We start from the raw sequence: 576,716 nt of genomic DNA, 5'->3' as shown, positions 1-576,716 counted from the left end.
CTTTGTAACAGTGACATGGGAGAAACAACACAACTACAGAAAGATTAATGTGCTTACAGTAAGCTGGGTGTTATAAAATCGAACTGTACCCACCCCCAAAAGACATGTCCTAATACCCCACACCTAAGAATGTGATCTTACTTGGACATAGTGTCCTTTCTGATGCAATTAGTTAAAATTAAGTCATAACGAGTAAGTGGGCCTTGAATCCAATATAACTAGCATCCTTATAAGAGGAGGAGAGTGCCATGTGAGGACAGAGACACACAGGGAGAAGACAGTCATAGGAAGACAGAGGCAGATGTTGGAGTGATGCTGCCACCAGCTGAGGAATTCACAGGGCTACCAGAAGCTAGAAGAAGCAAGGAAGCATCCTCCCCTACAGGTTTCAGAGAGAGTATGGCCCTCTGACACCTTGATTTCAGACTCCAGAACTATGCCTCCAGAACTGTGACAGAATAAACGTTTGTTGTTTTTTTGTTTTTGTTTTTTTTTGTGGTACGCAGGCCTCTCACTGCTGTGGCCTCTCCCATTGCGGAGCACAGGCTCCGGACGCACAGGCTCCAGCCGCTCCGTGGCATGTGGGATCTTCCCGGACCAGGGCACGAACCCGCGTCCCCTGCATTGGCAGGCGGACTCCCAACCACTGCACCACCATGGAAGCCCACGTTTGTTGTTTTAAGCCACAAAATTTGTGATACTTTGCTAGGACATCCCTAGGAAACTAATACACAGGGTGACTTAGAAAGGCTGGAGGCAGGTATATTAGTTTGCAGGCTTTTGAATTTGACAGTCCCTATATGAGATGAGAGGCACCAAGCTCTGGGCCAAGGTGGTTATGGGCAGTGAGAATAGAAAATTTATTGACTAAGAGGATCTCCACCCATCAAATCATCAAGAAAAAATTTTGCTTTAATAGCTATTCAAATAGAAATTGGCAAGAGCAAGCACTTGAGTTAAGAATACCCTGGAGGCTTCCCTGGTGGCGCAGTGGTTGGGAATCCGCCTGCCGATGCAGGGTACGCAGGGGACACGGGTTCGTGCCCGGGTCCGGAGGATCCCACATGCCGCGGAGTGGCTGGGCCCGTGGGCCATGGCCGCTGGGCCTGCGCATCCGGAGCCTGTGCTCCGCAGCAGGAGATGCCGCAGTGGTGAGAGGCCCGCGTACCGCAAAAATAAAAAAAAATTTTAAAAAAATGCCCTGCAAGTCAAACTGGAGAGTCACCTCAATTGCTGTCTACCAGCAAAGATAAAGACATAGTGCATTTATTTGATTTCTGCTCACAAATTAGACACAGCATGAGAATCTGATAAAATTTAAAACCTAAAGAAATAGAATTGGAGGAATTAGATAATATAATCCAAAATTCTTATAAATGGGGGAAGAAAATAAGATCCTGAGGAGTTGGGTCTCATAAAGTTTACAGACCTAGATGGACACAGAGCCAAGTGGCCTCCAACCCCAAGTTCAATGCTGATTCTTAACAAGCATGAAGAGAGGACCTGGGAAGCCTGACATCAGCAAGATGGCAAAACAGGAGATTCCAGCCCTCATACCTCCACAGAAACATCAATTTTGACAACCATCCAGAGACATACTTCTGTGAGAACGTGGGAGTCCAATGGAGAGGTTCCAAAGCCCTGTATAAGCGAAAAATTCACAGAAATAGAATAAACGATCCTAAAATTCATAAGGAACCACAAAAGACCCTGATAGCCAAAGCAACCTTGAGAAAGAACAAAGATGGAGACATCACACTTCCTGATTTCAAATTATATTACAAAGTTGTTGTATGGTACTGGCATAAAAACAGAAACACAGACCAATGGATCAGAATAGACAACCTAGAAATAAACCTATGCATATGGAGTCAACTAGTCAGCAAGGGTGCCAAGAATACACAATGGGGAAAAGATAATCTCTTTGTATCTCTTTGCCGTTGGGAAAACTGGACAGCCTCGCGCAAGAGAATGAAACTGGACCTTTATCTTACACCATATCTTACACAAAAATCAACTCAAAATGAATTTAAGACTTAAATATAAGACCTAAAGCCATAAAACTCCTAGAAGAAAACAGAGAAGAAAACCTCCTTGACAATCATCTCAGCAATAATTTTTTTGCATATGACACCGAAAGCACAGGCAACAAAAGCAAAAATCAACAAGTGGGACTACACCAAACTACAAAGCTTTTGCACAGCAAACCATCAACAAAATGAAAAGGCATGGGAGAAAATACTCACAAATCATATATCTGATAAGGGGTTGACATCTAAAATATATAAGGAACTCATATAACTCAATAGCTAATAATAATAGTAATAATAATAACAATAATTTCGTATAAAATTGGGCAAAGGAACCAAATATACATTTTTCCAAAGAAGACATACAAATGGCCAACAAGTACATGAAAAGGTGCTCAGCATCACCAATCATCAGGGAAATGCAAATCAAAACCAAAATTAGATATCACCTCACACCTGTTAAATGGCTATTATTAAAAAAAAAAGAAAGATAACAAGTACTGGAAAGGATGTGGAGAAATAGTGTGGTGGGAATTCCCACTATTGGTGGGAATGTAAATTGGTACAGCCATTATGGAAAACAGTATGGAGGGTCCTCAAAAGAATAAAAACAAAACTACCATATGACCCAGCCATCTCCCTTCTGGGTATTTAATCCAAAGAAATTGAAATCAGGATCTCAAACAGATACCTGCACTCCTATGTTTATTGCAGCATTATTCATAGTAGCCAAGATATGGGAACAACCTAAATGTCCATTAATGGATGAACAGATTAAGAAAATGCGGTATATACATGCAGTGTAATATTATTCAGTCTTTAAAAAGGAAATTCTGCCATTTGTAACAACATGAATGGACCCGAAGGACATCATGCTAAGTGAAATAAGCCAGACACAAAAAGACAAATACTGTATGATCTCACTTATATGTGGAATCTAAAATAGTCAAACTCACAGAAGCAGAGAGTAGGAGGATAGCTACTAGGAGCTGCAGGGGAGAGGTAAATGGGAAGATGTTGGTCTACATATACAATGTTCTAATTATGCAAAAAGAATAAGTTCTGGATATCTAATATGTAGCATGGTGACTACAGGTATACTTGAAATATGCTAAGAGGGTAGATTCTAAGTGTTTGCACCACAAAAAAAAAAAAATGGTAACTGTGTGAGGTGATGGATGCTCACTAGCTCACTAACTTCTCTGAAGTGATTATTTCACAATATATAGATATATCAAATCATCAGGCTATACGCCTTAAACATATGCAATGAAAACAAAAACAGGAAGAGACTTTACAGACAGAAGTACACCAGGGTAAACCACCAAATCTTACCTGGTGGGGTGAAACTTCTAGAACTTCCTCACTTTCCTGATCACAGGAGGGGTAGGGATGGAATAACTCAAGAGTAAAATGTGAGAGTATTTTTCTTCCTTTGGGATGGGGGAGGGGGGTGATTCTCACCATATTTTCAGGGAAGGTAGTAACACCTTGTGTTTCTAACATTGCTTAAAATGTAGATTTTATTATTATTCAGATATGATGAGGCCAACAGATCAGGAGATGATTATCATTGAAGAGATAGTTTGTTATACTTACAGAACCCAAGGTGTTGGGCGGGGGGGGGGGGGGGCGGTGAACATCCCATGGTGTAAGGCCATTCGGGGAAGAACTAGGGTTGGCCAGGAGGCCAAGAGAAAATGCGGGCAGGGCATAACAAAGTCGGTATGTATAGCAATCACGTTGCTTTAGGAATAAATGAAGGATAAGCTTACTACATAAAATAAAATCCAAACAATTCTCTTCGGTTAGTGTAAACTGCAAATACTTCCGATAATTCTGATAATAAAATGACGTGCACGCCGAACCCTGTTATGGTCACCATTCTAATGCATGTAGTATTTTAAATCTCCTTCCTTGTAACTTTCAGAGAGAGCCATCTTACTCTTGTATACTTTTAGATGGTATTATCAGAGATAAAGACAAATTATATTACATATTGTTGAAACTTGGTAAGTAGAAATATATCAGCTGTAATTACATAGGCTCTGTGGAGAAAAATGTGGTTTCTGTGGGAAGGAACATGCAAGGCAAGGTAAGTGGGTTTCGGGTTGGCGGGTTTGAAGAGTTTCTGCAGGCTCTGGGGTGCAGGGCTGTCTCCTGTTGTCCGGTACCCGGCCCTGGGATGACAGGCAAATCGACAGTGGCCCCGACTGAAGGAGCTAAACAGAGGACATGGCCAGGGGCATGGGCTCTGGAGTGATTGCTTTGCATGTGAAAGGTACACTGACACCTGTCATTAGCTCTCTCTAGGAAGCGGCTAATCCCTCCAGGGCCAGCAAGGCCCCAAGATGTCAATTTAGCAAATTACAGAAAATAAAAAGGCAGGATTAACACAAACTGTCGCAGGCAAAGCCTATTACCAACTCTCGGGAAATAAAAGTGGAATCTGGGTAATAAAGTCTAACCTTTCTCTTTTCCTTCGTGTTTAATTTCGTTGCTCACAGGGGGCCGCGCGCTGAGGCCTCGAACCGGGTCCTTCAGGCCAGAGTTGCCAGTGCAAAAATGGCTGCTCCGGCACCTCAGCTGGGCGGGCCGTGCGCAGAGAGGCCGTGCTGGGCGCCCAGCGCCTGCGCCTGCGCCTGCGCCTGCGCCTGCGCCTGCGCCTGCCCTGGGAGAACCCCGCCCCCTCCCTGCAGCTGAGATCCCTGTAAAGCAGCCCCACCCACTGCCTGCTGACGAGGACCTGTTCTCTAGAGCGCGAGCTCGCGCTTTTCCATTCTCTGATCAGAGAAGGAAGCTTCCCTTTGCTTCTGACCCAAATTTGGGCTCATTCTGTTGGCTTGAATGACACCAGGCAAGAGAACCCTTATTGGGGAGTGACTTGGGAGGATCTGTAACAAAACATCTAAGCCCTTGCTGGTGGGCCCTCAGGAATGAACTGTTTGGTCAGCGGACCTGAAAATGGAAGGATAGGACCCTGAGGGATGGGGAGAGGGGATGAAGAGAGTCAGGAAAGGGGGAAGGGTCTTGAATCTTTGAAAACTAGATACTTCAGCCCTATCCTGAGAACGCTTTGGGGAGCAGTAAGAGCCAGAACGTGTGAACGAGGACAGGTGTGCAGGGCAGGGCAGGGAATCTTGCGGGAGACCAGCACCAATCCCAGCACCCTTGGGAATAAGTAAGGATGCCCAAACAATCAGGGTTGGTATCCTCCAATTTTTAAATAACTCAGCAGTAACGTGAGAGGCGATCTGTTTACCAAGTCAACAATCTGAGAAGTATCGGGTCAAAAAGAGTAACTCAATTCCCCATATCATCAGGTACAATTAAACCTAGATTATTAATATGAATGTTTTCATCATTATAGACCTATCAGGATGGTTCAGGGAAATCTCATATTGATACGTAAAGGTTGGCCTATTAACTACTAAAATTAATTTTTTTAACATCTTTATTGGGGTGTAATTGCTTTACGATGGTGTGTTAGTTTCTGCTTTATAACAAAGTGAATCAGTTATACATATACATATGTTCCCATATCTCTTCCCTCTTGCGTCTCCCTCCCTCCCACCCTCCCTATTAATTTTTAAGATTTTTTTTTCCCCTCAATTTAAAATTCCCTTGTATTTAAAATATTCCTTACTGGTTAGGTAAGAAAATCCTGGAGAATTGTCAGTGTCCTTGATGACATAAAGGTTTTTGCCTTCAAGATAATCAATCATTCCAAAATAGTCAGATGCTATGTTCCCGTGCTGGTTACTGAGAGCTCCCACATGGCACAAAGAACTCGTCAGAACACTGTGCTAAGGGACCTGACTAACCTTTAGCCTGGCTTCTACCTGTACTATGCTATATCCCTAAAGGTGACCCCAGCCCTCCACGCTGCGTTTTCATTCAAGAAAACACAATGCTGCTAAATTGAAAAATGTACATTGTCCCAACCCACGTTGCTAAATCATTACTAGTAATTCTCCACTTACTCTCCCTCTGCAATTTTCCATTTCCCCATCTCCCTCCTAGTCCCTTTTTGTTCCCCCCTTTTCACTTCCCCACAGACCCCACTTCCCCTTCTCTCTTTAAAAACTTCAGTCACCTTGTCTTAATTGGAGTTGAGCTCAGTTGACACTGCCGTCTCTCTTCCCTACTGCCGTCATCTGAATAAAAGCTATCTTGCTGGGACTTCCCTGGCGGTCCAGTGGTTAAGACTCCGCAATTCCAATGCAGGAGGCACAGGTTCAATCCCTGGTGGGGGAACTAAGATCTCACATGCTGTGCAGCCAAAAAAATAAAAAGCTGTCTTGCCACTAGCATTGAGCATCCAGGGCTGGTTTTCTTTGACATTGCTGGAATAAATTAACCAGAATCATTCAGTCTCATCACCAAAATGTGGCTCCCTTTTTCCCTTATGCCCCTGCTATAAGCGACAGATCAAGAATGGAACCTTCTGGCAGAAATATCAGAAGAATGATAGCCTCAGGAGAGCACTGTTCCAGATATTCATGAGGCCATGACATCACTGTAAGGTGATGTCTCCACCTACCAGACTGTCCCTGGGACCAAGATAGGAGTCCCAGCACTCCTATAGCCCAGCAGCAGGCAACTTTGTGACAGCCAACTGCTGACCCAAGATCCAGCAGAACATGAATCAACTGTGTAGGACTAACTGGAACTGAAAAGCATAATTTAATCGTGGTTAGTGTCATTTTTCTCACAGCTGTTGACCAGAAACAAATAGACTGCCAGATATTTCTCCGGCAAAGTTGAGTTTATTTCGGATCAGCAGAGAATTGCAATTCAGGGTCTGCAACCACTGTGAGCTGTGTTCAAGTCCCCCGCACAGCAAGGGAAGGAGAACTCTTTTATAGAGGGGAAAAGGAAGTTGGGAGGGCTCTAGTAAACAAAGAGTCCATGGCTTTTCATTGGCTGAAGCCCTGCCAGGGAAAAGGAGTCTTCATTCTACTTACAGGGGTTGGGCCTTATCTTTGCAGGATGTCAGAGCTCCCCCTTCTGGTCTCCCAACTCTATCTAATCTGTTTAATTAATTTTTTAATAAACAGATGTCTGTTTATTAATTTTTTACATAGCCACAGGAAAAAACACTTTTCTTTCACCTTGCTCTATCTTTTCTTTCACCTTGCTCTATCTTTTCTTTCTAGTATTTAGCAGGCTAATCTTGTGCAAACTGCAAGAAAACACTCATTGAAAAGTATGTTGCTCCAAATCTCTCTTCAGAATTCAGAGAAAATACTGTATGAGAAATCTTAATATAAGTTACAGGCTAATAAACTAACAAGAGAACTTAAGGATGATGAGTCTGTAGTCCCTGCACTGAGTCCCTTTATTTCTCATGGCAATGTAGTTATTTACACAGTTGCAATAAAAATCTACCTTTGTAATGATATAATGGGATAAACCAAATTTAACCATTCCAGAAATGTCTTACTTAAATCACATTTAATTGGGTATGACCAGCCCATTATTAAAAAAAAAAAAACAAGGACTGTACTTCACATGTGGAAGTGATGCCTACAAAAACCATGAGGGAAACTGCCTAAGGCCTCCTCTCTGATTTATGGGGTCCCAGCCTTAAAGGAATTCAAGACTTGCCCTTCCTGGCAGGCTAGGACATGCTGTTATGGACTGAATGTTTGTGTCCTCAAATTCATATGTTAAAATCCTAATCTTCAATATGATGTTATTAGGAGGTGGGGGTCTTTGGGAGGTGATTAGGCCATGAAGGTGGAGCCCTCATGAATGGGATTAGTGCCTTTATTAAAGCGACCTCAGAGAGCTCCCTCATCCCTTCCCCCATGTGAGAACACAGTGAGAAGACTGTAGTATGAACCAGAAAGCAGGCCCTAACCAGACACCCGATGTGCAGGCACTTTGATCTTGGATTTCCCAGACCCCAGAACTGTGAGAAATTCCTGTTGTTTATAAGCCACACTGTTCGTGGTAGTCAATATAGCAGCCTGAACAGTCTAAGACACATGGGATCTCAGAGAAAGAAGATTAACTTTACAGTTACAGGTGCTGCAGGAGAAACCCAGTTAGCATTCTTAGTTCCTAGACTGAAAATAGATGAAAATAAAGCAATACAGAGTACTTCTGGCATAATGAAAGTGATCAAAAATATGACTCCAAGGGCTTTGTAAAGGACACAAATTCATTCTTTAACCTGCTGACAAAAAGTTAGTATACCTAGGAATTTTATTTGAGCCAAATTTGAGGATTATAGCCCGGGAAGAGCATCTCAGAAAACTCTGAGAACTGTTCCACCAGTTAGAAATGAAGGAACAGTTATATAAGTTTTTTGAAACAAAGGACTATACCTCAAATGACATATTATTGACAGTTTACATAATCCAAATCTAAGCATCATCCTGGTGGGTCATGAGACCTCTTACAAGATCAAGAAGGAATGGTTTTAGTTTGTTTGTTTTGCGGTAGCGCGGGCCTCTCACTGTTGTGGCCTCTCCTGCTGCAGAGCACAGGCTCCAGACGCAAAGGCTCAGCGGCCATGGCTCATGGACCCAGCCGCTCTGTGGCACGTGGGATCTTCCCGGACCGGGGCATGAACCCGTGTCCCCTGCATCGGCAGGCGGACTCTTAACCACTGCGCCACCAGGGAAGCCCAGGAATGTTATTTTTAAGGAGCTGTCTTGCTGATGCTGGGAAAATGTTGCTGTTTACGGTTAAGCAGGTATTCCTGCTGATGGAGGAGGTTTGGTCGATGCACAGTGCAGATACATGATGCACAGTGTGGGGAGAAAGGAGGCCAAAAGGCAGAGAAGAATTTTTATGTCTAAATTTTTCTTGTCTTGCCATAAAATATGAATTTTATTTCACAAACCATAACATCCAAGCTTAATACAATCAGGTCTTAATTATCATCTCTTCTTTTTTGTTCGTATGTCAATTAAACCATCCAAATAGAACAAAACATCAAGTTAATGATCTTCTATCAGAAAATCTAGAACAGACATATTTGGTCAAATTTATACCGTCAGGGTAGAATTTGCTCATAAGGGGACTTGAAAAAATGAAACTGACATTCTTTTCCTTAGCTTATCTCTGTCTGATACAAGAAGATTGCAACTACCACAGCTCAGGAAAGATTTACATTTTTAAAAGCCATGCATTCCCTGAGATAAGCCTTGAATTACAGGGCCATTCTAAAGCCTTGCAGAGATAAACTCTGATCTGTTTCCTATTGTCAGAGACAAGACTTTCAATCAAAACAGAACTGTCAACTGCTACATAATAATTTGAACTATAAATACAGCCTTCTCTCTTTATTCTGGGAGTCCAGTTGCTCTGAAAGCTTGACTACAGTGATGAAAAAATTGTCTGAGTGGAGTTTTTTATTAGAGACAGGGTGGATAGATTTCTTTAGAAAATAAATCATTTTTTTTAATGGGTGGGAGGACTAAAACCAATTAAAGGTAACTGCCCAGCCATCATCCACAACAACTAAAACATGGTTCGTAGAGCCTTTATTATAATGGGTAAAGAAAATCAAAGTTGGACGGTAAAGCAGTAAAAACAGATTTTACTCAGGAAATATCGCAATAGGGGAAAGAGACCCCAGTATAGAACTTGCTCTATTCCAAATAAAGCAGAGATAAGTGGGGATTTACAGCAAAGGAGCAGGGTGGAAGGTCAGTAGATGGGAAATTACTGAGAGAAAACACCAGGGACAGAAGGGGATTCTGGTCAAAAAGACCTAACAGGACTCTTGCTAAAGGCAGACGGGGTGATCAGACGCCCCCTGCGGCATGGTGGATGATGAGGAAATTCGGCCAGATACCCAGGGTGATCAGGTACGAAGGGTGGGAGATTCTTGCTAGACTGACTTAGCAAGGTGCTTGCTACAACTGGCCTCTGCAGGACAAGGCCCAACAGTAGGACTGAGTCAAAAAAGGGCTAAGAGGGGACTGTCTAGAGTTTGGTCAAGGATAGAGTCTTTGTCAGTTGCCGAGGAGCTGTCCTGGCGATTGTCCTCAAGGTTTATATAGTCTAGACACGAGTTACCCTGAGGACAAAACCTCCCCAACTTGGGAATTTCTGCTGCCTTGACCGTGAAAGGCCACACAGAAGTCTGTAAATGTCGGTGCCTGGCTTTGGTTCCGTGGTGGGGACAGGTGGGCTCAGTCAAGGGAAGTTGATGCTTCCTGGAGAGGGAGCCATGGCCAGGAGAGAAGGAAAGGAAATGGGGAGGGGGCTGGGAGGGCCAGGCTGGAGGAACTGGTGTAGGGATTCGAGAAGTCACGAGGAGTGACAGGAGTCTGTCGGTAGCCACCAGGTCACACACCCTCTCTGCTATTAAAGCTCATCCAAGGGACCCTGAAACTCCAAATACAACCTTCTGCAGGGCAGAATTCCCCTTCCAATTCAGCAAAGCAATTTCAGGGAGAAGAGACACCCCAGGAGGCCAAATCACAGATGGGCTTCCTGCCTCCTCTGTCTGACCCAATTTTGACCTTGAAGGCCAGCTGGCCAGCGTGTTAACCAGTAGTGCTGCCTGAGCCTAGCAAGGGGTGGACACGCTAGGCAGCATGTCCCCAACCAGCTCCTCGAAGTGCTGGCCTCCACTCTGCAGCGACTCACCAGCAGTACCCTGCAGAAACCACGGATGGACCCAGCACACGCCCCTAAGTCAGTACTCAAGAGAAACTCACTTTTTTCCTGAGACAAGCAGAGAGCTGAATGCTCAGACACGAAGAAGTGAAGCACCATATACCATCTCTTTTCTTGGAAACAGAATGCAGCCGCTGAAGGCCAGGTGTTTTAAAAAGGTACTCAGGCCTCAAGACTTAACCATTAGCCATTTCAGAGTGCAAGGGATACTTTCAAATAGAAGGTGATTGGCCCCGGGCTACCTGACTTCCTCTCATTGAATCTTGACATGGGTTAAAACTGGCAAACTGATCCAAAAGACGATTGACTGTTACTAACTCATGTTTATCGAGTGCTGCCATGGGAAAAACTGACCAGGACTTAGTATAGAGAGGCTTGTTCAAAAGGATTATTGCAAGGAAGGAAAAGGTACTATGGAAAAAGGGGGATGGGTATAGCTGTGACCACAAGCCCGTAAGCATCTCAAAATCAAGCAGAAAAAAGAGGTTTCTTTGTAGGGTGTGGGAGAGAGGAGCAGAATCTTTGGAGAGGAATCTAAGCAAGCAAGGGGAAGTGGCCAGCGGGGTCTGACCAGAAAGGGTCTGGCTGTGCTCAGCTGATTCCCAGGAAACACTGATAAGGGGAAACAGTCCACCGCTCCCACTGGAGGGTCAGCAGAGTTCAGGGGCCCGTAGGAAAGAGGGGGGGCTGACAAAAATTTGGCGAAGACAAAGCAGAGGGTAAGAAACGGGCAACTGGGAGCTTACTAAGGGGTTAGCACTGGGCTAAAATTCCCACGAAGAAGGCGCTACTCTTCTTTTTCCCATTTTGCAGAGGGAAACGGATTCTGAAAGTTCAAGCAATTTTCCCAGAGTCACACAGCTAATAAAGTCCATGTAACTCTTGTTACCCAAAGGGAGTAATATAAATAGGATATTTGGAGGGTAATATGGAGGAATCGGACCTTTTCTTTCATTTCACTTCCTCTGTAATGTTCAACACATGTTTGGGGGCGAATAGAGTGAATGAAGAGGGGGAGGGGCTACAATTCTACCAATCCACCCTCACTTAATCCCATGAGTCTTTTCATAACTGGTGTCGTACATCCTATGCTTTTGCTCTCCTAAATCTGAAACTAACTGAGCTTTGACTGAGTTGTTCTCCCCGAGTTGCCTACTAAGCTGCCCCGGGACACCCCAGAACCATCACGGGAAGATGGAGCCAAGGGAATTGACCACGTCGATACGCCTTTCTCATGAGCTTTCCCAGGGAGGGGGGAGAGGGATAAGGAGTTGTTCTCTGCCAGGTCCACCCTCCTAACTATTATGCACCCGGACAGTGGATGCCCTGACCCCGTAGCTTCAGCCGCAGTGACTTTGACACCCTTAATGTGCACTTAAAAATCCAGATGTGCCTGTCTTGGGGCCAGGCCACCCATGTCACTGCCAACACTGCGTGGAGCTCCTCAGACTGGCACCTCCATCCTTCCCTGCCCTGGGGGAGGCTGGCCTCTTCCCCATGAGACCCCAGCAGTCTCTCAGCTGTCTCAAGACCTCCATGATTCATGACGCTGAAACTGAGCGCACCTCCCCTCAGCTGTGTGAAATAAGTACAAACCTCTGCGCAGGGTTGGCCATGAAGAAATTCGATTTCTTTGGGGTCTGCACATACACAAAACCTCAGTTTTGGTTCCTGAAAGTCTGGCACCCAGAGAGGGACAACACCCTTAAGGGACTAAATCAGAATTATGGAGTCTTATCCACTAGCTCCTTTCAAAAAGAATCCCACATCCAGAAGGGAGTGTTTCCCAACAGGCTGCACACAACTTCTAGCACTTTCCGAGCTCCTCCTTCCACAAATGCCCCATGAGGCTCCTTGAGTTATGGTCCCTCCCCAGCCACCTCATGTCCACAAGATCAGGCAGTTGTATACGAATGAGACTCAGAGACTCTGGGTTGCAAACGGATGCAAATCTACCTGAACTCTGGCTTGACCAAAAAAACAGGAATTTTTTTTTTTTTTTGTGGTACGCGGGCCTCTCACTGTTGTGGCCTCTCCCTTTGCGGAGCACAGGCTCCAGACGCGCAGGCTCAGCGGCCATGGCTCACGGGCCCAGCCGCTCCGCGGCATGTGGGATCCTCCCGGACCGGGGCACGAACCCGTGTCCCCTGCATCGGCAGGCGGACTCTCAGCCACTGTGCCACCAGGGAAGCCCCAGGAATGTTAATAATACCTGCTCATAAGTGGCTATAAATTCCATGAGGTTGGGACCAGATCCACCTGGTTCACCATTGTATCAATAGCACCACACAATGTGCCCTGAACCTGCTAACGATTAATGTGCATTTGTTGAGTGAGTAAAAGAATAGAGGAATGAAGCAATGCTGCTTCGTTAGGTTTTTGTGAATATCAGTTAAGACCCCATATGGTTTGTAAACAACACTTCTCTGCAAATAACAGCTAAAAATAAATTTGCTGTTATTGTTACTCTCAGAGATCTGTACTGTAGGCATGGTTTATTACAAAAATTAAAATGAACCATATTTATTGTAGAAATCATTTCCCAGAAAGAGCACATTTTTCTCAAATGTTGAAAATGGAAGAAATTCCTAATGTTGAAAGGCTCAATATTTAAGCCACTTGCATATGATAATAAATAAACACATTTTATATTGAATACATAAATACCATGTGCAAAGAATTAATAGTGAAATTAAAAGTATTTTCAATCTTTAGAATCAGTGCAGAGAAATAAAAATAATAAATGTCTTACAAATAAGCATCTGGCCATGTTTCTTCTCCTCTGAACAACACATACACAAACACACCCCGCACACAAGTAATAAAAGAAGGTCTGTTAGCCATTGTTAGATGCTACAAGCTGGGAAGCTACATTGTTATTCCGGAATGGAGGGAGAAATTGCTGGAAGCAGCAAATGATGACTAGAATTAGGCATCTCCCAGAACATTCCCAGAAACAAGCCTTCCTATGGTGTGATGGGGAGAAAACTTACTGATGACTTGGGGTGTCCAGAAGTAGCCATTATAAAATGTAACTAAAGTAAATTAAGCTGTCATCATAACCACGACACATAGGAAGCTAGGGACCCTGAAAAGGCAGGTTTCTCTAACGCATAAGAAATGTTACCATAGAAAAAGGAGTGCTGGGGCTTAGAATTTGTCAGCATTTATGCTGCACAGTCCCAGAAGGAAAACACTGCCTGATGGACACAAGGAAGGTAGCTCTGTAATAAAGTGGAAGAAGAAAGCCTCAAGCAGCCAACAGAATTCTCCACCTCGACTTGTACTGATTCAGTAAGAGACTCTCTGGAGAGTGATTTCCTTCACCAGACACCTCAGCACTGGAAGAGTGCCCTAGATTTTTCTCCCTTCATGCTATCATGGTTTTCTCCTGGGGCCCTACGCTTCACGTGTAACAGGCGAAATTATCGTGTCCACGTTCTCCTCCCTGAACGGACCACGTGGCCACGGCCTGGGAGCCAAGGAACAGAGGCCGCCAGCTGGCAGGCAGCCAGAGCCACTCAAGGGCGGCTCGTGTCTCACCCTGTACTTTCTGGAAGGAAAACGTCTCTTCTCTACATTCATCCTGCACCAGCTGGTGTAAGAAGTCAGATCTGGGGTTGTTCCCAGATCAAAGGAGTTGCTTGTTGTAGCCTTGGGAGTGGGAGCAGTTGTGTGTGTGTGTGTGTGTGTGTGTGTGTGTGTGTGTGTGTGTGTGTGTGTGTGTGTGTGTGTGTGTGTGTGTGTTTCCTCGGTTCCAAGTCACTTGCCAGGGCACTGACAAACACACACTTTGCCTTCTTTGGCAGCTCAGCCTTGCTGAGATCACAGACTGAGGACAGTCTTTATTCAAAGCGAAAGTAGATTTCTCTCTGTTAAATGCTGAGGTGAGAGGTATTTCTGTTTAATTACAATAATTTCTGATTTCCAGCATACAGGCTTCAAACCATAGCAGAAGGCATCTTCAACTTGTAGGAAGTCTCAAATGTAAACAGATTGGGTTCTCAAATTTTGAGAGTCAGTCATTTGAAATTCCTCACAGGAATTTAATGTAAACCAGTACATGGAAGGTACATGGCGACAGACGCGTCTTCTAGCTTTGGAGTTGTTTGGCCGAGAAATGGGCTTTCTTAGGAGGGATGGATTTCTCGTCAACAGAAGAATGGGCCACCACCCTGGCAAGCTCCCAGGTTCCTTCTCCAAGGTGTTTCAATTATTACTTCTCTAGATACCTTGTACATATATTTAGAATTTAAAAAAATAAAAGCTTACATGATTTCAGTCATCAAACAAAAAAATAAATAAACAATAAAATGGAAATGGAAACCATTCTTGAATTACCTCGACTGCTTGTGTTTGAGGAAAAACAGTTTAGTTAAAAGCAGGTGGGACGGCGTGGAGACATTCGTGGATCTTCCAGTGAAACTTAGAGAAACGCTGTCCAACTTTCAAGATACAAGTCCAGCCCTTTGTCACATGACCCCCCTCCCTCAGTGCAGATGTCTCGATATCCCTAGTTTTGAGCCCAGCCTGTGGGGAGCCCCAGCCCATCAATGGCTGTGCCCTCTGCACATGTCACAGGGCTTTACCCTCTAAGGGCCAACAGCACTGCCCATAACCTTCATTAGACAGGGATTATGTATCTAAGTCAGCAGGAGACTGAGGTCCTCTTTTCTCCAAAATGACGAATGAAATAAGTCGCATAGACACAAACCCCTTACAATTATACATAAATAAATAAATAAGAACTGAGAATGTAATGCAATGATGGCACTTTATTGAGCAGGGAATTGTTGAGAGAAAAATATTGACATGTTGTGAACAAAACAGATTTGTCACAGAACCATGCCCTGGAAAGGAGCTCAGAAACCACCCAGTTCGCGTCCTGCGTATATACCCCTTCCTGCACAGCTGTTGTCTAAGGCCCTTGTGGCTACTCTTACTGCTATTGTGAGGTTGTTATTTGTTTTAAGACTCATCTCTTCCCTGGAAAGAAAGGTGCCCTAGTTCTTTCTCTGGTTCCACTTTCCTACTCTGTCTCCATTTCCCATGCTCCAAATCCCCAACTTGGGGAAGCTGAAATAATCATTACACTGTTTTACTCCTATGTGTTCAGATCATAAAAGAAAGGCACGCTATAGCCTTTGATACTTGACCTTCATCATAGCCCTATCAAGTTACCTATCCTGCACAGCTTGATACAAAGCTAAACTGTGTGAACAAAAGAATGCAGAAACAAACAACTGTTATCAGGGAAGAGAAGTAACAAGAGCAAAGATAATATATATCAATGTAAAGACTCCCAGTTCTGTTTCAATGGTAAAGATTTGCCTGAAGCTCTCAACCACCAGGTCCACTGGAACCTGAGGAATGATAATGTTGACGCTTTCTGAACCTTGGGACTTTCAGTCAACTTAACGCTTGGACTCTGTCAACCTCTGCCCCATTCTATGCTGAATTCTTCTCTGCTCAAACCCCTTCATGAATATGCATGGACCCTTAGCTTAAAACTTCAGTTTTTGTTTTGTTTTGTTTTGTTTTGTTTGCGATAAGCAGGCCTCTCACTGTTGTGGCCTCTCCCATTGAAGAGCACAGGCTCCGGACGCGCAGGCTCAGCGGCCATGGCTCACGGGCCCAGCTGCTCAGCGGCATGTGGGATCTTCCCGGAGCAGGGCACGAACCCCTGCATCGGCAGGCGGACTCTCAACCACTGCGCCACCAGGGAAGCCCAAAACTTCAGATTTGCTGTTTGAGGAGAGACTGCTTTGGGAAAGATCCTCAGCATTCTCCTTACTTGCTGTAAGTAATAAATCCTTCCTTCTCCTGCTCTTTGGTTTGGTTGTGTCTTTTGACAGCTAGCAAGAGGCAAACCCAGTTTTGGGGGTAACACTCTCTCATGCTTGTGCTTATGTAATGGAAATCTTGTACATGTATTTTGTATTGTGTAGTTTTTGCTTTGAAAACATAAGAAAGTTAAGTTAATCTTGCATGAAATATGATAAACAGAGTATCTGCCACAGCGAACACTCAGTCACTTGTCCTAACCATAATTGGTACAAATGGTATTTTACATTGCTCTCCTCATGCTACTATAAATGCCTGTTTTATTTTAGACACGCTCAATAAATGTTTCTCTCGCTAACTCAATTACAGAGCCCATGTAAATGAAATCAAAAGCAACTTGGACTTGTTGTTTTCCTAAGAACTGTGTATCAGGATCCTCTGATATTCATAGGCTGTAGTTTTTAAGTAATTGAAATCAAGATAAACAGAAAACTCAATCAGGAATCAGCCTCTAAGAACAAAACAGGAAGCTATTTGAGCTGCTGTGGATGACTGCACGGGTGGTCTGATGAAGCCATGTCCACAAATCCAACAGAAAACAATCAAAGGAAAATCAAGAATCAGTTTCAGAGGAGGCACGCATCTGCACTGTTATTTTGTCTACAAACTCCAAGAGAGCTTGGCATCTCCCAAAGCTTGTGTCAGAAGGAAAGTGAAGGGGAAACAGGACATGCCAGAGGGAGATGGACCATTTCTCTGTCAGGGGTCATCTTAGCTAAATTCAGGAGGACACAGCAATTTTTTTTATATATATAGTATTTTTTTAATCTATTTATTCAATTATTTATTTTTGTCTGTGTTGGGTCTTGGTTTCTGCGCACGGCCTTTCTCTAGTTGCCGCGAGCGGGGGCTACTCTTCCTTGCAGTGTGCGGGCCTCTCAGTGCGGTGGCTTCTCTTATTGTGGAGCACGGGCTCTAGGCGTGCAGACTTCAGTAGTTGTGGAATGTGGGCTCAGTAGTTGTGGTCCGTGGGCTCTAGAGTGCAGGCTCAGTAGTTGTGGCGCATGGGCTTACTTGCTCTGCGGCATGTGGGATCATCCCGGACCAGGGCTCGAACCCCTGTCGCCTGCATTGGCAGGCAGATTCTTAACCATTGTGCCACCAGGGAAGTCCAGGACACAGCAATCTAAGAAAAAGAATCAGCAAAAATCAAATAGTTTAAAAAAGAAGAAGAAGAGTTTCACCGGATTTTAATTTGCTCAGACAAGGTGTTCCTTCCTTTGTTCACTGCTCACTGGAATGGAACGTAAGGCGCCCATCTTGGAGCTTCCCTGTCTTCTTGTTTCTAATTCTTTATTCAGTTTGTAAATAGGACCATACTCCTCAAACACTATAGTTCTTCCCACTGAGACAGGAGGGAAGGGGACAGGGTGCAACCATCAAAAGAATGACACAACTGTTGAGGATACAACAAAAACTGGTTAGAACCTACTAGACCCCATTCTCTCTCATGTCCCATTCTCCTGCAATGCCATTTGTCTTTTTTTTAACCAAATTGAATTGTAAATTCATGAAACAAATACATTTTCTAAGGCAAGTCAAGGATGATTTGAATATAAAAATGTTTCTCTGCCCTTTGGCCTCCTCTCTCCCCTCTGCTGTGCATTGGGTATTTGCATTTTGCATCAACCAGACCTCCCCAATGGCAGATATACCTGCTCAGCCATAAAGAACAACATTCTCCTAGCATCAACAAGATAACTCCTTAGGAGGTATCCTTCCTGCTTAATCTCGTAAGGGACCACAATGACCCATGACCCATGACCCACTACTCTCTTTGTACAAATAGACCCGGACTGTGTAAACTGTCAATAATACATCACTGAACGTACAGCCTACTGTCTCAAAACCTTATATAACTGTGCTTTGACGTCTAACAGGTGCAACAGCTCTCAGAGCTTTCTGAGAGCCTCTTCCCGGGGTTATAATCCTCAATTTGGCTAGAATAAAATATTCTATTTCTTTCTTAGATCAAATGATTAATTTTTTTGTACAAAATCAACTCAAATCTCCTATTAATAAGTAACATAATATTAATAACCATGGAGGCTGCCCAATGAACGGTGCTTCCCCAGCTCCAGCCAGCTCTCTGGCTGCTGCCTTTCTTCTGGTTCTGGCAGAACAAGCCCCAGCCTACCAATAGGACCTTTCCTCACCCTCAGTCCCCTGTACCCATTCGATCCTATCTCTACCTCCCAAGCGACGCAAATCATCCCCCACAGGACCTCAAAATACTATTTTTTTTAGTGAATACCAAATGGCAGAACGCTGTGTGTACTATGATCTCAGTGTCATAATAAATTTTTTTCAATAGATAATCAAGTATGTGTTAAAAAGTTGTAGGGCTAGGGGCTTCCCTGGTGGCGCAGTGGTTGAGAGTCTGCCTGCCGATGCAGGGGACACGGGTTCGTGCTCCGGTCCGGGAAGATCCCACATGCCGCGGAGCAGCTGGACCCGTGAGCCATGGCCGCTGAGCCTGCACGTCCAGACCCTGTGCTCCACAACGGGAGAGGCCGCAACAGTGAGAGGTCTATGTACCGCAAAAAAAAAAAAAAAAAGAATTGCGGTGCTAATGCAAACTCAGCCAGGGTCAATAGTGACGGATTCCACTTAGTTTTCTCAGGTTGGATGAAACAAGATTTTACAGCTTTTTATATCACCGCTTTTCCAGCCTTGTATTTGTCTATCAACATTTAATTGTACTTCCAATGGCTGGAGACAAACCATCTTTTCTTCTTTCCAAATGAGAATTTGTAGGGGTTTTCTAGTCCCATTTGCCACCAAGTGCTCATCAGAAGATGAACATCCTAGCGGGAGGTCAGTGATAACGAAGGAAAAAAAGAGTTCAGCTCCCAGGCCCAGTGATGGAACCAGCAGAGGGCCTTACCCAGCTCAAGTTGCCATGGCAAGCCGCCTAATGAAAAAATGCTTCCATTCTGAACTCATCACCGGAGGGTGATTAGAATGTAAATAATGGTGAGATATGTAGGTGATAACATTTTTCTGTTAAAAGAAATACGATGCAAAGCACATTCCTTTTGATTAGTCACCTGCAGTAGGTGTGGCTACTGTTTATCCCACACGGAAGCCCTGAAGCCTTTTACAAAACCTACTGTTTTCCATCGGATCTTTCTGTAAACTCCCATTATACTGCATAAAAAATATGCAATAATTAAGGCAATTTAAAATTTAAATGGTTTGGGGGCAATTAGAGTGAAGTCTGTCATTTTTCTCACTGTAGGGTATGCATAGTGTATGGGTTAGCATCTGTTCTCAGTAATTCCTCCAATTCAATTACATCACATTTGGAAACTGCAGGCAGATGCAAGGCATCGCTTGAATCACAATTTATCTTTTTTCAAAATTTAATTTATTTATTCACATAAAATTCAGGATATGTATCCCTAACCAAAAGTGGGAATTTTACATTTTCCATTCCCATCTATACAATGCCTGCAGTATTGAAAACACAGCCCTCTTGTTAAACACAGCTTTTGCTTTCTGGATTACCTGGACACCTACCACAGGAACTCGTCTCCTGCATGGGGAAAAGTCACACTGTAACTTCATTTTGGCATTGAGATGAGGTGAGCAGGGTGAACAGAGGCATCAGCACGCTGAAAAATCCAAAGAGAAAGAGCTCGGTGTGTTTGGGGCACTCGTTTATGTCTTTGTGCATGTGTTCATTTGATAAGCATTGCCTGAGCACCTAGTATAACTCTCACCTGTAGAATAGGACTGGGTGTGTCAGTTAAACCTTATACACTTGGCCAGGGGCAAGGGGCTACCTTCTCAAAGTTTATCACCATTCTCTTTGTCCATGACCTCACAACAGGTAATAAATCTCATCCTGTAACTCTACCTACATACCGCCACTGATGCTACAAAATAAAGTTTAGTTCAGTGACCTAGTTCTCTCCAAGGTTGCAGCCATGAGTCACTGCTAGCACTAAGTCACATCTGTGAGAACTACAAAATGGCACCCTCTGAATGAATAAATTACAAAAGCCGCTCCTTTCTCAGGATTTTAGCGCCCACCTTCCCCCTCCACCAAGCTACTTTGACCACGTGCTATCTGCACACCGCAGAGGGATGATGGTTCCTTCCCACTAGTCCAGATCTGACCCCATCTGCCCCAGCAGAAGCCATTTCCTGCATATCCTGTATCTCTGGGGACTAATGCTACCTTGACTGCTCTACCCAATCCCTGACTTCTTGTGGCTGCCACACCCCCTTCCTCCTTGGTCTAAAACTGTCCCTGGCTTCCCAGGTGTTTTCTGAAAGGCATCTTGGTTGATCCTTACAAGTGTTCTCAGTGGATTCCTCCTCCTTTTTGAGAGACCCTCCATACCCCAAAATGCCTTGAGGTTTTGTTGCAGGAAAGAGAATGGGGTGCGAGAGGATGGTCATAACCCAGATCTCGGGCAAGTCCCTGGGACGGCTGCCAAGTGTGTGTTCTTGGCTTCACACAGGAAAGGATTCAAGAGTGAGCCATAGTAAAGAGAAAGAAGGTTTATTCAGGGAGAAACAGTGTGGGCCATCTCAGAAGGAGAGAGAGCACCAGGGTACGGGGTGGTCAGTTTTAATAGGGGTGGGTAATTTCGTAGGCTAATGAGTGGGAGGAGTATTCCAGCTATTTTGGGGAAGGGGTGGGGATTTCCAGGAATTGGGCCACTGCCCACTTTTTGGCCTTTTATGGTCTGCCTTGGAACTGTCATGGCGCCTGTGGGTATGTCATTTAGCTTGCTGATGTGTTACAATGAGCATATATTGAGGCTCAAGGTCTAGTGGAAGTCAATCATCTGCCATCTTGGACCTAGTTGGTTCTAATCAGTTTATGTTGTGTCCTTAGGCTATGTCATTCTTTTAAAGGTTGGGCCCTGCTCCCTTCCTGTCTCAGTTTAACAATGCAAGTGCCCTTGATTCTATACATAGCTCACAGGATGCCTGCCTCACCCCAAACCTATACTTCTTCTAACTCTATTGATGGAAGGTAGAGCACCCCATCTCCACACCCGAGAAGTGTGATACAAAACAAAACCCCACAGGAATTAGCCTATGGAGACTGAATGGTCATTATGCTAAGAGCATGGGCTTGAGAAACCTGGAGGAAGATGGTGGTTTGAGTGTGTGTCTCAGATCCCTCTCCATCTCAACTCCAGAGCAACACAACACCAGTCAAGCTGGAAGAGTCTGGAGGGTGCACTGGAGGCCATGGGTTCCCCCAACATCTCTGAAAGAGAGATGTATCTTCTCGGTGTCTGGGGAGACCCAAGGAGTCTGTAGCTGAATAAAAGGGGAGTTTAGCAACTCGAAGTGGGGTATTCCCTAGGCGCCAGAGCCTGGATTGTTTTCAGGGAAGTTCTTTATCTGCCCATTTGTAGCATAGGTTCTGGAAGAATGTGCACATTCCTGTTGACCATGAAAGCTGAGGTGATTTGCTAAGTCCTTTGCTGGGGAAGGCTGTCACTTGAATCACTCTCAGAGAGACATTGCAACATTCTAGTTTTGTTCATAGAGGGATCACCAGCTTGACACTGCTCAGGAGGCCTCGACATCCTGACCAGTGTGAGTGCTGAAGGAACAACCAAAGTGAGCAGGTTAAAAATATATAAATTTGTATCTAAAAGGACTCAGTAACCTAGGAAAGGGAGAGAGAAAGGCAGGGAAGAAGGCCAGGTCATGGAATATCTGGATAGTGGCTCCCACTGGAGGAGAACTAGGGAAGACCCAGAGGATAACTTTGAACAGATGACTAATAAGAAACCCAAGGAGATTTAAGTAGAATACCTGAAATACATTCTGGAAGTTTAAGAGAGAAAAAAGAAAACTTGATGCTATGGACTGAATTGTACCTCTCCACCACCACCCTCAAAAAAAAATTTATGTTGAAGCCCTCACCCACAATGTAACAGTATTTGGAGATGGGGTCTTTGGGAGCTAATTAAGTTTAGATGAGCTTATGAGGGTGGGGCCCTCATGATGGGAGTAGTGCCCTTAGAAGAAGAGATACCAGAGAGCTGAGCTCCCTCACTCCCTCTCTCCCTCTCTCCCTCTCTCCCTCTCTCCCTCTCTCCTCCCCCACCCCCATGTGAGGACACAGAGAGAAGGCAGTCTTCTACAAGCCAGAAAGACAGCTCTCACCAGAACCCAACCATGCAGGCCCTTGATCTTGGACTTCCAGCCTCCCAGTGTGTGAGAAAATAAACTCCTGTTGTTTAACAGCACCCCCCACCACCCACCCAGCCTAAGGTATTTTGTTGTGGTAGCCTGAGCTAATTAAGACACTTGACATCTTTATTTTAAAATTCAATATATGATTTGGAAAAGAAGATGATCATGGCTGAGAACCAAATTAATGGTCCACAAGATCAAGAACTCATAACCCAAAGCAAAAACACAATGAGATGAAAATCCCAAGGGAAAACACAAGAGGTTCAGAGGAGCAATCAGTCCTTGATATCACTCAGATTTCAGGGCAAATGCATATTTTCACAACTGCAAGGATATATACGATCAATGTTCCCTAGCCAAGGAAAGTAGGAAGTACTTACCCAAATGCCAATTGACTGAGATCAGACACCCCAAGAGAGGAAAAGATGAGGGGAGAGGAAATGGTAGTGAGCAATGATTCTTTCAATTGATAGCTACACTAAATGGATAGTGCTAGTGTGTCAGGGAATCTATACTATGAATGGCATAGGAGAAAACTTCACATAGAAGGGATGTGCTTAATGGAAATAAAAGGACAACTTTTAAAATATTGTAACAGGAGAGTGTAACATACATCTTTCAGAATTTGACAAATGAAGCAGAGAAAAATCAATAATAATAGAGAGGACTTGAATGATATAATCAACAAGAACAATTTAATAAGTATAGAGAACTGTGCTTTCCACAGAATACAACTTTTCTCTTGTATCCATGTTATAAAAATTAATCATGTGCTTAACCACAAAGAAAACCTCCCCAAAGTAGAAATCTCACAAGCCATATTCTTGGTTCCTACTCTAACAAAATGAGAAATAAGCAATAAGAAGATGATCCCAAAACTTACATTATTAGAATTAAGGAACACTCCCTTAATCAATCTTTTATCAAAAGCATATCAAAATTTGTTTGCAACTTACCTGAAAATGCATCCCAAAACTAAGCAAGATTGATGGATGGACAGAGGAATGCGTAGTTGGGTGCATATGTGATCCAATAAATAAAGCAAAATGTTCATTGTAGAATTTGGTCGTGATGTTCACTATATGATTCTTTCAACTTCTCTGTATGTTTGAGCCATTCTGTAATAAAATATTGGAAGAAATGTATAAAAAACTAAAATGAACAATCATCTAGAAAGTACTGAAAGGAAGGTTTTATACCAAAATCATAGCTTAAAATGTTTTTTCTAAATAATGTGATCCCCTTATTTATTATTTAAAGGGGTTCATTTGTTTTCTTTCCAAATATTTTGATCAATTAGGTACTATGTGCCAGGCATTTTCCTAAGAGTTTACATATATTAACTCATTTAATCTTCACAACAACCCATTATACAGAGCAGAAAAATAAGGTACAGAGAGTTTAAGTAACTTGTCCAAGGTCACACAGCTTATAAATGGCAAAACCAGGCTTTGAACAAAAGCAGCTAGTGTTCAGTCCATGTACTTAATCACTGCATTAGATTGTCTCTTCTAAGTTTTTCAAATTAAGAAAATAGATTAAAATTGTTCAAAAACGGAGCTAAAAGGATTGATTTAAAAAGATAAAAGCTGGGGCTTCCCTGGTGGCGCAGTGGTTGAGAGTCCGCCTGCCGATGCAGAGGACACGGGTTCGTGCCCCGGTCCGGGAAGATCCCACATGTCGCGCAGAGTGACTAGGCCCGTGAGCCATGGCCGCTGAGCCTGCGCATCCGGGGCCTGTGCTCCGCAAAGGGAGAGGTCACAACAGTGAGAGGCCCGCGTACCGCAAAAAAAAAAAAAAGATAAAAGCTGAAATAAGTCAACTATACTTCAATTAAAAAATAATAAAAATAAGGACATTTCAACAATTTAAAAAAGATAAAAGCTGACATTAATTAAATAAATATTATGGAAAAAAGATAAAAACTAAAACTTGTTATTTAAATAGATTTCTAAAATAGAAAATCGCTAGAAAGCATAATTACCAAAAAAGAGAAAGCTAATATATAATTCTTAGAAATGAAAAAGTCAATTTTACTAGAGGTGTGGAGTAAATTAAAATATCAGAAAATATTAGCTGCCCTTTAGTAATAAATTTGAATATCTGAAAGCAAATTAGTATAACAAAAGTCAATCAAGGATAAAGAGAACACCTAAACAGACCAATAATGAGAGATGACATTAGAATATTAAAGTACTCCTATTTAGAAAGGCACTTGGTCCATTTGGTTTTCTTGCTGCTCTCAAACTTTTGAATAAAAGTAAATTTTTTCTTTTTTGGCCATGCTGTGCGGCTTGCAGTATGTTAGTTCCTCCACCAGGGACTGAACCTGGACCACGGCAGTGAAAGCACCGAGTCCTAACCACTGGACTGCCAAGGAACTCCCAAAAGTAAATTTTTATTTCTTAGTCTTTTCTAGGTCTTTGAAAAAGATGGAAGATAAACTTAATATAAGTTTCAGAGAACTATGCAAACAGTGTGTTTGTTCCATTTTCATAAAAGTGAACAAAAATGTAAACATTACTCATGGGTATATATTTTGTTCAGGCATGAAAAGCATTGTGAACAGTGACAAACCAGGTTGCTAGAGTTGTTTATTTCAAGAGGATGAAAATTGGGAGGGGTGGAAGTTAAAATGGGCTTTGAAGTCAGCCAAACCCAAATTTGGGTCCCAGCTCTGCCATCTACTCCTTGTGTGACCTCGCTCATTTGTGTAACCTCTGTCTTCATAAAGGGCTTATAGTGATCAATTAACATAATGCATTTAAAAGCCTGATCCATATATGGTAGTAAAGAAACTCTGGCTATCAGAGCTAGAATTCCCTTTTCCTACTAATGTGCTCGTCATAGCAGTAAGAAGTGAATGTCTGTGTCACCCAGGTTCACACCTCTAAATGTCAGCTATATCCTGAAATTCATATTCTGCATGTTTCAAAAGGCACATAGGCTTTCTAAAGTTTCCTACATGGTGCCATTAACTTGCAAATTTCCAAACCATGTCACTGAGACCCAAAACTAATGGGAGGTTGGTTCCACAAGATCTAAATGGGCCTTACGGAGGAGGGTGGCCGTCAAACAGAATATGTCTGTTTCCAGTTCTGCAAAAATCCATCCCCATGAATCTGCAAAGAGAGAAAATCTGGTTAACTGCCCCCTTTCTACCATTTTTAGAGATGTGGGTACAAGTCCTGGCCGTCACAATCACAAGGTCTTTTTAGGTATACTTCTTCCCCAGTGATGGACTGAATTTTGTTTCCCCCCCAAATTTTATATGTTGAAATCTTAATCTTCAGGGCAACGGTATTAGGAGGTGGGACCTTCGGGGAGTGATTAGATCGTGAGGGTGGAATCTGCATGATGGGATTAGTCCTATAAAAGAGGTTCCCACAGAGCAGTCTCAAAACTTCCGCCAGGTGAGGTTATAGCAAAAGACTGCCATCTAGGAAGCAGGCTCTCTTGCCTGACACCAAATAGGCTGGCGCCTTGATCTCAGACTTCTGAGCCTCCAGAACTGTGAGAAATACTGGGTTTTTGTTGTTCTTGTTGTTTGTTTGTTTATAGGCCACCAGTCTATGGGATTCTGTTGGAGCAGCCCAAACGGACCAAGGCACCCACTAAAGACCATGCCTCCACCCAGACATCAAAGGCCAGTGAGGCTTTACAAATACACCTTCACAACTCTCACCAAAGACAATCAAATGTGAAGCACAACTTAATTTTTGGTAGAACACAAATGCCTTGCACGCACACGTACTTCTAACACACAATATATTGGAAACTCAGAGTGTAAAAGAACTGGAGGGAGTTGGTGATAAGCTAAAAGCATATCTTCTAGGGGAAATGCTTCTGGGAACAGTTTTGTTCCGGAAATATGGGCCCTCTCTCCAAATGCCAAATAAACTGAGGAGATGAACCATATAATTCAAGGTTCCCAATTACTTTCACTAGAAGGAAATATCCTGCTGATTGGGCAAAAGCGTTTTCTATGAGTTGAATAATGTGGGTAATTTCCTTAACTCTATTCCATTTTGCCATTTCCATGCCATCCAATCCGCAACCTGTGATCTCACTAAAGCTTCAAGTCCATTACAGTGCAAAGGTCGTCTTCTCTCCACACAAATCAGCTCCGAATGACCATGAATGGTTCGTTGCTGCTGCGGGGAGCCTGCAGTACTGGAAAGCAGCCAGCAGCTGTCACAGATGCCACAACAGCTCGTGGTCCTCCGTCAATGCCTGTTCCACAGACCCTTAACTTCGGGGACGCGCCATTCGTCCCAGCACCAGCTGGCACGGTGACAGGTCTGTCTGTGGAGGGGTCTTCGCTAGCGCCGTCCTCTCGGCAGGGTTTTGGAGGATGAGGTGCTGCAGATACTCATCTTTCACTTCAGGACATGTCATCCTGCTAAATGAAGAAGCCCAACCCCCTTTGGGGTTCCCTGGATCTCCAGCACAGAGGGACACATGTACCGTCACCTTCAACGGCTCCACCTGGCCTTGTGAACAGCTGCTGTCCAGCAGCAGAAACATTCTGACTGTCTGGCAACACCCTCACGGTGGACGTAGGGGTAACGGCCCCCATGCCGCTAGGTGAAAGGTTTTGCGACCCCCTACAGCTTAAGACCATCAGCAAACGCAGCCAAGAGATGGACGCCCAGTGAGGAAGCAAAGGGCGCAGCGCTGACATGAAGTACAGCTGAGGAAAATGAAAAACGATGTTTCGCTGACCTCAGCCCAACCCTCTGTCCGTTGTCTTGGAGGCGTTCCAAGCTTGTAGGCTTCAGAGGAAGCTCTGGCAGAGGCCAAATGTGCTCTGTGCGCTCAGAAGTTCATCAAGGTCTCTCCTTGCTGTCCCAGGCCCCCGGAAGGAGCGGTGGGGCTGCCAGCAGGTTCCAGGGTGAGGGATGCAGGGGCCAGGGAGTGAGTGAGGGGGAGAATGGAGATGTTGCAGGAAAGGGACCCCTTCCAGGGCCCGAGAGTGGGCTCTTGTCTAACACTCGGAAATGCATTGTCCGAGGAGACACATGTGCTGACAAAGTAAGAGACTTTATAGGGAAGGGGCACCTGGGGGCGGAGAGCAGCAGTGTGAGGGAACCCAGGAGAACTGCTGTGCCACGTGGCTCGCAGTCTCGGGTTTTATGGTCATGGGTTAGCTTCCGGTTGTCTCTGGCCAATCACTCTGACTCAGGGTTCTTCCTTGTGGCCCGAGAATCCCTCAGCCAAGAGGGATTCCAACGAGGAGGATTCTGGGACGTTGGTAAGACATATGGACTGGAGTCTCCTCTCTCCTTTTGACCTTTCCCGAATTCTTCTGGTTGGTGGTAGCTTGTTAGTTCCACATCCCTTACCAGGACCTCCTGTTTAAGATAACTCATGCAAGTGGTTACTATGGTGCCTGGCCAGGGTGGGCGGTTTTAGTCAGTGGTTCCCCTAACAGAGTGGTGTGTAGGCTGAGAAGAGGCAGCGCTGTACCTTTTTAGACCTCCAGGCAGGCTGTAGATGGGGAGAGGGGAGCGCGTGATGTGCAGGATGATGGAAGCCAAAGGAGAGTAAGAAAATAGGCTATGTGTCTTTTTTTTTTTTTTTTTTTTTTTGGTGGTACACGGGCCTCTCACTGTTGTGGCCTCTCCCATTGCGGAGCACAGGCTCCAGATGCGCAGGCTCAGCGGCCATGGCTCACGGGCCCAGCCGCTCCGCGGCATGTGGGATCCTCCCGGACCGGGGCACGAACCCGTGTCCCCTGTATCGGCAGGCGGACTCTCAACCACTGCGCCACCAGGGAAGCACTGTGTCATTTCTTTTTGCCCAAGTTCCAGCTGGGTAGCAGCCTAGGAGCTCACAGAGGGCTGCAGACTTGCTCCTTTGCATCAAAACCCAGTAGGGATGGTTTGATTTACAGTTGAAAAGGTAGCGGAAGAAAGGATTTGCTTTTTTTTTTTTTTTTTAACAACAACAACAAAAAGAGGTTTTCTAAATCACTGTTCAAAGCAAAGAGCCTGAGGCAGGGAATGAGAAACACATTGATCTGAAATCAAACCACCATAATGGCTTTGGGCAGCTGTGTGTGTGTGTGTGTATATTTGTGTGTGTGTGTGTGTGAGTCTGTGTGTGTGTAGCCTGGAGGTAAGTAGGGACAGGATGTTATTTGTGTTGGATAAGATAATTTTCAGATATCCTTTGCAGGGGTAAGAGGGAATCTTTATTTCACATGTGGATGAACTTCTTGCTTTCATAACATGAAATGCCAGCACCTTGCTACCCAGATCCTGTAAATCTGAGCGAGATTCACTGACATGACCTATGAGGGCTACTGCTCCCCTCCGCTCTCACCCCAGGCCACCCAGTCCCTGGCAGCACTGTGTTAAGAAAAACAAGCATAGACCTGAGAAGGTACACAGGCCAGTTCATAACCACTGCAAAACTTGTGTGATTGACCCAATATCCTGGTGCTCACATAGAGTCTGTTCACTGAAGTTTAGAAATGGGTCTAAAAATTGTACTCTGCACCATGCTGGGTTCTAGATATATAATAGTAAACACGAGTGACAAGTTGCTTCCTCTCATGCAGCCTGTGGTCTAGCTGGGGAGAAAGACTTTATACAAATGAATATGGAATTTAAAATGTGGATAGCCAAACAGAGAAAGATAAATACCATATGATATTGCATATATGTGGAATCTAAAAAAAAAAAAGGATATAAATGAACTTATTTACAAAACAGAAACAGACCCACAGACACAGAAAACAAACTTATGGCTACCAAAGGGGAAATGGCGGGGGGGAAGGATAAATTAGGAGGTCGGGATTAACAGATACACACTACTATATTTAAAACAGATAAACAACAAGGACCTAACTGTATAGCACAGGGAACTAGACTCAATATTTTGTAATAGTGTATAAGGGAAAAGAATCTGAACAAGAATATAAATATATATAACTGAATCACTGTGCTGTACACCAGAAACTAACACAACATTGTATTTCAACTATACATCAATAAAATAAAATTTTAAAATGTAATTAAAAAAATTTTTTAATGTGGATAAATGTGATGAAGAAAAAGTGCAGGACACTTTGAGAAGGATTTGTATGAGAACTTTGTTTAGGTTGTGAGGCCCACAAAGGCTGAGGCCTAAATAATAAAAAGCCAGCCAGGCAAAGGGGGTGGGAAGGGTGGTCCTGGCAGAGGGCACAGCATGAGCAAAGGCCCTGAGGTAGGAAGGAGATTGGAGAATTTGAGGAACTGTAAGAAAGGAAGAGTAGAAGGAGATAGAGACGTAGAGGAAAGGAGAGGCCAGATCACATAGGGCCCTTTAGTCACGGTACCATTTTTGTATTTTGAAAATGGTAGCTTCACAGTGAAAAAAACCTGACAGACACCATGTTGACCAAATAATAAAAGTTAACACCAGCAGTGGCATATAGAGTCATTCTACGCCTCCTGGTAGGATGTGCTGAGAAGGGCACAACGTCATTTCTCTGATATTCTAGCCAAAGCCTGCATAATCTGCATTAATTATGAAGAAACATCAGGCAAACTCAAAATGAAGAGCATTCTACAAGATAACTGGCCCATAATTTTCAAAAATGTCAAGGTCATGAAAGACAAAGATTGAGGAACTCTTCCAGATGAAAGGAGACAAGAGCACTAAATGTGTGATCCTAGACCCCAAAAACGAGGTTGGTGGGACAATCGGTGACAATTGACTAAGGTCTACATATTCGAGAACACTATTGCGATGATGTTAATTTTCTGATTTTGACAGCTGGACTGTGGTTTTGTAAGATGTTAACATCTGGAGAGGGGACTTCCCTGGTGGTGCAGTGGTTAAGAGTCCACCTGCCAATGCAGGGAACATGGGTTCGAGCCCTAGTCCAGGAAGATCCCACATGCCACGGAGCAACTAAGCCTGTGCACCACAATTACTGAGCCTGGGCTCTAGAGCCCACAAGCCACAACTACTGAGCCCACATGCCACAGCTACTGAAGCCCGTGCACCTGGAGCCCGTGCTCTGCAACAAGAGAAGCCATCACACTGAGAGGCCAGCACACTGCAGCAAAGAGTAGCTCCTGCTCGCCACAACTAGAGAAAAGCCCGCGTGCAGCAATGAAGACCCAACACAGCCAAAAATAATTAATTAATTAATTAATTAAATTTTTTTTTTTTCTGCGGTACGCAGGCCTCTCACTGCTGTGACCTCTCCTGTTGCGGAGCACAGGCTCAGCGGCCATGGCTCACGGGCCCAGCCACTCCGCGGCATGTGGGATCCTCCCGGACCGGGGCACGAACCCGTGTCCCCCTCATCGGCAAGCGGACTCTCAACCACTGCGCCGCCAGGGAAGCCCAAATTAATTAATATTTTTAAAGATTGGGGGAAGCTGGGAGAAGAGCCTATAGGAATTATTTGTACTATTTTTGCAAGTATTCTTTAAGTCTGAAATTATTTCAAAGTGAAAAGTCAAAAAATAAATTGAAAGAAATATTTAATTTAAAAAAATTTTTTAAACTTTTAGATCTCAAGGGAATGTTTAGGTTTTTAAACATCTGTCTGACCAGTGCATGGGAAATGGATTGGGGGTAGGACCACAAGGAGGTGGTCATGGTGCCAGGAGTTTTGAGTAAATGGCATCAATTTCCTCAGCTGTCAAATGAGAGGGTCCAGCTATCTGTATTTACAAGGCAGGTTCACGACTTACCTGCATTGGAGTCACCTGGGAACTTCAGACCTTCAGATCCCTGGGGCCCACCCCTTCATGCTGATCAGCAAGAGAATAGTGGGGTCTTGGTCAACTCCAGCTGCTATAACAAACTATCACAGATGCAGGGGCTTAAACAACAGACATTTACTTCTCATAGTTCTGAGGCCGAGAAGTCCAAGATCAAGGATCCTGGTGAGAGCCCTCCTCCGGCTTGTAGACGGCCACCTTCTCACTGTGTCCTCACTTGGCAGAGAGAGAGTTCTGGAGCCCCTCCTCTTCTTATAAGGGCATCAGACCTATCAGATTAGGGCTCCACCCTTATGTCCTCATTTAACCTTATCTCCTTATAGGCCCTATTGTTACCCAAGAACTGGGTTCCCCTCTTGGTGAGTGTCAAGACGAAAGACACAACCAAGCCAAAGATCGGGAGAAGGTTTTATCCCTTGCAGCAAGTAAGGAGAACACCAGGGATCTTTCCCAAAGCAGAGTCTCCCTGAACAGCGAAATTGGGGAAGTTTTAAGCTAAGGGTCCATGCATATTCATGAAAGAGCTTGAGCAGAGGAAAATTCAGCATAGCATTGGGGCAAAGGTCAACAGAGTCCAAGTCTTGGTTGATTGAAGTCAGGAGGGTCAACATCATCATTCCATCCTCCACTGGGGGCCTGAGTTCCTGCAGAGCTCAAAGATATATTAGTATGTGTATCCCTTGAGGAGGCACTAGGTTCTGCTTTATCACTGCACTGTTGTTTGACTGCCTTCTCTCCATTCCTGCATTCCTTCGTTCCCTCAGGTTTGTTGATTACTGAGACCTGTTCAAGGCCAAGCATTGTGGCCAGGCTTAGATCACAAAATGGCTTAGGACAAAATGGCTTCTCTTACGTCAAAGAAAGCCATTCCTGGTTCTCTTTCTCTGGGGACCCCCTGACCTATCTGCTCACTCTATCTTCAAATACAGTCACATCGTAGGGGTTAGAGCTTCAACATATGAATTTGGGGGTAGGAGGGATACACTTCAGTCAGTAGCACATGGAGCCTGGGAACCTGTCATCTCGTATTAGAAACTTTCCTGGGCAATTCTGATGTTCCTCTGAGATTGGCACCTGGTGGCTCCAGGTTGGGGAATTCTGGAATTCCCCACCTTCATCCCCACCGTGAGCACCGCAGGCCCTTGTGGGCTGCTTGCTGTGCCTCATAACCCATCTTGCTCAGTCTGCTGCATTTCGTCAGAGCACACAGTATGGCTCCAGCCTCTGCCACCACTCTCCTGCTCACCAGCCATGTGAGCCCGGGAAGGTCACTTCCTTCTGGTGGCCTCAGTTTCCTCATCTGAATAGTGAGGCTATTGCACAGATGATCTCTGCAAGATCCCTATGTGCTATAAAACTCTGATCCCTGAGACTAATGTTCCAGAGGCTTCCATTAGGCCCAATTCAGGGGTTAGCAGAGAATTTTAAAAAGCACTCAGGATCCCTCACCCCATGGCAACTAAGAATATTCTATCTCCCATGCAAAATCCACCCCCTCAAAAAACAAAAGAGCCTCTGGCATATTACCACCTTGTAAAATCTAGGTATCAGGGAAACCTCAAAACAGGAGTTCTCCCCTTGTTTTGAAGTGCTACATGTCAGCTGTCCTTACCCAGAGTCACAAATCCTCCCCTGCAGTGGGTTCAGGTCTTACGTTTCTCTGACTTCCCAGGGCTCATGTATTTGCTGCCCTAAACAAAGAACGGTGCTTCTCCACAACACCCCACAGCCTACTGTGATGGACAGGGAACATGGGGAAGGATATTTAAGCGTTTTAACATCATGGATAAGCGATACCTAAGACATACAGTGCCCATGTCAGAATGCCAAGAGGGGCTGAGCAGGGAGAGGAGCTAGTCTCTGCTTTTGCCGCCTCTGTCCAGCTTAAGCATCGCCCCATCCAGGAAAGCCTTCTCTGAACCACTCCTGTCTACACGATCTTCCCCTTCTATAAATTATTGTGGCATTTACGATCCCTGATCCGTCCCGTCTTCGAAGCCCAGAGAAGCTAAGACCATGTGGGTTTCGCACAGCACTGAATCCCTGGTGTGCTACAGATTGCCTGGCCCAGAGCGAGTGCACAATAAATATTTGTGAGATAAGTGGATGAGCCATTTTTAGCTGATGGACCCGCCTCCTGTTTCAGTCTGTTTCAGGGACCGTGTTTTCATGTCTCCTTCCTAAGACAGGCATAGCCCCTTCCCTTTTTTTTCTTTTTATCTCCAACACCTGCAAAGAGCCTGGTCCATTGGAAGCACTCCACAAACGTTCCCGTGAAGGAATGGAGACTTATGAGCGAACTAGCAGTTAGCACTTAAGGAGGACGCCTCAGCGGAGGTCTCCGGAGGAAATGAGAAGAGGCGCTGCCATGCGGAGAGCGGACACCCACCAACACGCAGCACCCAGACGTCCTGGGCTGGTGAGGGCTCAACGGCATGGCCAAGCTGGAGCTTCTAACAGAAGAGTTTATTGGACAGATTAAGCAGGTGCCTCTTGGGCCCGCGTCACCTCAGATTCCTGCTGCAGCTGCGGACAGCAGTTCTGAGTCACTTCCACTCCTTTTACTGTTTTCCCAGAGTCTTCAGTCTCACCCCACACCTCTCTGAGACCTGGAAAGGGGCCCACTTTGTCCACTTCCATGCAGAGCATATGGCAGTTCTGGGGAAAGTTCTCCGCCTCCGGGGCAGCCCAGGATGGGAGCCGCAGAGAGATGCTTCTCCAAGACCATCCTCGGGTGGACAGTTTGCTCCAGGTCCTTGGAAGGGCCGGTAGGACTGCGTCCAGTTGCCCACAGCAGCGACCAGCCCAGTAATCTTCCCTTCCAATGACTTCTCCTCCTCTTTCACTCTCCCTGGCCCCTCACTTCTACTCTTTGAGTTTGGAAAATGAGTAGGTTTAGACAGAGAGAAGAGAGCACATCTTAAGCAGAAAGAAAAGCAGAGTGGAAGCAAAAAGGGAGGGAGGCTAGAAAGACAAAGGACGAGAGACATCATCATTTGCTGTAGTTACGTGCGAGATTCAGGGTGGAGCCTGTAACCCAGATCATGGGACAAATGAATGCAGGTACCAGACCCACACTGGTTATCCAACTCTGTAAATGTGGCAGGAGGGGCGGGGAAGAGGAAGATCACAAAACAGCCTAGACATGTGTGTGTGAGGCAGCAACCCTGGCAGAGAAAGTCACCAACCTGGGTCCTCTCCTATTTCAGAATGTGAAGCTGCATCGCCAAAGCTGTTCATTGCACAGCTTGCAGCTTTCCAATCGGCTCCACATTGGCTCCATCAGTCCCCAACAAGAAGACCACTGTGCCACTCTCATGTACCAGGACATAAATATGTAAGCAGTTCGATATTAGCATTAATTAGCAGCGAGGGCCTGGAAATGCTTCACCTAACGCCAGGAAGTGCTGATGGAATTATGCATCTTTTTCCTGTCGCAGGAGTAGTCAAGAATCATGCATAATGTAAAAGCACAGAGTGCAGCTGTAGCAGCAGGCTGCATCGCAGGAGATTATTTCACTGTGTTTTTATGATCGTGAAGAACTACCTTTCAACCAGGATCCCGAAGCATATACTATCCTACAGCCCTGGGGTGGTACTGGGTGGTGTGGAATCGTAATACACAACAGTAAATACCCATCCCTCTCAGAGGCCCCAAAGCTGGGCTCTTCATTGATGTTCAGTCCATATTTATAGAGTCTAGGAGTGCGGTGGCAGCAACATAAAGCAGGTGCCACCTGACCAGCTGTGAGGCTGATTCGGACGCTTGGACGAGCCATCCTCTGGCAGAGAGCTGCTCAGCCCAGGAAAGCCGAAATTGTTCAGACTCAGAAAAGACGAGCCACAGCCGAGGAAACCCTGTTTCATGGTGTCAGCTCACCTCCTGGTCCTAGAGCTTCTGTGGGTTAGAGCATCTCCGAGGAAAAGTGAGGAAAATCCCAGCGGGCCCCTCGGTGTAGCCTGTTGTTTATTGCCCTCCTTTTCTCAACCACTATGGGTTTGGGGTTTTTTTTCCCCAACAGCTTTATTGGGATATAAATCACATCCCATACAACTCACACATTTAAAGTGTATAATTGAATGTGTTTTGGTATATTATTCATTTTTTAACTTGTGGTAAAATTTATATATAACAAAATCTGTCATTTTAATCATTTGGGGTAGAATAATTTTTATTGTGGTAAAATATACATGAAATTTGCTATTTTAACCATTTTCAGGCATACAGTTCTCTGCCATTAAGTACAATTCAAATCTTTTAACCATCACCACCATCCATCTCCAGAACTTTTCATCACCCCAGACATAAACTCTCTACTCACTAAACAATAACTCCGCATTCTCCTCTCTTCCCCCCAGCCCCTGGTAACCTTGAATCTATTTTCTGTCTCTATGAACTTGGCTATTCTAGATATTTCATTGAGTGGAATCATGCAATATTTGTCTTTTCGTGTCTGGCTTATTTGACATAGCGTAATATCTTCAAGGTTCAGCCATGTTGTAGCATGAATTAAAATTTCATTCCTAATAATGCCATTTGCAGCACATGGATAGACCTAGAGATTATCATACTAAGTGAAGTAAATCAAACACAAATATCATATGACATCACTTATATGTGGAATCTAAAAAATGATGCAAATGAACTTATTTACAAAACAGAGACAGACTCACAGACATAGAGAATAAACTTATGGTTACCAAAGGGGAAAGGGGGAGGGATAAATTAGGAATGTGGAATTAACAGGTACACACTACTATATATAAAATAGATAAACAACAAAGACCTACTCTGTAGCATAGGGAACTATACTCAATATCTTGTAATAACCTATAAAGGAAAAGAATCTGAAAAAGAATATATATATGTATATATGTATGTGTGTGTGTATCTGAAGCACTTTGCTGTACACTAACACAACATTGTAAATCAACTATACTTCAATTTTTTAAAATTCATTCCTCTTTACAGCTGAAAAACACTCCATAATATGTATGTACCACATTTTGTTTATCCATTTATTTGTTGGTGGATACTTCAGTTATTTCCACCTTTTACCTGCTGTGAATATTGCTGCTATGAATACTGGCCTGCAAGAATCTGTGTGAGGGGCTTCCCTGGTGGCGTAGTGGTTGAGAGTCTACCTGCTAATGCAGGGGACACGGGTTCGAGCCCTGGTCTGGGAAGATCCACATGCTGTGGGGCAACTGGGCCCGTGAGCCACAACTACTGAGCCTGCGCGTCTGGAGCCTGTGCTCTGCAACAAGAGAGGCCACGGCAGTGAGAGGCCTGCGCACCACGATGAAGAGTGGCCCCCGTTCACCGCAACTAGAGAAAGCCCTCGCATAGAAACGAAGACCCAACACAGCCAGAAATAAAAATAAATACATTAAAAGAAGGCTCAACATTAAAAAAAAAAAAAGAATCTGTGTGAGTCCCTTATCAATTATTTTGGGTATGTACCTAAAAGTGGAATTGCTGGATTATATGTTAATTTAGCTTTTTGAGGAACCACCAATCTGTTTTCATCCACAGCATCTGTACCATTTTACATTCCCACCAGCAATATATGTGAGTTCCAATAGACTTCTTATTCTCCGTTTGTTTTTTTTTAATTATAGCCATCCTAGTAGTTGTAAAGTGGTTTCTTGTGGTTTTGATTTTCATTTTTCTGATGACTGGTGATATTGACCATCTTTTCATGTACTTATTGGCCATTTGTATAGCTTTCTTTGGAGAAATGTGGTATTAGTTTGCTAGGACAGCCATAACCAAATGCCAAAGACAGGGTGGCTTAAACAACAGAAATTTATTCTCTCACAGTTCTGGTGTCTGGAAGTTCAAGATCAGGGTGTCAGCAGGTTTGGTTTTTCCGAGGCCTCTCACTAAGGCTTTTAGACGGCCACCTTCTCCCTGTGTCTTCATATGGACTTTCTTATGTGCCTGTCTGTGGCCTAATCCTCTTGTAAGGACACCAGTCCTCTTGCATTAGGGCTCACCCCGATGACCTCATTTAACCTTAATTCCCTCTTTATAGACCCCTATCCCCAAGTACTGTCACATTATGAGGAACTGGGAGTTATGCCAACATATTAATGCGGGAGAAGGGGGGACACAACTCAGCCCATAGCAGGTAACAAATGTCTACTTAAATCCTTTGTCCATTTTTTAAAATTGGGTTGTAACCACTGAGTTTCGATGTTGAATGTGTGGTTTAATTTTTATCTTAGAGAGGTGAAGTTCAGGTTAGGAAAAGAGAGAGAAAACCTATAGTGATTACTACGTTTTAATCTCAAAATTTTTTTCATTTGATCAGATCTAAGGACACTCACACTGTCCCAAAGGACATATGTCTCTTTCTCTCCATAGAGCTTCAACCATACTAGCACTAAAATAATACAATACTATCCATCAGCGGTAAGCAAAAAATCACTATATTATGCCTCAGTCATATAGTAAATCAGTTTTCAAATGCCTGCTAGACTGTAAATTACTTGAAGGCAAGCATTATTTTGTACTTAACTTTGATTCTGGCTCCATGTTTGTTGAGTAAGTCATAGTCCCAGGCCATAACAACATTTTTTTCATGTAATAAATACAATAACCCATGTGGCAGGTATTATTATCCCCATTCCACAGATGATGAAATAGGGGCTCAGAGAAGTCAAGTGGCTTGTCAAAGGACACACAGTAAGCAGCAGAAGGAAAATGTGTGCCTGGATCTAGCCAACTCTTCTTTCCACTCTACTATGATTCCTTTCTCCATAAAGGTGGAAATAAAATATAAGTGAACTGTAAGTGAGAAGCATTTATTCCAATGAGATTTCTGACTGAGCTGAGCCCATCTCCAAAAGGTAAATGTTTGCCTTTTAGAAGGTATCATTGTCTGTCTTCACACAGGTTTTTCTTCCTTTCCTTACTTCCTAAATTTTTATTTTAGGCCTTGGTAAAATCAAGGAGAATCACATCTCTGGGTTAGATTTGCCTACCAAAGGGGCTTAACAAAATAATGGGTCCTAAATAGTTGTGCAGTGTGTTAAAAAACAGTCTCCTGTCTTCGGTGGTAGAAAAAAACAGCTGTCTAATCAGGCCAATTTCTCCATGTTGCTTCAATTTCATACATTCACTGACAAGAATCCTCTTAGTATTGATACCATAAGCCAAAATTATTTTTTGAACTAAAGTTTTCTAATGTCAATCATAAAGGAGTATGTATTAATTTCTTATGTACATATGAATTAAATAAATATTATATTAATAAACAAGAACTCAATTTCAATCAATATGCTTTATTCATGGTAACTGTAATAAAGACAGAGGATTTTTTTTAAATCGAAAATGATAGGATGGAGGGCAAAAGGTTATGAGATGAAAGTTTTAATACACCAAGAAATTGAAAATAGTCAACGATTATTGTACTTTTTAAGAAGTCTCAATCTAAGACAATGATAACATTCATAAATTATCCACACTGGTTTCAGCCCTCTGCTGGTGAGATGAATTTCTGTTTTTGCAAACACCCAAGTAGGCCTGGGCTTTTCTTGGTAATGGAATAAGAAGCTTTTGCAGACAAGTCACAGCCCTCTCCCTGGGTGCTGTGGAGCTGCTTCTCGCAGGGAAGTGTCTGACCTCTTTATGTCCCCCGTGGCGGTAACCTGAGCCATGGTGAATCCAATCAACACTCTCACCTCATCTGATGAGGTCTAATGGGCAGTCCTTCTCCAATGGCTCCATTAACCATCAGTCACCAAAATTGTTAGACAAAGGAGAAATCCATCTAAGGAATTTTGCAAATGTTACATGTTCTTCCCTTTCTTAGATAGTTATCTTTTGAGGAAGGGCATACAGAACCTTGCGGTCACTTGTTTAATAGAGTTTGTTCATTCCATCTTTTCTTTCTTTAAGGGGAAAAAAATAATCGCGTGTATAGAACACGTCAATGAAGTCCTTGGTTCATAAAGAAGCATCTGACCAAGGAAATCCCAGAACATCTTTTTATGTCTATATGTGTTTTTATTTTGTGCTTTGCTTTACTTTATGTTGCCAACATGCTAGCTGCTCCATGAGGCATAATCCACTATAGCACACAGTGGGGAATGTCAGGAAGACACATTACACTCTCAGTGCCAGAAAGGTCTCTTGGTAGCATGTAGCCAGCTCTGATTGATTGGGGTCATATACTCTGGTCATATACAGTTTTAGAGACCAAATCACACATGCTCTATCAAAATCATCTGGTTCTTAGTTTTCTATAGTTCTTCTGGTGAGGGACAATTTGGGTGGGTTCAGTAACTAGCAGGGTAAGATTAACTTCTCTGATCGAGTTGGACAATTGCTCACAGTGCTAGATTCAAAGGCTGGCTTCATGTGTGGGCTTCTCAGAACAGGGATTCTAGAGCAATCCTAAAAACTGGTTTGGGCTGGGCAGTCAAGCAGTCCCCGTGGTTCTTATTTTCTTACCCTAGTTTCCCCTTGATCCCACTCAACCAGTGGCGTGCTGATAAATGTTCAACAGCTCTCAAAAACACATGCAGATATATGTACAAAAATCTACTGCCTTTTAAAAACGTATCCGTTTTAAAAGATGTGTAACACACAATGTTCAAATGATAAAGTATACAGTATTCTTCATTGTAAATTCCATTTAGTCGACTGATTCTCAGAATGCTTTCCTTGATCTTTTTCCAAACTCTCGTATCTCTAGTCAACCCACGCTTGCAGCTGATAAATGATGTAATTTTGACAAGAATGTTGGTTGATATTTTTGTTTACATTAACGAGTAAGGTGAAACAATGAAGATGTCGAAGGTTCACCTGATCATCAACAACGCGATCAACTTCTTTGCTGAATCAGATAATTTTCTAATGCTGGAAGAATAATAGTTCCTCAAATTTTTGAGCTATTCACAATGTAACGGTCCCGGATGTGACAATCTTAAAGTTTACTCTGCATTATTAATATTTTCCCCATCTCATCCTAAGTCTAGACAGTCATTAAACCAACAAATCAAGCCCTACCTTGTAGCAGTTGTCAACTTCCATGGCAGATTTCAAGCTATGAAAGTGACATTGAACGTGGATTTGGGAAGAGAAGCACAGTATCACACGATCATATGCTATTTGTATCACATAAACACAATAGATGTCAATAACCTCAAACGTTAGGTAGTAAAATAAGTTGGAAGTGATGAGTTTTTCTTAATACAATTGATTTAATGATAAATATATATAATTTAATTTTTAATAATGGCTCTGTTTAACAACTGATTCTTGAGAATTCCTTGGTGGTGCCGTAGTTAGGGCTTCGCACTCCCACTGCAGGGGCACGGGTTCGATCCCTGGTTGGGGAAATAAGATCCCACATGCCACACAGCCCAGTCGAAAGAAGAAACAATGGTTCTCAAAATTTCTGAATTTAACAATCAGCTCCTGCAAGCTGGTAGCAGCCAGATCCTTCACACCACTGCACCCAGCCCTCAAACGATTAGGTTATAATACCAACATTGAGAATGCTTTAAACTACAGGTAACAGTATCTGGCTAAGTGTGGCTAGCATATAGCTCCATGAGGGTAAGGATCTTGGTTCACTGATGTCTTTTTAAAGTGCTGAGCATATTATAGATGCTCAATAAACATTACTGAGTTAAATTCATTGAAATAACAGAAGCATTTAGTTATCACACATAGTGAGAAGTCTAGATACAGGTGGTTCCAGAGCTGATCCATCCAGGGCACTGGGTCAACCACTCTGTGAGGTTCTGGTCTTTTCCTTATGGTTGGCAAGGTGGCTGCTACAGCCCATCAGACCCTCACAGCACAATGTTGAAGGAAGGAAGCAGCCCCAACCAGGCCATGAGAGACATCTCCTCCAGTGCTTTCCTGTTTTCTCAAGTAGGTAGAACACGATCTGCAGCAAGGAGGCTGGGAATGCCAGCAACCCTCATTTTAGGCTCTGTGATGGGAGGTGGATAAAGAAAATTAAGGTCAGGTATCCTTATGACAGCCAAATAATTTCCTTGGTTTCCTGCCAGACCAATTCAATGCAAGGAATCAAGTAGTACAAATATTTACTTTGGTTCAGGTGTCTTGTGAATAAGGTATAATCATTGCTCTGGAACTTTCTGGGTTTTTTTTTTTGTTTTTTGGGTTTTTTTGCGGTTCGCGGGCCTCTCACTGTCGTGGCCTCTCCCGTTGCGGAGCACAGGCTCCGGACTCGCAGGATCAACGGCCATGGCTCACGGGCCCAGCCGCTCCGCGGCACATGGGATCCTCCCGGACCAGGGCACAAACCCGTGTCCCCTGCATCAGCAGGCGGATTCTCAACCACTGCGCCACCAGGGAAGCCCTGGACCTTTCTGTTTTAATTGAGTTCCTTGAAGTATTGTTTTAAAGTAAAATCTATGATGATTCTTCCTTTTGAAGGACATTTAGGAAGACTATGTTTTATGTACAATTTGACTAAACAAGGTCTGTATCAGATTATCGCGAGTCAGATTCCTGGTATCATAAACACAACTACAAAGAAAAAAAAAAAAAACTCCCTTGTGAAAATTCACTAGTCCGTAGAACATTCCAACAAAATACAAAATACAATACAATAAAATTCCACAGGGAATTCAGACAGTTCTTTGGAGCATATTTCCCTGGGTTTTGATCCACATTAGTATAATTAACAAAGAGAACAACTGAAAACCATTCACACACAAAATGTTTGTATTCAAGCAACACTCAAATATTTTGAGGAGCCTCCTTCCACCTAATGTTCAGAGTCCAAGGAAACAGAAGCAGCTGACTTGCGGCTCCCAAGGCTGTCGGGACAGATTCTGGTCACCGAAGAAGACTCTTTCCCATCTGTCACTGTCCAGACACATCTGTGGCAGAGAGAGTCCCTGAGTTCAGGGAAAGGCAGCAAATAAATGTCAGAAATAATAGTGTCTGGGGTGGACTCTTTTCAGATTCAGAAAAGAATCACAGGACTTAGAACTGCAGCAGACTCTAGAGAGTATGTTTTTCGCTTACATCTAAAACTGTGTTCTCCACGGTCAGTTCATTCTGGGAAATGGTTTTATACAGAAGAAATGTGGGGTTTTTTAATTGAGACTTTTCAGGGGACTTGTGTGCTGTAAATCTCAAAACAAAACAACCATAATACCTAGATTTTCCAAACATGATGTAAACATGGAACAATCTCCTTTTGTTTCGAAATGAGCATGTTTTTAAATTTTTTAAATTTAATTATGGTAAAATATATATAACATAACATTTACCGTTTTAACCATTTCAAGGGTACAGTTCAGTATATTCACTTTTTTTTTTTTTTTTTTTTTTGCGGTACGCGGGCCTCTCACTGTTGTGGCCTCTCCTGTTGCGGAGCACAGGCTCCAGACGCACAGGCTCAGCGGCCACAGCTCACGGGCCCAGCTGCTCCGCGGCATGTGGGATCCTCCCGAACCAGGGCTCGAACCCGCGTCCCCTGCATCGGCAGGCGGACTCTCAACCACTGTGCCACCAGGGAAGCCCTATTCATATTTTATGCAACCAACTTCCAGAACTTTTCCATCTCACAAAACTGAAACTTTATATCCATTAAACAGCAACTCCCTGCTTTCCCTCAATACCTGGTAACCATCATTCTGCTTTGTTTCTATGAATTTGACTTTTCTCAGTACCTCATGTGAGTGAAATAATACAGTACTTGTCCTTTTGTGTCTGGCTTACTTCACTTAACATAATGTCCTCAAGGTTCATCCATGTTGTAGCATGTGTCAGAATTTCCTTCCTTTTTAAGCCTGAATAATATTCTATTGTAGGCATATACCACATTTTGTTTATCCATTCATCCATTGATGGACATCTGGTTTGTTGCCACCTCTTGCCTATTATGAATCATGCTACTAAGAACCAAGGTGTGCAAATACCCAAGAACCTGCTTTAAATTCTTTTGGATATATATCCAGAAGTGGAAATTCTGGATGTCGAAGTTCAATTTTTAATTTCCTAAGGAGTTGTCCTACTGTTTTCCATAGCAGCTTCACCATTTGCCTTTCCATCAGCAATGCTCAAGGGTGGAACCCCTTTTTCAAAGAACTCTTAACATGGAACAAAGTTGGGAAACACCTGTCTCATCCAAAGCCATCATTTTGCAGATGAAGAAATGGAAACCCAAGAGGCAAAGGCTTTATGCAGTAGGACAGAGCTCTTTGATAGTGAGTCAGCCAGAGGCTCTGCCAGAAACCTGGAGCACTGAGATGAAATTATGGAGAGAGTTTAATGTAGGAATTACTTACAGAGTTATGGGCATCCTTGAGGGACCAGCAATGAATAGGAAAACACCCAGGAGGAACAGTGAGAAGCAGTTCCCACCCCTCACCCACAGAGGAAGAGGGAGGAAATGATGTAACTGAGCCCAGGGAGACTTACCATCATGAGGTATGGCGGTCACCTCCAGAGTCACGGCACTGACAGACAGGGAGAGAAATACCCCACCCACTCTCTCCTCCAGCCCATCATCTCCAGCCAGTTCCTCCACTGGCCAAACCCAAGCAGAAGCCAGATGGCAGGAGGACTGAATAGGTAGGGTCAGTCCTCAGGGCCAGGAGGGGAGCAGAGAAGAATAAGGAAGAAAAAGGGTAAAAGAAGGGAGGATGGGTATTGGGTAGAAAATCCATGGTGTCTGACACACAGGGCAACACAGGTGATTTTTTTATTGTAGAAAATTGAAAGAGTGGAATGTTCAGGCCGTTATAAAAAATGAAAAAAAAACAACAACCAATAATCTCATTCCCCACAGATATCTAGGTTAACATTTTTGTCTCTAGTGTCTAGTGTACGGCAAGGTACTTGAGGTTTTAGGTTGAGTTTGTTTCCAGGGCTGTGCAGTGGCGGCTCCAGAGCCTCTCCCCAGGAGGGGCCACGTGGCTAAAGGGGGGCTAGGAATGAACCTCGATGCCATGCTTGCACCAAGCACGCTGGTTTTAATCAGATTGTATGCTTATTTGGGGGCCTTTCTGGGGTAGCTGATAGCTCTGTCTTTTTTCTACTACTCTGAAGACATTTCTAATATTTCTAGCATCTGCAGAGATGCTGTTTTTACTTAGATGGCATGTTTATTTTGGGTAGGTCTCAGGAGGAAGTTTACGACGTATGTGGTCGGCAAAACTCCCCTACTCAAGCCTCCTCTTGACAATGCTGTCGAAGAGCTAATGTGGGGGTTCCTGGGGAAGAGAGGGAATATATTTACATGTGGAAGGAAGATGAATTGTTGTGGCCAAAGGGCAGCCTCTGCCAGATGGTGTTTTCCAAACATTGCCACCACAAAGTGTTCTATCCCATGCGTTCTTCGTACAATGTTTCCTCCCATGGTGGGTGGGTCAGTCCCCTGCCCTTTGACCACCTTTACCAATATAGTAAGTGCACCTTGTGACTTCCAAGGCTCGACAACGCCGTACATTCCTGCCTTGAGAGGCTGGTGCTTGGAACCCAGGCACCATGCTGTGAGGAAGCCCAAACTAGCCCATGCGGAGAGATGCTATGAAAAGGACAAGTATAGGTGTCTGTCCTAATAACTTAGCTGAGATCCTAGCTGACGGCCAGCACCGACAACCAAACATATTACTGAAGATGCTGCCACATGACCCTAGCCCCTGGCCTTGGATTACCTTATCGATAGCCTCCAACCTTCCCAGCTGAGCATCTAGGCATCATGGGGCAAAGACAAGCCATCCCTGTTTTTCCTGTCCAAATTCCTGATCCACAGAGTGTTTGAACACTATAGAATGGTTATTTTACACCACTGAGTTTTGTGGTTTGTTACAAGGCCATAGTAACTGGAACAAATAAGGTTGAAAACTATGTATTTTATTCTCTGGATTTTTCCTTGTCCACTCCAGGGAAGCGTTTGTGTTCCCTTTCCATAGAAGTAGACTTTTCTGGAACCCTATCACTCTTCTGCAGATTAGATCTTGAGTATGGAAAGGAAGGAAAATGAGTGTCTGGAGCGGGGGGGAGGGGCAGTTTTGTAGAACGAATGAAAAAAAAATAAGGGTGAGTCCCCTAAACTAGAAAACTAGAGCAGGGACAAAGCCTGGAGCTTACAGTCCAGCACCACCAAGTGCCCCATAACGACCACGGAAGGTGGCCAGACCTCGGGGGGAAGTCTGATGTCGTGCACGGAGAGACCGGGCCCCAGGCACAGGGCACAGCATTGGCAAGACCTCTGTCCATGGTGGTACAGAAGTAGCAGAAGGTGCAGTGGGCTTCTCAGGCGTAGCCAGGGCAGGCCGAAGATCAGCTCCCAGAATAACTGTCTCTGCATACGACACCCCCAGGACTTTGCTATGTAATGAAGTTACCCCAAAATGACTGAATGAGTTTTTTGCCTACCAGATAAGATGGTGGCTTGAAGTTCAATTTGATATAAAGAAAATGTTTTATGACAGTCTGTCAATCCCTCCTATATGAAATTCAGAGAAATTAGACATTAAAAAGTAAACAATACATAGTCATGATGGAAAAGAAAGCAAATTCCATATCAACCAGAAACTGCGAAGAAAGTAGGCAAGGATAGATTAAAGAGGAAAAAGTACAGCCCAGGATGAAGGTGGAAGAGTTCTGCTAAAAGCCTGAAGGGTCCCCCAGACCGAGAGGGTGTGGAATCCAGCAGAAGGAAGAAGCAGCTCAGAGCCACCAAGATTTGCAGAGCAGGCAGGTCAGCCCTGAGCATCGTACCTCTTCCCTGGGCGGGGCAGCAGGCAGCAGTGGTGGGGTCCTCACTCCACAAGGCAGTGGGCACAGGAACTCTGGGAGCGAGAGATGTGTAGTGTCCGGTGTGTCTTAAAGACCATCTTATCCTGATGTATCACAGAAGCCTCTGCCCCACTCACTAAAAACAGTGCGTACAAGCCCAGTGGCAGTCCCCACACCCCTTCAGCCAATCTGCATAAATTGTTACAGATTTTGTAACAGGGAATCTTAACATTAAGGCACATAATCAAGAATCAAATATTTGGGGAGAACCAACATCACAGGATAGAGACGGGGAAAATGAATAGAAAAAGGAAAACTAAAGAAGCAGACTGAATAGTACCATCACAGAAGTTTGTTTGTTTGTTTGTTTTAGACAACTATATCAAGGTTGAAGGAAATAGTGCAGGTGAAAGAATACAGAAAGAACCAATAAAAGCTACTAGGCATTAAAATTATAGTTATAGGAGTTGAAAACTTAACATGATGGGTAAAAAAAAAAAACAAAACAGAATGGCCAACAGCTGAGGAGCAAATCAATCGGAAAATGGAGCCACAGAATTTGCTCAAAAGACAAGATTCAGAGGGTTGTTGAATAAATCTAGCTCCAGCATCCATATAATAGGAATTACAAGAGCCTAGAGAAAATAAAATTTAAAGAAATAATTGACTAGAAATTTACAGAACTGAAGCAAGACATGAGGCCTCTGAAAAAAGCTCATTACCCAGCAGGATAAATTTTTAATTAATCAGACACAACTGAGAATAGAAAACAGTTCATTGTATTCACATAGCTTAACTCTTGGGACCAAGAATTAAGACCACCTGTTCCAGCATGACTTATTTGTTCCAGGAAATCCTTGCCCAGAAAGATAAGGCTGTAAATGAACAAATAATTGCTGTTTACCTCAGGAAGTTCCTGAAAACCAAATTGTCTGGGCAAATGGTTTGTACATCTGGGCAGACAGTTTTTCCTCTCTGGATAATATGTGTCTACACCTGAGCAAACAGCTCATTTATCAAGCTGTTTACGTATCAATTCTTGCTTTGAGCTTCACTGTGTCCACCAAACCTAAACTAATAGTTAGGAGCTTTGCCCCGTTCCCACCTTGAAAGTCTTGCCCTAAATCCCTAAATCACATGAACTCTGACCCCCCAAATGCTGTAAATAAACTCCCCCTGACTGTCTCCTTCCAAGACATTGCTCAGATCCTCTCAAGGTGATGGTCTCCTACTGCAGTAGGTTTAATAACCATCTTTGCTTTATCAAAAAATTACTTTCAATAGACAATTTGTGGGAGTTGGCAGTTGAAAATCCGTGGAGAAACTTCATTAAAATAAAAGAGAACCCTAAAAACCTTCTAGAGAGGAATAAACTAGTTTTCTGTAAGGAAAAAGAATCTGGTTTTGCTGGCAACAACAGTGGATACAGGGAGACACTGGAAGAATTCTCTTCAATTTCTAAAGGAAAATAACTTGGAACCTAAAATTCTGTATCCAGATTCTATATCCTTTAAAACTGAGGTCAGCAAACTATGGCCAGTGGACCAGACACCTGTTTTCATAAATAAACTTTTACTGGAACATGGCCATACCTATTCATTTATGTGTTGTCTTTATATATATATAGTCTAGGGCTGCTTTTGCACTAAATGGCAGAGTTGTAACAGGCCTTATGACCTGCAAACCTAAAATACTTATTTGGACCATTAAAAAAAGTTCCTGACAAATTCTTTAACAGAAAGACATTTACAGATATAAGGTCTCAAAGTTTGCTACCCAATGACCTTCCTTGGAAGAATCACTATGAAAATTATGGGGGTGGGGAGAAGGGAGGAAGAGGTGAGATTTATAAAGGAACAAGTCACAAACACAGAAGTACAATTTATTGTTACATTTTTAAAAGTATTAAAAAAAATGGGAATTCCTTGGCGGTCCAGTGGTTAGGACTCTGAGCTTCCACTGCAGGGGGCATGGGTTTGATCCCTGGTCAGGGAACTAAGAACCCGCATGCTGTGCAGCATGGCCAAAAAAAAAGAGTATTAAATAATTAAGTTTTAAATAAAATGTCCCATACAGCATGAAATTCCATGGAGGCAGGGGACATTGCAAATAGGGGAACTAAAAAGTACAAAAAAGTTCTTATCTTTTTGGTGGGAGGGAGGAGGGCCGAGTATAAATATAATTCCAAAGTTTATTAATTCTTGATTATTTCTAGATAATTATTCATTCTACACAATGTTAAATACTTATGGATAAGTATTAGAAGATTGGATGTAAGATGTATACATTTCCAAAAGGAAAAATGAAAAAAAGAAAGCTGATTAGCTCAGTTAAAGGCAACTAGACAGCATAGTAAGAGAAACACAAGTTCAGACAGCAGGAATAAACCCAAACATATCCGTGAAATCAGTAAATATTGATTATACTGGTGCTTTTAGTTCAACTTCCTATTTATTACATGCATAATTTGTGGCTGGTATTATTATAGACACTAGATAGACAAATAACAGCTCTCACGAAGCTTATGCTCCACTAAAGAAACAGACGGTAAACCAGTACGTATGTAATATAATCTCAGATATAAGTGCTATTTTAAAAAGGAAATAAATCACAGTAAAGGGCTGAAGAGTGATTTAAGTTGGTCACCTTGGAGGCTACTGCATAAGTCCAGGCAATATGTGATGGGGGCTCAATTAGGGTGGTATCTGTAGAAGCAACAGCAAGTGATAGAATGGGGGCAAGCGTGGTTAAAGAGAAAGATGAGAGGATTTGCTGATGGAAACCATAAGAAGTGGGGGAGGAGTCAGGGTATATTACAAGGAACATTCAGTTTTGTGTTAAAACACATTCAGACAAGCATATAATCAACTATATTTAGTTTACAATAGAAATGCTGCAAACTCCAAGGGGATCTCACCCATGCCCCTTTTCAGCTGGTGCATCCACCCCACTGCTGTGGGTGTTGGTCCTCAGGCTGCCTCCCTTCCCTGGGGAGCTGCTGATGGCAGCTGCCTCACTTGGGTGGTTATCCAACCAAAAAACCCTCCAGGTGTCAAACAAAAGAGACTTCTCCAAAGATCAGATGGCACACATACATGCATACGTACACCACACACGCACACATACACACACACACACACACACACACACACACACTCACACACACCATAGGGCCCCCTGGCTTTCCTGCATTGTACACATTTCTGTGTTCTCTTGTAAGAAAGTAAGAATTTTGAGCCTTGTTGGAGCATTCTGAATTTAGATAGGGAGTGGAAAGTCACGGTGAGAATAAAACATTTCCTATCTATGTTGCCTCTAATATCCCAGACCATTGTCAAAAGATGTATTGGGCTCGAAGGAGAGTTCTCAGGAGAGCAAAGCAGAGACCTTTGTGAGAAATACTGGATGCAAAAAATGGCTTTTTTCCTTATTTTTAAATGTAAGCAATTCCTTGCAGCTGCTCTCAATACCCGTGCCTAGGATATTTTAGCAGCTAGAAAGAAAAACATCCAAATAGTGAAAGCTGCAAGTGCTGTGATTTTTTTTTTAATGTAACTGGATTTTTTCTGGAAATACTACATTTTTCAACACGTTTCTGACAAAATTCACAAATGAAGTTTTACATGATTTCTTGCAGATCGAGGCAGTTACAAAATTTCATGAAATCACACTATGAAATTTTAATTCCAACTATAGTCACTCCTCATACTAGTTTATATTTAAAGTTTTCTTTAAAATTCTCTAGTTCCGGGCTTCCCTGGTGGCGCAGTGGTTGAGAGTCTGCCTTCCAATGCAGGGGACACGGGTTGGAGCCCTGGTCTGGGAAGATCCCACATGCCGCGGAGCGACTGGGCCCGTGAGCCACAACTACTGAGCCTGCGCGTCTGGAGCCTGTGCTCTGCAACAAGAGAGGCCGAGGTAGTGAGAGGCCCGCGCACCGCGATGAAGAGTGGCCCCCGCTCGCTGCAACTAGAGAAAGCCCTCGCACAGAAACGAAGACCCAACACAGCCAAAAATAAATAAATAAATAAATAAATTTATTTAAAAAAAAAAATTCTCTAGTTCCTATTAAAAGAAATAAAAATGAAATTGATGCCACACCCTATCTCCTTTTAGCCATAGATTATATTGAACTATCAGATTCGCTTCCTATTGCTGCTGTAACAAATTTCCACAAATTTAGTGGCTTAAACCAAGGGCTCATGTCTCCTCCTTACAACGTGAACACCCATCTGAGAAGCTGGTTCTTCTCCCTCCTCCCAAGGGGCTTGCCTATAGGCTAGTGTTGTGCTACAGCTGAACAGCACTCCAGGAACTGACTGCCACCCCCTAAAATCTTCCATCCTGGTCAATTGGCCTCTGCCATGCCCTGCCCCCAGGATCCAGTACAAACAATTGCCAGAATCATACCTCAGCCTCCATTCTCTCCCAACTACAGCCACAGCTGGTGGCAGAAGAACAGGAACAATTATGGGTAACAAAGTTTCGGGTCATCTACGTAAGGCATAAATCAGGACCAGTTAGTTGGAAATCCAGTCCAATATTTTGTTTGTTTGTTTGTTTTTTGCGGTATGCGGGCCTCTCACTGTTGTGGCCTCTTCCGTTGCAGAGCACAGGCTCCGGACGCGCAGGCTCAGCAGCCATGGCTCACGGGCCCAGCCGCTCCGCGGCATGTGGTATATTCCCGGACCGGGGCACGAACTCCTGCATCGGCAGGCAGACTCTCAACCACTGCGCCACCAGGGAAGCCCCCAGTCCAATATTTTTCATGAAATCATATTTCGTAATTTGTAGATGTAGGTGATATGTTCCCCTAAATCTTGCCTGTTTTGCAACATTTGTCCCCCAAAAGAAATACGTTCTAGCTCTCTTTTCTCTAAGCCCAGGTAACATAAACACACCAAGAATTCCTGTAATAAAGATTTAATTACACATATAAGGTCTCAAAGTTTGCTACCCAATGACCTTCATCATTTCTACATTGCTTCCTACTGCTACTCAATGCATTTCCCTGAGGAAACTTCTTACTTCTTATTGGTAACTTCTTACCCAATTCACAAACAGCATCTTGACACGAAGAACAGGTGCAAAATCTGTCATAAGAAAAAGGGAGAGAAAGAGCAAAGAAATCTGCCCACAACGGGAAACTGATGTGCTTCTTGACACCACCTAGCACCTCGTGGCTAGATAATAGAACTATCTCCCCTACTTGGTCTCCATTTGCCCAAGACGTGAGTGTTTCCATACACACAGTCCACCCTGTACTTGTACACACACACAATGTGAGATGATGTGTAAGTATTGATTCTATGGTCGTTTTGTTTTTGTTTACTTCATGTAAGTATCATGTTCATACATGAATCACAGTCCACAAACTCAGGTGCAAGAAACACCCCATCTTGATATAAATGAGCCTGATTTCTGATTCCAATGCCAACAATGCAAGGCTGGTAGAAAATGTAACATCAACAACTTTCAGAGTTTCCAGACGGTTCCCTGGAGCTATCAAAATGTTATAGAGGTTTGTCATGGTTCCGTGACCAGCCCTCTGCGCAAGCTTCGGGTGGTTTACACAGGCTATGGCTGAGACATCCTCTTCTCCCTGCAATGCCGGGCAGGTCCATGGGGCTCCACTGCTGCCGTCCACATGTGGGATTCCACCTGCCCACGTGAGCTGTGTAGCCACCGTCACTTCCCCCTTGGGTCCTCCAGTGCCTCCAGGTACTTCCAGGGAAGCTATACCCAGGACCCCCTCCTCAAAGCCCCCCAGGCTCCCCGCTCGTCTGACCAAACTTTCTAATCCATGGTGTGAAGTGTCTCAGATGGACCGGGGGAACCTCCACCACACCTCTCCCTCCTGAATCACTGTAGCATCAGATATCCGAGCAGAACCCTCTTATTGGAAGTTCCCCCCAGGGATGGACAGCCTTATCTCCTCAATGAGTTTATGTTTTGGAAACAAATCGATCAGTCACAAGCCTGCTCTGGACAGGGAACTTCAGCATCTACTGTCTGTTTGAATAAGGGGGATAAAGGGAAAAAATTGGTCTGGAAAACCATAATTATCTCAAAATGCCGTTTAGCCAATAGTAATGAAAACACTGTCCTTTTCACCCAAACCACAGCGTGTGCTCACCTCCAACAGAGAGTAACTGAAGTCTAGTTGAGCCCCCACCGGTTGCGGTGATTCAAGTTTGCCATCGAGTCCTGAGCTAGGAGGGTGGATCAAAGCCGTAGCTGGCAGGATTACTTTCCCTTTGGAGGTCAAACAGCACCTCTTCCCTTCGTGAAAAGTCTACAAGTTACTTTAGCATTAATGTCCAAGAATTTAAAAGAGAAATTATTTAGGAGTGTATGGGTGTTTTTCAGCTGGTTGCTGCAACTTTGCTTTCCCAACTTTCTCCACCAGGATGAATTACTCTTTCCTTTATTCCCACACAGTGTGAAATTTGTAGGTATTTTTGGCACTTACTTTATTCTGCCTTCTCTCTGTGGAAATAAATGAAGACCACCCAAATGGGAACAGGCAAAGACTGTTTATTCAGCACTTGCCGTAGCAGGGAGTCAGCCACCATCACTTGTCTTTGGCAGAGACTCAAGGGCAGGCAGGGCAGGGGGAGAGCTTCATAGAGGAGAAAAGGGATGGCTCCGCCTGGGCCCTGATTGGAGGCTATTGGCCTGAGGAAGCTGGGGGCGGGACAACTAGGAACAGGGCCTCTATGTGATTGGTTAGGTGATTATTTGGCTTTCTCTGATTGGTGGGAAGGTGGAAGCAGAGACAAAAAATAATTAGGGAAACTGTCAGATATTAATCAAGCCCTGGCCATTTGGGGCTGATCACTATAAGGGTTACTATTTGGCTTCCTGGACTGGTTGCTAGGGATAGCGGTCTTACTTCCTACAAGTCTGACTTACAGATAGCAGCTGGCTTTCTGAGCCAGTTACTGTAGATAGTGGAATGGTTTCCTGGGCTGATTGCTGCAGATTTGGGGTCAGAATGTTATCTTTATAAATTTTACACCATAGGTCTGGCCATTGTCCATTTGTATATTGTGTCTCATCTATTAGAGCTGGCTATTTCTATTCATGATGACAAGCTCCTTGAGGATAGAGATGAACTCTTTGTATTTCAATGCACAGGGTCTATGACACACATATTTTGAAATAAAATGAATCCATACCTCTTTGTGGAAGTAAACTGAATACATTTCATTTTCCCAAGTACAGTCATTGGGTTTATTTTTCCCTTTAGCATGAAATTCTAAATAGACAGTATTGCACTAGTTTCCATTTAAAGCAAGGATCCCCCCACAGGCTAAGTCTCCAAACTCCACTTATGACCAATCTGCCCTCAATTACATCTCTATCCTTTCATCACCTTCCTATGTCTTCCCTGGCCTGGATTCTGTCTAAATTAAGGCAACAGGCCATGAGATGTTGGGTGTGTCCATCAGCATTTTATTGTTGTTAGGAAATTGAAGTGTGTCTACCTTTCCCACATTGGCTTAAAAACAAGATGCATTTGTATTGAACCAACACTTTCCAGGTATAATTTTTTTCTGGAACATATTTTCATTAAACTACACATTTTCATGTTTCAGTTTTGATTGCCTATGTGGGACTTATGTACCCTCTCTGAGCAAAATAAGATAGGATGGTTTCAGGGACAGAAGAGGTGTTTCAGAGATTTTTAACATTTTTTCTCTTTATTTTTCCACATAGATATCCACGCCAGAAACCTGGGAGGCATCCTAGTCTCTCTCCCCTCCCTTATTACCCACATCCAGCCATCAAATTCTGCCATTTTTACCTAAATATTTCAAACAGTTCCCTTCTCTTTCTTCCCACTGCCGCTGCCTTAGCATGGCAGGCAGCCCTCAGCCTCATCCTAGACGGCTGTAAATGCATCCTGGCTGGCCCCCTGACTCCAATCTACTTGCCACACTGGCAAAGAGGATTTTTCTACAATGAAAATCTAGGCACATCACTACTCTGCCTATAGCCTATAGTGGTTCTCCACCACCTGCCAAATAAACCAAAATTTTGGCCACGGTCTTGGTGATTGGCACCCACTGACCCTTCTTTGGTCTCTTCACATCCCCAGAAGCACCCAACTTCAGCCACACGGGACTGAGTGCCGTTCTCTGAAAAGACACAGATTCTCTTGCTCACTTGCCTTTGTACATCACTTCTATTCTACTTCATAATTCAGATTAATGACTAGTCTTCCTGACCCCCCTTTCCCCGAGACTGAGTTCTATGTGTTTTTTAGTTCCTAGTGCTTTGCAAAGTCCCTAAGGCAGAAGAGGCAGTCACTATACGTATTTCTTTGATATATAAATAATAAATGAATCCATAATTCACTATCATCTTATCACCTAAAGCAGGAACTCATTAGACATCTTTCCTCTGCCTCCCCTAACTTTCCGATCCCCATCCAATCACACCTCGAAAATTATGCCTGTCCTCGAAAGATCTGCCCTGATTTGTAGCATTTTCCAATTACTATAGTGTAAATTCTCTCACCCAGGACCAGCTACATAATTTCTAGGGCCCGGTACAAAATTAAAATGTAGGGTTACTTGTTTAAAAATGATTCAGAATTTCAAGACAGCGGCAAGAGAGCATTAAACCAAGCACAGGGCTCTGTGCAAATACACAGGCTGTACGTCCACGAAGCCCCTGCTATGGCCAATTTCAAGTGACCAATGTGACATCACCGAACTCAGAGTTGGGAGATATGTACGATCAGCTTGTGCACAGGTGAGCTCTTTCTTGAACACCACTGCCTTCAGGATAACTTAGCATCACATAAAAGGCCTTCCGTTCCTATCTCTACAGCCCCATCTGCCTCACCTTCCCATTCAGTCACAATGACCTGCTTGTGGCTCCTCCAATCCACCATGTTTTTTCATGCTACATTATTTTGTTCATGCTGTTTCCTCTGACTGCCATTCCTTCTCCCCTCTCCTCCTTCCCAAATTCTTCATCTACGTGGCTCCAGTTCATCCTTCAAGGCTCGGTTCAGACAGAAGCTTTCTTCTCTGGAAAGCTTGCCCTGAAATCTTATGAACCAGGAGATTCATCGAGAACAAGAGGTCAGTCTGTTACACATTTCTCTCCCTGCAAAAGGAACGGTAAGAATCAGACCACCTTTGTTTATATTTCAGAAAGTGAGTATAACTACCAAATGTAAAATCGATAGCTAGTGGGAAGCAGCCGCATAGCACAGGGAGATCGGCTCGGTGCTTTGTGTCCACCTACAGGGGTGGGATAGAGAGGGTGGGAGGGAGACGCAAGAGGGAGGGGATATGGGGATATATGTATTCATAAAGCTGATTCACTTTGTTATACAGCAGCAACTAACACAACAATGTAAAGCAATTATACTCTGATAAAGATGTTAAAAAATTAATTAATTAATTATTTTTTTTAAGAGAGTATATTTTGTAATAAAATGTACCAAGAACCACAGGTAACTTTGAAGAAATCCTTCTTGCTGGTAGTAATGAATTTTCCCAGGTGAGAGAATTAAGAATGCCTGATTGGTGCTCCCTCAGCTTGGTATGATCACTCAAATAATTAGGTTCTCTCCCCATCTCTCTCGCTCTATTTGAGGTAAAATTCACATACATAAAATTCACCATTTTGAAGAGTACAGCTCAGTAGCATTTAGTACATACACTTGTGTGCACCATCACTTCTATCCAGTTCTGGAACATTTTCATCACCCCAAAAGGCAACTCCATCCCTACTAAGCAGTCACTCTCCATTCCCCTCTCCCCAGTCCCAGGCAACCGCCAATCTGCTTTCTATCTCTTTGGATTTATCTATTCTGGACATTTCATATCAATGCAATCATACAATATGTCAATATGTGATCTTTTGTGTCTGGCTTCTTTCCCTTAGCATCAAGTTTTCAAGGTTCATCCACATTGCAGCCTGTGTTAGTGCTTCATTCCTTTGGATGGCTGAGTACTAGTCACTGCGTGGTTAGATCACATCAGTGTATCCATTCATCTGGTGATGGGCATTTGCGTTGTTTCCACCTCCTGGCTTCTATGAATAACGCTGCAACAAGTTTCTGTGTGGACATGTTTTCATTTCTCTTGGGTGTATACCTAGGAGTGGAATTGCTGGGTCACAGGCTTATTCTATATCTAACTTTTTGAGGAATCTTCTCTCTTTCAAAAGGAGTGCCCAATCCAGTTGAAACACGCAGGGAAGGAGGGAGACCTGGAATGGGCTTCCCAGTAACCTCCAAGCGCTCCCTCCTCTCTGCAGCCGGGTGAGACCTCCGGGTACCCATTTCACGCTGTAACCTCGACCAGCCTACAAGTCCCTCTCGGGCAGGGGCCACACGTCGTCATCTGTGTAACCTGAGTGTTTGGTGTTTAGCACTATGTCTAGCATATAAGGGTTGATGAGTCTAAATCAGTTCATGAGTAATTAAACTAATTAAGGCATCATTCCTTCCGAGGTTTGGTCCTCGTTTTCTAACACAAGATTGTTCCTCAGGTTTCCCACAGAGAGCTGCTGCTAGGGCACAGCACCATCATCCAACAGGAGGAACAAGTAAATCTGGATAGAAATAAACCCCGGATGCCCTGACAATGATGGTGATGTCTCCACTCTGTACCTTTAACTTGGGTTTAAATTAAAAGTGAACGCCTTTGAGAATTTCCCATTTCTTAGTACCAGAACTCATTATCTTAAGCAAAATACAGCCTCAGATAACACTGACACTAAAGTGCAGTATCGTGTCTGTAAGAAAAATGATTTCAGTGACACACTGGTTATATTGTGTCTTTATTGCTCAGAATTTCTGGGTCTGCAAATTCACCCATTCTGCTTCTGCAGAATGACGAGTGTACCATAGGAGCGTGAAGAAGGCCACAGTCAACTTTTTAAATATGCAGGAAACTCAACCCTACTGTTAACTGTAACCATTTAACAGCTCAATTCTCACAGCTGACTGCTGGGTTGGCATTAGGCGTTATCTGAATCCTGTGCTTGCCACTCAAGAACCTAGAAAAGAAGTCAACACACGGCTCTGTGTAACTTGCTGTCATTGCAATGAGATCTCTTTTTTTTTCCCCTGTAAACTCGCCCTTGATGTTGAAGAGCAGAGGCTAAAAATGATCAAACACCAATTAAACCATAGCGATCTAAGAATTAGGCAAAATGATGACTTGGAAAGGACTGTCTGCTCCTGAAAGATAAACCAAGAAGCATGCAAGGGAAAGAAATCTTAATTCCAGATTAAAACGTGTGACTTCAGTGTGGCAGACCATAATCAGAGAGCAAATTCACCATTTCTTTCTAAGTCAGCCCTTCTTTCTGTGTTTCCCATTGTTGTACCTGGCACCTGTCTCCCCACACACCGAGACTCGGGACTTGGCATCAATTTTGATGCCTTCGCCTCTCTTGTCCTCAGAGTCAGTTTCCATATCATGCCAATACAGCCTCCCACATCCCTCCCGTGGGTCTCTATCCCTCACCTCCTGCTGCCACATCCTACAAACCTATTTGAAGCCTTCGGTAACTCAGGATTATTAAAATAGCCTTCGAGCTGGCTTATTGCCTCCAAATTCCCTCCACTCTGACTTCTTTATTAATCCCCTTCATACACAGTCTGATTCAGAGTTGAGAAACTGCTAATGACCTCCCATCTCCTGCAGGATAAACCACTCCTGCCTTGCCTGGCGTTCAAGGCCCTCTGCCCTGACTTACCTTTCTTCTCTGAAGTTAAAGCGAGCTATTTCTCTTCCCCACACACATTCCTACCATCTTAGGTGGGGTTCCCCAGGGCTCCTGAGATGAGAATTCATGTGCAGGCGACTTATTGAGGAAACTAGACAGGGGAGGGGACAAAGTCAAGAAGGGGGGTGATTTCTGAAACAGGAGAGAAGAGGGAGCCCAGGCCTGACCTGGGCAGGGAAGTCTGGACTTTAAACTAAGCCTCAGAGGCTAACTGTGCTGGAGGCCCCTGCTCTCGTGGTAGCCAGCTGCTGACGAAGGGCTGGGTGGGTGGGGAGGGAAGATGAGTGCTGACCCCCCGCACCCCTGGCGCTCGGGGAACTCTGTGTGAGGAAGCAACTCTGGCTCCAGCAGTCTGAGGGCAGCCTTCTTGGGGTCACAGGGGCAGAGCTGCTGGAAGCAAAGCACACCAAAGTTTGGACAGAGGGTGGGAGCAGGGTGGAAGTAGAGGAAAGGTAAAGGGACCGAGAGGATTTGGGTGAATGGTGACAGTCTGCCTCACCCACTTCCCTGCCTGGAGTCTCACTCAGGTCACCAGGAAAGACCTTCTCAACTCCACTTGCCCCAATCCTGACCAGTTTCACAGCCCAGCTCAAAAACGTCAACAAGCCTTCCCCAGCTAACACACACACACACACACACACACACACACAAAGAAGGAGGTGGGCCCAGCCAACCCTGGTACGTCAGCCAAGTAAACAAGGCACAGAGCATTCCCAGTCCCAGCCCAGAGATGGTGGGCGTCTGAGACATAAGGCGGAGCGGGCAGCCCAGAAGGTGTCCTTATAAGAAAAGGAAACTTGGACACAAAAAGAGACACCACAGGGCAGAAATAAAGTCACAGAGGTAGAGAATGGATTTGAGGACACGGGGTGGATGGGGAAGCTGGGACGAAGTGAGAGAGTGGCATTGACACATATACACTATCAACTGTAAAATAGATAGCTAGTGGGAAGCAGCTGCATAGCACAGGGAGATCAGCTCGGTGCTTTGTGACCACCTAGAGGGGTGGGACAGGGAGGGTGGGAGGGAGATGCAAGAGGGAGGAGATATGGGGATATATGTATACATATAGCTGATGCACTTTGTTATACAGCAGCAACTAACACAACAATGTAAAGCAATTATACTCCAATAAAGATCTATTAAAGAAAAAAAAACAACCGAGAGAGAGACACCAGAGTTGTGCACAAAGATCACAGGAGGACACAGCAATCTGCAGCCACCTGCAAGCCACAGAGAGTGGTCTCAGAAAAACCAAACAGGCGACACGGTAATCTCAGACTTCCAGAGCTGTGAGAAAATAAATGTCTGTTGTTTAAGCCACCCAGCCTGTTGTATTTTGCTATGGAAGTGCCAGCAAACTAACGGACCAGCCTTTCTTACCCGCCTCAGAGTTGGCTCACAGCCTGCAAGAGTTGGTTTGAAATGTGTGCCCACAATATGACTGTCTTCATTTTCCCACCTAGGATGCCAGAAATCAGGGTGGTAAAGTCCACTAATATCCTTTTATGTGGGAGAGGCACACAGGAGAACAGACCATCCGTCAACCACAGAGATAATACACTGGTGTCCATTGAGATCTGAGCCTAAGCCCCCGCTCTTGTGTGATTGAGGGAAGACAGCCGATACCAGAGGCATTGGCTCTTCCAGATGAGAAGCTGGCTTGCCTTGATAAAGTATATACGTCAGCACTTAAATGCATCAGCTCTGATGGTTGATCTAATTGGAATCACACAAGTATTAGGCACCAGTGATGTACTGTCAGTTGCAAACCCCACCGTTGATAAAGGCAGGACCCACTGGAGAAAATATAAAATGGGTGAGATAGAGTTGACACATTTTATATGAGGTTTGTTGCCAAAGTTAAGAGCTAAATCCTTTTCTACTTATTTGGAAATATACCGCTGCACGTTATGGAAATCTGATAACATTCTGGCAGGTCTTATGAAAGTGATTGAATTATGTTTGCTTCATTAGATTAATTGCCTGCTATAATTATCTGGAGAATGTCCTCATCTTTATCTCCCTTCTTTCTTCTCAGCTCTTTCCTTCCAGAGTGTTTACCAGTGGGTGGTATGTTCGAGATTACAGGACACTGGGAGAGTGGGAGAGGGAAACAATTACTGAGACACTCTTCACTCTAAAGACATTTGCCTAAGCTCCTTCCCTTCCTCTGTACACCTCTGGGCCCCTGGGACCCACCTCCAAGGAAGCCAGCATCACCTCTGGGAGAGACATAGGGCTTGATTTGCAGCTGGAAATGAAGGGGAGCCCAGTCTGGGGTAGAGGTGCCTGAGGATGGAGGATACAGATGTGTGGACAAAAGGGGAAAGTTATAGAATGGGGAGGAGAAGCTTAATCAGAGGGCAGGAGAAAGAAGAGTTGTGGGTTGAATTGTGACCACCCCCAAAAAACCCATGTCGAAGTCCTAACCCCCGTTCCTGTGAAGGTGACCTTATTTGGAAATAGGGTCTTTGCTGATGTCATCAAGTAAAGATGAGGTTATACTGGAGTAGGGTGGGTCCTAATCCAACATGACTGGTGTCCTTATAAGAAGAGGAACATTTGGGGCTTCCCTGGTGGCACAGTGGTTGAGAGTCCGCCTGCCGATGCAGGGGACACGGGTTCGTGCCCTGGTCTGGGAGGATCCCACATGCCGCGGAGCAGCTGGGCCCGTGAGCCATGGCCGCTGAGCCTGTGCGTCCAGAGCCTGTGCTCCACAACAGAAGAGGCCACAACAGTGAGAGGCCCGTGTACTGCAAAAAAAAAAAAAAAAAAAAAAAAGAAGAGGAACATTTGGATACAGATAGACACAGAGGGAAGACAGCCATGAGAAGGTGGAGGCAGAGACTGGAGTGATGCTGCCACAAGCCGAGGAAAGCCTGGAGCCACCAGAAGGTGGAAGAGGCAAGGATGGATTCTCCCCTAGAGGCTTCAGAAGGAGCACGATCTGCCAGTACCTTGATTTTGGACTTCTGGCTCCAAAACTACAAGAGAATAAATTTCTATTGTTTTTAGCCCCCAGTTTGTGGTACTTTGTTACCATGGCCCTAGGAAACAGATACAAGGAAAGAGTGTAAATAAAGGAGTTTCCTAAAGGCGCATACTTCTGTAGTGCCTGATACATTGGGAAGGCTCAGTAAATGTGTTTGAATTAACAAAGTAGAACGAGAGTTACTGGGATTGTACACAAGGTGTTGAGAACAAAAATGGGAGAGGAAATAAAGTGAGAACAAATTTCATATATCTTTTTTTTTTTTTTGCAGTGCATGGGCCTCTCACTGTCGTGGCCTCTCCCGCTGCGGAGCACAGGCTCCAGACGCAAAGGCTCAGCGGCCACGGCTCACGGGCCCAGCCGCTCCGCGGCATGTGGGATCTTCGCGGACCGGGGCACGAACCCATGTCCCCTGCGTCGGCAGGTGGACTCTCAACCACTGCGCCACCAGGGAAGCCCCAATTTCATATATCTTTTATTTCTTCCCCGTTGGCTAGCTCAGTGCTTGCAGAAAATAGGTGTTTAACAAATGTGTTAATCAACTGATGAATTCATTTCCATCATCATCTAACGCTTATTCATGGACTCTGTGTGCACAGTTCTGCAGTGAGGTAATTTGTTTTTTGGAATTAGAACAGCGATTGATCTGAAAAAAATGACTGGACATCTCATCATTGATGAGATTTTACCTCCTCAAGCTGTACAAAGGGATGAAGGAAAGGAGAACCAGGAGTCAGGAAAAGAGGAAGAAGAAGAGGAGGAAAGAGACAGGAGAGGATGGAAAAGGAGAAGGAAGAGAAGAAGTTGTTTCAGCCTTGAATGTCAGAGAAGTGGTGAGTGTAGCTTACGCATGGTTCATTGGTAGAGAAAATTTCACTCGCCACAATCTTCCTTCAAGGGAGAACTGACTTTATTTGGAAGAATGCCTCAGTAAGTTCCTGCCGACTGAGAACTTGGCTCAGCAGACATAAAGTTTTCAGAACAGGGAAAGATATTTTAAACGAGACCAGGGGAGGAATTTTGCCAGTTTGCCTCTTGAAAGGAAGCGAAGTGATGGTGGTGGTGGAGAGGAGGAAAGAGATGGGAGAGGATGGGTGAGGGCCATGAGGGATGAGGGATAAACTCAGGGATTGGACGGCTGCTTCCAGTATGTACTGCTCTGTAACAATTCCCCCAGGTCTGGACTCACCTGGGTGTTTCTTTTGCCCCACATGATGTGATCTGTGTCTGAAGGCATCTAGGAGTTCAACTGACAACTTAGCCAAATTCATAAGTTCATTAGATATTGTTTTCCATTTTCACATCATCACAGGCAGCTGGGGCTGCAAACATGTGGGTCCTCAACTAGACTGGAATGTCCAAGATGGCGCACTCACATGGCTGGCAGTGGATGCTGGCCGTTTGACTGGGGGTTCAAATGGGCACATGTTGTCTGGAGCTTCTCACATCATGGTGGCTGGGTTTCAAGAGGGGACATCCCAAGGACAAGCTTTCTAAGAGAGAGGAAGCAGAAGCTGCCAGTACTCAGAGAACTGACACTGCTTAATTTCTACTGCATTCTCTTGGTTAAACCATCACCAGGCCAGCCCAGATTCAAGGGGAGGAGAAATAAACCCCATCTTCTAACAGGATGGGAAATGACAAAGAATTTGTTGCCCCCTTTAATTTTAACTGCAGGCAGCTGATGAGGCTTTTAAAAACAGGAACGTATTCTATGCCCATTAAACTTGTTTGCTTTGCTTCAATATGAATTTATCTCCATTCTTCTTCAGGAATGTACATTGTTTATAAAAAACTGTGTGAGTGGATTTTTTAAAAATCTAAACATATATTGACTTCTACCTCTATATTAATGTGGGATAAAATAGATACAGCCAGAGTTAATGCAGAAAAACAGAGGCAGAAAGGACCATAAGAACATATGTCCCTGATAATTCAATGGAAGTTAATACATTCTCTACCACTTAATAAATAAATATAGATATAACAGTATTATCTTAAGTCACAGAAATAGTCATTATGAATAATAAAAATAGAAATACTTGAAATAAGGGATCTTAGGGAGTAGAACTGGATCTCAAGATGAGACAGAAGACATATGAATTCAAAACTCTTAAATATTTAATTTGTAATATTTTTGAAACAAAATTAAACTTTTCCTGCCTATCAAACTAGCAAAGATTAGATATATTGACAAAACCAGTTTGGGCAAGAGATGGAGAAATAGACTTTTAAGGACTATTGCAGGAAACAAATGGATATAACTTTTCTAGAATTGTTTTTGCAAAATGTTTGCATATTTTTACTAGCAATCCCACTTCAAGGAATTTACCTTAATAAAATAATTTCAAAAATGTGGAAAATGTAGGCACAAAGATATTTAGCATTGTTTATACGGATGAAAATCGGAACAGGGAACTAATTAAGTAAATTATGGTACAGATAACCTGATAATCTCCAACCACCGTAAGTGATTTCTAGATCTAGATCTACAGAAATGCAAAGATGTCTACGATAAATTATTGAGCAATGACGTCAGTTGCAGAATATGTATAGTATACATTTATGTAAAACTGTCTACATATACTTGCAAGGGTCTATATGCACCAATGTGGTCACCCTTGTGAGGTAGAATTTCTAGTGTTTTCTCTCTTTATTTTTCTGCTTTATATTAAATATTTTAAATATAAAGTAGCATTTTTAAACATAAAGCTAATTTTGAAAAGAGCTAACAAAACAGCAACAATAACAGCATTTACAACAACTCAGATTGTACCTAAACCTTTTGTATATCAGCTACGCAGGAAAGATGACAGCATCTCTGCCTTTTATAAAACACATGCCATAAAGAAAAACACAAAGTGCACTTTGGCAAATGACAAAAGAAAACTAACAGCATGTGTGCCATCGTTCGTTCTGAATGAGACCATTCTACCCAGTTCTCTTGAATGTTTTTCCACAAATAAGAGTAACACAATGGTAGGTGGAAAGCCAGAGTTTTCATAACAAGAAGGGAAAAAAGAAAGATTCACTTACCTAGGGGTAACTTGTAGCAAGATGAAAATTAGGCAAGTCACTGAATGCCTTGTAACTGGTTGAGCTATCTTATCAACCTGGAGAAAACCAAGGTCATTATCCCTTTTATTCTGCTAATTTCTTGCTTGTGCCATTCCTGCCCTATTTCTCAGAAATGTCATTATCTCCTTCTGGAAAGGTTCTGCATACCTGCCATGGCAGTGCAAAGAATTCAAAGTTGAATTGCTCAGCCCCCAAGGACCAGGCAGAGGAAAACCTGAGTTTCGCAGGTTAAGCCCAGCACCATCTCTCTGGGGCCACCATGCCTGATAGATGCCCAGTTGGCAGTTATGGCTTCTTGGTCTTGGACACAGTTGTACCCCGCACCCACACCTGGACCTTAGGTGATACCACATTTAATTCAACCACATGCTCAGCCATTTCTCTGGCATGACTCTTGGCTGGAACAGTTAGATTTGAGAAGCCTGCAAATATTTAAGTCTGTGGTGAGCCTAGTTTACCAGCCCAGATATCTTCCCTCCCCAGTAGATCAATATAGATAGATAGATAGATAGATAGATAGATAGATAGATAGATAGACAGAATGATGAATGGATAAATAAATGAGTTCCCATCTGAGTCCTAGGTGGCCTTTCCCATCAACTGACTTCAGCTGGGTTGGGGCCATTTTGATTCATCAGAAAAAGCCTCAAGAACATGGAATCTCAATAGTGAAAGTATAGGAAATGAGTCTCAATCCCTTTCCACTCAAATCTACCCACCTTGTAATTCAGTAACCATCTCTGCCAACCAGAGATGTTGTTTGTTTTTGGAATGAAGTTTAAAGAAGCTCCTGTTAAATTATGCCGGAATCTTCCCCCAGGATAAATGATCCCTATTCATCTAACATTTGTATCACTAAGAGGGGACTTTGAAGTGACTCCCTTCCCCACCCACCAAAAAAAATCTGCTCTAAAGAGACTTGCTACATAGGCTAAACTAGATGAATGCTAGTAAGTCCTCTGCTATAAAATCCTTACTTCTGCCTAACTGGACATCCTATTTAAGCTTTCATTTAAACAAAAAAAGGAGGGCAGGGAAGCTGCGTGTATAATGTAAAATCCCCTCCTCTGTTTTTAATGTGTGCCGAGACTGACTCTCTTGAATCTGACTAAATAATTCCAGGGACATGTTACACACCAAAACAGCTCATGAAAATGATTTCTCCCCAGATAGTAAGGTCACTGAGTGACCTGAGACCTGCACTGGACATGAAGCCTTTGCATCATTACATTCAAGTATTCTTATTTTATCTCTACCTTATTCCTCTGTTAGACACATACTTAGTATCTTTCCTTTGTATTTTATCAATAAATATAGAGATAGTTGCACGTGGTGACTAACATTGAAACACACAAGACATCAGTGGAGAGACTAGGAAAGTAAGGGACTGCCACAGTTGAGAAGTCTTTAAAACTTGGAAATAAGGTTCAAAAGTAGGTGGCATGTCCTTTCACTGTCCTTATGGGTGTAGTAGGTTGAATAGTGTCCCCTCTATCCCTCCCAAAGTCATGCACTTTCCAGAACCTCAGAATGACCTTGTTTGGAAATAGGGTCTTTGCAGATGGAATTAGTTAAGATGAGGTCATGCTGGAGTAGGGTGGGCCCTAAATCCAATATGACTGGAGTCCTAATAAGAGAGGACACCAGGGAAGACACACAGGGAGGAACACCGCATTATGACAGAGGCAGAGAGGTGATGTGCCTACAAGCCAAGCAACACCAAGGATTGCCAGCCATCACCAGCAGCTAGAGGAGAAGTGTGGATTCTCCCTCACGGCCTCCAGAAAGAACCAATGCTGGTGACACTTTGATTTCAGACTTCTATTCTCTTGAACTGTGAGAGAATAAATTTTATGTGGTTTTAAGCCACCCAGGTGGGGTAATTTGTTACAGCAGCTCTAAGAAGCTAATACACTGGGGCATTGTTTAACAGGCTTGTCCACATACTAACTTTTTTAGAGGACTGTCACTGTATTTGCTTCTTCTACTTACTATTAGGTAAGGGCTCTAATCTCTGTGAAGTTACATGTTAACCTGTAGACCTTGTCCAGTGGAGATGCAAATCATTTCTGTCTGGTAAAAAAGATAACCCTAAAGGTTACAATTTTATTGCCTTGAAGGACATTAACTAGTTTTGTCTCAAACTCAGCAAAGTTATATCAGAATGTTTTATATATATATGTGTTATATCTGGTGGAGATCATTCCTATTCCTCTAATTCTTATTGAACTGGTTTTACCATGTCTCTAGTTGCCTCATCAAAGGGTTGAATAAACTCTTTAACACTTCTTCATTCTTTACATCTATGGGAGTCATGTTATCAACTTTTGGGAAATTATTCTTTAACAGCACCAGAACTGTTAAGATCAAAACACCCTTCTGAGGTCATCTGATTCAATATCCTTCTGAATGCAGGAAAGAATTCCTTCCTCAGTACATTTGTCACAGACTTGTTCAGCCTATGCTTGAAGACTCTACTTGATGAGGAACTCGTGATTGTTTTTAAGGTAACCTGTTCTATTATTAGATATTCACTATTAGAAAGTTAATTCTTAAACTGAGACAAAATGTCCTTCCAACTTTTACCCACTGGTTTACATTGTGCTTAACTGAGCACAGAATCTGACAGGCCTTGGGATATTTAAGCTCCTACCCTCCTTTGTATTTTCTTCCCCAGGCTAAACATACTTAGATCCCTATGTGCACTAGAGTATTCCTCACAGGTAATTCTACTGAATTTGGAAGTTAAGTTCAACAAACATTTCTGAGTTTCTACTGTGTTAGGCCCTGAGAACATAGAAAGGGAATCAGATACCATCCAACTCATAGAGAAAACACTACATTTATGAAGAACAAATAAAGAATTTGTAAGAACAATTAATAGGTTGGAAAGATTCTCACAACTTTGTGGAGGACCCAAAGGAGGACATGATTCATTCTTCCTGGGGGTTTGAGAAAGGCAGTCTTCACAAAGAAAGTACTGCTTGAACTAGGTCCTGAAGGTTACGTGGGTAGTCTCCAGGAGCTCAAGATATGATGGACATCCCAGACGAAGGTAGAAAGTAGTATGAACAGAAAAGCCAGGAGAAAACCTTCAAATAATCACAAGGTATTAGAGTGCCCTCCAAATTCCATGAGAGCTACAAAAGTATAAATATAATTCATAAAAAATAAACAATAATCACAGAAATGTAGCCCATTACTAAAAATGTAGGCAGGAGGGTGGTGGTCTGCACAAGGACCATAAAACTTGAGCTAAAGAGCAAGAATTTGACAACCCAAAGAAAGGGGAGCAGATTGGGAAGATTCTAGTATTTTGGAGGGGAAAAGCAAAATATGAAGAAACAGTAATCAAATGGAAGGCCGTCGTGTGTAATGATTCAAAACACGGGATCTGGTGTCACGCTGTCCAGTGCAAATCCCAGCTCTGCTCCTTAATTTCCACGTGACTTTGAGCAAACTACTTAACATCTCTAAGATTCAACTTCCCCATCCAGAAAATCGGTAATAATAGAACACTCCAAGGGGATATTAGGTTCATATAAAAGAATCCATGAAAGCATGTATCATGGTCCTGACACATACTACGCTGTCAGTGAGGATTAACTGTTATTTTAATTATTACTTTATCATAATATTTATTTTAAATAGAGATTTAAGGTGAGACAGCTGAGATTAAGAGAAGAGAATAAGATGCTGGAAGAGGGCAAAGAAGAAAAGGCTGAGGACATAAAGATGCAGGTTTTGAGGAGTTTTTATAATTCTTGGTTGATCTACACCCCAGGCCGTGTAGGGGCAAGAGAGTGAGCTGAAAAATCTTGACCTGTTCCTGGCCAGGCTGCCTGACCTCAAATCCCAGCTCTGCCACATCCAGCTGTTACTTACACTCTCTGTGCCTCAATGCCCACATCTATATAAAGGGGGTAGTAATAGTAGGTCTACCTTATAAAGTGTTGTATGGGCCAAATGAATTAATATATACAACATGCTTAGGACAGTACTAGCACAGAGCAAGCTGTATGTGTTACTGTTTATTTCCTCTTCTGATATCACACTGCTTTCTCCAATTATTTCAAGACAAAGTTTAGATTCAAATATAACCACATAGGCTACACAAGCTCAGTTGCTTAACTTTTGATTACACACCTAGTGTTGAAAACGTACATTAAAAATGAAAATTTATGGAAATACCATGTGAAATATGAAGCTTTTTAAAAAATATGATGCTTTAAGATCAAGCAGATGAAACCATTTGTCATTCCTCCCAAAGCATTTTTATAAATATAAAAATACCAAAAAATATCTGCACTAGGCAAATATTGATTGACCTACAAAAGTTCTCACCACCTCTTACAAAAATCAGAGAATTCTAAAAATAGAAATGATCATGGGTCTCTTGAAAAGAGGAACACTAAGGAGAAATAAAGAAAGGTGGCAGTTAATTTAAGGAGAGAGCAGATAGATAGCTAACTTGTTAACTTGGGAGAACAGGTCAAAATATAAGATGTTTCCAAAAAATCAGACAATACACGAATGGGAAGTTTATGTTATTTAGCAACATTAAATATTTTTTAGCTCAAGGGGAAAAAAGTATCTATTCCAACCTGTCTCTGGATTAAATTTTTTCTTAGCTTTCCAGAGACCATGATCTATATCACATATTATTTATTTTTTCTCCTTTAACTTCAGCCTTTCCCTCTCTTCTGGTTCTTACTTCTCAGCATACAAGCAAATTAAAATCTTTTACATGTTAAAAATAAAATTCTCGGGACCTCCCTGGCGGTCCAGTGGTTAACACTCTGTGCTTCCACTGCAGGGGGCACGGGTTTCATCCCTGGCTGGGGAACTAAGGTCCCACATGCCCTGCCACATGGCCAAAAACAAATCTCCCTTGATACTCTATGCCCTTCCAAGGGCCATCTGCTAAAACACACTGATGGTATCCAACCAATATCTATTCCCCCAATAGAACCCCTAAATTGCCAGCCATCCACCTTCCCCCATCCCCCATTGTTTAGAGAAAGAAGACTGCATTTCAGCTAAGCCCTGGTTGGTCCACATTGGTCCTCTTCCTTTTACCAGTGAATGGCTTAGGCGTGGGTATGTGGCCAGGATCTCTGCTAGGCAGTTTCTAGAAAAAATTTCCTCCCTCCTAAAAATGAGTCATCCTAGGAGAAGGTTCCTTCCTGCTTCCAGATGTAGTCACTCCAAATAAGATGCCAGCACTGAGAGAGACATTTAATTCCATGAAGGGAACTAGACAGTCATCACAACAGGATGCAGAGCAACGACATGGAAAGAAACCGGGTCCCTGATGAATAAGCCAGTCTGGAACAAACCCCCTCTGTTCTTCTTGTTAGGAACACAGTAAATTCCTTTATTGTTATGCCAATTTAGTTGAGATTTTCAGTTGTTTGTTCATGAAGATATCTTATTTGATACACACCTTTCCTTCCCCTTTTAGGTAAACTTCTCAGAAGTAGTAATGTATACTCACTATCTCCATTTCCTCTAGAGTCCTGTATTCTTCACTCCATGCAATCTGCTTGTTTCCTGATCCTAAAGGGCCTGTTGCACAGTCTGCAATGTCCTCTTGGCCACATTTGAAGGACAGTTCTTAGCTCCCACCTCACTGACCAATTTGGCACTATTATTACCCTCCTTCTTGAAGTTCTCTGCTCTTGGATTCCATGGCCAGACTTGTTCATAGTTTAGGCCCAGTATTCAGTCAATGAATCCTATTCTCTATTGTGGAGTCTTTCCTCATCTGACCCTCAAATGCTGGCCTCCTGGGCAGTAAAGGATTAACCTTGTACATGGGAAGAAAGGTTTGGCCCTTACCCTGTTCCTGGGAGGTAACCTCTAAGACTTTGGAATATCCTGCCTGATAAGAATGTCTTTGTTTACCAAGGGCATTGGCATGCCATGTAGTCTATGCTAACAATATGATTTGGGACCACGTAGAATCCGCTTGATGTCTGGAGAGACTGGAAATTCACATCAGCCATGCAGGTGGACAGCCATGTCTACTGACAAACCTCCAATAAAAACTTTGAACACCAAGGCTTGAGTGAGCTTCTCTGGTTGACAGTTCTTCAGGTGTGTTGTCACACATCGTTGCTGGGAGAACTAAGTGTCATCCACATGACTCTGCAGGGAGAGGACAACTGGGAGTGTGTGCCTGTGTCTCCTGGACCCTGTCACAGGCACCTAGTTCTGTTGCTGGCTTCCATCTGTAACCTTTGCCATGATAAACTGTAACTGTGACAATAACAGTTTGCTTACTTCTGTGAGTCTATCTACTGATTCACTGAAGCTGAGGGTGTTCTTGGAGGCCCCCAAGCACACCTTCCACGGGCCTGTGCTTAGTTCCTTCTACTGTTCATGCTCTCTCTGGGTAAGTGCATACATGGGGGCAGCTTCAAATGCTCTTAAGTCTACAGTGGTGGTCCAGACTCCTCCCCTGAGTTGCCAGCCACCTCCTATACATCTCCCTGATGGCTCACAGGACTCTCAAATTCGGCTTATGCCAACCAGTCACTTGCCCACATCCCCAAACTGCCTCTGTCTGTATTGGCTTGATGAACAGCCCCACCGTCTACCCAACTGTCAGTTAAAAATCTACGTGGAGGGCTTCCCTGGTGGTGCAGTGGATACGAATCTGCCTGCCAATACAGCGACACGGGTTCAATCCCTAGTCCAGGAAGATCCCACATGCCGTGGAGCAACTAAGCCCATGCGCCACAGCTACTGAGCCTGCGCTCTAGAGCCCACGAGCCACAATTACTGAAGCCCACACGCAACAACTACTGAAGCCCGTGCACCTAGGGCCCGTGCTCTGCAACAAGAGAAGCCACCGCAATGAGAAGCCTGCGCACCGCATCGAAGAGTAGCCCCTGCTTGCCGCAACTAGAGAAAGCCTGCGTGCAGCAATGAAGACCCAACACAGCCAAACAATAAGTAAATAAAATAAAATAAATTTTTTAATTAAAAAAAATCTACGTGGCAATCACCCTAGACTTCCCTTTCTACTTTGCTTCCTATACCTAATCAATCACTAAGCGCTGTTGGTTGTAATTACTAAATATTTCCTAATCTCCTTCTCTTTATCTCCAAAAATTTATTTTCTTAAGTATCACTTTTCCCATGGACTATCACAATTAACTGCTTAGATCTCTTCCTGCCTCTAGTTTTACTCCATTATAATCCATTTTTTTAACACTGCTGTCAGAGTGGTCTTTTTAAAAACATAAATGTCATGTCATTTCCTGTTTATTAACCTTTCCATTGTGTTTCACTACCTTTAGGGTGAAATACAAACTCCTTACAAGGCACTCAAGGCTCTTCTTATTTGGCTTCCCCCTACTTATATTGGTCAGAATAAACAAGGTTATGCTGCAGGAACAAACAATCCCAAAATCTCAGTGGCTCAACAGATGACAGTGTGTGCATCTCTCCATGCTACAAGTCCATCACAGGTTGAAAGAGAACCTTGCATGTTTTATTTCTCAGGGACCCAGACTAATGGAGACTTTACGTTGACATATGTTTCTGCGATCACCTCAACAGTAAGAATGACTTGTGGCAAACTCACATTGATCTTACATCTTCCACTCAGAAGCAACACGTCTCCTCTGTGTAACACATATTTCTTCTGCCTACATTTCATTGGCCAAAACAAGTCACATGGGCTATAACTACCTGCAAAGAGGACAGAGACAAGCAATCCTACTAAGTGTCTGGGAAGCAGAGAGCTGAAGCTATTTGGCAATTTGTATTGATCGCTACTACATTACCTGTTCATACTCACTTATTACCAATTCCTCAGGTAAGCCCTGTACACCAGGGCAAACAGACACTTATAGTTCTACACATGTATCACACATTTTCATAGCTCTGTAATTTTTTTTAGTCTAAACATTTGTTTAGGATGCCCTTGGAATTTATCTGACTCATTGATAACTATTAATCTTTCAAGAACCAACATAGGTATCAGCTCCTTTGAGAAATATCCCTTAACTTAGAGTTTCTCAAAGTATCTGTGGTGGAGACTTAGGTTTTTATTTCCAGTCCATCATGAACCAATACTTTTTAAAAATACAGTAAAAATAAATTACAAGAAAATAAAAGTTAAGCAAAGACACAGAAAATACAAGCCCAAATTTGTTATTAATAAATTCTGCAGGCATTATCAAATTATTACAAAGTTTCTGATGACTCACGATGTCTATGCTTATCTCACAACTGACTGCTGACCAGTGACAAACAGTTCATGGATCGTGATGGGCCCAGGAACTGTGTTTCTGAGTGACACTGCTCTAACACATGGCCTGTTTTCTTCCTTTCTCCAACCCTACCCATGGGGCCTCACAACTCCTTAAGCATACTTCTGTCAGACCCTCATTAAACTTGATTACAAATTAAACCCATTAAACTAAAATCTTAAACCCATTAAACTAAAATCTTTTCATGTCAGCACTAAGCGCAGCAGTGTGTTAGTAAATCAAGTTTAAATTTAATCTGTATTATTATTTCCTCCATCACTTTCTTTAGTCTAGCAAAAAAGACAGTCAGCAAAACACCAAATCAAGTTCCGATTTGCATTGCCAATTTCCACGGTGTAAATACTCCCACAGTGGCCAACTGCAATCTACCAATGTGACATCACTGAATGTGGGTTACGAAGACACACACAGTAGCACAGCACTGAATGTAGCAGTGGAAATGGAAAGAAGTGTTCATGTTTGACAGACATGTAGCAAGTAGAATCTTGGTGACTTGTTAACATGCCAACGGTGAATGCAGAATTGGGGAACTACTGGACCCATCACTATGACAGGGAGACCTGAAGAGGAGCAAGCAGTGAGAGCACACGTCCCATTTTGCATGTGCTCCATGCAAGATTCTTGTGACAACCAAGCAGAGAAGCTGAATAGGAAGCTAGATACTTGGGTTGGGTTTGGAGCTCAGAGAAGTCAGGATCCGAATTGCAAATTTGGAAGATATTCATTGAAATGTCGGTGGTGTGTTAAATCATGCAGGGAAAAGCTGTGGCTTGTGAGGAAAGGGCCAAGACCTTTAAAATATGTCATTTGGAGGTTATCAAGAAGCAGATAAGCAAGCCAAGGAGACTGGGGAAAAACAGGATGCAGAGTACCGCTGTCACCAAAAGTGTTCTAAGGAGGAAGAATGAACTTTGCTAAGAGATCAGGTAAAATGAAGTAGGAGAGTGTCCTTTGTATTTAGTGATTGGGGGTGTTATTGGAGACTATAGCCAAGGCAGTTTCAGTGGAATGTGGAAAGCAAGTGAATGAGAGTTGGGAAGCTAGAAAAGTGTGGGCAACCTTTCAACAACTTCAGCTATGGAGAATAGAAGCAAGGCAGGGGGGCAGCTGGAAGGGTACGTGGAGGAGAGAGGAAGGCTTGGGGCTGATAAATGCTGATGATACAGATCTAAGTCGAAAGGGAGATACTGAGCTTAGATCGGATTCTGTGATACTGGGGGAAAAGGCGGGATGGGGGGAGGGTTCAGAATCCGTGATTTTAGGAGTAGCTTTGCAGGTTTGGCGGTGGAAAGTGGGGAAAGTTTCTCTTTTTCTTAAAGCAGGAGACAGTAATATACTAAGAATGGGGGTTATGAAATGCGCAGAGTGGCATTGCAGTTGGGAGTGGAAGTTTAGGTCACAATGACTTGGTGAATGGTCGATGGATGGATGGCGGATCTGGCCAGGTGAAGGGCCAGAGCAGGGTTTGTGGGTCAGCAGGAGAATAAAGACCAGGGCCGTGGAACAGGATCTGCTAAAAACAAAAGCCCGGGCAGCAGGACCCTGCATGGAAGAACGCAGTTTCAGTTCTTTCCTGAGGCAGAAAGTGGAGACACACACTTGAAACAACCCCTCCCAGACAGGAAGAAGTCTAGAGTTCTGGTCGCTCCGACCCAGCTCCTTTTCCTGCAGGGACCCTCCAGTACCTCCGCCGAGCGCCACCGACAGCGCGAGGACCGCGAGACAGGTCAGGAATAGGCTCCTGCGCGGCGGACAGCAGGAGGGAGAGAGATATGCCCGCGGCGTCCCGCTCAGGACAGCTCCCGCAGCCAGCCTCCCGGGTCCAGGCTGGGGCCGCCCCTTCCCGCCCCGACCCCGCCCAGGTTCCGCGCCCAGAACTCCGCTTCCTCCTCGGCCACCGAGTCAGTCTATCCCTGCGACTCCTCCACCGCGACTAGGGCCCTCTGGCATGACGTCACAGGCGCGCCCACCAATGAGCTGAAGAGGGACCGGCGGCAGCGTGAAAGTGACGGCAGAATCAGCCAATGGCCGCGAGGAGGGGGAGGGCCGAGGCGGGAGTGTGAGAGTGATCGCCAGTACGCGTGGGGAGTTGAGGACTGTGCGGGAGGCGCGGGGCGCCGGGGGAGGGGCGGGGGGCGGAGAGCGGGGGAGCGGCGCGAGAGGCCCCTCCCCCTGCCCGGCTGCGGGCTGGTACCGAGAGCCCCCGGACTTTCAGCGCCCAGGAGGGATATGTGGCCGCTGCTCGGGCTCCTTGCAGGTAACGGGCGGGGCGGCCCCTGCAGGGCCGAGCGCTGCCGAGCGCCGCGGGGCGAGCGGAGTTGGGTGCGGAGCGGACGCGGGGTCCTTCCTCACTGCCGCCGCGCCCCGAGCCCCGCGGTCCGGCCCGGGCCGGGCGGCGGCGCTGCTGGAGGAGTTGGCTCCGGGACCCGGGCTGTGGCCGGGGCCGGGGTCACCGGGGTGGCGGGCCCCGTCGCCATGCGCCCGGGTGTGAGCAGCACGCGGGACAAAGGGCGCGGCGTGGAGGGTGTATGCTCCGCCTGCCCGCGCCCCTGCGCTCTCATCTCCGCCCCTGTTCTCTCCAGCAGCGTGGCGCTCCGTCGACTCCGGGTGCACGGGCGCCTTTGGCGTGTCCCCGGAGCGGCCGCGGAGTCCCGCGCCACCCCGCGCCTGGCCGCCAGCTGGCCGCAGTGCGGGCGGTGGCTGGGCGCAGGCGGGCCGCTCGGCCTCCTGCTCTGGGTTAAAGGCGGCTCCCCTGCAGCGCCGCGAGTGCCAGCCACTCGGCGCTGGCTGCCGGGCAGAGCGGCGTGCTCTGGGTCGGGACGCCCGGGACCACCGAGCTGCCACTTCTCTGCCCGGGCTTGGAGTATGGGGAAGCAGAGCAGGTGGCGCAACCGCCGTGTCACCTCCAGCGAGCTCCGCGGGGCTTCTGGTCTTGTTGATGTTGTGACTGTAGGCTGTGTGTGTGTTTTCTTCTTTTTTTAACCACACACAAAAGAAAGGAGGAGTTAGAGGAAAGATCTAGCCAGAGCACTGTGAATCGTTCCACACTGCTTTCTCTCAGAGAGAGATGGATGGGGAGAATTTCTTGAGAAACAATTAACAGTGAGGACTGACTGGATCCCCTCCCTGTCCCCTCTTTCCGCAGTCCCGACCGTGCCTGGCGCGCCCCAGATGGAGGTGGGGTAAAGTGACACCGGCCGACTTAGATAGGAAAATGGCTACAAGCTAGCAAGCTGGAAACTTTGTGGGACAGTGGAACTGTGAATGTCGAACCTCCGCAGTCATTCTTGGCTATTGGCAGGCATGGCCCTCATGTGTTACTGAATTAAGAAACTGGGAAGGCAAGCACAAGAGGAAGATACCTCGAGTAGCATTGTGTTCAGCGCTGCGTGGTGGAGAGCGGTAGAGATGATTGTCTCCCGTGCCTTGGGGGCCCCAAGAAAGGAGCAGTCAACTCAGGTCTCCACATTCTGGGTCAGAAACGACTGTGTTCTTTATTCTGATTTCCAGAGTCACTGTCTCATCTCAGCCTGGCAGAGGGCAGCTGGCATGTGGATGGATTGTTACTGATGAGGTAGAAAGGCTAGCCTGATGCAAGAAGGCCCTTCCGTGTAGGGGGAAGAATATTCTTTAGTAGGTGGTTGCTGCTGAGTTTTCCGTGGATCACTTAGGTTTGATCTGCCAGTCCAGGCTGCTGTGTCAGCTGTCAGCAGGTCCCCAGGGTTTGCAGCTCAGTGACTGATGTTTGCTTTTGAGGGGTGGCGTGGGATCCCTGTTCGAGGTCTTTTTGACCTTTTCATTGATGATCGGTTAATTTGTTTTAACCCCCTGAAAATAGAGGCTTGATATAAGGAGTTGGAGAAATTGAGAATAAAGAGACTTCTGCTTCGTTCCAAATCCAACTACTCATAGGCGCCAGTCAATTCTCAACACAGCGGGAGATCGGCACAGGAGTCAGATAGGAATCGGAACACTAGCATTGTCACTGGTAAAACTGGCTGGAGCTCTGCTTGGGCTGAGCCTGAGGCCACTGTGTTGCTCCATTATTCTCAGTCCGTAAGGCAAACTTACTATCCAGCCATGGCCCAGGAGCCCGGGCTCCCAGGCAGGACATCCCCTGGAGAAGAGGAAAGGGGCCATGCCTCCCAGGGCCCATCAAGAGAGAAACAGAACTGTGTGCCTTCCTGGTTCATGGCCTGGATACAAAACAGGTGGCGGGGACCCGTCTCCCTCCATGTACCACCTCATGCCGGCAGGGCTTCTTTTACCTGAGCACCAAGCCTGGCTGGGAACATTGCAGGAAAAAGGCCATCTACTGTTGGAGGAAGAGGATCAGGGTGTACAGCCGTGCACTTTACGCAGGACATACAGATGCCTGGCCAGGGAAGCAGTGCACCGGGTCTGCCCAAAAGAAGGGTGCCCTTTTCTCAGTTGCATCAGGTCACCTGATGGGCTACTGCTGGCCTTGGTTGGTTAGCGCATCTTCAGGAATGGCAACACTGGTGATCCCAAGACAGGAGGTCAGGGGCTGGTCACTTGGTACTAATCTCTCCAAAATGATTACAGTCATGGGAGCTAATTGTTTCCATATATGGTCTTATTTAATCCTTAGCACAACCTGCTGGAGTCAGTAGTGATACCCTGTGTGTTGAGGAAATGGATCCTCAGAAGGACTAGGTAGCTCAGGGTCATGTCCGTAGCCAGTCCAAATCTGTGTGCCTCCAGAGCCTGTGCTCTTAACCACTGGGCTGGACCGAGGTTCCTAACACACTGTACCTGTATCGCATTTGCTAATCCACAGTATTTTCGGAACTATCCTCTGATACCCATTAACAATCACGCCTGAAGCGGAAAGGGCATTTGTGAGTGTTCTCTGGGGCAGCAGAGATGTGAGAATCTTGGCGACCAGGGGAGGGACTCAGCAATGAGGAGGGAAGAGCCAGCCGGGACGGGGACGGGACCGATGCTAGTCTTCCCAATGTCCCTGCCAGAGAAGAGGGGGAGCTCATTCTGAGATTGCCTCACCCATCCTGTTGACTCCCCCAGGAGTCCAGGCCTGGCCCCCTGGGCACCCCAGATGTTCGGGTCTGTAGTCTGCCTTCCGTCCGAGTACCAAAGCGATTGGTATGTGTTACGAACAATCTGAGATGAAAAGGGAGGCTCAGCAACTAATTTAGGAGCACAGATTATTTCCTGACCCAGTATTCTTCCTGGAGGGCCATTTGAACCTCACAGAACCGCTTGTGAAACACTTCAAATATTTGGGCCTGAAGCAGATAACATCAAGACCAATTATGGGACCGCTTGTCAGCTCACAGCTCTATTTTGCATTTAAAATTGATAAAGAGTATTTGCTTTCCTTCACATTCACTTTGTAAATCAAAGAACGCTTTTATTCCCGCCATGTTAAGTCAGGGTAACTTCCTAACTATTCAGTCCTTTACACTTATTTATTTCATTTTTAGTAGCAGGGGTAATTTCTTTAGCTGAAATGTACACACAGTGGTTGGGGCCTGCGTGGTGACCTCTGTGATGTTTGCAACTGTGATTTGGATTTGACCAGTGGTTTATCCTTTCAGTGAAAAAGAAAAAAAAAAAAAGCAGCAGATAGTGGCTGGAATATTCCCTCCCCCACCCCCCACCCCCACCCCCACCCCCACCCCCACCCCCACCACCTGCACTTGCTGAGAGCATGAGTTACATCAGGTGGAGAAGCTCTAGGGCCCAGTGCTGAGAGAGTTGCAGAGCCTTTCATTTCCAGATTGTAAACGTGAACCGCTTTCCAGCACCTGTGACCTTGGATGGCCTCTTGGGCTGACTTCTTATTGATTCCATAATCTGGGGTATTTCCTTGGAGACCTGGAAACAAATACAGTTGACCCTTGAACCACACGGTGTTGAACTGCGTGGGTGCACTTATATGCAGATTATTTTCCGTAGCAAAGACTACAGTACTAAAACAAAACAGAACTGCAGGAGGCGTGGGTTTGATCCCTGGTCTGGGAACTAAGATCCTGCATGCCCCATTTTTTAGCGAGGCTAAAAAATAAAAAAAGACTACATTACTACAAGATCTGTGGTTAATTGAGTCCCCGGATGGGGAGGCACCACAGATACGAACTTATAATAAGTTATACATAGATTTTCAACTGCGAGGAGGGTCAGTGCCCCTAACGCCTGAGTTGTTCAAGGGTCCGCTGTACATCTAAACTGCCTCTCCAATCAAGGGGCCTGGGGTTTTCTTCCATCTCAGCATGAAGGAGTGGGGCCCTGCTCCCTTACTGGGGAAGACGAGAGCCTCAGTACCAGTACACCAAATCCTCCAGGGGATTCTCAAAAGAGAATAATTCTGTGCCTGTGTTTTCTCCCTCTTTGAAGAAAGTACTAGTAATAACAGGTAACCTTCCCTCGGCGTTCATTAAACCCAGGCAGTGTTTCTAAGCACTTTAGGTGGGTGTGTTGCTTAACCTTCATGACGACCATGTAAGGTGGGCCCAGTTATCATCCCCATTTTAGAGGTGAGGAAACTGAGGCCCAGAGAGGTGAAGTAACTTGGCCAAAGTTACACAGGATTGGAACCTCTAAGCAGTTTGACCCAGACGTGATCCTGGTAGAACCAAAGGAAGTGCCTATTGAGGGTGTGGGGAATGGGGACAGATGCAGTGTGATTGGAGAGGAGGGGGAGTTTGATATTTGTTTGGGCAAATTCCAAGTCAGGAAGCTCTGAGGCAACTCTCACTGCTGGAAAGTTCTTTTGGTTTGCAAAGTACACAAGAAGTGGACTCCTAAGGATAGGTGGCACACACAGGGCCACAGAACTAAGAAATGGCAAGACTGAGAAATGAAATTTCTGGCTTTAACGTTTGCCCCTTTGAAAGAAAAGTTAAAAGACGTGTCTGTTTTTAACTTGACTCCTTCACCAATATTGGAGGTCGTGTCCTCACCTGGAATAGCTCCCAGTGTTCTCCTTTAGGGTACAGTTCCTCCTTCTGGAATGATGCTGTCCCCAGCCTGTCAGTCTGCAGTGTGCCCTCCTTCCTCTGTCTATCCCCTGTGTGGGAACCACGGTCATGTGCCCTGCGACCTCACCTCTATTAAACTCTCTCCCAGATTTTCATTTAACTGGCAGGAGTGTCTGTGTTCTGCAGATAGACTGTAAGCTCTTTCAGAATCAGGCCATGTTTCACGCACACACACGAACACACACAATGTGCTAAGACCCAACAATGAATATTTATTGATTTTTCTTGGTTGGAAGAAGCAAGATGGTAACTGGTTTTTTTTTCAACTTTGTAAACTGGTTCAAGGACTATAAAAATGATTTGCCTTATGGGGCTGATAAACAGGATTCCCTTAAATCAATGTTTCTCAAGGATAATCCAGCATCAGAAGCCCAAGGACTTCTGACTTGGTAGGTTGTATTTGGGCCCAGGAGAATCTACATGTGTCCCACGTGATTTTTCTCTCCACTCGAGTTTTGAAACCACGATACAAAGCTGTTAATGATCACATCCTATAAACTCACAGCATAAATGAATAAGAGTGTCTAGCTCATTTTCACTTGAGGTAAACATGTCTACTGTATAAACATTCCTAACAAGGCAATGATCAATATTTATGTCGTGTCGCTTTTCTTGCAGGTTTCTAGCCAGCATAATGCTGGAGCAAGAGGCCGGCGGCCCGCAGTTTTCAGGATGGCCGAGTGGGATGCCGATTTGGATCACATCATTCCGTCTTCCATTCTTCCTCCTCTCTGGGCTAAGTTACTTGTGGGATTTGTTTCCCTCGTGTGTTTCGCACGTAGCTATGATGGAGACTTCGTCTTTGACGACTCTGAAGCAATTGTTAACAATAAGGTCCGTATCTTAATGTCTCTTTGGTAAACTGACATTAACCACGTGCCTACGTCCCAGTGATGCTCTGCATCGGTGTTGAATTAGTCTCTGCTGAACTTCGGCTGAGCCTTTGCCTGGGCCCCCATCGTGCTCTGGATTTCCCATCTCTTTTAGAGAGCATCTCCTTGATTTAGGGCCCCTTTTATCACTGGCAGCAGGGTCTCCAAGCCCTGCCTAACCTCAAGCTTTACCCTGGCTGTGTGCCCTACATGAGGCCCCAGTCCACGCACGTATCAGAGAGACCATTACTCTAAGATGACAAGGGCATTGCAGACTATTTCAGGTTTTGTGACAGATTTCCAGAACTCTAGGCCAGAACAGTCTCCCCTCACACACACACACACACACACAAATCATGCGTTTTTCCCCCGCCGAACGAAGGTGCATCCTCAGCAGCAGGCAGCGAGCTGGCTTCTTTGTCCTTCGCCGAGAGCATCAGGACAGCCTGCTGACAGCTGTGGAGGACCAGGATTTTGCTGCCCGCAGAAGCTGCAGTTCCTGCTCATTTCATGTTCGGAGACTCAGGTTTGCTGAGTTTGCAAAATCCCAGCCAGTTTTGCTCACCAGTAGCCGCGGGGAAAATGATATTCTCCTTCACTCGCCGACTAGAGGTAGGGAAGAAGAAATAGGTTTGTGGGCAGGGAAGAAAAAAGGTTTCAGCAAGCTAAAAGAAAATCAGAGCAAGAAACTTGGAGGCAGGGAGAGCCCAGAGGAGAAAGTACGTGGAAACAGCACAGGTCAGAGCCTTTGTGACAGTCTTACCGCTCAGCACATACTCTGTGTGCGCCTTAACGGGAGAAGAGAACTTGAAGGAGTTTACTAATCTCTTTCTCTAGTAGGTGAACTTGTAGCATCTCTTTGTAACACTGCCTTTAAATGCTCCTAAAAGTTTGAAGTCATGGATTTCCCGAATTCGGAAAGAGTCGTTTTCATATTGAAAGTATTGAGAAAAATTCTCTATGTAACAAACAGGTATTCTGTGGGCCGGGGAAGAGAGGGTGAGGGGGAAGGAGATGACTGTTTTGCAGATATTTTATTTGTAACGTACTCTAAATGATTTTCTGATTTTCTGGATTTCGACAGCAGACTCCAGCCTGTTGATGTTTATTTTGAATCCAAGTTCTTCACCTGTAATTTCCCTCAAGTTCACCCAGCAGTTTACTGCAGATGTTTCTGTTTCAGTTCTTTTTGAAACAGTGCTTAAAACAAAAAGAAGTGTGTAGCTCTAAGCAACTATGTCACATGGGTGGCTTAATAGCTATTAGAATTGCTTTTCTAACAGGCATATGAGGCTATGCCTTTATTTTTAAAATTCCATTTGTTGAGAGTTTCTTGACTCTTCCACTCTAATAAAGTAGAGGATATATAAAGTGTTAACTCAGGACCCATGTCGAAGAACTTTGGTGAGCGAGGCAGGGGAGACAGGAGCTATGTCGTACATCAGATGCCCAGGTATGAGGTTGTAATTCTCTTTCCTTCCTGTGAGGAAAGGCAGATGAAGCCATTTTGTGGCCCTACTGCACATTGTCTTGGCAGTGTTTTCTAGAGCATCACACTGTGCCCCTTTGTTAACTTGCTAGCCCCCTTTTTTGCCTTTCCTGTTTAATGAAAGGCCCTCCTCTGTTCATTGGCACCATGCCTACAGTAATGTGAAACAGGCTGTTACTGGATTTTATTGGTGTTGAAGACTGTTTTCCAGATGCTTCCTTGTAGTGTTGAGTTGCCTTTTTTCATTGAGATGATGATTTTCTTTGAGACCGTGGAGTTAGCAAGAATTTCAGACATGACACATCTTTTCCATAAATCATTAGGAGGAAAAATTAACCTTTCTTCCTGTGGCGTGCCCTGCTGTGTGTAGGCTACACCTAATCAAATATTTAGAGCTTTGCTGGTGTTCATTTTCTGCTCAAATGGAGGGAAAGATCTTCTGCTCAATTCCTTCACAACTGAGCAGGTACTTCTGGGACAATGCAAAAGTACATGGACTTCCAGCATGGTAATGGAGTAACCTAAGTTAGTGGGTGGATCCCACGACCTTCATGAAATATCAAATCAACTCTTAGAGGGAGGTCCAGACACTCAAGGCCTCTGAAGCTGATACCCAATGGAAGTGAAATTCACCCTCAAAGTGGGTGTCAGGTGACCAGCTCACCTCTGCTGCCTGTCCCCAAGCTTTTCCCTTTGAGTCATTAAGCTCCTAAGTAACAAATACTCACTGAATGCCAGTGTGTGTTGGACACTGGTTGCTCTCTTGGGCTGCCCACGATGTGACACACTTCTTGCATTTGGGACCTTCTCCATCTTCAAATACTTGTGAGCTGCAAAGACTGTCCAGTTTGGATGCAGACCCAGGCAAAGGCGCTCCTATCAGATACACCCACCTGTTGGAGCCAGGGGCTAGTCACACAGAGAAGAGGGGTCTGCGGGCAGCCAGGCAGCCTCAGCAAGATGTGCGGCGGTCTGATTTGTTGGTGCCCTTCGGGCTGCACAGCCCCAAACTAGGTTTTCCAGCCCACCTGGGAGTCGTTGGGCCTTGTGATCTTTTTTAAGGCGTTCCTTTTTTCACTTAAGTTAATCAGAGTTGTTTTGGTTACTGCAGTGAAGAATCTTGACTGCTACACCATGCAGTGCTTATTACATCATAATTTCTAGATCCTAAAACGTTCCTGTTTAATTGTGCTGTGAAGAAAAAATTAACATTCAGTTTTCATACCTACTGCAAGTGCCTTTCTTCTTGTTAAACACAGTTTAAGTAATCTAGTTTCATATTTAAATGTAAAAAGAACAAAAGATTCATTTTAAGGTATCTGTAGTTCAGTACCAAGTTAAACTACCCTATACGGTAGGTATCATTTTAACATATTTAGTAATTTTTATCCTTAAAAATTAGATGGAAATTGTTTTTTCTGTAATTTTACTATCTGCTTAGCTCATGATCAAAAATGGGGAACTTTAAAATCTATATGCTTACTCTTATGTTTGAACTGGGATATTTTTGGTAAATTACCTTACGTATTGGATATGAGAGAGGGTAATAGTGATCTCACTTAGCTATATGGTCCATTCATGCATTCTGCATAGATTGAGCACCTTCTGTGTACGCCCACCAAACGCAGGGAAGCCCAGGCCTCGAGGAGCCCCAGTCCAGTGGGGCAGACAGATAGGGGTCACATGATTATAAACTGCCCTGCAGCAGGTGCTGTGAGGACAGGCGCGAGATGCCCCAAAGGGAAGGGAATCGCATCAGCTCAAGAAGGTCGCAGCCCAGTGGCCGAGATATGAAGAGCGGAAGCAGCTGAGCTGTGGGGAGCTGAGGGGTGGCGGTCTGGGCAGAGACCTGTGTGCGCACAGCCTTGAGGTGGGTGGCAGCGGGAGTCATGTGGGGACCAGACGAAGGCCAGGAGCAGAGCACAGAGTCTGCGAGATGAGCCTGCAGAATTCAGCAGGAGCCAGGGCACTGCACACTGGCGTCCGTGTCAGGAAGTTGGCTTTGTCCTGAAAGGGGAGGGTGGGTGGGGTGACACGATTTGCATCTTGGAGGGATTACTGGAGAACAGGCAGAGGGCGCAGCGCACCCGCGAGGAGGCCCGTCTGGGTCCTGGGTGAGGATGACGGTGGCTTGACCCAGGACTGGTGGGAGAGATGGAGAAGAGAGGACTTCCGCCCAGGGTGAGGGAGGAGCCCTGATCCCTCTTCTGGTGTGTTCCCGCAGGACCTCCGAGCAGAAACGCCTCTCGGGGACCTGTGGCATCATGACTTCTGGGGCAATCAGCTGAGCAGCAACACAAGTCACAAGTCCTACCGACCCCTCACGGTGCTGGTTTTCAGGTGAGGTGCGACAGGACGGCTGTATGGGAGGGGCATCCAAGGCTTGTGCCTGACGTTGTACCAGGTGGTATGTGACAAGGTTCCTGGGTCAGTGGTCCGGAGGGACGTATAAGCCACTCACTATGTGGGTCTCCAAGAAATACATGCTAATTCCAGCCATTAGGAGTTAGGTTGGAAGCATCGCTTTAGGGTGATGCTGCTTTGGCGATGCAGACACTGACAGTGGAACCACACTGAGAAGATTAGCCTGGGCCTGGGCAAGGATAACTTGGTGAAGCGGTCCGTGTTTTTGCACAGTTCTTGGAGGTGGGACCCTTTGTGAGTTAATACTGAGGAAACAATATGTCAAGGCAACATGTAGCATCTAATGAAATTGTGATTTTTTTTTTCATTATAAAAAGCTAAGGTATAAATCCTCCTCCTGTGACCACATCAATATGCAAAACCAAAATGAAGCTTAAGACAGTCTCCCCACCCCCCATTAATCAGGGAGCTATTTGCATTAAACAGATTTGTTCATCTCACAAAAGTTCCCATGTGTAGCTGTTTCTTGGATGCGTTAGATACCTGTGTGTAGATCTCTCAAAGAAGCATGGAAATGATGAATTGGAACCTCTGGTGATTGAAAAGCAACAGAAATAAGAATCCCTGACTATAAGGAAGTAGGTCCATTGTCTGGAAGGCTAGTGGACAAACTGTCCAGGAGTATTTGCGGCGGGTGGGGACCGGGTGGGGTGGGGGAATCAGCAAGTCACACGACTATCTTAAATCCAGGTCCCTATGGGGTAGCCTGAGTAATGTGTGGTCTGTTATATCTTCCTGGGAGACAGTCTTGCCTTTATTGCCTCTAAAAAACTGTCTAGCTTTCCTTTCGCGTTTCCTCTCCAAGTATTTTCTGTCCCGCTCCTCTGAGATGCCCTTATCTTACATTTTCCGCTCTGCAGTTAATTATGTTCTTACCTCTTCTTCAGCCTTCTTAGCTTGACAGGCATTATTTATCTTGACGTTACTTTTATCAAACTTGCACACTTTCTCTTCTCCCTTTGGTATTTTCATGCACCAGGGTTTTCCTCCAGCTGGTTCTCATTTTGTTTCGCGTGCTTCTGGACCTCTGGTGTGAACACCCTTCTTTCACTGCAGGATGAACTGCTATTTGTCGGGAGGCTTCCACCCCTTGAGTTTCCACGTGGTCAACATCCTCCTGCACAGTGGCATCTCCATCCTCTTGGTGGACGTCTTCTCCGTGCTGTTTGGGGGCCTGCAGTACACGAGTAAGGGCCGGAGGCTAAACCCGGCCCCCAGGTCGTCCCTGCTGGCTGCCCTGCTGTTTGCTGTGCACCCGGTGCACACCGAGTGTGTAAGTATCGTCCGCCCACCGCCTCTGCACTGGTGTAAGGAGGACAGGCAGTCCGTGTATCGGCTCATTCCCTAAAACAGGCTTCCCTCGGATACTCGTATGGCTGTAGAAAGCCCAAGCTTTCAGACATTTGGAACGATGATTTGTAGGGCTAACAGGTCCCTCTTAGGGCAAACACAGGGTCCCCTATGGGCGAAGACTGTATAATGACCGTGTGGTATGATCTCTGGTGATACTTTCTGTTTCCTTATATGACCACATTGTGAAGGTATGAATGTTGAGTCTTGCCCAGCTTTGGGGTCTAAAAACCAGAGCCTGAGATTACTTTTCTTCCAGGTTGGGTCTGATGCAATTTTCCAGTGTTAGCTGAGAGCTTTATAACTTCCTAAATACTTTCTTATACTTAATCTGATTGTCACCAAAACTCCGCGGGATCAGCTGGGGCGGCATAACAATTTCCACTTTACAGAAGAGGAGGCAGCCTGGGAGGACAAATTAAGAACTTACCCAGGTCAGTCACGTAGCTGGTGGATGCAGGGATAGAACTTAAGATCTGGTCATCCGAGCCCGAGCCCAGGAGAGGCCAGCGTGCTTTGAGTTGACCTGGAAAGCGGGTCCCCGCATCCTGCTGGGACTTGCTCCTGAATTCTCCCCACCTGGCTTCTCAGCCCACGTAGTCAGGCAGCTCCTGCTTTTAATCCGTTGAGCCGCTGCTGAATGTGTTCAGTGCAAACTCTGTTGGGATTTAACCAAACACTTGTGAGGTTTTCAGGAACCACCCTACCCCACTGCCATGGAACCCTTTGAAAATGTAAGTCAGCATGTTTGATTTTAGTTATTCGTTCTGTAAGTGTGAAGTACCTAGTATAAAATACCACATGGACCTTCTTGCTTCTCCACAATAGATTTCTGCATCCGGTATGTATTTAAATACCTGCGTTTTGACCAGCTGCATTGAGCATCTTGAAGTCAGTTTCAAAATATTGGGAGGAATTCCTGCCTTTAGCATCTGATTTTGTTAATATTATTAAACTATCTGTTCTTTGGTATTAAAAGGATTGCAGGATTGTTCTCACAACCTCCTTCTAATATCTTACTACTTGAAAGCTTTTTTAAAAGTCTCATAATTTTTTTACTTCGGCAAATTCAGAGGACTTAAGGGAACTATGGTATGATAAATACCAATAGATAGATAGATAGATAGATAGATAGATAGATTTGTGATCAAATTAGAATTTGTTTCCATGCAGGTTCTCTTTATGGTCTAAATAATAGTGTTGTGCACATTTATCAGAAATAAGGGAATTTCTGGCAAAAATACTGATTTACTGTTTTGGTCCTTGTCTAATTTTGTGTAATCTTAAAAAGCAAAATGAAATACTTGAATTGTTAGCCAAAGAAATGTTTCTAAAATTCTGCTTTTAAATATGAGAAGTTAGTTTATAGAAAAATTTGAAATGCCGACAAGTATAACTGGATGTGTACAAACACACACACACACACACACACACCAGCTAAATGCAGTGTGGGAATATGTTAACCCAAGGGAGGTCCAGCTATAGGAGAGAAGAGAATATTTGAAAAATGTCTTCATCTCTCCTCTCCCTCCTTTCCATGAAAGCCATTCAAACTCAAATTGTAAGAAAAAGTTATGGGTCATGGAAAAATAGCATTTCTAAAACAGATCATTGTATGTTCACCTTTCCTCGTTTTGGCAAATAGTCGGTATTCTGTTTTCATCCTCTCTATACCCCGCTGTTATTTCCCACTCTACATTTAACCCACTTTAACAGTGAGCAAAAACCAGGCCCACCCAAGGAAACCCTGGAAGGAGAGTTCCTCAGAGCTTTCTGGACCAGTACTGAGGAAGCACCCTGTGCTCTGGGCTGTGGGTTGGATCACCAAGGCACGGAGAAGAGCTAAGAGAGGGGGTTTCCTTGCCTCTTGTCTTTAGAGACCAGGATGGAGGCCCCAGGGAGTTCCCTGAGGACACCAGTGTTATTGTAGGTTTTCCTTTTCCACCAAGCATTGGTGAAAATTTCAAATTGCTTGAATTTGGGTGTCAAAGAGGGAAGCTTGGGTCTTCTTAATAACCCTGCCCATCCAATAAACCCAGAGTTTAACACTGAAGGAATTGGATGGTGCAACATTCCCCCTTTCCCCTTCCCCTCATTCCTTCCATGGCCCTAGTGCAAATTGTTCCCTGTGGGGAAACGCCACCACCTCCTGCTGTATGGATTGGGGGAGTTGCAGTGACTTCTCTAGAAAACTCTGATGTGAGTGCTTCAGGTTATTTGTAAGAAAGAAAAATAGCCTTTGTAAATAACTTTGCCTGAAAAGACATACGCAAATATCCGAAAAGAAAAATAAAATCTCTCCGTACCCATGCCCATTCCCCAAACAGTTAAACTCAGTGCCTCCTTGGGTAGCCTTTAAAATTTTTTTTCTATGAAATCTCTCTTTAATTACTATGCCAAAAATTCATTGAAGGACTAAATACTCTTTACTCTGAAACACTTGCCATACTTTTTAAAACTTGTTTTTCTTCATGTCAGACGATGTGACATACATCGCTTAAGACTTGGGAGTATCTTCAGTGAACCAAAGGCAGACTGTTTGCTTTAAAATGAGTTTATGATGTTCAAAGTTCATTTTAGTGGGAGTCTTTTTTTTTTTTGAGGTTTAGTTGATTTACAATATTATATAAGTTAGTGAGAGTCTTTAATGTACCTCAGCCACTCAGATAACAAGTGGTTTAGGCTGGCCTTTTGGGCCCCTATTCCTGGTGTTTATCCAAACCACTTCCCTCCCCCTCACTCAGTTCAAGAAACCTTGTTCCCTGACCCTCCATATCCCTCAACCCCCTTGCTCTAAGGACCTTTTTGGATACACTTCTCTGGGTTGGCTTTGCTCACTTTATCCTCTGAAAGGCTTTGGGATTCCCCGCCATCCTCAGGCCCTGTAGAGAGCCACAGCTCCCACCCATCTCTGGTCCTGATGGGAGGCCCAGAGCACCAGGCGCCCCCTGCATCACTCACCCCGGAGCTGCAGAGCGCATACCTGCTTCACCCTGAGCTGCTGTGTCCTCTGTCTGCTGCTTTCTGCCCCCCCTCCGCCCCCCGCCCCTGCCCCTCCCAGTGTTTACAGAAGCATCTTTGGGATTCACGCAGCAACGGACAGTGACCCAGCACCCACTGTGTGCCCGGCTCTGTGTTGGGTCTCGCTGCATCCCCGATTTCACTGTGTCTCTGAATGAGTGAGTTATAGGCCAGAGGATTCCAGAAGTCTTATTACATATTCACTGCCTTCATGAAGTAATTGTACCATTTAACCCTCTGGTATGTTGGCATACTTGGCCCAGATCTGTTGAACCTTTGTTTGTCCTTAGCTTCCTTCCCGGGAGGTTGTTTCATGTGCGTGGCATTCACAGGTTGGACTCAGCTGTCAGTCTTCTTAGTGACTGCGTGACACCCTGGGCTGCCACGTGCCCCTCCGTCAGCAGTTCACCATCGGAATCGATGATTGCCTCAGACCGTCACATCTAACCAGCGTAGCAGGAAACTGCTCCTAAAAGGCATTCCTTTTAGCTATTGCTTGTAGACGCACCTGGGAATCATATGTAAATATAGTAATTTTCATATTCATTGTATACTCTCCCATCTCGATTTGTAGGATAGTCTTTACTCTGTGTCTGACTTATCATATATCTCACTTTAAGAAAAGATGAACTTCCCAGCCATTAAAGCGATACCTAGAGAAGCACAGTGAAAGGTTTGACGTATGTCCCATCCAGGTGCTAGTTAGTCAAGAATGCCATGTAAACTAGACCAATACTCATGAGTGGAATTCTGGGTCTTTCGTTGCCATGAAAATCTGGAAAGCAATTATTGGAATAATCAGTTTCAAAGAAATGAAGCACAGATTTTATATTGCTTCATTGTCACTAAGGTGGAGAAGGGAAGGGCAGTCGTCAGATGTAGAAAATGGGGGGTGGGGAAGAAATGGTAGAAATTGCATTCCTTTTTTCATCTTACTCATCAACCACTTTTGAAGCGTTCTGCTTTCCAGGTTAACCCACTTCATTGGTTTTGGTCTGAAGGGAGGAAAAGGTGGCAGAGGCAGCTTTGAACATTATCCCTGTGTCTTAGTCTCTTTGCCTGATGACTTGTAATATGGACTTCCCACCTTTCCTTCATGTTTCCAATCAAGGTTTCTTTTTTAAATATCATGCCCTTTGAGCTGATACCATTTTCCAGTTGAAAATTCGCCGTGGGGACCTGATTAGAGCAGAGGCCTCTGGAGCTGTGGGCGCAGCGTGCTGAGTGACGGGCTTTCACTGCCCGTGGGCATCGCTGGCTGCGTGTGGCCCACAAAAGAACCCTCCCTGGGTTCGAGCCAACCCAGCCTTCCTGTGGAAGCGGCTGACCCAAGTCCTAGACCAAAAATGAAAAGAAAATCAGTTGTCAGATCAGACCACAGGGAAGCGTCACAGTTGCAGGGATTGTTTTAATAGATGGCCAAGTCTGATAAGGTTTTCGTTTTCTATTTCTAAGGAATCGTTTTTGTATTTCCAAAGTTTTGTTGAAATGTTTTTTACATACATCTTTTCTTCTGCCCCTTCTTTTAAGGTTGCTGCTGTTGTCGGCTGTGCAGACCTCCTGGCTGCCCTGTTTTTTCTGTTATCTTTCCTTGGCTACTGTAAAGCACTTAGAGAAAGTAAGCATGACATTTTGCCTTCTTAATTTTGCATCTTCTTCGTGTTTCTGTCCTGCTGAGCAGTGTTCTGACAGATGGGAAAATGTCGGTTTATATAAGTTTATCGCTTTGAAGGAATGTGGGTCAAAGATGTCAGCTCTTTTTAGTGATGTCTGTAACTCCATTGCTTTTTTAATAATACAAAGGCTTGTGCTTTGATGTTCACAGTATTCAGGGAGCACCTTGTTGGGTACTGTAACCCAGAGCTTCTGCTCTTGGTGCTGAAGCGGTTGTGATTGATTTTTGTGGTTTTTATTTCCAGCAAAATTGAAGGGGGAGGGGAAAAAACTTATGATTTTTTTTTTAAACCTGTTGGCAAAAAACCTTGAAAACTGGTAAAATGTGTAGCCATGAATATGCACCTGGATTGTGAGGTTCTTATTTTATCATTGTTGCGTCATTGATACTTACAGAGAAAGTCGTTGTTGGAAACAACAGAGTTGAAATGACCAGTTGTGTGTGTGTGGAGGGGAGAGGGGGAATTGCCTGGTTATTAGTAGCAGTGCAGCCGTGCACTGATAGAGTTCTAGGAGAATCCCTGTATAGCTCTACTCATCTGGGTTCTGATTCCCTCCAAGTCAGATCATACCTTCCAGATTGCTTTGTAATGGAAATTGGATACAGTACATTCAGCTTACATAGCATTTATACATGCTGGCCCCAGCAACGGTGTTATGCATTCAACTTCTGTTATAAAGTCAGTTCCTGACTGTAGAACTCTCTTTATATATCACAGTCAATTTATATTTGGGGGGAAGAGGGGAAGAAAAGGGAAGGTGAGAGGGGTGATCCCTATGGAATGCTCAAGCAGGGCCGTTTCAGCTGACACTGATGTACCTGGGTTTCCTTGAGTCTCTTCCACAGTATTTCTCAAAGCTTAGGTTCAGTCCCCTGCCAGGCCTTAATGTTATTGTTCATGAACTAATGCTTGTACTTGGATTCCTCCGGTAAATTGATGTCTTATTCATAAAGAAGGGCAGACCACTACTTCAGGATTTTGTGTCTGCTGGGGCTGGTGAAGTGGGGTCACTCAGGGTTGGTAAACAGGGGCCCATGAGCCAAATCCAGCCCCCAAGCTGACAATGACTTTTTCCAGTTTTAAATGATTGGGGGTAAAAATCCCACAAGAATAGTGTTTGGTGACATATTAAAAGGTACATGAAATTCACATTTCAGTGTCTATATATGAAGTTTTATTGGAACATAGGCACATCCATTTGTTTTTGCAGAGTTAGGAGTTTCAGCAGAGGTCTCCTGGCCTGTAGAGCCTAAAGTACTTACTGCCCTATCCTTTGCAAAGTTTGCCAACCCCTGGGACATGACAGACAGGTAACTGTCACCATCCTAGTGGTTCCAAAAGGTTTTTTAGTAAAGAGTAATAGGGAGTTCCCAGCAGGAAGTATTTTTACTTAGGAAGGCAGATGTTTGCTGTTAATATAATAGTTGCCATTTATTGACTATCTACTGGCACATGTGTGCATGTGTGCGTGTGTGCATGTGTGTGTGTGCGTGTGTGTGTATTTTTCTCATTTAATTATGTTACAGTCTTTAAGATAGGTTGACTTACTTTCCCTGTTTTTCAGATGTAAGACTCAGAGTTTATGTAACTTACCCAGTATCACACAGCTATTTATGGCAGAACTGGGTTCACCTTTGAGTCTTAACTCACTTCAAAGCCAGCGTCAACTACATTGTGTTCTTCTGCTTCCCTGTACTCAAGGGACCAGCGAGGCAAGCCTGTCAAAACAATCATTAAAAATAAACAGGAGGTCCATTCAATTCTGTTAACGAATTGTTAAAATGTTAGGTGTAATAGTGCCTCGCACGTATGTGTTAAAAACAATCCCTTTCTTGTAGAGACACATGCTGAAATATTTATGGATGAAATGGTATATAAAGTCTGGGATTTGTCTCAAAATAATCTGAGAGGAAGCAGAAGCATGTTGGCATTTAGCTGAAGCCAGACTGCTCAGGAGTCAATGTTGAAGCCGAGTGATGGAGACATGAGTTCCTATATCAGCATCTCTACTTATATATGTTTTTTGTTCTTTACAAAAGGTGTTTTTTAAAAAGAGCAGTAGATAACTTTTAACCCTTTCTGTTTTTTCTACAAAAACTTAGGCAGGACTGCAAACTCTTCTAGGACAGGCTATACTGTTTTGATGTTCTAGGTATTCATAGTTATATACCTAGAACATCTGTATGAAACTATCCATAGTGTCCAAGGGTAGATTGGGAAGGGCCCCTCCTCCATCCTGTCCTGGACAGCTGAACACAGGGCTCAGGTTGTATATCTCAAAGTACCACTTCCCTCAAACTCTACTAAGACACAGTGCCAGGGTGACTCCAATGGGCCCACACCTCCATGCTCACTCAGGACTGGATCATACCCACCCACTCCCCATCCTCTCTTATTATTATTATTTTATCATACCACCACTTTTTCCTGTGACTCATCATTTTTCTGATATGGCAGAGTTTGGGGACAGCTAAATAGAACAGCTTCAAGAACAGAAAACATTGGGGGTAACTTTCCTTCCCGAGACTGAACGTTAACTTAGCAATAAGGCATGTCCAGCTCTTCCGGGCTTGGGATCTCCCCGCCTGTGATGATTGTAAAACTCCCAAGAGCCACACAGCCCCCAGGGATCTGGGGGTGGGAGATGGGGAATGACACCAGCCCCAGCCGTTTCCATAGGTAACGGGAGAGGGGGCAGCTTCATTTACTTCTCACCATCATATTCATTACAAACAGTGGTATTGTTTGCATTGTTATGGGTTTTCTTTTTGCATTTTATGTATTTGTATTGTTATATTGTGTTCTTAAGATGGCAGTTAAATCTGAATTTGCAGTTAGGTAGGATAACAACTTATCAGTAGTATTTTTCTTGAAGAAAATTAAAAATTAAGTCTGTTGGCTTTTCTCCTAGACATCTCAAAAGTTTGGTGCAGTATCATTTTATTTATTTATTTATTTTTATTTTTTATTTTTTTTGCGGTATGCGGGCCTCTCACTGTTGTGGCCTCTCCCGTTGTGGAGCACAGGCTCCGGAGGCGCAGGCTCAGCGGCCATGGCTCACGGGCCCAGCCACTCTGTGGTATGTGGGATCTTCCCGGACCGGGGCACGAACCCGTGTCCCCTGCATCGGCAGGCGGACTCTTAACCACTGTGCCACCAGGGAAGCCCTCATTTTATTAATTTTAACATATCTTCCCTTAAAGTAACTACTCCCTTATTCTGAATGGATTTCAAAGAAATCAAAAGAGCTTTTTGAAGAACGTACTAAATGTTGATAGATACAACGTTCAAACACACATCATTTAGGAGATGTAATAAAATTTCTCACTACTTCTAAAGGTTGCTCTTATTGAAATTATGGGAAAATTATCAGAAGACTAAAAATTCTTCTAGCAAGTGAACTGATGCATTTATTAGCCTCCTTTAATGGAGTGTCCTCACAGGATGGCGAAAAACTACAGACATGTTATATTCTTTCCCTGGATCCTTTTGCTAACCTTTTCTGTGTTCCAATACACAAATGTACATATTCTGAACTATGTGTCTCTTTTTCATTCGTTTGTAAATTATAAAATTATTTCCAAGAGCCATCCACACAAAAGATAGATTTTTAAAATAAGGCCTTTGGAAACTGATACCAAAGGAAAAAGTGCTTAATATATGATGTTTTTTCAGTTAATACTTTGATTCATGAGAAATTGGTGAAGTATATTTTAGTACTAATGGAACTCTAGTATATTACCTCTTAGTAGTGATATAACCTTTCTTTTTTGGTCGGTAGTATTCTTTTAACATTTAGAGCATGTTTACTTTTAAATTGGAAAGAGATTTTGTAAAGAGATTGTTATAGGCCTTTAATGTTAAGTACGTAAATGTTTTCGAGAAAGCTCACCTGGAAATACTTAATGTTTGCACACCTGTGGCCATGGTAGGCATGGCTTCTGTGGAAAGCCTTTAAGAATATGAACAGATTTTCATTTGGTTGAGTTACTTGGAACAGTAAGAAGATGAATAGATTGATTAGGAAGGCTTTGAAGAAGCCTCTCCGTTGACCTCTTGTTTACAGGCTGTCCCACCTTCCCATGCACTTGAACCCCCTTTAGGAAAAGGAAAGAGTCAATTAAAGTGGGACCAAGGGACCCACCTCCAGACTGGTACCGCCCTTTGCTGTCACCCGCAGCTTGTTTAGTCTTTGGGAAATGCAAAGCTACAGGAGGTTACCTGTCTGCACACAGCCAGACCTCAGTGTCTTGCCCCAGAAAGTTATTATTGGCGGTGGACTTTTGTGTCTTCTCTGTCCTCTGACTGTGTCCACCTGCCCACGCAGGCTTTGAGTTGCAGATCATAATCGTTCTTTCTTGGGAGTTTAAAGTTGATGGAGGAGAACAGCCATCCCTCAACTGCACTCTCTAGCGTTTGAGTTGGTTTTCACTGTTATTTCCAGTGCCCACTCAGTTTCCACATCACAGACTATCAAGGGAACGGTTGATTTCTATCTCCCAAGTTCGTTGCTGGTCTTGAGGCACAGAGTGGCCTGATTCTTTTTTTTTTTTTTTTTAATTAGGGTATAGTCGATTTACAGTGTTGTATTAGTTTCAGGCATACAGCAAAGTGAATCAGTTATGCATATACATCTATCCACTCTTCTTTTGATTCTTTTCCCACATTGGCCATTACAGAGTACTGAGTAGAGTTTCCTGTGCTATACAGTAGGTCCTTATTAGTTATCTATTTTATATATAGTAGTGTTTATATGTTGATCCCAGTTCTTCCAATTTATCCCTCCCCCCTTACCCCCTGGTAATCATAAGTTTATTTTCTACATCCGTAACTTTATTTCTGTTTTGTAGATAAGTTCATCTGCACCCTTTTTTTAGACTCCACATATAAGTGATATCATATGGTATTTGTCTTTCTCTGTCTGACTTACTTCACTCAGTATGACAATCTCCAGGTCCATCCATGTTGCTGCAAATGGCATTAGTTCCTTCTTTTTCATGGCTGAGTAATATTCCATCGTATATATGTACCACATCTTCTTTATCCATTCCTCTATTAATGGACATTTAAGTTGCTTCCATGTCCTGCCTATTGTAAATAGTGCTGCAGTGAACATTGGGGTGCATGTATCTTTTCGAATTATGGTTTTCTCTGGATATATGCCCAGGAGTGGGATTGCTGGGTCATATGCCTGATTCTTGAGAGAGAGAGACTTACATTCAGTTACTAGCCAGTTTTGGGGAAACCCTGTGTCCCACACCTCAAGCACTTCTCTGACCCCTCCCGACAAGGTCCTGTGCCCTGAGCCCCACCTGCTGTAACCTCAGGACAGCAGAGCAGGGCAGGACACTGGGACCTGATGCCCAGCCCTGTCCGCCTTGTTCCGCTCGGCCGGACAGCACCGAACAGCCCCTCCACTCTGCCAGCCTCCTCCCTCTGCTCCCTAACTCCGAAATCCCCCTTTGTCTCAATACCCTGGAACCACTGCTAAAGTCTGGTAGCACCTTTCCTGGTCTCTGTGGATAGTCACTGTGTTTTCAGCAACTCTTCTGTGTTTGGGATTTTCCGTCCTCTTTCAACAGGCTTAGAACAGAGACTACTTGTTTTATAGAGAACAACTCTCTGGAATAATTCTTAAACATCATGTTAATGTTCAACTTCGTAAATATGGGGGCTGAGAGTCCGTTTTTAAGCTGAGCAAGGGCTTCAAAACTAATAATACCTTTACAGAGAAGAAGCAGTAATATCCCTACCCATTCATGATAAGACACTGTTTCTGATTCTGTTCTAGAATCACATAGAGGCTTATCAGTTTGGGTCATTCATTCGTTTACCAATGATTAATCAAACTTCAAGGGCATCCTGTACCAGGCCGTGTGTCAGAGACATAGTTTTTGCCCTAGAAGGGCTTAGAGCTCAGTGTATTTTGATTGAAAGGAAGTGTCCGTTATTCAGAGTGCTAAAGGAGAAGAGTGCGCTGGTTCTCCTTTCTTCCCTGTTCTCTTTTCCTCCCTGTGACCACCTCAGAGCAAGCACTCAATAAGTATCCCCTTCTTTTCTTAGTGCATTTATGCAGAATTGATGACTGTAACCTTGGGACTGCCGATTTCTTTTTTTGTTTGTTTGCCATGGAATGTACATTTTATTATTTTTTCTTTTTTATGAAGATATAATTGACATATAATATTGTATTAGTTTTAGGTGTAAAACATAATGATTTGATATATGTACATATTGTGAAATGATCACCACAGTAAGTCTAGCTAACATCCATCACCACCCATAGTTACAGAATTTTTTGTCTTCTGATGAGAACTTTTAAGATCTACTCTCTTAGCATCTTTCATATGTACAATACAGTGTTATTAACTATATAGTCACCATGCTGTACATTACATCCCCAGGACTCATTATTTATCGTGTTACTGGAAGTTTGTACCTTTTGACTGTTTTCACCCATTTCACACTGCTCCCCCATCTGTTCTCTGTATCTATGAGTTCAGTTTTGTGGGTTTTTTTTTTTTTTTTCCGGTACGCGGGCCTCTCACTGCTGTGGCCTCTCCTGTTGCGGAGCACAGGCTCCAGATGCACAGGCTCAGCGGCCGTGGCCCCCACTCTGTGGCATGTGGGATCTTCCCGGACCGGGGCACGAACCCACATCCCCTGCATCGGCAGGTGGACTCTCAACCACTGCACCACCAGGGAAGCCCTTTTTTTTTTTTTTTAAGATTCCACATATATGTTAGATCATACAGTATTTGTCTTTCTCTGTTTAACTTATCTCACTTAGCATAATGCCCTCAAGGTCTACCCATGTTGTCGCAAATGGCAAGGTTTCCTTCTTTTTATGGCTGAGTACTATTCCATTGTGTGTGTGTGTGTGTGTGTGTGTGTGTGTGTACGTACATATTTTCTTTATTCATCTGTCTATAGACACATTGTTTTTGTGTCTTGCCTGTTGTAAATAATGCTGCAACGAACATGGGGGTCCAGATATCTTTTTTTTTTAAAATTTATTTAATTTATTTGTTTTTGGCTACGTTGGGTCTTCGTTGCTGCGCGCGGGCTTTCTCTAGTTGTGGCGAGCGGGGGCTACTCTTCATTGCGGTGCACGGGCTTCTCATTGCGGTGGCTTCTCTTGTTGTGGAGCACGGGCTCTAGGTGCACGGGCTTCAGTAGTTGTGGCATGTGAGCTCAGTAGTTGGGGCTCGTGGGCTCTAGAGCGCAGGCTCAGTAGTTGTGGCGCACGGGCTTAGTTGCTCCGCGGCATGTGGGATCTTCCCAGACCAGGGCTCAAACCCGTGTCCCCTGCATTGGCAGGCAGATTCTTAACCACTGCTCCACCAGGGAAGCCCCAGATATCTTTTCGAAGTAGTAATTTCATTTCCTTAGGGTAAATACCCAGAAGTGGAATTGCTGGATCATATGGTAGTTCCGTATTAAAATGCTAATTTATCTTATCTACTCTCTATTAAATTTCCTTCAGTGCAGTAAAGCAGGACCCTTGATACTAATGAACATTCAGGTGTATATATTTTCATTTGGACTTTGAGATACCCTAAGAAATAGTCACACGTCTTTATTTTCTGCTGTCTCGTCAGTGTGGATTGTACAAAAAGCCAAGGGCAAACACGTGTCATGGTAGCAGTGAGTCCTCGCCCCAGCTACTCGGGTCGCCTACATGTTTGTAAGTGTGCAGCTGAGAATCAAAACTTTTTTGTGGTAGAAGTTCAGTCCGGTACTTATTGGATACAAATAATAATAAACACTGTTTACTGTTTAAACTTATGTTTAAAGTGACCTGGTCTTTGTTCTTTTTGGATCTGAACATAAATTCAAAGAAAGGTCTAGCATTCATTGCTCATAAAATTGAAGTTTAAGAAAAGGGTTTTTACAGAAGAACAGATTTAATATGTTTTTTAAGGGAACAAAAAATTGAGTGCTCTGAAATTAATGATTTAACTAGTTAGAAAACTCTTTCAGAGGATACATTTCTTTTTGATAACCTCATTAGCTTTCTTTATAGATGCAGTGTCTTTATTATAAAGCTCTGGACAATTTTTAACTGCCTGAGTTTATTAACAAGCAATTCTGTGCTAACCTCTGGAATCCTAGCATTTTTAGAGAGTGGGAAAAAAAAATCTCATGTAACATTTCTGTCGGCCTCTTTTTATTTTTTCTTTTTTTTGGTGCTTACATAGAATATCTCCAAGCAAGATCTTTTAGAACAGAATCTTTTTTTAAATACAAAAATATCCTTATAAAGAAAGGATAATTATTCTTTAAAAAAATAAAGAAAGAAAAACACTAAGTCAGATGAAGTTGATGGTGCACTGGTTATTTTTTCTGAATGCCTGAAACAAAACGTATTATTCTAATGATAAGACATCCTATCAACATTTCTCTCTCTGTTAAAGCCTAGTACGTATTTTGGATTGGAAACAGGTAATCTCTTTGCACGATAAACTTGATAGAATAGCCAGAAACAATTTCTTTTATAAACTAATACCTTAAAATATTGTTTCATGGGAGTTCGGACGAAGAAGAGAAGTTTCATTAGTCTCATTTATAGTGGGAAGGAGAGAATCTTTTCAAGAGGGGAAGAAATTTGCTACAAACCTAGAATAACCATTTTAAATTCTAAACTATTATGAAACACAGGGTCTCAAATCTCTGTTCTAAGTTCTTAAACTTTGTTGTGTTGCTCTCCTTACCATAGTTCAGGCAGCTAAAACAGGATAACTCTTGATTCTTGGGGTCTCATTTCCTCCTGTTTTCCACTGTGATTCAAGACATGTTTTTCTTTGACTTAGAATTACACAGCTTAAAAGAAATTTGGGCAGTCGTGTAACTCACATAGTCTAGGACACTTGGTTTTAGGTTTGGGGTCGTTACCATCTGAATTGTGACATCAGTATTCACGTGTGTTCTCTTTTCTCTCTTTCATGTCTCGTGGTTCGTACATTGCTCGATTCTCCCAAAACGGTCTTGTATTTTAGGACTGCAGTGTCTGACTTCTCTCATTCTGCGGGTGGAAGCACTGCTTGGTTGGCTCCCACTTTTGGAACGAGAATCTGATGCTCATTGTGTCGCTCTGGCAGAGGGAGTTGGGGCCACCTGTCAGGGTGGAGTGATTCCCACACACACACACCACGCCGTGCCAGTTTTAAGGCAGCAGAGATGCCAGGCATCGAGTGGTGAAGAGGGTAGCTCCTACAATGTGATGCTTTTTTCTGAAAGAAGAGCCTCCCACTTGAAAGCAGAGCCAAATCCGAGGCGCAGTGCTTCATTAAATTGATCACATCTGTTGGCACTTGTGGGTGTTGGCACTGACGAGTGTCTTTCTGTTAGTGCATGTGGGTGTTTTATTCCCGCCCCCCCCCTTGCTCCTTCCCCCACCTCCATCCCCACTGCCTATTAGCCTTTGCCTCCCTTTACCTAAGTGATTGGATTATCTCAGGTAACAGAGACATATACCGAAACAAAGAAAACACTTTCTAAACCAGTCTTTATTAAGTTCTGGATTATAAAGTGTTGATGTTTGCGAATGCTGCACAATTATCCTAGTTGTGTTCTTAAGTGATGAGAGATGTTGCATGGTGTAAGAATAGCTTTTTAGGGTTTTTAAAAAAATTTCCTCTCCTGGGTCATTGGTGCTTTATTTAGCAGACTGGATGGAGATGAGATGGAGCACTCTGTCAGAACCTGAGATGCTTACACAGAGCTATGCACCAGTTAGAATTCCCTGTTTGGGAAAGACTTTTTTGAATAAAAATAATTCATAAATGCAACTGCACTGGAGGCGATATCTGCCTCAGGATATTTATTTTTACTGTTTTTAACAGTTAATTCTAAATTTAAAACTAAATCAGTTTCTCTTTTGCATTTTTAATATTACTTATGTAATTTTTAAAAAATAATTTATTTTAGGGAATGCCCTGGCGGTCCAGTGGTTAGGACTCCACACACTCACTGCCGAGGGCCCGGGTTCAATCCCTGGTCAGGGAACTAAGTTCCCACAAGCTGCACGGTGCGGCCAAAAAAATTAAAGTAAAATAAATAAATTTTAAAAATAATAATTTATTTTGAAAAAGAGTCTCTTACATGATGGAGATTCTTCCCTTGTGAGGGGGTTCAAAGACTAAATTAAAAGTGAAAAGACTTGACTTCTGGCTGTATTTGTTCACATTAACAAATTAATAACTTTTTGGTATTAAATACCATCTCATAATTGCCTTCAAAATATAGTAAGGCTTCTAATAGACATGGAAATAAATGAAACCATTGACTCAACAAATATTCACTGAGTGCCAACTGTATGCAAGGTAGCCTCCTGTTATCTGTTTCAGTTGCCTTATTAAAATGCTCAAAGTTGGAAATAAAAGAGTAGCTTGCATTAGTTATTAAGTAAAAACATACAAAAACACAAGTCCAAATTTATCTAGATTAGCTGTATATATTGGCAATTATTAGCGTTAGTCACCTTGACAAATTAACACTCAAAGAAAATCTTAAATTGGGGAATTACATGGGTAAAACTGTGCTAGAGGAGGTTTTATTACCAGAAGGCCGCTAGGCTGGGCTGTCCCCAAACTCAGGACCACTTTCCCAGTTGATTAATTTTTATGAGGCCTTTCTTGATTGCCCCCAGTACTAGAAACACTTTATCAATGCTGTGTAGGTTGGCCTTGGTTTATCATGCACCTATATACAACACATTTGTAAAGAGGACCCCTTTGATTTATATGAAATAGTTCAAAACTACAGTTAGCTCTTGAACAACATGGGTGTGAACTGCACGGGTGCACTTGTAGGCGGAGTTTTTTCAATACGCACTTCAGTACTACAGGACTGGAAGTTGGTTGAATCCGCGGATGTGGAACCTCGGATACCGAGGAACGTGGGGCGCTGACTGTGAAGTTATACCGAGGTGTCAGGCCCTGAATCTCCAGTTCGAGGCAACTGTATTAGTTTTACCCAGCTTTCTAGTTTGGATGGTGGGAAAACTGAAGTGTATATGCATGCTTAGTCTTATGACTCCTGATAACATATCAACTGCTAGTCTGGTAGGGATTGGGGGAGAAATAATTGGATTTAAATAGGCAACGAATTTCGTATTTTCCGAGTTTTTCAAAGGCAGACTTGGAACACAAACACAGCTGTGCAGATCATTTCTTATATGAGCTGGGTCTCAGCACATGGTGTAAACAGTGCTGTGCAATAGGAAATACAGTGTGAACCATTCAGGTCATAACAAAATTTCTACTGGCCACATTATAAAAAGGAACAGGTTAGATGAATTTTAACTATACATTTTTAGCCCGATATATCAAAAATATTATAATTTCAGCATGTAATCAGTGTACAAATGATGAAATGTTTAACATTCTTTTTTTCATACGGAGTCTTCAAAATCAGGTGTGTGTTTGACCCTTCCAACACATCTCAATAGGTAAGAGGTACATTTCAGGTGCTCAGTAACTGCCATGCCTCCTCTTGGACAGTGGTGGTCTAGAATTTGGTTTTCTGAATGTGAAGCCATCACTGGGTTTACAACTGGTCCCTGAAATTGCCACTGTTGAGAAGTGACACTCATATTTAATAAACACTGAAACTGAAGAAACTTCTTCAGCAAAGACTCATCTTCATCTTTCGCACGTTTCCACGCTGGACATGTTTGAACAAAATCAGAAGTATAAGAGAAAAGTAAAGATTAGGGCTGTCCCAGAAGAGCTGTGATAAAGATTTGAGAGTTGGAGGGAGTCTGAGTCCCTTACAGAAATTTGGGATTTGAGAAGTGTGGTGAAATTATGGGGTGAGATTAGGGAGAAGGCTATCAATGAACCTGAAGCTTGTGGGTTTTTTAATGTTATTTTTCTGTATTCAGTGAAATCTCTGATTTAGCCAACTGAGGAAAAATCCATTTTAAATTCCAGACAAGTGGAACGTGAGCCCATCACTTCCACAGCCCTGTAGTAATTTAACTTTGCATTAATGCAGTGCTTTCAAGAGCGGTCCTTTGGGTGTTTTTTGTTTGTTTGTTTGTTTGTTTTGTGGTACGCGGGCCTCTCACTGTTGTGGCCTCTCCCGTTGCGGAGCACAGGCTCCGGACGCGCAGGCTCAGCGGCCATGGCTCACGGGCACAGCTGCTCCGCGGCATGTGGGATCTTCCCGGACCGGGGCACGAACCCGTGTCCCCTGCATCGGCAGGCGGACACTCAACCACTGCGCCACCAGGGAAGCCCCCTTTGGGTGTTTTAATGGAGGAACTGGGAATTCTTTTCCTATCCAAAACCACTGGTCCGTGGGGGGGAAATTAATCCCTGTTACAGTCAAGTAAAACACAAGCTAATTCAGTTTTTCTGGGAAGAAATAGAAAATAATCAAGGGCCTTGCTTTTAATGTTAAGAACAGGGAACATTACATTGGGAAATCATATGATGTTTCCTTAAGAGGTATAAACACAGATTGTGGGAGTAGAAGCTTAAAAAATCAAATCCAGGTAAAGGGGCAAGGAAGGGAGAAGTCCATTTGGCTTTTTTTTTTTTTTTTGGCCACACTGCACAGCTTGCAGGATCTTAGTTCCCCGACCAGGGATCGAACACATGCTCCCTGCAGTGGAAGCGCAGAGTCCCAACCACTGGACCACCAGGGAAGTCCCTCCATTTGGTTTCTAGTGAACTACTGAACCTAATGCTTAGTGGGCATGAAAACAAATGGCTGAGGTCAGCCTACAACACCATCTCCCGTGCAGGGTGGTGTGGAGCCGGTAGGGGCATAGGAGCTAGGGTTGGGGTGTCTTTTACCCTGTAGAGGAGACTCCATGGTCATTAATGGGTTCGTTTAAGGGTTCTATTTGCATATAAACTGCTGATAACGAGAAAATCCTGGAAGTGGTTGGACGCAGACTCAGGATGACGTGTTACCAGAGGAGGGGCTAAGTGAACACACGTATGCCAGGATGGAGAGGACAAGCCTTACGCTGTCACCCTCCGTCCATCACTGTCGTATGTCAGAAGCCATGGGCGTACCCATGCTCTGGTGTGGTGTATCGTGAGTGTCATCACCTTTGCTTTGCCAGCTGGACCCTTGTGCTCACCTGCTAAAACATGTGAGGCCTTTCTTTAAATCATATCCTAAAAGGAATTAACTAATAGCTTTAGGGTTATTTTGGCCTTTTTTTTTTTTTTTTTTTAAAGCCTTGGTGTCTGTGAGCACTTGTCTGCTAATGATTGCTACCAAATGCCCAAAGAAAATAATAAATTCCTGGGACTTCCCTGGCAGTCCAGGGGTTAAAACTCCATGCTTCCAATGCAGGGAGTGTGGGTTCGATCCCTGGTCAGGGAGCTAAGATCCCACATGCCAAGCGGCAGGGCCAAAAATAATAATAAATTCCAATAAATATGTAAACACCCCAGCGCAGTCATGTCTAATGTAACAAGGCTCTGTTGTTGTGGCTCGTTACTGTGATCTCTTGGTATTACATATAAAACGTAATTAATTTCTACAAGTGAAATTATCCACAGTTTGCTTGATGGAACTAAATATTCCGATATACAGTGGTTTGCGATAAAGAGAACTTGGCTCCCAGGCACTGTGCCACCTGGGCTATTGGAGAGGCACTGCTCTAGGGCAGCAGGAGGTGGGGGGAGGCTGGCGTGGGCTCGCTCTAAGAAAGCGTGTTACACGACCCAACGTTAAAACCGAAATGGGCTGTCATGGAAACTGTCATGGAAAGTGACACCCATCACTGACGTTCCTGAAGTCAAGGCCCCGTGGCCCCCGGCTGGAAACGTCTTGGAAGGGATTCCGGCCTTCCCGTCACTGCAAGGGAGATGATGGGCACAACCTCCCAGAGCGCTCCAGCTATTCCTACACTGTGGTTCTGTGATTCGTCAGTTCCTTGCCCCTTCCGGTAGATAATCAGGTGCTGTGGATTCTGGAGCTTGGAGGAGTTGCTCCAAAGAGCCAGGCCTGGTGCCCGGGATGCGACGGTGAGCAAGCTTCCCATCTAGGGTGAAGCTTCTTGACCTTTAGCATCAGAATCACCTGGGAGGCTGGTTCAAAGGCTCACAGCTGGGCTCCACCCTGGAGTTTCTGAGTCCGAGGTTCTGGGTGGGGCCTGAGAGTCTGCCTTTCTTACAAGATCTCAGGGTAGGTCCATGGACCACACGCTGTGAGTGGCACAGGTTTAGTGCAATGGTCTCAACTGGGCGTGATCCCCTCCCACCCCCAGGACATCGGGCAAAGTCTGACATTTTTGGTCGTCACCACTGAGGGCTGGAAGTGCTACTGGCATCTCATGGGTAGAAACAAGGGAGGCTCTAAACGTCCTACGATGCAGAGAATTGGCCCACCCAAATGTCAGCAGTGCCAAGGGTGAGAAGCCCCATCTGGGGAAAATACAGAAAAATCAAGCATTTGCAATAAAGTGTGAGAAGAATGTAGGGATTGATTGTGCTGAGGGCAGTTTAGGTGCTATGCTGGGCCTAACTTAATCTAGGGGGTCAGTTAGGGGCACCGGAGTGTGTGAGACAGACCCTGCTCTTGGGCAGTCAGGCATGCACACAGTAGGACCACTTGCTGTTGTTCTAACTGTGAATAAAGCGCAGTGAATTGGGAAGGGAGGCTGCCCAAGAGAGTGGGAGTGGGTCGCACAGCCTAAGTGACCTTTGGCAGCTGAATAAGATGGCAGGATTCTGCCGGGAACGTTCTAGCCTAAGAGAGTGGAATGTGCAAAGCCCAGTGAGCAGGTTGACCCGTGTGCCTGGAATATAGACCGAGGGAACCCGGAGAGAGGCTGTGTCGCCCAGCAGCAAGGCCTTAAATGCCATTCTCAGCACTGGGACCCCTTTATCATGTCAGCGGCAGGAAGGATTGGAAAGGCTTACAGCAAGAGTGTTCGTTGTGTTTTATGGGACAGTGGATTCCAAATCAGTGAGGCTTTCTTGTTTGTTGATCATTTGGCCTGGTGAAAAGCCTTCTGGTGCCTCAACTATACAGCCAAATAAGACTTTTCTGTATTCTATTAGTTCTGCCTGTTTGTACATTAAATTTGGAAATTTGACATACGGAGGGTCCCAAGAAAAGCTGAAAGGGTTAGAAAATGTTGGCCTTTGTGTCCTTTTGCTAGACTTCCGAATCTCTCCAGCCATCATAGCCTGTTTGTGACTAGGGCACTTTCCCCGCCAGCCTACTGGGCCCTTAGCAGCAGGGGGTTCAGTCCTGTTCACAGTTTGTTGAGAGTCCAGGGGGCTCGGCTGGTTGCAGACCCTCGATATGTTGAGAGGAGTCTCCACCCACACGTAGAAAGTTCAAGGCTAGCAGCACTTCCCAACCCAGACCCCACAGCTGTTTCAGGACAGGGAGCCCAGGACTTTCATCCTGGGGTTTTGCTGATGATTCTTACATATTCACTTCACTCAGGATCTGCATCACACACACACCCCCCTTAATTGTTGGTTTCTTGCTCAAGCAGTTTAATGAGAACCAAGGTGCATCTTTTCACTGAATAACAAGCTTGGCACATTTTGGTGACAAGGTGACAGATCAGCCACCCCCTTGCATCAAAGCCCCATTGAAAGACCTTCTCCCTCAAACCTGGGGTGGTTTTGCTGATTAATGTGCAACAAACACTGAATGCTTTCTGGGGTCCCGGCACTATACCAAGTGATTTTTTTTAATGTATAGTTTTTAGTATGGTTTTTAATACATGCACATAGTTAAGAAAATTTAGACAGTATGAAACATTACCCAGTGAAAGTAAGTAAGACTTCCTCCCTCTCCTACCTGAATTTTTCTTCTTAAAACTGTTCAGAAACTACTGTAGTTAGTTTCACGTGTGTTCTCCAGAGATATGTTTTGCATTTACAAGCATAGTTATGTAACTTTTAACACAAGTGGCCAGGTACTTCTATATATTTTTTTCTCTCTCAAGTAGGGGATACATAGGTAATGTTGCCCCCATTTTATTGATGAAGTCACTGAGACGGTTAGTAAAAGTAACTCGCTCAAGGCTACTTGGTAAACAGCAGAGCTGGAATTTAGACCAGGAGTTCCGGTTTTAAGCAGAGGTGACCCAAGATTGATGGGCACCTCCTCCAAGCAGGTTCACTTTGCCCTACCTCAAACTTAGGTGTGTTTTAAATTTTTATCTTATTTTTTAAATTAATTTTTTAAATTGAAGTATAGTTGATTTACAATGTTGTGTTGATTTCTGCTGTACAGCAGAGTGATTCAGTTATACATATATGTACATTCTTTTTTTAATATTTTCCATTATGGTTTATCACAGGACATTGAATACAGTTCCCTGTGCTATAGAGTAGGACCTCGTTGTTTATCCATCCTATATATAAAAGCTTACATCTGCTCACCCCAACCTCCCCCTCCATCCCTCCCCCAACCTCCTCTCCCTTGGCAACCACCAGTCTGTTCTCTATGTCCATGATTCTGTTTCTGTTTCATAGATAGGTTCATTTGTGTCATATTTTAAATTCCATATATAGGTGATAACATATGGTGTTTGTCTTCCTCTTTCTTTTTTTTTTTCCTTGTACATTTATTTATTTATTTCTGGGTACATTGGGTCTTCGTTGCTGCACGCGGGCTTTTCTCTAGTTGCGGCGAGTGGGGGCTACTCTTCGTTGCAGTGTTTGAGCTTCTCACTGCGGCGGCTTCTCTTGTTGTGGGGCACGGGCTCTAGGCACGTGGGCTTCAGTAGTTGTGGCACGTGGCTCAGTAGCTGTGGCTCAGGGCTCTAGAGCACAGGCTCAGTAGTTGTGGCGCACGGGCTTAGTTGCTCCACGGCATGTGGGATCTTCCCAGACCAGGGCTCGAACACGTGTCCCCTGCATTGGCAGGCAGATTCTTAACCACTGCGCCACCAGGGAAGTCCCATGTCTTTCTCTTTCTGACTTACTTCACTTAGTATGATAATCTCTAGGTCCATCCATGTTGCTGCAAATGGCATTATTTCATTCTTTTTTATGGCTGAGTAATATTGTGTATATTACTCAATATACTGTATATATTGTGTATACACATTGTGTATATATACCACATCTTCTTTATCCATTCATCTGTCAATGGACATTTAGCTTGTTTCCATGTCTTGGCTGTTGTGAATAGTGCTGCTGTGAACATAGGGGTGCTAAACTTAGGTCTTTTTTAAATGTTTTTTCACCATCTACCTCAACGAGGAGGTGAGGGTGTCACAAAGGAACAGAGAGGAGCATCACATGTGCCCTTTCTTCTCCTCCTGAGCAGTTCAGCTCTGGCCCCCAACTTGCATCCACCAGCCACCCGCCAGTGGATAGCAGACCCTCCCTCCTCAGAAGGCCATTTAGGGACCATCAGTTATGACTGGAGCTCAGCCCCACCCAAGCTGCTTACTACAGCAGTCACATTTCTGGTGATGCTTTGACTTGCTGTTGTTGCTTGAGTGTCCATGCATGTGGCCTCACTGGTCCTGCATCCTGCATCCTACAGAGCTATTCCACGATGGTAGCAGAGCAGACGTTCCTAAGCCACCAGGTGTTGAGAGAGCCCAGACTCCACCCGGAAGGGGTAGCCGCTCTCAGAGCAGTGCTGGACTCCAACCCTGGGAGTTGTCGAGATTCTTAGAGCAGATTGGGGATTCCCGTCGCCCCCTGTTGTAACAGCAGCAGCGACTGCTGGGTCCTGTGCAACCAGATGCAGTGCATACACCCCCAGTGAGAGTTCTTGGCACGCCCTGTCAGAATGGCCTGTTAGGTGACTGGCCAGGTGGGAAGAAGGAACTTGCCCCCTGGGGACTCTGCCTTGAGATGTCTTTGTGGCCAGCGCTGCATTACAGTGCCTCCCAAAGGCTCTGGGCACCTGCTGGGGTCCCCTTGAGTAGGAGATGTGTGTGCCATGTAGAGGGTGCTGTCTAACCAGAAGTGTGGGTCTAACACACTCACCCACAGAGAAATGCTGTCCGAAGACCAAACTGTTTTTAAATTGTGGCTATTGAAGGTGCATGCTTAGAATTTTAGTTCCAGGTGTTAACAAGACTGAGCTATGTCGCGTGACTTCTGTATTTGTCATTTCTCCTGATTGGCAGCTAACAAGGAGGGGACGCAGTCCACGTTCTGGGTGTTGCTAAGTATCCTTCTGGGAGCAGTGGCCATGCTGTGCAAAGAGCAAGGGATCACTGTGCTGGTAAGACCCGGGGTACCATCGGGGCCTGTCTCCCTACACCCCCTTTCCCTCCCGTAAGGACATTTTGGGCTGCCCTGCCCCTGTGACCTCCTCTACTGCACCCCGTTACCGGCCTTCAGTCCTACACCGTTCTGGACCAATTAATTATCTGTGCTGTCATTCCCCTGGCGGTTTGCGTGGGAATTGACTGTCTCAGTTGCCTCTCATCAGAACTGGTGGACACAGAGTGGGGACAGTTCCTGAAGAGCGGTGATTAGCCCTCTTGGAGAGGTCCTAGGGAAAAGAGAAACAAGACTGCTGTGGCTTTTCTGGGGTGCTCTCATGTCGGCAGTCCTAAATACAGCAGTGTTCTAAATACAGCAGTGTTCTGACCCCACCTCTGCTCCAAACGTGCATTGATGTGCGTTATGTTATACCCAGCTTCACCCGGAAACATCAGAGAGGAGAGGAGAGGGCTCTGAAGAGTCCAGGCATGCACCTCCTATGTCCGATCTAAGTTGAAGCCCCAGAAAGAGAGAGGCCTAGAAATGCACTCTCCTTTTTCTCCATTCTAGCCAGTTTTCCCACCTTACATTATTACAGGGAAGCTGAGACATTAGGGATGTGCACGGACGTAGAGAAATGGAAAAAGAGATGTGTGTGGGGGGGGGTGGCTCATATCGGAAGCTGTGGGAAAGAAAGAGCGGTCCGAGCTCTTTGGGGTTTGACACCAGCCGAGGCAAAGATCAGTGGTTTTATTGGGCTTGGTCTGTAGGATTAAGGTTAGCCAGCTAGGAAATGGCATAGAATTACTGTGCAAAGATACTTGAACTTCATGAGTTATTTTTTAAAAGTTTGCTCTAAACCAGTGTTTCTCAACCTTGGCAGCACTGGTATTTGGGGATGAATCACTGTTTCTTTGGGGTGTGTCCCGTGTATCATAGGATATGTTCCTGGTCTCTACCCACTAGATGCCAGAAGGACACCCACACTCAGTTGTGACAACCTAAAATGTCTCCAGACATTGCCAGACACCCCCTGGCGGGAGGGGGAGGACAAAATCAACCTGCGAGAAACACCGCTGTAAACCCATGCTTGTCTCAAAGTGTGGGTTTTGAGGACCAGTAGCAACTGCACCGTCTGGGAGGGTGTTAGAAACTTATGATCTCAGACCCCACCCCAGGCCTGCTGAGTCAGAATCTCCCCTTAACAAGGCTCCCAGGGCTTCCCTGATGGCGCAGTGGTTGAGAGTCCGCCTGCCAGTGCAGGAGACACGGGTTCGTGCCCCGGTCCGGGAAGATCCCACATGCCACGGAGCGGCTGGACCCGTGAGCCATGGCCGCTGGGCCTGCGCGTCCGGAGCCTGTGCTCCGCAACGGGAGAGACCACAGCAGTGAGAGGCCCCGCGTACTGCAAAAAAAAAAAAAGCAAGGCCCCCAGGTGACTCCTACGTCCATCAGTGTTTGAGAAGCACTACAAAATTAGGTTGAATTTACATGAATAAAGGTACGGTGAAATTGAGCAGGTTTCAAAAAAATCTGACTAGAATGTGGACACTTCAGTGATGAATTTCCATGGGAAGGAGGAGGGAGTGGTAAACTCGTGTTCGGCTCAGTCCTCGTGACGACATGACCCCGTCATCCCTGGGTGACTGTCCTATAGCTCCCAGGCAGAAAAACAAATGGTATAAGAAGACAGCACAGCTCAACAGGGAGCTTCTGCTTTCTAGAAAATGGTTCAGACCCAGGCAGAAATGGCCCTCTGTGACCCACTAAAATCATTCATCTAATGGGTGCATCAAATCAGGATTCTGTGAAGTGATTAACCCAGCACTGGCCTGTGTATTGGATAATTAATGGCTCCCAGCATTTATGGGAGGGGGTTAAGTAGGGAAGCCACCCTTGCTCTGAAAACCACAAATTACCACTGGCTTCTGATGATTTAGGATCTTCTTTGCCACGAAGCCCCATACTAAAAAGAGCCCTGTCATTGAGGGGCAGCTTGAACCGTCTACGCAGTGTCTGTTCTGACCACTTTACCTGCTTCCGGCAGGGAGTTCGGCCACGTGACGTTGCTTGCAGTGGCCCCATTTGTAGGAAGTCCACTGCAGGGTAGAGAGTAGAGTCCAAGGCCAGATCAGCCTTCAGCCTGTGACCGTAGGTGTCATAGCTTCAAGAGCAGCCATCACCTGCTAGAAAGGAGCTATCGTGATGCTACTGGAAGCTGTTAGCAGCAATGGAGCTGCAGTATCACACTCCCAAGGGCCAGTGGCTCCACATAATTGGAGTTATTTGTCATTCCCCCTAAAAGTTGTGGGCAGCGGTGGCTGTCCTCCACACAGCGGGGTCAGGCTGGCCGAGGCTCTGCCGTCTTCAGGGTGTGGTCTCCAGTGTCACTCTGAATAGCTCCATCATCTCTGCCACAGCTGGACAGGAAACCGAGGGGGGCGGGGCGCCCCAGTCTGTGTGCAAACCTCCAAGATGGCACGTTATCACTTCTGCCCACATCCCATAGGCTGGAACTCAGTCACGTGACCATGCTTTCCTGCAGGGCTGGCTGTGTGCCCGGCAGGAAGGGAGATCTAGCGGACAGCCAGGAGTGTGAACCTGAGAGGTCTCTGGAGCCCCACCGGAGACTCTACGTTCTGCTCCCTCTCTTCCGTGGCATTTGCCCAAATCAGGCAGCACCTGGGGTTCCTGAAGTGTAATTACTTACTTGGCTGGATTTTCAAGGTTGATGACTGCCTTTATCTTCTTAGGCGTGACCACTGCACAGGTGTTGGCTCTTACAACTAAGGGACTTGTATAGTAAAGAAAAAAATGGAAGAGGGGGCCTCTGCAGAGCTTCTCCTGGGAACCCCAAAGGTCTAGCTCTCCTGCATCTTATAGTACTCTTATATGCAGACTAACAGGGATTTACTAGATAATAAATTTGATATAATACATGAGCTCATTTCATAGGAACAGTAGGATTTTTCGGTTTTGTTTTTAGAGCTAAAGAGGTCATCTGTGATGATCTAATCCAGGACATTTCTTGTCTAGATTCAGCAATAAAATTGTGACGGATAATTGTTATCTAATCAGAGTTAGGCTGCCCCATCGCTGATTCCTTGCTTTGCTCTCTTAGGGTCTGAATGCCGTCTTTGACATCTTGGTGATAGGCAAATTAAATGTTCTGGAACTGGTCCGGAAGGTACTACATAAGGACCGATCATTAGAGGTGAGTATCTGCTTTTGTCTCCAGCCCAGATGCGGAAAATGTCAAGTACCAGCGGATTTAAAATGCCATTTTCAAAGTATTTCTTGCGACTTTGAATTCTAAAATAGCCAGCCCTTTAAAGCACGGTGTCAGTGTGGTTCAGCCAGAACTGCTGCACCTTTGTACCTGGCGTGGCCACACTTTTATCTGAAAACTCTGAGACGTCAGGGGCCTTGCGGTGTCCTTTCAGAACACTGGCGTGCTCAGGACTGAGGGCCTCCTCTTCAGAATGAGTCTCCTGGCCTTGGGGGGAACAGGGGTGCTCTACGTGCGCTGGAAGATCATGGGCACCGGCCCTCCGACCTTCACCGAAGTCGACAACCCTGCCTCCTTCGCCAGTAGCATGCTGGTCAGGGTGAGTCCTGAGTCTGCCCTCCGATGGGTCCTCTTCTTTGCCCACCAGATTCCCAGCTCTCCCCTCCCTCCCTCCCCTGCACCCACAGAAGCTCCCATAAGCAGAACACCTCCACGTGTGTTTCCTCTCACCAAGGATGTTCTAGGATGAAACCAGGTTTTTATTAGGGCATTGAGAAGGTATAAACCCTTTGTATTTCCTTTCTAAACAAAATTAAAGAGGAGTGGTTTAGAAAATGTCAGGTTTCTTGCCAGCCTCCTTAAATTGTCCCCTAACCCCATCACTTTGGTTATAAAGGAAACTGACATGGCGGGGTTAAGATAAAATATAACCAGATTGGCAGTATCTTTTTTTTTTGGCCACACCTCGCAGCATGTGGGATCTTAGTTCCTGGACCAGGGATCAAACCCGGGCCCCCTGCAATGGAAGCATGTAGTCCTGACCACCCCCTGTGGTCTCTTTAAAAGTCTATGGTGTCCAGACTTTCTTGTAAAGGTTTGCTTTTTCTGAAGGCAAGGGTATCTTAGCTGTGCCTTCAGAGACAGAAATCAAGGACCGTAGGACCCTATACTTAGGTTGTCCGGCACATGGGTGACCCCTGGGCCTCAGATTTCCTGGGTCACAGACTTTGGGCATCAGTGAGTAATCAGGACATAGTGTCACCAGAAATATAACAAATGTATAACAGAGTCTGGTGGCTTTGCTGTATTTTTATCTATTAAAAATCTCAATGCATTTAGTAAACTGCAAACTATAGCCCGTGCCCAAGTAGAATGTGGCAACATCTTATTTTATACAACTGCTCTCCTTGAGCAGAAACATATGGATGCCTCCAAAGTGAAGCTAGGATATATTTTTTTTCCAAGTTCAGTATCAAATAAATGTTTGTTTTTCTTTTGACTGACAGGCCATAAACTATAATTACTACTATTCCTTGAATGCCTGGTTGCTGCTGTGCCCCTGGTGGCTGTGTTTTGATTGGTCAATGGGCTGCATCCCCCTCATTAAGTCAGTCGGGGACTGGAGGGTAATTGCTCTAGCAGCACTCTGGTTCTGCCTAATTGGCCTGATATGCCAAGCCCTGTGCTCTGAAGACAGCCACAAGAGACGGTAAGAGGCCAAGCTGAATTTTAACTTCTACACGGGGTGGAGTCAGAGCATTTTGCTAAATCTAGCACTGATCATTTTAACGATTTTGTGGAAGTAATATCTAAGGACCTTTATTTCAAATACATGTTCTATCCATTTGGAATCCATGGCTGGCTTCAACTAGTGGGGAGTGAACTTGGAGGGGGGGGGTTGCAGATGACTGCTTTATCTCTCCCTCCCTCTTTCCCCGTGAAGCAGCATTTTGAGATCCTTTTCGCTGTAGGTGGTAAAGAGTAATTTATGGTCAGAACTGAGAGTGTAATTGATGTGTGTTGTGCCCATTATTTCACAATTCTGCTTCAGAAAACCCTAGTGGATGCTACAGTGATTCCTTCTCTTGTTATTTGGTACAAAATAAATTGCCACCCCAAAGAGCCTGTTCTTTCTCACACCCCAGAAAAGGGGAAAAAAGGTTATTGAGAAAATAATTGGGGGAAAAACAAATGTGTTTTATGAGAAAGAAAGCTATTTAAGAAGATTTCCTTTAAGCATAAGTGTTGATGGAATTAGATTAGTAATTTCTCAAAATAAATTCAGTTTTAAGTTTACCCGTGGCTTAAATTGGTACGTAATTCTAAAGGGCGACAAAGCATAGTCCCAATCCACTATACACGTGCAATAGGATTTTTCTAGTACTACAGGCACAGGGTCTGGGAAGGAGCCGCCACATTTGACCTGGCTTCTTTTTTTTTGTTTGTTTTTTAATTTTACTGAAGTATAGTTGAGTTACAATGTTATGTTAATTTCTGCTGTTCAGCAAAGTGATTCAGTTATACATATATATTCTTTTTCATATTCTTTGCCATTATGGTTTATCACAGGGTATGGAATATCGTTCCCTGTGCTGTACAGTAGGACCTTGTTGTTTGACCTTGCTTCTTAATTCATCCTCTTACATCTGTGGGAGATTGGGAATGATTGCCTACTTCCAGAAGTGTTCCACTGCTCTTGGCTTTCTTTTTACTTGACTGAAATTGATGCCGTAGCACCCGAAAATGATATTAGTTTATTTCAGATTTCATGAAGTTTAAACCAGTTAAGTAGCATTACTTCTGTTAAGTTTGGCGGGGGGCGGGGGGGGACTAAATTGGTCTAATTGGGACCAATATCCATTGAGCTATTCAACGCCTACACAGTTTAAGGTGTAGTCAGGGGCAGGTGCATTCATAGGCCTCGCAAAGTAATCATTCTGACTTTATTCATATGAATTTTGTGACATGTAAGTTTTATCCTTATGCTTGACGCTAAGTGCCTTAGTAAGATTTTTATATCTTATCCTAATGCTGCCTGGTTAGACCCTCTCCACTGATGCCATTTCTCAGTTGCTGGCATGAAAGAAAAGGGGGGCGGGCCTTTATCGTGAATTTAATGTTAAGGAGGACATGTTTCTGGAACAGTCTAAAAGTAACCATTTTAATTCTCATCTTTCAGGATCCTCACGCTGGGCCTGGGACTTCTCATCATTCCATTTCTTCCTGCGAGTAACCTGTTCTTCCGAGTGGGCTTCGTGGTGGCAGAGAGGGTCCTGTACCTCCCCAGCGCTGGGTACTGCATGCTGCTGACTTTCGGATTTGGAGTTCTCAGTAAACATACTAAGAAAAAGGTATTGGCCCAGAGCGGTGGTGCCGTTCCTGACCAAGACGACGGGTGGATTTTACTAATGACATTTCCCATGTCCCTCTCTTCTTAAGAAACTGATTGCTGCTTTCGTCCTGGGAATTTTATTCATAAACACGCTGAGATGCGTGATTCGCAGCGGCGAGTGGCGGAACGAGGAACAGCTTTTCAGAAGCGCCCTGTCTGTGTGTCCTCTCAACGCCAAGGTATGTTGGCTGCCATGTTTTAAGTTCGACAGCTGAGTAAGGAGAATGTTTACCTTCACACGGAATCTGGCATATGACCTTGATCATATACTTGGGGTTTTTCTTTTTTTTTTCTTTTAAATGATTTTGACAAAATTTATTAAAATGGCACTTAGCCAAAATAATACAAAAGAAATGATTGAAACCAGACAATGTCAGTGAAACAGCAGATTACCTAAACAAATTTTTACTCATCTTCCAGTTGGTCCAAATCATGGATTAAAGTGGTGGCAGGGAAGGTAACTCCACATATCTAGTCTGGGGTCTGGGGAGGCCCACAGTCGAACCATGTAGAGCACACTTTTCAAAACACGTGCTCCGGCCTCCTGAAATCTATAACTGGAAGATGATAATACCTGTGAGTGGACAGCAGTTCAGTTCAGGAAGTTTAAAGGACCCTGTGGGGTGTTCAGCAGCACACAGTTCTATCAAACCTGTGGCTTCTCTACTTGGGATTCTTTTTTGCCAGATTAGGTAAAAATAAATGTACAGACTTTTTTTTTTTTGCCAGATTAGGTAAAAATAAATGTACAGACTTTAAAATTGGCAGTGTTTTTGTTGACACAGTCTGGTACGAGTATGTTTCACTTGTATCCTTGATGAATTTCTTCACTTACCCAGCTGTGCCTCTTTAGGCAAAGGGGCGGGGAGGTATTGGTGGGGGAGGGACACGGGACAACAGTGCCTATCTCCTGGGTTTGTTGTGAGGCTTTAATGAAATGTGGCCTCTGAAGTGCCCTGACATGGTACTTAGAACATAGTGGGTGATCCAGAAATGTTTGCTTTCATAGGCTCCTTTTAGTTTAGGTTGTCCCATTAAGTGAAAAGAAGGGAATGATACTTGCTCAAAATGGGAGGCCAAGGGCTTCCCTGGTGGCCCAGTGGTTGGGAGTCCGCCTGCCGATGCGGGGGACGCGGGTTCGTGACCCGGTCCGGGAAGATCCCACATGCCGCGGAGCGGCTGGGCCCGTGAGCCATGGCCGCTGAGCCTGCGCGTACGGAGCCTGTGCTCCGCAACGGGAGAGGCCACAACAGTGAGAGGCCCGCGTACCGCAAAAAAAAAAAAAAAAAAAAAAAAAAGGGAGGCCAAGGAGTTAGGTTAGAAGAATTCTCTGTTAGTATAGATCATTATTATTATTAAATAACGGTCCCATTCTCCTTTGGTGTCATCAGAGTTGGAGCTTCCTAGGATGCTTAATTGTGATGGGGGAGTGGGGGGAGGATAAAAACTCCATGGAGTTCTGTCTCATTTCCACATTCTATATTTAAGAGAAAACGGTGATTTCAGGCAAAATTATATGAAGAAATCTAATGAATAGTTGATGTCTTATTGTGACCGTGGAGTATGGGATACTATAAAAGGTGCTGACCTTGTTTGTCTTTTCCTTGGATTAAAAAAAACCTTGTTCGTGTTTTATAGAGGCTGACATAAGAGTGAATTATTTCAAGCTTTTATTGTTAATTTGATTTGCTGACCTAGCCATTTATTTTATGCTATTAAAAATAAATTGCCTGTGATTTAATTTCATAATGTTAATAGATTTGCTTTATTTTTACTTTTCTGTTTGAATGGCAGTAATTACCCCTTCTATTTATATAGTTCTTCCGCAGAAGGAGCTCAGATTTCTTTGTAGAGGCTCTATCATTAATCTCCATTATTCTCCCTCGAAGGTTGTCAGAGAGAGGTTATTTTCTTTAATTTTCCAAATGAAAGAAACTGAGGCATGGAAAGATGGAGCTGACTTTATCTAAGTTAGTAACTTAGGTGGTAGATAGCGGCCTGGTATAGTGCTGTGCCCAGGTTACCCTAGTAAATGAGGGAGTATGGGACATATGTGATGTTTGAGCCTATACGTCTGCCTTATGATTTCATATGTTATAGGCTAGAAAACACAGGGGGTGTGCAGATGGTCATGCACATAATCATATGTCTGTGTGTATGGTTTTCTCTTTTAAATTTACGACATACATACAAGACCTCATCTTCAGAATGGACCCAGTAGTGATAAGCCTTTCCAAGAACATTTTTCAGTGATGCCATTCAGTATGAGCAAGATAGGTTTCTTTTTTTTTTTTTTTTTTTACTTCCCACTATAAACTGAAGTATAATAAAGTTCTCTTTACTTCCTTTTTTGGGAGTGGGGGAGCTAGGTTGATTTCAGGGAAGAGATCTCATTTAGAAAGACACTGGTTTCATTCAACTCTATTGCAGGAGATACATTTTTCTGCACTCATTTCCACCTTACATTCACTGACTATTAAGTAAGCAATGGCTGTCAATTAGGCCCAGATTTACAAATGAGACTCAGTGCTGTGCCTGGTCTGCATTTGAATTACCCACAGTCCCTTGCATATGGTAGGAACTCGGTATTAGTGACTGAATTGAGACAATAGAAATTAAATTCCTACTATGGATGAGACACCAAGTATCTGATTGTATTTGCAGCCATTCTTAGTTTTCAAGACTTGAAAATGTGTGACACTTTGTATCAAACCTGGGATACAATTCTAAATTCTTTTAACAACGAAAGGGATCATATACCACAATGAGGTATTTCCTTAAGGATGAGCCAGGATGGGTTATAGGATTTTTATGTGTTTAAAACATTTTAAGTTTAACATGAAGTTTTAACAGGAAATTTGAAAGCAACTGGTTTTAGCATTGCTGTTGAATGTACCTCCTTCCCTTATGGATGCTTTCACCTCGTTTGCATTTACATATCCTTGGGTTGCAACGGTGGGTTTTCTCTGTGGCTTCTGTGCTGGTTCGTTGCCTCAGCGTATGAATCACAAAGGCAGGAGGGAAAGTTCAAGGATAAATAGGCTTTTTCAATCCTTTACATTTCCGGGGAGCAAAAATCACTCATTCTTTAAACTCTAGTTCAGGTAAACTGTTTCGTAGAGGTTTGCTTTGGTTTTTCACAATGGGTTATCTAGGCAGCTGTTTTCTATTCAAATACTTCCCTCCATGTCACGCATAGGATAAGGCTGGCCTGTTTACCAGTCTTAATTATGGACAGCTTGTCTTCTAGGGGGCTGTCCAGTTTTTAACTAGTTCCACTGAATTCACTGCAGTCTGATTTTGCAAAGCAACCTTCCGCCCTCCCCTGATCTCCTGGTCCGTGGCGTCGGGTCTAACAGAACAGCGGCTCTACTGCAGAGGGCAGTTCAGCTCTTTGTCTGAGCTTTTTATTGAGAAAACAGAATTTCCCCGTAACAAAGGAAAGCAGCAGGAGCTCAGGGGCGGAAGAGGCAGGAGCTGTGTTGAAGTCTGCATAGAAGCTGTGTTTGTATTCTGGGGACTGCAGGCACATACGTCCTCACTCTCAGGTTGGAGTCTCCAGATTCGGTCCCTTTGTGTGTGGGGCGTGAGGGAGTGGGTAAACACTTCCAGACTGGGGCTGGGGGAGGCACAAAATCAATCCACTTCGAGCCCACTTTTCAAAACCCACCATCAAGCCATAGCATTAACTAGTCTCCTGCAAGCTATAACATAAAGATGGTAACACCTACAGATGGACAATAATTTGGTTTAGGAAGTTTAAATTATACGGGGTGTGCTGCGCAATATTATACATTTCTATCGCCTGTGATTTCCCCGTTTGTGATTCCTTTTGTCCGATGAGGTAAAAATAGATGTATAGAGTTTAAAATTGGCAGTTAAAAAACAAATCTCGGGCTTCCCTGGTGGCGCAGTGGATAAGAATCCGCCTGCCAATGCAGGGGACACGGCTTTGAGCCCTGGTCCGGGAAGATCTCACATGCCGCGGAGCAGCTAAGCCCGTGTGCCACAACTCCTGAGCCTGCGCTCTAGAGCCTGCGAGCCACAACTACTGAGCCTGCACTCTAGAGCCTACGAGCCACAACTGCTGAACCCACGTGCCACAACTACTGAAGCCGGTGCATCTAGAGCCCGTGCTCTGCAATAAGAGAAGCCACCTCACTGCAACGAAGAGTAGCCCCTGCTCACTGCAACTAGAGAAAGCCCGGGTGCAGCAACAAGGACCCAACACAGCCAAAAATAAATAAATAAACTTATTTAAAAAAAAATCTCTGTTACGTATGTGCTTAAAGATTGTCACAGTGCTCTATACCCTTCCAGAAATATCAGTATTTTTGAAGACGTGCTATCACTGTAGGTTAAGATTGATAAGGCAGGATGTGATTATTCTTTTAAAAGGGGTTTTGAATGTTCAGATATAATGCTACTTGATTGTGCTCAAACCATTATTGTAATTCACCATGTATTAGTCTGCTAGGGCTGCCATAAGAAAATACAATGGACTGGGTGGCTTAAACAACAGAATTTTATTTTCTCCCAGTTCTGGAGGCCGGAAGTCCAGGATCAAGGCATCAGAAGAGCTGGTTTCTCCTGAGGCCTCTCTCCTTGGCTTGCAGATGGCCACCTTCTTGCTGTGTCCTCACACGGCCTTTCATCTGTGTGCAGGCATCTCTGGTGTTCTCTGTGTGTCCAAATTTCCTTCTCTTATAAGGCCATCAGTCAGATTGGATTAAGGCCCCGAAGAGCCTCATTTCAACTTAATGACCTCTTTAAAGACCCCCATCTTTCAATACAGTCACATTCTGGGGTGCTGGGGTCTAGGACTTCAACATATGAATTTTGGGGTCACAGTGCAGCCCTTAACACCCAAAAGTAACATTATTTTACCTTAAAAAATAACACATGGGGTAAATGAGTGGGTCTAGAAATTGTCTTGAGCAGCCCGGCCCCATTTTCACCCAGCACCGTAATAAATGGGTGTGATAAATGGGTGTGATATAGTGAGAAGAAACACAGGCTTTGGAGCCTGGGTTCAAATCTAGTACCACAACCTAGGGCAAGACACTTAATGGTGCCAAAGCAGTCCCTCAGTACCTGCCAGCCACGCTGTTAGTTATTATTAGTCACGCTGCACACACCCAGTTGAATGACTTTTCTGTAGCATCATCTCCTCTGAGATTGCTGTTGGCCTTTACGTTGTAAGCCTCCAAGAGGAGCGTTTGATGATCGGTAAATACTTCTGGTAATAGTCCGCATGGGTCCATTTAGTTCTGCTGCCCTGGGCTCTTTGCTTCTTCAGTGTTCCTCAGGTGCCCCCACTTCTTCACCACCACCCAGCTCCGTCCGCCATCCTCGTTCTTGGGGCTGCAGCTACAGGCTCTCCCCGGACCCCCAGCATTGGCTTTCTCCTGACTCACGTGAGTTTCCCAGTGTGACTTATTTTACATAAACCTAAATCTGATTCTGACCCTCTGCCACCCTCCTACCCCTGGCTTTTGTTATGGGTTGAATTGTCCCCCCCCCCCCGCCCCCAAGATGTGTTCAAATCCTAAGCCCTGTTTATTTAGGAAGGGGGGGTCCTTGCAGATGTCATTCAGATGTAAGTTAAGATGAGGTTGTACTGGAATAGGGTGGACCCTTAATCCACTATGACTGGTGTCCTTATAAGAGAGCAGAGACATGGACACGGCGGGGAGAGGGCCACGTGAAGACAGAGGCAGAGATTCGAGCGCTGCAGCTACAGAGCAAGGTACACCAGGGCTGGCCGGCCGCGGTCGGAAGATGAGAGAAGCATGGACGTTTTCCTCAGAGCCTCCAGTGGGGACCAGCCTTGCTGCTGCTAATTTCGACCTCCAGAACTACGGCGGAATACATTTCTGTTGTCTCTAAGGACCCGGCTTGTGGTCCTTTGTTACCGCAGCCCTAGGAAACTCAGGCACTTAACAGACCCCGCACTGGCCTCCCACTTCTCTTGGGGCAAAGACTAAACGGTACCCAATGCCTCTCAGGGTTCCCTGTGTAGCCTGGTCACCCCTGCTGTCTGCACTCAGCGACGCCAGGCTGCCTGTAGCTGCTTAGCCGAATGTACCAGGCTTCCTCTAGGCCAGGGACCCTGCCCCTTGCTGCTCCACCTGGGACACTTGCTCCACTGCAGCACCTTTACCGGATGACCCCCGTTCAGGTCTCTGCTGGAAGGCCCTTTATAGGACAGCCTTCCTGACACTCAACCAGGTGCCGTCCTCAGACTCACCTTCCTCCAGAGCCCCGGCCCCTTCGAGTGACACATTTACTAATGAGGGCATTTGACTCCCATCCAGGGCTCAGGAGGCAGGGGTCTGAATGGTTTGCCCACCATTGTATCTGTAGCTGCCGACATGGTGCCTGGGGTGCACTCATTACCTAAAGGAATAAGGGAGGGAGGATTTGATTAGTGTAAAGTGGAATGCTAGTATTGCTACAGAAGAAAGGTGTCATACAAGAAAGTGCTGTATTTGTTTAAAGTACAGAATCGTCACTGTTTCCTCACATGCATGTGTGGTTGGACTTTGCAGCTCAGCCCTAGTGGGTGCAGGTGTGTGAGAAGGAGGGGGTGTCAGGGTTTCACAGTAAAACCAGTCCAGCTTCCTAACTTCCCAGTTTTCTCTGTTGAGTTCTTTAGCCAATATTCCGCTGTCACACTTTAGTGTTACCATCTGCTTGTCACCTCCCTTTCCTCGAATCTTTTCTTACAGGGCAGGGCACTAAAGCACCAGCAAGCTCGGCCCAGCCTCTGTAGGGGTTTAGCTAAAGTTCTGGTAGGGGCTTGTTTTTTAATACCATTATCTTTTGCTTTCGTTTAGAAGGTATGGTAGGCATCCCAGCTCTGAACAAAGAAGTCTGGCAGCTGATGGCCAATTTTTCTCTGTCTTTTCAGGTTCACTACAATGTGGGCAAAAACCTGGCTGATAAAGGCAATCAGACAGCTGCCATTAGATATTACCGGGAAGCTGTGAGGTACTGCAAGCATCCTGTCTCACAGAAGAAATGCTGTCTTTATAGTACACATGTCTTATTTTAACTTTCTAGCGTTAAAAACCTGTCCCCACGAGGACCCCAACTTTAAGATAAATTTGCCAATTCCTGAGAGTTTAGTGAAGACTACAGGCTTGGTTTCTCTCTCCACTTCCAGATTAAATCCGAAGTACGTTCATGCCATGAATAATCTGGGAAATATCTTAAAAGAAAGGAATGAGCTCCAGGAAGCAGAGGAGCTGCTGTCTTTGGCTGTACAGATACAGTAAGCGTTGTTTTATAATCATGCTCACGGCATGGAAATGCGCTCCAGCGTTCTGGGAGCTAAGCCTTTCTTTTCCTTGTTTATCTTCCAGGCCAGACTTCGCTGCCGCGTGGATGAATTTAGGCATCGTGCAAAACAGCCTGAAACGGTTCCAGGCGGCCGAGCAAAGTTACCGGACGGCGATCAAGCACAGGAGGAAATACCCAGATTGTTACTACAACCTCGGGCGTTTGGTAAGCACATGGTGCCCTGTGGCTGCGGCAGAAAAGCTTGGTTTTGTTTCCTTCTTTATAATAAAGTGAGAAGAGCGACACCCATTCTAACCCTCTACATCTTATGAAACTCTTTCACGTACTTTTATCTCAGTTGAAGGTAGCTATTTGATTTCCTCACATGTAGTTTTTTTTTTAGCTCTAATTAGAGAGCAAGCCAACTTGAATTAGCCAAGTTTAAGAGATCGTAAAGGCAACAGGTTAAACTAAGGAATAAATTACAATTTTTAAAAGTCCCTTTGTGCCATGTTAAACAGTATTCCAAGGGGTTACTTCCTGATAAACATTGGTCTGTTTTTAAAACACCAATTGAGTAAAAACTGAAATTTAAAAAAAGCAAACCCATAATGTGACTTCTGAGTTTTCCTCTTCTGCTGCCTCAAGGGACTGTTCCTGCATTTTTACAGGTAACTATCCCCCCATAAAAGAAAGCTCAGGAGCCCACAAAAGGGCTTTGAGATTATTCAATGGAAATAGAACATAATGTGTTCTGTAGAGACTTGCTCTTTTTGGTTACTAACAGGATATTTATAAAGCTGTTATTGCTCTTGACTTTTTTTTTTAAATATAGTTTCTTTCTTCAAATAAATAATACAGCAGTAGCTCATACAGTAAGTTCAATAATCTTAAAATCTGAAAGCGTGGGGCTTCCCTGGTGTCACAGTGGTTAAGAATCCGCCTGCCAGTGCAGGGGACATGGGTTCGAGCCCTGGTCCGGGAAGATCCAACATGCTGCAGAGCAGCTAAGCCCGTGCACCACAACTACTGAGCCCACGTGCCACAACTACTGAGGCCCGTGCACCTAGAGCCCATGCTCTGCAACAAGAGAAACCACCGCAGTGAGAAGCCCGCGCACCGCAACGAAGAGCAGCCCCGCTCGCCTCAACTAGAGAAAGCCCATGGGCAGCAACAGAGACCCAACGCAGCCAAAAATAAAATTAATTAATTAATTTAAAAAAAAATCTGAAAGCATATATTGCTAATGATAGTGAAATAGATTTTGTCATCATTTCTGAAAGGCCTCCATGAGGACGCACAGCTTAATTATTAAAACTCTTGCTTTCCTTAATAAAGAAAATAAGCGCACACCCACAAAATGGTAGTTCTGTGAGGTGATGGAGGTGATAACGAGAAAAACAGAGTTTATTACCGTGTGCAGTGGGCAGACAAGTGGGGTAACTCAAAGGGATGGTTAGAACTTGGGCTTATGTAGCATCTTAGCAGAGAACTATACATTTGTAGAGAAATGACAAGACAAAGAAAGAGGTTTCAGGCTTCCAAGCTGACGAACTGTGGGAAGGTAAATATATGGGGGAAACCTCACATATATAATGAAGTGAGGTGTGTTTGTGTAGGTTCGTCTTCTCCATAGCCATAAAACTTCCCCAGGAGGGGAGGCCCTCCTCCTTTCTCAGAAGTTTCTGCTTTTAGGCAGATCAGGGAAGCTCCAGGAAAGCTGCTTTCTGCATCTGTTGACTCTCAAATGCCTTCAGTGCACAATCTTTATGCCAAAATGGTATATTTGGGGTGGCATTTTCGGGTCCTCTATCTTGTTTTCTTGGAGTAGGGGAGAGACAGTAAAACTCCACTGTAATAATACCAGTAGAGACCAGAAAATCCAGTCACACACAGAGCAGGGTGGGTCCTTGCAAAGTTAATGAAGTGAGAATGGGATCTGGGAACAAATTGGATATTATCCAAATACTTGCATCCGTGGTTATTGCAGGGATTACTGTTTCTATTTACTGTGTCTACGCTAGGACTTGCGTGACATATTATACTTGAGATCCACACGAAATCTTCTTTCATTCTTTTTTCTTTTTCTTTTTTGGAGGCAGCTCTTTTTTCAGGGTATTGTTTGTGAAGTGAGTGTATCTGCCTGGAGCCCTCAGTTATACTTTAAAGCTCTAATACTTAGCGGTCTTCTTCCTTCCCCCAGTAGCTGCCTGTCACTGCAATTCCTTGGGGTTTGGAAAATTGAGAATTAATGCTAAATGAGCCAAGTTACGTCCAAAGAAAGGAAGATAGAATGCAAAATAGAAGATTTTAACACGTGCTCCAGGCCCTGGAACTCATCCCCACTCTCACTTAGAAGATCATCTGTAGTACTGACTATACTGAGACCTTGTACTGTTCTCTGTGTACTGTTTACTAATTATGCTACCGTGAAGTAATCTTTCTGTGTTCCCTCCTGCCAACTGTTCTTGGTTATTTAAAGATTTTGCTCTCCTTTGTTGTTTAATTATCCAGCTTTTGCCTGCTTGACAGCTTAAAAGCATTAAGAGCTTAATCTTTAACAGCTCAACCAGTATATTTTTATATCGGCAAATAATAGGAACTTAATAACTGAAGAGTTTCCTTTTTGAAAAAACCTTCCTTAGTTACTCTTCAGTAGTGGGAGACAGAAATGTGTTTTGATTTCTGGATACAGGAAAGAAGGGACTGTAATGAACTTCTCTTGTGCCGTAGGAAATTGGGAAGAGCTGGATTATTTGGGACACATTACTAACATTAGAAAATTACGGTAATAGTGACTGGAGACAGTTCATTTTGCAAGGACTAATTGCATCAGGCAGGATCCATTCAGGAAAACCAAAACCATGCTAAGTATTTTTTTTAAAATAATCTCTCTCTTTTTAAAAAAATATTTATTTCTTTATTTATTTTGGTTGCACTGGGTCTTAGTTGTGGCATGCAGGATCTTTAGTTGCGGCATGCAGACTCTTAGTTGCAGCATGCATGCGTGCGGGATCTAGTTCCCCAACCAGTGATCGAACCCCAGCCCCCTGAATTGGGAGCACAGGGTCTTACCCACTGGACCACCAGGGAAGTCCCCATGCTAAGTATTTTAAATAGAGAAGATTCAATACAAGGAATGGGTTAGACAGTTGTTGGAAGAACACACATGGAAAGGTGACATTAACTCAGAGAGTAAAAGGAAACCCTGTAGGGTTAGGGGAACACATGGAATGAAGTGATGCCACCAGAATTTAAGAGCTCATAGAAGGCACCACATCTCAGGAGCTACCATCACCTGAAGGCTGAGATTGTGACAGAAGGACCAAAGTCCAGCCCAGGGACTGTGGAGGGAGGGGACATGGCCACTGTAGAGACACTGCCAAGGACAAGGAAGGAGAGAGCGAGAATGGGGGGAAAGCGCTACTCCGTCTTCCAACTATCTGATCATCACCTGTGACTTCTATTGGCAGAGAGACTTGACCGGGGGCCAAGTAGCAAAGCACCATGGGAAATGTAGTTTGCAGAGCATAGAAGGTTGAGCATAGGACTAATAGGTAAATAACATGCTTATTACCCGTCCACTTTCAGAATGGGTAGTTCTTTCTAAATCACCATTTTTCTCTGTTTCCCTTAAAGTGCTTGTTCACTTTGCATAGATGGTATACAAGGTAAAGTTCAAGGCAGAATAGGAGTGTTACCTGGTTCAGGCTGGGGTTGTTCTTCAATAAATAGTAATGAAAAATAATAATAAATAATAAAATATGTAAAGAGTGTTTTTGTTGTGTAAACGAAGTTATGTTGGTTTTCCTGGGTGCCTTTGAAAGCATGTCACCACAGATCATCTCCACGTGACTCAATTGCCTGTCACTTGCTGGAGAGAACTGGCTGAGAAATCAATGGAACATCAAGTATAAAGAGAATTAAATGTTGGTATAATTGGGCATCCTAAATTATTTTAAGTCTTTGAACTTTACATGTTTCCTCATTTAAGGGCTAAAGTATTGTTACTGGAGTCTCTGAGTCTCTTGGGAAATTCCGACATCTTTAGCAAATGGATATTCACAAATGTTTCTGTAATTCCTTAAACCTTTCTTTTTCTTGCGTACTGTGCCACCTGTTTGCTGTGTGTGGGGTCATGGGGCAAGTCACAATGTTTCTGTTGTGTAATGAAAAGACAGACTTGACAGTAAATAAGGAAATAGCTTTAAACTCTGATAAATTGTAATCTTGTGTACTTTTTTGCAGAGTTAAGGGAACCGTGTTCATTCAGATGAGATGTGCATTTGAACAGAGTTAAAGAGGGCAAGAGGGTCACCTGTTAAACAATCCATCACTTTCCCCCTCTGCGTGCTTTTATTAACTATGCGGATTGACAGCCAGCCATTTCATATTCTGTTGTCGATGTTAACATTCCCTCTCAAAAGAAAGCAACAGATCATTCTCTCCTTCCTGAAGGAGTCAAACAGGCTCCAAACTGGCAAAGACGTTTACATTTACTGCTTAAGACTTTTCCAACCAGTTCATAAAGTATGTCTGATGTACTCACAGTTTTATAGGAAGCTTAGATGTAGGCAGGAAGACCATTCTTCACAAGGTGAATTTGGCACATAGAGCTTTTAATCACATTAAATATTTTGTTGACCATTTTAAATAATACCTTATCAAAGAGAGACTATGTGAAGTCTTTCTGGAAAAATACTAAGGATTAGGTTTTTTCCTTAACCTCTCTGAAGTAGTCTGAAACATGCTTTGACACCTGGAATCACTAAATTATGGGTTGTAGTTAAAAGGTTGTAGGCTTGGGCTCCCCTGGTGGCGCAGTGGTTGAGAGTCCGCCTGCTGATGCAGGGGACACGGGTTTGTGTCCCTGTCCGGGAAGATCCCACATGCCGCCGAGCGGCTGGGTCTGTGAGCCATGGCCGCTGAGCCTGCGCGTCCGGAGCCTGTGCTCCGCAACGGGAGAGGCCACAACAGTGTGGGGCCCGCGTACTGCAAAAAAAAAAAAGGTTGTAGGCTCAGGAGCTAGACCACCTGGTCTCAGTCCCTGCTCTCCCATTTCTAGATATGGCACTGTGGGCACGTTACTTCCTTTCTCTGTGCCTCAGTTATTTACTTCATCTGTAAAACGGGGATAGTTCTCTCCTTCACTGAGATTGTTTGGAGGCTAAATGAGTTAATATGAAAAATTAGAAGCTCGATAAATACAAGTTCGGTTCGGTTTGGTTTCGGGTTTGGTATGGTTATATCTTGTAGAAAGAAAGCACAAAAAAGAACTGGAATATTGATTGGGGGTGTCCCTGCTTTCTGTTCAGTATGCAGATCTAAATCGTCACGTTGATGCGCTGAACGCGTGGAGGAATGCTACCGTGCTGAAGCCAGAGCACAGCCTGGCCTGGAACAACATGATCATCCTCCTTGATAACACAGGTATGGAGAAGCGATTCAGTCAGTCCATAGTATAGTGCCGTTGGATAATTAGGAAACAGATGCTTGTGCTTTTTTTTTTTTCCCTAGTGTGTGTTAGAGTTTTGTTTGTTTGTTTTTAATTAATATGGGGTTCAATATTTTACATGACAAATATGTGTGTACTTCTAGAATATGGAGTTTCCTTTGACATATTGCAATATGAATGTTTGGGAAGGTGACCCTTCGCTTAGAGTTGGTGTTGAGTAATGGGGGCAGGTGTGCACTAACATCTCATTTCTCCTGAAGCCTGTCATCTGGCAATGGCCATCATCTAGGATGCTGGAGGTACCTGGAGCAGGTACCATCCATTTCTGGGCTTATGAAATGGATGGTGCTAGGTCCATGCTCTAAAGTTCATGGATGGTACTCAAAGGAGGTGCTCTCAAACCTACACTCAGAGATTCTTATTTTCGATATAATGGTAATAAATTTGGTGACCTGGTTTCTTAGCCCGTGCGAGACTCAATCAATTAGAAGTTTCTCTGTTCCCCTACTTTTAAAAATCCAGCCATCCCATAGGAAATGATAGTTTTCATTTGGCAGAATTTAAAGCTAGTAAGCCATCTACTCAGTGTGGAGGGAGATACACATCTTGTTCCTAATGAAAGTGTAGCATGTGAGCTTCAATACTATAAACATTCAGTTATTAAACTGTGGCTGTGATATTCTTATTCTGCAGACTTGTCTTCTCCGATTTGGGTATAACTGGTATCTGGGGGAAATTGAAATTAGATTTTACATGCTTTGGCAGAATTTAATCAAAAGCTGTTGGTATGTCAGAATTGTGCTGGACTGCAGTGGCTTTGCAACCGATAGGTCGTGTGTGTGTGTTGAGTGTCGTGTATGTGTGTGTGTATTACATGTTCTACATTGATCTTCTTAAGTAGTTTATTCGTAATCATTGTACGTAATGCACATAAGCCCTGTTAATTAGAGAGAGAGACTAAAATACTAGTACAACGCGAACATGTTTTTTAAGTTTTCCATTGTTCATTCACAGGTAATTTAGCCCAAGCCGAAGCTGTGGGAAGAGAGGCACTGGAATTAATACCTAATGACCACTCTCTGATGTTCTCCTTGGCAAACGTGCTGGGAAAGTCCCAGAAATACAAGGTGTGTGAACTGCAGGCCGTGATTTCTTGCAGTGAATGCCAGCATCTGACAGGAACCATCGATGTAACATCTGCCCAGTTAAATTCAGAATTCGGCCCAACTAGTGGTAGCTGCGCACCAGTGTGGCTCAGTCAGTTTGCTTTGAGAAGCTGCGCAAGAGATGAATTTGTGGACTCAGACTCCACATGCTTTCTGGTCAGAATTCACCAGCATTGCTCAAACGTGGGAGGGGAGGAGAAGCCAAAAAAATCCTAGCAGATGCCCCAGCTCCTGGCATGGAGCTGTGATTCTGTCCCTGGTGCTGGGGCTCGTCCTCTTCTGCACAAAAAGAGTACCAGCCCGTGGAGAATATAGGATGGGTTCTCGCTGCTTCCAGATTTTTCCTCACCTACAGGAAGTTACAGGTCATCTGCAAAGCCCTAGAAGTTTCTGACCAACGAAAAACCACAAGATATTGCATCAGGCCTCTAACTAACTGGGGTGCCAGGGTGGGCCAGGAGTAGACCTTGAATCAGAAGGCACGTAACTCCCTGGATATTGAAGGGGACTCTGTTCCTAATAGCACTGATCTCAGATTTTAGTTTTGTGTATCAGAACCACCGAGGGAGCCTGTGAGAATACAGATGCCCGTATTTCTCCCCATGGCTCCATTGGGTAAGGTCAGGGAGTATGCATTCTAACCAGCATCCCGGCTTCCTAGCACAGATGTTACAGAAAACACACTTTTAGAAGCTGTGTCTTCGTCCTTTCATGAGAGAAATATTTCCTTTTTGAATCAGCGGCCATATCTGATTTTGATCACACTTGGCCTAATAGTAGTGATTAATTCATACTTCTCCTGTTCGGCTCATTAGATATCATTATCGGTATAATTTTCTGTAACAATACAGTAGTAAGATGTCTCATGCATTTCTATCCTTTTTGAATTGAATAATCAGGGAGTTTAATAGCATCAGAATACATTTTTGAATTTCTAGATTTTGCCCCCAGATAACCTTTTGAGGGGTTTCGTTTTATTTTTTACAGACCTACTTGTGTAGAGGAGAGGGAGGTGAGGTGTGTGGGTTCCTTTCTAATGACTTTCCAGCCATCTGTCAGCCTGGGACGGGGTGGGAGTGTCCAGTGACCATCTTTGAGATGCAGCTTATGTGATCATGTGCTGATTTTTCTATCATCCCACAGCTTATAAACTGGAATTCCTAGTAAGGTGACAGGACCTGGGGTTGATTTGGGTTCCAGTTCACAGTGGTGTTTTGTATGGTTTTTTTTTCCAGATAAAGTAGAAAATACTCCATAAAGCAGAATGGAGAAATGGGTTTCCTGTTTCTCTACACATTTTGCATCCTAACTGTCTAGGCCAGGGTGCTGAGCCTAAGATAGGAAAACAGAGGATGAAACCTGAAATAAGGAACTGAACTTCGGGCACTGGGCGGGGACGCTTGGACGAAGAGGTGACGTGGTGGTGACTTGCAGGGGTGGGGCAAGCCGACCTTGCAGCTGGGCCACCGTCCCCATCAGGACAGGTGTCTGTGGTCTGTGCACCTCCCTTTCCACCTAGGCATTTGCTGTTGTAGATGATCACTAACTCCTGGTCAATGTCCTTAGTGAGCCTGGAGGCTCCTTGAGGCCGGAGTCTTAAGTCCCATTTTCGTGTCTCCATTGCCGCTCCACCCCTCCCCAACCACTGGGCATTTTGTAAGTGCCCAGTGAAGCACTGTGAAATGATGGAACACATCCCACGTTCGGTTCTGAAACGTTCAGGCTTCCGGAATCTATTTTGAGACTTCGATGTGAGCATTCTCATTACATCCAGGTGATAATGGGGCACCCTTTTAATCCGAGCAGCCCTTTACCCAAGAGCCGTCACTTAACCACTCCTCAGTTTATTCTTCTGTAAAATGGAGATGGTGCTAAGAAAGAAATGCACAAGAAGGTAATTTATAACTATGAAACATTGTATACATGTATACATACACGGCAGTAATTTTAGTCTAGTGATTATTGAATGAAACTCGAAGGATCATGAAAAGCCATTAGCATTTATGATGCCTATTGCCGTTTAATTTCCAAAAGTGATGTTTTTCAGTGGTGAACATCGCCTCTCATGCTGATTCTCTCTCTGCATCACCTTCCACGCGCCCTGTAGTTTAAGAGCAGATTACGTCTAGAGAGCAGTTTCCCCAACTCCAGACATTTATGTCATACCCTTATGAATTTTTTTTTTGGCCACATCTAGATACTACTTATCATTCACTTGATATATTTCTTTAAGTAGATTTTAAACACAAATGGTAATTAAAGTGGAAACATGCTATCTTTACTAGAAATATAAGGTAAATGAAAATAGAATAATGTTACTAAATCTCAGGTAGGTACTACTACTGGCTCAGGCTCTGAGCCTGAGGGTGAACCCTCAGTTAGCCTCGAAGGGAGATTGGAAGGTATTGGAGGGTGACCCCAAACCACCACCAAATGGAGACTTTGTCTCAACTGAACTGGAAGAAAGGAAGGTGAATTGAAGAGGGAGCTATTCTTGCTATGTGACTGGTGGTTTCAACTTCACGTTGGACCACCCACTTTCCCTTCCCAGCCAGAGTCTTCTGCAGGGTGTTCCTTGTGAAAGCCTGTTTGGGAGAATAGACGCGGGTTTAAGGATGCTGCTGAGATGATGCTGCAACCCTGGCAGCCGGAGTGGCTGAAATGACCTCCGACTGCCCAGTCCTTGCCGCCTAGACAGAAAGACCCTCACTTGCTCCTTTGCAAGGCCTTGCTCTGTCCCTGGTGTTACCCTAAACCTTGGTCAAACACATTTTGTCTAACACACTTTAGAAAGTAATATGTTATTTTACCTGTCTGTTGAGGACGATTTTAAACATGATTTTAAACATGAGTTTAAAACATGATTTTAAACATGATTTTAAACATGATTTTAAACATGAGTTTATTTATTTGTTCCTTGGCATAAGTCAGCTCATTACTTGGGTCTTGAAGCATCCTTGAACCTCCACAGAAGATCAGTTTATGAATAGTTCATCGCTTCCCAGAACAGGGCCATTAAAAAGCCTGATTTAATAGATGAGCATTTCATGGGCGTTGAATACCTGCGGGCATTCGTGTTCTAACGAGGCCTCCAGTCCCAATGTTACCCAAAATGGAGCATGTCTAACCCACACTCACAGTGCCCCACAAACCCACTCTTCCTCCTGATGCCCCTTCTTTTTTCAATGTGCCATTGTTTTTCTGTCTTCCAGGCTTGGAAACTTTTTTTTTTTTTGGCCACGCTTTGAGGCATATGGGATCTTAGTTCCCCGATCAGGGATCAAACCCGTGCCTCCAGCATTGGAAGCACGAAGTCTTAACCACTGGACCGCCAGGGAAGTCCCCAGGCTTGGAAACTTTGAGTCCTTTTTTTCTTCCCCTATTACCTCCCTGATCCTCATACCCACTCCTTCCCACCAGCCTTGCCTTGCCAAGACCTACAGCCCCTAGACAGGCTGTAAGCCCTCACCCCTGCGCCATTGCCCACTCTCCTAAACCCCACTACATCCTCCAAACCTGACTGACTGCACATCGTCCTGAACGATGTCCGCACTTGTGGGTGCTTGAGAAATGAGTTAAATGAATCAAAAAATGAATCTAGCATCCCCTAGAGAACTCCTAACTTGCCTTTTATCTCTACATCTGTTGTCTCCAGATAACACTGCTTCCTTTGCATGTGGAGGAGCATTTTAAAGTAGGTTGAGGTTCCCCAGCCTTTCCATTTCTTATACTTGAGGTTTTAAATGGAAACATTTGAAAATCATCAGAAAGAGCACAGCTACAGATCTGCACAATCCATTTGATTTTTCGTTTGTTTGCATTGTTTTCATTTTTGTTTCCAGCACACCTAACATAGCAGGAAAACTTAGACTTCCTTGAAGGAGTTTTCTCTCCCGCAACTCGGAATGTAGACCCTGACTTTGAGCCGAGTTCTGAGAGTGACGTTTGCTGACATCCTGCGTGTAATCCTGACATCTTCATTCATTCCCTCACAGACCACATTTCTAAAATACAGATTTTACTCTGCCAGCTCTGTCTAAAAGGTGGTGTCAGAGATGTTTGCCCAGCCAGCACAAGGCAAAGGAAACTGGTCTCCCTGCACTTTATAAAACATGTGATCCTGGTTATGGGAGGCCCCCTGGGAGAAGCTCATGTAGGGCACAGATAGAAGATAAAAACCTGTCCCCAAACCCCCAGCCTTGGTTGTTAAAGCTGAGCCTGTGACCCTGATTAAAGCATGAATGGCCCTTTAGGGACACGAATGTAGATGGTGTGATAGTCACCCCCAGCAGCTGTCGCTGAGAGCAATGAGGCATCTTTATTTTTAAACATTATGGTAAAAAGGGGCCATGCAGTCGGCCATGGTCCCACGATGAGCAGGCGAGAAAACACTTGGCCGTGGTTCTCTGGCTGGGTTGGAAGTGAATACTGTATGGGGGAAATGCACGTCTCTCCAAGAATCGGTTCTGCACTTCAGGGGCATTTGGTCACACTCGCGCACAGTCCTGCAGTGGCTGAGGTGACAGGTGGCTGTTTCTCCCTCATTCTCTCTGCTCCTTTCCTCCAGCCGAATGGGCTGCTTCTGGGTCGTTGAGGGGGCGTGCGTTCTTAGGGGAGGTTAAACAGACTCCACCTCCTACCTTGAGAATCCTAGAAATGAGCTCATCGATGCTGACCAGAAATGACGTTTGTGTGGGTGTCCTCAGCAGCCCGGCACTTTCCTGATTGACCTTTGCTCATCCTGCCCTGGACCCTGAACTGAGCTACTTGCTTAAAGTTGCAGAATTCCCACCACTTCAGGGAGGCAGGTGGCAGAGTCATTAGCATATTCATCCTCTCTGCGGCCACCATCCCCTGACGACTGCCCTGTCACCTTTGCCCAGTCACACACTGCCCCAATGGATCATCCTTCTGAGCCTCTTCTCAACAGGGTGTGGCCCTGCTGGGCTCCCAGATGTTTCCAGAAGAAGGATTTGGTGGAGCAAAACAAGCACGTTCAAAGTTTGAAACCCATAGGCGATAAAACTGCATAAAACTTTTGCATCGTGTGGAGTACCTTATTTTTTATGTATTTCGTTTTTTAGGAATCTGAAGCTTTATTCCTCAAAGCAATTAAAGCTCATCCAAATACTGCAAGTTACCATGGCAATTTGGGTAAGGAGATTTTTCAATTTGAATCATATCGAAATTCTGTGTAATTTTAATGAAACAGGTGCATTTCTGTAAAATCACTGTGGGGAGAGTTGTTATTCAAATCTAACCTGTATTGGCCTTTATAATCTGGTTCTAAAATATGGCATTTTAAGGAAATTATCACATTAATAAGGTAGCTAAGTAACAGTCATATTTACAAATCTTAATTGCATGATCAGAACAACTCCTAAAATCCCCCACTAGTTAATCGCCTTCTGATGTTAAAACTCAGATTTTCTTTCTTTGAGTGAAGAGCCCTAGATAGTTCAACTGAGAAGTACTTTGGAAGTTTGCAGTCTGACATGTGTCCTTTTGCTTCTTCTGTAGTGGACCTTCCTTATCTAGCCTGGTCTTCCCTGCGTTCTTCTGTTCTGTGTCTTGGCTAAGAATGCATTCACAATGACTTATTCCCTAGAATTCCTTTGTTTCATTTTTGCATCTCAATAATTTAGATTTTTAGAACATAGCATGTTGATGTTTGGAAGGCTCAGTCACGTGAGTATTTTTTCACCAGATCTCTTCCCTATAGACTCTGTAGCTTCCCCTTGGAAAAGTGATGAAGCATCAGTGGTTGCTGTACTGCCCACATAGAAAGATAGTTTTACTTAGAGAACCATTGTAATAGTCAGAGGCTTACCATTCTAATGAGTAGATTTCTTGGGACTTCCCATGTGGTCCAGTGGTAAAGAATCTGCCTTACAATGCAGGGGACTCTGGTTCGATCCCTGGTCAGGGAACTAGGATCCCACATGCCGCGGGGCAACTAGGCCTGCCCCCCACAACTACCGAGCTCGCGCGCCTCAACTAGAGCCCACGCGCTCTGGAACCCGTGCGCCACAACTACAAAGCCCACGCGTCCTGGAGCCTGCACGCCACAACTAGAGAAGAGAGAACCCGCACGCCACAACTAGAGAGAAGCCCACACGCCGCAACGAAAGATCCCGCGTGCCGCAACTAAGACCCGATGCAGCCAAAAAAAAAAAAAAAAGTAGATTTCTTTAACTATCATTTTATGGTCAGATCTTGATGTTAGAGCCCTGAATTCCAGCTGGCAACAAACAAGCTATTATTTTGCCAAAAGGTATGGGAGACTCTTTGTTAAAGTAAACGGCTGGTCTTCTACATGGTCAGAGCGCAGCCTGGAGTGCTGGAGCCCAGCCCTGTGCAGCCTGGCTTTCGGGAAATTTCCTGGCAGCATCAAGAAACTTAGTGTACTCTTCCTTTTGCTTCTTTATGTAACAATGTTGCTGTAGGGAGATGGATCATGCCTAATGATATGAAGAACCCTGGGAGTAACTGGGGGTGGTTAAACAGACATTCACCAGGGAGTGTGATTACAATAAATAAAGTTGGCAGTACAAACAATATTGTTTTAAACAATGATTTTTGAAAACTGCTTGCAGAGGTTCTGTAATATTTCTTTGTACAAGTGGTTGGGAATACCACAAGTTATTCAGAAGCATTTCCAATGAAATTGATCTCTTGCTATTTCAGCTGTGCTTTATCATCGTTGGGGACATCTAGACTTGGCCAAAAAACACTATGAGATCTCTCTGCGGCTTGACCCAATGGCATTAGGAACTAAGGAGAATTATGGTCTTCTAAGAAGAAAGCTGGAACAAATGCAAAAGAAAAACGTCTGAGCCTTTTTCCTTCATTTTTTGAGTTTGTGTGTGTGTGTGCATGAGGCAGATCATTAATATCATGTGCTTACGTTTAACCATTTAAAAGTCTTACATGTTGTTTATTTTATCATTTTTTTTCTATGAAAACAGACATGCAAAAAGATTACAGCACCAGCAACATACTCTCGAATGCTTGATGTGGTTTTTGCATTGAAATTGTATTTTTTCAGACAACTCAAACATAAATTCTAAAATTCCAAGGATGAAGTCTTTTTTAATTAAAAAGAAAAACAGAAAAAAATTATCTTGAGCGACTTGCAGCAGAATTAAACCTGCATTTGGGATGTGAGTCGTGTTGTTGTAAAGACTCATATTATTAAACATGGATTGTGAACAAGAAATGACAAACTGACTCCTACAATTTATATAAATATCTAATGTGTCTGTATATTAGAATTTTTATTTAATGACAAGAAAGAGTAAATTAAGATTTTTTTAATCTTTTTTTTCCCAAACAATGTGCTATGAACATCATTTGTAAGGAAATATTTATTTGTATTTTTTTTTGAATGGGGCAAATAATTGAATGAAGAATGGAAATTTTAACATCTAGTATATCTACACTTTTCCCGTAGGAAGAAATTCACTCCTGCAATATTTTTTGGATTCTTCAACTTGTGTTGTTTCATAACATAGGAAATTATGTAGTATCCTACATAAACTGTCACTATTAATAGAAAATTAAAGCCATGCTTTAGGCAAAAGCAGGCAGCCTGATGTCTTTATTTTTGTTACATCCAGTATTAAGAGGGCTACACACTTCTATGTAAGTTGTTTTTTTGTGTTTTTTTGACTGGAAAGCAGTTTTCTATTTAGTTTCATGGAACCATAGTCATTACTATATCCAAAAAATGCAAGAGGTAAATTTTCTCCCAAAAGGAACCACATTTGGGGAGTTTGTGATATTTTTAAGAATTGGACTGTCCTGTTTTATTGGGTCAGAATAATCATGTTCATTTTGTTTTATCCTCCTATATATGCTGTTGACCTAATGATTTATGCAATCTGTCATTCCTTATGCAGTAAAATTATTACAGAAACCGGTATACAAGTGTCATAGTGCCTCCTATTAATCATCTATTAAGATGATTTTCAAATTGTTTGACTCTGTCCTCTTTGCGTTAAAATGAAATCAAAGTGACTGATTCATCCTTTCTAGAATGTGGCTTCTATTTGGTTTTAGGGACCATTTAATAGAATCGCACTGTGGAATCCTCCAGGTTCTAAAATATGGGCTGAGTAGATCCCACACGGAGATGAATTTGATTCTCTACACTCACTTTGTGGGGGGCCGGGGGCAGACCTGCGTAGAGTTGTAAATCAGTAATTGTAACCTGCAGTGGTTAAGATACTTCAGAAAAGTAAGTGCTGTGTTTCAAACATTTCAGAAATGGTCCCCGAACAACAGTAACAATTTATAGAGCTCTTAGGGGCAGGAGCTGCCTTGTTCTTATTTACGTTCCTGTAGCACTTAGTTTGGCAGATAATAGAGGTACTGTATGCTTGTTGACTTTTTTTTATTTAAGCAAATTTCTCTCTTGAAACAGTGCTTATCTTTTGAGAATGAAGAAAAAAATATTTCTGGTAAAAGCTCCTTCAGGATTTTTTTTTTCTTTTCTTTTTGTGCTGATGCTAAAAGTTGAGTGTCAAATCAAGACATGCAAATCTGGGACCCCTGCCTACAGAACGAATCCCCTTAGCTTTCACTGCTCCATCTCAGGATTTCCATCACAGCTGCCTTCTGTCCAGAGAAAACAGTCATTCATTTGACTGATATTTCAGGGAGTCTTTTATCTCGGCCGATTTTGGAAGTACGCCATGATGTTCCTCTTTTCTTCCTTCTTTTTTCCATCTTAAGGCAGCCACCCTGTAATTTATTTCTTGGGTTTCCTTTCTAACAAGACTGAAGTGGAAATCTGTCTCCCAGTTCCCCTCTTATTTGGTATTTTTTTCTAAACTTTGTTTTTGTTGCTAATCACAGTAGGGGATTGGGTTTGGGGTGGGGTGTCAGAACAAACATAGGGATTGTTGCCATTTTGGGAAATCTGAGAGTCAGAATCATCCTTCACCTCCCTGATAGCGAACATCACGAAACCCTGGAATGTGGTTTGAGGTTATTTTTTGTTTGTTTATCTGGTACATTTCTTCCCTGTTTAGATGCACTCTTACATTTCTTAAAAATTCCACCCTATAGATGTAGCCTACTATGCCTTCACAGGGCTCTTTGGGGTTCTGATTCTATCACATTTCTTAAGCATGGTCTTTACATTTTATTTCAAATTACTGAGTTTAAATATCATACAGAATAGAAGACCAAGCCCCACAGCAAAGCATTGGACGTCTGTGTTCACATTCACACCTATCAGCTTGGACTTTGGGGTGAGAAAACATAGATTTGGGTCTTGGCTCTAGTGTTTTGATGTCATTGGCAGGTCATTTAGTATTGCGTAAGTTCCAGTTTCCCATCTGTAAAATGGACAGGATAAGACATAAGACCTCCCTCTCAGTAATGAGGTACTTGGCTCAGTACTTGCCTCAATAAATGATAGACTAGACTTTTGGAGGAAGGTGTAGATTTTGCATCAGACAAGTTTGACCTTAAATGTATTCATTCCCTCATTCAACAAATATTAAGTGGCAGATACTCTCCCAGGCACTGGGAATACAGTGATGAGGGAAGTGGACATGGCCCCTGGCCCTCATGCAGCAGACAGTGCAGTGAGAAACAGTGATTGTCAGTCATATAATTAATAACTGAAGCGGGAGACTGGGTCTAGCCTGAAGATCAGGAAAGGGTTCCCTGAGAAGGTGACTTCTGAACTGAGATTTGATAAGCAGAGAGGAAGATCACTCTAGGCCAGTGGTTCTCAACAGGGGAGATTTTGACCCTCAGGGGACAGTTGGCAATGCCTGGAGATGTTTTTGGCTGACACAACTGATGGGGGTGGGAAGATGCTACTGTACACCTTACAAAGCACAGGACAACCCCCTACAAAAAAGAATGGTCTGGCTCCAAATGCCAGTAGTGCTGATGTTGAGAAAACCTGGACTGCACACAAAGAAGAAATGGCATACGCAAAGGGCCTGTGGTGAGAAAGGTAAAGTACTTGGTGAACAAAGTCCAAGGGAGAGGGGGAGGGGTGCTTGATGGAGTTGGTAAAGGTGACGAGGTCCAGACTATGCCAGGGTCTGCAGACCACACGGTCTTTATCTTAAACCATGGGAGGATTCAAAACGAAGGAAATTATCAGATCTATGTTTTGAAAAGATCACTTTGACTGTTGGTGGGGAAGGAATTGGAGGGAGGCAAAGAAGACGTGAGCAGATCAGTAAAGAGACCATTGCACGTATCCAGGGTAGAGATGAAGGTGGCTTGGTGTAGAGAAGAGGCCGTCAAGTTGATGAAATGTGGACGGACCTGAGAAATACATAGGAATCAATTGGTGATGGATAGGAGGTGGGTCGGTAAGGGGATGAGACCCATCGTTTCATCATCCAGATCAGTGCCGTTGAGAGGGAGAGGCTGGCTATAAACTAGAGAGGGAATAAGGTCCTTGAGAAGAAAGGAAGGGATGGGACCCAAAATCAAGTGGAATTTGACCCTAGCAAAGAGAAAATAAAGCCCCTGTATGTTACAAGATCTAGACGGGGACAGATGTGGACATATTGGTCTTTACTTCTCATCTTTGTCCCTAAGGCTTTCCTGAGTGGACAAGTCAGATGCCCTTCTGAAAACTAGATACAGTATGCCTATCACAATTACATGGTTACGAAATAGCCATAGCTGATGAGGGAAAATAGTCTTCTCTATAGGCTAATTAAAGCCAATAAATGTTGAAAGAATGGCAATTAGAAAATCATCCCTTTTTTTTTGTGTCTCCAATGAATTAATTGATTCAGGCAAAGATCAGCAGTGAATAAAATTATTAGATGAAAGATCAGTGAAGAGCTTTTTAGTGGAAGGGACAGAATCTGTGCCATTTTGTCACATGTAGATTTGTGAGATCACCACAGTCAAGATACAGAACTGTCCCATCCCCAGGATCCCTTGTACTACTTTTATGCTATTACCTTTTTCAAAATATCTCGTTGGGCACAGACTGTGCAATGGCAGTGTGCTAGCTGCTGGGGATATGATGAAAAATGAAAACAGATGATTCCTGCCCCGTGGAGCTTGCCATCCATGTTATCTCACCCTTGTTGTGTGCCCAGGTCGGGCATGCTGGTGTAGACTCGGGGACTGAGCATTGTTACCAGCCCCCATTTCCAGGGGACTCCTGGGGAGTCAGCAGGACCCCCGTGACTCATTCACATCTTTATATTTGCAGCTGTTCCAGGGTCACAGGTTGTCAGGACATTCCTTTCCTTCTCCTGTGTTCAAAGTTCTCCATTAGTTGGTGAATCTCGTTTTTCCTGGAGGCAGTGAAACATCAAATCAAGTTGACTTCTCTATTTCATAGGAACAGATATTGGTTCAATTGCCTCTACCTTCTCCTTTGGGCCTCATGTTTATGGTAAAAACTTCACCAGGCATCCGGGGGAAATAAGTTATATTGAGACATAAACTCCATTGAAGAGTCAGCTGTATTGAATAAAGACAAGGGGAATCTGGGATTTCTTGCCATGTTGACCCAAATAGAAGGATCCTAAGTGTTGAGTAACCCTGATTTTCAGTAAAGTGAGACATTTCATGTTGCTTGAAATATTCATTAACAAGTACCAAATATAATTATAGAATACTACAGCCTTATTTTAAAATCACACAGAGTCTTGTCTAAATCTCTTGTGCCTTTAAATTCTACCAAGAAGGTATTCATTTGTCTGTGGGCTCTTTTCAAATAATGTTCCTCATAAAATGAAAATCAGAAGCTGGTTTCTAGTTCAAAGGAAGAGAAACAAAGGCCCCGTGTGGGACAATTTGGTTGGGATGAAGGAGACAAGAAACTACAATGGAGGAGACAGGAGCCAAGAGAACGCTGTCAAATATTAAGGTTTTTCCCTTGTTCTTCTCTCATATTCCAATCTCTTTTCTTTAAATGTACAGGAATTGCAGTTATATTGATATTAACATGAGCTGTTTCTGAGCGAGAAGTAAGGAGGAGAGAGACTCTTCACTTTCTACTTTGTAAATCGCTGCATTATTTGAAATAATTTTTTTTTTTCTAAAGCAAGGAACATGTGTGACATCACAGAGAAATCTTTCTTCAAGAGAGCCATGGATGGGTTCGTAATAAAGCTGTGATAAGGCGCATTGGTGGAAAGGAGACACCATGTGGGAAACTCAGGTAACCAAATGTAGTCACTAAATGGCTTTGCCCAGCAGGTGGGGGAGACACTGGGGAGCCTGTGTCTCCAGAGTCATGCTGAGTGAACAGGACTCGGGAGGCGTCATTGCTCAGATTGTTGGCCGAACTACAGGGGTGCAAGGCAGACTCTTTCCTGAAGCATGCCTTTAACTCCTCACGAAACTCTGTATGCTGTGTGACTCTCTTGGTGGTCGTCTGGAAATAACTGGCATTTGGGGGGCATAAAGCTTGAATGTGAAAGGAAAATCTGCATTACACCCAGGTTGGAACCTCGTTTTTCCTCCATGTACCAGACCTTAGGCAAGTGTAGTGGGTTGGATAGTGTACCCCACAAAATTCGTGTCCACCCAGAACTTCAGAATGTGACTGTATTTGGAAATCAGGTCTTACAGATCTAATTAGTTAAGGATCTTGAGAGGAAACCATCCTGGATTTAGGGTGGGCCCGAAACCAATGATTGGTGTTTTCTAAAAAGAGGAGAGGATACACAGAGGCACACAGAGAAAAGAAGGCCATGAGAAGGTGGAGACAGAGATTGGAGTGATCCTGCCAGAAGCCAAGGAACGCCAGGAGCCACCAGAAGCTGGAAGAGGCAAGGAAGGATCCTCCCCTAGAGCCTTCAAAGGAGGGTGGCCCTGCCAACACCCTGACTTCAGACCTCTGGCCTCCAGAGCATTTCTGTTATTAAAGCCACCCAGTTTGTGGCCATGCCTGGCCCCCCTAGGAATCCAGTAAAGTAACTTAGTCTTTTAGCAGCTCAGAACCTCATCTGTAAAATGGGGGATAATACTACCTTTTTCACAGACTTATTGGAAATTTTAAATGAGAAAAGGTTTATAAAGCCCTAGACCCATGCTTGGCACATAATACTATTCAATAAATAATTGAAGGAGGAATAACACTCACTTTTCTTGAGGTTTTTAATCCTGTAATTAAATGACCCATAAACACTCTCAGGTTTATATTTTTATCACTTGTGTTCTAAGTCTGATTAGTTCTATCAATACAAGTACTTTAAACCTGCTACACTGTTTATCAAAACTGCCTTGAGTGTCCTGCATTTCTAATCATTTTGCTTTTAAATATGTGGTATTTTTCCAGGGCCAATAAAGCTTTCTGCTTCCTACTTGTGTTTCAGAAAACATTTTCCCTGTAGATTTAAATTGCAGTTTTATCCATCATTTAAAAACAGTTCTGTTTCAGCAGTTACGTTTCAATAGCATTACTTTTGCTGAATAGACTTGAGATGTGTCTTGAAAATTTTCAAAACTGCTCATTTCTAGAACTTTCTGATAATGTATATGGGTGACAGCTTTTACAGTACTTGGTCTAGGAATCTGCAGACATCAGCAAGCAAGGTGATAAGGTGGAAAGAACAGAGACCAGGAGTGTGAGATCTGCCCTAGGGCCAGCTTCACTGCCGTAAGTCATTTTTTTAAGCTTCAACAGTTCAATTAGATACAAACACTTCCAATCCTGTCATTAGTTACCAGGGCCCTGGAATGAGTCCCCTAATTACTGCATATGCCTCAGTTGCTTCTAATGAAAATAGTGGTGGTGGTGGTTGCTTTTGCTGTTAATTTCTCCTCCATGAAATGAGAGAGTTGGACAAAACCAGTGTTCTTCAAATATCCTTAGATGCTTAACCTTTTTAAAAACAAAACACAAAAAACGAAAAACACTAAATCTTGTACAGAAGTCCACTGTAAAAATTTGCAAAGTGACCTTCTTTGGCTGCTTATATAAACCCTCATTAAAAAAATCTGTTGTGTAATGTAAGAATGTTTGAAATTCCAGCACTCTTGTGGAAACAAAATATTGTGAAGCTTTCTAGTCCTGATATATTCTGGTAAGGTAAAAAGTCCCTCAGACTGACAAAAGTCCAATTCTGCTCTGCCATTCATCAGGCTGACATAGCACAGATTAAGGCAGCTGGGAAGTGAACAGGAAACCACATTTCTCCCATAGACACACTGAAGTTGTCATGTGTCAAGGAACCCACTTCTAAGGGCGACTGCTGCTTTATGACTCTTGGAGAAACCTTCTGGAAGGGCACTGTCAGAAATGTTGCTGTTTGAAATCATCAGGAAGAATGAAACATCCCGCTCCACCTGGAGGGTCCAAGGCACTTTGACGTGACAAGCAGCCTCAGTTTCCAACCCACGTGCAGAACTTCATTTAAAGCATTTCTGGATACACCCATTCACGTCTATCAAAACTTTTGGTCTCTAAGTACATAAGCCCCTGGGTCTGTTCTGCTGTCCAGACCTGATACTGACCATTGGCAGGCATCCCTCTTTTGCCTTCAGCCTGTAAAAACACTATTACCTTTAAATTCCTCCCCCCTCCCCGCCAAACCTCCTAACTGCATCTTTGTTTGGTGAGGCATCTCAGGGCTCCATGGGTGTGTGGTCTCCCCCATGGCAACGAGCCAATAAATCTGACTTTGTCCAATGATGGTTTTGTACTGGAGATATTTGATTGGGCTAAGACAGGGCACAGTTAATCGTTATGACCCTGGTCAGGCCATCCAACCTCTTTACCTCATCTGTAAAGTGGAGGAAATTCTCTACCTGGCCTTTATTGTGCAATGCAGGGGTATGGATCCAATGGGATCATGTATGTGAAAGCTCTTCATGGGTAGAACCATACGTACAGCGTTATCCATTGGAACTAGCACTTTGAACAAAGAAGTTCCAAAATAGAATTATTAGTGCAGATGACACACATTTCAGCACATATGACCCAGCTACCTTGTTTTAGCCCTTAAGTTAAAGAGCATGAGTTTCAGGTTCAGCTGGATATGGACACTCTTATTTCCTGGCAGCATGTCTTTGAATGGGTTATTGAACCTCATGGAGCCAATTCATATGTAGACCAGGAATGATCATATCTGCTTCATACTATGGTTCAAAGGGTAATGTGAGGAAAGAGTCATACTGTACCAGGCACATAGGAGCACTCAATATGTGTTCATTTCCTGCATCGACGGCTCAAGGGAATCAAGCCACATTTCCCCTTGTAATGTCCACATTGCCAGGCACCAGGCAACCATTATTTCCTTTAAAAAGTTGCTGTTTGGAGAGCAGGACCAAATAACTTGATTCTGGCTTTAAGCAGAGCAATGGCAGCAATGTTACAGGGTTAGAGATTGGTTTGTGGCCTCTTTGCAATGTAATTAGCTTCCTCCATGGTGGATGGCATATCTGGTCGGTCAGATTACTTTCTTCTGGGAGTTCTTTCAGTTATCCTCCAGTTATATATCTCATATAGTGCTTTACTCTGGTCTTTGCTTGTTATTCCAAAAATACAGAAGGTAGGCAAGAAGAGCATAAACCATCTGAACTGCAATTGCTTGGAAAATTCTGTCACCTTTTTAGACAAGATATTGCCTATCTTTTGTGGAGAAAAGGTCAATGCCTTATTTTTAAATATCTGACAGCAGCGCACATCATCTTTAAAACAATAATTCCAGAAATACCAGGATTGCATTTAACGTGAATGAACCTAGCTTCATGAGGTTGGTTTTCTCCTCTCATTAATTTCTTTGCCGTGGAAATTGTTTAGCAATGAGACCTGTTGTACTAAGTAAAATAACTCAACAGAATGACAAGGAAAAAATAAGTCTGCCACTTTCAAATTTAACAGCAAATTTTTAGAACCTGGTTTAGAAAATGGAAGCAAGGAATCCCATTATTTGCAGAATTTTTAAATTCTATTTTGTGACATACAAATATTCTGAATTATCCTGATTAATGGATCCTATGTTGATTTTTTTGTCAAGTTCATATTGATTTACCTAGGGGAAATGATCAAAAAATAAAGTTCAATGAAATAAATATTACTGAATACCTACTCTGGGTACCATGGTGGGAAGTGCTGGAAACATCCAAAGGAGACAGGTCTGACCTCATGGAACTCAGTCCAGGAGGGAGGCAGTCATAAATCAACTATCACGGAACGAAGAGGCAGGGATTTTAATGGTGACTGGAGCAAAAGACTATGGAGCAGCATAGACAAACTTTTTCTGTAAAAGGGCAGAGAGAAAATATTTTAGGCTTTGCAGGCCACCTTGTCAGGCCACCTTGTCTCAGTGGTGGCTACTCAGCTCTGCTGCTATCCCAAAAATCAGCCATAGAGGGACTTCCCTGGTGGCGCAGTGGTTAAGAATCTGCCTGCCAACCCAGGGGACACGGGTTCGGGCCCTGGTCCAGGAAGATCCCACATGCTGCGGAGCAGCTAAGCCCGTGCGCCACAACTACTGAGCCTGTGCTCTAGAGCCTGCGAGCCACAACTACTGAAGCCCACGTGCCACAACTACTGAGCCTCCACTCTAGAGCCGGCGAGCCACAACTGCTGAGCCCGCGTGCCTAGAGCCCGTGCCTCACAACAAGAGAATCCACCACAGTGAGAAGCCCACGCACCGCGACGAAGAGTAGCCCCTGCTCACCGCAACTAGAGAAAGCTTGCATGCAGCAACGAAGACCCAACACAACCAAAAATAAGTAAATAAATAAATTAATTTTTTTAAAAAAAGAAAAGGTCATATATAAAAAAAAAAGCCATAGACAACCCATAAATGAGTCAGCATGACTGTATTTTCAGTAAAACTTTATAGACACTGAAATTTGAATCTCATAATTTTCATGTGTCATGAAGTTTTATTTCTTCTTTGGATTTTTTTCAAGCACTTAAAAATGTGAAACTCATTGTTAGCTTACAAAAACAAATGGTGGGCTGGATTTAGTTTGCAGGTTATTTAGGGCCAAAGATGATAATTTGTAATAATTTACTAGAATAATTTGATAATATTTCAGGAGATTTTATAGTGTTATCCAGTTAGACTTGAAGCTCTGTATATAGCACCCTGGTTCTGTTGCTTATTTCACATTATAAGCATCTTTTCAAGAGATGCAGAAGACATTTTCCCATCTATTGTGTGGTCCTTGCAATTCTGGAGACATGTGGGAGGGGTAACAAGGAGATGAAGTTGACTTCTTTTGCATAATACTAAGTAGCAGTGCATTCAGTCAAATATAAATTAGACATCTAACACCAAAGTCTAGAAAACAGAGCTTGGCAATTACCTGCTGGTATTTAGAAAACAAAAATGGCCAAACTGGATAATTCCACTGAAAGGCAATTTGTTAGTCTAAATCCTTTGAGTTGATAAAGGAAATGTTTGTGCCCGAGCTTTGAACCCGGGCATAGCTTTTTGCCAGCTGCTTGACCTTGAGCCTGGAGGGTATGGGAGATTGTGGACCGCAGAGCAACAGACCAGAAAAACAGCTGATGGTGGGCTAAAACCTTTTCGGTGAGGGACTCACCTATACAATTTGCATGCAACTGACAGCCTCCATGAGTCAACTCAGTTCCTAAAACCTACCAGAGTAGTTGGCTTGCTAAGGGCTCCTGTGTAACCCACCAAACCTAAACTGAAGCCAAGACTTGTCTACACTGACCAATCAGTTTCCTTGAGAAACTGTGACTTTTTTCCTAACACAGTGTTGTAGGTCAATTACACTTCAAAAACAAACAAAAGAAAATACAAACAAACAGTGAAACATGGATCAGATTTGTAGTTACCGAGGGTGGAAGGTGGGGTGATTGGATGAAAGTAGTTAAAAGGTACTGCAAACTTCAGGTTGTAAGATAAGTACTAGGGATGTAATGGACAACATGATAAATATAATTAACACTGCTGTATGCTGTATATGAAAGTTGTTAAGAAAGTAAATCCTAAGAGTTCTCATCACACAAAATTTTTTTCTATTGTATCTATATAAGATGATGGATGTTCACTAACCTTATTGTGATAATCATTTCATGATATATATGTCAAATCATTATGCTGTACAACTTAAACTTATACAGCGCTCTAAGTCCATTATATCTTTTTTTTTTCATTATATCTTAATAAAACTGGAAAAAAATAAATTACCATTTAAAAAAAAAAGAAGTACTTGTTAAAGTGTACTTCTTTCACTGGACCCACTCCCCAGAGTTGCTTATTCAGAAGGTCTGGGGTGTGGCCTGTGAGTTCGCATTTCTAAATTTCCAGGTGCTGCTAATGCAGCCCATCTGGGACCACGTTTTTTGTCTATGGGTTATTTTTTTGACAGTTAAACTGAAGATCTCATCCCACAGACCCTAATCTATGTTGGATCAGATTCTCCCAGCCTTATCTGGCACTAAATGCGCTTTAACACTCACCTTGTTACCATCTTTAATTTTCCTTTATTGGAAGAATTATTTATTCATGTATTTTCCTCACACTTTCCTTTGCTGACATGATCTTCCTCCCTCAAAGAAAAAGAATAAATAAATAAAATGGAACCATTCTGCCTTTTGAAAAAAATTAAGATGCTACTGCTACTCTTTAAAAATAGTATGTTAAAAATATACACCAGGGCTTCCCTGGTGGCACAGTGGTTGAGAGTCCGCCTGCCGATGCAGGGGACAGGGGTTCGTGCCCCGGTCCGGGAAGATCCCACGTGCCATGGAGCGGCTGGGCCCGTGAGCTATGGCCGCTGAGCCTGTGCGTCCGGAGCCTGTACTCCGCAACTGGAGAGGCCATAGCAGTGAGAGGCCCGCATACCGAAAAAAAAAAAAAAAAAAATATATATATATATATATATATATATATACACCAGACAAGATTTTTAATAAATTTAAATTTAATCATGAGCTTCCCCAAACAAGAAAGAACTCTGAAAATTATAGCTTATGAATCTGATCTTTTAGATTTCTTTAGGAAAATCTGTTCAAAACACAACCACATCAGCATTACTGGAAATGTTTGAATAGAAATCAGATTGTAAAAACCACGTGGATCCAGCCCACATACATGAGAAAGTGGAAAGGTGGACATTGAGTTAGGGGGATTATTGCTACTCCAACGACTAGTACTTGTGAGGGGAGGGGCAGAAGGGGCCCCTTCTCTCTCGCTATGCCATTCTTGCCATCTGGGTCCCCAAAGTAGCATTGCTTAAGCCCAGAATGAACACAGTCTCCAGAAAAAATTCTCCTTCCGCTTTTGGTCTTCACTCCTCTAATTTCTGGGGCTCAAATTCAGTCCTAGGATCCAGGAACAGACGGTAAGTCATTACTTCCATTGTCCCCTACAACCACAGTTTTAACTGAAAATGGAGAATTGGTAAATAAGTGGCAGTATCAAGACTATATGATTATCTGTACCCAGTATGGTATCGGCGCTGAGAGTGGATGCTGGAGTGTGAGGCCTTGGTCATCACCTTGTGCATCTGCCCTACAGGACGCATCCCCAGGTGTTGGCTCATTTCTAAGCGTGTGAGTGTGTGTGTGTATATCTGACGCGGTGTGTCCCCAGGTGTATCGGGGTCCAACATGGACTCAAAAGGCTGACCCTGGACGCTCCGGTGGGACGCGTTAGAGCGTGTGCGCCCGTCTGGCTCCCGGCGCGTGCCTAGGTGTGCACGCGGCCCGCGCAGGCAGGTACACGATCCCTCCTCCAGGGGGCGCCGCCGGGGGCGGCCTCCCGGGGCGGCCGCGCCAGCCTCAGCCAGGATTTCCGCTCCGCCCCCCTGGCCCGCTCTCCCAGACGGCGCCGCGCTCCGAGGCAGGTGAGGAGCCGGGCTCGGGCCGAGCCGGGGTCCCTGTGCCTGTCCCCGTCCCCGCCGCGAGGGTGCCCTAGAGGCCCCGGGGACTCGGGGTGTTGCTGCCGGCGCGTCGCGCCAGGGCGGAGTCCGGGGCCCGCGTGAGTCGGGGAGGGAGAGTCCGGGAGGGGCGGCGCGGGGGGGCGCCGAGGGGCTGGGGCAGAGCCTGGGCCGTGAAGGGACGCGGGCGCCTGTGGGACCAGCTGGAAGCGGGGGGACACGGGGCCGCTACGCGCGTCCACACGTTGCTCCGCGCGGCGCGAGGCGGACGCCACCGCCAGAACGACGGGGGGCAGGGAGAGTTGGGAACTGCCTGCAGGTGTGCACGCTGCCCCTTCCCAGTAAGGAAGAAGCGAAGACCGTTTAGAAGGTAGTTTTAAAAGTGTCTCGCAGTATAATGAGGCTGACGCTTTAGAGAAATTCTGTTTTTAACTGGAGATTCTTGTTTGCGAGGAGACCAGAAGCTGCAAAAGAAAAAAAACACAAAACTTCTGGCGTTTGTCAGTTTCTGAGCTCAGCTTTCTTTGGAGCCGTTAGTGACACAGCTGAGTTTTTGGAGAAATTTCTCTTACTGCCTGATTACGAAATATGGTTATTGAGCTTTCACTCTGTTGGCCAAAGAGCACCGCAGCTGCACTGGAAACCCTAAATAGGTGCACGGTTTTTTGAACACACCTTTCTGACTCCAGGCTGACTGTTAATATTGAACTGATAAGAAAATGAGACTTGTGGCCACGTCTTCTCAAAGCAGGTTATTAATTTTGCTCAATGTCCCAGGGAGAAATCCTGTATTAAAAACTAAAGTGTCTCTCTAAGGGTGTGGAGAAAAGGGAACCCTCTTGCACTGTTGGTGGGAATGTAAATTGATACAGCCACTATGGAGAACAGTATGGAGGTTCCTTAAAAAACTAAAAATAGAATTACCATATGACCCAGCAATCCCACTACTGGGCATATACCCTGAGAAAACCATAATTCAAAAAGAGTCATGTACCACAATGTTCATTGCAGCGCTATTTACAATAGCCAGGACATGGAAGCAACCTAAGTGTCCATTGACAGATGAATGGATAAAGAAAGCGTGGCACATATATACAATGGAATATTACTCAGCCATAAAAAGAAACGAAATTGAGTTATTTGTAGTGAGGTGGATGTACCTAGAGTCTGTCATACAGAGTGAAGTAAGTCAGAAAGAGAAAAACAGATACCATATGCTAACACATATATATGGAATCTAAAAAAAAAAAAAGGTTCTGAAGAACCTAGGGGCAGGACAGTAATAAAGAGACAGACGTAGAGAACGGACTTGAGGACACGGGGAGGGGGAAGGGTAAGCTGGGACGAAGTGAGAGAGTGGCATGGACATATATACACTACCAAATGTAAAATAGATAGCTAGTGGGAAGCAGCCGCATAGCACAGGGAGATCAGCTCAGTGCTTTGTGACCACCTAGAGAGGTAGGATAGGGAGGGTGGGAGGGAGATGCAAGAGGGAGGAGATATGGGGATATATGTATATGTATAGCTGATTCATTTTGTTACAAAGCAGAAACTAACACATCATTGTAAAGTAATTATATGCCAATAAAGATGTTAAAAAAACCCCAAAAACTGAAAGGTCTCTAAGTCAGTTGGATTGACCAATATAAAGAGTAGGTCTTTTTTTTAATATATAAATTTATTTATTTATTTATTTTTGGCTGAGTTGGGTCTTCGTTGCTGCACGTGGGCTTTCTTTGGTTGTGGCAAGCGGGGGCTAGCTACTCTTCGTTGTGGTGTGTGGGCTTCTCATTACGGTGGCTTCTCTTGTTGCAGAGCACGGGCTCTAGGCGCGCGGGCTTCAGTAGTTGTGCACGTGGACTCAGTAGTTGTGGCTTGCGGGCTCTAGAGTGCAGGCTCAGTAGTTGTGGCGCACGGGCTTAGTTGCTCTGTGGCATGTGGGATCTTCCCGGACCAGGGCTCAAGCCCATGTCCCCTGCATTGGCAGGTGGATTCTTAGCCACTGCGCCACCAGGGAAGCCCAAGAGTAGGTCTTACACACACGTTTTTATGTACTTTTTCCTGTAATTGAAGACATTCTCCCTGGTCTCTCTCAATTAATTGAAATGCTAATGTGGAGAGCCCCTGCAGGTTGCCCTCATTTTCCCCAAATGCCTTGTTTTCCTGAACTGACTCCCAGGAGAAGCCAGAAGTCCCTGAATAAGCAGGCTGCCCGGGTAGAGAGCATTTGTATTTCAAACGCTGAGTTTGCAAAGGTAAATTAATTTCTAATTGGTGGACCTTTGTACAGAAGGGTTTTGGACTAGCTGACCTCGAAAACAAGGGTGCTGACGACTAGCACTAGTTGTAGAGAAGGTGGTTATTCACGCTGGCCTCAGGTAGCCGCAGTAGGAAGTATATAGAATAGAGCAGGGATAGAAACCGATACTGTTTAAGTTTTTTAATTACCTGTACATTTCCCTCTTATTTTATGTAGTAAGATCTCTTGAACGTTCCAATCTGGGTCAGTTCTTCCAAGTGGAGTCATTGAAGGGCTTTGCACCCACAGTCAGCCGGGCCTTTCCGAGGGGGTAGGGCAACCCCTGCAGGCTGGCGTGGAGGTGAGTGCTGCAGTGTTTGCAGACGGACTGGTCCCAAGGAAGGTGATAACAGGAGGACAAAATTCAAGTGATCTTAGCAGTCTTTTCTAGAACCTCCTCCATCCAGAGGTAACCCTTAGATGAGAGATTTTATTAAGAGAGTGTTGGTTAAACAGGGCCAGCATCTTGTTTAACAGGAATTTGGTCTTTAATTGAAGGTCTCTGGGTCGGTGAAACTGCTCAGGGCAAGTCAGCCTTGCCTTGATTAGATCTGAGAGCTGTGTAGGCAGAGCTTACTCTGTGAAAGGTGTTATTACCTTCCCTCCCCCCCCACCCCACCCCATACACAATGGGTTTACAGAGAAGACCAAGTTACTGGAAGTCTCAGGGTTTGTATGGCATCATGAGGTAATAGACATGGTCAATAGCTAAAATGTTAAGGAGGATGAAGCATAATAAATGCCCAAAAGCAGTCGGAGCCCAGGGAGATGAATTCCCTCCGGAGGACTTGGCGAGGTCACGTTTGGGCTTTACCTTGGGCCCAGAGTAGAAGTTTTATAGGCAGAGGAGTGGAATGGGGGGCGGGCATTCCTGGAGGTGGATGCCTGGAGCAAGGTAAGAAGTTTAAAAGGTAGCCATTGTGAGAGAGATGGGCGAAACTCTGCAAGGAGGGTGGGAGGCCTCCCTAGAGAGAAAGGCTGTCTGGAGATAAATTCTACTTTTTGATTAAAGCTCTGATTTTCCCCCCCTTTTTATTAAAGCAAATATAAAAGTAAAGGGAATAGTATAATGAACTTCCATATATCCATCAAATAGATTTAACAGTTGGTTAAAACGATTTCTCTTTTTGGCCATATCTGCTTTATCTTCTTGTTGAAGCAGTTTAAATTGCAGATAACAATATTCACCCCTAAGCAGTGTGGTGTACCCCTCCAGAAAAGGGCATTTTCTTGTATAAGCATAATACCATTGTCACCTCCTAATCAAATTGACAATAATTCCTTAATGTTTTCTAAAACCCAGTCCACAGATTTCCTTGATTGCCTCAGAAATGCACTTTTACTTTTGGTTTGTGTGAATCAGAATGGGACACACGTGGTGTTTTGTTGAGTATCTGTTGCCTCTTAATCCAGGACAGGGGGTTGGCAAACTTAATGAAAAGGGCCAGTTACTCACTCTTCAGGCTTTTCAGGCCATGTGGGCTCCATTGCAGCTACTCAGCTGTGTTATCCTACAGAAGCAGCCATGGATGATACGAACGTGAATGAGCATGGCTGTGTTCCAATAAAATTTTGTTTTCAAAGTTTTTTGTTTTAAACTCCACCAGCAGGCAGCAGGTATCTGAGGGCCAGAGTTTGCCGATCCTGGTCTAGAGCAGTCCTGTGGGCTTCTTTAATGCCAGTGATTTACTGGTATTGCTAGGTTGGCTGTGGGTGGCTCTCATTCTGGATTTATTCAGCTTTCTGTATAGTGTGGTTTAGCTTGTTCCTCTGTCCCCTGTATCTCCTGTAAGCTGGAAGGTAGATCTAAAGGCTTAATTAGAGTCAGAGTCACCATTCATGGCAAGTATACTTCAGATGTGGTTTGGTGGTCCGAATTTTTTTTTTTTAAATAAACTTATGGCTTCAAAAAACTCGGAAACCCCCATTCAGGAAGCTCCATATTCCTAAAATAAGCTTTGCCTGATGGCTGAAGATACACTTTTTTTCCATTCTCATTTTCCTTACTTGAAGGAGAGGACGTAGCTGCTATTTCTCAAGAAAGTCCAGAAATTTGAACCCCTCTGCTAGGCCAGTGCGAGCTTACTGCTCTTCTAGGCATCCTGCGGCCCCTCGGGCTGGTGGATCATGTTTTTGCACTGAACGGCAGTTCCTTCCATGGCCCACCCCCAAGCTCTGAGATGCCATCCAAGGGGCTGGGTGAAGTGCTTTTGTCTTTTAAGCCCCTCATCTCTTAAACTCTAAGCTTTCTTCACTCCCCTTTCTCTTCATCTCACCCCTGGCAGGACTGAGAACTGGATACTTGTCCATGGGCTTCTGGTCATGCTGTGAGGCGGGACGGCTTCTGGTGTCCTGTTCAGAAGGATTCTGAGGTCAAATGCTTTTCAGACTCAGACTCACTATGATGTGGGATTCCAGGGCAACGCGGTTTTGAAGAAACAAGCTTACAGGTGAGAGTTATTTTTTTCCTCTTTTCTGGAATGTTTGCTGTTCCTAAACTGTAGAGCACCAGAGGAAGTATGTTGATAAGAGTGTCAGTTGGAAGTCCTGTCTTTCTGTCTTTTAGGAATAGTAGGGAAACTGTCTGTTCTTCCCTGAACACATTTTTCCAGATAATGTGCCTTTGGTCTTCTTCTTACTGATTTGTAAGAATTCTTTATACATTGAGGGTGCTAATCTTTTGTCATATATGTTACAACTACTTCCCCATTTTTTTTTTTTTACTTTGTTTACAGTACTTACACTCTGCAGAAACATTTAATTTTAACATAGGGAAAAAATGTCAATCTCCCCTTTACAGTTTCCTTGTTTTGAAAGACCTGCCCATTTCAAGATATTTTTTTAAAAGTCTGTGTTAACACAGATAAATGACGAAAACTAGGAACATGTGATTCTGAAAAAGAATACTGAAGGGGGCTCTTTCTACCAAAGACTATAATATTTTGGCTTTAAAATGGGCCCTACATTGATAAGTCTTGAAGTTGGGAGATGGGTATTTGGGGGAATCATTATATCATTATTTCTGTATATATTTGACTTCCCAAGATAAAAAAGTTTTCTGAAAAAAAAGAACAGTAGGCGGAAAAGCCATTTTGTCCCATTCGTATTCAGCAACCATTATCTACTGTGTGCTGAATACTGGGAGTATTTTGTCAATAAAGGCGCAAGATCTCGGAACGTATATTTCTCACATAAGAGGCAGATGTTCATGTCATGGTTGAGGACACCACCTCCTGTGTTAAGACTGCCTGGCTTCAAAACCTGGCTCTGCCACATACTGGCTGGGTGATTTTGAACTTTTTAATTTAAAACATGCGGGATAATAATCGTGTCTACCTGATAGGGTTTTGGGGCGGCTTGAATGGGAAAACGCACGTAAATTCCTTTGCGTGGTACTTAGCATTTCGTAAATGCTCAAGTGTAGACTCTGAGGAAGGGAATACAGTAACTTCAGTCAAGCCAGGGCCACGGGAGAGGAGCAGGTGCTGAGAGAGGTATGGAGCGGGGTCATGACCTCGCCTGGGCTGCTTGAGTAGGGTTGGGAGAACTTTTCAGAGGAGCAGACTTTTGAGTGGAGATGTGAGACATGGAAAACACATCTTTTAATCAAAAGTGCCCTCCTTTGTGGCGAAATGAGGAGGGCAAGGTGACAGCAGAGAAAGGGCCCAGGCGAGGGCTGGGCGACTAGAGGAAGCAGGTTTGACTTTGTCTTAGTTTCCTGGTGCTGCCAGAGCAAGTGCCGCCAACTCCATGGCCTGAAACCACCCCGATTGACTGTCCTGTTCTTCAGGCCAGGAGTCCAGCTGGGTGTCACTGGGCTGAAATCAGGGGCTGTGTCCCCTCCTGGAGGCTCTAGAGGAGAATGTGTTTTCTCGACTCTGCATCTCCCACTTGAGAGGGAGCAGCGCTGTGTCCCTCGGACACCCCCACCCCAGCCCCCCGCCCTGGCCCCCGCCCGCTCACGGTTCCCTGCACCCAGCCAGGAAAGCGGCTGGTTAGTTCTGGTGATGGAACTGCTCTATATGGTTACAGGAATCAGTCAACTTTAAAACTCATAGAACTATACAACAAAAAAGGTCATTTTACTTTATATAAATTCTAATAATAAAGAGTGAAAGCATGAGAGCATGCAACTATTGTAAAACACTGAGTTAAAAATAGAAGGTAGACATAAGAATAAGAGCATTCTGAATTAAGCTAAGATGGCACACATCCACTATTATTATTAAAAGAGACTTCAGCAAGATACAAAGCAAAGACAAAGAGCTTTGTTTTGATCTTGCTTTGAAAAAATCAGCCACACAGGCTATTTTAGACAACTGGGGAAATATGAATACAGCATATTAACGATTTTCTGTTCATTGTTAGGTAGGATTGTAGTTATTTAAAAACCTAAACTTTTGGGCTTCCCTGGTGCCTCAGTGGTTAAGAATCCACCTGCCAATGCAGGGGACACAGGTTCAAGCCCTGGTCCGGGAAGATCCCACATGCCACAGAGCAACTAAGCCCATGTGCCACAACTACAGAGCCTGCACTCTAGAGCCCGCGAGCCACAACTACTGAGCCCACGTGCCACAACAACTGAAGCCCACGCACCTAGAGCCCGTGCTCCACAACAAGAGAAGCCACCACAATGAGAAGCCTGCACACCACAATGAAGAGTAGCCCCCGCTCGCCGCAACTAGAGAAAGCCCACGCGCAGCAACGAAGACCCAACTCAGCCAAAAATAAATTTATTTAAAAAAATAAAAACTAAACTTTTAAGTAAAATTCAGTACCAAAATATTTAGGGGTGAAATGACATAGTTTCAGATATTTGCTTCAGAATTCTCCAGAAGCAAGCAAACGAACAAAAACTCAAAAAACAAAGAAAGGAGGGCAAATGGAACAGGTACGGCAAACCCGGGATGGTGCATGGATCCTGATGCTGTGTGAGTACACGAGGGCTTACTGTGCTCTGCTTTTGAAAAGGGCTGGAAATGTTTATAACAAAATGACAAGAAAAAAAAAAAAACCAGTGACTTATTCTTCATAAATGCTCTGAAGAATGCCATCTAACTGTTCTTTATTCATTTCGAAGATGTACTAATTTCCCCTCACAGCTTTTATTAGGCTTTCATAATCTGCATCTAACTTTGCAGAAAACCAAATCAAGGGAGAAAGAGTAATTCAAAGCGATTGTGATTCTTCTCAAAAATAAGGGCTTAAAGACTGCTTTTCAAAACTCATTTAATGCTCGTAAATTATTAAGACCATCATGAGATGTAGAAATATTAATAATTTTCATTAATTTATCTGCTGTATCCTCCTAAGTGCAGATGACAATGGCAGGAAGGGGTAATTAACGCTCAAATATTTTAAATCAATTGAATGTTACTGAATTAAATTTATATATCTTATATTTTTGGTTTTCTGGTGATGTTCTACATTGAAATGTTAAATATTCTATATTGGAAAATAAGTAAATTAAAACCAGATTATTTTACATAGTTAAGGTCTTTCTTGAATCTCACCAGCTGACACATCATAGTTGGCAGAGGATTACAGAATAGTGTCTGGGTACATGATCCATTTTGCAGTGATCCATTGTATCACCGCGTACATATGTATCTTGTGCGTGTCTCCTTCCTGTTTTACCGTTAGTGCCGTGATTGCTCTTCCCGTCAGTTTTATGCTGGATTACATTGATGGGTGAATAGTTAATGACACGAGAGCAAATGGACATAAACAGAGAGTAATTTCTTTGAATGCCTTTTAGCTGTGGTGAACACTGTTATAGTTTAAAAATGGACTGCTTCCATATGTCTGAGGCAGTAGAAAAAGCTTGCGTTTCAATCCCTTTTTCCTTATTAAAGCATGTCGAGCTGAAGGAAGAAAACCATTTGAAATTTGTGAAATAAAGCTCATGCATCTCCCTTTGGATGATTGAGGGACCATGGTCACTGGTCACTGTTGCTTGAAAGTGTGGAGTTGACTCCTGGACTAATTTCCAGTATGTTCCTGCTGTTGTCGTCACCTCACCACTAGCATTAGGTGAAACTGTGAAGTCTCAGCGTGGACAAGGCCATTGCTGAGGGAGGGCCTGTCTTTTAAATTCAGTTCTCGCCCATTAGCTGCTGTGGTTTGAGCTTCCAGTGGGTAGTATTATCGTTTAAAAAGAGTGGACATTACTGTCATCTAATTGGAAGAACGGTATCCATATAGGTTTTGTTTTGTGACTAGAACCTCTCTGCTTTTGCTTCTGAAAAGTTGCTGGAGGGTTAGACCAATTGACAGACCTTCCCTTGTGACATAGGGCATCAGAAAGAAAAGCCGAGCCTGACAGAGGAAGGGAGATTGAGGACAGGTGGCCAGATGGGCTTGAGGTTGCTGTGGTCTAAAGCCTTGGAGGCCAAATACTAGGAAAATTAGGTTCAAAATGTAAACAAAAGGCATGGGTTTCTGTGGTTAAGTCATTTTTGGTTTAAAACTAACATATGGGGACTTCCCTGGTGGCACAGGGGTTAAGAATACGCCTGCCAATGCAGGGGACACGAGTTTGATCCCTGGTCCGGGAAGATCCCACATGTCGCGGAGCAACTAAGCCCGTGCGCCACAACTACGGACCCCTGCGCACCGCAACTACTGAAGCCCGTGCGCCTAGAGCCCGTGCTCCACAACAAGAGAAGCCACCGCAGTGAGAAGCCAGCGCACCACGACAAAGAGTAGCCCCCTCTCACCACAACTAGAGAAAGCCCGCGCGCAGCAACGAAGACCCAACGTAGCCCAAAAAAAGAAAAAAAAAAACTAATGTGAATTGACCCTTAAATCAATTAGGATTGGAGTAAGTCAAACATACTGAAGGATTAGTAAGGATGTTGCCTCCATTGGACCCAAGTCTTTGTTTTAAGAGTTGTTATGGCTGTTCTTTAAATTTGATGCTTGTTGACATTTATTAAGTCTTAGGTATATTTTTCTTGGAGGAGGGTTGGAGGAAGGCATAATGGAAATGTATTGGGGCTTTAAGACCTGGGTTTGTAACACCAGGCTAATACACCTGCTGCCCCCTGGTGGCAGCGTATTAAATAGTGCAGTTCAGAGGTGAGGAATTCTGGAGAGCTAAAGTCCATTGTATTGATAGAAGTGGATGGTAGAGTGAGCCAGGAGATGCTTTCTCTTTCCAGCTCTTATAATTTCTACCTGTAGTTATGATCTTAGGCAAATGATTTAGTACGGTTAAGTCTAGATTTCACTTTATTCTACTTTAAAAAGTAATTTCTAAAGCTTCTTCCTATTTTAACATCTTAAAATTCTCCAATGGTAATGGCAAATAATATTTAGTGAAAGATATCAAGTTCCACTTTTTGCTTTACCAGATGAATTTTTAAAAATCGGAGATATTTCTTCAAGAAAGAGGACTCCAGAGCAACTCCTGAATACGGGTTTGGCTCTGGACTGCAGGCTGCATAGATCTATCTGCAGCACAGTCCATAATGAATCAGCATGATGACCCTGTGTTATTATGAGCGCCTACAAGGTGCATCATTTAAAAATTAATTTTCTTATATTTAATAGTGGTTGAAAAAAACATAAAATTTACCATCATTTTTAGTGTACAGTTCAGTAGTGTTAAGTATAGTCACATTGTTGTACAACAGATCTCCAGAACTATTTCATCCTGCAAAACTGCAACTCTGTACCCACTAAATGACAACTCCCCACTCCTTTCTTTCTGCAGCCCTCAGCAACCATCATTCTTCTTTGTCTCTATGTATTTGATGACTCTGGGTACCTGGTATAAAGTGGAATCACACAGTATTTGTCTTTTTGTGACTTATTTATTTCACCTAGTATAATGTCCTCAAGGTTCATCCATGTTATAGCATGTGCCAGGAGTCCTTTCCTTTTTTTTTTTAATGCGGTACGCGGGCCCCTCACTGTTGTGGCCTCTCCCGTTGCGGAGCACAGGCTGCGGATGCACAGGCTCAGCGGCCATGGCTCACGGGCCCAGCCGCTCTGCGGCATGTGGGATCTTCCCGGACTGGGGCACGAACCCGTGTCCCCTGCATCGGCAGGCGGACTCTCAACCACTGCGCCACCAGGGAAGCCCAGTCCTTTCCTTTTTAAGGTTGAATATCATACGTAGAGACCACATTTTGTTTATTTGTTCATCTGTTGATGGACACTTGGGTGGCTTCCACCTCTTAGCTATTATAATATTATTATAATTATTTTTATAATTATATTACTAATGCAGAGAGGGTTTATTTATACAATTTCTTTTCTGCGTGTAACAGGTCAAACTTCATTATAAAGAACACCATTCAACCGTGCTAGATAACTAGGATATGGCTTTTTGTATGGATAAGTTAAAAAGGAATTAATGTCTGTTGGACACAAGCTCTGTGCCAGGCACTTCTATATCTGTGATACATTCTGTTGTTTAGTCCTTATAATAATTCTGTAATTTACCCTCTCTCAGAAGGGAACCAATACTTATTAAAATCACCACATGCCAGAGTTTTGATATACATTACCTCATATAATCCTCATACATCAGTCCTTGAGGTGGGCATTATTATCCCCCTTTTAAAAAAATATTTATTTATTTGGTTGCACCGGGTCTTAGTTCCAGCAGGTGGGCTCCTTAGTTGTGGCTCCAGGGCTCCTTAGTTGTGGCAGGCCAGCTCCTTAGTTGCGGCTTGTGGGCTCCTTAATTGTGGCATGCAAGCTCTTAGTTGCAGCATGCATGTGGGATCTAGTTCCCTGACCAGGGATTGAACACGGGCCCCCTGCATTGGGAGCACAGAGTCTTACCCACTGCACCACCAGGGAAGCCCTATCCCCATTTTTTAGGTGACGTTAACTGAGGTTCAGAGGGATGAAACACCTTGAACGAGGTTACACCACTAAAGGCAGCAGGGTTTCACCTGACTTGGAAATGAAACACGTCCAGTTCAAAAGCGTGTGTCCTTCAGCCTACACCCTGCTCCCCCGCTGCCCGGAGTAACACCTACACCTGTGATCCGAAGGATGTGGGAACAGTATCGAGAAATTACACTGCTGTCCTAATTTATAAGTAGAGAAACTTCTGTAGTGTCTTCCCATTAAATAAACAGCCCTTTGGGTTTTCCTTGCAGAGATTCAGATGAATCTGAATCTGAAACACAACAAGCCTGGCCTCCTGGCTGATTTTGCAGTCTGCCTAGGACTTCCAAAAGAGTGGTTCTCATGTCCGGTCCCCCCATTCCTGAGGTTATTTTTCACTTTCTCCCTTTGGATTGGTGGCGAGCCGGGACCGTTTTCGCTGCTGTGAGTTGCCACCTCTCTTGAATGCAGTGGTGTTTGGGGCCGGAGCTTTGATCTGCTCCCTGCATAGTGTTTTCACACAGGGAGGGGGTCCTCGACTGTCCTTGTAGATGGTGGTTTTCTTGGGGACTCAGCAAGCTCTTGGAGAGGCCCAGTGCAACATTTCCTCACGTAGGGGAATACAGATACAGATGGATAAGTGAACAACTGGCAAGTTTGATGGTAAATGAGATTTTTACAGTTTCAAAGTATCTCCTTATGAAATTTTCATCAACTTGTGTCAGGCGGGGCTTGGGGGAGAATAATTTCACCGTGAAGCTGGGAGCAGCCTGGCAGTCACCACTTTCACTGGGTGACCGGAGTGAACGTCATCAATGATGGGACAGATTGGAGTCATGTGCCATCCAATAGGCAGTGAGAAGAACACAGCATCATTTCCAGAAGATTCCTGCTGAAGATGGGTGACCTGAATCTAACCATGAGGCAAAGCCGGAAAAAAACAAGTTGAGGAACAGAAACAGATGGCCTGAAATCATTGAAAGAGCATGAAAATCAAAGTCAAAGAAAGACTGAGGGATTGTTTCAGGTTGGAGGAAACTGAAAGACAAGATGAGGAATGCATTTGGGATTCTGCACGAGGTCCTTCACTATAAAGAACATCATTGGACAAGTGACAGAACTTGAAAGGGGTCTGAGAGAAGGTGGTCCAGTGCCTGTGCTGATGTCCTGCTGTTGAGGGCTGTGGCATGGTTGTATGAGGGGGTCCTGGTGGGAAACGGACATGAACACGTGGCGGGAGGGGCGTCAGGTTGGCAGCTCTCTGAGCAAACGTCTCCTGGACGCCCGCCCCATCCCTTGTCCGAGGGCTGAACGCTGAGTGTCTGGGCCTCCTAGCAGATGGGGAGACAGACCTGGGTGGACCTGCGATGAAGCTGCCTGTTCTGGGGTCAGTTCTGCCCCCAAGGGAGGGTGTTTGAGGTGACCTGGCAACCTTGCAGGCTGAGTGGGATTTTGCACATTGAGGCCTGAGGAGTGGCCTGAGGCAGTGGCAGCCTCGTGAGCATGGGGGGGCACAGGTCGCACCCCCAGGGCAGTGTGAGGCCCGGTCTGGATGAGGTGGGGAGAGACGGGTCTGGATGGTGAGCCAGCACGAAGAGCCTTGGCCTTGACACTTTGGATGTGTTCCCTCTAGCTGCGGGACAAATTACCCCAGCATCAGTGGCTGCAAACAACAGACACCCTTCCACGGTTGGGGGCTGAGACTCTGAGAGCTGCCTCACTGGGTGGCTCTGGCCCTGCTGGTGGGGCTGGGGTCTCTGGGGGCTGACTTGGGGGCATCTGAGCTCGCTCACGTAACAGCCAGCACGCCCTGGGTCCTTTCCGTCTGTCTTGGGAGACCTCAGCTCCTCTCCACGTAGCAACGCTTCTGCGTACTTCCGCTAATTTGACCTTGTGGCGGAGCCTGTGAGGCAGGCAAGATGGGAGTTTGCTCCCAGTGAGGCTGAGTGAGGTCACCCAGGGGCTTCCCTGGACCCAGTCCCTTTGAAGCCCACTGCTGCATACGGCCTGGAAGACGCCCCAGGCAGTGAGGCTCCGTTTCCGCTGTCTTCTCAGGGTGGGGAGACTCTGGAGGGTGATCTTTTGAGCAGAACTAATAATTTTTTATTTGTTGTTTATGTCATTCAAGATAACTCTACTACCTGTGGCCTGAATGTTTGTGTCCCCCCAAGGTTCATATGTTGAAATCCTAACCTCCAGTGAGTGTGATGGTTATTTGGATCTTGGGCCTTAGGGAGGTGATTGTGTCATGAGGTTGGAGCCCTTATGTATGGAATTAGTGCCCTTATAAAGGGACCCCAGAGAGCTCCCTGGCCCCTTCTGCCAGGTGAGGACACAGTGAGAAGATGCCCTCTGTGAACCAGAAGGTGGGCCCTCACTAAACACTGAATCTGCTGGTGCCTTAATCTCAGACTTCTCAGCCTCCAGAACTGTGAGAGATAAATGTTTGTGGTTTATAAGTCATTTCATTCATGGTAATTTTGTTATAGCAGCCCGAGCAGACTAAGACAAACTCCATTTGTTGGGTACCTGCACGTGGAAAGCTCCATGCTGGGTGCTTTCCTGTGCTGTCTTGGGGTGCCACCCTTCTCTGTGAAGTACGGCTGAGCGATTGGGCAGAGAAGGAGATGACAGAGGCCCAGAGGTTCTGTCATCTGCCAGCGTCGCTGCCCAGGCCTGTCTGATCCCGAAGCCAGACCCCCCTGGCACCGCTTCTGCCACCTGGGGCCCCAGGTGGAGGTGTGAAGAGCATCCCCGGACAGCACCGTGGCTGCGTTCTTCTAAGTAAGGGGACGTTGACACACAGATTTGCTTTTCTTTTGACAATAGCAAAAGAGGCCCACGTGGAGAATGTTTGGCCTGCACTGTGCACGTTTCAAAATCACATTGTTCGGGTGTTCGTATCACCAGGAAAGAGAGGCCTCATGTCTCAGAAGAGCCCTCAGTGGCAAGATAGGCTCCAAACTGGGTCAGAAATGGGAGCAATGAGGCAAGAGGTGGGTCTTACCTCTTAATAACAATCAGGAATAAGCAGCTCACTGGGGCAGTTTGTAACTAATAGGGAACTTTTGCGTGTATGAGAAAATGAAAACCAGTAAAACAGAGCTCAAGGAAGTTTAGATAATTGATGGTGAGTTCAGGGAGGTTTAGATAAGCAATGGCGCGTTAATAAGAGAAATATAACTTGAAATACTGAAACAGAGATAAAAGTGTCCCAGGAATATTAACGTTTAATGAGACATAGGTGAGTATAGCCAAGGGCTCACCAATGAGTGTGGAGTCGAAAATCAGGGAGGAAAGAGAGGACTGTTTCTTGGGACTGGGTAGATGAGACCGTGCGAGACTGATGGGGTCTGGGGGTGTGTGCTTGGGATGAAATGACCCCCACGATGCCGAGCCCTGGAGGAGATGGGGGAGGGGTGCAGTCTGGGCCGTGGAGATATTCTGGATATCAAAGATTTCTCCACATACACATCAGTCTTGCTAGATCACATTTCCTGGTTCTTTAGAAAATAACTTCGTTGTACTTTAGGACACTCTGTCCCAGGACCACACTAAAACATAAACAGAAAACTTGGACAGGAGTCTAGCAAAACAAAGATCTATTATGTGAAATGGAAATGCCTATAACAAACAGAACCAAGAACGCAGGCAAGCCAAAGGGATCTAATGGGGTCAAGTGATGCTGGCAGGTGAAGTGGTTGTGAGTCTTTAACTGGGAGGGTCATTTGGGGAGAACAGTAGAGATAGGCATGGTCAGCAGGCCTTGCAGGTTCTTACTTGATGTCCTGGGGACGTTTTCTTCCTGAGGGCCTGGCTGAGGAAGGGGTTTTCACCCAGCCGGGAAGTGCAGTGCCACACAGGCTGGAACTTGACTCCAGGGTGATTCACGTTGTCTCTGGAAATGGACTTCAGTGAAGCTCCCCTGGGTAGAAGCTAAAAGAGAAAAGGCTTCTCAGCCATCTTCATTCAAATTGGAGCAGAAAGGAATGGGTGGGTCACTTTGGCAAAGAAAAGGCCTAAAGTTTATGGAGTATGAACGTTTTACAAGAAGCAAGTAAAATCATGGTGGATAAAAGGACTTTGTTCAAATGCTGATGTTTGATAGGCCTTTAAAATGAATAAATAGGCTTTATTGATTTGCATGTGATAAAATATACCCATTTAATATTTCAAGTTTAATGAATTTTTAAAAATTTCAGTGAATGTTTATAAATGTATGTACTCATGGAATCACCACCATAATCAGATACGGAACATTTCCATCCACTCAGAAAGTACCTCATGCCCCTTTGCGTCAGTTTTCTCTCCCCTGTGCCCAGCCCCCAGCAGTCGCAGCTCTGTTTTCTGTCGCTGTGATTTGCTTTTCCCAGAACGTCATTGGAATCATATGGCATGTGGTCTTATGTGTCTGGCTTCTTTCACTCAGCATATGCGTTTGAGATTTATGCATATTATTATATCTACATCCCTCAATTTATCTATGGATTCTCGTTTGTGGACATTTGGGTTGTTTCTAACTATTGCCTATTATGAATAGAACTGCTATAAACATTTAGGTATAGGTGTTTATGTGAATATATGAAATCATTTATGGCAGGTGTATTCCCAGGAGTGAGATTGCTAGGTTATATGATAAATATATGTTTAAATTTTTTTTTTTTTTTTTTTTGCGGTACTTGGGCCTCTCACTGTTGTGGCCTCTCCCGTTGCGGAGCACAGGCTCTAGACGCGCAGGCTCAGCGGCCATGGCTCACGGGCCCAGCCGCTCCGCGGCATGTGGGATCTTCCCGGACCGGGGCACGAACCCACGTCCCCTGCATCAGCAGGCGGACTCTCAACCACTGCGCCACCAGGGAAGCCCAAACTTTTAAGATCGTTTTCGAAAGTGGCTGCACCATTTTGCATTCCCAGAAGCCGTGTTATAAGAGTTTCAGTTACACTACATCCTTGCCACCAATGCTTGATATTAGCAGTGTTTTCAATTTTGCCCATTCTAGTAGGTGCATGATGGTATACTTTGTGGTTTTTATTTTCATTTCCCTAATGATGATGTTGAGCGTCTTTTCGGGTGCTTACTTGAGATTCATGTATCGTTGGTAATGTGTCTGTTTAAACCTTTTGCCCATTTTTAATTGGGTTGTTTTGCTTCTTCCTGAGTTTTAGGAGTCCTTTGTATATTCTGGATACAAGTCATTTATCAGATATATAGTATTTGTTTTGCAGATAGTTTCTCCCAGTCTGTGTTTGCCTTTTCATGTAATCATGGGTACCTTTTGAGAGCAAACGTTTCTGATTTTGATGAAGTCCAGCTTATCCATGTTTTCTTTTTATTTACTTTTTGTTTCCTAATAAAAGGTTTTTCTTCTAGAATTTTAGCTCTTGCAATTGGATACATTTTGAGTTTATTTAAGTATATTTATGTGGTGTGAGATAAGAGTTGTAGTTCTTTTTTTTTGTATATGGGTATCCTATTTTTCAGCACCATTTGTTTCAAAGACTGTCCATTCACCTTGAATTACCTTGGCACTTTTATCAGAAACAATTGGCCATACAAGTGTGGGTCTACCTCTGGACTCTATTCTGTTCCACTGATTTATTTTTACCAGTTATTTTTATTGAGATATAAATCACATACCATAAAATTCACCATATCAAAGTGTACAATTCATTGGTTTTTAGTATGTTCACAAGTTTGTGCAACCACCAGCACTGTCTAATTTTACATTTTCATCACCCCCTAAAGAATATTTCATTGATTTTTTTCCAGCTTTGTTGAGATATAACTGACATATAACATTTTATAAGTTTAAGGTATAATGTGTTGATCTGATACACTTATATATTGCAATATGACTACCATCTTAGTATCAGCTAACACGTTTATCATGTCACTTAATTACATTTCTTTTTTGTGGTGACAACATTTAAGATCTACTCTCTCAACAACTTTCAAGTATATAATACAGTATTGTTAACTATATTCACAATGCTGTGTGTTACATCTCCAGTACTTATTTGTCTTCTAACTGGATATTTATATCCTTTGACCAACATCTCCCCATTTCCCCCAACCCCCCGGCCCCTGGTAACCACCATTCTACTCACTGTTTCTACAAGGTTTTTAAAATTCCACATATAAGTGAGATCATACAGTATTTGTCTTTTCTCTGTCTGACTTATTTCACTTAGCGTAAGGTCCTTAAGGTCCATGCATGTTGTTGCAAATGGCAGGATTTCCTTCTTTCTCATAGTTAAATAATATTACACACACACACACACACACACACACACACACACACACACACACACACAAACCTTCTTTATCTGTTCACCTGTTGACAGACACTTAGGTTGTTTCCATATCTTGGCTGTTGTGAAAAATGCTGCAATGAACATGGGAGTGCAGGTGTTTCTTCGCTATCCTGTCTTCACTTCCTTTGCATATTTACCCAGAAGTGGAATTACTGGATCATACGGTAGTTCTATTTTTGACTTTTTGAGGAGACTCCATATTGTTTTCCATAGTGGCTAAACCAATGTACATTCCTATCAACAGTGTACAAGGGTTCCCTTCTCTCCACATCCTCACTTGTTGTCTCTTCTTGATGATAGCCATTCTAACAGGTGTGAGGTGATATCTCATTATGGTTTTGATTTGCATTTCCCTGATGATTAGTGATGTTGAGCACCTTTTCATGTACCTGTTGGCCATCTGTATGCCTTTGGAAAAATGTCTGTTCAGTTCCTCTGCCCATTTAAAAATTGGATTTTGTTGTTGTTGTTGAGTTGTATAAATTCTTTATATATTTTGGATATTAACCCCTTATCAGATATATAGTTTGCAAATATTTTCTCCCCTTCCGTAGGTTGCCTTTTCATTCTATTGACCTTTTCTTTTGCTGTACAGAAGCTTTTTAGTTTGATATAGTTTCAGTTAACTGATTTTTGCTTTTGTTGCTTGTGCTTTTGGTGTCATATCTAAAAAATTGTTTCCAAGACCAGTGTCAAGGAGTTTTTTCCCTGTGTTTTCTTGTAGGAGGTTTTACAGTTTTAGGTCTTACGTTTAAGTCTTTAATCCACTTCAAGTTGCTTTTTGTGAGTAGTGTAAGATAAGGGTCCAATATTATTTTTCTGCTTGTGATTATCCAGTTTTCCTAACACCGTTTATTGAAGAGACTGTCCTTTCCCAGTTGTGTATTCTTGGCTCCCTGTCAATATTACTTGACCATATATGCTGGGGTTTATTTCTGGGCTCTCAACTGTGTTCCATTCGTCTTTGTGCTTATTTTTATGCCACTACCATACTGTTTTAATTACTGTAGCTTTGTAGTATAGCTTGAAATCAGGCAGTATGATGCCTCCAGTTTTGTTCTTCTTTCCCAGGACTGCTTTGACTACTTGGGGTCTTTTGTGGTTCCCTACAGGTTTTAGGATTTTTTTTTCTATTTCTGTGAAAAATGCCATTGGGATTTTGATAGGGATTCCATTGAATCTACACATAGCTTTGGGAACAGTGGACTCTTGTGATCCTGTGTATTTCTGTGGAATCAGTTATAATGTCTTTCATTTTATTTACTAGAGTCTTCTTTTTTTCTTAGTCCAGCTAAAGGTTTGTCAATTTTATCTTTTAGAAAAACAGGTTTTAACTTTTGTTGTTCTATTATTTTTCTGGTCTCTATTTTATTTATTTTTGCTCTGATCTTTGTTATTCCTTTTTTCTTCCAACTTTGGGCTTAATTTGTTTTTCTTTTCCTCATTCCTTGAGGTGTAGAGTGAGTTGTTTGAGATCTTTCTTTTTTCTTACTATAGGCATTTATCACTGTAAACTTAAAACTGCTTTTGCAGTATCCCATAGATTTTGGTATATTGTGTTTCCATTTTTATTTATTTGCTTGAAGATTTAAAATTTTTTTCTTTTGATTTCTTCTTTGACTAACTGGTTGTTCAAGAGTGTATTACTTAATTTCCACATATTTATAAATTTTTCCAGGTTTCCTCCTGTTGTTGCTTTCTAGTTTCATACCACTGTGGTCAGAAAAGATACTTGCTATGATTTCAATCTTCTTAAATTTGCTAAGACTTGTTTTGTGACCTAACATATAATCTATCCTAAAGAAAGTTCCATGTGTGCTTGAGAAGATCGTATATTCTGCCACTGTTGGATGGAATGTTCTGTATATGTTTGTTAGGTCCATTTGGTCGAATCTGTGGTTCAAGTCCAATGCTTCCTTGTTGATTTTCTGTCTGCATGATCTATCCATTGATGAAAGTGAAGTATTGAAGTCACCTACTATTATTGTGGTTTTGTCTATTTCACCATTCAGATCTGTTCCTATTTGCTTAACATATTTAAGTGCTCCCATGTTGGGTGCATAATATCTTTTTCCATCCCTTCACTTTGAGCTTATGTGTGTCCTTAAAGCTGAAGTGAATCTCTTGTAGGCGGCATATAGTTGGGTCTCGTTTTTTTTAATCCCATCCAGGCACTTCATGTCTTTTGATTGGAAAATGCAATCTACACTTTAGGTAATTGTTGGTAGGTAAGCACTAACTAATGCCATCTTATTGTTTTCTGGCTGTTTTATAGTTCCCTTGTTTCTTTCTTCCTTTCTTGCTGCCTTCCTGTGGTGGTATGCTCCAATTCCTTTCTCTTTATATTTTGTGAATTTACTGTAGGTTTTTGCTTGTGGTTACCATGGGACTCACATAAAACATCTTATAGATGTAACAGTCTATTAGTACTCTGCCATTTAACCTTTGTACCACAGTTAAGTGGTTAACACACCATATTACAGTATTAGAGTGTTCTAAATTGGGCTGTGTATTTACTTTTACTAGTGTATTGTATATTTTCATGTGTTTTCATGCTACTGATTAGAGTCTGTTCGTTTCAGCTTGAAGAACTAAAGCATTTCTAATACGGCAGGTCTAGTGATGAATTCTCTCAGCTTTTGGCTGTTTGGATAATTCCTTATTTTCCCTTCATTTCTTTTTTTTTTTTTTTAAGAATTTATTTATTTATTTATTTTAGGCTGTGTTGGGTCTTTGCTGCTGCGTGCGGGCTTTCTCTAGTTGCAGTGAGCGAGGGCTACTCTTCGTTGCGGTGCGCTGCTTCTCATTGTGGTGGCTTCTCTTGTTGTGGAGCACGGACTCTAGGCGCGCAGGCTTCAGTAGTTGTGGTACACGGGCTCAGTAGTTGTGGCTCGCGGGCTCTAGAGCACAGACTCAGTAGTTGTGGCACACGAGCTTAGCTGCTCTGTGGCATGTGGAATCTTCCTGGACCAGGGCTCAAACCCATGTCCCCTGCATTGGCAGGCAGATTCTTAACCACTGCGCCACCAGGGAAGTCCTCTCTTCAGTTCTGAAGGATAACTTTGCCAGATAGGGTATTCTTCATTGGCAGGTTTTTTTTTTTTCCTTTCAGCACTTTGAATATATTATTCCACGCTCTCCTGGCTTGTAAGGTTTCTAATGAGAAATACATGATAGCTTAATTGGGTATTCCTTTATAGATTACAATCTCCTTTTCTCTTGCTGCTTTTAGGATTTTCACTTTGTCTTTGATTTTTGACAGTTTCATATAGTGTGTCTTAGAGAAGATCATTTTGGATTGAAATAATGGGGTGATCTATATCTTTATGAATGTGGATGTCCAGATTTTTTCCCCAGGTTTGGGAAGTTCTCAGCCATTATTTCTTTAAATAAGTTTTCTACCCCCTTCTCCCTCTCTTCTCTTTCTGGAACTCCAGTAATTCATATATCAGTTCTTTTGATGGTGTCTCATGATTCACCTAGGCTCTCTTCTCTGTTTTTCATTCTTTCCTCTTTATTCTCCTCTCACTGGGTTATTTCAAAGTTCCTATCTAACTCACAGATTCTTTCTTCTGTGTGGTCTCTATTCTGCTGTTGGTACTCTCTGTTGCAGTTTTCATTTCTTTCTTCGAGTTCTTCAGCTCCAGGATTTCTCTTTGGTTCTTTTTTATAATTTCTGTCTCTCTGTTAATTTTCTCATCTTGTTTGCATATTGTTTTTCTGATTTCAGTTTTTTGAATTGCCTTTCTGGGTTTTCTTGTAGCTCACGTTTCCTCAGAACAATTATTTTTCATTCTTTATTGAGTAAATTGTAGATCTCCATGTATTTGGATTTGGTTACTGGGAAATTATTGTGATCCTTTGGTGATGTCACATTTCCTTGATTTTTCATGTTCCTTAGAGTTTGTGTCCCTGTTTTCATATTTGGGGTAGCAGTCACCTCCTCCAGTCTTTCCTAACTGCCTTTAGGAGAGATTCTGAAGCTTCCTTACACCTTGTATGAATACACCTGCTCCACACCTCCCGTTTTCCTTTATGGCAGAATTCTTAGGCTTGTGTGTCTTCTCCTGATCTTACAACACACTAGGCTGGCTGTTGATAGCCTCTAGTTTTCACAAAATAGGTGCTGCAGCTCAAGTTTGTGTTTTTTTCCTAGCCTTCTACCACATCTCGCTCTCAGGAGCATGTAAAGGGAGCTAGCCTGAGAGTGGGAGGAGGTGTGGGTGAGGCACGCGGGGTGCTGGGGGTGCCCGCAGGCCAGTTGGGAGGATCCTTGAGTGAGGCTTCCCCAGGGCTTGTGGACAGGCTTCCTGATGGAGTCCATGATGTAGACAGCAATTAATGACCTCCGAAAATCTAATCAGCTCTTCTTCCCATCTGCTCCCTGCCTCCAGTCATGGAGCCCCTGATTTAATACTGTGGATTCTGTGAGAGAGAAATGAGGCTCTTTGGCAGTGTCCCTACAGCTGGGGAAGCTGGGTGCTCACTCACCCTCTCCCTTTTCCCCAGGGGAGAAATCATGGGCCGAGAAGGTCTTGTTTAGCCGTAAGTGTTCCACCTTGGGGGAGGGGTGATGCTGGCATAGTCAAGCTGTTCCTCTTACCTGACCAGTGTGTCCAAACACATTTTTTTCCTGCTCTGGTGGAGTGCTGGAACCTCTCCTCTGGAAACCTGGATTACACCAGGGCTCTCTCATCCGTGGGTGACTGCCCAGGTCAGTGTTCTCCAGGTGCTCCGAGATGGCGGCTGAGAGGGGCTGGAGCCACTCACAGGTTCCTGCTGGTTCCACAGCCCCTGTTACCTGATGTGCAGGTGGGCAAGACTCCACCTGAGTCCCTTGGCGAATGGCGCTGGATCCCACAGCTCCCACAGAGGTGCTTTTGTCTGTGGATGGATGCTAATTTTTGTTGTTGGCCGGGGGGACAAAATCGAGGGACATCTTGTGACTCAGTACAGCGTTGACCTTGATGTCTATAATTTCTCTAATTCCACAGTGTTCTATGTACAGCTCTATAGTAAATATTGAAATACAAGCTTTGTTCAGCTTTTTCAATATTTTTGCTGTTCTGTTTGCTACTTTGAGCTTTTTATATACATTTTAGAATCAGCTCATCAATTTCTACCAAAAAAACACCCAACAAAAAACCCAGAACCTATTGTGACTTTCATTAAGATTATGTTGAATCTATAATTAAATTTGGGGAGAATTATCATTTTTACAATATTGAGTTCTGATCCATGAAAACATGGTATATCTCTCCACTTGTTATATATTTAATTTCTCTCAACAATGTTTTAAATTTTTAGCTACAGGTCATGCACATATTTTGTTAACGTCCATAAGTATTTCAGATTTTTTGGTGCTATTGCCAATGATACTGGATTTTTAAATTTCAAGTTCCCACTTTTTAATATATTTTATATTTTAAAATATACTAGTTCTCTGGTAGTATACAGAAATACAGTTGATTTTCACATATGGATCTTGTAGCCTAAGACTGCTTAAATTCACTTATTAGTTCAAGTAGCTTTTTTGTCAGTTTTTTAGGATTTTCTATACAATCATGTCAATTGCAAACAAAGATAGTTTTATTTCTTCCTCAAGTGTATGCCTTTTATTCTTTTCTTCTTTATTACCCTGGCTAGGCTGCACTATCCCATGTTGAATAGAAGTAGGGAGAGTGGAATCACACTGCCTTGTTTCCAATCTGAAGGGGGAAGTGTTTGATTATGCACCGTTAAAAAGGGTGTTAGCTGTAGGTTTTTCATAGATGCTGTTTATCAGATTGAGGAAGTTCTCTTCTATTCCTAGTTTGCTGATAATTTTTATCATGAATTGTTGAATTTTGTCAAATAACTTGTCCTGCATCTATTGAGATCATTGTAAGGTCTTTCTGTTTGAATCTGTTAATATGGTGATTCATTGATTAGTTTTGAAATACTAAACTTACATTCCTCAGATGAAACAGTCCTTGGTACTGATGTATCATCCTTTTTATATATTGCTAGATTTGATTTGCTAATATTTATTTGTTCAGGACTTTTTTGCATTTATGTTCGTAAGAGGTATCTGGCCTGTAGTTTTCTTTTCTATGAATGTCTTTATTTGGTTTTGTTATCAGGGTAATATTGACCTCATAAAAGGAGTTGTGAAGTATTCCTTCCTCTTCTGTTCTCTGGAAAAGTTTATTTAATACTAGCATTATTTATTCCTTAAATGTTTGGTAGAATTCACCAGTGAAGCCATCTACCTCTCTGAGTAAAAGTTATAGAAGAGTTATAGTTACTTTTTCTTTAGTGAGCTTTGGTAGTTTGTGCCTTTAAAGGAATTTTTCCACTTTAAGTTGTTAAACTTACTGGTATAAAGTTGTTCACTGTATTCCCTTATTACCCTTTAATGTTTGTCGATGTCCTGTCTTTGATTTCTTATGTTGGCAATTCATATTTTCTCTCTTTTTTGGCAAGGGACATAAAAGTAGAGCAACTAGTACAATGATTCTCATATATCTATCACCCGGAGTCAATAATGATCAACATTTTGCCACATATGCTTCATTAATCCTTTTTTTTTTTACTTGAATATTTTATTTATTTATTTTTAAAAGATGCTTTAGTTTTTTCATTTGTTCTTGTTTTTTTGGCTGCATTGGGTCTTTGTCGTGGTGCGTGGGCTTTTCATTGCAGTGGCTTCTCTTGTGCAGCATGGGCTCTAGGCACATGGGCTTCAGTAGTTGCAGCATGCAGGCCCAGTAGTTGCGGCACGCAGGCCCTAGAGCGCACGGGCTTCATTAGTTGTGGCGCATGGGCTCAGTAGTTACGGTGTGGGGACTCCAGAGCGCAGGCTCAGTAGTTGTGGCATATGGGCTTAGTTGCTCCGTGGCAAGTGGGATCCTCCTGGACCAGGGATCCAATCCGTGCCCACTCTGTTGACAGGTGGATTCTTAACCCCTGCACCACCAGGCAAGTCCCTACTTGAAGTGTTTTAAAGTACTACACATTATGATATTTCACAACCCCCAGATACTTCCATATGCATCTCTTAAAAGTAAGCTTTTTTTTTTTTAATAGAACCATATGCCATTATCCATTCCTAAAAATATTAACTGTGATTCCTTGGTGTCATCTTTTACCTAGGCATATGCCTGTAGGATTTTCCTGATTGTCTCAGAAATGTCATTTTATAGTTGATATGTTCAAATCAGAATCCAGACAAGGTCCACACCTTACCCAGGGCTGTTATGTATCTTAGGTCTCTTAATCCAGGGCAAACCACCCTTACTTTTATATTTTTTTAAATTTATTTTTATTAATTAATTTACTTATTTATTTTGGCTGCGTTGGGTCTTCATTGCTGTGCACAGGCTTTCTCTGGTTGCGGCGAGCAGGGTCTACTCTTCATTGTGGTGTGCGGGCTTCTCGTTGCAGTGGCTTCTCTTGTTGTGGAGCACGGGCTCTAGACACGCGGGCGTCAGTAGTTGCGGCACGCAGGCTCAGTAGTTGTGGCTTGCGGCCCCGGAGTGCGGGCTTCAGTAGTTGTGGCGCACGGACTTAGTTGCTCCGCGGCATGTGGGATCTTCCCGGACCAGGGATGGAACCCGTGTCCCCTGCATTGGCCGGACAGAGGCATTTCAAGCAGTGCCAGGCCACTAGGGAAGTCCCACCCTTACTTTCAAAAAAATTTCTTCCACAGAATGTTTCACATTCTGGGTTTATCTGTTTGCTTCCAGTTGGTATCATTCCATGATAGGAGTTTCTTCAAGCTGAGAGTAACTGTGATATGCCTTGGAGCCTCTGTCCCCCTGGGGATCCTTCCTTAGCTCTTATGCCCTGGAGGGGTGTGGAGTAGGGGCACCTCCCATTTCACGGCCTGGGGAACATCTGCTTCTCCATCCATCTCAGGCCAGGCCACTTCTGTGAAGCCTGGGTCTCCCTCACCTCTGACCTCCACTAACTTACGTGTAGCACTTCATTATGTATCTTTGTCTTGTACGCTGTGGTTTCCTGTGTGTTTTAAGTCTTGTCCTCACAAATCTTTTCTCTACTCTGTTACTGTATGTGTTCTTTAAATGTAATGTAATATTTTATGAAAGCATAACACATCAGAGAAGTGTAGAAATCAGATAGCTTGATGGATTTTCATAATTGGAGCACACCCATGTACCCAGCCCCTAGATCAGGTTGTCCTCATGACCTTCCAGGCATCGCTTTCCTCCCAGCAGTAACCTCTGTCCTGACATCCAGCAGCAGAGATTAGTCGGGCTGTGATTTACCTCCGTGTAAATACAATCATGGGAATTCCCTGGCAGTCCAGTGGTTAGGACTTGGCGGTTTCACTGCCACGGGCCTGGGTTCAATCCCTGGTCAGGGAACTAAGATCCCGCAAGCCTCACGGCGCAGCCAAAAAATTAATTAACTAATTCATTTTTTAAAACAAGTAAATATATAATCACTCAGTATATGCTGTTTTTGTCTGACTCTCACTCAGCACTGCTTTGAGGTTTATGCGTGTTACACAGAACAACCTTGTCCGTTCTCATTGCTGTAGCGTTTTTCTCAGTTTACCGCTGTTCATTAGCCCACTTTACTGTTGAGGGACATTTAGGTAGCGTCTAGTTTTGGGCCATTCTAAATGGTGCTGATCGGAATATTCTCGTAAGTGTCTTTTTGGTGAACCTGCATCCGCCTTTCTGCGGCACCTCTGCCTGGAGTGGAGCTGCCGGGTGGCTGGGTCCGCAGAGGCTTAGCTTTTATAGATGCCGCCAAATGGTCTTCCACTGCGGTTGCACTAGATCATTTTCTAAAATCCAGAATCTTGCCCTGTCACTTCGCAGGCTTACCTGCTGCCCTTCATTACCCCCATCACATGGAGTTGAAATCCAGAGCCCCAGCCTCCCTCCTTGGCCCCTTCTCCAGTGCTCCTGGCGCCCAGGGGTGCCCAGCTGTCCCCGCGACTCAGACCACCCCGACCCGTGCCTGCCTGTTGCCTGCATCTCCTGGAAGCCTCTGCTCTTCAGGCAGTGCTCTCCTTTAGGACATGTGATGCCCTGCTTCCCCGTACATGCCTCCTCCCTCCTCCCCCACCCCCTGCCCACAGTTTGTCTTATAATCATCTTTTAGTGTATCTGCCTCCTCAGGCCACCGCTCCTTAAAAACAAGGGCTGTTTCGTTTATCATTGTGTTCCTGGCGCTTAGCACAATGCCTGGCCCAAGTAGTTGCTCAGAAACTACTGAATGAGTGGGTGAATGAATAACCTTCAACTAGCCTGGAGGTACTGAACGCTGGGCAGGTGATAGTAACAGAAACTTGGTGGCTGGTGGATCACTCCTTGCCTTACAAAAACTTTAAACCGGGCTTTGGTCTGTAAGCTGAAAAGAGCAGGGCTTAAAGCACAGCCCCTCCCCCAGGAGTGACAGGTGGGGAGTCGCAGGCAGTTTATCATCTTTCACATTTCACAGCCGTCATTTGCTATGAACACCAATGAGAGCTTCAGTATTTCTGCCACTAAGAAATGGCAGCAATGTGTGTTTCTCCTAGTTGACCGCAGCATGTATTGGGAGGAGTTGTAGAGATTTTGGATTAAGCCTTGACTTTAAATCCAGGCCCTTCCATTTAATAGCTGTGCTGTTCTGGTTAAATAACTCTTCTGAGCTTCAGTTTCTACGTGTGAAATGGGACAATAATATGTACCTTGTGGGGCTGCTGGAGGATTGGCGAGTTCTCGGAGATCCGTCGACAGTCCCCATAAGGACAACGTTTCTTCCCTTCTCCCAGGGCAATAGGTGAAAATAACAAACTGCGCTTCAGCCAGTTTCTGCTGGGCTGTGTCTTCCCCGAAGATCTGGGCAGAGCTGGATTGCATTGGCACCTCTCCTTTTTCGTGGAGGAGAGGAGGGCTCAGCCTGCAGCTTGGGAAAGGACAGGGCCCCTCAGCTGCGGGGGGCGGGGGCCAGGCAGGTGCAGAGCTGGGTCTCAGGCCCCCAGGGGGACACCGGGCCGGGAAGCATCTCCTTTCCTCTTGGGTGCTAGCACCTGGGGAGGAGATGTAGCCCCCTGGGCAGTGTGGCCCCTGTGAGTTAGGGACCAGTGCTCTGGAGAACTGTCTTTAGTCCAAGATGGGTGAGCAGGAGGGGAGAGAGAAATTCCTTGACTCAAAAATAATTGAAATCATTATTGTATTGAAACAGTTTACGTGGATTTTGAAGGATTAGCTCCCTGCTGCCTCTGCACCAGGTCCACACTGGACAGCAGAGCCCTGGTCCTGGTTCTTAGGGGCCCATTCAGAGGACCGGCAGAGTGTGCATTGTTTTTAGGGGCTTCAACTAGGACTTTGGTAACCCTTAGACAGTTTTGTGAAGCATGGCCCTCTGGAGGGGATTGCTTTTTTCCTCTTTTGGGAGGAATTCCTGAGATACCAGGGAAATCTAGTAATACCAGCACAGGAGAGAAGAAGATACAGCTCATCCCACTGACCACGGGCTGGACCCACGACAGATGAGACGACTGATTTTCTTGCCCTTGGCTGACATTGCTTTGTTTGGTTTTTTTTTTCTTTTTTTAGGAAACTATTTTTATTTACTTATTTTTGGCTGCATTGGGTCTTTGTTGCTGCACGCGGGCTTTCTCTAGTTGTGACGAGCGGGGGCTACTCTTCATTGTGGTGCATGAGCTTCTCATTGCAGTGGCTTCTCTTGTTGTGGAGAACAGGCTCTAGGTGTGCGGGTTTCAGTAGTTGTGGTGCGTGGGCTCAGCAGTTGTGGCGCATGGGCTTACTTGCTCTGTGGCATGTGGGATCTTCCCAGACCAGGGCTCGAACCTGTGTCCCCTGCATTGGCAGGTGGATTCTTAACCACGGCACCACCAGGGAAGCCTGCTTTGTTTTTATATAAGAAAGTTGTTTGGTAACTAAAATGCTCAGGCTATTCGATTAGGAAAATGGCTGGATAAGCCCAGTGGAGGTTCCCTGAGTCCTTCTCTTTATTATGATCGAAAGATCATGTAAACTTAATTTAAAAAAAGGAAAATCCCCATGATGAAAAACAGTTCTGTTGTTTTTGAAACAAGTTTGAAAAAGTGATTAAACTGAATGTAGTAGCGTCTCTTCTCTGATGACCACAGAGCGCTAACAAGGGATTTTTACATTTTAACTGGATTTTGCTCTTCTAGGAGTGGACCGCGTGTTGTCTTTTAAGTGCTTTTCAGAAGCCAAGTATAGACCAAATTGGGCTTTTTAGTAATATTTCGGGTCCTGGGATCCGCTCCAAAACACCAGAGGCTGAGGTGTGTGAAACCAGGGAAGGCTGGTGTCAGCCTCCAGCCGGTCCCAGTAGCTTTTAAGGTAGGTTTTTGCTTTGCTTGTTTGGGTGGGGATATAGTTTCTAAGAGGGTTGGATTTACTTGGTTTAGTGCATTCAGTTCCTTCAAAGCCCCAGTCACTCCAACAAAATATATTTTTCTGGGAATTCTGGACTCAAAGTATTGACTTCCGTCAGCGAGCAGTGACCAGCTGCATGTTCAGGACTCACGGGAATGTGAGTAAATGGATCCACTTTATGTAAAGTATTTAAAAGCATGTTCAGACGGAATATTACTCAGCCATAAAAAGAAATGAAATTGAGTTATTTGTAGTGAGGTGGATGGACCTAGAATCTGTCATACAGAGTGAAGTAAGTCAGAAAGAGAAAAACAAATATCGTATGCTAACACATATGTATGGAATCTAGAAAAAAAATGGTTCTGAAGAACCTAGGGGCAGGACAGGAATAAAGATGCAGACGTAGAGAATGGACTTGAGGACACGGGGAGGGGGAAGGGTAAGCTGGGATGAAGTGAGAGGGTGGCATGGACATATACACACTACCAAATGTAAAACAGATAGCTAGTGGGAAGCAGCTGCATAGCACAGGGAGATCAGCTCGGTGCTTTGTGACCACCTAGAGGGGTGGGATAGGGAGGGTGGGAGGGAGACGCAAGAGGAAGGAGATATGGGAACATATGTATACGTATGGCTGATTCACTGTGTTCTACAGCAGAAACTAACACACCACTGTAAAGCAATTATACTCCAATAAAGGTGTTAGAAAAATAAATAAAAAATAAAAGCATGTTCAGCAACATGCCCGTAAGTTCCTCCCTAACTCCCTTTTTACTTGTAATTCAGAGTTTTAACTTCTCTCTCAGCTGTTTTAGTTGAATTTTACTTGGGTTAGAAAAGCACTGAAAGGATTTGAATGCTTTGGGAACACTTAATTAATCAAAAAACCCATCAGGCTTAATTTTGAGTTTTGTGTTTTCATTTTTTAAAAGGCTTCTTTTTAAAAAAGTCTTTAAAACTGGAGTTATGTGTGTGTGGGGAGTGGTTCCTCCTTCAGGCACTCTGAGGAAGGCATTGGCTTTTCTAGTTCGCACTCCTCTTGGCCACCTGACTGCCTCTAGGTAGCCAACATCTTGTTAGAGAAATTAAGCTGGTTTTTAATTATAATCTTAGCAAAAGGTAATTCTGAAGGTGAATCTGTTATCGCTACCGCAAGCATCGAGTCCTGGATTCCAGAGCCCCTGGAAACGGAGTTCGTGTTGTTCCTGATTTGCTGGGGCCGGCAGTGCCGACCAGCTGGGGCCCCTGTGCTGGTGGTTTCTGAGCGGTGCTCGGGGTTCCCTTTGTAGTGGAGGTGCTGTCTCCCGGGGTTTGGGGTTTGATGTTTGACGTCTTGCAGTCGTTTTTGGTGGTCATCTGCCAGAGCCTTCCCAACTAATTCATTCTGTCCCACAGCGTTGGCCACTGGCCGGCTCTCGATGGTAGCCGAGCTCCTGTTGCCCACATCTCCCACCACCTGCTGTGGCCTTGCCCCCTTGGCCTGGGTGAGGTTGGCGGTGGCCTGGCTTTGACCTTTGATCCCTCTTGTTCCTCCAAAGCTATGAAATATTACATTAAATACAGGGGGCCTAGCCTAGCCAGGGCCTTACCTGCATTTGTAACTATTTTATTCACTTTCGGGTAGGCCTGACTTCTAAAATGGTTATCTAGGAGTTGTTGAAATGGGTGTATTTCTCTTCTTTTTAGGACATTTTGTTAGCCAACGACCTAGGAGGGAATGAATGGCTTTATGTGATATTTTCTAATTGTTCTTCTGTGCTGCTTCTAACTTAAAGTTACGTTCCCAAACTCCCATTTCTCACCTAGGAAAGCAAAAGAGTCAAATAAAAATCATTTTAAGTTACACATTTCAGCCTTAAAATGTTTCTGAAAGACGAAACCTTTTAAATTGTCCACTAATGGGTTGTCATTCCCGTTCCCTCCACTGCTTTCTGCCTGAGTTGTCTTCAAGAGGAAAAAAAAGATCTTTGGGGGGCATACAACGTAGGGTGGGAGTTACCTGCCTTCACCCAGACCTGCTGGCCCTTCCGGTGCCCTGCAGAGGGGGTGCGGCTGGGGGCAGACCTAGATTCCTGGCTCTTCCCCGTTGACTTGCTCCAGGCAGAGTAAACATGCTTTGAGCAACTGCCAGCAAGCAAGTTAAAAGCTGCTCCTCTAGCAGGCCTGCAAAAAACATTCTAAAAGGCAAAGCATTTGCTGCGTTTCCTAGGGGGCAACTGTGGGAAGTCTCTGCTTGGTCAGCAGCCAGTGCAGACGGGCCCGGGGTGGCTAATGACAGCTGGCGAGGCCCGATCTTAATCCCATTCCCCGCCCCTCGGAGGCCCCTGCGTCCTGGGCCACACCTAGGACTTCTCTACCTTTCCACTGCCCTCCTTCCAGGAACCCAGGTAACAGTCACAGAGAAGTCTGTCTTGTTTCATTGTATGTTGGGTTCCAGAAAATAATTGAGTTTAAGGGAGGCCACTACAAAGCTGTTTTAGAAATACTTTGGAAATACTCAGATGATGGTGGAAATCGAAATGAAAAGATGTTAAGTTTTTGCTGCTGATTAGGGATTGTGAAGTGTGTTGAACTCAGATAAAAATGTAAACTGGTAATAATTACGGAGTGAGTAGCCTACGGATTGCCTTCTTTCCATGATCCCATTTAATCTTTTTTTTTAGCTCAACTTTCCTTGATGTGTGATTTACACACAAGAAAACTCACATTAAGTACAGATGGATGATTCTGACAAATGTATACGCCCATGGAACTACTGTCCTAATAGAGATAAGAAATCCCCTGACCCCATACTGGCTGGTCCGAGTACTGTCCCTAGAGGTTGGTTTTGCAGCTTCTGGATGAAGCTTTTGTCGGGCATGGATGTTTACTGCTGCTCCCGGGAAGGCTGGGAGGCAGTGCCTGGCCCTCAGTCATAGTCCGAGTCCAGAGCACTTCACCCTCCCTGGCCCTTGCATCCGTGTCTGGGCATCTGAAGGAAGTGCTGGTGGAGCCACAGGACTGAATGTGACGTCCATCGATTTTGCACCCTGAGCAGTATCTGAACCTGTGGTTTCTGTGATAGAGAAATTGAGAGATTCCAAACAGGCTGAAGGCCTGCGGGACCTCTGGGAATCTGGACTGAGAGGGAAATCCCTTGGTTCACTGCAGCAAGTATTATTAAGTGGCTACTGCATGCACTGAACTGTGCTGGCTGACGTGGAAGATGTGAAATGAAGTTTAGGCCCCCCACCCTTGAGGAGCTTTGTGGCTCCAAGAAACAGTTTAGAAAGAATGATTCCAGGCAAGACAAAGTGCAAAATGAAAATGCGGGGTCCCTTGTTCAGAAGGCGGAGAAGGTACTGTTAAAGTTCCTAAAATAGGCAGCCTTTTCCTTTCTTCAGTCTCTCTTGACTTGTCATGGTGTTTTTCAGTTGCTCTTTTATTATTTATATTTTATTTAATTATATATTATTATTTATTGTCATACTGCATTCTCAGCCTTGAGTTTTTCATTTATCTTTGTTGCGCAACTTCAATTTTAAGTTTAAATGCAAACATAGGAACACTTAACTCATATGTATGACAGTATTTTGTAACTTGTGCACACCTATGTACTTTATTCTTACCAGAACTGGAAGCTCTGCTCAAAACTGCCTCAACTATATTGATTTCCCTTCTTGACATGTGCCAACTCTACCAACACTGTCCGCCTTCGGCGCCTGGTGCTGGAGCGGAGACTGCGGACGGGAACCCGGGGGCTCTGGGGGTCGCCCTTGCCCCCCGTGTGTGTCTCGTGTGTGTGGCTGGCCTGTTGGGAGAGGCACCCAAGGAAGGAAGGAGAGGGTAGAGTTTCTGGCCTGCTGGTGTTTCTATGAACGCCGTTGTTGCGTCTTTCCTGCGTTCAGAGCCGGTTCTGCTTGGAATGGAAAGGTGGCCTCTCCCGGCTGCGCCAGGTGTCGATGTAGCTCGTGCCTCGGCCTCGCTGAGTCTCGCTGATCCCACCGGTCGTGGGTCCGCCGGGATCCTGTGCTTCTGGGTCGTGGGGAACACGGTGAGCCGCTGGGGCTGCACGGACCTCCTCTGCTGGCTAGTAGGCGCTCGTGCCCTCATCACTTACGCAACACACGTCCAGATACGATTGCTAACTGTCCTGGGATAGGGACCGCTTCTGGGTGCGCATTCCCCGGGCAGGCTACCCTGGTGTGTGCTCCGCGCCTGCGGAACGCCTGCGGAACACCTGCGGGCACCTTAGGGACGAGGATGGAAATGGAACCTGGTGGGGGGCGTTCCCGGGCCATGGCTGCCGGGGGCCCTTCGGGGGCTAGGAGTTGTTCCTGTTCTGCGTCTGCGCAGGAGGCAGGAGAGGACACCTCCTCCTGGAGCTGGCGGAGCCCCTGCAGGGCAGGGAGGGGCGTGAAAGCAGGTCTTCAGCCTGGCCATCTGTGTACATCGCGTTTCATCTCCTAGTTTCCCCGTCTGTAAACTGGACAGCGGTGGGGAGTGAGGCGATCTCGCTTTGAGTGTTAGCGTAAGCGAAGCATCTAGCATCTAACACGGTAAAAATGCTCTCAGTCCTGGGGGTGGCATTATTCATATTTTCCCCTCTGAGCCTGAAGCCGCGCCCACCGGGCAGGTGGGCTTTTGGTGATGAGGACTGTTCCGGGGTCCGACTCGCCAGGACACGAGCGGTGCTCCCCCGGCCGCGCCTCCCGGTGCCTGGGAGCCCGCCGCGGGCAGCGCCTCCGCTGCAGCCGCCCGCTCCGCATCCCACCGTCCCCTGCGGCCCTTTCCCGACGGCGCCAGGCCTGTCCAGCTGCTCCTGACGGACCTCAGAGTGCGCCTGGCGGCGGCCGACCATCACATCTCCCTAGTGGTCACTGTGTGTTTAAAAGATGGCAACACAGTGGCCTTTAAAATGGTGTGGCTTTAAAAGTTTTCTTTTTCTTCTAAGAATTTCTGGCGTGGGCAAAGCGTAAAAGCCCGCGGGACGGTTGCCAGGCAGCACTCGGAAGCCCCGTGGGGCATCAGGACCGGGACGCGCCGCTTGTCCTCGCGGACCCGCGAAGGCTCGGAGTCTGGGGAGACTGCGAGTGTGGACCCAGCCTCTGGATTTCAGAGGCACTGCGTCGCCCGGGCTGCTGGGCTCACGTCAGAAGGGTGTCCTGCCATACACGTTTCTGGGGTCTCCAGCGGGGCGGTGGGCAGGAAGCCCTGGCGGCTGTTGCAAAGAAGGCAGTGCGAGGGGGGAGCATCAAAGCGGCCACAGGACGCGCGGCCTCCCTGGAAGCGGCCGGCCCGGGAGAGGCTGACTGAGCTCCAGGGCAGAGGTCGAGGGGGCTTGTTTTTTCACCTGTTTCCTACAGCCCTAGAAACCTCTGAAGAATGACCGTGTAACTATAGCAGACACTCAAGCGTCTCTCCAGGGACAGGAACGTTACAGTAGGAAGGGACAGCGGTTCCTATACAAGGAGAAACGAGCACACATCACACGTGCCTTTTACCGACGTTCGGCGGCCCTGAGTAACGTCGGCTGAGGCCATGCCCGGGCCCGTGGCCACACGAGGTAGCGCATGGCTTCCGGGGCAGCGCATGGCTTCGCTGAAGCTGGTCCTCGCTGTGACAGGGGCCATCACGGGTTCGGTGGGAGTCAACTTTGACACACGATGTTGAACGAGAAAAGCTACTTATACAGCAGGCAGGCGGGGAGGCAGAGATGCGGGGCTGCTGGGCGTCCAGACAGGGGCGAGCGGCAGAGCCGTAACTTGGTGCGACCGAAGCCGGTCGTTTCACCTGTCTTTTCTAGCACAGTCTGACCTCTACAGCAGGCAGGCAGTGTTCACGGCTTAAGGATTTATCACTTAGAGAAAACAGTAAAATCTGTATGTCATCATTTCCAGCTGTCTAGCATTTCCTCCTGTCATTAAATATTAATACAGGATGAATATTTTTGTGGAGACACCTTTTTTCATTTTTAAAGGTTGTTTTCACGTTAGAAGCTGGTGTCCATTTAAATCCTTTGGCAGCTGGTATGTGTGTGTGTTTCTGAATATGGTCCCAGTGTGTGCAATAGTTAATTTGTAAACTAGCAGATTAAACTCTAAAATTAAGTCCTGCCTTTTACACTCTTGCCACCAGGTGGCTAAGAAAAAATATTAAGCAGGAAAACCCCAATAATTATGCGAAGGACTCATAATGACTTTCAATTTCTGCTTCAGTGATGAAATATGAAACTCTAGATGGACTGTGTTTCAGTAAGAAAACTGCTGAATAAGTGACAGAGGCATTTCAAGCAGTGCCAGGCCAGATGGACATTTCCATGAGTGTTTTTGTTTTCTTAAATATTGACAATGTTAAACTAACCAAATTTTGCTGAAATAAAACTTTTTGAGACTCTCTCTGAGCCTCTTCCACCTCTGGGCTGACCCCTGGATGTCCACATTATTCCTAACTAGTTGGGTTTGAGACAAGGGTTCAGCTTTTGGGCTTTAAGACTCCCAAGGGGAGGGTGACTAAGTCCTGATCACAGCAGGGCTTCTCAATCAGGAAAGTTGCTTGCAAAGGCATCGCTTGAGTTCATTTAGAATCAGTTCTAAAACCCAAAAGTAAAATGCATCAAGTTGAATGTTAATATATCTTGTATGTCTCTTCCACAGAGTCTTTTATTAATAAGATATTATAGGGAAATCTATGCATGGGGGGTGGTGACATAATAGGGTGGAAACGCCTTTAGGCTTTCTTTTCATGGAATGCACCTATTAAAGACAGCACCATGTGGCACCCCCCCACCCCATCCCACGTTGCTACGGCATCTTGAGATGGTGGATCTTGTCCAGTGAATTCAAAACCCAGTTTTGAATACAAAAACCAGTTTCCTCGCCGGTGCTCATGTGGCCACTCAACTTCTGTGCTTTCCACTTTGCCCTGCAGTTATCTAATTTATTAACTTTGACAAGTAACCTCTTGGTTGTACATGATTTTATTCACAATTCATTTTTCTGACTCAAAGTGAACATGAGTGCCTTAATCCTCTAATGGGACTTAATTGCTTGTTTCAGTGCTTAACTCTGATCCTTTCTCAATCCCCACAGGGATGAGGCTCTTCCTGAAGGATCTGTGTTTGTTGTTCAAAACACAATCGGAAAGGTAATGATGTTTTTCTTGTGAAAGGAGCCAGAAATGCAGAATATTAGTTTTCTATTACATAAGTAGTATTCTTAAACTAATATTATAAAGGATAAAATTCAGTAGGTAAAATGTAGAAAACTATAATTTGATCATTCGTTTAAATTTTTATTGCCAGTTTTTTTTTTTTTTTTTAATGGAAATAAGCTATCATCTTCTGTGGAAGAAAGTTACTGAACTGATTTTCTACAGAGTTGGAATCAACCAACACCCTGTGGCTTAACCATGATCATTTCTATGTAATATCAATCACCTTCCCAGGTATTTGCTTTGGCTCTGAAAAATGAAGGCCACAACTAATGCTTGATACGGCTTGATTCCCTCTCCCATTTATTACGTAGAATGTTCTTTTTGTTTTATTTATAAGGGGCTTCCTTGAGAAGAATATAAGCTAGTAGATATATAAGATCTTTATAAAGGAAGGAGTTGGGGTGGAGAACTTAGGTGGGAACAGGGTCAAGGGGAAAAGGGAATTAATTAACCTTCATCGGGTCCTGAGGCCTGACCCACAGTTGGCAGTCACTAGTGATTAGCTCTTAGGGAGGCAGGATGAATGCAGTTTTAAAGAACAGGCATAGAAGTTCAGAGAATTTAAATAACGTTCCCAGAGACCCACCGTTGTTTGTTAGGTGGTGGAGGTGGGAATTTGATTAGGCCTGTCATTGTACCACAGTGTCCTTCTTTACACTTACGTGTGTGCACTGTGCCCTTTAATGGCCATCCAGCCCAATGATGTTCCCTGCAGGGGCTGGCCTGACCTGACCATCAGTGTCCTACAACAGGCCTACCTGGGAGCATCTACTTCACATTAAAGCAGAGATGCAACCGCTCCTGATGGGCACTCTTCAAGTTGCTCTGGAAAAGCCCAAATGGCTCACCTACAGCTGTTTCTATCCGTTATTTATTGAATCAAGTACTCACATTTTATTCAAGACTCCAACCATAACCCATTGCCGTGGACGGAACTACTACATGGCAGGAGGAGAATGGGGTGGAAGACAGACTGTAATGTATGAGCCTCAGAAGGTAGCATTCCCTTCTGCAGCGGCAGTGCTGCCCTCTCGTAGCCTGGCCCAGAGGTGTGTGTCAGGAGGGGCCCAGTGTGTTTGTTTCTGGCCTGAGTGAATCACAGGCATATTTTGAGTTAGCCCTGGCTGTGGTCTGAGCGGATCTGGCCAATGAAATAGTCTTTTCACATATTCTGATGGCTGTGACCTTCACAGCAGCCCTTGGAAATCAGCTGAACATGACGTACAAGGAACAGGAGTATAGGGCGATAAGGAACGCGAAAACGAAAAACTAAACCCAAAGCTAGCAGAGGAAGGAAATAATACAGATGAGAACAGAGGTGAATAGAGAAAAATCAATGAAACCAAGAGTTGATTTTCTTAAAAGAGCAACAAACTTTTTAACTAGATTAAGAAAAAAAAGAAGATGCAAATAACTAAAAAATGAAAGAACGTTAAAACCCATTTTACAAAAATATGAAGGATTGTAAGAGAATACTGTGAACAATTGTATGGCAACAAATTGGTAACCTAAATGAAATGGACAAATTCCTAGAAACACATACCTTACTAAGACTGAATCATGATGAAATCGAAAATCTGAACAGACCTATAACTAGTAAGAAGATTGACTCAGTAATCAAAAGTCTCTCCACAATGAAAATTCCAGAACCAGATGGCTTTACTGGTGAAGTCTACCAAACATGTAAAGAGAATCAGCATGAGTTCTCCTCAAACTCTTCCCAAAAATTTAAAAGGAGGGAAACACTTCCAAACTCATTCAATGAGGCCAGCACAACTCTGATAACCGAAGGCAGAAGAAGACACTATAAGAAAAGTACAGACTAATATCTCTGACAAAGATTGATGCAAAAATGCTAAACAAAATACTAGCAAAGAGAATTCAATAACACATTAAAAGGATTATATACCATGACCAAGGGGCATTTATTCTTGGAATGCAAGGATGGTTCAACATATGAAAATCAGTCAATATAGTACACTACTACTTTTTTTTTTTTTTTGCAGTACGCGGACCTCTCACTGCTGTGGCCTCTCCTGCTGTGGAGCACAGGCTCCAGACGCATAGGCTCAGCAGCCATGGCTCACGGGCCCAGCCACTCCGCGGCATGTGGGATCCTCCCGGACCGGGGCATGAACCTGTGTCCCCTGCATCGGCAGGTGGACTCTCAACCACTGCGCCACCAGGGAAGCCCTATAGTACACTACTGTAACAGAATGAAGGAAAAAAAAACTATCATCTCAATTGGTACAGAAAATCATTTGACAAGATTCACCACCACTTCATGGTAAAACACTTAAACTAGGAATAGAAGGAAATTACCTCAGCCTAATAAAGGCTGTATATGACAAGCCCATAGCTAACATCACACTTAATGGTGAAAAAGCTTTATAGATAGGGATGTTTGCTTTTACCACTTTTATTCAATATAGTGATAAAAGTTATACGTGGACAATCAGGCAAGAAAAAGTAATAAAAGACATCCAAATTGGAAAGGAAGAAGAAGGATTCTGTCTGTTCACATGATCTTATGTAGAAAATCCTAACATTTCTACAAGAAAACTATTAAAACTAGTAAATGAATTCAGCAAAGTTGCAGGGTACAAAATCAGTGTACAAAAGTCAGTTGCATTTCAATACATTAATGATGAACAATCCAAAAAAAGTTTTTTAAACAATTCCACTTACAATAACATCAAAAAGAATAAAATACTTAGGAAACTTAACCAAGGAGATGAAAGACTTGTACACTGAAAACTACAAAACATTGTTGAAAGAAATTAAATAGAAAGACCTCTTCATGGATTGGAAGACTTAATATTGTTAAGATGTCAGTACCACCTAAACAGATTTAATGCTATTCTTGTCAAAATTCCCAATAGTGTTTCTTTCAGGAAAAAAACCCCCCCCAAAAAACCCATCCTGAAATTCATACGGAATTTCAAGGGACCCCAAGTGAGCAGAGCAATCTTGAGGAAAAAACAAAAAAACAATCAAGTTGGAGGTCTCATATGTCCTGATTTCAAAACATACTGCAAAGCTACAGCAATCAAAACAGCATGATATTGACATTAAGACAGCTATGTAGATCAATTGAACACAATAGAGAATGCAGAAATAACCCAGAAATAAATCCTTAGATATATGGTCAAATGATTTTTGACAAAGGTGGAAAGACCAACAGGGAACAGATGGTCTTTTCAACAATTGGAAAACTAGATATTTCTATGCAAAAAATGCAGTTGGGTCCGTCCTTTACACTGTATACAAAGATTGACTCAACAGGGATAAAAGTGCTCAACGTAAGAGCTAAACTATAAAACTCTTAGGAGAAGACACAGGGCAAAAGCTTCATGACACTGGGCTTGGCAAGGGTTTCTTGGATATGACACCAGAATGACAGGCAATAAAAGCAAGAATTGGGTGACATCAAAATTTAAAACTTCTGTGCAGCAAAAAACACAATCAACAGAGTAAAAAGGTGACCTCAACCTATGAAATGGGAGAACATATTTGCAAATCATATATCTAATAAGAGGTTAATATCCAGAAGATACAGAGAACTCCAGTAACTCAACAAAGAAAAAAAGTCTGATTAAAAAACAGGCACCAGGGCTTCCCTGGTGGTGCAGTGGTTAAGAATCCTCCTCCCAATGCAGGGGACATGGGTTCTAGCCCTGGTCAGGGAACTAGATCCCACATGCATGCCACAACTAAGAGTTTGCATGCCACAGCTAAGGAGCCAGTGAGCTGCAACTGAAGGAGCCGGCGAGCCGCAACTAAGGAGCCCTGCCTGCTGCAACTAAGACCCAGTGCAACCAAAATAAATAAAACAAAACAACAACAAAAGAAAAAACAGGCAAAGGACTTGAAGAGACATTTCTCCAAAGAAGATATGCAATGGCCAACATGAAAAGATGTTCAACATCACTAATCATTACAGAAATGCAAATTAAGACTCACAATGAAACAAAATGAAAAGACAGCCCACAGCATGGGAGAAAATATTTGCAAACGAAGTGACCAACAAGGGAATTAATCTCCAAAATATACAACAGCTTGGGCTTCCCTGGTGGCGCAGTGGTTGAGGGTCTGCCTGCCGATGCAGGGGACACGGGTTCATGCCCCGGTCCGGGAGGATCCCACATGCCGTGGAGCGGCTGTGCCCGTGGGCCATGGCCGCTGGGCCTGCACGTCTGGAGCCTGTTGCTCCGCAGCAGGAGAGGCCACGGCAGTGAGAGGCCCGCGTACCGCAAAAAAAACAAAACAACAACAACAAAATACAACAGCTCATGCAGCTCAATATCAAAAAAACAAACAACCCGATCAAAAAATGGGCAGAAGACCTAAATAGACACTCAAAAGGAGACATACACGTGGCCAAAAAGCACATGAAACGATGCTCAACGTCAGTAATCACAGAAATGCAAATCAAAACTATTATGAGGTATCACCTCACACAGGTCAGAATGGCCATCATCAAAAAGTCTGCAAATAATAAATACTGGAGAGGGTGTGGAGAAAAGGGAACCCCCCCTTACACTGCTGGCAGGAATGTAAATTAGTAGAACCACTATGGAGAACGGTATGGAGGTTCCTTAAAAGCTAAAAATAGAACTACTATATGATCCAGCAATCCCACTCCTGGGCATATATCCAAAGAAAACCATAATTTGAAAAGATACATGCACCCCAGTGTTCACTGCAGCACTATTTACAATAGCCAAGACATGAAAGCAACCTAAATGTCCATCGACAGATGAATGGATAAAAAAGATGTGGTATGTATATACAATGGAATATTACTCAGCCATAGAAAAGAACGAAATAATGCCATTTGCAGCAACATGGATGGACCAAGAGATGATCATACTAAGTGAAGTAAATCAGAAAGAGAAAGACATATATAATATCACTCATGTGGACTCTCATTTAAAAAAATGATACAAATGAACTTATTTACAAAACAGAAAAAGACTCACAGATTTCAAAAACATTATGGTTACCAAAGGGGAAACGGGGGGGGGGATAAATTAGGAGTTTGGGATTAACATACACACACTACTATATATAAAATAGATAACCAACAAGGACCTACTGTATAGCACGGGGAACTCCTCAATATTCTGTAATAACCAATATGGGTAAAGAATCTGAAAAAGAATGAATATATGAAAATGTATAACTGAATCACTTTGCTATACACCTGAAACTAACACAACATTGTAAATCAACTATACTCCAATAAAAAAATTAAAAAAAACCCACAGTGAAATACCACCCCACACCCTTTAGGATGGCCACTATAAAAAAAAGAGAGAGAGAGAAGGGAGGAAGGGAGGAAATAAGTACCAGTGGGGATGTGGAGAAATTGGAACCCTTGTGCACTGTAGGTGGGAGTGTAAACTGGCCGTCACCAGCCTCTCTGGTCCCCAGAGTTGCTACATTACTGGCTTTCTCTTGGCGACACACTCCCGTCTCCAGTACCCTAGTGAACTCTTCTCACCACCCGTCTAAGCAAGCAGCTCCTGAGGCACTGCTGCTTCCTGTCCCACGTCGAGCCTCCAGAAGGACACAGTGGCCGAGCCGGGGCCCCGTGAGGGAAGGCCCGGTGGTGCAGTGGTGCGAGGAACAGGCTCCTTTATCCCCGCTCTGTCCCTAAAGGCCACTCCCCGTGACCCATGAAGACAACAGATGGGAGAGGGCAACGAGATTCTGGAAGATAGATAGAGAGATGAGTGCTGGCTGACTCAGCAGCCTCGAGACACCGGAAACCTAAATCCCTGCTGGGGAGCCCGCCAGCAGCGCCCCGGATGCCAGGGAAGCTCCCACTGCCGCCCTGTAGTCGTGTGAGGGCGGGGTGAGGGGTGGAAAAGGAGGAGGGGGCCGTTTGAGCGGGAAGCAGAGACCCCGACCGTCCCTCTGCCCAGCAGGGCAAGGGTGGGTTACTGTCGGGAGAAGCTTAGCGGGAAGTCTGGTGTCGGGAGGACCAGGCCCAGCCAAGGGTGCAGGCGAGGGGCACCCTAAAGAAAGACGGGGAGGGAGAGGAGTCCACATTCCTGTGGATTCCATTATCCAGCCCTCACGCCAGGCCGGCCAGTCGACAGGCTCCCCCTCACACACAGCTTCCTGCATGGTGTCCCACTTTCCACGTGAAAGGCCAGCCAAGGATACTGAGATGCTTGAAGAAAACCTCTTAAAGAAACATAAAACAAGGAGAAGAGAGGAATTTAGGAGAAGTAGAGGCAATACTGGGAAAGATAAAAACTTAAAACCCCTCCAAATTCATGATGAGGAGAGATGGGATTATGCTGAGAAAGAACTGGATGCTGATGAAATGAGGGAACAGGAAAAAGATCTTGGAAATAAATATGGTGGCAAAAATATTTTTCAAAATAATAGAAGTGCTGGAAGATAATAGACTACAAAAAGAAAAGTGGGAGATTAATCCAGGATATGCAACATCTGAGTTCTGGAGACCCAAAAAGAGAACAGGAAGGAAGGAGAGGGAAGAAAATTCCTAGGACCCAAGATAATGAGTCTTCAGATGGAAGTTTCTGGCACAATGAATGAAAAAATCCCACATGGAGACTCCTTATTATAGAACTTCACAATCCAAGGGCGAAAAGAAGCCCCTAGGAGCCTCCAGAGAAGAACCTGAGTCCCGTACAAATAGTTGTGGGTCCCAATGGCCCTGGATGTCTCAGCATGAACGGGAGCATCAGAAGACAAGGAAGAAACGACTTCAAAATTCTGGAAGAAAGCAGTGAGAAATCTCACCTAGTTACACTGTTAAGTGAGGTTGGGAAAGAATGAGCTTCAGTAAAATGAGGGAGTCAACCAAGAAGGGGCCGTGGGACGCAGGGACAGGGCTCTGGGAGAAGCGTGGGATGCACCGCAGACCAGACTGGAGCAGGGGGGCCGCCGGGAGCCACAGCTCCCGGGAGGAACGGAAGCCGCGGGGGGTCAGGGCCGAAAGGGTTCCTCAGGTGCCTTCAGAAAACATGAGGCCGGAGGCTGTCAGAGGAACTGGAGCAAAGCGCAAAAAAGGAAAAAAGGCCGAAGTAATTTTCAATTCCAAAAAAAACAAGAAGTCCAAGAAAGGAAATTAATCATAGTACACTATGTGCCTTATCTGAGAACAGTGTCTACATAGTCTTAATGCTGAACTGAATATGGATTTGACCAAAAATTGTGATGTGAGCCTATTGGAGGAATGTGGGGCGAGAGGCAGGCGCCAGGCTCTATAGCAGGAACGTCTGACGCAGCCTTACCGAGTGGGCGGGACCGGCCCCGGGTGTCAACTCCTGCACCACCACAGCAGTCCTCCAGGCAGGTGGCTGTCTGCCTCCTCTGACAGTCCAGGAAGCCGGGGCACAGAGAGGTTAAGTTGTTTGCCTAAAGTCACACAGCTAATAAGTGGCAGAGCCAGGATTTCAACCCAGGGAAGTTGGTTCTAAAGTCTGTGCTTTAAACCACTGTGCTCACCTGCTTTGGGTAGGAAGGCAGACAACTTAAAACATCAGGAAGCAGCGGTATAACCAACAACATGGAGACAAATACCAAATGCAACAACAGTTCAGGGGCTTAAACAGGTCTCTTCAAGGGAGTGGGAATGGGTAGGGATTTTAGTTTCCTTGTGAAGTTATTTGACTTTATCTTACGGAGACGTGTTGCTTTAAAATCTAATCAAAGGGCGGGGACACGAGAGCACCAGCGATCAGGAGTGACGCGCAATGTGATACCTCCGGTGTCAACTGGTCTGGCCCCGGCCCAGCTGTGCGGCCTCAGTCCTCACCGACCTGAGACTCGGCCTTGAGGGACTGGGCGGTTTCGCTGCGCTCTCAACTCTTCACGTTCTGGTAGCGAACAAGGCAAGCAGTGGTTTAGAGAACATGCGCCACGAAGAGAGCCAACCAGGGTGACGGAGGGCTGTGGTGGGTGCCGCTCAGGGAGGGTGTCACCTGGGAAGGGAGGCAAGGGCTCACAGCCACAGGCCCCAACAGGCTGAGCCCTGGAGAGTGTGCGGCCAGGCCCCTAGGGGCTGCACGGGGACAGGCCAGAGGGACCAGGCAGCGGGCCCACCAGGGTTCTGGGGGACAGTCCCGGCGAGGGTGGGAGCCGTGCATCCCACTTTGACCTGGAGTTGTTACTGCCAGAACATGCTGGAAGGCGGATGCAAGTGTGGGAGAGGGAAGGCGGGGCTGGCTGGGCTCCTGCCCGCCCTAGGCCCCCCCCTCCATCTCTCCATCCTCCCAGGCACGCCCTCCCGCAGCAGCAGTGGGCCTGCCGCCTCCTCGGCCCCTGCACCTCCAAGTCCAGGCTCTCCTCATTCACAGCTTGACTTGCATACCTGGGCAGCCGCCACTTAAGCCTCACCACTCCGATCTGCCCTTCCTCTGCGGTCAGTCACTACGAGAGCTCCCATCCCGTCTCTGTCCTGCTGAAGGCTGGCGGCTGAGACCGAGGCGGCAGAGAGGAAGGGTCGGCCCGAGTGGGCAGCTGTGATGGCCTGTGGGCACCACCCATCCTCCCTGGACGCCCTGAGGAGGTGGGGCGAGGCCCAGACCCCCAGACCAGCCCGTGTTTGCTGGGAAGAAAGTCGAGTCCTGTGAGTTAAGTGTGACTTCTCCAAGGGCCACTTGGCCATGTGACTGGCGGCAGAGCCCGCTTGGCACACCGGGGCCATGTCCCTTGGTGTCTGAAGGGCTGGGGGCAAGCGGGGCAGCTAGATGCCAGGCTTGGAAGAGGGGCCCAGGCTTGGAAGAGGGGCCCATACATTTAACTTTTCGTTTCCATTTTTGTTTGAGTCACTTTTACACAAATCACTTTGGTCGGTTATGTAATAATCTGTGGCCCAGACCCAGGAAGGGGGGTAAATATTTACCTTCTCTCTCACTGGAGACATGGTCGGTCGCTGGGTTGAGTCACAGGGAGGCAGTGTCACCCTCTAGGACCTTGAAGAAGGAAGGAACACAGAAAGGTGCAGCCAACGTTTTGCTGCGTCTTGCCAGGGCCAGAATGTAAATTTAGTGCTGAAACCGGAATTCTCTTTGGTAGCCGATGACAGGTGATTATTCATGTATATAAATATACACGTGTGTATATATATATGTTTCTATTTGCTTATCGTTATTTTTACTTTTCTGTAATAGTTACTGTTTAAAGTCCTCTTAAAGAGACTGAAAACTGCTCTACAAAACCGCACTTCTACAGGGCTTGCCGCCACGACAGGCTGCCTCATCTGACACGAGTCGCTCTTCCTGGAACCCTGCCTGGGAAGGGTGTCTGGTCGGGAGTGGAGGCCCGGGGCGAGGCCACCCGTTTCCCCGCCGCGCGGGACCTGTGCGTCCGTCCTCGCTCGCTCGCAGCTCCTGGCTGCATGGCCCACGTATTCGTGTACGGGACCCTGAAGACGGGCCAGCCCAACCACCGGGTCCTGCTGGAGAGCGCCCACGGTCGCGCGACCTTCTGGGGCTGGGGTCGCACGGTCGAGCCGTACCCGCTGGTGATCGCGGGGCAGCGCAACATCCCGTGGCTGCTGAACCTGCCGGGCCAGGGGCGCCGAGTGGCTGGGGAGGTCTACGCCGTGGACGAGCAGATGCTGCGCTTTCTGGACGAGTTCGAAGGCTGCCCGGACATGTACCAGCGCACCCGGGTGACAGTCGCTGTTGAGGGGGCAGGTGGGACCCTACAGTGCTTCGTGTACAGCACGGCCACCTACCCGCCCGAGTGGGTCCACCTCCCGTACCACGACGATTACGACTCACAGGGGGAGCACGGGCTTCGCTATAGTCCGCGGGAAAGCAGATGAGAAGTGCGAGGGGAACGGCCGCCCGAGGACCGAGAGCCTGGTGGTTGGAAGATGGCCTCGCTGGTCCGCACTCACTGAATGCAAAAGCCCGAGAACACCCTTTGAAACAAACATTTATAAATCTCTATGGGGGTGGGGGGGGGGCAGCCGATTTCCCAAGTAATTTTGACATGACTAATAACAAGATTGTTTCCTGAAATCTGTCTTGCTGATGCTGCTTTATTGCTTGCTGCTTAAAGAGCATCATGGGCTTGAACGTACTGGATGAGAAAAACTCAGGATTTTAATTCCCCTAAATGACATTTTGAAAACTCATGTTATGCTTTTCTTACTATGTTGGTGTTTTTTCCTTTGCTTTGCTTTAGTTTGAAGATAACATTTAAAATGAATATAAAGACTTTGTGTGGCAGCTAGATCTTAACAGCCCTGCTCTATCAGTTCTGTCTGACCTGTAGCACTGAGAAATTTTTTTAAAGTTGATTTTAGACGTCTCAATGTAATAAAAGAACCTCAAGAAAAACACGCTGTATTTTAGAGTACTTCTGAATATATATAACATCATTCTTCATAATTTTCAGATCAGGCTTATTACAGAGATTATTAAAGATCATTTAAGGTTAAACTAGATGTTTTGGGAAATCAAATATAAAAGTATTGGTGCTATTGTTGGCCCTTTTTTTAAGTCTCCTTATTTGGTAGAAGGTTCTTTTCATTCTCATCTAGCAAAATAGCAAGCGCCCACTTGCTGGCAGAGCAGCTGAACAGCCCAGTTTCAGACGGAAGCTCACGGGAGCGCAGGGCAAGGCGCGGTCCCTGCCCCCACAAGTGAGCAGCGTTTGGGGGCGGGCCTTTTGGAGAAGAACCAACACATTAGTAATTTGTTTTTCAGGCCTGACAGGAAGCTTCGCTTCCAAATACAAACAGCACCTAAAATAATTTTAGCAAGGCACGAAGTACCAATTACTACCCACCTCCATCTGATAATGTCAGGGTTAGAGTCAAATCAGCGTAGGACTCTGCCTCTGCTTCCTTACCAGCAAAGTACGAAATGTATTCTGCGAATTTCAGAGCCAGGTGAAAACGCAGCGGCTGGTCCCGAGTTAAGCTCGTTCTCCACTGGGAGAGCTCACTCGCTCTTCAACTTAACGGTAGACTGTGATCTGTAACTGCATATGCCACAAAAGCATGACCGTGATTTTTAGCCCTTTTTTCTTAATTGGAAACTTGCTTCACAAAAACACAGAAAGGCGAGTATGGGCGTCAGCTGATGAGCTGTGGCAGCCCCGCCCACCACCACTGGGCCAGGGGAGCCCCGAGTGGTACCCGCGCCGGTGCCCTGGGACGGGGAAGGGGGTCGCCCCTGGGGACTCGGGGTCCACACTCACCGTTAGAGCCACACAGGAGGGATTTCCAGGACCATCATCTGCGCTGTCTGGGCTTCGGGAGGTTATGAACGGCCAGAAGCAGGAGTTAGGTCCTCAAGCAGGATGAAGCAGGTAATCAGGTTACAAAGTGGCAAATGCTAACAACGAAACTGAGGGCCAAGAACTGGGATTTATATAAATTTTTAAAAAGGATCCTGATGAAACACTAGTATTTAAAGTCTACTGGCACAGCCCATAGCCTCTTATGTATATTGTCTTCATTCAAAAAAAGGGCAAACTAATATTTAGACAAATGTTCAGTTTTATTGATTTAATTTTGACACTAGGTAATCTCACAGCAGAAGTACAAATCTTTTTTTTTTGTTTTTTTTGCGGTATGCGGGCCTCTCACTGTTGTGGCCTCTCCCGCTGCGGAGCACAGGCTCCGGACGCGCAGGCTCAGTGGCCATGGCTCACGGGCCCAGACGCTCCGTGGCATGTGGGACCTTCCCAGACTGGGGCACGAACCTGCGTCCCCTGCATCGGCAGGCAGACTCTCAACCACTGCGCTGCCAGGGAAGCCCAGAAGTACAAATCTTATGTACAAGTATTTATATATCAATAAAAATTTCCATTGGTGATTTTTTGGCAGAATGTTGGTCTTGACTATATGTGGAATAAATATGACCATGTAAAATCTGCTACACAGGGGTGTTCCTGCAAAACGCTTGAATAAATTGAGTGTGAAATAACAATAATACGAATGGCTAATTAAATCGGGTGATGACTGAAAGGCTATAAATACTTCATTCCAGTTCCACTAGCAGATCTCCTTCTCCAACTGTGTCTCCAGCTTTACAATGCACCGATTTCACCTTGAATTAAAAAAAAAAGGGGGGGGGAGGGTAAGAATTATTAACTAGACCAGGAGGAAGCAATCTCGTCATCCATTTCTGGACATGAAGGGAGAGCCTGGCGGGCTTTGGAGCAGACAGAACATTCGGAGGTAGGGCGTCCATCATAGGGGACCTCGAGCACAGGGACGTCCTCGCTGCCGCCGTGGGCTGTGAGTCGCCACCTTCCCCTCCTTATCTTTGTCGGTCCTAAAAGCTGCTGGTCGCAGGGCATCTGTGCTGTCCTTTGCACAGGGTGCCCTCGGGGGTCTCAGCTGGCAGTGATTATGCTGGATGAGTCTCCACACCCGGGAGAGTTAATGGTGTACTTAGTGTTAAACAGACAAACCCATTCGCAATTATACAGGAGTCAAAACAGGTACTAATTAACAGGAGAAATTCCCTAGCCTGACCAGAAGCCTCCTTCTGAAGGGAAATGAAATTCCTCAGAGAACGAGCGCTGCTCTTGGCGGCGCGACGTGGGGCAGGCACTGGGCTCCCGTGACGCTGCCTCCGTGCCCTTTCACTCCACTGATTTCTCCCGATTTTAGTCAACTTTTGCTTTCCCAAATTTGTGTTCACTTTTAAAACTAGAGACAGTCATTTGACTTGGAAGTTCTTGCTGGGGCATGAAGATGAATGATGATGGGTTGGAAGTTAACTGGCCGTCTGGGCAAGTGGCAAACAGGAAAAGTGGAGAGACGTGGGGTTGGGTGCCCTGGCCTGTGTCCCCGCGTCTCTGCCATGAGCCAGCAGCAGCGAGAAGGGCCTTCTCCCCTCGAGTTCCAGCCCGGGGTCTCTCAGGACCAAGAGAAGCTGTGCAGTGACACTTGAAAGGCCTCATTCCACAGGAGCTATTTGCACTGAAGTGGCCGCTTTTTATGATCTGAAGCCGCCGGTGTTTTTACAGGATGTATTTGTCATGATGCTGCGATTCCAGAGTGGAGGACCTGCTTCCACTGTGAACGGGCCCCCGGGAGGAGAACTGGCCTCTCAAAGCAAAAACTGCCAGCCCCAGGCTCAGGGGCCCGGTCCTCCCTGCCCTGTGGGGCAGGGCCAACGTGCAAGTTCACCCAGAGCCCATCACCACCCTGACAGCACCAGGGCCTCCCCAGGAGACCCAGGCCCCGAGGACATAGACCACGCAGACGGGGAGGGAGCTAAGGCCATGTTCACTTTGGCGTCAGTGCCTCAGTCCAGCACACGGGCCGCTGGTGCATCTGATGTATATTCTGGGCCCCCAAACGAGGCCAAGTGCTCGTCACAGAGGGGAAAGCTCATGACAGTAATGCAGCGTAAATGCTGACTAACCCCAAGGGACAAACAGAACAATTTTTACAAGAGCAGAAACCAACACTTTGTTCATTTCTTAAAGGGTCATCAGGTATGAAAAGCAGGATTCCCCCGAAGCTGCAGAGCATGCCAATCTCCTCTCCCAAACCCTGAGGAGACTGGGTGCAGCCGTCTGATGCCCCTCCAGCCTGGTCACACGCTGGGCCTCTGCCCTCCTGGCTGGGGCTGGACTGGGGCGTCCCCCTCGGCCTGTTCTCTGAACATCGGTTTCATTTCCTTTGGAGCAGGCAACTGGAGGCTGTGTCTCTCTGATGCAGACTTCACTGGCAGCTGACAGTACCTTCTGCCAGGACACCCACTGTCCCCAAGGCTCAATCGCGCCTTCCAGGCATGGCCACAGTGCAGGACACAGCCAACCTACACTGCTGTCCCCACCCCACCTGACCTGCCCTGCTTCTCCTTGCTCCACTGTGTGGTACTTTCAAACCAAACCATCCTTCAGAAAAGGATCGTTCTGCTACAAGTGGTGCCTTTCTAGTCGCAGGAAGAATAATGAAGTTATTGCTTAAAAAGACTTTTCTATTTTCTTCAATGAGAAAATTCATTTAAGAAGTTTTACTCTTAACAGATTTCAGTACTAATACATCTTCTTTTCCTCCCTAAATCGTTAGGTCCCACGCGTGGATGTGGGTCTTTCAGTTTTTTTTTAATTTATTACCCAGGGCTTCCCTGGTGGCGCAGTGGTTGAGAGTCCGCCTGCCGATGCAGGGGACACGGGTTCGTGCCCCGGTCCGGGAAGATCCCACATGCCACGGAGCAGCTGGTCCCGTGAGCTATGGCCGCTGAGCCTGCGCGTCCGGAGCCTGTGCTCCGCAACGGGAGAGGCCACAGCAGTGAGAGGCCCGCATACCGCAAAAAAAAAAAAAAAAAAAAAAATTTATTACCCATTTACTTATTTTTGGCTGCGCCGGTTCTTCGTTGTGGTATGCGGGATCTTTAGTTGCAGCATGCGGACTCTTAGTTGCGGCATGCAAGCAGGATCTAGTTCCCCAACCGGGGATCGAACCCGGGCTTCCTGCACTGGGAACACAGAGTCTTACCCACTGGACCACGAGGGAAGTCCCCCTTTCAGCTCATCTTGATCTAAAAGTGAATTGTTCTCTTTGTGGAGAAATTATCTTGAAAAGTTGCATTAATTTTTTTTTTTCGGTACGTGGGCCTCTCACTGTTGTGGCCTCTCCCGTTGTGGAGCACAGGCTCCGGACGCGCAGGCTCAGCGGCCATGGCCCACAGGCCCAGCCGCTCCGCGGCATGTGGCATCTTCCCGGACCGGGGCACGAACCCGTGTCCCCTGCATCGGCAGGCGACCTCTCAACCACTGCGCCACCAGGGAAGCCCCGAGTTGCATTAATTTTTGCAATCTCTAAAACCATCTCCTGCTGTGTCACCTCAGTCTCAGATAACTAACTGCCTCTAAGACAGATGTAAACATTAAAAATTAAAGACCCCTTAATTCGAAAGACATTAAGGTGAAGAACAGTTGTTCTTTGACTCCCTGGATGTCACAGACTCTCCTGGAAGGCCTGCAGGTCACGTGGATGCAGAACACAGGGAGCCCCGATTGCAGCGCCCTCGTCCGCAAGAGGGAGAGGCTGGGAGAGACCCCATCCGCCGTCCCCCTCAGGCCCCAACCGTCCAAGATTCCAAGGTGGAGGTTCTGCTTCCTGTCACAGCGGCCTGGGCTGGGGGGACCTCGGGGACATACCTTGCCAGTTTTCCCAGCTGTCATACTGTTCTGCATCTTCATGGCTTCAATCACACAAATTTCCTGACCTTCTGCTACCTGGAAAATGAACAGAAAGTGGACAGAAGTTTTAAGAGCATTTGAATTTTGCAAGAATGTTCAAGAGTGAGGCCATTAAGAGAATCTTTTTGTCAAATGCTCTGAAATATAATCCAAACAGCAGCAATAGCCTCTAATACTTCGTATTCCAAGTACACCTTCGGGGACCGCAGAGAAAGGCCATTCCTTCTATCATCAAGTCCTTGTTAGAAAAACATCCCTGATATTGGAGGCTTTGGGTGCTGCTTGTGGGGCCTCTCCTGGGAATCTCTGAATCTGCCTCTGCCACAGAGCTGTGGCAGAAATGGAATGCCTTCCACTTACGTGAAACGTCCAGGATTAGCACGTCTCTACGGACAGAAAGATCTGTGGCTTCCAGAGGCGGAGGGGAAGGGGGAGTGCTTGCGGGTGGGTGCAGAGGTTCTGCGGGGGTGATGAAGTGCTCTAGGATTGACTGTGGCAATGGTTGCACAATTCTGTGAACAGACAAAAACCACTGAAGTGCACGCGTTAAAGGGGTGATTGTACTGTATTGTGAAGTTTTATCTCAGTAAAGCTGTTAGCAAAAAATGGAGTTTCTGTCCGTAGCCCTGGGGGGCCGGGAACAACAGCCAAGCACCCAGGCCATGGGGACCGCTCTCCCAGCCTTTGCATGGCATGCCAAGGACTGACAACCGGGTGGCTCCCAGAAAGCGCCTTCAGGGAGTGATTTCTGGAGCTCCACCCATTCCTTGCAAGGAGGCCGGTAGCTCCCAGGGGCACTGGCTCAAGCTTCGTGCTCAGCTGTTTGCCTTCTTGGGTGAGGGAAATCCAGGCACAGCTGGGTATAAATCCCCTGGGGTTAAATCTGGGACTCCCACCCAGGAGTCAGCTGTGACTAAAGGCCCTTGTATCTATTCTCCTTTCTCTGCCCTTGATGGGTAAGCACCTAGGAGCTGGGCTTGCATTTTTCTCCCATCTTTGTGAAAAGGGCCTTGAAGTCTTTGAAATGGGCGAGCTGAATTTCCTGGGGCACCCGGCTGTGTGGGGTGCTTGCTGGTAGGCATCCTGGCGTGGGGCTCCTGGACCCTTGTGCTCATCCAGCGTTGCAGAAGTGCCTGGAGAATGTTCTTTCCTGAAATCCCCAGATGATCTCCAAGCCCCCCTCCCGGCCCCCCGTGGGGCACAAGCTGTCTCGCTGGCATCGGGACCGCCTGAGCCCTATGCGTTCCTCTCCTCTGCTGATCAGGTGGTGGGCTGCTTTTTCCTGGCACAGAAATATAGGAAGAGAGGGGATGCCAAAGCTTTGGTGCTGGCACGGAGGCGACACTGCGCTGGAGAGCTGGGCACACACGCCGTGCTCGCGGCCCTTTGTGACTCACCGTCACCTGGCACCTGCATTCCAGAGAGCGGAGAACTAACTTGCTAGGGTCGCTCTTCAACACGCAGAGGGAGAGCAGTGAGGGAGGCTCCAGGGCAACGCGGGTCCCAGTTGGGGTGTCAGAACAGCCAGCCCTCAAGGCGTCATTTCCGAGCCTTTTTCTCCCTTTTTCAAAGGCAGGCAGGCAGGGACCAGACAAGATGGGAGGAGGGCACGTCCCCAGAAGTAGCACCTGCCGTGTAACTCCACACGCAAAATGCTGGCGGGCCCGGGACACGGCTCTCAGGCAGAGGCTGAGGGTCCAGAGCTGGCCTCACGCAGCAGCATCCCCACTCAGAGACGGGGCATCCCGGCATCAGGGCCCGTGGCTTTCTGGGAAATGGATCTGATATTCAGCCACGGAAATTCCATCCAACAATCAGTGATCGGCTCTGGGAACTCCTTCCTCCCCGATGGTCCAGTGCCTGCAGTGGGCGGCTGCGTGCATTCGCCTCGCCCCCTCCCCCAGCCGGGCTTCCTGTGCTGGCGTCTGAGCGCCCAGGGCCCGTCTGACCAGGACCAGCCCCAGCCCCAGCCCCACGGGCTTCTCTCGGGCGGGCGTGAGCTTGCCCTCCTGCAGCTGCTCGGCCCACTGCTCAGCGCCGCTGGCCAGAATGCTCTGTGGGATTAAGTGAATTCGCAGTTAACGCGACTATGAAAAAGAAACGAATGAAGCTGGGAGATTTCCAGTGGTCACTAAGGGGGGCGGAGACCAAACTGACAATGATGCCCATAAGAAACTCGCAGAAGGATGGCCGGGCCCCGGGCCACAGCCCCACTCCAGGCTGGAGCTGGCCAGGCTGGAGGTGAGTGAGAGCAGGGCCCGAGAGCCTGGGAGCAGTGGGAGATGGACGTGAAGTTTCTGGGGCTCCACTGTCGCTGTCCACTGACCGCCTTTCCTGGCAGCTCTGCGTGCTTGTGGCGAGGGTGATCTGCAAAGAGGTGACTTGCAGGCAACTGCGAGTGGTCGGTCCCCAATCATCCACCAGAAAAACAAAACCTCTGATTTAGCCGGAGACAATCCGGGAGACGTGGGCAAGTCTCCCAGGTAAAACACCCCCTTCTCTCAGATGGTGTCACTCTGACAATGTGATTAAAAGGGCTTCAGAGAAGGTGCCTGCGGATTGGAAGTGCCAATCTGCTGCCAGACGGGCAGCGCCGGCTGCCCTGAATCTGGAACCATCCTCACGGCTCTGTCGTCCTTTTCTTTCCTGTTTCCTCTCCCTAGTTTCTCTCCCTGTCTCTGCTGGTCTCTACTTATATTATTTGGTGGAAATTTAAGTAATTCATTTTTCTCCTTCCCCGTTCACTCACAGCAATCTGCTTTGTGGTTTGTTTTTGCTCATTCGTTCCTAAAAGAGAAAGAACTCTTGGAAGTTGATCCTTGATGTTCCACCAAATAGTGAGACACATTTCCGTCAGCAGAAACATGTTATACGTGCACACACGCAAACACATATACACACGTGAACTTGACCTTAAATTCAAGCTATTTCATCCCTCAAAAACCCAAGTCAGGGAAGCAAATACAGTACAAACTGTACGTCAAAGAACACAGACGGGGCTGTAACTGGGGGCTGCTCCACCAACCTGCTGGGCCGCAGTTCCAACAATAACCCAGACAAAATGACACAGGCCTCTCACCTCAACAATCTGGAAGCCTCCTTGTCCAGAGGTGCCTGCACCCTCCCCTGCCCTCCCTGAGCTCCGGAAGGCACTGGAAACACCGCCTGGATTCCCCCGTGTGCTCAGAAAGTGGGGACATTAACTGGGTGAGCAGAGAGGGCGCCTCCACGGCCAAGTCTCCCTCGGACAGCACGCACGCGGGGTGGAGCCACTGCAGGGTTTGTGGGCGCACACTTCCCCAACACTCTGGTGAATCACTGCGTAACGACTTAATGATTGTGACAGGATGTCTCCAACATCGGGCTTACAAAATGGTCACAAGCCACGCAAGTCTCTTTGATAAACCTACTCAGCCTGATGCACTTCTCCGCTCCCTGTCTAATTGGTGTAAAGTTTGGAGGTCTGAATCCTGTATCTTTCATCCGGCTTATTGCGTCCTCTCCTTTGACATGGGGTCAAGGTTCACATTCGCATCTGATTATCAGAGCGCACTCATTAAGCGGGAGCCTGCCTTGCCCCAAAATGAGTAAGCTGGGGAGAAACCTCAGCCCATTTACTCAGCAGATTTTAGCATGCTTGGGAGGCCTGAATGTCACCCGGCACAGCTCTGTGCTGCAGAGTTTCAGACATCTCCAGCTGATGATTAATTGTGAGTGATGGGAAATAAAATCCAGTAAAGCCAGCTGCTTGCCACGGTCGGCAAAATGGCTCTGATGGATACAGGCTGCCAATTTTCCAGTTTTACTGGCAAGTCTTCCAAGTGTAATTAAGGGAAGTTATAAATGATATGGAAATCTATCAAGTTCCATTTATTTTCAGAGGACTCTTTCCCCAGAGACTTTTATCTTCAAGCTTATAGTCTGCTTTGTTGTGCTAATGATTTAAACCACTTCTTATTTCTGATTAAAGCCCCCAATATCCTCTACCAAGTTTGCTTTACTCCTTCCCCAGAGATTAAAAGACACAGAACCTTCTCCAGCACATGTCCCTCTGGGACAACATGCTAAGGCTGGGACACATTTGGCAACTTGTATAGTTCAAACTGCAAATGCATGAAGAAAGCCCCAAGAAGGTGCACGAAGAGAAAGAGAAGAGAAGGGGGGAGAAAGATCTCCACCAAACATAAAAGGAAGTCCCCAAAGTACAGACTTGAAAGCTGTGCTCAGGACCAGATATTCATCAGAAGGTAGTGTAGCTCACTAATGTTATTTGATTTGGAATAAAAGCATGAAAATGATGGCAAAGGCCTAAAATTGGAGATGTAAAGGATGACTGCACAGTATTCCATTTCTCAATTTCATCCTTCAGAGCCACAAAATGGGGGTGATACAGTGACGGGATGAGATTTACAGTAACAGCTGTGGTCTTCCCACACAAGGGAGGCCCTTCTAATGGGCTAAGGTCTGTTTTGAACAGACGGGGAGGAACAAAACAAGGTTCCCTATTAAGAGTGTGCAGTCATATTTCTGATAAAGAAAATGATTATGGGAGTCAGATTTCCTCCAAGACAGTCCCTAACCCTCTTTTGTCGTCCACAACCAGGGCTGTTTTAAAGGTATTATCCTTTAGATATAGGAAAGAGGCCATAAACGGCGTGGAGGGTTTTTCCCCCGTAAGCCTACTCTCTAGCAACTGTAAAGGATGCATAGGAAACTGTGCCAGTGGCATATGGCTTTCTACTGTGCTAAACATTCATACAAAAGACAGGTTCATCAGTCATTGGAGTATCTGGATAAAAAATTAGCTCCTGATGGATGGTATTTTGAGCTTACCTGCTGCTAGTACATTACCAGAGAAACACAGGTTTTGAAACCCACATGACATTAGAAACTGCAGACCATGAAATACGACACGTGCAGGAGCACATAATGTACGCCAGATTATACAAAATAATAAATAAGCTATTTAAACCCTCTGCCTAAAATTGGGCCCACTGCAAGGAACCCTGGGTCACTTCTACACAGGCCAATTAATGCACAGCATCTGCTGTACAGAAGCCGGGCATGAAGCACTTCCGAATGATTTCAGCAATTAAAAGAGAACTGTTTCCTGCCTGTTCAGACAGCAACTGTTTCAATGCAAGAGTGAGCACCAAATCACTGTGTGCAGCTGAAAAATTAAGTCCCCTTTTTTGGGGAAGAGGGGTGGGTGGGAGGAAGAATTTTTATGGAAAAAGGAGCCTCCTTTTGTTGTCCTATATTCTGTGTTTTCTGCCAGATTAGACAGAAGGCTTGGAGGGCGCAGCGGCCCGCCGCAGTCTCCCCTTCTGCTGCACCCGCCACCCGAAAGCAGGGATCAATATCAACCCTGCTGCCGACTCCACAAAAGTGAAAATCCTTCAATTACGTTTTTTAAGGCTGTGCTACTTAGAATACAGGTGCCTGAATGCAATGCATTTTAAGGCCCTTAGATCTGAAGAAAGACGCAGTTAACAGCCACAAGGAAAAGGCATCTCAGATTTGGTTAAAAGGCACTGCGAGGGGCTTCCCTGGTGGCACAGTGGTTGAGAGTCCGCCTGCCGATGCAGGGGACACGGGTTCGTGCCCCGGTCCGGGAAGATCCCACATGCCGCGGAGCGGCTGGGCCCGTGAGCCATGGCCGCTGAGCCTGCGCATCCGGAGCCTGTGCTCCGCAACGGGAGAGGCCACACCAGTGAGAGGCCCGCGTACAGCAAAAAAAAAAAAAAAAAAGGCACTGCGAGGATCTGAGTATAATAACTTCCTCTTTCTGAGCCGGTAAGATAGGCTGGTTAATATCCCCTGATATTTCCTGAAGAAGAAACATACGTTCCCATCCCAAGATCTTCGCGTAAAGAGGGTGGGAGAAGAGACCCCGGGGAACAGGGCAGTATGTAAGCAGTGTTGGAAGGAACCATCATTGAATTACAAAGAAAAGAGAGGGCAGGTGACAGAAACGCTGCCAAGCCCCTTATCTGCGGTGTAAGGCCTCCCTGAACGGGTCTGATCACCAGCGACTCACTCGGGAGGGTGCTGCTGGGGCTTCCTCCCTGGATGTGCCTGGGCGTCAGAGCGGGAGCCCAGAGGCTGGGGACAGAACACAGAGAGGCGGCCAGTATACAACGAGCCCAGTTTTCCCGAAAATTCCTTAAAATGAAGAAAATTACTACTCCCTACCACCCTCTAAGTTAGCTCAAAACTGGAGCCAGAACCTCTAAGGTACAAAGAGAACCAGTTCAAGTTGATGTCATTTATAGTACCTTTAACAAATCAGTCTGGATCCTCCACCTCTGTGAAGTAGGCTGCTTTAAAGGACTCAGTGAAATAATGATTTTTTTTTAATTTGTTAATTTTTTTTTAGCAAAAAGGTGAGAGGAGATATTTTGAATCTTGTTAAGGTTGGGGACTATCATCTTCAACAGTGTTTAAAACAAAGATAACATACCCTCTAATTCCAAGTAGATCCTCCCTTGAAAAACAAAATCAAATGCCAAACTTGTCTACAATATTTACTGACTGATCTATAAAAATATTTTATCTTATATTGATAATTACCATTAAGTTAAACTGTAAAAATTCCCAAACTGTTACCACCGACAAAAATTAATCATAACATTCAAAAATAAATGTCATCTGGAAAAGATAAAAAGGCCAAATTCAGGATAGCCATTACCTCTGAAGAGAGCAGGACAGGATTTCTCCTGGGGAGAGGCCACGGGGCAAGTTCACCGTATAAGCAATGTTTTATCGTGAAATAAAATCTGAAGCAAATATGGTAAACGTGAGCAGAGAGCATATGAGTACTTGTATTATTCTCTACAACTTTCTGTATGTTTGTAATATTTCATAACTTAAAGTTTAAAAATGTTACATAATGAATGCATGAAGCTATATACCTGCTTTCGAATACAATCTGAGGTATATAGGTGAAAAACTGGCAACTTGTCAAGTAAACCATTTGAATAACCACTGCTATAAAATATGGAAATTTAATCACTGCAATTACTTCACGAGTGTAAATCAAGGCATCCAGAAACTGGAAAATCTATCAAACAGCCGAGCCAGGACCTCTGCCAGGGAAAGATGCAGCTACCGATACTGGGCTGCGTGAAGCTCACGGGTCACTGCCAGACAAGCACGTCAGGAAGCCCCCACCCGGCCCTTCCCATGGGGAAGACCTAAGGCCAAGGGAGGCTTCAAATCCTGCTTCTTCCAGAAATGAAAAGAAAGGTCTCATGCCAAGTTTATTCTCAATTTCCCCTACATCAGCTGTAAGCTCAGTTACAGATGGTTTAGGGACAAAGGGCAGGTGGGAATATCGTTCTCTGAAACAGGGCACCTGTGTCTCCAAAGCGGTGGTGTCCCCCTGCCTGGAGGCCTCTCCCCAAAGGAGCACATGCAGGGAGGAATATCAATCAGGGCGCAATCTGGGTGGTTCTCCCAGAAATCATTACACAGTTTCTGTTCTCCTTGGTGCACTTTTATAGTATATACCACTTTTGCCTAAGACATTGTTCATGAGAACAGCAATCTCGAACAGCTAATTAATTACCCTTCTGCTGCTAAAGGTCAATTCCGTCATCAAGCGGATCTTCCTCATCTTAGCCCCGCACAAATACTCCAAATTCTGTCTTACTAATATCAAACAGACTAAGAGGTAAGAAAAAGCAGCAACAGGTACTTAATATCCATCTGTTATTTTACCTGGTCCTACAAACTAATAACTCACAATATAATAATTAAGAAAGAAGGAAATGTAAACGGGTATTCAGCCTGCTTCTGGTTCATGTCTCACTTAATCTGTGATGTTATTAAATAAGATGAATATTTCTGATGCAAAGCTGAGATGACTGCAGAATCTAAACGTAACTAGAAACCATCTTAATTAAAAGCAATATTAAAATATCCCCACGGGTTGCCTCATTTTTATTTTTTGTTTTGTTTCTGATATCAAAGTCAAAACGAAAATTGTGCCACAAACTCGGCAGCTGTAAGTCTAATGCTGGGGAAAAAATGTATTCAGCATTATTCTGAAAGAATATATATTTTTAATATTTTTGTTCAAGGAATCATAAAGATAGAAGTTTAAAAACTTAATACAAGTTATTTTTTAAATGCTAACTTTGATTATAGAAGTGCCCCTGGTTTATATTATTAAATGTACAGAAAAATAGGTATTTTTCAAACTGAAATGAAAATCAGTTATTGTAAACATATTTTCAGAAGGCAGACAAAAAAGGCACGTAGGAAAGGCATATAAAAGCCATTCTTGGCAACTGTTTCCTCAATTACATGTGTGATTCTAGATGTTCTCAATCCACTCCAACGTCATTTTTTTCTGGTTTGCGTGCTTGTATGCATTTTACTGCTTATGAACTGGCATCCCCTCCCGACATACTCAAAAAGGTTATTATACAATCATTTCAGAAATGATTTTCCTACCATATTTAATGTTAAATAGCAGGCAACGGACACTGAAAAAGTACTAGCGACGTTTGCTGGGTGAGCTTGAAACAAGCACTTAGAGTAAAACCCAGCTTCTGAGCTGAGAGGGAGGGGGACCTCTCCCCACAAAGCTCTCTGAGCACACTGACCGCTTCCAAATGGCCACCTCGGATGATTTCGTCCTGAGCTTCTTAAGCTCTGTTAACGCCGTTTACTTCACAGAGCAGATCTGTCCTTTATTGTCTATGACACTTTTGTGGAGCAGGTTATTGCCAGGCTCACCATTGTAAGATTTGTCAAGCTTTACTTATGCTAAATATAAAAATTACAGACAACTGGGATTTAAGCTATAAAAAATAACATTACAAAGAAAAATAGAATACTTGTAAGCCCTTAGCTGTGTTTTTGGTCCTTGTTTTCCTTGAAAATACACAGAGATGACTGATTCCGTTATCCTCCTACTGATAAGAGTGGAACCTGGCTCAGCTAGTGTTATTGCTAAGGACAAGACAACACGCCCTACAGTGTTAAAATAATCTTCAACCGCAAAACTTAAAAGCTACAAGTGTTATTTTCTTATAAAGGCCTCAAGTATGTGCCGTGCCTTAGGTCCAAGGAAATTTTCGACTGTTTTAATTACACAAGGCAGATTTAACTCTAGAAGTTGTTATAAGAGCCGACGATCAAACATCCCACCCCCTGCTTTTGGTTTAGCTATTAGCAGTTTGGGACACTTTTCACAAATAACAACTCAAGGGAAAATACTGTCTTATCAAAACACAATGGTACAGAATATGGAAGGAAGTTCTGCCAGGACCAAAAGTGGCACTGGAAGCTAGAGAGAGGAATGAAAGCAGGCCTTCCGTGACCAGCCCAGGCACATGCGTGTGCAGAGCATTTATTTACAAGTAAGGGGACCCGGAGACCAGGAGGCGGTTCAGCAACCCCCCCCCCCAACCCCCCACGGTGTGCTCTGACTTTAGAGAAATACATAAAATAGAGGCCCCAGTTCCTTCTCAAACCAAACCAGTCTTGAATACCCACGTTTAATTATCAGTGGTGGTTTCCAGTATCCGAGCTCCCCCCACGAACCGAGACTAACACCACACTGCTCCATTCCACCAAAAGCCCTGCCTTTCCCACATTAACTTCTTAAGCAGGAAATGGAAAGTACGAAAGCTAAGCCCTTCTGGTATCTGGAGCAGCTGCTGGCAACAAGGAGGCTGCAGGCCCCCTGCTCTCTGGGGAGGGGAGCTGACAGCCTGAACTGCCCCCCCAGCAGGCTCCCAGCAGGGGCTGCCACCCCCTCCTCCTCCCTCCTCTCAGGTTCTGTCTGACTCAGGTGTTAGAAAAGTGAGGATTTCAGTGAAATGTGTATTTTTCTTTTTCCAAGCACAAATGTGATTTTATAATTAAAGCCACACAGTTAGGCCTGACAAGCTCAGGATGGCTGTACACAGCCTCTGTGGCTTCCAGAATAAGCTTAAGGAGGAAAATGGAAACAACAACAAGAACCCCTCCCGCTGTTTACCAACCTACACTTCTAGTCACCAGGAGACTGTCCTGACTGCTCTGGTAATGTAGTGAGTGTAGACACTCTTAACGTCAAGGCCAAGGGGCTGTCTTCTCAGGGCCCTAATCCTTCAGAACCAACAGATACAAGACAAACCCCTCCCCGACATTCAACACAGAATCTTCATTAAGCATCGCCTCTCCCAAATCCTTAACACTAGCGTGTTAATGAGTGTTTTCTTCCAGCCATGTCAATGCTTTCAAAGTAAGCCTAACAATTCACAGCTCCTGAACCTCTTTTATGCTCTTCTAGAAAAGCTGGTAGTTGTTCCATTTCTATATCATCAGGTAAAGCAACTGTTGAGTCAGTTTTCCAACTTTACATATCAGTTTCAGGGCTAATCATTTAAACAGCTGAAACAGATCATTTTTTCTTAATGTTCATCTACTGTAAGTACTTTTCTAGAAGCTAATGCCAACCAACTACATGAGTTTTCCTCAACGTTATTTTACTTACGTTAATAAAGAAATACAGAGGCAGTTTTAATGTAATCTTTATAGGAAAATATATAAACTCCTGTGACATAATTGAAATACAAAATGGAATCACCGTATCATCCATTAAAGACCGTCATGTTTGGATGTTATCTTCCGGCACATAAACAAAAATGTGGGGACTTAAGCGCTCCCTAGAAACCTTCTGGTTGCATCTTTGTCTTCTATTTACTTTTGCTGCTGATCAATAGATTTCTATCTATGTGCTGCTACAGTGAATGTATCCTTTTGTCCATAGCATGCTACCTTGAGACTGAACATATGAGGAAATATTAACATAGCTTTGATTTGTGCGTTGATGTCACAAGGTCAAGATGAAAAAATTCAAACTGTGATCCTAAATTTTATTTCGGAAGTGCTCTGGTACTATACAGATTACGGAATTAACTTTCCTTAGTACCCTTCCTATTTATTCCAGAATATGTGCAAAAAATTCCCCCATCGGGGGATCATTTCTTGGCATGACTTCTCTAAGGATGCTTAAACCACAGAGAGCTAGAGAGTAAACAGAAATTTTAAATGAAACGCTTCCTGAAACACTAAATTTGCCAAAAAAACAATGAATCTGGCCTTATTTCTGTTCCAGTCCCCGGTCATTTGGGAGGAGAGGCACTCAGAGATATTGTTACTAACCTAATTCAGATGTGAAACTGTTGGACAAAGAATGCACAAAAGCTCCTCTGCTGTTTTGTGGGGTCGTATGACTCAAGAACGAGATCCTGCTTCAGCCTGCAACAGCCCCGAGACACACACACAGACACACACAGAAGTACGGTCCTTACCAGGTCCCCAGGCTTGACAGAGACGGCCACCACCATGCCAGGCATTGGGGAGCGCAGAATACTGCTTGTGTCCTCAGCCGCTTTTTCCAGCATAAATTTGTTCAATTCTGCGGCAAGTTTGGTTAGGATATGCACCTTGTACTTCAAGGGAAAAGAAAGTGAGATTAAATGATGAACTTTTCCTCAAATGTAGCACTCATTCAAAATCAGTTTTTAGCTTTTAAATTACACCATCTCTCAAGTCAAGTGGTTTTTCATAATTGTACACAAAAGCAAAATATATTAGTTTGTTCCTGCCATATGTTGTGAGCCGGTTGTTTAAGAAATTTCTTGGAAGTAGAACTACTCTGGTAATTAATTAATGATAAATAGTAATCACCCTGTATCTTAAAAAAAAAACACATCAAAACTTTATAAAGAAAACAGTGAGAATTTCCTTGTATTCCCTTCACCACTTACAAACTTATCCCAATCGACACAAATTCCACAGCTGGGCCAGCCCACGGGAGAAAGGGGTGCTGCCAGAAGACACCGGTAGGTGGCAGCAGACAGCCGTGTCAAACTGCCTGCTCCCCCCAAGACAGTGGCTGGACTATGTATCAGTAAGTTAAGACAAAGGGTTTTTGGTGTTCATTTTGGGCAAAATAATACTTAAAAACGCACATTTTTTCCAGTGGCATAAAATGTTATGTTCACGATCGAAAAAGTTAGCTTTTCTTTTTAGGCACAACACTACGTGCTCTTTCCAATGTAACAAGATGGTTATAGTTGATAGAGGTGAAATATAATGTGAATATCCTCTGCACTAAGAGGCAATAATTCTAGATTTTAAAACCACTGACAGAAACACGATCTGCAGGGCTTCCCTGGTGGCACAGTGGTTAAGAATCCGCCTACCAACGCAGGGGACACGGGTTCGAGCCCTGGTCTGGGAAGATCCCACATGCCGCGGACCAACTAGGCCCGTGCGCCACAACTACTGAGCCTGCGCTCTAGAGCCCGCGAGCCACAACTACGGAGCCCACGCGCCACAACTACTGAAGCCCGCACGACTAGAGCCCCTGCTCCGCAACAAAGAGAAGCCACAGCAATGGGAAGCCCCCGCTCGCCGCGACTAGAGAAAGCCCGCACACAGCAAAGACCCAACGCAGCCAAAAATAAATTAATTTAAAAAATAAAAATAAATTAAAGAAAAAAAAAAAAAGATCTGCACAGCCCAGTACTTTAATGGCACATTTTGTAGGTGGCTCTCAAATAATGAGGGGTACGTTAAAGGCAGTTCAGTCAAACAGAACATTTCTAATAAAGGGAATTTCTGCCTGGCGGGAAAAATCCTAGATCTCTGTGAATAAACACATGAGCCACAGTTTGCTCTGTTCAAACAGAAATAAAATAACATGGCTGGAGGAAGTGTTACTTGGTGAAGTTGGAACCACCACCTGAAGATTTTCAAATTTCTACCAAAGTGCATTTCCCTGGGGGAAGACAGATGCAGTATCCAGAGAGCTCCATTTTGTTCGGAAAAAACTGCTGTAACTCAAAGCCTCCTGTGGGCATCGTGATGGCAGGGAGGCACAAGCAAAATGGAATCACCCTTAACTCTGTCCAGGGGCGATGAAATCTCTTAAGTGTGCTCTCTACGGGGCCTGGTTTCAAAAGGCGTGGCGGGAGGGTCCACAGAAGAGCTTCGATGGCCTCAGTTCCAAGCAGGTTTGCGACACTGTGACAGGTTGAATAATAACATCTTTTGCATGTTTCTTTACTCCTGAGTGTGTTTTGCAATCAAGACGTACAAGTAAGTGTCTGCCAGTTTCGGAAGGATATGATCCTTAAGTGAAATTACAGTGCAAATAAAAGCTTTTTGCTCCTATTAAGATTCATCTGAGTCATAAGTGGTGAGGGAAAAAAGCAAGGAGAGTGCATTCTGCTGTCAGTCTAATAAACATTCTAGGCAGAGGGGCTATTTATCAACGACGAATTGTACCTCAGAGTCCTTCATTAAATCTATGGGAGGGGGGCTACAGGGAGAGGGGAGAATATAATCGTCGTGCCAAATTGCACAGTTTCAGTATCTGTGCTCTGTCTGCCTTGGAGAAGAAAATCCAACATCACTAGAAGCATCGAGGTCAACAAAAAAAAGTTACTTTCCTGGCTGGCACCACCCTGTGCAGCTCCTCCTCGTGACTGCTCAGCATTGGGCCCAGTTGGCTGGTTTTCCCCGGAGCGTACAGATCTTTTTTCTTCTTGTTTTTCGCACAATTTGACTTCAAAATGTGAACTCAGGGAAAGTATCTTTCTACACTGAGGACAATATGACTTATCACATTTCACCACCGTGGATATATACCCTTAAAAACTAATTTTAGCTATATCACAAACGAGCCTTAATAGAAATAAAATGCTAAGACTGTCCCAAGCTCCATGTCTCCCCAGAAATGACAAGATCCTGACTCAAACTGGATCCTTTTACTATTTTTATAATTTTCATATCTTTGGATGCCTTTCTCTGTAGGACTCCTGCTTTGCTTGGAAAGAGATGTAAAAGAGTCACAAAACTCAATGCCTTCAGATGCAGCCTTTGTTATTGATGAGATGTTCCTTTTCCTTTTGTATTTGTTTATTGTTCTTAAATCTGTTTGGGGGATAAGCGACTTATTGTAATCACAAGTAAAAAATAACAACGGCGTAAGTGCCTCAGGAGAGGCCCTGTTGCACATAGTTGGCTGAGACATGACCTTTCTGAATATAAAAAGCGGCGGCAGAGAGAAGGTTCTCTTTTTAAGACTACCTTTGATGTTGCCCTGACCTTCAGCGTGCCCACACAAACACGGCTTCTGGAAACAACCCCTTGGCTGGCGGTGCAGCGGGGCACGGGGCGCAGGCCAGGATGGGAGCTGAGCGGAGAGCAGCATATGGGCCCATCAGAATGAACTGCCTGGTGAGAACCGTAAAAGCTTTTCGATGCCTCAGAGAAGAAGTCATTTAAGAATGTACACTAGGGCTGTCAGAGCTTATGATCAAAACTGCTATTTATTGGTTCCTCTGAATTCTTAGGGGGCACGGGCAGAGTAGCCAACGGGGTGAGAGATTTCAGGAAAATGCCCCGTGACCTGTGCAGGCTTTGATTTTATGTTAAGTATTTGAATATTCCTCATGGGCTCCTTAGAACTTTCCTGGAGAGTTTTGATTTTCAGTTGTTGTTGTTATTGTTTTCAAGCAGAGAGACCACCAACTCGATGTTTTGGGGGTGGGAGGCCAAGATGTTAAAGGCTCGTTGACGGGACAGAGAAGCACAATCCTGGCAGAAGCCAGAGGCACTCCCTCTGCAAGGTCTGGAGAGATGTCAGCAATCAGGGTTCGAGCCTGCTTGCTGGTGGGGCCGGAAGCTGAGCTGCTCCCGGGCTCATGAGGATGGAACCTCACCCCGGGGGTGTAGGGAGGTGCTCTCCAAACCACAGTCAAATGATTAAATTCTTGAAAACACACCTCGCAATGTAAGCAGGTGCTCCCGGGCTCCAGCTCCCCGACCCACAGGGCACCAACAGGCGGGAGAGAGGCCTTACCTAATAACCTAGCTATGGTCAAATAACCCCAGGCCCGGCTTCTAAGCAAATTAATTTTGTGGTGTCTGCAATGTAAAACCATGTCTAACAAGAAAATTTCTCCCAAAAAGTTCAAAAGAAAGAGAGAAAAATCATACCAGACGTAAAAAGGATCAGGAAGAAAACTATAAGAGATGGACAATTAAAAGGAACACAATGGAACTGTTACAAAAATGAACATGCAGCTCTTAACAGGGAACCTGACCACGGGGAAAAGGTGGGGGGCAGAGCCGGGCGGCTGCTGGCAGAGGAAAGGGCCAGTCCTGGTTTTGGGGGGAGAGATGGCTTTTTAACCAGACTTGGTTAACGAAAACATCCTGCCAGTGGGCATGCCCAGCCGTGCCCTGCACACACCCCACTCAGCGCCCCGGGGCAGCAAAGAGCCCTCATGGTGGACACGCTGCCTCAGATGGTCACACGACACACCGTCCTGCTGGTGTCGTGTTAGTTTAGCACATGCATCTCCTCATGGGGCTTAAATCCCTACTTCTCCCCAAGGCCTCCAGATCTACCAGCGGTGTAACACATCCCACGTGCTCACGTGCTTGTGAGACTCAGGGGTCTGGGGGCCCCCCCAAGAGGAGTGCGTCCAGTTTGTTTATGCGTTTTTTCAGTCGTGATTTCTCTCCTGTCTTTCCTCGTGAAGTAGGCTCAGCTCCAGTTTTCTTCCCTACGTCATTCTCCCCACGATGAGGAGCACACAGCTGATGCACTGCTCATGCTTTTTCACATCGCCTGTGGGTCCGCTCAGCCAACACGGACTCAAGGATAAATGATGAAGCTTCACTGTAATTACTTTTCATCAATTACCTTAACATCCTGAAGCACTGGCCTTAGACCGTACATCGACCTTCACTAAGTAAGGTGGCAAAAACCTTTCTTCAAATACAAGGATCTCTTCTCATTCAAAGTTTTACACCTTCTGCCCCAAGGGTCTCCAACCCTTAAGCTGTGTCTTCATTTCCACCGCATGGCAGTGAGCTAACACTCAAATGCTCCTCTAAAAGTCTACTTTCCTAACTCTGAGCCAGAGGTAAACTGTCAATGTTTTTAAAGTGACAGAAATGACTAGATGCAAAAATGAGGATGCATCTTTGAAAACATCGGTGTTTCAGAAAAATAGGAAAAAAAAAAAACCAACCCCACAAGATATAAAGCATTTAGGTGGGATTAGAACTGTAATTCAACCTTGTTTTCCTTTCCTACAGTCTTCGTGGGATACATAATTAACACTGGCAGACGAACAAAGCGAGGGTTCCAAGCCAGGCAAAATACATTCCCCCTCTACTTCATTCAGCATCAGGCCCTACAAAACCAAACCAACAAAAATGTTCATGAAACAATACTGAAAGCACACAGAATTGAAGCTGGCGCTGTCCTGCTGGAGGTGCACCCAGGCGAAGAAGGGGGAATGAAGAGACAGCAGTTAGAGCGCCTGGCACCGCCACAGTCACCGGGCCGGCCTGTTAGCATAACGCTGTGACAGCTCCATCGGTACGGTCTCAAGGTAGCTGTCAATCAAGGATGCATCATTTAATCCAGCAGCACTCGGAGGACTTTCTCCGACAACCCACATGACAGCATATCTACAGCTCTATTTATATCAGCACCCAGTTGTGTTTACAATGCTGTTGTAATTAGAAAAGATGCAACAGGCAGCAATATTATTGAGATCTCCACTTTGCAGTACTGCCCTGTAAAGTGTGATCTTGCTTCACAGAGTCATGCTAAATGACAAAAGGCTATTTTCTTCAATCTCCCGGCTCAGACAGCACTTCATTTGCAGCTATCTATAATTAGATTAATGGTGTAGTGCAGTACAAAGCAGGCCCACTTCACATCAGATAGCATATGAATTAGGACAAACACTTATTTCAATTCCAGGCAGAGAAAGCAATGACTGGGGTATTTAGCATACCCTTTATGGTGGAATGAGATGTTAATTGTGTACCATTACCTCTAAACTGCTTGCTTGTTGTATAAATCACTGTGCTAATTGATGCAGAGATAGAAATGTAGCCACAGGCAAGAAAGCAAAGGAATGAGGGCCGAAGATGCTGGATAAAGGATTATCGAGTAAAACCATATGGAGATGAGGTTCCTTTGAAACCTCTCCTTTCTGCCCATGAACAGGATCTCTTAAAAGTACAGAAGAACTCTTGAATCAGGGAAGAAAATTTAATTTTTCGCATTTCTTTTTAAAAACACAAATTCCTTTTAAAAGTTCCTAGCTGCCAGAAATCCAAATAAGAGGCAGGTGGAATTAATCTGAATATACACCTATAAAAATACGGAACGTGTAGTTTTCAAATAGTTGGAGCACCCTAACAGGGTTTTTGGATCATAGGTTACTAAGTAACACTTGGAAACTACCTGAAGCAGATGTTCTGACACATCCACAGGGCAAAAACAAGTTTTTCCCAAGACTTGAGGTTGTTCTTATAGACCAAAGCAAAATACAAAACAAACCTGTGCTGGTTTAGGGGTGTGAAAATTAAACCGCACAACTCAGATGGGACTTGAAATCACGGTCTTTTAATTGAGATCACACATCTCGTCTCAGGACTTAATGAAGCTCAGGTTCTTTAAGTCTCATCGCAGAAAGAATTCAGTGAGAGACAGAGTGATAGGTAAGAAGTGGATTTATTACATTATAAAGCAACTATACTCCAATAAAGATGTTAAAGAAAAAAAAAGAGAGATGGATTTATTTAGAGAGATACACATTCCACAGACAGAATGCAGTCTGTCTCAAAAGGCAAGAATGGCCTTGGGAGAAACACACTCCACAGAGTGTGGGCCATCTCAGAAGGAGAAAGGCCCCGAAATATGGGGTGGTTACTTTTTATGGGCTGGGTAATCTCATAGGCTAATGAGTGGGAGGATTATTCGGGGGAAGGGGCGGAGATTTCCAGGAGGTGGGCCACCACCCACTTTTTGATCTTTGATGGTGGGCCTTGAAACTGCCATGGTGCTGGTGGGCGTGTGGTTTAGCATGCTAATGTATTACCATGAGCGTATAATGAGGTTTAAGGATTTACTGGAAGTCCAATCTTCCGCCATCTTGGACCTAGTTGGTTCTAACCAGTTTTTGTCTCGTCCTATGTCTATGTCTCACTCTTTTTAAAGGTTGTACGCTGCCCCCTTCCCTCCCATTTCAATAAGATTTTAATGATGTAGAAGCATTTACTGAGGATGTGAAGCCAACAGAAGAGAACCATTTTTATCTGCCATTGAAACAATGGCAATGCCATCACCAAAACACTCAAATCCGACTACTGCAGTTCGTGATTTCACATCGATAGGGAGGAACGAGATCTTTATTCTTGTTTTTTTTTTCCCTAAAACTAGAAAAAAATAATAAACAAAAGCACATAGTGATTTAAAATGCTGTTCCTTCCTTGTTAAAATGTCCCATTCAGCACGCAACAGCTCTTATCAGTGCATCTCAGAAGCACAAATACAGACACCAAATGCTATACTCAAGAAGTCCAGCTGTTAAAGATCCATAGATAAACGTGCTCTTCAGAAGCTCAAGTGTTCACAATTTTTTTTTAATAGCAAAGCAAGAATAAGGTGCAAATTACTGTTGTGCACTTTTTCACAAATTCAGCTGCTTAGTAATTAGCACCGTTATAACAAAATTTTATTATAGTAAAGTTAATAGTTCAAATTCTCAACTTGATAGTAACAGTTAATATATCCATCTATTGCAAATGCACATTTAAGAAATACTATATACGGTTTAGCCTTGTGAAATACAAATACCATATTAACGTGCAAGACAACAAAACAAGGTCCCAAGAAACTAGAACGTCTCGTTCAAGTTATCACCTCTGCAACTTGGGGGGAAAAATCCGGCAGCTCCTTGGTTGGGAGCAACAGAACACCTGTATTACAACTGCCAAGTCCACAGTTTAAGGTCTGGGTCATAATGCTAAATAATACTTAAAAAAAAAAAAAAAAAAGCAACTCTGAAGGAACATCAAGGGCCCTTGAAATGGAAACAAATGCCAGCAAAGAGTGTGAGCTACTCTGACATAAGGCCTCCCAAGCGTGCAGCAAGGTGACAGAAATGGAAACGCACTGAAGGAAAGCTCTGGAAGCAGGGTAAGGGCCCGCTCCTGATCATTAATCACTTGTTTAGACCACTTAAACTAGAGTAGCCCAGCCTACAGCAAAACTCCAACACACCCCTCACTTGTGGGTCAGCGACGCTGGTGTTAACAGGAGAAAATATATGGCTTCTGATATTGCGTCCCAGTTCCTCAGCATTTGCTCCCTTTAATCGAAAAAGGCAGTTAAACACAAAGTAAATCATTCAGTTAGGTTAGCTGTTTAAGGACATGCAATTGACACTGTCAATATGCTGCAGTGACATAATGTGTCACTTTCAACACTTTCCAGCTACATTTATGAATCAATCTAGCCTCAAGGTTTCATTTTTTTAACTGCTAAGTTGGTTCTTGAACTTCAATGCGCCACAAGGAGCCTCGACGTCAGTAAGCAACAATCTCATTAAGGGCAGTGTTTGAGGGAAGAATCACAAAAATAGAGATGGGAGGTACATTCTAACAAAATAAAACAACAAAAATGCATGAAGTCCATTTCAGCAACTCACCTTTCAAAATGCTGGCTAAAAACGGAAAGGTTTCCAGAAAAAAACTTAAGGCTAATATCAAAACTTCGATGAAATGAGTTAGTAAGTTTGTGTACATCTCCAGCTAGTTCCTAAAACACAACATCCTCTGGAGAGGGGATGCTGGTCAACAATGCAAAAATCTAACCTGAGTTTTCTTATTGTGTGTTTTAATCACAAGGGTCCTTCCAATTCTAATATCCTAAGATAAGCAACTTTCCTTTTTTAACAATAGTGCTGAAAATTAAATTGAAATTAATTAAACATTAAATCCAGCACTTAATAATAGGATTGATTTCCTCAGTTGGGCTCCACTGAGGTTACTTTCCTTGTAATTTGAAACACTTGTGTCTTAATACAAACCCAAAAATGATGGAAAAGAAGAAAAACTACTGTACGGGGAGCCAGCCCCACTCCCGGTCTGCAGGGAAGGGGAGCTTGGAAAGCAAGTCATCAGCGGGTTCCTGAAGGAGTCTGTTAATGGGACAACTTCCCTGGAGCTGGGCGCCGTGGGACGCTGTGTGCAGGTGTGCCCTGATAAAGGCGCCCAGCCTCTGCTTCGCCCAGGTGCCCACAGCTGTCTAACATATGCCACAAAGGTAATTTGCTGGGATAAGTGGCACTTTCCCATCCACAAAGGCAAGTCCATTGACAGTACACTGTACAGAACTCACAAAGTAGAACATGTGCGTTCTGTTTGATCAGGAGCCTCCGTGACACGTTAGGACTATAATGAGTCATTTCTTTCTATTCTACGCAAGAAAAATACTATAGATCTTTGAAAGCCTTGTACCCAAATAGTACCAGCTAACATCTGTTAACATTACAGGCTGTTTCTATTCTGCACCCTGAATTGCTTTATGTAATTACGAGTTTATAAGGTATTTGGTAAACCAGTTAAAGAAGGTGCCTTTTTAAAGCACTGTATAATTTGGGGTACAACGAAACATTCTCTTGAAAATCTATAATTAGGGCAGCATCAGCTTACAGGAAATGTTATAAAAACACAACTATGGGGACTTCCCTGGTGGCACAGTGGTTAAGAATCTGCCTGTCAATGCAGGGGACGTGGGTTCGAGCTCTGGCTGGGGAAGATCCCACATGCCGTGGAGCAACCTAGCCCGTGCGCTGAAACTACTGAGCCTGTGCTCTAGAGCCCGTGTGCCACAACTACTGAAGCACATGTGCCTATGTGGGACTCGAGGGACATTGTTCCAGCTAATGATTAAGAACTCTCCAGACAATAGGGGCTTCTTAGACAATGGGTGAATTTCCAGGATGTCCGGCCCCCTTCCGAGAAGGAGGGAGATAAAATGTAAAAAAGGTGTCTGTCAAAGACCAATCAGGAAGCTGGGGACAAGTTCCCTCTCTGGTCCAAGCCTAAGCCGGGACCAATCAGCAGGAAAACACAACCAAATCTATAATTTACATACGGGGAAATGGGAACCTATAAAACTGACATATTCGCGCCCAAAAGGGGTTCCTTCTTCGACCTCCTGCGTGAGGACCAAGGAACCCCGGTGCACCGGCCTTCAATAAACCTCTTGCGTTTTGCATCGGCTTCCGACTCTTGTTGTTTCCTGGGCGAGTCGAAACTCCTAGGAGACCGCGTAGGTCTAACACCTAGAGCCCATACTCCACAACAAAGAGAAGCCACTGCAATGAGAAGGCCATGCACTGCAATGAAGAGTAGCCCCCGCTTACCGCAACTAGAGAAATGCTGTGTGCATCAACGAAGACCCAACGCAGCCAAAAAAAAAAAAAAAAAAACCCACAACTATGTAAATAAGCACACAGGTAGGGAAGTGTACCATTTTGCTATGTCCCCACCCCTCTTCTCTGTGAATTATTCTTTGTTCATCTCAAGTTAAAGTAATGCTGTCTACAGGGTGCAGAATAAGCAAACTTTGGGGAAAAGACTTTGGGGAGCTTGGCCTTCCCCTGCAAGTTCTTCAGTGCTGAGTCTGAGCACCAGAGGCCTGGGAAGTGGGCCAATGCCAGGCGCTCTTCAACAATGCTCTGACTTTACAAGGATTTTTTAAATGACAAAATATTTTTGCTATTACGCATTCACTGAAGAAACTCAGAATCTAATACACCAAAATGCTGGCTTATATGGGTCAGAAATGCAGAAAGTAAAACATGTAAAGATAAAGCAAACAAAGCTCCAGATGACAGTGCGACCACGTAGTAAACTGCTGACCGAGAAGATCAGAGCAGAAAACAACTACAGAGAATCACAGCACATGCCTCCCCCAATAAGCCCCTTCTGAGCTGAAAGCAATTAGCTCTCTATCCTCCCCTTCCTGTCTAAAAGTTGGACATAAATGTCCTTTGTAAAGGTGTCTCCCTCTCCCACACCAGGAGAGCCACCACTCCAAAGACAACTCTTATCACCTGAGAGGACTCTTCTCTGCATAATAAACCTGACTAAACAGCCTTTTTAAAATCACACATTTCCTAGTTATCTTCTCACAACTTACCCTACCCCAGAAGCCCCAAACCCCTTTGTCTAACCTCTTCTCCACACTGTATTGCCCTTTGTTGAGATGGTATACAGCCCCAAATTCTCACTGCCTCAAGCGACATTTCTTTATGAACTCCCATGTATACGTAATATAATCTACTTTTCCCCCTCTTGTTAATCTGCCTTGTTAGTTTAATTTACAAGGCTCTAGGCACTGAATGAAAGAAGACAGAAGAGGAAGTTTTCCTTCCCTACACAGCCCAGCAACCACTGGTCCAAACTACTGGGAATGATCTCTGTCAGAGGGTCTCTACTGCTTCGCAATTTTACAGCTTAGAATTCTGACATAACCAGGGCTACTAAATGGACTTCTGACATGCTACACATTGTGCACTACAAAGAACATACAACACTGAAGGTAGGTGAGACCTGAAAAGCCATGTGCCAGTCGAGGGAACAGGAGGTATGGCTGTTGCACTGGAAATGGCAAAAGTGAAAAACACAAGTCTTTGAAGCCAAATGACCTGAGTCTGACATCACCTTTTGGCCTATTGACCTAACTCCTCAGAACAAATTTCTTCACTTATAAAATCAAGATAATAATTAAATGATTAAATCAACAAAGATTTGCAAAGTAACTAGGAAATGCCTGACAGTAACTATTCACCAAATATTATTTCCCGTCTCCTTCTCAAACATCTCAGATTGTCATCGTGGATCAGTAACTTCTAACTGTTATAGTTCTAGCTCTGTGGTTCCACATTTGGGAACGAACATTCAATTTTGCAAACACATCTGACTCTAAGATCAAAGAAAGTAAGTTGGTTTTGGTATTAAGAGAGCTTCTAGATCAGGCAGTGCAGGACTCTGTGGTTATCCTTGCCTTAGAGACTTAAAGAGGTGCGTGGTGAACTAGAGAAACAGTTTGGTTCATCCACTCAAAAACATTTATCAAGCATACCTGGGCAACATGAGTATACAAAATAAACAGGGGGAAAAGTGGCTCCTGACCTCAAACACCATAATCTGGCCAGAGAAAAGACATTCATGAATGACACAACATAAATATAAATACAAATATAAATGTAAATGAGTCTTACGAAGGATGTGATCAATATGAGGCAGGCTTTTTGATTTTAGCCCCGCTCTTAAAGAAACCCTCCCAGGTTGGGATTCAGGGAAGAACAATGATTTAACTTTTAGGATCTGGAGTCAGACACTTAAGACTTCTAACTCCCCCACCTAGGAGCCTGGAAACAGAACTTAAACTTTCTACATCTTGAATTCCTGTTTATAAACTGCGGATCATAATAGTGCCTACGACAAAAGGTTGTGAGAAACAACCAACGGATCACTGAAGAAATCAAACAGGAAACCAAAAAGTGCCTAGAGACACATGAAAATTAAAACGCGATGTTCTAAAACCTATGGGACACGGCAAAAAAAAAGCAGTTCTAAGAGGGAAGTTTATAGCAATACAAGCTTACCTCAGGAAACAAGAAGAATCGCAAACAACCTAACCTTAAACCCAAAGGACTAGAGTAAGAAGAGCAAACAAACCCAAAGTTAGTAGGAGGAAAGAAATCATAAAGAGCAGAGCAAAAATAAATGAAACTAAAAAATAACAGAAAAGATCAATAAACCTAGAAGCTGGTTCTTTGAAAAGATAAACAAAATGGATAAACCTTTAGCCAGACCCACCAAGAAAAAAGGGAGAGGGCCCAAAAATCAATAAAATCATAAACGAAAAAGGAGAAGTTACAACCACCACCACAGAAATGCAAAGGACCGTAAGAGGATATGATGAATAACTATCAATATATGCCAATAAAATGGACAACCTAGAAGAAATGGACATATTCTTAGAAAGGGACAAGACTGAACCAGGAAGAAACAGAAAATACGAGCATACCAAGCACAAGGAATGAAACTGAATCAGTAACTTTAAAACTCTCAACAAGCAAAAGTTCAAGACCAGATGGCTTCACAGGAGAATTCTACCAAACATTTAGAGCAGAGTTAACACCTATCCTTTTCAAACTATTCCAAAAGGCTGTTATGAGGATTAAGTGAATTCTTTTATGAGGAATGCTCAAAACACAGGAAATGCCACATTAGTATTTAATGGCCATTATTACTACTGTTTTTGTTGTTTTTATTACTAATACATGTCTACAGATAGAGGGGAAATTAAGTAAAAGGGAAAAGAACCCACTTCTTTTTCATACTCTACTCTGCTCAGAATATTTCTGGCCACCAAATGTGTGGGCATTCCCCCCACCCCACCCCACCCCACCCCCGGCAAAGCAATTCCCCAGATCTCTTTGAATGTCAACTGGGTGCCCCTACAATTCAATTCAATTCTGATGCTATGATTCCGCAGGTTAAGGGCTCAGTCTCAAGAGCCTGCCCCCTACTTCAGACGCCAACTGCAAGTCCAGGTTGTCACCTGTGCTTCTGACAGACTGGCTATAAACTGGAGGTTCCTACAACCCTCTCCTTTGTTTCAATAATTTGTCAGAATGGCCCACCGGACTCAAAATCAGCTTACTTCCTGGATTACTGGTTTATTACAAAAAGGATACAAAGGAACAGCCAGATATGAGATGCCTAGGGCAAAGCAGGGGGAAGAGGTACAGCACGTCCATGCCTCTGCAGGTGTGTCCCCTCCCGGCACCTCCACATGTTCACCAATCCAGAAGCTCTCCAAACCCCTTCGGTTAAGAGAGTTTTTAAATGGAGGCTTCATTACACAGACACGGGTGGAGTAAATCACTGGACATTAGTGATAAAGTCAACTTCCAGCCTCTCTCCCCTCCCCGAGGCTGGGGGTGAGGCTCAGAGCTCCAACTCTTCAATCCCTGGCTGGTTCCCTGCCTACCAGCCCTCCACCTCGGGGCATTAACCTAAGCTCCCGTGTGGTTGAGAGGGGCTCCTTATAAATCACAAAAGACACTCCTTTTACCTTTATCACTCATTTCACTTAGGAAATTCCAAGGGTTTTAGGAGCTCTGTGCCAGAATGGGACAAAGACCAAACACATACTTCTTATTTATATCACAATATCTCAAAAGTCAGAATTCAGACGCCAGAATTCTTGGGCGTGTTCCCTGGGAAGACACTGGAGGCTGCTCTGTTCTGGGTAGGTCTAGAATTAACGAAAACACAAGGACCTAAATCTCTCTCAAAGAGCACATATCTCACAAATACATAGCTTATTAATCCTCACGGAAATTCACTTGGAATTTCCTCTGATAAAATTGTCAGCCTAATAATTTGGCCTTCTATTCAATCCTCCTGAGTTCTCTCCTGACCAGAAACTTTACCCTACCTATGCTGATCCGACTACCAAAATCTTTCCCCAGACTTTGGGTCTGTGTTTCCAATTCCGCATGGCAGGAGAAGTCATATTTGAGGAACTTGAGATTTACTAGGAAAAGAGAACTGGGGACTCAGTGAACCTTGAAAGCTCTTATAAAATTTAAGATGTATTTTATGGACTTAACAGTTACAGGCTGGCTGTACAAGTCCTACAATATAAGAGGTGTGCAGAACAAGCTAACAAGCCCCTCTCTCCTCCAATCTCACTCCCCAGAAGTCATAGTAATAATCTGTATTGAGAAATCTACTCACATAAATCTATAAAAACATAAACATTCACATCCATGTTTATAAATGCTTTTACACTGGGTAAAATACAACAATGATGTCAGCCTATCTGAAAAGGGGGAAATCCATGATGTTTTGCCATTTGCCATCCTTGACTCACTCTGTAAACTTTTAAACACAAGGATGTTTAAGACAGAAAGAACTTTAGGTCACTTCTTTTTCTTTTCACAGGCTTAGCTCATCTGAAGCAGAGGGAAAATCCCCAACCCCCTCTGTAACACACAAACTCGGCCCTGGACAACTCCAGAATGTCTCCGAAGAGCCCCAGCTGGCCCCGTCAGGCCCTCTTACCCAGGGCTCAGCTCCCTTGTCCCCAAGAATTATAAGCCCAGTTGTAAATATGACCTGAAGGCCCTGGGGATGCTCCCGGCTCAGCTTCTCCAACCCTTCCCAACACTGCATGGACAAATCACGCATTCTGCCATCTGTTCTACCTCCCTCTCCTTTTCTCAAATTTGTTTCCTCTTTTTCTAATGATCCCCAACAGCGTGATCTGTTATCTGTATGTAACAGATAACTCTGCCTGGTTGCAATGACTCCATGATAATTTCTTGGAAGTCTCTGTCCTTCACCCGCATAAAAGTGCATATTGTCTCAAATACTAATGTTCATACCAATCATCATAAAGTTCTCTTAAATTTACAAATTGTCACCACTCAGTGATTTAGAGTCTGAAAGCCCAGAAATGCCAAAAGCAATCACCGAGACGTTTAGTCAAAGAAGTGAAGATCTTTTTCCCTGTGGACTAATTTGTAAGTGATAGCTGTCTAATCAAGTTGAAAAAGGTCTACCTAACTTTTACCATTACTGTTAAATAATGCTACACAGTAGCTGTGAAATAACGCTAGAAATATTTCACTTGTATAATCTGGAGACCAGGAGTACTGAATCTCAGATATTCTTTGCTGACCTGCAGTTCTTTGCTCTGGGTTGCAAATACTGGAAAGAGAGAGTCCCAGGAAGATGGGATGGGGTGGCTGCCATCGAGCAGCCTCACTCCATGGCATCTACCTTAGTGAAGCCATCCTGAATCAGGTTCTGGGCCTCCATTACACAGGTTTAGAAACCACACTTCCTCCAATAAGCTTAGAATGGATCATTCTCAGCTAGACGGCTTCACTGTCAAGCTCACAAGAAACTGATGTGTAAACCATCTTACGAATCTACAATCAGAAATATATTTATAAAGGGAACTAGCACACCCCCTAACTGTAGTGTGGTACATAAATTATGGTCAGTGGTTGTTTGATAAATATGGAATGAGCAGAAGGCGCATCAGCTGACCAAAGGCAATGCTTTCCACTAAGTTAGCTTGAGCAGCGGTTTTCAAATCAGAAGCATCAAAACTCGCCTGGAGGGCTCGTTAAAACCCAGAGTGCTGGGCCCCACCTCCAGAGTTTCCATTCAGGACTGGGTTGGAGCTTGCATTTCTAACAGGTTCCCAGGAGCCACACTTGGAGAAGCATGGACACAAGACACCCTTCTCCACTACTGGAACAGCCTTTCTAATGGGACTATCTTAGACCATTTGGGCTGCTGTAACAGAATACTATAGACTCATGGCGCATAAATGATAGGCACTGGTTTCTCACTGTCCTGGGGGTTGGGAATCCAAGATCAAGGCACTGGCAGATCTGGGGTCTGGTGAGACTCACTTCCTGGTTCACAGATGGCCATCTTTTTGCTGATTCCTCATAATGGTAGAAGGGGCAAGGGATCCCTCTGGGGTCCCTTTTATAAAGCACTAATCCCATTCATGTGCTAGTCAACTCCAAAATGCTCCACTTCCAAATACCATCACATTGGAAGTTAGGTTTCAACATATAAACTTGGGTGGGGAAGCAATCATTCTGTTTATAGCAAGGACCTTAGCTCATGTCCACTGAGAAGCCTTTCTCTCCCTAGACTCAGCTGAACTAGGGAGAACTACACTGCTTCTTTGACTCTTGTTCTAGCTAGAAAAATCTTCTAACATATTCTTTCTTCATAAAACTGGGGCTGTTTCTGACTTTGTGCGGCCTATGATTGTCACCTCACTTTCTAGTCTCATTTCCTCAACCAACAGAAGGGGGAGAATATTGCTTGTCTTATAGAATTTTTTTTTAATTGTGTAAGAAAACTTATAGGTCTATTTTAAGATTTGAATGAGATAACGTATGTGAATTGTCTGGCACAATTTGCAGCACACAAAGTGCCCTGTGAATGGTAAATACTGCCATGACTCTTGTCATGAAGTGAACTGTCTCCCCAAATTCTACATGTTGAAGTCCCTAACCCCCAATGTGATTATATGTGGAGACAGGGCCATTAAGGAGGTAATTAAGGTTAAATGAGGTCATAAGGGTAGGGCTCAATGCAATAGGACTGGTGCCCTTATAAGAGGAGGAAGAAACACAAGGAGTGCACCCACACAGAAGAAAGACCATGTGAGGACACAGGGAAAACGACAGCCATCTGCAAGCCAAGGAGAGAGGTCGCAGAAGAAACTGAAACCCAGCAGGACCCTGCAGGGCCCTCCGGAGTACAAAAGCCCCTCTGTGTTCCCTGTTTCTTGTCTGTAGAAAAAGGCTTTAGGGACTTCCCTGGCAGTCCAGTGGTTAAGACTCCATGCTTCCAATGCAAGGGGAGTGGGTTTGATCCCTGGTGGGGGAACTAAGATCCCACACGCTGTGCAGCGGCCAAGAAAATTAAAAAAAAAAAAAAAAAGGAAAAGGCTTTAGGCTCTTACGACTTCCCTGAGTTCCAAAGAACAGACTCTGTTACTAATAAGGGAAGCGAGGGAATGCAGAAACAAAGGAAAAGCAGTAAAGCAAAAAAAGTAATGACAGCTTACACAATAGTTCAGTAATAAAACAGAATCCTAGTTCCTCCTCAAAGGATACACACAACAATCTGATGCATATCTTTGAGCTGTTCTGCAAAAACTAATACCCACCCCCCAACCCAGGTGGAGGATGGTGACTACCTGCTGATCCAGACTGGTGGAAACCAGAAGGTTGATTATTAAGATTCCTGAAACATCACCCTGTTACCTCACCACCAACCAATCAAAAAAAAGTCCACAAGCTTCAACTCTCACCCCAAGTGTTGCCTTTAAAAACCCTCCCCCGAAAGCCATCGAGGAGTTCAGGTCTTTTGAGCATTAGCTGCCCATTCTCCTTGCTTGGCATGGTGCAATAAACGCTCTACCTTCCTTCACCACAACCTGGTGTCAATAGACTGGCTTTGCTGTGTGGTGGGGGAGTGGACCCAAGTTCAGTTCAGTAACAAAAACAAACCTGCTGACACCCTGATCTTGGACTTCCAGTCTCCAGAACTGTGAGAAAATAAATTTCTGCTATTTAAGCCACCCAGTCTGTGGTCCTTGGTTATTGCAGTCTGAGCAGACTAATAACCCTGTTCACGGAAGGAACATCTTTAATGTACCTTTTGCATGTATTCAGTCTTGCTTATTTGATGTTTCAAAGTTTTGGTGTCTACAGTTTCTCTCTCTCGCTAATTTTTCTTTGACCTCAGTGTTGCTGTCCCTGAGTTAGACCGTATACATTATTAGAAGGGTGAGATGAGGAAAAGAAACACGTTCATATAGGTGGAAGGACTCTGGTTCCATAAGTAACCTTCTGAGGTTGGAGACCAGCACTGGGCTCAAAGTATCTCCTGGAGAGGGGTTCTCTTTAAATGAGTACACATTTTAGATGGACTGAAACCAGGCATAACTGTCCAATATCTGGGCAACTGGGGCAGTATTCATTTGATCTCTTGGTTTATTAAAAACTATGGGGAAGCTAAAAAGTCCTAGAAAAGTTGGCAAGGTAACTTCAAATGGAATACATATGTTATTGAACAAACTTATTAAGTACAAAACCCTTGAAAAGAAACTTTAATATTAAAAAAATTATAATATACCTAAAGGAGAATTCTATCTAGTCTCAACAAATGACAACAAATGTAGTGCTAGACCACTGTTGCCTTTGGTCTGGCATCTGCAAGAGCAAATTATACACTGAACAAGTTTGACTTTTAACTTTCAACCTTTCTACAACCTTACTAGAATATGGAGAGTCCAGTAACTCCATTTGTTTTAAAACTAATCACCTCAATCTGAAAAAGTCCCCAGGAGAAAACGGATTGAACCAGAATTGTTTAGATCCTCTCCTGGACAGGACTCCATTCTTGCCAAATTTCTTACTTCTGTTAACTTCAGAGGTGATTTGAGACCTAGAGTGATTTGAAGATGGGTTTCAAATATTGTCTATCTTATTTTTTAAAAATGAATCTGTTATTCATTCCCCCTGAATGACAGAAACATGATTTAAATGAATATGCCTTCAAAACTCTTGGGGAGACAATAAAATACTAGCACCTCCAGTAAACTCTCAGGCCACCTGTGACTCAGAAACACACAAAATATTTTTTCCTGGCTTCTTCTGTGTTGTTTTGAAAATCATCATCTGTGAAAGAAAAAACTTGTTGAAAACGTCAAATATATTTAAAATTTGTTTACATCAGGAAGTATGACAAAGTTCACATGAGCTCTGGTCTTACCCTTGTCAACATGATGGGCCAATGTGCTACTCTGTGGCAAAGTGCTTGGCAGTGGAAGTGTGGAAGCCGGAGCGTCAGCCCCCTCGGGAACACTGGCCACTGCGCTCTCCTGGGAGAAAGCACAGCACAAAAGGCTGGAGCCAACTCTACTAAAATGTTCCTTGTCCCAACATGAAGTCTGTCTTGAGGCATCCTGGATGCCTTGCCTATCATCCTGCCAAATAAAAGAGGTCACCTAGTACAAGAGAGCTGAGGATAAAGCTGAGTGGCCTAGAAATAGTGATGCCTGGGCCAGGAAAAAAAAAAAAAAAAAAAAAGGAACAGTTTCTCTGTCAAACATTGGAAGTCATCATTATCAGAATTACAACTATTTTACTAATATCTTATATCCCAAGGAATGGATAGATAAGCCATTTATTTCAGCCCAACATCCCAATAGGACGACGACCATCTCCCAGGGCGATAAGCTCTAGTGTCTCCAGTACGTGAACACTGATGCTGACAAAGGAAAACATCTTATTTTCTAAGCCTCTTTTGGGAAGAGCAAAGGCTACTGATATTTTAGAACCGGTGAAGCAGTTCCAAGCTGAGCAATGGAAGCAAACTCAGTGTTCTATGCACAGACCTTGCACCTCTAATTTCTACCTGTGACAAGTGGAGGCCTCCCCGTCATCCCAGCTCGTGGTTTTCCACGTGTCATGAAGTGACAGCAATCACTTTGCCCACAATGCCGGTGGAAGCCTTGCTGGCTCTCGCTGCCGAGTTCTCAGAAGCAGAGAAGTGAGTCAGTGCCTTGTTGAAAGGTTTCAGCAAGGTGTGGGGCAAAAGACATTTTTCTCTACCGCAAAGAAGTGTGCGACATCACGGAGCTGGGTCTTCAAACTGCTCCCACCTCAGAAACACCACTGTGAAACAGTTCTACAGGGAGGAGTTAATTTTCAAACATACTTAAAGAATACAGCTGGCGATGGAACATTATTCAGCCATAAACAGGAACGGAGCGCTGCTATATGGCACAACACGCGAACCGCAAAAAAGATTATGCCAAGGGAAGGAAACCCAGCACAAAAAGTCACATATTATATGATTCCCTTTACATGAAACATCTAGAGTAGGGTGATCCAGAGAGAGAAGGCAGACTAGTGGTCACCAGAGTCTGGGGAGAGAGGGAAATGAGGAGTGACTGCTTAGAGGGTACAGAGTACCCTTTGGGATAAAAATGTATTGGGAATAGATAGAGATGATAACACTGTTCGTGTGTTAAATGCCACAGAACAGTACCTTTTTAAATGGTTAATGGTTAATTTTATGTTATGTGAATTTGAACTCAATTTTTAAAACAATACATTTGGCCACATGAACACTGTAACACTTTCCTTTTAAGGCTCTTTAGTCATGAGCATGGATGCTGCTGATTTGTGGCTGGCCTCCCTCTCTTTTTTAGTGTCTTCTCCAACAGACAGTAATAACCTCCAGAAGGTAGAGATCACAGTGTCTGGTACATAGAAGACACTCAATTTTGTAGATGAAAAAGGAAGAGAATCTATCATCTTTGGGCCAAGCTACACACGAGTCCACGCGGGCCAGAGGAGGCAAAAAGTGGCCGCTGTGAGAAGTCCCAATGCTGAAGAATCAAATGCCATGAGCCTCAGACCTGACAATTTCCCTACAGAGAAATTTATGGGGTCTTGGAAACCTCAAGGAATTCTTTTGAAAATTTATTTCTGCCTAGACATCACTGAAATTTAGACAGAGGTTCATACTCTTTTTCTTGCCGACAGTATCACTAATGTTCACCTTGCAAAGATGACCTCACTGATAGGAGAACAAAGGAAACGTCTTGGTATGAATTTAATTTGAAGACTCTTAGAGAGTCAGTTTGTTGACAGGAGCCTGGAAAAGTCCTGGCTGCTTTCACTGTATCTGCTGCCCCTTGCCTGGGTAAGTCAGCATGTGTTGCCACTAAAGTTTAAAAAAAAAAAATTTTAATAGACTGAGTGTCAGAGAAGAGAGAGAGGCTACACTGCTTTACCATTTCACAATTTTAACTTCTTATTCAAGCTAAAGGATAGCCGGCTTCTCAGATATATACTTCAAAGCCAAAATCAGGTTAATTTTTTGTTTCATTTGCACAATTTTTCATATTTTTATTTTCATTAATTTTTACACTCAAAAAATGAGAGAAAAAAGTGACAATTCTTGGCAAAGATAATGTTTATCTTCTATGAAAAGAAAATTGATTTCCAGGGCAATAAAATAAAATGTACATCTGAATGATATAACTTCTGTGACTATCAAATACTGTGATTCCTCCCCCTGCCCCCAAGGCCCCATCTTTCTGCTATTTTTGGCTCTGTGTAATTTAGGGGAGAGAAGACTATGAAATTCAGAGACAAAAAAGGGACCCCACAAATCCTGAGAGACAAAGAGCACCGCCTCTGCTTCCAGCTTCCCATGAGACCTTGTGCTCTCAGATTTCCATCCTGGGAATTCCATGGTCTGAGAATTTAATCCTAGAACTCAAGTTGCCAACCCTCATAGTTTCCTGAACACACTATGCAGTTTCATGGCTCCATGGCCGTGTTTGTGGTATCATATCCTTCTAGAATATTCTCCCCATTTTCCTTTGCTTGCCTGACTCATAATCATTCCTTAAGTCTCAGTCAAGGTGTCATCAAGTCAGGAGCCTTCCCCAAATTCCTCTTATTGGCTCCTATGTCACCCTGGCTAACCGTCGGTCTTATCTACCATATTATGTTGAAACTACCAGTTTAGGTGTCTATCTCCTTTACCAGACAAACAGAAAAAGGAAAAGCAGTAACTTTACAGTGGAGAAACCAAACACCACCTTATAACCAAGTAATCAGAATAATGGCACCAGTAACAGGGAAAACAGAAACATGCTCCTCCTCCTGATGTGATATGCTGAGAAGGACACAGCATCTCTTCCATGTTATCCCTGCCAAAAATGTGTAACTTAATGTGATGATGAGGGAACACCAGACAAATCTAAATTGAGGGACATGTGACAGAATAACTGGCCTGTCTTTAAAAATGTAAAGATCATCAAAGACAAAGAAAGACTGAAGGAGTGTTCCAGACTAAAGGAGACTAAAAGGACATGAAAACTAAATGCAATGTGATTCTGAATTAGATCCTGGACCAGGAAAAAAGAATTTTTTTTTCTCTTGCTATAAAAGACATCAGTAGGAAAACCAGAAAAATTTGAAAGGCTTATTGGTTAGACAATGGTACTGCAGCAATGTTAATTTCCTGCTCTGTGATTATATAAGGGAATAGTTGTCTTTTCATTAGAATATATCCACTTAAGTGTTGTTAGCAACTTACTGAAATGGTTCAGAGAAAAACAATCATACAGAGAGAGTGAGAGAACACGATAAAGCAACCACGGTAACATGCTAACATTTGAGAAATTGATGAAATTATATGGACATTCTTTGGACTATTTTCGCAACTTTTTCCAGAAGTCTTGAGTTATATCAAGGTAAGTTTAAAATTTTTTAAAGTGTAAAAATCTAAAGAAAATTTGCCTTTTATATGAGAAGAATAAACTACGGTGGGAAGCCCTAGAAGAATAAACTACGGGATTAGAAAAATACATGTTATGTTCAGGGTAGATAAGAAAATCTGCAGTAATTACTTTTAAAGTGAAAGCAGTGGTTACACAGGGTGCTATTTGGAAGTTGGCACAATTCCAGGTCACTGGCACTATCTCCCAAACTAACCCAACAAACTGGACAGCAGAGCAGTAAAAGATATTATCTTTACTGTGCAGTCATAAATGAGAAGCAAGAACACTGTGAATAATGCTGAACAATCTACCTGCTTTACAAATAAATATTTTTCTCAGAGACTTAACAAACTAAAAAACCCATCTCTGCCTTAAAGGCAACCATCCTACAAACACCCTACACAAAATATAAGGGACAACACGTTGTACCAGGATTACAACTGGTGTAATGTAATGTGACACAATGTCTGTGGATGCTCTCTGCCAGCAGTGGTACCATCTCTAGGGGGCTGGTCATTTCAGAGAGTTAGCATTTTCTACCACAAGATGAACTGTACTAGCTACAGGGCTGTGAAACATGGAAGAGTAAGACTTCCATGAAGAGTAAGACTTTGTATCTGCCATCAGGAAGTTTGCCCTGACATTTGGGGAAGATGCACAAGTAGAGGTAAGCTGTGGAACCAGGCATAATAACGTAGAGACTAGGGAGGGATGTGGGAACTGCCAGGAATCACAAGGGAGCTTTCTATAAACACCCCAAAGAAGGGAAAGAAATCGATTTATTGGCCCAGACCAGACACAGAAAACAGATTCCAACCCAACATAGGGAAATAATTTCTAACAGAGTTCTCCAACAACTGAATGGGTGGCCTTGTGAAGCAGCGAGCCTTTTCACCACTGACTATATTCAAGTATACCCAAGATTTCCTCTTCAGGTACTACAAGGATATAGATTCTTACGTCATCTAGGCCCAATCTAGAAACGCTGAAGGTCGGGTTTCTCAATGGCGGCATCCCTGGCCTACCCACCAGATGTCATAGCTCCCACCTCCAGGTCTGACCGCCAAAACTGTCTCCAGACATTGCCACGTGTCCCGTGAGTAAAACTGCCCCCAACTGAGGCACTCCTAACAGCAAACTTCTCTGCGCCTGTGTGTTAAGAAAATGAAATACTACAGAATTTCAGAGGGAAGAGCCTAAGGTAGTCAGAGGAAGACTCGTGGAGAAGATCGGATTTGCGATAAGCCTTGGAATAAAAGAATTCCAAAGCAGGGCAGAGGTAACAGTGAGCTTTCTTAGAGGATGGTATGACTCAGGTGTGCAGGAGGTAGGAGAGGACAGATTGTCATGGGATCATTAAGAAGCCAGCTGGCCAAGTAGAAAAGTTCAACAGTAGATAAGGCTAGAAGTATCCGTAACGTTGTGATGCGTTGAAGGAATTTCCAATCTAAAGTCAAGGTTGCTTAGGTTGGCACCTTGACCCATCCACGTCATAGGAAAGTCAATGTTGAACGCAGTCCTGGAAGAGGCAGTGTTCCAAGAGAAGGATGGGGTTCTGGAGAGTCAGGGAACTCACCATCTCATCTACTCCTGTTTAACGTTTGCTTTCTCACCTGCTACTGCTCTCTGAATGACGGGGAACTGACTCTCATTTTAAAGTCTCCTTTGAAGAGAAGCTGAAAGCAAGCAAGTGGGGGGCTGGGGGAGGAGGAGAATAGCACTCTCCAGGCATGGGACTGAAGGGCATCATGTTTCCTCAAAGACGGTAAAGCGGTTAACATCCTGCAATATTCAAGCAACACTCACGCCCAGAAGGTTGGGGTTTGCACATGTGTGGATGACCAATACCTTCAGCTTTTATTCTGATTGGTTCTAAATATCCAAACCCGGACCACAAGAGAGTTTTCTCAAGTTACACTGGGAGTGTGAGACAGCTGGGGTTGTGGTACTGAAACCACGCCCCACAGTGTTAACAGAAGCTGGAGGCTAACGGGGACTCGAGCTTGTCTTGCACAGCAACAGACAGGGGAACGGCTTCTTGAAACCCACCTGCTTGTAAACTGCCTTCACTGATGAAGTACACTCTAGTTACTTTTTCCTTCTTTTCTCCCCTCTCTTTCGTCGCATGCCTTCTCAGCTTCAGGGAGCCCACATGTTTTATAGGAACTGGGAGTCAGCTCACCTTTCTCCAGGCCTACGACCACCCTGCTTACCCCATAAACGTCCCAACCTCCTCGCCTTCAGGGAGGCGGATCTGAGACCTGTTCTCCTGTCTCCTCGCTTGGCTGCCTTGTGACTAAACTCTTTCTGGGCTGCAAAGCCAGGCGTCTCAGCATTTGGCTTGCTGTGCATCGGGCAAATACACCTGGTTCAGTAACAGCATCTGTAGCGGTGGCAGGGTTTGATCAAGGCGAGCGTTAGCCTTAAGAACCACGTTACCTTTGAGTGGGTTAGTTCTCTCCTTGGTCTGTGGCTCACATGTACTGAGAAGGGCTCTGGAAAGGCTCTGTTCAGAGGGGCTGGTGGAATCTTGAAGGCTCTAAAAGGGATATTTCTAGTCTACCACCTCTGGGCAGGTGCTGGCTGGCGGCGCAGCAGGGCAGGCCTCCAAGGCACCCTGTGTCCATCCAAGAGGCCTCTGGAGGTCCGAGAATGCCAGGAGAGTCCCCACCCACAGTCAGAAGTTCAAGGGGGCCGGCCCCAGGGCCACTTCAGTTGTGTAGTCCACTGTGTGAGACAGGAGACACCCTTCTGCTGACTCCACCGTTTTGGGCTGTTTAGAAAAATGACGGTCTGTCTGAGCAGTTACTGAGGAGCAGGAAGCCGCTGGCTTCTTGTAAGAACATACCGGACCACCTCCTCTCCAAGCAAGTGAGCCTTTTCTAAGTAATTCTTCCCCTGCATTCCAAAAAACTTTTGCAGTGGGACCTCCAATTGACCTTTGCCCAGGTTCTTGATGGGTTCTAATTCTGCATCCCTCTTTGGTGTCATCTACTGCTTCTGCTTCGTCTTTTAGGAGGGATGAGAAGCCACCGACTCACCTTTATGTAGGCTCATATTCACTAAAATATTTTGATTTTAAAAAACAGAGAAAAAGACACCAAAATATTTACATTTAGATTAGAGGAGATTTAAAATGAAAGCGTTACAAATGCAAGTGAGTCTGTACAAACGGAGAGCTTTCAATCCGGGCCTCCGGCTGAGCCAGCTGCTGAACTGTAGGCATCTCACGTCAGAGGGAGGAGCCTTCTCCAGGGCTAAGGAAAGTTACGAGGAGGGTGAGCACTGGCCATTATTTCACAACTGAGTTAACCTCTATCCCAAGGGCAACATTTTGAAGCAGTCTGCGGTGAGTCAGTACTTTCTTTTCAGTCTTTCTTTTTTCTTCTATTTGGGTAAATTACCCTTTCCATTTTTGCCTGTGACTAGAGGCATAAGAACAAAGTTTGGGTCTGCTTCTTGCTGTTGTGATAGCTGTCTACTTTTTAAAAGGCAGAAATGGAAATAGCAGAGTCACGTGATGTTAATTCATTCGAACTAAAAGTTTCAAAATGATCGACAAATAAGGTGCTCGCACACAAAACAGGCCGCGATGCCGCTGCAGAGGTGACTGCAAACCTCACTTTTCGGACGGTAGTTGGTGGTTATGATTAGAATTTAGTCTCATAGCATACATTTCCTTCCCCTAGAACTAGGGATATTTGCTTGCCAAGAATACTTTGGTACAGTCTGGGCCAAGCATACAGAACAGACCCATCGCAAGAGTGATTATTTCTCTCGATGTTTGAGGTTGTATAGACAAGTGGTTCTCAAAGCAGGGTCCCCTGACCAGCAGCATCAGCTAGAACTTGTTGGAAGTGCAGATTTGGGGGCCTCACCCCAGTCAGAAGGAACCAGGAATTCTGAGGGTGGGCCCGGCTGTGTCCTAACAAGCCCTCAGGTGATTCTCATGTGCGTGTGCTCAGGTCTGGAGTGGCTCAGAGGGCTCGGGCTCCTCCTGACAGCCTGGGCTCTCTCTGCCTCACTTTCTTCACCAGTAAAACTGAGATGATGATAGTAACCTATCTTACAGGATTGCCACGAGGAGTAAAGTAGTTAATAAATATAAAATGTTTACAGTGATTGCCTGGGGCTGGCGGTAGGAGCAGAGATTGGCTGCAAACAGGCTGAAAGGAACTTTGGGGGTGATGGAAATCTTCTAAAACTAGATTGTGGTGACAGCTGCACAACTCTATAAATTTACTAAAAATCAATAGCTTGTAACTTACAAGGGTAAATGTTATTGTCTGTAAAGTGTACTTCGAAAAAACTAAAATGTTGAGAAGAGTACCTAGTTCCTAGTAATCGGATGACAGCTCTTATCATTTAAGCTATTCAAACAGACTTATCATATACATGTTCTACACCAAGGGAGGGGGGGGGAGATTGGGAGATTGGGATTGACATATATACACTAATATGTATAAAATGGATAACTAATAAGAACCTGCTGTATAAAAAAATAAATAAAATTCAAAAAAAATTATACATGTTCTAAAAGGCACTAATCTCCCTTCAAAGTGTGAGGGTCTTACTCTGCCTTAATGTCTTGTAAGGGATCTGTGCTGTTGCCTGTGACTGATTCAAAAAGTGAATTAGGCCTATGGCAATCATGCTTATTATGAAGATTTTACAGATGGATAAAATGATACTAATATCACAGAAATATATCAATGGCAAACTGATATGAAACCAATCCCACTATATTCCTCCACAGATATCACTTTCCTTTTAAAAAAATTGGAAGTATATATTTGCTCTAATTCATAATTGCTATCTCTATTTCAATAAACAATGACTTATAAACTGTATTGACTATGATACAGGCAAGAGAAGTGATGGAAGACAAAGTACAGAAAGAGACAGAAGTGGCCTTGGATAAGACCTTAGAAAACAACCATATTTTAGTGCCAAAACTGTATATGAGCGGGTATTTAATAGTATTTATTGATTTGGTTAACAACTGACAATGCTGAATTTTCCCCGAGCCCTGTGCTCCTGCAAGAGAAGGTACAGAACCCTCCACTCCTCCGCGTCTGACAAACGGCTGCGGGCAGACAGCCACTCTCCCCAAACGAAGTCACACAAGACCCACGGTTCACTCTTCCTCATGAATCCCACAAGGCTTGCAATGCCCCATGCGTACCTGCCTCTGTACCACACAAGCCCTTCCCTTCCTTTGAGACATTCCTCATTAATAACTATTCTCCCTCTTGCAATTGCCTGAATAAAATTATCTTCTTGATTGTCCGGTGCATTTTGTTTTGACACAATAAATATAATGAACAAGTCTGTCTGTTGGTTAACAATGTTATTTGACACTTGATGTTTTACAATATTTTAAAATATATACAATATGCACACACATACATATACCTATATTAGCTTTTTAATTGCATGTATTAACGCTAGAGTACAAAACGGAGAGTAAAATTCATCTGCACATACAACTACCTACAACTAATCATCTAGGGCAGAGACGGACACACTTTTTCTATAAAGGGCCAGACAGACACTAAATATTTTAGGCTTTGCATGTCATACTGTGTCTGTCTAAAATACTCAGCTCTGCCACAGTGTGAAAGCAGCCACAGAGAAATCATAAATGAATGGCTGTGACGATGTTCCAGTAAAACTTTATTTACAAAAGCAAGTGGTGGGCTGTAGTTTGCTCCCATCTAGAGCAGTGCCTCCCAAAGGTATTCCAAGGAATACTACTTTTAGGGCTTGGTAATAGGTAATATGAAAAAAAGTAAAGATGGGGATAAGGAAGTCACGCATGGCAAAACAGATTTGGGAAAATCTGGGAAGCAGGTTTCCTTACTACAGCACTTTTCAACGACTTAAAAATGCTAATATGCACTGTGAATCCCCAGAAAGATCCCTTGCAAAAATTTTCCAAACCTTAAATCAGAGTTATTATTTCTTAAGAGTATTTTTAAAAATCTATAGAATCATTAGTAAGCCAATACATATACATATGTATTTTTTCAAATACTAATCATATTTTAAAAGTACTTACATATTTGAAACATTTGGGTGGGGTCACCTTTCTGCAATGTATAATTTCTACTTAGAGAAGTATCAATATAATATAGAGAACACAGTTTATTCTAATTGAGACAAGTTCCCATAAATCCTGCTACTGTACTTCCTATAAGATTATACTGTAGTTTTGTGGGGGGCTTTTTGGTGGGAAGAGGGGTCTCTTTTTCCAAGTCACTGGAGTTTCAGCTATAATTTCTGTTCTCAGTCCTTTCTGCCATCCTGATTCCTTCAATTCCTAAATTAAAAGGTCCCAAGGCAGCATCTCCTATGTTTTCTACAAAACTAGTTTTAGGAAACGGCTAATACACACCCAATGAATAAAAGGGTTCAGTGGTTGAAATGTTTGAGAAATACTGCATTCCAATTCCCTTCTGGAGACTCAAACTGATTATCAGTTTAGTACTGACAAGTCCTGAAGTAAAAAACATTGTCCAACTGAGCTAGCCTTTCCCAAATTTATCTGAAATAGAGTATTTTTTTCTGGAGTGCTCCTACTATGTACACTACTACCACTCGAGTCCATTCTCTACTCTGCGTCCTTATTCCAGGAGCTGCTCTTGATGAGCTTCTGGATCCCAGCTTTGCCATCCGAGAGCCCTCAGGCCAAGTCCTGTTTCCGGTACAGGCTATGCGACCCTGGAAGACTATTTAACATCTGTACGTTTCAAGTCCTTCATTTCAAAAGCAAATAGTAACAGTATTTACCTCACGAGAAGATTAAATGAGGAGGCAATCCAAAACGCCTCATATATATGGTGTGCTCAATATATGTCAGCGCTCATGATTACAGTATTATTATTTGATCTGAGAAAACCACGAGTGAATGCATTCCCTTGGGCCTGGACGACTGGCCTTTTCCAAAGGTCTCTGTACACATACCCTGGTTAGTAAGTTTAGGAAACTTGAATGAATCTCCTGAAAGCCAAAGAACCTAACTAAAACAATTCCTGAATAAATTCCTAGAGTTGGGATTGTCAGGTTGAAGAGGAGTATAAACTTGGATAAACTCCTATTACAAGTTACCCTCATGCTGGACATCGGTGTGGGCTGCCCCTCTGAAGGACTGACCCACAGATTACTGACGAGAAATGCTTGAACCCAGGACCTGAAGATTTGTAAATGACTGTTGTTACCATATGGTTATCTGTGTTCAAGTTCAATATGGGGCTCAGTAGCCACAACTAGAAACTGACAGAGCACCCCACCTCCCCACCAGAGGTGCCACAGAGAGCTGGTTCTGGGTAAAGACTCAAGGATACAAAGGGTTGGGGGGAAAGAGGTGGCTCCGCTAGCCAGGGCTTTAAAGAACAACGTGGCTAATGCAGAAACACAGGCCCAATCCATAAACCCCTTCCACTGCCGTGTGAGCGCAATGGGGTGGGGCAGTTTCTCCCTCCCACACACCCACTCCCTCCCCCCTCCCCCCACCCCCATTCACCCCTTAGCCCCTCTGCTTACAGGGCTAGATCTTAGAGCAATGCATTCTCTTCAGTTCTGAGCAGAGAGAGAGAGAGAGAGAGAGAGAGCGCGCGCGCTCGAGTAAGAGGAAAGAATAGGAATGGAAGAGGGAGTAAGCCAGTGTGAAACTGTCTCAAGTCTATATATCTTAGAATGGCCCTAGGTCCTATCACTGAGTCAATACTGAGCGATAAAAAATAAACAAAACAAGATCATACCCAGCAAGAATTTACAGTAGTGATTTTACAGAGATATTCACCAGAATCACTGGGGGAGCCTCTTTAAAATGGATTCAGCCAGGTTCCACCCAGACCCAAAATACTGCTGGGTTAAAATTTATAGGGAAAAGAAACAATAGTGTTTTCTGAGTTCCAGTAGTTTATTTTGAGTTCCATCTGTCTATCTGGTAATATCTGGAAGAAACTGATATTAATAGTGGACTCTCAAATTCTACATATGCCAAATATATCTACAGGAAGAAAAAGAAAAATTCAAACATCTCCAATGATCTTTGTAACCTCAGGCTTTTATCTCAAGGATACTGAACATGGTGTTTAGAAGTTTAGAATGGGAGTACAGGAGTGATCACAATACATCAAAAACTTTACATACATTTTGATGAGTTTTTCTAGTCCTTCCTTAGTAAATTTAGTTTTCTATTTTTGGAGGACATAATCACGTGCATATTGCTTACAGCGTCTGAGCACTTTCCTTAAGATGCGTCAAAGTGTCAAGGGCTTCGGGAGAGCCTCGATCAGTTCCTGCAGACCACTGTGTACTTGCTATTGACTTAAAATAGGGCCACAGTTCTTACAGTTTCAGTGTTAGGATCATAAACACAAATGACCACCTGAGACCACAGAGGACCGGATATGAGCTACTTATAGTAAAACTGAACCAGAAACAAGAATAGCAGGAAAGCTGCCTATTTTCTTGTAGTGAAGTCCTTTGAAGTAAACTATTTATTAAACATCACATTACAGTGCTCAAGACAAAAATCTTTGAAGGCAGGTTATCCTACTCTGCACAGTGGCCCACTGCTAACGAATTGCTTCCTTTTCCTTTTAGATTTTGTTTTTCCATTTGTGAAACTGAAACCTGGATTGTTTTCTTCCATCTATGAAACTAGCTGGCACCAAGCACCACTTCTGGCAATGATGTCAATCTACAGAAAGGGCATTAAAAACATACACCTCTCACCATCACAATGGAAGAAGATGTGCTCATCAAGAAGTTGTTATATAAATATAAAATAGGTAACTAGTAATACTCTGTAATGACTATATGGGAGAAGAACCTAAAAAAAGAGTGTATATAACTGATTCACTTTGCTATACACCTGAAACTAACACAACACTGGAAGTCAACTGTACTCCAATCAAAAATTTTTTTAGGAGATTAAATATGAGGAAGAAAATCACAGAAGAAAACAAAAGAAGTTGCTACATAAAGTTCAGCACCCTAACATAAAACTAGGTTACAAGAAATGATGAAATAAAAGGGATAAAAATGGCAAGAATTCAAACAATAGGATTTTTTTTAATTTAAAAGCAAAACTTATCTACTGCATTTCATATTTCAAAACTATAGATGAATACGACTTTTTTCAACTAGCATTTTTCTACTTCTCAGTAAAGCCCCCTAGATATACCAATATCAGTTGCATCTTAAAGAAATATTCAAAAGAAGAGCAAAAGGGCAATATAGTTTATTTTTCCAAACCAATCAACTTAAGAATCGTTGCCCTTAATCAACTATACTCCAATATAAAATGAAATTTTTAAAAAAAAGAATCTTTGCCTGGAGAAGGAGTACTGGGAAGTGAAACTTCCATTGGGCCAACACCTGTGGAAATACATCCCGGATGCAATGGTCCAGCCCTCTCTAGTTCAGCACGTGCTAAGGAGAAAAGGACATCGGCATTGCTGGACACGTGACTGGGTCTGTCTCAACGTGGCGGGAACAACGGGAAGCTTTGTAAAATCTAGAAATACATCAAAGGGCTAATGCAGATTAAGCTCTGCTCCTTTTTTTCCTGAAAGGCTCACTTTTGTTCCTAATATAAAGACTTAGATGGTATTTCTTTAGATCATAAAGCAAGTTGTACTTTTAATGATGGATTAAAAATTATAAAAGTAAAAGATGGCTTGTTCTCCTCTGTTCTTTCTTTTTTTTCCCCCTTTTTAAGTGATGAAATGCAGAAAAAGACCAGTCTGGGCCAAATTTATCTCTTGCTGACCTTCAGGGATGTTGAGTAAGCCAAGCATGATGTTAGTACAAAGTCAAATTTGGATAATTTAGTCACCTTTTTGCTAATTCTATTATTAGACACATTAGGTAATAAATAAAAAATAGCACCTATGGTATATTTAGCTTTAAAAATAGTATGAATCTTCACTCTAAATTAGTGTAAAGTAAAATACACTGTGCTTACACTGGTTTTTTAAAATAGAAAAGCTTGTTATAGCAATAGAGTAACTATTACTAAATGGATTAGCACTTTCACCAAGGAGAACAGAGCTCGCTGGGCTCCCTACACAGCCTGCCGCCCTACAAACTTCCCTAGATCTGCGCCCACTGCCAGCCAGAGCGAGCACTCCTCCTGTTCGCCTTGGGCACGCAGGACTCCTGGCCTGTCCCTCCCGGCTCACCGGGACCTGCTTTATCAGCTGTACTCTTTCTCCCTCCCAATCAGCTCCTTCTCCTCAGCCTGACAACAAGCTTGAGTCTCCCCTGACCCCTCGTCCCTTCCGGCCTCCCGCTTCCCTGCGGCAGGCCTGCCCTAGTCGTCACCAGTACCCTCCACTCTCGCCAAGTCTGCTGCAGGGCGCTGTCACCCCGCCACTCTACCCAGCTGACGACCTAGCTGAGGCATCCACACACGAGATATTCAGGGAAAAAGACTGTGTTACAGAAATGTTCATATTAGAATGAAGAAACAGAAAACAAGTCACACTGAGTGAGTTACAGGCTGTAGGTCTAAATTAGTTGCCCTTGGGAAACAGCTGTGGCAACTAGAAAGTTCCCAGGATCATGCTTCATAAAGGCGAATAAAACTTTATTCCTGGGTATGAAATATATTTCCACAATACTAGTTAAATTTACTGAGTGATTACTTTGTGCCAGGAACTACACTAAGTGCCTCGCCTGCATTCTCTCATTTAATCCTCACAACAGCCAATGAAAGAGATGCTGTTATTATTACTCTTATTTTACAGACCAGGAAACTGGTCTTGAAGAGAGTAAATAAAGCTAAGATCAAAGAGCCAATCAATAAGTGTCTGCCTGACTTTAAAACGTAGGTGCCCTCAATCACCACCCGGTAAATTACATTTTAAAAAACAGACTTTTAGAACAGTTTTTTAGGTTTAAGCAAAATTAAGCAAAAGATACAATTTCCTATATACCCCTTGCCCCACACATGTATAACCTCCCTCCTTATCAACATGTAAATTACTTTTTGTGCACAAACAGAAGGGGTACACATAATTGAAGTAACAGATATAGAAGCCAACATGAAATTTAAGAAAGGAAGCAAGATCTTTACATTTGTGGAAAGAGACTTAAGACAACAGAATGAAAAAATGGCCCTTAACTTTAAAAAGGGAGAATAAAGTGACAAACATCAGAATCCAAAGGCTTCATTCCCCCTATTTAGGGACTTCCCTGCCCCACCCCTAACAGGGTACTCTGAGAACTGACCTCAGTGTCCTCCAGTTTTGCTACGAGGAGCTACGAAAGGTGATTTTTGTGGACATGCCAATATTCACTTACTACACTGTGTACACCAGCTGGTTGCCATTGGATACCTATTTGTGATTCACACTTCTGTCCTATTGAAATTGGTCCACTTCCCTAGTACCTAGAACATGGTTTGGCACATGATAGCACCCAACAAAAACTTGTTGAGTGAATGAATGAATGAAAGAATGAACGAACAAGGAAATGGATCACAAATTTCCACAGCTGTGCAAAATAACAGTGCAACATAGACAAGGACTTTTTCCTCCAAGCTTCTGCTAATTTCGAACCAGTGACTTGGAAAGATACTTAATATGTTTTTTCCTTCTACACAATATTAGTACTAATTAAATACAGTGTCAGTTATTACAGCCCTTACAAACACATGTAGGTGGTCTACAGAACAAGATTAATACCTAAATGACTAAAGAAGTAAAGCCTGGTATTCGAAGCGTTGACAAATATTTTCACTATCTGAGTTTCCAAAGCAAAACATCAGTTCACAGGCAACAAGAGGGGAATGCTCAGGAATGTGCAAAAAATATTATTAGTTGGTTTAAATCTCAAAACGTTATAAGATGCCTATTAAAAAATTATACGAGGGCTTCCCTGGTGGCGCAGTGGTTGAGAGTCCGCCTGCCAATGCAGGGGACACGGGTTCATGCCCCGGTCCGGGAAGATTCCACATGCCGCGGAGCGGCTAGGCCCATGAGCCATGGCCGCTGAGCCTGCGTATCCGGAGCCTGTGCTCCACAACAGGAGAGGCCACAGCGGTGAGAGGCCTGCGTACCGCAAAAAAAAAAAAAAAAAAAAAAAAAAACAAATAAATAAATAAAATTATATGAACAGCATTAACTTTCTCTTTGATGCTGGATATTCTTTTTTCCTCTCTTTATGTAATGACCTTCCTGCACAGTATGTGCTACCATTAAAAAAAAAAACAAAGCCTAGGGAAATAAAAGGAACTGCTTGCTTAATATAAAAAACATTTTATTTGAGATACAGTCAGCAATGTAACAGAAAACATATAATGATTAAAATTATATGTTTTGTTAGGGGTTAAGTTTGTTTTAATCAACAAAACAACTAATACACACTTTTGGATACTCTTGCATTTATCATGAGTTCTAGGGAAAAGGAGGAATCCTGCATAGAAAATATTTTAAAATGAGTCCTGATCTCATACCTACTAGGTGACTAGAATCAAAAAGACATTAGATGTCAACTAGACTTACTGTGGTGATCATTTAACAATACATACCAAAACTGAATCATTACGTTGTACACCTGAAACTAGTATAATATTATATATCAATTATATTCCAAAAACCACAAAAAGACAGTAACACATGTTGGCAAGAATGTGGAGAAATTAAATAACTCATACATTGCTGAGGGGAATGTAAAATTCCCCTCAGCGATGTATGGGTGTAGCTGCTTTGGAAAAGTCTAGCAGTTCCTCAAAAAGTGAAACACAGCATTGCCACATGACCCAGAAATCCCACTCGTAGGTATACACTCAAGAGAAATGAAAACATACATCCACACAAAAACATATATAAAGGAATGTTCATAGCAGCATAATGGGTTGGCCAAAAATTTCGTTCAGGTTTGTCGACGTCACGAACTTTTTGGCCAACACGATATATAATAGCTTTTAAGACAAACAATGCAGATGTCCATTCTGAAGGAAAAATTGTGGTATATCCATAAAATGGAATATTATTTGGCAAAAAAAAGAATGAAGTACTGATGCTACAACATGTATGAGTCTTTGAAAACATGCTAAGTGAAAGAAGCCAGTCACAAAAGACCACATATTGCATGATTTTGTTTATATGAAATGTCCAGAACAGGTAAATATATAGAGACAGAGAGTAAATTAGTGGCTGCCAGGGGTTGACAGGGTTGAAGGAAATGGGGAATGCCTGCTAATGGGTTTGGGGCTTCTTTTTGGGGTGATGAAAGGGCTCTAAAACTGATTGTGGTGATGGGTGCACAGCTCTGTGAATAGACTAAGACATACTGAATTGTATTCTTGGAACAATGGGTAAATTGTGTGGAATGGGAATTATATCTCAATAAAACCGTTGTGTGTGTGTGTGTGTGTGTGTGTGTGTGTGTGTGTGTGTGTGTTTTAAAGGCTTCAGAGGCAGAAATCTGGAAATTCTCTATAAATCAAGCACCTATATTCCAGCCAGATGCAAAAGGTACAACTGGACACACGGGCGAAGAAAACAGTAAACATGCAGAATATCTGCAACAACAAAAATAGCAATGTTGGAATAAATGTAAGTATCTGCTCCTAAGGGCAAATACTTAGAATTATGTAGTAAGCAGGATGTTGACAATTCCAGTCAAAAATAACTACTTTTTACACATATAAAAGAACAATGTGAGTCTGTACCTTGGAAATTCCACTTAGAAGTCAAATGAACTTATCTGCATTTGAAATTGAAGAACAAAAGGCTTAGTTTCTAACAGTTTTGACCTATTTTAGACACACATTTATTAACTATTTATTAAAATGCTTTAGCTTGAAATACTATAGGCACCAGAAAGCAAACACATATGAGCAATTCAGTTCTACACCTTCTGTTCAATAAAACTCGCTTCTCCATGGCAGGGGGTACAGAGAACACTACCCAGGGGGTTAATCAAAATTCCCTTAGAATAATTGAAAAGCATTTGCATTTTCCCCCCAGAAACCACACAAAAAAGTCCCAGTAAGCAGAACATATAATCTTGATTATTAGCACTGAGCCTGTAGCAGCACAATGTGCTGTCCCCAGAAATCAAGTGACAGGACACAATACCAGTATGTGATAAGCCAGTGATGTCTGCCCGCATGAGACCCAAGGAAATTTTTAAAAAATCAAAATCAAAAGATAGACAATGATAATAAGTTGCACATGTGATGTTCTGCTACTGTTGCAAAGCCAACTGCACATTGTGACAAATGTAATCATTCTCAGAGCAGGAACGGTGCCAGGAAAGACCTTGGAGGTCACCAACCTCGACCTTTCATTTTACAACAAAGAAAACAGGTTTAGGAAGGTCACACAACCAGTTTAAAAGCATTACTGGGGCTAGAAATGAGATCTTTCAGGGCTCTTTCTGTAAAAAAAAAAAAAAGAAAAGAAAAAAAGAAAAGAAATTTTCTGAGTATATATACTACAGAGGGTGTTACCAAAGAAATGGAAGATTCTTAGGAATTTCTGAGAGCCATGCTGGTAAAACTCCACACAGAAGTGCTATACTAACCACCTATGAAAGTGCACGACCATAGCGTTTTGGGGACACTCAAAATTTAAATCCAAGTGATGTGCACGTCAGCCCGAGGGAAGGAGAACTACATTCTATACAGTATAGGTCCGTGATGAAGGTTTGGGTAGCTGCAGCCTGACTGACTGCGCGGGTCCTTTCTTCAGGAAGATGACAGTAGCGCTAACGCACAGAAAAAGGAGAAGGCAAGGAGGTGGGCCCCAGAGGGTGTGCTGGGTGAAGGTTAGAAGTGATTTGCAGGTTTCAGCACAGCATAGGTACACTCAGTCTCCCTTCGCTCTTGTTAGCATGTAACCCAGACCAGCTCTAAAGTTATTCTAACTAACTAGCTTCCTAATTATTCTAGTGCCACCATTCAGTCAACATTCTGGAGGGCAGGTTTAAAGATCTGGTCACTGGAAGAAATCTCCCTCACCTCAAATTAATATAAACGCATTCTGGTTTAGACATCAGTCTTCGTGAGTTTAGTTACTGGACATCAGTTCCCCTGATTCTGTTACCAGGTTCTCTGTGTATTAATCATGGTTTTTTAAAATTTTCTGTATGTCTTGGGGGCCTTACAGGCCTGAGAGCGCCTGCCCCCCCAGGGCCAGCTAACTCCTAAAGACAGTGACGCTCATATGCAACCAGCCACCCGCTTTATCTAACTCACACACCAAGCCATGGTTTCCTGCCCCAAACCACCCTAAGGCCAGGGACCAGACAACTAGAGACCACCCCTAGAGCCCAAAGCCTACTGACATTATTCAAACTAGCCAATCCTAAACGGTTTACCCTGCCCTACTTGGCCTTTCCTGCGGAAACCCCAGTAAAGGCTCCCACCATGCTTTCCCCTCATTCCTTTTTTGTTTCCTGACCCGGCTGGTGCTTTCCCAGTGGCCCTGTGTGGCATGGGGGACCCCCTTCTCTTAGGAGACGTAAGTAATAAATTCTTTCAGTAGCATTAACTTCTCTGTGCTGGCACTAAGTCACCTTTATAAATTAAAATCCTGCAGGTACATTTCAGAACCCCCTGCCAAGTGAAGACCAGGCCAGCAGACCCACTGAGGGCCAGGATGCAGACTGCACGGAGTGGAGGTGGGGGGGAAGTTATCAATGAGGGGTGAGGCCACCACTCTCACCTCCTCACAAGCTGGCCTTCAAACCACAAGAGCTGCCAGTTGGAAGATACAGGCTTTGTCAAAAGCTCAGACACGCTGTGTGTACATGTGGATCACACAGCATGTACTTATATAGGTTTATTTTCAACAAATTGATAAATTGATACAACAATATCTAATTGATCGTTTACTCTAAGTAGCTGTGGCATTAACAAAGATGATCCAACAAGAAAACTCTGATGGGCGAGCGTGAACTATAAAAAACTTTGTTCTTTTTGAAAAGAAATGTAGGTACAATCAAGAATATAAAAAACCAATATCAAAGGCCTTTGGATCATAACTGCAGACACTGATTAAGAGAAAACTTCATTTATAAAATTGATATATTGGTCAAAATTTTGTGAAGACACAAATGCACACAAAAGAGTCATCAATATTAGGAAAAAATAGTGAAACAATATATATGATGTACATGGGGCCCAGTTCTTCCTCTAGTATAATCAAGATGCCTGCAGTTCTTTCAATTTACAAAGTAAGGCTTCATGAGATAACACAGAATGAACAGGGTGGAATAGCTGTGGACTGCTCATCCAGGGACATGTTAAAAGAGTAAGTCTGCAGAGTGTTAGAGAGCTTTGCGAAGGGCTGAGGAGATGGTCACAGACATTTATATGCCCTTCCATAATTATTGTCTGGACACAGACCCTTTGGCACTACTGACATTTTAAGTCAGGTAATTCTTTTGTAGGGGACTGTCTTATTTATTGTAGGATGTTTCAGAAGCCTCCCTGGTTGGTGATGCTCGCAATAAATTTAATGACATTTGCCCATTAGATTCCAGTAGCAGCCCACCACTTGTAACAACCAAAATGTCTCCAGACACTGCCAAAGGTCCCCCAGGGAGCAAAATCAGCGGGTTGAGAACCACTGGTTTAGACTTGCAATACTGCAAAATATCGCCAGGCAATCTGTATTTCAAAACCCACCTGCGTTACTCCTAAAATCCTTCAAGGGGACTCAAAGTTTGGTTGAATAAAGTAGCGGAGGGTAGAGAAACAGAGGTTAAAATACTTAAACTAGAACAATTAATCTTTCACGACACATGTTAACATGTATTCCACACCCCAATCACCTTAAGTGTCAGCTGAGGTCGTCTTACATTCTCACTGAGAGGAAAGGCTTTATATCAAATGTATATCAAATTACCATTTTAATCTATTTTTAATATCTACAATAGTTACTTGGATAAAGATTACCCTTTCTAAGAGAAAGCCCCTGCCCTCGGCCCCAATATGAAACTACTTCACAAGGGGAAGCTGAAGGACACAGACCTTCAACACTAGCTGTGAAGTGGCTGGGCTCTAAGTTCAAACACAGAAGAAGAGGAGGGTTAGTCCCCCCACCTCCGCACAAGCTGCTCTCCACCAGGTAGTCAGGAATCATACGGAAGTGCGAAGGGCCACGGGAGGACCTAAATCCCAACCACGCACGTGCTGGTGTGAGGAAGCCAAGGTTTGTCGCCAGGTCCAGGTATGACATTATGGCTGCCCTCACCGTACGAGCCATTCTGACAAATCACAGCAGAGGCATCGCTTCATCCGTGAGGTGGGAGGCATGCTGATGATCTCAACGGTTGTGGGAAGCAAACGAGGTGACCAGCCGAAAGCAGCAGGCTTACTGCAGGCATTCTGAGCACGCTGTCTCCCGGCCACCAGGGAAGCCCCACCCCAGTTTTAAAAGGCCACTCTGCCGAGCAGCTGAGACAGGAAAGGGGTGTTCTGAGCTCTAGGACACAGTGGACTCCAAGGGTGACTGTTAGAACGTACACATGAATTATCTCCCCACCCTTAAATTAGGCAGGGCTTCCACTTCACACAAGGTCACTGGGCAGTTTCACGTGTCCCCTGATGCTTTGTAATTACCTAGGTAATTAACACTGATTAGTCATTACCTACTCATTACCTCAGCTGTCCCCCACAATCTTGAGAATTTACACCATACAAAACATATGCCAGCCTGGGAAAGCTACCTCTCAGAATACATACCTGAGCTACTAATGACTACTGGACTTTCCCATGCCTTGCCAGGCATCCTGCCATATACCTTCCACACACAGGGCAAGTGCCACAGAATACTACAGAGCTAGGCAACTAAATGCTAGCTGAAAAGAACAGAAAAGTACTTCTTCACCGATGCCACTGTGAGGTGATGCATGTAACATACTCTACTTGATGCATCTCACCAGGACGATGACAGGCAAAGCGGAGCCCATGGAAGAGCAGTGGCTTCTACGATCAGGTAGTAACTGTACACTCTCGCTGTGGACTCAGGATGCGAGGGTCTCATGTGAACAATAACAGTATGGCTATTCCAACGGTTAAAAGGATCCGAATAAACAGAATGCAATTACACAAACTAGAACTTGGCCTACCTTTCAGGAATGGCTGTCCAGGACAGATCTGGTTTAAGATAAAATATGAGGAAGACTAAGAACAAGTAACCCACACAGCCAGTAGTCAAGCATGTTCCTAAGTCAAATCAAGCATCAGGCTAGCTACAGTTCACTGTTATTTTCTTTGCATAAGGCATTTGAGTAGGTCGGGATGTATAAGCATGTGTATATAAGACCTTGGAAGCTTCAGGCCACTGAGAAGTATCACATTTGTTCTAGAGAGCCCCTCTCTAGAACATTATATTTATTAGTGAAATGAGAAAAGGAAACTCTGAAATCCCAACTACTACCTATAGTCTAGGCCAGTGGTTCTCACCTAGGGATGATTTTGCCCCCTCCCTATTCCCAGGGCCATTTGGCAATGTCTGGAGACAATTCTGGTTGTTATATCTGGGGAGGTGTTCTGGCCTCTAATTGGTAGAAGCCAGGGAGGCTGCTAAACATCCCACAGTGCACAAAGCAGTTTCCCACAACAAAAAATTATCCATTTCAGAATGTCATTATTGGCAAGATTGAAAAACCCTGATCTAGCCCAAAAATAAAAATTGTCACTGTCCTGTGGGTCTAACTAAGTCTTGGAATAATTCAGACTAAACCTAAAAGACTGCAGTTGATAAGTAAACTTAAAAGATACAGTTGATGATACTATGGATTTATTCATACTTTAGGTCCTATCATGTCCCTACCTGATTAAAAAATATGTATTATGAATACATAATCAATTATTTCAAATAATCAAATGCTTGTCCTATCCTCTTAGTATAACAAGAAACAACCAGAACATTGTTCCTATGCTCCACTCATAAGACCAGTAATACAATATAGTTTTTGGTATCAATTTCCTAAACTAGATACTAATTCTACATTAAGTGTGAAAATATACTCCAAATCCTAGTCCTGGGCTACTTTAAACTGATTTTCACAAATGCAGATCCTTAGGCCCTACTCAAACCTAGGGAATCAGCTTCATTGGAACCTGGGGATTTGCATTTTCAGCAAGTTTGCCAGGTGATTCTTACACATGCTCAAGTTTGAGAACCACTGTCTGACTTGGCTTCCATGAGAAAGAGCTGCCATTTCCACATCATTCTCACCATAAGGTAAATAACAACAATCAATTAATTTTATTTATGTATGAAAGATCAGCAATATGTAGTACTACACCACAATGGCCTTAAATGGTTTTCCTAAACTAAAATCCTTTCGAAGTGAGGCTGGTTTACGAAGTCCCATCGTAACAGGGCCTATATCAAAAGTATGTTGCCTTTCAAACACAAGACACCAAAGCCAAGGCTGTTCTTGGTGAACTTCATTATGCTTCAAGGAAGCAGATGTTCTTAAGCATCTTGTTGCCACAGGTGCAGGTTTAAATACGTGCTTCATATTTAGCATTCAATGACAAATGGTATGCTAACTGTGTGAGGCGGTCAGAAATCATAGGATGAACAAAAATTAGACTTTCCAAATAAAACAGAAGTATTTTCCTTCTGAATATTTTGATAGATTGCCTACCAAGTGTGATCTCAGTTGAGATTACAATTTCAGATGACAGCATGTCTCCAAAGCAAGCAAGAAAAAGGAGGGAAAAAAGCGAGGTAAAATGACTGCAAAGGGAGAGTGTATTCCATATTTTCAGGGGCTATAAAAATAGTTGAGCCACTATATGCTAAGTTCCTACTATTTTCAAACATTTTACCAACATTTTCTTATTCAACCATTACCAATTCCATGAAAGTAGATATTTTGCTGATGAGAAAATTGAGGACCAGAAAGGTTAAGTAACTTGTTCAAACTCACAAAGCTGGTAAGTGGGAGATATAAGATTCAAACATAAGAAATCAAGCTTTATTTAGTATACCTCCCCCAAACCCCTCACCTCAAAATTCACTAACATCCTGGTAGTTTACAGAAATTTCTTGTGAACATATAACTAACTGCAAATATTTTAAATTGACAACATTTCAAAGAGTGTTGTGTGTGTAAGTTTTACAACTAACTCTACGATGCTATATGGCCTATCTTGGAAACTGAATGGAATCAAGCATTCTAAAATCCTAAAGCATCGCACAAACGTAAGGCATTCTGTTATTCATTAAAATCAGTTTTAGTTTGAGGATCTTTGGCAGACGGCAGCAGGATTTTGAGATACTATGAAATAATTAGAGACACCTAGGATACTGTGAAATCATGATTGAGGTGAAATCATGATCGAGGTTGCACTAAATTGGCTTCAATAGCCACACATAATAGAAATGATTTGGACAATAGATAATGTCATTTTAAAATGATTATATTAGAGATGCTAGATGCCTCCCCTGGATGTGGGCATTGCTCAGGGGTCCATTCTGGGCCTGTCCCTTCACCATCCCCTCAGGCGACCTCACCTACTACAGGCTTCAGATATCACCTCTTCATGCCCACAAAGTACCCACTGACATGCTCACCCTTCATCATTTTCCCTGTCTTTCCCTTACATCACAGAGGCTCCTCTGGCATTTCAAACTTAAAATGGTCAAAAACCCAATTCATTATCTATTCCACCTTTCCTCTTGTGTAATCCTTCCTTCCCTTCCTCCTCTTTTGCTCCCACAGTTAACTGCAGCGTCCACCACATCTAGAAACCTCAGCATCATCTTCAATTCTGCCTAATACATAAAACTAGACTCTGGATCCTTAAGAGGAGACTCTCAAATGGACCTCTTCTTTATTTGCTCACTCTCTCAAGATCTCTTTAAAATCAAGACAAAACAAAATACACCTCAGGTGATACTGAGATTCTCTTCTTTCAAAGTCTAAAGAGTAGTCCAATCTCCTTAGCATGGTCCTGCAACACCCAGCTCCTGCCATTCTAGTTTCATCTCCCACACAGACCTTTGCCACCTGCCTGCCACCCTCACTAGCCAACCTGCTCTTCCTTAAACCCGTGGGCAACCTCATGCTTCTCAACCTTCGTTTATTCCCTGTGCTTTCTCCACCATCATCACAGAGCAGTTTCTGAACATGCTGTCTCAGGGACTTTGCAGATGCTGTTCCCTTCTATCTGAAATGCTCTTCCCTGCCTGCAAATTCTATTCATCCTTAGAGTCTAAGCATGAGCTGGACATATGCACTGGGGAGCTTTTCGCAATTCCCCCATTTCCTTTTTCCAAGCCCCAGAATACCTCTCCTTCATACAAACGTCTGTTATCACTCTCATCACACTCATATTTCTATATCCTCAGTTGACAGTGGGCCACTGCTGGCAGAGATGTCTTTTTCCTGTGGATTGCCAGAACTCAATGTCATCACATAATAGATGCTCAATCAACGTGAGATGACCGACTACCATGACTACCAATAAATGCCAGGCTTTATGTATGCTCATTAAAAAATGTAATGACTGGGCTTCCCTGGTGGCACAGTGGTTGAGAGTCCGCCTGCCGATGCAGGGCACACAGGTTCGTGCCCTGGTCCGGGAAGATCCCACATGCCGCAGAGTGGCTGGGCCCGTGAGCCATGGCCGCTGAGCCTGCGCGTCTGGAGCCTGTGCTCCGCAATGGGAGAGGCCACAACAGTGAGAGGCCTGCGTACCGCAAAAAAAAAACAAAACAGAGAGACTTCATCAACCCTCCACAAAACGTCTAGCCTGTGGCCACCACCTGCTTTCTATGGCTGGAGGGGAAGAGGGTCAGGAATAAGGACAGCTTGACCCAGTGGGGATGGAGCCCTGTGTGTATAGGGTGGAAGTGGCTGTCTGATGAAGGCCCTGGGGTTCTATGCTAGACACTTCCCAGTCCCCTCTCTTTTCCCCATCCAAGGAAATTAGGACCAGTGCAGCTTGGTCTTAACTTAACGGCACTTAACTTGGGTTAAGTGAGGCAAGTCCCAGGGTTAATTCAGTCAGATGTCCTGCCAAGGGGTAAGCACACAGGGAAATAGGCCTCCAGGTAGCTGCAAAGGCTAGGACATGGGGCCACCATGCAAGAAATCCCAATAAGCCATCGTGCCCCTCCTGAAACCCCAGTGATACAGAGAAAGGGATGGAACAGAGAAGGGAGAAAAAGGCAAATGAAGACTAGAGATGAGTCAGACACGTAAAGAGAAGGATTTATAAGGTACAGAAGACCAAAGAAGTTCTCTGGATGCTTATTTTTCGAAGACAATAATAAGAGAAAACGCATGACATAATTTACTTCTCAAAAGAGTACTGGTAAAGAAAAGCAATAACAAACCTAGTTCATTTTCCAATTATTTGGAATTTTAACAAATGGGAGTTTACTCTATTAAAATTCCATATCCATAAGTGAGTTTTCAGAAAAAGTAGAACTTTTTGATGGTGTTCCTATATCTATAAATATGAATGATGCAGATTTTGGGTCCTATGGTATCAGATGACAAGATTCAGCCCAAGCTTCAGCTCTTGCTAATTAAACAAATCAATTAAGAGACTGCAGTTGCAACTGTGTAGCTGCTGTTCTATAGTAGCAATAACAACCCCAGGGGGAGGTCTTTTACTACATTAAAATGCTGTCCTCCACAACTCCATCTGATATTATTAGAAACAGTTATTTGTGTCTTGCTGTCATATTAGTAGCAAAGGCAAATTATGGAAATATGCAGACCAGAATGGTCCCAGTATGAGATCAGGTTGGGTTTTCAGCCTCCAAGGGAACAATTGCTGAAATTCCGAAGCTCCCCAAAGTTCTTTAATGGAACTGATAAATCTATCAGCACAGCATCCATTTAGAAACTAGGTAAGGGTCACGTATTTACATACTTTCCTGCTAAGCTGATACAATTCAACTAGATGAATTATCATATTAAGTTTACCCTCCTGAGTTAAACTGATGGAGTTCAAAATTGTTTTCGATGGTTGTCATTAATCGCTGTTACTTCGTGAATGCTTACTTTGAAATCTTATTGTGCTAGTGTAACAAGGGTCATATTAATACCATTCTTCATGGTAAATCTTTGTAAAACATGTTTATTCTACAGATATTGTTACTCAAGCTTTCAAGGCTAATGAGAAATAAAGTATATTTATTATCAATAAAAACTTAATTTAAAATGTACAATTTGAGATTTAAACTAGCTTTAAGAACTTCAGCATGATTTGGTTTCATTAAGATCTCTGGCTAAGCTTCAAAGACGTATAATTTGATAGTTCCTCAAGAGTCCTTGGGTAAATGCCAAAAGCACAGCTATGAAGAAGCTGCTCAATGTAGTCGAAGCTTATTCTCTCTTTCGGGCAATATGTATTGATTTCACAAGAAAAAAAAATTCCGTCTTACTGAGATATATGTTTGTCTTAATATTACGGCGTTTTAAAGATAATGGAACTTTAAAAAATTAAATATAAACAATGATTGCAATACAAGATTTGGAATAAAACAGTAACTTCTGCATTCTTCAAGTCGTAACAAAATATTCTTCCTTATTGTGAAGCACAGTTCAAGTAAGGAAGTCGGGTTACATAAAATACTGGACCTTTTCCACTTCTCTGTGAGCTTATACTATCTGACATACACAAACTCACAGCTTCACCAAAAAACATGCAAACAAAACAAACCCAGACAATTTACTATTTGAAATAGGCACAGATATCCTGGAAAAGTTCTGGGGTATGTAGCTCTACCAACTAAGTGTATACTGTGAACTAAATGTTTGTGTCCCCCCCCCCAGATTCATACGTTGAACTACAATCCCCAATATGACGGTATCTGGAGGTGCCACCTTTGGGAGGTAATCAGGCTTGGATGAGGCCATGAGTGAGGCCTGGCAGGAGAGAGGCAAATGACGAGGCCCTGACGCCTGTGCCCGACACGTTTGAAGAAGAGCAACAAGGTCGGCTGAGTTGATGTGTATTTTAGAAGGATCACTTTAACTGCTATATTAATGATAAAGCAGGGAGCAGGGGTGGAGGTGGGAAGACTGGCTGCTGCAAGAATCTGGACAGGAGATGACGAAGACTCTGGTCAGGATGGGGGGGCAGTGGGAGTGGTGGATGAAAGAAGGGAATCAAGGAAAAGACAAGGTTTTAGCTTAAGTTGCCATTTTCTGAGACAGGAAAAACTGCCTGGAGAAACTTTATGTTGGTTTGGTTTCTTTGCAGGTTGTGGCTATCAAGAACTCAGTTTTCAGTATCTGAGCCCTGAGAAATCTATTGGAATCCAAGGAGAGATATCAAGCAGCAGAGACAGCATAAGTGCCCTTTCTAGCATGAGCACAGAGGTACAGAAAAACCTTCATGTAATATAATTCCAGGTAGTTGTGAGAAAGAATGACATGGATCTTTATGTAATGACTTAGAAAGATATCCACAATTTATTCTTGCATGAAAAGATGTATAAATCTATTTCTGGAAGCATATGTCTATTGTTAAAAACTTAAATACCTCTAGGGAATAAAATGAATACTTCCGTGATGGTTAATTTTATGTGTCAACTTGGCTAGGCAACAGTATTCAAATATTTGGCCAAACATTATTCTAGATGCTTCTACGAAGGTATTTTTTTAGATGAGATTAACACTTAAATCAGTAGACTTTGAGTAAAGCAGATGACCCTCTAATAATATTGGTGGGCTCATTCACTCAGTTGAAGAAAAAGGATTGACCTCCCAAGCAAGAGGGAATCCTTCAAGCACACTGACTTTAGACTTGAACTGCAACTCTTCCCTGGTCTACCCTGCAGGTTTGGGACTTGCATCCACAATCATGTGAACCAATTGCTTAAAATCAATCACTCAATCAATCAATCTCTCTCTCTGTAATATATAAAAATATAATACACACACACATCGTGTTGGTTCTGTTTCTTTGGAGAAACCTAATACAATTTCTTATAACATGCATTTAAATAATATTTAAATTTTCTAATTAAAAAAATAAGCATGTGTCGTACTTATTAATCAGAAAAACAAGAATAACCACAAGTCTTAGGAGCAATACTTAAAAGTTTACATCACGTCGGGCAGGTGCCTATACAAATACTTTAATATGTAAACTTTACTACACCTCTATACATATACAAAGCACACAGTAAATGCACATTAGTACTAATATCCTTCCTATCTCAATAGCTGCAAAATCACTCTTCTTTTGCTCTAAGCCACAGGTCTGTCCTCTGATATTCTCAACACACGGACCTAACAGAAATACCCAGTGTGAATTTACAACCTGAACAAGGTACCCAAAGGACATGAACAGACATTTTACAGATTATAAATGATACCTAGCAAGTGAATACATGGAGAAATATTCAGATATAATACCAATAAGCAGAGAAATGCTAATTAAAACAATAAGGTACCTTTTTCAACAAATTATTTTGAAAATTATAACTAATACTACTAATATGATCATTATAAACCTATAAGTAAAAATAATAACTATAAATTAAATTTATTTTCACCAGGTAGAGTTAAATAATTTTGAAATTATGATTCAATTTCATTAGAAATGTGGACTTGAAAGCACCTAACAAAAAAAGCTAGAAGGAAAACTGAGCAAAAACAAAACAAAACATATACAGAACAGAACAGCAAGGTCACGATTTTCTTTGTTTTTTGGCCATGCCGCGCATCTTGTGGGATCTTAGTTCCCTGAACAGGGATGGCACCCCGGCCCTCGGCAGTGAGAGCACAGAGTCTTAACCATTGGACCGCCAGGGAATTCCCAAGGTCACTATTTTCAAAAGCATCTTTTAAAAATATGTTCTTATTTTTATTAAAAATGGGGAGAAAGTCCCCAGTGAAAAAAGGACTTAAAAGACTCAACAAACTACAGATAATTTAAAACACCATTTTGTCTCTCATAAGAAATAGCTAAAATTACTCTATCATGGAATCTTTTCCCACACGTTAAAGAACCCATTTCTTATACAAAGACATCTCATTTAACAGCAAAACAAACCCATCATGAAGCCAAGTTCAAACCCATGGGCTATAACTACGAGTCAATCACTTTTTCTCTCTGTAAATTAAGAGAATATAAAAAATAATAATTCTTTCATACTTACCACGGTACCAAGAAACTGAATGCTCATGTTGCCACCTGCTTCTCGAGAAAGACACTGGGGGAAAAAAAAGAGAGGTATAAAATGAATTTTCATCCATACAAAAACATGTACATGAATGTTCATAGCAGCATTATTTCTAATAGCTGAATAACCCAAATGTACATCAACTGATAAATGGATAAACAAAATATGGCATATTCATACAATGGAATATTATTTGGCCATAAAAAGGAATGAAGTACTGATACATGCTACAACAGAAGTCAGTCACAAAGGAGCACATATTATATGATTCCATTTAACATGAAATGTCCAGAAGAGGCAAATCCACAGGGACAGGAAGTAGACTGCTGCAGTTTGGTTCTTCTTAGCAGGAAAACTCTCAGCCACCTGGAAGACTTCCAGGTTGTCAATAACTCCTCAGGCCCCAGCTAGCACAGGCTACAGGTATTATCTTAGTCTGCTGCCTAAGAATATACCATATATCACATCTTTTCACCAGTATAGATTACTTTATATCACTTTGTCAAAGGACTAGAAGAATTTTCTGATGACCCAAAGAGTTAGGGGGAATAAAAATCGAAAGTTGGAGCTTCATGGGCCTGTTGGCAATTAAGGAATGGAAGTAATAAAGGTGGACATAAACTCTGGTGTGTCCTACTAAAAAAAGGAACATGTTCCTAACTCTAGAGCAGGAGGCCGGGTGGGAGAGACTGCCAATGCCAAGTTCAGAACGGTTAGAAAAGGTAGTGGATTCCACAGATGCTTTTTTTTTTTTTTTTTTAACTTTTGGCTGGTTGGGTCTTCATTGCTGCGCACGGCTTTCTCTAGTTGCAGCGAGCGGGGGCTACTCTTCATTGTGGTGCGCGGGATTCCCATTGCGGTGACTTCTCTTGTTGTGGATCCTGGGCTCTAGGTGCGTGGGCTTCAGTAGTTGTGGCACACGGGCTCAGTAGCTGTGCCTCACGGGCTCTGGAGCGCAGGCTCAGTAGTTGTGGCGCATGGGCTTAGTTGCTCCACGGCATGTGGGATCTTCCCGGACGGACCAGGGCTCGAACCCATGTCCCCGGCATTGATATGTGAAGTCCCGCATTTTTTTTTTTAATACATGTTACATTTTTTTATTTTTGTTTTCTAATTTTATTTATTTATTTGGCTGCGTCAGGTCTTAGTTGCAGCATGTGGGATCTTAGTTGCCCGACCAGGGCTCGAACCCGAGTTCCCTGCATTGGCAGGCGGATTGTTAACCACTGAGCCACCATGGAAGCCCTATTCTTGATTTTTTGAGGACCCTCCATACTGTTTTCCATAGCAGGTGCACCATTTTGTAATTCTACCAAAAGGGCACACAGGTTCCAGTTTTTCCACATTCTCACCAACACTTGTTGTTTTGTTTTTTTTATAGTATCCATCCTAACGGGTGTGAGGTGATATCTCACTGTGGTTTTGACTTGCACTTCTCTTTCGATTACTGATGTCAAGCATCTTTTCATATGCCTGCTGCCCATTTGTATTTCATCATTGGAGAAATGTCTATTCAAGGCCTTTGTCCACTTTTTAATCAGGTTATTTAATTTTTTGTTGTTAAGGTACAAGAGTTCTTTATATATTCTGGATATTAGCCCCTTATTAGATGTATGACTTCCAAATATTTCTCCCATTTCACAGGATGCCTCTTCACTCTGTTGTGTCTTTTGATACACAAAGTTTTTAAGTTTGATGTAGTCCAATTTGTCTATGTTTGCTTTTGTGCCTATGATTTTGGTGTTATATCCAAGAAATCACTGTCAAGTCCAAAGTCATGAAGCTTTTTGCTTACATTTTCTTTTAGAAGTTTTAGGCTTTAATCGTTTAGGGCTTTAATCCGTTTTAGGGCTTTAATCCGCTTTGAGTTAATTTTTGTATCTAGTTTAAGATAAGGGTCCAACTTTAACCTTTTGTATGTGGCAGACCCATGCTTAAAGAGAAAATCTACATGAATATGACTATCAAATTTATGTTTTCAACTCCCATTTGTCTTCTGAGTTCAAGAATCATATAGTCAACTGTTAACTGGACATCAACACCTGGATATCTAATGCACATATTAAACCTACCAAGTCCAAACAGAATTCTTGATCTGCCTCCCCAAATCTGCTTCTCCCCTAGCCTTCCCAACTCAGTAAATACTACCATCATTCACTCACCTTTAATTCTTTAACTTCCTTCATACCCAGTATCTAATCCACCTGCCAATCTTTTCTGCCTTCCCTCAAAAATATATGTCAAGTTGTTAGGGGAACCACTGACCAAAACCCCCCGCCCTGGCCAGGCAAGATAGTAACCACTTGCATGAGTTATCTTACAACAGAAGGTCCTGGTAAGAAATATGGAACTGACAAGCTACCACCAACCAGAAGAATTCAGGAAAGGTCAAAAGGAGAGAGGAGACACCAGTCCCTATGTCCTACCAACCTCCCAGAATCCTCCTCGCTGGAATCCATCTTGGCTGAGCGATGCGCGCCTGAGTCCGAATGTTTGGCCAGAGAGAACCCAGAAACTAACCCCATGTCCATAAAACCCGAGAACGTGAGCCACGCGGCAGAGCAGTTCTCCTGGGTTCCCTCACGCTGCTGCTCTCCTCCCCCAGGCGCCCCTTCCCCATAAAGTCTCTTGCTTTGTCAGCACGTGTGTCTCCTCGGATAATTCATTTCCGAGTGTTAGACAAGAGCCCACTCTCGGGCCCTGGAAGGGGTCCCCTTCCTGCAACAAAATTAGTTCACTTCAAGCCATCTCCATTGCTACCATCTTAGTCTAAGCCAAGGGTTGGCAATTTTTTTTCCCCAAAGGGCCAGATTTTGCTAGATTCTTCTCTTGATATTTGCCTTTAGCATAACATATTGTAGTTTAATCATTTCCAGTTGAAGGTTGAGTGGAAGATCCTCAATTGCACAGTTATACAGATTTTGAACTATGGAAATTTCTTTTGCTTTTGTAAAAATGCTGCTGGAACTGTAGTCTACTTCTTGCTTTAATCTTTTGACAGCCTAGGAAGTATAAAAAGCAGCTTGCCATTAGTTGTGACTCAAACATTATTTGTCAAAATGACTTTACCACAGTATGCATCTTGCATGTAAATGCTGTTTTGCCTTGCAATTTCCGGTTGACTTCATTAAGAAACATTATCAAGTTTGCGACACAAACTAATTTTCAAAGCCATTCAATGTTTGACGTTCCATTAATAGTGGCTGAGGACAGTTCTTTTTTGTTCAGAAAAATTTCAATCTTGGTCCTGCGTCAAAAAAACCTCAACAAATTCCTAAGCTACTGAACTGCTGTGTGACAGGGGCAAATCAGGGCATTAAGCTTCTATGTACAATAACAACTCCAAAAGCAGCCACGGACAGATGAAAATGAATAAATGCAACTGTATTCTGGTAAAACTCCATTTACGGACCTGAAATTTGAATCTCATATACTTTTCATGTGTCATGAAACATTCTTCTTCTTTTAATTTTTTCCAACCATTTAAAATGTAATGCTTGCAAACTTTAAAAAACCAGTCAACTTGTGAGCAGTACAAAGACTGGCAGTGGGCTGGGTCTGGCCGGCTCCTCGTCTAAACCATCATCAGCACCTCTCGTGTGGATGACTGCAATGATCATACAAGTGACTTCCCTGTCTCCACCACTAGTCCCCTGTGGTGCATCCCTCCTCACAGCAGTAATTTTAAATCACATCATACCATTCTTCTACTCTAACCCTTCAAAAGCTTTGCAATAGGAATCGAATAAAAACCAAATTCCCTGGCCTACGAAGACCCCACATGACCTGGTCCCGGCCTATCTTTGTCCACTCAAGGAGACACTGGCCTTCCTCCTGGCTTCCACACAAACCAAACGTGTTCCTGTCTCAGGGCCTTTGCACGTGCCACTCCTTCTACTTGGGACTTTCCTCCCCCAGATTATTGCATGGCTTCCTCCTACTCCTCACAGGTTGCAACTCAGTGTTAAGTATTCAGAGAGGACTTCCTAACCCTACCTAAAGCTACTTCCTCCTAATTGCCTTCTATGAATTATCCTGTTAAATTACCTTTTTAACGTGGTCACGTGTTTGGTATCTACATCCCCCTGCTGCAGTGTAAGTCTTGGTCACTGCTGTATCTCCAGAGTCTAGAACACTGCCTAGGTCGTATCAGAATTGCCTTCTATGTAAGAGACGTTAAAAAAATATAACAGTTCCTTTTCCTTACCCTACGTGGGTTGGACTGATTCCCCGGCAAACAGAAGTAATTTTGCAATATGTAAAATGGAAACAGGTTTAGAAACTTTTTTTTCACATTAAAGATACAATTAAAGTGTAACAATCAATACGGAAACCATAGATATAAGTACCAATAAGTTACCCTTAACTTTGCATTCAGTTTAAAGCAGGTTAAAATTACGTACATAATGAGTATCAGATATTCCCCCACCACAGCTACCACAGTCTGTATATGTGCACTGAAAGAAAGAAAGAACCCAAACCTGACATATCTCAGCAATAAGGATTGATGTAATAGAAAACAGGGACATAAGATTTCATTCAAAACTGGAATTTACTTCTACACAGGCAACAGGAATACACACTTTTCCCACAGTCTAGGATTAAGACAATTCAGTTTTAGAATCCACGAAGAACAAAGTACTCAATGCCTACAATGAATCTGAGGTATGCCAAAACCAAATACGAACTGGCCCCTTGATAAGCTAATAGAAAAAAGTAAAATAAAATAAAAATTAAAACTTTCATCTTCATGAAACATATTCTGTCCTAAAATATTTTACCCCCTATTCTAAGTGGCACTTCACAGCTAAATTAAAACGTCCTTCTTTTCTTATTCTGATAGTCTGCTCCAACATTTACAAAACATACTCCTTTTTTTCTTTCTTTAAGGAAAAAAGTACTTAGGAAGACTTTGTTAACAAAATAATTTCAACATTTGTTAGAATCAAATTCATACAAAATTAGCAAGATTGCTCACTCAAAAAAAGCAAAAACATTCACAAAATTTAAAAATGTTCCAAAAATATCTTCCTAAGATAATAAAATCAAAGGCAATTTTACCTTTAAAAGTAATCTCACTGAACAGTATGGGGAAGAAACAGTAATAGTTTTCTTTTTTCCCTCACTGATTTCCAACTTGATAATATGTTTTAAAGGCCATTACTATGGGATTTGTCTTATCGGACTGCAGTGCAGCTGCTTGTATTATTTTCCATGTTTTCCATAATCAGTGTTTATACTATTCAAAATCCTCTTCTTCTGGCAGCTACTAAAACATAATTTTCTAGTTAACAGAGAGTAGAGGAGAAAAAGTATGTGTGTGTGGGGAGGGGATACAGAAAGACATTTTCCCATTATATTAAATGTTTAAAAGCAACTCCAAATCATAAAGCACATGCCACTAGAGACAAGAAAATGGCTAAGCTTCTAGACTACACTACAAAAGCAGGTAGACTTGCATCAAAATTAATATTTTAAATTATAGTTGTAACTACACCCCAGCTGTTAAACAGTGATTAAATTTTTTGAAGCATAGTGAAAGGAGTTATTTCTGTTCTACTGGTGGGCTTGTTTCTAAGATGTGTAACTGTAATTGATGTTTTCAGGAATGTGAAAAGGAGATGGTTAATAATTACTCTTTCATTTCCTACTTCATTAGAAAAAAACACCATCCTCTACTTCTTCTTCTAAGTTATATATTTATATATCCTATACATCCTAAATAGATGGTTTCCTATCACATTTGATGAGTCTAGAGTAATCACATGAATATAGGACAAAACAGCTAGTTACTGCTAAGGGGGTGGAGGGGTGAGGAGAAACATCGAAAAAACATGGGATACATTTATTTGGGGACTGAAAACTAAGATGATTACTTCCAAATCCACTTTTTTTTTGTACTGGCAAAGTATAAGCAAAAATGTAAGTCGTTTCATTTAATTTTCTAATTAAAATATTATTAACATATTTATTTTAGCATCTATACACATACATTTATCAGGATTAAAACTAAAGTTTGTTCTCAGAAGTTGTGGGAGTTATTTTAATCTGAAAAACAGAAAAAATAAAATAACATTTAAATTTAAACTTCTCTCCTGAAGTGGTGAGAAAATCCATTCATTTTCTTCAAAAACAGAAAATCAAGGTTAAATTTTTTAAATCTATTCAAATTCCGTGTGGACAAGAATTTGCACATATATCACAGATACACATTCCACAAACATAACATCTCTTCTATTACATTCATGTGCTTGTGTAATATTCTATTTTACAAAGGCTCACTTGAGCATTTTAAGTTATCATGTTATATAATCTATTTAACACTGCAATCAATTCACAAGTAATCCATTTAATCTGGTATTCTGTAGTAAATAACATGAGATTCATGTGACACTATTCCAAATTTGTCTGCTTTAACACAGAAAATTAGTTCCACTTAGTTGAATATCAATGACCTATTCAATGCAGAATGCGATAGTGCTGCAATCAGCTTTGTACTGTTATTTATAATAAATTTATCTTCTCTTGAAAATATTTAAGCAAGAATATGAGAAATAAAAAGAAAAAAGCCTTCAAAGGTACACGACGAATAGCTTCACATCACACAAATGCGGAAATTGTTAGACCTTCTCAAGATCTCAAGATATTTTCAAAAGTATTTAGCTACTCTTCAGGCCTGTGGACAACCTGCTGTGAGCAGGTGGAAAGAAGAAATCGTGCCACACAAAGAAACAGGCCAATAGCAGTTAGTCGGCTCTGCTTGCAAATGTTCAAACAACGTGACTATGCAAAATGAAAAACACTATGCAGCATGTAAAACACTAACGAGAAACAGTATATTAAATCCCAGCACACAAATTACATTGTAAGAAACCGAAAACTATTTGAGTTGTTCAGAGTAAAATTAAAGAGTCTCTTCAAGGTTAAAAAAAATTTACTTCACAGGAATACAGTCGTAGGAATAATAAAAAAGTTCTATTCATCCAGCACGTTCCATAGTCAGAAGGTGCTTGGATGTGTGAAGAAAGCAGTGTTAAGAAAGCAGTGAGCTTAACACATATAGAACAGCAAAACCTTTTGTTTTGTTTCAACACTTTAGTTACATGCTCCAGAGAGGAAATCATTCCACTTTTTAAAAATAGTTCTAATTTTTGTTAAGCTTCTAAATTAAAATTTTAAAAGGTTGTCACCTAGATGAGAAATTCACCTCCTGTTTTAAAATGAATTTAATTCATCTATTTCTAATTTTAAATAATAAAAACCAAAACTGTGGTTGACACATGGGGGGAGCCCTTTACAAAAATGTGTTTTTTCTTCTGTAAACACTGTCTGACTTACAAAAGGTTCTGTTTGTGAGCCATCTAACTAGCCACACATGGCCATTAAGAACTCGAAATGTGACTAGTGCAACTGAGAAACTAAATTTATAATTTTATTTAATTTTAAATACAGAAGTAGTATGATATATTTTCCCTTTTAAACACAACTTCATTGCTTTAGTACATTCCACTTTAATCGTTCCATTACTTATGTTATTGCTGTCATATACGCATCAGGAGTATGTTTCATTTCCGGTATTCCACTAATAATTTGTGTTTCATGTAGAAATGCTAACATTTTGGATATAGTGGGTTAAATAAACTGGATTAGAAAAATGAACTTCACTTGTGCTTACTTTCTTAACGTGGCTACTAAGAAACTTAAACTGCAAATATGGCTCATATTAGATTTCTATTGGACAATCTGTTTCATTCCACAACTTTTTAAATTGGTAATTTGGAAATCAGAATATATCTTTCCACAAAAGAATGAGAAAAGATTGTTAGTTTCTCAGATTATACCATTAAGACATATTTAATAAGTGCCATTACTGCGGGACTCTACATATGCAATGAAAACAGTAGGAATGTGCTGGTACACAACCAACAATAAATAAATAAATAAATATAACATACTATCATTTTATTTTCCTTGAATGATAATATTTGAGGGAAAATGGTTTCATTATTAGATGAAGAAGTAGATTAAAAACTTCAAAAATTCTAAAGAAGGCCTTTTAGTATCTTCAAGAGTTTTCAAGATTTATATCTCCAGTTCTTTATTATAAATTATTTCATTTCAAAATATATGACCTCTTCCCCCAGTCAGATAAATACACCACTAGCTCTATACTTAAAGTTATTAATAATGACTAGAATTTGTGTCCAAGAGCATGATTTTCTTGAAGAGAAAAAGACATAAAGCAGCTCACACATATACTGGAGTAAGAGATGGTGTGAAGTAGACTCAACTGAGCTGTGAATAATCAGTGCCACTGGGGGAAAGAGAGTGCAAACAAGGTGTGCACACACCTTGCAAAGGCGGAAATGAGGAACAGCCTGAGGTGGACCCTTTTCAATACCTACCAATACCTATCAATACGTGGTACTGTTAGCCTTCAGCAGCTCAGGTGCTCCCACAGCAAATGAAGGCAAACAGGAAAGCCACGTGCTTGACTGGAAAGAGTCGTGCTACATAAGGAAGGGACTTCTGTGGGCAGGTCCTTGGGAGCCCTCTTGTCTCTCTTTGCTCTCAAAGGAGCTGCAGTGATTCTGTATCTGCAGAGATCAACCAGTCATGTTACCTAATAGAGCATGGATTTTGCGAATGTTGGAAAATCAGGAATTAAAGAGAATTGATAAAACGGCTAGGAAGGCTATCTGATGAACATAGCTTAATTTGATGACGGCTTAGAAGAAACAAAATCTAAATCTTAAAATGAAAGTATAGATATGGCAGATTTATTTCTGAGATTACAAAAATGCAAGATGACTATCCATTCATCCACCCACTCATCCATTCATCCAGTTACTGAGCTCCCACATGGGCCAGGAACTCAGCAAGACAGTGGAAATTCAAGGTCAAATAAAACTGAAAACAGGTAATTTAGATCAATTAAAAGAATTCAGTAATTTATAAAATTCATTATCCACATAATGTACATGCCAAAATACAATTTATTTTTAAAGAAATTAATGGATAATATTAAGCTTATGAGGTTTACCAATGAAAACCAGGAAAGTGAACAGACAAATGTAATCTGATTGGATAAACAGGGAGCTAATTACTAAAACAAAGGTAATGCTTCCTCCCCAAGTAATTTTGTCTAATCAGAAAAAGGTTTTAAGTGCTACTTTCCATGTAGTCACAGGGACTCAGCAATAAAACTAAATAGGAACTAAATACCCACATATCCTTAAGGTGCTAGACCAAGCCATCTACTAGGACATGCTAAGAAACTATGAAACCAGCAAGAGAATATGAAAGACATTAAAAACTAATTAGAGGAGGTGGAATTCTTAAGCTAAGAAATCAAGGTTGAACACTTTATGCCAAGTGAAAGGAATTCATGAGAATGATTTGATTTTCTATATCTCCTGGATTGTGAGGGACACCTAGGGAAGATAAGCAATGCTTTTGGTGACAGAGAAAGAAGATTTTGGTGAGGCAAGGATTTATAATTATTTCTTGTGGCCCGGATGTGGATCATGGAAAAGAGACCCACGTTGGGTCATTATGCGAAACCCTGCCTATCAAGAGGAATAGGAATCAGGAAAAGACAGAGCAGGCATTAAGGGTTCTACAGGTGAGGAATTCTCCCAAACCCACAACAATGTCCTAGAAGACACCAGCCAGCTTTGGACGTCTGTCATTCCCCAAAAGAATGCATACCAGATTATATCTGCCCTGGTCAACCTAGCTCCTCCAGCCGTGTGCCACTCATTCTTACACCATACTGCAACTCTGGAGAGACCCCAGATAGCAGGTGGGAAGTGGAAGAGGATATAAAGCAAGAAAGAAGAAAGCAACACTCTCATCTTCCCTATAAACATTTCTCAGTCTGAGAAATTTTACCAGTTTTTACCAGGAGAGGTTTTACCAGTCTTGACATTACAATGAACTAGACTTTTAAACACACTCTCTGCCAAATAGACTATGACTTGCTTACTACCTGGTAGCAAGTTTACAGACTGAGAATTGTACATGAGTTTATGCAGGGGAGGAAAGAACTGTAAAGCAATTATACTCTCCCCACCCCCCGGCCAAAAAAAAGAATAAGTTGAAAGAATGAGTTTGAAAGAACAGTTGTAAGAAAGTTGCTTCTATTGGCACTAAAAAAGCTCCATTTATCAGTTTTACACAGTAAAACTGATAAAGAAATGGCAAGTATTGGGAAGTACCCTGAATGCTTTCTCAATAACTATCCCAAAAAATCCTGTTCCACAATGAGATACCACTTGATATCCATTAGGTTAGCTATTACAAAAACGAGAGCAGTAACCAGAAAATATCAAGTGTTGGTGAAAATGTGGAGAAATTAGAATCCTTGTGTGTTGCTGGTAGGAATGTAAAATGGTGCAGCTGCCGTTAAAAACAAAATGGAGGTTTTCAAAAAATTAAACTAGAATTACTATATGATCCGGCAATTCCACTTGTGTGTAAACACCCCGAAGTACTAAAAGCAGGGACTAGAAGAGGTATTTGCACACCCATGTTCATAGCAACATTAGTCACAACAGCCAAAAGGTAGAAACAACCCAAATGTCCATCAACAGATGAATGGATAAATAAAAGGAAAGAAATTTTGACACATGCCACAACACAGATAAACCTTAAAGATATTACGCTAAGTGAAATAAACCAGTCGCAAACATATAAATACTATATGAATCCACTTACATGAGGTACCTAGGGTAGTCAAATTCATAGGGACAGTTGCCAAGCAGTGCGGGGAGGGGGGAATAGGGAGTTAGTGTTAAATGGGAACCGAGTTCCAGTTTGGGATGACAAAAAAGTTCTAGAGATGGACGGGGGTGATGGTTGCACAACAGTGTGAATGTACTTAATGTCACTGAACTATACACCTAAAATTGGTTAAAATGGTAAATTTCGTATATTTTAATTTATGTATATTTTACCACAATTTAAAAAATCCTGTTAAGGTTTCAAAATAGTGTTGAAGGAAGAAAAATCTAATTAAAGTGAAGCAGATTTAATCCCAGATTGGCACAGAACTCTGAATTTCTATCCTTTTTTCCTGCTTTTAGAAATGGGTAGATGATGGGCGGCTTGGTATGTAAAAGCACAGAATGCAGGGTTCACTTTCAAAACCTTGCTTTTAAGAGGATAACCACCTAACAACGATAGGGAAGGCCATAAAAACCTATTAGAAAAAAATTTTTAATGGTCAAAGCAGAGGACCAGTGTTCATTGGAGACAGAATTTTGAGGTCACTATGGTACCCCGCTGTACGCACAGAGAATTCAACAAATTGTGTCAAGTTTAATCAGCAACTACTCCCAAACCCAACCCCCTCATTTCTGTGCACTGCCAGCCCCCCAGTTTAGGGTCCATTACCTCATGAGTGAAGTAATAGGAAATATCTTCAAAATGAACTCCTTTCCCACTTCCCCCTTCAATTCCTTAACCCCTCTTTTATTATAAAGACACTCTAACCTCCCACAGCAGCATTTTTTTTTTTCTTGGCTCAACAGCGTTTTGATGGACATTACTTCCCTCTAGAAAACGTTTCAATAACATCTCCACTGGTGATTGAAAAGCACAGGCTCCTTAGCCTCCCATTCATAACTTGGCTCCTCCAATCTGTTTTCCATGCTTAGCTCACATTACTTCCCTATTTGAATGATTCCCAATCTACCTCCCATTTCATGAACATGCTTTTCTAAGGTGTATCTCAAATATCATCTGAGACCCTGGTCCTGCAAAACACACACACACACACACACACACACACACACACACACACCCTCTTTAAGTGGCTAGGGATTCCCCAGAGATAAATGACAAATGAAAGTAATCGACACAGAGCTCATGAAAGCAAATATAGTGACCAGAACTTCATATTAAGGAAAAAGTCACCTTTTTGTTTACAATTAATTGAGAAATATTTTACAGAAACAATAAGCCTTTTAAAGAATTCTGGGGTTGGAAAGGTGAGAAGGTGGCAAACTAGTTAGGGAAAGAAAAGCAGGTGTGTAGGTAGTGCTGGAGCAACTCGTTACCCGTATTTTAAAAACTAAACCTGGATCTTTCTTAACTCACACCATGTGCAATATTCAATCCCAAAAGGATTAAGGGTTTAAATGTGAAAAAGCACAACATAAAAGGTTTAAAAGAAAATAGAGCCAAGTATCTTTATGAGCTTGAGAGTAGAAGAGGATTGTTTAAACAAATACAAAATACACAAACCATAAAGGAAAAGACTGAAAATTCTCATATGAAATCTCAGATTTAAAACTTCACTCGTATAACTTAAAAAGGGAAAAATACAAGCTACAAACTGGGAGAAGTTGTTTGTAACACATATAACTGACAGAGGGTCAGGACACACAATATGAAGAACATTCATGAACCAGTAAGAAAAAGACAAACAATCCAATAAAAAATTGGGCAAAAGCCATGAACAGGTATTTTGCAGAAGAGAAAACAGGACTGTCAATAAATATATTTTTAAAATGCTCATTGTCATTACTAATCAGGGAAATATAGTATACATTAAAACCACTGAGAGAGATTATTTAAACCCACCAGTCAGGAAAAAGTTAAGTCATTTGGATACCAAGGGTTCATAGGACATGAAGAAAAACTGTTAAGGGCACAGATTCCTGGCTTCAAATTCTGGCTCTTCCATTTACTAGCAGGATGCCTTGGGCAAGCAATTTAGCCTCTGTAAGCCTCAGTTTCTCCAACTACAAAATGAGAAATAATACTAGCACATATTTTATTGACTTACTGTGAGGATTAAATAAATTAATGCAAAGAAATGCTTAGAAGAGTCAGTGCCCGGCATAGCAAGAATACAATAAAGTCAGCTTGTTGTTCATACTGCTAATGTCACCGTCTTCATAACTACTGGTAGCATGTAAATTGGTACAACCGCGTAGGGAAAACCATTCGGCAACACCATGTAGGGTTAAGGGTGCATATTCCCTAAACCCAGCCATTCTACTGGCATATTCCTTGAAGAAACACTTATTTCAAGAGGAAACACGTAGTAGAAAAATGTTCACAGAACCATTGTTTGTGATAACAAAATAAATAATACAAATGTCTACCTAGGGGAAAAAGAATAAACAAATTGTGGTAATTAACATGATTTAATAACATATAGCATGGAAATAAACTAAACTACATTCATAAACATAGACCAAACTCACAAACATAACACTGGAGGAAAAAGCAACTTAAGAGAAGCATAGAGAGTATGGTCCCATTTATATCAAGTTCAAGAACACGAGTAACTAAATAATACATTGTTTACAGTTTTACTCTATATGTAAATATCCATAAGGAAAAGGAAGTGCTAAGTTTAAAAATCGGGATGGTGGTTACCTCTAGGGGCGGGAGGAAGGAGGATTTACTCAGGGGATGCACAGAAGAAAGTCAATAGCATTGGTAAGGTTTCCTTATTTAATCTGGATGGTGGGTAAACAGCCTCATTAAGTTATTCTTTACCTCTTATAAGACTAATACATGTTACTTTGTGTATATAAACTGTTTCAATAATAAAAAGTTTAAATGTATATACAAAAATCCAAGGAAAAAAGAACAGCAGTTACTACTGTAAAATCGCTTTTGAAAAACACCTGTGGTAATATCCATCCCATAGTTCTTCTCTGAATTTACCATAAACAAGGGCAAGAGAAATACAAACACATTTTCATAGCTATTTGCTTGGAGGTAATGAGCTGAAACTCTTGGGCAATGCAGCCCAGGAAGTCAGCATAGAGACAAAAGGAGTTAGGAATAAACATTGATGATCTATCCATGCTTCAGGGCAGGTGCAAGAGAAATCAACAAAGATCACTGTGAGGCCACCAGTTCTTTCTGTCCTGTGGTTCTTTCAGACCCCTTCCTCATACAGTGCTCTTCATCCCGACTGTTGCTAATATTTTCCAGGAAGAATGATTTCCCATTTTTCTGATACCTCCTAATTCCTCTCTTTGCCTCCAATCTCACTCTTCTTCGATCCATTTTCCACAATGGAACCGAAAAAAACTCTTTCTAAACTCCAATTCTGTTCATAACATCACTTCCTTAGTTATAACTCTTCCATGGGTCCCGCTGGCCTAAGAATAAAGCAGAATCTATACTATGTAACTGACAAGTCTTCAAACGACTTGGCTCCTACTTAAGTCACTTTGCTCATCACTTCCAGCTTATCTTCTGATTACAAAAGGTTAAAGCAGTGGTTCTCAAACTGTGGCGCCTACAGCATCAGCATTACCTAGGAACTTAGAAATGCATGCCTAGCCCAGACCTACTAAATCAGAGTAAACTCTGCAGGTGGGTCCAACAATCTGAGTTTTAACAATCTTCCACTTGATTCTGAAGCACACTAAATAAAGTGTGAGTAGCACTGGTTTACAGCACAAATGAGAGGTAAATTAGTACCCGAAGAACTCTGTGGGAAAATTGAAAAGTATTGTACAGCATAGTGGTTAGAAGCACACAGCCTGGGGTCACAGTGCCAGGGTTCAAATTTCTGCTCAGCTTCTCCCTGGTACTGTAATCACAGGGAAATTACTTAGCCTGCCGTAGCACAGTGTAGTGGCTGACAGATCCTACAGCAAGGCTGCTTGGATTTCAATCTTGGCTCTATCCCCCATTAGCTATGTGACCCCCAGCAAGTCACCTACTATCTCTGAGCCTCAGCTACCTCATTTACAAAAGTATAAATAACAGCACCTGCTTCATATAGTTGTTGTGAAGATGAAATGAGTTAATATACGTACTATGCTTAGAACTGTACCTCATACACATTAAGCACTGTTTATTATTATTATAATTATTAATTTCACAGGGACCACATTATATTTTGGAGATAGAGAGTCAACACTGAGGGCTAATGCCTACAGAGAGTAAGTAAAACTCACCTGTTCTGATGAGGAAAAATTTTCCTCATCTTCTATTACGGAAGTGACTTTTTCTTTTTTTTTTTTCCCCAGTATACCATTCATCCCTCTGAGTTTACTTTTTTCCAATGAAGGAGCACTTAACTGGAAGGAATGACCTCCTCCAAAGAGGCACGGGGTCTGCCTTGAGTGCCATTTGTTTCATAATAATACTTCTTTTTTAAGCAAAGCACTTATAAGAATGAAAAGGGATTTACTGAGCATTATCCCTATGCTAGTGAAAATACTTCTGGGGATAATTCCAAATACATACCCAGTGTTAATTTACCTAGAAACTCTACATGTAAAAGTGCTATTAAGACACCCATCTGCACAGTCATTAAGAACACTGAAAATAACATGATACAAAGATTTGGAAAGTAGAACTTTGTATCTCTCTCTCCTCACTAGCAAGAGGTCCTACTATGTCCCCCAGACCAAAACACATGAATGTCAGCCACAGTACATCCAGTGCAGAGTATATTCTATTAACATAAACAAGTATAACAAAACCATGTTTTCTGAAGACATAATAACTGGATCTCAGGGATATGAAATTATGCAGTGAAATTTTTCCAAGGGTCTCCAAGTGTTTAACCTCATACTTAGAACATGAAAGAAAATATGAGAGAGAGAAAATATACTGGAGCAAGTCACAAAACCAAAGTCAAAATAAGGGCTCATTACTGAGAGTTCAATGCTTCTTGTGACCATAAAGGTAATATACTAATTGAACACTGAAAATCAGTTTTGTCATTAATATGTATTGAGATTCTGGAATCCTCTGTCCCACGGTTTCTAACAGAAGTATATATGAACCTGGTGTACAGTAATCTTTAAATGTGATTTTCTTGATTTCTCTAGGCTTAAAAAATCAGTTTCCTGTGTAAAATCAACTTAAGGGAATGTGAAGATTTTCATAGAAAAGAAAAAAGAATGAGCATTTAATGCTATGGAGAGTTTAGGATTTTTATCTGCATGTGATAGCCACATGTTCTGTGCTGTTTTGATTTGCTTTTCCTGAACCTCAACTATGTGGTGAGGTAAAGGAATTTTGGCAGCACCTCTTTTCATCATTTTCTACTTTCAAATGAAGGACACTGCTTACAAAGAACATTCAATCAACTCTGGATTTCAAGGCACCTCCTCAATACAACAGATTTTATATTGGGGGGAAAAGAAAGGTTAACAAATTAAGATTACTTAATTTTTAAAAGGCATTGAGGGACTTCCCTGGTGGCGCAGTGGTTAAGAATCCGCCTGCCAATGCAGGGGACACGGGTTTGAGCCCTGGTCCAGGAAGATCCCACATGCCGCGGAGCAACTAAGCCCATGTGCCACAACTACTGAGCCTGCACCCTAGAGCCCGTGCGCCACAACTACTGAGCCTGTGTTCTAGAGCCCACGAGCCACAACTGCTGAGCCCGTGTGCCACAACTACTGCAGCCTGCATGCCTAGAGCCTGTGCTCCAGAACAAGAGAAGCCACCACAGTGAGAAGCCCACGTGCCACAACTAGAGAAAGCCCGCGTGCAGCAACGAAGATCCAACACAGCCCAAAACTAACTAAATTAATTAATTAATTTTAAAAGGCATCGATGTGCTATGGCAAGTCAACCTGAACAGCTCTGCTTCTGCTGATTTAATACCACACAATTCCAATTACAGAGGAAAGAAAGGTAACAAAGTCAGTCATATTTTACAACTAAAAACCCACAACGGCAAAGAAAACTGCTAATCTTCCGATATTTTTAGAAAAGCACGCAGGATGCTTTATAACAAAGTATAATATATAACCTTCCCAGACTGCCTGAAAAAGGAACACACTGATTCCTAATAATAGGACTTAACTCAAGATCCTCTAAAATAAGAAAAAATGTTTTCAACTATAAAATGTATGAGGTGGATAAAATGTAGGTTTTCCATACTCTATCTGTAAGTATTAACCACACAGGTATTGGTAAGGATCTGGACTTGATGGAGCCCTCTAAGTACCTCACCAGAACATTTACCTGTATCATCCTCTGCGTGCCATCAACGTTGACAGACAATAAGGGTGAAGCCAGGTTCCACGCGCCGGTCACATTTAGTTTCGACTCATCAACTTCCACCTGTTGTGACACCAAATAAGACTGTTACCATGAAGAAAGACAGAAAACTGATCTCAAGTTCACTGCTGCATACAAAGCAGCAGCCATTTTAAACAGATGGCTCCCCAAACAACCTGTCATGTTTACTGCTCTCACCATGAAAGACAGGGTCCAATGAGAGTCTTCTCAGCCATCTCTGGGGAGAGGTGAGGACCTGGGCACAGCTGCCTCTGGGTACTGAGGTTTCAAGTGATTTCCAGTAAGTAACAAGCAGCCTTCTAAGTCTAACCCTATCCGGCGTGCTACATTTACTGCAATTAGACGAGTAATGCATATAAATGCCAGTGACATTTTGCGACCCACACAACAGGGCTTGCACATAATATCCTCTCCAAGGACCGACAAAGAACTTTTTCTGTGTTAATTTTAATGAAGGACTATGCATTGTTATCTTAATTAAACAGAAGCTTTAATTAGGCAAAAGTTTTTGGCGTTGAATATCAAAAGTCTATTTGAACTTTGCAAACTTCTGTCCTATTTCTGTCCATCATAAATGATTTCATCCAGTCGTCATTCAAGAAGTTACCTCCAAAAGCCCATTATGTTTTAAAACAGATATTCTTAATAGAAAAATTTTATTATTCAAATAAATAAAAGTAATTGAAAGAAAAAAACCCTCAAAGCTAACTTAAAAGTACCATTCCTTACTTCTTCCTTTTCATTCACTCATTTGCTAACTCTTCAATGTGAGAAGTAAGAGAAAATAACACTACTTTAAGTCTACAGTAAACAACCTAACAAAGAGAGATTTAAGTTTGCTGAAGTTTCAAAATAAACCTGTGGCACAGCCAAGATACATTGATCCCCAACAATTCTTTCACTATCAATTCTCTTAAAAGATACTCACTCACTATAATCAAAGGCACACAGACTTAACACTGTTTAGAAGAATACGTGTGTACCTATATATTTAGATGTATATGTTTGGATAGGTATTTATGTATATATATTTCCGCAAAGATATGTTATTGGCTATGTACTGAAGTATCAGTAGGACATGTATCACATACTGGCTTGCGTTTCTGAGTTTAGTGGCCTCTCTGTACCCACAGTACAATCCAGTTACATGGAAGAAAAAACAATGGCTTTGGAATCACACTGACTTGGGTCTCACCTGACACTGCTGCTTTATCAAGTGCAAGCTGTTTACTAAGTTGGAGTATTTAACCTCTCTGAGCTTCAGTTCCCAAACCATAACACAGTAAAAATAGCTATCTGAGAGGGGGGTGCTCTAAATATTAAATAAGTTAACATATGAAAGTCTCTACCAATATGCTTGTCATGGTAAGTCCTAAATATTTTCTCTCTTCCCCTGTCTCTAGTAATTTTACTGTCTTAACTTTAAACTAGTTTTAAAAATAAGGTCAGATAATCATACTATCTCACAGATTACTTACTATTAAAATACTACATGATAAAGGTCTGAGAAGCAGAAAAGGCTACAGTTTTGATTAAAGCAGCACTGATACATTTTAAATGATCCTATTTAGCCCTTGCCCCCCAAATTAAGTATCTCCTTATGCAATGAAAGATTTCCAAAAGAAGCTCTTAGCAGGTAGAGTTTTACAAATATTAAATGCTGAAAAGATCTTCTAAAACTGAAATATTGCTTTAAAATGTTTCTAAATTTAAAAGTTTAAAAAGCTCAATAATCAATTATAAAAGTTTTATTTGTTAAAAAAAAGTTAGAGGTTGTAAAGAAAGGTTTTGAATGATAATCATTTAAAATTTGTTATCTGATATTAATTTCCAATCAACAGGGCTGACAATGAAACCGTAATTGCTATCTTTGGGGCACATGAAGGAGAACTGAGCAAAGAATCTAATCTACTCAAATCATGTTAGAGGAAGAACCAAGTTGTTACACCCTAACAACTAAATAAACCATTTTTATTGAATGTCAAAACAAACTGTGATATATCCATATGGTGGAATATTATTTGGCAATTTAAAAAGGATGAAATACTAACACATGCTACAACATAGATGAACCTTGAAAACATGGTAACTGCAAGAAGACAGTCACAGAGGACCACAAATTATATAGTTCCACTTATAGGAAATCCAGAATAGAAAAATCTGGAAGAGACAGGAAGCAAACTAGCAGCTGTGTTAAGCAGGAGTCGCAGGGGGAATGGACTGGGGCGGGGAGGTTGAGGGATGATGGCTATGCGTAATAGGCTTTCTTGTTGGACATGATGAAACTGTTCTAAAATTGACTGTGGTGATGGTGGCACAACTCTGTGAATATACTACGCTCTACTGAATTATACTAAAACAGGTAAATTACACGGTATGTGAATTATATATCAATAAAGCTGTTAAAAAATAAGTAACAAATGAAAACATGGAGGGTGGACTTTATTTTTTCAAAAACCAGAAGCATTACTTTATGAGAAATTAAAGAAGAAGACCTAAAAAACGGAGACATAGGGCTTCCCTGGTGGCACAGTGGTTGAGAGTCCACGTGCCGCTGCAGGGGACACGGGTTCGTGCCCCGGTCCGGAAAGATCCCACATGCCGCGGAGCGGCTGGGCCCGTGAGCCATGGCCACAGAGCCTGCGCATCCGGAGCCTGTGCACCGCAACGGGAGAGGCCACAACAGTGAGAGGCCCGCGTACCGCAAAAAAAAAAAAAAAAAAAAATGGAGACATATATCATGTTCATGAATTAGAAGAGTTTTAGTGCTATTAAGATATAACTTCTCTCCCGAATTGACCCATATATTCAATGTAATTCCAATCGAAATCACAGTAGGCTTTTTTTTTGGATAGAATTGATAAGCTGATTCTAAAATATATACAGAAAAGCAAAGGATATAGGATAATGAAGACAATTTGAAAAATAAGCAAATGTGGAGAACTCATGTCACTTGATTTTAAGACTTCCCATAAAGCCACAGTAATCAAGACACTGGTGTAAGAACAGACATATTGATTAATAGAACAAAATTGAGAGTTCAGAGACCCACATATAAATGCCGAGTTGACTTTCAAAAAAGGTGCCAAGATACTAAATAAAGTATAGTTTATCAACAACAATTGAACATTCATATTTAAAAAAATAAACCCTGGTCCTTACCCCATACCATTAAAAAGAAAAATCAATTCAAAACAATTAAAACTAAATGCAGGGCTTCCCTGGTGGCGCAGTGGTTGAGAGTCCACCTGCCGATGCAGGGGACGCGGGTTCATGCCCCGGTCCGGGAAGATCCCACATGCCACGGAGCGGCTGGGCCTGTGAGCCAGGGCCGCTGAGCCTGCGCGTCCACAGCCTGTGCTCCGCAACGGGAGAGGCCACAACAGTGAGAGGCCCGCGTACCGCAAAAAAAAAAAACTAACTAACTAAATGCAAAGCCTAAAACTATAAAACTTTTGGAAAACATGAGAGAAAATCTTTATGACTTAGGGCCAGGCAAAGATTTCTTAGGACACAAAAAATGCAAATCTTATGAGAAAAAACAGATGAATTTAACTTCATCAAAATTTAAAACTTCTGTTTGAAAGACACTTTTAAGAAAAGGAAAGTCAAGCCACAGGTTGTGAAAAAATATATGCAAAATAATGGACTTGTATCCAAAATGTATGAAGAACTTATAACGCAAAAACAAAACCAACTCATTTTCTTTTTAATGGACGAAAGATTTGAATAGACACTGCATCAAAGGAGACGGATGACAAGCACACGAAAAGATGCTCAAAATAATGAAATGGTCATTAGGGAAAAGCAAATTAAAGTTATAATGAAACAGTGTTCCACATCCACTAGAGTGGCTAAAATTAAACAGAGTGGTAATACTAGGAGCTGGTAAACAGTGGAGCAACTGAAACTTTCATACATTGCTGGCAGGAATGCAAAATAGTAGACCCACTTTAGAAAACCCCAGAGAATTGAAAGGCCATGTACACACAAAGACCTATACATGAAAGCTCTGAGAAGCTTGTTTATGATAGCAGAATATATATAGCAGAATGTTTACATCAGCCTCAAACTGGAAAAACCCCAAAAGTCCAAATGAACTGAATAATGGATAAACAAATACGGTATATCCACACAATGACCTAACTAGCAATAAGCATTTCAAAAACATTATGCTAAGTGAAAGAAGGCTGAAACAAAAGAATACACACTGTGTGATCCCATGTATTTGACATTATATGGCAGGAATCAGACCAGCGGTTGGTAGGAGGCAAGGGTAGGAGGGTGACTGACTAGGAAGGGGCATGAGGGAAATTTTGGGGGTGATGGAAATGTCCTAAATCTTGATATTGGTGCTGATTACACAACTATATATTTTGTCAAAACTCAACCAAACCACACAATTAAAAAGAGTAAATTTTATACAGATTGTACCTCAATAAATCTGACTCTTAAAAAATATAAACATAAGGAAAAAACATACCTCTTCAAAAACTGAAAACAATATTTTTGAACTACCTTTGATTTATCTTCCCTTCCTGATAAATCGATTTCTCTCCCTGTATCCTCTGCTACTGGATGAGTGGATGTGAATGTTACCTTGGCAAGAAGGACAGAACGCAAGTTCCTTCCAGACAGAAACATGAAAATTAAATTATATGAAGGAAAGACAGAAGATGGAGAGATCACAGTAGCCCCATTTCCTCTCTTTCATGGATCCTTGGGAACAGGTATGGGGTGGCAGTAGAGAAAGATGGTATTCTGACTGGTATCAAGTACCCTAAAAATATCTGGGCTAGAGGTCTACTTCTGGAACATAGCGGGAATAACAATATAGCACTGATGGAGAAACAGGCTGGAAAGATGATCTCAGTACATCATAGTAGTAGGAATCTAAAAGTTTCTACCTGTCCTACTGAGATGACTAGAGAGAGTCTGGGTCAGGATAAAGACCACATAGAACTGGGGACTCCATGACTGAAGGCAAATGTAACCAGGACCACGGGTAGCAGAAGCCTGTTTTTTTTTTAACATCTTTATTGGAGTATAATTGCTTTATAATGGTGTGTTAGTTTCTGCTTTACAACAAAATGAATCAGTTATATATATACATATGCTCCCATATCTCTTCCCTCTTGTGTCTCCCTCCCTCCCACCCTCCCTATCCCACCCCTTCAGGCGGTCACAAAGCACCGAGCTGATCTCCCTGTGCTATGCGGCTGCTTCCCACTAGCTATCTACCTTGTTTGGTAGTGTATATATGTCCATGCCTCTCTCTCGCTTTGTCACAGCTTACCCTTCCCCCTCCCCATATCCTCAAGTCCATTCTCTAGTAGGTCTGTGTCTTTATTCCTGTCTTACCCCTAGGTTCTTCACGACATTTTTTTTTTCTTAAATTCCATATATATGTGTTAGCATACGGTATCTGTCTCTCTCTTTCTGACTTACTTCACTCTGTATGACAGACTCTAGGTCTATCCACCTCATTACAAATAGCTCAATTTCGTTTCTTTTTAGAAGCCTCTTTGATGACAAACAGGATCAACAGTCACCGGTCCAGGTCCTTTTGCAGCAAAGCCTTGCAAGGACACTGTGGGTCTGAGTTCTCTGTCCCACCTCCATGGTTATGAGACCAATGTGACCGCATCCCCAGAGGCCCCTCTCACATTCACCCAGAATCCACACGTTAGTGGAAGGGGGAGGGAGAGGAAGTAACCTGAAGTACTATAGTACCTGAAAGAAACTAGTTAAACCAAAAGAGACCAAGATCCTGCTTATTAGCAAGTTTTTCTTCCCCCTCGCCCCCTGCTAAAGATCATATGTGATTAAAAAAAAAAAACTACATTTCCTTATACACCTGTAAGTAATGAGTCTAAATTTGCAACTTCACTGTATAACTGAAGGGATAAGCTCCAAATCCTAAGCTATGAAACATATCTGCAAATTTTAAATGAGGGAAGAGAACATGCTGAAAGCCATCACATGCCTTGTCAGGCCTCAAGCAATAAACAGATTTCTAAACAACAAAAACAAACAACAAAACAAAACTCCCATAGTTCTGAACAGTAGATGCAATGATTCTACTGATGCTATCATTAGATGAGTGGAAGCTAGATGTAAGTATAAACCGTAGGAGAGGTAGGGAATGTCTCTTTAAACCACAGTTTAATACCATAAAAAGATGGAGGCAGACCACTGAAGAATTCTTGTTACTATGCCATACATATTGTTTACACCTAACTCTTCAGCCAAGGGGACTGAAGCAGCAGATGCAGAGTGTAAGTAGCATTTCACTATTACGACACTGAGAACCTGACATAAAGAACCACCCTATCTTTTCAATGCCAAAACTAATAAGAAATGAAATCTAGGGCAAAGGAAATAACAGATATGGTGAGAGGGTATTAGGGTAACAAGCCTGACAAGGAAAAGCTGTAGGTTGCCCATGCTTATAACCAACCACTTACCTTACTGCAACACAAATAATAATCAGAAAACAATCAATACTGAATCTTTGCATACAATTCTCAAAAAAAAATTTGTAAGAAGAAAAAGGTAAATAAAGAGCATGTAACACAAGAACTCCTCAAAGAAACACAGGAAGAGTTCAGATAAATAATTCTCCAAAGTCTCAAAGACAACCATAGGAAACGTGACCCTTCTTTAAAAAAAAATGAGCTCGAAGAAAAACAAAGGTTCAAAGAAGAGATTGAACAACAACAGAAGGAAATGAAAATCAAGCTGGCAGAACTCAGAAAAAAATGAAGAGAAAAATAACATTATAGAGATAAAAGCCACATTAAGAAGCACTAAAAATAGAATAAGTGTGACTAAAAAGAAAGAAAAGGACATACAGAAATCATATAAAACAAAGTGGAAAAGACCAACAATATAAAAACAATTTATAGAGAAGACAATAGATATGGAGGAGGGAGAAATGGGATCCAAAGTATATACAAATTCTCCTTCGAAAATGCTATAAAGAAAGAACAGGGAATTCCCTGGCAGTTCAGCGGTTAGGACTCAGCGCTTTCACTGCTGAGGGCCTGGGTTCAATCCCTGGTTGGGAGAACTAAGATCCCACAAGCTGCGTGGCACGGCCCAAAAAAAAAGGAAAGAAAGAAAGAAGAGTAAATGTAGATTCATTTAGGGTAAAGCTTTGCAAAATAAATAAAACCTTGAATTTGTAGATCAATGATGACTATGGAACATTAAGAATAAAGAAAGAATTATGTGGCTATTTAGGCAAAAATATGAAATCATGCACAAGCAAGGAAAAAAAACTCAGGTCAGCCTAACTTCTCAAGAGCAACACTGATACAGAAGACCACAGAGCAATGTGGTATAAGTACAAAAAAAAGAAAATGTTGCCCCCCAACATTCTCTTTTTATACCCAGCCAAGCTGTCCTTAAAGTGTATCATATAAACATAACCTGCAGCATATAAGAACCTAGTGCCCCTTCTTTAAAAATGAGGCATCTCTATACATACTGATATGAAACCATCTCCAAGAAAATACAGAATACTATATAAAATATGCTATCATTTATTAAGGAAAAACCTTTTAAGTGTGTGTTTTAAATGCATAGAATATCGCTGGACAAATGTATAAGAGGAGCAGAGTGGCTGAGGGACAGAGATGGAAGGGAAGCTTGCTTTTCACTGCAAACCCACTCATACTTTTTGAATTTTATATATGTATAAAATTGTATATGTATATGTATTTTATAAAAATTTTTTAAGTGAGGAGAAGTGTAAGTGCCTAATTCCTCTTTCATTATAGCATACAATCAATACCTACTTTAGATCTTTCACTAAGCACACAATAAATAGTAGCTGTTGTTTTAAAACTTCATTTTGGTTAACAGAGCAATACTCTTTTCAATTTCTCTGGTTGTAGATTTACTGATTTCATCTACAACACCCAAGCTGACAACACATTTCAGACAATCTCTCTTTCTCAACTCTCATTCTCATCTGAAAATGAGGGAGTTAAACCAGCAATGGTGAAGAACTCCTCTAGGTCTCAAATTCTACAGTCTGATGGTTGCAAAGCCCTTTTATTTAAGATATATTTAGAGAGTTGATTTCTGATATGGCAAATTCTAATACAGGAAAGGGATTTTTGTTTTGCTCAAAGACCTCTGTTTGAGGTTGGAAGTTTTTAAGATTCCTCCTTTAATAGGCAATAAAAGTTAACAAATTAAGTAAAATTCAGTGTGGGGATAAGAGAGACCAAGAGTGAAGTGACAAATGACATAAAACTCTGGGGCTCAAATAAAATTTCACACCTTTCAAGGCAGACTATATTGTGGAACTGTTCTAGCACCATGAAAACACCATAATATTTTAAATTATTTTAAAACTCTGTATTTAAAAAACAATCCAAAGACTCAACATCTCTATTTAGAAACACTAACTCAAACATAAAGTTAGTCTTTAAACAGGCATAGGACTCAAGTGTACAACTTTACACTAATTATCATCTAATACTGACCCACACTCTTGGCAGATGACCTCCTCTTCTCTTTGCCAAAACTGAAGCCATAAGTCATAAGTCCATGAGACATAAGTCCTCTTATTTTCATGCATCATCAACCATCTTCTTTCCTCTACTGACATTCACACACTGGCCGCTTCCCCTCCGTTTTCAAGCACACACAGGATTCCCATATTTTCAAAGCACGTGCACTTGGCCTGCTATGCCCTCCAACCACCAAACTATTTATTCTCCTCTTCTCTCTGACAGGTTCTAGAATAAGTTGCTCTGTACCTACTTTCTTACCACATACCTTTCCCCTTAACCTTCTACAATCTGGCTGCTAAAATTGTATTCTGAAAGATCACAAATCTTCTTCAGCAATTTTTATACTCTCTTCTTATCCTCATTACTCTTTACTTCTCAGCAGGAAGGAAGACCTCTCTAAGGAGGTGATCTTTAAGCTAAGATCTGAAGAGTGAGTGGAAGTTAATGTGGTAGTGGTAGGTGGGAATATCCAGAGAGAATATCATGTAGAAAAAAAATCCCTGAGGCAAGAAAGAGCTTAGCTTATTTGAAACCAGTGTGCAGAAGACAGGAAACCAAGGAGAACATGGCACCCAGAAAGAGGATGGAACAGTGGGAAACACTAAAGGATTCCAACTGGAGAGTGACATCATTAGCTTTGTATTTTTAAAAGATTGTTCTGGCTACAGCTTGGAGAATGAATTAGATGAAACAAAAATAAAAATTATGGGGACCAGGTCTAGACTACTGGTAGTGGAGAGAAGTAGTATATTCAGGAGTAATATAAACTGGGGGAGGAAACTGGGAACTGGGAACACAGAGGTCAAGATATGAAACAGTCACTGAGGAAAAGGGAGAAGAGTGAGCTTTTGGAAAAACAGCAAAACTGCCACACAGGGTTCAAAGCGCAGCTGCAGTGAGACACTGTGGCCAGGTAATAGTATGGACCATCCTCCAGCAATGCTCAGGTACCTTGTTTGAGATGGGCATAAAGAAAGCAAGAGGTTGAGTTCATTTGAGTTTGGTATTGATGGAAGAATGAAGGGGTTGAAGAAGTTAAGGGTATTTGTTAAGTGAATGACTACAATTATAGGTCAGGGAATCTAAGCTGGATAAATGATAGAAAAATGGGAGTGGATTCATGAATGGAGGGAAAACATAAGGACTAACGGTTGTGTTGAGGCAGAGAGACAGACCATGAACTGGTTGCTAGTCTTCAGTTGCAGGGGGAGGGATGCAGGGGAGGGAACGTGAAGGTTGACAAGAGGAAGGGGAGGTGGTGATGTAGACCAATGAAGTGAGCTTCAAAGAACAAGGGTTTCATAAGAGGGAGGGGAACAGTTATCTAGAGTGACACCAGGAGAAAAACATTCCCAACCCCCATCTCTGAGGTGCATGCAGTATGAGAGCAAATCTCCCCCCAGGTTTCTTTCTGTTAAGGCAAGTTAAGAGGCAGAACATTCAGAGAAAAGGCTGAGAATCCAGGGGACATGGCTGATGACAAAGCAAGAGATACAGAAGGCACAGTGGAAAAAGGTTGAGAGCAAGTAGAGAGATTATGCCGAAGAGCATAGGAAATAGGTTTAGGAGTAACAGCTGACTCAAAAGGCTTTCAAACTGCCCAGGTTCTCTGCATCTGCACCACTACTGCCTTATCCAAACCTGCCACCCATCTCGCACCTGGGCTACTGAGAAAGACACATCTTCCCACATATATTCTTCCGTATCTACAACTGGTTCCCCTAACCATAAGCAGAATAATCATAAAACTAATCATTTACAACATCAGAGATAAAGGAGAAATAAAGACAATGTGAGAACATCCAAATGGAGGTCCTGCCAGCTTTCAAAAAGTGTAAACTCTAAAAAGACATGTACTACTGTAATCTTTAGTATAAGGACACCACATTTCACACCATTCTGTAATCATTTCAAGATTAAATTCTATTTAAAATATTGACATTATAAATTTGAATTAATCAGAGCAAGGCTGTGGTGGGTGGAATCCATGAAATTCATCTCAACATGCTCTATTTTCTGATAACTTTCTCCTGGCTTAATCAAAGAGATCAGTGTAGATAAAAATCATTCATAATAAGAATATTTATGATGTTTGAAACAACTGTTCAAAAACACAATTTCCTTCCTATTTCAAGAAAGCATTTTCTCATATTTAACAATCTACCTGTAACTTTGTATTCCATTAAAAGAATTTAACTGCATTTGTGGTACAAACAATGTTGATGTGGAATATTTTCCATGAGTTGTTTGGAACATTCAATTTTCCTACCTACGTAATCATAAGGGAAAAAGAAAGTGCACACCCTAAATTAATCTGACATTTGAGAGAGATTACTTACATCCTTTACCATTAAAAAACAAAAAAGGCACTTCCTCAGAGATACCTCATGACACAGTTACAGCTTCTATTGGAGCAGGCACCTGCTAAACAATTTTTTTCAACATTAGGAATGTAAAACTTACAAAACAAAATATTTGCCAAAAAGTATTTCCAAAAATAATAAAAATTGGGGACAATGCAGGCTGTAAGAAGTGTTTTTGATTCACCATACGAGTCTTCTTTTTTGTTATACACAAATTCGAAATTCTTTTTTTTAATCATCAAATGTTAAGATGATTAGCATTGCGTAGAAATCTAAGATAAAAATCAAGGTATTCCACTAGTTTAAAGACTCTGATCGAATATCTTGCTTCTATTTCTGAAAACAATACCAAGGATGAAAAAGACTTGCTTGTTAATCAAGCCATAACTAATTTTCAGAAAGGAATAATTAGTTCCTGCACCTTTAATAGGCTTTCAGAGATTACCTTAAAAATAATTAATCTGCATAAAATATGGAAAAAGATCTGCAGTTTTCTGATTTGACTATAAAGCTGGTAAGGGTCCTGGAAATAATATACTCCAGCCCAACCCTCTCTTCCTTCTATTTCATATATAAGGAAATTATAGAGCCATATAAATTATGTAAGTTATAGAAGCAATTATCTTGCAATTCTCCTCAGAGTATATCACTTAAATCCACATGTCAAAAGCAAAAGTAACAGACGTAAATCTAAATACTAAGATACAGTGCTTGTACATAGTAGTCAGTCAGTGCGTATTTTACCTTGAAAGAAAAGAAGACTGTTTTAGAGATAAAGATATTTACTGGTTCTTTTGGTTCTTATCTCTTTAACTATTGCTAACAAAAATATGATTATTAGATGTATATCAAACAGATGAGGTATATTCACACTCCCCAATAACAAAGGAATCTCTATGTCAGTTAATTAAAGTGGGATATTACCACCACCCAACATTACCATAGTTCACTGACTTCTACATAAACTGCTGTTGGATATGTAGAATACAAATATACTTTTTTTAAAAAATTCTAAAAGTTAAGATATTGACAATAAGAAGCACATAATTTTCCTATTATTTATATCTAATAACTTTGCTATGTGCCTCAACATTTACTTCTCAGGTAAACTATAAGAAAAATAACTCGAATATTTTATTCTAATAATGAATAATTCTTAATATTTTAATATGAACTATAACACAGTTTTATATCTTAATATAACACAAAGAGAGTAGGTTTTCTTTATCCTGTTCTTCTATTTACTAAAATACTTTATTATTCCAGAATATAGTTAGGATACCTCTCGTGCCCTTCTAGAGAGAAATGAGAAAACTTGTTTTCTGAAAACAAAAGGAGACAACCATTTTTCATACGTTTCTTCTTTATCACTATCACCTTGGAAACACTCTTTTATTTCTCTCTCAAATATATATGTAATAATGACAAAAACATCAAGAGGAATTAAACATTAAGGATGGTGAAGGTCTGTTAATCTGTCACAAAAGATTATATTAAGTATGCATGTGTTATAAATGTAATTAAATATATCTCAAAGGATGTGAAATGTAAAGACAAATTTTAGGTACTGATCTACAATCAACCATGTTGACTAGTTTCTGTTTAATTATCGCCTCATTAATTGATCAGTAACAACTTGGATTTCAGTTGGATGGTTTTTTTAAAATTCTACATTATTTTGCCCACAGTTTAATTATAGTAGTACTTTCTTTTGGATTGGTGTGAAAAGGTCATTCTCTGCAGATAATACTGTAAATTATATCAGCTGAATGAGTAACTCTAGGTGGATGAGCTTAACATAAGGAGCAACTGAAGCTGCCTTTACTTCACCTACCAAATCTACCAAATCATGGTGGAATCCTGTGTTTTCTACGTAGTATTGTCGATAGAATGCTTGCATCTGAACCTCAGCTCCACACAAGTTACCCAATTATTCATGTCTGTTTCTTCATATGTAAAATCTATTCTCAGAGTGGTTGAGGAAAGAAGTCAAGCACTTAGAACAGTATCTGGCACACAATAAGTCCTAAATAAATTCTGTTGGTTGTTAGTAGTTCAATTTACTGGTACCATGTGCTCTTCCCACAATAATGATTATTCTCAATCTATTTTTCTCCTTTTCCAAGCATACCTGCTTTTGCTTGTTCTTCCATTAATACCTCCTCCATTATTTAGCCTTTTAATTTCATCTGATTTCTATCAGCATTTATTTTGCATTTCATATGTATTTTGCTACCACAGACGTCCCCCGATAAAATCCCATTATCTAAGCTGGTGGTTCACCACCACAGAACCCGCGCATGAACTAAGCAGGCTATGGGACTTTACGACAATGCCTAAGTCTTCCCACTCCTAAATTCCTAATACTGCAATTGTGACGTGCTATTTCTTAATCTTACCTACATTATATAATATCTATCTGTGTCTGTTTAACATTCTAGTACTATCCTTAGACACACAGTTTGTCCTAATATACTATTTCTCCTGGCCCAAAACAAATATATTTGATATTCTGTTTTCCATGTTCCTATCTACCAAAGATTATTCAGCAGTTCTGTCCTCTCTTCTCAGCCTCTGCGGCCTTCAGTGACATTACTCCTAATAGATATACTAAGGTATTTTTTAATCTCTTTATTTACAGTGTAATACCAGTAACATATATTTGACAGTTTTATGTCTGTATCTTAAAATTATAGTAGCAAATTTACTCCCCCAAAATTAGTATACATTTTATGTCCTTAAAACTTTTCATGAGGTACAAATCTAATAACAGAATGTTTTATAAGGATGAACAATAAAATAACTTCTCTCCTTTTTTTTCCTATCATGGTTTATACCAGTTTCTTTGATAGGTAAAGGTCAGATTCATGAACTGACACCCAAGACCTACACATCAAACCCATTCAGTGAATAATCTAACAATCAGCCTTTTACTCTGCAAGTATCCGTTACATCTCAAGGAAGACCCTGGTAAAAGTCTGTCTATTAAATTGATTGTAATAAACAATGCACTTGCAAAGAGTCAATACCCTACTTACCCTACTGGTAAGTAAGGTTAACAGAGTTACCAATATTCCTTCATTGGTCCTAACAGGAAATAGGAAAAAGGTGCAATCAAGTTCTACCATTCTAATGAATGGCCTGGGAAAGTATTTTTTATGTTGTTCCTTTTCTGTGAAATAAGTTCAAATATACATAATAATTATAGCAATAGTATATCAAGCTTAGATTTCCCAATTGTTAATTTTTTTGTCAGTAAAGAATAAGTGTTATGATGTTTCATTGCCCTTTAATACTCCTAAGTAGGAGGATGCTCTCTGTACACAAGCACAGTACAACCAGCAAAATCAGGAAGTTAATATGGATCCAATATTACTACTGAATCCACAAACCCTATTCAAATATTGCCAATTGCCCCAATAATGACCTTTATGGTATGTCCAGTTTCTAATTTAGGTTCCTGCATTTAGTTGTCAAGCCTCTCTCTCTCTCCCCGCCACTCCCCACCAGCCTTTTTTTTTTTGGCAGGTTTTTAAAATAACATTCATTTTTGTCAAGTCTCTTTGGTCTCTGTTCATCTGGAACATTTCCTTGAATTTGTTTTGTCTTTCGTGAGCTTGAACTTTTTGAAGAACAGGGACCAGTTACTCTGCAGAGCATCTCTCAATTTGGGAGAATGCTTCCTCATGTTAATTAATTTTTACCAGGACCACTACAGAAGTGATGTTGTATTTTATTTAGCATCATACCAGGAGACACATGATGTCAACCTGTCCCATTACCAATGAGGTGACTTTGTCACTGATTGAGAAGGTTCCTGCCAAGTCTGTCCACTGTAACATTAAGCAGTTAGTAAATGCATCTAGGTCTGTTTCTATATCTACCTATAAAAAGTCCTGAGTTCACACTGATCTCTTTGATCCAATCCTAGTCTCCCCAATTCTACATTTGTATCTCTCTTCTCTGACAGTGAAAACCAGCTTTCTATTATCCACCTAACAGTAAGTTTGCTACTTTTGTCTTTCTCAGTTTGTCCAACATACACATGTATCTTCTTCCCTAAATATATTTCAGGTGCTTCAACTTTTAAAAGGTCAACTGATTTGATACTGATGTGAAATTTAAAAAGAAATAGGTTTCTCTTTGGATAAAAAAGGAACAGTGTACTAGATGCCCGATACAGGTTTGCAAATTTAGGACACTGGAAGATCTTCTGCAACACAACAGCCAGCCCCCCCACCGCCCACACCCAAAAAAAAAAAAAAAAAAGCATCGATTTGTAGAATATGCGGTATCTGCCTTGAAATACTCCAGGTAAATTTTTAAAAGGTGAGCAAGGCTAGGTAAAACAAAACTGGTGCATGGTACTCACTGTACTATTCTCTCAATTTTGTGTATACTTTTAATTTTCCATAAAAAGTTAAAGAAAATAGATCTTCGGGTCAGGCCAACTATTTGGACAGTCCTGCTTGGTACCAAAGAATTCCAGTCCACACTGTCAATTAATCAAGCCAACGTGGCCATAGGGAGAGACGGTTTACAGACTGAGTCATGTCACAAGTGGGGCTGACAAAAGCTGACTCATCCTGAAAAATACTCCATCCACTAAATTTGACTTGCTTGGCCCTTTCTCCTCCCACTATTGCTGACATCTCACTAGTCTACCCCTCCCCAAATTCTGTTATCAACTACTAGGCTAAATACAAACTCTCTTCCTTTCTTTCTTTTCCTGCTCTCAACCCATCCAAACAGAAAACCTTCCCAAAGCCCTATCACCCATCTTCTACAATTCTATTTATTTCCACTAACCAGTCAATAATGTGGCTTTATTGTGTCTTATGAGTTTTCTCAGCTCAAAATCTTTCTTGGCTTCTGGTTGCTTAATAAATACAATTTTAACTTCTCAATGTGGCCCTCAAGGTCTTGTAGTACTAATGGTCTCCATCTAGCGAGCTATCGTTCCAATTTTTCTCCCCTCTTTCTCTTACATTCAACAAACGTGCACAGAACCTATTCCCTGATCTTTATTCCCACTATTCCCTAAACTTGGAACAGTCAGCTCAGCCTAACAGATGTCTACCGTCCGTTCATTACCCATGATATTAAGTTCTTTATTGTGTCCGTTTGCTCTTGACTTTCTGCTCCATCCCCCCTGAAGACAGTTACATCATCTGTAGTCCTCTGCTAGACTGGACAGTATCTTCCCTTTTTTTTTTTGAATTTCTATAACATTTTGTATCTCTATGCACTTATCAAATTATGCCTTATGTCACAATCATTAGTGCACTGATCCCAACACCTCCCAACCAACCTCATGAAGGCTGGCTGATGTCTTGTTCCTTCATGTCCCTCATGAAGAGCCTAGCACAGTGCTTTGATGGTGAAGATCCGTGTGTCCTAGATGAGTACCTGTTGTATTAAAAATTATCTAATTTCGGGAGATAGAAAATCTTTTATTTTCATGATTTCAGAATTACTGGAAAGCTCCTAAAGCTATGTTTTTAACTTAAATAGCACAACATAAAGCAGATAAAAGCATAATAACTTGCTTTCATACTCTTACTACATGTCATACAGATAAGTGGCTTTTATTTTAGACTGTTGACCACTGACAATGTAGTTCTGATTCAAAACACCCAAGACAGCTTTTGGTAAGACCAATAAAGTAACTTCTAAGTAAAAATATGTTTAGTCACAATGTCCTATAAAGTGTTGATAATACCTGTATTTAAAAAATCCGTATGTGCTTAAACTAGCAGATTACAGTTATCCAACAACATAAAGGACTCCATGGGCCCTCTGATGAAACAAAATCTACAAAGGATGTAGTATTTCAGAGGTGAACACCCCAAACCTTACTCGCAGGTACGCATCCAAGCACATTTAACAGAGGTCATTTAGAGGCAGACAGAGTTTCAAAACAAATTTTAAATGCTATTTAAAATTCTATCCCATTCACTTTCATGTCCACACAAATAAAATCATCCATTCAAATTGTTAGATAAATCCTTTTAATTCTGATGATTACAAAGTAAGACCATTTTATTATTTGTAAAACTATGCTCCCAAACAGAAAGGAGAATAAGCCTTGCACTTCTCCAGGAGCCTTGAAAAAAGGCCAGGGCCAATATAATACATCAGTTCTGATAGCAGTTACTAGACATAATACACCTATCATGGCCATACTAAAAGCTAACAAGAAAAGGGATGAATGGAGAACAATCAAGAATAGTACAGGAGATTAATGAGCAAACAACATTCATTCCTCCAGAGCCACAAACTAAAAAAGAAACACTGAAATTGTTTTTACATTTCAGTTCCTTAGAAAGCTATTAAAAATCTAAAATATTTCAAGCAATGCTACTTTGAAATAAGGATCAACCCAAATCAATCCTCTGTACAGCCCAAAAGCATGGAAAAAGAAGCAATAGCCTAAAAATTTATCTTGGCTTCTCCACTTCTTACCAGTCGAGAATTAACATCTTAAACACCTTCTAAAAAGTTTATGTTTACTTGATTGTAATAAATCTCAAGGGAACTTTGATTAAAAGCAGAGTACAAAATTTATATAAACTACTCATCTATGTAATAACCAGTAGACAGAAGGAAGGGTGACAGTGACTGTTTTCAGCCCTTAACTTTCAAGCTGAAGCCTCTAGCAAGCTACTCTCCCAAATACTTCTTTGCAAAAGGGACCTCTGAGTGAATGAAACAAGACTCAACTCTACTTTTTAACACAGGTAATTCTAAATCATTTGGAGGTGGAGAGGGGACAAAAAAAACATATAGAAATACCTACAGGAGCAAACATAAGGCAAACAAGAGTCACACCATCTCCTAACTCACATAAAGAAAAACACTTTCTTTATGGAAAGTATTTCTACTGAAGGAAAATACATCATTATCTCTAGGACAAAAATGCTAAGATAAAGCATTACACAACCCTACAATTGTTAATACTCTGTGAGGGGTGGTCCTCATACAGACAGAACAGGCACAAAGACCCACCCCAGTGATTAAAAATTCCATCTGGGAGTCATTCCTTTCCATTAAGGAAGTGTCTTTAGAAAGCTCCTGTTATAATCACACTACCTAGAAATTAACTCATTTGTGCATGAGCACACAGATTAGTTTATTAGGTTATATAGCTCTCTCTTTAGATGAGTCACTTTTGATAAAAGGAATCAGGAAAAAATTTTAAAACAGGTACCGGGATGGAACTGGCCAAATACAGAAGACCTTATAATAGTAGGGGGTAAGGTCAGTAAGCATATGAAACCAACCAACCAACAAGCACCCTTCTGTAGCGGAAAATTTCAAACATATGCAGAAAGAGCTAGAATAGCTTAATAAACCTCTATGGTTCCATCACCCAAATTCAAAACTTACCCACTTAAAGCCAATCTTGTTTCATCTACAGCCCCACTGATTTGCCCACCTGCTCCAAGACCATTTAGAAGCAAATCCCAGACTTCTTGTTTCATCCATAAACTCAACGAATATGTTTTATTAAGTTTAGCCTAAAGTACTGACACTCATCAAGCTTTTGGCAAAAAAAAAAAAAAAAAAAAAAATCAATCAAAAAATTGCTTTAATATTCAGTCATAATGGTTATCTCCTTTTTATTCCACACATATACTTTGGTTTCTTTGAGCCCTGGAAGGCGGGTGGGGAGAGGTGGGAAGTGGGTAATGGAGCAGAGAGCTGTAAAAGGTTACCTGAAAAACAATCAGTAATCACACACACACACACTGCATATTATGCTTTCTATAATTTCTGTTCATTGAAGGATGAGGTCAGAATGAAGTGTTCCTGTTAGTCTGGGTCACAAAAGTAATTCAAGATGCATATAAAAATGCTTATTATCATTCAAGTTCTCTAAATCCATTCAACCATTCAGCCCTTTGCTTTCTGATAAGACTGCCAACAACTATGCCAATTAGTGTCAATTGCGACGTTAGATTTTGTAATATTTGCACCTGCCTACCAGTTGGTTTAGTGGGCAGAAAGGACTGATGGTTACAAGTTTCAGCAACACCAAACCCTAACTGTTTTTGTGTTAACATTTGCAAGTCTACAAATTCACCAATCCACTTTTTAAAAAAAAAAAAATTTTTGCATATTAGCTTCAATAGAGAATTTCTTCTTTTACAGGGAGAGGGCATGTTTAGCCACTACATTATGAACTATAACAGTAATAATAATTTTTAAAATCCTAAAGTTTTATAAGTAGGGACAATGTAATTTATAAGAAACTTAGTGAATTATACATTTACTTCAAAGTTTCACTAATGCTAAATTCACGGATTTCATTTGAACACATGATTAACTTTTTAAAAATCACCTATTTATATTTTGAATGAGATGTTTCTCATTTTAGAACAAGATTTTTGGTGAAAATTTCTCTTTTAGAATTTATAAGTCAAAAATTAAAGCACATATAAAAGAGCAAAGTATATTTAACATGGAAGAAATCATGAACATCTGGAATTTGATCTTAATGTCTTTCTACTAATTAATGTGTATATTTCATCCTTACTTTTTAAATTTTAAATAATTGTCCCTAATTTAAAAACATGAAATACTTTTGAAATACCCGAAACAAAATACAGTCGTTAATTTATCCTCAGATCAAAATGCTTCACTTTGGTTTATTATAATTAATAACAACACAGTATTTTTTTCAATTTCACAATTGAAGCAAATTGCATGTAGCTGATGAAAGCTACTGGAAGTAATATAGTAGTTAAAGGCAAAGCGCATTACTAAAGAGAAATAGAACTTGCATGTCAATATCTAAAAGTATGGGAGATGTATACAACGTACCACATTCTATCTAGTGTCATTACTTAAACTGCTGCTTTTCCTCACCAATCTATTCTCCAGCTCCAGCAAGCAGGATAAACGGTCACTTTACCTGCCAAATTTGGCACAAAAAAGGACAAGCAACTTCATTAACAGAACAATGCTTTCAATGTTTTTCCTTTTTCCACCCAGTGCCAAGTAGTAGAACAATTCAAATCAAGAAATCTAAGCAAAATTACCTCCTCTTGTTGAAGTTTTACTGCTTGAATAAGCAAATGATACATACAGAGTGCTAGCAAGAATATCCTCCTGGTAAATTAGTATATTTCTTCTATTGCAGCTTAACTCCAAGCTGGTATGCTAAACTCAACAAAAAAGAAACACCTCTCCACTGAGGTAAGGTTCTTAATGTATGGTGTGGCGTGGTGTGGATATGTAATTTAAAACCCAACGGAATAGATGAAACCTAAAAGACTTGATTTAGATCCAACTTTAGGTTGCAACATCCATCAGTGTACCTAAAGCAGTATGTGGAATGAAATGAAACAGATCTTTCTTCAATCTTTGATAAGTTAAACTAATGGAAAACAACACCCACCACCAGCAACCTTGCCAGTCACCACTGCTCTCACACTTCACTGGTGTTTCTGGTAGCTGGCTATAAACAAAATCATAAATTCTTCTAAACTTGCTTTCAAATCTGATCATAAAAACAATAAGCAACAACAATTCCTCTATTAATCAAGCTGGACCTGTATGATTAAAGAGATATATTTAAGTTAGTTCTCAAGTAGCCATCATTAGATTTTAAAAGCTAAACGTAAGTACTTTTTGTCTAATTGGGTGAATTTGCTAGCCACTCACAAGTTTGTCCATGGCTATTTACAACAGAGGATTGTGCTATGTTTAATCTCCAGATGGTTTCCTTACTCTTGTTCCATAAGAAACCATACATTGCACATCTAAACATACTCAGCATGTTTTATAAAAAGGCAAGTAACAAAATTAGGCAAGCACAATATAAACCCATCATCATGCTGGCATGGCAATAGGCTAAGAGCAAATCCATCCACACAAAATGTACCCAAAGTCATTTGCACTAAATCTTAAAATTTCAAGCAATATCTACCTTTGTGAGATTTAAACACTGAGTTAGAAACAAGAGGCATGATTTATTTTGTAATTCTACCTTAGAAATAAACTGCCTTTAAAAAATAAAACAATCAATAGCAGAATAACTGAGGCAGAAGAACGGATAAGTGACCTGGAAGATAAAATAGTGGAAATAACTACTGCAGAGCAGAATAAAGAAAAAAGAATGAAAAGAACTGAGGACAGTCTCAGAGACCTCTGGGACAACATTAAACGCACCAACATTCGAATTATAGGGGTTCCAGAAGAAGAAGAGAAAAAGAAAGGGACTGAGAAAATATTTGAAGAGATTATAGTTGAAAACTTCCCTAATATGGGAAAGGAAATAGTTAATCAAGTCCAGGAAGCACAGAGAGTCCCATACAGGATAAATCCAAGGAGAAATACGCCAAGACACATATTAAACAAACTGTCAAAAATTAAATACAAAGAAAACATATTAAAAGCAGCAAGGGAAAAACAACAAATAACACACAAGGGAATCCCCATAAGGTTAACAGCTGATCTTTCAGCAGAAACTCTGCAAGCCAGAAGGGAGTGGCAGGACATATTTAAACTGATGAAGGAGAAGAAACTGCAACCAAGATTACTCTACCCAGCAAGGATCTCATTCAGATTTGATGGAGAAATTAAAACCTTTACAGACAAGCAAAAGCTGAGAGAGTTCAGCACCACCAAACCAGCTCTACAACAACTGCTAAAGGAACTTCTCTAGGCAAGAAACACAAAAGAAGGAAAGGACCTACAATAACAAACCCAAAACAATGAAGAAAATGGGAATAGGAACACACATATCGATAATTACCTTAAATGTAAATGGACTAAATGCTCCCACCAAAAGACACAGATTGGCTGAATGGATACAAAAACAAGACCCATATATTTGCTGTCTACAAGAGACCCACTTCAGACCTAGAGACACATACAGACTGAAAGTAAGGGGATGGAAAAAGGTATTTCATGCAAGTGGAAACCAAAAGAAAGCTGGAGTAGCAATTCTCATATCAGACAAAATAGACTTTAGAACAAAGACTATTAGAAGAGACAAAGAAGGACACTACATAATGATCAAGGGATCAATCCAAGAGGAAGATATAACAATTGTAAATATTTATGCACCCAACATAGGTGCACCTCAATACATAAGGCAAATACTGACAACCATAAAAGGGGAAATCGACAGTAACACATTCATAGTAGGGGACTTTAACACCCCACTTTCACCAATGGACAGATCATCCAAAATGAAAATAAATAAGGAAACACAAGCTTTAAATGATACATTAAACGAGATGGAGTTAATTGATATTTATAGGACATTCCATCCAAAAACAACAGAATACACATTTTTCTCAAGTGCTCATGGAACATTCTCCAGGATAGATCATATCTTGGGTCACAAATCAAGCCTTGGTAAATTTAAGAAAATTGAAATTGTATCAAGTATCTTTTCTGACCACAACGCCATGAGACTAGATATCAATTACAGGAAAAGATCTGTAAAAAATACAAACACATGGAGGCTAAACAATACACTACTTAATAATGAAGTGATCACTGAAGAAATCAAAGAGGAAATCAAAAAATACCTAGAAACAAATGACAATGGAGACACAACGACCCAAAACCTGTGGGATGCAGCAAAAGCAGTTCTAAGGGAGAAGTTTATAGCAATACAAGCCCACCTTAAGAAGCAGGAAGCATCTCGAATAAACAATCTAACCTTGCACCTCAAGCAATTAGAGAAAGAAGAACAAAAAAACCCCAAAGCTAGCAGAAGGAAAGAAATCATAAAAATCAGATCAGAAATAAATGAAAAAGAAATGAAGGAAACAATAGCAAAGATCAATAAAACTAAAAGCTGGTTCTTTGAGAAGATAAACAAAATAGATAAACCACTAGCCAGACTCATCAAGAAAAAAAGGGAGAAGACCCAAATCAATAGAATTAGAAATGAAAAAGGAGAGGTAACAACTGACACTGCAGAAATAAAAGAGATCATGAGAGATTACTACAAGCAACTCTATGCCAATAAAATGGACAATCTGGAAGAAATGGACAAATTCTTAGAAAGGCACAACCTGCCAAGACTGAATCAGGAAGAAATAGAAAATATGAACAGACCAATCACAAGCACTGAAATTGAAACTGTGATTAAAAATCTTCCAACAAAGAAAAGCCCAGGACCAGATGGCTTCACAGGCGAATTCTATCAAACATTTAGAGAAGAGCTAACACCTATCCTTCTCAAACTCTTCCAAAATATAGCAGAGGGAGGACCACTCCCAAACTCCTTCTACGAGGCCACCATCACCTTGATACCAAAACCAGACAAGGATGTCACAAAGAAAGAAAACTACAGGCCAATATCACTGATGAACATAGATGCAAAAATCCTCAACAAAATACTAGCAAACAGAATCCAACAGCACATTAAAAAGATCATACACCATGATCAAGTGGGGTTTATTCCAGGAATGCAAGGATTCTTCAATATACGCAAATCTATCAATGTGATAAACCATATTAACAAACTGAAGGAGAAAAACCTTATGGTCATCTCAATAGATGCAGAGAAAGCTTTTGACAAAATTCAACACCCATTTATGATAAAAACCCTCCAGAAAGTAGGCATAGAGGGAACTTTCCTCAACATAATAAAGGCCATATATGACAAGCCCACAGCAAACATCATCCTCAATGGTGAAAAACTGAAAGCATTTCCACTAAGATCAGGAACAAGACAAGGTTGCCCACTCTCACCACTCTTATTCAACATAGTTTTGGAAGTTTTAGCCACAGCAATCAGAGAAGAAAAGGAAATAAAAGGAATCCAAATCGGAAAAGAAGAAGTAAAGCTGTCACTGTTTGCAGATGATATGATCCTATACATAGAGAACCCTAAAGATGCTACCAGAAAACTACTAGAGCTAATCAATGAATTTGGTAAAGTGGCAGGATACAAAATTAATGCACAGAAATCTCTGGCATTCCTATATACTAATGATGAAAAATCTGAAAGTGAAATCAAGAAAACACTCCCATTTACCATTGCAACAAAAAGAATAAAATATCTAGGAATAAACCTACCTAAGGAGACAAAAGATCTGTATGCAGAAAATTATAAGACACTGATGAAAGAAATTAAAGATGATACAAATAGATGGAGAGATATACCATGTTCTTGGATTGGAAGAATCAACATTGTGAAAATGACTCTACTACCGAAAGCAATCTATAGATTCAATGCAATCCCTATCAAACTACCACTGGCATTTTTCACAGAACTAGAACAAAAAATTTTGCAATTTGTATGGAAACACAAAAGACCCTGAATAGCCAAAGCAATCTTGAGAACGAAAGAAGGAACTGGAGGAATCAGGCTCCCAGACTTCAGACTATACTACAAAGCTACAGTTATCAAGACGGTATGGTACTGGCACAAAAACAGAAAGATAGATCAATGGAACAGGATAGAAAGCCCAGAGATAAACCCACGCACATATGGTCACCTTATCTTTGACAAAGGAGGCAGAAATGTACAGTGGAGAAAGGACAGCCTATTCAATAAGTGGTGCTGGGAAAACTGGACAGCTACATGTAAAAGTATGAAATTAGATCACTCCCTAACACCGTACACAAAAATAAGCTCAAAATGGATTAAAGACCTAAATGTAAGGCCAGAAACTATCAAACTCTTAGAGGAAAACATAGGCAGAACACTCTATGACATAAATCACAGCAAGGTCCTTTTTGACCCACCTCCTAGAGAAATGGAAATAAAAACAAGAGTAAACAAATGGGACCTAATGAAACTTAAAAGCTTTTGCGCAGCAAAGGAAACCATAAAGAAGACCAAAAGACAACCCTCAGAATGGGAGAAAATATTTGCAAATGAAGCAACTGACAAAGGATTGATCTCCAAAATTTATAAGCAGCTCATGCAGCTTAATAACAAAAAAACAAACAACCCAATCCAAAAATGGGCAGAAGACCTAAATAGACATTTCTCCAAAGAAGATATACAGAGTGCCAACAAACACATGAAAGAATGCTCAACATCACTAATCATGAGAGAAATGCAAATCAAAACTACAATGAGATATCATCTCACACCAGTCAGAATGGCCATCATCAAAAAATCTAGAAACAATAAATGCTGGAGAGGGTGTGGAGAAAAGGGAACCCTCTTACACTGTTGGTGGGAATGTAAATTGATACAGCCACTGTGGAGAACAGTATGGAGGTTCCTTAAAAAGCTACAAATAGAACTACCACATGACCCAGCAATCCCACTACTGGGCATATACCCTGAGAAAACCATAATTCAAAAAGAGTCATGTACCAAAATGTTCATTGCAGCTCTATTTACAATAGCCCAGAGATGGAAACAACCTAAGTGTCCATCATCGGATGAATGGATAAAGAAGATGTGGCACATATATACAATGGAATATTACTCAGCCATAAAAAGAGACGAAATTGAGCTATTTGTAATGAGGTGGATAGACCTAGAGTCTGTCATACAGAGTGAAGTAAGTCAGAAAGAGAGAGACAAATACCGTATGCTAACACATATATATGGAATTTAAAAAAAAAAATGTCATGAAAAACCTAGGGATGAAACAGGAATAAAGACACAGACTTACTAGAGAATGGACTTGAGGCTATGGGGAGGGGGAAGGGTAAATGGTGACAAAGCGATAAAGAGGCATGGACATATATACACTACCAAACGTAAGGTAGATAGCTAGTGGGAAGCAGCCGCATAGCACAGGGAGATCAGCTCGGTGCTTTGTGACCGCCTGGAGGGGTGGGATAGAGAGGGTGGGAGGGAGGGAGACGCAAGCGGGAAGAGATATGGGAATATATGTATATATATAACTGATTCATTTTGTTGTGAAGCTGAAACTAACATACCACTGTAAAGCAATTATACTCCAATAAAGATGTTAAAAAAATAAATAAATAAAATAAAATAAAACAATACATAGAAAATCCTAAAGATGCCACCAGAAAACTACCAGAACTAATCAATGAATTTGGTAAAGTTGCAGGATACAAAATGTATGCAGAGAAATCTCTTGCATTCCTATACACTAACAATGAAAGATCAGAAAGAGAAATTAAGGAAATAATCCCATTCACCATTGCAACAAAAAGAATAAAATACATAGGAATAAACCTACCTAAGGAGGCAAAAGACCAGTACTCAGAAAACTATAAAACACTGATGAAAGAAATCAAAGATAATATAAACAGATGGAGAGATATACCATGCTCCCAGATTGGACAAATCAATATTGTAAAAATGACTATACTACCCAAAGCAATCTACAGGTTCAATGCAATCCCTATCAAATTACCAAAGGCATTTTTCACAGAACTAGAACAAGAAATTTTACAATTTGTATGGAAACACAAAAGACTCTGAAGAGCCAAAGCATTTTTAAGAAAAACGGAGTTGGAGGAATCAGGCTCCCTGACTTCAGACTATACTACAGAGCTACAGTAATCAGAACAGTATGGTACTGGCACAAAAACAGAAATATAGATCAATGAAAAAGGATAGAAAGCCCAGAGATAAACGCACACACCTTATCTTTGACAAAGGAGGCAAGAATATACAATGGAGAAAAGACAGCCTCTTCAATGAGTGGTGCTGGGAAAAATGGATAGATACATGTAAAAGAATGAAATCAGAACACACCCTAACAGCATACACAAAAATACACTTCTAAATAACATACACAATAATAAACTCCTTAAAGACCTAAATGTAAGGCCAGACACTATAAAACTCTTAGAGGAAAACGCAGGGAGAACACTCTATGACATAAATCACAGCAAGATCCTTTCTGACCCACCTCCTAGAGTAAGGGAAATAAAAACAAAAATAAACAAATGGGACCTAATGAAACTTAAAAGCTTTTGCACAGCAAAGGAAACCATAAACAAAATGAAAAGACAACCCTTAGAATGGGAGAAATTATTTGCAAATGAATATTCTGCAACTGACAAAGGATTAATCTCGCAAATAGACAAGCAGCTCATGCAGCTCAATATCAAAAAAACCCAATTCAAAAATGGGCAGAAGACCTAAACAGACATTTCTCCAAAGAAGACATACAGATGGCCAACAAATACACAAAAAGATGCTCAATATCACTAATCATTAGAGAAATGCAAATCAAAACCACAATGAGGTATCACCTCACACCATTCAGAATGGCCATTGTCAAAAAATCTAGAAACAACAAATGCTGGAGAGAGTGTGGAGAAAAGGGAAACCCTCCTGCACTGCTGGTGGGAATATAAATTGATAGAGCCACTACGGAGAACAGTATGGAGGTTCCTCAAAAAACTAAAAATAGAACTGCCATATGACCCAGCAATCCCACTACTGGGCATATACCCTGAGAAAACCATAATTCAAACAGACACATGCACCCCAGTGTTCACTGCAGCACTATTTACAATAGCCAGGACATGGAAGTAACCTAAATGTCCATCAACAGATGAATGGATACAGAAGATGTGGCACATATATACAATGGAATATTACTCAGCCATAAAAAGGAACGAAATTGAGTTATCTGTAGTGAGGTGGATGGACCCAGAGTCTGTCATACAGAGTGAAGTAAGTCAGAAAAGAGAAAAGCAAATACTGTACGCTAACACATATATATGGGATTTTAAAAAGCGGTACTGATGAACCTAGTGGCAGGGCAGGAATAAAGATGCAGATGTAGAGAACAGACTTGAGGGCACAGGCAGGGAGGGGAGGCTGGGATGAAGTGAGAGTAGCATTGACATTTATACGCTACCAAATGTAAAATGGATGGCTAGTGGGAAGCTGCTGCATAGCACAAAGAGATCAACTCGATGCTTTGTGATGACCTAGAGGGATGGGATAGGGAGGGTGGGAGGGAGGCTCAAGAAGGAGGGGATATGGGGATATAGGTATACATATAGCTGATTCACTTTGTTGTACAGCAGAAAGTAACACAACATTGTAAAGCATTTACACTCCAATAAAGATGTGAAAAAGAAAGAAAGAGAGGGGAGGGGAGGGGGGAGGGGAGGGGGAGGGGGAGGGGAGGGGGAGGGGAGGGGGGAGGGGAGGGGAGGGGGGGGGAGGGGAGGGGAGGGGAGGGGAGGGGAGGGGAGGGGGGAGGGGAGGGGAGGGGAGGGGGAGGGGAGGGGAAGGGAGGGGGAGGGGAGGGGAGGGGAGGGGGGAGGGGAGGGGAGGGGAGGGGAGGGGAGGGGAGGGGAGGAAGGAAGAGAAAGCAACACTGAAACAGACTAGAAACTCCTAATGGTAATATCCAGATTATGAATGCCCCTTGGTGTTCTTTGCAGCCAAGTTTTTGTCACTTGTTCAGAAAAATGAGTCAAAATCAAAGAAAGGGAACATGCACTGAGTGGCTAACATCTAGCAGATATTTTAATAAACATTAAACTCACTGAATACTCAGAGTAATCCTACAATGGGGATGTTATTAATCATATTTTATAGATGCCAAATCTGAAGTTCAAGGAAGTTAAAATAACTGCTCAAAGTTCCACGGTTAGCAAAGGAGCATATCCAACCCTAGGTCGATCTGATTACCTCAACTGAGCCAGTTTAGATATTTGTTGGTAAATTCATTTGGAGGGAAAATACAATAACAAAGGTCAATATTTTATTGCAAAGCATGGTCACTGTAATAATTGGTGTGGTAATTCCATGATGTCTGGAGTTTTTAACAACGGGTAGAGTATCCATGGATAAGAGAAAGGCTTTGAAAGAAGGGACAGATCCCCCATAGAGCCTGATCCTGCCAGCCCTGCACCTCTAACAGTGAAAATGTGCCTGATAGTGGGGGAAGGAGGAACTGCAGACCCCGTGGGATTGCAAACCACAGCCGGGTCCCAAGGGCAGCAAGAGGGAGGGGAAGGCAACCGCAGTGATTGGCTCACTGAAGAAAATTTCCCAAAGTGAAAGGCGAGAGGCGAAGATTACCTCTGTAACTACTCTCCAGGTATTCTGCGGTGGCCTCAAAAAGGGCTTCATAAAATAAATGAAGAATATAATTCTAAGCAAAGAATATGAGAATCTTAGAATATTAATCGATACCCACAAGCCTCGCCAAAGTATGTGTGTACGTTTTTAGTCTTATTTTTTAAACTTTCCACAAATTTTTCACAGAATAGAAAGCACTGCTTGCAAAGTAAAAGCTACTTTAGATTCTTTTGAAAAGCAAAATGTCTATATTTAAGGGGGAAGGGAGATGGTTTCTTGAGCACCTACCACATGCCAGCCACTGTACTACAGACTTTACATACATTATCTTATTTGATTTTAACAAAACCCTGGAGACTATTATCCCTATGTTATAGATGAGGAAAATGAAGACTCAGAAAAGATAACTAACTGCTACTGCTTTGACAGTCAGCAGTCTCAGGGCTGGTATTTACACTCAAGTCCCTTTGACTCAAGGCCTTTATGCTTTCCTCTGTATGCATTTATATAAAATACTATTACTGCAGTGGCTCAGAGAGGTTAAGTAACTTTTCCAAAGGTTAAGGACTGTATGTCTTCAAAAACTGTTGTTTTAAATACAATGTTACATTATTGTTTCTCTACCACCCCCTTACCTAGCCCCAAACAAAATCCTGTTAGTAAATGCAGACAGTTAATTTTTACATCATTTTTAAAACCGAAGATAATGGAGGAAGAATATGATTGCCTATGTCCCTGTATCCAGTGTGATGGATGTTTCTTTTTTATAAGACAGCCCAGTCTGAAGAATAGAAAATGGTATAACTGTAACATGTTACTTATTATCTTCAAATACTAGAAGTAGGGTTCCCTAACAAATGGTCTTGCAAATTTATATAAAAAATAATTCAGAAATATTCTGTCCCTTGTATTTGAGATTTTCTATTTCCACCAAGATTTGTAAGAAATAAAACACTGCGAAACCACATAACACTGTACTAAAGACGGAACTATTAAAAGAACTCCTGGAGTAAATCACATCCATAAAATTGTTTAAAATTATAATATTTACATAAATGTAACAAGATATTCCTAAGCCACATTTCCATAATTCTCCCAACACGAGGATTTCCACAATACAGTCACAAGTCACAAAACATATATAATCAAGAACACAGATCAATTCCCAATAGTATGTTGGCCCGAATTTCAGTGAAATCTCTTTCTGACTTATTGTGAGCACGGATCAAAATATTTTTTTTAAGAACTGGTTTTAAGCCTTTGTCTATCTTTTTCACATATCTTCAATGGTGGAACATGCCTGACCTTTGAGTTTTAGAAACTGGCACAGTTATATAGAACTGAGTCTGGTGAATAAGATGGGAAAGATCACTTATGGCTTTCACAAGGCAGAAACATAAGCCTGAGACTCTACAGATTCTTGGATGGAATACTGAAACAAGACACCAAAAGAATTTGTGGGATATGTATTTTTCAGTGTGATGTATGGCTCTGGGACAATTTTAAGCTTCAACAGTCTAATTTAACTTGGTCTTTCCATTAAAGGGAAAGAGGAATACGAAGTTAAAGAGTATCTTTTAGGATTTTTATACAAATCAGGATGGTGGAGCAAGAGAAGCTTTTAGAGATGCAAAACCTGTGCCCATGAGCGAATAGCCCCCAAACCCCCTGAAGCACTTTATCCTAAATACAATGAATGACCAGGATTCTGGGAGAGATTACAACCCCCTGAAATGTAGTTAGAATTGTGGGCATGGGCGATAAAAGCTGCCTTGATGATGAAGCATGCCAGACCCTCAGAGGACACACTAACTGGAAAACAGAAGAAAGTGCATTATTTTCAGGGTAAATTCAAGTAGCTCTTCTAATAAAATGTGAAGGTTTATGGATAATTTTTTAGAAAATAGTAGTAGTAGGATACACTTTTTTAAATATATAATTTTACTGTAGAGAATATGTTTTCATTCTTTCAACATATTTACTGAAAGCATACCATGAGCTTACACTGCAGGCAGAGTAAATCAAAATTACAATTACTATGAATTACGGCAACTCTAGTTGATTAGCTCTGCTTTTGTGGTTAATATTATAAGCTTCTAAATCAAACAACTGCCCTATTAACATATTCAGTACGGGTTTTCACCTTACACTGCATTCAGACTTCGGGTTTAGAGAATTTATTTCACAAGTTTATGCCACATTTTCAGTTCACACCTCCCCTAAGCAAAATATGCAAACACACAGCTGCTCTAATAGTCTGACAGAGCAAGATCTACTCCACAGATCTCTGACTTCCACCAATAACCAGCAATGATACAAAAGGACCCTCGTGAAGAAAGCTATGTTTTCTTAATAATAACAGTTGTATAAACATAAGGTCTTCTCAGTTAAAGGGAAACCAACATCAAAAAGCAGTAAAACATAGAACCCTAAACCCCTCTTTCTTTGAAGAAACCCGTTTGAAGCGAGGTGTTTCTAGTTATGGGTGAATGAAATGAGAATTCAGCTGCAACAAACGGACATCCAGTCCTATGAAGGACTAATTAAATCCATCTGAGAAGCTGCATCTAAAACTGTCTCACATGTTTCAAAGTATGCACCAGTCTGCCTTTTGCAAAGCCATCAAAACCTTCAGCCACAAATGACGCACATCGAGGCTCTACAACAATGCTGTTTTTATGGACTACAAAGCTCCATAAAAGGAATGTTAAGAGTTTACACTATTTCATTACTGAAAAATCAGAGTTAGGGCAGAACATGTTTACTTATCACTATCTGAAATTTCTCTCCGGCTTCCAACTCTAGTTTTGTGGATCTTCTCCAAGACCTCAAAAATAAACCAGGAGATGCACCAGTATTTAAAGTGCTTCATATACTTGTTGAGCAGAAGTGGTTAAAAAAAATTAATACAAGAATTAACCACAGTTGCACAGTTACCTTTTTCTTTCTGATACATAAAACCAGGATTTTGATGTTCTGTTCAGATCTTGAGTAGTTAATAAAAGCCAGCAGAAGGAGCGCAAAACTTAAAAAACTCATTGGTTTGACAAAATATTCCATTTAGTAACCATTATTTGGCCTATGAAGTGGTAGAAAAAAAGTTACACTCAGAATTTGGAATATTATCCCAACAGAATGAAACAGTCTTAGTGTCTATGTCTATCTTACCAAGCCTTTCAAACCTTCTATAATTGGTTTTGGGGAGCTCATATAATCATATTGAGGAATCACATTTTTTAAAGTTGTATCATAAATACATATATATATTCTTTTTTCTTAAGGAACACTATTAGATGTGACAGTAGGCAACAAGCTCCCTAAATAGGACAAAGTCAATACTTCAATTTTTTTCAATATATTATAGAGATAAAACTAACACCATCTGCCTAATTGCTAAATTTATGAGTTTCTTCCCATTGCAGAGAGCTCAATATAGAGAGACGGGACTAGCCATCAGGAAACCCAGGGCTTCTGGCTTTGCTCTCTTTGATCACTGAGCAACCCTGGATGAGGCACTCAACCCCCAGGCCTAGTGTGTTCTCTGCTTTTCCACAAGGGGTTGGCCTAGGGGTGCCAAATTCTAATCACTCCTAAAATTCTGTAATTTTTCTTTTTTCTTCAAACATGCACTTATGAAAATACTAAATAGATTCTGTTCGGAAACCTATGTACAGTTATTCACACCACAGAAACATACTAACCCCCCAGTTCTCTGCTACCTTCTTTGTCCCAAGAAAATTCTGGGCATACCATAGCAATTTAGAAAATTAACTCCAACTCAAAGATGTCAGTTCAGAGGAAATTTCATAGCAGAGAAAAAATTCCTGGAAACAAATACACACTGCTACATTACTGACAGAGAAAAAAAACAGTTTAAAAAGAAATACATCTTTTTTTCTCTAAATACTGGTAATATTAAGTGGGTTGTTTTTTTTTTTTTTAGGTAGCAACAAAAAAATTTTAAAGTCATTTTCTCTCTACCAAGAAGAACATGATTTCAACCTCTTAGAGGGTAAATTTAAGGAGCATAGCCAATCTGATTAGTTTCAATTGTGCTCTTAGAAAAAGTTAACCATTAAAGCAAACTCAATATTATACTTGGTCATAGGTAAAAATCAGCACCTTGAATGATACCAAGAGATTAATCAACAGTGGAAACTACAGGTGTAATGACTTCCTGTGAGAAAAAGGAAATAGTGTTAATATGGCATATTATTGTAACAGGAGGGCAACTGGTCCATTCAAATATGTTACCTGCCTACTTAAATTCTGTAACCTATTATTCATATTAGCATTTTACTTTGTCTTTTTCTAAGAGTGAGGAAATCTGAAGTACTGTAAGAATGTATCATTCAACACCTTCTTGTATCCTAACAAATGTTTAGCAGTTTTACAAATCTACATGTACTTCAGTTTTTGGTTTTTCCTCAAAAATGATTAGGTAACATTCTCTAAAAATGTACTTCACACTGATAAAGTTAGAATATAACTCTTATCAGAACAAGTTAACCTCTTAAGTTCAAGTGAACTTTACTAATAACTTCATTGAAAATTTAATGAAATATAAAATTCAAAGAAATATGTTTCAGTGTAAAGATTTTCAAAACTTTCACCCAAAATATGCAGTGGATATTTATCCTGCATTTAACCTACTCATAAAAGTGTTTTGTTTCTTCAAAAGCACACTACTGGTATACTAAGCAACTTTCTTTTTAACAAAAATTAATGTTTTTCAAACCAACTGGTCTCTTGCAAGGAGGTGCACAATAAGACTGCCATCTCCCATCCGCTAAAGGAGGGGCGCAGTCACATGACCTACTTTCACCACTGGAATGCGAGCGGAAGGATGCTGGCTGAAGCTCTAAGAACCAGTCATGACTCCCTATGCTCATTCTTTTCCTTTGTCAGGGCGACTAGCAACAAGGCAGCCTGAGCCTCCTAGTAAGGATGCACCCCAGCAGACACACAAAGGACATCTAACGTGTAAGAAACAAACTTTTGGTGTTTTAAGCCCCTGCAATATTAGGGTGATTGTTACTTGCAGGATCTCCTACCCAACTCCGAATGATAAATGAAGCTGTGTTTTGAGTCACGTTACATCAGTAATGTGGGTTTTTCTTCTTTCCACCAAAGTCCTATGCGAGGAAAAAAAAAAAACTAATGGTATATTAAGATTCATTTGAATCTGTACCTAATGTCAGTAACGTTAAATTGATCCTTTAGAAAATGATCTTTTACAAAACATCTGATCTGCTCATTCCTAGCTCTAGTGGCAGACTAAAGCTTGACAATTAAAACTCAGTTTGCAAATCAAAAATTGACTTTTACTGCTAATAACATTAACCAAAAAGATTTTTCAGCCTATTTACTGCACAGATGAGTACTGTATTTACAAAAAGAATAAAGCTGATTATTTTTTAAGGTCAAACCCAACTTTCTGCACTGTGTTCAAGTTCTAGAGTGTGGAGGACACCACATTCACTGCAAGCAAGCTGTCACCACTCAGCTCATTCTCCCATACGTCCCACAGTCCCACCGTCCCACCGTAGAAGGCGTTCCTCCCTCCCCCTTTTCCTCCCTTCTCCCCCCTCCCTCCCTTTCTTCTTCCCCTCCTCCCACCCCCCTCACTCAACAAATACTTCCTGAGAAGTACAAGGCATAAACAACAAGACAAGGTCCCCATCCTTATAAAGCTTATATTTTAGTGTGAAGAGATGGAAATTAATCAAGTGGGCAAAGAAATAAAGAAAATACAAAGTTTACGATAAATGCAGTGAAGGAATTAAACACTATCATATGATAGCAAGTAACTAAGGGGTCACTTTAGAGACCTAAGATCTGTTCCTGCTCCTCAGGTAAAAACAACAATGAAGACAAAACAAAACAGTAACCATAACCAAAAAACCTCTCAACTTCCCCAGAAACAGTAAGAGAATCTGATTTCAAACATGAGTTTACTAAAAATATGACACAAATTTATTCATTCATAAAGTGATCAAGGTACAGAGTCTATTAATTCTCACAAGATATCAATTTAAGCACAATTCAGGCTTTCTAAAAATCTGTCAATCAACAGTATTCTCTAGACCATACTTGTAAACTGCTCTGATAAGAGATGGCTAGAATAACAAACAACTCAGAACATTAGTACCACACAATAAATGCTGTGTAGCTGACTCTACATTTTAAATCTCTCTACTATCCATCCATTTTTCTCCCACTGCCATAATAACCATAGTTGAGGTTACTAGTACCTCCTACTTGCATTCTGCCTGAGTAGATGCTAACAGGTCTCCTTCACTCTGCCCTCCTCCAAGCTATTCTGCATAATGCAGGCAGATTGATCTTTCTCGCAGGCAACTCTGATCAGTTTCCTGAGGGAAGGCCTCCTCTGGTTCTCCCTGCCCTCCAGATAAATCCAGACCATTTCCACATCCTCAGGTCTCTGCTTGCTTCATTACGGCCTTTTCCTTCACATATCTCCTCTCACCACCCTCCCTCCCTGCCACCAGGTCCCCTACCTTCAAGCTTTCCACATCCCAGCCGCATATCAATGCTTCCAGTTCCTCAGACACCTCACACGATCTTTTAGCCCTTTTTACACTTTGTACATCTGTTTTCAAACTCTGACCCCCACCTAGCCCACCCTCCACCCGCCTTCTGTAGGACTCAGCTTGGCCTTTATTTCCGCCCTAAGGCTGCACACAGCCACCTCCACTTCCAGGTTATGGCTCCCCCAGCTGTTCTCTGCAGTGCCCGCCTCCCCCTGTCATCACTCACTCATTGTTCTACCTGACACAGCCTTTGTCCTTGCCACCCTCCACAGGTGACAAATTCTACAAGGAGTCAGACATCATCTCTTCTGATTATTACTGATTCTCCAGGACCTATGTCATTTGAGGTACTTAATAAACAGCTATTAAACTATGTTACAACTAAATGATAAACATATAGTGGCTACAAATACATTGAAATTCATCTAATGGTCGAGTCACTCAGCAAAGGCACTTTAACTGTTTGCTTCACCATTCATTGTATTCATAAATAAGTTTGAGGGGCCAAAAATATTAGGCCAAAATGAATAAAATAACTTCCAATAAATTTTTGTGGTAGAAATTTTACCCATAACAGACTACTAGACTACTATGGATTATTTATAAGGGCTTATAAAATTGAACTGAACTCAACCTGAATATCTGATGTCAACATTCAAAGTTCTATTCCAAATAAAATTCTTCAGAAAGTGGCTGAAACCAGGCGATAATACTAAAAATCACTTGAAGTCTTAATTATAGTATTTGCCAACCCTAATATGATAACAACTGATACCATTTAGTGATTTTCATTTCCAAAGTAGCTGGCTTTTATAACTCTTTTTTTCTTCATTCAGTCACATAAGAAGTTACTTGACTCTTGAGCACACCATGACTGAGTCATTCAAGAGGGTACAGGGCAACTGTGTACCCAATCAGACAAGCAATTTTCCAGATTACATGAGCAGGAGCCTCACCTCTTTATGAAATGCAGTCCTATGGTTCAAAAGAGCATTACCAGACCCACTGAACAAGGTGGCATTTAAAAAGTAAACAGATCAAGCTGTGCAAGGTTACTCTTCAGACTTGATTCTTCTACAACCTCGTTTATCTGAACCCTTCCTATCAGACATCAAGCTGATCTGGATGAGTTCGCTTTGAAAGGATATTCTTGGGAGTTCCCTGGTGGTCTAGTGGTTGGGACTTGGCGCTTTCACCGCTGTGGCCTGGGGTTCAATCCCTGGTTGGGGAACTGAGATCCCGCAAGCCACACAGAGCAGCCCACACCGCCCCCCTCCCCCGCCAAAAAAGAAAGGATATTCTTTAGCCTGAAGTAAAGAAGTCACATTGAAAAGCAAGTTAGTTTTGGACCTTCTTCCTGAAACCAAGAGGAAGGGAGAATAATTCCATTCTACCAGTGATGTTTCAGGACCAATGAAGTTACTACGAATTCTGGGACACTGAGCAAAGCTTCTGGAATGAGCTCGCACTACCTTTTGCTATTTAGCAAAACATACACGTCTCTAACTCTTCTATGTAGTCATCTCTCTGGCTAGTTTATACACCTAAAGAAGGAAAAATGAGAGGCTACTGGAGGCGTGTTCAAATCTACTCTGACTCAACTTCTTTTCTCCCACCCATGGTACAGTCCATTCTTTGCTTTTTCCAGTTTCTTAATTCAGATTAGATCCACCTCTTAACACAGCCTATTAAGTGATCTCCAGCAACTACCTCCCAGTTCAGTGTGCTAGCTAAAGGAGTTCCAGTAATTGCACTTGAGGTACTTATATGTGTAACACCAGGGTTCTTTGTTCAATGAGCCAGCTGCTCATCTACTTCCCTGGATGGCCCAAGCATTGCAGAAGTTTCGTGGTAGGTGACTAAAATTCCATTATTTCAACAGTCTCATATCTTCCAGACCCTTCCACTGCAAAGTTTTGAAACCCCCTTTTTTGGGGGGGAGGGGGTATTCGGTAATACATATACAGGGTTCAAAATTCAAAAAGTACTAACAAGACATCTATTAATAGTATATGGTATGTATCCTTCTTACGTCTGTCATGGGGTCAGCCATCCAGCTCCCAATTCAAAGGCAACCACAATTATTAGTTTCTTGTGGTTCCTTCCAAAGATATTTTATACACATAACAAGCATAAACATATACATTATTTTTTACACAAATAAAAGTATACTGCTTCTGTCACTTAATATATCAGCACATACGGAACATTCAAATCCTTTTTAATGGCTATACAGTAGTTCAAGAATATGGATGTACTTACACACACTGTAAGTATGTACTATACTTATTTAATTATCCCATTTTGATGGGCATTTCAGTTGTCTCCAGTCTCCTGCTATTACACACAATATACTGCTATGAACATGCTTGTGTATCTCCCACATGTGAATATATCCTGTAGTATAAATTCACTGTCAAATTGTTCTCCATGGAGGCTTTTATCAATTTATACACCTACCAATAATATATGTGGGCCTATTTTCCTACAACCTAATAAAATTAGAAATTATCAAAATTTTCATGTTTGTCAAAATGTAGGTGAAAAACAGTATTTTTTTTTTTTTTTGCGGTACACGGGCCTTTCACTGTTGTGGCCTCTCCCGTTGCGGAGCACAGGCTCCGGACGCGCAGGCCCAGCGGCCATGGCTCACAGGCCCAGCCGCTCCGCGGCATGTGGGATCCTCCCGGACCAGGGCACGAACCCGTGTCCCCTGCATCGGCAGGCGGACTCTCAATTACTGTGCCACCAGGGAAGCCCGAAAAACAGTATTTTAACTTGAATTTCTCTGTATAGTTTAGCACATTTTGTCATTGCGCAGGAGCCATTTATATTTCCTTTGCTACAAATCATCTTTGAACATTTTTTGCCTGGGTGGTTCGTCTTTTTCATATTGATTTGTAAGAGTTCTTTATACACTAAGAACACTCCCCTTCTGTCACTAAAATAAGCTACAAACTTTCCCTCTGGTCTGCTGACTTCTGTATTGGCTTTACTTATGATGGTTTTATAGTTTTAGCAGAAAAATTTAACTTTTCTTTTTAGCATTACCTTGACTTATCTTCTCAGTAATTTTTTTCTCAAATGGACAAGTAATTTTATCAGGAAAACAAATGTTTTTGCCAAAGTGAAAGAATTCCATTTTTATACATTATATGTTTCCATTAAAAAAATCCATTAACAGAAAATATTTTCCTCAAACAGGATAATATTTTTTGTTGTTTTGTCTAGGACAGCTTTAAAGACAGGGGGGAAAAAGGTCCAAGTGAAAAAATTACCTAATAAGAGAAGTAGATAACATGATCATAACACTGAATTACTGTCACAAGAAAAAAAAATGAAATAAATATTTTAAATATAAAATATTGCATAACTTTGAAAACTTGCTTCAATTTTCTATCATTTATCATGCACTATAAGTAAATTTTCTAAATAGGATTACAGTCTTTTATTATAAGCCTCTAACAGTACTATGGTATTCATTTTATTATTATTATTTTTGCCGCTCCGTGTGGCATGTGGGATATTAGCTTCCCAACCAAGGATTGAACCCTTGCCTCCTGCAGTAGAAGTGCGGAGTCCTAACCACTGGACCGTCGGGGAATTCCCCACTCTGGCATTCATTTTAAAATGCTACTACAAAAATGTTCTTTTCTTTTTCTGTTTGCCTACTGTACACTTAAGCCATAGATAAATTTTTATTAGAAAGTCTACCATAGATATAAATGTAATAGTTATCTGACTTTGTTTGCTATTGTCCTTTTTATGTTCAAGAATAAGAGTCTATTCTAAAAATTGACCATAGAGGCAAAGGGACAGATATAATAATGTTTTTTCCCTAAGAAGGGTATTTGAAAATTATTTCTTTAGAAGAACAACCATGATTCTTACCATGTCCCTATACAAATTCCAGTAACTGCATGATTTAGCATTACTCTCTACAAATGGGATAAAAGAAACAGATTATGACGTACAATGCAGATATAAACTCTACTGAAGATACATTTAACGTTCTTTTCATTAATATTTGAAAACATAAAGAAAATGTTAATTTGTGCACAAGATTATTTATTGGTATACGCTAAGTTCATTTAATTCTTCATCTTTATGAAAATGTTACACAAAAATACTTAAATAGCTCTACTTAAAACCACAATTTCAAAATGTTCTCTGAATATCAAAACAAACTCTGGTGCAATGTTTTCTTAGTCAAGAAATCTAGAACAAAATGCATGGTGGTAGAACAAATGGGAAAGGGTTGGCTATATTAGAGAAGGAAAAACCTCAAACAATGCGTATATAATTATTTCTTATTATGCATCCATATGTAATTATTATTTTTTATTCTTATGTTCATCACCATATCCTTTCTTTGAGAAGAAAAATATAGGTTGGTAATTTCAATGATATGACTACTACAAAACATTTCCCTCCCTCCACCACAAGCATCTAAAGTTGAGACAACTTTACATCAACCAAAATGAACGTTATTGAAACAAAATGAAAGCACAAACAAAACCTTTTAGATGCAAAAAATCTTACCTATTTCAAACCTTGTATGGCTCTAAAAAATTATTACTTACTTGGACAAGACTGTAGAATCACCACTAAAAATCAATATTTTGAATTTTAACATAATTTGAAAAATACGTTAACATCTACAAGAGGTAATAAGATACTAAAAATGCTTTCTGACAGTTACTCTTAACCAGTATCTCTAATTGTATATTTTGTAAAACTGTACATTGTGTGTGTAATACTGTGTGATTCATTCATGTCCTTGCAATGCCTTCCATGCTTCCTTTAAATGGTATGACTTGAGCCTCAATGTTCAACAATCACAAAGAAAATTCCTCTCATCACGTGACAAAGCTGTTCTGGCTAGAAGTAAGTGTATTATTCCTTATATTAACAAAGATTTATCCACGTCTGACAGAGCTAATTTTCCATGTCAGTGCTACTATTTCTCAGAATTTTCTCTAGCAAAACTACTTTGTAAAGTTAGATACAGAGAGGTACCAGTTCACAGGCCCTGGAATCATACTGACCTGCGTTTAATCTTAGATTCTACACTCCCAAGCTGTGTGACTTCAGCTACCTTACTTAGTATTTCTGAACCTCAGTTTCCAACTCTTCTGTAAACTAAGGCTAATAACGTCTACCTTGTGGCTTACCACTATCCCATTTAGAACAACATATGTAAAGTGTTTACCACAGTGCTTGAGACAAGGAACATAATAGAACAGACCACAGTAATCAGTTGCCTCATGAAAATACCTTTGAATAGGCTAAAGTAAGTATCAAAACCAATACTACAACTACAGTAAGACAGGGAAATCCTTTTCTCACTCTACTATTTCTGGAAAATAACAATAAAGAAAAATACTCCCATAATAAAAAACTAAAATTATCTATAAAAGATGTCTGATTTTTCAACAAGCTTTGCTCTCCCATGCCACCATGTCCCAATGTTTTTCCTCACCTTCTTATACTCTGATTTAGAGGCAAGTTCTGGCTTATGTATAAATCATGTTCTAAATGGTTATTCATTAGTCATCTCTGCCATCTAGAACTTCTTCATCTCCTCCTACATCTTTTCTCTCCCCCAGGCAGCTGAGTCCTTAGCTCTCTCTTTCTCACGGATTTAATTATTAATTAGTTGAAGGCACCTCCATTAAAGCATTTATCTCTGTATTTTAATCACTTTCAAGTCTCCTTTACCATCATAAGCAGAGACTGTTTACGTGGATATCTCTAAGGTAAACTGCCATTAATTCATCTTCCCCCCCCGCCCAACGCAATACCATGTTCATATTAGCAAATTTTCACTGCTTCCTTGGGATGGATATCTAGATGTAGAATTACTAGACTGGAGAATATCAATGTTATCAATTTATTTTCAGAAAGGGTAAACAAACATATACTATTTAATTTGTCTTTTAGTTGCTGACATCTAGCCCGATAACTATTATTTGGAAAGATTATTATTTGAAATATTATTTAAAAGGTAAAATATATCCACCACAGTAACAAGGATATAAATAAGTCTAAAAATACTTACTTAAATATTCATGATAAAATACTCATGAGAGAACCGAGTCAAGGTTCTGGATAACCCAGATGTTTAACCTTTTGAGGAAATGCGAGATTGTTTTCCAAAGTGGTTGTACCATTTTACACTCCCACCAACGGTGTATGAGGGCTCCAATTTCTCTACATCCTCATCAGTATTTGTTATTATCTGACTTTCTTATTATAGCCATTCTAGTGGGTGTGAGGTGATATCTCATTGTGGTTTTGACTTGCATTTCCCTGACGACTAATGATTTTGAGCACCTGTGCATTTGCTTATTGGCAACTGGATATTTTCTTTCAGAAATGTCTGTTTAGGTTCTTTGCCCATTTTTATATTGGGTTGTCTTTATTATTAAGTTTTAAGTGTTCTTTAAGTACTTTAAATACAAGTGCTTCACTGGATATATGATTTGCAAATATTTTTTCCCATTCTGTGGTTTGTCTTTTCAATTTCTTGTTAGTATCCTTTGAAGCAAAGTTTTAAATTTTGACAAAGATCAATTTATCTATTTTTTTCTTTTATTGCTTATGTTTTTGGTGTCAAATCTAAGAAACCAGTGCCACATGCAAGGTCATGAAGATGTACCCCTATGTTTTCTTCTAAGTTTTGTTGCTCTATTTACATCATTTATCCATTTGGGGTTAATGGTTTTTTTTGGGGGGGGCGCTGTGTTGGGTCTTAGTTGCACCACGCAGAATATTCACTGAAGCATGCGGGATCTTTTGTTGCGGCATGCAGGCTTCTCCCTAGTTGTGGCATGTGGGTTTTCTCTTCTCTAGTTGTGGAGTGCGGGCTCCAGAGCACGTGGGCTCTTTAGTTTGTGGCACGCGGGCTCTCTCGTTGAGGTGCGCGAGCTCAGTAGTTGTGGAGCGCAGGTTCAGCTGCCCCGTGGCGTGTGGGATCTTAGTCCCCCAACCAGGGATTGAACCTGCACCCCCCGCATTGGAAGGCGGATTCTTTACCACTGGACCACCAGGGAAGTCCCTTGGGTTAATTTTTTTATATTAACTCACTACGGGTAGGGACCCAACTTCATTTTTCTACATATGGATACCCAATTGTTCCAGCACCATTTGTTGAAAAGATTATACTTTCCCCACTGAATTCTTTTGGCACCTTCGTCAAAAATCACTTGACCATACATGTATGGATTTGCTTCTGGATTCTCATTTTTATTCTATTGATCTGTATGTTTCTTTACACAAATACTACACTGTCTTGATTTCAAGACTATTTTGTAATAAGTTTTGAAAGGGGGAACTAAGTTCTCCAACTTTGTTCTTTTTTTTCAAGATTATTTTGGATATTCTGGACTTCTTACATTTCTATTTGAATGTTAAGAGTATCACCTTGCCAATTTCTGACAAAAATAAAGCTTGGATTCTGATAGGAATTACACTGAATCTGTAGGCCAATTTGGGAAGTACTGCCATCTTAATATTTAGTCATTTAATTCATGAATATGAAATGTTCTCTATTTATTTGGATCTGATTTTTCAATAGTTTGTAGTTTTCACAGTATAGGTTTTGCATTTTTTTGGTTAAATTTACTCCTAAGTATTTTATTCTTTTGATGCTCTTGTTAATGAAATGGTTTCCATATTTTATTTTTGGATGGTTCACTGAAAGTGCATAGAAATACACTTGATTTTTATATATTTATTTTGTATCCTGTACCCTTGCTAAATTTGTTTACTATTTGTAGTAGTTTCTTAATGGGTTTCATAGAATTTTCGACATACAACAACATATACTCTGCATAGATTTTTTTATAATATTCAGCAATTATAGTTGGTTTGCTGCTGTTCCAGAAGTGAATCTTTGCCCTTTAACTTTTTTTTTTAATTTATTTTTGGCTGCCCTGGGTCTTTGTTGCTGCGCACAGGCTTTCTCTCTAGCTGCTGAGAGCAGGGGCTACTCTTCGTTGCGGTGTGCGGGCTTCTCATTGCAGTGGCTTCTCTTGTTGTGGTGCATGGGCTCTAGGCATGCGGGCTTCAGTAGTTGTGGCGCACGGGCTCACAAGTTGTGGCTCACAGGCTCTAGAGTACAGGCTCATCAGTTGTGGCGCACGGACTTAGCTGCTCCACGGCATGTGGGATCTTCCAGGGCCAGGGATTGAACCCATGTCCCCTGCATTGGCAGGCAGATTCTTAACCACTACACCACCAGGGAAGTCCCGCCATTTAACTTCTAATATAAATTTTACCAATACAAAACGTACTTGATGTTGAAAGAATGAAAGGATTGTGACTGTAATTTAAAATGGTAGCAAAGCTTTATGCCTACCAAAAAGTTACCTTTTGACCTTTCTATAAGAAGCAAAAAAAAGAAACAAGAAAAAAAATATTTAGGAAAATAAACTGAGTTTTTTAAAAGCCAAAGTATTATTTTCCTTGACCTTAATACTAAATGTTATTTTAGATCATTTAGATTTTTCTTCATAACCATTAGTACAAAAATTACATTGATATGCCAAAATTCAATAGTCTAAAGATTCTGATTATTCTTAAGAAGCAGTTTACAAGGTCCATAGAAAAATGTCTATCAGGGCTTCCCTGGTGGCGCAGTGGTTGAGAGTCCGCCTGCCGATGCAGGGGACATGGGTTTGTGCCCCGGTCCGGGAAGATCCCACATGCCGCGGAGCAGCTGGGCCCGTGAGCCATGGCCGCTGAGCCTGCGCGTCCGGAGCCTGTGCTCCGCAACAGGAGAGGCCACAACAGTGAGAGGCCCGCGTACCGCAAAAAAAGAAAAATGTCTATCAGTGGATCACTGTAATGAAGAATATCTAATTCAATATTGAGGATCATATATAACTTTTTTCTAGTTTATTAGTAGTTAACATGAAATATTGGACAAAAATTTTTTTCAGTGCATGTACAGTGCTCATTTTTTCATCCTTGGGAAGGCCAAATTCCTAAGCTAATTTTCTTCACATCAAGAGTACTCTGACATTTTTCTTCAAAGTGAATTGTCTTCAATATGAATCTAGTCCATCATCTTTAAGATAAACACATTATTCTTTTCTTTTATCCTGAACTATTTTGAGCAGTTTTGTGTTATGCAGAATAAAAGAGAAGTGGAAAACATCTTGGGAATCCAGAAGGGAATCATGAAAATATTATAGATAAAAAATCAAATTATTTTTTACATTTATGAGTTTATCATTTTAATAAGCTACATAATATTTCAACTTTGTATTTACCAGGTCGTATACTTCTTAATTCTGCTATTCATTCTGACACTTGTATTCAGTTAGAATAAAAACCTAAAACACATAAAATACTTTATCTTCTACTGCTTCTTCATTGCTTTCTTTATTTCCCCAAATTTTCATCCTCCCTACTTTAAAACTTTTTTCACTAAAATACTAATTTGCATTGGTTTGTATCAAATTTGTAATGAATTGTGACAAAAGGTGTCAGAATTTTCTTCCTTTTAAAGGCTAAATAATATTTCATTTCATGTATATAACATATTTTATTTACCCATTCACTTGTCACTGGACCTTTGGCTTGCTTCCACCTCTTGGCTATTGTGAATAAGGCTGCTAAACATGAGTGTGCAAATATCTCTTTAAGACCCCGCTTTCAATTTTTTGGATAAACACCTAGCAGTGGAATTGCTGGATCATATGATAGCTCTACTTTTAATTTTTTTGAAGAACCACAATACTGTCTTCCACAGCAGCTGCACCAAGAGTGCACAAGGGTTCCAGTTTCTCTCCTCCTCACCAGCACTTATTATTTTCTGGAGTTTTTGTGGGGTTTTTTTCCTTCTTTTTTTAATGGTGGCCATCCTAACTGCTGTGAGTTATCTTCAATTATAGTTTTGATTTGTGTTTCCTTAATGATCAGCAATGTTGAGCATCTTTTCATGTGCTTGTTGGCCATCTGTATATCTTCTTTGGAGAAATGTCTATTCAAGTCCGTTGCCCATTTTTAAATCAGGTTGTTTCTTCGGCTGTTGAGTTCTTTATATATTCTGAATAATATGGAAATATATCACATATATGCAAATATTTTCTCCCATTCCATGGATTGCCTTTTCACTCGCTGCCTTTGATGCACAAAAGTTTTAAATTTTGATGTAGTCTAACTTAAGTATTTTTCTTTTGCTGCCTATGCTTTTGATGTCATACCCAAGAAATTATCATCAAATCCAACATCATGAGGATTTTCTCCTATTTTCTTCTAAGAGTTTTACAGCTTTAGCTTTTACATTTAGGTCTTCAATAGATTTTGAGTTAATTTTGCATGAGGTGTAAGGTAAGGGTCCAACTTCATTCTTTTGCATGTGGATATCCACTTTTCCCAGTACTATTTGTTGAAAAGACTGTCCTTTCCTTATGGAATGGTCTTGGCACTCCTGTCAAAAATCACTTGATTATAGGGACTTCCCTGGTGGCACAGTGGTTAAGAATCTGCCTGCCAATGCAGGGGACAAGGGTTCGAGCCCTGGTCTGGGAAGATCCCACATGCCGCAGAGCAACTAAGCCTGTGCGCCACAACTACTGAGCCTGCACTCTAGAGCTGGTGCTCCACAACAAAAGAAGGCACCACAATGAGAAGCTCTCGCACCGCAACAAAGAGCAGCCCCTGCTCGCCGCAACTAGAGAAAAGCCCGCACACAGCAACAAAAACCCAATGCAGCCAAAAATAATAAATAAGTAAATAAATAAATTTATTTTTAAAAAATCACTTGATTATATATCCAAGGGTTTATTTCTGGCTCTCAATTCTATTCTGTTGGTCTATGTGTCTGTCTTACTAGTATACCACGGTTTTGATTACCACAGTTTTGTAATAAATTTTGAAATCAGGAAGTGTGAGCTCTCCAACTTTGTTCTTCTTTTTCAAAATTGTTTTAACTATTTGGGGTCCCTTGAGATTCCATATGAATTTCTGGATTTTTCTTCTATTTCTGCAAAAACTCAGCTGGGATTTTAATAGGGATGACACTGAATCTGTAGATCGCTTTGGATAATATTAACATTTATAGCAACATTAAGTCTTCCAATACATGAACATGAGATGGCTTTCCATTTATCTGTGTCCTCTTTCTTTCAGCAACATTTTGTTGTTTCCAGTGTACAAGTCTTTGTCCTCTACGCTTAAGTTTATTCCTAAGTAATCTTATTCTTTTTGGTGCTATTGTAAATTGAACTATTTTTGCTTTGTGTATTTTTAAATCTTACATAAATGGTATCATTAAGTATATATATTTTTCACAATTTTCTTTTTCACTATGATTATGGTACGTGAAATGTTTCACTATTATTATGGCACACTGAAGTGTAACAACATGTACAAGAAAGAAACATGATACCTTCAGGACAGCTGTCACCGCTAGGGAGGAAGAGGCAGATGGGATGATGTAAAGAAGAGATTTAGCTGTATCTAGGGGTGTTTTTCTGTTGTAATAGGAGACCTATAGAGCAGATTTGTACATTTACTATATTTTCCTCATTTGAAATACCTTATAATTTTTAAGAAGTTTTTAATAAAAGAACTTTAGAAAACATGAACACATTACTGTGAGGTAAACAAATGTGTACTACCTCTTGGGTCATTAACCTGGACTGTCACCTCTAGATTGATTAATTTTCTGTTGATGTGGCAGAGGGTGACACTATTCAGCTTGTATCCTTTCATAGTACTGATGTCAAATGAAGCTCAGTCCAAATACAGTTAGGAAAAAGGGCTATACTATCAGTAATACTCCATTTTTATTAGGTTTGATGCTTCTGATAGTAGCTAAGCCAATACATACAGGAAGTAGTTTTTGATACTATATATCAAGGTGGATATTTTCCAGGGAAATTTTTAATGCATTAATTTTGATGTGTTTTTTAAATAAACCTACTTTCTTCATGAGCTAAAATGTAAAACGGGGGTAATTCTACAGGAAAAATTCAAAAGACACCACTTGAGCTGTCAAGCCAATGGTCTCTAGCTTTCCAACACGGAATCTGAAACAAGCCCAAAGAAATAACAGCTCTAAGAAGTAATCTGGGCAGTTTTCTTATTAAGGCAAGGCACTGCTTAGAGAAACATTGTATCAGAGTATCAGATTAAGAATAACACTTCAGTGGTGACTCAGTACAGAACTGAAAATTATGCTAAAGTCTACATTTTTGTAGAGTTAACCTTCCCTGAGGAAAATGCTACACTATAATATTTTTTACTATTCAATACATATAATTTGTTACTCAACCTGATGTACAGTTAAGTGTCCACTTACAAAGCTATTTTTTAAAATAATCAGATAGAAAGGAGGAACATAAAGAATCACATAAATTCACACAAAATGTATCATAAGACCACTGTTTAACTCTATCATAGTTTTCGTTTTAAGACAGTTGAGCGAAATATCTTTTAAGTAACAAATGCTTTAGCAATTTTGGCATACAGAATGAATCATAAAATTTAAAGACAACCAAGGAGACCACCCTTAATTCAGGAATTAATCTCATTTACTTGTGACTCTGATGATCACATAGAATGTCACCTTCTCCAGTGTAACAGCCTCATACTTAACCTAGCACACGGTAGGCATGTAATAAGTATTTGCTGAATAAATGAATTCTCATTAATCCTTGATGCAGTGTTTTCTACCTGGGATCAAGAATCTGCCATATACTTCGAGCCTCTCTGGGTGTTGTTTCAATGAAATTATATTATTTTGATTTTCATATCCTGCTTAAATCTTTTGATGAAAAGTCATTTTCCCCCCAATAATATGACATTTCAATGCAACTTAGCCATGAGAGGAGAAATGTAGATTAATATTCATTATACTAACTTATATACTACATATAATGAACATATAATATTCATTATACTAACTATATAACTATATAGCAGCTTCTGTGAGTTCATGCTGAAAGTATAAAAGGACCCAAGTTATAATAGTAACTCTTGGGAATTTCCTGGTGGTCCAGTGGTTAGGACTTGGCACTTTCACTGCTGGGGCCCAGGTTCAATCCCTGCGGGGAACTAATATCCCACAAGCCGTGTGGCCCAAATAAATAAATAAATAAATAAATAAAAATAAAACAGTAACTCCTCATGGTATTTTTCTGGCAATCTTAAACCACAGAATTTAAACATGTCATTCATACCACAGAAGATCAATCTTAAACTAAAGCAGTTCTGTCATGGATACTATCCAAGGCATTTAAGTTCTTCTAGACAAAAGGAATGTCACTGTCAGGTAAATTTAGCCTAAAGAATGTCTCACAACATGAAATCTCAAGAAAATGTTATATGAGGCTTCAGATTACTTGTTTTAAAAGAAACACAGGGCTTCCCTGGTGGCACAGTGGTTGAGAGTCCGCCTGCCGATGCAGGGGACACGGGTTCGTGTCCCGGTCCGGGAAGATCCCACATGCCGCGGAGTGGCTGGGCCCGTGAGCCATGGCCGTGGAGCCTGAGCATCCAGAGCCTGTGCTCCGCAACGGGAGAGGCCACAACAGTGAGAGGCCCCCGTACCAAAAAAAAAAAAAAAAAGAAACACAGCTATCATACATTTGGAATTATCATTAAAGATGCTCTTCTCTATAACAAAGGCAAAAGTATTACTTTTCAATAACAAAAGAAAAATGAATCAGGTGTCAGGAAGTGGGTTTAGAATGTGCCTAAGTCTGGGAATACATTTCCTCTTTAACATAAGAGACAAAAATTTCCATTTACATTCAGCTTCCTAAAGAAGATGAAACAGATACATAGCTATGTCGTAGATTCAAAAGATGAGACTCATGGAATATGTTAAAAATTGTTTTAAATATTCACAGGTAATTTCAAGATTATCAAAAATAAAACTCACAGAGAATGTTGGCCCACTGTTGGATGCTACGACAGTATAAACTTCATCATGCAATTTTACTGAGAGCTCCCAGTTGGCCACTTGTGGTTTTACAATAGGCACTCTGAAGTAGAAAGAAAAGAAAGAAAAAGAGTGAGTAATTTTATATTATCCTCTCTCAGTAAACTGATTTTCCTTTGACATTAAGTGTGCAGAGTAAAACCGCCAAACACTGCATTTCAGAACATTCTATTCTTGGAAACAAGCTTTAACATGGAAACTAGAGAGATTAAAACCAAAAAAGAACACACACACACACACAGACACTCCAAAGACAACAGCAGTCATTCTGAAATAATTGTGGTACCATCACCTCGTCTATGAATTTGAGCTGCTTAATTTTGACAGTCCTTCAAAAATTAACCTCCTTTAAGCAATGTTAATTTCTTTTCAATATCTGGTCATTGTTCAAGACTGTTTTTAAAACCTTACAATGCTAATCTTTTCTTTTTTTCAGGTTGAGTTGTAATTCGTATGCAAAAAACTGCACATGTATACAATTTGATGCATTTGGACATATTTATTCACTCATGTTACCATCACCACAATCAAGGTAATAAACATATCCATCACCTCCAAAAGTTTCCTTGTGTCCAACTGTTTTGTTTCAGTTTCTTGTTTGTTTGTTTGTCTGGGTGAGAAAACAACATCAGTGATGCTAGTCTTAACACACAGGTCTTTTCCTGTGAATGATCAATATTACGTGCTCCAGAAAAATTGGGACAAGCAGCCAACAAAAAACATTTTTGGAATACAAATGTTTCTCCCCAATTTTTAAAGTAACAAAATTTTAATGATTTCTGAATTAACCTAATTTAAGTATGGCATATTTACATTATTTATAGTTGTGAAGTAATACTGACTAAGCACTAAACATGCAGTATCAAGACTCTGGCTTAATTCTTAGTTCTAAAAAAATGTTGCAGGCTACGTTTTAATATAACACCCCCCTGAATTTCAAACGAGTCTGTGTAGTCAATAAAAAAAAGTCATAGTCAAAACATTATGATTAGAATCAAATCACCTCTAGTCACGATGTCTAATGGAGGATGATTAATAAGTTTAGGTGAATATTTGTATTCAGCACACTACTTACTGAATTATTTTCTGAAGATGAAGAAAATGTTTTTAATACTACACAGATAAAAATTAAAGTTTAAAAAATGCATAAACAAATCAAGACTAATGCACACTGTAGGTCTGGAAGATTCTTTTTTGGCAATTTGAAGAGGATTGTTTCAGAGGACAGAGCTTCATGCATGAGAGCTTGAAAGAACAACAAGGGAGGAGAGAAGAGGGACAGGAAGTGGGGGGAGAGAGAGAGGGAGAAGGCATATGGGGCAGAGAGGAGGGAAAAGAGGAGGAGGGTGACTCTGCGATCCAGGTTGGCCTCTGTTGGCATCTTGTCCACAGGGCATTTGTTTGTTCATGTTTGTCTCCCCCATTGGCCTGTGAGCTCCTAAAAGCCCAAGATCATGCCTTATTTTATATCCCCAAACCTCAGCACAGGCTGGGGAGAAAGGGCTGAGGGGAAAGTGGGAAAGAAGCAGTGGAGCATCCACTAGGTGCCAAGCCCCTCACAGGAGACACCGTGTCTCCCCAGGGACACATTGTGAGCCACTGAAGGAGAGAGAGCCTTGAGCTCCCAGGCTCCCCCGGGCTGCCTGGGACTGTGTGGATGACCTCACTATGCTCACCTGGTACAACTTCAAATGAGGTTAACACCCCATCCTCTCAGGAGTACTGCGATGACAGAAACAACCTCATGGCTAGATTACTGTGCAGCCTGGCTTTCTGGACTCTGCTATCCTCGATAATTAGATCACTCTCCTGTTCAAGACTGTTCCGTGGTTTTCTATTTTACACCAGGTTAAACCTTAATTAATCAACCTATCATTCAAGTTTCTTAAAAAATAAGTCCCCACTCTTTGCATTTCATTTTATTTCTGATTATTCTCTGACTTGTACATCCGGCTGGGCCAAGGCCTGAAATTCCTTCACAAACCGAACTGAGCCAAGATGTCATGAGTGGGGTAACCAAGCACAGTGGCTACAAGCTCAGGCGCCAATGACTTGCCGAAGTTGGCAGAAAACCCAGCTCCGTCATTAATCAGCTCTGACCTTGAGCAAAAGTCTGTTTCCTTATGTATAAAATTAAGATATAATAGCGTCTGCATCATAGTGATGTACTGAGGATAAAATTAAATAATGCATATAAGTGTTCATTTTTATTACGATGATATACTCCTATACTCTTGTTCTCCCCCATAACTGAAATCCCATTAAGGAAACTTTAGATTCCTTCTCTCTGCTTCTCAAACTAACAGATTTTTCAAAAAGAATATTTATCTTCCTCACCTAATTATAGTACAAACTTCAGTGATCTCCCTTCTATTTAACCTCTAGTATACGCTTAATACTTTTCACAATTCAGTGGCCCAATAAGTCTTTCAAGTAAATGTGGAGCCCAATTTCCCAAGAGGTTTCTTGGGAAGTTGTTGATCCTGACATCCTGTTCAAAAGCAGAACACATTTTCCCACAGAAAGCAATCTTACAGATGGTGGCGAGATGTAGTCGCCACTCTTTGGAACCTAACTACTATTTATTTTTCCACTGTTTTATTTTGATCCACATCTGTTTCATATGTGTTAGAACCTGCCCCAAGAGGACCTGTAGGGAGAGCATAGGCTCTTCTGAGTTGAAATGCTGAGGTCTGATCTCAGCCCGTTCTCTTACTAGCATTGTACCAGGAGCTCATTCAATCCTTTTGAACCAAAATTTCCACACCTGTAAAATAAGGATCAGAGCAGAGTTGGTGAGATAACAGGGGAAAGCGGCTGCTGCTTCTGAGCATACGACTCCTGAAGCAGCACTTTTCTAACCATATAGAAAGAGGCTTCTCTGTGAAAGCAAGACCTTGAGACACTAAGAAAAGACGGACAAACTGTGGAATCTCTTTATATGAGTTCACTCTTCTACAAACAAAGTTTGCTATGATTCCTTCTGGCTTTACATAAGTTTGAAAGTAGTTTGTTTTGTTTTGTTTTTGAATAAAATGGATGGGGTTGGGCATATATGCCCAATATAAATATCAATAAGCTCTACAATAGAAATAAACTATAACTATAAATAAAGATAATAATACATATCAACCTGAAAGTATATGTGCTCTATTTCTGCAAAATTACTGAAACCAGATTAACAAGAATTATTTCAAAACAATGAAATTAAGTCCACCAGCACAAACATGTCTATAATGATAATAATTACCTAAAGTTATATTTTAAATTTTAAAAAAGAATTATATTTCTTCACTAAATCCAAAATAGTCTCAAAGAAGATTTTATGAACAACTCGCTGAAAGGGGGGGTAGGGGTGGGAGTCTTGGAGCTTTACTCAACTCACTGTAGTAATGATATACAGAAAACAGCCCCCTCTACTGAAGTGTCTGTCTAGTGAAACAGGCTGCCATCTGATCAAAAATTTCATCTATGTGACTTATTAGTTAACTGGAAAGCTGATACCATTTAAGCTACTACTTCAAAAACAAACAAACAAACCAGTAAAAAGGAATTCACATAAACAGCTACTCACAAAGCAAATCAAATAACAGCTCTTACCCAGACCTGTCCACTTTGATTATCATCAGTCAACCAAAATGAATATGCTCAATTAAACTAAATTTTTCTACATTTTATGGTAAAAAGCTGTCAGCTGACTGTCACAAATGTTAATGCTAATACATTTAAACTTATTGGAATATTTTACTCAAAAAGGTGCAAGGAATACTAACTCAAGTATGTTGCTATTGCATGTCATTTGTTAAAGCAGATTTTGTGTAAACATAACTAACAGCATCTTTAGTTATCAAGGATTATAAGCATCTCAAAACCATAGTGTCAGACACTCAGAAATGCTGGTTTACAATTGTGCCATTACCTATTTAGGAGTGAAATACTGAGTTAAAACAATGTTAGTGGTCAAAGAATCATTAAGCAATCCTTCATCATAACTTTCACAGTGGGTGGTCTGTAAAATGATCAAGAATAATATGCTGCATTCCATGGCTGCAGAGGTCAGCTTCTGCATACAAATCTTTGCAGGAAGAAAAAGGCCTTCAGAAAAGTGGGCCATTCATCTGCACCAAGTTCAGAGAATTTCCAGCATGGTGAAAAGATATGTTATGCAAGCACATAGATGTATTCAGTGGGGGCAGACAGAACCAGCTACATGGAGACTACAAAGGAGCCCTCCCATGGCTCATGAATAAGTCGAGGAAATGATCAGAAAAAAAAGGAGAGAGATGTTTAGACAGATGGCCCACTTAAAATGCCTGAGACAGGGCATAAGCAATTTTAATGAAACTTTAGATCTAGCGTATGAATTGTGTCTTATTTCCTCCAGGAAAAAAAAAAAAAAAAAACCCAAAGAAGACAAAAATTCAACAATTCGCTGAAAACCCCACTTTTAGCAAGTTGGGATGGAGGAAGAGTTTTATTAGTGTGATAAATTCACATAAAATTCTTCACAGAGCCATCAGCTATCAAAATGAATACACAAAGCATGGAATGAACAGATTAAAAGAATTTTAAACAGAAGTCTACTGCCAAACCAAACAAAAATCTAAGCCTTATTATGTGAGAACTTACAACACTCCAACATTAAAGTTCATCACTGCAGAAGAAAGATAAAAGCAGCATTTTCAGAGAACCTCTTCAAAGCTAGAACTTGTCATAGTGGAGGAATAGACTTCAGACTGTATGCAGTTTAAAATGTGTACATTAGAATGTAGGAGACTGTGTAGAAGAATGTGTATCACAAAATAGTGCTAGAAAGAGTTAAGGAACATTACCAAGTCTGGAGTCTTAGCATTACACAAATGATATCTGAATCTACAAATGGACAGTATGACTTATAATCTTAAACACATTTTAATATTATGCAAACCCTATTTTCTTCTTCCACCAGTAAGGGTTTATGGTTCTCAATTTGAACTTTGGGCACAACTAGTGAAGAAAGACAATGATGGTGGTGATTAACCATCACCCCTGCAGGCCCTAGAGTCTGACTGATTGATCACTGACCACAAAAGCTACATGACCTTTACAAGTTACTATACTCCTTGTGCCTCAGTTTCCTTGTCAGTAAGACAAAGACAATAAGAATACTTAATTCACGTGTTGATTAAATGAAATAAAAGGTATAAAATGGTTAGACTGGTGCTTGGCACATAAAGGCTAAATAAGAGACACTATCATCATCATAATTTGGTGCAATAATATCAAGTCCACCTCTATTATTTCAACAACCTGTTATTCAATATTAATATACAATTTACATACAGTGAAATTCAAAAACCTTAAGTTCCATCATTTATCTTCCCCAAAACAGTTCAACAATAGTGTCACATAAACAAACTTCAAAAATATGCACTCTCGTGTGTGGTTTTCGCCCACTATAATTCTTCTGAGGTTCATTCAAGTTGAATCATTCATTCTTTTTCGATTGCAGAGTAGTACTCTACTGTATAATACAAGCATACTAAAATGTGTTCACCCTTTTGTTGATGGGCATTTGGGTTGTTTCCAGTTTGGGACTCTTATGAACAAAGCCGCTATAAACATTCTTTGTACAAGTGTTTTCTGAGGACTTACGTTTTCATTTCTTGTGTGTAAAAAATCTAAGAGTGGAAATTCTACAGTGAACGTATGTTTAATTTTACAAAAACTGCCAAACTGTTTTCCAAAGTATTAAAACATACCTATACTCCCATCAGCAATGGAGTTTGCTCCATAGCCTTGCCACCATTTGCCTGTGTTAGTCCTACTCTAGCCAGACTGGAGGCTGAGAAACCACAACTCTTCATATGCATTTCCCTTAGGACTAATAATGTTGAATACCTACACATTAGTGCTTATTGGTCACTTGTATTCAAGTTTTTGCTCATTTTGTATTAGGATGTTGGCATTATTATTACCGATTTGCAGGAGTTCTTTACTTCAGATAGAAAGCCTTTGTCAGATTTATGTATTAATAATATGTTCTCCCCCTCTGTGGCTTGCTTATTAATTTTCTTAAAAAAATCTTACCTTCAGGAGAATTTTTAATTAAAAAATTAATTTTTAATCTTTTACAGCAGTTTAAGGTTTTCAGAAAACTTCAGCAGGAAGCACAAAGATTTTCCTAAACATACCCTCACTCACCCCACCTGACACAGTATCCCTGTTAATTAACATCCTGCATTAGTGCAGTACATCTGTGACAACTGATGAACCAAAGCTGATGCATTATTATTATTAACTAATGTCCATAGGGATCACTGTTTGTGTTGTATATTCTAGGGTCTGAACAAATGTATTAGGACATGTATCTACCATTAAAGTATCATACAGAATAGTTGCACTGCTCTAAAGTTTCCCGTGCTCTACCTATTCAACCTCCCATCCTCACCCCCGCCGAATCCCTGACAACCACTGATCTTTACTGTCTCCACAGTTTTGCCTTTTCCAGAATGTTGTACAGCTAGAATCATACGGAACGTAGCCTTTTCAGATTGGCTTCTTTTCGTTTAGCATTATGCATTTAAGGTTCCTCCATGTCTTTTGTAATTACAGAAGAAATATTCTTAAAGAAAACGCCATCATGCTAGAAGATACAATGATGTCTCATTTTAATTCCTAAAATTTGAACTTCTTTTACACCATGAGGAAAATAAATTCTTAAATATAACATATATAATAATTTTTAAAAATTGTAAACAGCTTTAGTGACATAAAATTCACACATCATAAATTGAACTCACCTGAAGTGTACAATGCATTGGTTTTTAGTATATTCACAGAGTTGTGTATCCATCACCACAACCAATTTTAAAACATTTTCATAACCCCAAAAGGAAACTTTGGACCCATTAGCGGTCATTTCACATTTCCTAATGCACACTATAGTTCTACACTTTGTTTATTCTAGACATTTCATATATAATGAATCATAAAATTTGTAGTCTTTTGTGCCTGCCTTATTTCATTTAGCATGGTGTTTTCAAATTTCACTCATGTTGTATGAAGTATCTCATTTATTTTTATTACTGAATAATATTCCATTCTATAAATACACCACATTTTATTTAACATTATATATCTATTAATCACTTCATGGACATTTCCACTGCCTGCTTATTATGAAAAATGCCCACTATGAACATTTGTATACAACATTCGTGTGGACATATGGGTTAATCTCCCTTGGGTATATATAGCTGAGAGTCGAATAGCTGGGTCATGTGATGCTGTCTTACATTTTGAGAAACTGCCAAATTATTTCCAGGTTTGCATCATTTTACTCATAAATTTCCACCTGGAATGTATAAGTGTCCCAATTTCTCCACATCATCAGCAACACTTTGTTATTGTCTTTTTAATTATAGTCAGCCTAGTGTATGTAAAGTGGTATCTCATTTTGATTTTGATTTGCATTTCCCTAATAACTAGTGATGCTGAGCATCTTTTCATGGGCTTGTTGACCATTTGTATATCTCCGCTGGAAAAATTTATACTCATTCCTTTGCCCATTTTCTAATTGGATTGTCTTTTTTATTATTGAGTTATAAGAATTCTTTATATATTCTAGACAAAAATCTCTTATCAAATATATGATTTGCAAGTATTTTCCTCCATTCTGTAGGCTGTCTTTTCACTTACTTGATGCTGTCCTTTAAAACACAAAAACTCTTAATTTCGATGCAATACAATTTATCTATTTGTTTTCTTTTGTTGCTTATGCACTTGGCTCTTACATAAGAAATCACTGACTAACCAAAAGTAACAAAGATTAACTCCTATGTTTCCTTCTAAGAGTTTTGTAGCTTCGCTCTTAGTTTCATGCTTTTTTTTAAAGTTCATTTTTGTGCACAGTGTAGGGAGGGATCCAACTTCAATTTCTGACATGGAGATATCCAGCTACCCCAGCAGCATTTATTGAAAACAATTATTCTTTACCCATTGGATTGTCTTCATAATACCTGTTGAAATCAGCTGATCATACTGTAACAATTTATTTCTGGACTCTTACTTCTATTCCATTGATCAACACATCTACTATTCCTATGCCAGTACCACACTGTCTTGATTACTGTAACTTTGTACTAAGTTTTGAAATTGGGAAGTATGAGTCCCCCAGTTTTGTTCTTCTTTTTTGAGATTGGTTTGGTTATGCTGAATCTCTTGCATTTTCGTACAAATTTTGGAATATGATTATTTCTGCAGAAAAACACAGCTGGGGTTTAATAGGGATTGCATCAAATCTGTATGTCAGTAATATTAGGTCCTCTGATCTGTGAATGTGGGATGCTAACCCATTTATTTAAATTGTCTTTATTTCAACCATTGTTTTGTAGTTTTCGGTACACCAGTCTTACACATCTTTATAAAAAATTTTGTGCTTAAGTATTGTATTCTTTTTGGTGCTTCTGTAAAATAAAATTGTTTTGTTAATTTTATTTTTGGTTGTAACACCGCTACTGCATAAAAATAAAATTGATATTTATATATCATTCTTATATTCCACAACCTTGCAAAAGTCATTTATTAGTTCTAATAGGTTTTTTTGTGAATTCCTTAAGATTTTCTACATACAAGATCATGTCACCTGCAAACAGAGATAGTTTTACTTCTTCCCCATCTTGATACCTTTAATTCTTCTTGCCAAACTGCCCAAGCTAGGAACTCTAGTACAATGTTGAAAAAAGTAACAACAAATTTCCTTGTCTTATTCCTGACCTTAGCAGAAAAAACATTCAGTTGTATACCACTAAATATGATGTTAGCTGTGGATTTTTCGTAGATGGCCTTCATTAGGTTGAGGAAGTTCCTTTCTATTCCTAATTGGTTTTGAGTGTTTTGGTTTTTTCTTTTTTACTAGATTTATTTATTTATTTTGGCTGCATTGGGTCTTCGTTGTTGCATACAGGCTTTCTCTCTAGTTGTGGCGAGCGGGGGCTACTCTTCGTTGCAGTGCACGGGCTTCTCATTGCAGTAGCTTCTCTTGCTGTGGAGCATGGGCTCTAGGAACACGGGCTTCAGTAGTTGCGGAACGTGGGCTCAGTAGTTGTGGCTTGCAGACTCTAGAGCGCAGGCTCAGTAGTTGTGACGCACGGGCTTCATTGCTCCGCGGCAGGTGAGGTCTTCCCGGACCAGGGCTCGAACCCGTGTCCCCTGCATTAGCAGGAGGATTCTTAACCACTGCACCACCAGGGAAGTCCCTGGTTGAATGTTTTTATCATGAAAGGCTGCTGGATTTTGCCAAACGTTTTTCCTGCATTTATTGAGATAATTCTGTGATTTTTCCCCTTTACTCTATTAACATGATTTGTCACATTGATTGTTTTTTGGATGTTAAACCAACTGTGTATACGTAGGATAAAACTCACTTGGTTATGGTATATAATCATTTTATATATTCATGAATTTAGTTTGCTAGAATTTTGTTGAGGATTTTTTGCATTAATATATATGAGGGATATTGGTCTTCAGTTTTTTTTTAACATCTTTATCTGGATTTGGTATCATGGTAATACTGGCCATGGAGAATGAGTTGCAAATTTTATTCTTCTTTTCTATTTTTGGAAGAGTTTGTGAAAGATTAGTATTAATTTCTTTCTAAATACTTCACTGAATTCACCAGTGAAGCCATCTAATCCTGGGTTTCTTCTTTCTAGGAAATTTTGTGATGACTAATTCAATCTCTTTCAGGTCTATTCAGATTTTCTATTTCCTCTTGAGTTAGTGTCAGTAGCTTGCATCTTTCTCCAAATTTCTCCATTTTATCGAAGTTGGCATGCAATTGTTCTCATTATTTCCTTATAATCCTTTTAATTTCTGTAAGGTCTGTATGTATAATCCCTATTTCATTACTGATTTTAGCTATTTGAGTCTCTTTCTCTCTTGGCCAGTCTACCTAAAAGTTTGTCATTTCTGCTGATCTTTCCAAGGACCAAATTCTGCTTTTACTGATCTCTTCTGTTGTTGTTCTATTCTCTATTTCATTTATTTCCTCTCTGATCTTTAGTATTTTCTTCCCTCTGCTTGCTTTGGGTTTAGTTTGCTCTTCTTTTCCTATTTTCCTAAAGTGGAAGATGAGGTGACTGATATTAGATCTTTTTTAATATGTGTTTACAGCTCTAAATTTGCCTCTAACCACTGCTTTAGATGCATCCCATAAGTTTTTTTTTTTTGGTGGTACGCGGGCCTCTCACTGTTGTGGCCTCTCCCATCGCGGAGCACAGGCTCCGGACGCGCAGGCTCAGCAGCCATGGCTCACGGACCCAGCCGCGCCGCGGCACATGGGACTTCCCGGACCGGAGCACGAACTCGTGTCCCCTGCATCGGCAGGCGGACTCTCAACCACTGCGCCACCAGGGAAGCCCCTCCCATAAGTTTTTGAATGTTCTGATCTTGTTTTAATTCATTTCAAAGTATTTTATAATTTCTTTGTGATTTCTTCTTCATCCTATTAGTTATTTAGGAGTGAATTATTTAATTTCCACAAATTTGTGAATTTCCAAAATTTTCTTTTTTGTTGATTTCTAATTTCATTCAACTGTGGTTGGAGAACATCTGTAAGATTTCAATCTCATTGAATTTATCAAGGCTTGTTCTATGGCCTAGCATATGACATGGTTTATCTTAGAAAATGTTACCCATGCACTTGAGAAGTTGCATGTTCTCCAGTTGAATGTCTTGTTCTAAATGGATAACTATTAGATCTATTTGGTTTACAGTGTTGTACAAGTCTTCTACTTCCTTGTTGATCGTATCTAGTTGTTCTATCCATTACTGAAAGTGGGGTATTAAAATCTCCAACTATTATTGTTGAATCGTTAATTTCTCCTTTCAGTTGTCTCAGTTTTGCTTCATATATTTGGGGATTGCGTTATTGGGTAACATATACGTTCAAACTCATTATAGCTTTCTCAAGGATTGATTGTTTTATCATTAAATATCCCTCTGTCTCCAGTAACAATTTTTGTCTTAAAATTATGTTGACTGATATTAGTATTATTAATAATAATTATACTAGTATTACAAACATAGTATGTCTGATAACTCTCTCCTTTTACCTTCAGCCTACTGTGTCTTTGAGTCAAAGTATATCTATTGATGAAAGCATATAATTTGATCTTTTTTTTTTTTAACGTCCTTATTGGAGTATAATTGCTTTACAATGGTATGTTGGTTTCTACTTTATAACAAAGTGAATCAGCTATTGATCTTGTTTTTTATCCCCTATACCAATATCTGCCCTTGACTGGGGTGCTTATTCTATTTATTGATATGTTAAATATACTTCCTCATTAAGCAGGATTTATTTTTTGCTTTTACATTTACTTTTTGCTTTCTATCTCATATCTTATTTGTTCTTCTATTCCTACATCACTGTCTTCTTTTGTTTAAATAGATATTTCCTAGCGTACCAATTTAATTCCCTTGATGTTTCATATACTATTTTCAAAAGCTATTTTCTTAGTGGTTACCTTAGGGATTACAATTAGCACCTTATATTTAGCCACCATAGTTTGGATTAATGCTAACCTAATTGCAAAAGGATACAGAAAATTTGCTCTGACATAGCTTTGTTTTCCCTACCGTTTGTCTTCCTGTTGTCATACAAATTATATCTGTGTGCGCCTATCAACTTAGAACTATAATTACTGCATTACGCAGTTGTCTTTTAAATCAGACAGAAAACAAAAAGATTACAAAGTAAAAATACATTAATATTGTCTTTTATATTTACTGATGTAGTAATCTTTAATCAGTGCTCTTTTTTTTTTTTGGAGGGTTTTCATTTTTGTTTTTAATGACTAACCTTGCTTTTTGTCACTTGGTAACCAGTGCTCTTTTTAATTCACATGTATTTAACAGTTTCTGTTTAATGTCCTTCCATTTCACCCTGAAGAACTTCCTTTCGTATTTCTTGTTGGATAGGTCTGCTAGCATTGGATTCTCTTGGGCTTTGTTCAGAATGTCTTGATGTCTCCTTCATGTTTACAAGACAGTTTTGCTGGATATGGCGTTCTTTATTGACATTCCTTTTTTTTTTTTTTTAATTCTTCAGAACTTTATATATACCATCCCATTCTCTTCTGGACAACCTGGTGATGTCCAGAAGAGAATGTGAACTCTTAACCTTATTGAGGATCCCATTTACATGATGAGCCATTTTTCTCATGCTGCTTTTAACATTCTTTTTGGGTTTTGACAGTTTGACTATGCTGTGTGTAGGTGTAGATATCTTTGAGCTTATTAAGCTTCGTTTTTGTTTTGTTTTTTTTTTTTGCGGTACGCAGGCCTCTCACTGTTGTGGCCTCTCCCGTTGTGGAGCACAGGCTCCGGACGTGCACGCTCAGCAGCCATGGCTCATGGACCCAGCCGCTCCGTGGCATGTGGGATCTTCCCAGACCAGGGCAAGAACCCGTGTCCCCTGCATCGGCAGGTGGACTCTCAACCACTGTGCCACCAGGGAAGCCCTAAGCTTCTTGAATGTGCAGATTAATGTTTTTCATCAAATTTGGGATGTTTTCAGTCACTTTTTTTTTTAATAATTCTACAGCATTTCTATTTATTGACTGATTGATTGATTGGCTGTGTTGGGTCTTCGTTTCTGTGCAAGGGCTTTCTCTAGGTGCGGCGAGCGGGGGCTACTCTTCATCGCTGTGCACGGGCCTCTCACTGTCACGGCCTCTCTTGTTGCGGAGCACAGGCTCCAGACGCGCCGGCTCAGCAGGTGTGGCTCACGGGCCTAGTTGCTCCGCGGCATGTGGGATCTTCCCAGACCAGTAACCCATGTCCCCTGCACTGGCTGGCAGACTCTCAACCACTGCACCACCAGGGAAGCCTGCAGTCATGCTTTCCTTAAATATTCTTTCTGCTCCTTTATCTTTCTTCTCTTCTGCTTCTGGGACTCTCAGCATGTATGTTGGTATATCTGATGGTGTCCTAAGGATCTCTGAGGCTCTGCTCATTTTTCTTCAGTTTTCTTTCTGTTCCTCACACTGGATAATCTCAATTGATATGTCTTCAAATTTGCTGATTGCTTCTTCTGCCGCTCAAATCTACTGTTGAGTTCCTCAGTGCATTTTTTCACTGTGGGCACTGTAATTTCATCTCTAGAATTTTTATTTGCTTTTTAAAAAAAATCATTTCTATCTTTTACTGATATTTTCTATTTAGTGAGATATGATTGCCCTACTTTCCCTTAATTCTTCATATCGGGTTTCCTTCAGTCCTTTCAACATTTTTTTTTTTTTTTTGCGGTATGCGGGCCTCTAACTGTTGTGGCCTCTCCCGTTGTGGAGCACAGGCTCCAGACACGCAGGCTCAGTGGCCACGGCTCACGGGCCTAGCTGCTCCGCGGCATGTGGGATCTTCCCGGACCGGGGCACGAACCCATGTCCCCTGCATCGGCAGGCGGACTCTCAACCACTGCGCCACCAGAGAAGCCCCTTTCAACATATTTTTAACAGGTTATTAAAGATCACTGTATAATAAGTACAACATTTGGGCCCCTCTTAGGCAGTTTCTATTGACTTTTATCCTGTGAATGGGCCATACTTGCATGTTTCTTTTCTTTTTTTTTTTTTTTTTTTTTTGGCAGTACGTGGGCCTCTCACTGCTGCGGCCTCTCCCGTCGCAGAGCACAGGCTCCGGATGCGCAGGCTCAGCGGCCATGGCTCACGGGCCCAGCCGCTCCGCGGCACTTGGGATCATCCCTGACCGGGGCATGAACCCGCGTCCCCTGCATCGGTAGGCGGACTCTCAAACACTGCGCCACCAGGGAAGCCCTGCATGTTTCTTTACATGTCTTGTAATTTTTTTTATTGAAAATGGGTCATTTAGATAATGTGGCACACCTGCAAATGATATTCTCGTCCCCTCACCAGGACAATCTGGACTTTTCCTCTAGCCATCTTCAGAGTTGATAATTATCTGTTTAATGTCTACATATCTCACTCTATTTTAAGCTTCCTAAAGGGCAGAAACTGTTTTATTATTACTCTAAGCCCAAGCATCTTATCACAAGGAGTACTATTTGTTATCTTTGGAACAATTTAATAACTCTAATTCTAAAGGTAGAAAGTTATCATTATAATACATATTCAGGAAATTACTCTAATGACAGAAAGTGACCTTTGTAAAGTAGATGATCAGGATATTGGTCATTTAAACCAATGTTATCTAGATTCAGGGCTGTTACATATGAACATTCAAGGTATGAAATTAGTCTGACACACTGTGAGAAAATAGAAATCCCAATGAGCACTAAATCATAAACAACTTTTTAAAAAAAGTAAACTAAAAAAGTGGTTTAAAAGAAAAAAAAGGCAGCTTAATTCAGAGTTTATCCTACAGATTAATGTGAAAACTTTAGTGATTGTAATAATGGAAAATAAGGATACTTAAATAGCTACTATGCTAACATTTTTTAAAAATAACAATGTTTTCAAACAACATGGGTTACTAGTCTCTGCCTTTCCTTTTCTTACACATTTCTTTATATTTCTCAGAATATTCCAAATTTCATAAAATTTATTCACATAACAAATTTTACTGAAACTATTATTTGAGATAAAGTTGAAAAGGTAGCTCTGTAAGTAGAAATTCAAATCTATTCAAATCAAAGAATCAAGATGTAAACACAATGCATTTTCAACGCTCACTAATATATAATACACACGCAGAAAAAAAGATTTTACTGAAAAATCATGTAATGTCTTCAAAAGATATATTTCTCCATTTGTACCAATTCCATTACTCTTGTATTTTTAAACTCAAAATCTCTCTAAACCACCTTTAAAGCTTTTTTTGAAACAGGCTGAACATAAATACAAATATTCCTCCATTACCCATATAGCAAACTGCCTTACACAGATCAGGTCACTTGGATTTTTAATAATAATTTTTGAATTATGCAAATTAATCATTTGACATTTTACTGTGAATGCAGTGATAGTGTTGATTTCATTTCAATTCCAAAATCAAGGATTTCATTATCCTATAAAACATATCCAGAGTTCAAAGTATTTAAGGGGGGTTAAACAAAATGCAAACATTTAATGCAATATTAAGCATGTGAAATAAAAACTTGATGGCCTAAAGAAAGCATGCTATGCTGTTACCCTGGTGACACGTTAAAAAAGGGATTGTGAGCTGAATAGCTCTATGATATGAAATTAAAATGTTTCACATTGAACAATCCAAAATGAATTGGGAAAGGTTAGAGTAGAGGAGAGAGAAATCAATTCTCCAATGGCAATGGGTGAATGGGAAAGAAGTATGAATAGGATTTGCCAGTGGGGTGCAACAGCTGCCAAATATCCTGCAGCCAAAGAATTACAATAATACTGATGAAGTGTGCAAGAGCTTTTGGAATCATTGCAGGGAACAGAGTAATTCTCCTTCAATAATGAGGCTATTCAGTCTTCCATTCAGCTCTTACAGAATTAAAAAAAAAAAAAGAAAGAAAGAAAAATATTTTAAAACGTAATATTTAGCAAAAAGTGTATAAATATGACATCCACTTAATATTTTGCGCTTAGTCTCAGGTTTCTAAATAGTCCAAGACACAGTCATATTAAGTAACTGAAAATATCACAACAGAGATATTAAAAAGTAAGGCTAGCGTAAAGGATGATGATTGAATTGACATTTTCTTCCCTCTTGGTGCTTTTAGGGGACTTATTTGCTTAAATGAAAGTAGATATTTCCAGAAGCATATTATAGCTATGTATATTCGTAAGCATACACCAAAAGTACTGTTGTTAATTATATACTTAGTTATCAGAACATCAATTTCATTGTCATAATGAAGTAGATTATCTGAGAACATAAATGAAACAAGTATGATATAAAAGTTGTCATTTGTTGTCACAGACGGTACAAATGTGTTAATAATTTGGTATGTCCTTTTAAATTCAGAAATACTTAAGTAAAAGAACCAATATGCACTGTCCACAGTACTTGCTCTTCCTTGGGAATTACTTTCACATGGCTATTTTTTTTTTCTGTTTCCTCCCCCAGTTATATTTCATTGATTATGATCATATTTCAAAACCTTAAACTTTTATCATCTAACTGAAAACTTAATAATGGGTGAATGAATTATAAATCTAAAACCAGGAAACATTCTTTTTTAACAGCAGGGACACACACACACACACACACACACACACACACACACACACACAGAGATAATTGCATCTGTCAGGTAAAAATCAGTAAAATATTGATTCTCCATTTTATCAGGAAGCCAGATGAGGAAAGAAAATACCATACAAATGTAGACACAATGACTGTAATTCAAGTGACTGCACTTTCCCATTATGCTACTGTGACTAAAAGAGTTAAACTGATGGCAGGCTATGTAGCCAGTCAAGATACTAGATAATATATATGTTCTACTCAGTAGGAGCTCAAAGTGGTGGTTGTACACTGACTCCATACACCCAAAGTAATCCTCCACAAAAGTGAACGCTACATTTTTAAAAACCTTTCAGGGCTTCCCTGGTGGCGCAGTGGCTGGGCATCCGCCTGCCGATGCAGGGGACACGGGTTCGTGCCCCAGTCCGGGAGGACCCCACATTCCGCGGAGCGGCTGGGCCTGTGAGCCATGGCCACTGAGCCTGCGCGTCTGGAGCCTGTGCTCCACAACGGGAGAGGCCACAACAGTAAGAAGCCCATGTACCGCCAAAATAAAAAATAAAAAAAACCTTTCAGACTGAAGTCTTTCATCAGTATTATCACAGGCCATAGTGAAGGTGTTCCATTTCCTAAGTCTTTAACTTCTGCTGAAATACCAAGAGAGAAAATAGAGGGTTTACGTAGAAACCAGAAAGTAAAAGGGTCAGCCTCATGCAATCCAATTAGGATCAGAGCTGAAAAAGATTTCAGAAGGACTCATCCAATCCAACACTGCCATTTCTCAGAGGAGGAAACTGAAGTCAAAAGTTGAAGCATTTTGCACAAAGACTTTACCACCTTGATACTTAGTAGTGGTGCTGGGACCAAAATCCTGACTCCTGACACTCTACTCGGTGCTGGTTCCACTGCACCACACCAAATACTGTGACATTTCAGTGCCAGATGAAGGAGCCAAAAGAACCAAAGACGATACAATTTTCCTAGCCTGAATGACTGAATAGAAGGACTGCCATAAATAAAAGAAGCTACACAGAATTCTGTGTACACATCTACAGTGTTGAATAGACGTGGGGTGCACCATCGCACTCTGCACTGCCAGGGACCACCAATACCACATAGCCTAATGCAAATTAATTTGCAGATTTATCAATCCTATATGAGCAAGATTTTCCATTGTATGTTAATTTTTTTTAAGTACTAATGTTGCAGTCCTGGAAAACCACTTATTCAAAAACCAATACAGAGAAATGTGGACAACATAATAGTATGTAAAAAGAAAAAAAAGACACTCTTTCAAAGAGAATGGTCCATTTTCTGTAAAATCTAAATAATACATTAACTATATGTACATAAATATAGAAACCCTAAGAGTTGCCAGTACTTGCAGTCTCCAATTTCTCTCTTCCCATGTTTTCTTGAACCCTCATCAGTTCAACTTTAACGACCACGTCCCACTCAACATTCCTGAAAACTGCTTGTCAAGGTCTCCTATGACCCCCACATTGAGAAATTCAATGGTCAATAGTCATTCTCGTATGTGACATATTTCAGTTGAACACTCTTTTCTTCTCTTGGTTCTCTGAACTCCACCTCCGACTACTTTTCTATCTATCTCCTCTGCCGTTCCTTCTCAGTCTCCTTTGCTGGATCTGCCTGATCTTCCTGACTTGTTAATGTGGGGTATCCCAGGGCAGGCCCAGGACCTCTGCTCCCAACTGGTCTCCCAGCTTCCACTGTTATCCCTTTTGAGGCATGTACATCAATGCAGGTACAATGATCTTGTTATTACATATGTCACATCAAGCTCTGCTTTGCTGAAGACCCTGCAAGGGCTCCCCATTCCTAGAAGACCACCTATCACAACTGCATCTCTACTACTCTATGGCTTCCTCCCTCCTCTCAAATTGCGTCTGCCTCCTTGCCATTTCTCAAACAGGCCGACATACTTGACCTCAGGTGCTTTTTACATTAGCTGTCTCCTCTGATTAGAAGGTCCTTCCTCCAGATATTCACATGACTCACTCCTTTCCTCCTTCAGGTCTTTGCTCTAATGTGAATCTTCCCATCCTGCTAATCCAACCTGCCATCCACTTCGCTGCAATCCAAATTTAAAAACTACAACTAGGCCACCATCCACCCCAGGATGTTCTATATCCCTTCGCTGTTTTGTTTTTCACCGAAGTATTTATCATCATTTGATGTATTGCTACATCTGTTTTGTCTGTCTACCTTCTACTTAAATGTAAGCTCTATGGGGGCAGGATTTTTTTTAATCATTTTGTTCCCTGCTTAATACTCTAAATTTTCTAACTCAATTCTTATAATGATCAATAGGTAATTTTAAAAGACATGATTATATTTAATATCTGTATCTGACTTTCTTATTCAGTAAGGAATGGAAGGCTACATCTTTAATGTAAGAAGAAAGATTTCAAACCAATAGCTAATATACCCGCTGATGTTGAAACACTCAAGGCATTCGAGTTACTCAGGAATAAAACGAGTATATATCATTGCCACTACCCTCGAAATAGAATCTTTGTCATCAGAGATTTTAGAAAAAAGAAAATTAGGGAGGGACAACTAAAAGTTAATGAGCATCATGCTAAGCATTTAATATCTCATTTGACATTGACAAACACTCTTTCTTTAAGAACTGCTATTATCTCCACATTACAGGTGAGGAAACTAAGTCCAAGAGAGGCAAAATAATTTATCCTAAAATAGTAGCTAGGGATCAGCAAAACCAGGGAGAAATCCAAGTCTCTGGAACAAAAGGCTGTGCCCTTAAACATGAAACTATACTGGTAGTCCTAGCCAGTAGAACACAACAAGAAAAATAAATACTGGGCTGACCAAAAAGTTCGCTCAGGTTTTTCCATAAGCTCTTATGGAAAAACCCGAACAAACTTTTTCGCCAACTCAATATTACATCCCATACAAAGGAAGGCAGGGAGTTATTATTAGAAAATGTAGTGGTCACTTTAGTTGATTCCTCAACATCTATTTCACACCAGAAAATTAGTCCCAGACAAACACGACAATCCAATTCCCTTTGCAGTGACTTTAGGAATGGGATGAGTTCTTTCTGGTCAATGAGAACTGAGAAGTAGGTGGTTGGGTAACACTTGGGAGAGATTTCCTCACTTCTTAGGGACAAACACAATCTGGATTTGACTCCTAAAACATCTACAGCTATCCTGCTATCACAGCCTTCTGACAAAGCACAGAAGAAAGCAAGGCTAAGGAACTACAGAGAAGCGACATTAGCAGATGCACTTCCTGAGTCTTGTCCTTTCCGTTCTCTGAGCCTCCTGTTCAACAAAGATGTGTCGGTTTGAATAAGGGTTTCTGTTACTTGTACCCAAAAGCACCCCAAGTGATTGAGGAGGTTTTATGATTGCCCTTTTTGAAATCAAGTAAAAAGTTACTACAATGGCAGAGGTGGACCTGAACCAGAGTAAAGTAAGAGGAGGGTCGAAGATCAGAAAGGTGAATCCTGACCAGTGAACAACATTTGGATCTAAGGAAAACAGGAATTTTGACCAAAACTAAATGAAAGATTACTGAAACTAATTTTTTTTCTTTACTAGATTTTCCTCCAATCATTAGCAGTTAGTGAAACAAATTATTATACCAAACCACAATGCCAACAAAATAATTTTAGCTTCAAATAACATGAAGCAATTGTTTAACACAACTTTTAATGATTCATTTCTGTCAATAAAAGTGTTTAGGAAAAGAATGTTTACAAAGAAAAATAACTCCGTGCTAAGACAGTATGTATTTATGTAAAAACTTAATTCACTTCATTTACAGTCAAAGAAAAATTGTTATTGTTTCTGACATTAACTGTTCTCTTTTTCTAAAATACACTATCTTTTTACTATCCAAATACTATGGGTACATATTATTAAAGTTTTTTCCAAGTCATAAATGATGAAAGCGTAAAACCCATGGAGAAATTGGGAAAATAAGACCAGCAGCCAAAGCAAGCAGCACAAAGGAAGTGCTGCCGGCTCCTGGGTTTGGAGGCAGAAGAGTACGTGAGCACACCCATGACACAGCAACACGCAGCCACACCCGGAGGCCGACTTTGGACTCCATTCCCCAGGCAATAGTGAAAACACGACTGTGAAGCCAAAATGTGAAGAGCCAACCACTTTACACCAGCTCTGGTGTCAGGAACCTCTTCAGCAAATAAGCAGAAATAGCTTCGGTTCACTTTTGCCTAAACAAGATTACGCTTTGTCCAAAAAGACCAGTATATTTTGTTAAACGTTATAGGTCTCTGGTGGTAGCAACTTTACGGTAAACTGGCCTACTAGATAAACGATAAGTTCAATAGAAAATAAATGTACCAAAAATAAAATAGTTGTTTGTTATATAGGTAATATGTGCACAATTAGCTACATAACTGAACTTTTGGCCCACATATTTTATGAATCTCACTTCTTTCCAAGTTCTAAAGGGTAATGAATTCAACAGTAATATAAGAGGAGGAAGATTCTAGGAAGATGACAGAATAGGAAGCACCAAGAATCTCTCTCCCCACCTAGACAACAGTCACACTGGCAGAATCTGTCTGATATAACTCTTGTGGAACCTTCAGAAGAAGGCCTGGGGGTAACTGTGTTAACCTGTGGTCAACTTCAGCTTTAGCACAGCAGCAGCTCCCCATCCCCCACTTCCAGCCTCCTGGGTGCAACTGTGGGTGTGTTCACTGGAGCAGCCTGCACACAGCTTGTGGAAGCCAGGGTGGGCAGAACAGAACCCTGTCCTCCAAATACTAAGGATCTGTGCTCCGACTGCTAACTGCTGCTTCTGATCACAGAGGTGCAGACAGAAAGGCAGGCAGCCAGCTACTGCACCTCCCTCATTGTTGCAAGCACCTCCCCCTCTGACTGGAGTGACTTCCAGGAGATTTAAGGGTCTAGTGCTTCCCTAACCGCCCCCCCACCTTCATTCCCCCCGCCCCCTTTCAAGAGCTAGGCCTTAAAGGTTAAGACATCCAAAAACAACTGCATATACAAGGAAAATTGGAAAGTGACTGCACATGCCCAGGGAAAGTCTAGGAAAAGACCAGAGAACACCTTAAGTTTACACCTCAGGCTGATCATTGGTACAGAGGCAGCCTACAATAATCAGAAAAACAAAAATGATAAACAAAGACAATAACATAAACCACTAAACCCTGAGGAAGGAGGAGAATCTGATTTCCAAAGTTACCACATCATTGGATTGAAATGTCCAGTGTTCAACCAAAAAATCAGAAGTCATACAAATAAACAAGAAAGTATGGCCTACTCAAAGGGAAAAAAAAAAAAAAAATCAACAGAACATATCCCTGAAAAAGACCTAATGGCAGATATATCAGACAAAGACTTTAAAACAACTATCTTAAAGATGCTAAAAGAACTAAAGGAAGATGTGGAGAAAGTCAAGAAAACAATGTGTAAACAAAATAAAAATATCAATAAAAAGACAGAAAACTTAAAAAGAAATGAAATTCTGGAGCTGAAAAGCACAATAATTGAAATGAAAAACTCACTAGAGTAATTCAAAGGCAGATCTGACCAGACAGAAGGAAAAAATCAGTCAACATGAAGACAGGACAACAGAATTATCAAGTCTGAAGAACAGAAAGAAAAAAGATCAAAGTAAAGTGAACAGAGCCTAAGGGTCCTGTGGGGATACCATCAAGTAGACCGACGTATACATCGTGAAAGTCCCAGAAGGAGAAAGAGAAAGGGGCAAAGAGGATATCTGAAGACATAACAACCAAAAACTTCCCAAATTTGATGATAGACATGAACATAAACATTCAAAAAGCTCAACAAACTCCAGATAAGATGAACTCCAAGACCCACACCAAGACACACAGTCAAACCTTCAAAAGCTGAAGACAGAATCTTGGAAGAGAGGAACGAATTTTCAAGTACAAATAAGATTATCAGCAGATTTCTCATCAGAAACTCTGCAGGCCAGAGGCAGTGGGCTGATATATTCAAAGTGCTAAAGAAAAAAACCCATCAACCAAGAATCCTAAATCCAGCAAAAACGTCCTTCAAAAGTGAGGCAGAAGTTAACACCTTCCCAGATAAACAAAAGCTGAAGGAATCTGTGACAACTAGACCTGCCCTACAAAAATTGCTAAAGGAAGTCCAGCAGGGTGGAACGAAAGGACACTAGACAGTACTAAGAAACCACTTGAAGAAATAAGTATCTCAGTAAAGACAAATACATGGACAATCATAAAAGCTAGTATTATTGTAACAATAGCTTGTAACTCCACTTTTTGTTCTCTATATGATTTAAGGGTCTAATGCATTTTAAAAATTATTAAAGTGAAAGCTAGTGTCATCTTAACTTTGTTTTGTTTTCTACATAATTTAAGAGACTAATGCATTTAAAATAATTATTGGTTTATAGTTTTGGACATAGACTGTATAAAGGTGTAATTCTGTAATGTCAACACCTGCACCCAGGCAATCGCTGATCTTTTTTCTGTCTTTTATACTTCCATCCTTCCTAGAAATTACAAATAAATGAAACTACATTATATAGTCTTCTCTAACTGGTTTCTTCCTCTTAGCATGATTTTCTTTTTAGGTTTATGCATGTAGATGCACGTATCAGTACTGCATTTCTTTTTATTGCTAAACAGTATTCCGTTGTATGGATATACCACATTTATTTTTCTACTCACCATTTGATGTACATTATTCTCCCGGGTGTGTGGTGGTGTACCACTGTGATTTTAGTTTGTATTTTTCTAATGATTAATGATGTTAAACATCTTTTCATGGACTTATTTGCCATTCATATAACTTCTTTGTAAAAGAGTCTATGCCAAATCTTCTATCTTTTTTAAATTCGGTTGTTTGGCTCATTTTTTAATTCTAAGAATTATTTATACATTATAGATTCAAGTCCTTTATTGGACATGTATCTCTGAATACATTCTGCCATTTGTTATACTGTTTTATAATATTCTTGATGGTGTTTTTAAGAGCAGTTATTTTGCATATATTTTAAATTCACTATAATAGAAATTTTAAATGTGCTTTCAAAGAGTAGTGAATAAAGAGAAGAAACAGTCACAACATAATATGAAATTTTAAAAAGTAAAATTCAAACAACATTTCCAGTATGACTCTAATTATGTAGGGTATATACACTACAAGTATGGATATGTATAAACATACACACATATATACTTGGAAAGGAATATATTAAAATATTAAAAGTGGTTATTGCAGGATTACAGGAAATTTTTATTCTTTTATTTATTTATTTTTTCTTCTTTTATTTTTTAAAACTTCTTCAGATTCTTACCAATGTTAAGTCAGCACTCTCTGAAAATAACTAGAATACACTGCTTAAAGATCAAACCAGTTCATCATTAGCTATACTCAGGACTTCTGAAATAGTCAAGATCCAAGTAACACCTGAAGGTAAAGGAATAAAGATATGAATATTATATTTACCAAAAAAATAATAAAAATATTATTCATACAAGGTATGATTCTGGCTTTAAAGCAAAAGCTTAGATCTCTCCTATATACACATCACTCCAAAACAGCACAGTCCAACAAAGCTTGACAGAAATACTACAGTGATGATGGAAAGGTTCTTTCTGTTACCTGATACAGTAGCCACTGACCACGGTACAGTAGTGGCTATGGAGCACTGCAAGTGTGGGTAGTGACTATACTGACACTGACATTGAAATGTGACTGAGAAACTGAGTTTTTAATTTAATTTTAATTCAAATAGGCACACATGGCTAGTGGCTTCCACACTGGGGAGCACGACTTTAGGGGGAAAACAAACAAACCAACCAGATTCCTGGCTCTACTGACCATTTTCCTCCTCCTTCCACTCATTCAGTAATTTGCAGAAATTCAATATCCTCTCATCTCTCCCTAGACAGTCACCAAATTAACTTCAAAAAAAGATCATACATTAAGCTTTTTGTACTTTCCCTTGAGGATAAGAACAAATGAAAAGTACTGGTTACTTGGGATTCATCCCAAGTTCACAAGAATGGTTCAACATATGCAAATCAATCAATGTGATACACCACATAAAATAAAGACAAAAAACACGTAATCATCTCAATAGATACAGAAAAAGCATTTGACAAAATTCAACATCCATTCATGATAAAAACTTACCAAAATGGGTATAGATGGAACATATCTCAACATAATAAAAGCTATTTATGACAAACCCACAGCCAATATACTACTCAACGGTGAAAAGCTTAAGGCCTTCCCACTAAAATCTGGAATAAGACAAGGATGCCCACTCTCGCCTCTTCTATTCAACATAGAATCGGAAGTCCTAGCCACAGCAATCAGACAAGAAAAAGAAACAGAATGTATCCAAATTGGAAGGAAAGAGGTAAAACTGTCATTATATGCAGATGACATGATACTATTATATATATAGAAAACCCTAAAGACTCCACACAAAAACTACTAGAACTGATAAACGAATTCAGCAAGGAAGCAGGATACAAGATTAACATACAGAAATTGGTTGCATTTCTTTACACTAACAGTGAACTATCAGAAAGGGAATGTAAAAACAACAGTATCTTTTAAAAATCACACTCCCCAAAATAAAATGCTTAGGAATAAACCTGACCAAGGAGGTGAAAGACTTATACACTGAGAACTATAGAACATTAATAAAGTAAACTGAAGATGGATCAAAGAAATGGAAAGATATCCCAGGACCTTGAATTGGAAGAATATCATTAAAATGGCCATATGACCCAAAGCAATCTACAGATTTAATGGGATCCCTATCAAATTACTCATGATATTTTTCACAGAACTAGAACAAATAATCCTAAAATTTATATGGAACCATAAAAGACCCAGAGAATTGCCAAAGCAATCCTGAAGAAAAAGAACAAAGCAGGAGGCATAACCCTCCCAGACTTCAGACACTACTACAAAAGCTACAGTAATCAAAATGGTGTGGTATTGGCACAAAAACAGACATATGGATCAAGAGAACAGAAAAGAGAGCCCAGAAATAAACCCACACACCTACAGCCAATTAATCTTTGACAGAGAAGGCAAGAATATACAATGGAAAAAAGAAGATCCTTCAGCCAGTGGTGTCGGGAAAGTTGGACAGCCGCATGCCAATCAATGAAGTTAGAACACACTCTCACACCATACACAAAAATAAACTTAAAATGCCTTAAGGACTTAAACATAAGACATGACACCACAAAACTCCTAGAAGAGATCACAGGCCAAACATTCTCTGACATAAATCATAGCAATGTTTTCTTAGGTCAGTCTCCTAAGGCAATAGAAATAAAAACAGAAATAAAAAATGGGACCTAATCAAACTTACAAGCTTTTGCACAGCAAGGGAAACCATATGAAAAACATATGAAACAAAATGAAAACATATGAAACAAAACATATGAAACAAAAAAACATATGAAACCATATGAAAAACATATGAAACAAAATGAAAAGACAACCTACAGAATGGGAGAAGATGTTTGCAAACTATGCGACCGACAAGGGCTTAATTTCCAAAATATACGAACAGCTCACACAGCCCAACAACAACAAAAACAGCCCAATCGAAAAATGAGCAGAAGACCTAAATAGACATTTCTCCAAAGAAGAAACACAGACGGCCAATAAGCACAGAAAAAGATGTTCAATGTCACTAATTATTAGAGAAATGCAAATCAAAACTACAATGAGGTACCACCTCACACCAGTCAGAACGGCCATCATTAAAAAGTCTACAAATAACAAATAATGGAGAGGGTGTGGAGAAAAGGGAACCCTCCTACACTGTTGGTGGGAATGTAAGTTGGTGCAGCGGTTATGGAAAACAGTATGAAGGTTCCACAGGAAACAACTGAATTACCATATGATCCAGCAATCTCACTCCTGGGCATATATCCAGACAAAACTCTTATTCAAAAAGATACATGCTCCCTCCCCTATATTCATAGCAGCACTATTCACAATAGCCGAGACATGGAAACAAGCTCAATGTCCATTGACAGATGAATGGATAGATGCAGATTTGTAGCAACTTGGATGCAACTAGAGATTATCATACTAAGTGAAGTAAATCAGAAAAAGAAAGACAAATACCATATGATATCACTTATATGTGGAATTTAAAATATGACACAAATGAACCTACTTATGAAACAGAAGCAGACTCATAAAGAACAGACGTGGTTGCCAAGGGGGAGGGGGCTGGAGAGGGATGGAGTGGAAGGTAGGGGTGAGCAGGTGTAAGCTTTTATATACAGGATGGATAAACAACAAGGTCCTACTCTATAGCACAGGGAACTGTATTCAATATCCTATGATGGAGAAGAACATTTAAAAAAAGAATGTATATATATATATGTATAACTAAATCACTTTGCGGTACCGCAGAAATTATCACAACATTGTACATCAACTATACTCCAATAAAAATTTTAAAAAAGAGAAGTTCCGGTTACTCAGATTTTCTGAGTAAAACCACATTAGCCACGAATATATATCCTGAGACCAATTTAGTTTTCCTTCTACCTAATTCTTCGGGAGTAACCTGAGTTTCTGATCTGTGCTCTTCAGAGCTGCTCAGTCACCTGCCATCTTTTTTCTAATCTTTATTCTTCCTCTTGAGGAAAAGTAAAAAGAAAGGAAAAGGACTTGATGTAACACAATTTTATCAACTGCCTCTCTAGCAAGTAATGGACTATACTTGCTAAGTAGGATTACTCTGGCAAGTGCAGACATTCATAATAAATAATCCTGTCACTCAGAAGCATGAATGTCACAATGATTTTTTTTACTTGCCCGGGTATAAAGCATGTTTTCCCTTTTGCTTAGGTTATTAGGAAGCTAAAAGGTACACTTAGGGCTCACACATAACTAACTCAATCTGTTGTTAATTCTTTCTTATAGCTTATAAACAAGTTTCTTATATACATATTTTTAACTGTTCAGGTCATTTCCTAAAGTTTAGTACTATAACACTTCTCAAAACATTTTTCCAGTAAGAAAACAAAAGTAATAAATACAAATTACTTGAACAGATTTCCTATAAGGTTTCAGAGTACTTTCTCCAATAATGTCCAAATTTTTCTGCTTTATTTATTGTTTTAAATGATCTCACATACCTTGAATTTTCATCTTCTTGAAAATGATGTGCTCTTAATTGGGATGCCACAAACAAGGATGAAGCTATTGCCAATAACTGGTTTCTCTCATTCTCTGTTAACTGGTGTCCTGAGGGAAATCAATCAATCAGTCAATCAATCACACACATAATGCTAACATCTATGCTTCTATATTACAGAGTTATTAGTCATTCAAACAAGTATTTTATCAAGCATCTCTTATGGAGCTAGTGTTGTACCAGACACTGGGCTGTGCCAGAGGGAAAGGAGGGAGCAAGATGGTTCAAATACCCCTGCTCACTGGAAGTTTATAGTCCAATTTGGGAAAGAAGATATTAAACAGATGCACAGAACAAAACAATTGCAAATAAGAAAACTACTCCCAGAGATCTCTGGGAAAAACTTAGGGCTCCTCATATCTGCTTCTCCTTATCACTCCCCACCCCAAATTTTACTTCTAAGGAGAGAGAGGATAAAATGAGGAAAAGGAGTGTCGCCGGTCAAGGACAGTGGCTGGGCCATGTTTTCTAATGTGAAGGACTAAAAGAAAATAAATACGTGATCCTCTTGCCTCTATACTTACAGTCAGGGTTTGAATCCCAGTCAATCAACCAAACAACCAATCGATTTCTCTCTCTCTCTCTCTAATTCACTCTTCTTACCATAATACAGCTGCACCTGGGGGCAGTGGTCTAGCCTGACAAACCCGGGGAAGACTCCCTGGTCTGGCTGAGTGTGGTGCAGCGGGGAAATCTGCTCTATGTGCATAATAATTCCTCAAGAAGTGTGTGAATCAAGGCAGAACTGGATACTCCAGGGTCTGCCAGCTAACACATCCCCTTGAGTGCTCTGTAATCTCACCACAACTTCTAACACTATTTATTTACTACCATGCTATATACAGATAATAGAGTTTATTAGATGGTACAGTATAGGCAATTTGAGTGCTGGATCACCAGCACTAAGATGCTACTTGTACAATTCAAAGAAGAAAAAACGATCAGGTAGTTATTTAAGTTTATCGCAAAGAAATGAAGTAATTTCAACACTATGTCTTAAAAATTATTCAAAACAGAAATAAGACTAAAAATATTCACAACTAGAATATAAAGACTTTCCAGATCGGCAGCACATTTTTCTACGGAGAGGTGTTCCATGAAAATGAAAGGTGCAGTGTTTCATGACACTGAAGGGTTAGGAAAGTCCCAGTGACCCATTCTTCGAGACAAACCTAGGAGCAACATAAACTATAACACCAATGTGGGACGTCTCGTTGGTCTGGGAATTCAGTAACAGAACCCTCAGTGGCCTAATAAACCACATTCCTACAGGCTTTGAAAAGTTCCTAATCATCCCCAACACTGAAGCAGTGATGGAAACATTCCATATGCTTCCATAATAAACTACCCTACATGAGGATTACAGAAATTTGGTCTCGGTCTTCTCAAAAACATACCATCTACACAACAGCTGTTCTCAAAGTATGGCCTGGGGATTACTGGGAGTCCCCAAGAGCCCCTTGTGAACCTAACTGGAATTATATAATTCTTCAGTAATTTCCTCAAAAAGTATTTTCTTCAGTAATTTCCCTTTTCGAGGAAATCTCTCTTTTCACATTGACACATGAGGGATATCTTAGTTGGGTATAGTACTCTTGGAACAAGTTCCTTCCTATGGAACAGATACTCAGTTTAAGGTTTTCTAATTTCCAGTTTATAGAGTCTGAAGATGATTTCATTCTACATTCTTTGCATATAACTTTTTTCTTTCTAGAAGCTTTAAAAAGTTTTTTGTTCTTGATAAGCCTAGAATAGTTACTCTTTTTCATTAATCCTGTCTGAAACTCAGTGAGTCTTTCCAACAACATCTCAAGTCTTTCTTAAGAACAGTGAAAAAAAAAATCTCCCTTATTATTTCTTTTAAAATTAACCTTTCCTTGTCGATTTTATTTCATGAAACCCTTACTATTTACACATACAATCTCTTGGCACTTCTCTCGACATCTCTCATCATTTCGCACATTTCATTCTCTCTACCTTCCTGCTACATATTTTGAGATACTTCTTCCATGTATTTTTTTTGGGTCACTGTAATTTTGTTCTTAGCAGTCCTTTCACTTTGCTGAAATGTTTCATTTCTAAAACACAGTTTTTTGTACTCTTCTAATACCTTTAAGTGTTCTCACAATTTTTCAGTCAGCAGCAGTCATCTCCCTCCCATACCTGCAGGTCTAAAACTGAATACTGGCTGTCTTCAGGGATTCTTCTAGGTCTCCCTCCCTAGATAGGTAATCTTCTTCCTTTGTATGCAAATGACTCTGTTTGCTCCCAATAGTCAGGTCAAAGTATAGGCGGGGGTTTGCTGGTAAATGTTTAATAACCAACTGGGATGTGAAGGAAGAAGTGCGGTAGTGTGCAGCATTTGCCAATTTCCTTACTACAAGTACTTTCTCCAAGGCTGATTTCAAACCACCAACATCACATCAAAAATGGATTAGGAAGAGATACACACAGTGGCTCTCCTGAGGCAGTATGACAGCCCCTGCACCTACAGAAGAGACTCCTTGGAGAGGTGTTTCAATAGTCTACACCACCTCGTCCTTGAAGCCATCCTTGATTCCCCAAATTGCAATTAGTTTCTTTTTTCTCTGCTTCAAGACACTTTGCTTGTATCTTCACCTTAGCACTTCTTTTATTCTGTCCTGTAGTGTAGTTAGTTCTTTACCTGTTTATTTCCCTAATGATATAACCACTTTAAGGACAGGGAAAATATATTATTTCTCTTTGATATTCTTCTAGAGTCTATACCAATTATTTGTTGAATGATTTTAAAGACTGAATTTTTAAAGGCAACACTTCAGTCACATATTTACCACTTTTAAAGGTACAGAAATACTTGACTAAATTCAAAGGGAAAAAATAAAGAGAAGTGTAATTAATAGTAGACTTCTTGTGCTAAATCAAAGTTGTCTAAACATTCCACAACGAAGAGAAAGATAATTCTAATGATTTCTTTTGATGGGGCTGGTGGTTCAAGTGTAGCAAGGCAGCAAAGAAATAAGTCCAAAATGTCCATTCTAGGCTATCTGAAATTATACTTCTTAAAATATCTTCTTCTTCAATTTTCCCTTTATTTCAAAATCAAAATATCTACTTCTCCATTTTCCATTTATTTTTCAGAATCAAAGGAAAATACCTTTTCAACATCAGCATCTAATAAGTTGACGTGAAGAACAAATTCTTGTGTATTCTATTTTTAAAGTTTAGACACAATCATTTCAAGGTTCAGTCTAAGAGACTTTAGTAACACTGCCCTAGTCTACAAATAAACTTGGGATAATATACATATATAATAAAAAAATTTAATGCAGTCATAAAAACAGGCACTTGCCTATGAATAGTGTCTAGGATAGCTGGACAGATGGGAAGCAGATGGGTAATCCCAAAGGGGCAAAATGACTCCGCCTCAAACATATGGATAAGATCCTGGATTAACTTCAGTTGCCACTTCCTGCTGTCTCTTTCAGGCACATATATCAAACAATCAAAGATGATACAGTTTAATATATCTAAGACATGCTCTGGGGAAAAATCGGGAAGGAGAAATACAGTAATCTGAAGAAGAAGAACAAGAGGTAGTAGCCGTTCAGAGAAGAAAGAACTGACATGAAAATAATATGAAGGAATAAAATAAGCAGTAGACATTAAGAATGGCAAATATAGATTTGTACTTTTAAATTGTCATATCGTACATATTGTACAGACGATATGACACATACAGCATACTCTGAAAACTTCTGTGGTTTATGAATTTGAATCCTAGCACAACTGAATGAGTACTGAAACAGAAGTTGAAACCACTAAGTTAAACACTAAGTTTAATTTCTGGCTTTATTATATTACTGGTCACTTAGCCTTATCAGTCTTTCTGGGCTTTGGTTTCCTCACATGTAAAATGAAGGGTGAGACTAAAAATTGTTAAAGGCCTTCTAACAACTTATAACAATTTAAGAATTGTTATGCATAAGAAACAGAATTATGGTGTCTGTGCTGATAACTGCCTGCCAAAAAAAGAAATGTAATATTTAAGTTTATTACAGCAAACTGCAATATTCGGTTTTAAGAAAATTTCTGAGTTCTCTTGAGAATTTGGAACATTTTCAATTGCTGCTAAATGTATAGCACATAGTACCCAACTCCAATTAGAAATTTTAAATGCTCCATTTTCTTTTCCATGGTAATGGGATATAATACCAAATATGCATAAACACATGTATAAATGTGTGTATGTATATATAAATACCCATGCACACATACAATATGTGTGTTCTAAAGGTTCCCTTAAGTTTTTTGTTTTGTTTTGCGGTACGCGGGCCTCTCACTGTTGTGGACTCTCCCGTTGCAGAGCACAGGCTCCGGACACACAGGCTCAGCTGCCATGGCTCACGGGCCCAGCCACTCCGCGGCATGTGGAATCTTCCCGGACCGGGGTACGAACCCATGTCCCCTGCATCGGCAGGCGGACTCTCAACCACTGCGCCACCAGGGAAGCCCTCCCTTAAGTTTTGACCTGTTCTCTCCTTCTGCCTACTGTTTCACGTAAGTCAGGCAGACACAAAAGCACATGGAAATCTGAGTCCATTTCACAACCGACAATAACTTTTAATTAAAACTTTGGAAAGGACAAGAAGCCAAAATGTTAGGATCAAAATAAAACCAATTTGTAATCTGGACACATGTACAGTTAAGTAAAAATAGTCAAGGTAATACCTTCTCACCCATACTATGAACAAGATTCTTTTCCCTTACTGAAAACCATTGAATTGTACACTTTTAATTGTATGGTATGTGAATCATATCTCAGTAAAGCCATGATAAAAATAAAAAGAATCATCTAAATCAAAAAAAAAAATAAAAAAGATTCTTTTCCTTAATTCAACAAATATTTATTTAATGTCTGTTTTAGTTGCTAGTGAAACAATAAAAAGCAATAACATTAAGTGGTTCCTGGCTTCATGCAACCAACAGATATTAATGAAATCACACAAGAACAAAAGTGCAATCATGTTAAGGTTGTCATTTATATTTTTAAAAATTCAAAAATTCAGGAAAAAGAACCTGATGATTCATTAGTCTCTGTTTTAAGTTCCGAAATAAAACACATTCTTTATTTTTCTTGGTACTAATGATAAAGCCCTGTAACACTAAAGTTGTGAAAGAACAATCAAATCAGTAATCTCCAGTTATTCTTATGAAAACTCTGTATTATAAATTCTGATGTAATAAGTTGCTTTGTAAATGTATTCAGTGAAGCTGACCTGAATCTATATACAGCTCCTAAAATGAAGGAGTCATTTTATATACTAAAACACTTTAAATGGATATAAAGAACACTTAAAATTTGTGAGAGAAGACCTAATCTTCATATGTCCCCAAGCTCATTAGAAATATACGTAGAGGGCTTCCCTGGTGGTGCAGTGGTTGAGAGTCTGCCTGACGATGCAGGGGACACAGGTTCGTGTCCTGGTCCGGGAAGATCCCGCATGCCGCAGAGCGGCTGGGCCCGTGGGCCATGGCCGCTGAGCCTGCGCGTAACATTTCTGGTAAGTCTCACGTTAAGTCCTGTCAGTGTCTTAACACCATGCTAACCACATTTTCAATGCGCACTCAAGGGTTTTCTCTCTCACTTAATGAGCAATTTTTCTACTACCTGGAAACACTCACTGATAACTTTGCAGTGCTAAGTTTCACAGTCCACTTATTACTTTATTCAAAACTCATTTTTCAGAATAAAGCCATCATCTTCTTAGACATCCCCATTTTCATTAATAGGAATAGCACCTAGTAGTCTGAAATTTTCCGTGCTAACTTTCAAAAAGATACACTTTTAATATTAAAGAAGAGTTCCTGTATATACTCCTATCAGTGAGGAATACAAACATGTATTGACTTTCAGAAACACAACATTCCACATACTGGTTGAATTTCTCACTCAACAAAATTACAGATTATTACACATTCATGAGTCACTCATGAATACTCAAAATCATGAATGTCTATAGTCTAGGATACTCTAAGTATATCAATAAATCAAGTACAATATAGGCCCAAGGCCCTAATTTCAGAATAAAGTATACACTGTAATAAAGTATAAAAAATAATAACTTTAATACACTAAAATACTTCAATATATACAAACCTTTAAAGCCATCAGGATACACATCAGAAAGAAATTTAGTGTTGATGTCTCCTTTTACAAAGCGTGAGTTGATTATCACCTCTCGAAGTAATGCAATATTATGTGTAACACCTAAAAATAAAATGATAACAGGCTGAATTAAAAACAATGAGTCTGTTAAAAATCTAACTCCTATTATCTGGAGAAATTTATCATCAGTGTCCTATGGCCTAGCAAAAAACCATGCAAGATTACTCACCTCCTTGATTTCAATTGACAACAAAAAATGTCTGAACTTGAGGCAGCAATAAAACTCTGAATGCAAATTTAAGAAATTCAGTGGGAAAATCAATGTATTTTCAATAAATGTTAGAACTACTAGATACACATTTGGGAAAAACAGAAAGTGAACCTCAACCCTAATTCATAGCATACATAAAAATTGACTCAAATTGGGTCACAAAACTAAAACTATAAGACTTATAGAAGGAAATCAGGAGAAAAATCTGTTACCCTGAGGTAGGGAACAGATTCTTAGATAGTACACAAAACCCATGAACCATAAAAAGAATATCAACAAATTATACTCCATCAAAATTTAAAAGTCTGCTCTTCAAAGGATGTAATTAAGAAAATGAAATTGCAAGCCACAGAGAAAATATTCACAACACATATCTCAAATAAAGAACTTGTATCTGGTATATATAAAGAATGCTAACAATATAAAAATAAGATGACAAGCAAACCAGGTGAGAAAAGATAGGCAAAAGATCTAAGGAGACATTTCACAAAATATATACAAATGGCCAGTAAGCACAGGAAAAGACATTCAACATCACTGTCAAAGAAATACAATGGGATATACCCAAACACCAATTTAAGTGGTTAAAGGTTAAAAGACAGATAATACTAAGTGTCGGCAAGAATGTGGAACAAGTGGAACCGTCACCACCTGTGTGGGTGACAGGGAATAAATTGGTAGATTTTACAGTTTACTTCCACTTTGGACTGTCTGGCAGTTTCTTTAAAAGTTAAACATATACTCACCATATGATTCAGACAATTCACTCCTAAGTATTTACCCACGTTAAAATAAAAGCATATGCCTATACAAACACACACAGAGGTTAGCAGCTTTATTTGCAAAGTCAAAAACTGGAAACAATCTAAATGTCCATCAACAGTGAATGGATTAACAAAATGTGGTTTGTCCATATAATGGAAATCTACTCAGCAATAAAAGGAAGTGAGTCCCCCAATACACATAACAAGGATGAATCTCAAAATATTATGCTGAATTAAAGAAGCAAGACCAAAAACAATGCATACTGAATGCAACCTACAGAAAGTGGATCATGTGGCTGCATTAGGACAGGGTCGGAGAGAGGGTGGAGAGGCAAAGGCCACGAGGAAACTTTGGGAGATGACAAAAATGTTCAGTATTTTGATTGTGGTGATGGTTTCACAGGTGTATACATGCATATGTCAAAGCTCATCAAATTGAATACTTTAATTATGAGTTTATTATATGTCAAGTGTACTTCAAAGTAAGTGGAAAAGGAGAAGGGGGGCTGGGGCAGGGGGCAGGGGCGGTGGGATGGGGGGGGAGGAGGGAAAGGGAGACGACAAAGAGGACGAGAAGAAGAAAAAAGCCTGTGATCAAGTAGGAAAAACTGAGCCTAGTACACAATGACTATTCCAAAGTAAAGTTTAAATAGGTAACTACCACAAGAGGGATATGAATGGTATGAGGAGGATTCTGTGATATAGAAAGACTTTATGAAGGGAGTAGATTACAAAGATATTAAATAGGAGTAAAAAGTAAAGCAAAAAGGCATCTCAAAACCATGGAAAGCAGGAATTAGAGTAGGTGTCCACTAGAAGGGTGACTGGAGCATAAGAGAGCTGAAGTTGAAGTAAACAGAGAGGTTTGCTAATTCCTTCCAATTCTTTAACCCACTCTTGCATAGTTCTAATTTGTACCACTATACTTCGTAACAAACCTAGAAAGCCTGATTCTGTTCTTGCTTGTTCTTGATCTGATTCAAGTCTTATAGAATCCTCACTTATACAAGAATAATTACAAAGTAAGCAAAGAATCACTCAGTTCAAGTACCTGATCTACCTCTCACCTTGAGTAAGGCTATTTAAACTCTCGAAGTTTTAGTTTCCTCATTTGTGAAATGGTGATTTATTATCACCAGTCTAGTCAGTATGATTGTCATGAGGTACAAATGAAATAATGTTTAACACAATGCCAGGCACTCAAAAAGGTAAATTATTATTGTGCTATTATCCTTTTATATGAGAATAAATACAGAGCAGAAGACAACATGTAATAAACAAACGACAGAAGCTGTACAGCATCCTAAGCCTCAGCACTGACCTACCTACGTAACTTCTAGTTAACATTCTGTAAGAATGCAGCTCCACAAATTTAAGCTTATCGCTATTTCCATCTGGAGGGTGTACCCATCATATAAGGCAAGGAAGGATCAGCGAACTATGGCTTGCAGGTCAAATCGTAAATAAGGTTTTATTGAAACCCAGCAGTGTTTATATATGGTTGTCTTCATGCTAAACAGTAGAGCCCAGTAGTTGCAACAGAGACCATGTGACCCACAAAGTCTAAGGTATTTATTCTCTGGCCCTTTACCAAAAGTCTGCCACATCTGCTGCGAAGTTTTAACAATGCTGATGTTCTGAGCAGATTAATCTCTCTCTCTCTCTCTCTCAACATTTTCTCCACACCTACTACTCATGCAGGAATTAGATATCACAGGAAGGTACACAAAAGCAAACAGTATGGTACATGCTTTGGGGGAATTTTCAGTAACCAGTTACAGAATAAGAATATTACAAGGCAAAAGGAGACAAAAATAAGAAAATTGTGATCCAGAGAGACTGAATCATTCATCTAATGTTTAGTACAATATAAGTTACAACAGTAATATAGGTAAAACAAAAAATTTTAAATACAGAAGTATATTGTGACAGACTGCAGGTTTCCTCTAAAATTTGCTTTTTATTTTTTCCACAATAGAATTTTAGCTGAACAAAAGACCATCCAGACACAGACTCCATTTCCCCATCTATCTTATAGCTAGACGTGGCAAACCAATTCCTAGACAAGAGACTACAGTTAAAGTGATGTATCCGACTCCAGCCCCATTTACATGAAAAAAAGAACTGCCAGAACTTCCCTTCCTTCCCTTTTCCTAAGGGCTTCCTGATACAGCAGGAACTCAGCTTTGGCAATGCAGATGAAGAGGAGCAACAGGGTAAGTGTGGGGATGAGCAGAGGGGGAAGAGACAGATGTGTGTGTATCTCCTGAAATGAGCACAGGAAACTAACTCACCCCATCAGCACGGACCAGCCAGACCATTAAGGGAGAAGTGAATAAATTTCTATCTTATTTATACCACTGGATTTAAAAATCTTTGTTACAGCAGTTACCCTGTACCCTAATGTGTACATATGGGGGAGAAGGTCATACTTTTTGATATGACTTCCTATCTCTGAGCCAACAAATGTTAACAAGTTAATACAGCCTTCCAGGTATTTTTCTATGCATCCCTTTGTACTAGACCATACTAGCAACCATATGAAAAATTCTGAGCAACTCTCTTCCTGACTCAGAAGATATACATGTCTAAAGTTTTATAAAAGCCAATTTTCAATCTATTCAAACTACTTCAAAACATTTAGAGAAAGTTCCAAAATTCAAATTTTAATGCTATTCCTTTAGCTACACAAATATTCCACGGAAGAAGTTATCCTAGACAATGATCTAATAAATATCTTTCACAGCACATGCCCAGGAGAAATGCACAGTTATCCCAACCTTGCTTTGTGGATAATGACTTGGCCCATATTCAATGACTAACATTTTGAAGGACTTTTGTAATTATGTACATTTCTATGAGGAATTACTGAAAGGTATAAAAACTTCTGACTGCATCAATATATCTAACAAATCATTGCAAAAATTTGACATTTGCCTGTATTATAGGTGATATTTTGATAGACAAAAATGAAGAGCAATTAATTAAAAGCAAAGTGTTAGGATGGTTAGAAAGACAAACTAGGTAGGCAAGAATTTAAATAGAATATTCCTTGAAAAGAGTTCAGGCTATAAAAGGGAAATGAATCCCTCTGTCATATGTTTTACAAACAGACAAAACTAAACCACTTTAGAAGAAAAGAGTTACAACTTGCCAGAGAGATTTATATGCACAGTAAATGACAGATGTGTTGTTCCAGGAAGAGGAAAGTATTTGTGACTTACACAAACTTTCCTGGCTGGGAAAGAAAACAGAGAAAGATGCAGAAGGACACAAAGATGGGTAATATTAGGGAGGAACTTAAAGTATCTAAGACCTTTCATTGTGGTAAAAAGTAAGTGGATACCACCAGGTATTTCTATGAAGAGGATTGAAAGAAGGACACCATGGCCAAAGTGTATGAGCAAAGAGAACGGTGCACCGGAAAAGTCAAACAGGGGCATTCAGGGTCTGACAACCATGCAAATATTTCACTTTACCTTGAGAGCACCCAGAGTGGTTGAAACCGGGTAGACATGACTAGATTGTGCATTCCAGGAATCTCTGGCTGCTACTGCAAAAGGGATTGGGAAGAGTCAAGACCGAAGATGGAAAGAAGCAAGCTGACAACTGCAGGAGACAAGCTGAAAATGGTCAGGCCTCAGACCACAGCTAGGGAGTGGACAATACAGAAGGAGAAAAGCAGCCAGAGTTGAAAGATATCTGGGAGGCAAACAGGGCTTGGTGATTCAGTGGACATAAGGATGGGGGAGATGAGTCAAGTGTCAACACCCGAACTTCTGGCTCTGCAACAACACTGAAATAGTATTTACAGAAAAGGAAAAGGTTGAAAGGAAAAAACCTGATGCATCTTTTGCAAGTTAAATTAGAGATGCCAGTGAGATGAGACTGATAATGTCTAAATGATTAGAGTTCAGGCTAGCATGCAGATTAGAATGTGTATACATCAGAATATAGGGGTCATGGAGGTGGACATTCACATGAAGAAATCCAGAACAGAATGTGAAACACAGAAATGCAAGACAAATCCAGCAATGTGTGAATTATCTGTATATAATAACTGAAGTTTTGGAAAAAAATAAGATCCTAAAGGAGAGACTGGACAGGATGAATGTTAGAAGATCAAGGTGTGGCTACAACTTTATTTCCAAAATACAATGTTCTTATGTACAAATTAACGATTCAGAATGTTTCAATTTATAAGCTTTTTTGCATAATCAGTAAATAACTTAGAAAGGCACTCTAACCCTCAGAATTTCTGTCCTTTCTTCCTCCAGTTAAATAAAAATAATACTGTTCTCTTTACGTGCACCATAGTCTGTATTTAAACTCTACTGGCTTTCCTGTTACAGCCTAATGCTGGTATAAATTGCCTTGCTCTCTGTGTGGCCAATGCCAGAATAGTTGGCATCAGACTCTGTCTTCAGTAAAATACAACATAACTTTCAGAAATAGTTAATGATAATTTGAACAAAAATAAGATTATTTTCTGATGCCAGTGATCAATTCATGACCATGACATCCAAAAAATTTAAATGCATGCAGTTTTACAGGATAAATGATGTTCCACTTTAATTCCATATTCAAAGTTGAAAAAGAGGTGATTTTAGAAAATGTAACTCAAAAGAATCATAAGCAAATATTAATTTACATTTTGGACATCAAAGAACAGAGCTGCTCAAGCACACAAACGAAGCATGGACTTTTAAAAATCTTTCTACTTGAATAGTAAATACAGCATGAAAATATAGGCTTTTACCTTGCTAAATAGTGTTTCAGGAATAAAATTAATACATAAGAGCATTTTCCCTTTAATGTTCTCTGAGTAAAATATTACATATTACTATGCAATATTATATATTACTAGTCATTATCTATTATTCTTTCCTAAGGATCGTAAGGTAAAACAATAGCTAATGGCAGACAACCAAAATCTAGATCCCTCAACTGACTGCTCCAAAAACTACTGAATATTAATTAATTCTAAAGCCAAATAAGGGAATAATCAAAAATTATTTTATATCTAAAAGCTCAAAAGATCAGATAAATGATAAAAAGCATTGAACTAAGATATCCTACATATCTGAAAGTTACCATTTTGTATTTAGTTTACTTTCCATGTTTCAGTTAAGACAATGCTATTATATAAACTGATCTTGTTCAAACAATAAGCAGATAGTAGAGGTACTCTCAGGCTTAGTTTATAACTTTTACGATATTATTAATCACATACTCATAAAAATTATGACTCTGAGATTTGGACTGGGAATTGAGGATGACCTCTGCCAAAGTTCATGAGGTCCCATCTGTATGGGAAATCACGACCAGGCCACAAAAGAGAGGACCCCTAGGAGCAGCTTTCTCCTGACTGCCTGCTGGTTCCAAAACACTGGCCAGACATTAGCTGCACACACTGCCAGGATCAAACAGAGGCCAAAAGCCACTGCGTATTTCATGGGGACTCAGAAATTAACTTTAACCAAATTACATTTTTGCTCTAAAGAATCTTTATCTTAACAAAAGCTCACAATCAGCTTGGGAAAAAAGAAAAAATCATTTCAACAACTAAACAGTTATCAAACTAAACAGTAAACTGTCCACTTTCTGTTCTTCATAAAACAATTTTTTAACCCCTCTATCCTTTAGAATTAGTCAGATGAATGATATTTAACTACAAATCACAAATGCTTCTCTGTTTTTATTCCTTGAATTTTAGCTTTGGGAGGAGGGGAGCACGCGCTCCTCTTCACTTATTTTTTTAAAACTTTTCATTTTGGAGTATTTTCAGAATTATAGAAAATTCACAAAAATAGTACAAAGAGTTACTGTATGTCCTTTACCCAGATTCTCCAAATGTTATTATCTGACCACATTTACTTGCTTTGTCATTCATTGTCTCTTTCTCTCTCTTTTTATGTATACACACACACAATTTTTTTCTTAAACATTTGAAGGTAAATTGCAGGTAAGATATACTTTACCTCTAAATACTTCAGTGTACATATCCTAAAACCAAGTAGAGTCTCTTCTGTAATTACAGTACAATGCCAGATCAAAAAATTAACACTGATAGTAGTATCATTATCTAGTCTACAGACCTTATTCAAATTTCACCAGTTGTCCTATTTATGACCTTTACTACAAAAGGAAAACTTTTTTTTCTGGTCCAGGAACTAATCCAGGATCACACGTTGCATTTAGTTGTCATGTGTCCTTAGTTTCCTTTGATGTAGATAAATTGATCCTTTTTTTTGTTTTTTGACCTTTTCAAGAGTACAACCCATTTATACTGTACACTTTTTTTCAGTTTGGTTTAGTCTGTTTCCTCGTGATTATATCCATGTTACATATTTTTTGGCAAGAATATCACAGAAAGAATGTGTACTTTTCAGTGCATCATATCAAGAGGTGCATGATATTGATTTGTCCCATTACCAGTGACATTAATTTTAATCATTTGGGTAGGTTGCTAGGTTTCTCCCTTTTAAAGGTACTATTTGTCCCACTGTAATTAATTAGTTATCACCTGAGGTGATATTATGAAACTAAGCAAATACCTGTCTCTCATCATACTTTCATCCACTAATTTTAGCATCAATCATTGATGATTCTTACCCAAACAATTTGGTGTTTGCCAAGTACTGATTTTTCTACACTTGTTAGTTTAAAATCTACTGTAAGGAAGAGCTGTGAGCTCCACCCTCATCTATCTTTCTTACCTATCTGTATCAGTATAAACTCATGGACTTATATTTTATTTCATGGCTTTTAATCTATTGCTAGCATTATTCATTTTGTTGCTGAGGTCTTTCCCAGATTGGCCAGCAGAAGCCCCTGAAAGCTGGTTCCTGTGTCTTTTTGACACATCACCATTTTTTGAACACTTGATTACATTCTTATATAATATCTTTCAGGCTCATCTTATACTCTTCCTGAAGGAGCCATTTTGTCAAGGAGTGCAGGTTCCATTTATGGGGGGATGGTATTCAGAAAACAAGACCTGGGTGCTTGGTGTGCTCCTTGCTCTGGGTGTCAGTGCTGCTATGACACCCAGCAGGACAGCAGTTCTCAATCATTTGGCATGACTGTCCCCTCAGGGGACATACGGCAATGTCTGGAAGTATGTGGTTGTCACAACTGAGGCGATGCTGCTGTCATTTACTGGGTAGAGGCCAAGGGTATTGCTAAACACCCTACAATGTACAGGACAGGACAGCGCTCCCTGCAGCAAAGGTGTGTCTACCCCAGACGTCAGTGGTGCTGCAGCTGAGAAATCCTCAGCTAGAGGGCATGTGTATGTATGTACACACACAAAATTACAAATGCGGTAACATATAGTTATATATATTTATCTTTCAATCTAGGTTAAGAAGTATGAATTCACACTGAACTTCCAATTCAGCACCATGGGGTTCATTCCACACTTTTCCATTCCCATACCTGTAACTCCTTTCTCTGACAGTGAGAAACTTGGCTCTTCTTATCCACCATACATGTGTTTATTTCCTCAGTCCCAGAATATACATAAACTGGTTTCAGAACTGCTAACCGATGAACTAGGAAAAACAAACCTACTAACTAGAGTTTAATATTTGTTTATACATATTTTATCTCTGCCTTGAGGGTATCCAGTAAAAATACTATTAAAAGTTATTTAGATTAGCTTTTTTTGTCCCCCTCCTTCAGCATGATTGTATTATTCATACAGTCCCGTCCATCTGTTTGTATTCCATTTTGAGTTTTTTCCACCAGAACATTAATGATTTTATTTATTTTAAAATATTAAAATGGATCTAAAAGTCAGAAATATACAAAAATGTATAATCAAAGAAGTCTTTCCCTTTCAGCCCATGTACTGCTTCCCATCCCCCAATCACTTCCACCAGATCGTCCCTCCACCTCCTACAGGTATGTCATCTTATTAGTTCTGGTCTTGTGTACATGTGTGTGCTTCCAAAACTGAGCAGATACATGTATATATTCTTATTTCTCCTAGTTGTCTGCCAATATCTATTTTCCTTTCCTTCCTTTAATAAGAGAAATGCTACACTCTACCTGAGGATATGGCCACCTTGTATCAACTACATCTCCCATTTTCCGAGCATCTAGGTATGACCACCTAGACTAACCACCAATAGGACAAGAGCAGAAATAAAGGGTGCTTTCTAGGTTATGCCCTGAAAAACAGTGAACGTGAACTCCCCTGTCCCTGCTCTCTTCCTGCTGAGGCTGGATGATGGGCATGAAAGCAGCCACTTTGGGCCCCAAAATGAAAACCATCTGCTGTGAATGTGTGAGTCACCCTACTGGCCGTTGACAACCCCTTTCTCAACTGTTACATCGAAGAGAAATTAAACTGTGTCTTTCTTAGGTCACTGTATTTTTGATTCTCACCGTCACAACTGCTTAGACTAGCTTAACCATGAAAGGTCTTCAGGTGGAAAGAAGACAGTGCATACCAGTAAATGAAGACAACAGTCAAGCAGGAAAAAAGGGGGCCTGAGAGAAAGTGGTATAAATCAGACTGCAGAGTCCATGCAGAGGCAATGGGAGGACACTAAAGCAGGGAAGTGATCACTGGCTTTGTACTTTAGAAAGATTATTCTGTGCATACTGAAGAATGGATTGATGTGGTAAAGAGTACTTGTAGAGAACCCAATCAGGAAGCTACTGCACTCATCCATGATAGTGTTGGCTTGGGACTACAGGGCCAGAGGAAAATAAACAGACTCAAAAGTTAACTAGATGAAGTGTACAGACCCAGCCCCCTCAGAATGCCTTTGAGACCATTTTCTGAGCCCAAGTGCTCACTGCCGTTACTTCAGGGACTCTGCATCCATTACAGGAAGTACAAGCTTCCCTGCCCATCCTCGGAACCTCAGATAACTCAACTACCTCCTCCCTCCCCAAACACCTGCTCCCTCTTTTCCAGGCCTTTCCACAATACCTTCTGAGAGCGCGCTCCATGATCAGTTGGGTCTACCACAGAGCCGGCATCTTCATGGGACATTGCACTCACCTTCCTCCCTCAGCTGAAATACTCAACGTCCTCAAGGACCTCACTTCTCCAGCAACCCTCACTGCCACTTACAAAACATTACCTCTTCTAATCCTTGGAAAAACTTCCGTTTCCTTGAGGTTTATTTTCTCTGGTCAGGAAAACCTTCTCCAATTCTCTGTCATCTATCAACATCCTTCCCACAGTGCAATACTCTCTAAAGAATTTATGTTACCCAACTCATGACCTTCCCTCTGCTCCTAACTCATACCACCCATGTGGATGATCCACACGACATTATCTCAGCTCCGTTCTTAGGATCTCATGTCAAATAATCTGTTCTTCCACTTTAGCCACCTGGTCCCATAATCACACCCTGAAATCACCTAGTGTTCAGTAACTGCACTACTTTCAAAATCACCAATTCAAAATACATCACTTTCCAACGGCAATCCCCATCTTTCCAGCTTATTTCCCAAGTGCCTTCTCTGGGCCAATACTGAAACTTCCAATCTAGAATGTAAGACATTCTACATGTCAACTGCCCCTGACTCTTCTGAAGAGTTAATGTTAAGACATACAAAGCGGGCAAGAAAATAAAGAGACATAACCAATATAAACTTTGAATGGACCATGCTGGGGCTAAAAAGCAGGTAAAAAACACACTGTGGGGAACAATTGAGGAAATTCCAATATGGACAGTACATTAGATGAGATTGCTGCTAATTTCCTTTGGTGAGATAATGGTATTGTGGTTTTGGAGGAACATAATCTTACCCTTACGATGCATTCTGAAGTATTTAGGAGTGATATGTCATAACGTCTGAAACTTTCTGTCAAATAGTTCAGGGGAAAAAACAGGAGAGAAGGGTGAAGGGGAGGGAGAAGACAAAGAAAGGAAGAGATGGAGTAAAAAAGCAAATGTAGAGAAGTTTAACAATTCATCTAGATGAAGCGTGTACCAATGTGCAAAGTACTATCCATTCATCTTTTCTCTAGGTTTGAAAATGCCTAAAATTTAAAAGTCTGGGGGCTATGTATCAAGAACCACCTCCCTCTTTTGAGCTAAAAAAAATCATATATATTTCAATATAATGTGTATATATCCACGTCTTTCTCTGTGCTCATCCAAACATAACTAAAAATATTTTAGGACAAGAAGGTTTCAACTAAAAGCTTGCATTACTCTCCAAACTGCTTTTCTACTTTAATAATACATACAGACATGACTTCAAGTCACAGCTGCACAGTATTTTATAATGAAGATATGTCCATTTGGTGGACACTGTGGCTGGTCAGAATTTTGGCTACTACAAACAAGGCTGCTGTAAATGTCCTTGTAAACAGCATCTCACAATTCAGTCTTTTAACACTATAGGGTAGATTCCCAAAAACTGAACAGCTAGGTGAAAGGACATGTACTTTTAACACTTAGTGCCAGTTTATTTTCCCAGAAGACAGCAGTAGGTCATACTTCAGAGATGCCTGAGTGTGCCCATCACCTTTACTTCACCAACATGGTAAGTTACCAGTCTTTTTAAAAATACTGCTCCTCTGAGGAGTTGTTTTAAGGAAGCACAAGTAAAATATTCTCAAAAGAGTCACCTATGAGTCCTAAGGCAGTACTCACATTACTTTCAAAGGACAAAAAGGGAGAGGTGTGAAAAGAAAGATACCCTCTCCACCTCTGAATTCCCACTCTACTTTTTCACTCCACTATTATGGCACCTATGAATTTATATTACACTTATCTTATGTATTTTCTATACCAAGTATACTAGAAACTCTTTGAAATAAAGATAGTATCTCTCACTTATTCATTCACTCATTCAACAAATATTAATCACCTACCATGTATCAGGAACTGCTAAGCACCAGTAATACACAAATAAACAAGATAAACACCATCACTGCCCTCATGTACCTAATACTCTTATGGGATAATCCAACATTTAGCAATTAATTAAACAACTAATGATTTAATTACAGTTATGGTAAATGCTTTGAATAAGGCAGTAGAACGGGGGGCAATGAAAGCATATAACTCAGCACACAGTACTGGGAATGGCCTAAAATGGGCTTTCAATATGGCTTATTATCCACGGTTTAATAAATTTCACATAACACCAACTGACTGATAATGATTTATGACATACAGTTTTTAAACCTGTGGTTTTGTAACTGTAATGAGAGAGGGAGAAAAGAAGATGGGAACTAAGGTTACTGAACTCTACAAGGCAGTACTGTTGCCAAGCCCTTCTACATACCGAACCTCATTTAATCCTCACCACTAATTTATAAGGCAGAGACTCGCACTCTATCTCTTAAATGTGGAGTGTGAGATTCAGAGACACATAGTTACTAAATGGCATCCAGGACAGGATATGAATCCAGGCCTGTCTGATTTCTTTCTATTCTATCACAGTAAATCAAAGGTAGAAATTTCAGACCAAGCCTGGAAAAATCTATCTGCACAGTAAAATATATCTTGCTTTACACGTGATATATTTAAAGTTAGGAGAATAATAGCAAGCCTACTTTGTATTTAAGTCTCTGAATTAAAAAATATAGTAACTTGTGTACTTATACATAAAGTATAATAAGTAAATTAGTGGAAAACATGTTCATTTAAAAATATATATATATGGGGCTTCCCTGGTGGCGCAGTGGTTGAGAGTCTGCCTGCCGATGCAGGGGACATGGGTTCGTGCCCCAGTCCGGGAAGATCCCACATGCTGTGGAGCGGCTAGGCCCGTGAGCCATGGCCACTGAGCCTGGACATCTGGAGCCTGTGCTCTGCAACGGGAGAGGCCACAACAGTGAGAGGCCCGCGTATTGCAAAAAAAAAAAAAAAAAAAAAGAAGGTGTATTCTGTAAATATAAAGGAATATTCCTTTCAGAAGCCAGACACAGTAGAAGAAAAACTTTTAGGTGGGACCAATGCTAATTTAATATTTTGACAAACTGCCCATATGCCATGCCACTATGTTATACCAAATCAAAGTTTAATAGAGATACGACACGACAAAATATTCTTACTCAGACTGACTATCTCAGATTCATGAATTTACCATTCAAGCTCATTAGATTGAAACCTAAATTAACCACCAACTAATAATTCAACAACCACAATAAAAAATTCAATGATAGGGTGGGGGCAGCAGGGGGAACATATAGAAAACTCTTACAAATACTTTAAAAGCCTCTGGGAATAATCTTGCCAAGTGCCTTGTTTATGTCTATGTACTATGTATAGTTAAGCACACACACACACACACACACACACACACCCGAATTAAATGTGTGTTCCAAACATGCACAAGAATAATTTTGTGGCAATATTATTTCCGTAGGGCAATAAACCTCTCAAGGCCTACTTAACCAATGTACAGCTAAAATATGCATCTGCTGCTTATGGTAGAACACAGCAGAGTTATAAAACCAGAAAATACTCTACCGTTAAGGCTAAAAAGGAGCTAGAGAAATAGCCAGAAAGAATGTGAAGGGAAATTTTCAAATTCTAAGAGGCTCTGGATGTTAATGGTACTTCTTAAAATTACACCTAGGTTCCCTTGAAAGCTATCCTTTCGTGGATGGAGGTGAATCACTAGCACATGAGATTAGATACAATCACCATCACTAATTAACAGATGGGAAGAAAAGAGGGTGACAGTAAAAGGGAAGGGAGGGAAGAAAGTTCTCCTGACCTAACAAAAGAAAAGCTGTAAGAGAAAACATGACGACAAGTGAGGATTGCATGACTTATCTACCAACAGATGAAAATTAGCAGGGCAAGGTAGATGTGTAAAAATAGAGTCACTAAATTGTCCTGGGCCGCTATTGTCCAAACTGTTCACTGCACAAAGGAAGTTGGTCAAAGGGGCAAAGTAAGGGTTTGACATGCTCCATTGCTAAGCTGGGCTCCCTGTCTCAGGGCTGGAGACATCCAGAGAACAGAGCACTTTTTCTAATTCACACGAAGTTGCAGTCACTTGTCAAGACTTTCAACCTATGGGCTGTATCCACTCAAAAGGAGGCTTTTTGAAATTGCAGAATAGCTCCACGTGGGCTTGAAACAGGCTGGGTAGTCATACTCCACCACCGTCCCACCTTTCAGCCTCCAAAATATAGCCTCTCAGCCTCACTGCTATATTTAGTGAGCCAGAAAAGAGCCAAACTATACAGCCAGTCTTTCTTACGGGTGTTCTTAGACCCACAGTATTCATTCACAATTCAAAGTGAACTTATATTTCACACTTTAAATTTGATATTAAACTCCATTATTCTGAAGCTGATGTTAATTTATGTGGGGCTAAAGTAAAATGATCTTTTCATTACTAATGAAAGTTGCTAATAAAATTTATACTGTAATTCACTCCTTAAGGGAAATAAGTATAACTTTAATTATTTAAATTTAATGGCTCCTCCTAATACCAATATCACTACACACCCTAAAGGCTTGTAGGATCACACTTTGTTACACATTAGAATTATCCTGTATGTATGTGAGGTAAGAGAATTGCATTTGCTAGAAAATATTTTATAGTTTGCTCTAATTCAAAGAAGCAAAGAGCCATTCCCTCTACTCTCAAAGTAGTCAAATGTGGGTCACTATGGTTTAAATCTCCATACATTTTTAAGTTTCAAACTTCAAAACTATACAAAAACATAAAGACAATAATATAGCAAATTGGCTGTCAAGCTGCACTAGACAATAAAAGACTCCAGAATGAAGAGTCTATAAAATACTAAATGCGCATCCAGGAAAAGTCATCAATCGTAAGTTTAATTAAATAACTTAATTTCAGATGTATATGGAAAGTATATGATTGCTACAGAAAATTAAATACCTATTCTTAATTAGTATGTCAGTTTAATTCAAGCTTTTATTTCTATTTAAACACATAGTAAGCAAATGTTCTATCGAATTCTCTAATAAATCTTCAAGCTGTTTTCTAGACCTGGACTCAATGTATAATAACATAACCTCAAATGTTTGTTTTTACCTCGAATAACATAATTATCCAGTGCATCTTCCATTCTTTTCAGTGCTTCCCTTCTATCAGAACCATATGTGATTAACTAAAAGCAAGCAAACAAACAAAGCAGTTTATATAGATATAGATCTATCTATCTGTAAGTCAAACATTTCATCCTAGTAAAAATTAAAATATTTCATAACAGATTTCCAGAAAATATTTTGAAATTTCACAGTGGTTCAGTTTTTAGTACAAACTACGTCAATTAAGATTTTTTAAGTAAACAAATATTAGAATCAAGCTATTTCAGACTTTTCTCCGAGATTTCACTATCACAGAAAAGAGCTATTTGAGGTAAACCACAATGTAACAAAAACAAGCATATAAAAATTTAAGACGAAAGATATCAAAATTGTGAACATTTAGGATGGGATATAAACATCTGGGATAGTGGAGGATTAGGCAAGATTTGTTTTTTCTCTCCCTTCAAGTATGACGCCCTGAATAGCTAATTTTACACATAATATAGCCCAGAAGCAAAGGGTTCTTATATTGGAAAAACAGAAAGATCTTACTGTTCTATATGATTTTGTGCCTATTTATATGTGTTAGACCTTTTATAAATTAGCAATAAGAACTATTCGTAAAATATTTTTCTGGTTACTATGTTAGTCAATCTATAGTTTCCAATTTTTTGGTACATTTAATTAGCTGTTCAATAACAAGCCAGGTTGAAAATTAATTTGTAGACCATTTTTCTGAACAGAAATGTATTCATCTAAAAATGGAAACCTATATCTATAATATTTTATTGTATTTTTTATTTTTTAATTAAATAGTATTTCTCTAACAAACAAAATACCTAAAGTTCACTTTAACAATATTAGTATAAAAACTTAAGTGAAAAAAGAAAAATGAAGAAGTGGGTTGTTTACTACAACTACATAAAAAAGTACACTTGGAAGAAAGAAAAATCTTAAGAAATAGGAGTTGGGAATTCCCTGGTGGTCCAGTGGTTAGGACTCCGAGCTTTCACTGCTGGGGCCCGGGTTCAGTCCCTAGTCAGGAAACCTAAGATCCCGCAAGCCACTCGTCATGGTCAAAAAAAAAAAAAAAAAAAAAAAGAAAGAAAAGGAAAAAGAAATAGGGGTTTTAGTAAAGAAGTCATCCTTCAATACAGGTCTATCACTTTAGAAAAAATAGGATATTCTAAATAAAATCCAGTTTCAACCACTATAGTAAGAATTTTACACTTTATAAGATCATAAGATTTGAAAATGTCAAAAGATCTAAAATTTTAAGTAGACTGGTTAATATATTCTGGAAAGTCAAATTTCAAAAAGGGAGCAAAAAGACATCTTATAGTCTTACACAAAATTTAATTATCTTAAATCTACATAAATAATTAGTAATTCATAAAAACTGAAGAAAAAAGGTGAAAAGTCCTTTAACAAACACAGCCTATCACCTAAACTCCTTGACATCACCTGCATTCATACTTTCATCTTGGACAATGTTCACTGGCCAGAAAGCAACGTAACTCCTCCCTGCAGTGGACTGGGTTGGCGCCACTGGTTAGCTAAGCTTGTTACTGTGGCGACTGGGGTGATGGGGTGATGGGGTGATTTCACTGGGGAGGAGGGAGTGTTGCCAACTAACATAATGTCAAAATTTCTCTTAAGAGAAAGAAAAGCTGCTCAGTTTTCACTTTTCCATCAGTGGCCATCATTATTTGTTTAATTATAGCACATGATTCAGATAAAGTACCCATTCCAGACTTTTTCTTTTCCCAGACTTTTAAATTATATATGTCCATTGTCTCTTCAGAAGAAAACTGAAAGAAATCATTAAGAAGTCGAACTAACTTTTGAAATCATTGGATCATAATAAATGCTAATATCACTTCCTGGTTGGATGCCACTATCAACCCGGACCTGGGAGGAAGAAAGAAAAGAAAAGAAAGTTCATATTGTGAAGCTATCTTTCTAACAACAAATTTAATTTCCATGAAGCAGATGGATAATTTCAATCTCAAATAACATTTCAGCTTCCAGTAAGTAGAATAACAATCTAAAAATATAGAGAGACCAAACTATCTTGAAGTATTATTATACAGTACAACACATATTTTTTTGTTCTCCCACTAAACAAAGGAACTAAGAAAGAGCAAAATAAAACCCCAAACAAACAAAACTTTATACATCACTTTCGTGGGATGTGTTTGTAGCTATTTGATGGTGCCTTCCAACTGAAGGAGAGCATGAACGACGCCCCTTCTAATCACACTCCCCACTCTACTCTTCCGAGAGTTCCAATGCGGACCCCAGTCAAGCCATGCAGCAGGACCCGGGAGCTCTGCTCATCAGCTCCATAGGAACACTGGTCCTGTGGCTTTCATGTCTATAACACTTTCCTTTTTTGCCTCACCCTCTCAACTGTAAAATGTGGGTTTTTTTCTGTTACTGTTAGTCCCCCGAGACTTTAATGTTTATACAGCTTTTCTCATGGCTTTCCTTTGTAAGGACACAGCCCCAATTAGAGTTCTGATTTTGTGATTTTCACGGGGGAAAAAAAAATAGCACAAGTTCAAAATATTCTTTTGAAGAACCTGATTGCTGTTAACCAGCCAACAAGTTAGTTAGTACATCACTGATTCTTGTTTTCATCTCCCTGTTTGATACCAGCAGTAAGGCACAGAGGTTAGCCATGTAAAACTTTAAAATGAGCAGTTGCTGAGGATGAAATATTTGTTAAATTATTGTGCTTAAGTTTTGGAATCTGAAGTATTTAAAAGCTAATCAAAATAGTTAAGATAGTCCAGCATGTCCTAGGGGGTTTAAGGATAGAAGAATTTAATGGAAGCTGCTAGAACAGCAGGGCTTTGATGCCCAACATGGTAAAGGGGTGGGAAGAGAAGAGCAAAGCTCACATAGCTCTTCACCTGTGGGAAGAAGCCTTCCTAATAAACAGCAGCTCATCTGTCTGCAGCAAGGCAGAAAAAGGTCAACACAGCGGCTGTTAGGCCTTTAATATTTTAATTTAGGCAATTATCAAGGGACCACATGTAGAACCTCTTGTCTAGGATATCCACATGAGGGTTCGATGATGGCTTTATTATACGATGACATCAAAAGATAAGCCACAGTTTCATTCTCTTAAAAAAAAAATCATACTACTGTTATTCTCTTTGTAAGGTTTTAGAAGATAACATTGTCACATACCCAGAATGCTTTTATTTCTGTATTTGCAAATAACTCATGAAAAATATGGATATTTATATTTGCATTCATATTCATATATGAAAATCTTCATTCTAAATGAAAATCATTCGGTGCACTTAAAACACATATTTGGTTTTCTATTTTCTGAAAACACACTTCAGGACATCAACTGAAGTTCTATGAAATTCACAGTGTTTATAAAATCTAGAAAAGAATTAATGGGGCAGCTGTGAAAGCAATATCATAATCTACCTCCTAGATATATTTAAATTGCCCCAAAATGACAACTGGTGATCAAGTTACATAACAGAAAAGACATCTCTGAACTTGCATTTTTTTAATTGTAGTAGCAAAAAGTTAAAGAGCTAATTTTACCACCATGTATTATTTAAAACCATAGCATGCTTGCTAAAGCTGTGTTCAAAACTGAGATTGGTACAAGTTCTAAAACTTCTGACTTAAAACATATGCTACTATTTGCTACATAAACTGCTACAAAGCTAGTGTGGAACTTTGATGTTCAACCCACAGTAAAATAACAGACAATAAAGAATATTTTTTTTACATTCTCCTATAGTAACTTAAAACTTTAGTTACCCTGAATAACACCACCCTAAAAGTTAAGGGCTCTTAGATATAACTATGTCTTTGTTATTTAATAAAATTATCATCACAGAAGGTATGTCATTTTAATTTAAAAATATATACGGTAAAATAAAGATGTATTAAATATAATCAACACATATCTTTGTATAAGCAAATCAACATTTCCAATTTAAAACTAACAAAGCATGAAAAACTGACTTACAATTTACTGTCTATGCAGCTTTTTCCAAATGATAATCAGAATTCAAAAAAATGTCTAACAAATGAATTAAAATTAAGTCTCCATTCCTCCACTGAAACAAAGCCTATACCAAAAAATATATTTTAGCTTTTGCACTAAAAGCTTTAAGAATAAAGTCAAGTGGAACTGTAACCAAATTTCTAAGCAGAAAAAAAATTGCAGTCTGAAAATAACAAACTTACAAAATACAGTGATCAAAGATAAGAAAATCTTCATCTTTGCCACATAAGCTAATAGGAGGCTTAGAGAAGAATGTGAAAAACACAAACCAGAAGTTAACTCTGAAGTATGTATTCCTGTGATCAAAAACGGTTAAGAGCTGCAAAGGATCTCCTGAGTTAAAACTAATCTAGTTTAAGAAGGCAAGGAAGAGAAACTACCACCACCACCACCCAAGCACCTGTGTATGAGTCTCAAACCACTGCTCGGAAACCTCGGGCATAATTTAAATGTCTTTCTTCACACAGTGGACCCTGTGAAACTATCAGCCAGCTCCCACCCTTCATTCTTGATTCATCTCTCCCCCTCAGCACAACTCCCAGCCCGCCATGTCTACCTGACAAGTGACAGCCCAATCTGATTAAATGCTTCCAAGGGAGGGGACTCATGGGCCTCCATGACAGGCCAAAAGTGATCACCATGGAGATACATAATTACAGCTGTCAGTGCATCTACTGTCCTGCTGACATCAATTTGATTGCTCCCAGCAATAATGATAGACAACGCTTAGTGTGCACTCTCCCGCACCCAATCACTTTATCTATTCCTTGGTCCATTTAGCTGACATGCAACATTCACACAAGCAAATAACAGCAGTAAGCAGAACATTTAAGGCATTTTAATTGTTTTTTCTTTCTATGGATGGCTCACAACTGCAAATGTTATTACATAAAGCTCCTGCTGCAGCATTAATTGAAGAAAGATTTGGTGGGACAAAGACTGTAGGGGGTACAGTTTGTCCATTATCACTTGTACTTTCAACAGGTCTCACGTTTGAAAATTGCAAATTGCAAAAACTTGCGAGGGCAAAATGTTTGACATCCTGTTAGCTATTACAACATGGTGAAAACTTCTAACAACTAGAGTAATCATTATGAATTCTTATTTAATACTTTTTTGTTTGATTAAAAAAATGTTTAGATATGTCCCTATGATACTTGTTTTCTCATCTGCTATTTAACGTCACATAATGCCTGTTAAATCTTTACAATTTTTCTTCTGCCTTCAGGCTTTGAACACAGCATGGAGTCTCTGAGCTTAGAAAGGGTCAAGTTCCTTTAGAAAGCACATAGGCAAAAACAATTTAAAAAGTGAAATAAATCATATATCCAATAACATCTTCAAATTTAGAATTCTTCCTGTAATCTTTCACCATCTTCATGCCAGTAATCAAACTGAATGATCATATTCACAGATGGTACAGCCTTGTCATCCACTAGCTAACATAATGTCATATATATATGCACTTATTACCTTGATTAAGATGAAGGGTATGTCCTTGTTCTTTTTATGCAACACAAACTATTTAAAGAACAGCTATTAAACACAGAAGAAGTACAAATACAGTGGACAGTGCTCACTTTTCTTTAACTGGTATACATAATACGCACTTCTTAAAGTCTTTGACACTTAATAGAAACAGGTACATTTTGTTTTCCTTAATCCATTTAGATTAACGAGCTGATTTTTTGCTTGATTTCTTGACATCTGACTATACAGGGAAGCAGGATTAGATTTATTGAAAAGATTAAATTGTAACACAGAAATGTCATTTCCCATTCTTAGGATTCTATGAATCTTCTTCATTACGATTTTCAGAAGAATTGGGAACACTGTAAACTATCATTTATTTAGAAGTCAGATGTCTCCAGACTTCCCGTTAGGTGAATTCTGACTTTCCTGAACATCATACAGTACAAAATATGAAAAAACAAAAAACTGTGATTCCCCATGAATTTCACTTGTCATCCAATTTACACCCTTTGGTGTTGACATGCTTTAACATAAAAGTGTGACATAAATCAAGATTTTTAACCCCTCACTTGATATTACAGCTTAATGACTTACACCAGGTAGATGCAGTGGTTCTTGGTACTGAGACAATCTCCCAATAGACGGTAAACCAAAAGACTTGTAGGGGTCCTGAAAGTTCAAAGGACAGGAAGCACAGTCTTTGAAATATAAATCAGCACAAGTAAGGTTAAATATTTATACAATGAAGAAGCATTTATAGGCCTATTTACCAAATCACAGATTTCAGAATATAACTATCTTATCCTCACGCTAGACAACTTAGAAATGTATTTAAAAATCAAACAGAACTGTAACCAGAATTTAGCCTGACCTTGATCATACTTTATTGAAATTGGTAAAATTCCAACTTTCTATAAATCTTCTTAGAATGCCTTGGGCAAAAATAAAATAACCTAGGAGCTACATCAAAACATACTGAAGTTCAGAACAACAAATGTAGTGCACTAAAGATATTTGTTTTTCTTACTCTCAAAACAGCTCACATATGGTAAAATTTGAGCATTTTAGTTCTTCAAACAAAGACCTGAAAAGTAACTTTGCATGTGCGACTAGATATATGCTCCATTTGTAAATATCTTAGATCAGAATAAATAGTAAGTTCAGTGTTATAACAATAGGAAAGAAAAGAATACCACTTAAAATATAATATAACCAAGCCATAGATATTTCTCAAGATCCTTAAAAAAATTTCAAAAAAAATTCCAGAATTTTTAAACACAGATACTGCTAATTTGTTTTTTATTTTACAGATAGGCTTCGATGTCTAAAAGTAAAAGATGGTATAAATGTTTCCTTGCATTTTTGTTTTAACCATTTGAAAAAAAGCATTTTCAGGTGCTGACTGCTTTATCTGATTAATTATAATATTAAAGTATTAAACTGAGAGTTTTTGAGTTAAATCCATAATTAAAACTATGAATTGAAGCTTTGCAATTTAAATTTTAGTTGTTATTTTTACATAATCATAAGAGATAAAATTATTAGGGAAAAAACTGTTGGAAAAAATTTAAACACTGAATTAACAACTGATGTGTAACTAAGGTAGCTCTTTAAAACACAAACACACACACACAAACACACACAGAAACAAATGCCCCTTTTCATTTCGAATGTGGTTTGAAAATAAGCAAAAACAAAAACCATGGTCCATTCAAGCACAATATTTAACTAATGCTTTCTTTCTCCTTAAACTGATTAGTAGCTATTCCTCCAACCAGAAAAAAACACATGAAAATTAATTAAATGCAATCCTTTAAAACTATTTTGAGTTACGTTAAAATGATCTAACCTTTTTTTCTGGTTCATTTCTGGATTACATAATCAAATCCTTGACACAAGGTATAAAATCCTAAGTTTACCTTGTTGTTTAGCTATATGTGGTCCCATAACTCAGGACACAACCACCATCCTTCCTCCCAACATCATTCATTTTACCTCGGCATAAACCCGACATTCAACTGCCCAGCCGTTGATGGGAATATCAGCTTGTTTGTGCCTGAGAGGGTAACCCTTGGCAACACGGATCATTTCTTGGACTAGGTCCAGGCCAGTAATGCATTCTGTGACAGGATGCTCAACCTGCAAGGCCAAGATGTGCCAGTCAACAGTTGTAGGAAAAGGTAAATAAACAGAAATAAGCAAGAACAATGTCAATAATTTCTGGGTAAAATGAGGTTAATTATATTTAATATTCAATCATATTTGACTATTTAAAAAATTTTATTTTATTTTATTTTATTTTTCAGCTGCACTGGGTCTTAGTTGTGGCACACGGGACCTTCAGTTGGGGCATGCATACTTCTTAGTTGTGGCACACATGCAGGATCTAGTTCCCAGACCAGGGATCAAATCCGGGCCCCGTGCACTGGGAACGCACTGGATTGGTGGTCTTACCCACTGGACCACCAAGGAAGTCCCCATATTTGACTTTAAAACGATCTAAGAGAATAAAATTAAAGAATCAACACCATATAGTACAAAGCTGGGTAAGAAAAATGACACCCCAAAATTATTTGTAAACTATCTGTACTACTTTTCCCAGTTTTTATTTAGATGTGGTCCAACAACATTTAACACTTTTAATTTTGAAACTAATTCTTACCTGAAAATTACATATTTAGATACAATCCTCAATGTGGCTGATAATCAACCTATTCTGCTACACTTAGCATGGCATCTATAGAGGCAGCTTATGATTTTCCAAAGCACTAATCTCTCCTGAGTTTCACCCACTTGCATGCTTTCATTAACCTGTCCTGACAAGCAACCAGACTAGCGTACTCTTACATCAAGGCAGCATAGCAGAAACGAGCAGATGGGTCCTGCAGGTTGTTTTCCCTCCAGACCTATGTGGGGAGTGCTTAGCATGCACAGTAACAAAACTGAGCCAGTGAAATCACTGCTCTCTCAGCAAACTGCTGATAACTACTTTGGATGATGCTGTCATGGGGATCCCTGGCCTTCCACACTACCACACGGGATACACATATACAAAAACATGCAGAGACATACAGGAATACTAACAGACATACACATCCTTATAAATCTGATCGACTGCTTACAAGATCCTAAACTTAACTGAGCTAAAATAAAGCCACTTTGGCACTGGTAAAGAGTAGATAATCTGTCTGTCATGTAAAACCTTGAATACGTTTTGAAAATTTATATTAAACTTTGGCCACATCTGCTGCTTTGATACCAATTTCTTTTCTCATAAAAATTACGCATGTTCTAAATGCACTTCACAATAGTGTCTTTATCATGACATGTCATATTTCATACACTCTGACACGGGAAAAGGTCAATGAACAAACGAACTGTCTTCCCATCTTCAACTACACTAATTGAAGGACAGGACTTAGTCATTATAATAATCTTGAAGCTTATCATAAGCAGACAATGCCATGGTCTTTTAAAAAAAAAAGCTTTGTAAAAATAAACAGATGGGATCCATAATTAGCTCTGTGTGTGTTATGAGTTTGTTTACAGTTTCAACATTTTAAGACATTTTGACATAATTTTAATGACAAATCATCACTAAAATAAGCATCGACCCTTTGTAAAATAAATGTGACACTAAGTAAAGATCTTATTAGATAGTTTAGAATGTATCAATATATTTTTGGAAGCAAACTATGATTTTGAGAGAAACAAGATTTTTTAATTTATTTATTTAATTTATTTTTTCGCTGCATTGCAGCGAGCAGGGGCTACTCTTCGTTGCGGTGTGCGGGCTTCTCATCACAGTGGCTTCTCTTGTTGTGGAGCACGGGCTCTAGGTGCACAGGCTACAGTAGTTGTGGCACGCGGGCTCAGTAGTTGTGGCTCGCAGGCTCTAGAGCACAGGCTCCGTAGCTGTGGTGCACGGGCTTAGCTGCTCAGCGGCACGTGGGATCTTCCCAGACCAGGGCTCGAACCCGTGTCCCCTGCATTGGCAGGCAGATTCTTAACCACTGCACCACCAGGGAAGTCCCAAGAAACAAGATTCTATATGATAAATATAATAAGAAAGGAACGATTGTAAAGCCCCTCTATTAGTGCTAGAAACAAATTTCATGTAAGAAAGCATCTTACCACCATAACTATTCAAGAGCTGAACCTACTATGTGCCCAAGGGCTCTATATCAGTACTATCCACATATCTTTGTTAAGTGAGAAAACATTTTTAAAAGCTCAGAGAATGATTTAGTTTCATTCTTCTGCATCTAGTGCCCAGAAAAGTACACACTATATAGTAGACAGATAAATATACATTGAATGAAGGAGCAGCAAATCCAGAGTCACACCTATAGTAAGTGGTAGAGGCAGAGTTGGAATTTATGTCACTCCAGAGGCGATATGACCTTCCTGTTCTTCCTCGTGGAAAAATGTATATGAAAGAACGTAGTTAACATAAACAGCTATATAATTATGAGCTGCTGTCTTTTACAAAATACATTATTACAAAGTCTAAAGATTTGGTCAGTCAAAAATTCATTGTAAGGCTCTGTTTCACCTTAGAAGACCTCCCTATAATATGTAGGAAAGAAAAGTTTATTAGACCTGTATTGAATAGAATCTAAAAATGGACTCACTTTAATCCAACTTAGAGTTACATAAAAGTAACAACATTTTACAGTCTTAATTAGTGAGCTTCAAGTATTTCAAAATAAAGTAAGTAGATAACTAAAATAATAACTAGCTGCTAAAGGCAAAATCATTAAAGAATTTTTTAAAAAATATCCACTTAGGTTCAAGTATTGTTAAAGTATACAAAATAGTCTGACGTACCTGAATTTTTCAGGTAACAGTAATATGTCTTTTTAAAGTAAAACAATTTTAAACATTTTTGAAAGAAATCTTTCTAAATACATTTTAAAGAACTCTGAAGTTCTTTAACAGGATGTGTGAAACATTTCCTTTAGACCCTGTATTATTATTATCATCAGGAATCTTGTAAATGTAACACTGACTAAATAACCATGTCTATCCCCCATCCCTGAGAATTTAGGCATAATTTCCCTGTGCAAGTTAAACTCAACACTTAAGAGATAAGAGCAGAGGTTAAAAGAGACAAAATGGCTGACAGGCCAAAATATAAATCAATGAATGATTTTTAAATATCATTAAAATACTATCCTCTAGCCCTTGAATAAAAATCTAGTGTTTAAAGACAAAAGGCCAGGGATACCCTGTTCTTGCCTGGAGAACCTACCCCTGCAGGACTTTGAGGCCCAAAAGTCCACCCAGGAAGAAGAATGAAAGGCCTGGAAGTTTCTGAAATGCAGAGATATAAAAAAATGACTATGAGCACACAGCCTGTTGTCCCTTATTTATCCTCAGATATTCCAAATGTTTCCCTTGTTTATCCACAGGAAATAAAACTAGTGAACTACGAAAAAAAGAAAGAAAGAAAAGGAAAGGAGAAAGGAACGGAGGGAGGTAAGATCAATGGAAAGTAAAGGTGGCTAACTGGAACAAAAGGTTATAAAAAGAAAAAAAAGATTGGCCTCTGGTAAGCCAACAAGTTTACCTTGTCGAATCTAGAAGAAAAAATGACCTCTGAAAGTATGATGCTAATAAACATCTATTCTGAGGGCTAGTATGTGGGGGGAGGGGTGGGGGACAAGGTTTCTGAGTGACTTCTCTCTGGGAAACACTGAGTTACCTGAAGTTAAACAGGCTTATTTAAGAAAAGACTCCTCAGACCCACTAATCTGTGAATATGCCTCAGGACTCTAGGAGGAGACTGTACAGCACTTATGTCACCACACACCTTCTTTTGCAGACTATCTTTATGGACTGAGACTTCCATAGAACACACGCTTAGAAACAATGCCTTTTCTAAAGGTTCAAAACACAAACATTCAAAATACAAAACTCAATTCCCTTATGTGACTCTGTGCTCACCAAACAAATTTTTGGTCTTCATACATGATTTCCCTATTCAACAGAAATGTGTGCTAGTTCCAAGAAACATATGAATGAGGGAACCAGATAGTATGATTGTGCATTAGAGATGAATATACTGACATTCTCATATATAAATCTTGCGATTTAGTCAGCAAAAGTAATACCTAGCCATAGAGAGAGAGAGAGAGAAAATACATAAACATACAAGCCCAAAAAAGAGTAAGCCCATCCAAGTTAGAATTTCTGAATCCTCAAAGGCAAATTATTGAATGGGATATATTCATCAAGTCAGTGCTACTCTGCAGGTTCTATTAGTAACTTATAAATCAGTTTGTACTGGCAATGCCCCTATCTCGCCATGAATCTTTTGTTCAAACAGATACAAACAACTACAATCATCAAATGCCTTATTATGATACATAATCACACTCAAGATCTAGAATGAGTATGTATAGTTCTATACACCCACCTACATTAGATGGTCACAGTCAGCCAGCTTTTTATAGATCTATTTGCTATTTTAATTTAGTCTTCTCAGTCACCATCAAACTGTCACTATTGTCAGTGTTTATGTAGACCTCTTGCCACTCTTACTAATTTGTTGCTTCAAATGTATTTCTCAAAAAAATAAATAACTGAGCTTATCAAATGCAATGGTGAGGTAAACTAGGTTTTGCTTCACCTGAGTTCTTGACGTATCAAATTTCAATAGTTGTAAATTTAGAAAAGCTAAATCTTTCTGGCATTGTGTTGTCATTATCTACCTTCTGATTCTAAAAGTTATAATCGTAAATTCTGCCACTGCCACTGTAGTCTTTAGCCTTATTCCTCCTTAAATACAAACTAGGAAGTATCTAAAACTAATGAAGGAGAGAATGAGATATGTCCAGAGTCTCAAAGTATCTCCCTATAAGATACCTTCATTAATGACAAGGGAAGAAACACTAACACTACGGTGAGGAAATGCAAGAGATGCCACCTTTTTTTTTTTAATTGGAGTTTAGTTGCCTTACAATGTTGGGTTATTTTTTCTGCTGTGCAGGAAAGTGAATCAGTTATACGTATACATATTATCTACTCTTTTTTAGATTTCCTTCCCATTTAGGTCACCACAGAGCACTGAGTAGAGTTCACTGTGCTACACAGTAGGTTCTCATTAGTTATCTATTTTACACATAATAGTGTATACATGTCAATCTCAGTCTCCCAATTCATCCCACCCACCCCTTCCCCGCTTGGTAACCATAAGTTCGTAAGAGATGCCACGTTAACGAAGCCAACATTACCAGTAATGGGATAAACAGACATCGCATGCCTCCTATATGGTGCTCGGGAAAGAACAACAGCATTTCTGTAGTGTTCTTGCCAAAAATGCAAAGCCTGAATATAATCAAGAGAAAAAAGACATGCAAAATGCAGGACACTCTAGAAAATAAATGGCCTGTGCTCATAAAAAAATGTAAAGACCATACTTGACCAAAAAAACAAAAGAAAGACTAAGGAACTGTTCCAGATGGAGAGAGACTAAAGAGGCATGGCAAGTAAATGTAACATAGGATCCTGAACCAGAAAAATGCTGTATTTTACTATAAAAGACAATAGTGAACAAGTGGTGAAATGTGAATATGATCTGTAGACTGGATGATAGTAATATGTCAATGTTAATATTCTGATGTTGATAATGGTACTGTGGTAATGCAAAAGAATTTTCTTGTTTTTAGGAAATACATATTTAGGGGTAAAGAGGCACCAGGCCTGCAATTTACTCTGAAATGTTTCAGGTAAAGAAGATAGATACAGAGAAACAAAGATGCAGATATAGATACAAGGATAAAGCAAATGTAAATGTTAGTAAAGGGTGTTCAGAAATTCTTTGTAATGTTTTGCAGTTTTTCTGGACATCTGAAATAACTCCAAAATAAAAATTAATAAAAATTAAAGCAATGTCACTAGAATTTTTGTTTTTATATTACAAAACATTATTAAAATAAAGATATCTGACTTGATCAACATTATTTTCTCTTCAATCAGAACCCTCTCATTGTGCTAAATAAAAATAATCAACAACAGATAATTTGTTCAATAATGTTTTCTCTAACTTAAACTTCTAAATACTTTATTGTGTTGATGACCTAATAATTCTAAAGATTTTAAGAATGGGTAACTAGATAACAGGCAAGTATTCCTCGAGGAGAAGATGATTCAGGCAAATTTTAATTACACACTAAAGTTAACTTCAAATGAAAATTAACACTGAGGCAAGTTTAAAAGAGGAGAAAGTTCCAAAAAGTGTGGAGAGAAGTCAGATCAATGAAATTATGTGTTACCTTGGCCACTACAGAGAAGGAGGGTGATAAAAAGTATTCAAAGTTCCTTGAATGGAGGGTAATTGTTTTTCAGGTGGTACGTGGAGGCTCAACTGCTTAGTCAAAGCAGAAGCTGTCCCTAAAAGCAGAAGACCCATGTACATACCATAACTAACATCTCTGTGGCACTGAAATTTACCAAATCCCTCCAAATGCACAAACTTGTTCCCTATTCCACTGTCATTTTACAGACAAGGTACAAGAGATACTCACAAGGGGTATAAGGTAAGTAAATATTAAGAATTTTCTAATATTCAAATAATGTTATTTTAAATTAACATAATTTAAAGTAACTTCTTTATTAAATATGTCTAAACAAGATATTACAAAGACTTAGTTTGTGAAAGCCATTTTTTGTAAGCAGAACTTTTTAAATTCAACTCAGCAAAGCAGTACAGGTATGATTACCTGTTCAAATGTGAGGAAACTGTCCTGTTATATAAAATCGGGCTTCATAATGGTATTTGGCATAATAGGTCTTTTTCGTTTGTTGTTATTCTGGCCTGAAAGGACAACTGATGTCATTATTTTTGGTTTTGCTCTTTCAGTTCAGAGAGAGTCTTTGTCCAGAACAGAATCTAACATATACCTATTAAAATTCTGAAACTCTACCTCCTGAGAATACAGGGTTTCAAAATAAAGATCTAAAGTTATTAGATTTTGATCCACAGGACTCAAAGATAAAAAGCATGTTGGGAAATAGGCCCCAACACACCATCCCTGTAAACTCACCTTGAAAATAATGCCTATATTCAAGGGTGGCAGTGAAAACTGAACAGTTTCTATTACAGAGCTTTCCTGTTGACCCCAACACAAATAGTCAGATGAAGAAAGGATAAGAGAACTGTTTAGGCGCTGAACTGCATCTCCTCTGCCCAATTCATATCTTTAAGTCCTAACCCTTAGTACCTCAGAATATGACTGTGTTTGGAGATACGGTCTTTAAAGAGGCAATTAAGTTAAAATAAGGTCATGAGGGTGGGCCCTAACCCAACATGACTGATGCCCTTATAAGAAGAGATCAGGACACAGACAACACACAGCACAGAAAAAAGACCATGTGAAGAGACAAGAAGATGACGTCCATCTGCAGGCCAAAGAGAAAGGCCTCCAGAAGAAACCCATCCTGCCAACACCTCGATTTTAGACTTCTGCCTCCAGAAGTGTAAGAAAATAAATGTTGCTTAAGCCATCCACCCTGTGGTAACTTGTCATGATAGCCCTAGAAAACTAATACAGGAACAAATTTGAAAAGTTAAAATCTAGGTAAGAATCCAGAACTCAAAGACACAAAAATAGTTTATAAAATGCTTTAAAACAAAAAACTAATGAAAAATGCCTGACAAGTTTAACTATTCATATCCATATAACAAAAACGTCTTTCCTTCAACTTTCTAAAAAGACTCAATAAACATTAAGTGAAAGTATAACATGCCCTTCGTTATATTCTCAGTTTCCTAGAAGAGTAACTTCAAGTATCCCAGAACATCCCAGTTCTGGCTAACTCTAGCCAGTCTGATAATCCTGGCCTCTATGACTTTAAATATAATCAAAATGTCAACTTCTGGGTTTCCCTGGTGGCGCAGTGGTTAAGAGTACGCCTGCCGATGCAGGGGACACGGGTTCGTGGCCCGGTCCGGGAAGATCCCACATGCCACGGAGCGGCTAGGCCCGTGAGCCATGGCCACTGAGCTGGCACGTCCGGAGGCTCCGCAACAGGAGAGGCCACAACAGTGAGAGGCCCGCGTACTGCAAAAAAAAAAAAAAAAAAAGGTCAACTTCTGTCCAGATCTAAAATATCACTTCTGGCAAGAATGGAATTTTACAAATTAATTACAAATCCATTTCCCTATAATTTCTCTTATTTCCACCAATTATTCTTACAGTCAAACAGCCCAGTTCATAAAAGACCGAACTCTTTTAGTAGTTTTTAAATTTAAAACTGCTCTGAAATTAGAATACGGTATTTGTTCAGTTACAGTCCATTCTCAGAAATCAGAATTTATGTTGCAATAATTTTTATTCTTTTAATAAAAGAAACAGCAAAGGATAAGAATCAAGATGCTAAAAAAGTGTTTCTAAAGCCCTCCTGGAATGTAAGGTTCCGTACTATACAGAACTCTCCAACGGAAGCTCTGGTTGGATGTGGGGATATGCAGCCTCCGCAGAATTTCAACAGTTCTGTTGTACTTTTCTTCCACAGCACAAATAGATTCCTCCTCCACTGTAGCAATCAGTATAAGCCACTGACTAAGGTCTAACAAAAGGGGTACAATTTAGCTCTCTGTTCTCAAAATGGTGGAATAGCCAGCAGACCACATTTGGGCATTTAATGACTTTAAGACCTTACTCCTTTCTATTTGGGAGTTTTCTAGGTTTTTCGATCTTTGTAGACTATAAAAAGACTGCTTTTCCAAAAAGATAACATCTAAAAATTGCCTAGATTTGGAAATTAACAATTATACACACACACAATTTAGAACGGTATATTCAAGGTCCTAATATTAATCTTAGCACAAAGGCCTAAGCAGAAATAGTTTATCAATGTAACACTTTTATCAGTTCATTTTTAGAAGAAAGAGTTCCACATCCATTTTTCTCCTAGACTCTTACACAAACACCTTTACAATGAAAAGGCTTCTTTCAAAGCAGTATTTCCACTATGTTTGTTCATTTGTAACAATAATTTTTCAGTCAACTGACAAAAGATTAATAAGAGAAAGTTATTATTAATTTGTGGCTCAGTTTGCCATCTGGAAAAAAATGACTACTGACAGGGTTTATTAATTATAATGACAACAAACGTGTTGGGACTTCCCTGGTGGCACAGTGGTTAAGAATCCACCTCCCAATGCAGGGGACATGGGTTCGAGCCCCGGTCTGGGAAGATCCCACATGCCGCAGAGCAACTAAGCCCCTGCGCCACAACTACTGAGCCTGAGCTCTAGAGCCCACAAGCCACAACTACTGACCGCGCGTGCCACAACTGCTGAAGACCGTGCACCTAGAGCCCATGCTCCGCAGCAAGAGAAGCCCACGCAGTGCAAAGAAGAGTAGCCCCTGCTCGGTGCAACTCCAGAAAGCCCGCATGCAGCAACGAAGATCCAACACAGCCAAACATAAATAAATAAATAAATAGTAGTAAACATGTTAACCAATGTTTAACAAACATAGCATGCAGGATATTACTGGTAAGATTCTTACAGTGAGGAAGAAGAATGAGTGCTTGGTATAAACCAGGCACTATTCTGAGCATTTAAATGTATTAATTCACTTAATGCTCACAATCCTATAAAGCCAGTGCTATATTACTGTCACTTTACAGATGAGGGAAATAAAGCATAGAGAAGCTAAGGAACTTGCTTACAGACACACAGCTAGGAAGGAGCAGAGTTAGGATTTACTTCTACTAAGTGAAAATAGTGGATGTTTGCAATTTACGGAACAAATGATTAAATGAGTTCCCCATTAGTCTACTACAACTGTTCTGAACCATTCTAGGGTCCAGAACCTCACCAAATCTCTCCCTAGAAAAGTGTGGATCCAATTTCAGAGGGTCCACAGACTCCCCTACAACTCATTAAAGAGTCCAGATAACCCAGGTTAGAAGCTTCTGCTTTGGGAAGATGGCAATTCCAACATGGCTCACTCCCTCCCCACAGTTTCTATTTCCCCAGACTTAGGGAGCTGCTGAGGATACGTGAAGTGCAAAGATTTGGGGCAAAGTGACAGCCAACAACAGGTAATAGGCTCTTCTCTCTCGTGGGCTGGGCAACACTGAGAGACTAGCTTCAGAGAACGCTAGGGAAGAATGAGAAAGGCACTGTTCATGGAGACAGCTTGGCCTGCAGACATCCATGGACCCTGGAGAGAAACTCAATAAAGGCTCCAGAAGAGTCCCTGGTCTCTTCACCAAAGAGTCTGAGTCAATAAACGATAGCTGGATTCTGTCCTTGAGACAAGGGGAATGCTAGGAGACATATGCTCTTGCTGTCCTCAGGAGTAGATATGGTTCTGTCTGCAACCACTTGAAGAACACTAACCCTAGAACGTTACATCAAAGAGAAGTCAGTACTGAGCACCCAAGACAACCACAGTAGAGGGTGTACCCAACTGAGAAAGGATAAACATTTGGAATAACGATCACACATGTCAAGTGAAATAGAGCGGCTGAGGGACAGAAAAAAAAATTTATCCAAAAAACAGTAAGGGCACTTAGAAACTTCGAAAGTAGCAATATAAGCACACACACACCCCTATACACAATTAGACTTTCTGGGATAAAATAACAATTTCCCAATTATGCAATTCAGTCAATTACTTAGAAGATGATCACTGTTTGAACCTGAATTAGTAGCCTGGAAGGAGAACATAAAGAAATGATATCAAGAAACAGAGCACAGGGCTTCCCTGGTGGCGCAGTGGTTGAGAGTCCGCCTGCCGATGCAGGGGACACGGGTTTGGGCCCCAGTCCGGGAGGATCCCACATGCCGCGGAGTGGCTGGGCCCGTGAGCCATGGCCGCTGAGCCTGCGTGTCTGGAGCCTGTGCTCCGCAACGGGAGAGGCCACAACAGTGAGAGGCCCGCGTATCGCAAAAAAAAAAAAAAGAAAGAAAAAAACAGAGCACAAATACAAACTGAGAGTAATCATGAGGGAAAAGATATGAGCCCTAGAGGGCTTGTCCAGAATACCTAACCTGCAAATAACAGGAGTCACCAAAGGAGAAAACTAACAAATGAGGAGAGGAAATAGTCACCAGAAGAAATTTCCCCTGAAATGAAGAGACACTTGAATCTGTACAACTGAAAAGGGCACATGGAGCAAAAGGCAGAGTTGATGGATATAAACATATACCTAGTCATGTGAAGAAGAAGAAAAAAAATTCCTGAATTCCAATATTTAAGAAAAAGTTGGGTCACCTTTCAGACAACAAGAATATGCTACCTATAATGGAAGACAAATCAGAATGACATCAGACTTAACACTAGAAGCTAGAACACAGGAGAATGTAAAAACTACAAAAGACTAGAACAGAAACTCAAAAATCCTATACTCAATCAAAATATCATTCCTCTTTCACAGCTAAAGAAATATACTTGAGGATGGGGCATTTCAGAGCATATCATTCACATACTCCAGCTGAGGAAATTATATGAAAAAACTTTCTAAACAAACAAATGAACTAGGGCAGAAATCTTAAAAAAGGAGAAAGACAGAGAAGCTACAGTAAATGAGACATGCCTAGGGGTGTGTACCTAGAAGCTAAAGGGACTCTGGAAACAGAATAGATAAAACTACAAAGGAAAGTAACACATAGCCTAGAACTAAAATTATCTCAGAGACTCTTTACTGCTGGAAAGTCGAGAGAACCAGTTATATCATCTTTACAAATACTAATGGAGAAAAGGTCTAACTGAAAAGGAGGATGAACATAAATACAATTTTAAAGGACAGAATATCTCCAACTTATCAATAGGAAGCAACAGGAATAATTAGCAATTTAATTCAAGCAACAAATAGAAAAAAGAAAAAAACTGGAATATTATTTATAAAACACAAGTAAAGATGAAATAAAATCAAGTATTTAAAGTCAGAAGGACTAAAATTTCATACTAAAAGAAAGAGTGTCAGACTGGGTTTTTCAAAAAAAACTTATGGAACAATTAAAGCAAGTGATACAGAACAGGCAAATAAAACAAAAAGAAGCAGGACACAGACATAGAAAACAAACTTATGGTTACCAAAGGGGAAGGTGAGGAGGGATAAATCAGGAGAATGGAATTAACATATATACACTACTATATATAAAACAGGTAAACTACAAGGACCTACTGTACAGCACAGAGAACTATACTCAATATTTTGTAATAATCTATAAGGAAAAGAATCTGAAAAAGAACATGTATATGTATATACACATATATATAAATAAAAAACTGAATCACTGTGCTGTACATCTGAAACTAACATGACATGGTAAATCAGCTACACTTCAAGTTTTTAAAAAATTTTTAATAAAAAATAAAGTCAAAAAAAATTTTAACTGGGATTCACATATATACCCTAATATGTATAAAATAGATAACTAATAAGAACCTGCTGTATAAAAAAATAAAATACGGCTTCCCTGGTGGCTGAGAGTGGTTGAGAGTCCACCTGCTGATGCAGGGGACATGGGCTCGTGCCCCAGTCCGGGAAGATCTCACATGCCGCGGAGATGGCTGGGCCCGTGAGCCATGGCAACTCTGAGCCCGTGCATCTGGAGCCTGTGCTCCGCAACGGGAGAGGCCACAGCAGTGAGAGGCATGTATACCACAAAAAAATAAAAAAATAAAAATAAATAAAATAAAATTCAAAAAAACATTTTTAATAAAAAAAAGTAGGAGATGCAACATGATATGAGTCAAGGTGGAATTTAAGATTAAACCACTTAAACAAGATAAAGATATTCTGTCATGATAAAAGGCAAACAGTAAGGTATTTCCTTACTGTATTTATATTACTCTCTTCCTACTTTCCAACTCCTGAACACCCTCTAACTATCACTGTCCAGGGATGTTTTTTCCTAAAAGAACAGGGGAATAGGGAGGGTGGGAGGGAGGGAGACGCAAGAGGGAAGAGATATGGGAACATATGTATATGTATAACTGATTCACTTTGTTATAAAGCAGAAACTAACACACCATTGTAAAGCAATTATACCCCAATAAAGATGTTAAAAAAAAAAAAAAAAAAACAGGGGAATATAGAGCCAAAAGGGAGGTTCTTCCATTACGGGTGAAGTTAGATCAGATAATATCTAGCAGTGATTTAAACTCCAGGAATATGAAGAATAAATTCTAGTGCCCAGATAGTTGGGAAAGGCTCAGACAAATATAGGAGCAACACTGGCTACAATGGGGAGCAAAGGCTGCCTTCTGAGTTTAGACCCAGGAGGTCTTCACTTTTGCCTAAACTCAGTTTGCCATGAAAATTCCAAAGAGAGCAGATGTTTGGATTTGCCCTCCTTTGGGCATCTGCCTGACTATGATTAGTGTGTGAGTGTATAACGTGCTCATGAGTGAGGGTTTCGTCGAGCCGAGTGTGTAGGTGTATTGTCCGTATTTGTGTTTACTTTTTTTTTTGATCTCATTTGTTCAGATTTTTTAATCTCTTGTGTTTTCTAGAGCTGCTCATGCCCCACCCCCACCTTTGTCTTTGCAGCACTCAAAAGTTATTTTCTTCCCATCAAATATATGCTGGCTAGAACAAGAGTTATTTCTGCTAGGCAGCATCTTACCCCCAGAGCTCTCCAGCTCTTCTGCCTAATAGTTTTAAATCGGAGATTGAAGAGTCAGTTTTTCCAAACCACCCGTTTTCCACGTTAGCTTGCGAGGCCTTTTCAATTCTTTTTGACTCCATGCGCCTCTGCTACACTGAAATAGGACACAGTTATGCTTACGGTGTCACCAGTTCCAGAGACGAAGGGGAAAAGGTGCACCAGGGCCCACCTAGCAGACGGGTTAGGTTGCTGCTGGGAGGTGGGGTGTCACTGTTCCCTTTGCTCAGGCAGGCTGTTTCCAGGAGCCCTCAGAAACTGGTCCCCACTCCTCTCCAGGGCTCTTCTCATCCCTCTATTCATATGCGTGTGTGTGTATTTTCCCTGTGACACTGGCAGTGACAGTAATTTCCCACCCAGAGAGAAGCTTGTGGTCCATGATGCTCCAAGAATGAATTTCCAAGTACTTGCCAGTGGAGATGCAGAAGCTGTGACAAGAGTGAGTCAGTGTTGCACTTTCAGAGCAACTGTATACTGCAGTAATAAATGGAAAATATCAGCAAAAAACAAAACAAAACAAAAAAACCCACACATACAGGCAAACAGTAATAAACCTATACTGTACGTATTATTTTGTAGATATATATGTAAACATTATTACAAGTGCAACGAAAGCTGAGAGATGTATACTGAAGCAGTTATGGATGAAATTATTTAATGTCTGACATTTGTGTTAAAATACTCCAGCTATAAGGCGTACAAGCAAGGAAAAGGAGGCATACATACAGGAAACAATACTGGCCAAGTTAAAACTGCTCTAAAAAATAAAATCTTATTTTTTAATAAATTATGAAAAACTTTATATATCTAAGACATCCTTGCATTTCTTTCTAAATAAAACAGATCCAATTTAAAAAAAGAGAGAGAAAAGATATAGAGGAAGTGAATAAAACAATAACCTTCAATAACATTGGGTTTTCTTTTGATTTTTTTTGTGAACTTGGGCAAGTTAATAACTTTGACTTTTTAATAGATATTACCTCATAAAATACTGAAGGTCTATCACAGAAGGGTCTAGAAAGATCTTTAAAGGCCTACCATTGAGAATGATACCACCATCAAATGGATTCACATTTAAGTCTGAATTTTTAAAGAACAGATAATGCCTATTATTAACTAGACCCCAGAAAAAGAATACTCCCACAGTTTGCTTCGAAAAAAATACATATAACTTTATTACTAAAATCTGGTAAAGACAGTATTTTAAAAAGAAATAAAAATATTTATATTCACAAAATCCAGCAAAATACCAAAAGGAAAATCACTATGTCTAATTAAAATGTATTCCAGGAATATAAAGGAAATGTATCAGAAGAGTCCATAATGTTAATAAATTAAAAGATAAAAGGGCCACTTCTTTCCTTATCAGTAGTAACTGGGAGATAATTAGGAATTTTGACCACAACTAGGGACAAAGAGGAGATCTTACAAGCCTTTAGAAGGAGAGAAAAATTTTAAATGATCAATAATCAGATGCATCTCAATATCAACAGTAGAAATTAAAAGAAAGCAATATAAGGCCTTCAAAAAGTCAATGAAAAATTATTTCCAATCCAGACTTTTATGTGCAAAATTCTAAAAGAAAACTTAGGAAAAAATTGTGACCTTAGGTCAGGCAAAGATTTCTCAGAAACTATATCAAAAGCACAATCCATAAGTTAAAAACTTGGTAAATTGGGCTTCATCAAAATTAAAAATTTTTGTGCTTCAAATGACACCATTAAGAAAATAAAAACGGGGGGAGCTTCAAAATGGCGGAAGAGTAAGATCTGGAGATCACATTCCTCCCCACAAATACATCAAAAATACAACTACATGTGAAACAACTTCTACAGAACATCTACTGAATGCTGACAGAAGACCTCAGACTTCCCAAAAGGCCAGAAACTCCACACGTACATGGCCATGTATCTGACAGAGTCTTGGTGCTCCTGCCAGGTGTCAGGCCTAAGCCTCTTAGGTGGGAGAGCCGAGTTCAGGACATTTGTCCACCAGAGACCTCCTGGCCCCACATAATATCAACCAGTGAAAGCTCTCCCAGAGATCTCCATCTCAACGCTAAGAGCCAGAGCCCCTCAACGACCAGTAAGCTCCAGCGCTGGACACCCCATGACAAACAACTAGCAAGACAGGAATACAACCCCACCCATTAGCAGAGAGGCTGCCTAAAATCATAATAAGGTCAGAGACACCCCAAAACACAACACCAGACATGGTCCTGCCCACCAGAAAAACAAGATCCAGCCTCATCCACCAGAACACAGGCACCAGTCCCCTCCACCAGGAAGCCTACACAACCCACTGAACCAACTTTACCCACTGGGGGCAGACACCAAAAACAACGGGAACTACAAACCTGCAGCCTGTGAAAAGCAGAAGCCCAAACACAGTAAGTTAAGCAAAATGAGAAGACAGAGAAGTACACAGCAGGTGAAGGAGCAAGGTAAAAACGCTCCAGACCAAACAAATGAAGAGGAAATAGACAGTCTACCTCAAAAAGAATTCAGAGTAATGATAGTAAAGATGATCCAAAATCTTGGAAACAGAATGGAGAAAAAACAAGTAATGTTTAACAAGGATCTAGAAGAACTGAAGAACAAACAAACAGTGACGAACAACACAATAAATGAAATAAAAAATTCTCTAGAAGGAATCAATAACAGAATAACTGAGGCAGAAGAACGGATAAGTGATCTGGAAGATAAAATAGTGGAAATAACTACTTCAGAGTAGAATAAAGAAAAAAAAAAAAAGAAAAGAATTGAGAACAGTCTCAGAGACCTCTGGAACAACATTAAACACACCAACATCCAAATTACAGGGGTTCCAGAAGAAGAAGAGAAAAAGAAAGGGACTGAGAAAATATTTGAAGAGATTATAGTTGAAAACTTCCCTAAAATGGGAAAGGAAATAGTTAATCAAGTCCAGGAAGCACAGAGAGTCCCATACAGGATAAATCCAAAGAGAAACACGCCAAGACACATATTAATCAAACTATCAAAAATTAAGTACAAAGAAAAAATATTAAAAGCAGCAAGGGAAAAGCAACAAATAACATACAATGGAATCCCCATAAGGTTCACAGCTGATCTTTCAGCAGAAACTCTGCAAGCCAGAAGGGAGTGGCAGGACATATTTAAAGTGATGAAGGAGAAAAACTTACAACCAAGATTATTCTACCCAGCAAGGATCATATTCAGATTTGACAGAGAAATTAAAACCTTTACAGACAAGCAAAAGCTAAGAGAATTCAGCACCACCAAACCAGCTTTACAACAAATGCTAAAGGAACTTCTCTAGGCAGGGAACACAAGAGAAGGAAACGACCTACAATAACAAACCCAAAACAATAAAGAAAATGGTAATAGGAACAGACATATCGATAATTACCTTAAATGTAAATGGACTAAATGCTCCAACCAAAAGACACAGACAGGTTGAATGATTACAAAAACAAGACCCCTATATATGCTGTCTACAAGAGACCCCACTTCAGACCTAGGGACACATACAGACTGAAAGTGAGGGGATGGAAAAAGATATTCCATGCAAATGGAAACCAAAAGAAAGCTGGACTAGCAATTCTCATATCAGACAAAGTAGACTTTAAAACAAAGACTATTACAAGAGACAAAGAAGGACACTACATAATGATCAAGGGATCAATCCAAGAAGAAGATATAACAACTGTAAATATTTATGCACCCAACAAGGAGCACAGCAATACATAAGGTAAATACTAACAGCCATAAAAGGGGAAATCAACAGTAACACAATCATAGTAGGAGACTTTAACACCCCACTTTCACCAATGGACAGATCAACCAAAATGAAAATAAATAAGGAAACACAAGCTTTAAATAATACATTAAACAAGATGGACTTAATTGATAACACAATTGGAACAGGACATTCCATCCAGAAACAACAGAATACACTTTCTTCTCAGGTGCTCATGGAACGTTCTCCAGGATAGATCATATCTTGGGTCACAAATCAAGCCTTGGTAAATTTAATTAAACTGAAATCATATCAAGTATCTTTTCAGACTACAATGATATGAGACTAGATATCAATTCCAGGAAAAAAATCTGTAAAAAATACGAGCACATGGAGGCTAAACAATACACTACTTAATAACGAAGTGATCACTGAAGAAATCAAAGAGGAAATAAAAAAAATACCTAGAAACAAATGACAATGGAGACATGATGACCCAAAACCTATGGGATGCAGCAAAAGCAGTTCTAAGAGGGAAATTTATAGCAATACAATCCTACCTTAAGAAACAGGAAACATCTCGAATAAACAACCTAATCTTGCACCTAAAGCAATTAGAGAAAGAACAACAAAAAACCCCCAAAGTTAGCAGAAGGAAAGAAATCATAAAGATCAGATCAGAAATAAATGAAAAAGAAATGAAGGAAACGATAGCAAAGATCAATAAAACTAAAAGCTGGTTCTTTGAGAATATAAACAAAATTGATAAACCATTAGCCAGACTCATCAAGAAAAACAGGGAGAAGACTCAAATCAATAGAATTAGAAATGAAAAAGGAGAAGTAACAACTGACACTGCAGAAATACAAAGGATCATGAGAGATTACTACAAGCAATTATATGCCAATAAAATGGACAACCTGGAAGAAATGGACAAATTCTTAGCAATGCACAATCTTCTGAGACTGAACCAGGAAGAAATAGAAAATATGAACAGACCAATCACAAGCACTGAAACTGAGACTGTGATTAAAAATCTTCCAACAAACAAAAGCCCAGGACCAGATGGCTTCAGAGACGAATTCTATCACACATTTAGAGAAGATCTAACACCTATCCTTCTCAAACTCTTCCAAAATAGAGCAGAGGGAGGAACACTCCCAAACTCATTCTATGAGGCCACCATCACCATAATACCAAAACCACACAAAGATGTCACAAAGAAAGAAAACTACAGGCCAATATCACTGATAAACATAGATGCAACAATCCTCAACAAAATACTGGCAAACAGAATCCAACAGCACATTAAAAGGATCATACACCATGATCAAGTGGGGTTTACCCCAGGAATGCAAGGATTCTTCAATATATGCAAATCAATCAATGTGATACACCATATTAACAAACTGAAGGAGAAAAACCATATGATCATCTCAACAGATGCAGAGTAAGCTTTCAACAAATTCAACACCCATTTATGATAAAAACCCTCCAGAAAGTAGGCATAGAGGGAACTTACCTCAACATAATAAAGGCCATATATGACAAACCCACAGTCAACATCATCCTCAATGGTGAAAAACTGAAACCATTTCTACTAAGATCAGGAAAACGACAAGGTTGCCCACTCTCACCACTATTATTCAACACAGTTTTGGAATTTTTAGCCACAGCAATCAGAGAAGAAAAGGAAATAAAAGGAATCCAAATAGGAAAAAAAGAGGTAAAGCTGTCACTGTTTGCAGATGACATGATACTATACATAGAGAATCCTAAAGATGCTACCAGAAAACTACTAGAGCTAATCAATGAATTTGGTAAAGTAGCAGGATACAAAATTAATGCACAGAAATCTCTGGCATTCCTATACACTAATGATGAAAAATCTGAAAGTGAAATTAAAAAAACACTCCCATTTACCACTGCAAGAAAAAGAATAAAATATCTAGGAATAAACCTACCTAAGGAGACAAAAGACCTGTATGCAGAAATCTATAAGACACTGATGAAAGAAATTAAAGATGATACAAATAGATGGAGAGATATACCGTGTTCTTGGATTGGAAGAATCAACAGTGTGAAAATGACGCTACTACCCAAAGGAATCTACAGATTCAATGCAATCCCTATCAAACTACCAATGGCATTTTTCACAGAACTAGAACAAAAAACCTCACAATTTGTATGGAAACACAAAAGACTCTGAATAGCCAAAGCAACCTTGAGAAAGAAAAATGGAGCTGGAGGAATAAGGCTCCCTGATTTCAGACTATACTACAAAGCGATAGTAAGCAAGACAGTATGGTACTGGCACAAAAACAAAAATGTAGATCAATGGAACAGGATGGAAAGCCCAGAGGTAAACCCATGCACCTGTGGTCACCTTATCTTTGATAAAGGAGGCAAGAATATACACTGAAGAAAAGACAGCCTCTTCCATAAGTGGTGCTGGGAAAACTGGACAGCTACATGTAAAAGAATGATATTAGAACACTCCCTAACACCATACACAAAAATTAACTCAAAATGCATTAAAGACCTAAATGTAAGTCTAGACACTATAAAACCGTTGGAGGAAAACATAGGCAGAACACTCCATGACATAAATCACAGCAAGGTCCTTTTTGACCCACCTCCTAGAGAAATGGAAATAAAAACAAAAATAAACAAATGGGACTTAATGAAACTTAAAAGCTTTTGCACAGCAAAGGAAACCATAAACAAGACGAAAGGACAACCCTCAGAATGGGAGAAAATATTTGCAAATGAAGCAACTGACAAAGGATTAATCTCCAAAATTTACAAGCAGCTCATGCAGCTCTATATCAAAAAAACAAACAACCCAATCCAAAAATGGACAGAAGATCTCAATAGACATTTCTCCAAAGAAGATACACTGATTGCCAACAAACACATGAAAGAACGCTTAACATCATTAATCATTAAAGAAATGCAAATCAAAACTACAATGAGATATCATCTCACACCAGTCAGAATGCCCATCATCAAAAACTCTAGAAACAATAAATGCTGGTGAGGGTGTGGAGAAAAGGGAATCCTCTTGCACTGTTGGTGGGAATGTAAATTGATACAGCCACTATGGAGAACAGTATGGAGGTTCCTTAAGAAAATAAAACTGGAACTACCATACGACCCAGCAATCCCACTACTGGGCATATACCCTGAGAAAACCATAATTCAAAAAAGTCATGTACCACAATGTTCATTGCAGGTCTATCTACAATAGTCAGGACATGGAAGCAATCTAAGTGTCCATCGACAGATGAATGGATAAAGAAGATGTGGCACATATATACAATGGAATATCACTCAGCCGTAAAAAGAAACGAAACTGAGTTATTTGTAGTGAGGTGGATGGACCTAGAGTCTGTCCTACAGAGTGAAGTAAGTCAGAAAGAGAAAAACAAATATCGTATGCTAACACATATATATAGAATCTAAGAAAAAAAAATGGTCATGAAGAACCTAGGGGCAAGATGGGAAAAAAGACGCAGACCTACTAGAGAATGGAGTTGACGATATGGAGAGGGGGAAGGGTAAGCTGGGACAAAGTGAGAGAGTGGCATGGACATATATACACTACCAAATGTAAAACAGACAGCTAGTTGGAAGCAGCCACACAGCACAGGGAGATCAGCTCGGTGCTTTGTGACCACCTAGAGTGGTAGAATAGGGAGGTGGGACAGAGACGCAAGAGGGAGGAGATATGGGGAGATATGTATATGTATAGCTGATTCACTTTGATATAAAGCAGAAAGTAGCACACCACTGTAAAGCAATTATACTCCAATAAAGATGTTAAAAAAAAAACCCCAAAAACTTCACATGGAAAAGTAAGAGTAATCAGGAAGAATATTCCTACTGGATACTGTATTATAATAAAAAGATATAACATCTAAAATAGTGTGGTACCAGCACATGAATAAACAGAAAGGTTAAAAAAAGAAAACAGTAAACATCTGCATACATATGAGAATTCAGTACATAATGAAAATGACTTCTAATTAATGTTTAAAAGAATGATTATTCAATAATGGCTGTGACAAACAGGTAACCATTTGAAAAAAATAAAATAAATTCCAGATGAACTGAAAACTTCACCAAGGAAGATGAAATTAGTACTAAAAGAAAACATGGAAGAAAAATGTTTCAATTATAATTGAGTAGGAAAAGTCTAAGTATATTACAACATCAGAAATGATAAAGAGATTTAGAAATTCAACTGCAAAATTTAAAAACAAAAATTTTCTCCCTAGAAAGAAAAAATATATACAAAGTCCAAAAGACAGGCAACAGGTGAGAGAAAAGTAGCCACAAATCATATCTGTATATTTTATATCTACATTCATTTGTTAATCCTGCCATGAAACAAACACAGTTCCTGGACTGGAGAAGGAAGCAATTGTTTACTCACAGAGCATCTTCACACCATTTCTCACACCCCAATTCCCCATGGGTCTAACGTCCCTGTGCGTGCAGAGGGTTGTCCGCCTATCACAGGGGCAGAACCCCAAAAATATTTATCTCAGAGCTTATATAAGAGTTGCTGGGGACTTCCCTGGTTGCGCAGTGGGTAAGAATCCGCCTGTCAATGTAGGGGACACGGGTTCGAGCCCTGGTCCGGGAAGATCCCACATGCCACAGAGCAACTAACCCCGTGTGCCGCAACTACTGAGCCTGCACTCTAGAGCCCACGAGCCACAACTACTGAGCCCATGTGCCACAACTACTGAGCCTGTGCACCTAGAGTTCATGTTCCACAACAAAGAGAAGCCACCGCAATGAGAAGCCCGTGCACCGCAATGAAGAGTAGCCCCCACTCGCCACAACGAGAGAAAACCCATGCACAGCAACTAAGACCCAACACAGCCATAAATAAATAAATAAATGTATTTCTTAAAAAAAGAGTTCCTGGCACGTCTGCCCTTCTTCATCTCTGGAGAGAGAGCAAACTTGGCTCTGGGAAGTAAACAAATCCTTCTGGGGAGAGAGGAGGAAGGCCTCTATTTACCAATCTGGAATGTCAACAAATGGCTCTGGGGAAAGATAAGGCTTTCTCTCTAGCACTCTATCTTTAAAGCTGTTATCATTTAATCAGGTGCCAGAGGTCTTTGGTTAGAAAGCCCTCACTCTTTAAAAATGTGAAAATATTCATGAAGCAGTGCTTCCTGATGATATCACAAATGGCTAATTTCCCCAAAAAATAAAAACATCTATAAGTCAATAAGAAAACCCAAAGGGCAAAGGAAATGTAAAGGAATCTATGAAGAAAAATTCATCCTCACTCATAATAAGAAAAATGAAAATGTGACACATTTTTCACTACCATACAAAGATCCAAAGGCAAAACTTGCCTTTTGGCCAGGCAAGTTCTTCTATAAAAGGCAACTTGATAATACTTCACTAAATTATAAAAGGACATATCACTTTCCAGGCAATTCTACTTCCACATGTGCAAAATGATGACATATAGGGTCTTTCAATAACTGCACTATTTGCTAGAGCAGAATACTGCAAAAATTATCACTAGGAAACCAAAGAAATTATATGACTGTACCTCCATACAACTGAATATTAAAAATCACAAAAATGAAGAAGGTAATGCTTTAAATTAGGTATGGAATACTACAAAAGATATATTTTTAAGTAAAACAAAGGTTGTCTCTGCAGGAAAAATACATGGTTGTGGTAACAAAAATGTGGTATGGGAAATTGTTTTTCCAATGTATACTCTTCTGAACAATTCAGATTTTCTTTTAACCAAGTATTACCAATTCTTAGTATTTCAATTCAGTGAAGTAGGAAACTATAAAGTTATTCAAGCAAAATTACATATCATTTATTTCATTAAAATAACATTTTAATAAAACTGTATTTTTTGGTAAAGTATCCATATCTATCCATCTTTCAAATGAAGACAGAAGGAAACAGGTGAGCATGGGTGGATACATATGTGCACTCCTACTAGGAGAAATGAACAGAGACCATTCCAAGCAAAGGGGTAACATGATAAAGGCACACAGAGGTCAAACTGAATTCAGGGAAAAGAAAGGAGAGATTAAGGCCACAGAGAAAAGGGACTTGTAATGCAAAAGCATTTAAATTTTATCTTTCAGCAAAGGCAAAGAATGACTTTAAAAACAAACATATATGGGGATAGCATAGATAATCCTCATACATAAATTCTGACCAGACTGAGAACAAAACCAGTATTTATGCACCAAACGTGGTGACTTTCTCAGTGTTTCTCTTTAAGGAGAAACAGTATTTATTTCAAATATCGCTCTTAAGAAAATCCAGCGAAGTGAAGATGCTACTCACATTTCTATTACCAGGAAAAAATGTACAAATACTAAAGCTGGAAAAAGTGACAATTCAATCAGGAAATTTCAAGGAAAAAAAAAAACACAAAGAAAATTATAGCTCTCCAGGCTCAAACTGAAACACTAATTAGAGATAACATATATCTTAGAAGATAAACAATGTGGTGAATGTGCCTTAAGTATTATAATTTAAGGTTAGCAAAGAAATTTGAAACAGAAAATCTACTATTAAAATGACATTTGAATTGTTTAAACAATATTGGAAAGATGTCATTGAAATATCTAAGAATGTCTTTCTGAATACTAATCCAAGATCCTTTTTCATGCTCCCATTCAGTTTCACCCTCCACCAGCAAATATCCCTCCATCACACAGATGCTTCTTAAAAAAATCAAAATTAATTTGTCTGGTAACTGACAAGATTACTGCCACTGGAAGCAAATGCAAGAGAGAAAAGAGATACTGTTACACATTAAATGGGAGACAAATTATAAAAGTGCTATTAAACAGCATAAAATTAGGTACTATGAGATCTAATATGATAACATTCTTTATGAATTTCATTTTTTCCTGAAATTCATTTATAATCTTTTTTGAGGGTACTGAACATAATTTCCTGGCAAGCCATCCATGAAACAAACTATAAACATAGGTACCTAAATGATTTAGACTCCCTACACAGAATTATTTGATAATAAATATCAACTTTTGGAAGTCTTATAACAAAAACAACCATGGGCCAAACTTAAAAAAACTTACAGGCTGAGATAAATGAGCCAGAAACAAATAAAAAATAAATAGATTGAAAAAAAATCAGAACGTAGTAACGAAGTGCCCTAAACAAACACTGGTTATTAATTTTGCAAATTCTGTTAAATACCCCAATTAAACCATCCAGTATTCATTGTGCCTTGAATAAAATAAAAATATACTGTAGTCACTTCAAATTGCATTCAGAATCGTATTACAAGCTATTAGTCTCATCATGACATAACAGTCTCCATTTTAATCAAAAACATGATTTCCCAGCTAATTATCTAATTAGACATTTTCATTATAAAGACATATTTTTAATCAAAATCAAATTAATCTTTAAAAGGCAAAATTCTGCCACTTCTAAAGATGTTCACAAGAATAGAATACAAGCTAAAAAAGTTATTTCAAGCAGGAGTATCGTAAGTTTTGAGCAAAAATTACTGAGGTTAATAACTATACAAACTATAAATATGTATTACCATTGGTCTCAAATGCATCTAGATACATAAATTCTTCCACAGTAAATGAAAATCAGTCTCATGGTATAATCTCATAAGCACAATGTTGAGAAAAGAAACCAAATATAAAAATCATACAATATAATCCCACTGATTTAAAGTTTAAAAAAGAAACAGGCAAAATTAATTCTATTTCCTAGGTGTGCATAAATAAAAGGAAGAGCTATCCAGAAATATAAGGAGATGTTTAGAATTCAGTCAGAATAGTAAATAAGAAGATGGAAGTGGAATCACTGAGAAGGGGAAGAAGTTGAGGGGCGGGGGGTAAGAAGCGCTGGGCATTTCGGTACTTCCCGATCCTACTGAGGCTTACGTGAACTCTTGCTTTTAATAATATTTTCAACTACACATTTGTATTCTATGTAATGTTCTGTATGTGTATGTTAGTTTACAATTTAAATCCAAGAAAAGGGGGAAGAAGGAAGGAAATAAAGCCACTAGTTACAGCACCAGTGGCTTCCAGAGACCTTGACTGAAACTGAGGAAGCATGTCCCTAAAGTCAAATTCCAGGGCAGCCGCTTGATTTCTCAACCTCATAACTGTGGCAGAGGTGTCAGTTCCTCTAGAAGCCAGTTCTGAGGGTCATTCCTGCAAGTTCACTCTAGATACCCTTCCTTCCTCCATCCCTTCCAATGACTGGTAAGCCCTTAATCCCTTTCTATTTATCATATCTAGAGTAGTTTCTCTTATCAGCACATGAACCCTAACTAATGCACTTCATCAAGAAAGTTCAAGGAAAAAAAAAGGAATTTCCAATATGAAGTATTAACAGTAACAAAGCAGAAGGGCTAGACACTGACCATTAAATTAACCTGATACTTATCTGTCATTTCCAACAGATTTCTTAGCACAAGCATAAAAACTAAATATTTAACACTTTAAGGAGTTGATTTTTAGCTTTTATAACACAAGAAGGGGTGGTGAAGAAGGGAAAAGTATAGAGGCGTGGAGAGGAATGAAAACCAGAGTTTCTGTTACCTGGAGCCTCGTATTCATTTCCAAGAAATAAAAATTCTTTTTTGAGTCCACAAGGAATTCTACGGTTCCAGCAGAAGAATAATTTACTGCTTTGGCAAGGGCTACAGCTTGTTCTCCCATTGCTCTTCGAGTCTCAGAATCCAGAAAAAGGCTACAAATAAGAAAGAGTAATTTCCTACATTTTGAACAAAAATTAAGTAATCTTTTGTGTGCATTGCATAAAAATTTTCTTAAAGTTTACTCAAATATCATCTGTATCAACTTAAGATTTCATATTATATGCTTTATATATGCTTATAATGTATGCTTATTGTGTTATTAAGCATAACATGTTTAAATAAATCAACTTAAGATTTTTATAAAACATCTGAACTTTCCACACTACACTGCAACGTCAATCAATCTATAAAATATACAGTTACTTTAGCACAAGTAGTTGTTTCCTATGAGTAAAATTTAACATATATATTCATAATTTCTCCAAGTAAGATTGGAAGTCGTGCCCTATAGAGAAAACATGTGTTAGGTGAGCTTCCTTCAGGCAAGCATTATAGCGCTGCGGGCCATGACAGTGAGTTCAAGGTTAATGAATCAATAGTATGTATTAAAATAAGGTGTCTTTCAACAGAAACACATACAAAACAAGGTTATGTATTAATCGGTTGATGAAAATGTTCTGACCAGAGGCTCACAGAAACTTAATTCTGTATTTCCCCTAGGAGCAATGCTTCAGTATTTATTAATTCAGTGTTCACAGTGACTTTATAAAATATAACTACCACAGGACTTCCCTGGTGGCACAGTGGTTAAGAATCCGCCTGCCAGTGCAGGGGACATGGGTTCAAGCCCTGGTCCGGGAAGATCCCACGTGCCACAGAGCAACTAAGCCCATGTGCCGCAACTACTGAGCCTGCGCTCTAGAGCCCGTGAGCCGCAACTACTGAGCCCACGTGCCACAACTACTGAAGTCCTCGTGCCTAGAGCCTGTGCTCTGCAACAAGAGAAGCCACCGCAATGAGAAGCCCATGCACTGCAGCAAAGAGTGGCCCCTGCTCGCTGCCAACTAGAGAAAGCCTGCACACAGCAACGAAGACCCAACACAGCCAAAAATTAATTAATTAATTAATTTTTTTAAAAAAACATAACTACCACAAATAACAAGAATCCACTGTACATCTAATAAATCCTCAAAACTTTTGTTTCACAATAAAAAAGCACCTTCCAGCAGGCAAGTAAAAGGGTTTCAATGAACCCTGAAAAGAATATTATCAAATCATTTCTGCATTTTCACATATTTTGCTTCTATGCAAAAAAGGTTCTGAGAAATAAAACACTGACTACTTTTCTATTTGTGGATTAAAATTATTCTCAAATGTGTAAGATTTAGATGACATTTTATGAACTTTTTATTATGGAAGAATATAATGAACTTGCACATACCTGTTTCCCATATGTAACAATTATTACTACATAGCTATTCTTGTTTTGTCTATGCTGCATGTCCACTTTTCTACCAGCCCCCCTCCCTTTTTTTTTGGCTGTGCCACGCAGCTTATGGGATCTCAGTTCCCCGACGGGACTGAACCCAGGCCACGGCAGTGAAAGTCCGGAATCCTAACCACTAGGCCATCAGGGAACTCCATTTTTTTTTCTTTTTTAAAGCAAATCCCAAATTAGGTATTACTTCTTCCATAAAAAAAACTTCCGTATCTGTTTCTATAAGTACTCTTTTATAACATAATCACACTTTTAAACTTAACAAGAACTCCTTAATAGCTTTAATATCCAGTTAGTATTCAAATTTCCTGGATTATCTTGTAAATATCTTTTTAGAGCTAATAACTTTGAATCAGGATCCAAATAAGATCTAGCCACTGCATTTGACTGGTTTTTAAATCTTTATGATTCTTTTAACTTGTAATGCCCTCTTCTTTTTTTTTTAAGCCAAGGATCTGGTCATTTTCCTGTCTCATTCCTCTACATGCAATGTTCACAAGGTCTTTTAACATTACATTTCTATTCCTTGTAAACTGCTGATTAGATCTAGAGCCTTGAATAGATTCAGGTTTGACTGGTTGAAGGGGAGGCAAGGATACTTCACAGGTGGGAAGTGTACTTCATACTGTCTCCCCGCTGATGACATTAGGATTCATCATTGGATTCATATGTTATGAATCTTATCTACCTATTATAAATAACAGCTCTGCATTAACCTAACAGATACAGGCATAGATGACATTTCAACAATAATGGCTGACAAAATTAATGCAACCAAAAAGAAAAAAAAGGAAATGCAACTAAAGATTAACATCGTAACATTTGGATAATCTCAGCACAGGTGAGTAGAACTATTTTTGTCCTGTCTGGTCTTATTCTTTCCCTTGTCATAAACTCTGCTAGTGATACTCAGAGCTGCAAGCAAGCTCACCACTGCACTCAAAGCACAGAGGGAGATTCTTACTCCAGGAATTGAAAACTGCATATTCCATTTATTTTAATATTTCACAATACACAAATACATATCAAGTCACTATTAACAATCGGTTCTAGTTTTTTTTCCTACTGCTTTAAGTTTTCCTTGGATTTTTCTCTCAATTAATAGATGAGATGTTCATATGAAAAACTCACATTTCTAGAGAAAGAAAGGAAACAAATAAAAATCAAGGTTCCCAGTTTGTGAAAGATTTCTATCCCAGGTAAGACTTGAGTGGATTTCCAATAAAAAGAGAAAGTTAATTATATTGGAAGTGTTAAGTAAGACAAGAAGATAAGAAAACATAAGACTGCAAAAGTGGTGTGTCAGAGACTATTACTGTTCTACCATCATCCCCTGTCCCCTTTTTCCATTCAACTAGCTGGGCACATGGTGACTTCGGGAAAACAGACATATCCCAGACTCCCTAGGAAAGTACCTAACTTCAGATCACTGCCAAGTCAACAACGCTGGCAGGTTCTAGGACTCTTCCTAAAGACATAGAACATTCCTTTTGGTTCTCTTCTTCCATTCGTCTTACATGGGCCAAGAGATAAAGGGCTACACCCCATGTAGGCCACAAAGGGCTGTTCTTCACAGCATGGTGAAGATAGGAAGGACTCTGAAAGGTGCATGTTTTGGGGGAGGAAATCTGGGTATGAAGATGGACAAATGAAGGTTGAGATGCCCATTAGATATCAAAATGTAGGTGTTGAGTAGACTGTTGGATATTTAAATCTATAATTTGGGGGGGGATATAGGATTTGATTTTTAACAATACTCTGTGATTTTAAAAATCCACTCATATTCAGACCTAATCTTTTCAGAAATCACACACGCACATTTTTTCAAGGCACACTGGCTATGCTGATTAAGCTACAATTGGTTATATTCCTTAATGTCTAGTTACTAAATATACCAATGAACACTCAACTGGGGATTTTTAAGAACTAAGAGGAAACCAGAATATATATAAATACCAAACTAGCATCAAAGTAGAAACGAAGCTCCATGAAATTGCTACACCAAACACATGACAGGTGGCTTGGAGAAGTGCCCAAAGTAGTTCTGATGAATCAAGGAATCTCTAAGAACCATGTCCCAAAAGCCTTTTCATGGTAGGATAAACTCGGGAAATTCAGGATCAACTTTATGAAACTTTTGCCAACTGGAGAGCCTAGAAGGTAGGTATCCCAGAAATTCCACATGCTCAGACACACCAACAGGGTCTAGGCTACCTAGAAGACTATGGGAGTCAGAGTGGGTTATCACCCCACTTTCTCCTCTAATGAAACCCCAACTTCTTGTTCAAGTATTCTCTCACTTTCATGCATTGAAGTACTGAGAAAGATCAAGTGGCAAATTCTTAATTATAAAAATACACATTAAGACCACTTCAAACTAAAAAACTTCTACACAGCCAAGGAAACTATCAACAAAATGAAAAGGTAACCTACTGAATAGAAGAAAATATTTGCAAATCGTATGTCTGATAAGGGGTTAGTACTCAATATACATAAAGAATTCATACAACCCAATAACAGGAAAAAAATCTGATTTTAAAATGGGCAAAAGATCTAAATAGACACTTTTCCAAAGAAAACACACAGATCGCCAACGCACACATGTAAATGTGCTCAACATCACTGATCATCAGGGAAATGTACATCAAAACCACAATGAGATATCACCTCACACCTGCTAGGATGGCTATTATCAGAAAGACAAGAAATAACAAGTGTTGGCAAGGATGTGAAGAAAAGGGAACCCTTGTGCACTGTTGGTAGGAATGTAAATTGGCGCAGCCATTATGGAAGAGAGTATGGAAGTTACTTTAAAAGTTAAAAACAGAACTACCATACGATCCAGTAATTCCACTTCTGGGTATATATCCAAAGAAAACAAAAATACAAACTTGTAAAGAAACATGCACCCCCATGTTCACTGCAGCATTATTTATAATAGCCAAGACATGGAAACAACCTAAGTTTCCACTGATGTATGGATGAAGAAATGTGGTATATATATATATGTATGTATATTATATATATGTGTATATATATACACACACCACATACACATATGCAGTGGAATATTATTCAACCATAAAAAAAGAATGAAATCTTGGCAATTCCCTGGCAGTCCAGTGGTTAGGACTCCATGCCTTCACTGCCAAGGGTGCAGGTTCAATCCCTGGTCAGGGAACTAAGATCCTACGAGCTGCATAGCCAAAAAAAAAAACCCCAAAACAAAAAAGGAATGAAATCTCGCCATTTGTGACAACATGGATGGACTTTGAGGGCGTTATACTAACTGAAATAAGTCAGACAGAGAAAGACAAACACTGTATGATCTCAGTTATACGTGGAATCTTTAAAAAAAAAAAAACAAGCTCATAGATGCAGAAATCAGATTGACGGTTGAGGGGGAGGGGGACATAAACAGTACAAACTTCCAGCTATAAATAAGTCGTTGAGATGCAATGTACAGCATGGTGACTATAGATAATACTGTATTGCTTATTTGACAGTTGCTAAGAGAGTAGCTCTTAAAAGTTCTCATTACAAAAAAAAAAGTCTGTTAACTATATATGGTGACGGATGTTAACTAGACTTCCTATGGTGATTTCACAATATATACAAATATCGAATTGTTATATTGTAAACCTTAAACTAATATAATATAGTTGACCCCTGAACAACACAGGTTTGAACTGCAAGGATCCACTTACACTTTTCAATACTAAATATTACAGTACTACAAGATCCAAGGTCAGTTGACTGCAGATACAGAGGGCTTACTTTAAACGTTATATGTGGATTTCCAATTGCATGGAGGGTCAGCATCCTTAACAACTGTGCTGTTCAAGAGATAATTATGTGTCAATTATACCTCAATGAGGAGAATTTTTAATATATACACACTAATACATTCTACTATTACTATTAAAGCAATTTTAGCTAATAAAATGGGAAAGAAATATGTGAAATATATAAAAATCAGACTACTATAAAGTTTCCCTGGGAGAAGCTCTTACCTTGGTGCTTCCTCTACCACCTTCTGATTTCTTCGCTGAATTGAGCACTCTCTTTCATTGAGCCACAAAGCATTCCCATGTTTATCACCTAAAACCTGAAAGAGCAATAATACCACTTGAAAAATTACAGAGCCATCTCCATAGCATATGTGCCCAATTAACATTTTCTCCATGCAACACCCCTTGGATTTTAATACTCCAACCTCACAAAACATATATACCTCTCAAATACAGTCTTCTTTTGGTTGACATTAGTGGAGGAAAATTTTATATTTACCACTCCAAAACTCAACTGAACACTTTTATTAAAGACTTGAGGAAAAAATTCTCATCTTACATTTCCAATACACTGGGTAAAATATGAGAATCAATTGTACCAATTTTGTGAGGGACAATGAGTATCAATAAAGGGAATATATTCTAGATTTCAAGGGCACGTAGGAGAGCCGCAAGGATTATTACAAACATCTGTTTGTTGTTAATATTATCACGTCTGTTGATCAGGAAATGCTATTTCATTTACAACCAGTATGCGGTCTGTTACTTATATATGGATATTTTTACTGTGCTTTATTTTTGTTATAAGAAACTGGTAAAAGGTCTGGGGTTAATATATAATAACATTATGCTTTTTCCCATTTGTAATAATGGGAAATAAACTGGAGTTTTTAATTTTAATAAAAATATATCCCAAATACTGAATGGGACATACTTTTACTTTAAAAAAAAAAAATCACTGTTTATCTGAAATTCAAATTTAACATATATCTTATTAGCTAAATCTGGAAACAGTAAAACATGCTCTTTATTAATGTTTTTGCATAGAATACTTGATCAGAAATAGATTAATCTATTTTCATGATTAAGGAGTAGATGCATACTATTGAATGCATATATTTAAGTTCACGGGGGTAAAAGCTCTTCTAGAAGCCAAAATCAAGGCACTAACTTAAGCTCCAAACAGCTATGCCACCTCTCTGGGCAAGTCACTGTTTTCCCATGCATTATAAACAGTAGATAATGTCATCTTAATATTTTATATGGCTGCTGAAAACATCAAATCAAAAGAGATCATGGTTTAACAAGTATAATAAACTATAAAATGAACAGGTAATAAATGACTACAAGGTTAATTTTTAGGAAATAAAACCTACCTAAACCTCAAGAATGCTTCCAAACAAAGGAAAACATTACAGTAATGAAATGCCAGTAAGCTGGAATTTTATTTCTAAGACTCAAAGGTGACTGCATGAAGTACATCTAGAACTATTTTTAAACGTTAAATTTATTCTACCTCCTTTTTTATTCTAATTGACGTGGAAGTGAAAGTAGACTTAGTCTCCAAGAAATAAAGCCACAATAACCAAGAATTCTTAGAAACATTTTCAACTGTAAAATATCAGATTCAAATATACCCAGAATCAAGTTTGTTTTTCCCTGAAGTCTGTGTAACTGTGCCGCGCAGCTTGTGGGATCTTAGTTCCCAGGCCAGGGCAGTGAAAGTGCCAAGTCCTAACCACTGGAAAACCAGGGAATTCCATTAATCAAATGAAGAGACAAAGTAACCAGAAAACATCATAAATAAAAAGTGCTTGGAAGGGAAGTTAATACTTAAACACATCATGAGTTTTTTAAATTTTTAATATAGCCCTTTACAGATATGCACGTACTGAATATGGAAAGATCTCCCAGATATACTGCTTACTGAAAAAGCTTTATCATAATAGACTGCTCCACATAATGGCAAGCCCTTTAACATCCATGGATCCAGCCCATAAAATGCCATCAGTGCCCTGGTTTAAACCACACAGAGCTGTGCCATTCCTATTGCCAGTACACAGTTTCAGCACGAGAAAGAAGAGAGTATGTGATAGCTCGTGTGAAAAACAATAGTTCATATACATGTATATACTTCACAGACTATGGCAGGATATTCAAAAAACAGTAACAGTGCCTGCTTCTAGGGATAGAAACCAGGGGACTTGGAGACAAGGGTGAAAGAAGGCTTACTTTTCATTGAATACCCTTTATCATGTGCACAAATTATCTAACATTAATTAATTAAAACTGAAGAAAATAAGTAAAAAACCTTCCAAGTGAAGATCAGATATAGGAAACATCTGTGTTGCCTATTTAAGTTACTGGGAGATATTTTCACCTAAGTTTAAAAATATCGGCTAGGATATACGCCATGGTTAATTAAAATAAACTAAAAGCTAATGTAGAAATATAATTATTTAAAACAACTGAACAAACATTTACTGAGTATTAGTAATGTGAAGGACACTGCCTGGTTGCTAGGGAAAACAAATGAGATAAGATCCAGCCTCTGTCCTCAAGGACTTCTTCGTCTATGAGGAAAGTCTGATAGCTAAAGATAAAATGGTGTAAGTGGTCTTGGAATAGCACAAATAAGTGCTAGATGGGGAATATAGAAAAGGGGGGAAAATTAATTTTACCTCTAGGATCTTACAGGAAGGGTAGCCCAAATATCTCCCCTAAATTACAGACTTAAATATCCAACCGTCTACTCAACACCTACATTTTTGATATCTAATGGGCATCTCAACCTTCATTGGTCCATCTTCATACCCTGATTTCCTCCCCAAAAACATTTACCTCTCACAGTCTTTCCCTTCTCAGTAAGACAGTCCCATTCTTATAATTCGTCAGGCCAAAAGCCTAAAACTATCTTTGATGCCTTATTTTTTTCTTATACATCACATGTGATCTTTAGAAAATCTGGTCTACCTTCACAAAATATCCAGAATTCAATCACATCTCACCACCTCCACCACACGCTGGCCCAAGGTGCTACCCTCTCCCACAAGAATTATTACAAAACCCTCCAAAGGGATCTCTCAGCTTAAATTTCTGGGTTTTGATTGCTAAGAACCATTGAATACTGTGTGCCTCCCTTTTTCTACCTTGTTGAATAGGGGGTATTCATTGCAGTGTCATATCCTTTACTCATCATTGTATTTTTGATAACTGAGTATCACACTGTCTTTAAATACAGAGATCTTCACATCACAAAAACTGCTCTTGAGAAACCATACACAAGAAGTCTCGTCTATACCTGAACCAAGTCTGAATATGAGATTCTGGTCTTGGAAGGAAGGTAGGTATATTCTGCCTATGGAAGGACATGAGCATTGGGGGCCGTAGAAAGGGTTGTGATAACTAGTATCCAAAAATAGCCCTGAATATAACAAACCCTGGTATGCGCACCCTTGCATAAGCACTTATGGCAATGATTCTAGGCTGGCCAAGTGACTTGCAAAATGCAACAAAAGTGCTCCTGTGCCACCTAAACTTTAAAAGACAGAATGGCTACTTCACATAGCTCTGATACTCAATATAAGAAGTCTGGATATCCTGATAGAAATTCCACATGGAGAAGTCATGTGGAAATGCCCCAAGAATGAATAAAGAGAGAAAGAGAGAGGCCCAGCTGTCCCATGTCTTGGCTGACCTCACCTTCAAGTCAATCCTCCAAGGCACTAACGCTGGATGTTCCAAACCAGTCAAGCCCCAACATGACTACTGCCCCAGTGGACAGACACCTAGTGAGGCAAAAGATGTGCCCAGCCAAACCAAATCAACCCACAGAATTATAAGAAATAGTTAAATGTTGTGTAGTTTTTATCATTGTGGCAAAATATAGGTAAAATTTACCACTGTAAACTTTTTTTTTTTTTTTTTTTTTGCAGTACGCGGGCCTCTCACTGCTGTGGCCTCTCCCGTTGCGGAGCACAGGCTCCAGACGCGCAGGCTCAGCGGCGATGGCTCATGGGCCCAGCCGCTCTGCGGCATGTGGGATCTTCCCAGACCGGGGCATGAACCTGCGTCCCCTGCATCAGCAGGCGGACTCTCAACCACTGCGCCACCAGGGAAGCCCCATTGTAACCATTTTTAAGTGTACAACTCAGTGGCATTAAATAAGTACATTCACATTGTTGTACAACCTTAAATGTTTCAAATCACTGTATTTTGGGATGGTTAATCACTCAGCAATAGATAACCAAAACACAAAAAATAAACAAGTGGATTTAAAAAGGACACTGGATACAAGATTAATACATAAAATTCAATTGTTGCTACATATAAGCAACAATCAATAGGTAAATGAAATTTAGAAAATAACATTTATAATAGTGTCAAAACTTATCAGACATCCAGGAATAAATCTAATGAAACATAGATAAAACCTCTACACTCCAAACTACAAAAAAATGCTGAGAGAAATTAAAGATATAAATACATGAAGAGATATTCTAGTTCATGGCTTATAAAACTCAATATTGTTAAGATGTTAATTCTCCCCAGAATAATCTCTAGATTCAATATAATCCAAATCCCATCTGATGTGGGGAGAGGGTGGGAATGTAGGTAGAAGGTAGAGACAGATTGACAAGACAAAGTCTAAAGGTTACAGGGAAACTCAAAGAATATAAAAAAAAGCCAACATTATCTGAAGAAAAACAATAAATTTAGAGCACTTACAGTACCAGATTTTTACACTTACTACAAAAGCAAAATAATTAAGACAGTGACCAAATGTCACTTAATTTACAGCAAATGTACACCACAATAAATGATGCTGGAAAAATTGGGTATGAGAATGTAAGAAAATTTACTTTGACTCCATCTCACATCAAACAAACAAAAAATTCAAAGAGAGTAACAGGCCTAAATACCAAACCTAAAACAATAAAGCTCCTAACTTGGGTACGCAAATTGGACTTAAACTGGACTTCAACAAAATTGAGAACTTCTATTCCTTGAAAGACATTATTAATAAAGTGAATAGGTAAGTCACAGATGGGGGGAATATATGGGGGGGGGGGTGTGTGTATGGTGAAGGACTCATAATCAAAATAGAACATTCAATAATTCCAAAAAATCTAATTTGAAAAAGGGGGGCAAGGGTGAGACTTGAGCAGTCGCTTCACAAGATAAGATATCCAGTTTTGGTCAATCAACGTATAAAAACATGCTCAGCATCAATATTCATCAGGGAAATGCAAATTAAAAGAGATACTATTACATGTCCAACAAAATGGCTAAACATTAAAAAACTGAGAACACCAAATGTTGGAAAAGATGGCTGAACTGGAAACATTCATATATCATGGGCAGGAGTATATATTATTGATAGAACAACCACAGTATCTATTAGAACTAAACATAACCTGACCATGTAATTCAACAATCCCTCTCCTCAGTATATGCAAAAGTATATATGTTCAGAAAAAGACACAGCAGTTTATTCATAACATCAAAAAATGGAAACACCCTAAAGGTTCACCATCAGAAAATTGGATACATTGCAGGTTATTCAAATAATGGAACACCACAGAGCAATTTTTGAGTGAATGATAATGCACAGCCTCATGAACCTCAGATATGATGTTGTGTGTAAGAAGCCAGCACAAGCAAGTATGTATCATATGATTCCATTTATATGCAGTTTAAGAACAAACAAAAACAATCTATGGTATTAGATGTCAGAACAGCAGTTAATTTTGGTGGCTAAGGAGAAGGACTGACTGGAAGTGGTATGAAGAATCTTTTGATATAACGGAAATGATCCATATACAGATCTGGATGGTTGTTACACAGTTATATATGTATATAAATAAATTTTTACTAAATTGTACACTTAGGTGGACTTCACTGTATATGTGATATTTCAATTTAGAATATATAAAAACAAAAACTAACAAACAAAACAAAATCTGCTAGCCTCAGAAAGAAATACATTACGTTCAATGTTTTAAAAATATAAATGGATTATATGTTTGCAATTTGTTTTTTCCACTCTGGAAGATTTGAGGATCTACATGAAGATTTCCTAACTAGAAATAATATCTATGTAAAGTGATGATTAAACTTAGAAAACACAATGACAAAATCTAAGACTTTGTTTTATTATGCCCCGTCAGAAAGTTACAAGGGCAGCAAATAACCTTTTATTTAATTTTCTGGAACTCTATCCACACAAAATTAATAAAAAAAAATAATACTTTCATTTCAATATGATTTCTAATCTGATATTTATATTTTATCAATTTCAACTGTTACATATCAATTCATAGCCACAATGTGTAAAATTAGCACAAGGCATTTCTGACAGAAAAACAAAAATTTCGGCAGACTTTCCTTCTTCGTCTGTGTTTTATTTCAGAAAAAAACATTTTATTTTGCTGAAAGCCACACCTCCACAACCACTTTAAAAGATGGATTACAATCTTAATCTGAGTAGAAGAAATGATTTATTCATCTCTATCCAACAGCAGAACGCCTGCCACACTAAGCCACACAGACATCTGTGAACTGAAATGATATAAGTGTCCAGGTCAGGCACTTTTCTTTTAAAAATGCCCCAAAGTGGCCCAGTATCAGAAGGGGACTGAGTGCGCCTCTAGGTAGAATATATTCGGCCTGGACGGACACCTTGTGACTATCGCATTCTGGAGCTGGGCTTCTGTATCATTCCCCATCCAATCAACATTCTGGCACTTTGAAAAAAGGATACCAGACTCCAAAGGGAGGCGATCAACTTATGCACATTCTCTATTTCATATTTATTCGACATACCGGAACTTTCACAATCATTCTAAATGTAAGAAAGGATGTGTTTCTAATAGGAGTAATATTATTTTAAAGTTATAATAATTCAAAAGATATCTTAAAATGTACCAACCTGGACTTCTATATGACGAGGGTTATCAATAAATTTTTCTATTAGTAGCCTATCATCACCAAAACTAGAAGCAGCTTCTTGAGATGAAAATCTAAAACCATCCCTGTAAAGAAAAACAAAACAGTCAAATGAACACAAAACAAATACAGCCCTCAATATAAAAGAAAACTAATTAAAGGTTTATTTGTGCTTACTTCTGAACAAAGCAGAGAAAAAGTCACTTATAATATACAAATAACTCAATTAATTTTGATTGAACAACTCTTCTACTCACTAGCTCTGTGACTCTGGGTGAATGCTTTAATTTCCCTGATCCTAGATTTTTATAGAAACAAGAATACCAATACTTATTTCACCAACTGTTAAAAATGAGGTATTTTTAATAAACCATACAAATCATATAAAACTTCATTTCTCTGACCTTACTATACCTTAATTCCACTAATAAAAATATATAAAAATGCATATACATTTGACTCAAAAGTCAGAAGATGCACACAAAAATGTAAAGGACCTAGACGACTGCACAACTGGGGCAAAGCCACAGCAAATACACTCAGTAAGAATACAAAAGGAGGGTCCTCAAGAAGACTCCCTGATATTTTAAATACACAACTTTAAAAGCAATGACCTCCCACACATCCATACAGATCATTACAATTTTATCTTCTTTAAAATTGTTCAAAAACAATAATTAAAAGAGAAAAGTTCGATTTTTTAAAATAAAAATATGAATCTAATTATTGCTTTGTATATTTTATTTCCAAACTATAACTTAAACATTATCATTATTAAAATATGCTTACTAAGGTCATACACGTTGAAATTTCACTCAGTCTATTAAAAACTCAAACTTGCTTACCTAACACTAACTAGAGTATGTTATATTCCATTCATGGATATACTCGAGTATAAAATTTAATTCCTTTTATATGTAATTAACAGTTTCTTAATCTTCAAATCAAATACCTGTATTTAATGTTCAACATTAAAATTCTTTTAATCCTTTCATTTGCAAACACTCCATCTGGCAATATTAGAAATAACTATCTCATTTGTTTGTGTGCTTGGAAAATACAACATTGCAAGTAAACACAGACTAGAAGGATAAATTAGAAAACATATTGCAAAAATTTCTATTTCTCAGCATTCTCAGAAAAAAGGTATCACGTTTTCTTAGTCCTCCATTACTCTCTTGATTTTAGGGAATGGAGTTTAGATCTCAGGAGACTACAAACCTCGAAGAAATGAAAGCACAATGAATCATTGTTTTCAATACCATATAACTAACTTTTTATTAGGTGGGATACAATGATTCACAAGGAAAAAACATAGTACTTTACAGTTTGTCTCTGCTCTAATGATTTTAAAGTTTTCATTTTGCATTTAAATCAAAAATACCAAAAATTTAAAAACTCAAAGTCACCCAAATAAATTATCAGATTTGAAAGCATTACCAACATGTTTTAGAGCTCATGGAAAACTGCATTTAGATCATTTGTAGCACTCAGTAATACATTCATTCAATAAATACTTACTACTCATGAAACTATGTGCCTGGTGCATATATATATGTGATGGAAATACAAAATTAAAACAGAAACTGCCCTCACAACACCTGAAGTCTAGTGAGGTTACTCCAAAATGTAGACATGATCAATTTTCCATGTATGCCATAACATTTCATTTAAATTGGCATAAGGCAGCAATCCCACTACTGGCATATACCCTGAGAAAACCGTAATTCAAAAAGAGTCATGTACCACAATGTTCACTGCAGCTCTATTTACAACAGCCAGGACATGGAAGCAACCTAAGTGTCCACTGACAGATGAATGGATAAGGAAGACGTGGCACATATATATACAATGGAATATTACTCAGCCATAAAAAGAAACGAAAAAAACAAATACCGTATGCTAACACATATACATGGAATCTAAAAAAAAAAAAAAAGGTTCTGAAGAACCTAGGGGTAGGACAGGAATAAAGATGCAGACGTAGAGAATGGACCTGAGGACACGGGGAGGGGGAAGGGTAAACTGGGATGAAATGATAGAGTGGCATGGACATATATACAATATACACTACCAAATGTAAAATCAATAGCTAGTGGGAAGCAGCCGCATGGCACAGGGAGATCAGCTCGGTGCTTTGTGTCCACCTGGAGGGGTGGGATTGGGGGGTGGCATAGGGAGGGTGGGAGGGACACCCAAGAGGGAGGAGATATGGGGATATATGTATATGTATAGCTGATTCACTTTGTTATACAGCAGAAACTAACAAACCATTGTAAAGCAATTATACTCCAAAAAAGATGTTAAATAAATAAATAGGGATAAGGAAAAGAAAGCCAGAGATTATTATGAAAATATCTGAGTCTACTTTCAACAACCTCCATGACTCTTACCCTAATTTATTACACAACAAACACTGTACTTTTTAAAATCTTTCAGATGTTCTAAAGATTCTAAGATAAGTATAGATGTTACTTCCCTGAAGATGTTACAAGAGGGACACACTCCTTAAGATAAAAGAATAAAGCAGAAACTAACACACCATTGTAAAGCAATTATACTCCAATAACGACGTTAAAAAAAAAAAAAGGAATAAAGCAATTAATGGCTACTAAGTTTTCCATCTGAAGAACGTTAAAATTTTTGTGGATTATGCACAAAAATGTCTTCCTCGAGGGAGGAAGGAGTAAATGCAGTGCAGCACAATATTAACAGTTGATGACACCAGAAGACAAATATATGGGTGTTTTCTGGACTGTTCTCTCAATTTTTCCAAAGTTTTGATTTTTCCAAATTAACAGAGGAGCAAATTTTTAAAATGAGGGTCTTGTATCATTGTATCAAATAATGTTATACCTTTGTTAACTTCAACAAAGTTTTAGAGATGGCTTATTTATCAAGTTGAAAAGAGTAATTTTAGGTAGAAAATTGTTTATGTATGTATTTTTACTAATTATATGAAAATACTTTGAAACAATGTGACATTTACTGACCAAGAAAGGGTTAACTTATTTACCAAAGATGCCCAATATATGAATAGATACAGTGATTTCCAAAATCACTGAATTCTAAATTAAAATCCATTGGTTAAAAGCAGCATAGCAAATCTCATTGCCAAGAAACTGAACAGTAATCCTACCATAAAAGAATATGTTACTAAGAGTAGCCCTGGAGAAATGACTGATAAGAAATATGAGATCCTAAGAACAATAATGAAAAATAAGTGCTAAGGCTTTCAGTGGAATGGCTATATAAGTGCCATATAAAAGGGGAAAACACTGTTAAAAAAACATTAAGAGTTCACAAAATACACATCTCTTATAAAACCATTAAGTTGTGTTTAACATCTTTATTACCTCATTCTTTACTACCAACAGACTGTAGCAGATTGTCTTTTCCAAACATGGCCACAACAGCATCTCCCATTCCATATGCTCTTCTAAGAAACTTGCCACTCCTTCACAAGGAAGTGAAGTCTAATGCCCCTCCCCTTGAATTCAGGTAGAATTTGTGCTCACTTGTAATCAACAAAATATAGTGAAGGCAAGCTGTGCGACTTATGAGACTGGATCATAAAAAGTGATACAGCTTCCACTTGCATTTGAAACAAATACTCTTGGACCCCTGGGTCACTGTGTAAGAAGTCTAAAGTCACCATCCCGTGAGGAAGCCCAACCAAACCATGGAGACGTCCACTAACTCACAGGGGTTACAAATAAAGCACAAGAGATAGCTTCAACACCTGAACTTCAAAAGTCAAATAAGACGAATTATGTGGTAAAAATGGGGCTAAGTATGCCTCCTACCCTTATGCCTGCTTCAACACACACACAACAACTAGCCAGCCCAACTTCAAACATTTCACATAGTTAACCAATGCTCTGCAAGTCTCCACTATCAAAAGGAACCACGCCAGGCAAAGAGTTCCAGAGAGAGGCTAAGAAGCAGACCATTCTTCAATTAAGCATCTCAGTTCTGAAGATAAACGCCCTCACTCTGACCTTAACTTCTTTGGCATTTCCTAAGAAATTTTCAAGTAAATTAGTGTTGCAGCATATCCATTTAATTCTTATAAATCAACACTAAGGCCAAAGAGAGAATAAGAGCAAAAAAATAAGGTAACTTAAACAGGGCCTGCAAGTCATCCTCAAGTACTCAAACTCTATATCCAATCACTCAGAAAATCCTGTTGCCTCTACTTTCAGAATTAAACTCTTTCTTACCACTTCCACCATTACACTGGTGAAAGCCACCATCACCATTATTTTGCGTGGATTATTTCAACCCAACGGGTTTCCCTGATTCCAGAGTTCATGATTCTGCCCCCTGTTAAGTCTATTGCCAAGAGAGCAACCAGTGATCCTTTTAAAACTCAAGTCGCAAAATCTTGACAACTGGTAAATCTGGATGATACGTATATAGAAGTTCATTGTATTCTTCTACATCTTTGCATGTTTGAAAATTTTTATAATTCAAAACATGTAAATAATGTTAGGAGTTTGTTGAAGTTCCATGATTGTGACTTCTCTACGCAAACCCTCCAGTAGCCCCCCATCTCACTAAGAATGGCCTATGAGGTCCTACACAATCGGCTCCCCATTTCCTTCTACTCCTCCCCCTGCCCCCACCAGCTGGCCAGCGCTGGATCTCTCCAGACACGCTACTGCGTCACAGCCTCCACACTTGCTCTTCCCTTGCCTGGATCCTAATCCCCACACTCTTTCTCCTCGCTCAAATGTGCCTTCTCAGCGAGGACAGCCCTGACAATCCTGCTTAGAGTGGGAATTCCCTCCAACACTCCTCATGTCTCTTCCTTTCTTCCTTTACTTTTCTTATATTGCTTATCACCTTCCACAACAGGATATGATTTACTTTGATCTTGTTCATTGTTTGTCCCTTCCTACCAGAATGGGTTTCTGAACCTTGTTTATGTCGTGGATGCCTTTGGCAGTATCATGCAGTATAGGACCCTCTTGTCGAAATAAGGTTCAAAGTGATTTAAAATGTAGAAAAGAATATGCATAGGATTGCATAAGAAACAAATTATACTGAAATATAGGTATCAAAATATTTTTTAAAAACAAATTCGGGATATCATGTACTTGGTTCTTTATTCGTTAATAAGCTCCAACAACAAGTCTCACAATCACTGTAACTTAGAGATCCCTGCAACAATGTAATGTGATAATATAAGGGATCTCTTAAACGGTGAAAAGTCCCACAGATACTACTACTATTGTAGCTTGTCTATACTGGAGGAAACACTAAATTCCAGTTAGAGGCTAATGAAAGAAATATGTACTTTTTTTCCTTAACCAGGCGCACAAACGTCCCTGAACTTTACCGGTCTGTGAATTCAAAGGTTAAGAACTCCTGATCCAGTTATCTACTGGATATAGAGGAATAGAGAAAGAGAACTGCATAGAGGAGTGGATTATTTTGTCTGTTTCTGTTCATTGCTGTATTCCTGGAACCTTACTAAAACACTGCCTGTCACACAGGAGGCTCTCCGTATCAAATATCTCAATAACAAATATCACCAATCCATGCAATGAGTTTATTTATGCTGGGTAAGTGTAAGATGGGAGAGGAGAATCTGACGTTACCTCAGTCAGTATCTGGTATCAGTGCCACACTGAACGTGAGACTGGGGCTGAAAGGTCTGTATTGGGCACATATTATCACCCCACCTCTAACACACAACCAAAGAAACAATGATGTCCTGAGACAACTGTCTTCTAGAGTTAAAACTATCTGTACAAGTCTGCAGTGCGGTGTCTTCCTCTCAGATTTTAAAGGGTAATATATTGCCTCTAGGAGATTTTTACCTTGTATGTTCACTTTAGAACCTAATTTCTGAATTAGATTTGTATTGGATGACTTTCACATCAACTACTCCAGATTTCTCTCTTTCAGAGATTTCAGGGAATAGGAAGAAAGGGAAAAGAAAGGGAGAAAACAGAACTAACCATTTGGAAGATCAAATTACTTTTGGGTAGAGAAAGGGCAGGAAAGGCAACATTAACGATAATAATTCAGTGATTTTTTAAATTCCCCTCCTTCAAAAAATGACATAAATCTCTCTTGCTGCCAAACCTTGAAGTATGTAATACAAATCTGAATAGAGTCCCTTGAAACCTGCTTGTACTAGGCAGTTGTTCAAAAAAATTATTTTCTAATCCCCATGATGTTATCAATACATTAGGTTTTTAAATTTTTGTTTTAAAAGTTTCTTTTGATTTCTGAAACTACTACTAAGAAAGTGTTCTAAATTCATAAGAGTGCACTGCATATAAAGGACATACAATAATTTCAAATTCAAAAGGAAATATATTTCACACTATAAAGTTATAATAGTAGTTCATTGTTTTTATAGACAAGCAAAGGGAAGCAAATGCATACTAATAAACAGATAAAATTATGACTGCTTTCAAATATATATGGTTCAAATCTTTGATCACATTCAGAATTACACAGCCAAACGTAATTTTTGCCTAGAAAACAAAATCATGACTATAATTTTTAAAAATACACTGTAAAAAAAAGATAATCCTGTATTAATGTTTAAGAAAGTAAAAACCTTTTGATAATAGGATAATCATCATCAAAATATAAATAAGAAACTTTTCTGCATAATTTCAACTTTTCCTATCTATAAGAGTAAAAATTAGATGATTATTATAACTATTCCATTATGCTTTTGGTATCTGTTTACTTGTCAGTTTAATAAAACTCTAGTAACTGCAATTTTCATCAAAAGTATATTTTGGACAGAATCTCACCTGGTCTCTTCATCATCCCAAGCGATTCGCATGCCTTTCCCACCACCACCTGCTGAGGCCTTGATCATAACAGGGTAGCCTAACAGCAGGGAAGAATTAGACAGAAGTTCAGACTTTGATCATTTGGATGCATGAACATGACAACTGACCACATGTTCGATAACACAGAAGACAATAACTAATTTATTTAAAAGTTCCTTTCTTTAGAGTCAGGAAAATAATATCAGTGTAATGATCTTACATATATTTTTTAAATGAGTGTGATCGTTTTAAAAGAAAAAGACTATTTGTATCAATAAATATAACATTTTCCCCAATAATGAAATAAAAAGCTAAGAAAACATAATTTGAAAGTGGATTCCAAAAATGGAAATAAATACAGTATTAATTAACCAAGGATATAAGAAACAACTTTTATAGCATTAAGGAAACACACACGCACGTGTGTGTGCGCGCACGCATACACACATTCTTTTGATTCCCCAAAACTGCTGTTTGCATACATAACAAATTAAATTCCCTTTTTTTCAAAAGTAATGGTTTATAGGTATTTGAGGTATTTTCATATGAAAAAGCACAGGGAACCCCTGCAGCTTTTATCTGCAAGAACTGACATGATGGCTTTGGGAAAAATCAAGCCATGGCTGGTATATTATGCCTGGAGCAGAAGATGCAGAGCTCGCTGATATCAGTAGAGAAGCTACAGCACTACTCCACTCAGTCAACAGGCAATGAAATATCTAGACTTCGGGAATATTATGAAAATACAAAGTCAGGCCCAAAACAAAGGACATTTCCAGCCAAAGTTTTATAAGAGAAAATTAATAAAATTGTTGTTGGTAAAGAGGATTGCGTATTTAGAGTAGTTATTATAAAGTAAAATTTCTGACAGCATGAGTCATCTACAATGATTTATCAAGAAAAGCTGTGAAGTCTCTTTGTTTAGAGGTTCTCCGACAATAAGGTGGAAATACTCATGTCTGAGACCACTTGTTATGATCTTTTCTGAAGAAAGAAGAGGTCAGTGAGCCCTTAAAAGACTCTTCCTGACCTGTGATGCTCTAATAGCACTACACTCTAGCTATAGGATCTTCATGAAAAGGGAAGACAGGGCCAAATGTCACAGACCTTTGACCCCTAAACCACAAAACATCACTTAACTTCAACTTAGCTAAAATGGCACTTGCTTCCTAAGTGATTCATAAGTAATTAAATTTTTAAAATTCTGATGTTGGTTACGTTTATGTGAGATAGACTTATGTGGGACAGCATGTTAAAAGCAATAAATACTAACTGCAGTAAGAACAAGAAAGATGAACATAGTACTTTCACACTGGGAGCCTTATAATCTAGGAAGAAAGAGGGGAAGTACCCAAATAATTCTCTCAATGGGAATTCAAAGAAGAATCACAGGAAGGTAAGAGAAAAGCGATTAAGAAAAGCATATTATAGATAGGGCCATTTATATGAGGCTATGAAGGACGACAGGACATGAACGTGTTAGGCAGGAACAGCAGAAATGGAGGCGGGGTAAGCACAGGACAGGTTTAAGAAAGGACTGAAACAATTTGAAGCACACAGAGCATCTGTAGGATGGCAGAGGAAAAGAGAACTCAAAACATAAACTGGGAGCACATTACGCTACACACTCTTGCATGCTACAGATCCTGCTTGAGAGTAGTAAGAATGGTGTCTGTCTTGTTCAGTGCTGCAGCCTCACAATGAGTACCACATAAAGGAATTAGACTGAGATCAGTAAAGAAGAATTAGCTTGTTTTTGAGCAGTGAAGAAACAATATCCAAAAATTAGAAACCAGCATGCCTGAGAAATCCTTTTAAAAACAACTTAAGGGGCTTCCCTGGTGGCGCAGTGGTTGAGAGTCCGCCTGCCGATGCAGGGGACACGGGTTCGTGCCCCGGTCTGGGAAGATCCCACATGCTGTGGAGCGGCTGGGCCCGTGAGCCATGGCCGCTGAGCCTCCGCGTCCGGAGCCTGTGCTCCGCAATGGGAGAGGCCACAACAGTGAGAGGCCCGCATACCGCAAAAAAAAAAAAAAAAACAACTTAAGGTCTTTTTTATCCCCAAAAAACATGTCATCAATTCACCATCAAAAACTATTTATCCATGTGAACAGGAAACCACGAGAGGTATGATATCCACATCCCATATCTCTACTATTTTCAGTTCCCGCTGAGGATTAGGAAATTTGCAGTTATTCTGATTCCAGTATTAATCTCATCTTAGTCATTTATTCATCTATGGACCCTGGACTATATAGGGATTTGTAAGGTTCAAAATAAGATTGGGAAATTGTCCTTGGTAACAAGGAACTAGATGGCAAAACAAAACACATAAAATAATTTGTCAACAAGAAACTATTGTATGTTCAGAAAAGGTGAGAAATTGTCAGGCAACAGGCCAATATATAATAAGACAATTGCAATATGGTCTCTCCAAAGGAGGCAATGCAGTGTTAGACCTGTGAATACATATAACCCAGAAGAGAAGACTCCCTGACAAAAATTTAACAAGCCAAATATTAAACAACTGGGAGAGAGGGAGAAACTGGTAGAAGTTAGGGACATTACAGTCACAAACTTAATATAATTTTTGAGCTATAATTGAATATAATATAATGGTAAGGTATTCTACTCAATTTCTTATGCCAAGTAAGTCATTAAATTTCAGACAGTACATATTTTTATGCTGTCACCATGCCATGGAGAAATGAAATCTAGCTATTTGGAAAGCAGGGAAAAGAATATTCCACACAGATGATATTAAATAATATCAAAAAGCCCAGTCCGTCATCCCTTCTTTCTTATTGTGCCTGTGGCTCTAATTAGGGTAAGCCATGGGGTGCCAGGAACTGGACAAAAAAGGAAAAAATAAAGATTCAGTCAAAAGTTGACAATCCCGGAAAAAATCAGAAATGATCAAGTTGATGGCTATTGCTTCCTCTCTTTTCCCAGCCTGGGTATGAAATATCCACTAATGTTCTCTCACATTTTTTTTTTAATCCACTGGAGTACTTACTCCTCTGTTCAACTTTTGTCTAGAACACATTTCTTTAATTTTATATTCTTCAGACATATGTTTGAAACAGAACAACCTTCCTTATCATAACAAAACAAATTCTCCAAGGTTTTTAAAAGGAGACGAATCTCCTGGTATGATAAGATGGCTTAAAAAACAAAAAAACCCTCAGGTCCTAGTGCTGTTCACAGATATTTCCTCACCTTTTCCATCCTCTCATTGAACGCCTACTCCCCAGTACCTGACCTCCCCTCCCAGACCCAGAGATACATGCCCCACTCTTTCTAACACCCCAACTCCAACATGCACAAAGTCTCCATTCCTTATTTCCCTTCTGCATGATGCTTCCAAAAAGATATCTACTAAGTACTATGTGAGAAAAATGTTAATTTTTTTTTTTTTTTTTAACAGAAACTTAGGGCTTCCCTGGTGGTGCAGTGGTTGGGAGTCCACCTGCTGATGCAGGGGACACAGGTTCGTGCCCTGTTCCAGGAGGATCCCGCATGCCGTGGAGCGGCTGGGCCCATGAGCCATGGCCGCTGGGCCTGCGCATCCGGACCCTGTGCTCCGCAACGGGAGAGGCCACAGCAGTGAGAGGCCCGCGTACCGCAAAAAAAAAAACAAAAAACAAAAAACAGAAACTTAGTACCAAAGTACTAAAAGGTTTCTATTCCTACTTTTCTATACTCAACCTTCAAGGAAGGGCAGGTTTAACTGCAGGACAAGATAACTTCTCTGGTTTCCTTTCCTCCCAGCAATCAGTATGTCTTACTTTCTATCATAAGCAGCAATCCTCTTTCTAACTCTACCATCAAATTCTCATTCATCAACTCAAAAATATTCACTGAATAAATACTTTGTGCCAAACACAGATTTGGCTCCAGGGGATACAAAGATGAACAATTCAGAAAATTATCTGCTCTTGTGGCACTTACTATATTTGGTATCTAGTAGAGAACTATATGTAAATATACATGCACCTAAGTGTTTGTGTGTGTGTGAAACACATTAAGTGGTGATAGTTGCTACAATAAAAACAACAGAGGGATGTGATTCAGAATGATTAATGTTACTTTTCCCAGAAACGGCTTCTCTGAGAAAACTGATATTTAAACTGAGACTTAAATTGACAAGCTAGAGCAAGTCCTCTGAAAAATCAATGACGGCAGAATATTCCTGACAGAAGGAACAAGTTGGAAAGGTTATATAGGAGAGGACATTGACCTAATGTAGTCCTAATTTTTTAAGATCACTTTGGCTGCTCTGCAAGGTATGAATTGAAAAAGGGCGAATAGGGCTTCCCTGGTGACGCAGTGGTTGAGAGTCCGCCTGCCTATGCAGGGGACACGGGTTTGTGCCCTGATCTGGGAGGATCCCGCATGCCGCGGAGCGGCTGCGCCCGTGGGCCATGGCCGCTGGGCCTGCGCGTCCGGAGCCTGTGCTCCGCAGCGGGAGAGGCCGCAGTGGTGAGAGGCCCGCATACTGCAAAAAAAAAAAAAGAAAGAAAGAAAGAAAGAAAAAGGGCGAAGATGGGAGAAAGGAGACTGATTAGGAAGCTTTGTGGTGGTCCAGCAGAGAGCGAGCTGTAACCTGGACTTGGCTGTAGATACAGAGAAAGAGAGAGAAAGACAGCGACTTGAAGGTTGTTTCAGAGGTAGAGTCAGCATGACGTATTGATAGTTAGGATATGGATGACAGGGGAATAAAGGAAGCCTCTAGGAGCTTAGGTGCTTTCCCATTTAGTGACAGTTATGGATTCCAAGCCTAAAGAAACAATAGTTAGGATATGGATGACAGGGGAATAAAGGAAGCCTATAGGAGCTTAGGTGCTTTCCCATTTAGTGACAGTTATGGATTCCAAGCCTAAAGAAACAATTTTTCTTGACCAACTAATAGCACCATGTTGAGCTATACAAGACACACACTACATAATCCACCCCCCCAACCCCCTTCAAGCAAAATCTGCTCCTATACAGGGTGGCATAAACTGATAACTTAAAGGCTGATGAAATGACATCTTAATGATATAAAAATCATGAGTCATATAATAATCTTAGGTAGTTTTTTCACCTACAGTTTCTTGAATAAAAATTTCATAGACTATAATGACTGATGGAGAAGGAAAAGTAAAAAGAAGGAAAAAGTGAAATATTTCTTGGGAAATGTCCTAATTCCTAATTTGGTGGCACTAACCAGAAATCTCTCAAGGGTCAAACAGAAGTTGTGATTTTTTTTTTTTTTTTTTGGTCTTCTTTTAAAAACAATTAGGGGACTTCCCTGGTGGCACAGTGGTTAAGAATCCACCTGCCAGTGCAGGGGACACGGGTTTGAGACCTGGTCCGGGAGGATCCTACATGCCGCAGAGCAACTAAGCCCGTGAGCCACAACTACTGAGCCTGCACTCTAGAGTCTGCGAGCCATAACTACTGAGCCTGAATGCCACAACTACTGAAGCCCGCGTGCCTAGAGCCCGTGCTCTACAACAAGAGAAGCCACTGCAATGAGAAGCCCGCGCAGCGCAATGAAGAGTAGCCCCCACTCGCCGCAACTGGAGAAAAGCCCGCGCACAGCAACAAAGACCCAGCGCAGCCAAAAATAAATTAATTAATTAATTAAAAAAAAATTAGGAAACACTTATACAAGGTCTTTATTTCCCTAAAGAAAAGGTTCAAAGTAAAAGGAAATGAAAGTTGTTTCAGAGAGTAAAACAGTCCTCTAGATGGGCAGAACAGGCTCTGATAATGGAACGTCAGAAGAGAAAACCAAAAAATCAGGGGGGAAAAAGCCTAAGACAGACAGGAAGGAAATCCCCAGATGAAAATTATAAATACAAGTATTATGCATTATATTAATATTTGTTATATTCCTTTACTCTCCTTTAATGTAAAACAGTTCACTTACCTTTTCAGGTTGGGGGAGGGGAATTTTTGAAAAATCCAAGGTGGTTTTTGTATAGAGTGGTCCACAATTTGAATTTACCTGATTGTTTTCTCATTATTAGAGTCAGAATTTTTTAAAAAATTTAATACTCTACAGCTGATGCTATACCCTCAGTCTTAAATTACACAAGAAAGCAAAGGAAAAAAAAAAGTCCATTTGTCCTTTTCCTCATAAAATTACGTTTGATTACTTGATAAGATGGTGTCCATTAAATTTCCTCATGAAATAACATTTTCCATTTGCAATTAACAAATGATCTGTAGACTGGAAACTTGGAAACTGTGACTATCCTATACTCAATATTTCAACCAATAGTAATAATAAACATTAATGATTCTTGCTTTAACTAATTTCTACATTGTTTGAAGTAAAATGAGTTTAAAAAATGAAGATACAGTTTTTTTGCCTTCCTCAGTATTGCTTCTCCAGTAGCTAAAAGAGTGCCTGAAGAATAACATGAAAAATAATAATCACCAAGTAAATGTACTAATTAATTTCAGTAGTTGCAAATCATTTATTTTTACTGATGTGAAATATTTCACGGTATAAGCATACTGAAGCATTAATCATTCTACTGTGAGTGAACATTCAGATCTATACACACAATGCTCCCATGAATATTTTTGTAGGCATTGTTTGGAATACTGGGCAGGAGGTTCCTGGAGCATATGTCTAGGAGTACAACCGCTGGATGGTATGCAACTCTTATGAAGTCTTTATTTTTAACAAGTCCAATTTCTCCAATTTTATCTCCATTATCACTGTACTTAATACAAACTACCAAATCTCTTCATAGGACTCCTGTAGTAGCCTCCTAACAGAGCCCCCTACCAGTACAATTGGTCCCATCAAACTACAAAGAGGTCAGCAAAATTTCTTTAATAAATAAATAAAATATATATATATATATATATATAAATAAAATAAATAAATATAGGATCACCTCTCTCTCCTGCCTAAAACGCTAAGGGTTTACATGGATGAATAAGCCATACATGTAAGAACCACAGATGTATAATGAAATAGAAATTATGAACTCACAGATAGCAAGTGTAGAAGGTAAAGAGAGATAGCCTAACATATACTTGTTGAATCAGAATACCACAAAAAAGGTATGTTAGACTTGCCCTAAGAAAGCTTTAAAAAAAAGTCTAAAAGGTATCAATCTGAACATCAATTAACTTATCTATCAAACAAAATAAACCTGAACATCTTTTAAATAGAAATAAGAAAATCCAAATACAATATTTAACATTCACAATGTCTACAATCCAATAAAAAATTAAGAGACATGTTTGGAGGCAAAATGTGATCCACACAGAAGGAAAATAGTCAACAGAAACAAACCCAGAAATGAAGAACCTTAAAACAGCTATTACAATCCTATTACAAATTACAGTCATTACAAACACTGTAAGCATGGGAACGGAGTTAAAGGAAAAAGATCATGATGAGGAGAGAAACAGAAAATATTTAGAAATTAAAAATGGAATTTCCAGGTTTAAAAATAAAATGACTGAAAAGAAAAATGCAACAGTGTACAGAAAGAATTATACCATGACCAAATGGGATTTATGCCAGGTATGCAAGGCTAGTTCCACGTTCAAAAACCAGTTAATCTACCTCATCAATAGGTTAAAGAAGAAAAACTATATGACCATATCAGCAGATGCAGAAAAGGCATTTCACAAAATCCAACAGTATTGAGTTCAGCAAGCTAGGAATAGAAGGAAACTTCTTAGACTTCATAAAGAACATCTACAAAATGTCTACAGCTAACCTCATACTAAATGGTGAGAATCTAGATGCTTTCTCCCTAAGATCAGGAACAAGGTAAGGATGTCCTTTCTTACCACTCCTATTCAGTATCTTACTACAGGACCTACCTTATGCAATAAGACAAGAAAAAGGTAAACAAATTGGGAAGAAAGAAATACAACTTCATTAGCAGGAAATAAAACTGTCTATGAAGAAAATCTCAAAGAATCAACAACGACCACCACCAAAACAAATCTTCTAAAACTATTGTGATTATAGCCAAGTTGCAGGACACAAGGTTAACGTACAAAAGTTGACTGCATTCCCAAATACCAGCAATTAAAACTTGAAGTTAAAAACACCATACCGGGCTTCCCTGGTGGCACAGTGGTTGGGAGTCCGCCTACTGATACAGGGGACGCGGGTTCATGCCCCGGTCCAGGAGGATCCTGCGTGCCATGGAGCGGCTGGGCCCGTGAGCCGTGGCCGCTGGGCCTGCGCGTCCGGAGCCTGTGCTCCGCAGCGGGAGAGGCCACAATAGTGAGAGGCCCTCATACCGCAAAAAAAAAAATAATACAAAATAAAAATAAAAACACCATATCGTTTACATTAGCCCCCTTCAAAATAAAATACTTAGGCATAAATCTAACAAAATATGTACAGTATCTATATGTGGAAAACTACAAAACCCTGATAAATGAAATTAAGGAAGACCTAAATAAATGGAGAAAGATTCCACGTGCATGGATAGGAAGACTCAATATTGTTGAGATACCAATTCTCCCCAAACTGATCTACAGATTCAATGCAATCCCAACCAAAATCCCAGCACGTTATTTTGTGTATATCAACAAAAAGACTTTAACATTTATATAGAAAAGCAAGAGACCCATAATGGCCAACACAATATTAAAAGAGGGTAACAAACATGAAAGACTGACATTACCCAACTTCAAGACTTACTATAAAGCTAAGTAATAAAATCACCATGATATTGGTAAAAGAACAGACAAATCAATCAGTGGAATAGCATAAAAAGCCTGGAAATAAACCCACACAAATACAGTCAACTGATCCTTGACAAGAAAGCAAAAGCAGCTCAATGGAGAAAGGACAGTCTCTTCAACAAATGGTACTAGAACAACTGGACATCCATAGGCAAAAAAATGAATCTAGACACAGTCCTTATACATTTCACAAAAGTTAACTCAAAGCGATTGTAGACCCAACTATACAATGCTAAACAATAAAATGTCTAGAAAATAAATAAGAGAAAATCTAGGTGACCTTTGGTTTGGCGATAAGTTTTTACAAACAACACCGAAAGTACAATCCATGAAAGAAAAACATTGATAAATTGGACTTTATTAAAATTAAACACTTCTGCTCTGCAAAAACACTCTTAAGAGAATGCAGACCCAAGTCACAGCCTAAGAGAAAATATCTGTAAAACATATCTGATAGAGAATTTATATCTAAAATATACAGAGCTCTTAAAACTCAAATAAGCATATGAAAAGATCTTCAACATCCTATGTCATCAGGGAAATCCAAATTGAAACAACAATGAGATACTACTACACACCTATTAGAATGGCTAATATCCAAAATACTGACAACACCAAATGCTATCAAAGATGCAGAGCAACAGGAAACTTACTCTCGGATGGTGGGAATGAAAAGTGATCCTACCTAAAGCTAAATATAGTCTTACCACGTGACCCAGCAGTTGTAGTCCTAGATACTTACCCAACTGAGTTGAAAATTTATGTCCACACAAAAACTTGTGCACAAATGTTTATAGCACCTCTATTCATAATTGCCAAAACCTAGAGACAACCAAGATATGCCCAACTTGAGACAACTATAAAAGACCAACCAGTATGCAGAATTCTCTCTAGGATTAGCTAAGGCCTTTGCTGAGTCTGCATCTCAACTCAATTCAACTTCTCCTTCAATCCAGTTTCTTTCACTCCCTCACATGTGTTGGTCCCAAAAATACTCCCCAATAAAATTCCAGAGTCTGCTTCTAAGACAGGTATCCAATCTGTGGCAGAGGAGCACATTTGGAAGGCTATTACAGTGATCTAGGCAAGAGATGACACTAGCTTAAACAAAGACAACAGTAGGATAAATGGAGAAAAGCTGATGAATTCAAGATTTAGGAAATGCTGACAGTGATATGCAAATGGAAAAACCACATAACGCAATATAATAGTGAATGCTGAGCCACAGAGAAAGCCTCACTGCTGATCAAAATCGAGACCTCTCTACTTCCTGCCTCTGTGACCCAGGCCGTTTCAGATGGCACAGAACTCCTCCCCACCCCACAATCTTACCAATGGGAAGTACACATGTAGGATAAAGAAAATGTAAATTTTTGTTGTTTAAGGTCACATGCGAAGGGCAATAAAAATATGAAATACTGGAACTCTGATAAACTAATGACAATTGCATAGACTCAAATAAAAATTAGCACATTACTAAGTTTTCCGAGGAAATGTAATTCACAATCTACTGGGCAATTTGGCTGTCATGCAACACTTGGCTACGCTGAAAAGTTCCTATTGTGAATACAAAGAGATAGTTCCAAGCAATTTGGGAAAATAAATTCCATCATCAATGCATTTCCCATGTTGTGTTTATTTGGTCATAATTTTCCACTTTTTACTGTCATCTTTTAATTACAAATTAGTTATATAGTTCGTTTAGTTTTATCATTATCAATTTAGTTTTGGTATAACTTTGGTTTAGCACACTTCAGACTGAGGTGATGCATATTTGTATCTATCTGCGGTCCATAATTATCCAGTAGCTAGAATGTAAACATATATGTGTTGCAGTCCAACTATGAATTATTCGTATCTACTACTACCACAGATATACACAACCTCTAACAAAGGTATGTGTAGGTGATATTTATTATCACTGAGTTTTTACCACTGGAAAATGAAAAAGGGTGAAGTGGACACAGGATATTTTGCCTTTCCTAAGATAGCCATGCACACATAAATACATAAATAACTATATAAATACACTGAGTTTAAATAAGAATGAACTAACATTATACACAAAGATATAATCAAGCTGTGTTATAAGAAAGTAAACCAATACATAACAGTATTTTGTTTTAATATGGCAAAGAAAGGCAATTACATTTTTTGGGGAAAAACTGATCTGGTCTACCTATTTCCCTCTATTCGGGCAAATAAAAAATACTAGATCCCTAACTCTGATCCAGGGATCAGAAATTAAGCACACATCAGTGTATAGATTAGAGCAGAATGGGTTCACAGACAGAAAGTTTCCAAACAAAAACCAGTCTTAATGTCTTCACATTAGTGTCCGAACACTACGCAGAGCCTTTTGCAATAGAGTAACAGAAAAAAGAAAAGGCATGCAAGAATGAACTACAATAAAACAAAGAGAGGGAGGCAGTGGAAACAAATATGACATGGTAAAATACAGAGAGAGAACTTGTGAAATCATGCTTAAACCCAAAATGCATATACTGGACTAATAAAAGAAAATGTAAGTACCCAAGTGACAATGGGAAAGAAAGAAGGGACGTGGAATACACGTTCCCAACTCCCAGGGACTATCATTCTAACCTTAAATGACTGCATGCATTACTTCAATAATAGGAAAACTGCAAAATAAAAACCTCATTCTTTAATGAATTTTACAAAGAATACTTTAACACCATTTTCTTCAACCTTAGGCATTTCTTAATAAATCTCATAAATAAATAGATAGATGGATAGTAAATGTGTCTTCTACTGAGGACCAAATTGGAAAATGAATTAATGTTACATAAGATTATGAAAAAGGTATAAATTGTAGTATCTTTTCAAAGGCTTCCTCAATATATCTTTTTTTTTTTTTTTTTTTTTTTGTGGTACACGGGCCTCTCACTGTTGTGGCCTCTCCCGTTGCGGAGCACAGGCTCCGGACGCGCAGGCTCAGCGGCCATGGCTCACGGGCCCAGCCGCTCCGCGGCATGTGGGATCTTCCCAGACCGGGGCACGAACCTGCGTCCCCTGCATCGGCAGGCGGACTCTCAACCACTGCGCCACCAGGGAAGCCCCTCAATATATCTTTAACCACAAAGTCATACACTACATGTGAAAAGTTTTCTAAGCAGCATGAAATAAATAAAAGAAATAAAAGATTTCAGGGCTTAGCTAAGTATTTCTATCCATCTTTAGCATGAAAAATTTGTTCTTTTATACAAAAAAAAAAAAAGAGCAACCTTTTTTTAACGTTATACCATGCCAAAAGGAAGATGAGAAGAAGAGGCAAAGGACAAGGAAAAAAATAGCCAGGGCAGAGAAGAAGAGACAAAGCAATTCCTATACACTTATCAGAGTCAGAGGCCAAGGCATATGGGAGAGCATAACTTGCAAAGAATGTGAAGATATCACGTCTACACTTAGTGTGAAGGCAATAAGGTTCAGGAAAAGACTCTCATACATTTAAATCTTAGATCCCTAAAAACTTCCTTTAGTCCTGCCTAGTGAATCCAAGGACAGCCTATATGAATTGATGAGCTATAGTCATTAACAACCACATACTAAATTTACTTAAATAATTCTAGTTTTTTTTTTTTTTTTTTTCAGTACGCAGGCCTCTCACTGTTGTGGCCTCTCCCGTTGAGGAGCACAGGCTCCGGACGCACAGGTTCAGTGGCCACAGCTCACGGGCCCAGCCGCTCCGTGGCACGTGGGATCTTCCCGGACCAGGGCACGAACCCATGTCCCCTGCATCGGCAGGCGGACTCTCAACCACTGCGCCACCAGGGAAGCCCTAGATTTTTTTTTTTAGTTATCTATTTGCTGAGAGTTTATCATGGTTTACTTAATATTCCTATTTCCCAGGCATCTCCATTACAAAACTGGAGATTAAGGAAAAACAGTGAGAAAATTATTGTCAAATCATGATCTATGAACACTATGAAAAAAAAAACCTTTAAAATGTATGACCACTAACTTCATTCCCATACTTATATATAAGTTTCTATTTTGGTTCATTCACTGAATAACCATTTGCTGAATATATACTATGCGATGATCATTGTCTTAAGTACAAGAAATACAAAGGAAACTAACCCATGGTCAATTTTACTATAAAACAGTAACCAGATGAACATAAAGCAAACATTTGCAAAGACAGAATTTACTTAATGGAGGGAGCCCCACACTATTTTAAGAGAAGAGCAACCCATCAAGATAATTCAATAAAAGGGGCAGGTGGATACTTCCACATCAAACTAAGTCCCAGGAATATTGCTGGACAAGGAACATACTTTATGAGATACTGTTCTAGTTTGATACTATTTTCTCCTTTCCTTTAAATATCCTTCATAACTCAATCATTCACTCTTTCACTCTTCCTTTTAATAGAGATTTACTTGAGAAAAATATGTATTCTATTGTTGGGTAGAGTGTTCTATATATATATCAATAAGGTCTCATTGGTTTAAAGTGTTAAGATCTCTACTTCCTTACTGATCTTCTCTGTAGATATCCTACCCAGTATTTAAATTGTACTACTGAAGTCCCCAACTATTATTGTAGAACAATCTATTTCTCCTTTCAATTCTGTCAATGTTTAACCTCATATATTTTGCATCTCTGCAGTTTGGTGCATAGATGTTTATAATAGTCAATATGTTTAAAATAATCAATGTATAATGTCTTTGTCTCTTATGACAGTTTTAGGCTTTAGTTTAAGTCTGTTTTGTCTGATATTAGTATAGCCACCCCAGCTCTCTTTTGACTACGATTTGCATGGGATATCTTTTTCCATCCTTTCGCTTTTAATGTATTTCTGTCTCTGGATCTAAAGTGAGTTTCTCATAGACAGCAAAGAGTTGGATCATGTTTTTTATCCATTCTGCCAATGTCTGGCACAGTGAGATACCATTTCACACATACTAGGATGGCCATAATATTTTTTTTAAAAAAAAAGAAAGAAAAAAGAAAGTAACAAGTATTGGCAAGGATGTGAAGAAACTGGAAACCTCATACATTGCTAGTAGGAATGTAAAATGATTCAGCCACTGTGGAAAACAGTTTGGAGGTTCCTCAAAAAGTTAAACATATGAAAAAAAAAAGTTAAACATAGATTTACCATCGAAACCAGCAATTCCACAACTAGGTACATACCAAAATAATTGAAAACAGGTACGCAAACATATACATGTATATGCATATTCACAGCAGCACTATCTACAATAGTCAACAGCTGGAAACAACCCAATGTCCATCCACAGGTGAATGGATAAACAAAATGTGGTATAAACACACTATAGAATATTATTTGGTCATAAAAGGAATGAAGTATTGATATATAGTAAAACATGGATGAACTTTGAAAACATAAAAGATACAAAAGGTCACATGTTTTATGATTCCATTTATATGAAATATCCACAATAGGTAAATCCATAGAAACAGAAAGTAAATTGGTGATTGTCAGGGGCCAGGAAATAAGGCGTGAATATTAATGGATAGATTCTTTTAGGGGTAATGAAAATGTTCTGGAATTAGCCTGTGGTGATGGTTCATTAATCCTGTGCATATACTAAAAAACACTGAATTGTACACTTTGAGAGACCAAATTTTATACTATTTAAATTTTATCTCAATTTTTTAAAATCAAATAATTAGTATAAAAATTTAGAACAGGTTGTCTCTAAATCTGAGGGGGTGATACTGACATGGAAGGAGTATGAGGGAACTTTCTGGGGTGACAATAATGTCCAACGTCTTAGTGGGGTTTTGGGTTACACAGGGTGGGTATGCATATATCAAAATCAGCAAATACACACTTCAGACCTGTTCATGTTACTGTATATAAATTTTGCCTCAAGATAATCAAATTGTATACAAATACTGAATTAAGTTAAAGACATCTATGTTGAAGTATATAGTGGGATGCATCCTGATATTTGCAATGTACTTTGAAATGCACCAAAATTTAAATGGCTTAACCAATGGATAGATAAGTGATAAAGCAAACCTAGCAAAAGATTAATAGTGGAGTGTTGGTGTTGGGTATATAGGTATACATTGTAAAAGTCTTTCAAAATGTTGTATGATTTAAAATTTTCAAAATAACACATTGAGGAAAAAGTTAAAAAACAAGAAAAATATCCAAAAGGCATGAGTACTTTGCAGAGATTTGGAATATAGTTATAAAACAGAATTACTGAGTGGTAATGTTAGAGTGTCTTCTCTTGAAGACATGACATTTAAGCCAAGATATGAAAGGCTACAAGGAGCCATCTATGTGAAGATATCAGCAAGAGTATTCCAGGCTTCCCACCCCACCCCAAAAAATCTTATTCTAAGGCCCTGAAGTTTGATGTAATCAAGAGAGCCAGTTTAGGGACTTCCCTGGTGACGCAGTGGTTAAGAATCCGCCTACCAATGCAGGGGACACGGGTTCGAGCCCTGGTGCCGGAAGATCCCACATGCCGCGGAGCAACTAAGCCCGTGCGCCACAACTACTGAGCCTGCGCTCTAGAGCCCGCGAGCCACAACTTCTGAAGCTCGTGCGCCTAGAGCCTGTGCTTCGCAACAAGAGAAGCCACGTAGAGTAGCCCCCGCTCGCCACAACTACAGAAAGTCCATGCGCAGCAACAAAGACCCAAAGCAGCCAAAAATAAATAAATTTAAAAAAACAAAGCCAGTGTGACTGAAGTATGGTAGGCAAGGAAGGGAGTAGTATAAAATGAGATTGGAGAGAAAGGCAGGTGTCAAATCATTTGGGGCTTGTAGTCACAGTAAGGAATTTTAATTTTATCTAAGTGCAATGGAAAGTCATTAACGGGTTTAAAGCTGGGATCAACTGGGTGGGATGAGATGGGGTGTGTCCGTATTATTTAGAGTTTTAAAATATCACACTGACTGCTATGTGAAGAATGGCTTTGAAGTGTTTAAGAAAAGAAGTAGGAAAACTATTATAGTCCCTGCAAGAACAATGGTAGTTTGGAGGAGAGTGTTGGTAGTCAAGATAGTGAGTAGTGAATATGGGAGATATTTTGAATGAAGACTTGACAGTATCTATTGATAGACTGACAATAGGATGACAGGGGAAAAGGCACCAGGATAGATCTTGGATTTTAGTTTTAGCCACTGAGTGAATGGAGTGACATCTACCGAGATGTAGAAACCGTGGGAGAAGCAGGTTTGGAGTATGGTGGATCTGAGGATCAAAAAAATTTTTCTTAAATTGGGTACGATTTGTGACTGTAAGGAAGACAGGCAGAAGAAAAGAAAACAATCAGAGTAATCTGGAAGTTGTTAAAGAACAGGGTTTAGATTTACAAATTCTTTTCCTTTTAAGAATCAATTTTGGCTTGATTGTACTAAGGACCTTTGATCCAGTAAAAAGCTCAAACTTTAATGCAAATCAAGCTTACTGATTGCTGTTGCCTATCTCTGGGGTTAAAGATAAACTGGGGATCAATAGCCCTGTATCTTTAAACTTAAGAGAGGTCAAAAGGAAAAAATCAGGAGTGAGAATGAGGGAGACAAGGAAGCCCAAAAAACAAGTACATAGAAGTAACATATTAAGTCTTAACTGTCTCTCACCCTGTCAATGATAAGGGGCTGTCTGATTCTTAAATTCCACATATAACATGATTAAGTATCTTATACTATTTTACACAAAGTGGTAACTCAAATTTTAGCTCTCAACCTCTAATACCATTAGTTTTCCAAAGTATATTGAAAAACCCATGCTCTTTGGAGCTAAATGACCCTAAATTTAAAGGAGCCCACCAGTCAGTAGCTCTGTGACCTTGAGCAAATTACTTACCATTTCTAATCCTTAGTTTCTTAAATGTAAATGAAAATAATTAACCCAAGAATTAGCATTAGAAATAACATTCACAAAGTGCCTGCTACATGGAAAAAATGCTCCATAAACAAGAGCTACTATTATGCAAAAGGCACCTAATTCATCAATGCTCAACCCGGTAGTTTCCTCCTTAGGTAGCCCAGATCCCTGTTTCCAGAATAGAAGTACAGATGAGAGAGAGAAGGGAACCACAGAAAAGACAATCAATTTCATTTTCACCATGTAACACAGAAAGAAGTAAAACAGAGAAATCTGTGAATAGGCATGACAAATGGACCATCCGCAACCTACAAATGGATAGGTTCAAAGGTTGATTATAATTCAGTTGTTTAGAACTGGGAACATATTTTCCCAGGGAATCAATGTTCAATTCAACTCTCAGACAAACTCACAAGAAGTCATCAAAATCATAATGTAGTTAAAATGTGATATATCTCAATAAAATTAGTAGAAAACTGATGAATCAACCAAACAATACAGAAAACCAAGAAACTTTAATAATATGTAATTTAACTTATTTTAGAAGCTGGCACTTGAGGGAAAAGGTTTTATGGGAGGTTTCGGTAGTGATTCAGAGGGGGTTTCAGGGAAATTTCAAAAGCTTTATAAGGCTGATGACCCTGGTTCTTTATTATGTTTTACTTCACCTCAAATTTTATGGCTTCCCTTTCTTTCAGCATAAGCAAAACACTAGCACTCTTATACTTAATAGCCATGATTGCGATCATTCATTTCACGAATGAGAAGGAGCAACTGGGGAAGAACTAGAGGAAAGACAGGAAAGAAGAAGGACCATAACGGATGTGCCCAAATATAAAGAAAAGAGCCTTCAATTGAATTAGATAAACTCAGTAAGTAAAAAACTGAAGGGGGTTGAGGGTGGTTAAGTACAGCACTAAAATAGTAAGGGAGGAAAAAGCCAGGTGATGAGAACTGGTCAGAGTCCCACCATGATTCACTGGTTATTTTAAAGGTCACAATTCTTTTTTTCCTTAAAGTGGAAAACAAAAATAGAGCAAGCAAAGCAACCTGCCACTTATACAAAGGGAATTCTCAAGAGCTGAAGATTCATAATTAAAATTGTGACACACCAACAGAATTCAAGATTTTCTCCTAACCCCTTTTATTTCTCTAAATTCCTCCAAATATTCTGTTCTTTTTATGTAGATACTATTGTGATAACAGCATTATTATGTCCTGTTATACAGATGATAATAATATCTAAACTAGAACTAGAAAGATGACTTTTGACATTTACAAGTACACAACAGAATAAAATTATTTTAGGAAAGTCTCCTCAAAAGCCAGCAGACATGTTATAGCCTCTTAGGCTATGAGGAATGCAGTGATTTCAAACCAGAGAGAGAAGCTTTTGATTTTCTTAAAGACATAAACCACAAATCAGTTCCATGTAGTCCAACCTATATTCAGAATCTAGCAAATCTTCCTGAGAAGTACTGAGATGCTTTTTGATGCTTTTTGAAGCCTGAAGAAATGATTAATGAAGAGATGTTATAGTCAGATAAAATAAGATTTTCTAGGGCTTGGTCTTAAGTCCAGGACCTATATCAGTCAAATCAGCCAAAGTAAATGCTCTCCAAATGAATAAAATAATTCTAAATAATCAGAGAAAACAGGACTAAAGAAATGTTAATGTGGGATGCTGAAAAGCTTGGCCCCATCAGTGCAGGAATGCTAAGATGCTGTGATTTCCTAACTACCAAGCATTGTCTAATTTCTCTCATCTACCCACAAATTTTTGTCAAATGTAAACAAATATGAGCTGATTAATAAAACTGTAAAATTACTTAATAGCATTACTAATCTATGATAACAGTATGCCCATGCATTTTCTTAATTAACAGGTATTGAAAATACAATGTCAAGAGTGCCAGGAATATTTTTGAAAATAAAAAGTCAGGGAGCACTGCCCCAGTATAATTATACATACAACAGGCAAGTAAAACAGTCATTAAAACGTCCTTCAGTTTACCTTTTACTCCAATTTAGAATATTCTGTTCTCACATCCTATTTTCTCTTTCCTAACAAGATTTTTAAGTTGATATTTAAATTCTTAGGAAAAGGTAAAAACTTGAAGAGCCTTGTCAAATACGAAATCTTCATGTTAATCACGTATGTCCTTTAGTAAGTTGCATTCAACTACATATATATAAATTTACATTACATCCAATCTCAAGAACTATTAAGACAATTCCTTAATTAGCCAGTGATTTTCTCTTACAAAGGAACTATAATTAAGGTCAAATTACTCTTTAAAGTTCCCTTTAATAATAGAATATGGTAATTCCGCTGATAAATTCTTCCAGAGGAACAAGTAATCAGAAACCTGAAACTATTAAACTATTATTTGCTCTTTGGGAATTACGTATTACATGTCTACTCAACCATATCTGCTAAAAGACATAGAAATCCTACCAAAGTTAATTTAAGAACTTACCAATTTCCCTTGCAATTCTGACAGCTTCATCTGCATCCTGTAAAAGCAGGAAATGAGACCCAACATTAATCCCATCAACCACTGCACAATGTCTTTAGGGCAGTCATATATTGCACTACTGCCTCCTCCGATTCATTTAATGTTCAATTTTACAACCTTCTAACTCTTTTTATTCAGAGAAATGTAAAATTAATACCATAAGTGGAATGTAAATTCTACCTCATCCTTATTATATTAAGAAACTCAAAGCAGTTTGAAATGAGCTGGCAGGAAGCACTACCAGAATTGCCAAGTGATTTGGTGCAGTTGCTGGAATTTAACGGCAGAATTTAGATGTTTACAATCAATACTGAACCATAAATCAGATCATTAAAGCTTGTCCACAGCCAGCTTGTTTCTGTCTCTGATATTTATATGTCATGTTTTCCTTGATTCTGTCAGCAGGGGGAGTTGATTCTCTATTGTTTGGGAGGAGATCAACAGATTTTCCAGAAACAAAAAAGTAAATTTCTAGTATCTATAGGAATTGCCAATTGTTCCCCTCAAAAAATTCCTTTAGTAATCTCCATTACTTTTTCTTTTTTCTTTTTTCTTTCATTTTTTTGGGGGGTACATATTTTATCTTTACCAGTTACATCTTGTTAACGTAAATTAAAACCTGAAATTCAATGAACCATCTAGTGGGGGGAAAACTTCCAAAAAGCCAAGGAAAGAAAAGGCATTCCAAAACAGTACAAGGTAACACTGTAAATCAACTCTACTTCAATAAAAATTTTAAAAATAAAAATAAATAAAACAGCACAAGGTAAAAGTTTATGAATGTAAGGATTACTTACTGCTAAATATCAACCAATGCTACTGAATGGACCAAAACTTCCCTTGAATCTAAACCATTTCATTGATCATTAATTCTCACCTAACACGTCCAACACAGGACATTTCCCCCAGATAACAGTAAAGAGAAAGCTGAAAAGATTTTAAGTCCAAGTAAATCCTAGTAAATTTAACTTTTTAAATAATTCAGTGACATACATTAAACTATTACAGGGAATGACAGTAATGTTTTGAAACCATCAGCTGGTAAGAATGCCTGAATTTTTAGAAAATAACTTTAAAATATCAAAGTAAAGGTTGGTATTTTTTAAGCTTTTAAGCTAATACTTTAAAAATGTAGAGTAACCATGTCAGCATCCTCCCCCAAAATGGGAGGGCGGGGGATGTTTATAACTGCTTCATTCATGTCTAATAAAAAAAAAAAAATCTTCCTTAAAAGTCTTCAGTACCTAATAACATCCCCTGAATAAGGAGGTTGGCAGGGGAAGTTGTCAGAAAAATTTAATTTCCTTTCATTAGCCAGTCTGCTCCACAAATAGGTGCTTGTTAAGTTCAAAGCAGTCCTGAAAGCAACATCAGTTTTAAGTCTTTTTTTTTTTTAACTCCAAGCAGTCACATCTGCTAATGAGATTTTCCAAATAACAATTGTTTTCAAGTCAGAGATAAATCTATACTTTCCATTCTACCCCCACAAAAAATCAAGGTTTACTGCTTTATTACACCTTGCTGTTTTCACTGACCTTACATTCTCCAAATTTTAGCTTAAAGGGATAAAAATCCATGAAAAGGGTCATTTAATAATGTTAGTGGTTTCCACACATTGAGTTTGAAGGTTCTTTGTTCAAGCCAGTGACAATTATTGGAGAATACTTCCCCTTAATAGCCTCTCTGTCAGGAAGTGTTAAACCTGCCAAATGCGGACAATTAGTGCCTCGCGAACAAAATACAGGAAGAGTGCTGGCTCATGGAGACTGGATTATAAGAAGACTAGAAGGAAACTTTTAACATGTCTTTTCTTTCAAACGTGTAATAGTATATTTGCAAAAGATATTCAGAGAGAAAAAACACTGCTATCTAAAAGGTTCATTACCTTGAAAAAACTAACAGGCAATGTTAGTTCATTAGTAATATTGTAATACGTATTTATATATACATATTATGGATGGACTGTGTACAGAGAGATACATGTTTACACAAAGCAAAACTTCTAAAAATTCTTTAGCTGCTACAAATCCAACACTTCGATAAACTGCCACAAAACAATCTTGTGTTTTAACTAATCAGTATGCTTAAGTTTTCTTACTATGAAAAGCAAATTCTACTAAATGACCTTCCAAGTAAAATCAAACTGTCTTTAAAATTAATTTTTCACTTGTCATTCATTCATCCCAAAATATTTAATTGAGCATATATTATGTACTAGACATTAAAAATCTCTATTATCAGTTTCAACAATAAACTATTAAGTACACCTAGCTCCAATATGTTCTTTCAGCACATATACAAAACTACTTTTAAAGAGATAAAAAGGTCCTATGTGTTGGGGTTGGCCAAAAAGTTCGTTCGGGTTTTGCCGCGCGATGTTACAGAAAAACCCAAACGAACTTTTTGGCCAGCCCAATAGCTTCAAATTCAACGGCACTGACACATCCCACAGTGTAACTTCCCTGTAGGGCTATAGGTAGAAAAAATTTTTGTAGTAAAAAAAAAAAAAAAATTGAACCAACAAGAAAAAGACCAACAATCATCTGACGAGGAAAGGGTTGCGGGACAGTATTAAGCTATATAATTCTAAAACAGCAGCAGTTCAAGAAATGGAGAAAGAGGAAAGAAGCCAACAGAACCAGTAACCATTTCTTCTACTCCTCTATTTCAGCACAGCTTACATTAAGTGAGCTCTATCATCCAACTGAAGAATAAAACAGTAAAAAGTTCTGTTTTATAGAGAGTATGATGGGAGAGGTAGGTGATGCTGCTATAACCAAATAAGTAGATCACAACAATGTAAAAAGGAGCTAAAAAACTTGGATGCTTTTTCTGCAGGCCCAATTTATCTGTTAATGGTCTGTAGCACCCACCTGTGAGACAGCAAAGTCCAGCAGCTAAGAGCATAGATACTGGAGCCCAAAGGCATGGGCTCCAATGCTGGCTCAGTGACAGTGAACGCATTACCTACCAGTATGCCTCTATGGAATTAGGTTTCCTCATCTGTAAGATGGACATAATATCTCATAGGGTTATTAAGAAGATGAAATTAGTAACAGATGAAACACACTAAAACAGAGTCTGGCAAATAGTAAGCACTCAGTTAAGGTTGGCAATATGTGATAAAATGGGCAGCCCGCACCCCCAACTATCAAGTTTGTTCCTTTCCTGCCTGCCCTTGGTTGTCCTATCCTGTGATCATCACTCATTCTCTGAACCTGTATGATACAGAACTAATACTGGCACTGCAATACTGCAAAAATGTGCACCTGTACCTCCAGTGCCCTTCACTGGATCAGATGATCCGAGTACTCTTTACAGCTGGTAAGCAGGGTTCTTCTTGAGCAGGGAAGGGAAGTAAAATCTATAACAAAGACGGGCAAATTCAAGTAGTCCTCCCTGATGTTAAACACCCAATTTATTTCTACAGTGACAGTAGTGTCCAATACTGGCTCCACCACCCACAATTCAGGCCACACCTCTCCCTTCTCACTTGCTACATACAGCCTACTTACCAACCCTGAATTCTGTACTCACTGGATAAGAGTCCTGCTACTCATCAGTATGGGAAGCTACTTAGTTTACTTTCCTCAGCTGGTTCTGAACAAATCAGTGACTGTTTCTGAAGAAAACAAAAAAATCATTGCTTCAAGACACAATGGGCATGGGGCTTCCCTGGCGGTCCAGTGGTTAAGACTCTGCCTTCCAGTGCAGGGGGTGCAGGCTCAATCCCTGGTTGGAAGCTAAGATCCCACATGCATGCCTCAGTGGCCAAAAACCCAAAACATAAAACAGAAGCAATACTGTAACAAATTCAATAAAGGCTTTAAAAATGGTCCACATCAAAACAAAAAAAAAAGACACTATGGGTAAAAGCTCTATCTGTACACAAAAAGCATCCTCAAACTATTCTGCATTCATATACAAAGTAAAGCAAAACTTTCAACAATCCTGGGTTCAGGAGATAGGTTCCAGCTGATTCTATTTTCCAGATAATTCCAGGTCAAACAGAAGACTCTTTTAATTTATTGATATTTTCAAATCTAAAATTTAGTACACGTTTCTCTTATTGTAAAACAGCATAATAAACATAACTAACCCTTTTTCAAAAATATAAAGCCTTTGAAGCATCATCAGGAAAGTTATTCTCAGCTTAGCAGGGGAAAAGGATACTGATGTCTAATATTGTACTTTTTAATTACTAGGACACAGCTTTCCGATTTTTTGGTTTTTTAAATGATTCCCTTCACACTAGTTTTTTGTTGTTATTATTTGGCTCTTTCTGCTAAAGCAAAAGTGCAGTGTTTGAAATCTGGCTAATTAGGTGATAAAAACAATTACTACTTTAAACCTACACTGTATAATTTATAAAATTTATAAACATAATTTATAAACCTACACTGCGTAATTTATAGTTTATAAACAGAACACGAGAAACTCAGAGAAGTCTAATAAATTTCCTGGTAAACTGGTAGGTATTAGAACCAAATGCAGCAATTTAATCTTTGTTGATTCCTCCCTCTGCTTCACACCTGACATCTAACATCACAAAATCTTACAGATTCAACTTCCAGTGTCTCCCTATACCATCTACTTTGCTCCATCCTAATACCTTATTTTAGGCCCCCTAACATTTCTTGTCTGGGTTAAAGGAAGAGCATTCTAATTTGTCTACCAACCTCAAGTTTTGCACTGCTCCAATCCATTTTCCACATCACAATCAAAATAAGTTTTCTAATTCCACAATTTTTATCATGTTAAATAACTCTTCTGCATGAAACCATTCAGAAGCTCCCAAAGGCACAAAAATAACCTCCACGTCCAGGTGCATAGCATTCAAAGTCATACATATCTGGATCCTAATTCTCTCTCCAGCCCTGTCTAACTACAACCCCTCACACTTGCATACCTGCAGTTTGCTAAAGTTCTCATGGTCTCCCAGCTCCAAGCTTTCACAAGATATTTTCACTGACCATAATGTTGCATCTCCATCAATTCCCCTCACTTTTTAGCTAACTCACTACTACTCAGACTTCAGGTTATCACTTAAATATCCTTCCATTGGAAGTTCTGCCACGACGCCCTTAAACTAGGTTAGGTGCCCCTCCTACATGGGCCCAACATACTCTGAGCTTCACATTATTAAAATGTATTAAATTGCCTGTCTATCTGTAGGTCTCCCTAAGGAGACTTGAAGCTCTTTGAAATCAGCGTCTGCGGCTTGTTATTTTTCGCTAAACAAGTGGGCTGGGATTCCAACCCTGTCTTCCAACAGCTTCAGATGAACACTCTTCATTCATTCTGCTCTCAAGTTCCTGAGATCAAGTTAATAAGATACTGAAGAAAATGAAAGGCAAATACTCATACCAGATGACTACTTGAATACTTGACTACTTTAAATGACACTTTAAAACAACATTAGTTTCTCTCTAATGAAAAGGGTGACTCAAGAACAAGACAAAAGGAAACCGTTCCAGAAGACTCCTTAAGTACTACACACAATGTTTTAAAAGAATGTGGGAAACCATCTCCATATAACGTCCAAATAACATTCAAAATAATCAAATGGAAAAGGAAATGTTTTAAGGAGAAATATAACTGAAACCACATTAATTTACTCAAGTACTTGGAGGAAAAAAGTAGACTATAGTTGCCAAGAAAAAGAAATGCTTGAAAAATACCACAGATCAATGGGAGAAAAAAAAAAGTATGGATTTTTAAAAGATGGAATTATCTATAATTAGCACATATAGTCTTCCAATGCAAAAGTATTGCTTAATGCAGTTGCTAAAACGACAAGGTATTCCAAAAATTTACACTTTTATCTGCATCAGCAAACCTCTATCTGCATAGATACCACCAAAAGCAATCTTTTACCTAACAAATCTAAACTACAAAATGTGAAAAGTAGTGAAGTTCCAAATGAATGTGGAATTACTACACAAGGATTCTAAAGTAACCAAATTTAACAGAAAAAAAATGTACAGTCTCTTATATCAGAAATAATTAAAAGCAAACTAGAAATAAAACTAGTATTAACATTTGTCTGAAAAACAAAGGGGCATTCCTTACAATCATTTTTAAATGCTTATCTGAAAACTATATCCTGCAGGTTCAGTTGTGGTTTAACAAATTAATTCAGACAAGAGGTGTTAGGAACTGTATACCATACTTAAGTTAACACAGGTAATGAGAGTCTATCATCATTTGAGAGTGTAACAGGATCTTAAAAAAATCACCTAAGGCATACAAGGAGACAACACTGACAAGAGAGTGGATTTATTTTCTTCAACTTTCTACTTTTCCCTATTTTCCAAATTAACCGAGGTTGGAAATTCAAATGCAGATTGTCAAATGCAGCCTCCCTGAAAAGACAACCAAAAAAACCTGTTGATCAAGCAAAACCAAGTTTACTACCTACTACAGTAAAGGATACCATCACCTTGAAGCAATCTTGGAGGTTCCACTGGAATCAGTTCAAGACCTACTAAAAGCCACAGTTCAGGATCCTAGCTTCAAAAACTGCAGTGCTCCTCTGATGCCCACTGAGCCCCCGCGCTCAGGGGTCTCCCCAACCACAATGGTGAGAAAAATCTCACATTGGGGAGAGCTTCAAAAAATCCTCAACATTTTTTTTTTGTTTTTTTGGGGGGTTTTTTTGGCAGTACGCGGGCCTCTCACTGCTGTGGCCTCTCCCGTTGCAGAGCACAGGCTCCGGGTGCGCAGGCTCAGCGGCCATGGCTCATGGGCCTAGCCGCTCCGCGGTATGTGGGATCTTCTCGGACCGGGGCATGAACCCACGTCCCCTGCATCGGCAGGTGGACTCTCAACCACTGCGCCACCAGGGAAGCCCCCTCAACATTTTTTGTTCTGAGTCCATAAGACAAAGTTCATATGGAAGAAGACAAGCATAGGACCTATAAGTTCATGTTCATGTGTCCAGGAGCCAGTGACTTCAGAAGGTTTCAAAGGTATCCAAATAGGACAAAATTTGCCTTGAAACCCATATCAAAACCTTGAAAACTTTCCCCTGTCTTGACTCTTTTTTTGTCCATGGGAGTCTGGGCCTGGAAGAGATCTCCCCTCCAAATCCTAAACCACCAAGGCACTGCACACTGTCAGGTCTGCAGTTAGAGATGGCCAACCATTATTTGGTAAGCCACTGCAAGACTTTCGTAAACAGGTTTGTCTCAGGCTGCCTGTGCTGTGTCAGACTACTCCTCAAATGTATTAAATCTGTAACTCAAATTCATGTTCTTATCTTTCTAGATGAAATAATTTCACCACGGATAGTTTAGAATTATAACAGACTCTTTCATAAGCTTTTGGTATGAATGATTCATCTGAGAGGCGCACCTTAGGGAAAAACAGGGAAGCAAACTCTCAAACACCTAGTGTTCTGCATTACTAAGTGCAGAATAAACTAATGGCCTTACAGATAAAATTAGATGCTCCCGCTCCAGAAATTAGTATCAGTCTTTTGATAAAGACACCTGCAGATTTTACAACCAGAAGTAACAATGAGTAAACAGTTGTTCTGTATTAGCCAAGAAAATGAGGGAAAAAAATATAACAGGCTATGTTCCAAAAGCGAATCAAGTACCCATTTCAGTCATCAACTCAAAAGGAGAAATTTCACTAATTATTACTTATTGATACTGGCGGTACCCTATCAAACTTAAATCCCTCCATCATTACAGAAGCTCTCTCTTAGCATCAACAAATTACTCAGATAATGGTTATCTCTAATATTCCTCACATTTCCCATGTCCCAGCCCCCAACTGTCACCGTTGAACCTTTATTCAAGGAACATTCCTTCCTCCTATGAGACACTATACACACTGACTTCATAAGAAAGAATCTACAATGCAAATAGAATTTCCAGATCAAATGCTCTCCTAATGACCTTGTCCTTGAACTCCTGAGGACTCTGCTACTAATCATCAAGACAGAATTAATCTGGACTCTGACTCATCACTACCCTTGTGACTAAATCAAGCCCAAACTGACAATCTCAAGAAGGCCAGATTTCTTGCTCAGGAAAAAAAAAAAAATATACAATTATACCGGCAGAAGTATTAGGGCTGAATAGACCAAGGTTCATAAAACCACTACCCAAACTCTCTAAAACGAGAATGTAAAGGACTAAAACCCAATAGTTGACAGCCTAATAAAGAAAAAACTTGCCATACTCTGCTCAGGGCCTCTCAAGGCTGCAATCAAGGTATGGGCCAGACTGCATTTGCATTTGGAGGCTCAACTGGGGACAAATCCAAGTTCATTCAGGTGACTGGCAGAATTTATTTCCTTGAGGCTGTATGACTGAGGGCCCCACCGTTTTGCTGGCTCTCGAATAGAGATCATCTTTACTTAGATCCTCAGAAGCTGTCTGCAGTTCACTGCCATGTGGGTTTCCTCAATATGGCTGTTCCCTTCATCAAGCCAGCACCTAGAATCTGTTCTCTAGTCTCCTAAAATGGAGTCTTTTATAATAAAACATAATCACAGGAGTGACACTCAATTACTCTGCCCTATTAACGTAAGTGAACGCAGTGATATTCCATCACCTTTGCCATATAATGTAACTTAATTAAGGGAGTGACGTGCCATCACCCTTTGCCATAGTCTCTTAGTTAGAGAAGCGAATCACAGGGTGTACCCAAACTGAAGAGGAGTGGATTACACAAAGGTTTGGATGCCTGGAAGTTCCTCAAAAAGTTAAGCACAGACTTATCATATGACCCAGCAATTCTACTCCTGAGTATATACCCAAAAGAACTTAAAAGAGGTATTCAAACAACAGGTATCCTACCCTCCAACATTCCCTCTCCCCGTTCCCTGTCTTATGTTTCTTATTTTATTATTTATTATTTGTCTCCTTTTTCTATAGCAAAAGCTCAATGAGGGCAGGAATATTTTTTTTGTTTTGGTCTGCTTTGATCCCTACTATATCCATAGCACTTCAAACAATGTTAGACAAACAGTGTGCACTTGTTAAATATTTACAATGAGTAGATTGTCCTATTTGGAATAGATGAGTAAACAAATAATTTTAAATTTTGTCCTATTTTGTCAAACAAATAATTTTAAATTTTGTCCTATTTGGAATAGATGAGTAAACAAATAATTTTAAATGTGGTAAATGAAGTACAGGGTATTAAGGGAAAATTCAGTAGAGGGCCTAATCTAATACATACAGTCAAGGAATGCCTCTGTGAGAAATGTATGTTTAAGCCAAGACCTAAACTATGTGTAGAAGACAGAAGTGAAGACTGAAGCAGAATCAATACATATGTGTCAGAATTATGAACAGAAGTTTCAAAAATCTAAAAGATGTCATACATGGTTGGTACATCCAGTGCCAAGGGTAAGCTGGCACAGTATCAGTTTGAAGAGAGAAACAAAGGCCAGCTATTCAAAGGATTTAAATGAGTAGTCATTCAAGAGTTTTTAAACACAGGCATGTGATCAAATCTGGATTTCTGAAACATCACTCAAGCTTTAGTGTCGAAATTTAACTGGACGGGACCAAGACCAAGACTGGCTACAAGGGGACTTCCCTGGTGGTCCAGAGGCTAGGACTCTACGCTCCCAGTGCAAGGGGCCCAGGTTCGATCCCTGGTCAGGGAACTAGATCCCACATGCCGCAACTAAGAGTTCGCATGTCGCACTAAAGATCCCCCATGCCCTGACTAGGACTCGGCGCAGCCAAATAAATAAATATTTAAAAAATAAAAATAAAAAAGACTGGCTACAGGGAGAGCAATTAGAAGGCTGATGAAGTAATCCAGACTATATGATGTTAGTTGGAACTTGGAATTAGTGTGAGGAAAAAAATAAAAGTAATAGATCAGAAAGATATTTAAGTGAATTCTCTGTAGCGGTATTTATTAGGAACTCCAAGTTTCTAGCTTGTGAAATGGTGTGGAAAATGCCAGCATCTTCTCAGGCAGGAAAAGAAAAAATGAGAAGTTTACAGCAGGAGTCAGCAAACTTTTTCTGAATAGGCCAGGTAGTAAATATTCCAGACTTTGTGGGTCTCTGACACAATTACTCAACTCAGCCATTATCATGGAAAAGCAGCCATGGACAACATATAAAGGAAAGAGCATGGCTGTGTTCCAATAAAATTTTATTTACAAAAACAGGAGTGCCTGGAGCCACACAGAATGCCAATCCCTGGCTAGAGAGAAAACGATGAGTTCAGCTTCAACTTGTTACTTTTATGGTGCCTCAAAGGCATCAGGCAGACCTGTTTAAGAAGCAACTGGATATGCAGTTCTAAGGCAATATCTAGAACAGATATACAGGTGTGAGATGTGAAGCCATAAAAATAAGTTATATTGCTTAGAATGAGTTTGTCCAATAAGAGAAAACCCATAATAAAACCAACATTTAAGGGACAAAGGTAGGAAGAATAATCAGCATGAAAACTAAGAAGAAGCATTTAAACAAGCCAAAAATACAAAAACAAAACTGGAATGGAGTAATGTGCCAGAAGTGAGTATTTCGAGAAGGAAAGAGTAACCAAGAGACTGAAATGCTCTGAAGAGACTGAGAAGACCAGGATTAAAAATTACACACTGAGAGGGAAGAGATATGGGAACATATGTATACGTATAACTGATTCACTTTGTTATAAAGCAGAAACTAACACACCAATGTAAAGCAATTATATTCCAATAAAGATGTTTAAAAAAATTACACACTGGATTTCATGAGAGGGAGAGGTTGCTGGTAGCCTTTTCAAGAGAAATTTCGGTGGGAATGAGGAAAGAAGCCAGATGTAGACTAAAAATGAGGGGGAAAGTGTGGAAATGAAAGCAAGTGAGGACAATTCTTCCAGCTGTGGAGTGACAAGAGGCTACTGTGCTCTCTGAAGAGGAGGAACACATATTTCTTTCCACTAAACTGGAAGCACCATGGTGTGACGGACCACGGGTTTCTTTTATCATCAGGTGCTTCCCACTTAGCTAAGGGATGAGTACATTTTTGACTGATTGAGCATTTTTAATAGCAATAATAATGGAAAGGTGTTAAAAGACAAGGAGAATTTTAAGACACAGAAGAGAGGAAAGACAATGACTGAAGACTGTAGCCCATGAAGTCTATAAAGGGTACATCTGGAGCATAAGAGGAAGAATTGGCTTTACAGAGGATAGGGAACATCTATTCTTTGTAAGATGAGAGAAGGGAAAAAAATGATGAATACATATTGAGTAAATATAGGTAAATATGGGCAAGAAGCTAAGGATATTTACTAACCAGGGGCCATGCTTGCTAACTGTCCTGTAATTCATGAAATAATCCAGCACAATGAAGAACTGCCCAGCCCAGAAGGTACAATAAGAAACACCGAGATGAAGAGTTCCTGCAGGCTAATTCAAGTCTACAAAGGGACTCTTTTATCATGAGAAAAAAAATGAATCATTTTTCCTCGGCAGTGGGGAGGAGCACAGAGAGGAAGGGGAGACACATACTCCAACGTCTGCATGTCTTCCTTAGAAGACTTCAGCTGCAAAAGCGGCTTGCTGGTTGAGGAGTTGTGCTTGGGATCTACGGTGACACACAGCTATACCAAACAAGTTTACAATTCACATTTTATGCATATGGACAGAAGCTCACCATAAAGATACAGAGAACATCATAATGTTTCAAACATTAAATATATACCACCAACAAATGAAATCCACACATCTAACAGCACATTTTTATATCACCAAGTTTTCTCCTATGAAAGTAAAAGTCAACACTGATCATTAAATACAATGCTTCAGGGGCTTCTTGCTCTTTTTAATTTACGCTATTCAAAATAATCCAAGTGTAAACAACATTGATTTGTTTAATCTATACATGAATACTTTAAAAAGCAAAAATTGCATTTTATCTTACACTTTTGACAAAATGTTTGACTTCAGGACATGTACTATCAAGATTAGAGTAAAACAGTTTCTCACCTTGACCACTCCATCAAAGCCAGGGATTGTGTTAACCTTTGCGTTCTTAGCTAATAATTTGCTTTCAATCTTGTCACCCATGGCTTGAATAGCATGTGTATCAGGTCCAATGAAAATGACATCTTCTGCTGCCTGTGAAGAAATGCCAGTATAAATTTATAACAAAAACATTTCAGTGCTTGATATGGAGTCACAATTTTATAAAAAGAAAAACCCATATGTATATTTACTAGTTACTCACAGACCAAGAACAACTTAAAAGCAAGCATTTGAGCCAATATATTACAATATATAATACTGTGTTGCATATAGTATATGTGCACAAAGGTATATGAAAGTCAGGTCAAAGAAAAATAACTAAAAGTAATGAAGAACTCCTACTTGATATCAACAGTATTCTTTGGAAAAGCAACTTGAATGGTGGTGTAGTTATATCTAGTATTCTGCCACCCAAACTAAACAGTAAGTTCACCTTTAAAATGCCTTATAAATCTTTGTATTCTCAACACCCTGCAGCACAGTGCCTAGTTTAACAGGCCACCTTTGTGCCAGGCTTTGAGCTAAGTGTAGGGGATAACATGGATGAAAACACAGAATATCAACTAATTCAAGGGAACATGAAACAGATCACCAGTACCTCAGAGAAATAGACAAAATAAAGTATGCAATGTTTACATCCTTGTGACTATAAGAAATGAGTAAAGAATACAGTAGGAATTTACCAGGCAGAGTTATGATTTCAATCAAAACTACTCTATATAAATCACGATTAGTTCCCCAGCAATGGGTCCACCTCTCTGTGTATATGATATTAAAGTAAACAAAATGCTAATGAATACTAATTAGGGACAGAAAAAAATACCGATGGAGTTAGTGCCACTGTAGAGCATGGTCCAGAGAAGTGAAAAGGGGGTTTGCTGAGGTAAAGAATGAAGTCATTAGGTAAAGAACGGAAGTTAACTATGAAAAAGGAAAAATCAGATTGTATGCAGTGCATCATCATAGTAAGTTACCTAACTGCTGATTCTCCCATGACCTTTGGTCAGGGTCAGTATAACGAATAAATCATATAATTTACATCTTATATTCTATCTACTGGCACTGCTGCCTGAAAAGACTCTCGGCTTTAGAAAGGAGCTTCCTTCTCCTTATGAGAATATCATCCAGAGTACCTACTGCAGTGTGGTGTTTGGATTGCTCTCAGCCATTGTGAGCAAAGAAGATAAACCCACCCAGAGCAGGAGGAGGAAGTAGAGCAGGGACACAACAAAAGGAATATATGAAGAGATAAATATTTGGGAGATGATATGACAGTTTCAACTTTACACGTGCTGAGGTGAGATGCCTGTGGGATAGTCAAGTGCCCATGTTCAGGAGACAGAGAGGTCCAGAGGTTAGAAGATAGGTCCAGGCTGAGATACAGATTTTTAAAGGCATCAAATAAAGGATGGAATTAAAAATTGTAGATGAAATCATTCAGATAAAATGTACAGAAAAGCCAATGCCTTTAAACTCAGGATGTATACTTTCCCTCCTGCCCAAAAGCAGGACAGAAGGGGAATTTTTAGATTTTGAGTTTAAAGCCTCTTTTCTTTGTGTGACAAGGGGGTAATAACCACCATGCAAGTTTGACTGAAGGACTGAATAAATAATAATATAAAACACCAAGCTGAGTGCCACAACTGTTAGTTCTTGTCCCCTACCCAGAAGTCCTGATAAAAAGAGAACACTAGAATAATAAGACAGCTGGGTCCACAGGACCCCAAAATACGTTGCAGGAGCCAAAATACCAACACTTACCAGCGTTACAATAACAGAATGCTAGATAAGAAACCTCTTCAGCCATGACAGATGCTCATTAAGTACCTCTCCATCAAATGTTTGTATGTAGTTTTAACAGAACCTCATTTTCTTTAAAAAAAAAAAAAAAAAAAAATTTTTTTTTTGGCCATACGCGGGCCTCTCACTGTTGTGGCCTCTCCCATTGCGGAGCACAGGCTCCGGACGCACAGGCTCAGCGGCCATGGCTCACGGGCCCAGCCGCTCCGCTGCATGTGGGATCCTCCCGGACCGGGGCACAAACCCGTGTCCCCTGCACCGGCAGGCAGACCCCCAACCACCGCGCCACCAGGGAAGCCCCCCCCAAAAAAAAAATTTATGTGAAACCCCCAAAATGTAAAGCACATAAAAAAATGGAACTGCTCTGTAAGAGGGGAAAGTGGTATTAAGACTACACCTCCACATACTCTGTGTCTCTAGCTGGATAAACTAGTCATTTTGGACCAGAGCAATAATCATACCCACTTCTCTTTATCCCAAACCTACAACCCAATAAACACTAAGAGGAAACAATCATGTTTCAACTACCAATTGTCTTTCCATATTCTCATTTTACTTGCTAAGATGGAGGAATTTTTATCATAAATGCTGTTTTAAATACCACTATGCCAGGCAGATGTAATCAAGGAATCAGAATACCTACACAAAGAGTTGAAGAAATACATAAATGAGAACATCCAAAATACATTATGATTACACAGTAAAACTTCTGATTAACAAGAGCCCAACGACCAGGAACCACTGATTAACCAGACTTTTTTCATGCATTCTAATTTGAGGAAAATTACTCACCCCAAAATGTGAAATTACCAAGAAAGAAAGCTCACATCAAGTATTTAGTGACTATTCTTTCTCCCATCCAACACAAAGAAAAATAGCCAGTAGTACACTGAGTAACTACTCAAACAGATGTTTCAATAAACTAACTTCCTTTCTATCTTTATCTTTTTATGTTTTGGTAGTACTCCCTGGGTTAGCCTTTAAATGTAATTAAGGCAAATTAAGGAAGCAGTATCATAGCTCTGACTCCCGTAATTCTTTGACCAAAAAAAGCAAGGATAAGACAGTATGGTAATTGCAAAGTGATGAAGCATGTTTCAAAAGTCCTGAGTTTTTGTCCAGAGTGATTTGTGTGACTTAGAACTTAAGGCCAAAATTTATGCACTAATAACCTTTCAATACTCTACTATTATTAACCCTGTATCTTTTGCTACCCATTTTCCCTAATCACCAGTAAGTCTCTTCGGCATGCCATAGCAAAAAAATTTACTTCTCAAACTATGCTTTTCAAGGAACTTGTAAATTTACCATGAATGATAAATATAATACCTAAATACAGGTAAATGTATAATGGTCATGAAAAAAGTGGGAATTTTTTCATCATCACTGGGAACACTTTTGTAGTGATACCTAAGAGAGAAATTACAAAAAGCTGAAATCACTGCTCTAAGACTGAAGAAAAAAAAATTACTGTTTTCATTTTCTAAATTCTGTGATTTTATGGTTCTGGTCATATTTTGATAAAAGAATGAAAAAGAGTTGATAAAAGAATGAAAAGAGTTGGGTTTGAGCAATGTGCTAGGGAAACAGAGATTTAATTTACAACAGGCTTTATGTTGCAAATGCAGAAATAATCATCTGTAAAAATTAAAATGTATGATACATAATTCATTCTTAGAAATACCATGACAGTTAGTAAACTGCTAAGCTATGAATCCAGTTTTTTTTTTTTTAACGTATATATTTCAGGTTCATAAGGAATTACTACTTGGATAACTGTAAAACTAAGGTCAGACAGACATGAGCCACAGCCATGGAAAAACTGCTGAACTGCCTGAAGGACCTAGACTCTGGACTTTAATTTTTTTCCATGATAAAAGAAAAAAGAATTTCTAGTAGAAAAGGCCAGTTTCAGGACTGGTGCAGAGAAGTTAGCACATGAGATAAAAAACTGAGTCCGTGAGAAAGCTTTCAAAAATTAATATAGTTATCTCAAAAGCACATATTAGTGCTACCCACTGCATGTGTTGATAACAATATGAGTATCAAAAAGAATAAAAGAAATTACAAGGTTAATTCATCTTTTCAAGACCACGAATAAACCTTTTCCTGCTACCTCTGTTCAAGTATTTGAACTTCTCAGACATGTATCACTGATTTTAAAAAATATATAGCTCTTTAAAAAGCAACATAGAGGAAAACTAATTTCACACATAAAACTAAGCAAAATAAAAGTGTCAAGGTAAAATTCTATACACTGTTTTTATAAGAAAAAAATAAGAACTAGAAAAACATCCATGGAGGGAAAAAAGCACAGCAGATCAAACTGTCACCTATTATTTCAAAACAAGCTGAAAGACATTTTAAAATAAGAAAACATGAAATAAGGTATCAGAATTAGAAATGCTCTGAAATGAGGTGACAGACCTAAGGATAGAATTAGAAATGCAAAAGAAAATAATTTTGGAAGTGAAGACTAAACTAGAGGGAAAATAAGAGTGAATAAAGAAAACAAATAATGACTTACAAGAGAAAGTCAAAGGAAGAAACTTTTTAAAAATTTAAATGTAAAAAAAAGAAATTTTTTCTAAAATGCAAGAGAAAATAGCAAATACTAAAGATAAAGAACATCCAACATATGGATAAGAGTAGTCTTTGGCCCGGGGCTGGCGGGGGGGCGGGGGGGTGGGGGCACGGAGACTAAAACAACGAAAAAATACTAAAAACCGTAACTCAAGAAAACTTTCTTAAAACTGAAAATACATATTAAACATACTACAGCATACCTGAAAAATTCAACCCAGAATGAACAGTACCATGATACATTCCAGCAATACTACTAAAGGAAAAAAACAAGAATATGTGACTTGTACAAAAGAAAAGTTTAAATTCTCACCAGACTGGGGCTTCCCTGGTGGCGCAGTGGTTAAGAATCCGCCTGCCAAAGCAAGGGACATGGGTTCGAGCCCTGGTCCGGGAAGATCCCACATGCTGTGGAGCAACTAAGCCCGTGTGCCACAACTACTGAGCCTGAGCTCTAGAGCCCATGAGCCACAACTACTGAGCCTGCGTGCCACAACTACTGAAGCCCGCGTGCCTAGAGCCCGTGCTCGGCAACAAGAGAAGCCACTGCAATGAGAAGCCTGCGCACCGCAATGAAGAGTAGCCCCCGCTCGCCACAACTAGAGAAAGCCCACGTGCAGGAACAAAGATCCAACGCAGCCAGAAATAAATAAATGAAATAAATAAAACAAACAAACAAAGAAACCAATGCATCTTAGAAAGGTGGCTGATTAAAGGCCTGAAGCAAGAAATGTAAAACATGAGCCTAGAATATCTTGTCAGATCAGAGAGCAAGGAAGCTATAAAAGATTATGAGGGTCAAGTCCAAACGACCATGAGCCAACTTAGGTCCCCCTGGCCAAAGAGGGACAACTTGAGATTCACTAGTAACTCCAACAGATTTAAACCTACAAAATACGTTTAAATCTATGACTTCATAATGATACTTTTAAAAAGAACTGGGGGCTTCCCTGGTGGCGCAGTGGTTGAGAGTCCGCCTGCCGATGCAGGGGACACGAGTTCGTGCCCCGGTCCGGGAGGATCCCACATGCTGCGGAGCGGCTGCGCCCATGAGCCATGACTGCTGAGCCTGCGCGTCTGGAGCCTGTTGCTCCGCAACGGGAAAGGCCACAACAGTGAGAGACCCGCGTACCGCAAAAAAAAAAAAAAAAAAAAAAAAAAAAAAAGAACTGGTTAACCAATTTATTACCTCAAAAACTAGTAAATAAAGGTAAAGAATTATACACTCATCTTGCTCTTTCTATATGAATTACACCCTTAGGAAACCAAACAACAAATGAGAGGAAGAGTCTCTTTATAAATATATTCCAATTAATTAATGAAAAAGATGTTAGAATTAAAATATCACCATTTTGCAATCTAATGAAGCAATAGCTATAGACAGTAAGCTTCAAAGGCTGCTTAGATCTTAAAAAGCAGTAATAAGACATGTGCCTCCTACAGTCTTGGTCAAAGGAATTGAAACCTAAGTCTGATCCCCATCTCTGAAGCCAGTTTGCCAATCTGTAGGAAATGCCAAGAATGGAGGGAAATGCAGAACTGCACCATGATTATGCAATCAGCTAAGTCAAGCCTGAGAGACACTCTACAGGTCAAACAGCCCAAGGTTCGTCAACAGATAAACTGCAGGGAAGAGAAATGTATGTGAGGAAAACCTATGGATTGAGAGATATTTAGAAGACCTATCAGAGGTGAAAATAAATGGGCAAGACAAATCACAGTGTCTAGGGATGCAAGTTTGGACCATAAAATTATTTTAAAATTCATGAAAATGATTACTATATAAGTCAAAGTAGTGGATACATCTGGGGAGAGACCAGAGGTTAGGACTCAAATGGGTCACATGGACAGGCCTTCTGGGATTCAGGGCAAATGTCTCATGACTGAACCTACGTAATGGCTACAAGATTCCTCTCCTTATGCAAGCCCACACTGGTTCTGCATAGTTTTTTCTGTATCTGTCTTTTATTCTACAATAAAAACTCTGAAAACATTCTCAGAGTAGCCGCCAGCTTATAGGAGTAAACCCAACACCTAGACCAGGAGCAGCCACAGCAGCAGCAGCCACAGCCAGCGAGGCGTTTCTCAGGCCGGTTTGCTAACCTCTTCAGGGGACCTTTTTGGCTTTCTTTAAAAAAAAAAAAAAAGAAAGTGCATTCTCATGTTTGGCTGGGATGCTTCAGTAGATGGTTATTTTGCACAAAGTGAAGCGTGATGAAGTGGTAACAACCACTGCCACTATAGGTTAAATGTGAAAACTATGAAGTACAAAACATCACCTTTGCTGGCTTAACCGGACAGCATCCAACCTCTGCAGCATCACTACTTCCAAAACACTCAGATTTTGCTCTTTGTATGAGCTCCAAGAAGAGCTCATGAGGATGGTGGCAGAAGGGTTGATCTGGGATTCCGTCTGACTAGTGTCTGTTTGCAAAGAAAAAAGATCTTCCTGTTGCCATGAGCACTGCTAAAATCACAGATGAGCTTGGACTGAATTCTCTGAGCAACAGAAGCTGGTCCATCAGGCCACCTGTGGCAGTGGAGGAGGACTGGATTGCTGTCCAATCCGTGATGAAACCAGATCCCCTCAGGGAGAACTCATCTTCCTCCTGCTTTCCTCCTCTCCCTTTCACCACCTCCCCTTAACTCACCTGTGGCACACTGCGCTCACTGTGGACTGAGTGCCTGAAGCTGTATTTCATTACGCTTTTGGTCACAGTATATTACACTATACTGTAAATGTGACAGGTGCAACCTGCAAACTGATTTCTTATTTAATGTAAATAGTTTTTGCTTCCAATGAGACCACTTCTGCTATCTGATACAATATTACTCAGCCCTTTTTTCTTTCTTTTCTTTTTTTTTTTTTTAACTTAAAAACAAAAACCTCAGTTCAGTCCCAAGAAGGAATTTCAGCCAAGTTGGCACTTGGGCTCTAACAAGTTACTGTGTAAAAGAGGGAAGGCTCCTCCTCTTGGCTTCATCGGGTTGAACTGTTTTGGTTGTTAGCTTTTAACCTGAACTCAGTGTACTTTTCAAAATAATGATTAGAAATAAAAGATAAGGACAACATTTGAACACACAGATGGGAGAAACATTCCTAGTGTAGTTTCCATGGTCATCAGTAAATACCAGTCGGCTGGGTCTTTACCCCAAGACTGGGTACAAGGTACGGATGAGCACTTACTGGAAGCCCCAGGCTGTGCAGCGGGAATGATTAGAGAAGACCAGAATATGAATCCTAATTCATTTTCCTCAACACTGACTGTGGGGCATCCATAAAGGGAGGTATAGAACAACCCTAGCAGAAGGTGCCACCAGCCTCCAACCCCCTACATATATAGGCGTCATTTTCTTTAAGTGCTAGTCTGCTCCTTGCAAATTAAGAACCCAATTTATGCGACTCACTGGGAACAGAACCTTAAGGAACTTGACTGTTGCGGAGGAAGGGCAGTGGAAGGGAGACAAAGACTCTTTAAAATTCTAAACATAAATTTATAAACAGCACAGCTTTTCAATTTGTTTGGGATGCTAATTGCAAGATCGATTGAAATCTAATGACATACTTACAAACTGCATTTAACTTATGGTACACTGTACATGTTGTGAGTTAGTTTAACCAAAGGAATCTGTGTCTTTCTCTGTCAGTATTACTAGTATCTGGATTTCATTCAGTCTAATGTATATTCTGTATTAAGTGTCCACTTGGCACAATGCACTCAAGTAATATTATTATTTCCAGATGATAGCCACGCACAATATTTAGTTAGAGAAACAGTTTCCACACTCTAACAATTGGCAGAAGTCAGGTTTTCTAGTTAAGGAATATCATTAAATATAAAACCTTGTTTTTCATGCATAGGAAGTGAACAATACAGCAATAGGACACCTTCCATTTCTAATATTTGACAGCAGAATGATTTTCATTTCTATTTTTCAGCTATTATTAAGTCCAAAAAGTTGTTAATTTTTTTTTATTAAATGTTCTGGGTTTCTAACAAAGGTACTTAGGGTAAAGAAGAGGTTTTTGGTACTTATTAATTTCACAGAAACCATTTAAATAAACAAACTATAAATCTTTAAATATCTTTGTACTTTTGGGGTAAGCTTTTCAAGCTCATGTGGAAAATAGTTTACTTTTAAAACTTCTAGTTACTGTAGTCTATGTTAATTTTGTAAATGTTCTTTCCCTTTTAAAAGACTAAGATTGAAGTTTGTTAGTGTTTGCCATTTTTGTGTGCATATCTGATTTCTTTTTATTTCCCTGTAATCAGCACTGATACCTATTTCCCGCGTCTCCTTGACTGCTAAGAAGTAAGAGGCTGGGCGTTCAGCTTCCTCATTCTACACTCTTTGCGCAGATCAGGACACTAAAAAGACACGAGTTAACAGAAACCTGAGTGGGCTGTTAACCTTTTTTTTTCTTCGGGAAATGTAGATGCAATAACATTTCCAGCTGAAAGACTCAGATTCTAAGTTCCTAATGTTTAAGAATGCAAATGAAGTATTCTGTCTTTTCTGTGCCTGGAGGTGTTCTGTGAGAAAACAGAAAGAGGTTTCTAGGATTAGTTCCACAGATTTCCTTTATCATGTAAAATCTTAGACTGGTTGCACTGGCAAGAATCAAAGAAAAGCAATACAGAAGATACCCAGAGAAAATGAATTCAATAACTTCTTTAGCAATAACACTGAGAAAATTAGAGTTAACTAAAAAGTCAGCCTTTTGGATAAATTTTAGCCTTCCTCCTTTAAAGAAATTCTAGTTTTAATATTAGAACATTTTTAAAAAATATATTAGCAAAATATTGATGATTAAGTCAATGACACTAAATTTTCTTGGATGAAACTGTTAAGTTTATCACTCAGCTACCTGGCATTTTCAGGAAGTTAAGCTTATTTTTGCTTTGTAATACAATAGTAATAACGCTTTAATTAAAGATGCAAGTACAGCTGTGAACTTCTTGTTGCATTTTCATATAGATTGATCTTCTTGATGTTTGAAATAGGATTTTATCTTGAAATGTTTTTTAAAAAATAAATAAAACTTGAATATATAAAATTTTAAATGTTTATATAAAATTATTTATGTAAAACCTTGAACTCTTAATAATTTCAATTGGATTGAACAAAGTATGACATTCATGATTCGAGGTCCCAATTATCTAAAACCCACAAGGAATTTTTATTTCAAATACAATAATTATATAAGGTTTAATGCATATTGAACGGGGCTACCTGTGGGAATGAGTTTGTGTTCCAGTAATTCTAATAAATGTTACTGTAAAACAAAATTTTTTTAAAAGATGTAGGCACAAATGTTAAAGTATTTCTTCTAGATGTATTTTTTAAGAGGATAAGGTAAGAAACTTCATATTTAAATATGGTTGTGTATTGCTAAGCTTCTCCTTATATAAACTGGTCATAGGAATTATTTAGTTATGAAGTTGTAATTTCCTTCTTTTGTACTTCCCATAAAATACTTTTAATTTTATATCTCAACAATTTGGATATTAAAAATGAGTTGTTTTCATTTCTCCCTGATCCAATTATTTTTATTGTTTCATGAATACTAAAATTAATTGGTACTTTCGGATTGAAAACTAATTTTTCCAGTTCAATTTTGGAATATACCTTATAACAACTATGGAATTAGATGAGCAATTTTACAGTTTAAGTCTTAAAAACGATTTAATAATGCTTCAATTAGCATGAGGGAATGTTAATGTAGATGCCTCCTGACTCACCTTCCTGTTCATTCCTCAGAGTCCATTAATATTTACTGCTAGTAGTAAGCTGGTAAACTGGTGAAAGGCTAGAGATCTTGTGTTTAGTCCAAACACTGGATACTAACTTTAATTTTTAAATGTTTAAAATTGGTCTAGGATATTATCTGAATTATGTACTCTTTCTATTTCCTTTGATAATATGAATTTTTTTAAAACTTGCTACAAGTAGAAGTCCTTCCACACTCTGTGCTTAATTTACTGCTTTCTGGAACACATCAAGTTCTCGATACCACTGCTGGATGGAAATCAGAGTCATGTGGTTTGAATAAAGCATGCTCTACCTACAGTTGGGATATTCTTTTTTGTTAGCACATTTAATTGCTGTGCTCTAGTACAGCCTACGTTATAAAGCTTATTTCAAATAACGAATGGAATGCTAAAAAAGCAGAGATCATGATTTCCAGTTAATTGCCTCGAGCAGCTAATTCCTCACACTACTCAGTCCAACAGGCCAACCTGCTACTTTCACCCTTTATTTTGGTTATTAACAAGGATGCAATGAAATGAAAGTGACAATAAGATGTAGTGGAATGACCCAAGTAGAGATTAATTTATCTCTAGGTAGGAAACATTTTTTTTAAAGTTTGAAGGGAATAAAAGAACAAGGAATGCATTAATATTAACAAGAACAACAATATGTACTTTACTTACTTATTTAGCACCATCTAAAAGGCACCGTAGTAAGGCTCACTTTACCCTAAAAACCATTTTATACATAGATAAACATTTCAGTCATTGGGTTCTAGTTGGTTTACAAAGTTAGAAAGTCTTCAATTTATTCTAGAATTACACAGTAAAATATCTTAACTAACATTCCACAGTTTAAAGTTTTTTTTAATTTTTTTAATTGAGGTACAGTTGATTTACATTGTATTACTTTCAGGTGTACAACACAGTGATTCAAAATTTTTACAAATTATACTCCATTTATAGTTATTATAAAATATTGGCTATATTTCCTATGCTGTAAAATATATCCTTTTAGCTAGCTTACTTATTTTATACATAGTAGTCTGTACCCCTATTTTGCCCCTCTCCCGTTTCCTCTCCCCACTGGTAATCACTAGTTTGTTCTCGATATCTGTGAGTCTCTTTCTTTTTTGTTATATTCACTAGTTTTTTAGATTCCACATAGAAGGGATAATATACAGTATTTGTCTTTCTCTGACTTACTTCACTAAGCATCATATCCTCCAGGTCCATCCATGTTGCTGCAAATGACAAAACTGCATTCTTTTTTTTAATGGCTGAGTGGTATTCTATTGAGTATCTACACCACATCTTCCATATCCATTCATCTGTTGATGGACACTTAGGTTGCTTCCATTTCTTGGCTACCGTAAATAATGCTGCTATGAACACTGGGGTGTATTATCTTTTCCAATTAGTGTTTTTTAATCATTTTTCCTCAAAAAAAAAAAATGGGGCTACGAAACCAGCAGGACATAAATAGTCATTTCTACTTAACATGTCAGTAAAATTAGGATCTGAGAGATGAAATCAAATGCCCACCACACCTAAACAGGTAAAGTGATAGAAATAAGATAAGACCCAAACCAGTGGTTTTACCTGCAGCTCTGCTGCCTTCTCATGTCCCAGGTTCAGGTGGCATGTGCTGACCACTGGGAAGTGTCATACATAAGTCTGCCTGACACAGTCCCAGGACACACCTATTACCTCAGCACCCATCTGACTAGTGCCTCTTTTCACTAGTGCATGCTTGTTTGGACAGACCTGGTTTCTGAATGCAAAGAGTTTACAGTCTAGTAGAACAAACAACACATACCAAACAATAAAAACAATAAATGGTAGAGAGTACTAAATGCACTAAAAGAGGTTAAAAATAAAAAATCAGGCACTGTGAACAGAGTCCAACAGAGGAATCAAGGAAGGCGTCACAAAAAGGGTAGCATTTGAAGGAAAAAAGAAACTAGGATTTGAAAAGGCAGCAAGGAAAAACAAGCATTTAAATACTCAGGAAAACAGTCCTCCCACTGGTCTGTAAAAGGTTCTATGATCTTCAGAGAATCTTGATGAAGCTACACGCAACCCGTGTTCATCCTAAAGGGTCTCCCCCGCCTTCTCTTAAGCCTTACAACAACCAGACCTCAACTGCATACTTCTTCAGTATACAGGTAAAGCCATGCATTCACTCTACAAATACATGCTAAGCACCCACTCTGTGTCAGGCACTGTGTTAAGTCTAGGGAAACAATGATGCACAAGACGAAGATGTACCACTGCCCTCTTTTAGTTGACAAACCAACTGGGAAGACAGGACGCAACAAGCAATTAAAATCACAAGGAAGCATGGGTGCTGTGACAGAGAAGTACAGTAGTATACTCTGGGAAACTAATGGTAATTAGAATAAAGCATACATGGATGGAAACTGTCAGCCAAATCAACGTAAGTTTATTGCAATGATACCTCTACATATGAAGTGGCAATATTTCAATCATAACTGCATAAACAATAAAAGACAAGGGGAGTCTTTCCAGACAGAGATTCCCTCCCCTTTGCATCAGAGAATTTTTCCCTTCTGTTCACATTAAATTTTGCTACAATTTTAACATGCTCAAATCACCTGATACGTCTTTCTCAGAAAGTCCAACCAGGGCCTTTCTAACCTGCTAGATAAATAAGACTTGAGAATGCAATCTTCTCCCTTCAATTCAAGCCTTGTAACTGATGAGGGCGAAAATGGACATCATATATAATAGATGAAGCATTATTTTATATCAACTACCAATAAGCATAAACATTAATTGCAGCAAAATTATCTTCTTAAAATGTTTTACCAGCCTGTGCGACTCCCTTGAAATGTACGCTATCACCACCTTACGTAGCCTTTTGAAGTTTTCAAGTTATGACTGACACCACCTATAAACTCCTCACCTCCCATGGCTCTTGAATCGTATAAAACAACTGTCAAGCAGGGTTTTAAATTATATTCTTGTATTATAAAAAGGCACGAATTAGAAGCAGCAGAGTGTAATGGTTAAGAGCAGGAGGCTGCCTAAACTCCAATCCTACCATAAACTACCTGGGTGGCCTTGGACAAGTTTCTTAACTACTCTGTGCCTCAGTTTCTGTATCTGTGAGGATTAAATGAATTAATATATGCAAAGCACCTGGGACAGAGGGGACCCTAATGAGCTGCTGTCTAGCTGTGAAGGGCTTCAGAAGGCACAGCTGGCTGTAACTGACTGGTGAGGACTCCCTGCCCGCCTTCCCGTGTGCAGGTGTTTAATGCATTCCAGGAGCCTTGTTCCTGAGAAGGCAACCCTTCCTGAAGAGGCTAAACCTACTTCTCCCCCACACCCTTCATCTCCTCCTCTCAACCGACTCCTTCCTCTCACCCTAAAACCCTGCTTGCATGTAGACTTGCTCATCCTTCCATCACATGGCTAAAGTTGAGGCAAGCAAGCAAGCCACAGCTCTCAAAGGAGAAAAGATGTAGCCCAGACAAAATTTTAAATGCGCGCACAATCACAGCAGCCAGCCAGCCAGCCTCTGGTAACAGAAATTACAGCGGGGCAAGCACAGATAGTGCTGGCAGGCAGGCAGAAATGAAACTATTGTGCATGCCAGCTTGAGGAATACAGGCTCTACAGACAACCGTAAGCCACTGAAGGATTCTGAAGTACTTCAGGAAGATCAGTCTGGCTCCAGTATTGACCAGGCTCCAAGGAGGAAAGATTGAGAGGAAGTGATCAGTGGTCCAGGAGAAAGACATGAGTGAGGAAGTAATATGACAGCAGTGGGAATTCAGTAGAGAGAAAAGCAGTGAGAAAAGCTGCAGTAATACTAATTAATAGTACACCTGGCAATGGATTTAGGGAGAATGACTGAATTAGGAAGTGCAAGGGAGGGGAATGGTCAAAGTTGACCATAAGATTTGCAGGCCAGAAAACAATTCAAACAGGAAACCGAAAAGCAGGTTCTGTTACAAGGATAAGTTCCACTTTGCACATAAGTGACCTGTTAGCAGGACAACCGGAGGAGACTTCCATGGGAGACACTCTCACATGGATCTGGAAATGTCTTCAGTAAAAAACAGACAACATCCAAATACAATTTCTTGGGATAAACTACCCTGCTGCACTTGAAACCTTAAAAAGTTATGATATCACATTTACCTGTATAATCACTAAAGTCATGAGCTGTGAAGTACTTCTGAGAGATTTTAAATATTTTACTCATGTTATTACTACCTGAAACACTTCACTTCCGAATCAAAAAGGGTTTTTGGAGTACTACTGTTCATGCTCTGTGGTTTAGAATGCTTTTCAGTTTCAAAAGCTCAGTTTTGACACAGCAGTTACTCTACTTGACCAAAGTTTTCAACTCTGATTTAATAATGCTATTTAATAACAAATAAACTTCAAAAGTCTTTTTGAATTTTTTGGCTTCAATATCCACACTAGAAATTGCATAAAGAGAACACTGGAAGTCAGCAGAACACATAAACGAGCCATCAAAGATGAACTCCATGATCTGGGATGACGTGCCAAGGCATTTTCACAGAACACTAAGGCCCACCCACCATACCAGTCAGAAAACAGCGCTCTGATGCTGTAGTATTTATCCGCCATAGGCCATTTCCAACTATCCGAAGAGGAGGCTAGACTCTAGTTAAGACCTACCAAGAAATAAAAGTAATTTGAAGTAAGTCTTCTATCTTCTTTAGGTTACCTATAATAAAGCCCTAAAGAGATTCAGTCCTTTTCCCATATGGTTGTCCAGTCTAGTAAAGAATTTTCAAATTAACAACAATGGAAACTGATTTCAGGGTTTTTTGGATAAGAGGACAGCATAGAAATGATCTTAGGCTGAAAAAGGCATAATTTTATGGGTTTAAAATTAAAACCGTACAGTACTGGAAAACAAAAAATTATAATCCTTGTTGGTACTACTAAACGGTCAAGATATATGCAAAATAATTGTTTTAAACTCATTCATTGACAAATTTCTAAATAAAATAGAAAAAGTTATTTAAAATAATTTAACTCTATTTTCAACAACTCGGGATGATGTCACAGGTCATCCAGAGACTACATACAATATATTATCCCCACCTTGTGGTCAGCTTCATGAAAATGAACACACTAAAAATAGCAACAATCCCTGTACCTGTCTAAAAACCTCTCCTACCATTTATTTCACAGATTTGACTTGTATTTCCAAGAATTCCTTCTTCCCATGTTACTCTCAACATGAAAAGACATAATTCTTATTCATTCTTACATGTTTACCCTCTTTGTCTAAGTTTTCATCACAGAAGATAATACCTAATCCATAAATTTAAACATTAACAATCAACAGGTATTAATTTATTATATACCCACAGAATGGGGTATTTTTAAATCTCTGTGTTTCAATTTTCCTTCTGTTAGGTTGCCAAATCCTGCACCACTATATTGGGGGTTGGGGAAGTGAATCTCTTGCCTCTTCTACAGCATAATTCAAATTTGGGGGGAAATCCAGAAAGTTTATAAATCTAATCCAACACTAATGTTTACATATGTTACTATATTTTACAAATATTTTATCAGTATGATTCTCACTTATCCACAAAAATTTTTTAATTCGGAAAGCAAATCCTCCACAGCATTTCTGAATTAACTGCCCATATTCTCAACTGATATGCACTAAAGGGAATGTAAATCTAATGTTATTGAATATAATTACTAATCACTTCTTGGCCTTTAGGTTAAGATCAAGTAAATATAATCAGTAGGCCCTATACATTTAAACTATATGACACGTTCTCAGATTACTTGTATGTCATCCCTATCTATCTTTTATTTTCCGTGTTACTACACCTTGCCCCCATGTATTAGCAGAAATAACTGTACCATATGCTTTTTTATTCACAATGTCACAGAGTCTCTTTCTAGTGGCTCTAACCACATGTGTGCTTATGAACAAGATAGTGAAATGTGTATTAAACTAAATATATTCATACAGATGTATAGCTGTTTCAAACACCATACTTTGACTATAGAGTAGTCTATCTCCGTCCAAGTACAATAAAAAGGAACATTTGTAAATAGTTGAAAAAAAACATATTTCATGACATGTTAAAAATCACATAAAATTCTAGTTTTAGTGTTCATAAATAAAGTTTTATTGAAATACAGCCATACCCATTATGTTCACTTACCTATACTTGTGGGCTGTTTTCATGCTACAACTGCAGAGTTATATAGTTAATAACTGAGTTGAATAGTTCTGACGGTATGGCCTGCAAAGTCTAAAATATTTATTATCTGGCCCTTTACAGAAAGAGTTTGCCAAACACTGGGCTATATGATAAAACGGTTTAAATTTCTAGTGATCATACGCATGAGCAACAGCTGAATCGCCATCTTGCAAAGATAACAGAAGTGATTTCTGTATTTATAAACATCTGCCTACTTTGAATTTAGGGTATCAAATCTATCCCATGAATGGCCCAAAAATAGAGCTAGGCAATCCACCTCTTACCCATTTATTTGCTTATTAAGCAAATATATACGAGCCAGATATTGTTCGAAGCACTGAGGAAACAGTAATGATCACAAGGGGGGAGGGGAACTCCTGTGGTTGTGTAGGTTACATTCCAGTGGGAGAGAAAGACAGACAAAATAAAGTATGTATCAGGCTGAAGTAAATAGAGAAAAATAAATTAGAAAATGGGAATTGAGAGTGTGAGGTGATAGGAGAATAATAACTAGCCATTTTAGTTAGGATAGTCAGGGTAGGCATCTTTGAGAAAATGACTTTGAATGGCCTAAAGAAGGCACATCTGGAGATTCTATGTTCTAGGCAAAGAAACTAGCAGGTGAAAAGGCCCTGAGGTTGTAAGCATACCTTACCTCAAGGAAGAGGTAAAATACAGTAAGCAAGAGAGCAAAATACTTAGATCAGAAAGGGGGATGGGGACTTAAAGGACTGGTTCTTACTCTGAATGAAATAAGAAGCTATTAAATGTACTTTGTTGCTTGGTTTTTAGCAGAGAAGCTGATATTTGACATATCAAATATTTGGATATTACTTGTCCACGGATTACTCTGACTGGGTTCTGAGAATACTCTGGAGGGACATAAACATGGAAGCTTGAAGATCAAGTAGGAAACTAATTTGATGATGCAGATGAGAGATGCTGGCAGCTGGAATAAATGGTAGCACTGACAGTAGTGAGAGGTGATCAGATTCTAAATTAATTTTGAAGGTAGAGCCAAGAAAATTAATCCCCTTCCTGAGAAGGTCTTCCCCCTTTTTTTAATCTCCATTCTTCTCCCCCATCACCTTCTCTATGTAAACACACTCCTATTTTCAAGATCCACTTCAAATGCCACCTTCTTCATGAGACTTTTCTAGACACTCCTACCCCATCAAAAGTAAGCACTTCATTCTCTGACCTCCCCACAAGGCCATCTCTGACTCTCATGAGTTAAACTCCTCCCTAGGTCTCCTCCCTGTTGTATCTCCTCTCTATAAACTTCTTCAGGGTAGTGAATCTGCTTCATCTTTGTATTCACTGGTATCTGCCACATCAAGAGATATATGCCAAACAATCAAATTAGATAAGTTCTAAGTTTCCTCTTGGCTCAAAAAGCCCATGATTTTCTTCTCTCTGTGTACTTTATAACTCCAATGATGCCACAATTATGAAACTCAGCTTTATAGGGGCACAGAGTTTTTATGACAGGAGTAAATTCCTAGGGAGGAAACCAATAGCTAGACAAATACAAAACACTCTTCTTCACTAATCCTTTCATACACACCCACACCTCTCCTATTAGAAATTAGACAACTGTCTCTCCAGCTATACCCAACCCCTAAGCTACCAGAATTAACCATTACCTTCATGCAGCACCTACACGAGACATACTTTGATTGCAGCGATGACCACACTGCCCTACAATTATGTGGTATAATAGACATTTTGTGGAAAAGTTAGCCAGCCCGCAACTCTCTGAGCTGCACTTTTCCCAACCACAGTAAAAGTCCCCTCAACTGGGGTTTTGTTTGTTTGCTTGTTTGTTTTGGCCGCACCGCACGGCATGTGGGATCTTAGTTCCCGGACCAGGGATCGAACCCGCGCCCCCTCTAGTGGAATTAACCACTGGACCCCAGGGAAGTCCCTGCAGCCCTTTTGCAGGATGTGATCTGGCTCCCTGAACACAGATGACTGTAGCAAAAAGCAGCTAACCCAAACTCGATCTATCGCAGTCCCTTTCCCAGGAATGGGGACCAAGAGAAAAAAGAGGCTTTCCTCTTTTCAGGAGGCCAGACCTAAAACACATAAGCTCAGGGGCTATGGAGTCAGCATGTTCCATGGGACCACTAGAGCAGAGAAGTAGAGGATGCAAGTGGACAGGCTTGCCGAAAGATTTCAAAGAATGAAGCAGAAACACAGAGCAAAAAGACCTGACAGCTGGCTAGTCTCTGTTTCCAATAGTTTCCTCAAGCCTCCCTATCTTTTCACTCTTGGATTCCTCAAAACACCCATGTGTAATATGCACAAAGTTCTAGCTGCCCAGCAACATCGTTAAAGCAACTCATAGCCTTGACATTGTTTTCCTTACTTACTAACATAAGGGTTAAGGCTTTAAGCTCTGGTTCTAAAAATTTTAACTTAATAGTAACAACTGAGTGTTCTTTCAGTCCCCAAGACCAATACAAGGGACAATCACAGAAGGAATCAAAATCTAATACTCATAAATAAGTTTCTTGGAAAAGCAAGTTTTGTGCCCTACTTTATTTTTTTAACTAAGTTTCTCAGTGTCTAGCACAGTGGGATAAGAAAATTTTCAATAAATGTCTGATAAAGAACAAAAGACTGTCAACCCACTAAACATCCCAACTCTCCCCGCCCCCAGCACACACTTCCTCCAACACCCACAGAAATTCTTCTGAAAGCACTGATACATCTCCCAGTTTTGGGTTTCTCTGCCATTCTCTCAGACCTGTCCCACTCTGCAAGTCAGCTCTGCCCTTGGCTAGCTGTCCTCACAGTCACAAAATGGCTGCCAGCAGCACCAACCCCTCTCACTCACAAAAGGGTGGGCGTGGGGGGCCGATGTGGAGCTTGAGCACCAAAGTCTCTCTAATGAATGAGAAAGTTTCTCTCCCAGGAATCCCAAGAAAAGCCTCACATTCTGTTTCAGCGGTCCAAACTGGCTTAAGCCTTCACTGAGTCATCCTTGAATAATAATTGTCAGAAGAGATAACATGATTATAACTGGCTTAAACAAATCACCAGTGGTGGAAAGAATGTTAGAGAGGCAAACTGTCCACTGGAAAGTGAGTATACGTGTGCACACGTGCATGCCTACCAGATACAAGCATTCACTGAAGCCTATTTGCTTGGTATAACCATCACCTGCTAGCCAGACAAAAAGATAAAGAAGCTTACCAGTAATTAACACTCGGCAGAAAGATATCAAAGGAGACAGAATTTCGAGTGGCCACCTTAAACTGTGATACCATATATTGTTCCCTTTGTATCCACACCTTTCCCCTAACTGTTCTCAAGACTTGAAGGGTGAAATATTACCATGTACAGTCTTACTAGAGTGTTTTTCAAGACTGAATAATCGAGACTTAGGGAAATAAACCACTGTGAGAAGAGGAATGATTCTTGGTATCAGATTAATCTCTAAGTAAGGGCAGGGTTTACTGAAAAGCAGATGATTTGCGAAGTACAAATCAGAAGATAGCTTTGTGTCCTAACAACCGCAGGACAAAACTAAGGGGTGAAGACTTCTATAGGAAGGCCAGCATGAGACTTTTAACTTCTTCTAAGGCATTGTTTCTTATTACATGTAGCTTGCATTTTTCTACTCCTGTTATCATAACAGCTTTTAATTACATAATTCTTCAGTCTGATGTGCATTCTTGTTATAGTTAATATAGAAATACATCACATTACGTCACTACATGCTTAAAATTCCCCCCAATGGTTCCCCAAGGCTGCTGAAATTAAAATCCCAGATTCTTACAATGGCCCTTGCTGATGTGCCCTGAGCCTATCTTTCCAACCGCATCCTGTACCACACACCTCCTCATTCATCATGCTCCTGCCACGCCAGCTTCCTTCTCTCTATCGACAAGCTAATCCTAGTGCCTCAGAACATTTACACCTGCTCATTCCCTCGGCCTGGGGAGGGTTTATCTCAGATCCTCACGTGCTGGCCGCTGCTCCTTCTCATCCTTCAGTTACTTCAGTGCAAATGTCACACCCTCCCCGCACCTGAGCACCACCCACAACCCCGCCACACACAACCCCATCCGCACCCGCACATCCTGGGCCATGGCCCTTCTACAGATGACCGCCTCTGGGTCAGACACTAATCCCCAATCCAATCAGTTGTCAACAGAGTGACAGGCTCACGTGATAAAGAAAGCTTGGTAATTTAAACAGCAACTACAAGCAATGAGGCGAAGAGAAGCAAGAATGTAAGGAACAAGTCAAGTATTAGTGACCAAACTGAGCTGAAAACACAGAAATGATTAACAAGTCAGGCCTACTATGATCTCAGTTTCCTAAAAGATCGTGAGAGTATTTAGGGGCAAAAAAGTAAATTATTACCCCAATTCAAATACTAGCCATAGGCTTTAGTCTTCTTTCCAATAAAATACACGTATCAACTATTTCCCTCATTCCTTAACGAGAGCACAAGCACGAAAGGATGACACAGAAGTCACTTTGAGCACCTCTAGAGAATGCACACCTGAGGTAATATTATTCATCAGTATATAAATCGCATTTACTAATAATATCAGTTATTTACAGAAGCAATAATTGCTTTAGGATACTTCAAGGTACAAATAATTATCTTTACTATTAAAATTATTAAATTATTAAAATTCAAGATAAAAAAGATCATACAAACCAAAATTTAACAGTGAAAAAAATATGGTTAAACGTTGTGTCTAAATTATTTTTTTAAAAGAAACAGGCATTAAAGCAGGTTTCAAAGAAAGAAAGATATCATAGAAAACAGTAATTCTGTATCTGAAAAGAAAAACACCTTAGCATTTGCCCAGAAGACACTGCCTGAACCTCCCATCCATCCTTCTAAATTTGGGGAGTCTTAAGAAATCCTGTGTCAGCAATCAAAGCCAGTGCTGTAACCCAACTATAGCAATCCACTTTCAAAATTCTTAAAAAACCCATTTGGGGTTTGTCGGTAGGAGGTAAATTAAAGCCTTATGTACTGAGAAGCAAATAATTTGAAAAATGTACAGGGGCAATGAACCCTGAAGTTATCAGGCATCGAAATGACTATAAAAGTGTTTTGTATAGTTTACCAAGAAGATCCAAATTTTCTATTTTTCATCTATTTTCTAAAAATGTATAAGAACTGTTAAACTTGGCCCTTAAAACACTACTTATCAACTGTTAATTTACCCAAGCATCTTTTCTAGTTTTTAAGTTGAAATAAAATCTATATGACATCCAAGTAACTGAACAGGACAGATTTTTCTGAATCAAATTAAACAATGCAATGATTTTCTGGTAGCAAAAATACATTACTACATAAAACATTTATCAGGTATTCTTAAGTGGACAATAAAAAAGAAACCTGAATTAAACTGAAGTCTAGTAATATTAAGGAACTAATCTCAGAAATGTTGCTACAAGTCCTAACCACTTTCAAAACAGAATTCTACCTCCAATATACAGATCTATTCAAATAGGAAAAGGAAAAAATCCACTTTCATATTAACTATTAGGCAAAAAAAAAAAAAATCGTCTTCGTAGCTGAATTTTTAAAGACGCTTTCTATAAAGAGACTACTTAGTACCATGCTGAAATTTTCAGTAACTAGAAAATTTAAATGTAGTCAGTATGATGGGAATATTTTCTTTGGTCTCTTTCAGGTCTGAGAATATTTTAAGTCTTGAGTTATTTTTACATGCTCTTCTTGAAGGAACTGATTTCTCTACCCTTAAGTTTTGTATCTTAAAATGTTTGAGAATGGTAAAAACAGAAATAATCAATTTTCTTTTTCAACAGGGGGGTTCATGCAAGGATACCTTTGTCAAGAGTATATAAGAGAATACCATCTTAAAGCTCATTTTTAGATTTTTTTCAATTGTTTTACTATAAAGAATTTAACAAAGAAGTTTACTAAATAAATAACAGACTTGAGAAACAGAAGAATTCTATAATGCCTTATCCGACCCCAAGTCTACTAGCCCAAGCATCACTAAAACTAGTTAAATGCTAATTATACAAGAGGCAATTTGCCAGTAATTGAAAAATGCCTACGAAATTAACAAGTAAATACTATCTGACACAAGAAAGCTGGCAATGGTTATAGAGGCTTTTGCCTTCTAAAACCAGAATCAGAACTCAAGACGATTAATCAACATTTTAACACTTCCCATCTGTAAGCTCAAGGTAGTGCTTACTGTCACTTGACAAGTTGCTTAGCATTGCAAAATTTGATAATTCATGTCTTACTGAATTTTTACTGACTTGGAAGAAAATAAAACACCAATTAAAAGCAGATGTCACCTTTAATTCTAACTGGCTGACAAAGTTCTAATTTTTTTACCCAGTGCAGAGACAGAACGCCTGTAGATGACAGTTTGGACAGTTAAATATTTAAAGTCACTGATATCCCCCCACAAATTTGCAAGTGATTTTCCAGAACTTAATCCCATGGGGCTTTTTTATCTGGCAAACATCCAAAAGGAATAGTTTCAAGTAGACATCTAGAAGGTAAATTTATTGTTACATTTTTGCAAAGGCTACAAATACTGATCAGAACATTACTAAGCTAATATCCTCAAGATTCCCAGCTTTATCTTCATAAACATAAAAAATTTTCCAAAAACCACATTGCTCCATGTTGCTCCTCTATTAAAATCTAGCTTAAAAAAAACACAAAAAACTAGTATAAAGATTTAATAAACTGTGCTTAACATATATTCATGTTTAAACGATCCAAGGGCTGGGCTTCCCTGGTGGCACAGTGGTTGAGAGTACGCCTGCCGATGCAGGGGACACGGGTTCGTGTCCCGGTCCGGGAAGATCCCACATGCCACGGAGCGGCTGGGCCCGTGAGCCATGGCCACTGAGCCTGTGCGTCCGGAGTCTGTGCTCCGCAAAGGGAGAGGCCGCAACAGTGAGAGGCCTGCATACTGCAAAAAAAAAAAAAAAAAAAAAAGATCCAAGGGGTAAATCATATCCAACTGAACTTACCATAACATAATAACAATCTGATTTGAGTACTGATATTTTTCAATGTCTTTCAATACTGTATTGCTAGTCATAAGTTCACTCAATTTTGCTTCTACTGAGTTCTGAACAAAACTTCTTAAATTCAATGTTTTGAAAAACACCACAAAAATAAATAAGTAGACAGACTGATGACCATACTAACACCCAACTGACAATATTAATATCTACTTTCCTGCAATAAACCCAAATTTCCATATATATGTAAATAAACTTAAAATGTATAAACAATTACAACATTATTAACCTTATAAAGATAGCTAGGCTAGTGTTTCCTAATGCTACTGTTTCTATGCATAAAGTAACTTAGAATAAAATCCTGAGATCTAAAAATGCTTCATTATAATACAATAGGTTTTTCTACAAGAAGAAAACTTCTGGATTTTCCCAAACATCCCGATTTCAAAGACACTATAATAAATAGAGTCCCGGCCCAATGTCCAGCAACACTGACCACAGCCTCCACAGATTACCCCTGAATGATCTAAGCGAGCTTTCAAAAGCCAGAACAAGCTGCTACCAATCAGGCAAAGAGGGAAAATGAATCCCAGAAGGAATCACCACAGAGATCCCAGTCATAATAACAGGGTTCCTAGGAGCTGTAAAGGCCTAGCAAGGCTTTGCTTGCGTCTACTCTTTACATAACAATCAGACTTGGCTTAGCAGTCAGAAGGGGTAAAGGAACCAGGTTGATCCTCTATTGTTCACTCCCTAGGTCTAACGGAGTATTTGCACTTTAACAGAAAGTCTGTCATGAAAGAAGAATTTGAGGAAGATGAAATGGAAAGGTGGTCACAAAAAGGGGATTTAAGGGAGTGGCCTACCTGTGACAACTTTTGTAGACCTAATCTTTGCATTTCCATCCTGCTTCATGCATTGCTAATCAGAGATCCACTGGAAGCTTCAGAACCAACTGAAAGGCCTGGCAGGGTATTTGGCTTTCCATTCTTCTACTCTGTTTATTCCCAATATATATTCATCAGGCTTAGAAACAACTCTTGAACAAGGGCAGCCACTCAGCAATGAAATGTAAATTACTGACATGTGCTGAAACCTGGACTTGCCACCACTAATGAGCACATTAAAGGAAAAATGCTCACTAGATGACTGCAACCTTTTTACTGAACCCAGTGTGCATGGAAAGCCACAATTCAACATCAATTAAAAGAGCTAGCTGCAAAACAGTAACAGAGCAGCCCTGTCACCACTTTTAATACCTCAGAGACCAAAAAGCTAAGACAAACATGAAATTTTTACACTTCATCGACTAAAAATGTTGTGCAAAACATTATCGTAAATGTGGTCCACTGCGGTTAAGATTTGTGAATCACTATTTCAAACAGTTTCTTAAGAGTGAAGAAAATAAGATATCTGGTGGTTTAAAAGAAAATCAACAAGGTATTAATCTATTGCTTTATTCATTAATGCAGTCAACAAATTCTAGACTTAGTGATCTAAAACTCACCAAAGACTTGGCAAGACTAAAATTATATAAAGCTTGTCAAGAAAAAATTTATAAACCATAAACTAACGATTTAGATCTCAAAATAAGCAAAATACTTGGTTTATATGAGCAGGGGCTCATATATAGAGAGGCAAAGACTATTATTTATCATAATCTAATCTGCAATTTAAAATGGAAAATTCTGAAATAAAATGTGAACAGACATCTAGTAGCTATTATTAACTTTTAAAATATAATTTTCACAGTTAAAATAAATTTAATCAAAATTTCAAAGTAAATGTGGCAAAAGAATGAATGAATAAAGGTATCATTAGTTAATTTACTATTAAGTTATTGTGTGACAAATATTTTTCCAAAGAATACTATAATACAAGTCAGCACTCGTAGTATTAACATGTTTGAATATAATTTAATCTTTCTTTGATGACCTAAAAAGCATAGCCGATTCTTAAATGCCCTAAAAAATTAATAACAACAAATACTGTACAACAATGTTAAAAATCTGGTTATTTTCTCTTTGTGGTTTCTGGCTAAATTTAAGTTTTCTATATAATGCTGTGCAGTTAAACTCCAGCTTTTTAGAACCCTCAGGGCTTGAAAACACAACAGGCTTTACTCAAAAGAACTGATAACCTACTAGTATGTGATTAGGAAAATCATTTTATTTCTGATTCAGTTTCTTCATCTAAAATTTAGAGATAATGATACTGCAGAATATACACAGGTGGGGGGAGCACATGTGAAACCACTTTTTATACTATTTGACAATCCCCTAAACAAGAGATTCATTAGTTCACTAGGATCCCAAGACCTCATTCCTCTCCTATCAGAAACCCATTTAACAAAGTCGTCTCTCTTATTCAGGAATATACTTGCCTATCCATCAGGAATCCAGGAGCTTTGACTTTCTTTCTCCTTGAAGAAAACGTACACTTGCCCAGGTGATTCCCTCAGAGGATATAAGTATGTGTCTACCTTCTACAGGAGATATACTTCGGCATTACTGGTTACTTTTTGACACCTCAGAAGGATTATTTTATCTTCTATCTCTTCTTATTCCTTATTCGATATCTTTTAGTATCTGTAGTTCCTCATCCCCACTGCTGTTTTTAACCTCTACCAACTTCTGTTATTGCTACTAAGGCCCATACACGCCACTCACTAGAACTGTACTAGTCAAGGCCTCAGAAAAGGGAGGCCTCCAACACGTGTCCCTGGTGGCTAAAGCAGCTGCCACATGCTGACTCACCCAGGACAGCCACACCTCAGACTCCACTGCAAACTACCACCGCTGCTTTCCACTGTTCTCTTTTTTTTTTTCCTATGTGCTTTTCTTCTTATTTCAACTGCTTCTTTTCCTCACTTCCAGCTTTTAAGGGGAAAAGCTTAACTTTTGCAGACAACTCTTTATACAGTCCCTGTATCAAGAGGTCTAACAAATTATAATTATAAAATTATATAGTTATAGTCTGCTGGGAAAAAATAATGATGGGTGAGAAAAAAAAAAAGGTGAAAACTTCTTAAGGTTTTATTTTGTTTTGCTCTACAACGAGTTGTACAATCTCTTCTTCAGAGGGAGTACAGCCGATGCTTGGGTTCAAATCCTTGCCCAGGCACTAAGAGCTGTGTGAGCAACTTGCTTAAACCCAACTTCCTTTTGCTTCTTTTACCTATAAAGACAGTACTATCCACTTGTAGGGCTATTATGAAAAGCAAATGAGTTAGTACATGTACAGTGCTTGCAACAGTGCCTGGCACACAGTAAATACTCAAAAAAGTTAATTTGCTGAAGGTAGAAATCTCATCAATTTATATCATGGTCACAATCAACCTTGCTGCTTGTACTCTTTATCTAAACTCACATTTCCTGTTTGTCTTTCTCTACTATTCACTTTTAAAATTCCTTTTGCTTTTAAATGGTGTGATAAAGAATAATAACAGCAGGAATGATGATAAAAATCACAGAGAGTATACACTATACTAATAAGTACAGGCACAAATTAAAACTCCAAAGTATAAAGACGGCAAAACAAATTTACCATTATATATATAAGGAAGACATCAGACTTCCCTGGCGATCCAGTGGTTAAAACTCCACGCCTCCACTGCAGGAGATGTGGGTTTGATCCCTGGTTGGGGAACCAAGATCCCGCATGCCACACAGCACAATCAATCAATCAAGACACAGCCACATTATACTAAAAGTCATATACAGAAATCCAAAATATGATTTTCTTTCATGCAAAAGGAATTAACAGGAAATAATAGATCCTAACAAATACTTGTTAATTTTTTTAAGCAATAAAAATATATTTCAAATTAGCTTGGTGTGAACAGCGAAGAGGTTAAACCTATTTGTAAAAGTCTGTCTCATTTGTTTGGAAATGTATGTAAGCAATTCCATTAAAACTGAAGAACTGGGACTTCCCTGGTGGCACAGTGGTTAAAAATCCGCCTGCCCATTCAGGGGACATGGGTTCGATCCCTGGTCTGGGAAGATCCCACATACCGCACAGCAACTAAGCCCATGCGCCACAACTACTGAGCCTGTGCTCTAGAGCCCATGAGCCGCAACTACTGAGCCCGCACACACAACTACTGAAGACTGCGTACTCTACAGCCCATGCGCCACAACTACTGAGCCTGTGCTCTAGAGCCCATGCACCGCAACTACTGAAGCCCGCGTGCTCTAGGGCCCACGTGCTGCAACTACTGAAGCCCGTGCGCCTAGAGCCCATGCTCCGCAACAAAAGAAGCCACCGCAATGAGAAGACCGTGCACCGCAACAAAGAGTAGCCCCCGCTCACCCGCAACTAGAGAAAGCCTGCATGCAGCAATGAAGACCCAATGCAGCCAAAAATAAAATAAAGTGGTTAATTGAAAAAACAAAACAACAAAAACTGAAGAATTATTAACGATTGGTAAAATGGTAAATAACAGGAATTCAGAAATGAGTTAAGTAAAGGTCCTTGACTGACATCTAACTAATTATAAAGCCAGAAAAGGATGTGGTAGTGGGTTGGGAAGGGCAGTCAGACAAGTCTTGCTCTTTCTTCCTAGAATGCTTTTCTCCCATGAAGTCCCAGTTTACAGGTCACCTTCTCAGAGAGGTTTCTTTGGCACCACTTTATCCAAAGAGGCCACCTGTTCACCTTCTGGCACAGTGTTTCTCAAACTTTTTGGGACCAGAATCTCTTTACAGTTTTAAAAACACTGATGATCTCAGAAAGCTTTTGCTTATGTGTGTTATATCTACCAATATTTACCATATTAAAATGAAAATGTTTAAATATTTATTATTTTTAAAAGAATAAACCCATTTAAATTTAACAATTAGAATTAACAAATAAATGAGTAAGAGTGGAAATGTTTTATATTTTTTGCAAATCTCTACCATCCGGCTTAATAGAACACAGCTGGATTCTCCTATCTGGTTCTGCATTCAATCTGTTGTGATAACATACATCATGTAGCCGCTGAAAAACTCTACTGCACAATCGTGAGAGAATGAGGGGGAAACTATTTTGAAAACAGTTTTTACTTGGCAGAGTCTGTGAAAGAGTCTCAGGGATCCCCACATGCCAATACTCTATTGCATCATCCACTTGTGTTTTCTTTATAGCACTCATCATGATCTGAGTCTGATTCATTTATTATACGCCTCCCTGTACTAGAAAATAACCCCATGAAAACTCAGATTTAAAAAAAAAAAAAACTCAGATTTTTGTCGTGTTCACCCTGAATATATGTAGTATCTAGAACAGTGATCAGTACCTTGGCACTCATGCCAGAAAGTATGAGGTAAACCTCCTATGTAAATGAAACGGTCTCTCTTCCATTTTTGTAATCCATCCAAAAATAATCCACATAGATTCTTAACCTTGCTAGGTAAACTCACTTGAGTTCACCTGTTTGGTTCCTTGCAATTAGAAATCATATATGCCATCAGTTGAAGTGGCTCATCCTACCGTACTACATCCTTTTTCCAAACTGTGCCAAGTGTTAACAGATATTCCGTGAGGGCAGGGAATTAACGGTCTAATGAAGTAACAAGACAAAGTAAGGACTTCTCAAATTTTTCTTCTATTGTAAATAAAACGCAATGAATCAAAATGTGATTATTTCTTTGGGCAGTTAATCTGTCTTGGAGATAATTTTGTCTACTTTAATCCAAACACACATCATAAGAATAGAGCATGGTAAGAGCTCTTTGAAAAATGCAGTTCTATGTAATAGTCTTCGCAGAAGTAGCCTATCATCGTAAGACATAAAGCATAAATACTTTAATGTGATACCTAGAATAATAAAAGTTATGTGGTTTTTTTTTTTTTTTTTTTTGCAGTACGCGGGCCTCTCACTGTTGTGGCCTCTCCCGTTGCACAGCACAGGCTCCGGACGTGCAGGTTCAGCAGCCATGGCTCACGGGCCCAGCCGCTCCGCGGCATGTGGGATCTTCCCGGACCGGGGCACAAACCCGCGTCCCCTGCATCGGCAGGCAGACTCTCAACCACTGCGCCACCAGGGAAGCCCGGATTTTTCTTTTTTGTATCCAGTATTACACAGGAGGGAGTTTCTTATGTATCTACCCTCTAGTCTAATAACCAGTTTATACACATGAGAAGGATACTTCTCATGACTCTTTGTGATGGCTATGCTTGCGCCAACATGAGATACACCAAAACGAGCTGGAAAAACTTAATGTTTTTAGATACCATACTTTGACTTTAATTTGGTGTCTACTCTATTAATCTTAAAAGGTAAAGACAAAACATTGTTCTATTTCTTCTGCTCATGAAAATATCAAGTATAATTAATGAAGAAGACTAAAAGCAGACATTTTGGTAACAAAGGAACATTCCAAAGACAAAGACTGAAATCCCCTTATACTGGATGGATGTGAAGAAGAGATTTAATGTCTCCCGCGTTTAATATGTTCTCCAAGACACTCAAGTTAACACTGAACCCATTATATACTGTATGATATTCCAGCCTCTCGGAACAATATAAGGTTTAAAAAAAAAAAAAAAACTATTTCTTCTGAGCTTAATGTATTTCCTTTCATGGATTTCTTTTCATGAAAAGCTTCAAACATAAGCAAAGTAGACAGATGGTATAATAAATTCCCAGTTATTCATCACTCAGATTCAATTATTGTAAAACTGATATTAAATTTGTATTTCAGCAATATTGTAACCAAGTTAGCCTTCTAAATATCATGCCATTGTACAATTAATAATATCAAACACTGAGCTAATACGTGATACCTTAGTGAAATATACTGACATTTTATATATAACATATAAATATATAACTCATTCTGTCTATACACTCAATATATTTTATATAAATTGTGGCGTTCTAGTCAACAGCAGCATCTATCATTTATCATCAAAACATTTCCTTACAAATAAAGTATAACGGTTAAGAAATGTAACATAATTTCTATCTAATGATATGTTATTTCTCTTAACAACTGTATTCCACAACAAACTACTATGTGAAAGACTGAATAAAATGCTAAGAAAATGCACACATCAGCAAATACGCCCTAAGTACGTTGGGAAGTACACACATACACAAGAAAGGAATACTCTCTGCTAATGCAAATTAGCATATCACACGTTGTATTCAATATGGTACCTCAGAATCTTTGTAACAGTATCTTTAAATAAGGTCCAGTCCAAAAACAAAACCCCAGAAATGATCTCATTATTTCTGCCTCTTTGCCCATTTTAGATAGCGTGCATTTAAAAGCATAATTTTAGAATGTATCTGGGGCAGTAGGAATCATTAAATATATGTAACCGTGATAATTAATATCACTTCATTTAATCCAACAAAATCCTCAATCTATTACCTTTATTAGAATAACAACAAAAATCTTTCCTACTAAATTCAAAGCATAAATGGATAAAAATAAATAAATGGGTAAAAATAAATTTTAAGAGATTACAAAGTTACTATAAGTTAAAAATAGCATTACAACATTAAAACACAGAGAGGCTACTCAAAGTGCCCCTCCTACATTTATTTCCAGAATTCCAAATTTTAATTAAGCAACTTCTCTCATCTAATGAAGAGTTAACTAGCACGTACTGAAAGGCTGCTGAGTGATACAGAAGAATTTCAAAGTATAATTTCCACCTTCTACTCGTGTACAAATTGGGTGACAATCAACAGATAAACAAGATGTGGTATATCCATACAGCAGACTATTATTCAGCCTTAAAAAGGAAGGAAATTCTGACACATGCTACAACATGGATGGAATTTGAGGACATCGTGCTAAGTGAAATAAGCCAGTCACAAAAGGACAAATATTGTATGATTCCACTTATGAGTTACCCAGAGTAGTTACATTCAGAGACAAAGTATAACAGACATTACCAGGGGAAACATAATGTTACTATTTAATGGGTACAGAGTTTCAGTTCTGGATGATGAAAGAATTCTGGAGATGAATACTAGTGACAGTTATACAATGTATCAATAAATGTACTTAATGCCACTAAACTGTACACTTAAAAATGGATAAAAGGGTAAATTTTATGTTATGTATGATTTACCACATTTAAACATAAAAATAAACTTTGAAAAAAATTCTTCTACATAACCTAAAAATGGACCAAAATAAAAATCAATATTAATTTCAACTGAATGATATTTGGGTCATTAATGAAGGAAATATCTTAACTCATTTCAAACATGTTTAAAGGAAAATCTTTTTCCTTTAAACATGTTCCTATGACTTTTTCCACGGAATTTATAATATACGCAGATGAAATACATATGACAACGCAACATAGAGGATGGAGATGGAGAGAGAGGGAAAGTGGGCTACATGACTGCAAAACTTCTACATTGCACATAAAATGGTAAAATACTAAGTTCAAGTAGACCATACAAAGTTAAGGATGTATATTGTAACCCCTAGGAAAACCACTAAAAAATGTAAAAGATAGATCCAGTAGATAAATTTAAATGGAATTCCAACAATTAAAATAATCCAAAGAAGATAGGAAAGGAAAGCAGAAGGAAAAAAAGAGGAGACAACCTCAAAACAAATAAAAAAAGGGTAGACATAAGTCCAGTCACATCAGTAATTTTTTTTTTTTTTTTTTTGCAGTACGCAGGCCTCTCACTGTGTGGCCTCTCCCATTGCGGAGCACAGGCTCCGGACGCGCAGGCTCAGCGGCCACGGCTCACAGGCCCAGCCACTCCATGGCATGTGGGATCTTCCAGACCGGGGCACGAACCTGTGTCCCCTGCATCGGCAGGTGGACTCTCAACCAATGCGCCACCAGGGAAGCCCACATCAGTAATTTATTAAATGGTAATAGATTCTACTGAAATTGCACAGTGGTGATAGTTACATAACTTGGTGAATAAACAAAAAAATCAGACTTTTACATTATAAAAGGGTGAGTGTTATGATGTAAATTGTATCTCAGAAAAAGCTGTTATTAAGGAAAATAAATTAAGGCAACCCAAAAGCTTAAAAGACCAAACACCACAATTAAACAATACAGATTATCAGAATGATTAGAAAAGCATGGCCCTCCAAAAATGGGCAGAAGACCTAAATAGACATTTCTCCAAAGAAGATATACAGATTGCCAACAAACACATGAAAGGATGCTCAACATCACTAACCATTAGAGAAATGCAAATCAAAACTACAATGAGGTATCACCTCACACCAGTCAGAATGGCCATCATCAAAAAATCTACTAACAGTAAATGCTGGAGAGGGTGTGGAGAAAAGGGAACCCTCTTGCACTGTTGGTGGGAATGTAAATTCATACAGCCACTATGGAGAACAGTATGGAGGTTCCTTAAAAAACTACAAATAGAATTACCATATGACCCAGCAATCTCACTACTGGGCATATACCCTGAGTAAACCATAATTCAAAAAGAGTCATGCACCACAATGTTCACTGCAGCTCTATTTACAATAACCAGGACATGGAAGCAACCTAAGTGTCCATCAACAGATGAATGGATAAAGAAGATGTGGCACATATACACAATGGAATATTACTCAGTCATAAAAAGAAACAAAATTGAGTTATCTGCAGTGAGGTGGATGGACCTAGAGTCTGTCATACAGAGTGAAGTCAGAAAGAGAAAAACAAGTACCATATGCTAACACATATGTATGGAATCTAGAAAAACAAAAAGAAGGTTCTGAAGAACACAGGAGCAGGACAGGAATAAAGACACAGACATAGAGAATGGACTTGAGGACAACGGGGAGGGGGAAGGGTAAGCTGGGACGAAGTGAGTGGCATGGACACATATACACTACCAAATGTAAAATAGATAGCTAGTGGGAAGCAGTGGCATAGCACGGGGAGATCAGCTCGGTGCTTTATGCCACCTAGAGGGGTAGGATAGGGAGGGTGGGAGGGAGACGCAAGAGAGAGGAGATATGGGGATATATGTATATGTACAGCTGATTCACTTTGAGGTAAAGCAGAAACTAACACACCACTGTAAAGCAATTATAATCCAAGATATATTAAAAAAAAAAAAAAAAAAAAACATGACCCAACTACATGAGGGCTACAGGAGACATGTTTTCAATATAAGAGTCAGATGGAGAAAAACAAATCCTGCCAACAGTAAGCATAAGACACTTGAGAGTCTTCAGAGTCAAACATTAAGCAACTTGTCCAAGATCACAGGGATATGAAGTGGCGGAGCAAGAATTTTAACTCTCACTCCAGACTGCTAATACTGCAGGGGAGGGAAAGGAGAGGGAGAAGGAAAGCTCGAGTATAAAATTCAAACTATTTTAACCTCAAGCAAAGGGCAGAAAATCCCAGCCTCATCAAATCCCAGATTCTTAACCTTCCTATTGAAATCACCCGCCAAACCCCACAACTCTAAATGTATTTGCCTTATCTACATCCTTAAAGACTCCCTAAAAATAGAAGATTTTTCTTTTTCAGGTATCCACTTTAGAGCATTTCTACTCAGCATCATCTTCAAATTCTTCAACAAACAGTCTAGAAGCTGAACTCTAATCCAACATGTTCTCAAACATCTCAAAGGACATTCTGTTATGATAAGGGTTTTATGAAGCTTGCTTCATAGGTATTCATTAAGCCTTTTGAACATGACATATTTAAAGTCACAATTTAAAACATATTACAAAATTGCTGTCAAAAGGATAAGAGTCACCAAATTTCTCCTCTAAATTCAGGGAGACATTATTAATTCAACATAAGTATCCCAGAGAGGAAAAAGGCATCAGTGACTCTTCTGTAGCTCTACCAGCTCACTCAAGTATTGTACTTTACCTATAAAGTCAGCAAAACCAATTGAAGACAGTTACTTTCACCGGCATCCAAGATCACAAGACCAAAAAAAAACAAAAGAAATACTCTGTTTTTAGACCTTAACAATGGTACACCAATGAGGGGGAAAAAGGGAGCAGAAAGAGAACAACTTCCACCAATAGTTTAAAAAAAAAGGTGCCAGCCAAAGCTATCAATTAAAAACAAAACACTAACAATCCAGTCTAGTTCCAATTCATCTTAGAAGTAGTCTGGAACATTTACTGAGCATGGGATTTATAGTCAAAGACTTTTGTAAGAAACTATACTCTCACTTTCTAGCTATGTGACATTGGGCAAGTCATTCATTCTGAGATTGTTCTCTCTTCTATAAATCATAATACACCACAGATTGTCATAAAGATTAAATAAGAATGTTGCAAGTATATCTGCAGGTAGGTGTTCCACATCTATTTTTAAGAGCCTGGAGAAGGGAAGAAAAGTTCTGTGCCACTTCTTTTCTTATGAACAAACAAAATCCTACTTCAGCAAATAAGAGTACCCTGTATAACAGATCTACAGCAAATTCTAGCAGGCAAACACACACGCATGCGTGCGCTCCAGAAGAATACAAATTTGGTAGCAGTGGCAGTCTCTAGGAATTTAAACTGGGGGCTGGGGTCAGAGGTTCACAGATGGAAGAAACCTTATTTTTCAATGTATACATGTGACTTAAGTTTCTGAAGATTTTACATTCTCAAATTTTTTTCACTTTAACATAATAAAATCAAAGACCTGTGTCCAAAATGGAAATTCTAATAATGTTAATGGTAAGAATATCTATGTAGTTAAAACTAGATGTCTACAAAATACAGTGTAGTATTAACCTTTCTTAAGCCACGACGTATGTCACACACAAAACATACTTCCAGGAGCTACCCAGATCACAACCTATGTAGATAAAATAGGAGTTATAAACAAATTTGGGCTTGCAAGGTCTACGGCTCTCTTTTTTTCTCCTACTCAAGAAAAAGTTTTTTTCAAATATGAGTGAATAGGGTATCATATTGATCGTTTTAAATTCACTCTAAACTATTTTAAGAACAAAAATATTGTTAAATAACATCATTAGAAAACTTGATAACTTCATAATTTTAGTATCAGTTGCCAAGTACTTAAAGCACATTTCACAACTCTAACACACCATGGATTACAACCTCACGACAGAAGACCGATGACCTAGCAAAAGGCTTTCTTCAAATTTCTATCTACACAACCTGATCATGTGCTGCCTCTGTTATTATAAAGTGCGGGAACAGATTTCTATGGGCTTTGGCTAAGTTCCCTACAGTTACTTGGTTTTCACTGTTTGGTTTCTCACTCTTTCCAACTAAGCAAACCAGGGTACAGTTTTTTTTTTTAAGTGCTCTGTACTTATGGTCAGCCAACCTAGGTCAAGTCCTGATTCTATTACTTACCAATACAGTGTGACTGTTGGCAAGTCACTGCACCTGAGTCTCAGTTTTCTTTTTGTTAAATGGTTGCATGAATTAAATGAAATCATATATGTCAAAGTATTTTTAAACTACATTATCATGCGTGTGTGTATAGGAATAATATTATCAGATTATTAATCTCAACAAGAAAAGAAATCTAAACGCACAAAATACACATTAAAACTATCAGATTAATTTCCCCAAAATGCTAATTTTAACTATCTCATTCTCAAAAAAAGAATTAAAAAAAACAACTCTTCAGTAGCTCTCCCCATCTACTGAAGTAATAATTATTAACTAACACCTGTAATGATAAGGTGATTTGCCTTATCTTATCAATGCCAGATTCTGTGCTAAGTTCTTTATACATGTTGTTTCTAACTTTCACAACAACCCTACAGGGTAGGTGTCATTCTCTTCATTTTAAAGATGAAAAAACTTGAGCTATTTCCCAATTTCGCTATTATGAACCTTACAATGAACATTTTTAAAGTACATCTTTGTAGGTGAAATTCTTAAGAGTGGAAATGTTGAGTCAAAGAATATATACGTTTTAAATTTTGGTAATACCAGCAAATTTCTGGAACAAAAAAAAAAAAAAAGATAAAAGGGGGCTGAAATAATTTATACTCCCAAGAACAAGACACTTCCTGTACACTTGTCTACACTGGATGTTACAGCTATTTTTTAAAAGTTTGGTTAATCCAATGGATAAAAAAAATCTCGTTATTGTTTTTGAAGTAGTTACATTCCTTACCTTGCTAAAAAGTCTCCAACAAAAGGTGATAAAAAAATACAATCACCAAACCTCAACTGCTTCCCACAGTTCCCTTCTCCACCCTCAATGCTGAGCATTCTGGATAGAACACACTATCTGTATGCATATATACACATATCTTCTAAATACATGGATAAGACCCATACATGAAACACAAATTATTAAATCTAACATAAATTTCTCATAAATATAACTACTGTAACTTATAATGCTGTGCTGCATTAAAATATGATAACATGAAAAAACATACACATAAAAACCAGAAAGATAACTAAAAACACTATGAAATCTCTTTAAATCTCATTTAATCTTTAAACCACTTTTTCCAGGGGCAGATAGTTTAACTTTTCAACCCCCTTTCGTAAACTCCAAAAGAATTTCTTTTCTTAACTCTAACAGTCCTCACAGCCTTCCACCACTGTTCCTTTACTGCTCAGAATACAAGGAGCCCAGAGAGGAAATACAGAATGAAAAACATTTTGGAAATAAAATGTGTGCTCAGCATATTAAAACTACTGAAAATTACTATTCTTTATAAGGATTATTTGTAGCTTTGAATTTTCCATTAATTGTTTAAGCAAAGACATGATTTTGTTTAAATCATGTACAGTAGGGATTCTATATAATCTGATCCCATTTCGTGTAAATTAAACATAAAGAATAATTCGTCTTGGGCTTCCCTGGTGGTGCAGTGGTTGAGAGTCTGCCTGCCGATTCAGGGAACATGGGTTCGTGCCCTGGTCGGGGAAGATCCCAGATGCCGCGGAGTGGCTGGGCCCGTGGGCCATGGCCGCTGAGTCTGCGCGTCCGGAGCCTGTGCTCCACAGCGGGAGAGGCCCGTGTACCGCAAAAAAAAAAAGAATAATTAGTCTTGTAAAGAAAACATACAAAGTTTAGAATGCTTTTAACAATTGGCTTATGGTACTTTCTAAAGCAAATAAATAGCACAAACTCAGAAAAAAAATTCAAGAAATCATCTTATTCAAAGCTGTTAACTAAAAACAATATACCAGATGATAAGGCACAAATAGTTTTTCTATAAACAAAGTAAATATTATGCTGATCTTTGAACAGCAATTTAAAGAAAAAGAAACAAAAAACAGAACCAGAAATTAATGAGGGGCAGGGAACCTCCACATTTGATTACATTTCAAACATAAGTTACAGCATACATAAGTTATAGTAAAAGGAACTCCACAGTATTAAAGTTTAAAAATTTCTTTTCCAGACTTCCCTGGTGGCACAGTGGTTAAGAACCCACCTGCCAATGCAGGGAACATGAGTTGGAACCCTGGTCCGGGAAGATCCCACAAGCCGCGGAGTAACTAAGCCCGTGCGCCACAACTACAGAGGCTGTGCTCTAGAGCCCGTGAGCCACAACTACTGAAGCCCGCACGCCTAGAGGCCATGCACCGCAAGGAAGAGTAGACCCCGCTCACCGCAACTAGAGAAAGACCAAGCACAGCAATGAAGACCCAATGACAGCCAAAAATAAAATAAACTTTAAAAAAGATTTCTTTTCCATATTCTGCTCATCTTTCTTGCCAAAAGTCGCTGCCAACATAGTAATCTATTACCACTATCTTAGAAATCAGATTCTAAGAATATTCCCAGTTTGAGACAATAACTATCAAATTTCAATGGTTCGTCACCAACCACACAAACAATGTTGACATGCATAACAAAATCTGTACGCAATTTTATTTCACTGTTATTTTTATGGAACTCACCAGCTATAGCCAGATATTTCAAAAGGTCCATTTTAAAAATGGCATACTCCAATGGGAAAAGTTTTTAAGCTAGGAAAATTATATCCCAAATAAGAATGTTGCCATGATGCACAAAAAGAGAGGTTAGTTATCACCAGCTACATATTTTCATGGTGAATAAAAACACATGGCAATACCGCTTTCTAGTTACAAAACAGTCCCTTCTGTGACAGGAGGAAAGTTTTCTTGCAGGTTATTGTTCCATAATTCTTTTTTTTTTTTTTTTTTTTTTTTTTTTTTTTTTTTTTTTTTTTTTTTTTGCAGTACGCGGGCCTCTCACTGTTGTGGCCTCTCCCGTTGCGGAGCACAGGCGCCGGACGCGCAGGCTCAGCGGCCATGGCTCACGGGCCCAGCCGCTCCGAGGCATGTGGGATCTTCCCGGACCAGGGCACGAACCCGTGTTCCCTGCATCGGCAGGCGGACTCTCAACCACTGCGCCACCAGGGAAGCCCTCATAATTCTTAATCTAATAATATTTACTTAATCTTTCCATTACATTCATTGAACTCACTACGTAGAAATCATTAGAATATAAAACAAAAGGGAAACAAAGAATGAGAAGACCAAGTCTCTTACCTTAAGAGGACATTAAAATACAGAAACAATTTTTACATAATATGGAAGGTGGTATGCCAGATAAGGAAAAAAAAAATTTTTAATGCTCTAGAAGACAGAGGAAAGAGATTACTTCTCACCAGAAGAACACAGAAAACTAGCCTGGTAGGGGTAACATGAACTGTGCTTTTAAGAATAGACAGTAGTAAGAAATGTGGGACCAGGGGACAGGTGTGACCACTGAGGAGAGCGATGGAAAAGACAGAACAGGAGAGAACCAGCCACATTTGGGAATAGCATGCTGTCTGGTTTGCCTAAGGCATAACATTGATAAAGGAAAATGGAGGAGATAAAATTAGAAAAGCAAAAGAGAAAGGAAGGTAGTCATACATTTTATACCCTTTTCTCTAACATGAAACCCCTGACGGCACAATCTTATCTTCATTTACAGAGAACTTGAACTTCTTCATAATATTTTTTTCCTGAAGTCATTTGTGCAGCTGACTTATTTTCCACAACATGACTGTAAGCTCCTCATGAGCAGGCGGCACATCCAATTCATTTTTATATCCTTCTCAAATGCCTTGAACATAGCTATCAAATAAGCCCTTTTTAATGACTGAATAAATGCATGAATAAATATACTTGCCATATAATTTCACTTCTCCCAGACTCAGATATTCATCTATACCAGGAGCCGGCAAACTTTTTCTATAAAGGGCCATACAGTGAATATTTATTTACAGGCCACTCAGTCTCTGCTATAGCTACGCAACTCTGCTGTTCTAGAGCAAAAGCAGCCACAGACAAGAGGGAAGTGAACAAGCAGGGCTGTGTGCCAATAAAACTTAACTCACAAAAACAGGCAGCAGCTGCATTTGGCCCATGGACCACAGTTTAGAGACTCCTCACCTATACAAACTTAAATATATTATATTGTACAAATACATTTAAAATGTATTATATTCAAATCATTTTCTTACATAATGACAGAACCTCAGCCAAAATTTCAAACTAGAAGATAATAAAAAGGGGTATAAACAGGAAAATGTGGATATACTGCACAAAACCTGGTAAACCTGGACCTTTGGATACTTACACCTAATACACCTCTCCAGACATGTGTTACTATTATCCACCTGCGTGACTTTACGTCACAACTTCTTTAGGCCTTAGTTTAATCTACAGGCCTTAGTTTTTAATCTATAAAGTAAACTGGTTAAAACAGATCATTCTGGGCTAGAATTCTATGATCTTAAGAATTGTCCAAATTAAATTTATGAATTTTAAGTGAAAATTTCATCTTGAAAATGGTAATTGCATTCATAAATAATTCTGAATACATGGAAGAACAAAATATAAGCATATCACAGAAACAAAGTATAATATATTAAAATATTAAGTTAACTTAATACCTGAGATAATTGATCTAATGAGCTTTTCAAAACATTATCAATATCATATTTTAGTACCTGAAAACTAAGGTTTCAGTACCATCTTGAATGTAGTTATAAATACACCTGGAAAATCAGTTTAATAGCAAATATAGGGTCATGCACCTAGTCAGGATGGTGATATCAGGAGGATACTCCTGTCATAAAAAAAAGAAAAAACTTCCCAAAATAGAGGCAGTAGTAAGATTTGATATTAAATGCCATAATATGCAATAAAAGGGAAAAAACAGAATCTTACTTCTGGCTTCACATTCTATGCTCATGGTAAATAATTAATGAATCACTGGACTCCCTGATGTATTTAGCTAAAAGTCTGAAATGTTTAATTTTAAAAGTCAGAGTCCACACATGTTATAAACTAGGTATCATTCATTAGGTGTAATGGTGATTTTACAACTTTTCCATTTTCACGCTTCAAATCAAGACTTAGGTTACAGAATAAAAGTCTTCACTTTTCCCAAACTATTTTCAAAGAATCGTTGGGTCAATGAAAAGTCTATAACTCATCACTACCCATATTTACAAAAGCAACACCGTTACGCTGCTTTGTGAAATATAAGTTAACAGTTTCTTCTTCCTTACAAACTTACCAAACATTTGGCAAATTCTTTATTTTCTGAAAGAAATCCATAACCTGGATGTACCTTAGAAATGAAAACAAAAAGCATTTTCAGTTTTACCAATTTGCAAAACCTTTACAGTAAGCACAACAGAAAGGGCATTAACATGTTTATTGTTCAAGGGCCCTGGAGTAAAGTTACTGACTCTAACATACTGATCAGCTCTAACTCAGTTCTCCTGAGTTCGGACCCAAACGCCAAGAAATCACCTACTTTATACTCACTTGTAGCACACTACCTGTCTTAACCACAGTCGGGGCCGTCTCCCATCACACCTGCCTGTCCACCTGCACTTGGCTATGCAATTCAACCCAACCCAAACTCTCCCCACTTTTTCTGAGACTAACTTTGGCCACAAGTCTGGAGAATTTTCTAACAGCTAGTGGGTCAAAGAATTATGTTAAAGGAAACCTTTCACAAGATGGATGAAAAACTCTTATTTCCCCTTTCTTTACAGAACCAGGAACTGCTACTTTCCCAAACCCTGCCTACTAAGCCAATGAACATATTTTATTCCTGACAATATTAATATATTCAGCCACTACCCGATGAACAGTTTTTGTCAAACCTAACTAAAATCGAAGTTTGGTTTTACCTGTTCATCATTCTCTGAATTTACTTTTCTTCTAATATCTACTCTTCTTTCCCTCCTCATCCCACTCAGCCAGTCACAACCACTTCACGCTCTCCTCTCTCACAAGCCACGTTGCAACAATTTAAATTCTACCATCCTGTTCTAACCAAGTAACTTTTGACCAAACATAAATTTAGCCACCCTATTATCAGTCAGTATTGAATATATTTCTAGGAAAATAATTCTGCTATAAGTCAAATTTCTAAATGAGTCAGTATCATAATCTAATCTAGAAGTATCTACACATTTAAGATTTTTTTAAATGCTAGACTAAGCTTTATGAACATGGTACAGAATAATTTACACTACTACATCACAGGAAAAGAGTTTCACTCCCAACAGTTTCATTTCATATAAACATTCAACTAAAGATTGTATTCTGATAATCTACAGTTAAAAGAGTTTTACCTTCATTAATTCTGCTAGTAAACTGTAACATCTATAATATGCGTTCATGAATTCAGTTTTTTATTTAAACATGCATCTTACTAAAACATTTCTTTCAAAAGAAATGTGAACACTAACTGAAGCACTCCAGGCTAACTGCTGGTGTTGGCTGCTTCCATCCAATTTTAGAGATAACTCTACGTAGTTTTTTTTAACATTACATGTAATTAGTTCTCTGATAAAAACATACACATACACACACACACAACGACAACAATAACAACAACAACTATAACAAAACACTATTCCTGATGTCAGAACCCAGTTTTTCCATTGGATTCTACTCCAAACAGAATTGGGGGTAGGGAGAATTACTGATTTCTCCATGTAAATTATGTATATTCCATTGACACTATCAAACTAAAATAATTACCAATTGCATCATTTTTATTTCTGGAAGTATAACAAGGCATACATAATTTTTAAATGATTAAAACAGGGTCTTTTGGATCCTGTTTGTAATACATATTTTTTAATACTCTTATAACACTGAAAGGGTTAATTCTCAAAATTAATTGGGATTTCTTTTTTTTTTCCCCCTAGCAAATCTGGAAATGAACTGAAACTGCTCCCTGGTGTGAAAGCTGAATCCAGCAGCCACCTGCAGGATCAGTAACCAACACTGTCAGATGCTACAAAGCCTCTGATTTCCAGTAGCGAATTCGGCCACATTTAACTCATGTGACATGAACTGCAACAGCATTTTCAATCATTCTTTCTTATTTTTTTTTTTAAATACAAACTCTAGTGTTCTGCTCACTACATATGAAACAGCTGCAGCAGACAGATTCATTCAGACTCACAGCTTGGGCCCCGGTTTTCTTAATGGCTTCCATGATGGCATCCATGTTGAGGTAGCTTTTACTGGTGGGAGCTGGGCCAACACAGACCGCCTCATCCGCCATTTTCACGTGAACCTGAAGAGACAAATCTCTGCATTAACAGATCCTCCCAGCAAAAAGAACTATCTTCACCTGCAAGTATACACAAATTGCAAATCTGAGTGTTTCCCGTATCATTTATGTAGTCAGTATTCAAGAAATTAAGAAATTACAATGTAATAAGCTCAGGAGCTATATTAACCTTGATTTCATTAATTACAAGCCTAATTCACTAACCAGATAATTTCCATAATATTCATACAAATTTGATTAAGTAAAATCACAGCAAACAACTTTAGCCTCCTATTCAGTTCATCTATACGTAAACCTTATATCAAAAACTACTCTGTTACATGTAGCCAGGGTAGCCCAATATTTTCATAACAAGCATTCATGCCCAGTTCTAAGCAAGCTCCCCAGGAAGTGGGGATAATTAGAGAAACAGAATGAAGGGATGCAGTGAGTGTCCCTGCACAGCATCAGGTCAGCACCAGACACAAATTAAAGCCCAGGACTAAAGAGTTCAGTATCACTACACATGAGCCAGAAAATCTTGAGAATCGTTTAAATACTCTCACATTTGATCCTCACCCATTTTAACCTTTATTCGTAAAAGAACTGATATGTGCATTCAGTTCTAAACCTACTCCAAATTCAGGAATATATGCTCCATTTTTAAGACTACTTACTACACACTGTTTCAAATCTATTTTTGCTTAAGAAAGGCTAGGCATTCAATACAAAATAAATTGCTTACTTCTAAAAGAAATCTATTCTTTTAAAATGATGAAAGGGATTCATGTATTTTTGAAACGGCTTTTCCTAAGTTTTCCAGTGTACGTTTAAATAAATTTAAACTCCGTTTAAATTTATTTTACAAGGCAGACATTAAAAACTGGAACACATTCATATACCTGGACATGTATGACCCTCCTCCAAAAAGTCTAAGGTGGAAAATATTCTTGAGTATTGCTAAGTTATATTCTTCAGATGTAAAGTAGTTTTTAAAGAAGCATTTTGTTTTAAATGAGGTCTATCAAAAAAAAATCGTCATCTTTTAGAAAGCTCAGAGTTCTCTTTATCTATTCAATAAATATTTTCAAACTAAGTAAAAAATTATATTGTGTATTGAAAGGTTAAAGATACCTGCTACCCAAGGGATTAATAGATCAATATCTTAATATAAAAGACTCAAATCTATGCAGTTTAATTTCTTTAATAACACCCAAGGAAAGGCAGCCAAGCTCGCAAAAGGATCCTAAATATTCCCATGTTCAAAGCAAGGCTCTCCTTTATATCTTGCTTATTCCCAACTTCAAGTTGCTCTTCTCCCCTCAGACCAGAATGCCCCCTCTTCTACTGCCCTCTGCCCAATTCAGCAATTTTTTACAACAGCAATTTTGTTTTTGTAATTGTAGTTGTGGGTTTTTTCTATAAGAAAGAAATTGAATACTGAACAATCCTTTGAAAAAACTGCATTAGTCAGGGGCTTCCCTGGTGGCACAGGAGACACGGGTTCATGCCCCGGTCTGGGAAGATCCCACATGTCGCGGAGCGGCTGGGCCCGTGAGCCATGGCCGCTGAGCCTGCACGTCCGGAGCCTGAGCTCCGCAACGGGAGAGGCCACAGCAGTGAGAGGCCCACGTACTGCAAAAAAAAAAAAAGTGCATTAGTCAGGTGGGGATAAAGTATTTAAAGTTAAATCTACACTTACTCTGTATATTTTATTTCCTGCCAGGTACTACCGATTGTTAAAGATGCATTTAAAGTTCCACTTCTACCACTGGGTCTTCAGATGAATCTCCTTTAATCTGAACTCCAGTAGTACAAGGTGCAAATTTTGGCATTTAATCGCATCCTGCCCAGTAATGTCATTTTGACTCCTTTACAGATTATGTCTGTTACAATTTATACACTCTCCTTTTCCAGATCATAAGGTCCTGCAAGGCAGAAGTTGTGTCTTAAATTCCTTTTCTTAAAAAATCTCTCCCAGCACAGTTTTATTGCTACAAGCTTTTAAATTCATAGATACACTTGGATGACAGTTTATTTAATAATTTTCATTGTTAAGCCACTGTCTTTGAGGTAAAAAGCTATACTAAATTAAATCTCCAATCTTAGCAATACATATGGCAACTGAGAGTTGTATGTGGTGGGGAGGGGGATTAAAATATATACACATGCATCCCTGTGTCCAAATTTTCTATAATAAATAGGCATCAAAAAGTTAAAGAAGGGGCTTCCCTGGTGGCGCAGTGGTTGAGAGTCCGCCTGCCGATGCAGGGGACACAGGTTCGTGCCCCGGTCCGGGAAGATCCCACATGCCGCGGAGCGGCTGGGCCCGTGAGCCATGGCCGCTGGGCCTGCGCATCTGGAGCCTGTGCTCCACAACGGGAGAGGCCGCAGCAGTGAGAGGCCCGCGTACAACCAAAAAAAAAAAAAAAAAGTTAAAAAGGAGGGGAATCCTAACAATATTTTGACTTATTTACTTCCAGTCTTTTCTCTAAATATACTTTTGTAACCAAACTGCATATATAATTTTGCATTCTTTTGTTTTTTAACTATCATCATAATAGGCATTTTTCCTATGTTATCACAAACTCTTTGTAAACATACTGAGAATCTAGCTCAGAGCCTAACATTTTAGCAGATCATTAATACTGTTTGAATAACCATTCAAATAAATACATCAAAAGCAGGTCAAAACTGCTTAGGGGGGCTTCCCTGGTGGCGCAGTGGTTGAGAGTCCGCCTGCCGATGCAGGGAACACGGGTTCGTGCCCCAGTCCGGGAAGATCCCACATGCCGCGGAGCGGCTAGGCCCATGAGCCATGGCCGCTGAGCCTGCGCGTCCGGAGCCTGTGCTCCACAACGGGTGAGGCCACAGCAGTGAGAGGCCCACGTACCGCAAAAAAAAAAAAAAAAAACTGCTTAGGGACTTTACAAAGAAAGGCAAAACATGCTGTTTCTAAAGGGGTTGGTTGGTTTCTTTTCTTCTATTTCTCAGAAACAAACCTTACTTTAGGGTAGAGGCCTATATTAACATCTCAAGTCCACAGTCTAACACAGGGTCAGTACTAGCAAAAATACTTGGCAAAGCCATTTGAAAGAAAAAAACTAGAACCCTCTGCTGCCTTAGTTCCCAAGGAGATACTTCTGAGTCAACCACGAAAGGATAGTTTAAAAAAACTTCTGAAACTCAATTTCAATTTTGTTGTTATTGTTGTTCTAAATGACTAAGATGATTATTATTTCTTTAATAATACAAAACAAACTGCATTCAAGCAGTGCAGAGGCTCTTCTGAAGAATGACTTATCTTTTTTAAAATATTTATTTATTTATTTTTGGCTGTTGGGTCTTCGTTTCTGTGCGAGGGCCTTCTCTAGTTGTGGCAAGCGGGGACCACTCTTCATCACGGTGCGCGGGCCTCTCACTGTTGCGGCCTCTCTTGTTGCGGAGCACAAGCTCCAGACGCGCAGGCTCAGTAGTTGTGGCTCACGGGGCTAGTTGCTCCACGGCATGTGGGATCTTCCCAGACCAGGGCTCGAAGCCCTGCATTGGCAGGCAGATTCTCAACCACTGCGCCACCAGGGAAGCCCCAAGAATGACTTATCTTCACCTACACTGACTAGATGTATCTGTCTCAAAAATTTCAGTATCTTGAAAAATATTGATTCCTTTTCTATATATTTCAATAGTAAAAGGAAAATATAACAATCATGGAAAGCTTAACCTGAATTAATCAATTAACCACAATATTGCTGACTACAAGTTTCAAACAGAAAAACAGAAGATTTTAAGTAGCAATACTAAGTAAAGGAGTTAGTCTTCACAAACTTTTCCAATAGAAAAGTTTCCAATAGGGGTTTGAAAGATTATTAGTTTCCTCCTCAAGCATTTAGTTTTATATTTGGAAAATTTTTTATTCTTTAAATAGAGGAAAATTACTTGTATCAGCCTTTTATTTTCCAAATAATGATCTAGGAGAACAAAGGATGTGCTTTTCAATTTACAGGACTGAAAAAAAATCACCTTCCTTATTGACTTTCTGTTTAATGAATTTAAATGCTTAGACATAAATAGGTTAAAAATTGTGCCTCAATTTTAAAACTTTGAGTTAATGGAAAATTTCATATTAGTCCATTAGATGCCTAAGATATGATAAAAAGATAACTCTGCTTGGTCCCTTAACCTTATCAAATAGGTTGCACCTTAGTTAAAAAGTACACTAGGCCAGATCTGAGAGGGAAAGTTTTTAAATACCTTCTAAACAAATAGAAACTGAGAAAAATAGGAAGACAAGCAGCTTTAAAGATGTTTTTTCATGCTAGGAGATTTTTTTTTTGAAACCTATCAGTCAATAAGATCTGCAGTCACATGGGCACTATTTACCACGTCCATGAATACTTGAGTTTTCTTTGTGACATCCTTCAATGCAAACAAAACAGTGGGTTGACTATCTATAGGACATAATACATACTAGACGCCCTCCTTGCCTGAGAATAGCAATACCTCACACAATCTGGTCAGACTTTAGCATCTACCAAATCTAACCAAATTCCCGAACATCACCAACAAACAAAAAGTACCCTTAAAGACTGAAAAGTGAAAGAAAGGAATGCCAGCTGCATCAATCTTAATTTGAAGAACTGGGAAAAAAATGTTTTTCAAACAAGACAAAACCCTATTTCTAAAGAAAAAAAGAATTCTTCTATTTAATGCAAAGTGTCTGAAGTCTAGAGACTTATACAAATGCCAACAGACTAGTATTCTGGCACATCCTTTCTAGAAAGGCATTTTGATCCTTAGAAAATAAATAATTTTTTTTAAGTCAGTAAATATTACATTTGCTTTGATTCCATTTTGTATAACTACATGTGTAGCATCATGACAAATTTATTCACGATTATTTTTAGATGGAGGGATTAGTAACTTTACTATTTTTTCTGCTGTTATAATTTACATAATTTTTCAAGTGGTGAAACCAAAAATTAAAAATTACAGGGAAAAAGAGAGAAGGTTTTTGCCGGATGTAAAACTCCCAACCCATTTTCTACAATCTTGTTTTCACATCACAAAAGGGAACTGACCCTGAATCAATCCTGTAACCAAAACCAAGTTTTTTTAGTCTTTGTTTGGCAGGAATGAGCTTCTGAGGATATGGCAAGTAACAAAAGAAGGCAGAGCAGCATGACTAGAACCATATTCTCCTACCACTGACCCTGGTAGAATCATCCAGGGAGAGTCAGAAGGGATGGAGGAGGGGGAATGAGATGCCAAGTATGAGAGGAAAACCTTAGCAAAAGCAATGTTGATGAGCTGAGACCACAGTGAAATGGATTGTGGGCTACAGCTGGGAAGAAACTGAGGTACGTTTGGAAGGTCAGGGGCAAGGGTGTTGGTACGATGGGTTGTAGAGTTTAGGAGAGGCAGAGTGATAGCTGAGAAGGGGTTTGGAGTGTGGTTTTAGCTTAAGAAAAACTTGAACAAATGCCTTTGGGAAGGAATCTACGGAAACTAAGGAGCTAAAAACACCCGAGAGATGAAATCATCTCCAGTATTTCTGACAAGCAAGCAGTGGCAGAGCTAAGAGGTACTGGGAGGCAACAGATGGGGGGGAGGGATAGAGCCCATCTCTCCCCAACACACACACAATAAATACAAACTAGTATTTAAAAAGGGGGGGGGGGAGAGAAAGAAAAGAAGGAAAGGGGAAGGGAGGGAGGGAGGCAAAGACAGGAAAGATAGACAGAAAAAAAGAGACGGAAGGAAAGCAAGCAAGCCTCTTATGTACTCCAAGACAAGCTCCCAAAGCCCCCACTCCCCATGCCCTGTGCTGCCTGAAGCTCTTCTCTACAGAAATTCTCGAGCCACAACTGCAGAGAAAGCAGCAGGGGTAGGATCAAATTTATCACACACTCTTGTGTTATAAGTTCATGTTATTGGGATCAGAAAGTGAAATGTACAACTTCCAAATCATCTACAACTTAAACACAAGCATATTTCTCTAAATTTTGACCATGTTCTTTCCCTTGACCTGGAACATAAATATTGCAGCAACCAAATTTAACTATGCAAACTAAGGTAATCCCTAGGGCAGGGGACAGCAAACTATAGTGAAGGCCAAATCCAGCCCAGTGTCTGTTTTTGTACATGAAATTTTATTGGAACACAGCCATACTTATTCATTTACTTATTGCCCATGGCTTCTTTTGTGCTACAATGGTAGAGTTGAATAGTACAGTCCACAAAACTTAATTTACTATTGGGCCTTTAGAGGAAAAGTTGGACCACCCATGTCCTACGGCGAGGGTCCCAACCCTCAGGCCACACAGCAGGAGGTGAGCAGCGGCGAGCTAGCGAAGCTTCATCTGTATTTACAGCCGCTCTCCATCACTTGCATTACCACCTGAGCTCCGCTACATGTCAGCATTCTGGTGAGTTTATTATTATTACATTGTATAATAATAAAGTGCACAATAAATGTAATGCGCTTGAATCATCCCAAAACCATCCCCCCACCCCACCCCAGTCCATGGAAAAACTATCTTCCATGAAACCGGTCCCTGGTGCCAAAAAGGTTAGGGACCGCTACCCTAGGCGATGGCAGAGCAACAAACATCCAGAGTCCCTGGATGTCCTTTGAAATAGACTGGCCTCCCTAACCTAAAATCGCCAGATGTTATGTAAGAGAACATTTGAAAGTCACCCTATTTGAACCACTGTATTGCGTAACATCAATATCTATTACTTGTAATAACATGCTAATATAATCACTACCACAAAAACTGACTCAATTCTTATTAATGAGACGAAGCAGATTAGTGAAATGCAAGTAGTAACTGCACTAGAACACGGCATGTCAATCTGAGAGTTTATGAGAATCAGAGAGGGAAATAATTGGTAGTTTTACACTTTGGGCAGAGACAGTTCACCACAGGGCCCGAGCACCCCGAACATCCTTGCTGAGTGCTCCAAACAGCAAAGTCTAAACCATCCCTTGATCCTGAGCTGTTTCTGTAACTAGTCACGTTGGCAACTAAGACAGAAAAGCAACCACAGTGTGACTATTATATACTTGCTTCCTGAGGGCGGGGCACTAGTTTGTTTGCTACTTTGCTAAAAAAGGTGCTGAATCCTTGGCCCTAGCTAGCAAAAATTTTGTGCTCACATCATGTGAGCAAGGCACGAACTGCCTTTTTTTCAAACTCTATTTGCAAAAGTGTCCGTATAGCCAACAGCCCTAGAAGAGCAGGGTAGTGTCTCACTCTGGAGCAAGAGGCAGGGGTATTAAGAGCCTGTTAGAAAAGATTCATTATGTAAGAAGAACCCTAAAGCTCAGGGTTCTTGTCCCATGATGCAAACCACTGCATGTGCAGGTATCACCTGACCCTCTTCATGTCACCTATGGGAACTGGGACTTGGGAAATCAAGGTAAAATTACTGATACTCTGGGGGGATAGATAAATTGGAAGATAGGGATTGACATATACACACTACTATATATAAAATAGATAACTAATAAGAACCTACTGTATATCACAGGGAACTCTACTCAATACTCTGTAATGGCCTATATGGGAAAAGAATCTAAAAAAAAGAGTGGATATATGTATACATATAACTGATTCACTTTGCTGTACACCTGAACCTAACACAACACTGTAAATCAACTATGTTCCAATAAATTTTTTTTTTAATGCTGATACTCTGATCTTGCTACGGCTGTGAGTAATAAACTGTCCTTCATCGCTGACCCAGCAGTCTTATATCTTCTACCAGCACCCATGAAACAGTGAGAGGCTAACTTGTTAGCTTACAAGTTTCAGACCCTTCACAGTTCTTGACAGCCCTGTGTTCCTTAACTGTGACACACACACTGTATTTGTTGGGGCTAAATAGACCAATCACATCCCCCTTGCGGGACTCAAGATGCTACTGTGCTGATGCTCCTACTATTAGCTTTGTTGAGAGCAGTAAACTGTCTTCCTTTGATCAGTGAAGTCCTGCTGTCCTCTTGGCATCAATGGAGTTGTGACAGATTTAACCCTTGCCATCTTCTATGACATGGGGTACTTCCCTGACACATAACTCTTTTAGGGTTTTTTGTTGTTGTTTATTTGTTTGGTTTGTGGGCAGTGAGGAGAAGAAAATAAGAATAAATGTCACAATTTGGAAAGTTAAAAAGAAAAATAACTGATACTGGTTGGTATTTGTCATGGCAAATGCTGCAGGTGAGCTCACTAAATGATATTCCAACACTCCTTTCTATCTTGCTTCCCTCCACTATCAAGGGCAGAAAGCAAAAAAGAACATTTCCCAGACTTCTTGGCACTCCGGGCACATATATGTGACCTCAGTTCCACCAGTCAGGCATACTCAAAGAAGTGAGAGCAATGTGAGGCAGGACCCCTGCAGGCAGATAACATCTCATTGACAAACATGGAACTAAAGGTGTCAGTTCTTCTAGGACAGCTCTAGAAGAACTTCTGGGTCGATCCCAGAACATCACAATTGCCAGCAATGGTCAGTAGTGGAAGTGGGGTTTGTCTGTAACAGACTCATTTTGCCTCCCTGGGTTATCCATATCTTTTGGCCCTTCTGGAGATTCTGAGAGCTACCTTATACGCATTAGAACTAGTATCAGAAAACTTTCTGTTTAAAGGGCCACACTGTAAATATTTTCAGTTTTGTAGAACACAGTCTCTATCAAAACCACTCAACTCTGCCTTTGTAGCACAAAAACAGCCATAGACAATACAAAACCAAATGGCCACGGCTGTGTTTCAATAAAGCTTTATTTACAGAAACATGCACTGGGCCAGATTTAGCCCATGGGCCATGGTTTTCCAACCCCTACCTTAGAAATGCTTTTCAGTCCAAATTAGTATGTCAGTCAGAATTCACCAGGGATAAAGTGGCACATTCAAACATGTTTGACTGAAAATAACAAAGACATGAGCAGAATTAAAGCACCAACAGAGGATGGCAAGGTTTCCAGGGACTAACAACAGTGGGAAGCCATGGCCACTGTGGTCCTGAAGGGGCTCAGAGTGGGAAGAACACAGAGAGCTGGGGAGCACGGGTGACCCAACAGTTACTACCGCCCTAGAAGGTTGTGGCCACCGCGAGAACTGCAGCAAGGCACGGAAGTGGAGCTGGGATAAACAGCCTGACCTGCTGCTCACGTCTTCAAATAGCCAACCCGAGGCAGAGGTCAAGGAAGCTCAAGAGATATAATCCATAGATGTCAGTCTCCTGAAGACTGATCCATAAAAGAAAAAATTTGATAAATTAGAGTTAATTAAAATTTAAAACTTTTGTTCTTCAAAGACACTGTTAATCACAATGTGATACCACTTTCCACCTGCTAGGATGTCTGTAATCAAAAAGACAGATATATCTGACAAGCATTGGTGAGAAGGAGGAGAAATTTGAACCCTCATACGCTGCTAGTGGGAATGTAAAATGGTACAACTGCTTTGGGAAACAGCCTGTTAGTACTTAAAAAGTTCAGTAGTTATCAAATGACGAGGCAATTCCACTCCTAAGTATATACCCAAGAGAAATGATAATATATGTCCATACAAAGACATATACACAATTGTTCATAACAGCCTTATTCACAGTAATCAAAAACTGGAAACCCAAACGCCCAGCAGCTGGTAAACGGACAAACAAAATGTGTTCTATTCATACAACAGAATATTACTCAGCCAAAAAAGGCAACAAACTGATACATGCAACAACATAAATCAATCTCAAAAACATTATTCTAAGTGAAAGAAGCCAGACATAAAAGACCAAATATTATATAATTCCATGTATTTGAATTTTTAGAAAATGCAAAACTATAGACAGAAAGCAGATCAGTGGCTACCTAGGTGAAGGTGGGAACAAGAGTGACTGCAGAGGGACAAAAGACATCCTTCTGGGTGATGGCTATGTTCTAAAAGTGAACAGTGGTGAGCATCGCACAACTCTAAAAATACACTATAACTCAATATGCAAACTATAACTCAATAAAACTGTTAAATAAAAATCAGGAAGTTTCATATAAAAATTTTAAATCCACTGTGCTGTGAGGTCTATATGAGACACTCCTGGCACACAGCACAGAGTTATATGATATTAATGTTTGATTAATGACTCTAACCAATAAAGAGAAAGTTAGGATTCACCTGACAAAGAAGATTCCTAAGATAGAAGCCAACTGAGAAGGGCACTCTAGCAGTACACACAGTGTATCAAATGCATAGAGGCCCGAAAGGGACTAGAAAATGGTAAGGAAGTAATAAGCATCAAAACAGAAGAGAGAGTCACCAGGGCTGTGTGCTATAGACAGAAAGCACAGAAAGCACTTTGCTATAGACCACAGAAGGTGAGGATTTAGCTACTGGATCTAATGAACCAGACCTCTGGCAACTCTGGGGACCAACTTAGTAGAATAACAGAAATAGAAGCCAGAATTCCCTGGGTTGAACAGCAAATTCGAAGCAAGAAAAGAAAGAAAAACCGAAGACTAGTCTTTCACGTGGTTTAATCATAATGCTAGGAAATGGGGAATGCAAGAATATTTTACTTTATTTTCTCTATAACTGTTGGTAAAGCACAGTACACACACAAGGTATTCAATAAAACTTTCTGATTGCAGACTGATATAACTTTTCAGAGAGATACCCTCAGAGAAATACCTAACAGACGTGAGTGTGTATGCCTAGGCTCACAAACCTGACTAGAAGTCCCGAGGATGAAAACAAAACCACTGTCAGCAGGCAAACGCATGGCCATGAAAACAAAAGACAACCTAGAAAGAGATCCTATAAAATTTACAGAGATTCAATGGAAAAAGTTCTGGAGATGGATGGTGGTGATGGCTGCACAACACTGTAAATGTACTTAATGCCACTGAACTGTACAATTAAAAATTAATAAAGTGGTAAATTCCATGTTATGTAATTTTACAATTTTAAAAAAACTATATAGATTCATCACAATTTCCAGACTATCACTGACAAGCAGTTGTTATAAAACAGTTTCAGAAATTAGCTATATAGTTATAGTTATAGTTATGTGTGTGTGTGTGTGTGTGTGTGTGTGTGTATATATATATATGGTACCACTTAAGCACTTAAGAAAAATTGTAACAAGGGAAGAAAAAAGAACACAAAACAAATACTAATAATGAGAGTACGGGCACAGCTCTAGCTTGTAATCATTTTCCACTTACTAAAGAAAAGCTATCACATGTTCACTCAAGGCTCTAGTCATGAAGGCTTAAATATAGTTATGTAGTTCTGAATACAGATTTCTGAAACAATGGCACAGTGAGATTCTAGAATAGGATTAAGAAATATTTCCACTGTAATAAGTGTATTTTTTTAAAACAGTGTTTCCAAACCATATGAATAGTTAAATGTCAGTTCTAATAATTTAAATACAAATAGCCACCAATGTCATGAGATACTGAAAACTACTAGAGCCTGGCCAGCACTACCACTGCTCATTATGTGCCACTAATTGATAATGCTACACATAAAAGTGAGTCATCTAGATGTTGTTTTTTATTTTATTTTAATTACCCAAGTAATGTAAGAATATAACTAGTTTGATAGAAAATTTAAGTTTAAGCAATACAGATAACCACTACTTCTCACCCCCTTAAAGGCCTCCCAGTCCCACCTCCTACCCTGAAAGAAATTATCAACAGTTTTGTATGCATCCTTTCAGACTTACCTAAATATTTTCATATGCCTAGTAGACATAAAAGTGTATGGTTTTAGGGACTTCCCTGGTGGCACAGTGGTTAAGAATCTGCCTGCCAATGCAGGGGACACAGGTTGGAGCCCTGGTCCGGGAAGATCCCACATGCCGCGGAGCAACTTAGCCCATGAGCCACAACTACTGAGCCTGTGCTCTAGAGCCCGCAAGCCACAACTGCTGAGCCCACGTGCCACAACTACTGAAGCCTGTGTGCCTAGAGCCCGTGCTCTGCAACAAGAGAAGCCACCGCAATGAGAAGCCAACACACCACAAGGAAGAGTAGCCCCCGCTCGCCGCAACTAGAGAAAGCCCTCGCACAGCAAAGAAGACCCAATGCAGCCAAATAAATAAATTTATCTAAAAAATAATAAAACGGGGCTTCCCTGGTGGCGCAGTGGTTGAGAGTCTGCCTGCCGATGCAGGGGACACAGGTTCGTGCCCCGGTCCAGGAAGATCCCACATGCCGCAGAGCGGCTAGGCCCATGAGGCATGGCTGCTTAGCCTGCACGTCCGGAGCCTGTGCTCCCCAATGGGAGAGGCCACAACAGTGAGAGGCTCGCGTACCGCAAAAAAATAATAATAATAATTTAAAAATAAAATAAATAAATAATAATAAATAAAACAGTGTATGGTTTTGTATCGTGCTTAAGATTTTCTTCCCATAAACTGTATCACACTACATATTATTCTTGAAACTTGCTTAACTGCTACATAACATTCCTGGTAACCTGGGTAAACCATAACATATTTAACCTTTACTCCAATAATTGATACTGCTTCTAATTTGCAGATGTTACAAGCTGCAATAAGATTCCCTGAACATGTCAATCTGTATGCATGTATATATTTCTGTGAGAAAAATATCTGGATGTATAAAGGCTATATAAACTACATGCTTAAAAGCTTATGTCTATTAACACGTCTAGCAGAGATGAATTTCCCCACATCATACCATCACTGAACATGTCTAACTTTATATCTAATGAAAAATGATTCCTTACTAGTTTTTTAATTTGTATTTCTCTAATTATTAGTGCCTTTGGGCATATTTTCCTGTTTGTGAGCTATTTGTATTTCTTCTTTTGACCACTGACCATTTTTAAATTTGACACAGGAGAGATCTTATAAAGAAGCAAAGGTATCTTTTGGTTTCTTCCTTTTTTTTTAATTACACATAATACCAAAACATTGTTACTGTTCAAAATAAAGCTAACAACTCTACTGACCATCCCTCTATCCCCATTACATTTTCTCTCTCCAGTGATCACTTCTCAAGTGAGTACGCATTCTTAGACCTTTGTCTATACCAGGGGCTCTCAATAGGGAGCAACTTTGTTCTGCAGCACCCAGTTGGCAATGTATGGAGAGACAGTTTTGCTTGTCACAACTTTGGGATGGAGGGATGCTACTGGGGTCTAATGGGTAGAGGACAGAAATACTTCGAAACATTCTACAATGAGCAAGAGACCCACCTATAAAAAAGAATTACTTAATCCAAAACGCCAATAGTGGGCTTCCCTGGTGGTGCAGTGGTTGAGAGTCCGCCTGCCGATGCAGGGGACACGGGTTCGTGCCCCGGTCCGGGAGGATCCCGCATGCCACGGAGCAGCTGGGCCCGTGAGCCATGGCCGCTGAGCCTGCACGTCCAGAGCCTGTGCTCCACAGCAGAAGAGGCCACAACAGTGAGAGGCCCGCGTACCGCAAAAAAAACCAAAGAAACAAAAAAACAAACCGCCAATAGTGTCACAGTTGAGAACCCCTGGTATGTGCTTTTATATGATGTATGTAACTATAAAAATATAGAATATTTTTAGTGTGGGGTTTTTTTAAACATTAATAGTATTTTCATATATGTCATTCTACAAGTTCTTTTTAGATCTTTAATATGTCTTAGAGATGTTCTGTCAATATGTAGAGATATACCTCATTATTTTTTAATTACTAAAGAATTCCAAGATATGGCCCTACCGGTTTGCCAACCACTTCCCTGCTGATGGACACTTAGCATGGAGGAATCACCCAGCTGGATGCTCATAATGATGTTTCCTAACCAGACATCCTGTCAATTGCCCCAGGTCCCCCTTCCTGCTCTGGATCTTTCTCTTCTGGAACTGCTCCCTTCTTTTACAGACATCCTCTCCTGTCTATGTTACAGACTGAGGTTTTCTATTGAATGATCCCATCTGCTATCTTTTAGAAATTCCTCATCATTTCCTGCACTATACTCCCCACTCTGTTTTACACCAAAATTCTGGTTTTTTATTTTTCTTTTGGATTTTTCTTTTTAACCATTTCTCTTCCCTGGGAATTTGGAACAGGAAGATGAAGTCTGACTCATCCCACCAGCCTGAATTAGAAGTCAGGAACTTTAAAATTTTGTAATTTTTTACCGCAGAAAATACAGCATGTATATTTTAATTTAAAAATTAAAAATTATGATCAAAATTTCATTTTCCAAAATGAAACAGTTAAAAGTATTTTTAAGACTGTCATGAAAAAATATCAACAAATCGTTACAGAGAATCTAATTTGGAATAAAAATAGGTATGTGAACATGACCATACAGTTCCTAAACTACTACAGCCACAAATGCAACCTGGCTACAGGTAACACACGTTACCATTCCTCTATTCATGCATCTTAATGTTGGGTATCTTTTTCCTAGCATCCATTCTACCAGATATCTGGGCATTCCTAGGAACTCGAAACTCTGGCTTTCTAACCTCAGATTCCATTTCCCAAATTATCCAATATTGCTGCTGGGTTCACAAAGAACATGAAAACCCTTGATTTACAGTGTATGATTTTGGTTGGTTTCTCACCAAAGAGCTTTAGATGAATACTAAAACAGCAAAATCAACCATCCCAATGCTCTTCTTTCTGAAAATTCCTGGTACTCTACAGTTTGCTCCTTTACATGAAGCAGCAATCACCAAAAGCAGTTAAGGACCTTAAAAAAGTTTTCACTAGCACAGTCATTCTCATGAAGCCATCAAAAAATCTGGGAAATGTTTTTATTTTCTCTCTAAAAATAAATACTCTTCCTTCTCACCAACTCCCAAAAAAGAACACTCTTCTTTACCAGACGACTGGATGAGTACTTTGAAGGAGCTCCAAAAACAATTTTGATTTCTCCTTATTCCAAGCCTAATAATTAACCTTGATAGTTACAGATCCAAAGTGATTTTGCCATTCATTGAATTCACCTGCAAATCCATGACTGGGCCCAGCTACCAGGAACAGAACAAAAGCTGAGAAGTGCTCCTCTGGGGACTCAGTCTACAGACTATGAGAAACAAACTCAGATAAACAGAGCAAAGGTATCAGGAATGAAGCAAAGATGGGTCTCTCATCTTCTACCTTCCTTGGAATTGAAACATCATGTAAGGTGGAGAATAAGAATCAAAAAGGGGGGAGGGGCTTCCCTGGTGGCGCAGTGGTTGGGAGTCCGCCTGCCGATGCAGGGGACATGGGTTCGTGCCCGGGTCCGGGAAGATTCCACATGCCGCGGAGCGGCTAGGCCCGTGAGCCATGGCCGCTGGGCCTGCGCGTCCCAAGCCTGTGCTCCGCAACAGGAGAGGCTACAACAGTGAGAGGCCCGCGTACCGCAAAAAAAAAAAAGCGGGGGGGGGAGGGAAGCACATAAATGTGTCAGGGGAGATGAAGTTACCTGCTAAGTTGAAGCATGACCCATCTCCTGAGGTTCTGCCCCTTACAGGGAGCCTGGCACACTCTGTTAGGCCAGAGGTGAACATCATCAGATAGAAGTCCAAGCATGTAACTTCAGTGAGCTTACCAGCTGCATAGAAGTACTGTAACAGTGGGGCAGTGCACAGCCCTTCGCTGCACTTATCAAGGGTGGACGTTGCTGGGCACCCTTAGCAACCCATTACCAGGCAATGGTTATGGATAGAGGAGCGGTTAGAGGTCCTGCTCAGCCATTAGTCGGAACCAATGAGCTGCCATTAGTGGGCTATTCAGCCAAGAGTCGGCAGAGCGGTGATCGTCAGGTGGAGAGTGAGGTAAGAGACGGATCCCGGCCTCCTCCCTGGGGCCCTCCAGCTCACCTGGCCTCTGCGACCTAATGGCGGCAGCCATCTGCATGGGACACAGTCTGCAGGACCTGGCCCCCACCGTTTGGGCCGCCTGAGGAGCCTGAGGGCCAGTTGGGTCCTGGGCGCCTGGCTCCCTCGGTGATGACAGCTGGGCAGGCTCTGGGGACCGGGCCCTGAGGGAGCCGCCAGCTGAGCTCTGCCTCTTCAGCCAGGCCTGGGCACTGGCGGGAGGACCCAGCCTGGGTGCTGGATGAACGCTCTGGGGCAGGGTAACGGGCCCCTGCAGGGATCCCCTCCTCTTAGCCAGGACCTGGACCTCGGAGGGTGAAAGTTGTGCCTTGGGACCTTGCCCATTTCTTGTCAGAACAGAGAGTAACGTTTGTTTGGTGGAGATTTACAGGACGTCGTTACCTGACCATGGCCTGACCTCAAGAAAAAAGGATCCGACACCAAGAAGTCTGCAACAACTAACCACACCCATCCCTCACCTTTCCTATAAAAGGGCTTTGCTGAAAACTTTCGGGGAGTTTGGGGTTTTTAAGGCACGAGCCACCCATCTCCTTGCACGACCCTGCAACATACATTTCTCTGTTCCAAACTCCGATGTTTTGGTATTGTTTGGCCTCACTGTGCCTCGGGCACACAGACTTACGTTTTCAGTAACAGTACTAGGGTATAGACGCTAGCTTGTAGAAAGGCTCATTTCATCTCACAGAGATTTTAGGATGAATTAGGTCTTTACTTTTGGAAAAGATATGTGACAGGATGCTGTAAACACAGGTGAAAAGGTACCCAACCTGGCAGAAGCAACGGGCAAGGAAAAAAAATTAATGATTTAATAAGGCTGCAAGTTACTTGGCTTTTATTTCAAAATATAACTTTTTTCCAAATCCAAATGTCTGGCTGGCTTAGGAAAGAACACCTGGTGCAGCTGTCGGCATGCCCCTCTTGTATGAAAGAGTAAATAAATGTATTCAAATTAAAAGGAACATCTGGAGAACACAAGGTAGAAAAACCTTGTGGCAGCTGGCTCTCTGGACAGAAAGAACTACGGGAAAAGCTGTCCCACCAAAAGAAAAACTGTATATAATTAAAAGACCAGGAAAATGAGTTTCTGAGTATTACTGCCAAAACTCAAAGTAATAAAACATTTTCCCCACAACATTAGCTCCTAATTCCATTTATACAGTACTGGTCCCCGCTTTCCAATCTCTTTTCTAATTCAGCTATTCTATGTTCCACCCACCATATCCCTTTACCATTAAGTAAACCCTGAACACTTCCCTGACTCATTCCAACATTAATCACAGGTGCTCTGCTACAGCAGGGTATAAAGAGATGATAAATTACAGTACCCTCCCCTCTAGGAGTTCAGTCTCGTGAAAAAGACAGACTTCTATACCAATTGCAATGAAAATAAACAAGAGTACGTATAAACTGCTAATGCAGAAAGTAACCCATGAAGAATCAGTTATTAAAGTATAAAACTGGATTTCTAATCAATGGAAAAAAGTGAGAAGGGAACTACCAACAGAGAAATCATAGAATGTAAAAGGCCCCAGCCTATTTAGAAATCAGTGAAATGGCCTGAAACCAAGGTGGATAAGGAGGCGCTAACAGGAGAGGATGGCGGAGGAGAATGATCAACTATAAGGAAAACCAGCTTGAAGGGAATCTTGAATGACACAGTAGAGTTTGGGCTTTAACCAGGAAGTTAGTAGTTCTCAATGTTTACCTCCCATGAAAAGAAGATTATGGATCATGTGAGGAATGCTACATTCCATCATAAACAGCAGCTTAATATACATTGCTGCAGTTGGGCCACTCCAAGCAACTAGCTGCAAACATCTCTTTTCTCTCCCAAGACTCACACGATGCTTAACAAGGAGTGCTGTTGAAAATGAAAACCTTTCTTTTCCTCTGATGTTACCTAACCAAACTTTTCCCATAATATAGGATATACAACATAATATATAGGATTCAAAAACCCATTCGGGAAAACTACAGGCCAATATCACTGATGAACATAGATGCAAAAATCCTCAACAAAATACTAGCAAACAGAATCCAACAGCACATTAAAAAGATCATACACCATGATCAAGTGGGGTTTATTCCAGGAATGCAAGGATTCTTCAATATACGCAAATCTATCAATGTGATAAACCATATTCACAAACTGAAGGAGAAAAACCATATGATCATCTCAATAGATGCAGAGAAAGCTTTTGACAAAATTCAACACCCATTTATGATAAAAACCCTGCAGAAAGTAGGCATAGAGGGAACTTTCCTCAACATAATAAAGGCCATATATGACAAGCCCACAGCAAACATCATCCTCAATGGTGAAAAACTGAAAGCATTTCCACTAAGATCAGGAACAAGACAAGGTTGCCCACTCTCACCACTCTTATTCAACATAGTTTTGGAAGTTTTAGCCACAGCAATCAGAGAAGAAAAGGAAATAAAAGGAATCCAAATCGGAAAAGAAGAAGTAAAGCTGTCACTGTTTGCAGATGACATGATCCTATACATAGAGAACCCTAAAGATGCTACCAGAAAACTACTAGAGCTAATCAATGAATTTGGTAAAGTGGCAGGATACAAAATTAATGCACAGAAATCTATGGCATTCCTATATACTAATGATGAAAAATCTGAAAGTGAAATCAAGAAAACACTCCCATTTACCATTGCAACAAAAAGAATAAAATATCTAGGAATAAACCTACCTAAGGAGACAAAAGATCTGTATGCAGAAAATTATAAGACACTGATGAAAGAAATTAAAGATGATACAAATAGATGGAGAGATATACCATGTTCTTGGATTGGAAGAATCAACATTGTGAAAATGACTCTACTACCGAAGGCAATCTATAGATTCAATGCAATCCCTATCAAACTACCACTGGCATTTTTCACAGAACTAGAACAAAAAATTTTGCAATTTGTATGGAAACATAAAAGACCCCGAATAGCCAAAGCAATCTTGAGAACGAAAGAAGGAACTGGAGGAATCAGGCTCCCAGACTTCAGACTATACTACAAAGCTACAGTTATCAAGACGGTATGGTACTGGCACAAAAACAGAAAGATAGATCAATGGAACAGGATAGAAAGCCCAGAGATAAACCCACGCACATATGGTCACCTTATCTTTGACAAAGGAGGCAGAAATGTACAGTGGAGAAAGGACAGCCTATTCAATAAGTGGTGCTGGGAAAACTGGACAGCTACATGTAAAAGTATGAAATTAGATCACTCCCTAACACCGTACACAAAAATAAGCTCAAAATGGATTAAAGACCTAAATGTAAGGCCAGAAACTATCAAACTCTTAGAGGAAAACATAGGCAGAACACTCTATGACATAAATCACAGCAAGGTCCTTTTTGACCCACCTCCTAGAGAAATGGAAATAAAAACAAGAGTAAACAAATGGGACCTAATGAAACTTAAAAGCTTTTGCACAGCAAAGGAAACCATAAAGAAGACCAAAAGACAACCCTCAGAATGGGAGAAAATATTTGCAAATGAAGCAACTGACAAAGGATTGATCTCCAAAATTTATAAGCAGCTCATGCAGCTTAATAACAAAAAAACAAACAACCCAATCCAAAAATGGGCAGAAGACCTAAATAGACATTTCTCCAAAGAAGATATACAGAGTGCCAACAAACACATGAAAGAATGCTCAACATCACTAATCATGAGAGAAATGCAAATCAAAACTACAATGAGATATCATCTCACACCAGTCAGAATGGCCATCATCAAAAAATCTAGAAACAATAAATGCTGGAGAGGGTGTGGAGAAAAGGGAACCCTCTTACACTGTTGGTGGGAATGTAAATTGATACAGCCACTGTGGAGAACAGTATGGAGGTTCCTTAAAAAGCTACAAATAGAACTACCATATGACCCAGCAATCCCACTACTGGGCATATACCCTGAGAAAACCATAATTCAAAAAGAGTCATGTACCAAAATGTTCATTGCAGCTCTATTTACAATAGCCCAGAGATGGAAACAACCTAAGTGTCCATCATCGGATGAATGGATAAAGAAGATGTGGCACATATATACAATGGAATATTACTCAGCCATAAAAAGAGACGAAATTGAGCTATTTGTAATGAGGTGGATAGACCTAGAGTCTGTCATACAGAGTGAAGTAAGTCAGAAAGAGAGAGACAAATACCGTATGCTAACACATATATATGGAATTTAAAAAAAAAAAAATGTCATGAAAAACCTAGGGGTGAAACAGGAATAAAGACACAGACTTACTAGAGAATGGACTTGAGGCTATGGGGAGGGGGAAGGGTAAACGGTGACAAAGCGATAAAGAGGCATGGACATATATACACTACCAAACGTAAGGTAGATAGCTAGTGGGAAGCAGCCGCATAGCACAGGGAGATCAGCTCGGTGCTTTGTGACCGCCTGGAGGGGTGGGATAGGGAGGGTGGGAGGGAGGGAGATGCAAGCGGGAAGAGATATGGGAATATATGTATATATATAACTGATTCATTTTGTTGTGAAGCTGAAACTAACATACCATTGTAAAGCAATTATACTCCAATAAAGATGTTAAAAAAAAAAAAAAAAAAAAACCCATTCGGATATATCAAAATCCTTCTCACACTTTAATTTTTAAAAATCACCACTGGTCATTCTAATTTCAGGTAAAATGTAGTAAGCATATTCCATTCTGTTTGTCCCACTGAATGCAGCTATGAAATCTGAACAGAATACATTAATCAACTATTTGTGAACTCGGAAAAGTACGTAGCAGCACGCAGATGGAGGAAGAACAGAATTCAAGTTACCATGAACCAGTGGTGAGTTTGGCATTTTCATCTCCTCCATGATCCCTCTGCCTGATCAACAAACTGATACCCACTAGGCAATGGGGTGCTGACAGGGAAGCCCTGTATTTCTGACTCCAGAAGCAGAAAAGGGAGCTCCTAAGACTTAGAACACTACAGAAATCTCCCAGGGTTTTTTTGTTTTTTTTAGCTCCATTCTTTTGTGTCCCAGCTCCCAAGTAATTCCATGGCTGCAGTAGCGATGGTAAAAATGGGGGCCTAGGGCTTCCCTGGTGGCGCAGTCGTTGAGAGTCCACCTGCCGATGCAAGGGACGTGGGTTCATGCCCCGGTCCGGGAGGATCCCGCATGCCATGGAGCAGCTGGGCCCGTGAGCCATGGCCGCTGGACCTGCGCATCCGGAGCCTGTGCTCCGCAACGGGAGAGGCCGCAGCGGTGAGAGGCCCACGTACCGTCAAAAAAAAAAAAAATGGGGGCCTACAGGAGCCAAAACAGTCATAGAAGGAACAATCTTCTCTAATCAATGAAACTGTGGTCCCAAGAGGATGGGTAAATTTCCCCTGCTTTCTTTCTTTGTCACGTAAGAACACATATGCATTTGGTCTCTGCCACCAGTTCCTGACACAAGCTCCTAAAACGCTTCTCATTTCCTGATGATAGGGGTGCTAGGAGCATCTTTTGTTCTAATATTTGGTCTTTGACCCCAGTTCCTGACAAGAGCTTCTAAGACCCCTGGAATCTCCGGAGTGCTAAGAGTGTCTTTTTGTATGCTAATGAGATGACTGGTGGCTGGAAGCCCCTAGATAGCTGCAGGATGGGGGCTGGTCACCAGAACAACCAAGACTCCATTAGAGGGTTGGAACTTTCAGTTCTATCCCCTGAACTCAGGGGAGAGGGGAGGGGATAGAGGTTGAGTTAATCACTGATGATCAAAGACTTAACCAATCATGCCTACATAATGGAGACTCCATGAAAGCTCTACCCAACAGGGTTTGGAGAGCTCTGGGTTGCTGAGCACTTTCACATGCCAGAAAGGTGGCACACCCCAACTCCATGGGACAGAAGTTCTGTGCTCAGGACCCTTCCAGACCTTGCCCTATATACCTCTTCAATTAGCTGTTCATTTGTACCTTTTACAATATCATTTATAGTAAACCTGTAAATATTAAGTGTTTGCCTGAGTTCTGTGGGTTATTATAAACTGAGGAGGGGGTTACGGAAACCCGATTTATAGCTGGTTGGTGAAAAGTACAGATGACAATCTAGCACTTGAGACCAGCATCTGAAATGAGGGCAGTCTGTGGATCTGACCCTTTAACTCATGGAATCTGAGCTAACCGCAGGTAGTTAGTGTAAGAATTGAATTAAATTGTAGGACATCCAGCTGGTGTCCAAAGAGTTGGAAAACTGGTTGTTAGTATGAGAAAAATTCCTACACATTTGGTGTCAGCAGCATTGTGAGTAAACAAACAGTTTTCTTTAGGTCCCTCCGTATTCTCCATACCTGGCCATGGACACAGTGTGTGCAGCAGTGCAAGGTTCCCAGCCTTTTAGACAAGAGGAAAGAAACGGGAAAGCCAAAGGAATAAGAAGAGATAATAGGAGAAGCTAGCATGGAAAAGTGACTCAATAAAGTTGTTTATGAACTCCTGGGCTCATTCTTAGGTTGGGCATGTATAGATATGATCCTAGTAAGCAGACCGAAGAATTTAAAAACTGAACAAAGAGACCACATATCTCAGACTGACCAGTGGGTTATATACATGTGAGACAGTATGAATAGCATTACAAAACCCCACAGCACACAGAAAAAGGATAAGAACATGCACTCTGAAGCCAACCATGTCAACTGCTGCTAAAACAAAAATATCAACATTCTCCAAAGGATTTCAGCAACATTCACAGTCTCATAATATTCAAAATATAATCCAAAATTACTTTGCACACCAAGAACCAGGTAAATCTTAACTCTTATAGGAAAAAATCAACAGACACCAAGGCCAAGATGACAAAACTGTCACAATTATCTGACAAAGAGTTTATGGAAGCTATTATAAAAATATTCCAGCAAGCAACTGTGAACACTTAGAAGAAATGAAAAACTATAAAGTATCAGAAAACAGAATTTCTAAAAAGAAATCCATGAAAAAATTTAGAACTGAAATATATAAACAATTTTTTTAAAAAAAACTTAATGGATGGGCTCAATAGTAGAGGAAAGAATCAACAGACTTGAAGGTAAATTAAAAGAAATTATCCAATCTGAGTCAGGGAGAACAGAGATTGGAAAAAATTAACAAAGCTTCAAGGAACTATGGAACAATCACAAAAGGTCTAATATACATGTTACCAGAGAAAAAGAAGAAAAAACTACCATGGTGCTGAGAAAATATCTTTAAGAAATAATGGCTGAAAATTCCCTAACTTTGTTAAAGACATAAACCTATAGATTCAGGAACCTCAAAGAATCCCAAACAGGATAACAACAGAAATTGATGACCAAACAAATATAATCAAACCACTGAAAACTAAAGACAACGAAAAAATTCTGAAAGCAAAGAAAAACAACACATTAACTATAGGGGAACTCAGAAGCTAGAGAGACCAGAAAGAAGTATTCAATATTCTTAAACTGCTAGAAAGAAAGAAGTGTCAACCTAAAATTCTATATGCAAAACAATATCAGAATGAAGGTGAAATAAAGACATTCTCAGACGAAGGAAAGCTAAGAGAATTAACTGCCAGCAAATCAGCTCTACAAGAAGTGCTAAAGGAAGTTCTTCAAACAGAAAGGAAATGACATTAGAAACTTGGAACAGCAAGAGTGAAGGATTAGCAACAGAAACGGTAAATATCTGGGTGAATATAATAAACAATTTTCCCCCTCTTAGTTCTTTAAAATATGTTTGACTATTGAAAGTAAAAATCTTAACAATGTCTGATGCAGTTTTCAATGTATGTAGATAAAATACGTAAGAAAACCATAACATTAAAGGGAAAGAATAAAGATACCTATATGGTAGAAAGATTTCTACATTCCAATTGAGGTGGGAAAATATGGATTCTAAATAGATTATGAAAACCCTGGTGGTGCAGTGGTTAAGAATCCATCTGCCAAGGGCTTCCCTGGTGGCGCAGTGGTTAAGAATCCGCCTGCCAATGCAGGGAACCCAGGTTCGATCCCTGGCCCGGGAAGATCCCACATGCCATGGAGCAACTAAGCCCGTGTGCCCCAACTACTGAGCCTGCGAGCCACAACTACTGAGCCCACATGCTGCAACTACTGAAGCCCACATGCCTAGAGCCCGTGCTCTGCAACAAGAAGCCACCGCAATGAGAAGCCCACGCACCACAACAAAGAGCAGCCCCCACTTGCCATAACTAGAGAAATCCCATGCACAGCAATGAAGACCCAAAGCAGCCAAATAAATAAATAGGAAAAAAAGAATGTATATTGTAATCCATAGAGTAACTATTAAAAAAAAAACTAAACAAGATATAGTCAGAAACACAACAGATGAACTAAAAAGGAATACTAAAAAAGGTTCAAATAACCCAAAAAGATGACACAAAATGGGTAAAAGGAACAAAAACTAGATGGAAAAACAGGAAATAATAAAATGGCAGCCTGAGACCCAAACATATCAATAATTAATCATAAGGGTCTAAATACACAAATTAAAAGATACAGTCAGGGGCTTCCCTAGTAGTGCAGTGGTTGAGAGTCCACCTGCCGATGCAGGGGACACGGGTTCGTGCCCTGGTCCGGGAGGATCCCACATGCCGTGTAGCGGCTGGGCCCGTGAGCCATGGCCGCTGAGCCTGTGCGTCCGGAGCCTGTGCTCTGCAACAGGAGAGGCCACAACAGTGAGAGGCCCGCGTACCGCAAAAAAAAAAAAAAAAAAAAGATACAGTCAAATGGTTTCTTTAATATGACCAAACTATATGCTGCCTGCAAGAAATTCACTTTAAATATAACGATATAGGTAGTTTAAAAGCAAGATAGTGGGGAAAAAATAACATGCAACATTCAACGAAAGAAGGCTGGAATGCTGGTATTAGTATCAGACAAAGCAGACTTCAGAGCAAAGAAAGTTACAAGCGATAAAGAAGACTATTACATGATAACGAGGGTGAATCTGACAAAAAGATATAATAATTCTTAATATGTAGGTACCTAAAAACAGTGCTGGAGAAACAAACACCCAATTGTTGTTGGAGATTCCAACACGCTTCTCTCAATAACAAACTAGTAGTAGAAAATTAGCAAGAATAGAGAGAAACTGGACAATACTATCAATCATCTGTATCCAACTGACATTTACACACTACTGCATCCAACAACAGAAGATGAAACAATCTTTTCAAGTACACATGAAACAGTCACCAAGATAAACCATACCTACATCATGAAACAAACCTTAACGCACTGAAAAGAAACAAAACAAACAAATGTGTTCTCTGGCCATAAAGGAATTAAACTGGAAATCAGTAACAAATAACAGAAAAATCTCCAAACACTTGGAAATTAAACAATTGTAAATAACTCATGAATAAAACAGGAAAACTAGAAAATATTTTGAACAAAAGTGAAAATATAATATATCAAAAATTATTAGATGTACCTAAAGCAGTGCTTACAGAGGAAATTACAGCATTAAATGTCATATACTAAAATATATCTCAAATCAGTCATCTAAGCTCCCACCTTAACAAATCAGAAAAAGAGGGAAAAAAAGCTGAAGAAAATAATAAAGAACAGGTATCAATGAAACTGAAAGGAGAAAAACAATAGGAAAAAATCAAACATAAAGCTAGTTCTTCAAAAGTATCAGTAAAATTGATAAACCTCAAGCAAGACTAACAAAAAGAAAAGAGAAGGTAAAAGTCATTATCAATATCAGAAATGAAAGACGGATTATCACTACAAACTACACAGACATCAAAAGGATAATAAAGAAATCCCAAGAACAACTCCATGCATATAAACTGGACAACTCAGGTGAAATAAACCAATTCCTTGAAAACAACACACTAAGAAAACACACTCAACATGAAATAGATACCTGAATAATCCTGTAACTACTGAAGAAATCGAATTCATAGTTTAAAATCTTCTGAATAAGAAATCTCCAGGCTCAGTTGATTTCACTGGAAAATTCTACCAAATATTTAAAGAAATGAAACCAATTCTATACACGCTCATCCAGAAAAAAAAAAATGAGAAGGAACACTTCCCAGTTCATTTTATAAAGCCAGCATTATCCTGATACCAAAGAGAATACACAAACAGAAAACTGCAGACCAAGATCCCTCATACCAGTGATGAAAAAACTAGTAATAAAATATTAAGAAATCTAATCTAAAGGTAAGACTTGAGGATCACTGGCTGTCAAGTTGGAAATAATTGTTTGGTACAATCAGAAAAAGATTTCCCTAAGGATAGTTCGAGGGTGATTTTAATGGGTTTAAAGTAATCTGAAGTAGCTGGTTCTGATTATCAGTTTTTTATTCTTTTTCTAAGAATACTACACCACAATCAAGCAGGGTTTATGCCCAAAACACAAGATTGGTTCAATATTTAAAAACCAGCCACTCAATGTAAAGTATCATATTACAATCAAAATAAAAAATACACATAATCATGTCAATTGATTCAGAAAAAGCATTCATGATAGGAAAAAAAAAAAACTCTTGGAAAACCAGAAGTAGACAGGATCTTCCTCACCCTGATAAAGAGCATCTACAAAAATCTACAACTAACACCAAACTTAATAGTGACCGACTGAATGCTTTTCCACTAGATTGGAAAATATGCACTATCACCACTCTTATACCAAATCATAATGTAGAGTTCCCAGCCAGTGCAATCGGGAAAGCAAAAGAAATGAAGCATACAGATCATAAAAGAAGAAATAAAACTGTTACTGTTCACACACAGCATAATCGTCTTCATAGAAAATCCAAAGGGATCTACCAAAAACCTCCTAGAACTAGTGAGTTTAGCAAAATCACAAGATACAAGATCAACATGTAAACATTAATCACACATCTACTATTAGCAATGTACACTGGAAACCTAAATTTTAAAAAAAAACATTTTAAGAACCTCACAAAAAAATGAAACACTTAGGTATACAATCTAACAAAATATGTACAAGATCTGCAGGCTGAAAATTACAAATGCTGATGAAAGAAATCAGAGGAGACCTAAATAAGAGACCTCCTATGTTCATGGATAGAAAGCCTCATCATAGTAAAGAAGTCAATTCTCCCCAAACTGATACAATTACAATCAAAATTCCAGAAGGATTTTTAGTAAATATAGACAAAATTCTAAAATTTATTTGGGAAAGCATAGAAACTAGACTAGCTAAAACAATTCTGGATAAAAAAGAGTAAAGCTGTAGGAATCCAATTTTAACACTGATGATAAAACTATAGTAATCAAGACAATGCAGTATTACCAAATGGACAGACAGATACAGATCAGGGGACTAGAAAATAGAGTCCAGAAATAGAATCATACAAGTCACTATTTGATTTTCCACACAGGTACAAAAGCAATACAATAGGGAAATGATAGTCCTTTAGTCCTTTCAACAAATGGTTGGAACAACTCAACACCTATATGCAAACAAAACAACATGAACATAGATGCAAAAATCCTCAACAACATACTAGCAAATTGAATCCAACAATGTATTAAAAAAAATTATACACCACAACCAAGTGGGATTTATCCTAGACATGCAAGACTGGTTGAACATTCGAAAATCAATTAATGTAAACCATCATATCAACAAGCTAAAAAAAGAAAAATCACATGATCATATCAATAAAAGCAGGAAAAGCATTTGACAAAATCCAACACCTGTTCATAATAAAGAACTCTCAGTAAACTAGAAATAAAGGGGACTTTCTCACGTTGATAGACTATCTACGAAAAACCTATAGCTAACATCATATTTACTGATGAGAAACTCTAAACATTCCCATTAAGATCAGGAACAAGGCAAGGATGTTCCCTTACCACTGCTTTTCAGCATCATACTGGAAGTCTCAGCCAATGCAATAAGACAAGGAAATAAGTATACAGATTGGGAAGGAACATATAAAACTATCTTTGTTCACAGATGACATGATCATCTAATAGCAAGAATGCAGGATACAAGATTAATATAGAAAAGTGAATGTTTTCCTATATACCAACAATGAACAAGTGCAATTTGAAATTTGAAGCACAATACCATTTACATTAGCACCCAAAAAATGAAATACTTAGGGATAGGTCTAATAAAATATGTACAAGATCTATATGAGGAATATTACAAAACTCTGATGAAATCAAAGAAAAACTAAATAAATGGAGAGAGATTCTATCTCCATGGATAGACTCAATATTGTCAAGATGTCAGTTCTTCCCAATTTGATCTATAAATTCAATGCAGTCAAAACCCCACCAAGTTATTTTGTGAATATCAACAAACCTATTCTAAAGTTTATATGAGAGGCTAAAGACCACAACAGCCAACACAATCCTGAAGAACAAAGTTGGAATATTAACACTCAACATCAAAACTTACTGTAGGGCTTCCCTGGTGGCGCAGTGGTTGAGGGTCCGCCTGCCGATGCAGGGGACACGGGTTCGTGCCCTGGTCTGGGAAGATCCCACATGCCGCGGAGCGGCTGGGCCCGTGAGCCATGGCTGCTGAGCCTGCGCGTCCGGAGCCTGTGCTCCACAATGGGAGAGGCCACAACAGTGAGAGGACCGCGTACCGCAAAAATGAAAAAAAATTTAAAAATTAAAAAGAAATAACTTACTGTAAAGCTACAGTAAGCAAGACAGTGTGATAATCAGCAAAAGAACAAATAGATCAATGGAACAGAATTGAGGACCCATAAATATACCCCCATAAACAGAGACAACTGATCTTTGACAAAAGAGAAAAAGCAATACAATGGAGCAAAGATAGCCTTTTCAACAAATTGTGCTGGCACAACTGAACATCCACATGCAAAAAAAAAATTATAATCTAGACACAGACCTTACACCCTTTACAAATATTAGCTCAAAATGGTCCACAGACCTAAACGTGAAACATAAAACTATAAAACTCCTAGAAGATAAGAAAGGAGAAATCCTAGATGACCTTGGGTATGGCAATAACTTTTTGGATAAACAACACCAAAGGCACAGTCCATGAAAGAAAGAATAAGCTAGACTTTATTAAAATTTAAAACTTCTCTGCAAAGACAATGTCAAGAGAATTAGAAGACAAGCCACAGACTGAAAGAAAATATATGCAAAAGACACATCTGTTAAAGGACTATTATCCAAAATATACAAAGAACTCTTAAACTCACCAATAGGAAAACAAACAACTCAATTAAAAAATGAGCCCAAGACCTTAACAGACACCTCACCAAAGAAGATACACAGATGGCAAATAAGCACTTGGAAAGATGCTCCACATCCCATATCAGGAAAACACTAATTAAAACAGGATACCACCACACACCTATTAGAATGACCAAAATCCAGAACACTGACAACATCGAATGCTGATGAGGATGTGGAACAACAGGAACTCTCATTGACTGCCGCTGGGAATGCAAAATGGTACAGCTACTTCAGAAGATAGTTTGGTGATTTGTTACAAAATTAAACATGATCTTACCATATGATCTGGCAATCACACTCCCATGTCCACACAGAAACCTACACACAGATGTTTATAACAGCTTTATTCATAATTGCCAAAAGCAAACGAGATGTCCTTCGGTAGGTGAATGAATGAATAAACTGTAGTAATCTAAACAACAGAATTATTATTCAGCACTAAAAAGAAATGAGCTATCAAGCTATGAAAAGACATAGAGAAACCTTAACTTCATACTACTAAGTGAAAGAAGCCAATCTGAAAAAGCTACATACTGTATGATTCCAATTATATGACATTCTGGAAAAGGCAAAACTATGGAGACAGTAAAAAGGCCGGTGGTTGTCAGGGTTTGGGGGGATGGCAAGGGATGAACAGGCAGAGCACAGAGGATTTTTAGAGCAGTGAAAATACTCTGTATCATACTGTAATGATGGATACATGTCATTATACATTTGCCTAAACCTATAGAATGTACAACACCAAGAGTGAACCCTAATGTAAACTACGGACTTTGGGTAATTATGATATGTCAATGTAAGCTCATTCACTTGCAATATATGCACCACTCTAATGGTAGATGTTGATAATGGAGAGGCCATGCATGTGTGGAGACAGGGGGTGTACTGGAAATCTCTATACTTTCCTCTCAATTTTGCTATGAACCTAAAACTGCTCTTTAAAAAAAAGTATTTAGAAAAAAGTATATGTGAAAGCATTTCTTATCAAGAGGAAAAATTACATGAAACCCTTCAAAAATAGGTTTGTGTAGTTTTGAAACTGTTCTCCCCTACAAAGACCATCCCTGTTGAGTTTCATCAGTGTAGTCTAGGGATCTGTAATACTTAATTGAAATAGCTCGCTGAAGTTACTTTGCTATATTTAATTATAAATTCCCTTTTACTAAAATATCCAGCAACCATTTAGGGAATACATTATAGATCTGGAAACTAAACTAATATATGATTAATTCACAGGAAGACTTGGAAGGCACTAAACAGTTGTTTACAAAATAAGACATTTAAAAATACTATCTGTATCAGTTTTACCTGTGCTGTCTCCCACATAGAAAGACATGGTTCCTGCCCTTTGTCCCACGCCTACAAGCTTCCACTGACAGACCACACCTCACTCCCAGTATCTAGACAGTGCTTTGCAATAAACATATTGAATGGATGCATGACTAAAGGTGGCAATAATAGAATTTATCTGAATTGGAGCCTCTCTTCCTTAGGATAGGCCTTGACTCAAATAAACTGATATATCAGATATAAATCTACTACTGCCATTCAGACAACCTTATATCCTCCTGAAGATGCCTCCTGGACTCCTCCTTTTGCTACTCCAAATTGGCAGTTGCATTGTGACAACCGAGAAGAGGAGCAGCAAGTACCAAAAGAAGCTGTCCCAAGTAGGGTCAATGCACTGGCTGTTGCTAGAGATAGCTAGCAAATGAATACCTACACAAGCTGAGGAGTGCTGATACACAGATTAGGAACCAATCTACTGGATTGGCTCAGGACCTTTGCACACACTGCACCATTTGTCTAGCTGACTGCCTAGCTAATAGCTGACTCTCATCTCTCAGGTCTCATCTTACATTTTACCTCCTTCAAAGAACTTCCCTGACCACCATTATTCTCTCTCAGCAACTAGTGTGTTTCCTTCATAACACTTACCACAATTTGTAATTATCTGTTTGCATGTTTTCTTATTTTATATCTGTCTCTACCACTAGACTCTAAGTGCCATGAGAGCAAAAATCATGTTTCTCCTGGTCACTATTCTAATTTCAACGACTAGCATAGCATCTGGCCCACAACAGGCACTAATAAACAGTGGCCTTCAAGGTAATAAACCTGACTTTCTTTGGGGGAGGAAAGGGACTTTTTCATATACTTAGCATGGGAAGCAACATGCTACAATGGAAAGAGTACAATTTGGGAACCACACACAATTAGAACCTCAGCTCCATTGCTTACCTAGCTAAATGATCTCTGACAACCTATTTTATATCTTGAAGCCCCAATTTTCTCAAAACGATGACAGTAATACTTCCCTTACATAATCACTGATTCTCTAGTATACTGTATATATGCAATAAGTGATAGCTATTAGTACTTCTTAAAATGATCATCTTTCCATCCACTAAGAGGTCTTAAATGAGTGACACTAACAGAAACGAGTCAAGTCAAAGTCTTATAAACACGGCAATATCAAAAATACTATATTTATAAAGGTAAGCTGTATTTTCAAACCTTTTTTTTTAACGTATGCTTTTTCAGTAAGACTACAGAACTTCTAAACCTGCTTCAGTAGATGTTTAGAGAAAACTAAATCCATGATTAGGTATTTTTTCATACCATTGGGTACTAACTACATGGAAACAAATGTTCTTTTTCAAACCATGCTGTTTAAGGTCACCAGGAACTTTCAAAAACACAAAAACAAAAGGTAAACTCACAATATTTCACTGTGTTTTGTTTTTAAACTTTTAGTATCAGTAAAAGGATAAAGGTCTTACTAACAAAAATTAAGGACTTAGGGACACCCTTTTCATTTTACAAATGAAAATTTTCACAAGTCACTTTCTACAGATTAAAAATTGGAGTGTTTTTATTAAACAGGAAGTATACAAACATATATACGAATAAAATAACTCGTACATAAATATACTGATATAAATCCTTTTTTTTTCCCCGCCCAAATGTAATTTTTGCCTTGCTGCTAAATAGTCACAGTCCTTCCTTACTGGAATGATTGGTTTATCTTTAACTCCACAGAGCTTAAACTATCAGTCTTTTAAGAAGCTTTGACAGGTTTTGACGATTTAACCTGCTGAGCTCACAGCACCCAAGGGAGAGTCTTGGTTGCAAGTTTTATTTCTAATACAGCTGACCACTAATACCGACTCCACAGATAATAGATTTCAATAACCACCACCCACAGGTTAACACTTCAAGTAGTACGCATAATATTGCTTTAATTAAGTTAATACATGAAGGTCACAGTTTGGTAGAAAGTTTTATTACATTTGGCAGTGCTTACAATAATAATAAAAAAGAAAAAGGAACTGTATGTGTTCATCTATACAGTAACTCTATAAATTTGCCTATAGATATAATCCAGTTTGCTCATAGATTTATACTGCATTTCAATTTATTTTCTAAAAGGAATTCAGTTTATTAGTTCCATTTCCCAAAATAAGTATATTCCTAGCATTTCTAAACAGTAGTTTCTCTAACCATGCTGGGCACAGAATGGGTCTACCTGGCACAAAGAGGCCACCCACTAGAGCAAAAAAGATTCCTACCACTACCATGCCCACCCCCTGATTTTGGAGCATTGTGATGGTAGAAAAGATTAATGCTTTGATTTGTCTTGTGTCTAATGATTAGCTTCATGTGTTAAATATTAATGTCTTCCAGACAGAACGAAATTATTTTTTCATTTTGAAAAATAAAGATATATAAAATTTGTTTTTGAACCGAAACACTTTATGCAGTAGAAAATAAGCCAAAGAGTCTTTTTACAACAAATATTATGAAAAGGCAAAGCAAACAAATGTTTAAATGAATCTGAAATTAAAGGTTCACTCTAAAGTGTTAAAATAAAATGAGATACTGTATTTTAATACACAAATCGCATAGTCAGAAAGGTTGATACATTTTTCTATTTTTATATGTAGTATTAGGTAATTTGAGGTTATTTTAGAGAAAAGCAAAAAAATGGTGGCTGAATTTATACACATTGAATTCAGCAATAATTGTATTTTTTAAATACACAACCTGACAGGCACTATGGTAGACAATAATGAATCAGCATGGGAGCCATTTAATATACTTCTTGATTAACTCATTGCCTGTCCACTTTGCACACAGACATGCTTACATGTCATAATCGTCATAATTCCCATCATCCCCACTGCTAACACTCAAGCTCCTTGATTAGTGCACAACTCCCAGACGAGCCATTGCTAATGCTAAATAATTCTCTTCAGCCTCCTGCTACTATTCTGCAGGATCTCCAATTAAATATAATGTCCCTGATGAGCCATATTAATGTGAACAAATTCCTACCAGGAATCCTATCTTATTCCATTTTCCCCAAAAATGTAGAGAAAGTAATTTAGCCAAGCTGAAGATAATCAAAACATTTTAAACTGATATAGTAGTATAATGCCTCGGCAAAACATGTTTTTCCAAAGTCAATAAAAGAAAAAGGGTGGAAAAAGTAATGTCTAAACATGTTAAATGCTTTCTTCTCCTGATTAATTTGTTCTTCACTGAAAAGTCTAGTGTTTTAAATAAGCATAGGTAGATACATTGCATTCTTAATCCAAAAAGGTTACCGAAAGCTAAGTTTTATGAGAAAAGTGAGCAGTAGCAAGTTTTAAAGCAAATATGCCATTTAAAAACCCTTCAATTATCTAATTACCAGAACTCCAAGGTCCATAATCACATTAATGAAACCAATTCCTTCCTTCGCATTAAATGCAGTATTACAGTCACTATCAGAGGCTCTGCCATGGAATTTTATGTTGCTGATAAGAAAACTTCATCTTGAACAATGACAACTATAAGTATTTTTTGCAAGAATGAAATAAGAATCTTATAGATTTTCTATTGCAATCTAAAAGACTGGGAAGGCTTCTGATCTAATTAAGACTAACTGGGAAACATGGACTATGATGGCCACCATCTTACAATATTCTGTACTAGCAAAAGAAATTTAAAAAATGTTAGTTATGCTCGCTTGGGCAGCACATATACTAAAATTAAGAAAATGTTAGTTAAATATACCATCTCAACTACACACACATATAACAAAAGGTCACCTGATTTTTCAGTTACCACCCCCAAAAAGTTTTACAAACTTCACTCTGGTCATTTATTCCTATTTGAGGATTAATAATTACATTAGCTGAAAATAAGTCCATTAACAGATTTTGTGAAATAATTTTTTAAAAATTAAGAACTTTAACTCCTTTTCAAATTACAACAAAGGTTGAAAAATATCCTGAAAAGTAAATCATGTAAATGAGAAAAGGTAAAATGGTTTTGACACTTAAATTTCTTTCAACTCTATGTACACCTAGGATAAAAGTGAAGATATTCTAACAAAAATATAAACAGATAAGTTTATTAAAATATATATATATGAAAAGATATAAAATAAAGATATTCTAACAACCCCATAAAATTTTTATAAGGTTTTCCCTAAGGTCTTTTATACCTTCGCCTACATTAATGTATTCCATCTCCATTTACCTGATCATTACCCTCCAGTTTGTTCAGCTGGAACCAACATACACTAATTACACAGACGTCACGAAGTCCTATTTGTCCTCAGTACCTCCCCAGACAGCAGGGAAATCATATCAAGGGTAGGCATGCTAAGTGATGATTCCCCCCACCTTACTGTCAATCATCCCAGAGTGCTCAGAGGAAACCCCACTCAACCTCATTACTGAATCCTAAGGGTAAGACTACAATACTCACCAGGAATCATACTTCAAACAGCAGGCTGCCTGGCCAAGATGTGAGTCACAATGACTACTTCCCTGATTTTAGGTTTTGGTGTTAATGCAATAAATACCAAGTATTTCTCATTTCAATACAATGTTACTATACACAGACAAAGCAACAAAATATTGATAAGTTCAATTTAGGAGTCCAGGTAGGAAATATAGTCAAAGGTTGAAGTACAGAATCATTTAATCTCATTTAAAAAGAAAAAAAATCAGGGCTTCCCTGGTGGCGCAGTGGTTGAGAGTCCTCCTGCCGATGCAGGGAACACGGGTGCGTGCCCCGGTCCGGGAAGATCCCACATGCCGCGGAGCGGCTGGGCCCGTGAGCCATGGCCGCTGAGCCTGCGCGTCCGGAGACTGTGCTCCGCCACGGGAGAGGCCACAACGGTGAGAGGCCCGCATACCGCAAAAAAAAAAAAAAAAAAAAAAAAAAGAAAAAAATCAAAACCCTAACTTCAGAGGTTTAAAACAAATATAACAATATTTTGCTACTTCTTATGGAAAGGCTTACTAGTCCTTTTACTTGAAAACACACATACATACATAAAGTAAGTTATCATAAAAGTAAATAAAGTTATCTAACAAGCATTTTGAGAAGTACAAACACAACAATCTCTAAATTCTCATAATTATTTGTTCCCACTATTCACCAAACTAATGAAGACCTACCTACCCATTTAAAAAGTCCCAGTCACCAAAACCATCAAACATTTCTCATTCCTTATCATTTCTTAACTTCTCTGGGACTACCTAAAATCACAGTACATTAGTGGCATAAAACCCTACAATCCACCTGTCCTGCCTTCTAAGTCAATATAGTATTAATAAGGTCCTCTTAAATAAAATCTCCCACATCAGCCCTCTACCTAAAATCTAATCAATTTATTTCATAAATGTGTCTCATCTTGCTCCAAAATTTTATGTAGTGGTCCTAATAATTTTCACTTTATAAGGTATTAAATTTTTTTTTTTTTTTTGGCCCTGTGTGGCACGCATGATCTTAGTTCCATGACCAGGGATCGAACCCATGCTCCGTGCAGTAAAAGCGTGGAGTCTTAACCACTGGGTCACCAGGGAAGTCCCCAATATTTTTTTAACATCTGTTAGTACAGTTCCCTCTTCAATTTTCCTCAAAATTGTCTAGGCCATTCTTGCATATTTACTCCTTTGTCAATCCCCACCACCACCACTGTTACATTATTACATTTATTAGGATTTACTACAAAAACATAGATCTAGAAATAACTAGCATTTACAATATTGTTTCCTTATATAAAAATAAGAAGTTCTCATATAAGTCGTACGAATTCATTTTAAATTCATATCATAAAGTGTTTTATCTTTGCCACTACTTCCAGGAGGTTAAATTTTTTTAAGTTGTATTTTCTACCTTGTTGATATTTAGGAAAGCTACAGATTTCTTTGTATTTATTTTTTAACTACCACAGAGACTTTTCTTACTGTTTCTAAAGAGTTGTTCAGTTGCCGGTATAACTAGAAACTCGATACAATTTTATTATTTCTGCCTTTCCTGTCCACCATTTTATAACTCTTGCCTAACTGCATTGCCAAGCACTTCTAGGATGCTATTAAATACTAGTGGTGACAGTAAATGTATGGGTCTTCATCCTGACTTCCATGAGAATACTTCCTATGAGGTATGACCTCTTCATTCTGGGAGGGCAGTATTTATTTAATCCTGTTTTACTAAGGATTTTACAAGAAGACAGTGAATTTCCTTTACATGACATCTAGGCTTCCATCAAGATGATCATATAGTTTTCCTCCACTAACTTATTAGTATATTTAATTAAATTAATAGTGTCTAACATTAAACCATACTGAAATGTCATGAATACACTCTGCATGACTGCAGCATATTACTTACATAAATTTTATTCCATTTTCTATTACTTAGGATTCTTCTATCAATATATAATTAAGTCATTGTAATTTTATTTTTTGCTTACTATCTTTGCCCAGATTTTGATTTCTGAATTACTATGCTGGTTTCATAAAAAGAAATGGAAATCTATTTTTCTTTCTCTAAGTCTAGAGCAATTTAAATAGTGTCAAAATTTCTTAAAAAAATTTCTTGCTTCCTGAAAATTTCAAAGAATCCTTGCAAGAATCTCTAGGCCTGGACACTCAAGAGTCCTTTAGTCAATTATTTCCTACCTTATTCAGGTGCTTTCATGCACAGAGTTGCAGGCCTATACACAATTATTTGTCACCAGTTTTGTAAACTGAGCAAAACAAAATAACTACCTAACATTTTTTAAAGGCTTTTAAAACCAGGTTAAACCCCACTTTCAATAATGAATAGAACAACCAGAAGATCAGCCAGGAAACAGATGACTTAAATATCCCTATGAACCAACCAGTCCTAAAAGACATCTATAGAACACTCCACCCAGCAGCAGCAGAATACACATTCTTAAGTTCACATGGAACATTCTCCAGGACAGATCATATGCTAGTCCATAAAACAAACATCAAAAAATTTTAAAGGATAGAAACAGTAGAAAACACATTCTCTGACCAAAAAGGAAGGAAATTAGAAATCAGTAATAGAAATAAACTTGGGAAACTCATAAATATGTGGAATTAAACAACAAACTCCTAAATAACAAGTGGGTCAAAGAAATCAAAAGGGCAACCAGAAATTACTTTCGGAAATGAAAATGAAGATACAATATGTCAAAACATGGGATGCAGCTAAAACAATAGAGAAAAATGAACGGTTAAACACCTATATTAAAAAGACCTCAAAACAACCTAGTTTTTCTACTTTAAGAAACTATTTTTTAAAAGAGCAAACTAAACCCAAAGCGAGCAGAATGAAGGAAACAAAAACTAGTGTAAATAGAAATGACATAGAGAATTTAAAAAGAGAGAAATCAATGATACCAAAAGTCGGTTCTTTGAAAAGATCAATGAAACTGAAAACCGTTAGCTAAAATGACAAAGAAAACATGAAAAAACTCAAATAACTAAAACCAGGAATGAAAGAGACATTACTGCCAGCCTTATAGAAATAAAAATGATTAAAAAATACTATAAACAATCACATAATAAACAATAACAAGATGAAATGGACAAATTCCTAGAAAGACAAACTATAGACACTAACTCAGGAAGAAATAGAAAATCTCAATAAATCTACAAGAGACTGAATTAGTAATCAAACAACTACCCACAGAGAAAAGCTCAGACCCAGATGGCTTCACTGGTGAATTCCACCAAACATTTCAGGAATAATTAATACCAATTCTTCACAAACTCTTCCAAAACAACAGAAGATGAGAGAACACTTCCCATCTTATACTATGAGGCCAGTATCACTCTGATACCAAAAACAAAAACATCAAACGAAAAGAAATCTATAGACCAATATCTCTTATAAACATGGATGAAAAATTCTCTACAAAACACAAGCAAACTGAATCCAGCAATATACACAAAGGACTATACATCATGACCAAGTATGATTTATCCCAGGAATGCAAGGCTAGTTTAACATCCAAAAATTAATTAATGTAATATACCATATCAATGGAATAAAGGATAAAAACCACATTATCATCTCAGTAGACACAGCAAAAGCATTTGTAAAAATCCAACACCCAGTCATGACAAAAACTCTCAACAAACTAGGAATAGCAGGGCACTTCCTCAACCTAATAATGGGAATTTATGAAAATCTCAGAGCCTAAATCAAACTTAGGTATGGAATACTGAATGTTTTCCCCCGAAGATGAGGAACAAAACAGGATGTCTGCTCTCACCACTCCTTTTCAGTATCATTCTGGAAATTAAAGCAAGGGAAATCAGGCAAGACTATGAACTAAAAAGCATCCAGTTAGAAAAGAAAGAAGTAAACCTATCTCTGTTTACACATGACATGATCTTCTAGAGAGAATCCCAAGGAATCTATTATATTTTTTAAAACTATTAGAACTAATAAACAAGTTCAGCAAGGTTGCAGGACACAAAATCACTATTAAAAAATCAACTGGGGCTTCCCTGGTGGCGCAGTGGCTGAGGGTCCGCCTGCCAATGTAGGGGACGCGGGTTCGCGCCCCGGTCCGGGAAGATCCCACATGCCACGGAGCGGCTGGGCCCATGGGCCATGGCTGCTGAGCCTGCGCATCCGGAGCCTGTGCTCCGCCACGGGAGAGGCCACAGCAGTGAGAGGCCCATGTACCGCAAAAAAAAAAAAAAAATCAATTGTATTCCTGTACACCTGCAATCAACAATAAAAACTGAAATTAAAAAATTGCAATTCTAGGGAATTCCCTGGCGGTCCAGTGGTTAGGACGCCACTCTTCCACTGCAGGGGGCACGGGTTCAATCCCTGGTTAGGGAACGAAGATCCTGCAAGCTGCATGGTGAGGCCAAAAAAAAAAAATGAGGATGAAATTGCAATTCTAATAGCCTCAGAAATAATATTAAAATACTTAGGAATAAATACAGCAAAGTAAGTGCAAAACTTATACTCTGAAAACTACAAAACATTGTTGAAAGAAATTAAAGCAACGTAGATAAGTGGAACAACATCAAATGGAATATCCATGCTCATGTATAGGAGGACTTAAAAATGTTGAGATAAAGATATTTCTCAAACTGATCTACAGATAAAACACAATGCCTATCACAATCCCAGCAGGATACAGTTTTCCACTAGGACCATTTTCCCCTCATAAACCATTCTCCACAAATCTTTTCAAAGAATAATAAGGGCCTGGAGAATGATACATAAAAGACAATTCATGACTTGATAAGAGGCTTAACCCCTATTTTGCTTTCTCTGGCCCTGACCATTTCCCACTGGAGTACTTTACATTGCTTGTTGACTCTGGCCTCATCCTCTGGATGCAGTTGCACTAATCTCATCAATACGTATGAACTGTTTTCCTGGGTAAAGCCTGACTCTGAGACTGCTCTGGGTCAGTCTTCTCAAAGAAAGCAAGAAAACTTCCTCAACAGAGAATAGGATATCATCCTATTTTAAGACAATCCAACAATAAGCGAACTAGACTGATAACTGCAAACCCTCCCTAGAAGCACCTAAAAATCCCAGATTAAATATAACAAACTTCTTTAAATGAACAGTTTGGCTTACAAGAACCACAAGCAATCCCTAGGGATCAAAAATGAAGAAGAGAAAAAAAAAAACGAAGAAGCAGCTAAAAGCCAGACAGTATCCACTAGAGTCAATACCACTAATCTTGGAGAGTATAAGTGGGGATCTGAATAACCTAGAGAACTGAGTTTTAACTCTCAGAGAAAGGAACCAATTGTGAGCTGAAGATGTGAAGGAAAACTCCTACATAAGGCCATGTTGCTCAAAGGTTACATCCTCAGGACTTCCCTGGTGCTCCAGTGGCTAAGACTCCACGCTCCAGTGCAGGGGGCCTGGGTTCGACCCCTGGTTGGGGAGCTAGATCCCACATGGCACAACAAAGACTACATCCTCAGTGAAGGGGGGTGGGGTTTCAATAATCTACTAAGTAGGGAGAAGACATACTTATTATCAGCTGTGCTTCAAAGTAAAGGAAAAAGTCTCCTCAGGAAATTAGAAACCATGGGCCTATTTAACAGAGGGAGGGAGGGAGGGTGTGTGTGTGTCTGTGTGTGTCTGTGTGTGTGTGTGTGTGTGTGTAGTTTCATCTGGTTTTGCCCCACCCTCATAATTCAGCAACCTTCGCGCCAAGAAATTAATATAAAAATTAGTCAGTGATACCCCGGACAACCCAAACCATGTGGAGTTCAACAATAAAGATACCAAATATGAGGTCACAAGACAAAATCTACACATGTGAGGAAACAATCCATTGTGAGGAAGAGTCAGAAATATAAATAGATACATAAGATCTTGAAGTAAAATAACAAAATGATAGAACTTTTAAAATAAGTATGCTATAAAAAAAAGTATGCTATAAATAAGACAGGAAAGGACTCAAATACTTAAGAAAAAAGACAAAACAAAAATCAGGCAGGGAATTTCCTGGCAGTCCAGGGGTTAGTACTCCGCACTTCCACTGCCAAGGGCACGGGCTCAATCCCTGGTCAGGGAACTAAGATCCCGCAAGCCACATGGCGCAGCCAAAAATAAAAATAAACTGTGCTTTAAAAAAAAAAACAGGCAGATTCAAAAAGGAGCAGTTAGACCCAACAGATTCCTCAAAAGACAACAAAGATGACAAAAGCAACCAAAGTAATCACAGTGTCAGGTAATTTTCACTGGTGAATGCAAAAATGTTAGTAACATGAGAGGTTGTTGTGGGACAAAACCTGCACGTGGATTCAACGATTCACCCCCCCAAAATTAATTTTAAAAGAGGGGGAATGCACCATTTTAATGGAAGGGACCCATGGAAGAAAACTGCATAATGGTCTTTAAAAGCCAACTTTTTCCCATTCAACATTCACTGTTTGCAAGTTACTTGGCTTTCCTTCTTTGTGTGACTTACCACTTACTAGTTGTAATAACTGTTAGTCTTCTTCCTCGGATTAACTGCTTAAAAATTAGTTGTTTTTAACATAAAATTAATAGTTTTCACAATCAACTGTTGCAGTATTTTCCTACTATAATAGTATTTACATTTCAATTTATGAAATTAACACATGAAGCATGTAAGATTTTTTTACTCCAAGTAACTGTGAAAATGCTCACCTCTTGAAAATCAATATTGAAACATTTATAATACATCTGAATAGCATGCCTTGTTCATAATACCGATATTATACAGTTCATTAGATATGATGGTAACCTTTGTGATCACATGTTAAAGAAGCAAAATATGCTGTTAGAGGAATTCACCTTTTTGTCTTTCTTGAGGCTGAAGCAGAAACCAAATAGCAAATCTGGCCCTATTTCTAAGGCTTAAATCAAACTTTGAACATTCTAACTAACCATCATTATTATCCTGCTTTTACTTATAGTATCTTTCTAGAAACCGACTTACAGGAGGTCATATGAAGAGGAAGTTTTGACCGAGCATGCACTGCTTGCTTCCCATCGTGGGGCCTGGCAAATCTTATTTTAAACTATATATCATAATCTCTGGTTTAAAAAAAAAAAAAAGTGGCTAAAAATCTTTAAAATATAAAAACTACCACCTCTGCTTCAGGAAGGATAAATGACAAAGACTTAAAACTCAAACCAACTCTTTTGAAACCAGTTTTGCCAAAGTCTGGAAAGTGACTGTCCACAAAGCTAGAAATGTAACAGTGAGAAAAGTTAGTCATGCTCTTTGGAGCAACAGCTTATAGAAGTAGATTATTCTGTAATACCACATTGAAATATAAACAAATAGGAAAAAGCTGAAATATAAATAATTTTGGCTATATGCCGACAGTCACCTCTATGAGAACACAGCATAGAGAATTAACTATATACTGTGATATGAAAAAAAAATTACAAGTGAAAGTTTGTTGTTAGGCTTGAAATAAAAACAGTGATTGTCCACAATTCAAACATTTTTCTCTCAATTTACCCATGAATGAAAACACAGCCTGAGCTAATACACTGAAAAATAAACACAAGATGAGAAGAGTGAATTTTAAATCGACTACTGGCTTGACAATAACACAAACTTTTTTCTGAAGTAGCTTTACTATTGGTAAATGCCTTAGTTTACCAATCAAGAATGACATTAAAGCAACAGTTTTCTCATTATTTCATGAATATTTTGTGAGGAATATAAACTACTGAAACTATCACAGTTAAAACAGATTATTAGTAAAGAAGCCAGAAACCAATATTCAAAAAAAATCAAACAGTATATACGCAAAACAAGTTTTTTTAACTGCTTAATTACTTTTAAAGTAAAGGATAAATATTTTAAATGTACCAGCCAAATAAACTAGATAATATAAATACTTAACCTTTATTCTGGGGAAATTAGAGTAGCTTGCAATCATTTCCATTTTGCTTTTTAAAAAAGGAAGAGAGTCACAATAAGACAACAGGAACAACATACTTCTAGATAAAATTTTAAAATCACAAAGACTGAAAATTCTTTGCATTAAATTACTATACGATAAAAGCTGACATTACCAATAGGTCCTGTTACCAGAAGTTGTGTGAAAGAATGAAAAACGGTAACTCATATCAAAGTACAACTACTTACATTTCATGTCATACAGTTCCAATAATTCATACACTTTTCCCATGGGATTTTTTTCTACTCATTCATAGTTTATTACTGCTAAAAATGCCTGTTTTCATAAAAATCCCTAATAAAATTATATATCAGTCACTGCTTTACGCTATACCTTCTTTTGTTCATGTCCAATTAGCATTAGCCTATCTTTGATTTATCAAACTTTCAGCTGCACATGGTAAAGCATTTAGGAAGGTTAAACAATTATAGCATCCCGAGTGACAGTGGAGTTATCCTGTGCGGAAATGTGCTCCCATAAGGCAGCACTGTATAAACATTGCATTAGGGCTTCCTTGGTGGCACAGTGGTTAAGAATCCACCTGCCGATGCAGGGGACCGGGTTCGAGCCCTGGTCAGGGAAGAGCCCACATGCCACGGAGCAACTAAGCCCGTGCGCCACAACTACTCAGCCTGCGCTCTAGAGCCCACGAGCCACAACTAATGAAGCCTGCACACTCAGAGCCCATGCTCCGCAACAAGAGAAGCCACCGCAATGAGAAGCCCGCGCACCGCAACAGAGTAGCCCCCGCTCGCTGCAACTAGAGAAAGCCCGCACTCAGTAACAAAGACACAAATCAGCCAAAAATAAATAAAATAAATTAAAAAAAAAAAACACATTTCATTAATCTTTGAATCTAACTATCTCATGCTTTGCTTAAATGTACTTGGTGACCAGAATCAGTTTACCAAATTTTTATTCTATTCTAGGCTTTTAAAGCCTCGAAAATAAGAGTTAAGACACATACTGGAGACATTATGATGCTCCCATTTTGCTTAATACAAGAGTAATAAAACAGGCATTTTTTTTAATTGTGTACCTTTTCAGGCCAACAAAAAAAACCTACATCTTTCACTTTTTTTCTATTTGATCCAAAATAAGGTCCCGATTCAAACAAAGCAAATATACTTACAGAACTAGCATCAACATCACTGTGGATGGCAACCGTCTTAATGCCCATCTTCTTGCAAGTTTTAATAACCTATATTAAAGTACATTAATGTTATCTATTAATAGTAATTCATATTTAAAGGGATTTAATAATAATAAAATTCACAGAGTAAAATGGAAAATAAGATTAAAATTCCACTCACCCTACATGCAATTTCTCCTCTATTAGCAACAAGAATTTTATCAAAAGTCTAAAAAGAGAAAAAACACATAAGAAATTGTTACTCTTGCTTTGGGACCAGAAAACACCAAGCTTTTCCACAATTACCATTGGGCATGATCCTAATAAACATTACTTCCTACAGTAGTATTAAATACTATACATATGTTCATTTACAACCAGGCTGCTACTAAACTCACCTGGTAGTATCTGGCGTTATAATTATCCTCTTAAAGCATCAATTGACTAGGTTAGATAATTCATAAGGGGACTAAATTCTCTTGCCAAAAGATAATCTTCAAATGATATTTCAGAATACTAAGAAACTTTAGAAGAAATTGCTTGAGAATTTACTTGATTATTTTCTAAATTCAGGGAAATTCTAAGTGTTATGTTTATCAAAGGGAAGTCTGATATAATTTATATGCTATCTCTTTGGGATTGGGCCACAGCATTAAATGATACTTTTGATAAATGAGAACAGATACTATTTATGCTTATTTCCAAAGATTCCCAGACAAAGCAGGTTATGCTATTTGAGTACAATGTTAAGTTTGAATAACCACCAAATTTTTAAACAGCTGAGGCCATATAATAGAAAAAGAAGTTCCATTCTGTGTGGGGCTAGAGACCTAATTTCTAAGCCCAGCTTTGCCATTAATGATCTATTTGACTCTAAGCAAATCAATCTCTGTAAATTGAAATCTCTTGACTTCCACATATACAAATTGATAACATTCTAATGGGAAACTATTTAACAAGGTTCTCTCCCTACTCTAAAAGTGTACAGGCTAATCCTTTTAAAGAAATGCACACAAACAATTGTAAGTAATTTGGATGCAACACATTTTAGTACACAACGACTGCCAGGTTAGTGAATTGTTACACGTTAAATGGAACTATTTTTTTAAGTTTTAGTTATATTTCTAAAAGAAAAGTTATATATAATCTTAATAGTACTCATACATTGGGCTTCCCTGGTGGCGCAGTGGTTGAGAGTCCGCCTGCCGATGCAGGGGACACGGGTTCATGCCCCGGTCCGGGAATATCCCACATGCCGCAGAGCGGCTGGGCCCCGTGAGCCATGGCCGCTGAGCCTGCGCGTCCGGAGCCTGTGCTCCACAGCGGGAGGGGCCGCAACGGTGAGAGGCCCGCGTACCGCAAAAAAAAAAAAGTACTCATATAACTTAAAGCTATATTTTAACCCAACAGGTAATCACAGAATCTCAGAACTGGAATAGGCCTTTAAAGTCTTGATTTAACCTTTATATCACACATGGCTTATTCCACCAAACTGAGACAAGCCTCGACCTTAAAACTGGTAAATTCCTAATTTGATAGAATCCTAAGTCATTCAGAGCCCTGAGCAGATGGGCCCTTAAAATATCCTAATCTCACCTCGGGCGTGAGGCTATAAAATCATCTGCCTTTCTATTCTCATCTGATCATGGTAAATTCCTGTTAAACAATAAGCATATTCTAAGAAAAAAAATGTTCATACTTCCTTGAACTGCATTTTAAAATGTGAATTTTTATTAAGTATTAAACAGACTACATCTGATAAAAGCAGCACAAACACTGGAAGTTACACATTAAGCAACTGGTGCAGCAAATATAACAAATTATTGACATCATAATATTACACGGAGTACAAATTCCACCCTAATCCCTATCCAAGAAGCAGAATAATGGTTAAGAGCCAGTCTGGAGCCAAACTGTCCAGGTTGGAATCCCAACACTACCACATGTTCTTCTGTGGACAAGTCGTCCTCCTGAGCCCTAATTTCCTGGTATGTAAAATGAGAGTAAGAATAGCACCTGCCACAAGAGGTTGTGGGAATATTAACACCCTTAAAGTGTTTAGAGTAGTGCCTAGCACATAATATATACTCAGTAGGTGTTAGCTAGAGTATTGTTATTCACTCCTTTGGGCCACAAACCAGATTACAAACCCAGGAGTGTGATTCCAACAGGGATAAATCTGTACCAAAATGATCACTGCACCTCACACATTTCTATTAATCTCTGTTCAGGGCTTGTGATAGTTAGTTTTATGTGCAACTTGATTTGTCCACAGGGTGTTCAGATTAAACGTTTTTTCTGCGGTGTCCGTGGGCATGTTTCTAGATGAAACTAACATTGAATCAGTGGACTCAGTAAAGCAGACAGCCCTCCCCAGTGTGGGTGGGCATCATCCACTCTACTGAGGGCCTGACAGACTAAAAAGTGGAGGAAGGGACGATTAGTTCTGCCTGCCGGATTGAGCTGGAACACTGGTCTTCTCCTAGCCATGGACTGGGACTTACACCATCAGCCCCCCTGGTTCCCAGACCTTTGAACCTGGACTAGAATTTCAGTACCAGCTTTCCTGGGTCTCCAGCTTGCCACAGCAGATTGTGGTGGGACTTCTCAGCCTCCATAATTATGTGAGCCAGTAAAAAAAATCTCCCTATGTCTCCTACTGGTTCTGTTTCTCTGAAGAACCCTGACTAATATAGGACTATTAATGGATTACCAATTAGTACACAAGCTCAATAAAGCTAATATCAATTAATCTTCCATACCTAAGATTTTCTTTTAACTAAATAACAGATGAATATGGTTCAGAATTTAAAAGGTACACAAGGGGACACACTGTAGGGACACCTAGGCCCTTGCCCCAAAGGCAACTACTACTAGTTTCCTGAATATTCTTCCAGGTAGGCTATGCATATAAAAGAATATATATACAAATAATTTTTTTAATTAGCCTTTTTTTTTTTTTTATGGCTGCGCCATGTTTCATGTGGGATCTTAGTTCCCAGAACCAGAGATCAAACCCACGCCTCCTGCAGTGGAAGCGTGGAGTCTTAACCACTGGACCACCAGGGAAGTCCCCATACAAGTAAATTTAAACCAACTTTTTGCGGGGGAGAGCCGCACCATGTGGCTTGTGAGATCTTAGTTCCCAGACCAGGGACTGAACCTGGGCCGCTGGCAATAAGAGCACAGAGTTTTAACCACTGGACCGCCAGGGAATTCCCTAAACCAATCTCTCCCTCTACATCAACAATTACAGGTGAACATCAAGTGCATTCGATCAAGTGCATTCGATAACTACAATATGGCACAATCACAACAAAATGTGTTAAGCGCTACAACACAGCTGTGTTAAGTGCAGCGAAGGGAGAGAGTGAACAGCATGCGTTAAGGCAGTGACATTGAAAGCAGACGGTAGCACTGAAAAACTACAAGTAATTTTTAAGACAGCTCAAGCACAAAACAAGTATGTGGGCACTGTGGCAAATAAAGCTGGGGTAAAAAGGCTGGATTAAGAAAGGACCTTCCTTCCTTTCATTTCATCTCATTCATATCATTTAAAGACCTGGGACTTTATCCTGTATCTGGAGAGCCGTATACAAGACACTCCAAAGATACTCTAAGAGGAAAATCAAAATCAACAACTTTAAGCCAGGAACCTGAATCCTTGAAGCCAGGGGGCTTTCAGGTACCATGGGAGATAAAGAACTTTTGCAGAAACTGTTTGCTTTTTTAATTTTTTATTTTTACACAATTTTTAAAGGTTACTTTCCATTTACAGTTGTTACCAAATATTGGCTATATTCCCTGTGTTGTACAATACATCCTTAAGCCTGTTGGGTACTGAGGTAAACTACTGGGTACTGAGGTACCCAATGGTCTGTACCTCCCACTGCTGCACCCCTATGTTGCCCCCAGCACAGGTACCACTACTTTGTTCTCTGTATCTGTGAGTCTGCTTCTTTTACGTTATATTCACTAGTTTGTTGTATCTTTTAGATTCCACATATAAGTGATATCATATAGTATTTGTCTTTCTCTGTCTGACATTTCACTCAGCAAAATGCCCTCCAAGTCCATCCATGTTGCTGCAAATGGTCAATTTTCATTCCTTTTTATGGCTGAGTAGTATTCCATTGTGTACCTATACCACATCTTCTTTATCCATTCATCTGGTGATGGACACTTAGGTTGTTTCCATGTCTTGACAACTGTAAATAATGCTGCTATGAACACTGGGGTGTGTAGCAACTGTTTTATACCTTTGCTATTGCTGTCATGGGGTAAAAAACACACTGGAAGTTTCATGAGAATTTTTTTAAGTTATTTTCTTTTAATCCGTTCTCTCTCTACCCCTCCTTCCTTTTTTCCCTTCCCTATGTTTAGATCATAGCTGGCATCTAAAACCAGCAAGGACACTTCTCTCCATTCAGGGACCAAGAGAAAGGCTGAGCTGGCCTGTTCCACTGGGTATTTGGAGGAATGGCGGCAGAACTCTAGATCCCGAGTCACTCACCAAGCACTTCCGAGAAGGAGTACAGCACAGTGGGTAAACCCACCAGCTCAGGAGAAAGACAGTCTTGCGTTTACACCCAGCTTACACTTACACTATTGTGGGTTTTAAGCTTCCGTTTCCAAATGTACAAAACTGAATGAACAAAACAGTTAACGATAATATTAAACAGCTGACATTACCTATATGCCAGGTACTGTGGAAAATCCCTTCTGCGTACTACCTCATTTAATCCTCGTAAGAGTCCTATGAGGTCAGTTTTGATAAAATCCCAATTTTAAAATGAGAAAATTGAGGCCTGATGAAGCATAATCACTTGCCTAAGTCACCGGCAAAGTTAACTAGCAGTAAAGCCAGAGTTCACACCTCGGTATTTGTGTCAAAACACACCATGATATGACATAACCAGAGTATAATGGTGCAAGGTTTAAACACTGTATTATCAATGCCAGGACTTCCCTGGGATCCAGTGGTTAAGACTCCGCGCTTCCAATGCAGGGGGCACAGGTTCGATCCCTGGTAGGGGAACTAAGATCCCTCATGCCTTGTGGCATGGCCAAAACATAAAAAATAATAAAATAAAATAAAATACATTAAAGTTAATTTCACCTGTTTTGTTTTTTTGTGTTTTTTTTTTTGCGGTACACGGGCCTCTCACTGTTGCGGCCTCTCCCGTTGCGGAGCACAGGCTCCGGATGTGCAGGCTCAGCGGCCATGGCTCACGGGCCCAGCCGCTCCGCAGCATGTGGGATCTTCCCAGACCGGGGCACGAACCCGTGTCCCCTGCATCGGCAGGCGCACTCTCAACCACTGCGCCACCAGAGAAGCCCTCACCTGTTTCTTTTTAATGTGGCTATTAGAAAACATAAAATTACATATGCCCTACAATTGTGTCCACAATATATTTCTTTTGAACTGCAGTGATATACACCCTTTTTTCCCCGAGCCTCCAGATTCTTTTGAGTAGTTTTGCATATGTCAACCGACAAGTTAGAAGACTATTTCATTCTCAGATGATCATTCATATTAGTTCTACTTTAATGACATTCAACTTGAACCATCTCATCTTAACCAAAACTCTTCTTCTGCCTTCTTTGATGCCTTTATTGTCACCAAATCATGTTTTACCTCCAATCACCACTTCTAGTTCCTTTATCTCTCCTCTTACAAGCCTCAAACATTATCATGTATCAAGATTTTAACTGGAATTTCCCTGTCCCAAAATTTACAATACCCATAATTGCCGTCATTCAAAATGAATCTTACAAATATTAAGTAAATGAAAAAAAAAACCCAATAGTTTAATCAAAATCTCTCAACTGCCTAGTCTAAGAAAGAATGTTGTATTAGTGATCCTGCTGAAAACAAGGGAAACACATTGTAAATTTATTCGATTTGTGGTATAGGTAAAAATACAAAATTTAAAGACTCAGGTTGTGGCCCACAATGAAAAAAGGAACAAAGATTGAGCACTTATAAAACTTATGATGTAGAGCAATAAATAATTACACAGCATCAATAAAATTTAATCTGCCCAGTGAACATAACATGGAGACAACAAAGTAAAACCATTATAACCGTTAAAAGTATTTTTTAAATACTTACTTTTTCATTAGAATCATATCCCGCTGAACAGAGACTACGAGACACCACTAAATGCTGTCTTGAATAATGTGGAACATGCTATCAAAAGAAAAAAAAGAAAGTGAAATAAACTACAGATACTTGAATGAACTTTATTTTTCAAGTTCATTCATTTTCAAGTTTATTTTCAAGTAAATATTTTTCAGGGTAATTCTTCCAGTATGCTTCTAGCTACAGTGTTTCATCAATCAATATATGTAGTTCTAAGCAACACACCATAACTATAGAAGGTAAATCATAACTAGACACATCCCCTTGGCACACATGAGGAAACCAAAGGCATCAAAACAATCTCCAGAAAAGTATAATAAGAGCCAATGGGTCAAGTAAAATTAGAAGAAAGGTCTTTCTGATCATGCAGACTGATATGGCAGGATCAGAATGTCACATACCATGCAGAACTTTATACAACATAAAACAAGTGACTTGGCATTCAAAGAGCTTCAATTTTAACAGCGGCCAGAAAATAACAAAATATTATTTTTTATTTGCTAATGTCTTAAACATGATTTCTTCTTTTACTTATTCTGGTATAAACGTGGTTTGGCAAATAAAAATGAAAAGGTAATACTAATAATCAAGTTCACTTCTAATTCATTACCATAAATGTTTGTGGAAAAAGTATGTCTTGGGGGCTTCCCTGGTGGCGCAGTGGTTGAGAGTCCGCCTGCCAAAGCAGGGGACATGGGTTCGTGCCCCAGTCCGGGAAGATCCCACATGCCATGGAGCGGCTGGGCCCGTGAGCCACTGCCGCTGACCCTGTGCGTCCGGAGCCTGTGCTCCACAACGGGAGAAGCCACAACAGTGAGAGGCCCGCGTACCGCAAAAAAAAAAAAAAAAAAAAGTATATCTTAAGCCTTTAAAACATTAAGAATAATCACTAATAAAGGTTATAGCCAAAGTTTAAGAAAATAATTTAGCCAGTAGTCACTGATGAAGGTAGACCAAGAAAAAAAAAGGCGGTGGGGGACTTCCTTGGTGGTCCAGTGGTTAAGAATCTACCTGTCAATGCAGGGGACACAGGTTCGATCCCTGGTCCGGGAAGATCCCACGTGCTGAGGGGCAACTAAGCCCGTGCGCCACAACTACTGAGCCTGTGCTCTAGAGCCCGTGAGCCGCAACTACTGAGCCCATGTGCTGCGACTACTGAAACCGCACGCCTAGAGCCCATGCTCCGCACAAAGAGAAGCCACCGCAATGAGAAGCCCACACATCTCAAGGAAGAGTAGCCCCTGCTCGCTGCAACTAAAGACCCCGCGAGCAGCAACCAAGATCCAGCGCAGCCAAAAAATAGGGGCGGGGGGGTGGACAGGGGCAAAAGGCAACAGGTACTACGTCGGAGAATTTCCTAATATCATAACTCAAATACGAAGCAAAAAATTTTTATAACATTTTAAAATGAAAAAAATGTATACAGTTATTTTTTTAGAAATATATAGCCCCAAATTACAAAATGTAATCTTTATGCAAATGTGAATGTAGTAGATAAGAAAGATACACTTTACAAAACAAAACCTACATTACCAAGTAAAAAGGACTGATGATGAACAATGAACTGAGAATGGGAAGAAAATTGACTTTATTACTGTGTCTCTTTCACAGCAACAAAACTCACTCTCATAGTCATGCAAGCATCCCTGTGAGTTCAAGAGTATTAGTCCCAATTTTAAAAATGAGAAAACTGAGTCTCAAGAATTTTAAATTTTCAAGTCACAAGGGCTAGGCTGCAAGAGTAACAAGATTTAAGCACAGATCTATTAAAAGCATTCTGAAGTTTTTTATTTTGAGATAATACAAATAGTGGCACTTCCCACATTAACAATAACATCTGTGCAAAGATATGATTTGGGGTAAAAAACAATCTACCAAGGGGGTCTCACCACTCCTATGTGTTCAAATAAAAATTCAGTCTTCCACTGCCCTCAGCAGAACAGCTATAATCTGTGAACTTTACCCTTATATCAAACTTAATAGGATAAAGATAATACTCCCTCCCCTAAAAATCATATCTTGTGTTTACAGTCTCAGCCAATGCAGAAAGCAAACTCTAAATATAAAGAAAAGCAAAACCTACCTGGGAATTTCTCACATTTATTCCACTGCAAGGTAGCGCTAGGATATTTACACAAGAAAGTAAATAGCATACCAGCTTCCTATCAATTTTATAAAATGAAACAAAACAGTTTACAGTTTTACAAATTTTTCCTAATATCATGAGGCACATAATGTTCTGTTGTAGGAACATGTCAACATATCCTTTTATAAAAGGCAAAATCATACATGTGTCTTTAGTCACTAACAAATAAAGGGCGTAACTGATTCCTGATGGCAAAAACCAAATGTGAGTCTTCCAGAGACAAAACACAATCTGGGGTAGACATTTTAGGTATTCTAATTAGCTTTGGAGAGAGAGAATAAACAGCGATGTTTATGTCTGGGGAAGGGAACACGTCCCAGAATACCACCTGAGAAAGAACTCTGGGAGAAGAAACCAAGGAACCTGAGTTCTAACCCTAGCTCAGCTGACACTATTTCTAGGACTTGAGCAAACCACTTTAACTCCTCTACCCTCTACTGAGAAATGAAAGCTCAGATGAGTTTTCTCTAAGGTCCCTACTAACCTACACCACTACTATTCAAAAAACAAGAGCTTAGTACAGGGATTCTAACATGTGCAAGCATCGGACAATTATGAAGAATATGCAGTTAATCCAAACTGAACATGTGGGCCAAGAGGATGGTGACACGGATCTCACTGCTGAACTGCTCCGAGAGCAACAAACGCTGAGCTATTCGGTGGAAATAGAGCTAATTTCAGAGATCTGAATAAATATGAATTAAGTTTCTAGAATACCTTTGGGAATAAAAACCTCAGGACTCTATCTCATCAGATGGTCTCATGAAAAATGGACTAAGCTAAACTTGGTCCCAACAGAACAGTTTCTAACCTAGAACAATTCAAGCTCTGAGAAATGTTTGGGTCAGCTGACTCAATGTAATACACATTTACTTTCAGGAAACTACCAATAACACAAAACTCAAAAATGTCTATACCACACAGTTCTTAAAACTAAATCAACTCTTACAAATTACACCTGACCAAAATGTAGGAGAAGAACTAGCACTACCTAACTGATCAAATTGGGGTTTTTAAAATCTTTTTATTACTATTTTTAAATAGTTGGTTCTGAAGATCTAACAGATTATATTTTACCACGATTATCAAAAAAAGAAAGCATACAGCTTGTACACACGTGAATTTGTGATAATGTGGCCCCAAAATTAAAAAAACATAGATGCCCCTAGTGAGCCAAGAAACTAGAAGTAGAAACGGTACAAGCAATCAGAACAAACTACTGAGGAAAAACAAGAGTTTGGGCCATTCCCACAGCAAGTCCAAACTGGTTTGCAGTCAGCCCCACAACGGCTCTCTTGTGTTGCTGTTTACTCCTGGCAGACCTTCATGGAAGTTCAAAGTTATAAAGAACACAAGTCAAAAATCAGATAAGTTTGTAGAGCTACAACATAATTTTTTTTTTTAATACAGGGACAAGTTAGTAGAACTCTGCTAATTTGGACCTCTACATAGCATTTTTAATGTTATTTTTCTTAAGCATATAAAAAAATGGCTACAAGCTCAGTCCAAAATTCTTTTAAGATACTTCCTAGAACAAGTGTGTTCAAAGGAGAAACTTTAATCAACTCTATTTATAAAGACTATTTAGCCTATGACAGCCAAAAGGAGAAAGGTCAGTGTATGCAAAATGACTTCCCAATAATGTACTGCATTGGTTCTCTTCTGCAAGAATAAAGATTTCCAATAGTTTCCACACTTAGAAAAGAAATGCCAGCTAACAATGTGGCACGTGGGAAGTAGCACGGCCTTCAGAGCCACAAGACCTGGATCAACTCTTAGCTCCACTGCTTCATAGGTATGAAACATTGAGCAAATAATTTCTCTGGACTCCAGCTTCCATCTATAAAATGTACTAGATGACACCTCCCTTGCTTTCCTACAGGGCTGTTGAAAAAAAAAAAAAAATCAAGCCTTTATAAATAGTAAAGCACCAAGAAAATGGAAACTATTACACAAAAACTAAATCCAATTATGCAGCTGTAGCTTTCTTTCTTAAAATTATACCAGGCCAGGGATTCCCTGGTGGCACAGCAATTAAGAATCCGCCTGCCAAGGCAGGGGACACGGGTTCGAGCCCTGGTCCAAGAGGATCCCACATGCCGTGGAGCAACTAAGCCCGTGCACCACAACTACTGAGCCTGTGTTCTAGAGCCCGCGAGCCACAACTACTGCAGCCCACGCGCCTAGAGCCAATGTGAAGCCCACACACTGCAACGAAGAGTAGCCCCCGCTCACCGCAACTAGAGAAAGCCTGCGGGCAGCAATGAAGACCCGCCGCAACTACAGAAAGCCCGCAGGGAGCAATGAAGACCCAACGCAGCCATAAAAAAACAAACAAATAAATGAATAAATAAAACCAGGCCATTTCGGAGTTCCCATAAAAGTAATAACATAAGAGCTGTGATCTAGACTCAGATTCAGACCCCGGTTCAAATGCTGGCTCTGACATTTCTTAAACATAATTTTCCTCACATATAAACTGGGCATAAAAACTACTTATCTAGGACATAAGGCTGCCATGAGGATTAAATGAGAATGTGTAAAATGCCTAGCACAGTTTTGCATATGTTGAAGTAAGCATACAATAACTGTTAACCAAAAAAAAGGGTACAGCTTGTACACAAACTGTTCACATGCCTTCCGGCCATTGCCAACAAGGACTGCCCTTTTCTAACTAGGAGACCACCTACTTTCACATTCTGGATGTGGCCTCAGGTGGCAGCCCAAACTGGTAAATCCACTAGACTCATGTTTAAAGAAGAACTTAAACACTAATCCTGCCAAACCAAAAGTATTCCTCTTAACATAACCACAGCAGCATTCAGGTGTATAATACTAAAACAATTCTGTTGACAGGTTAATTCATTATCAGGATGCATGCTATTGGGGTTGGCCAAAGTTCATTCGGGTTTTACTATAAGATGTTACGGAAAACCCCGAACAAACTTATTGGCCAACCAATGCTTCAAAGAAACCATCCTCAAAATTGTGGATTAATGGAGCCATAACATGCTCTTACCAAGTAAAAGTAAATATTTGATAGTGCTTCATCTTCAAAACTTCCAGGCGAAGGTCCTCTCTTTCACATTTCACGACACAGAGCTGGGACGCACCAGCCAAATATTTCTTCCAGCATTTTAACAGAACCACAGTGACCAGAAAAAAAACCCTTTAAAAACACTGCCAGAAGTCAGGCTTTTTCACTTAAGCACAGCTTTTCCTTCACAGACACTGACTATTTAGCCTTCAGGACCTCACTTGCCATCCCAATCTTCAACTGTCTGCCAAGACCTTCTGTTACAAGCTAAGCTGAATACGTAACATTTGAGAGAGATGATCAAATCTCAAGATTCATGTCAATTACTTCTCAATAAAACTGGGGGAATAAAACTCAAGATTCTCCAGCTCTGCCTCCATAGTAAAAGCTGGAACACCAGAGAACTATATACATCAACTTTAAAACTTCCTCATTCCACTACAGCTCCCCAACCAGGCCATTCCTCCCACCCCACCTGTAGCAGATGTTGGTGTACATCCAGAACCTGTTCACCAGGTGGTGAAGGCCCCCAGTTGGTGTACTCTGGGTGTACTCTGTACATGTATCCTACTCATGGCTCACACCTGCTCCCTAGTTTGCCCCATTTGCCTCAACTAGACAGGAGTTCTCCATCAAGCCTGGGAGCTACATCCCTCCCAGCCCACAGCCAATGACTGACTCACACAGGGTTCAAAAGGCTGCCCCCGCCCCTCATCTCAAGGTGGGTCCAATTTAGTATTGCAATCTGTGCTTTAGGGCTGGCTGTCCAATATGGCAGCCACTAGCCACAGGCAGCTTCTGAGCACTTGAAATATGCCAGTCCAAATTCCAATGTGCTCCAAGTGTATAATACACACCAGATTTGAAGACTTAATACCAAAAACAAACAAACAACAAAAAAAGCCTTGTTAATTTTTTACATTAACATATTGAAATATTTTAAATATACTGGGTTAAATAAAGTACATTAATATTTAGCCTTTTAAAACCATTTTCAATGTGAGTGCTAGAAAATATTAAATTACATTTGCAGCTCACATTTTATGTTTATTGCACAGGGCTGAACTAGAACAGTGCTTCTCAAACTTAACTGTGCATCAGTATCACCTGGAGAAGGGCTTGTTAAAACAGATGGCTGGGCTCTAACCCCAGATTTTCAAACTCGCCAGGTCTAGGGTAGAGCTAGAAGATGTGCATTCCTAGCAAGTACCCAGGTAATGCTGCTGTCCCCGCTGTCGCTGCTGGCTGGAGTCCCCTGCTTTGAGAACCACTGCTCCAGGGCTCCCCTGTGGGATGAAACTGAATCTAGTTTCCATCTGGATCCCCTTCCTTGCTTAGATTTTTTTCCCCTGCTCTAGCCTGTTTTCTTCATTCTTCTCAACTACTACCACCTGCACAAAATCTCTCTTCAGGCTCTGCTTCTAGGAAACCTAACCATCCCACTGCCATAGAACTGTTCTTACACACTATAACTTTCACAAAGTGCCAGATTAATAGCAACCAATGAGATGTAAACTATCACTGCATCTTTTGTAAAACAGTAACAAAAGAGAAAAACTAAGACTCGGTGCAGCCAAATAAATAAATAAATATTTTTTTAAAAAGAAAGAAAACAGAAGTAGACAAGATGCAGGCTCTGCCAACACATTAAAAGGAAGAAACTGGGTCAGAAAAATCAGTTTATATGTTGTACAATAAGTGTACAGCAGTAAACAGAGTAACAACTTCCTTCTCTCTCAACCTCTCCACACTAAAATATGTCAGTGTAATAATTCCTCCCAACTCCAACATGAATGGTTTCCCATAAAACCAAGCACGGCCTACAGCAAGGCCCAGCATGGTCTGACTCCTACCTACCTCCCCAGCACCATCTAATCTCAATACCAGACCCTCAGTAGCTTTTTCTCAGTTCTCCTACCTTGTCATGCCCTCTGGCCCAGGACTTTTGTACGTGCTGCTCTCTCACATATAACGTTCACCTCTTTCTTCTCTCTTTGCCTAGAAAAAAGTCACTTTGTCCTTCAAAACTTGTTTCAATTTTTACTTCCAAAGGAAAACTCCCTTACCTTAGGCATGGTTTGAGCAAGTCACATAAAACTGTGCCTCAATTTCTTCATCTGTAAATGGGGATTATATGGCTGTTGTGAGGATTGGATAAATTAATTCAAGTAGAGCACCAGAACAGTATCTAGGACACAAAGCTCAAAATCTAGACTTGGTCAAATCCCTCCATTTTATTTTCTTCTATACAGCACTAGGACCTCTCCCCTAATAGCATTTCACACTTGTCTGTCTCCTTAACAGACTAAAATTTCTAAAAGAGAAATTATATTCATTTCATAGAGATGGAACACAGAAGTAGAGAAAGACTTGCTGAAAAAAAAAAAAAAACAGCTGAAAGGAAGAAGCGGAAGCCCAAAGAGATGACTTATTTAATATACCAAACTTCATCTGTGTGACTCCAAAGCCCATGCCTTCCCACCACACCATGCTGCCTCCTACACATCAATAAATGCATTCAGAGTTTTGCAACTGCAAGTGATGTGGCCAAAAAAGATTAAAAGATGAAAGAACACTAAAGATTAAGAAACAATAAATTGTGTGCCCACACAAACTTTGGGTTTTTTGAGAGTGGGCATTCTAAAGCTGACACTAAGCTAATGCACCTGCAGACTTACTTTCACTTCCATGTTCAGCTGTAGCTGAACATTTCTCACCTGGGACTAAGCTCCCTCCTCTTTAAAAGAGTAGGATGCGCCAAATCATCTCTAACGTGTCTTCCAATTCTAAAAGTTAAATGACAATAAATCAAGTTACGTGCCTGTTTTTTTAAAAGGAAGATAACAGGTGGTTTTCAGAGAAACCTTTATTTTAAATAATTTGTTCAAGTGACTTAAACTCTGTTAATAAAGTAAGTTAGGTAGTCTTCATTTAGAACTTACAAGAGACTCCATGTTGAAGACAAAAAGTGTTAAGAGCCACACACAAACACTCCAACGTATAAGTCAAGGCTACCACCATGAAAACCCTAGAACATACAGTGCAGAGATGTGTTTAGAAGAGCACAAACATCAGGCTAACCACTACAGAGAAGAGAAATACTCACAAGATGCATATACAGTATATAATGATATAATACAATTAAAATAGGCTCTCAACTCAAGCAAAGGTAGTAGCAATCCTGACATCTTATGATACTTTAAAAGGTGAGACAAACTCAAAACCCTAACTCTACTTGAACAGCAATTTAGTGTCCCTTCAAAGCAGGAAGGAGGCAAAAGAAAATGGAAACGATAAGGACCCTTAAAAATACACCTGGAAAGCTCAAGACAAGCCAAAACCTCATGGCCGAAGAGCGGGAGCACGGGAAATGCACGTACATTACAGCCAGGTGGCTGTCAGCCGCTCCCGAGAAAGCAGAAAACTCACGCCTACAGGCTCCTTGGGCCGCTCGGCCCTCCATGATACTCCGAGTAACAGCTGGGGCGAAGGACGCCGGCTCTGCCCCGCTCCAGGGCGAACTCCGGAGGGAGAGGGAGTTAGCGGCGCGGTCCGACTCGGAACCCGGCGCCGAGTGTCGCCCGGACACCTACGGAGCGCTCTACGCAGCACTAGCCACCGCCTGGCGGTGCGGGGCTGGGAGCCCAGTGAGACCCAGGCCCACGGGGAGTCCCGCCGCTCCTCACCTTCAGGGTCCATAGCGCCGCGCTCCGCAACAGTGGCTGCGGCCACCGCCGTCCACGCCGTCCTGCTGTGACCAGCGCTGCCTCCCCGACACAGAGCCCCGCCATTGTTGCCCCTGCAGACCGGAGCTCCGCTGACCTCTCACCCCGCGGAAGGAGTCGGAGAAAGGGAGCGCCTACAATTCGGCCAATCACGAGCCTGGGATCCGTGGCCCCGCCCCCTACTGCGGGGAAGGGAGGGACCGGGAGCGGGACTCGCCCAACCGCGGGAGCCGGGAGCCTGGATGCTGGGCAAGCGCGTGCTGGGCCGCGGGGCAGGCTGGCCGAGCGGCCAGCCAGCTTGGGGCTGCCGGCCCGACACTATCCCGGCAATGAGCGAGACAGGGAGGACACACGTGTGTTCTGGCGGCGGTTGATCCGCGCCTGCTTGGGGTAAACCCCGTATTGCGCCAGCTTCCACTTAGCAACTTACACGCAGTGCGGCCAGCGAACGTCCGTGAGGTAACTCCGCCCCTTGACCACCCCTCAGCCCAGGGCCACCCTACAGTCTCGAGTGACCTAAGTTCCAGGCAGGTACCCAAACTAAGATCCTGTAAGTTTGAAGGCGTAAGTTGCAAAGCGCCAAACCAAGGTAAGGTTTTGGACAAATGTGGTAACATAGAAAACGCTCTAGTTCTAGAAATCAGAGATCCCAGCTCAAGCCCTACCTCTTCTGCATATACTAACATCTGCGTGTCAGAGGAATTAGCCATAACCAAAGTCAGTTTCTGTTGCTTGCAAGTCGGCACGTTTATTAACACAACTACTAAGGGCTAGCCCTTGTTAGATGCCTCAAATTTTGTCTCTTTTAATCTTTGTAAGAACCCTATTGGCCTATACATTTCCCATTTTAAGAAACTGAATTTATAGAGAGGAAAAGCCACTCAGCTAGTAAGTAATGAAACTAGGGTTTGAACCCAGGTCTGGCTGTCTTCAGGGACTGGACTTTTGTTTTATTATGGACAGTTTTTAACAGACACAAAAGAGAGAAAATAGTCTTATGATCACCCAGGCACCCATCACACATCTTCAACAAATCAACATTTTGTCAATCTCGTTTCATCTATTCCCCCTGCTTATTTTTTGCTGGAGTATTCTGAAGCAAATCTCAGACATCAGGTCCTCTCACCTATATATACGATAGCATCAGGGGCGCTCTCTTAACTATTTTGCTTCTCGTACAGAGTCACCTTGAGACAGTTAACAAAGCTAGGAATGACACCGAATGTCTTACAACATGGCAAATGCCAAAAGAGATACAAACTGTTTAAGGATAGCTGAGAGGTGACGCAATGGAATTTTAAAATGTAAGCAGGAACTTGCATGACACACAATATAAAAATTTATATCAGTTTCACAGGATTTCTCACTTAGGTATCTAAGGATGGGCTCATTTCCTACCCAGGAAACCTGCTTTTCTCTTTTTTTCTTTTCCTTCCTCCCATTTTTACCCTTTGGAGTGATTCTCCTTAGATCCTATCTGTTTTGTCTTATAGAAGTTATTTTCTTGTACGGCAGTTGTGGCAGAAACTACTTGTTCCATAATATCTATTCTCCACTCCTTTCTTTAGTAAAAGAGCTCCTGAGCTTTAGCTGAGCACATGGCCACCCAGCTAAAGGCTGCACTATCCACCCTCCCTAACAACAAGGTGTGGACATGTGACTAAGGTGTGCTTTATGGAATGTAAGAATTGTGCCCTTAAAGAGTAGAGGCATGCCTTCCATTTCCTCTTCCCTCCTTCCTGAAAGAAGACATACTGGTGCGTACTGGAGCAACCATCTTAACTCGTGAGATAGAAGCCCCATGTTGAAAATAGCAGAGCAATAAGATAGGAGGAGCCAAGGTCCCCTACTCTGTGGAATCATCTTATCAGTCTTCTACTGCTTAATGCATGGACTGTTATGTGACAGAGAAATAAATTTTTATCTTGTTTAAATCATTGTTATTTCTGTCTTTACTATAGCAGCCAGAACTGTATCCTAATCAATTCACAAGTGAGGTACTGACAAAATGAAACCTGATATATGTGGTGATAACTTAATGGTGACCACCCCAATACAGCAAACCAGAATCTGAAAGCTGATGAGCCCTGTTATGCCATGGTACCTCTTTAGTAAAATGGCTGCTTTCAAAGCCCGGGACAATATTGTTTTTGCTTTCTTTGATATAGCCTGTAATTCTAATACCGTGTTTTCAAGGGAATATAATTGCCAGTTTTGAGCTGAACAGTTCTACCTTCTCCAAGCTACGCCACACATTTTGGGATGTTTATCATCTCCAAAACCCACTTCCTGTTACCGATGTCTGAAAATAGTTGTTTCATATATTTTGTCCAATTTTCTATTTATCTATAGTGGGAAGGAACCAGCTTCTCCATCTAGAACTAGTCTGGAACCAGTTACTCTGCCTTTGCTAGAAATAATAAATCTCCTCTCAGAATTCTGAAAACATTTTACATCATCTTCTAGTTTCCAGAGTTGCTCTTGAGAAGTCAGATGCCAATCTTCCCTGTGATCTCCCGTATCCTGTTACAAGATACTGCCCTACTGTTGCATGGTGTGCATGGAGCCGAGGGAAGCTGGGGTGTAAATCAGGGAATCATAAGCAGCCACATGAGCAATAAGTAGCAAGACTGCACTCCACCTAGAGACCCTGAACTTTGCGCTACATACATATATTTGGCTCTCCCTGAGTTTGGAGCACTAACAGACTAGGTAAACCAGAGTGGAAATTATGTTTCCCCAAATCCTCTGCCCTATATGGTTCCTGGTTAGAGTTAACCAAAAGAGGACCTTGTAAGATATTTAGAAAGCAGGAGTGGGGGCTTCCCTGGTGGCGCAGTGGTTAGGAGTCCTCCTGCCATGCAGGGCGCGGGTTCGAGCCCTGGTCCAGGAAGATCCCACGTGCCACAGAGCGGCTAAGCCCGAGCGCCTGGAGCCCGTGCTCCACAACGGGGGGAGCCACTGCAGTGGGAGGCCCGCGCGCCGCAGCAAGGAGTGGGCCTCGCTCACCTCAACTGGAGAGAGCCCGCGCACAGTGACGAAGACCCAACGCAGCCAAAAATAATAAATAAATAAATTTAATTTAAAAAAAAGAAAGCAGGAGTGAAGTGGCAGCCAATACTCCCAGATTATTACTGAAAGGTAAGGAACACAGTTTCCTGGAAGACCGCATGTCCTCAGCCTCCACTCTGCATCCAGCTTGTTTTTCCCAACTGCTAGCCCTGCTGACCACCAGCAACCCCAGGCCCACCACCAGACACTTGGCTGCAGACCCCCAGAGGTGGTAGCTGTCCAGAAGCAATTGTTTCTCATGACCCCTTTCTGAGAGCCTTCCTCACATTCCTATCTGGCAGCCAGACATGCTTAGCTTCTCTGCTATCCCCCTTATCCAGCTTGTCCCACTTGTCTACCAATGCTTCAAGCAGACTCTTGTAATCACTCTTTCTCTGCCAGTAGCCTGTAGCCACTGATGAATGTGAGTATGTACTGCGGGAAGGGAAAATAACCAAAATTTTCAGGGATTACTGGACTCTAGCTCTGAACTGATGCTAATTCCTGGAGAGCCAAAATGCTATTGTATTCCCCCCGTAAAAGTAGAGTCTTATGGAGGTGTGCTTCCTTGGCTGAATCCTGACTGTTACACTAGTGAGAAGAGTAGTCGTGCAGAACTCTTTAAGTGATGAAGGCGTGGACTGTGGCAGAGACTGCTAGTTGTCCCCTAATACCCACCTTCCTCTTGCTTCTTTAGTAAAAGAACTCTCACAATTAGCTGGGTACATGGCCCTCAGGGAATAACTACATTTGCCAACTTCCATCACAGCAAGAGTGGCTAGGTTACTAAGTTTTGGCCAATGGGATGTAAGCAAAAGTGACATGGGTAACTTCTGGGTTGTGCCCCTAAAGGGAAGGGGCATGCCTTCCACTTTCCCTTCTCCTCTTCCCAGCTTGCCAGAATGTGGGCATCATGTTGGGGGCAAAGTTGTCATCTTAGATGATAAGAAGGAAGTCAGGCGTTGAGGAAGACAAAACAATATCCAAGGAGCTCGAAGGTGACACTATGGAGCTGCTATATCAGCCCTGGAAGGTTTTGCTCAGATTTTTATGCAAAAGAGAAAAACACTGTATCTTATTTAAGTTACTGTGTTGTGTTTTGTTTTGCCTTTGTTAACAGTAGCCGAATGTGTACCCTAACTAATAGAACACAACTCTATGCCTTTGCCCTCTCCACTTAAAGTTACAGATTGTACTCAATAACAACAACAAAAACAAGCAAAATATAAACAGAAGACCTAAATAGACATTTCTCCAGAGAAGACATACAGATGGCCAATAGGCACATGAAAAGACGCTCGTCATTGATACTTATCAGAGAAATAAATACAAATAAAACTATGATGAGTTATCACATCATACCAGTAAGAATGGCTATTGTCAAAAAGTTTACAAATAATAAATGCTGAAGAGGGTGTCGAGAAAAGGGGACCCTCCTACAGTGTTGGTGGGAATGTAAATTGGTGCAGCCACTATGGAAAACAGTATGGAGGTTCCTTAAAAAACCAAAAATAGAGCTACTATGTGATCCAGCAACCCCACTTTGGGGTATATATTCAAAGGAAATGAAAACAGAAAATTGAAGAGATATCTGTACACCCATGTTGAAGCATTATTCACAACAGCCAAAACATAGAAACAACCTAAGTGTCCATCAACAAATGACTGAATAAAGATATGGTATATAAAGTGAAATAACCCACAGGGAGAAGGACAAATACCACATGATGTCACTTATATGTGGAATCTAAAAAATAAGAAAAAATGTCAAACTCACAGACACAGAGTAGCAAAGTGCTTTCCAGGGGCTGGGGCAGGGGAGGAAATAGGGAGAGATTGGTAACAGAGTGCAAACTTTCAGCAATAAGATGAATAAGTTCTGAGGATCTAATGTAAAACATGGTGGCTATAATTGATAACACCATATTATATAACTGAAATTTGCTAAGAGAGTAGAACTTAATTGTTCTCACCATAAAAAAAAGTTATATATATGAGGTGATGGATGTGTTAATTACCTAGATGGGTGGAAATCCTTTCATAATGTATACGTATATCAAATCACCACAATGTAGACTTTAAACATCTTACAACTTTGTATGTCAATTATACCTCAATAAAGCTGAAATTTATAAATAGATAAATAAATAAATAAATTTTTAAATACTCCTCAAAACTGTCAAGGTCATGAAAAACAAGGAAAGACAGAAACTATCACAGACCAGAGATGGCTAAGGACATATGATGCAGTGCAATATCCTGGACTGGATACAAAAACTAAAAACTGTAAAAACTACTGAAATTCAAATAGAGTCTAGAGTTTACTTAATAATAATGTACCAATGTTGTTTCCTTAGTTTTAACAAACGTACCATAGTAACATAAGACATTAACATTAGGGGAAATTATGTGAGGAGTGTATGGGAACTCTGTATTTTGTCTTTACCACTTTCCTATAAATCTAAAATTATTCAAAAATAAAAAATTTATCACCATAAAAAAAGGATAATTGAAAGGTAGATAAATAGGGAGAAAATATCTGCAAACGAAGCAACTGACAAGGGATTAATCTCCAAAATATACAAACAGCTCATGCAGCTCAATATCAAAAAAACAAACAACCCAATCAAAAATTGGGCAGAAGACCTAAACAGACACTTCTCCAAAGAAGACATACAGATGGCCAAAAAGCACATGAAAAGATGCTCGACATCACTAATTATTAGAGAAATGCAAATCAAAACTACAGTGAGGGCTTCCCTGGTGGTGCAGTGGTTAAGAATCCACCTGCCAATGCAGGGGACACGGGTTCGATCCCTGGTCCAGGAAGATCCCACATGCCACGAAGCAACTAAGTCAGTGCACCACAACTACTGAGCCTGCGCTCTAGGGCCCACGAGCCACAACTACTGAGCATGCATGCCATAACTACTGAAGCCTGAGTGCCTAGAGCCCATGCTCCATAAGAGAAGGCACCACAATGAGAAGCCCACTCATCTCAATGAAGGGTAGCCCCCACTCACCACAGCTAGAGAAAGCCCGCATGCAGCAACGAAGACCCAATGCAGCTGAAAATAAAATAAATAAGTTTATATATTAAAAAAAAAACTACAATGAGGTATCACCTCACACCAGTCAGAATGACCATTATCAAAAAGTCTACAAACAATAAAGAGGGTGGAGAGGGTGTGGAGAGAAGGGAACCCTCCTGCACTGTTGGTGGGAATGTAAATTGAAACAGCCACTATGGAGAACAGTATGGAGGTTCCTTAAAAAAACTAAAAATAGAACTACCATATGACCCAGCAATCCCAGTCCTAGGCATATACCCACAGAAAACCATAATTCAAAAAGATACATGCACCCCAATGTTCATTGCAGCATTATTTATAATAGCCAGGACAAGGAAGCAATCTAAATGTCCATCAATGGAGGAATGGATAAAGAAGATGTGATACATATATACAATGGAGTATTACTCAGCCGAAAGATATTTGTTCAAAAAGAACAAAATAATGCCATTTGCAGCAACATGGACGGACCTAGAGACTGTCATACTGAGTGAAGTTAAGTCAGACAAAGAAAGATAAGTATGATATCACATATATGGAATCTAAAAAAAGAAGGTACAAATGAACTTATTTACAAAACATAAGTAGAATCAAGGATGTAGAAAACAAACTTATGGTTACCAGGGGATAAGATGGGGAGGAATAAATTGGAAGATTGGGACTGACACATACACACTACTATATATAAAATAGAAAACTAATAAGAACCTGCTGTATAACACAGGGAACTCTACTCAATATTCTGTAATGGCCTATATGGAAAAAGAGTCTAAAAAAATAGAGTAGGTATATGTATAACTGATTCACTTTGCTGTACCCCTGAAACTAACATAACATTGTAAATCAACTATACTCCAATAAAAAATTTTTTAAGAAAATATGTATAAAGGGCATTACTGGGGACAATTAACTAAATTTACATGTGACTGGATTAGACAATTGGGTTTTTCTATGCTAAATTTCCTGCTTTTGGTCCTTGTACTGGGGTAATATAAGAGAATGTCCTTGTTCCTAAAAATATATACTTTGAAGTATTAAGAAAAAAAAAAAGAAAGGTAGATAAGTGGATATTCTAGGTAAAAGACTTACAAGCAGAGTGAATAGCATGTGTATGATAGTGAGCTGTGGGTCCATCAGCATGCTTTTGTATCACAAATGGTATGACTTCAGCAAAGGAAGCATTTACAGACAAAACTGAAGGAATAGGAAAGGGCCAGATCCTGAAGAGAGTAAATATTATTACTGCAGAGTTGGGGGTTTTCATCTTCGAGGCCAGAAATCACACTGTGGCACAACAATGGGCCACATATGGCACAAGGCTAAGTTTGGTTTTAGCCCTGGGTGTGTGTGTGTGTTAAATTGAGTTAGTTAAAAAACAAAAAAAAACAATTAAGTTAGTTAGCTATATTCAAAATATGGCAGCTTTCACATAAAATTCCAAATTTTCTACTTCTCTTGAGAGATCAAAAGATTTAACAATGCAGGGATTCCCCAAATACACTCAAAGGCATCTCCCTTTGCCCACCAGGTCCTTTACTCATCCTCATAAGCTGCTTGTGTTTGGGGGGTTTTTTGTTTGTTTGTTTGTTTTTAAATTTTTATTGGGGTACAGCTGATTGATAATGTTGTGTTAGTTTCCGGTATACAGCAAAGTGAATCAGTTATACATATACATATATTCACTCTTTTTTTTTTTTTTTTTGCTGTACGCGGGCCTCTCACTCTTGTGGCCTCTCCCGTTGCAGAGCACAGGCTCCAGACGCGCAGGCTCAGTGGCCATGGCTCACGGGCCCAGCCGCTCCGCGGCATGTGGGATCTTCCCGGACCAGGGCACAAACCTGTGTCCCCTGCATCGACAGGTGGACCCTCAACCACTGCGCCACCAGGGAAGTCCTTCTTTTTTTTTTTAGATCCTTTTCCCATATAGGTCATTACAGAGTATTGAGTAGAGTTCCCCGTGCTACACAGTAGGTCCTTATTATCTATTTTATACATAACTGTGTTTTTTATCGATGTTCTTTGAGGTAAGAAACCTGAAGCATCTTAATCCAGGAAGTGATACTGTATTTGCATTTTAGAAGGTATTGTGCATCATTCTAGAACTAGAGAAAAATATCCACATGAATAAATCTCACAGATATAAGATGAAGGAAAAAACAAAACAAAAAATAAATAAAAGGAAAACAAGCTGCAGAAGAATACATACAGTTTGATACCATTTTTATAAAAGCTTTAAGACATGTGAAACAATCTCATATTATTGAAGACCACATAATAAATAATAAAGGATGAAATAATGTATGGGAATGCTGGTCTATGAATTTGAGAGACAGGTTGCCCTTCTTGAAGGAGGCTGTATTCATTTCCTAGGGCTGTCACAACAAAATACCATAGACTGGTAGCTTAAACAACAGAGCTTTTTTTCCTCACAGTTCTGGAGGCTAGAAGTCCTAGATGAAGGTGTTGGCCGATTCAGTTTGAGGAGAGAGGTCTCTTCCTGGCTTGTAGACAGCTGCCTTCTCATTGTGTTTTCACATGGCCTTTCCTCCATGAATGTATGCGCAAGGAAGAAGAGAGAGAGCTCTCTGGTGTCTCTTCTTATAAGATCACTAATCCTATCAGTTCAGGGTCCCACCCTTATGACTTCATCTAACCTTTAATTACTTCCATAAAGGTCCTGTTTCCAAATACAATCACACTGAGGGATTAGGGCTTCAACATATGAATTTGGGAGAAGCCCATAACACTTTCCCATGAGGGGTCACACAGAGCATACTCTTCCCCCAGCAATGAAAATGCATATGTGCAATGTTTCTGCCCAGGGAAGACTACTAAAGACTCAGTGATCAATGTTTTTATTGGGAGGGCTAGTCATGGAGGTACTCTCTGCCTAGCACATACCAAAACTCCAGATTCCCAGAAAGAAAGCAGGCATTCCACATAAATTATTGAACATTGTACATTGTTTGCACAGTCTGAGTATAGTGGGCCACCCTTATCAGTGGGGAATAGGGGGAACACTCCAAAAATCCAGCCAAGGCCAACCCTGCAACAGGCCCTTCTAAAGATAGTCACTTCAGGTTTGCTATGTTAAGTTATGCACACTTACCAATGACCTCCTCAGCTCTGCTTCATTGCTCCCATCTCATGAATAAAGATTACTGAGATAACCCAATTGCTAAGCACTGAAACTGGTTCAATAATTGTCAACAAATTATTTTGTTTCTAGGTTTCAATACCATTATCAATCAAGGACAATCATAGTACACTTTATGACTTAAAAAAGTCCCTGGAGATTTGTCGATGTCCTTACTGTCCAGAACATGTTCTCTCCCAAGGTAATCATTGATATACCCTTCTAAGTTAATTGTATGTCATATTTCCAGAGAGGATCCCACCCTCTTCCATTCCTGAAGTGCTGATTAACACAGCAGGTAAGCTCTCCAGTCTTATTACCATAGCCCAGATAGTCTGGCAACCATCTTAATCCTACAATGGGGGTGGAAACACTTTAAAGCATAGTCAAGGATATTTCTAGAGCGTATCCTACCTGCCTGCAACAAAATCCTGGCCAAATTGTAAAGATAGAAAAGAGAATAGAGGGCTTCCCTGGTGGCGCAGTGGTTAAGAATCCGCCTGCCAATGCAGGGGACACAGGTTCGAGCCTTGGTCAGGGAAGATCCCACATGCCACGCAGTAACTAAGCCCATGTGCCACAACTACTGAGCCTGTGCTCTAGAGCCCATGAGACACAACTACTGAGCCCGTGTGCCACAACTACTGAAGCCCACGTGCCTAGAGCCCATGCTCTGCAACAAGAGAAGCCACCACAATGAGAAGCCCACGCACCGCAACGAAGAGTAGCCCCCGCTCGCCGCAACTAGAGAAAGCCCACGCGCAGCAACAAACACCCAACGCAGCCAAAAATAGATAAAATTAAAATTTTTTTTAAATTAATAAAAATACTAATTCCCCATTTTCCCCTCCCCCACCAGCCCCTGGCAACCACCATTCTACTCTGTCTCTATGAATTTGACTATTCTAGGTATCTAATGTGAGTGGAATCAATATACAATTGTATCAACAGATGTGAGTAGCTTTTCCAAAATGTCCTTCAGAACAACCCTATTCACTCTTTAAAACTCAGAAGCTTCATCTTCTGAAAGAGACATCAGAAAAAGACTGCCCTTGACAGCAGTGGAAAGGACCTTACAGGCACTATTAACAACTAACACAACAGTTAAAGTCTGTGGCTTTGATCCTTGTACCCTTGTTTGTTAATGAAGGAGAAATAAATCTCTCTTGAATCAGGAAGACTGTTCCTGCCAGAGACCTCATCCTGAGAATTCTTAGGAATCCTCCAGAAGCAGAAAACAGCCTTCACTCAAGACTATCAACAAAGTAATGATTGTGTGAAGAAGACAGCCCAAGACATGGAAAGTCAAGGAGCTGGTGCTATACATTGTTACACTTCAATCTGTATGCAAGATTTCTTAATTTTCCTAGATATTTTCCTTCACCTTTGCTGCTTTAAGATTCTGAATTGTTGATTACGTCTTAACTATGGTATCTGTAAGCAACAGTTTGCTGGAACCAGATAGAACCAGCTTAGGAGTATCAATTGTTAAATTGGCAGGAATCTTGCCAGACAGTTGTGAAATTCCTAGTAGTTTGAAATCAGCCTGTGGAAATATTTACACAATGGAAACCAGAAAACACTACAAATCATGGCCCCACTCACTCCCGCTCTCCCAGAGAATCTGCTGTTAAACATTTATCAACACACCACTGCCTAAAAGGCACCTATCTTGATGTTGCCCCTTGGATCCTTAGTCACTGCTAGGCATATGTCCAATACTGGCTACAATCTGCTTATGACATGGCTAAAATATACAATTAAACCAACTGTTGAGTTTGTATTCACTTTCCTTTGGGGACCACCCAGCTTCACTTGGTATCAGTTTCTAGGTATCAGTTGGTTCCCTAGGTAATTGGACTTAACCACTAAGTGACTTTTTAGATGGCAAACATCTCAGCAGGCCAGACAACAAGAAATCTGAAACTCAGGACTTCCCTAGCGGTTCACTGGTTAAGACCCTGCACTTCCATTGCAGATGGCAAGGGTTCAATCCCTGGTTGGGGAACTAAGATCTCACATGCCAAGGTGCAGCCAGAAAAAAAGAAAAAAAAAAAAAAAGAAATCTGAAACTCTTATCACATTATACTAGAAAGGGAGATTCCTATCTCCATCCGTGGACCTTTCATGGGTGCTAGTCTTAGCAACTAAATTTTCATGGTAACAGGGTTTTAAAAAGAAGTAAGAAACAGACGGTGTATATTCAAAGGTTATCTCACCTTTACACACCTTATGAGATTGGCACACCACTTAAGCTCAACCCTGAGCTCTTTTGCTTTAGATCTAGCTCATGATTTCTCTACTATAAATTTAGTCACTGGTGCTGGAACAATCTTGATGAGTGACACCATCACTCAAGGCGGTGAACACTTACTTCCCATGAAAATTTTGGGCTGAAAACTAGCTGTCAGTTCTTCTCACACCTTGTTTGGCTCCAAAGCAGGATGTTTCTTATTAGAGGGAGATGGGAAGATGCAGAACATTTCTCAATCTTGTCTGGGAAAGGTGGGCCGCACGGCTTGTCAGCACAAGCCTGGGCAACTCGGCACCAGCCTGTGTGTTTAATTTCTGTCATTAGAAAACTAACATTCCCACACATGTGGAGTGATCCCAGTTGTCCATTTCTAGGTACAAGCTGCCCTCACTCTGAGTACTTAAATGTATCGACCTTCTGGAATTTAAATTATAATATAAAGGCTTTTCTCATGTCCAGGTTATAAACAGATGGACATATGTTTTTTTCTTAAACTTATATTTTCATTTTTGTACATCGAAATACCTCATCTATTTGGAGTACATTTTAATGTTAATCAAGGGCAACATAAATCCAAATACATACTTTTTCCAAATGGCTCTCCAGTAATGTTAACACCATTTTCTACTTTAATTTAAACCTTTCCCTCAATGATTTAAGATGCTACCTTTGTCATATGCTAAATTTCCATGTGTACTTGGAACTATTGCCATTGGTTTGTCTATCTAGTCAGGCATCAACAACACAATGTTTTAATTATAGGGTCTATAATATTTTTTTAATATGTGGTAAGGCCAGCCCCCTCTCATTGATCTTCCTTTTGAAGACTTCCATAGGTATTCCTGCTTATTTATTTTTCCATTTGAAATTTAGGATCCAGTGCCAGGAAAAGTTTTGCTGATATCTTTTTGGGGAATTACATTAAATTTATATATTAACCTGAGGAGGTCTGACTTATTTATGATGTTGAATGGTCCTATCCAAGAATAAGGAATGTTTCTATTTTTGTTTAATCCTACTTTTGTGATTTTTCAGGACTGATTCAAAATCTTCCTCATATAGGCTTTGTGCATAATCTTTTAAAAGCACAGTGATCCCGTTCTTTATGTGACTAGGTCAGTTGAGTATGACTAATCATATCAGCAACTCTTCTCTCTGAGGTGAGGCAATGGGCTGACAGAAAGGGAAACAGAAGAGCAAACACCTTCTATGTCCTACTTTCCCTGATTTTAATTCCACTAACTCCACTGAGGGTTTGTATATGTGTACGTTGCTGGCTATGCTATTATATAGAACTCATTGAAACCCTGTCTTTAGTAAGCTTTACTGGACAATATGGCTGTGCAGAATGCAAGATGGGGCCCCTCAGAGCAATGCCCTTGGAGGTTGCTGGAGCTGCCTGTTGGCGGAGCAGGACTTCTAACCGCCGTGCTAAAGGTCAGGCTGTGCGCAGACTCCACCCCCGTTACAGCTTCAGAATAATCAGCCTTTTCCTACCTTTGTAAGTTTTTTTTTTTCCTCAAGTTCAAAAATAAGATAAAGAAGGAAAAAGTGAGGGGGGGGAAGATGGCGGAAGAGTAAGACGCGGAGATCCCCTTCCTCCCCGCAGATACATCAGAAATACATCTACAGAACACCTACGGAACGCTGTCAGAAGACCTCAGACCTCCCAAAAGGCAAGAAACCCCCCACGTACCTGGGTAGGGCAAAAGAAAAAAGAATAAACAGAGACAAAAGAATAGGGACAGTACCTGCACCAGTGGGAGGAAGCCGTGAAGGAGGAAAGGTTTCCACACACTAGGAAGCCCCTTCACGGGCGGAGATTGCGGGTGGCGGAGGGGGAAAGCTTCGGAGCCGCGGAGGAGAGCACAGCCACAGGGGTGCGGAAGGCAAAGCGCAGAGATTCCCGCACAAGGGATCGGTGCCGACCAGCACTCACCAGCCGGAGAGGCTTGTCTGCTCACCCACCGGGGCAGGCGGGGCTGGGAGGTGAGGATCGGGCTTCGGTCGAGCGCAGGGAGAGGACTGGTGTTGGTGGCATGAACACAGCCTGAAGGGGCTAGTGCACCACGTCTAGCCAGGAGGGAGTCCAGGGAAAGAGTCTGGACCTGCCGAAGAGGCAAGAAACGTTTTCTTCCCTCTTTGTTTCCTGGTGCACGAGGAGAGGGGATTAAGAGCGCTGCTTAAAGGAGCGCCAGAGACGGGCGCAAGCCGTGGCTAAAAGCGCGCACCCCAGAGACGGGCAGGAGACGCTAAGGCTGCTGCTGCCACTGCCAAGAAGCCTGTGTGCAAACACAGGTCACTATCCACACCTCCCTTCCGAGGAGTCTGTGCAGCCCGCCACTGCCAGGGTCACGGGATCCAGGGACAACTTCCCCGGGAGAACGCACAGCGCGCCTCAGGCTGGTGCAACGTCACGCCATCCTCTGCCGCCACAGGCTCGCCCCGCTCCGTGCCCCTCCCTCCCCCCCCAGCCTGAGTGAGCCAGAGCCCCTGAATCAGAGGCTCTTTTAACCCTCTCCTGTCTGAGCGAAGAACAGACGCACTCCGGCGACCTACAGGCAGAGGCGGGGCCAAATCCAAAGGTGAAACCCGGGAGCTGTGTGAACAAACAAGAGAAAGGGAAATCCCTCCCAGCAGCCTCAGGAGCAGCGAATTAAATCTCCACAATCAACTTGATGTACTCTGCATCTGTGGAATACATGAATAGACAACGAATCATCCCAAATTGAGGAGGTGGACTTTGAGAGCAAGATTTATTATTTTTTCCCCTTTTCTTCTTTTTGTGAGTGTGTATGTGTATGCTTCTGTGTGAGATTTTGTCTGTATAGCTTTGCTTTCACCATTTGTCCTAGGGTTCTATCCGTCCGTTGTTGTTTTTTTTTTTACTTTAAAAAAAATTTTTTTTCTTCATAATTATTTTTTATTTTAATAAATTTATTTTATTTTACCTTACTTTATTTTATTTTATTTTATACTCTTTCTTTCTACTTTTTCTCCCTTTTATTCTGAGCCGTGTGGATGAAAAGCTCCTGGTACTGCAGCCAGAAGTCACTGCTGTGCCTCTGAGGTGGGAGAGCCAACTTCAGGACACTGGTCCACAAGAGACCTCCCAGCTCCACATAATATCAAACGGCGAAAATCTCCCAGAGATCTCCATCTCAACACCAGCAACCAGCTTCACTCAACGACCAGCAAGCTACAGTGCTAGACAACCTATGCCAAACAACTAGCAAGACAGGAACACAACCTCACCCATTAGCAGAGAGGCTGCCTAAAATCATAATAAGTCCACAGACACCCCAAAACACACCACCAGATGTGGACCTGCCCACCAGAAAGACAAGATCCAGCCTCATCCACCAGAACACAGGCACTATCCCCTCCACCAGGAAGCCTACACAACCCACTGAACCAACTTTAGCCACTGGGGACAGACACCAAAAACAACGGGAACTACGAACCTGCAGCCTGCAATAAGGAGACCCCAAACACAGTAAGATAAGCAAAATGAGAAGACAGAAAAACACACAGCAGATGAAGGAGAAAGATAAAAACCCACCAGACCTAACAAATGAAGAGGAAATAGGCAGTCTACCTGAAAATGAATTCAGAATAATGATAGTAAAGATGATCAAAAATCTTGGATATAGAATAGAGAAAATGCAAGAAACATTTAACAAGGACTTAGAAGAACTAAAGATGAAACAAGCAACTATGAACAACACAATAAATGAAATTAAAAATACTCTAGAAGGGATCAATAGCAGAATAACTGAGGCAGAAGAACGGATAAGTGACCTGGAAGATAAAATAGTGGAAATAGCTACTGCAGAGCAGAATAAAGAAAAAAGAATGAGAAGAACTGAGGACAGTCTCAGAGACCTCTGGGACAACATTAAATGCACCAACATTCGAATTATAGGGGTTCCACAAGAAGAAGAGAAAAAGAAAGGGACTGAGAAAATATTTGAAGAGATTATAGTTGAAAATTTCCCTAATATGGGAAAGGAAATAGTTAATCAAGTCCAGGAAGCGCAGAGAGTCCCATACAGGATAAATCCAAGGAGAAATACGCCAAGACACATATTAATCAAACTGTCAAAAATTAAACACAAAGAAAACATATTAAAAGCAGCAAGGGAAAAACAACAAATACCACACAAGGAAATCCCCATAAGGTTAACAGCTGATCTTGCAGCAGAAACTCTGCAAGCCAGAAGGGACTGGCAGGACATATTTAAAGTGATGAAGAAAAAAAACCTACAACCAAGATTACTCTACCCAGCAAGGATCTCATTCAGATTTGATGGAGAAATTAAAACCTTTACAGACAAGCAAAAGCTGAGAGAGTTTAGCACCACCAAACCATCTTTAAAACAAATGCTAAAGGAACTTCTCTAGGCAAGAAACACAAGAGAAGGAAAAGACCTACAATAACAAACCCAAAACAATTAAGAAAATGGGAATAGGAACATACGTATCAATAATTACCTTAAATGTAAATGGACTAAATGCTCCCACCAAAAGACACAGACTGGCTGAATGGATACAAAAACAAGACCCCTATATATGCTGTCTACAGGAGACCCACTTCAGACCTAGAGACATATACAGACTGAAAGTAAGGGGATGGAAAAAGATATTCCATGCAAATGGAAACCAAAAGAAAGCTGGACTAGCAATTCTCATATCAGACAAAATAGACTTTAAAATAAAGACTATTAGAAGAAACAAAGAAGGACACTACATAATGATCAAGGGATCGATCCAAGAGGAAGATATAACAATTGTAAATATTTATGCACCGAACGTAGGAGCACCTCAATACATAAGGCAAATACTAACAGCCATAAAAGGGGAAATCGACAGTAACACGTGCATAGTAGGGGACTTTAACACCCCTCTTTCACCAATGGACAGATCATCCAAAATGAAAATAAAGAAGGAGACACAAGTTTTAAATGATACATTAAACAAGATGGACTTAATTGATATTTATAGGACATTCCATCCAAAAACAACAGAATACACATTTTTCTCAACTGCTCATGGAACATTCTCCAGGATAGATCATATCTTGGGTCACAAACCAAGCCTCGGTAAATTTAAGAAAATTGAAATTGTATCAAGTATCTTTTCCGACCACAACGCTATGAGACTAGATATCAATTACAGGAAAAGATCTGTAAAAAATACAAACACATGGAGGCTAAACAATATACTACTTAATAACGAAGTGATCACTGAAGAAATCAAAGAGGAAATTTTAAAAAAAACTAGAAACAAATGACAATGGAGATATGATGACC

General features: G+C 40.4%; 3 protein-coding genes and 1 long non-coding RNA gene across 7 annotated transcripts; 3 read left to right on the top strand and 1 right to left on the bottom strand.

Annotated features, from left to right (window-relative positions):
* The first annotated feature begins 74,478 nt into the window (after positions 1-74,478).
* Positions 74,479-136,531, top strand: TMTC4 (transmembrane O-mannosyltransferase targeting cadherins 4). 2 transcript variants are annotated; one of them, XM_082859188.1, is made up of 18 exons: positions 74,479-74,544; positions 79,928-80,143; positions 83,895-84,010; positions 85,151-85,367; positions 89,996-90,083; positions 108,227-108,324; positions 111,430-111,522; positions 111,752-111,916; positions 112,824-113,026; positions 114,497-114,668; positions 114,757-114,888; positions 121,623-121,702; positions 121,878-121,985; positions 122,077-122,218; positions 127,309-127,423; positions 128,463-128,575; positions 133,699-133,768; positions 135,302-136,531. In XM_082859188.1, the coding sequence occupies exons 2-18, from the start codon at positions 79,982-79,984 to the stop codon at positions 135,448-135,450; spliced, it is 2,223 nt and encodes a 740-aa protein (XP_082715314.1). In that variant the 5' UTR covers positions 74,479-74,544; positions 79,928-79,981; the 3' UTR covers positions 135,451-136,531. The 2 variants fall into 2 exon arrangements, with proteins under 2 accessions (XP_082715314.1, XP_082715313.1); XM_082859187.1 differs by lacking the exon at positions 74,479-74,544 and adding an exon at positions 75,726-75,761.
* An 11,919-nt stretch (positions 136,532-148,450) lies between these two features.
* On the top strand, positions 148,451-194,422 carry GGACT (gamma-glutamylamine cyclotransferase). Of its 3 annotated transcripts, XM_082859190.1 has the most exons (4): positions 148,451-148,533; positions 153,020-153,184; positions 184,339-184,393; positions 193,679-194,422. In XM_082859190.1, the coding sequence occupies exons 3-4, from the start codon at positions 184,341-184,343 to the stop codon at positions 194,274-194,276; spliced, it is 651 nt and encodes a 216-aa protein (XP_082715316.1). In that variant the 5' UTR covers positions 148,451-148,533; positions 153,020-153,184; positions 184,339-184,340; the 3' UTR covers positions 194,277-194,422. The 3 variants fall into 3 exon arrangements, with proteins under 3 accessions (XP_082715316.1, XP_082715318.1, XP_082715317.1); XM_082859192.1 differs by lacking the exon at positions 184,339-184,393; XM_082859191.1 differs by lacking the exon at positions 148,451-148,533 and having other exon boundaries at positions 152,895-153,184.
* Positions 194,423-195,945: 1,523 nt separating this feature from the next.
* PCCA (propionyl-CoA carboxylase subunit alpha) lies at positions 195,946-559,984 on the bottom strand. The gene is made up of 24 exons (XM_082859189.1): positions 559,854-559,984; positions 550,955-551,032; positions 545,021-545,068; positions 544,840-544,908; positions 500,833-500,946; positions 498,919-498,972; positions 458,076-458,207; positions 446,079-446,115; positions 427,017-427,095; positions 420,218-420,320; positions 413,509-413,603; positions 407,999-408,149; positions 382,037-382,180; positions 380,636-380,710; positions 376,366-376,434; positions 374,528-374,603; positions 359,480-359,590; positions 353,282-353,390; positions 325,873-325,975; positions 276,509-276,607; positions 259,520-259,573; positions 210,946-211,086; positions 199,592-199,669; positions 195,946-196,515 (listed from the first exon to the last, which is right to left on the bottom strand). Exons 1-24 carry the CDS (start codon positions 559,956-559,958, stop codon positions 196,447-196,449), a joined length of 2,193 nt encoding a protein of 730 aa, XP_082715315.1. The 5' UTR covers positions 559,959-559,984; the 3' UTR covers positions 195,946-196,446.
* On the top strand, positions 322,846-325,560 carry LOC309974521. The gene is made up of 2 exons (XR_014326888.1): positions 322,846-325,360; positions 325,489-325,560. It is a non-coding gene; the product is annotated as an uncharacterized lncRNA (long non-coding RNA).
* Positions 559,985-576,716: the final 16,732 nt, after the last annotated feature.

The sequence above is a fragment of the Leucopleurus acutus genome (genome assembly GCF_964270905.1).
Source record: "Leucopleurus acutus genome assembly, chromosome: 18".
NCBI classification, from domain to species: Eukaryota; Metazoa; Chordata; class Mammalia; order Artiodactyla; family Delphinidae; genus Leucopleurus; species Leucopleurus acutus.
The sequence above is the reverse complement of the archived record's forward strand: the minus strand, read 5'-3'. Positions and strand labels throughout refer to the sequence as shown.

Bases quoted from the DNA above. Each gene is read 5' to 3' on its own strand.
- TMTC4 (XM_082859188.1), top strand. From the start codon at position 79,982: ATGGCCGAGTGGGATGCCGATTTGGATCACATCATTCCGTCTTCCATT. The intron at 84,011-85,150 runs GTGAGGTGCGAC...CTTTCACTGCAG, and splicing joins CTCACGGTGCTGGTTTTCAG to GATGAACTGCTATTTGTCGG. The intron at 111,523-111,751 runs GTGAGTATCTGC...GTGTCCTTTCAG, and splicing joins ATAAGGACCGATCATTAGAG to AACACTGGCGTGCTCAGGAC.
- GGACT (XM_082859190.1), top strand. From the start codon at position 184,341: ATGAGGCTCTTCCTGAAGGATCTGTGTTTGTTGTTCAAAACACAATCG. The intron at 184,394-193,678 runs GTAATGATGTTT...GCACTTCTACAG, and splicing joins TTCAAAACACAATCGGAAAG to GGCTTGCCGCCACGACAGGC.
- PCCA (XM_082859189.1), bottom strand. From the start codon at position 559,958: ATGGCGGGGCTCTGTGTCGGGGAGGCAGCGCTGGTCACAGCAGGACGG. The intron at 382,181-407,998 runs GTAACAGAAACT...TTGGCCTTGCAG, and splicing joins AAATGAATACGAGGCTCCAG to GTTGAGCATCCTGTCACAGA. The intron at 259,574-276,508 runs GTAAATGTTCTG...TTTTTCCCCCAG, and splicing joins GCACGCAGAGGATGATACAG to TGTCTTTCTCGAGAAGCAGG.